The 522071-nt window shown below is 43.7% G+C and overlaps 15 protein-coding genes and 1 long non-coding RNA gene across 45 annotated transcripts; 8 read left to right on the forward strand and 8 right to left on the reverse strand.

Annotated features, from left to right (window-relative positions):
• Nucleotides 1–20300: 20300 nt before the first annotated feature.
• CPAMD8 (C3 and PZP like alpha-2-macroglobulin domain containing 8) lies at nucleotides 20301–111733 on the forward strand. 3 transcript variants are annotated; one of them, XM_073324643.2, is made up of 43 exons: nucleotides 20301–20514; nucleotides 23876–24027; nucleotides 25733–25755; nucleotides 32436–32601; nucleotides 32759–32811; nucleotides 33421–33438; nucleotides 34099–34153; nucleotides 34307–34420; nucleotides 35373–35457; nucleotides 38368–38476; nucleotides 38949–39176; nucleotides 39358–39528; nucleotides 40055–40183; nucleotides 42813–43002; nucleotides 44889–45061; nucleotides 45167–45316; nucleotides 45447–45608; nucleotides 47570–47712; nucleotides 49483–49545; nucleotides 53735–53966; nucleotides 54690–54843; nucleotides 56381–56523; nucleotides 59953–60004; nucleotides 60814–61112; nucleotides 61634–61859; nucleotides 62490–62666; nucleotides 67608–67689; nucleotides 69267–69423; nucleotides 69878–69952; nucleotides 73076–73241; nucleotides 73974–74060; nucleotides 75169–75305; nucleotides 75694–75849; nucleotides 76235–76297; nucleotides 78053–78291; nucleotides 84889–84976; nucleotides 91496–91570; nucleotides 92416–92521; nucleotides 92610–92720; nucleotides 93715–93927; nucleotides 95695–95769; nucleotides 106770–106932; nucleotides 107257–111733. In XM_073324643.2, coding segments are annotated over exons 1-43 (5544 nt in total). In that variant the 5' UTR covers nucleotides 20301–20431; the 3' UTR covers nucleotides 107258–111733. The 3 variants fall into 3 exon arrangements, with proteins under 3 accessions (XP_073180744.1, XP_073180743.1, XP_073180745.1); XM_073324642.1 differs by lacking the exon at nucleotides 107257–111733 and having other exon boundaries at nucleotides 106770–107249; XM_073324644.1 differs by lacking the exons at nucleotides 20301–20514; nucleotides 32436–32601; nucleotides 107257–111733 and having other exon boundaries at nucleotides 23987–24027; nucleotides 106770–107249.
• Nucleotides 110890–115999, reverse strand: F2RL3 (F2R like thrombin or trypsin receptor 3). Its single transcript, XM_073324645.2, has 2 exons — nucleotides 115811–115999; nucleotides 110890–114450 (listed from the first exon to the last, which is right to left on the reverse strand). The coding sequence occupies exons 1-2, from the start codon at nucleotides 115899–115901 to the stop codon at nucleotides 113372–113374; spliced, it is 1170 nt and encodes a 389-aa protein (XP_073180746.1). The 5' UTR covers nucleotides 115902–115999; the 3' UTR covers nucleotides 110890–113371.
• A 13561-nt stretch (nucleotides 116000–129560) lies between these two features.
• Nucleotides 129561–161985, reverse strand: SIN3B (SIN3 transcription regulator family member B). 5 transcript variants are annotated; one of them, XR_013635006.1, is made up of 20 exons: nucleotides 161878–161985; nucleotides 156024–156130; nucleotides 154625–154778; nucleotides 150961–151224; nucleotides 150145–150288; nucleotides 148835–148957; nucleotides 144808–144897; nucleotides 144265–144383; nucleotides 143450–143657; nucleotides 141549–141665; nucleotides 139955–140193; nucleotides 137905–138088; nucleotides 136936–137530; nucleotides 136149–136318; nucleotides 135170–135343; nucleotides 133856–133948; nucleotides 133441–133535; nucleotides 132703–132907; nucleotides 132013–132328; nucleotides 129561–131178 (listed from the first exon to the last, which is right to left on the reverse strand). XR_013635006.1 is itself a non-coding variant. In XM_078850575.1 (19 exons), exons 1-19 carry the CDS (start codon nucleotides 161983–161985, stop codon nucleotides 132098–132100), a joined length of 3420 nt encoding a protein of 1139 aa, XP_078706701.1. In that variant the 3' UTR covers nucleotides 131984–132097. The 5 variants fall into 5 exon arrangements, 4 of the variants coding, with proteins under 4 accessions (XP_078706701.1, XP_073180801.1, XP_073180803.1 ...); XM_078850575.1 differs by lacking the exon at nucleotides 129561–131178 and having other exon boundaries at nucleotides 131984–132328; XM_073324700.2 differs by lacking the exons at nucleotides 129561–131178; nucleotides 161878–161985 and adding an exon at nucleotides 147382–147540 and having other exon boundaries at nucleotides 131984–132328.
• A 12131-nt stretch (nucleotides 161986–174116) lies between these two features.
• Nucleotides 174117–194939, reverse strand: NWD1 (NACHT and WD repeat domain containing 1). The gene is made up of 18 exons (XM_073324694.1): nucleotides 194856–194939; nucleotides 194055–194171; nucleotides 191958–192306; nucleotides 190410–191688; nucleotides 189700–189903; nucleotides 189300–189459; nucleotides 188785–188902; nucleotides 188110–188274; nucleotides 187354–187551; nucleotides 184737–184859; nucleotides 183149–183348; nucleotides 181550–181822; nucleotides 180624–180714; nucleotides 179909–180063; nucleotides 178797–179073; nucleotides 177906–178462; nucleotides 176988–177093; nucleotides 174117–174891 (listed from the first exon to the last, which is right to left on the reverse strand). Exons 1-18 carry the CDS (start codon nucleotides 194937–194939, stop codon nucleotides 174605–174607), a joined length of 4743 nt encoding a protein of 1580 aa, XP_073180795.1. The 3' UTR covers nucleotides 174117–174604.
• Nucleotides 194940–197205: 2266 nt separating this feature from the next.
• Nucleotides 197206–212928, forward strand: LOC140903150 (uncharacterized). Its single transcript, XR_012156163.1, has 3 exons — nucleotides 197206–197448; nucleotides 209646–209757; nucleotides 212194–212928. It is a non-coding gene; the product is annotated as an uncharacterized LOC140903150 (long non-coding RNA).
• On the reverse strand, nucleotides 199653–211708 carry LOC140903149 (tetraspanin-33). The gene is made up of 8 exons (XM_073323995.2): nucleotides 211107–211708; nucleotides 210702–210759; nucleotides 208876–209000; nucleotides 205318–205392; nucleotides 204687–204782; nucleotides 203960–204100; nucleotides 203133–203294; nucleotides 199653–202430 (listed from the first exon to the last, which is right to left on the reverse strand). The coding sequence occupies exons 1-8, from the start codon at nucleotides 211161–211163 to the stop codon at nucleotides 202335–202337; spliced, it is 810 nt and encodes a 269-aa protein (XP_073180096.1). The 5' UTR covers nucleotides 211164–211708; the 3' UTR covers nucleotides 199653–202334.
• Nucleotides 212929–218627: 5699 nt separating the features above from the next.
• On the reverse strand, nucleotides 218628–238257 carry TMEM38A (transmembrane protein 38A). The gene is made up of 6 exons (XM_073323994.1): nucleotides 237961–238257; nucleotides 223577–223733; nucleotides 222843–223027; nucleotides 222066–222153; nucleotides 221833–221950; nucleotides 218628–220966 (listed from the first exon to the last, which is right to left on the reverse strand). Exons 1-6 carry the CDS (start codon nucleotides 238082–238084, stop codon nucleotides 220760–220762), a joined length of 879 nt encoding a protein of 292 aa, XP_073180095.1. The 5' UTR covers nucleotides 238085–238257; the 3' UTR covers nucleotides 218628–220759.
• A 12214-nt stretch (nucleotides 238258–250471) lies between these two features.
• Nucleotides 250472–257872, forward strand: SMIM7 (small integral membrane protein 7). The gene is made up of 5 exons (XM_073324065.2): nucleotides 250472–250573; nucleotides 250712–250753; nucleotides 251409–251461; nucleotides 252990–253080; nucleotides 253723–257872. The coding sequence occupies exons 1-5, from the start codon at nucleotides 250548–250550 to the stop codon at nucleotides 253736–253738; spliced, it is 228 nt and encodes a 75-aa protein (XP_073180166.1). The 5' UTR covers nucleotides 250472–250547; the 3' UTR covers nucleotides 253739–257872.
• On the forward strand, nucleotides 253001–313846 carry MED26 (mediator complex subunit 26). 5 transcript variants are annotated; one of them, XM_073324055.2, is made up of 4 exons: nucleotides 260368–260720; nucleotides 304511–304585; nucleotides 306491–308090; nucleotides 312238–313846. In XM_073324055.2, exons 1-4 carry the CDS (start codon nucleotides 260646–260648, stop codon nucleotides 312285–312287), a joined length of 1800 nt encoding a protein of 599 aa, XP_073180156.1. In that variant the 5' UTR covers nucleotides 260368–260645; the 3' UTR covers nucleotides 312288–313846. The 5 variants fall into 5 exon arrangements, with proteins under 5 accessions (XP_073180159.1, XP_073180156.1, XP_073180155.1 ...); XM_073324058.2 differs by lacking the exons at nucleotides 260368–260720; nucleotides 312238–313846 and adding an exon at nucleotides 253001–253023 and having other exon boundaries at nucleotides 306491–309043; XM_073324054.2 differs by lacking the exon at nucleotides 312238–313846 and having other exon boundaries at nucleotides 306491–309043.
• LOC140903181 (uncharacterized) lies at nucleotides 276873–314227 on the reverse strand. 4 transcript variants are annotated; one of them, XM_073324063.2, is made up of 4 exons: nucleotides 313950–314227; nucleotides 307218–313447; nucleotides 297191–301739; nucleotides 276873–277231 (listed from the first exon to the last, which is right to left on the reverse strand). In XM_073324063.2, the coding sequence occupies exon 3, from the start codon at nucleotides 301603–301605 to the stop codon at nucleotides 300646–300648; it is 960 nt and encodes a 319-aa protein (XP_073180164.2). In that variant the 5' UTR covers nucleotides 301606–301739; nucleotides 307218–313447; nucleotides 313950–314227; the 3' UTR covers nucleotides 276873–277231; nucleotides 297191–300645. The 4 variants fall into 4 exon arrangements, 3 of the variants coding, with proteins under 3 accessions (XP_073180164.2, XP_073180163.2, XP_073180165.2); XM_073324062.2 differs by having other exon boundaries at nucleotides 307218–307631; nucleotides 313950–314220; XR_012156177.2 differs by lacking the exon at nucleotides 297191–301739 and having other exon boundaries at nucleotides 307218–307631; nucleotides 313950–314209.
• On the forward strand, nucleotides 313946–325149 carry SLC35E1 (solute carrier family 35 member E1). Its single transcript, XM_073324059.2, has 6 exons — nucleotides 313946–314724; nucleotides 315560–315630; nucleotides 316028–316165; nucleotides 316907–317032; nucleotides 317509–317754; nucleotides 318637–325149. Exons 1-6 carry the CDS (start codon nucleotides 314340–314342, stop codon nucleotides 318868–318870), a joined length of 1200 nt encoding a protein of 399 aa, XP_073180160.1. The 5' UTR covers nucleotides 313946–314339; the 3' UTR covers nucleotides 318871–325149.
• A 2980-nt stretch (nucleotides 325150–328129) lies between these two features.
• CHERP (calcium homeostasis endoplasmic reticulum protein) lies at nucleotides 328130–345220 on the forward strand. 6 transcript variants are annotated; one of them, XR_012156232.2, is made up of 19 exons: nucleotides 328130–328273; nucleotides 328510–328683; nucleotides 329687–329868; nucleotides 330585–330722; nucleotides 331501–331652; nucleotides 332048–332159; nucleotides 332327–332416; nucleotides 333062–333296; nucleotides 333498–333676; nucleotides 334226–334625; nucleotides 335986–336224; nucleotides 337024–337157; nucleotides 337430–337516; nucleotides 337826–337975; nucleotides 338602–338718; nucleotides 339232–339326; nucleotides 341991–342176; nucleotides 344115–344639; nucleotides 344966–345220. XR_012156232.2 is itself a non-coding variant. In XM_073324566.2 (18 exons), the coding sequence occupies exons 1-18, from the start codon at nucleotides 328249–328251 to the stop codon at nucleotides 344150–344152; spliced, it is 2733 nt and encodes a 910-aa protein (XP_073180667.1). In that variant the 5' UTR covers nucleotides 328130–328248; the 3' UTR covers nucleotides 344153–345220. The 6 variants fall into 6 exon arrangements, 5 of the variants coding, with proteins under 5 accessions (XP_073180667.1, XP_073180670.1, XP_073180668.1 ...); XM_073324566.2 differs by having other exon boundaries at nucleotides 344115–345220; XM_073324569.2 differs by having other exon boundaries at nucleotides 344529–345220.
• On the reverse strand, nucleotides 342735–355731 carry C25H19orf44 (chromosome 25 C19orf44 homolog). Of its 6 annotated transcripts, none has more exons than XM_073324577.2 (9): nucleotides 355398–355731; nucleotides 354250–354295; nucleotides 353195–353871; nucleotides 352536–352896; nucleotides 350457–350533; nucleotides 349551–350046; nucleotides 348201–348296; nucleotides 347917–348083; nucleotides 342735–345934 (listed from the first exon to the last, which is right to left on the reverse strand). In XM_073324577.2, exons 1-9 carry the CDS (start codon nucleotides 355449–355451, stop codon nucleotides 345857–345859), a joined length of 2052 nt encoding a protein of 683 aa, XP_073180678.1. In that variant the 5' UTR covers nucleotides 355452–355731; the 3' UTR covers nucleotides 342735–345856. The 6 variants fall into 6 exon arrangements, with proteins under 6 accessions (XP_073180678.1, XP_073180675.1, XP_073180673.1 ...); XM_073324574.1 differs by lacking the exon at nucleotides 355398–355731 and adding an exon at nucleotides 354927–355341 and having other exon boundaries at nucleotides 353195–353866; nucleotides 354211–354295; XM_073324572.1 differs by lacking the exon at nucleotides 354250–354295 and having other exon boundaries at nucleotides 353195–353866; nucleotides 355398–355730.
• A 263-nt stretch (nucleotides 355732–355994) lies between these two features.
• Nucleotides 355995–375586, forward strand: CALR3 (calreticulin 3). The gene is made up of 9 exons (XM_073324578.2): nucleotides 355995–356182; nucleotides 358339–358440; nucleotides 364186–364389; nucleotides 365872–365966; nucleotides 369213–369422; nucleotides 370415–370528; nucleotides 370613–370756; nucleotides 374254–374346; nucleotides 375419–375586. The coding sequence occupies exons 1-9, from the start codon at nucleotides 356092–356094 to the stop codon at nucleotides 375584–375586; spliced, it is 1221 nt and encodes a 406-aa protein (XP_073180679.1). The 5' UTR covers nucleotides 355995–356091.
• A 3397-nt stretch (nucleotides 375587–378983) lies between these two features.
• On the forward strand, nucleotides 378984–460318 carry EPS15L1 (epidermal growth factor receptor pathway substrate 15 like 1). 7 transcript variants are annotated; one of them, XM_073324396.2, is made up of 25 exons: nucleotides 378984–379035; nucleotides 391715–391756; nucleotides 391943–392032; nucleotides 393448–393495; nucleotides 395116–395211; nucleotides 395600–395662; nucleotides 396990–397115; nucleotides 398501–398560; nucleotides 398872–399198; nucleotides 399967–400124; nucleotides 402168–402324; nucleotides 405793–405855; nucleotides 407349–407434; nucleotides 408179–408251; nucleotides 408896–409057; nucleotides 418902–419099; nucleotides 419492–419656; nucleotides 422560–422686; nucleotides 423056–423106; nucleotides 423977–424113; nucleotides 426181–426241; nucleotides 428067–428149; nucleotides 431277–431409; nucleotides 450730–450935; nucleotides 457135–460318. In XM_073324396.2, the coding sequence occupies exons 1-25, from the start codon at nucleotides 379006–379008 to the stop codon at nucleotides 457279–457281; spliced, it is 2889 nt and encodes a 962-aa protein (XP_073180497.2). In that variant the 5' UTR covers nucleotides 378984–379005; the 3' UTR covers nucleotides 457282–460318. The 7 variants fall into 7 exon arrangements, with proteins under 7 accessions (XP_073180497.2, XP_073180501.2, XP_073180498.2 ...); XM_073324400.2 differs by having other exon boundaries at nucleotides 398962–399198; XM_073324397.2 differs by lacking the exon at nucleotides 423056–423106.
• A 15958-nt stretch (nucleotides 460319–476276) lies between these two features.
• Nucleotides 476277–479403, reverse strand: KLF2 (KLF transcription factor 2). The gene is made up of 3 exons (XM_073324130.2): nucleotides 479236–479403; nucleotides 477917–478835; nucleotides 476277–477141 (listed from the first exon to the last, which is right to left on the reverse strand). The coding sequence occupies exons 1-3, from the start codon at nucleotides 479308–479310 to the stop codon at nucleotides 476966–476968; spliced, it is 1170 nt and encodes a 389-aa protein (XP_073180231.2). The 5' UTR covers nucleotides 479311–479403; the 3' UTR covers nucleotides 476277–476965.
• Nucleotides 479404–522071: the final 42668 nt, after the last annotated feature.

Raw genomic sequence — 522071 nt, forward strand, 5'->3', positions numbered from 1 at the left:
GGCGAAGGACTGGGATTACTGGGGGAGAGGTGGAGAGCGAGATGCGCTGGCAGAGCAGCGTGAATATCAAGGATGGGAACAGCTTGGGGCTCTGCAGTTCAGGACTGAGGTACATCAGCAGAGCTAGGAGAAAGTCTGGGATGCTAATAGCAGGGAGTTGGACAGGACTGAAGCGCACTGGCAGAGCTGACCCCTATATCTGCCTGCACCATGCTTGGCTCTGCCCAGAGCTATTTAGTCTCTCATCAATATGCACCCCTATTTAGTCTCTCATCAATATGCACAGCATTGTAAAAAAGAAAAGAAATTTGCCTTAAGGACATAAGAACAGCCATACTGGGTCAGACCAAAGGTCCATCCAGCCCAGTATCCTGTCTGCCGACAGTGGCCAATGCTAGGTGCCACAGAGGGAGTGAACCTAATAGGTAACGTTCAAGTGATCTTTCTCCTGCCATCCATCTCCACCCTCTGACAAACGGAGGCTAGGGACACCATTCCTTACCCATCCTGGCTAATAGCCATTAATGGACTTAACCTCCATTAATTTATCTAGTTCTCTTTTAAATGTGATGTGATTGCAGAGCCATTGGCCATTATCTTTGAAAACTCGTGGCAATTGCCGGAGGTCCCAGATGATTGGAAAAAGGCAAATATAGTGCCCATCTTTAAAAAAGGGAAGAAGGAGAACCGGGGGAACTACAGACCGGTCAGCCTCACCTCAGTCCCTGGAAAAATCATGGAGCAGGTCCTCAAGGAAACCATTTTGAAGCACTTGGAGGAGAGGAAGGTGATTAGGAACAGTCAACATGGATTCACCAAGGGCAAGTCATGCCTGGTCAGCCTGATTGCCTTCTATGATGAGAGAACTGGCTCTGTGGCTATGGGAAAGCAGTGGACATGATATATCTTGTCTTTAGCAAAGCTTTTGTTACAGTCTCCCACGGTATTCTCGCCAGCAAGTTAAAAAAGTATGGATTGGATGAATGGACTATAAAGTGAATAGAAAGCTGGCTAGATTGTCAGGCTCAATGGGTAGTGATCAACGGCTCAATGTCTAGTTGGCAGCCGGTATCAAGCAGAGTGCCCCAGGGGTCGGTCTTGGGGCTGGTTTTGTTCAACATCTTTTTAATGATCTCGATGATGGGATGGATTGCACCCTCAGAAAGTTTGTGGATGACACTAAGCTGCGGGGAGAGGTAAATATTCTGGAGGGTAGGGATAGGGTCCAAAGTGACCTAGACAAATTGGAGGATTGGGCTGAAAGAAGTCCTTGTTGAACCTCATCAGATAAGTGCAGAGTCCTGCACTTAGGACAGAAGAATCCCATGCACCGCTACAGGTTGGGGACCGACTGGCTAAGCAGCAGTTCTGCAGAAAAGGACCTGGGGATTACAGTTGATGAGAAGCTGGATATGAGTCAGCAGTGTGCCTGTGTTGCCAAGAAGGCTAACAGCATATTGGGCTGCATTAGTAAGAGCATTGCCAGCAGATCGAGGGAAGTGATTATTCCCCTCCATTCAGCACTGGTGAGGCCACATCTGGAGTATTGCATCTAGTTTTGGCCATCCCCCCCACTACAGAAGGGATGTGGACAAATGGGAGAGAGTCCAGTGGAGGGCAATGAAAATGATCAGGGGGCTGGGGCACATGATTTACAAGGAGAGGCTGAGGGAATTGGGATTGTTTAGTCTGCAGAAGAGAAGAAGGCTGCTATCAAATCCCCCCTCACTCAACTACCTGAAGGGCTGTTCCAAAGAGGATGGAGCTTAGCTGTTCTCAGTGGTGGCAGATGACAGAACAAGGAGCAATGGTCTCAAGTTGCAGTGGGGGAGGTCTAGGTTGGATATTAGCAAAAAGAAAAGGAGTATTTGTGGCACCTTAGAGACTAACCAGTTTATTTGAGCATAAGCTTTCATGAGCTACAGCGCACTTCATCGGATGCATAAAGTGGAAAATACAGTGAGGATGTTTTTATACACACAGACCATGAAAAAATGGGTGTTTTATCACTACAAAAGGTTTTCTCTCCCCCCACCCCACTCTCCTGCTGGCAATAGCTTATCTAAAGATTTAGATAAACCTTTTGTAGTAATAAACACCCATTTTTTCATGGTCTGTGTGTATAAAAACATCCTCACTGTATTTTCCACTGCATGCATCCGATGAAGTGAGCTGTAGCTCACGAAAGCTCATGCTCAAATAAATTGGTTAGTCTCTAAGGTGCCACAAATACTCCTTTTCTTTTTGCGAATACAGACTAACACGGCTGCTACTCTGAAACCTGTTGGATATTAGGAAACACTATTTCACTCGGAGAGTGGTGAAGCACTGGAATGGGTTCCCTAGGGAGGTGGTGGAATCTCCATCCTTAGAGGTTTTTAAGTCCCGGCTTGACAAAGCCCGGGCTGGGATGATTTAGTTGGTGTTAGTCCTGCTTTGAGCAGGGGTTTGGACTAGATGACCTCCCGAGGTCTCTTCCAACCCTAATCTTCTATGATTCTATGTAGTTCAGGTTGCATTGGGCATAGTCCATTCTAAACACTTCTCCATGACATTTCTCAGACAATCCTTTTGGGTTGAAATTTTTCATAGTTGGTCTCTCCCAAATAGAACAAGTTACTTTTGGGCAAAGTTGCATTAAATCTGTTTGTTACTGAACTAGGGAAACATAAAACACTGGGGTGCTCTATACACTTTTTTCCTTTGTGTTCAAATAATATGGACAGATTTTTAAAACATCAACAACACATGGCAAGTATGAAAGAAAACAGTTCCTCAGAAATCTAGTTATAAATTAATCTCCCTTGCTGACTAAGAGATGCACTCAGGTTCACATCTAAGCAAGTTTCAGCTAGAAGTCCCCCTACTTGCACCAAGCAAACCAGTTTTCTCCTCTCCCAAGCCTCCATGCTTACACTGGTGCCTTTCAGAAGATGCCAGAAAGGAACCATCAAATTGGCAGAGAGTGGGATGTACAATTTTGTGTTCCAAGTGCTGGGTCTTGTTGTGCCTTTAAGCATGTGAAATCTGAATTGGCAGGAATTGTCCTTTTGCGTCCTTGGATGCCACCTGAAAGGGAGCAAGCAAGAGAGAACTTTAAGATTGCACATGGTAGCCTTTTTGCTGAGCCTTCCTATGTAGGTTTTGTTGAGTTAATGTTGCTGTTGAAATTTTATTCCCTGGAGCATTTTTGCAGCTGTTGGATATGTAGAAGTTACAGAACTTACAAATTCTGTGTGATGAGGCAAGCTTTACCCCCACTCCCTTCTAGGTCTTAGGTCACCCTTCCACAAATCCCTGATTTAGACACCTTCTCCAGCTGCATTTACTAGCTGCTAATTAAGTGTTTCCATTCCTTTGTAGCCTAACTGTGAATTAATCAGGTTTAATTAAACTGTCTCTGTATAAGCTTGTTTTCAGTACTTGAACTGATAGCCAAATTGTTGAGCAAAGCAATTAACTTTTTCTTCACCACCTGCCTTTGATGAATCTTTTTTCTTTTTAAGCAGTCATTTGCAGAAATGCTTTTTATATTTTCTGAAAATCCTGGGCTTTCCCTTGCTGCTTTCCTATAGGTTTCCCCAAGCTGCAGATGAACCATCCAAAAGAAAATTCTATATGAAAAACAAAAATGTAGTATTTTAAATACTGTACTACAGGACATGGTGCTCCATGGGCCAAATAGGCCTGAGAACTACACTAGCAAAACAACAGACTGTAGTAAGTTGCAATTCTTCAACAAAAAACCATCAAAAACAGACTCCAACGAGAGACTGCTAAATTGGAATTAATTTGCAAGCTGGATACAATTAACTTAGGCTTGAATAAAGATTGGGAATGGATGGGTCATTACACAAAGTAAAACTATTTCCCCATGTTTATTCCCCACCCCCACCCCGATGTTCTTGTCAACTGCTGGAAATCGCCCACCTTGATTATCACTACAAAAGGTCTGTCTCCTCCCCCCCCCCCCGCTCTCCTGCTGTTAATAGCTCCCCTTACCTGATCACTCTCATTACAGTGTGTATCGTAACACCCATTGTTTCATGTTCTCTATGTATATAAATCTCCCCACTGTATTTTCTACTGAATGCATCCTATGAAGTGAACCGTAGCTTACGAAAGCTTATGCTCAAAAATAAATTTGTTAGTCTCTAAGGTGCCACAAGTACTCATTTTCTTTTTTTGTAGGCTGTAGTTAGTTTTCTTAGATAAATTTTCCACACACGGCCCCCCAAAAAAAGCAAGTTCCGGTGGTAGGGAGAGCTCTTCTTAGAACCTTGTTGAAGACTATAATGTAGTTTGCGATCCAGTTCAATCTAAAAGTAGGGCAACAATTTTAATATAAACCATTGCGCTGTTTTCTTGAGACACATTACAATCTCTCTTGTCAGGGTTCTGCTTCTACCAAGCTGGCTACTTTTTTCCTTCTGTATCAGGTAGTGACTCCTCTGTGCCAAGACCTGATCTCCTTTTCTGCATCCCAGAATGTTGACCTCACTTATCTCTTTTTTTTGGACTGCTTAGCTCTCCCTTTAACTACTAGCTTTACTCTGATGACATTCATCTGTTCATTAGTTTTGCCTTCTTATAGTGAACTCTTTCTGGTCATACTCTCTGCCTTGAGCAAGAAACTAACTTTCTTCAGCTAAGATGAAGCTGCAAAACTTCTCTGAAGAAGATGCTATTCCTGTGGGCAAAAGGAGTCTCCTTTAAATATAGCCCCATCTCCTCTTTCCTTCCTTTTACTTGCTTTTTCCTTTTGCAATTTCTCTCTCATTCTGACAGCCTGCTTGACTCTGAACTCTCCTGTTCTCCCTAACTGCCCATGTCTGCAAATCTGCCTATTGCTATTTTTACAACACTGCCTATGTATGCTACTACCAGGACTCCTCTGCTGAAATCATTTACATATTGACTACAGCATCTTCCTCCTTGGAATCCTTCCAAAGTCCCAGTGTTCAGCCTCTCCAGAATTCAGGTGCTCACCTGATGTGCGGCTACATTTACCCCATCCTCAAACTACTCCATTGGCTCCTTGTTGTCGTTAAACCCTTTATGGACTTGGTGTAGCATATCTCTTGGACCTTCCAGGTTATTCTTGCCTACTCCTACACATTCAAACTTAACTGCTGATTGGGAGTGCCACCTTCTTTCAGGATTTTGCCATCTCTTACACTGAATCTCCACTTTGAAATCCCAGCTGAAAATGTCTTTTTCTCCATTCCATACATCACTTCATTTCTCCCTCCCATTTCTGTTTTTCTCTTATTTAATGTGGCAATGTGTAACTCTTTAAAGCTACTTTTAAGCTATACTGTGTCCTAATACCTGTTATAAATCAGCATCCTTTTCCACAAATAATTTGTCATTAATATTTCAAAGTATATGAGCCTTCAAAATATAATTTTACATTACAGAAAGATCAGATTGTTATGTTCTGTGGATGATTAATAGGCATACATTCATCAGCATTGTATAATAATGTTCTGGATATTGTTATCCTTTTATTATGTGCCACTCAGATCACATTCTTATTTTGAACATGCTCTGTAATTATCTTTTCCTTGTAATTTTGTTCCAGAGTTGGTTGCATTCCTGAGAGGCAGGATCAGTCTTGTTTTTACTGCTCCTTACAACGCAACTGACATTGCAGTTTGATTTTTCTAAAAAAGAGGTGGTTTTTTTACTAGTTGTGTGAGAAATGTTTCCATTAATATGGCAGAGCCAGCCTGCTGTTGCTTGTTCTGCAGTTACCTATTTGTGCATCAGATATACGTAGAGGAGTAAATGTAGCAATTTAACTTAAAAATACAGCCTCCTTTCCATAACAGAGGAGAGAGAACAAAATATTGGTTAAATCAGTCAATTTAGTGCATTTTTTTGCCACAGATGTGACCGTTTAAAAGTTAACTGAGAAATGATAGTATGAAATGACTGAAATTAAGATTTCTATTCCATTCGTTTATTCAGGATGTGCATGTGTAAATTTAAGATCCTGGCAAAATCAATGGCAAAAAAACCCTTTGAAATCTAATGAAAGCAGGATTGGGCCCCTAATTATCCACAACAGAAGTCATGCATGGCTTTGTTTAACTATAACCTATTATCTTCAAATATAGTCTATGCTTGGAATGTTTGAGGGAATGCCAAAAAGCCATTTTTGAGCTCAAGGAGACAAATGGTAGATCAGGAGTCAAAATTTCAAATCAGGGTAACTTGTATAGTTAGCTATAACTCCAACAGTCTGATGAATATTCTTAAAACTTTGCAGGAATGATTATCTGTCTTTGAAGTACGTCTGTCAATGTACCCAATAAACCCATTTTCTAAGCCAAAGTTGCAGGGCTAAAATGGGGCTTTATAATGAAAGCTGATTGCAGCTGCCTCTCCATAATACAAAGGGAGGGATCTGGTTATGTAAGAAGTATTGCAGATATTTTAGACAAAATTCACAGTCACTCCCATGCAGTCCTGATAGGGTTTCACTGGGAATAGTTAAGGCTAAACATAAAGGAATAGAGAGTTTCTGCAAAAGTGCCCTTTTGGCTAAGATCACGTGTAGAGGGTTGAGGCTTTGTCACTTGCAGCGCTGCTGCTGCTGTTTTGTCTCTTAAGACTTTTTGTATCCTGCTGTAGGGATAGGACAAGCAGAGCACAGCTTTATTCTTGCAGTACCTCTCGCTTGTGGGAGGTGGTATGTCTTGATGCAGCTCCTCAATATAACAGATTTCCAGCCTCTATAGCTTCGACTGCATGAAATGCAGCTGTCTTTCTGTGGCTCTTAGATACCACAGTTATAAGTGCGGATTGCAGAGTAAGAAAAGCCTGATCACTCTGATACATGATAGACCATAAACCGAAGCCTGACCCTAAACACTAGCAGCCTGTGGGCTCTTCTTGTCACTTCCCAAACTGGAAGAAACCCCATCCTCCTTGCAACAATGCCCATTGCCAACTGTGTCCACATATCTATTCAGGGGACACCATCACAGGGCCTAATAACATCAGCCACACTATCAGAGGCTCATTCACCTGTGCATCTACCAATGTGATATATGCTGTCATGTGCCAGCAATGCCCCTCTGCCATGTACATTGGTCAAACTGGACAGTCTCTACGTAAAAGAATAAATGGACACAAATCAGATGTCAAAAATTATAACATTCATAAACCAGTCGGCGAACACTTCAATCTCTCTGGTCACGCAAATACAGACATGAAGGTCGCTATCTTAAAACAAAAAAACTTAAAATCCAGACTCCAGCGAGAAACTGCTGAATTGGAATTAAATTGCAAATTGGATACTATTAATTTAGGCTTAAATAGAGACTGGGAGTGGATGGGTCATTACACAAATTAAAACTATTTCCCCATGTTTATTCCCTCCCCTCCCCCCACTGCTCCTCGGACGTTCCTGTTAACTGCTGGAAAAGGCCCACCTTGATTATAACTACAAAAGGTCTTCCCCCCACCCTCCCTCCCCACTCTTCTGCTGGTAATAGCTTATCTTAAGTGATCACTCTCCTTACGGTGTGTATGATAACACCCATTTTTTCATGTTCTGTGTGTATATAAATCTCCTCACTGTATTTTCCACTGCATGCATCTGATGAAGTGGGCTGTAGCTCACGAAAGCTTATGCTCAAATAAATTGGTTAGTCTCTAAGGTGCCACTAGTACTCCTTTTCTTTTTGCAAATACAGACTAACACAGCTGCTCCTCTGAAACCCATCATCCCTTTGCATATTGTCCATGTTTAAAATAAAAACAGCTCCCAAGTCACTGGAAATGTCTATGCCCTACTGTGCTGATCAGAGTAGTTGAAGAAACGAAATCGCTAGCAGATCACTGAGTCAATCTTCCTGCAAGGGAAGAAGAAGTGGCCTCTTTTGAAGCCTATCAGATACCAAACTCAATTTGATTTTAGCTGAATTTTGTCAAAAGTGGCCAGTAACTACACAGGTCAATGGCTATGAACCTTTCCAAGCAATCAGACTAAGATGTGGGTTTTACCAGCCAGTGCCCACCACTTCCCATTCAGGTTCACACTACAACTTGGCTATGGAGCTGGGACTTTCGAGACTTGAAGCCACAAAAGCGCCCTAGCAGGTTAGAGTGGTGCACAAATGAACAGGAGACAGAGCATTAAGGCCCAGCACAAACGAGTATAATTAAGGGCCTGATCCTCCAGTCTTTACTCTTGTGAGTAAATAGTCCCATTTAAGTGAGTAAGAATGTCAGGCGGGAGGAGGAGCCTAGAATACCAGTGCTCAGGAGTCCCATATTTAGAGTGTTTAGTGATAACTGGTATTGTTTGGCCAATCATTACCTGTAAATCAAACGTTATTGTTATGGTGTCTTTATAGGTGGTAAAAGCCCTAGGGATAGAATTGCTTTTTCTCTTGTGGAGTGATAAGTGGGTATGAGAGGATGTATACAGTCACCATGTAATTTTGATCTCTTCTGAACCAACTTAAATGTATCTGCACCTTGTTCAATAAACTGTATTCCTTCCATGACACACACACACACCATCACACCAATCACACATGCTATCAAACAGTGCCTGCGATTCCTGAAATTTCATGAAGAGCAGAATTCCAATTTTTTTAAACTTATAAAAAAAATCTGAGCTATGTGAAGTCCAAGTGGTGACTGAATATGGCTCATAGATTTCACCAATAAATAGTTTTTATATATAAGCAGTTCTTACAGAACTTCCTTTAAACTCCTAACTGTTACCAGATGTGGGTTGCAGGCAGCTGCTGGAATTCCAACACCTGTTGCATCAGACTGAATAGGATTCATTTTGGCAGGCTCTGAAAATTCCATTTCAGTAACTGAATAGTTCAAAATGATATCTAAAGCCTCCTTTTTTCAGACCATGCTGATCACAGCCGTATGTACAAAATGGCACATAGTTTCATAATTAGAAGACAGCTTGTACTCTTTAGAGGCTGTAATTGACTGTTATTTCATATAGCCAGTAAATATGAAATGGAAATTTCTGTAAGATAGAAATATGCTCAGTGCTAAAGTATTCTTTAAAACTTTACACTGGATCTACTGTAGCTACATTTTAGAATGTTGTCCGTCGTTGCATGCATCACTTATACCGCTGGATTGTGCAGCTCCTTTAAGGCTCAGAGCCAGAGTTCTTATACAGGTAAAACTCCCATTGATTTCAGGACTGCAGAACTGGGCTCCTGCAGCACTTCACTGCAAGATTCCCTGGTCCCATGCCTGAACATAAGAAAACATAAGATTGGCAATGCTGAGACAGACCAATGGTCCATCTAGCCCAGTATCTGTCTTCCCTCAGTGACTGATGCCATATGCTCCAGAGGGAGTGAACAGAACAGAGCACTTTGATTGATCAACCCCCCCATCATCCAATCCCAGCTTCTAGCACTGAAAGGATTAGGCACACCCAGAGCATGGGGTTGCATCCCTGACCATCCTGGCTATATGAAATAACCTAGTCCCCATGAATTTACCTAATTCTTTTTTTAACCCAGTTATGCTTTTGGTCTTCACAACATCCCCTGGCACCGAGTTCCATGGGTTGATGTGTGAACAAGTATTTCCTTATGCTTGTTTTAAATATGCTGCCTATTAATTTCCTAGGGTGACCACTGGTTCTTGTGTTTTGTGAAGGGCTAAATTACATTTCCTTATTCGCTTTCTCCATACCAGTCATGAATTTATACACTTCTATCATATCCCCTGTTAGTCATCTTTTTTTCAAGATGAATAGTGCCAGTCTTCTAATCTCTCCTTCTATGGAAGCTGTTCCATATCCCTCATCATTTTTGTTACCCTTCTCTTTACTTTTTCCAAATCCAAAATATCTTTTTTTTTTTTTTTTTTTGAGATAGGGTGACCAGAACTACAAGGAGTATTCAAGGTGGGGGCATACCATGGATTTATTTAGTTGCATTGTGATATTTTTTGATTTATTAACTATCCCTTTCCTAACAGTTCCTAATAGTTTGTTAACTTTTTTCACTGTTGTTGCACACTGAGCAGATGTTTTCAGAGAACTATCCATGATGACTCCAAGATCTCTTTCTTGAGTGGTAACAGCTAATTTTGACCCCATTATTTTGTATGTGTACTTGGGATTATGTTTTCCTATGTGCGTTGCATTGCATTTATCAACACTGAATTTCACCTGCCATTTTGTTGCCCAGTCATCCATTTTTGTGATATCTCTTTGTAGTCTGCTTTGGACCTAGCTATCTTGAGTATTGTCTGGAAACTTTGCACCTCCCTGTTTCTCCTTTTTCCAGATAATTTATGAATATGTTGAACAGCACTGGTCCCAATACAGATACTTTGGGGACACTGTTATTTACCTCTCTCCATTGTGAAAACTGATTTTTTTCATTCCTGTTTATTCCTACCCTTTGCTTCTTATCTTTTAACCAATTACCGATCCATAGGAGAACCTTTCCTCTTATTCAATGACTGCCTACTTTGCTCAAGAGCCTTTCTTGCGGGCTTTCTTTCTTTCTTATACTTGAAAGCCCAAGTACACTGTATACACTGAATCAACCTTGTCCGCATGTTTGTCCCCCCTCAAAGAATTCTAACAGATTGGTGAGGCATGATTTCCCTTTACAAAAATTGTGTTGACTCTTTCCCAACATCTCTTGTTCATCTATGTGTCTGATAATTCTGTTCTTTACTAACCCTAGTTTCAACCAATTTGCCTGGTACTGAAGTTAGGCTTACCCGCCTATAATTGCCAGGATCGCCTATGAAACCTTTTTTTAAAAATTGATATCACATTAGCTACCCGCCAGTCATCTGGTCCAGAAGCTATAGGTAATATACTGTAGTTAGTAGTTCTGCAATTTCATGTCTGAGTTTCTTCAGACCTCTTGGGCGAATACCATCTGCTTCTGGTTATTTACTATTGTTTAATTTATCAATTTGTTCCACAACCTCCTCTATTGACACTTCAATCTTCGATTTGTTACCTAAAAAGAGAGGCTCGGGTGTGGGAATCTCCCTCACATCCTTTGCAGTGAAGATTGATGCAAAGAATTCATTTAGCTTCTTGGTAATGGCCTAGTTTTCCTTGAGTGCTCCTTTAGCACCTTGATCATCCAGTGGCCCCACTTATTATTTGGCAGGCTTCCCGCTTCTGATGTACTTAAAAAAAAGTACAGCTGCTGTTTATTTTTTTGCAGCTAGATCTGGGCAGGTGCAGGGGTCTGCCTGTTTGAAGCCAGTCGCACCATCAGGGCCTATATCTGTTTGTGTAATTGATGTACATGAAGGGGTAACCAGTTCATGACTTAATAAAACTATAACAATCAAATTGTGTGTCACTGTGTTTCAGCCAAAAACAAATGGGATCTGCTCTGTGTTGCTGACAGTAACATCGGGTCCAATGTTGTTGGCTGCTGCCTCTGCCGGCACTGGAGGACCAGTACTGAATTTATTGCTTTCTAAATTGCTTTGAGACACCTGGGGAAGTGCTGTAAAATAGTTATAGTTTGCTCCATCACAAGAACAACACAGTTCTTTATACTTCCACTTTGCTCTTCCTTAGTACCTTTTATCAAAAGATGTCAGTGTTTTCCAATATTAATGCTGCCACACAACCCTATAAGGGAGGCTGGCATTATTATCCTCACTCTGCAAATAGGAAAATGGAGGCCAGGAGTGTTGAAGTGTTATGTCCAAGCCCACATCGTGAGTCTGCGACCGAGCTGGAAACAGAACACAGAATTCCTGATTCCCAAGCACCTGTTCTTACCTCTTGATGCTGCTTTGTCCATGTGTGTTTCATTGCTGTTCCAGTTATTTTAAAATATTTCCCTTTTATGTTATGTTTTAACAGTCCTTAGTTAGTGAAACAGAAAATGTCCTCTGTAGTCCTGTAATTTGGATGAGTTTATGGAAATGCAAAAGAATCCCAAGGGTATGAAAGAGCCCACTCTGTTCCATGTTCAGCTAACTTCATTCATGGCTCAGTTTGAAACTAAGGCCAAATTATGTCCCAAAATATGCTTGTTTATTTAGCAAGGATAAGTTAAAACTGCTTAAAATGCAACCTCTGCTAAGTAAAAGTTGATCCAAGTGACTTGTGACTAGGACCATACATGCCACAGATGCATTCAGTTGAGAGAAAGGTAAAATTAGTGCATTGACTAGAAATGAATAGAAAAGCTCACATTTTAAATTAGTTATGACATTGAATGGTGTGTGTTTGATTTAATTCTACACAGGAAAATGACTAGATAATGCCAAACAATATTAGTATCATGCTAGAAAGTAACAGTAATGTTAGTCTATGGCAGGGGTGACGGCTCGTTTACCATTAAAGTGTGGCTCCCATAGCCCCTGCCCATTCTTCACCTATCAGGCTGGGGGTGGGGGGCAGGGGGAGAACTCAAGATCTCTACCTTGCAGCAGGGTGGTGGGGTAGGGGCTTCTGCCCAGTGGGGAGGGGGGGGTCTCAGGGCTTCAGCAGGAGCAGGGCTGAAGCCCTGAGCCCTGGGAAGCACCTCCCGTGGGGCTGGCGCCCCAGCAGGTGCACCCCAGCTCTTGAACTTCTGAAGATTGTCGTATGCGACTCAGATGGTCGGTAAGTTTGGCCACCCCTGGTCTATGGTCATACATTTATGACATGGTAGAAGTCAGAAGAGAATGACTTCCCTTGTACAAGTAGAGGGAAGATGTTCTCTGAGGCCTTTTCTGACATTCTTCCCTGCGTGTATTGGCTTTCATGCAAACAACACAGTGCCCTGGCAGCTCTCATGCTGTGTTTTGTTATGTGAAGATGTGTGAACAATGAGGTGAACAAGAGGGGAGCACGTGTGCCCAAGTGGCAAGGACCACAAGCAGAATGGATTCACCTTACATGGAAAAGCTGTTTATAAGCTGAAAGCTGCCATGGGACATTGTCCCGCATCTGAGCTATTGCTAGAAGAATTCCTGATTATTTTTTTTTCCCTAGGCTGTGAGCAGTTCCTGTAGACCTCACACTCAGCACTGAGAGTGTGTTACTGACATTCTTACTACATTGAATAGTACCTTACTCTGTGATTAGTCACATGAAAGCCAATTACTTAGCATAATGGTGACAGGAATTGGGCACTAATACTTTCTGAGATATGCTGCACGGCAGTCAATCACACTCTTTTTTTAGTTAATGTAATGTATAATTCAATTTTGGGGCCCTAAAGTTCAGTAGTAGAGTTTTAATTATGAATAACTTCTATTTTTCACAATAAAATAGTCTGAAAATCTCTTTAAATTGATGTTCCTGGTAATCACCTGTTGGGATTCCCTCTGAGACCTCTGTCAAGTAATTTTCATATAACTTTTCTGTCCTCAAAATGGAGCCAACCCATTCCAGCGATCCAGTATCTCAACCACACAATGTGTGTGCTACTGGGTTTTGTTTGAAAAATGGGATCCCTGACATTGTAGGGACTTTGGGGGAAGAGACAGGGGTCTTGGAAGATTAATATAGAAGAAATGTGAGCAACTCCACTGTTATAGGCCACTTATTGAAAGGGCTTAAATATCCATTTTTGCTTTATTTTATGTAACAAAGGTGAACTATGTATCTGAGACTAGAGTGTATCTGTGACTCTGGATCTCATTCGGACGCTCAAGTGAGGGATCCCCAGGCACTTGCTCCTGGGTATAGATGATGGAGTATTGCATTATTTATTTTTATTTATTTATTTATTAAAAAAGTAATATTCTCAATTATTTTAAAATGGTGAATCTGTGCATCCCAACAAAGCCATTTGCAGAAGATTGGAATATAATGTAGGTTGGTGCCCCTATTCCCTGAAGAATTTCTGTTCCTTGCATTTTTCTTAGGAAATTCAATATGGGACATTAGGGCAGTTTCTGAATTCCCTGTGTGTTCCTTGCTGCAACTACAATGAACTACTCTGAAAACCATACAACTTTAGGGCCCAATCCTACAAATACTTACTACCCAACCTCGTGCTTGCTAGTGTGCATAGTCCCATTGACTTTAGAGATCGTCGTTTGTTAGGCTGCTTGGTACTTTACCTGATATAAAGGCACGTAAAAGAGCTTTTAAGAGATGGGTGTTGCAGCTCTTTAAGTACCAGCCAACTCTTTTCTTAACTGTGCTTCATAAATGTCGCTCTAAATCTTTACATTTACCTTATCTGCTGTCTTTTTTTCCCTCTAGATTTAATATGCCTCACCACAAATCATAAGGAAATAACCAAAGGTAGGGTAGGGTGACCAGGAAAATGAAGCCACATCTAGCAATATATGTATCATCAGTTATAGAGGATACTGTGAATTTATTAAACAATTTACCAATTAATGTTTACGGGGGTTATATTAAAAATTAGTAGATCATTCCCCAGAGATGAAACCAGACATCAGTCTGTAACCATCCCCCACCATACATAGCAGTCTTCAACTACCTGAAGGGGGGTTCCAAAGAGGATGGAACTCGTCTGTTTCAGTGGTGGCAGATGACAGAACAAGGAGTAATGGTCTCAAGTTGCAGTGGGGGAGGTCTAGGTTGGATATTAGGAAACACTGTTTCACTAGGAGGGTGGTGAAGCACTGGAATGGGTTCCCTACGGAGGTGGTGGAATCTCCATCCTTAGAGGTTTTTAAGGCCCGGCTTGACAAAGCCTTGGCTGGGATGATTTACTTGGTGTTGGTCCTGCTTTGAGCAGAGGATTGGACTAGATGATCTCCTGAGATCTCTTCCAACCCTAATATTCTATGATTCATGCACGGAATATGCTGAAACTTCAGGTTCTGTTCTTTAAATAGTTGAATAGCTTTCGTCAATATTTTTATGACTATATTTTTGGGGAGTGACTGAGTGGCAGAAAACTTACTGGCCCACTAATCATTCACCTAGGTGTTTCCTCCTTAGATTTATGGTGACTGAAATCATTTTAGGAGTTAGTAAAAGGTCAAGCTTAATCAAATGCTCCAATGAGCAAGATCATGTGGCAAACAAGGAAGTGGCTCTGATTTGTAGCTGGGTTTGGGATAAGAAGGGCCCTTTCAGCTAAATACAATAATAGAGCCCATATCAAATATTTACAGAAAGAAAGAATTCTGAACTGAAATGACTGGGATGACTAAGGAAGAAATGGGAGATTACAGAATTTCCCTTTTTTCCCAATTGCTAGTCATTAATTCCTCAAAATGACTTTATGGTGCTTGAAAATAACTTATTCCGAATGCAAAAAATGAATTAGTGGGGATTAATTTATTCCTGGGTGGGTATAGCGCAGAGATCTAGAAGGCTGAAGTCCACCATGTGTTGTGACTACTATGCTTTTGGCAGAAAAAGGGCCCCGTCAGCACAACTCCTAAATTGACTAGAGTGTTGCTGTTGAGCTATTTTTTCGGAGGGGGAAATATGCTGCTTCTGCAGTCCTTTCAAATATTTCAAGCCCAGGAAGCAAGAGACTCCCATAGAAGACAGAATGTCCAATGACGAGGAAATCCAAGGCTTTGTGTGCATAAAATTAGCACTAGTAAAAGCCGCATGGTTAATAGCTCTGGAGAAGAAAGTTCTCTATTTATCCTCAGACCAGCATGAGCAGCTACCGCAGAAACTTTCTCCCTACCGCCTTGTCAATGTGGTTTAACTGTTGCTTAGAAGGACCATCACTAGTGATCAGATGGCAGTTCAGTCCACAAGGCCTACTTAAGTCCTTGTCTTTTGTACTGAAACTGCTACCAAGGTTGCAGTGTAGTTTTAACTGTGATGGTGACAATTGTCTTCTCTGAACCAGACTTGCATCACCAGACTCATTTAACAGAGGCCACTGGAAAGTCTGGCATTTAGGCATTACTGATCTTGGCTGGATTTGAACCAGTGACTTAATGGCAAAAGGCTCTATATTCCATTTCTCTTCCTGGATGAACCACTGCCAAAACTGAACTTTCTTACTTCCCTCTAAAGACTGCCCCCTTTTCTCCTTCCATCATCTCTTTTAGAATCTGCTCCATCCTTCACATGCCACAGACCTGCAGTCTTCTAGAATGGGAACTCTTCCTGGCCAAGGCCAAATCCTTTCGCTCTGATGAGTGATCTCACACCAGACTTTGGGGTTCTCCTCCTGCTCTTAGGTGCCTCCTTTTATACCCTATGTGGCCGTGAGCACTGAGCTGCATCCCAGACCCACAATATAGCACAAGGCAGCATTCCCTCCCTATCTCCCTTCCCTACAGACATGACAAGACCACAAGGTCAAATGAAAAATGACAGCTAAACGAACCCTGGCATCTTCTCTGCATCCTTCCTCTTCAATTTATGAACAGCGTAGTCAACATTATGAAAGAGATTGCTAAAATCCTTATTAAACTGTGATATTATCCATTCTCAATCGATTTAATCTGGAACACAGCAACTGTCACTGTGAAAACTGGAAGGGAAAATAGCCTCTCCTCTTACGCATTTGGGTGCCAAGTAAACTCTATGCACCTGGCTCCATGAGTCTTCCAGTCTATTAATATCTTGGAAACCAATCCTATGTCCCTTGTGCTGTTTATTCATTTTCTCTTGGGACTGATACATTTTGCACATGCTGCCTTGAAGTGATTTGCCCTGAAAGGCATAGTTTTATGGAGACTGCTTCTAGCCAAACTGATCTAGACTTGATTAGGTCCTTTTCTATGGACTGGAGCACTCATTTGCTTCCAGTGTTTACAAGGGACCAGGACATTTATTTTATGATCCTGAAATACCACCAGTGTCTTGGATATGGATGCTCTGTCCTTTCCTCTCCCTGTTGTTAACAAGGGCTGGAGGAATATCTACTGTTTACAACTTCTATTTTTTAAAAAATATTGTAATATTGTATTAGTTTGTTTTTGGAGTGTTCTCTAATACCATACATAAAAACCGGTCCCTGCCCCAAAGAGCTTACCTCCTGACACTGAATAAAGGTAGACAATGTGAGCATCTCCTAGTGATCAACAGCAAATACAAATAGAGATGGATTAGGTAGAGACAGAGAGATACTAGGATCCAGGGATGAATCGAGATGGGATAGTCTAGAATCAAGAATTAAACAAAGAGGCAGTTGTGGGAGAAGTATGGCACCCCCTCCTCTGCTGAGATAGGAGTTCCCCAGCTTCTCCCTGCTTTGCTAAACAGTGCTCCCACACAGCTCCCTTTCCTCCATGGTAGGTGCAGCGAGAGCTCCCCCTCCTGTCTCAATCTACTTTAGCTACTGTCTAGGATCTAGGGATGGAGATGGATAGATTAGGTTTAGGGCCTAGAGATGGAGAAAATCAAATAGCAACAATCCCGGCAGTGGTCTGTGAGTCAGGTAACAACTCTTTAATCTGGTTGTTCCTCTATAACAATGCTTAATGAGACCTCTCCAAGCACAGTGTCCGTTTCTAGATTTAGATAATGAAGGGAGAGAAGCTATTTGCACTGTGACCTTGCCTTGGGTTTGATGAGCTTCAGGTGGTCTGAGAGGATGGAAGTTTTGGCAGTTCTTGCAGTGTGTTTGTGACACCCTGGCATATTGACAGGCAAAGAGATGGGATGTCAGCCAGCCCTAAGGGGTCAAGGCAGCTCACATTCTCCTAGTGACCCAGGACTCCCTTCAGTTGTGGGCCAATGTTAAGGGAGGAGAGGTGACAGGTTCGATGGGTTCCAGTGAGTGGGAGGGTGGTACCTGGGGGTTGGGGTTCTTGGTGGTGTGTGTGAGGGTACCAGGAATTTAGCTGATACAGGGGTCCTTACTGTAGGGATAAGGGACTGACTGGGGGGGTCAGTGCTGAGAGTAGGACTGGAGGTCAGGGCTTAGGTAAGATCGGGGTGACTGGGGGGAGGGTGCTACAGCTGAAGGGTCAGTGCCCAGGCCAGAGGGCTGGGGTTCAGGGTTAAGGTGAGCCAGGGTGACTGGGGGGAGTGAAGGATCTGGAACCTAGGGGGATGGCTGGGGGTGAGGACTGAGGTGAGGCAGAGTGACTGGGGGGTGAGGGTTCTAGAGCTGAGGGGTCCCGGCTGAGGTGAGGCGGAGTGACTGGGGGGTGAGGGTTTTAGAGCTGAGGGGTCCCGGCTGAGGTGAGGCGGAGTGACTGGGGGGTGGGGGTTCTAGAGCTGAGGGGTCCCGGCTGAGGTGAGGCGGAGTGACTGGGGGTGAGGGTTCTAAAGCTGAGGGGTCCCGGCTGAGGTGAGGCGGGGTGACTGGGGGGTGAGGGTTCTAGAGCTGAGGGGTCCCGGCTGAGGTGAGGCGGGGTGACTGGGGGGTGAGAGTTCTAGAGCTGAGGGGTCCCGGCTGAGGTGAGGCGGGGTGACTGGGGGGTGAGGGTCCTAGAGCTGAGGGGTCCCGGCTGAGGTGAGGCGGGGTGACTGGGGGGTGAGGGTTTTAGAGCTGAGGGGTCCCGGCTGAGGTGAGGCGGGGTGACTGGGGGGTGAGGGTTTTAGAGCTGAGGGGTCCCGGCTGAGGTGAGGCGGAGTGACTGGGGGGTGAGGGTTTTAGAGCTGAGGGGTCCCGGCTGAGGTGAGGCGGAGTGACTGGGGGGTGAGGGTTCTAGAGCTGAGGGGTCCCGGCTGAGGTGAGGCGGAGTGACTGGGGGGTGAGGGTTCTAGAGCTGAGGGGTCCCGGCTGAGGTGAGGCGGAGTGACTGGGGGGTGAGGGTTTTAGAGCTGAGGGGTCCCGGCTGAGGTGAGGCGGGGTGACTGGGGGGTGAGGGTTCTAGAGCTGAGGGGTCCCGGCTGAGGTGAGGCGGAGTGACTGGGGGGTGAGGGTTTTAGAGCTGAGGGGTCCCGGCTGAGGTGAGGCGGAGTGACTGGGGGGTGAGGGTTCTAGAGCTGAGGGGTCCCGGCTGAGGTGAGGCGGGGTGACTGGGGGGTGAGGGTTTTAGAGCTGAGGGGTCCCGGCTGAGGTGAGGCGGAGTGACTGGGGGGTGAGGGTTTTAGAGCTGAGGGGTCCCGGCTGAGGTGAGGCGGAGTGACTGGGGGGTGAGGGTTCTAGAGCTGAGGGGTCCCGGCTGAGGTGAGGCGGAGTGACTGGGGGGTGAGGGTTTTAGAGCTGAGGGGTCCCGGCTGAGGTGAGGCGGAGTGACTGGGGGGTGAGGGTTTTAGAGCTGAGGGGTCCCGGCTGAGGTGAGGCGGGGTGACTGGGGGGTGAGGGTTCTAGAGCTGAGGGGTCCCGGCTGAGGTGAGGCGGGGTGACTGGGGGGTGAGGGTTCTAGAGCTGAGGGGTCCCGGCTGAGGTGAGGCGGGGTGACTGGGGGTGGGGGTTCTAGAGCTGAGGGGTCCCGGCTGAGGTGAGGCGGAGTGACTGGGGGGTGAGGGTTCTAGAGCTGAGGGGTCCCGGCTGAGGTGAGGCGGGGTGACTGGGGGGTGAGGGTTCTAGAGCTGAGGGGTCCCGGCTGAGGTGAGGCGGGGTGACTGGGGGGTGGGGGTTCTAGAGCTGAGGGGTCCCGGCTGAGGTGAGGCGGGGTGACTGGGGGGTGAGGGTTCTAGAGCTGAGGGGTCCCGGCTGAGGTGAGGCGGAGTGACTGGGGGGTGGGGGTTCTAGAGCTGAGGGGTCCCGGCTGAGGTGAGGCGGGGTGACTGGGGGGTGAGGGTTCTAGAGCTGAGGGGTCCCGGCTGAGGTGAGGCGGGGTGACTGGGGGGTGAGGGTCCTAGAGCTGAGGGGTCCCGGCTGAGGTGAGGCGGGGTGACTGGGGGGTGAGGGTCCTAGAGCTGAGGGGTCCCGGCTGAGGTGAGGCGGGGTGACTGGGGCAGGAGAGCTGAGGGGGTGACAGGGTCAGGGCTGGGGCTGACAGGGCAGAGCTAAAGGGGGGGCTGAGGGGAGGATCTGGGGGTCAGCAGGAGGGATGACAAGGGCCAGGACTTGGGGAGTGCAGGGGACCAGTGCCCTGGCGGCGTGGGAGCGGGCTACCCCTGACTGCACGGGCACGGGCTTGGGCGGGAGAGAGACGCCCGGGTGTGTGGGGTCCGTGCCCCGGGCTGAGGGGACCGGAGCGAGGCGGTCTCAGCCCGGGTGCGTGCAGAGGCCGGTTCCTGCCCGGGGCGGCGGGCTGCGTGGGAGATGGGGAGCCCGCCCAGGGGCAGGGCGGGGGTACGATGCTGCTGCCCCAGGGGCTGGGAGGGGGAGGCGCGGGGGTCCCAGCCCCCTCCCCCGGTCCATGCTGTCAGTAGCAGGCGGGGAGCCGCAGACAAAGAGCCGGGGCCGGAGCCGAGCGGGCACCGGGGCCAGGAGGGGCGGCCCGGGGGCGGGGACGCGGCGGGGGGAGCCAGGGGGCGGCGGCCAGAGGCACCGGGGAGCCGAGACCGGGAGCCGGGAGCTGAGGCTGCACTCGCCGGAACAAAGGGCTCCTGCCCGGCCGGGCTCGGGCTGCAGGGAGCGCGCCGTGGCCTGGGGCTGCAGAGCTACCAGCCCCGGGGGAAGGAGCCGCTCCCCGGAGCGCCATGCCCCCCAAGGAGCCCGGCTGCGCCTGGTGGATTCTCCTGCCCCTCTGCAGCTTGTGCGGGGCTCAGCCCCCGGAGAGCCAGTAAGTACCGGCCTGGGGTAGCGCCCCCACCGCGTCCGGGGCACCGGGTAGGGACCCCAGGGCTGCAGCCTGGCTCTGGGGCATCGCTCCCTGCCGCTGGCATGTGGGGAGCCCCCTAAGCTCTCGAGGCAATGCCACCCCTTTCTCCGGGCATAACACCTCCACCTTTTCCTTCCCCCAGCACGGAGCAGACCCTGCAGGTAAGGAGGGTAGATGGAGAAACCTTTATACCCGTGTAAGGAGCTGTTAAATGACGGCTCACAACACAAATAACCCTAAAGCGATTCATGCAAAATTCTCTTCCCACTAACCTCAGCCAGGGTCGCAAACTGGAGGAATATGCCGGAGGAAACAAATATATTTGATAGTTAATCATCATACGGCTGTCTCTGCAAAAATCCAAACCCTGGAGAGGGCGGGTAATACTTGTTTGGAGCGTCTTAAACACAACGTTGCGGGGCATTTATGTACAAATACTTGTTAAATGCAATGGTATGAATATGGAATGTTAAATATGAGCTGTGATCTGCTAACCAGTTATTGCAATAGTTTGAGGTACTGCTACTTGCCCTGGAAGGAGGTGTTTACTGGAAGAACATGTGAAACTCTCTTGCGTGGAAAATCATCTGAGGAGTTTTTGTTTGTTTTTAATTTCTGTGAAAATCTTCTCATCTGCTTTATAGAAACTGAGTACACAGTTAGTTCCTGTGCATTATTTTTGTTTAGTTTAATTTTTATTGAGGTTTGCTTTGTTTTATTACGTTGGTTTGTAACCAGTCCACACTGAATAGCTGCTTTAACTAGATGCCATGAAGACTTCCTATTTTCTCTTGCTTACTAGAAAATATTTCACATCCTGCCAGTTCCTGCCAAGTTTTAGTGTAACCTGGCAGAGCCATTAGTCAAAAGTTCTTGCATGATCTGTCAAGTTACCGTCGGAAGTATCCAAGCTAAACATTTAATTTTCAAGTACAACACGACTAAATGACTTAATTTAAAGACCACATCAACAAGCTGATATTCCAGAAAAAAAGTTAGAATTGCTTAAAATGATGTGGATACACGTTTCATATATGTTACTGCAGACCAATATTTATGTGACAGTTTAAAAGTATGCAATATTTTTGTAGCCCTGTCGGTCCCAGGATATTAGAGAGACAAGGTGGGTGAGGTAATATCTTTTATTGGACCAGCTTCTCTCCCCAACAGAAGTTTGTCCAGTAAAAGTTTGAAAGTAATCATTTAGTACTGGATGCAAATGAATTTTTGTCTCTCTCTCCTCCAAATAGATTGGCTGTGTTTTCCTTACCAAGGATATGCAGATTAGGTAGCAATCTGGTGAATTTTTAAACTTGCGGCCACAGGACGTTTATTCTCAAATTCTTTAAGTTCTAAGTATCCAGTGCAATCTGACTGAACTACCATAGAGAGCTGAACTTATGTTGGGTGTAATGGGATCTCCATGGCAATGAGGCCTGCTGAGAGAGAAACACTGGGTTGGAATTTGCTAAAAGGTGACTTGGGGGCTGTAAAACACCATCAACCTCATCCCAGAGTGATAATTAATCATGGACTAAAGTGACCCAACTGCTGGAACCATAGTGAGGCAAGTGGCTGAAATATGTTTTAAAGTGTGTGACATGAAAAATTATCTTATGAAAAAATTCCATTTGGGGGGGAAGAAGCAGAAAGATGTATGATGTCATAAAGAGGATATAAATGTATTGCTTACAGTATCATACCCCAAAGACATTGGAGACTGTAATGCAAGAGACTATAGTGCATACAGTCTATAAATTTATGGCATGGTGCCATTCAGTATGGGAAGATCATAAGCGTTCCCATCGTAACTGTACACAAAATTGTATTATGTATGGTTGTGAAGTCTTTCAGGGCAGTTTTAAAAGCAAAAGTGGGCCTATTAGAATACTTCTTCCAAAGCTGTGATTTTTTAAAATTAAAAAATAAAAAGGGGTAACACATTGTTCAAGATGTAGCCATTTTAACAGAAGCTGAGTGATGAACAGAACTGGGAAAGTGAACTCAGATCTTCTGACTCCCATTTCTAAGCTTTTGCCACTAACCTCTGCTTCCTCTTTTAAAGCAGGGGTTGGGGGGAGAGGCAGAGGTGGGGGAAATTAAGGCCAAAGTTTTCAGAAATGGCTTATGATTTTGTATGCCTCAATTTTGTGGGTGCCTAACTTAATATACCTCAATTGAGCCTGACTTTCAGAAAGTGCTGAAGCACCCACCTTCTGAAATTCAGGTTTCTCTGAGGTGTGTTAAGTTTGGCACCCAAAATAATTAGTCACTTTTAAAAATTTGGTCTAAAGTGCTTAAGAATAGGGCATTATATATAATGTTAAACTGGAGGGCTCTGACTGATGTCACCAAATTCTTCAGTGTGAATCACCTTTTCATATACAAAAAGAAAAGGAGGACTTGTGGCACCTTAGAGACTAACCAATTTATTATTTCATATACAGTGAACTGTACTTAATTGTGTGTTAGTATGTATAATTAGGATGTCAATACTAGTACACTATAGTTGAATTGTATCAGTAATTCAGGCTCCTATTCATGGCAATGTGACTGCAGTTCTATAAATATGAATATATCTGATAAAGTACAGTTGAGAAATAGCTATATATTGCTGTGATATAAAATAATTGAGCTTAGTGCTGATTTCAAAGTACTATAAAGTCTAATTAGTACAATACTTATTTTTGTTGATACTTAGTATCCTATATATAAGCCAAAGATACAAGTCACACATTTACAGCTAGCGCTTGTTGCTATATTTGTTCTATTGATGTTTGTCATGTGGAATTCTTTGGGTAGCATGCTGATGTAAACTGTAACTTCACAGGATCTCTTTGCAAATGAGCATTAACTAATGTACACATATCAGGAACTGCTATCTTGATTATTAGTGAGGTCCAAGGGAAATGGTGCCCAAAGTGTGAACATGTAAAAGTGTTCTACAGATTGGCTGGAAGCTGCTCTCATTATTAATATGAAGATTTGATCTTCAGAGACTACAAAACTCCTATGGTGATGGCCCACCTCTCCTCGTTGGATCAAGATGGAACATTACAGTCACTTTTTTTTTTTTTAAGTAGATGAAGCCAGTGAAGATTGCCATATTAAAATCTGTTCCATTTTATGCATATTAGGTTGAGTCATGGCATGTTGCCAATGTGGCTGTCCTAGGGGCAGACTCTAGGTGACTGTATTACAGGATATTTTGCCCTTTTCTCTATGTTAATATTTTAAATAGTTTCATGCTGTTTGGCACCTTGATCACCTCACATTTTGTTGATGTTTTCATTGACTGTCCACTTCCAACCTTATTTCCCAGGGGCTATTTGATAGCAGCACCTTCTGTTTTCCGATCAGGCGTAGAGGAAGCTGTTAGTGTGACCATCTTTAACTCAATCAAGGAAACAACAGTCCAGATTTATCTAGTGGTCAAAGGAGAAACAGTGGCACGAGGCCATGGAGCAGTTCTGGGTAAGTTCTCATTTATGGGAAACTGAGTAAAGGCTAGTGTACAAGCCAAAGTGCTGTGGGGAGCTCTTCAGCATCTTTTAGAGAATGGTTTCTACTAACGCTGAAGCTGGAACCATAATAATTTGTAAACCATTTATTGGTGCAGAATGTTCCCAGCTTTGATTGCACTGGCTTTGCTCTGGTTCATGGTTGTCTGAAATGATCAACACTGATGCCTTTGAAATACTAAGATACATGGAGAGCTTAAATGCAGGTGATGCACTAGTATTCAAGTGGTCAAGTGGATATCTGGATTTCCATTGGAAGCCTGAGCTTTCTCGCTGAAGGAACTATATGTAGGATAAGAGAATAAGGTTGAATTTGAGGAAGAATATGACATCTCTGCAAAAACATCAGCTTCGACTCCTGAATCTGAATTTAGTGGGGAGGCAAATTCTCCCCCTTCAAGATCCATCATGGAGACTTTCGTCTTCATTATCGAGAGAGGTGATAACTTTGGTGCAACTAGATACCCTTTAGGATTGAAAAACAAATCCATCTTTCCTGTCTGGGAAGACAAAAGGGGTTTTGACTATGTCTCACTTAACACATTTGTTACAGTGTAAAACAAATTACACTGGTGAAAATGGTACTCAGCAGTGCTACCAAGGATGGAAGCTGTAATGTAGACTGGTCTCAGACAATCAACAGTAATTTTTACCGTTATGTTTAACACTGCTCTGTGCAAAGCTCAGGAGAAGCATGAATGCTGTGATCTTAATGACTGCCTACTAGCTGAGGAAATCTCTGAAGTCTACCCTCTTGGTTCATAAGCTTTGAGTAAAACAGCTTCTGAGGTGGGATAAAGAAGAGTGATCCAGAGGTGGTTGGGTCTGGCAGGGCCTGTAAATTTATGGGCTGAAGCTGCCTCCATGAAGAGAGAACCAGATTTTGGTGGGCCTAAGAGTGTTCCTAGGCATCTTAGTTGGCTTTTATATGGGTAACTTTATTATAACTAATGTGGAATACATGCATAAATCCAGTGAAAGAAGTCATGATCCATAGAAAAACTCCCCTTTAAAAGAGGTTTCCTTTCCTTAAAGGAATGTCTCTGGTTTTATGTTTCTCCTTCTCCCCTTGCAAATTGGATCACTCTTATTTTAGGTCCCAGGTTAGCAGGGAGCTGCGCTGCGCTGGCTACATAGAAGGGTGTGGTATTTGTACATGTGGGTGATACATGCTAAACAGAAATCTTCACTATGGTAAGACATAGCAACCAAAATAGACTTTATGGGTGTCTAATGAGGATGATTCAAGTCGCAGGAAAGGCCAGATCTTTGGCAGCAAAATATTCTAGTAAGCTTCCTTGTGGCCAACCCCCAATCTTAGTTGCGTACTCTAACCATAGAGCATTTTGCAGTTTACTCTGAGAAAAAGTTATGAATGAACATACCCAGTCAGGCCAAGTTTATACTAAAGAGCCCAGCTATATATGGTTTCCTCCCCACCCCACCTCTGCTGATGGCTTTGCACAGTGCAGAAGAAAATATTTCCGCTAAATCAAACCACAATCAGGGGATCTGTCAGTTGGAGGCATCATGACGGTTTCCCTCCTCTGAGCCCTACTTGTCTTAGAAATAAGTGCTTTAACTCAGAAAGAATAACACAATGCCATAACTCGCTCTCTCTCTCTCTCTCTCTTTCTCTCTCTCTCTCTCTCTCTCAGATAAAGGGACAATCAAGCTTCAGGTGAGTGTCAAGTGTTGTTCATATAGTGTTGGGGAGAGAGAATATTCTAAGACTACTAGATAATTAGCAGCCAAAGAAAATGAGAATCAATTTAGGACTGAATTAATACCTTGGTTTGTGCAGCCTTCAGGATTCTGTTTCATATGAATTATATATGCAAGAATGGAGCAATTTATATGGGTGATTGCTCAATAACAAATTCATGACTAGGTTATTTTATAGATGCGGTGCTGTGTAGGATATATAAGTGACAAGGAATACAGGATGTACACAGAAGTTCTCAAAACATGTCAAGAAATTACTGGTTATATCAACTGGAAATCATTCCAGCAATAACACGTTCCTACTGATCTTCTGTTGCTACATAGACTCTTTCCCGGCTTTGTGCAGGTTTGAGCTTCTGGCATTGGTAATACTGCAACGCAACAGGGAGTGAATAAAATTCAGCCATATTAACTTTGGCTGCACTAGAAACATGGGGAAGTTACCTTTATGGCCACGGAGAATCCATAGTGAGGTAAAATAATCACCATGCTTAATTTAAATGCAACTAAGGTAGAAAACCCTGTTAAAACATAACAAAAAATCACTATGAACCTATATAAGGAGATCATATGAATTTTAAATAAATGGAACATCTGAGCTTCATTCAAATGTCTAGGACTTCGGGATTTAAGTCTGTCTTTTACATAATCAGGACATCCTGGGGTTGATTCCCCCCTGCTTTGCATCTTGCATAAATCATTTCCCCTGTGCCAAGTGAGCATTAAATGCTACCAAATTAGAGTTCACCACTTACTTGCATTGGAGGTAGTGATTTTACACCCATTTGGCACAGGTGTAAATGGCAATAGAGGTGCTAAGCAGGCCCTTCATATGTCATCTTTGCAAGATGGTCTCCCTTTACTTCCATGCTGATATCAGGTGTGTTTGTATTTTCCAGACTTCTGAAATATTGGATATAAATTTAATAATAATAAAGCCAAGCCATATGTATTTTTAAGTGCCACCAAAACCTTTGGTTCCATAAGAGGTGTTTAAATATGCTATTCTGGTATATAATGTGATCATGATTTTCTATGAACGTTTGTCACTGCTGCTGTGACAGACTGGAGTAGGAGTGAAAGACAAAGTGGAGTGTTAACATATTGGATCTAATTATTTTATGCAGGGCTTGCTTTGGGGTAGTTATCTCCAATGGGAGATGGAGGGTGGGGAACAAATCTTACAGTAATTGAATTGTGACATGTTTCTGGAATATTGGCAATACATCACTTTTAAGAAGCACGTAGGACTGTGGGGTTTGGATAATTCATTGCTTTAGTCACTGTAACTGTGTGATCCAGACAAGAATAAATCCATATAAGCTTTGAGTATTAATAGTATAATAGAAATGTAGAGCGGGAAGGGACCTTGAGAGATCATCTAGTCCCGCCCCCTGCGCTGCGGCAGGACCAAACTATGCCTAAACCACTCCAACAGGTGTTTGTCCGACCTGTCCTTAAAAAACTCCAATGATGGGGATTCCACAGTTCTCTTGGAAGCCTGTTCCAGAGCTTAACTACCCTTATTGTTAAAGTTTTTCCTAATATTATTGGTGAACTGCAGTAGTTTTTGTTGTAGTTCAGCACATTTGGCGTTTCTTTCTCATATGCAGTGCTGTATTACTGCATGTGAATGGAAGCATTTTACTGTGCAGCAGACCTGAGTGTTTCATAGGAAGAGCTATGATGTGTTGCTGCAACAGAGCACGGATACCTTCACTGCATCCAGAAACCTATAATTGGTTTACAAGTAAATCAAAGCCTTTGATTTACCATATGGTCAACTATCTTGATGGCAATCTGTCAGGATTATTTGTCTCTCTTCTGGTGTGATGGCATAAGAACATAAGAATAGCCGTACTGGGTAGGACCAATGGTCTGTATAGTCCTGTATCCTGTCCCCCACAGTGACCAGTGTCAGATGCTTCAGAGATAAAGAACAGAACAGGGCAACTTCAAGTGATCTATCTCCTGTTTTCCAGTACCAACTTTTAGCAGTTTGAGGTTCAGGGACACCCAGAACATGGAATTGGGTCCCTGACCATCTTGGCTACTAGCCATAGATGGACCTATCCTCCATGAATTTAACTAATTCTTTTTTAAACTCAATTATACTTTTGGAATTCACAGCATTCCATGTCAACAAGTTCCACAGGCTGACTGTGCATTGTGTGAAGAAGTACTTCCTGACGTTTGTTTTAAATCTGCTGACTATTAATTTAATCGGGTGACTCCTAGTTCTTGTGTTATGGGAAAGGGTAGATAATACTTCCCTATTCACTTTCTCCATACCATTCATGATTTTATAGACCTTTTTCATATCCTCCCTTAGTCATCTCTTTTCTAAAATAAAGAATCCTAGTCTATTTAATCTTACCTCATGTGGAAGTTGTTTCATACCCATAAGTATTTGTGTTGCCCTTTTCTGCACCTTTTCCAGTTCCAATACATCTTATTTGAGATGGAGCGACCACAACTGCACACATTATTCAAGGAGGGGAGTAGCATGGATGTATATAGTGGCATTAAGATATTTTCAGTCTTGTTATCTATCCTTATTCCTAACATTGTTTGCTTTTTTGACCGCTGCTGCACATTGAGAGGATATTTTCAGAGAGCTATCCATGATGACTCCAAGATCTCTTTCTTGAACAGTAACAGCTAATGCAGACCCCATCATTTTGTATGTATAGTTGGGATTTTTTTTCCAACGTGCATTGCTTTGCACTTATCAACATTGATTTTCATCTGCCATTTTGTTGCCCAGTCACTAATTGCTTCCTATCTTTTAACCACTTATTGATCCATAAGAGGACCTTTCCTTTTATCCCATGACTGCCTATTTAGCTTAAGAGCATTTGGTGAGAGACCTTGTCAAAGGCTTTCTGAAAGTCCAAGTACACTATATCCACTGACTCAACCTTTTCCACATGTTTGTTTGACTCCCTCAAAGAATTCCAACAGACTGGTGAGGCATGATTTCCCTTTACAAAAACCATGTTGACTCTTCCCCCAAACATATCTTGTTCATCTATATGTCTGATAATTCTGTTCTTTATTAGGGTTTCAACCAATTTGCCTGGTACTAAAGTTAAGCTTACTGGCCTGTAATTGCCAGGATCACCTCTGGAGCCTTTTTTAAAAAATAGGCAATACATTTAGCTACCCACCAGTCATCTGGTCCAGAGGCTGATTTAAGAGAGAAGTTACATTCCACAGTTAGTAGTTCTACAATTTCATATTTGAGTTTCTTCAGTACTCTTGGGTGAATACCATTTGGTGCTGGTGACTTATTCTGTTTAATTTATCAGTTTCTTCCACAATCTCCTCTACTGACATCACAATCTGGGACAGTACCTCAGATTTGTCACCTAAAAAAGAATGTCTCAGGTCTGGGGATTTCCCCCATAGCCTTTGCAGTGAAAACCTATACAAAAATTTCATTTAGCTTTTCTGCAACAGCCTCGTCTTCCTTGAGTGCTCCTTTAGTACCTTGATTGTCCAGTAGCTCCATTGACTGTTTGGCAGGCTTTCTGCTTGTAATGTACTTAAAAAAATTTTGCTGATAGTTTTTGTGTCTTTAGCTAGTTGCTCTTCAGATTATTTCTTGGCCTGCCTTATTATACTTTTACACTTGGCTTGCCACAGTTCATGCTCCTTTCTATTGTCCTTAGTAGGATTTGACTTCCAAATTTAAAAGGATGCCTTTTTGCCTCTAACTGCCTCTTTTACCCTGCTGTTGAGCTATGATACCTTTTTTTTTTTTTTGCGGGGTCCTCTGTTAAAAAAAAATGGGTTATACATTTTGTTCAAGCTTCTAGTGTGGTCTTTTAAAATAGTCTTCATGCAGTTTGCAGGCATTTCACCGGTGTGACTGATCCTTTTAATTTCTGTTTGACTAGATTCCGCATTTTTGTTTAGTTCTTCTTTTTGATGTTCAGTGCTACTGTGGTGGGTTTCTTTTGCCCTACAAGGACATTAAATTTAATTACATTATGTTTGCTGTTATCAGTGATTCAGCTATATTCACCTCTTGGACCAGATCCTGTGCTCCACTTAGGACTAAATCAAGAATTGCCTCTCCCCTTGTGGGTTTCAGGACTAGCTGCTTCAAGAAGCAGTCATTTATGATGTCTAGATATTTTAACTCTGCATCCCTCCCTGAGGTGCAATATACCCAGTCAATATGAGGACAGTTGAAATCCCCCATTATTATTGGATTGTCTGCCTTTATAGCTTCTCTAATCTTCATGGCCATTTCACAGGCACTGTCACCATCCTGGTCAGGGGGTTGATAGTATATTCCTACTGCAATCCTGTTTTTGGTCATATCCCAAGGTTTGTTTTTCCTGCTCTGCAGTTTGCCTGTGACTGATATTCATGCTGTTCTGTCCAGTGTTTAAGCCTGGGAATCTGGTTGCAGGAGGGGTCTGAGACATTTCTCCTTCTTTTTTATGTGGTCAATGTACTTATCCAAATGCACATTCTCCATTACTACATATCCTTTCACAGTAAGAAGGCCTAATGTGAGGAGATCTATAGCTCATATCCGTAGTTAAAGAAGCCTCTGTAGACTTGTTCACCCAAAGCTTGCATTTCACTATTGAATACATTTCACAAAGTATTGAATCAGTCATTACTGATTTCATACTTTGATAAAGGCAGTGTACTGCTCCCTTTCAGTTTTAAATTGTCTTGAACTGGTATCATAATGTCACTCTGTGACAGATTTTTTTATATTTGTATTTTTATCTAAAGAAACTTTGTTGTTGTGTATTTGGTTCATATGTATGAAACAAAGGGATAATTGTAAACAGAGTGAGTGTGCAAATGTGTGTAATTTCTTTCAATGATGCCATATACTTTATAATATGCTTAATTATTTCCCTATGTAAAACACTTGGGGCATATCCCAGAGGGTTAGCAAGCATCCAAAGAATCTACTCTCAATTCTGAGGAGCATAAAATGTTTAACTTGGTGGTGTGGCTGAGTCTCACTTTTTTATATGTGATCACTTTCATCAAGTGGTGTCGACAGCAACAAGGGCTGGGTTCAATATCTAGTGGTTCCTCATAATGTTACAAAACAGACCTGGCTTTTGAACCTCCACCCAGAAATCCGGGAAAACCAAACACCACCACTAGGTGCCTCTAAGAGGCAATTCTTGCCTTCTCGCAAGTACTGAGTCTGTGTATAATAAAAGAAAACTTTTATTAAAAGGGAGAAGGAACTCAGCATTAATTTGGGAAAACACCATAACAATGTTTCAAAAGTATGCAAACCACGAGTTCACACCCACCCCACAGTATCTTGGGCAATAGTCCTTTGCCTCCATTTTCCATCTTGTGGTGTTGAAGTCTGATGAGTGAATGTCCTGTAACACACCACTCCCCTTTTCCTGTGACACACCACTCCCCTTTTCCCCTGCTGCACCCACTCCCGGTTGTTTGAACTAAAAATCCCAGAATTCAGGGTTTGTTCACAGGGGTTCACCTCCCTGAAAGGGGGTTGAGCAGTGCGACTTCTTCTTGCTATTATGGTCTCTGCCATCTTTGCTGCTGCTCACCACTGTCTCTGTGATCGCTTCCTACCGCTCTCTGCTTGCCACTTGCTACTGCTTCTGCCTCTAGCAGCGTTCTGAGGTTCTACCTCTTAGCAAACTCGTAGTGAGTTCACCAGGTAGTGAGGAAACTCACTGCTGCTGTATCGTCTGCATTGGTTTTCATTGCACGCTATCCCCTTCTACCTGCTCATCAGTGATTTCAGGCCTCGTGATCCCTGAGCAGACACAAGGATTCTATTTGACTCTGATCAGTTCTGTCTTTAAATGCTGGAAGTAAAGGATCAAATGGTATTTAGGACACTTTTTAAACAGAGTCCATGCTCCCAAATAGTAACATCTGTCCCCAACCATTCTGACTTTCACTTGGATTTGGCATCACTCCTCCCTGCTTAGCAAGTGAGGTTAAGTTAGGGTGACTCCTCAATTAGGTCGTGTTAAGTATACTTTTGCTGCCCGTTAGGGATAATAAAATTTAATTACCTTGGGTCACCTCTTTCCCTTTATCCTGCTCTTGGAAGTTGCACACAATTATGATAGGCTCTTTTTTTAACATCAATTTAGCCCTAATTTTAAAAACAGGGTAAAGATCTTAAACTGTTGGAAGATTTCACTGCTTAATTCTTGAACCCTGATTAGCTAGAATTGGGGGAGTTCAGGTCAGCAGGAGATGCATAGGCAGGTCAGAGACTGCTTTGCTTTGGGTGATGGAGGAAGGGAGAGAGGGCTTCATGCTGTGCTACTGACATAACTATGCCTCTCTTAAAGCTTGCCTTATAACTCTAAAATGTCTGTGTTTTGCATTTTCTACTGACTGCATGCTCTCTCTCACACACACACAGATTTAGTGGGTGTCTCTTCCCTTCATCTTTAGACGGGGTGGTAATTTGTTTATATCAGTTTTGCTGCTGAGGCTTTGACATGAATAAACCACGATAATACTTAGTCCTGCCTTGAGTGCAGGGGACTGGACTAGATGACCTCTCGAGGTCCCTTCCCATTCTGTGTTCTCCCCTGTAAGCACAAAGACTCTTTCAAGTCCTGTTTCTTCCCCACCTCATGGTCTGTTTTCTAGGTGCCTTCAGGGCTTCGTGGACAAGCACATTTAAAAGTCTGGGGAAACAGGCATCTAACGGAGGAAGGTTACATCTTTCATAACTATACCACAGTAACCATAGATAGCAAAGGGTCATCGGTGTTCATCCAGACTGACAAGCCTGTCTATAAACCGAAGCAGAAAGGTAAAGTAGCCTCTGTGAACCTCACAGTCTACACTTTTGCAAGCAAAAACTTTAATACTTAGACCAGAACTCCTTTTAAGAATAATCCCTGAGACCACAACTCTTGCTGAGTACCAGCTTTGATGATTGATGAATTTTCCCTTTTTTCCCTTTTTAGTGCTGATAAACCTGTTTATGGTCACTTCTGACCTGCGACCGATCAATGAGAAGGTAAGCGAATAGCTTTCCTTCCCATAGTAAAATGTCTTAAGTGTTCAGCATTTCCTGTTTATCACACACATACATGGAGTTACACAGCAATGTAGTGAGTGGCTGTTCCCTTCTTCTTCAATTACTCTGGTATCTCCTACTATGGGGTGGTATAATTCATGTGCTTGCTAAGATGTTGTAGTTTTAAATTTAGTTTCTGAATTTGGCCACATTGTAGCCAAAGGGTAGGAGTAAGTGATAATCTTTAATTGCTTTGTGTAGGTGTAATACTGTAATGCAATAAAACATAATTAGGCCAAAGCTGCTGTGGAGGAGGAGTGTTTGAGAGACTAGTACTTTGACACTGATATTATGGGAGCATCCAGAGGCCAGGATCAGTCACTTAAGCAGAGGTCTGCAGGGCTAGTTTTCAAGTCAGATGCTTGAGTGAAATGGTTGTTTGACTAAACTGCTTTTTCAGATGAGTGGTTATTACGTGTCCCTTCTGCACCAACATGCAGGGGCCAGAAACTCTGTGGGGTACCCTACTTGCGCCAGCCTCACAGCTTCTCACAAGATAGAAAAATATGGCTTTGTCTCATGGGTGATTTTATTCCTTGTTTCTTTCAGATTGAAGCCTACATAGTCGTGAGTATCCACCATTTAGCAAGTGGCATCATTATACAGGGTCACTGTGGCCTCTCTGAAGGGAGCAGGTCACAAGTTCATGCTCTGCCAAATCTATCATCACCATCTCTGCTTGGAGTTCAGAAATGTTTTCCCATAAATGCCTTTTCAAAGGAAAACTGAACAAATTGGTTACATCCACTGCGGTTTATGAATATAACAACCTTACCCATCTCTCTTATTTTACTTGTGCAGATACATTCCTATGCTGCACCTGGCTGGGTAATATGATTCTCTTTGCGCCCAGACTTATGATAATGGACGCATTTGAAATGCGTGGAGATGAAGAGATCTTACTAGATTACTCATATACCCCTCTCCCTTTCTTCTTTGTTTTGAAGGGAATGAGGGACCCTTTCTTTGACCATCCTCTTTTAACTAATTTCTTTATCTGACAAGAAATGGAAGAGCTGACACCATGGTCTGTACTTTTGTTAACTGACTGACTGGCTTTAGTGTTGACACAAAATAGCCCAAGCAATGGATTATTATTGTTTTTTAGCAGATTGATGCTAATTATTTGTGTGAAAGTGAAATTGTTTGTTGCAGGCTGACAGTTAAAAGTACTAGTGAAATTTGCCTATTTTGTGATAATGTCTCTTGTCCTAAACAATTTTCTAGGATCCTCGGGGGTCTCGGATGATAGAATGGAGCAATCTGAAGCCATTTTGTTGTGGTAAATTTCTACCTGTTACAGTTTAGCATAACTTTATTTTCCTCTGCTAGTTAACTTTAATTTCTGCCTTTTGGGTGGTTTTATTGAAATAAACCTTTACAGAGATTGTCTGATATTCAGAGAGGGCTCAAAGTGTCTTTTCTTCTCTCCTAGGTATTGTAAATATGAGTTTCCCCTTGTCTGATCAGCCAGTATTTGGCGAGTGGTTCATCTTTGCTGAAATGCAAGGGCACGCATACAACAAATCCTTTGAAGTTCAGAAATATGGTGAGTTATTGCCTGCAAGTCAACTTTGATCATAATCCCCAAAATATTCAGAATACTGACATTATGAAATATTTTTGAGTTGAGTTGAAATAATCAAGAAATGATGTATCAAAAATTCCAGGAGAAAAAATTCCTGTCAGATGTAACATGTGGCAGGAAATGGACTCTTGAAATTTAACCAGACTCTTAGTTGATATAATCTTTTATAATATAAAGGGGGTTATATTCATCATTATGTGGCACAATCCATGCATATAGGTAACAAAGACTTCACTTTATTTTGGAAAAACTGTTAAAGTTATTTTAAGTCAGTCACTAAGTTTTTTCCTTCCCTCATAAGATCCTATCTTGGGACTCATAATTCCTAATCATCGCCCCTCTCTTATTTTTGCTCTTAATGCCCCCTGCCCTATCTCAGAGTCCCTCTGGCTGATGAGAAATGGAGATGGTTCCCCCCAGATCCCCAACTGCAATATCTGACCCTGTCCACTGAGGTATTTATACTGTGCTCATTGTTCCAGTCTCTGAATGTCTTCAGACCTATTCCTGAAATGACGATGGGAGGTACTGCAGGTAATGCAAGGTGCTCCTGCCCCGGGCTCCAAGAAGCGAAGCGCTGTGCCTGCAACCCAATCCCTAAACGAAGTTTTGGGTTCAGTTCTGTAGCTCGGATCCTCCATATGGGAACGTGATGTATGGATGTGGGGCAGCTGATCACTAACTCGTTCCAGGGAATGGTTACTTAATAGCACCTTGCTAGTAGGATGCTGGTTTGATGCATCAGCTGATATTGATATGTTGCTTTCATTCTCTATTCAAGGCTGTGCATCTTCACCTTGCCTGCAGTGCTCCAACCACAAGAAGGGATCTTGTCAGAGATATATAGCTGTTAATACATCCTGGATGCTAAGATATTTGTAAAACACCTCTTCTCTTTTTTGCTCCGTTTTAGTGTTACCAAAATTTGAGCTGTTGATTGACCCACCTCTCTATATCCGAGATCTTGCGACTTGTGAAAAGGGAATTGTCCATGCCAGGTAGGGGACATGCCACAGATACAGTCCCATATTTTACAGGTTGCAGTGTAGCTGTGGGATGGTTCAATCATCTAAGCTCAGAGGGAGTATGTCTCTCATCCTCCAAACTTTCCAGCATGACTTTGGAGCATTGTCAGATGATTTTCCTGTCACTGCACATTTGGATGTGATGCTCAGATACCCGTGGTCTCCTGGCTTCCGTAATAAAGTTTCTAATTCCTCCATCGCATACACATCTCTTATGGTATGCTGTACTGTGTGTTGAGCAAATCCTTTATGCATAAAGTCTCTGGAAGAGGAGGAAGCTGCTCTGATGTTTGGCTTAGCACCATAGCAATTCGTCATCATGCTAAGGTCCACAGATCCGTTACAATGGGTACTTCAGCCTTCCTGCAGTTTGGGGGCAAAACCAGACCTGTCAGTCACTGCCAGCACAGGAATGCCTCATCTCCTGAAGTTCCTTGCTGTCTCATTTGCTTCCCCAGCCCCGGGTGGCTCATCCATCCTTCCCAGCTGAAGAGCTTTTCTGAGGAAAATTCCAAACTTTATTTCAAATTTCTGACAAACAGTTAGGCTCAATAATAGATCCATCTAATTCCTAGTCATGTCCCAGTATTGCATTTGCTATTTGCGGAGATGCTCCCCTCAGCTCTGTTTCTACTTCTGAGGTGTTTGAGGCAGCTGGTGCCCCTGCAGGCTTCAGGGAGCGAGCTAGGCTGAGGATGGCAAAGGCAAAATGAATGGTCTGTGTCTCCTACCTCACCCCCTTAGCAGGTATTGGAAGAACACCAAGGCTTTCATGGCAGAAGTTGGATTAAACAGAGTGGAAGCTGCAGCCAGAAGTATCCTCATTTATTGAAAGTAATTTTGATTGACTGGTGATTGATTTCTGGTATCTGCAAACAACAATAAAGTGCCCTGTGGCCTCTCCATATGTCAGGACCTAGGATGTGAGGTAAGGGATGATCTCTCCAAAGCTGGGCAAGATCTCTGCTATATACCTCCCCACCTTTGCTGCTGCTCCCCTGGACCATACAAAAGATAGGAAGGAGAGAGGGGCTTGGCACTGTTTGTTTATGCCTTTCTGCCTGAAGAGGCTGTAGCTCTCTACAGCCTGACTCACCTAACATTGGATATTTCAGTGTATCTACCTCAAAGAGGAAGTTTGCTATTGCAATATGTACATTAGGTTCAAAATGGATATAGGGATGAAGTGATTATCACTCTTGGACTCTAGAAGGAAGTCAGCAAATAAAAGAAGTAAATCAGCAAATAAAAGTACCATATTGAACAAGTGAAACATAGCCTTGGATTCCTCCAAGAGGCCTCTACTATGGATACCTGAGGACATTCAAGCAAAAGATCAAGTCTCTGTACTATAACATTCTCATTATGTTCAAGAAAATAAAGTTTTGTACAAAACCTGACATTAAATACCCTCTTAGGAGACCTCCCCTGATTCCAGCCCCTCCAAAGTTAAAAAGCACAACTTTGGAACCTCATTCTGGTCCTTACAACACTTTCTCAATTAAGTAATTGTGGGAGGTATCATATACTTCCTATCCATTAAAGTGGACTTCCAATTAACTATTTATTTGCAATCAGATGAGTTTATGGAGTTGTGCGCTCTCAGATGAGACTAGTATTGTACTCTTAATTCAGAGAGGTAGTCCTCACAACTGTCATAGCATTCATTCCCAAAGTAAATGCAAGAAATACTCTTTCTTTTGTCAAGCATCAAAGTCTGCTCTGTGGGAACTGGGAACACTGACAATCTGAGGGCAGAAGAATCATATTTCTTGTCATGAGATTTGCTTGGCAGCCATGTGGCCACCAATTCATCAAATAGTACATATTGATCATCCAGGCTTTAGCCAATGCTCTTTTTCAGTAGAAGTCTTGTTGCCTTACTGTCCAGGAGAAGATGCAGTATACAATATACCTAATTTAGAAAAGTAGAATAGAATTACCCTGACTGTGAAAGTTGTCTCAATGAAGTCAGAGCAGAATTTCTGTGGGTGGGACAGTCCCCTGCTGCCAGTGACTGACAGGTCTAGTTCTGCCCTCAAACTACAAGCAGGCTGAAGTACCCATTGTAACAAATCTGTAGACCTTATTGCTCAAAGAAAGAAAATTTTCATCTAAGCACAGATAAACTTTCCTATTAAAGGGACCCCTTTTCAAGTTCAGAGTGGCGTGGTAGGAGAAAAAAGTCATCTTTGTTGTTATAATAATTTAAACGTGAAATGATTTAAACACTGAATGCACTTTCCACCATTTCTGCGGTTTGTTTATTTTTTGCATTTCACTCTGTCTAGGAGAGTGGTCCTAGACTGCTCAGTTTCACTTTCTGTTTCTCATCGTTATGCTGGCATAAGACTGCTATGTCTGAATTGCAGATGCTGTTATTTAAATTTTAAAAAGAACTGTTTCCACTGAAACTTTTAAAAGTAGCTGTCTGTTCCTCTCAGAATGAACATGAAATGTTTGTATTGGGGAGGAGCCTACATGCTGGGTTTTTTTCAACAGAAAAAAAATATATAGAAATTAGAAGAAGATTGTGCTGAGTTTAAAAAAAATCATAAAACAGATGGAGCCTGAGATTAATCTGACTTTCAAGTCAGATAGTCTCCGTTAGTCTGGATGCCACTGTGTACAGAAGCCTGCAAAGCTGGAGACAGGATCTTTCTGTTCTCAGTCTAGTTTTAGTTTAGATCAATTGTTTGGAAGTTTCTAATGTAAAAACCTTCACTGAGATATTAACCATTGACATTTAGAAATAGCCTCTTGTGGTGACTTTTATATTCTGAGTTCTAGGTATGCAGGCGTTGTGGGTCCAGCATGGGGTTAATCAAGGAAATGGAGAGGAGCCAATCTGAGGTTTTCATTATCTTGCTTCTTCTCTTTCAGATACACGTTTGGGAAACCAGTGACAGGAAAGTTAACTGTCAACATGACTATAAATGGAGTGGGGTACTACAGGCATGAAGTGGGACACCCTGTCCTCAAAACCATAGAGGTGCGGGGAATCATTAAATCAGCTGCAATAGAAAGGCCTGATCTGCACCCTTTGACATCAATACCAAAGCTTCCTTTGATTCAGTGATGCAGAATCAGGGTCTAAATGTGTTACCTGCGCTCTACATACTAAAAATACAAGAGCATTTCCCATGTTATCTGACTGTGTCAATATTTGGAGGAGGGGTGTTTAATGAGATAGTGCTAACGGAGTGCTAGGTATTTTAGAATATACTGATGGGGAGAATGTGTGAGAGTGATGGAGGTTGGGGCAGTGCTAAGACAGAGTATGGATGAACAGGTATTTTTTCCCTTAGGGAATGTGTCCCCATACCCAAGACCCTTTAAAATAAAACAAAGAAATACCCCATCACCCCCCAAAGAAAGCAAGCCCCATGTTCTGTATTTGACCAGAAACACTTTTTTAACTGCACATGCTGAGTAATGTTTTCCTTCCCTGGCCTGGCTGGTAGATTGATGGCTCTGCTGTTTTCGATGTGTGTGTGAGAGACATGATGCCAGCTGATGTCCCAGAGCATTTCCGAGGCACGGTTAATATTTGGGCCACTGTGACCAGCTCTGATGGGAGCAAGCAGGTCACGTTTGATGACTCAACGCCTGTTCAGAAACAGCTGATTGACATCAAGTACACCAAGGATACTAGGAAGCAGTTCAAACCTGGCCTACCCTACAAAGGGAAGGTAAGGTAGAGGATATGGGGACACTCAGGGTGTTTGATAGAAAGGCTATATGGGCAATTTATCCTAACATATTATACACCATGTGCTGAGATGTTCCTTTTATGTGGTGCTGAGTTTTATAACTGTATGGAATTGCTAATAACATGAAAGGGCTAGTTTTATTAATTAAATGACTGTTTAGGTAGAAGTCACTTACCCTGATGGGAGCCCAGCTGATGAGGTCACAATTCGAATCAAAGCTGAGTTAACTCCAAAGGATAACGTTTACACAAGTGAACTGGTATCCAGAAGTGGCTTGGTGGAGTTTGAAATCCCCTCTATTCCTACAGCTGCCCAGTATGTCTGGCTGGAGGTGAGTAAAAGCCCTTTATAGGATTAATGGGCTTTAATAAAGCTAATCTTGTCAAACGTGCACTTTGTGAATTGGTGCTAAAAATGGGAAATCAGTCAGTGATCTGAAGAAGAGCTCTGTGTGAGCTTGAAAGCTTGTCTCTTTCACCAACAATGAAAGGTATTATCTCACCCACCCTGTCTCTGTAGTGACACTGGGACACTTTTTAGCTCAGACTTAAACTTTCACCTTTGAACTGCAGTGAATATTTATCCAACTCCATATTGCTGATAGAACTGATGATAATAATAACAACAGGATAGAGTTGTCTGCTCTGAGTAGATCAAATACATTGTGGCATTAAGAGTAAGTTTCAAACATCTCAGTAGAAAGTGAGTGTATTATCACAGTACTTTAAAGATAGCAAAAGAGAAAGTGGGAGGGGGCAGTGTCTGGAGTGGGAGTGGTGGTGAGGACTGCATGATGGGGAGGGAGAGGAGCCCAGCTTTCTAGGTGTGAATAACATTCACATGCATTTTTTCTTAAGACCAAAGTGACAGCAATTGATGGGAAACCTGCAGGGGACCAGTATCTGCCAAACTACTTGTCTATCAGCAGCTGGTACTCACCTAGCAAGTGCCATATCCAGCTCCAAGCACCAGACAAGCCTTTCCAGGTAGGACAACTTCATGTTACATTATGATGACCTCTGCATTTCTTGGCTCATTCATATTTGTTGTCCTAATGAAGTATTTCCAGATATATCTGGGGGCTATAGCCTATTATTGTATCCATGGCAGACCTTAAGAGGCTTCACTTTAGACATTGACCAATCTTTAGCCATGAGCTACTTCACTCATGGTGCTGCCAGCCTTACCTGCCCCCGATAATGTACCATGTTTCCTAAAGTATAGGGGTGTGTGAAGAGAGAGTTTTGATCCCCAGTGGAGACCCACTGGACTCCAGAGCTCAGAGCACAAACTAGCTCCCCACACCCTAAAGTCCGTATGAATTGGATAGTAAAAATGACAATGATATTAAAATTTTGGTTCAAATCAACTGTCTAGTCTCCTTGGAATTAAGAGTCTGAATCCCAGAAGCATCATTTCAGTCCTTTACCTCCCAAAGGTAAATAAACTGAGCATCTTGTAGTTTTCTATTAGAGAGGGTGGTGACTTTTGGGAGGAGACCTTAAAAACTGAGCTTCCCTTCTGTGTGTAAAAGTTTTCATGATATGTATCCTAAGAGTAGATATGTCCATAGCCAGAATTTCCCACCCTTTTTGTTGTGCTGATCATCATTTAAGTTCTGTTCTCCACCCCAGAAGAGACTGCATGTCAGTGATGGGTTTGTATATTTGCTTTGTAAAGTACTTTGGGATCTGGTGGTCCATATATCTGACTACTACTATATCATCAGCAGGCCTGGTAGGCTGAGTTTCAGAGTCAGAGTAGCCAAATAAGGAGTTTTATGGTTGCATTTCATGGCAGTTTAATGGCTAATTAATCTTTTACAAGATTTCTGAGGTATGGAAAGGGGATTATACTCTACTAATCTGAACACATTGTTCTTATTATAACCTGATTAGAAATAATTCTGCTGTGGGAAAGCTGGGAATTGTGTGACCAGCTGATGTGGGAACCATTTCTTCAGCTCAGCCAGTTCTTACTGGGTGTTCCAATCAACTACATATTTTTTTCATGAACAGTTTCATCATTTTGCTCTCTGGAACTCTAAATGCCTCAAATATTTAACATCACAAGGCTCTTCTCTCTGGACCCTTCTGCATTTTGACTGCACTTAACCATTTGGTAGCTTTTCACTTCCCTGTGCCACTGTTTTGGTTTGCACCATGTGCATGCAGTAGGGAGGTGGGACTATTAGCACTTAAGAGAGAGGCTTCTCAAAATATTTCATTGGGATTCAGGTTTGTTACTCCATTTTTAGCATTAATTGAACATTATATTGTACCTTAAATGGGTGAGGGTAGCTGGGAGCTGCAGATGGTGCTGAGTGTGGGGAAATGTGGCCTCACAATAACACATATTAATTCCCAAATCCCAAAAGGAGGACGCTTGTCCTGCTGATGAAGTGCTCTGCCCCACAGAAGGTATTGTGAGCCAGTGACAAGTCAGTGACTCCCAGACCTTGAAAAGATGCTGCCTAAGACTGACCTATCCTGTGGTGAATGGCAGTGGTAACAGCCAACCCTCAAAGGACTCCCTCCCTTCCTCCTGGGAATTCCTGTATGGACAGTAGATCTGGGCAGGGTACAGCTTGCTCTTTCCCACCTACTGGAGGTGCAGAGACAGCGCAGAAAATAAGGGCTCTGATCTGAAACCTCTTGCAGATACTAGGTGTATCTGCCTGGGAAAGGGAAGCACTCCTTCTGTCTGTTTGTTTGATGTGGCTCATAGAGTCAACATCATAAATGAACTTTCTTCCCAGTTCAGATTTTCCTGATTTATTTCAGGACGGGCCTGTTGTGTATGAATTCGCATCTGCACGTTACAGTAATCACCATGTGTAATCTCAATTAAACAGCAAAGCGCATATTACACCTTCCCCCTTCCCACTACTGTGAGATCTGAACCTTGTAAAGGGATGTCTAAAATTCAACCCATTCGGACAGCTTCTCTGTGCCAAAGTGCTTAACCCTCAGGATTCCAGATATTCCTTTATTCCTTACACCAGTGTTTCCCAAACTTGGGATGCCACTTGTTCAGGGGAAGCCCCTGGCGGGCTAGGCCGGTTTGTTTACCTGCCGCGTCCGCAGGTTCGGCCGATCGCGGCACCAACTGGCTGCGATTCACTGCTGCAGGCCAATGGGGGCTGCGGGAAGCGGCGCGGGCTGAGGGACGTACCAGCTGCTGCTTTCTGCAGCCCCCATTGGCCTGGAGCGGCGAACTGCGGCCAGTGGGAGCCGTGATCGGCCGAACCTGTGGACGCGGCAGGTAAACAAACCGGCCCAGCCCGCCAGGGGCTTTCCCTGAACAAGTGGCATCCCAAGTTTGGGAAACACTGCCTTACACTAATCCATGTAGCTCCTCCTCCTCATCCTCCTGTTAGATTCTCAGGGACCAAAGTGCTGCACACAGGTGCTCCTTTGGCATGGGAGGAATACACCAGACTGTTCAGGGTGAATATAACAATCTCTTCATCCTGTGAGCTCCTTGGGTTAGGGGCCATGTCTTCTGTGTGATGCTCATCCCCAACTGCAGTTCTGTGCTTTACAGATAATAAGAAGGGTCTGAAGTGTTCATTATAACAAACCTGACCCCTGGCTGCTGTGTCTCTTTCCCCAGGTGGGAGAGGAGGCCCAGATCGCCGTGAAGTCCACGTGTCCATGTAATTTCACTCTACATTACGAAGTTGCATCGCGAGGTAATATTGTCCTTTCAGGGCTGCAGCCTGGTAACATCACACAGCAAAGAAGCAAAAGAGCCACCTTCCCCTTTGATAAGAACATCCATGTCACTCATTTGCCAGGAACAGGTCAGTAGCTAAAATCTTAACCTAGCAACAAAAGTGCTAATCCGCCCCCTTATCTAGAATGAGGGCTTCCCTCTTAGAGCAGACAAACCTGCTTATTTTTAAGCCCCTTAGCTGTTCCTTGCTCATGCTAAAGGGCACAGAATGAATGTGTGAAAGGGTGCACATTAAATTTTATGCACACTTTGACATATAAAGTTAATTTACTGTAAATGGTAAATTTGCTCTTATCCTAATGTTGCTTTGGGCATGGGCTATGCTGTGCCTGGCAGTGCTGGGGTGGTAGGGATGGGACTGCTAGGCCTGGTAGCACTCGGATAGGAGGAAGGACGCCAGGCCTGGTAGTGCTGTGGGGGAAAGTGACCAGGGATGCTGGGCCTAGTAGCAGTTGGAGATGTGGAGGGAAAAGGATGCTGGCACAGGTAGTACATGACGGGAAAGAGATGCTGGGCTTGGTAATGCTCAAGGCAGGATGGGGGAAGGATGCTGGGCTGTGTAACACGGAGGGGTTTTCAAAATGGAGAGAGGTAAATAGTGATGTCCCCCAGGGATCTGTACTGGGACCAGTGCTGTTCAACATATTCATGAATGATCTGGAAAAAGGGGTAAACAGTGAGGTGTCAAAATTTGCAGAGGATACAAAATTGCTTAGGATAGTTAAGTCCAAAGCAGGCTGCAAAGAATTACAGAGGGATTTCACAAAACTGGGTGACTGGGCATCAAAATGGCAGATGAAATTCAGTGTTAATAAATGCAAAGTAATGCACATTGGAAAATATAAAGCCAATGATACATAAAAAGTAATGGGGACTAAATTACCTGGTACTACTCAAGAAAGAGATCTTGGAGTTATGGATACTTCTCTGAAAACATCTGCTTAATGTGTAGCGGCAGTCAAAAAAGCTAACAATATTAGAAACTATTAGGAAAGGGATAGTTAATAAGACTGAAAATATCATAATTCCCCTATATAAATCCATGGTACACCCCCACCTTGAATACTGCATGCAGTTCTGATCACCCTATCTCAAAAAAGACATATTAGAGTTGGAAAGGTACAGAGAAGGGCAACAAAAATGATTTAGGGGTATGAAACAGCTTCCATATGAGGAGAGACTAAAAAGACTGTGACTTTTCAGCCTGGAAAAGAGAAGACTCGGGGGGATATGATAGAGGTCTATAAAATCATGAATGGTGTGGAGAAAGTGCATAAGGAAGTGTTATTTACCCGTTCACATAACACAAGAGCCAGGGGTCACCCAATGAAATTAATAGGCAGCAAGTTTAAAACAAACATAAGGAAATATTTCTTCACACAATGCACAGGCAACCTGTGAAACTCGTTACAAGGGGATGTTATGAAGGCCAAAAGTATAACTGGGTTAAAAAAAGAATTAGATAAGTTCATGGAAAATAGGTTCATCAGTGGCTATTAGCCAAGCTGGTCAGGAATGCAACCCCATGCTCTCGGTGTCCTTAGCCTGTAACTGCCAGTAGCTGGGAGTGGACAGCAGGGGATGGATCACTCAATAATCACCCTGTTCTGTTCATTCCCTCTGAAGCATGTGGCACTGGCTACTATTGGAAGACAAGATACTGGGCTAGATGGACCATTGGTCTGACTAAGTATGCCCGTTCTTATGTGGCAGGAGGCACAGAGGGATGTTGTGGATGGGGGAGGAGGTTCAGATGGATGCTGGGCCTGTTAGCACTTGACTGGGGAGAAGGAGACTGAGCCTGGTAGTGCGTGGGGGTGAGACATGGGCAGACGCCGGACCTGGTAGCAGATATGGGGGCTGCAGGGGAGGACACCAGGTCTGGTAGTAGTCATGGGTGGGGGACACTGCCTTTGACAAATAACTATGTGCTTTGTACAATTTGTCATTTAGCACCTACCAACCCCCCTGCAGCAGAGGTTGAAGTCTGCATGACCTTCCTCCATTTTGTGGTGGCTCACAGCATGGCTCCTCTGGGCCGTCTCTTGGTGTATTACGTCAGGGAGAATGGAGAAGGGGTCACAGACAGTTTGCAATTCACTGTCAAGTCCTCCTTTGAAAACCAGGTATCCGCAACACTGCCAGTGGAGAGGATGGCCTCTCTTGTTACTCTTTGTAGTTTTGTCATCTGAACATTATGTGAAATAATGAGGGTTTTTTTAAATACCTAGGTGTCAGTGGCACTTTCAGCGAATGAGACAAGGCCTGGTGATGTTGTGAACCTCAGGGTTAAAGCCGCGAAGGGAAGCTGTGTCTGCATTGCCACAGTGGATAAGAGTGTCTACCTTCTCAAGACAGGTTTTCAGCTGACGTCCACCCAGGTGAGATAGAGGTCAAGGCTCTGTCTCGTTCTTTCCTGGCACTCCGACCTATCCACTCAATGAACAGGGAGCTGCAGTGAAGCACAGTGTACTTAGAGATGTGATGGCAACTTCTCTCTTCTCTGTTCAGGTTTTCCAGGAGCTGGCAGAGTATGATGTTTCTGATGCCTTTGGGGCTCCCAAGGAAGAAGGGCATTTCTGGTGGCCGGGCATGTCCTCACGCAGACGACGACGCTCCTCTGTCTTCCCCTGGCACTGGGATATCACCAAAGATGCCCGCTTTGCATTTACGGTAAGAAACATCCACCTGTGCTCTCACTCTGACTTCTCTGTCAACTTTCTGTGTGATACGTTCAGATCTTAGGCCAGACTTTCAAAAAAGCTCAGTACATTAGATCTGGGCCACAAGTGTCATAATGGGAGTTGTTGTCTTTTTTTTTTAATCTGACCCATAGAGAGTATAGCAATGAATGCTATGTATATAGATGCTTAGAGAGAGAGAGCATCGGTAACAATTAGCAAAACTTCCTGCTCTGTAAAGGAGAGTTTTTTTAGGAAAAATTTTCCTGAAGTTTACTAATGTTTGAATTAGAAAAGGAATGAAGGTGCAGACCTATGGGTATCTTCTAACTAAGTCTTTTAAGATAAGCTTGCTCATGATAAGCACTAATTGGCATGAGGTCTATTGGGGCCTATTCTCCTGCTGACTTCAAGTGATGGCATAATGACTCCTGACATTAATTCTGGTGGGAAATGTACATGTCCCTTGACATAATGAGATGTGATCCTGTCCATAAAAACATGCCTGACTGTACCACTCTGTCCACTAAAGAACAAGAAGAGAGAAATTAAATTCTGATAAATCCTACCCGTCTCCAGACAGGGGAGTCAGGTCTTGGTGTAAACAGAGATCATCTAAATTTTGTACGGGTCTCCACTGTCAGCGTGCTGGGTTCCCATTTCTGCTGTCCCTATTATGGCTGCACATAGTCTCATCCTTGCCTATATCTCTGCTCTCATTCCTTTACCTCCAGGGGGGCTGGCACAATTTGTATAGTGGGGGTGCTGAGAGCCATTGAACCAAACTGTAAACCCTGTATATGATGCAAACCATTTCAATCCAACACCCCTAGTTCCAGCACCTATGTACCTCCCACCCCGAAATCCTGCTCCTTGCTCCCTGTGGTCATCCTAACTCTCTTGGTTTCCTGCTCCTTTTGTCTCCTTTCCACATACTTGGTTTAAAGGCTTTTGTTGTTCTGCCCTTACCCTCAACAGTCTCCTGCCCTATCCACCAACGCGTTTTCCCTTTCTTACCCACCAGCTCATTTCTAATCCTTTCTTTACACCTGCTTCTGCAGGAATCCACTCTTGTTCTTCTTGTCCTGAACTGTTTTTTCTTGTCTTCCTCTCCTCTTTCCTCTCCAGGGTATATGGTCTTGGGGCAGGGCCCATGTATGTGCTTGTAAATTGCTGTGTATGATTATGGAGCTATATAAATTATTTTAAATAATAATCAGATCTAAAAGAAAACAAAGCATGTGTTCCCTTTGGTGCCTGGACACAGGAGCACATGTATCTCAAGGTCACAACTGCAGGGTCACATGCTGGTTATCTTAAAAATAAATGCACAAAAGTAAGTAGAGTTGACAGACAATTTTCTCATCCCCTTTGTTTTTTATTGTAAAATTATGTGGGCAGCTTCTATTCTGCCTTGTGTCCCTAATGGAACTGGGTTTGTGATATCCAGGGTGAGAGTCTCCTGGTAACTAAAGGGGTGGGGTAGAGACAGAACAATTTGGGAGTTTTTAAAGAAGGATAAACTCCTCCTATGACCTGTGATTAAACCTTCTAGAGCAGAAAGGAACTATAGTTGTAGGTATATCTCCTAATATGTGTGTGTAAGTGTATATGTATATGTGTGTGTATATATAAAACCTAGCCATGTTTAATTTTTCACCTACAGTTACTTGAAAATTATACATACACCTGCTTCTGTTAGATATTTGTGAAATGCATTTTCCAAACATTCCCAGAACTCTCTGGGGAGTCTGCTTCCCTCCATGTCCATCCCCTCCCGCCCCCCAAAAAAGTTGCCAGCCATTTTTATTTTCCGTAAAACTTTTTTAAAAATTCAAATTAGTTTTTTCTCTATAAATACTTTGGACAAGCTGATGCCATTTGGGAAAGTTCACAGTTGTGCATGTAGAATGTTTCTTTATTGTTGGGTTGTTGTTTTTTGTTGTTGTCTAGGAAACTGGTTTGGTTGTGATGACTGATTTAGTCAGTCTAAACCACAGACAGAATGGAGGCATGTACACAGATGAGGCCGTGCCAGCCTTTCAGCCACACACTGGGACTCTGGTAGCTACCATGCATTCTAAGATTGTACCCAGGTAACATTCTGTAAGGTTTTGTGTGTGTTTGTAATTCACACTGAGTACAATATTTCTCACTGCTCTGTTTTATCAGGAAACTCCTCAGGTTAGTCAAGGGGAGAGAAAATTGTGAGAGTGTCCAGAAAGAACTAACAGAACTAGGTAACTGGACAACACAGCGGTAGATGGACTTCAGCATAGACCAGTACAAAATAATGCACCTTGGAAAGACCAGTTAAACTCCTTGCACACACTGACTGGCTCTGCATTAATTGTCGCTTCTTAGGAAAGACAGCTCAACATCATTCTGGACAATGTAGACACATACCAGCTCGGTATGCAGTGGGTAGTTAAAGCAAGCGAGATGCCAGACTGTATGAAGAAGGGATGAGGGAAAGAAGGGAAAGTATGATAATGCTGTAAATTGACAGTATGTCCTCTTGGATTCTCCACTAAGTGCTTGTCCCCCTCATATCAAAATAGCTTCAGGAGACTCAGAAAAGATCCAGAGGATGATAATGGAAACAGAGGCATCAGGGGAAGGAAGAAAGAAGGAGACTGTACAATGCGAGGATGCAGAGACAAGGACTAGTCAATGTGGCAAGGGAATGACAAGAGGAGATATGGGAGAGGAATATAAAATAGTAACTACTACAACAGGGATCGGCAACCTTTGGCACATGGCCCGCCAGGGTAATCGGGCCGGTTTGTTTACCTGCCATGTCCGCAGGTTCGGCTGATCGCAGCTCCCACCTGCCATGGTTCGCTGCTCCAGGCCAATGTGGGCTGTGGGAAGCGGCAGCCAGCTCATTCCTCGGCCCATGCCACTTCCCGCAGCCCCCATTGGCCTGGAGCGGTGAACCACGGCCAGTGGGAGCTGCGATCGGCCGAACCTGCGGACGTGGCAGGTAAACAAACTGGCCCGGCCCACCAGGGGGCTTACTCTGGCGGGCCGAATGCCAAAGATTGCCGATCCCTGTACTACAAAATAGGCCAGTTTGGGGAAGCCTGTCTGCCCCCTTTCCATAACCTAAAAAAAAGAGGATGATCATTGACATTAAAAGATACATGTTATTCCTCTTCTCTCAGCCTTTTTGCCTGGAGATTGGGGTAATTGTACAAAAGAACTCACAATGTATTTTGAGCTAATGGTTTTATGTATTTTATTCTTATACCCAGAATGTTTTGATAGGTACATTGTTATATTTGAAAATAAATAAATAAGTGTAAGTGTGTGTGTATACACGTACACACACATAAATATATTATATGTATTTCCAAATATAACAATATACCTATATATAATATATATGGGAGACACAGATTCAATTCCCTGCTTCTCCACAGTTTTCATATGTAGCCTTGGGTATGTCATTTAGCCTCTCTGTTCCTCAGTTCCCATCTGGGAAATGGGGATTCACAGGAGAATTGTGGGGATAAATACATTACAGATTGTCAAGTATCAGAGGGGTAGCCGTTTTAGTCTGGATCTGTAAAAACGGCAGAGGGTGCCACAGGACTCTTTGCTGCTATTACAGATTGTGAAGCGCTTTGAGATCTACTGAGGAAAAGTGCTGTATAAAGAGAGAAGTATTATTTATTATTACTTATTATTTTAAATAATATCCTACTAGTGGACCCTTGGTTTGTCTAATTGTGGTGATTACCATGCTCCTGGGTCAAGATATGAGCTGGATTCAAGTGATATCATTAATTTCTTTATCCTTTTCTTGTAACCCTCTGTCTCATTAAAATAGTTTATTGCTGAGGATTTGTTTCTTGTCTTAGAGCAGAGAAGAAAAAAAGAACATTCTTCCCTGAAACATGGATTTGGCACTGCCTCAATGTCAGGTATCTACGGGGAACTTTTCTGCTGGTATCCAGTGGTTTGTGCAGAATCCTGTGGAGATTTTAGTTCACCTGGAGATTAATGTCCCTACATGACAGTTATGTGCTGCAACCATATCCTCTGCCTTTTACCATACTTTCCCCAGAATCTATTCTTTATAACAGAATCTATTCCCCAGAATCTATTCTTGAAGCTTATTCCCACACCTGAGGTCAGAACTGTCTGTGACAGCACTGTCTTCCCCATAGCAACTCACCATGGTGTCATAAACGGAGGATTCTAACCGCAAAGAGGGCACAGGAACAGCAACCATGGGCTGCCATGTAGACTAGCTTCTAGCTTTTGCTCACTCCGTGCCAGTGGCCAGACTGATTTGCAGATACACCTGGGATTTAATCTCTAGTGAAATCTAGAAATGAAACACATGACACTATTTGTTGGCTAATAACATCTCTGTGGATCATGCACGTAGGTTGTTCACTATAAAGTTGTGCTGTACTTGTCAAAATGCTGTCTGTGAGCCAGTTGGTGGCCTGCAGAACACTTTGCTGGTAATCTGCAGAGAGCTACTAGATCACATGATAGTAGGTCTTTGTTTCCATTTGTTAACCTGTGTTAAAAAAAGCTAAAAACATGTTAAGTACTCCCCTAGTATTAATTCCTCATGTGAGCAATTGCTGCAGTTGCCCCAGGAATGTTATGCAGATGTGAATGCAAGGAGAGATGGTCTGCATTATCGTTAATGTGGTGAAAGGTTTCCATGAGACAAGCTCTCTACTAGGATGTGGTCCATCTAGGGTGACCAGACAGCAAATGTGAAAAATCGGGTCAGGAAGTAGGGGGCAATAGGAGACTATATAAGAAAAAGACCCAAAAATCGGGACTGTATCTATAAAATCGGGACATCTGGTCACCCTAGGTTCATCCTATCAGGATGCTGGAGTAGTGTGAGACATCCTTCAAAATGTGTGGACAGCACTGAGCATCTCTAAGGAGGAAATAAGTATTGTCATTGAAGCCTAATTCAAGAAAATTCCTTTGCCCATCCACCGGCATGGGCAGGGTCACGGAAGGTTATTTTTCAAGGCTCCCATGGATTACTGTGACAAGGAGCCCAAATTGATGTGTTTTTTATTTTTGCTACTTTCTGTGTGTGATGTGTTGAGATATGGCCTGGACAGTTATGTCTCTAAAGTCCTTGCTCAATATTGCTGAGCGCTAAGTGAGCTCTCTACATTGATTTGGCATGTCAACCTAACACTGCACAAAGCCCCTCCTTTCACTTTCCATTTTGTGTAGGGGTATCCCCAAAATAATCCAAACTCCTTGCCCAGTAAATTACAGCCTGTTTCTGGCACAGCCATTGCCACAAAAATTAATAAATAGATAACTAATCCCGCCCAGAAGCAGTAAAGCTAGGGATAGGAAATGTGAGGCAGATTTTCAAGGGCTTCTCCAAGTTTGCAAGTAAACTTCACTCCCAGTAAATGTTTATAAATTAAATTTGACAGGAATTTTCAGCAAGTGTATTCAAATATGTTCAATTGAGCATGAAATATGCTTTGTAAAAATACACAAAGAATTCTAGAAGTGCCAGTTTGCCCCAGCCTGCCGAAGCCCAGTTAATCATAAGTGGGAGATTGTGGAATAAAAAGTTGCAGATGCATTTTTCTCCCCTTCATTTCACTATAAATAACTGAGTCAAACATTGTCTGATTTCCACTCCCTTGAATATTAAGAATTTTTTCTTCTATAATTTATAATTAAAATATACACTTCTTAAAAAAGAAACAATGTCTAATGTCAACTTCCCAAACTGATTCTAAAAATTCCTAGAGCCTAGTTGAAGTGTCTAATGGCTGGAAATATGTGTATACCTTGGCCCCTCGCCCAGAAGAGTAAGTACCCTCATGTGTGAAAATAATATGTTAATGCTGGTTATGGGCTGAAATCCCAGTGGAAAGAATATCAGCTGCAACAAATTGTCTGGTTAAAGAGACTGGAATGCTGCCAGCTCTGAAGCTGGGATGCACTTCCGCTGATTCTCCGGGCTATGGTTTATGTTGCAGGTACCAACTTTCCAGCTCTTATTATGGTTGCAAACTTTTTATTAGATGTTAAGAAAATAATGTGCTTGAAAGAGGTTAAAATAATATGGAGCTGCTGAGCCAAGTGAATTTCCCAGGCTCTGAATAATAGGAAGGTCCCTGTGCTATTCTCTGTAATTTGATCTGGAGGGCTGTCTTCACAGGACAGGGCACTAGAGACTGGCTGACCATAGCACATGGGATTACCAAGGACACACTGAGTCTAGGTTTTCTTGATCCATTTGTTTTGTGTTAATGTTTCCCTATTGGGATTTCCATAGAGGCTCCATGTCTGCAAAATGCTGAGGGGATCTGAGCAGCAGGTTAAGCTTCCTTCACTTCACCCATCTGCAATTTTTCATTGACTGTTCAGTTCAGCGTTGTTCTTGTTTCTTTGGGTACCTAATTCTATTGTGAAATGTGGCAAATATGATCAGAGTATTTAACTCAGTTAACAGGGCAATATTTAACTGGCACTATCAGTTAGGTTACCAGTTAAATATTTCTGATAACTAAAGGATAGAAACAATCATTTACACAAATATTACTATATTAAAGAACAAAACTATCCAATTAGATAGCAGCTTCAATCAAGAGATAATCTCTCATTCCATTTTACAATATATTTTTGTATTTGGCTGCTTTTTAAGACCTCCATAGTCAATACAACTGGTTTAAGTATCTGCTGAAGAACTCAAAGAACTCTTCTGATTTAGGGCTTTTATTGGCCCTTTGTTTTTCTCTCTCTCTTTCTTCAATGGCAACTGCATGACTGCAACAAATAGAAAAGTAACCTGAAATCTGTTTGTAGCCTTGGTCACTTGTGTAACAGTCATTAGCTAATCAAGTTCCAGGCACTTCCCAATCCCATTAATTGATGGTTCTTTTCTGAAATGCAATATTTCTTTCTTTTGAAACAAAGGTAATTTTAAACACTCAAGTTAATGCAAAGCCCAATTTAACTTTTAATACTTGGAGTCATACAAACCAATACACAATACTCTGCCTCATTTCCTAACTGTGGTGTTAACACAGCATCATATAAAATGACTTAAAAGCTGTCTATAAAGAACATATTAAAATACATGCTTCATCAGTTTTAAAACTTGGCTAGCCCATGCGGAATAGGAGTGTTGAACTCTTTGTACTTAAGTCTCTTCTGGGATATCCCCAGTGAATCAGCAGGTATCGTGTTGTGAGACGGCAGCATGATATGCCGAGATTACCACCTGTGCTTATTCTCTCTCATTCTCCTAGTAACATGCCAGCTGAGATGTAAGTTCTTCTCAAAAGGTGCTAGAACTAGCAGCATGTGCATCAGACTCTGGGAAGGAAATAAGAACTCCAGAGAGAGCCTCCTTCAGTGTGTACTTGTAATGGCACCAATCACCCTGCTAACTGAGCCATGAAATAGCTTTTGTTCTTGCTTTAGAAGAAACTGTCTGTCCGTCCTTTCAGTCATGGCCAAAGCTCCTTTGTGGGAGAAAGGGAGCGAATGCTGCAGGATGATGTTGAATCCTGATTTTAACAAAGCATGAAGAATGTTAGATGGCAGAATATTGGGACAGACGCACTATGATAGACAGAGTTTCCGATGTGGCACTGTACATAGCAAGTATAACAGGTTCCAACAAAGACTACTTTTATTTCACTAGTAGTTGGATAAACCAATTTACTCCTTCTATTTCTTACTTAATACAGACCTTTGCCTCTAAGGAAAGTGTTTCTATTGCCTGGGAGAAAATGCCTGTAAAGCTTTTAATCCAGGAAGGATTTAGAAGTTAGATGCCATGTTACCAACTGTACTGCATACTAGCTAGTAACTGCTCACCTGCTCCATGTGCATACATCTCTTGGTTACAGCAGAGGTTCCCAAAACAGCTGACCTCTAGCAAGAGGAGAATCCAGCTTTGCGGCCTTTGATCTCCTGGTGTGCAAAGTGTAGCTGAAAGCCCTGACACTCCTGAGTCATATATTATACTATACTATGAGCTTGAATTGGGAGGGAATTCCCCAAAGTGTTTAGCTCTGTGAGCTTGAGCCATGTTCAAATGTATCTCATTGAGCTGGACAGCCCAAGTTATTCCTTTATTCTTTTTGGCAGTGATGTATCAGGAGAAGCACAGCTGGATGTGGAAGTGCCTGACTCCATCACTACATGGATAACAGAGGCTGTGGGCCTGTCTGAGAAGAAAGGGCTGGGACTTGCCAAACAAACAGAACTGAAGACATTCAAACCCTTCTTCATCGATTTCACCCTGCCCTATCATGTCATCCGTGGGGAGCAGACCAAAATCCCACTGACTGTCTACAATTACCTGGCTGTCTGCATAGAGGTAATAGCATCTTTATTTTATTTATTTTTCACTCATTGCCAAGACACTGAATTTGGTTCTGTCGTCAAGGATCGTGTTCTAGGCATTGTGATTGCAGATTCGTGGTCAATAAGGTATTTGGATGCCATGAGATGAGTGCAATATACATACTAAGAGAGAAGAATATATTAGTTTGTACTATTAGTGAAAGTAGCTGCTTTATTTTCTTTTCTTTTGACAAGTGCAACATCCTGAATGGTCCTTGCAACACTTTAAAACCCAAAAAGTGAAAAAGTCTTTGGGAGACTATCGGAAAATTCCCATTGAAGCGTGGTGAAGAGCTTGATTCTTAGTTAGAAAATTGCTTTAAGTAGTTTATCAGAGATGAGATACCTGCTACACATGGACATTTGAGAAGCTCTCTTTCCTAAACCTAGACCTTTTTCAAATGCATGCTCTTTCTGGCTCCAGTGCTCTTCTACAATCATAAGCCAGGTATAGATGGTTAGATTTAGAAATGAACATACACAAGTAAAGTCAACATACATCCCTTTACAATTTATCGAGTCACTGCACTGAAGCTAAATCTGCCATTTAAAGCTCTTCTAAGAAATACATTTGATTAATGTGACATGTATGTTATGTGTTTGTTGAACATGCTGTGATCTTTGGGTTTTGTGTCAGTTTCTGTCATTATTACTAGTCTGATTTGCATCAAATGCAATTAAATAATTGTTTTCACAGGTTCATGTGAAGATTTCAGTTCCAAAAGGCATAAGGTTTGTGGGACATCCTGGGAAACACCATCTGACAAGAAAGAAGTGTGTAGCCCCTGGAAAGGCCAAACCCACCTCCATAGTCTTGTCCTTCAGTGAGCTTGGACTGAGCAACATCACAGGTACTGTAGAGTTATAAATCCTTCAGTGCTGGAGTGCCTGATGGAATTTTGCAAAGCATTCCCCTTCTCCTCACTGCAGAAGATCCCCTCAGGTTCAGAGCTGGCTGAATCATTCACTGTGAATAATACTTCCTGCAGATTTAGCCCTTTTTTCCTCTTTGTGAGCTGATCCCAATTTTCTATAAATGGATCCTACATAAGGATTTACTCAGAAGTTTGTGTGAACAAACTTCAGGCTATTCCCTTCGACTTCACTATTTGTTATTTGTGATGTGTGGTCACCTGTTGTGTTGTGTAGTTACTGCTTGAATGACTGAAAATTTAAAATAGGAGACTAATGAATAATCCACAATCCTGTACACCCATTCAGGTAAATAATCACTGGTGCGAAAATTTATGAATCTTTTAGGATTAGTAAAGACTTTCCCCAATACCCAGAGGTTGTCCAAATATTTATGGACTGAGCATAATATGACCCTACAACTATAAGTGACTTTTATTTATAGAAAGAACAGGAGTACTTATGACAGGTTTCAGAGTAACAGCCGTGTTAGTCTGTCTTCGCAAAAAGAAAAGGAGTACTTGTGGCACCTTAGAGACTAACCAATTTATTTGAGCATGAGCTTTCGTGAGCTACAGCTCACTTCATCCTTTTCTTTTAGGAGTACTTATGACACCTTAGAGACTAACAAATTTATTAGAGCATAAGCTTTCGTGGGTTACAGCCCACTTCATCGCTTGCATAGAATGGAACATATAGTAAGAAGAAATATATATACATACAGATAAGCTGGAAGTCTCTACGCAAAAGAATAAATGGACACAAATCTGACATCAGGAATCATAACATTCAAAAACTGGTAGGAGAACACTTCAACCTTTCTGGCCACTCAGTAAAAGATTTAAGGGTGGCAATTTTGCAACAGAAAAGCTTAAAAAACAGACTCCAGTGAGAAACTGCTGAACTTGAATTAATATGCAAACTAGATACCATTAGCTTGGGTTTGAATAGAGACTGGGAGTGGCTGGGTCATTACACTTATTGAATCTATTTCCCTAAAGTTAAGTATCCTCACACCTGCTTGTCAACTGTCTAAATGGGCCATCTTGATTGTCACTACAAAAGTTTTTTTCTCCTGCTGATCATAGTTCATCTTAACTAATTAGCCTCTCACATTCGATGAAGTGAGCTGTAGCTCACGAAAGCTTATGCTCAAATAAATTGGTTAGTCTATAAGGTGCCACAAGTACTCCTTTTCTTTTTGCGAATACAGACTAACACAGCTGTTACTCTGAAACAGTTTGTATGGCAACTTCCAACTTATCTGTATGTGTATATATATCTTCTTACGATATGTTCCATTCTATGCATCCTATGAAGTGGGCTGTAACCCATGAAAGCTTATGCTCTAATAAATTGGTTAGTCTCTAAGGTGCCACAAGTCCTCCTTTTCTTTTTGCGAATACAGACTAACACGGCTGTTACTCTGAATACTACATTTAAATCCCTGCTTCCTCTTTTCTTTCTTTCACTTAGCAAAAGCATTTGCTTATGATGGAACAAACTGCTGCCAGGATGGGATGCAGATCCTGAAGAATGGCAAGCACTCAGAGGACAATTACTTGGACAAAAGGACCCCAGTTGGGATAGACTATGTCCGTAGTAGTGTTATTATTGAGGTAAGAGGACATGATTCCATACAATTCAGGAAAAAAACTAGGTGTCACTGGACAGTTTAGTCAAAACTAAATGGATTATAAGGAACTTCAGGGCAAGGTGATTTAGCAAAGCCAGGTGTGACTGAGCCACAAAATGACAGATGAAATTAATTTAAGACCTGGTTTTGAGTACAACTTGATCAAATTGTTCCTTCTGATGTGGATTATCTTGTATTTTTCTACTATTATTATTATATTATTGCAGTGCTGAGACTTTACAACTGAGATTGAGACCCCATTGTGCTGAGTGTAAGAGACAGACTCTGCCTCAAACATTTTACAACAGATAGAATATGAGAGAAAGGAAAAATTATTATGCACATTTTTTAGAAGAGATTAAGTGACCTGCTCAATATCACACAGGGAGTTTATGGCAGATTTGGGACTTGAGCCAAGGCCTCCTGTGTTCCAATCTAGTGCTTTAACTCCAAGACAGTCCATTCTCTCCAGTCTACACTGAATTTAATCTATCACTCTGCAAACCTGTAACCTAGTTTTGTCAGGTCATAGAATCATAGAACTGGAAGGGTCCTTGAGAGGTCATCTAGTCCAGTCCCCTGCACTCAAGGCAGGACTAAGTATTATTTAGACCATCCCTGACAGGTGTTTGTCCAACCTTCTCTTAAAAATCCTCAATGTTGGAGATTCCAACCACCTTCCTAGGCAATTTATTCCAGTGCTTAACCACTCTGACAGTTAGGAAGTTTTTCCTAATGTCCAATTTAAACTGCCCTTGCTGCAATTTAAGCCCATTGCTTCTTGTCCTATCCTCAGAGGTTAAGAAGAAGAATTTTTCTCCCTTCTCTTTTTAACAACCTTTTATGTACTTGAAAATGGTTATCATGTCCCCTCTCAGTCTTCTCTTCTCCAGACTAAACAAACCCAATTTTTTCAATCTTCCCTCATAGGTCATGTTTTCTAGACCTTTAATCATTTTTGTTGTTCTTCTCTGGACTTTCTCCAATTTGTCCACATCTTTCCTGAAATGTGGTGCCCAGAACTGGACACAATACTCCAGTTGAGGTCTAATCAGCGCCGAGTAGAGCAGAAGAATTACTTCTCATGTCTTGCTTACAATACTCCTGCTAATACATTCCAGAATGATGTTTGCTTTTTTTGCAACAGTGTTACACTGTTGACTCATATTTAGCTTGTGTGATCCACTATGACCCCCCAGATCCCTTTCCGCAGTACTCCCTCCTAGGCAGTCATTTCCCATTTTGTATGTGTGCAACTGATTGTTCCTTCCTAAGTGGAGTACTTTGCATTTGTCCTTATTGAATTTCATCCTATTTACTTAAGACCGTTTCTCCAGTTTGTCCAGATCATTTTGAAATTTAATCCTATCCTCCAAAGCACTTGTAACCCCTCCCAGCTTGGTATCATCCACAAACTTTATAAGTGTACTCTGTATGCCATTATCTAAATCATTGATAAAGATATTGAACAGAACCGGACCCAGAACCGTTCCCTGCAGGGCCCCACCCGTTATGCCCTTCCAGCATGACTGTGAACTACTGATAACTACTCTCTGGGAACGATTTTCCAACCAGTTATGCACCCACCTTATAGTAGCTCCATCGAGGTTGTATTTCCCTAGTTTGTTTATGAGAAGGTCATGTGAGACAGTATCAAAAGCCTTACTAAAGTCAAGATATAACACGTCTACTGCTTCCCCCCATCCACAAGGCTTGTTACCCTTCAAGGGAACCTATCAGGTTGGTTTGACACGATTTGTTCTTGACAAATCCATGCTGACTGTTATTTTTCACCTTATTATCTTCTAGGTGTTTGCAAATTGATTTCTTAATTATTTGCTCCATTAACTTTCCAGGTACAGAAGTTAAGCTGACTGCTCTGTAATTCCTCGGGTTGTCCTTATTTCCCATTTTATAGATGGGCACTATATTTGCCCTTTTCCAGTCTTCTGGAATGTCTCCCATCTTCCATGACTTTTCAAAGATAATTGCTAATGGCTCAGATATCTCCTCAGTCAATACTCCTTGAGTATTCTAGGATGCATTTCATCAGGCTTTGGTGACTTGAAGACATTTAACTTGTCTAAATAATTTTTGACTTGTTCTTTCCCTATTTTAGACTCTGATCCTACCTCATTTTCACTGGCATTCACTATTTTAGACATCCCATTGCCACCAACCTTCTTCATGAAAACTGAAACAAAGAAGTTATTAAGCATCTCTGCCATCTCCACATTTTCTGTTATTGTCTTTCCCTCCTCATCGAGTAATGGGCCTACTCTGTCCTTGGTCTTCCTCTTGCTTCTAATGTATTTGTAGAATGTTTTCTCATTTCGTTTTATGTCCCTAGCTAGTTCAATTTCCTTTTGTGCCTTGGCTTTTCTAATTTTGTCCCTATATACTTGTGTTATTTGTTTATATTCATCCTTTGTAGTTGGACTGAGTTTCCACTTTTTGTAGGACTCTTTTTTGAATTTTAGATCATTGAAGATCTCGTGGTAGTTTGAAGATCTCCCTTTGTAGTTTCTCACAATCCTCTTTAATCTTTACTAATTTAAGTAATTGTGTGTCATCTGCAAAATTTTGCCACCTGGTTGTTCACCTACTTTTCCAGATCATTAATGAGTATGTAAAATAACACTCGTCCTAGTACAAATATGGGAGGCATCCCCCAATAACCTCATTCCACACTGGAAATACCATGTATTTCTTTATTTTATAGCTCTTTAAACATTTTGTAATTTGTAATAGAACTTTGCCTCTTCCCCCTGATTTATTTAGTTTCCTTAATAGCCTCTTGTGGGGGAATTCATCAACAGAAATCTGTATCTGCTGATTTCTCTTTAACTGTGATTCTGCTGAGTCTATAAAATATTTATAACAGGCTGGATGAGGTGATATGATATGACATGATTTTCCTTTACAGAAGCTGTGTTGGTTTGCCCCTCTTATATCGTATGATCTAGATATCTTATAAATCTCTTTAATTACTGTTTCAGCTACCTTACATGGACATGAAGTAAAGCACACTGGGCTGACATTCTCAGGGTCACCCTTAGCACCATTTTAGCAACAGATAAAACACTCACTATCCTTCAATATGGTAGATGACTTTAGTGATTGAAAACATATTTTTTGTTTGCAGTTCAGCCACTAAGTGTAAAATTCTGAAGCTTTAATGCCTGAAGTTAAGTGCCTAAATCCGTATTTAGGTACATTTGAAAGCAATGATGAGCCATAGTATGTCTTCCTGATAACAATGCCAGTGAAATGTCATATTTCATAATGTATAATGGGCCTTTAATGCTATATGGCACCAGAACTTTATTTTGTGTATTTATAACTAAAACTAAATGGTGGTTGCTGTTAATCCAAGTGCTTATTTTCCTAATGGATTTCTGCCTTTGTGTAGCCAGAGGGATTATCCAGAGAATATACCTACAGTGTGTTCTTCTGCCCTAATGGTAAGTTTTTGGTTTGAACACAATATGACAAGGTTTGTTTTTTTCCACAATTTAAGTTATAAATAGAAACATGTTGCTTTACCCCTGGAAAAACTTCATTTGTTTCCCTCTTTTCAGTAGGAAAATCAGTAAAATTTATATCCCATCTATGGCTGATGGGTTAACAGCATGTACATCAAGCTATTGATATAAAGGGTCTTTCATACCTGGCTGGCTAACTATGGACAATATTAATTGGCCAAATGCTATATGCAAATAAATAGTGAACTTCCCTTTCTTTATAAAACTGGCTAAGTGTTTTGCACAGTGGCTAAATTAAGTGTTTTGCCCAGTGCACAACTGTGGCTAAATTAAGCTATAGTATATTTTTAGCTGATTTTTTAATTCAGACCCAAAGTCAATGTATCCCTTCTGCTTGATTCAGATAAATTGGATTTGGTTACAGTAGCTAATTATGATTTGGCTTCTGCTAAATAGGGAGTCTTCTTGACCTTTTAAAATGGGAATTGAGAAATCATGTATAGACTTCACAAGAAATATACCTGGATTATTTGAACTAAAAAGTCCTAATTCTATATAGGAAGGAATTCAAGAAAGTGGAAGTTAGGAAGAGACATCCCTATCTACTCTGCTAGTTTGATTTATGAGGCACTGGAGTGACAAATGCGTACTGATATATTATGCAGCACAAAGCCCCAAGTGTTTGAAGTTCAGTCTTGGGCTATGTGGCTTTTTATTAACAATTTTGTGTCCTCCTAAGTTAACATCAAGATCTAATTCTGACAATATTCCATTATTTTTTTGACTAGAGAAAATTCACATTTCTACACCTAACAAATATGAGTACCAGTATATGCAGAAGCCTGCCCGGATGACTCATTTCGACATTGCAGTGAAAGCACACAATGATGCTCATTTTGCCTTGTCCTCTGGCCCACATGACATGGCAGAGATGACTGAGATTGTCATTGGTGGGCATCAAAATGCTAAAACGTGGATTTCTACTAGTAAAATGGGTGAGCCAGTTGTCAGCACAGACACAGCTGGCATCCTCTCTTGGGATGAATTCCGGAGCTTCTGGATCAGCTGGAAAAATGGAATAATTCAGGTAGTGAATTTGTCTGTGTAACAACAGCCCTATGGTCTCTTTCTTCCTTAACAAGACCAAGAGGACTCTGAGTGTATATATGGCACATTTCCATTTGCCATGTTATAGAAAGAAAGAGCCTAATTTCTGTTCCTTTTCTATGTTAAATTTTTATTGGCCAGTTTATATTAGAACACTTGATTGTGTTTCAAAATGTTTTTCTTTGTCATGCAGTGCCCTGGGAACCTGAGCTTTAAAAATTATTGTTATTAAGTGTATTAAAAGTATTTGCTCCTTGAGAACACAGGTCCAGCTGGTCAGTACTGATGGGAGACCAGTGAGAAATAACTTACTGATATCTCCTTAATTTCCAATTAAATCCAGTGGAGTTTGGCTGGTTTATGTAATGTTCTCATGATGCAACTACAGGTTTAAGCCACTGAGTCCAAGGGCACATACAATAGAGTTCCAAATTTAACAAGAGAGGCAGGTTTGACTTGCATGTTCATCCTGGAATTGGATGGTTTGCTTGTTCCTTTCAGGTTGGCCATGGTACTCAGATGCTAAATGAATCCATTATTGTGGAGTGGGCCATCCCCAAACAGCCTGAGGTGAAGTACATTGGCTTCTCCACAGGCTGGGGCTCAATGGGAGAGTTTAAAATCTGGAGAAAAGAAGAGACTGATGAAAATCACAATGAAGCGTTTACTCTTGGAGTCCCCCACAATGTGATCCCTGGATCAGAAAGAGCTACTGCCTCAATAATAGGTACCAACTAAAAGGGACTGGGTGTTAATAAAGATAGATGCTACAAACTAAAAGTTAAAAGTAATATGAACCAGGTAGGATAGTCATACCCACTTATAATGAAAAGAATATTACTTTCTGGGATGTGGAATGGTTTGCCTTTCAGTTGCTGGTTTGAACTCAGTCCAGATTGACAGTGACTGAAAGTTGGTATCGTTTGATGGTTCTTCAATAGCCTCTATGGAAAGAGATGAGAGTACCCAGTGGAAATCTATGCACAAAATCATCACAATCACAAGTAGCACTAACTGGCTCTCTTGTTGATGGTCTTAGCTGTTAGCCAAGGAGTTAATGAGCCCTGGAGACTGAAATTTCCTCTCTACTCCAAGGGAAACCCTGCATGGTTAAGACTGAGGATCTTAGGGGGTTCCAATTTTATATTAAGGTTTAGTGTTCCTGCATCTGATGGAAACCAGTGGGCTTAATTGGGTTTGTGCCATTATAGTTGTGAGTAGAGCCTTCATCAGCCATTCAGGTTCCTCCTTCCTCAGTCTTGTACATTTAGAAAATAAAAGTAAACAATGAGACAACAGGGAGAGAGAAGTTAAATATTGTGTGGCAGTACTGAATGTGTCTCATTGTTTTAATCAGGAGATGTGATGGGCCCTACGCTTAACAACTTGGACAATCTTCTACGATTACCATTTGGATGTGGGGAGCAGAACATGATCCATTTTGCTCCCAATGTCTTTGTCCTAAAATATCTGCAGAAAACCAAACAACTCAGCCCTGAGGTGGAGAGCGAAGCCACAGATTATCTGGTGCAAGGTACTTCCTCAGACTCATAGACTGTAGAGACATAAAAGACCTATCAGTAGTCTAGGTCAACAGAGCATATTACTTGTTTAACATTGTCCTGTCTAGCCTGAAATATCCTGAGTGATGGGTCTCAAACAATTTCCCTGTGGAGATTATCATACAGCCTCATAGATATCAGTGTCAGGAAGTTTTCCTTGGTACACAGCCATATTTTCTCTTCGTATTTACTCCTAGTTATACATTCTTTTACTCTCCTAAATATTTTCTTTCTCTCCTTGTTGTTTACAGCCTTCAGATACTTGTGGAAGGTTATTGTGTTTCCATTAGTCATTGCTTAGCCAAGCTGCATGTATTTAGTTTTTTTTAATTTTTTTTTCTAAATGAATCCTTCCAGCCCTCCAACCATTTCTGTTGTTCTCTGAACTCCCTCCAATTTGTCAATATCTTTTTAGTTACAATTTATCCAGAACCAAATTAGTATCCCAGGAGCAGTCATTCCAGAGCCATATGGAGAGGGTCTGTCCCCACCCTGTTCAATGTCATGTCATTTCTGTGTGTGTAGCCTAAAGCAATCTGCTTTTTCAAGTGTTTTCTCTCTCTGCATTCAAATAGGAAGGGTGGTTTGTACAGAATGGTTTGTAGCTACACAAAGCAAGGCTCCCAGGAACAGGAAAGAATTACGAGAAAATTATTAAAAACAAGAATCACCCACAAGGGGATGGACATGGCCTGCCTTGTGCATGACTCAGACAATAGCCATGTCATGGAATCATAGGTGACAGGGTTAACTGAGATTCCTCAGAAAATGTAATCCGTTCCCTGTACGTATCAGCAAGAGCCCTATGTTATTTGCCTTTAGGGACTGGGCCAGAATTATTTCACTTGGTAGTTTGCTGTGCTCTCTGCTTGCCCTCAAAGTTAGAGCATTTTCTAATAGCCAAGCTCAGTTTCTCATTTTTAATAATATTCAGTTTTAATTTACAACCTTTCAAATGTTTGGGCTTCAAACTCGGCATATTAATTTACCTCCACAGAGGAAATTCCAAAAGGCTTTAAACCTTCCTGTGCTCTCTGGGACCCCTGCCAAGTAGCAGGTTCTGATGGAGAAAGCCCTTGTCCTGCTTTAAGAAGGCCTTTGCGCCTTACTGAGCAAGAAAACTTTCTTTTCCCTCTAAAATCCCATCCATCAAAGAGCAAAATCATAGAACCTATTATCACTTGCAGTTCCCAGCTCCTTCCCTTAATCCTCAGTGCTGTGCTGGGCTTCTTGGTAAAATTTCTACCTTACCACATCAAAGTTCTTAAAAACACAGATGAACTCTAGAGAGATGAAGTCTCTCATTTTTGCACCTCTCCGGACTGTAAAAAGGGATGCATAGAAAATGTAAGAACAAGCATTCATAAGAGCAAGCAAGATGTGAAATGGTTCGGGAGAGAGGTCTAACAAGCAAAGAAAAATTAATGTAAGAGTAACAGCCAAGGAAAGTGTAAGAAGAGTGACATACAGAAACTTACCAGTAGTTACCAGCAAAATGAATCTGAATTGATTATTTCCAACATGAATACAATCTGGTGATGAAGAAATACTTTTCAGCAGTAAATTGTATCTGAGGCTTATGTAGGGAAGATCTCAATATAAAGGAAAAGTCAAATTTAATGCAGCAGCTATTGCTGGTCTGAGAAGAACATCTTTGTCTTTGATTTCTGGGTGTGAAAAGGCTTCACCTGCCTCCTGCAAGCTATAGAACTACTGAAGAATTCTGAAGGCAGTGACTTTTTGTTGCATTATCAGTAAATATGTGTATTGACTTAGCTGTCTGGATGCACAGAATTACAAGCCAATTCCTACCACCAGCTTGCCTTAGTCTCTTGTCTGTGTCTGCACTCAGAGTTGAGCTTGGTGGGTAGAATGGCTCCAGCAGCAGTTGAAGAGATGTTTGTAAACCTTCTTGCCAACTCTGTGACCCCACTTGTCATGGTAATGACTTTTTTCAGCAGAGTACCTTTTAGCCCAAATAGGCCAGTTTAAGCAGGGCTTGAATGCAGCACTTGTATCTGATGTGAACTTAGGCCTGGTCTACACTACAGTTAGGTTGATGAAAGGCAGCTTACCTTGACTTAACTATATAAGTGTCTACATTAAAATTTTGCTCCCACCGACGTAACTACCCTGCTATGCCGACTTAATAACTCCAGCTCCATGAGAGGCATAGAGTCAATGTCACTGTAGTTAGGTCAACGAAATGTCAGACCATATCTACACGTACAGCAATGCAGTTGTGCAGCTCTCCCGCCAGGACAAAAAAACCCTGCAAGTGGCATAAACTGTGTCGGCATGAGAAGCTCTCCCACCAACATAGCACTTTGCACATTAGCACTTATGTCAGTGTAACTTATATCACTCAGGGGGGTGGATTATTCACACCCTGAGTGACATAAATTTTGCCTACATAAGTGGTAGTGTAGACATAGCTTCAGTGTAGATGCTGCATTGCTTAAATCGACTGATACGGGCTTTCACAAGCCATCTCACAGTGCCCCGCACTGACAGTACAGTGCTTGTGGTGAGGACATGCACCACCCACTCATGGAGGATAGGTCCATCAATGGCTATTAGCCAGGATGGGCAGGGTTGAAAAACCATGCTCTGAAGTATCCCTAGCCTCTGCTTGCCAGAAGCTGGGAATGGGTGCTGGGATGTATCACTTGATGATAACCTGTTCTGTTCAGTCTCTCTGGCATTAGCCACTGTCGGAAGACAGGATATTGTGCTAGATGGACCATTGGTCTGACCAAGCATGATTGTTCTTATGTTCTTAAGGAGCATAATGTGGGCATGCAAAAACAATTTAATTACTGTGGTGGCTGTATGCCAATGTAACTTAGGTTGACATAATTTTGTTGTGTAGACATGCCCTTACCAAGGAGGCTGCAGGAGCTAGGAATTTTTTAGAAGGGTGAAGTAATGTGAGGGGTTGATCTTGTTCTCCCAGAAACTCCACCACTTTCCCTTTTCTTGGTATGTTGCTGTGTGCACTGATTTTATTCCACAGTAGCACCCTCTCAGAAACACGCTTCAGAGCTTGAAGACTCTTTCTTTTCCTCTTTTGCCCATTACTAATATAGAGCACTCCTAAGTTAAACTAGATGCTCCAACCAATATTAAAGGCTTGGCATTCAGAGACTCAATCACTTGGCAAGGTGACCTTGGGGTAAATGTGGTTACCTCAGCCGCTGTTCTCAGAAGTATCTGTACTTTACTCTGATTCTTTCATTTTCTTCACTGTTCCCTTCGTCCCTTTAGGGCTCCACAAATGAAATAATGTAAACTTTGATTTATGTATTTGAATATTAATGTGATAACCGTGGATTCTGTTTTTGGTTGCTCCCAGAGTCTCTCTCTTTCACCAAATTGGGTTCTTCCCCTAAGGCTACTTTTGCATTATCTTTCTGTGGAACAAGTGGATTTTATTCTCTTACTTTTATCCATATATCCTATAAACCCCCAGTCCAAGCTTTTCACTGCTGGACCATAATTAATTTCTAGGAATTCAATTGTTTTCTATTTTACAAACTCACCCAGCTCTGCTCTCTCTAAAAGGGAAACTTTTGGAGGTTATGGAGAAGCAGGGGGAGATGGACAGCCACTGATAGGAGGTTATACTGCCGTCTGTATCTGCAGAGGTCAGCAAAGCTACTCAGTCCCTGGAAATGAAAAATTAATCCATTCTCATAAAGATGTCATGCAGCATGGAATGAAAAGTCTATTTATGGGTCAGAGGATTAGCCAGGCTCCAAATGTCTCTCTGTCATGTAGCCTCTTGCACATGTTTGATACATCTCCATATCAGAAATGGCCATTCTGAAGGATTTAGATCCAGTGGACATTTAAAATCCTTGCCAAAATTACTGTGTATTGGAGTTTCCACATTATTGAGACTTGGCCCAATTTTATTAGCACTGACGGTTCATGATTACAAGGGAAGTAGGTTTGGTGAAAGGTAAATTCCATCCATTATAGCTAAAATGCTAATCCCAACTTTATCTTTGGCTTTTGAAGGACGTTCACGTAGGGAGCACTTGTACATTAAGGTGACTGCTCTAAAAGGATGCATCCTAAAATGGGGTCCCGGTATTTTCTCTTGATCTTCAGTATTTAACTTCACAATAACTGTTAGGTTAAAATGTGCCTTCTGTAAGACAGCCCCATCAGCTAGGAAGGGTTCAAATAAGTTAAGACCCCAATGACTTAGCTATTGCATGTCTCAAGAAACTGCTTGCCAAGGTGGTCAATCTTATTGTTCTCCAAGCTGACTTTTCTGCTCAGGAATTCTTCTCAACTAAAGGGAAGAGAAAGAAAGTCCTAATAAAAGGAAGATATGACTGACAAGTGCCATCCCATATATAGACATGCAAAGAGCCTCCAGCTGGGCATGGAAAAGAGGCTAATAGTAGAAGAAGTTATATTTTGATCACTTGTCTTCAGGAGATGTATGGAGACTTATAAATACTAGCCTGTAATAAGATTTAGTTAAGGTCTATTCCACACACACACACACAGGGTTGGCTCTACCATACACAGCAGAACAGGAGATTGCCTTTGGCAGCAGAATCCACCATACCAGTGTTGGATGATCTGAGTTTTCATTCAGTTTAAACACTTGCTTTTCTAAGGGCATGGCTACACTGGAAACTTCAAAGTGCTGTCGCAGGAGTGCTCTCCCAGCACTCCTGGTAATCCACCTCCACGAGGGGATTAGCTCCGAGTGCTGGGAGTGTGGGTCCCGGTGCTCAGAGCCTGTTTACACTAGTGCTTTAAAGCGCTCTGACTTGCTGCGCTCAGGGGGATGATTTTTCACACCCCTGAGCCAGCAAATTAGAACGCTATAAAATGTAAGTGTAGCCAAGCCCTAAATTGCTGGACTCCCACAATTCTTTTGTGATTTCCAGGTTACCAACGCCAGTTGACCTATAAGAGACAAGATGGTTCATACAGTGCTTTTGGTGAGAGGGACTCCTCAGGGAGTATGTGGTAAGTAAGTCGCTATTTAAAACAGAGTTAAAAATTCAGTGTTTGCCAAATTGAAAAGGACATAATTGGCAAAAAGGACAATAAGTTTCCAGTTTGTGTCAGGATGTTGCACATAGCAGAGAGTAAAAATAATATTTAATGGCTAGAAGCCTGCTAATGCTCTACTGCTGAGTGTTTTGTGATCCCACATTAGATGGGTTTTGAGGATCCCAGTTTTGAGGATGTTAGTTAATGCATGTTCCTTTAAGGTTCCAATGCTGTCATTTAGGGTCAGATTCTATGCCATAGAACTGCATAGGCAGTGCGTGACCTCAATAAGCACCTTCTTACTTGAGAACAGAACCCCACCCAGGCTGTGTTGGGGAGATGGCAGGGCACCTCCTTCAGGGCAGGAGGGAGAGAATGGAGCACATCTTTCAGTGGACTCCAGCTCCACCTGGATGAAACAGAACAGGATGGATGGATGGATTCCCCAGGAAACTGAACTGCAGGGCCTTTCAAGGTACCAGTTGTGCTGAGGCAGTAGATGGAGGGGGCAGGGTGTTCCAGTGTTCTCTAGAATGCCCCTCATTCCCCAAGACTCTGCTTTACCTCAGTGTTAGCATTCACTTGACTAAATGCAGCACCTTAAACTAAAAAGTTTTCCATTTGGTTAATTTGCCTGCACTGTCACTCAATTTCTTTAGCTGCTCTGAATTTTCCTTTAGATTGACTTGCTCCATGAACTCATTTGAAGGGGAAGTAGAATTTCTGTGATGATGATGCTTAACTTTTTTAAAGATAATAAACTCTACTTTCATCTCAGAGCTGGCATCTTTTAGTCCCTAGATATAAAATACTGTAACACACCATTACTTAACACTCGAAAAATCCCCTGCCAGGAAGCCTGCCTCCTACCCTCCCATTCCTGCGGGGCTTGTAAAATGAGTGATTCAGTCTCCCAAAACCGGCTGGAGTTCACACTTTTTGCATGTCAGAGGTTTAGAATTCTAAAAGCACTTCTTCTGTGTCTGCTTAGATCCTAACGCTCAACAGAGACAAACTTTAGCAGTGGTTTGAATTTCCAGTTGTTTTATTATCAGTAAATAATTAAAATAGGGGAAATTACAATATTTTCCCTTTTTTCCATCTAGTATTATATCTGAATTGGTAATTGTATGCATCTTATTTCAAAAGCTTGAGTCAGGGAGCAGCTAAACACCTGTACAAGAGAAATTAATTCCAGCCAATGACAATGTTGAGTCAAATTTTGGCTCTCTTTCTATTTATGATATTCTATGGCAGTAAGTTACACAGGCTTAACTGTCTTTTTTTATGGGGTTTTTGTTGTTGTTTTTAAATGCTTCTCAGTTTAAAATATGCTGCCTTTGAATTTCATGCAGTGTCCCCTTGTTTTGTGTATTACCCAGAAGGGTAAATAGTGCCCAGTGTATCTTCTCTACACCATTCTTTTTTTTGTATATTTCAATAGTGTCTCCTCTTCTAGATTTTTGAAACATACATTTCCCAGAAGCACTATTTCCCAGATAGTGCTCTGTGTTCTTATTCTCAAGAACCTGCTGAATTTGTGTTTTCAGGCTAACAGCCTTTGTTCTCAAGTCCTTTGCGCAGTCTCGTGGATTTATTTTCATTGATCCCAAGGAATTAACAGCTGCAAAGGACTGGATCATCCAGCACCAGAAGGAAGATGGCTCGTTCCCTGCTATGGGTAGAATATTAAATAAGGACATCCAGGTAAAAACTATAGAGACTTAGAATCATGCAACAAATGCGTTTTTAGAATGTTACCAGGGTTAGAGGTAGTGTAATCTTATGGTTCATATGATTTTTGTGTTAAAGGGCTATGATCCTATGGGAAAGAAACTAAAGAGGGGTTTCAATAAAGCAGTCTGCTGGGGCTTAGCTGTGTGCCACCCTTTGAAAATCCCACCATGGCACTTGGAAACTGCATCTCAACTATGAAACTCCATGTCTCAGATGTGTTACCGAGCCATGGACCGGGCAGAAAGTTGCAAAGGGGAATTGGGTTTCAGAACTATAGGCTCACCAAGTACAAATGTGAAAGGGTCCTATGGCCTTAGCCTTTGTCATGGTTCCAACTTATTCCCTGCTTCGCTTCCAAAGTCCTTCCATGCAGCGTGCTGCTGTTCAATTTTCACCCAGTTGTTTTATGTTTATCCCACTCCAGGGTGGAATCCATGGCAAGATCTCACTGACAGCATACGTAGTTGCAGGTCTGTTGGAGACAGGCATCACCTTTGAGGTAAAGGACTGAACAGCAGCCATTAAAATAGCTAAGAGATTATTTCTTGTGCTCGGTTTTGAAAATTTCCTTTTTGTTGCTTGGCTTTGCATTTTTTTGACCTGCGGAGACTTTGTCAGCTGGTTCTGGAGGTGACAGTCAGACACCAGAAGCTGTGGTGGAGTCTTCCTGACTTATCTAGAGTTGAATGTCTCAAAAGAATCTTTTCTAAAGTTAGCAATGGAGATTCCTGCAACCTCGAGTTGTCAGCTTGTGGCTTGTTCCAGAGGAGCAGAGCTGCTCTCTCTAAATCCCCTCCAGCAGCAGGCAGTTGTTTCCACATAAGTTGCTGAGCAGCTCAGAAAGGCAGTGAACACAATAAATATGAATCTGTCTCTATGCTCCTCTTTGTCCTGATCCTAATAGGTGGGTTTGCTGGCAGCCCCTGCCAGATAGCCACATTCATGAATTCTACAGCCTGTGATTCCTCAATTAGGGTATTTAAAATTATCAAATGTCTTAGAGAAGAGTCACTTTCCTGTGATGTAGTGGAATGTAAACTCTGCAGCAAAATGTTCACCTTTGCTGTAATGCAATTTCCTGGCGCTTAATACAAGGCATGTGTGTGGAGAGCCACTGCTTTCTATCACTCCAGAAGGGTAGGAGGCAGCCAGATCTCAGTGATCAGAAGATCTCTTGGATTACCTATTACATTCATCCTGAATCCCCTGTACTGTGTTACCTTTGTTAAATCCAGCAGAGGAAGCTGATTTACTATCTGAAGAGTGTTCATTTGGATGTGTGAATGAGTTAATGGTCCTCAGTCCAATTTCTGTTGGATAAATAGCTGTGTCCCAAAAACCATGGCCACAATTGCCTCAATAGCTGCTGATTCTGGTAGGCTGAAAATTGAATGCCCCTTGGAGACTGAACTCTCCTCTCACCTCCAAGAATAGGCATTTGCAGGGCAGTGTAAAGCAGCATATTATTATTTATTTATTTTATTACAACTGTAGGCACTACTGTAACAACAAACACCTGCCCCCAAAAGTTTACTGTCTAAGTAGACAAGGCAGAAAGGGAAGTAAAGACACAGAGAGGGGAAGTGACATGCCCAAGGTTGTACAGCAGGTCAGTGGCAGAGCCTCCTAACACTGACTCTTAATCCAGTGCCCTACCCACTAAAGCATATGATCACCCCAACTTTATAGAGCTGTTGCCTGTGCTGGACTTGTGTAGATAAATGATAGATTTCACTGTCCATTTCTGTCAAGCTGTTGGTACATTAGTAAAAAGAAAAAGAAATATATCCCTGCCTCCTCATTCCAGCAGAGAGGACAAGCTCTTACTGTTAATTAACTATGGAAGCCTTCTGCCATATCACTCCCCAATGTGAACTGGGTCCCATTTGATTAATTTAGGTCTTGAATGAGCAAGGTTCTAAAGATTAATTTTATATATAATATACAAAATGTGGGGTTAGTGCAGGGGTGACCAGACTTTCCCAAACTGAGCCCCACATGGCCAACTTGCTAGGAGCTACAGAATTACAAAAATGGAACAGATTGTCTCTTATGTTGAGGTGCAACCTGGTACTGATGAGGTGGGGCCTGAGGTCTGCACTGTAGAATTCTGCAGGCTACACTCTGGCCACCCGGACTTCAAATATTGGACAAAGTGAGTTCCCCAAACCCTTCTGAATCTCTGTAGATAGCATGTTGGAGCCTGCTACTGATCTCACACACACTCTTTCTCTGGACCCTGTTTGTAATCACACATTGCACACACTCAAAACTGCTGAGCCAAGCATTCCCTGTGGGGAGGGAATGACAATAAATATGTTATGAATCTGATACCCTGTGTCTCTGTAGAGAGAAAGGTCTGTTCAGTGTGTCTCTTTGGTGTCCCCTACTCAGACATGTTGATTTCCTGTTCAGACATAAAGCACCGTTTTTAAGGGGATTTTTAAGTGCCCAGAGGAGCCATGAGGATCTCTTCAGAAAACCTTTGTGATTGATGTGCTCAGCGTGCTGTAGGCCTGTGCCTTGCAAAGCTCTCAGAATAAGGCCAGCCTGCAATGTGCTGAGCACCCTTAATTCCGGTTAGACTCAGTGGGAGTTGAGGGTGCTCAACACTTTGCAAGATCTGATCCTGAAAGTGCTGAAGCAGCGGTTCTCAAACTTTTGTATTGGTGACCCCTTTCACACAGCAAGCCTCTGAGTGCGACCCCGCCCCACACTTATAAATTAAAAACATTTTTTAATATATTTAACACCATTATAAATGCTGGAGTCGAAGCGGGGTTTGCGGTGGAGGCTGACAGCTTGCGACCCCCCCCCATGTAATAACCTCACGACCCCCTCAGGGGTCCCAACCCCCAGTTTGAGAACCCCTGTGCTAAAGGAGTTAGTCACCACCCCCTCTGCGGCAGCTCCCCTTTATGGGAAAGATAGGGCAGGGAGGGATGTTCTCTCTAGGCCATTTCTAAGTCAGATAGCCCCAGAAGTTCCAGTTCATTACAGTCTGGTGGTTTCCCTAGGGGAGATCTGCAAGTGTTACTAATGATCTGAGCTTGGAAATGAGGAAGGAAGAAGGTAAGTGTGACAGGGCAATCAAAGGAAACCCAATTACATCAAATCCAATTAAATTATTTCTATAAATTGTTAGAGCTTTGTTCCTGCACAGTGAGGTCATTGGGGGAGTTAATAAAACATGTCTGCTGACTGTGGTGGCCCTGGGAATCTTGGCCTTTATTATCATTTGGTATCTACTAGATGCTCTGGAGTGTAAGGGACCCAATCAAATGTAAAGCAGAGACTTCACTGCTACTAAATATCTTTGTTGTCCATGCTGAGTCCTACAGGGGAATGAAGCCTCTTCAGCATTAGGGGAACAAATATGTCTCAGCAACATTAATATCTGGATCTTTCTTGCTGTGGTGTTAGTCCCCATTTTTTTAACCCTGGAGTCATGGCCCTACTTAGGGAAAGGAAGGATCAGTTGGTTCTGTACCACTAAGAGCAAAGTGCATGTTCACACTGCTTCCCTGATGGACACAAGTTCAGGAAAAATGTAGCAATCTCAGCTCTGGAGATGCAGGTGCTAGTAATATAGCTGGTCTTTTTCCCACTCTCCCCAATTTAGGAAGAAAAAGCAGCAGTTGCCAAAGCAAAACACTTCTTGGAGTCCAACTTGTATTCTGCAGAAGATCCCTACACCACAGCCCTGACTGCATATGCCCTGACTCTTCTGCATAGTCCCTCTGCTGCAGTGATGTTGCGGAAAATGAACAGCATGGCCATTATGCAAGGTATTGTGCACCTGAGGGCCAAGCTGGCATGCCCCTCAAATAACTTCTGCTGCTCTGAGGCTTCTCAGACAATGAACTCAGTACAGGCCTCCCCAGGGCACTTGTGGAAACAAGCTAATAGCACTTGCCAGCGAGAACAAGTGATCTCAGTTATCAGCCTGGGGAGGATATATCCTCTGAGATGAGGGCTTCCTCATAACATGAATCGACCTTTATAACATAATTCTCCTGATTCTCAGGATACAGGGCAGAGTCCTTCAGCTACAGGCATTGGTTTGACTCCACCTTCCCTAGCTTCTAGCGGTACAGGTATGAGTGGTCTCTGCTGTGAGCAGTGTAAGTGCACCAGAGACTTTGCCGTGCCACTGTGTGACATTTATCATCCTTCTCTGGTGCCACAATACTTGATCAGTGATGCAAGATCTGATTCTGCAGATGGCTCTTCGGAATGCAAAATTCAGCAGCCTGCCAGCATTAATCCTCTCTTTCCTTCTGCCCCCAGCCAAAATAAATCCCTCTTTACAAATTGTTCTTAAGCACCAACAATGTAGTTAGCACTGTAGGTAACCCAAAGGAATTCATAGTCCCTGCCCCGAGAAGCTTACTCTGTAAATGGAATGACAATGCAGTATAGGTTGTGGTTCAGTTTTAGACCAAATATGTGACAGCAGAGTTTGAACCTCCCCATGTCTAGGGAATAGCTTTAACTTCTTTACTGCTTTACCATTCTAGATGGCTTTACCCACTGGAGCTTAATGGGGACTCTGGTTACTGATGAAGATACATTCATGGGATTTAACGATGGGCTTTCTCAATCAGGTACCCCTGTTTGTGGTTATTTATGATACTCCTGTTGGGGGAAAGACTGGGATTATTCTCTTTTGTTTTATATAATGCCTGCAGTGTGCTAACTGCTTTTCAGGTAGGTAAGAAGGGAAGGTCGCTACCCTGAGGAGTTCACATGTGAAGGCAAAGGAAGGGGAATGGGGTGCAACAAAAGTCCAGTGACTGAGTGGGGCAACATTCACACTTCTTGTTAGTTGCATGTTTTTTATAATGCACCCTAATGTCCCTTTCACCCTCCTTATGTCTGTCTTGTTAACAATTCAGAAAAGGAGCAGGAGTCAAGAGCAGGAGAGGGCAGTGGCCAGACATTAAGAGAACTAGGAGGTGCAGAGCTGGGTGTGGCCCATGCATTGCTGGCATTTCAGCCCCTGCTGTCTCACCAGCTCTCCATAAAGCTTCATAGGAGATGGTGAATAAAATGGGGAACTATGAGCCTTATGGGGCTCCTCAGGGGAGGAGTCATTTGCCATGGAAAATTAGAAGTCAAATATACTTAATTTTACAGTAACAGCTATTTGGCCTGGGATTTTCAAAGGACCCTAAGAGTGAGTGAGGTGCCCAGTTTCCATTGACAGTCAATGAGAGATGGCCATCTAACTCCCTTAGTCTCCTTTGAATATGCCAGCACTAATAATTAACTATTTAAAACCCCAGGCTCCATTATCAAGATGAAAAGGTGTAAAAATTAATGGAGTAATCGTTGGGCCAGGTCAAAAAAGACCATGACTCTGCATGAAAAGTCCGATGACAGAGATGCAGAGTCAGCCATGCAGCTTGGGTGGCATGTAGGGGAAAAGGGAGCCAGAGTAAATTTATGCAGGGGCTAAAAGTCAAGCAGAAGGAGCTGTGATCTGATGTGCCAGAGGAAAGCTTAGACTGGAAGCTGACACATGAGGCCCATTTTGGAAAATGTCCGATGTAATTTGGGTACAGACATTTTTCACTGCTTCATTTGTCTCTTTCTGCCTTGGACTCTTTGAACCCTGAAGATTTTTTTAGCTTGTGAAACTACAGAGAGGTGATACCTAGCTCAGCCCAGATTCCCTACTCCAAATGTGGTTTTGATTGTTTTCTCTTTCAGTTGTATCTGCAGAGGTGGAAATGACAGCCTATGCACTGCTGACATACACGCTCCTGGGAGATGTGGCCTCTGCACTTCCAGTGGTTAAATGGCTGTCGCAGCAGAGAAATGCACTTGGAGGATTCTCATCTACTCAGGTGAATTCCTGGCAGCCTGTGTAATTTCATCATAGAAATAAATGCCAATGCAAACTGACTGACTAGGGACTAATCTGGGTTAGGTTTCATTCTGGAATGTAGGAGTCATGCTAAATCCTGGTGCAGAGAATACCGCACAGTGCTGTTTATCACACCTTTCGGGTGTGAGCAGCAAGGAGTGAACTTGAGTGTCTCTCTCACTTTCTCTGAGACTTCTGAGGGAGGAAGAGGTGCAGAGAGAGGGGAATGAAGCGATTCCATTTACTGTCTAAGCAAGTGCAGAGGAAACCTGAACTGTCAGATGCTAATGAGTGTACAGCACGTTGCTAGTTCATAAGGTTGGTGCTCCTTGGTTCTTCACTAACTGTCTTTTCCCCCAATCCCATAGGATACATGTGTAGCTCTGCAGGCTCTGGCTGAATATGCCATTCTTTCTTATGTTGGAGGAGTCAACCTTACCATTTCCCTGGCTTCCACTAATTTAGACTATCAAGAGACTTTTGAGCTTAACAAGATGAATAAGAAGGTTCTCCAGACTGCAGTGGTAAGTGGGTGCCTGAAAAGATACAACTTCCTCTGCTTTAATGTTACTAGTTTCCCAAAGTGACCGACCTGAATTTGGGTTCTGTGTTGTAACTCAGATTATTTCAGTGGGGGGGGTGGGGGGAAATGGGCTGGGTATTTTGCCCAACCTCTGATGGGAGAGGCAGCAAAATGCTCAGTTATGAGAACATCCTTCATCACAATGGATGCCTGGTGTTTGGTTTGGGATCATTACCACTGGCTGCTTGCATTAAATATAGGGACTGAGGAAGAATCTGCCATTTTTGTTCTGCTTTTATATGGTTCCATGTAAACTGGAATGCTCTGTCACATAAAAACCAAGGCTGACATGTCTTAACTGTGGATTCTCCCATGCTTGTCCCTAGATCCCCAGCATTCCCACTGGGCTGTTCGTAAGTGCCAAGGGCGAAGGCTGCTGTCTGATGCAGGTAAGGGGCTTCCGGGCTGTGTAAAGGAGCTGAGAAGATTACATTTAAACAGACAAGACAGTCTATTAAACATTCATTTCTTTCCAACCTCTTCCCCCAGTGATGAATTGGCATGACTAGCCAACAAATAATCCTCTCTAAGCCTTTGCTTTGTCTCTTTCTACTGTCTCAAGGAGGGTGGTACATGAGGGTGTGACTAGAAGTGACTGGGGTGACATTTAAAAGTGAATATTTAGGTTGAATGTCAGGAAATGCATCCTGATAGGGACATATCAAGCTGTGGGATAGTTTGAAAGAACATAAGAACAGCCATACTAGCCAGATCCATTTAGCCCAGAGGTGGCCAAACTACGGCCCGCGGGCCACATTCGGCCTGCGGGACTGTCCTGCCCGGCCCCTGAGCTCCCCACCGGGGAGGTGAGACCCCAGCCCCTCCCCCACTTCCCCCGCTCTGGGCGGCGGGGCTGCGTGCTCATGCAGGGCCGCGTGTCTGGCTCCGGCCGGGTGGTGCAGCTCCAGACATGCTGCTCTGAGCAGCATGGTAAGGGGGCCGGGGGGGGGTGGATATGGGGCAGGGGATCCCAGGGGGCAGTCAGGGGACAGGGGGCAGTTGGGGGGGGGCGGTCAGGGGACGGGGAACAGGGGCTGTTGGATAGGGCAGAGGTTTGGGGGTGGCAGGGGATGGGGAATAGGGGAGGTTGGATAGGGGGTGGGGTCCCAGGAGAAGGCGGTCAGGGGACAAGGAGCAGGGGGGGTTGGATGGGTGGGGGGTTCTGAGGGGGTAATCAGGGGGCGGGAAGTGGGAGGGAGCGGATAGGGGGCAGGGGCCAGCCTGTTTGGGGAGGCACAGCCTTCCCTACCCGGCCCTCCGTACAGTTTCGCACCCCGATGAGGCCCTCAGGCCAAAAAGTTTGCCCACCCCGATCTAGCCAGTATCCTGTCTTCTGACAGTGGCCAATACCAGGTGCCCCAGAGGGTATGAACAGAACAGGGAATCATCAAGTAATTCCCTGTCGCCCATTACTAGCTTCTGGCAAACAGAGGCTAGGGACACCATCCCTGTCCATCCTGGCTAATAGCCATTGATGGACCTATCCTCCATGAATTTATCTAGTTCTTTTTTGAACACTGTTATAGTCATGGCCTTCACAACATCCTCTGGCAAAGAGTTCCACAGGCTGACTGTGCATTGTGTGAAGAAATACTTCCTTTTTTTTGTTTTAAACCTGCTGCCTATTAATTTCATTTGGTGACCCCTAGTTCTTGTGTTATGAGAAGGAGTAAATAACACTTCCTTATTTACTTTCTCCACACCAGTTATGATTTTATAGACCTCTATCATATCTCCCTTAGCTGTCTCTTTTCCAAGCTGAAAAGTCCCAGTCTTATCAATCTCTCCTCATATGGCACCATTTCATACCCCTAATCATTTTTGTTGCCATTTTCTGAACCTTTTCCAATTCCAATATAAGAGATTATAAGAGATTCTTTTTGGTAAAATCTCCCATCTGTACACGTTAGTGTAGGTTTGGCAGCTGAAATGTCATTGTGAGCAGTGGTGTTACTGATGCAGGATGTTACTAGTAAATTGCTCAAGGTTCCCCGCAAAATGTCTGAGAGTCTAGTCTCTGCTCTCATCTCTCTGGAAGTGTCTGGTGATGCTGCAGGGTCTAAACAATGCTTTTATTGCTTCATAGTCAATGGCACTAAAATCAGACCTGATTTCCTCCCCCTCCACCCCCCCATTTGCTGCAGATTGATGTCACTTACAATGTGCCTGACCCTGTTGCTAAACCAGCTTTCCAGCTTCTGGTTAACCTGAAAGAGCCCAAATCAGAGTGTCATCGGCAAACTCAGCATCCCCTACGGCCCCTCTCTCCAGATGAAAATCGCTCAGAAGCCTCCCACAGAGAACGGGCACTGGTGGATGATGATGACCCAGCTTCTGATCAAGATCACCAGGAATACAAAGTGATCCTGGAGACGTGTACTAGGTAGTGAAATCCCTTTATTTCCTTCAACATGGCTCTCTGTACAGGTTGGCTAAGCTTGTTATCAGCAGATCCTTCCACTAGTCCTTCCATTTCAAACCACTCCCAGATGTTCTTCCAGTGAGAATTGCATCCCATCCCTACATCTGTGAGGGTTTATAATGTGTTTTTATGGGATACATACTGTTATACTGTTCTTGCTGTGTTGTCCTTGTCTCAAATCAAGTCAGACAGAACAACTCGTTTTACTTGTCCTAGTAGTCTCACTTGATTTGCTCAGGTGTTGAAGCCAGAGTAACAGGTAAGATAGTTTGTGTCTGAGGCACTCATTAATAAATATCAAGTGTTAAGAGTTTCAAATAAAGATAGGCAGGGAGAGTTTATTATTGGAATGGTTCCATCAATAATTTATACTGATTCAGTAGGACACATGATTAAGACATTTTTAATCTGATTTTTTTTTATTTTTTGCCTTTTCTCTCACTCTACCTCTTTGAAACTGATGTGTTTTCTTACTTAAACTACTTTACTTCCGAGAGTGTGCACATTGGTTTGTTCTTGTAGTATGCTCATGAAAGCTGGGCTGTGCATACTTCCTCGATATTATATGGTTACCTATGAGTGCTTGGTTGCTGGCTTTGATATTTTTAGTTTTGAAGCACTTTTTGAGAGGAGGAAAAACATGCACAAAGAATTTACCAATTGTTGTATAGAAAGGAGGTAACATTTGGAGACTACTGGCTCTGATTAAACCTTTATATATTTATTATTGTCTCTTACAAAACCTGAAGAAAACAGACTAAACCATTTCATTACATCAGGTGCAAAAGAAAAAGTTCCAGAACATTTTCCAAGGCTATATTAATGAAAGATTCCTTAGAAACCTAAAGGAGTTAGGTAATGCCAGTTAGGTAGTTCTACATGAAACATGGCCATGGTTCTATAAATATTATTAACTTGACTCTAATTTAATGTTTATTTGAGTTGCTCAGGCCAGTCTGTTCAGTTTTGGATACAGAAACTCTAACAAAGGATGCTGGTTGCCATGGTATCAGTTTGGAATCCGATTGCTGGTATGGCTCTCTGGTCACTATGGTAACAGTGCAGTCTATGAGATTATTTGGTTGACATGGTTCCCCAGAGCCGACTATTTATCTGCTTGTTTCTTATTAAAGAATGTTAGAAATTAGTTAGAAAAAATGTCTGGAGTGATACCAACACACACTGATTTTCATCCCTAGCACTCAAAATGCTTTGTAAAGGCTGTCAGCAGCCTTATCCTCATTTTACCGGTGGGAAAACCGAGGCCTGGGAAAGAGGAAGAGGCTTGCCTGTAGTATTACAATGAGAGAGTTGCAGGGACAGGAAATAGAACCTCGCTTTCCTGACTCTTTCCTATGCTGAATCCACCAGACTTTCACCCCCAGCTTGAAATCCTGCCCCTATTGTCAACAGATTGCTTTGGTTTCAAGGAGGTTGTGGTAGGGCAGGCTGAAGGGAAGGGAAGCTCAGAGCTAGAGTGAGGAGGCATTTACAAATGTCAGAGTGCACAGCAGATAAAACTGAAAATTCACCAAGTCTTCATATCCCTGTTGCAGTTCCGTGTCCAACGTGCCAGGCGCTGGGGTTCTAGAGGTTAAAGAATTATCTGGTCCGGATGCCTGAAATCTCAGCAGCAGTAACACAGTCCCTCAGTGCCTCATCATAGCAGTGGGAATGTCTGTGCGTCCTGCCTGCTGCCACCTCCTCCCTGCCAAAGAGTTGGAGACAGTCCTGAAAACAATCTGTCAGAGTGACTCCAAACAGAGATGGGACTCTCTTGTCTCTAAACTCACCAAACCCTTCTTTCTGGCTCTTATGTTATGTTGCTGGCAGTCATGATGCTAACGAATGCCAAGGCCCCATGAAATCCCCAGGTCTGGCCCCACATAGACTTGCATTTCACAAGCCAGCTTTATGCCTTCCTCCAGCAGCAATGTCTGAGTGGCAAGCAGCTCAGGTCCTACTGCACCTTCCACCGCAGCATTTTGCTGGGGACCCTGAAAATTGTCTGGCCGGTTCTGTGTAACCACAAGAGCCTGTCCAGGTTCTTTAGCAAACTCTCCCTGGCTCTGAGGTTCTCACCTGCTGCTTTGCCCTCCTGGCTCTGGGAGCTTTGGGTGTATGATCAGTGGAAGAAGGGGGTATTTCTCAGGCCTGTTGAGTTAACCGGTATCTGCACCAGCATCTTACCGGATAGCGCGGTCCCTGTGCCTGCTCTGCTTTGCGCTCACGCAGCCCATTTGTGTCACCAGTCCAGCTACATTATCGTAGCCAGGCCCTGACTCTGCTATTGCACGAGCATCTTATGGGGAGGCAAGTTTGAAAGGTTCTTCATCTGTTCTTTGAAGATGTCTGTAACTAAGGAGGCTGCCTTGCATCAACACAAGCTTTCTGCTGTCATTTCTGAAACTTCTGCCATAGGAATTGCTGGAGCAAAGACAGAAATTTGAGAGGAAGTTCAGGGTGAGGAGATCGAAGTCTTGGACAACAAACAAAAGCAAATGAGATCTTCCCTGCCCCTTAGTCCCCCAGTAAACATGCTCTTTAACTCCTTAGATGTCTTCCCCTGTAGAGCTTGAATGGGAGGCATTTATAAGGATAGCAAAGGGAATGCATCAAGCTGGAGTTGTTACACAAGAGGGAAATTGTTTATTTTGAGGAGTCAAGTCCTCAGGATATTTCCTTTTTGGGGTGAGACTGAATGACTATATGAATTTAGAGCAAAGAGAGTGCTCTACTGGAACAGGAAATGCCACTTTCTCTCTGAGGAGTTAGCTGGGTCTACATCTTAATTGCACCAATCTCCTTGTTGCAATAGTGCCCCTGTTTCCATGCTGTGAGGAATTGAAATCAATGAGCATCTGCCCTCTTTGTAACATACAATGGACTGGAAGGATTCTCCTCCATCTGCTTGTGTTTTCCCATAGAAATATGAGGAATGACAAGTCTTATTTTCTCTGGTTTTGCTGGAGGCCTCACTGATGTTGCAGAGGATGATGTACATAGTGAGCTCTCTCACATTATCTGAACAAGTGAGGGTGTGTTATCTGTAAGCTCTTTGGAGCAGGAACCATATTTTTTTTCTGTGTTTGTACAGTACTTAGCACAACAGAGTTCTGGTCCATGGCTCAGGATCCTGGACATTACAGTAGTACAGATAATTATTAATAATAACCATAATGATAAAGACACTCTTTTCCCTAGGTGTCAATTAGGCATTGGAATGAATTGGATGTTTACAAAATACCAGTTTTAACTAGACTAAAAATCTTCCCTTCCATACTGTGCAGTTTTTGCTCTTTTGTGATATCACATCCCTAATTCTCCAGTCACCATACAGTCCCCAAAGTAGACAGGATCCAAAGTCCTATTGATAAAAGCGGACGGAAAAAACCACACCCATTTGCTTCCCCCTTTGCAGTCACCTTTAAGATATTGCTCAGTGTTTCAGTTCAGCCCCTTGGTTTACTGGCCTTCAACAAAAAGAAAAGGAGTACTTGTGGCACCTTAGAGACTAACCAATTTATTTGAGCATAAGCTTTTGTGAGCTACAGCTCACTAATTTTAGCCAACATCGTCTTCACCTCAGAACAAGGTTTCCTAACCAACTGTTTATAGAAAGTTCTGGACGAGCAGGATTGGATGGCTTGGGACCTGGTAATAGGACATGAATTCCTTTAACCCCAAGTAACCACTTCCAGCCCCAAAGGCCATGTTGGGGAAAGGCCATCTGGGGTCTTATGTATCCTGATCTCACTTGGCACTAATCAGTATCCTCGTTGAGAGCCACAGCAGAGAAGCCAAGGACTAAACTGGCTATGGAGGCATAACCAGCCTGTCACCCCTGCTGGGCAAAGCACTTTGGCAGTGGGGAAGATGGCACTGCCTCTGTCCATGCCATACCTGTTCTTGTCTAACAATGGGAGCTCACTCTCTAAGGATACGTCTACCCAGCAAAAAAACAAAACAAAACCCTACGGCAGCAAGTCTCAGAGCCTAAGTCAGCTGACTCTGGCTTGTGGGGGTTGCGCTACAGGGCTAAAAATAGCAATGTAGATGTTCCTGTTTGTACTGGAGCCTGGGGTCGTAGACCCTCCCCCCTCACTGGTTTCAGAGCCCTGGCTCCAGCCCGACTGGGGGAGTCTACAATGCTACTTTTAGCCCCATAGCACAAGCCCAAGTCAGTTGATGTGGGCTCTGGAACTCACTGCCGCGGGGTTGTTTTTTTGTTTTGTTTTGGGTTTTTTTGCTGTGTAGATGTGCCCTTAGGCACTTTTCATATATATATATTACATTGAGCCCAGTGTGTCTCTGCATTTCCTTTAAGATATGGCCATGCTTTTCTATTTACAGAGACGCAGATAAAGCCCAGAGCCTTGAAGTTTATGTTTGTGATGCTCAGTAAGGGCTTTGGATTGTATCATGAAGTTCTGCAAGTGGTGATCCTAAGGCTGAGTTATTCCATATAGAAGTGGCTGAATTCCCATCTTGTCCAGGGTGACAAGACATCACAAGTGCCATGGGCATTATCTGAACTGAGTCTGTGTATTTTTAATTACCCATCACCGTGCTATCTAAGTGCAGGGCTGGGGAGAGGATTTCAGAGTTTGTGCCTAGAATGCCCCCATATCCACAAAAGTGGATCTGTGCAGAGCTGTTGCATGCCTGAGCTACCTTTTTGCGTTGTTTCTTGTTTGTAATATACGTTGCATATGTGTGCCAAGGTCACCAATCCAGGCACTGCTCTTTCTTATGCCTTACTCCATTCCCAGCAGGCCACTTTAGGGAGAAGCAGAAGCATTTCCTCCCACAAGGAGCCATTTCCCTCTGTCAGCAGCGCACTTGCCCAATGATGTCCAATAATTAATAATTAGTCTAGCAGCACCATGATAGACTGTATCCTTCTTGTCCTCTTCTGCCTGCCTTCTCACATCTCTGTGCTCTATGGGCTGCACTTAATTTTTGGCTAGCAAAAGCAGAGAGGAGTATGACGCTACACTCCATATTCTTTATTGAAATATGCTTATAATATGGATATGACATAACTGAGATATACTTTATGCAAGATGGGTCTTGTACGGTATGCTTGGAAAGGCTATGATTTACTGGATGTGATTATCCAATTTGTATGCATGTATCATGTCTGTATCTAAAGTTAGGAATATGGACTATGTAACAATTACAACTGGGGGTATATTGGGATAGACACCCACCATCAAATTTGATGAGCTATCAGGAAGCAACAACAAAACCATGAAGATACTAATCTCTCTTCCTCCTGGGAGGCGTGGGGAGGAGGGGGACTTAACTGTGACACTATTAGGTCAAAAAGAAAAGGAGTACTTGTGACACCTTAGAGACTAACAAATTTATTTGAGCATAAGCTTTCGTGAGCTACAGCTCACTTCATCGGATGCAGCTCACGAAAGCTTATGCTCAAATAAATTTGTTAGTCTCTAAGGTGCCACAAGTCCTCCTTTTCTTTTTGCGGATACAGACTAACACGGCTGCTACTCTGAAACCTGTCACTATTAGGTCAGGTGGTCTTGTTACCTGATACTAAACATTACCTGGGACTTCTTGTAACTTTCCACTGGAAGGGAAGGGGGATCAAGTTTGGGAAACAAAGGATTCTGCCTTATATAAATCCTATTTAAGGGTGGGGAAGAATGCAAACGGGACTCCTCCTCTCCATGGCCTGTTTGCCCAAGAAGAAAGACTGCTAAAGCCACCTGAAGGGAAGGCAGGGGGTGGGAGGCGGAGTCCAGACTGAAAAGAAATATAACTGGAACTCTGAACCACAGAAACTTTGCAACCTGCCTAAAATAATATTTAGGGTAAGAAATTACATTTTGTAACCTATTTCTTAAGTATATTGAGCTTAGCTTGCATACTTTGTTTTATTTGCTCAGTAATCTGTTTTGTTCTTTCTGTTATCTCTTATAATCACTTCAAATTCACCTTTTGTAGTTAATAAAATTTGTTTTGTTTATTATTAAATCCCGTTTCTGTAATTTCTAACTGGGGAGGAGGGGCGGCAAGAAGTCGTGCACATCTCTCTTCACATTGAGGAAGAGGGTGAATTTGATGAGCTTGCACTGTGCAAATATTTCTATACAGTGCAAGACAGTAGTATTTTGGGTTTGTCTCCTAAAAGGGGAGGGCACGTGAGTGCTGGGGGAGCCCTCTCACACAGAGCTGACTTCAATCTGTGTCTGCAGCAGGACGTGGCCCTACTTTGTGTGTGCTGCAAGAGGCCAGAGAGCCTAATTCAGCAAAGTAGGGAGAGGGAACCCAGGCTGATTGAGCAGGGGAGGCTCAGTTAAACCCCAGCACATCAGGTGGTCCAACCTGTCACTGGGAGCATTTATAAAACTAAAGAGAATGTGGCTTTTAGCAAGCCCTTCATTTGGGATTAGGTATCCTCTCCTCCTAGACTCTGTGTGTCACTTTTCTTTGAAAGTTTCTGTCTCAAGTCTGCTTCATCCCCAACTGCTCCAGGTATGGTTTAACTTAGTTCCTGACTTTATTCTCTCTCTTTTTATCCCCCCTGGGAAGGTGGCTGCATTCGGGATCATCAAACATGGCTGTCTTGGAGGTACCCTTGTTCTCAGGTTTCCGAGCAGATATTGAGAGCCTGGAGCAGGTAAGATGTTGTGATCAGAGTGCAGAGCATGTGCTTAGAGGTTGGCCATGGCTCTTTCATTAGCAGGGATTCCTTTTGAGGTGCTTGGGGAGGTAAATGCCATATTATGTGAGAAGAGATGTAATTAAAATCAGAGGGTAGGAGATTTCACTTGTCAGAAAATATTTATCTGAAGTGGGGAAACAGATGTTCTGAGTAAGATTAACAAATTTACCTAACTCAGCCAAATAAGCCTTTATTACTGTGCATGGCTCATGGTAATTAAATGAGACTCATTTGGAAAAGCTGAAGTGAAAATGTGCTCCAACAGGAGCTGTTTATGGCTTCTTAGGGGCTGTATTATCTCCAACATCTGGATTCGATTTCATTGGAGGCTCTGTGTCTTGGAATTTTTTTTTCTGGGAGAACATCATGTTTATTGCAAGCCAAACTGAGGTGGACAGAATGTGCCTCTTGCCCAGCCAGCTCTCTAGGAGGGAGGAACTACAGTCTTCAGATTCACTTTAGACTTTGTTGCAGCATTACACTGTTTTCATTGCTTTTTGATGTTATAAATAAAATTGTTAGTGACACTCTATCTGAAGAGAGAAAAGAAACTAACATGCTATCTCTGAGAAACAGCAAAAGAGCTAATCAGGAATTTCTCTACACAACAGACCTCTTCCTTTAATGGCCTTGTCTTTTCTGTATGTGTGTGTGTATGTGTGCGTGTGGGGGGGGGGCTGTGTTCATAACTCAGGTTAACTAACAAGGCACAATTCTAGTGAAGACAAGGCAGTTTAATTTGACTTACTAACTCACGTGAAGACTACAAACTGCCTTGTCTTCACTAGGATTGTACCTCAAGTTAGTTAACTTGAGTTGAGAATGCACCTTTTTCCCCCCCAGTGAAGATGAAGCCATTATGTGCATCTTCAGAGGGCTGCAGTTTGAGTCAAAACTTGCCCTCAGATATCACACGGTAACTGTCACTGAAGCTAGTGAGATTGTTTGTTAGGATCTGAGAATAGAATTTGACCTTTTATGTATTAGGAGAGCATGTATACTTTTGTGCAGATATACGTGCCTGTAATGCATGGAGCCTTTACTTTAAAAGAAAATGGAAAAGGTTTTGTAATATGGGTAGCAGGATAATGTGTGTGCACCCTTGGAGTCTCCATTCTGCCGTGTTTTAAATATATGCATTTGAAAATGAAGTCGTCTTTCACTTACAGGCTAATTCCTGAGTCTGGGATTCTCTCTTTCCCCTGCAACAAGTGGTACAGCCATAAATGCCTAAAGTGGAGTAGAAAAAGTGCAGGAAAACCCAGGTCAAATTGTGGGGAACCCTAGAGTCCTTGCTATAGAGATAGCAATGTTGAACCTCTCTTCTGCTTCTTTTTCACATACTGCAGAGGACGTGTGGGTAGTACATATGTTGCCTATAGGTAATGGGAGGTTGAATATCAGTATAAGGAAATATCACCAATAGGAGTCTCCCATATTGCTTTGTGGAAGATAGTGAGGAAATAACCGAGGGGCCTCTTTTGGTCTTGGTTTATGTTTGCAGTACTTCCTGTGGAAGAGCTGTAAGTAAAGGCAAAAGGATATGGGTGGAAAACTGGCTTAGGAACAGGAGGTGCAGGGCAGCTTCAGAGCACATAGAAACATTCCCAGTGGGAATCACTGTCAGGACCTCTTCTTTATTAGCCAGAGGGATGGATGATGAAGAAAATAGGTGAGCTGATACTGTTCTGAAAGAAGGAGGCTATTCCTTTGGAGGGGGCACATGCAGAGCAGTGGAGAGAATACCAGCTACGAAGGGCTAGGAGAGCTGCTGGGCTTATTCTCCTTGCAAGCTCTGAGGTTTCAAAAATAATGGAAGGGACTGATTGTTGCTAACGGTAAATTGTTCACACTGGAGAGGGGATCAAACACTAGGAGTGAAGTGCAAGCTCTCCTCTGCTGGAGAGAATTGCATTACACAAATGGGACTAAGTCTTTGGAATATGTTACTGAAAAGGGCAATTGAAGCAAATAGTATAAAAGAGTCTGAGAGCGGGTCCAGTTTTGTTTCTGGAAAAGCAAGGAGTGAAACACTAGGAAGCACTGGCATATTGGGCTAAGAAGCCATCCCCAGGGGCTCCTTATATTTCTGGTAGGGCCTGATGCAGCTAAAGAAGCAGTAGGAGCTCTCAGGACCCAGGACAGGCTGTGTTGACCTATCCTGTGCCTCCCCACAGCACAGGAACAGTGGAATGAGCCCTGGGGTGGATTTCCCTCTTGGGGTCTCAGGTGCTGACACTTTCTGGAGGCTGCAAAGTTTGTGTGTCAGTTAATCCTAGGATGGTTTTGGTCAAGAGAATTGTGTTCTGGTATAAGACTGATTTTGCAGCTGTGCCAGCCAGGTGTTTCTCTAATACATGGAGGAAATGAATTATTGGGGTTTGTTCTGCACACATCTATAGGTTGAGAGTTTTAAAGTAGGAGCAATTCCACTTCTGAACAGAGGGCCAGCACAGGGCCTGTTCACTACTCACGCCATCAGGACTTAGTGGTTTATGCTGGCACTCTGCTCAGCTTTACGAGTAGTTTGATGTGTGGTTAACTCCAGAGTGGATGTACCATGATCTAGGACAGGGGCCCCCAACCGTTTTCTTTCTGAGGTTCCCCCAACAAGTTATAAAAACTCCGTGGCCTGCCTGTGCTACAACCTTTTTCTGCACATAAAGCCACAGCTGGCATTAGGGATTTGCAAGCAAGGCTATTGCCCAGGGCCCCACATCACAAGGGGGCCCCACAAAACTAAATTGCTCAGGCTTCGACTTCAGCGCCAGGTGGCAGAGTTCAGGGCCCCGGACTTCAGCCCCGCATAGCAGGGCTTGGGCTTTCTGCCCTGGGCCCCAGCCAGTCTAACACTGGCCCTGTTTGCAGCCTTCCAGGAGGCCCCGGACTCCTGGCTGAGAACCACTGATGTAGGAATCAGGAACTTCTGAGTTTTAATCCCAGTTACCCCATGGATTCACTGTGTGACCTTAGCCGGTCACTTCTTCTCTCTGTGCCCCAATATCCTTCACCTCTAAAATAAGGATAATACTTACCTGCCTCGCAGGAGTGACTACTCTGGCAATTAGTTAATAATCGCACAGCGCATGGCACATGCGAAGTGGCCTGTACATGCTAACTGTTCTATGCAGCACCCAGGCACTTTAAAGATTGGATGAGTCAGAAAGGCCTTAGCCTTCCATTGTGTGGTCATAAGAAGCTTTGGGCAATGCACCACAAATCTTCCACAGAATATTTGAAACACGTGGGACCTCAGGGATTCGGGTGTCCCATTTAGCACCATTATGCGAATGTTGAGATACTGCTGGTCTCCCTTCCAAATGCTGACGTGCATCCTGGGGGACAGAACAGAAAAAAATGGGGAACATATCCAAGCCAGAGTAGAGAAGGGATCAAAGACTGACCCACACTGGATGTATTGTTAAATATATTAATATCTGAGAAGCATCATGTGCGAGTTTAATATCCCTCTCGTGTCAAACTGAATGATCTCTCCAGCACATTAGACACAAACAGGCATTTCTCAAGCACTGGGCACACAGGTCTGTCTTTGCTTCCGCTCTATAAACAAAAGTGTTTGTGGTGGCCTTTCCCATCTCCCCTTTCCCTAGATCTGATCTCCCCTGTTCCCAGTGCCCCAAGGGTTTTTGTCAGGGAGGCGAGGCAGTAAAGGATCTCAGTTCACCAATGATCTATTGTTGTTTGGGGGTGGATGGAGGGGTGTGCCCTTTAAGATTCTAGTTCCATAAAGCAACAGATAATTTTCTTTCCTTATTGCTGGGTGGGGGAAGAGAGTTGATTACACTTAGATTCATAGATTCATAGATACTAAGGTCAGAAGGGACCATCATGATCATCTAGTCTGACCTGCACAACGCAGGCCACAGAATTTCACCCACCCACTGCTGCGAAAAACCTCTCACCTATGTCTGAGCTATTGAAGTCCTCAAATCGTGGTTTAAAGACTTCAAGGAGCAGAGAATCCTCCAGCAAGTGACCCGTGCCCCATGCTACAGAGGAAGGTGAAACCTTCGTCTAATTTCAAGTCTAAACTTCCTGGTGGCCAGTTTATATCCATTTGTTCTTGTGTCCACATTGGTGATGAGCTTAAATAATTCCTCTCCCTCTCCCACTTGCTTCTTAGAATCATAGAATATGAGGTCCTCTAGTCCACCTCCCTGCTCAAAGCAGGACCAATCCCCAACTAAATCATCGTAGCCAAGGCTTTGTCAAGCCTGACCTTAAAATGTTAAGATTGAACCCATGAAGCACCCCAGAGCATGAATCATCTGTGCTGAGAGAGATTTGAGTCCCTGCAGCTCCATCTTCTTGCCTTTGGAAGCAGCACTGCGATTTGCATAGCTCTTACTGCCCAGGTGCTGATTCAAATTCAACCAGTCTGCAAGTTCTGTGAGCCAAACACTCCGCAGACAGCACCCCTGTCTGGGGGAAAAGTTGTTTGCATGGGAGAAGGTTCTGAGCAGTCCATTTCCACAACCCTCTCTGGGGCTGCAGCTGAGTGATTCCCACTGGAGATAAAAGGAGTCATGCAGTTAGAAGATCTAACTCCTTCAGGGGGCAATTTGCAAAGGTCTGTGGCCCAGTCTACCTTTCTGCAGGTGCTGTAGGTGGAGGTCTCAATTCTCACACCTGTAGCACTTGGAGGCATTGCACAGATTTGCACTTGCAGTTCAGTTGTGACACAAAATGTGCCTGCAAATTGTGCCTACAAAAGGAGGCAGCTCTTTTTAACACATAGCCCCAAATGTGCCTCTTGTTTGGACTACTTTGTTTGTCATTAGAGACACAAGATATTCCCATCTCTGTGTTTTCTTGCTGCTCCCACTCTCTCCTCCACTCCACGCACTTACCATCGTGTCCTAGGGGTTTTTATAAATCAGGTTTCCTTGTTAGGTGTTTGCACTCACAAGGGAATAGTGTACACAGAGGGGATTCCCATGCAGCTCTGAGGATGGTGATGGTTAATGAAGAGGCAGGCCCCCTTACTGTGTAGCCACAAATCCTCCTAATAGTGCTGGGTGTCGACAAGGTCAGAGGTCACCAAAGGCTGGCATATCAAACTTCACCAAAAAAATGCAACTTTAGCTGAGCAGAGCATTTCCCGGTGGCGCCAGTCTCACCGAGCCCTCATAAAAGGGCTGTCTGCAGCCGTCCATGGCTGAGTAATAACAGCCACCACCAGGCCCCTAAAATTATACGGACAAATTAAATTGGCTCTTTCCATATTGTGTGGGACTTAAACACATGTTCCTTTTCTTGTTACAGTAATAGCAGGAAGCTGTGCATAGGGTTTTACAGCTCTGAGCAGCACACTAAAGAAATTCACAGCTAAAAATATTAGTAGCAGGTTGGGTGAATTACAGTGCATGTGCTTTTAGCCCCATATTATATCTTTTAACAAATAATAATAATGCCTTGCCCTCCTTTCCATTGGGCATTAATCCTTGGTTCTCTTCTAAGGACCTTTGAGGCATCCTATGGCATTATGTAGTAGGGATATAATTATCTGTCTATGTGGAACGGTTCATTCATTCAATAGTCATGTTATTCTCTTATAAATTCTCTTGAACTTTTCCATAAGGGTAGTAATCCTGCTGCATACACAGCACAGGGAGAACAGCTCTGCAGACACTGATGAACAACACCAGATGAAGTGGATTTCAGGGAGCCAGCACTGTAGGTGTGGGTCTTGCTCTGAAATCCCCAGTGTGTGCAGATCATCACAGTACAGTAATTGATGAGCATGTACAGAATAAGCATAGGTGCCTGGCTAGCACAATGTGTACTGCAATTCCCTTTGACTCCAAAGGTAGAGAAGGTGAATAGTAGGGGCTTGGCCTGACCCCCTTATCTCTGAGGGAGGGTGCCGAGGACTCTTTCAGATGGCTGCCCTTTTCAAATGTAAGGATTAATTTTCCTGGCAGAAGAATGTTTTGAGTTGTTTGAGCCAGCAGCAATGGTGGGAGGGGGCCTTTAATACCCAGTGCAGTCCATCAGCATAATTCCCTGGCTGACTGAGGGAGCGTAAACAAGAGACTGCACTCTAGCAAGTGTTTTGAGGTATCTGGGGTTCTGCTTGAGCCTTGGTACTGAAAATAATCCAGGAGCTACTCAGAGTATGGATGAAATATTAGATGAGTTCCGGTGGAGATAAGCATGGTCCCCAGTAGCTAGCAAGTGCTGCACCATAACACGTTGCACCTCATAGGACATATCATACCATAGACAGATCGCATCAGAAAAACACAAACTTAGTTTCCTCCTGGTTTATCTGGAGGCACCTGTGACCCTTATTGCTCATCCTCTGAGGTAATTTTCCAACAGAGAGAAGTTGTGTTTTCTCTAGGTTCTGATCAGGTGTTTCCTAAGCACTTTGAAAGCTTTGGTTTTTTGTTGACTGCAAAATATTTTCCATAAAATAGGTTTATGATAAACCTCTTCATTTCCTTCCAGTTATTAATGAACAAGCAAATTGGATTAAAAAGATATGAAGTTGATGGAAGAAAAATCCTTTTTTATTTTGATGAGGTAATGACTTTGTGTATGATTTTGTTATTTTTCTATGTTAGGATAAGGCGAGAGAAATGATCAGTGGATCAGGCTTAAATAAAATAATAACGAATACTTTGCCTTTGATAGCTCTTTGCTGATAAGGATCTCAGTACAAACTTTAATTGGCAAGCCTCATGAACCCCTTCTGAGGCAGGCAGCCATCATCCACATTTTTGGCAGTAGACTGAGGCACAAAAGATGGAGGTGACTTGCCCCAGACCATACAGGAGGTCAAAATAGATCCCAGTTCCCCTAGTTTCCAGTCCTGTGCTTTAACCACAAGATAATCTGACATTAAAGCACCATTAGGGTCACCAAAGGGGCTATGTAACAATGGCCTTTTACTCACGGGTCCATTTGCAATGAGTATTCGGAGTTGGATCTGCAAATCAGTGCACACCTGGGAGGGGGAGCTTGTGTCTTTTCTGCCTTGTTCATCAGCAACAGAATCTTTAACTAAATTCCAGTTGCAGAACAGCTTATGACTGATGATGCTGATGAACAAGGCAGAGAACACAGCTTGGGTTTCAGATGCCAGGCTGAGTTTGTGGCGCTGATACACTGCCCCCAGTGCAGGATGTGCCTTACACAGGACTCCGCTCGACCTGTATCTTATTGATCTGTCTGTGCTTTTATGCCACACTTGTCTCAGCATAGTAAACAGCTTGGTATTGGAAGGTGCCTTGGTTAGTGCAGGTATCTAGCACAGTGAGAGTTGAGTTAAATGGTGCACACTGTATAGCAGTAAGCAGCTGCCTTACTCCGCTGACTTATAGAACTGTAGACTATGTTAAACTAAAACTCTTATGCCCTTTGTGCAGATTCCTAGCCAATGCATGACCTGTGTAAAATTTCAAGCCTTCAGAGAGTATATAGTTGGGAAAACTGCCCCTGTCCCCATCAAAGTGTATGATTACTATGAGCCAGGTATGTGCTCTTTGTCTTTGGATCTTGCTAACGCTAAAGACCTAGCCGCATGGCTTGTTTATAATTTGTCATTCTTGCTGCTCTGTAGCTTTTGAAGCGACTCGTTTCTACAATGTGAGTGAAAACAGCCCCCTGGCACGGGAGCTCTGTGATGGGCCAACGTGCAATGAGGTGGAAAGCTCAGCCAATCACTGGGTCGGTAAGTTGCAGCAAAGATGAACTGGCAATCTCTGAAAGCGGAATCCAAAAGATATATAGTTTGGGAATTCAGAACTGAGAGTGAGGGCTTTAAAAAAATGTTTATTTCAGTGTCTCGAGGCTACGGTAGTGGGTAGTTTTTAAATGCCTGTGGTGAGCATAGAAATGACTACAGCAAATCAGACCAATGATGCATTTAATTTGCAAAAAGAAAAGGAGGACTTGTGGCACCTTAGAGACTAACCAATTTATTTGAGCATAAGCTTTCGTGAGCTACAGCTCACTTCATCGGATGCTCTGAAACCTGGCATTTAATTTGGTCTTCTGTCACCATCAGTAGCTAGTACATGTTGCTTCAGAAGGACGAGTAATGTACAATTATGGAATAATCTCCTAATGAGGGAAGTTTCCTCCCAATCTCTGTCAGTTATTGGTTGGGTTATGCACTGAATATGAAGCCTTATGTCCCTTATAATTTTCTTAATCTTTTATCTAACTTAATTGTGGATGCTGCTATTATTCATTCATATAAATGTTACAATTTTTTATCCTGTTTAAGTTCTTGACCTCAATAACAACTTTTGGCAGAGAGTTCCACAAGTTAATTATGTAGCAAGACAGAGTAGTTTCATGTGTCTGCCATGACAATAATTTCTTCCTGCTTTGAGCAGGGGGTTGGACTAGGTGACCTCCTGAGGTCCCTTCCAACCCTGAGATTCTATGATTCTATGACTACCTACTTCTTTCTGTCCCACATGACGCACAAATTGGTGCGTGTGTGTGTGTTTGTGCATGGGGGAACTGAAGTATTACAGCCAGTGCTATTCCAGAGCGGCTGGTCTATTCCCACCGCTTCCTGCTTCAGTAAATTCACAAACTCCTGTTGAGAAGCTGCAGGGAATTCTTGTTAAAAAAAACATGTCTAGGAAACACAAGAAAAAAAAAATTAAAATATCCTCTCTCCTCTGCTTCTGATGTTCCTGCTTCCATTTCAGGTTTCTTTCACTCTGGGCCGTGCAACAATGTTTTTGGCTGTTTAGAAGATGAATATTTTGAGCAGTGCATGTGCTCCCGGGACTGTGGCTATGATGGGGAGCCAGTGTGTGGATCAGATGGGATGATTTATCAGAACCATTGCCAGATGGAGGTAGCATCCTGCAGGAATAATACAAGGATAGAGCAGATACCTATGTCTCAATGTTCTGCCTGTAAGTTCCATTCAGTTTCCTGTTCTGTTGTTACGGGTTAGCCAAGGCAGTCCACAACCTCCCCTGAACAAGGTCTGCTGATTAAATTGTGTCTGATGTGGACAAGTGGAGGATTTGAACTCCATCTCCAAAAGTGAAAAGGTAGCTCCCTGTCCTGCTACACATGAGCTGGGCCTTGCATTTAGTAGAGTTGGCAGTTTCCTGCTGTGCTGAAATGGTCACAGTGGGGTTTGCATATCTCAAGGACGAAAGGACTAGTCAAAATGACCCTTGAGGAATTTCAGTGGCTCCACTGATATTCATCCAGAGTGATGTCTCCAGATATAAATGAGCCCTGTGAGAGATCTCTGAGAGATTTCCCATGTGCTTTCATCAGGTGCAGTGTGGCAATTTGATGAACTATGCTGGATCATGGTGGATAGGGCACTGTGAAAATCGTGGTTTGCACAGAAATCCCAAAATTAGCCCAATACTGTGATTTGTTCTCCAACAGTAAGAAAGCAGAGATGGGTACCCCTGCTTCTGCCTCCCCACTGAGGCTACAGCTGCTCATGGGGCATTAGCGGGCCAGTCCCATGCCAACGGCGGGCAGGGAAGTGGTGGGTGTGATGGGCAGGTGGGTGTTCTCAACAATGGACAGGGTGATGAACGCCACCTGGATGAGCAGAGAAAGCCAACTGTGTGTAAATTCAACCACATGGTGCCAGCTGGTCCGGCCCAGTCCTGCCTGGGCAAGGGATCAGGGCTTGGCTCGCTTCACACTCAGCTCCAGCTGCCAACCGCTGCTTCCTGTGTGGCCAGTGGGGAGAGGGGGTCAGCACTGACAACATGGCAATTAGGAGCCCTGGCCTGGCCCACTTCACCATGGCCCCTGCAGGCCTGGTGGAGAGACATAGGGTTGCTAACCCTTCAGGATTGTCCTGGAGTCTCCAGGAATTAAAGATTAATCTTTAATTAAACATTATGTATTGTGATGAAACCTCCTGGAATATATCCAATCAGAGCTGGCAACCCTAGGGAGACACCACTGTGCCAGCTGGCTAGGAGCTGAGGCGGATCCATCCCACCACCCCTATCTCCCTGGTGGGACAGGGCCCCCTCACACCATGACACCTCTCCCCCGCCCGCCCCCACCTGCTTGTGTTCTAAGTGGTGGTAATGCTGAATACTGTGCTGATTACAGTGCGGGGATTGATTCCAGTCTCAGCTCCTTTCCAGATGGCACTGAGGTGCCTCCCCCAGGGGTGTGAGGGCCGCAGTGGGCAGGGCAGGGAGGAAGCACTCGGGGCGACCTGGGCCAGAGCTGAGGACAGAAGGAGCCAGGCCCCAATCCCTGCCCCAGGCCGGGCTGGGCTGGCCCCATGTGGTTCATCTGCAGGTGCTGAGCTGGCTCTCACTCCACACCCAGGTGGTGTTCCTCACCTTGGTTGTTGGTGAGACATCCTGTTGTCCCCTTTACACTCCATGGGTTAGGGCTGGCCCGCTAACCGCCCACGAGCAGTCACAGCCTCAGTGAGGAAGTAGAAATGGAAATTCCCACTGCTGTGCCAACTCCCCTCTGTTGGAAAATCGCAACAGTTCAGGGTGGGGGTGGGGACTTGGCAGCCATGCATATTCTGTGAAATTTGAACATTTACCCAAGACACTGCCATCAACTAAAAAAAAAAAAAATCCAGAACTTTCTCCACCCTTAATCATGGGGAACTGAAACATTTTCTAGTGGTTCTGTAACCAACATTGTGGCAATTGTATAATTTTCTTCTACAGCCAAGAATTTGCCAGAAGAAAGAGAAACACATTTCCACGGAATTGAGCAGCCTAGCATTCAACAAACTCCTGCAGGTATTGTCTTGTCTTTAGATTGATCTAAAACCCTTTTTCTTTGATAAAGTTAGAGCTGATCACGAGCAATAAGTGACTAGTAATTTTTTTGCAAAAACTAGGTAGAAAATCTCAAAGTTAGAAAAAGCGAGAAGGCAGGAGAATTTAGGCCAAATGAATGCACAAATGCGACCCCAGCTCTTCTTGTCCCCTGTTTTGAAAAAATTAACATATGCTGTGTGCTACCTTCAGTGCCCGTGAGAGCCTGAGATTTCATGGCAGCTAGTTATATACGGAGAGGGGCAGGTGAATGAACGCCAAACCCTGGGATATGGGGAGCTTGTACTCAGCAGCTGTCATAGCATCTCATTAGCAGTGGTAAACTGAAAACTTCCCATTTGAGATCAGACTGGTGTAGTTCGTCCTAGCAAATGAGTCAGGGGGACTTGGTGCCAGCTGGACCATTTGCAGGAACCCTAGAGATTGCAGCTGAATCAAATTTACCTTAACTTTTCTGTTACACTTTTGAGATGGCTGCTCTGATCTTGTTATTAAAGCCTCTGTCTGGGGTAAATGCCCTTAATAAGTGCAAGGTGAAGGGGAGTGGGAAGGAGCTGCCACTTTACTGGGTTTGAATGAATTGAGGAAGCTGGCTGCTCATTTCAGTTGGTGCTTTTATTTATGGGAAGTTTTTTCCCCAAGATTCATATGTCAAAAATGCTCATGAGTTACAATAAATCTTGCGAGGAAGCATTGGAGGTGGGTCAATAGAGTAGTTGTTTCACACTGTTTCTAGTAAATGAACTGGACTGGATTTTTCCTGGCTGCGTTCCACTCAACAATTCTTCCTTGGGCTCAAACTCTTCCAACAAATCAGCAAAACAAATAGTTTCTGCAGAGTGAGAAGTAAATGGACAGAAGCTGTGTTCCCCTCCCTCTTCCATGTTCTCCTGGCACTGATGCTCAGACCAGCATATATCTAGCCCCCTCATGTTCCCTGCCCTTCCCCTGCTCAACAAAAGCAACTGGGCAGCTCTTCAAGATATATAAACATGTTTTGAGCGTTCCCACAGATGACCTTACCTGAGGAGTTGCAAATTGATCTAGTCAGTGTGTGTCATGGTCACACTCACTCTGGATTTTGATAATGTATAAATCAATTGATTCTCCATAAGACTAAGTGATATGGATGCTTGTTTTTTTCTAAGCTGTATAAATCTGGTCTGCTCTGTATCTCTTTCTTCCAATTGCATCTGAATCCTTTAAAACATTCACACAAGGAAAAACCACTGAGACACATTCTATTTAATGGCAAAAAACCCCTATGTAAATGCAGAGTTAAGGTTGCTTGGTGGTATGTTATCGCCTTGCAGAATACTTTGAGTTGAGCAAAATTCAGACTTCTGAAAACCAAGAAATGCAAAGTTAAGATCGACCATGCAACCTTAACTCTGCCCTCTTTCAGCAATGCTCCAATATGCCCCATTAACACACATACCTTTACTCTGATAACCCCACAGTTGCTGAAAGGTACAAGTTCTTCATCTCCTTTCACAGCCCATTTACTCTTACCCAGAGAACACCAACTATTAAAGGACAAAAAAGGCAGGGGGGAACATAGCCCATGCTACCTCCCTTTTTTCTGGTCCCCTGGAGCTGGCAGTAGCCAATGGAAATTATTTGCACTCCAGGAGCAGTCAGTGTGTTAGTCAGACCTACACTAAATGGTGGAGGCAGTGGTTGGGTCTCCTTGGTTTATTTATTTGGCGTATGCAAGTCGATCAAGCCAAGCCACAGCGTTCTTATCAGCGATGTTAAAGGCATGAAGACCTCTAGGAAGGTGAGTCATTTTGCTGTCCTCAACAATATGTGTCATGGTTTGTGGCTGCCCACATTGACACAGTGGATTGTCTCGAAAACGCCTCCAAAGTTCTGCTGCAGCACAAATTCTATTTCTGGTACAAAACCGGTTCAGAATCATTGTCTGGAACTCATTTGATTGGTTGACTGAGAGTTGTGATAATCCTTGAATTCTGTCTGCTCATTGGATCATCCGTTGCTCCAAACCACAGACAAGCTGCAAGTGGTTACTTATGGGGGATGCGTCATGAATGCAAATCCACTGTCCCCCATCTCGTTGGTAAAGGTGTGTCTGTGATATGAGGACATGTGTGGATTACTTTGAGGCATGTAACAGAACTGTGATTATGATATGACAGGATATATGTTTTGGACTCTGATGCATGTGAGCAAAGGGAACAGCTGCATGTGTATCTTCAGGATCCAGTATTCTTCATTTCATTGCAGAATTGTGTATGTTATATAATTAGCAGGGGAAGGGGTTTTATTACAAAGAGTATTGTCAGTAGTGAATGGGGTATGAGAGCATTCTAAGCATTTGTAATCTGCATGCACTCCAAGTAATATGAGTGTAGTTGGTCAGTTGAGTGTAGAGTGTCAGGTGAAGCTGTACTAAATAGTGCAAGCAGTAGTTAACTCTGCTTGGTAAAGGTGTGTTTGTGAGATCTGTGGACTACTTTGAGGTGTGTGACAGAGCTATGATTGTGATGTGAAGAAATCTATGTTTTGCATTCTCTTGTGTGTGAAGAAGGGAAGAGATACATGTGCACCTTCAGGATGCAGTATGCATCATTTCTGTGCAGAATTGTGTAGAGTATGTCAGTAGCAGGGCACAAGGCTTTTATTACAAAGGATATTGTCAGCAGTGAGGTGGAATATAAAAGGATTCTTATGCTTTAATGATGGGTAAGTGAAAGTCTAGGTTGATATGGTATCCTGTGAGTAAGTGTAACGGGGTTGTAAAAGGCTGTGAAGTGGTTCATAAATTGTACCTGTGTGTCATTCTTTCTGGTGAATTGGCCATGTGTGTGAGTGTAAACCAGGATGTGGACACCCTGAATCTTATAGCATGAAAGGTTAATGTGACTGTGTGCTATGTACATACTGAGACATTGCTTGAAGGGTGCACCAGGAAGGTGGCATGGGCAACCTTTTTTGTTTTGTTTTCCTTTTTATCCTTTAGTAGTGTTAGGTGGAATCTTGTGCGTGAGAATGAATAGGTTGTAAAAGGAGATGAAGAGTTTGCACATTTCGGCAACTGTTGGGTTAGTAGAGCAAATGTATATGTGTCTATGGAGCAAATTGATGCAGTGCTGAAAGAGGGCAGAGTTAAGGTTGCATGGGCAACCTTAACTGTGCATTCCCTGGTTTTCAGAAGTTTGAGTTTTGCTCAATTCAGCATTCTACAAGGCAACAACATGTCACCAAGCAATCTTAACTCTGCATTAATTTAGTTGTTTGCTGTTGAATGTTGTAGTATTTTTTAACAAGAAATTATATGTCATTGATAGGAGTTAGTAATCATTTAGGTAGTTGTACCATCATACTAAGCCAGTCACCCCACACACATACACATCACTGCCCTGCCACTAACCCATTCCCCTCCAACCTGGCCTCCTCCCCACCATGGTACCCAGGCCTCCCAGTGTAAGCAGGGAACACACCTTCTTGAAGTCCTCACTCCCTGGTATGCAAACATTTTTGTTGCTGTTATTTCTCCCCTCCAATAACCCAATTTGCATGCATTGCCTGGAGTGAAGGACAATTACAGTTACTGTAGAATCATGTTCCTGGTCATGTGTCAAAATGGATGGTGGGGTGGAGTTTGTGACAAGGCCAGCGAGACAAATCACAGACAGGATATATGTTCCAGAATACTGACATTTTTATGTTTGAGAAAAGATCCTCTGAGCTCTATCCAATAGATGTACCCTCTCTCCAAGAACAGTGAGGTGTCAGCACTTGTAATGTTTATATGCCAGACAGTACACGTTTTCCAGTTAGCCATGAACCTTCCAATTTCCTGATTAATGTTCTTCCCGCGCCTAATAATAGCTTTCATATCGTCACCGTAGCAATCATGCAGACACTTAACCAAATCAGAGAAAACTATCAGAGCTCCTGGACACACATCTGTGATGCGATCCAAATCTGCTCTCATACACTGTACATCAAGTGTACATCAAAAACAAGGCCCAGATCATTTCTGCCTCTGTGAGTCATCACAACATCAGGTAAATCACCACCTTTTAAGTCACTGCTGCAGAGTGGGGAAAATATGATGCCAGTGCAGGCATCCACTCAAATCAACCTGTAGTCCCCATGTCATGGTGTACTCCTTGCTCTCCCGAAAACGTCTGTAACCTTGTGATCTAGGAATTGCCCAGAATCCACATATTGGCAACCCTAGCCCTGCACACGTTTTTTTTTCCCTTAATGATCAAGGTACCTGCACTGTCAGTTCCAATCCTCTGTGCTGTTTGTCTTTGGAAACATCACATTAATCTGCCCTGAGATCAGGAAGTAGCCACTTGCCTTCACCCCTGGCCTTCCCCCTGTGGGGCTATTAAAATATCAGTTTTTCAAACAGCGACTCTAAGGCTTGCCTATCATCCATCCTCATTTCCCACTCCCTCCGCAGCCACAACCCCTTTCTCTGTCCCCTGCCTCCTCTCCCGCCCTGCCCCCCAAGTCCTCTGGCTCATGCCCACCAGATATAACAAAAATTTTGGTTAGACTGGCTGCTGACTATGTTGCTGTGTTCACAGTAAATCTCCCATAAAATAAAAACCTGTTACAACACAGACAACTTGTAGCAAGCACCATAAACTATTAAATCTTTATTGAATAGGTGTACAAAGGTCTGGATTAGAAACATCAGTGGCGGGGTCAGCAGGGGTAGTGGCCTCAGCACATTCCCTCTAACTACCCCAGGCAAACATAAAGTAGCTGCATAGAAATGCTCTCAGAGTCTTTTTTCTTTATTGGTGCATGCGCGCCGTAATCCTTCCAGACTGGACATCTACGCAGGCGAAGAAGTGAATGTGTTCTGAAATACTGTCCACAGTTTGGGCCTCCAGGGTGCCAGGCATTAGCGTGGATAAAGACTGACCAAGACCATTTTGTCCCACATCACAGCAATAGTTTGATCTCTAGTTCTGTGCAAAAACAAAAAACAAAAAAAAACCCCAACACCTAGAAACTTTTAGAAAAATGATCATTTTTTTGTGTGGCTTATATCTCTGGAATACCTGGTTCAAATGACACCAAATTTGGGTCAGTAACCCTACTCTGTACTCCCACAAGGCATAATGAATTTCAAGAAAATCCATTTATCAGAGGGGTAGCCGTGTTAGTCTGGATCTGTAAAAGTGGCAAAGAGTCCTGTGGCACCTTATAGACTAACAGAAGTGTTGGAGCGTAAGTTTTCGTGGATGAATACCCACTTCATTGGATGCATCACCACGAAAGCTTATGCTCCAATACGTCTGTTAGTCTTTAAGAAAATCCATGCAAGCATGCCGATTTTAGAGCACTTAGAAGCATCATCCTTTAAATGGGAAGGATAGAGGGAGGATGGAGGGAAAAGGCTACTCTGTGCACCAGTCTGCAGCATAGGAGGCTCTGAAAGGTGTGAAGTGGCTCATTCATCTCAATGGGATGTTCCCAGCTGAATGTGCAAGTTTACATGGGTGTGGAGCCCCACAATATTTCCACTGAAGGTGCATGAGTCCCTCCTCCCCCGGTTCTGCTGCCCCGCCCACCGGAGCAAGACTCCTCATATCATCTGGAGGGGAGGGGGCCTCAGATCCCTAGTGGGGCAAGAATGTGGGGTTGACAGGTGCCCCTGTCCCTGTAGTTCCCCCAGTTTCCCTGCCACTCACCCCCACATCTCCCTTCAGACCCCCTCATCCTCATGGCTCACTCACCTGAGCCACCAACCTCTCTCCTCTGCCCTGCCACCCATCTGCATTTATTCCCCCTCTCCTCACTGCAGCCCCAAACCCTTATCCCCTATTCCCCTACTCCTCTGTCCCCTAATACTCCTCCCCTCCCAGGAAGCATTCACATGTCTGATTTTTTCCTCCCGAATACTTTGATTACATTCATCCCAAAATAAAAGTGCCACCCATGACTCTCACAGTGCAGCGACTTCTGGCCATTCAGTCCAAAATTCCTTTTCTCTTGGGGAGAGGATGGGGCACGTGTGATTCACGTATCCTAAGTTGTGTTACCGGAAGGGTTAGTGCAGACCCATCAATCTCAACGAGGTCTGTGACTCATCAAGTCAATAGTACCTCTTGGTTTAACAGTGCAAGGCAGCAGAAGGAAACCATTTTGGGGGGGCGCCTGTAACTCAGGAGCCCCTTGGTCAAATGACCCCACATTTGGATCACTAATGTTACCCTATGCCACAGTGAGACAGCAGTCCGAGTAATCACTTGGATTTTAGAGCACTTACAAGAGTTGAGATTTAAAACATCAGATGGTGGCAATGGAAACCCTCTAGCTGTTTTTCTGCTTTGTTGTATGCAGACTGTAAAAAATGTATATTTTCTTAAATACCATTCTCAGTTTGGGTCCCCCAGAGTTTTAGTGAGTGCCATGCTTTACCTCGGGTAAAACTTGGTGGATTTTGATCCACATCACAGCAATAGTTTGGCCTCTAACTCAGAGGCAGTGCTAGCTCATTGGGGCCCTAAGCAGGAATATTTTTGGGACCCCTCACCACAACACATAATAAAAAGCGAATAGGAGGCCCCCTTGAGTGGCTTGGGGCCCTAAGACATTGCTTAGTTTGCTTATGCCTAGTGCCGACTCTGTTCTAACTCTCCACAAAAAACCCCACCTAGAAACTTTTTTGAAAAATGGCTATATTTTGGGGACTTTTATCTCCGCAACTCCTAGATCTAATGACTCCTAGTTTGGGTCACTAGTCATACTCTGCACACTCCTGAGACAAACAAATATTAAAAGGATCTGTCTAAGCATGTTGATTTTAGAGGACTTAGAAAGGTTGACCTTTAAACAAAAGTTGTGACACAACCTTAATTATAGGTTTCAGAGGAACAGCCGTGTTAGTCTGTATTCGCAAAAAGAAAAGGAGGACTTGTGGCACCTTAGAGACTAACCAATTTATTTGAGCATGAGCTTTCGTGAGCTACAGCTCACTTCATCAGATGTAGATCTGATGAAGATCACTTCAACATCTGATGAAGTGAGCTGTAGCTCACGAAAGCTCATGCTCAAATAAATTGGTTAGTCTCTAAGGTGCCACAAGTCCTCCTTTTCTTTTAACCTTAATTATAACGGCATTGCTACGTCACTATACTATAGACAGAGGTACTGCTGGCCACATTGTCTATAGACTAGGGCAAAAGAGGTGGAATTCACAAATGACCTGGTCTCTGTTATGCCAGGTGTCTTATTTATTTGAATGTCTAAAATGTGCACCCTTTTGCTCACCATAGGCACAGGTACATTTAAACACAAACAATTGTGCCTGACTGGGTCACAGGATCTCCGAGTGCCTTGGTCATTTCAGTAGGAAGCAGGAAGCTCCTGGAAAGCAGAGATGCTTCTCTGCACTGAGCTGTCATGGCAGAGTGAAAGTTATAAAATAAAACAAGCTAAATCCTGCTTCAGGAAGAGCGAACAGCATGTGACTCTAAATAATCCTCTGGGCTCATCTTAGGTCAACCAACCAACCACGCATTAAATGAATCAAAGTTCAACAAGTGAATGAATCCCTCCTTACCCCCACGTCCCCTTTGGGCTCATTGGTTTGTTAGTGATGAAGCATGTGATTGGTTTAAGTCGGCTCAGGTGCTGTGGGGCTCTAGTGCAAGTTCAGATGATCCGTGTCTAAATCTGTGATTTCCTAAAGGGATGTAAAACTCCAGGAGCCAAATCAAGTTTCAGGTGGGTGGGGAAGAATGGACTCAGTACAGACTTAATCACCAGAAAGTGCCATTTTATTGCAGAGGTTCGTGGTGTTTATATTTTCTGCAGTCCTTGTTCATTTGCCATATCACTTGTGCAGGCTCCATTTGGCCCTCAGTGATAATTTCACTGTTAGCATTTGGCTGTGTTACCCCAGCAATGGGAACAATGTGACCCAGTTCCCTGTCAGCTCATTTACTGGGGAACTTGGAAATGTACTTGGGCTCACTCTGGAAAGTTACTCACAGGAATATAGTCCCATTCACATCAGTGGAATTCCTAATGTGGGTAACAGCTACTTACATGAGTAGGATCATCCCCTCAATAAACCCATCAGCTGCACTACCCCAGCAAATATGTGGTCTTGAGAAGCCAGAGAATGAGTTCCTGTGCATCACCAGATCCTGTCTTCTGTAGTAACTGTCCCACGTCCTGGAGCTGATGCTAGTGACGCAATAGGACCAGGCGTTGTTATTCTGCAAGAAATGTGTTTGCAGACTGGCAAGTATGAATAGATGGATCATCCCTGCCTCGCAGATATTTTCTCTTGTGTTGGAGAGAATTGCAGGAATTGTCTGGGTAGGCATTAGGGAGCGGCATTCACACTTGAATCACCTTACTTCCATCAGGGAACTGCTGACAAATTGGACAGTAGGAAGAAAATCTAAATGAACAGCGTGGATCCAACAAGACCCCCCCCCCCAACCTTCCATGCTCCGTTAGTGTTTCCTGTTCGTCAGCTCCCTGCCATATGCTCTTTTATTTAAAATGTAATCTCTTTGGGACAGGGTCCTTGTTGTAAACCTGGCTGTAAGTACCTAGCATACATTTCTGGCTGTCTGGCTTTTCTACGTTGCTTGTCACATTGATGTAAAGTAAGTAAAAAGGGGAGTCCAGTGAGTCCCAGGGATCCCCTGCCTCTGAAGCTCTGACCCTCCTTCTGCTGGAGCTGGGCTGTCGGGGACCTCTTCCAAAGGCCACTGGTGCCACTGTAAAACCACCCAGCCCCACGTGCTGAAGACACTGCCTCCCAGCCAGCCCCAGAGTTCAGGAATAAACTCTACTCCCCACGGAACTACACCGTGACACCAGCTGGCTGGAACATTCTTTGCAGGAGCATTAACTGCTTAGGATTGATTGGGTTGGCCAGGGGCCATTTTTTAGTTTCATCCCATCAGTGTGCAGCAAACATTGGCTGAGGCACAAACATTTGGAGATGGGGGAGCAGTTTGTTTGTAACAGGAAACATTGGCCTTTCATCTTTGCTTTGAATTGAATGTTGCATTCCTAGGAGGAGTGAGTACTGTGATCTTAATTCCATCCCTGGTGGACAGCACTCATCTATTCATAGAACGATCTCATGATCTGGCAGGTTCTCCTATGGAGGAGGCCAAGAAAGAGTGAGCATGGAGACTGACTCTCCTTTCAGAAAAGTGGTCCCTTGCCTTAGGGCTGAGCAAGCTGCTGGGAGGGTGTGGAAGGTGGTAGGAAAAGGCCTTCAGGATTGTTATTTCTGGAGTACAAACATTTTTCAGAGGCCTTGGAGAGGGTTCCTGTTAAATAAAACAAAATATTATGTTGGGACTTTCCCTCCCTGCAGTAAGTGGAATAAAGTGAGCAGTTTGCTTGGGCTTGGATTGGAGTAGTCACATGAGTGAAGCCAACAGGGAGGTTAAGAAACTCGGCCCAGACTGCAGCAGAAAGGAGCAGCTCTGAAAATAAGGACATGTTATATCCTGGGATGTTTTCAGCTGTCTTCCTCAGCAGTGCTCTTATCCTCGGGACATCTTGCAGGTCTGCCAAATTAGATAATGGTAGCCTGCTCTGTATGGGAAACATGCCGAGTGAGTGACCTTTCCCAGACAAGAGTCTGATATCTACAATAGGGTAGAGGGAACATTTCAATCCCACTCCTGAAGGCTCTGTCCCTTTCTTATCCTTTGGTAGCTCTTCTGTAGCTTGTCAGTCAGCTGAAATGGAGAGTCTTGCCCCAGCTACGCATGCCTCACTCCAGCTAGTTGCTAGGTCAGTGGGACGGTCCTGATGGAGGGAGGGGCTCCAGCAGCACCACCTGCTACGTTCAAGCCAAAATCTGTGATCAGATTGGCTGACAAGCAATCCAGATACATGAACCAATCTCCCTTGGAACTTGAACAAAGTACAGTGCTCTAACATTGACTATAAGCTGACTTAGTACTTGTTTTTATTAGTAATGATACTTAAAACTGTAACTTTCATCTGATGATCTCAAAGGACCTTACTCAGCTGGGTCAGTATTCTTCTCCACATTTTACCAGTGCAGAAACTGAGGCACAGAGAGGGGAAGTGACTTGCTCAGAATCGCACAGATAGTCAGTAGGAGAGCTGAGGGTCCTACAGAGCCATGGGGTCCTGAGTCCCTTTCCTTGGTTCTAACCAATGGACCAGGCTGTATCTCTACTTAATGTATAATAGTTTTCAGAAGATAAAACTCCCTGATTCAGCCATTGAAGCTTCTGCCGGCGCCCCATACATGTGGGAAGGTGCTGTGTCCAATCCCATTATTGAATTGTGTGAGGATTGCATCTTTCTCCTCCCCTTTTTCCTATGATAGAGCAGTATCCTCAGCCTGGAGGGCTAGGAACTGCAGGGAGCAGAGATGTACCTGAAACAGGAACTTTCAACTTTTAAAAAAATTGGTAATTAAGTAATTTGAAATGAACTTCTTTAAACAAACATCTGCTTCTTTCTACAGGATCTGCATGCCCTCACAGAATGAGCACCCCACACACAATGTGTGTATGCCATCTCATCCTTACCCCACCCCAGCCTACACGCAGCCAACAATAAACACAAATAGCCTTAGTGGTTTTTTAAATTAAAAAGCTCTTTTTCCAAGCTTTCTTTCTTATTTTCCCCAATACCCAAATCTCAAAGGAGGAAAAATAGAAAATCCTGATGCAGTGCAGCTCTGCTGTCCGTAGTCTGGGATTGAACCATTTAATGGCCTGTGTGCCGTAACACAGTCCCAGATGTATGCAGGGCTGTCAGCATACACTTACCCCTCTGCTGTTGAGAGGTTTGAGGTGTTCAGCTCCCCTGGCTGACTAACATGCCTCCTCTCGTGTCTTACCCCACTCCCCCCAATACCCATCATATCCTGCTGAGAAGCGGAAGAGCTGTCTGTGGCAGGCTCCCTTTGGCTAAGGCATGTCCTCTTTTTATTTCCTTTCAACCAGAGGAAGGCCCTGCACTCCAGTCAGACCTGTCCTACTACTCTTACGAGTACGACCCTTATGCTTCTGAAGCTGACGTCTTTGAGGTTGCAGCAGAGCTGACAACAGCAAGCAGCACATTGAGAGAAGTGGACAAGATTCAAGAAGTGGTGACTACAGTAGAATGGTGAGAGAGACATGTGAGGGGGAGGTTCTGTTTTTTAATCAAGTTCTGATATCGTATAACTATGACACTGGGTCTAGAGTGAGTGTAAATAATGCAGAAAGGGCATACTGATAATCATTCCGCTAATTGCCTTGGGCGAGGACCAGCTGCAGGTCAGGCTCACATTGGGATGTCAGCTGGGACCTGCATGCCTGGAAGTGTCAGTTCCTAACATAAATTGTAAATTCAAAAGGACATTTTAAGCTTGTCCCTGCCTGGCCCCACCACTGCTACAGAAGAGAAGAGTGGAAATGACTTCTCTTCATTATATTCTCTCTTCAACAGAAATAAATAATTTAAAATAAAAAGAAGAGGCTCAGAATCAACTCCTGTACGAGTTTGTTCCTACAGATGACCTGCTGCAGAACAGAAACCAAATGACGACTACTTCCTGATACCCTCAGAATTGTAGGCTTTGCCTCCTGATGGGGGGCAGGAGCTCCAACAGGGTGCTCAGCATTATTTTTCTATCAATTTTCCTGCCTTTTGTGCATCCTCTTAGGAGCTATTTCAAGGATGGGAGACCAATGTGCTGCCCCACTGTAGGCAAGGAGAACAGGGGCTGGAATTCAAACCCTTAGACCACTTCAAAGTATGTTACAAGGATCCTGCAACACCATTTCCTAGCTACACTGAGTCCAGACCTCTGTGCTCAGCTGAGTTGCTGTTTGAGGAGAGATGGCTGAGGAGTTTTCTTTAAAAATAATAAAAGCAGTGTATTTTAGCTCAGTATGCCACAGCAAAGGGTTAACAACCCCAGCCCACCACCCCCCTACCGCCCACTGCACCAGCAGCCCTCTGCAGAAAGGAGAGTTCATTGTTCATCAGACTTGACAGGGGGAGCATTCTCCAAAAGAAGTGAAATCATCTGTGAACTCCACAGGAGTTAAAAGCCTAACAGTCCACGACATGGCTGCAGACTCTGCCTGGGAAGAATGCCCACAATAGGAGTGATTAGGGTCAAGTGGCTGAACTCCATTCATGCTGGAATAAGTACTGCCAAATGCAGCCTGCAGCTTCCTAGCCTTTGCCCTCTGGTTACTCTCTCCTTGTAACTTCAGCATGAGAATAAAAGAGACCTGTGGCCATGGTGTTCTCAGTCCTTGGCTGATTTCACCAGCCATTTCTACTCTTCTCCCACCAGGCGCCCAGTGCAATGGGTGTTCTTGATGTAAATTTCTGTGCACAGTCTGTATGGCCCTAGGGCTGCTGGGCAGGTACAAACCCCTCCTCTTTGTCACAGAGTTTTGGCTCCTGTCTTCTAAACTGCCCTAAGCAGTGACAGCTGGGGTCTAAGCAATGCATTTTGCAGTGAAATGAAGAGAAAAGCTGTCTGTTTTCGAAGTGCAGAAGAGACATTTTGGGTCTTTCTTCCTGCTTTGAGGAGTTTCGTGCATCTGCCTGTTGCAGAATAGTCTTAGTGTTTCCTCTCCCCGCTTCCATCCTCCCCGCGGCACAAAGTGGGGTGTCAATCCACATGGAGAGTGTTTGTTCATGAAAGGAAATAAGAAAAGGCCCAATTCAGTTCACTTTTAGAGCTTGTCTACAGAGGGAAATTGGCCAGAATGGCTATTGGGAAATAGCTCCCTTTGTGGACACTCTGTTCCAGAATAATTTGGGCACTTTGTGAGTGCACTGATTATTCCAGAATAAAGGGATTTTATTCTGGAATAGTGTCCATGCAGGGAGCCATTCCATAAAAGCTATTCTGGCCAATTTCCCCATGTAGTCAAACCCTGAGTTCCATTTTTCAAGTACTGGTTCCAGCCAGAGTGCTGAGCAAGAGAAAGATTCCTTAGCTGTGGTGGCTCTTAAGTTTCCAGCGTCAGTCTCTCAGGCTGGGGGTGAGTAGTTGCTTCAGCCTTTAAACTTCCCAAACATATGTGACATGGTGGAAGACCTGAGCTCATAGCTCAGTTCCTGAAATGCCCATAAATTCCAGATTATCTCTGCTGGCTAGTTTTCAAATCACTCCTTCCCCTGCTGATCTGAACTCTTCTCTCAGGATCCTAATGTGGCCTGCCTGTCCTGCTTCTCAGTGGAGATTTTGCTGTGTCTTTTTAATGTGTGTGAATGGACTACATCCTAACGGTGCCCCACAGCACAGTCCAAGCGCCAGCTGCTCTGTTCCTGCCTAGCAGGTAAACAAATGCCTTCAGACTACATTCCATCTCTGCTGGCACTGCTTCCAGCAAGCAATTGGCCTGGCAAGCACTGGCTATTCTGTACACATGGCAGCATAAGTCAATATTTATCCTCTGGGTAAATAACAGGCCTAGTGCAAGCTACAGTGAGAGGCATTTTCTTCTTTTAAAAACATCGGGACTTCACAATACAACACTGCTGTTTGCTCACACCAGCCTCAGCACTCAGTAAGGCCAGAAGACTGGAAGAGTGAGACACGAACTGTCACCTTAGTAACATGGCTGTGATCTGGCTTCTTGGCCCTCCACTCCTTGTGCTTGGGCAAGGCTCCATGTGATTTGGGGCCAGGCTCCTTGGCCTCCTGTAGCTGGGAGCTCTAATCCTCATGCCTGGCTCCAAGGTCCCCAACCTGCCTCTCTCTCCCTTTGCTTCCTGACTTGTTGGTGTCATTGTCTCATTAGATTAACGGTGTTTTATGGGGTTTTCCGTTTTAGTTGATTAATTATAATTATATGCTGATTAATCCCACCCACATGATGTGCTGCCCCTGCTGGGCACCTTCCTTGGGCAGGCGGAGCTGGTGTGACCCCAGCACACAAGAGGGTAGAGATGGATGAATTCCCCCAAGCTTTGACCAAGTACAGAGCCAGCTCCCATCACTTCTCTGGCTTTCTGTTAACTGTAAAACACCAGTTTAGTATTCAAAAAAGGCTCTCCACTATTACCCACAGCAGGAGGATGGGGTCTGCTGGCACTGCCCTTACCCATTGCCCATTACTACTCTGCCCATCACTAGAGGGGCTCTGGGTGTGGCCAATAGGCAGGAAAGTGAACATCATCTCAGGTTTATAACTGGAGGAACAAGCACAAAGAGGTTGGGACTTCCTGAAAGTCTGTGGCAGAGCTGGGATTAAAATTCAGGTCTCTTGCTTGCAGGTTCTCTGCTCTAACTACCAGCCAATGCTGCTTTCTGTATTCCAATTACTGTGCTAGGGTTCACCATTCCCTGGTACCCATAAGGCTAGAGAGCTCTTCTAGGTTAGTAGAGATCTTGTGCATCGTCTCCTGGCCAGAACACTTTTTGTGACCTTGGCACCTGCAGGGTAGTCAGTGCCATCAATTTCCTTTTCCACCCCAAGGGTAGAACTTCCTTTGTTCCTAAGGACATGCTGGCAACGCTGTAGTCTGTCTCCCCCACAGCCAACTTCTTGCTGCAGTTAAACAGGCTGTTTATTTAAGGAACCAAGGAAAGAAACACACAAATACAGAAGAGCAGCTGGTACTTTCCCCCCCTCACAGCAATGATGAGGCAGGAAGGCCTTATACCCACAGGTAGGTGCTGCTTGGAGTAACTTTGTGCGTTGGAGTCCATGTTTGCCCCAGTTGAAGGCCCAGCTATTATGCACACTTGCATTCTCCCTTTCCCAAACTCACTGTCCCCATTTTCTATTATCATAATTCTCTTATTAAGGCAAATTAAATTCTTGTCCTTCCCTCCTTCATCAAAGAGCTGGTTCCAGTACATGTTCCATCTAGGAATATGTCCCCTGTAAACCACTGGGCCCAGGGTGGGGGCTTCACACTCTAGATCATTCACAGGCTTATACCCAGTGTTTGCTCCATGGCTTCTCAGTCACACACCTATCTCTGAGAGAGCTAAGAGGACAGAGCACTGAGGGCCCAGACCATCTGAATTGTCAGGATCAGCTCCTCAATGCTATTTGCGGGAGAAGAGAGAGATTTTTAGCCCAGCAAAAAAACAGGGTGTAGTGGCTGAGAATGAAAGAGGGCAGACAAGCAGTGGGGTTTCCTTTGGGCTTTGGGATTTTTGCCAGTTTGGAACCATTTCTCTCGCATGCTTAGAGACAGTCTTCTCCTTTCCTCTGACAATGATTCAACATGAAGGGGAGAGAAACTCCAGTGAGTCTGTGAGATACAGAAGCGCCTGTTTATACCAAGGTACTTTGCTAATTAGACTTGATAGCTTTCTCTAGTTATCAGTGATTTTGCTTGTAATCCCTCCAATGAAATTAGTATTTATATCTGTAACTGTACATGAATATTATCAGGAGCAATCATTACCATGGTATTTATTTTAAATCAAAAGTTCTTTTGTTCTTTCTTGTCCACACATTCCTCCTTTCCCCCTTCTTGATCAGCCTTAATAGACAACAAATAGAAAAAGATTCAACCAACTTAAAAATTGAGTTGAAAACAGCAGCACTTGCTTTGCTGACATTGATTCTTTAATGCGCAATAATCTGGATTTCATTATTGTGAGTAGATTGTCAATTTAGAAATACATTTCTGTCAATTTAATGTTAAAAAAAACCCTTCTGCTCAGTTTTTGTTTTCTCATGTGTGCTATTTCTGGTGGAGTGACGATAGCCCTGGTTCTTGGCCTAACTCCATCATATCTCTCCTGCGTTCAGCAGCTGGTACTTTCTCAGCATTCTGAGTATTGCACCTGTAGGAAATAGGCTCTAGTTTTTCACCAATAATATTTAAAAAAAACCCAAAAACCAGCTTTGTGATCATTTTTGTTTTCTTCGCACAAATGTTAGTATGAGTCCAGAAAAGGGGTTGTTTTAGACACTGATGAATATTTTATTAAAAACTGATTTCTAAAACAATTCTGTCTTCTTCTCCTCTCTACTAACATCCGCCTCGTAATACTGCATGGGGGGCATAGTGCAGGGCTGTGGCTCTGAGCACTGAGAGGACAACATTAATACACATATCAGCAGAATCAAAGTATTCAACACTTCTAAGGAGTTGCTGGTGTCCCATCCATTTCTACTTCATTGTTTGCCAGGAGGTGCCTTCAATTTTGTTTTGAGGGATACAGTGGCTGTAACTTGTCACATTTGTAACACATTCCTGAATCCAGCTGCAAGCATGGTCAGCTCTTTTGGTTGGGGTGGTGGGGTGGTTGGGTCTCAGCAGAGGTTACACAAAAGAAGTGTGGGATTCCAGTGTGGGAGTTTTCAATGCTTCATTAATATACTGTCTTGAAGAGACATGAAAATCCTTTTTCCTGGGCACAAGCTGGTCTCCCTTCATAACATACTAAAGACAGGCAGTTTGCTTCAAAGAAATAACAAGTGCTGAACAGCAGAGCATTTTGTGTAAAGGGAATGGGTGGATATTGTTTGTACATTTCTTACCAGCAATGGGCTGAGGATTTGCAAAGTGAGAAGCAGCTTATTAGACAGGTTTCAGAGTAGCAGCCGTGTTAGTCTGTATTCGCAAAAAGAAAAGGAGTACTTGTGGCACCTTAGAGACTAACAAATTTATTTGAGCATAAGCTTTCTTCACCTCATTCACACAGAATAATTAGCATGAAACAATGCATCTCGTGAGAATTTCACCGCGTTTTACAAACATTCATGAATTTAGCCTTATAAGTATCCTCTCCATTTTACAGGTAGGGATACTGAGGTGCAAGGAGAGTAAATTACTTATTTGAGGGCACAGAGCATATCAGTGGAAGAGAGAGAGGTTGGAATAGAATCCAGGAGTTCTGACTCCCACTTTCTCTCTTACTCTATAAACTCTTAATTCTGGCAAAACTCTTTCTCTACTTCCCCTAAATGTACTTATTTTTGCTGAAATAGGGATAAACCGACCTTGCTAGGAAAAGGAGACTCTAGTATTTCCATGAATGAGGGTTTACCAAGTCAGGTAAGAAGATTCTAACTTTGCCTGCATATGGACACATGCTGTGTGCAGAGCAACTAACTGATACGCCAGCCAAATGGTTCCATGCACAAGATGTGTGGGCTCAGAGGCTGAGACTACTGTGTGGGCGGCTGTAAGTTGCCCCCAGCCCGCCTTGGTCAGTTTGCTCGGGCAAGTTTTAATACTGGGCAAATACATTCTCAAGCTTCCACTTTTCCCTCAAACACTCTAGGTTCCTTCCCCCAGCAACCTCTGCTATTATATGTAGAGTCGACTATACAGCCTGCCTATAGCACCCAGTGAGCATAGTAAGGGGGCAGAGCAGCCATATGGGAAGTCATATGTGCTGTCCCTGTTATAGGTTAGTATGCATATAGCAGTCACCATCTAAATTTGGGCTCCAAGCCTCTTAGGAGTTTGTAAGGGCCTGATGAATTCAGTCTTAAGAATCTATCTCCTTCACTTCCTTGCCTGGATTAACTTCCTACCTAGACTGCACCTCAGAACTCTACTCTGTGTCCGAACCTCAGCCCTGGAGCGAGCAGATGCCATGGGAGTGAGGGGTGCCAGCACCTCACACCAGGGACTGTGAATGGGAGCTCTTCTGAGGCAGAGTCTCTTTGGAGGTTTTCAGAGATGTGATGGTTCGCTTGCTGCGGCTGAAAATTCTCCGCCTCACCTTGTCTCTGAAGTCCTCAGAGACATAGTAGTAGACAAAGGGGTCAACACAGCTGTTGAAGCTGCTGAGGGCCAGGCTCACCATGTAGCTGACGTACAAGTCCTCATAGAGCTTGGAGCAGTTGTTGGAATAGTGGAGAAGGAGAAGGACGTTGCTGGGTGTGTAGAACACCACGACTGTGAGCAGCACGAGGACAGTGAGCTTCATGGCATATGCATACCTCTCTCCATTGCCCAGCAGGACCCACAGCACCGAGCAGTGGCTAAACAGCATCAACGCTAAGGGGACAAGGAAGCCGCAGACGACCAAGCACACAAAGTAGTAGAAGTAGTACTCAGCATCCTCATGCCTGGGGAGGGCGTCATGGCACAGAGTGATATTTGCCTTATCCAGGGGGTAGGACTGCTGCAAGAGGGTCAAGGGCAAGGTGAAGGTGGCAGTGATGAGCCAGACACTGATGCAGGTGCAGGCAGCAAAGCTTGGGCTGCGGAAGGAGCGGGAGAAGAAAGGGTGCACCGCAGCCAGGTACCGGTCAACACTGATGCACATGAGCAGTAGCACAGAACAGTACATGTTCCCATAGAAGAAGGCAGTGGTGAGCCGGCATAGGCCCTCCCCAAAGGGCCAGTGGTTCCCCAGGAAGTAATAGGAGATCTTAAAAGGTAGCACAAGCACCAGGAGCAGGTCAGCTGCAGCCAGGTTCATCAGGAAGATGGTGGAGGTCAGCTTCTCAATCCTAGTTGCTAGGACCCACAGGGCCAGCCCATTGGCTGGCAGCCCCACCAGGAAGACAGCAGAATAGAGGCAGGGGATGAGCCACACTGTGACTGCACTGCTCAGCTGGGAGCGGGAGTCCTCATGGATGGACAGGTAGGTGATGTTGCCACGAGTCACCTTCTCTCCTGGGATGGCCCGAGGACACAGTGTGTTTGCCGATGTAATCACCTGCTCGTTGGTGCTGTTCTGAGAGTAATCTAGTGGTGCAAACATAGTCTGTTACTGTTCGTCCAGGGTCCAGTGTGCTTGCACTTTGCAGGCAGGGCTCGTGACAAGTTTCCTGCCCCAATGCCCCCAGGGGTTTGCATTCTAACGAGACAGTGTGCCCACCACAGGGTGCGGGGGCTGGGAAGCTGCATAGATATTATTCATAGCCTCCATTGGCTGGTTCTGTAATTAGCTAGAACCCCTTAGTAAAACAAAACAAACCCCAACTGGCAAGTCTCCCTATTTCAGGGTTGAACATGAAGATCTAAGGCTGTGAGGAGGTTCTGGTGAAGTTTGCCCAGCTACTTCACAGCAGGGCAACCATGCTAATGCTAAGGTGAGCTCTGGGGTTGTGGGGAGGGAGTTTAGCATAATGAGTTCCAATCAGAAGAATTTAAGGTCTGTGGCTGTCATGTGACCTACCATAAGCAGAAAATGTAACTGGTGCTCAAATTAACTAAACAGCAGAAGTAAACATGCAAAGGACAACCTCAAAAAGCAGATCAAATTATCTCATTCTGAGAAAGTTCTAGTTTCCTCCAGCAGCTCCTGTGCCTTCTCTCTAGGGCCCAGTTACTTTGATCAGTCGTTGTCACAAGTCCAAGGACCCACACAATTCCTTGGAGTCATGCTGTTTCTCACAGCTCGTGATACCTTTGCACTACTGGTTACCTGGGGACTGAGCACCACAGAGCACTGGGATCTGCCACTCAGGGGGTACAGGTGACACAAATTGAGTCAGCCAGAAGTAACTCCATAGATGGCAAATTCCGGCAGTCCATCTTGGGCTCTTTGGCAAAGGCAGAGATGTGTCTCTCCCAGTTGTTGATCTTTGATATGTGCTCAGAATCCTGACCTCACCTCTATGAAATCAGATCAGCTCCTAGTGGCAGCTGATGGTACTTTGTGCCACTGAACAGCTTTGGCTGGGTCCATACCAGGTTGTGGGCTCCTTGCACCAGGGCTGATGTCCATACAGGACAGTCAGTGCGTGGCCTCCACAGAGCTATTCCTGAACCTACAGCACGAACAGTACTGCTCCCCATTAAACAGGGGGGTCAGAACAAGAGCAAGGGGCAGGAGCTGCTCCTCAGGCAAGGCTCAAGCCCCACAACTGCCTTTGGGGTTTCTCCAGTTTCTCTTTTGTTCCCCCTTTGACTATAATTCCTCCCCACATTTCCCTCAACAAACACCTTCAGTGTCTTCTCCTTCATTAGATTAGCACGTTTGCCCATCACTGCTGCTTGTGTCCTTTGCCCTCACAGCAAGTACTTGCTTGGGAGCCACAGAAAGATGCCAGGGAGCAAAGGGAGCAGTAAGATTTTCACCCCGAGATGCCCACTCACTCACCATCATAGTCCGAACTTGCCAAGCAGAGTCCCCAGAGGCTACACCACAGTACGTGCCTGTATGATAGGAATGTACACCAGGAGATCTCCATGCTGTGAAGGGAGCCTGTGATGTGCTGCTCTGTTCAGAGCTGCCTGGGGAAGGCAGTATTAATAGCCCTGACTATTAATTTCCTGTTCCCAGCCCTTAACTCACGGAAACACTAGGCTGGGGCTCCACTGACTTTTCTTGCAGAAAAAAGAACAAAGGATATTGAGAGCTGCCAAAACACTCCATCTGAGTCAGGCCATGTGACGGTTCTTGGGTTCCCAGGACTGAGAGTCACCTTGTTACCCCAACCACCAGCTTGTGCTTAGCTGGGTATCAGCTCCTTAACACCACCTGCCTGTTAGCCACACAAGCACACTCTCCTGGGCTATGCCAGCCCTTATTTTGCCTTGGAGGTTAACAATAGGTCTACCCTTTGTCCAGCCCCTTATCCACTGAACACTACGAAGATACCAGTTCTGCTGTTTCTAAAGGAACAGTACACACCAACTTGTAAATCTCAGCTCTGTACCAGCACTTTGCTTAACACTGCAGCATGGAGCTATATTTACTGAGAAAACAAGAATGTTTATTATCATAGTCTAGAGATTCAGGCTATAGAAACTAAGGCTATTGGGAAAAAATGGTTGCATTTAAAATAAAATCATAACACTTTCTAGAGACTAAACCTAAGAAACAGGTTAACCTCTTGTCTAAAGAAGTTTTATCTCACCCAAAGTTTTCTTCTAAGTTGACTGAGATCCCATTTCCATTAACGTAAACGTGCCGTCTGTTTACCTTCTACCTGCAGAATGAGAGGAGGGTCTCTTCTTTGCCTTCTACATATCCCCCCCAAAGTTCATTGTTTTTGCACACAGTCAGGATAACTACACTTTGCTTGTTTTTTCCTGTGTGCTGCTTCCCTGTTGACTTCACATCTCTTTGTTGACTTGATACATAAATAGGCATTCATTGTGTTAATTTACAATGCTTAACTTACATCCTGACAAAAAGAGAGGTGCATAAACATCTCTTGTGTGACAGAAACGTTTTATACTTCTGCTGGTGACTAATACCTTGATGCATATTTTCAGTATATATTACATAACTTCTTACGTGGTGTCTGTACATACATTTTACAGTGAAATTAATAACCAGTGTGATCCTCCCCCCTTTCATTTAAGACCTCACATGACATTATTCAGTTAACTAGAATGTACACACCAGCCTCATGAGATTCCTGTAACTGCCTTGCCAGATGGCATTAAGGGGTTCTTGGGTCACAGACCATGTCTGTGTCCAGTGGTTTGTCTCATTGTGCTGTGCAGTCTGAGCATAGAGTCATTTCTGATGTCAGCAAAAGGATACAGACAGACTCATGGCTGGAGATTTCCAGCTCTTGGTACTGCAGGGCCCTCTCTCATTGTCAAGGCTAAATTCTGGGTCAAATTACTCTAATTTGGGCCTGCTCCAGAATATTCCTGGACGTGACAAGTATGGCCACCTCAGAGTCAGTTCAGAATATAAACCCATACAAACAGGATCAGATATCTCAAGAGCCCCTGGCAGCCGCCTGCACCTCCATCTTTCCTCCCAGGCCTGAAGAAAGAAATTTACATTCATGGCACACTAGCCGAGAGGCCTTGTCTCCTCTGGATTCATGACATTTCCTGGTGGCTCAGTGGCATCCAGCACACATAGGGCCCTGCTTCAGCTGCAGGCAATGTTTTGAAATGCATGAGGGCTGCAGATCAGCAGGTTGTCCCAAGAGGCAGGGCCTCACTCTGCTCACAAATCAGCCCAGGCTGAGTGGCCAGCTGGAGTTTTATCGAGGCTGCAGCCTCATTTCAGGGCAGCTGATAGTTTTCAGCACGTTCCATGTGAGACCAGCTCCCAGGTCGGAGTCATTCTGGTTCGCTGGCCCTACTGCTGTCAGGTGTGTACCTGGTCTGGGTTAAAGAAGGGATGTTGGTCTCCCTGGCCCCTTTCCTGAGTTCACTGAAGCAATTTATTGAAAAACTGTGTGTGAACCCAATGAGCTATTTTCATCTGAGTACGTCAGCTCCAGCCCAAAGTGCTGCAAAATATAAACAGCCGCAGCATGATCTCGGAGTTTGATGGAGGCTTCATGCTTCCGCTGATAATTGTCAGGAATGCTGAGCACAGCCCCACCAAAGAGGAAATGGTGTCTGTCTGACAAGGATTCACAGGATGGCTCTGTAGCTGGGGAGATAAAGCTGAATGTCAGTGACCCTCCCCTAGGAAGGAACTGTGCTTCCAGAGCCCCATTACTCAATAAACCTGCAGGAAGGCCTGCCAGCTCTTCCCTGCTAATGAATGATCTGGAGGAACAAAAGGCTATTACTGTCTATATATGGTGACAATACTAGGAGGGTGACCCATTTTACAACCATTTACAGCTGCATAAGGGCCCTCTGGGGACCTGCCTGAGCATGTGACCCTGTCATTTCCCACCAGATATTCCCCAAGCCCTGACCCTCCTCTGCTACATAGGCCTTGAGCACTTTCACTGTTCAATACTTTAAGCCCCCTCTGTGCTCTGCCAAGTCCTTATCCCACATCTATGGGGGAGTCCCCAACCTATCCCACATCTCTCAGATAAATGCAGACCATGTCCTGATTGCTGCAAAAAAATGGCAAAAGCCCCACCCAGCCTGCTTTACCCTCTCGTGAGACATGGACAACAGTGAAGCAGGAGGACAGCCCAACGTTAGGTAACACTGTCTTAGGGGCAGCAGTTGATGGTTGGAGGCTCTTGCCCCACCACAATGCTCTTGCCTGCTTGTCACAGCGAGGACCTAAGAACTGGAGCTGCAGTCCTCGCGGTAGGAACTGTGAATTTGGTTTGGCAATATGACTGATGGCTCATTTCTTTCTGGTTCGCTTATGAATGGCCTCTTCTGTGAAGGTTGCAAATCCGAGCCTGGCTGCTGTTTGATGAGATTCCTCTATTTCAAGGAGAAAATTATCCTATTTCTTTGCTTTTGCCATATTCCCACATCCTTGGGCCGAGCATGTCCAGAGGTGGCGTTCCAGTGGGCAGGGAAGATGCAGTGTTGGATGTTTTGCTTTTGCGATTCTCCCAGGATTTATGAACCATTACAGAGTGACTCATGTGACCACATATTTTCCATGCCTCAACCAGGATCCTTTTCACGCTCTGTATGCAAAAAATTAGACATCATCCATTCAGATCGTGTGCAAATCACAGCCCTGCTTTCTATGGCCAGGTATCTGGGGTGGAGCAGGGAGAGGTTACTTATTGCTGTATCCTTTCCTTTGCAGATGCTGTGGGATTGTTACTGATTGCTTTCGGTGCAGAACAGATTGTTTGAGCATGTTAGTGACAGAGGTTTCAAAGAGATGCTAATGAGCAGTGACAGTCGTGTGATCCCTGCCTGTGGGGGGACAAAGCTGATTTTAAGGCAATTCATTGTGTAATTGATTATCTCCAGGTACAAAGAATACTCTTGCCCCAGAGCTCTCAGCCTGTGGGGGTACACAGTGAGAGCAGCCAGGGATTGTAGAGCTATTGAAGAAAATTATGAAAGAGCTACCCCAGACTAAGATTTTCAAGGGCTTGACAGATCTAATGCAGGAAAGAGAAGCCAAAAGGTTATTTCTCATCCCAAGACCCCCATTTCATGTCTCTAGGGAATGTCAGTTTGAAACCATTGGGTATCAAGGTAGAAACCTCAGTTCAGCTGGGCACCTGCCCTAACCTAAGATGGTGGTTGTAGTCTAGATACCAGGAGCAGCTTCATGGCTTTGCAGACAAACGTGTGGATTATTTCCACTAGCGTCAGCATAACCTCACATTTTCCATGAATGCGGCTCTGGCCCTGCCTTCCCCAGCCACTGAACGTCAGTCACATCCAACTTGGAACCACAAGACACAGGAAGCTAGTGCTGACCGTTATAAATAGAAATTATGGATCTTTTAACCATGAGCCTCCCATGGTGCCTCAACCCAGCTAAAGAGATGAATTGCAGCCTCTTCCTGACACTCCCCTCTGACCATCTGACCAACCTCTGCTGTGGCATTGGTCACCAACTACAGCCACTTCACCGTCACCACCCCTTTAACTTCCCTCCCACAGCTCCCAGTCACTTCACACATCAGATTCCAGCTTTTCTTCCTCACCTTCAGGGCCCTCCATGACCTTCCTGCCTCCTCTCATCTCCTTCTGTTACCCCAGCTACTCACTGGGATCTCACTCCATACCCTTTCCTTATAAGCCCCCAGGCCTTTCCTCCCCTCACAACATGCAAGACTGAAACTCTACCCCTTTTCTACCCCCATGGCACATCTCTTCTGGCCATCTCTAAGTCCCTGCTCCAATTTTACTTTTGCAAGGAGCCTTATGGAGAAGGTGGTCTTGGACATGTAAAATGTTCCCTGTGTACTACTTTGTATCAGCCTCCCTGACTGCTTAGACCAGTGATTTACAACCTGCGATCTGCGGAACCCCAGCAGTCCACAGACTATGTCTGAGATTTCCAAAGGGGTCTTCACCTCCATTTGAAGTAGTTAGGGGATCTGCAAATGAAAAAAGATTGCAACCCCCTGGCTTAGGTTGTGACTCTGTGGTCTTTCACCAGACACCCTCCCCCATCCCACACCCACATAGGCGTCAACTTCCCCTCTGCCTGGTGAGTGCTCGACCCCTGCCCTGCCTCTGGCCCCGCCCCTACCCAACTCTTGCCCCACCCCCATTCCACCCCTTCCCCAAAGTCCCCACCCCAGCCCTGCCCCCTTCCCTCCGCCATTCCACCCCCTTCCCCACCTCTTCTCCACTTCCTCCCCTGAGTGCGCCGCGTCCCCACTCCTCCCCCTCCCTCCCGGAAAGTCCTAAGCACTGCCAAACAGCTGTTAGGTGGCGGGGGGAAAGCACGGGGATGGAGGAGGAGGAGTGGGGACATGGCGCACTCGGGGGGAGCTTGGCTGCTGGTGAGTGCGGAGCACCCACTAATTTTTCCCCATGGGCACTCCAGCCCCGGAGCACCCCCAGAGTCGGCACCTATGCACACCCAATCCCTAACCTGTGGTGTTAGCTCCTCCTGCATGCAGCTGCCTATTGATTGTAAGCGCCTTGAGACTAGGATTCAGTCACTCTCTGCAGGGTAAAGTGCTCTGCACAGTACTGGTGCAGAGTAACTAATACCTTATTCTAAAGCATGCATCACCCCAGGGCCACGGTCCTTGTTCTGGCCCAAACCCACCAGCCAGCCAGCCATTTGTCTTCACTTTTAAATAACTGTGGTTTACTGGATTTTTCCCCAGTATTCAATAGCTTCCAAGGTCAGAAGGGACCACTGTGATCTAGTCTGAGAGCCTGTGTAACATAGGCAGCAGAGCCACAAAATAATTCCTAGAGCTGATTGTTCAGAAAAACATCCCATCTTAATTTTTTAACAATGTAACAAGCAGTTGCAGCACCAAATACAGAAGCAAAATAACCTCTCTACTCCTACTTGAGACTCCCCTGTCTATGTATCCAAGGGTTGCACTAGCCCTTTATAATGTTGCTGTAAACTTGTGTTTAGCTGATTATTTATCATGACCACCAAATCTTTTTCAAAGTCTCTGCTTCCCAGGTAGAGTCCAGGATCTTGTAAGTATGGCTTGTTTAAGAAAGAGAGACCATAGAACAGAGGTGGGCAAACTACGGCCCGTGGGCCACATCCAGCCCGCAGGACCATCCTGCCCAGCCCCTGAGCTTCCCACAGGGAAGGCGAGACCCCCAGCCCTTCCCCCACTGTTCCCCCTCCCCCCCAGGTATGCCGCCGCATGGGCAGCGCTCTGGGCAGCGGGGCTGCGTGCTCATGCAGAGCAGCGTGTCTGGCTCCAGTCGGGTGGCAAGGCTCCAGACATGCTGCTCTGAGCTGCATGGTAAGGGGGCTGGGGCCAGGGGGTTGGATATGGGGCAGGGGATCCTGGGGGGCAGTCAGGGGACAGGGAACAGGGGGTGGTTGGATAGGACGGAGGTTCAGGGGGGCAGGGGATGGGAAATAGGGGAGTTTGGATAGGGGTGGGGTCCCGGGGGGGCAGTCAGGGGACAAGAAGCGGGGGGATTGGATGGGTGGGAGGTTCTGAGGGGGGGCAGTCAGGGGGTGCAAAGTGGGAGGGGGCAGATAGGGGGCGGGGGCCAGGCTGTTTGGGGAGGCACAGCCTTCCCTACCTGACCCTCCATACAGTTTTGCACCCCGATGTGGCCCTCGGGCCAAAAAGTTTGCCCACCCCTACATAGAATGACACTCCCAACATAACACTCCCAGGAAGCAGCCCCAGGCTGCAGGACGCTGCTGGGTTGTTTCTGTTCAGTTGACATTTCCTTTATAGAATTTGCTTCTTGTAGATGTTGATATGGCAACAGGATTAGACATGTAAACTGACCTTTCATGATGTCAATCAGTTTGAACTGAGGACCCCATCCAGGTGCCAGACAGGTAGGGTGTTCATATGGATGTATTTAAAGGAAGTGGAAAGAGGAGCATGGTAAATATAGAGGCCATAGATCCCCCCAGTAATTTGTGTGACCCTCACCTAATGAAAACTGCAACAACCTCAGTAATCACTGCTCCTTGATTGGGCACATCCTATTATGTTACCCGAAGAGCTAACACTCAAGAAGCCAAGGCACAATAAGTATATCACCCAATAGGCTCTGGCTTTTAGTGGTAGCTCTTTGGGCCAGAGACTGCCATTTACCACATTTATTCAGCATTCAGGACCTTGACCTCTACCCACTTCCCTAATACAAAGGTTTAAAAAGAGTAAAGCCCTTGTTCATTGCTACCGTCCTTTACCTTGGATGGGAGCTCACAACAAACTCTGGGCTTGTCTACGTGGGGGAATAATTTTGGAATATTTCCTGGTTGGACTCTCTTCTAAAATAAAAGTGATTTTTGGTAGAATAATTACTCTGGTTGCAAAGCAGAGTAATTATTCCAGCACAGTGTCCAGCTAAAGGAAGTGAGTTATTCCAGAATAGTCATGCTGGTCAATTTCCCGTCTGTAGACACAAGGCCTTTGGGATGGGGCATGTCCTCCCTGACACAGACACTGACAGATGACGTGGGTTTCTTGGCAGCATTGACAATGCAAAGGAGCTGCCATGCGGGGTTCAATCAAACATTAGAATTTGTATAGGTTGTGATTGCCAGACCAAGCTGTAACTTACATAAGTGCAAGGTGGAATGGCTGCCTGATTTGATTAAGACAAAGTCACCTAGCATTGCACTGGAGTTGACTACTGTGTGTGAAGGAATAACCACATTTTATAGTCCAGGAGTGGGAGGAAGGAGTTCCTAGGTCATTCCTACTTGCTCACAGGCTCATGCTCTCTGCTAGGAGTTGGCAGCATATAGTACAGGAACATGTAAAATAAAAAGCAAATTATTAAACAGAGTCCAGCTACTCCCTTTAGTGTTTCCCATTTGTTTAAATTAGAATAGAATTCATGCCTATTTCAATCAACTATCCAGAAAAAATATTTTTAAACAAATTTTGTTCTTTGCCATTAAAGTTGCTCACTCGATGAGATTTCTGTCTGAGCTCAGACTGCACTGGATGATGTCAGGATCTGGCTGTCCCTTCAGAGTGCCTATTCCCTCCCTTGTAGCCTGGGGGACATTTTCTTTGTAAGATGGCCAAGATTTCTGAGAGGAGGCCTTTGTATAAAGTGTATTGTGTCCTCACAGGCACCAACCCTGTATTTTTTTTTTTTTGTCAAATTATCCCATGCAGTATATGCATCAGAGGATTATCTATAGGAGAAACAGAAAAACAGCTTGTTTCCTTGTGAGCAAATCATACACCGAACAAAAAAAGGACAGTTCCATTTTATTATGGCAACTGAAGTATTGAGAATGATGTAAAGGAAACTCCTATCAGATCTGGGTCACATCATTACAGCTTCCTTTGCAAAAATATACATTAATTCCTTTGTTAGCTAGAGCTCACTGGAAAGATAGTTACCTCTGTTATTATGCAGGAATTTGGGAAGGCCAGAGGTGACAGGCTATTTTCATGATTGCAGTTGCAATAAATTTGAGCACATGTTCCAAAGACTTGTGAACTGAAGACACTTTATTGAATGCCTCTTTTATTTAGCTTCAGAGGTTAATTTAGCATGTAAGATCTTAGGGAGCCAGGATCATATCATGTTTGTGCAGCACCTAGCACCATGGGGGTGCTGCTGGAAACAAACAGTAGTTTGTGCAGTGAGTTCATCTGAACTTTTTCTTTTAAACCACTTTCCTTTAAAAAGTTGCCTTTTCATAGAGCGACTGTGCCACCTCATGGGCTCTTTGCTTTCTCCATCTCAGGCCATCTTTGCTTAGCTCTAACAGAGCCTTGGCAGCCTACACTAGAAAACAAAATGGCTAGCAGGCAGGTTTCAGGAATGCTAACCACGTCTCATTTTACGGAGCAGGAACTGCAGAAGAGTATGATTAAAGCTCCCAGATACTGGACTAGAGAGATGGGCTCCAAGCAGACTGGACCTAGACTGGAAATACTTTAATTACATTTAGCACTTACATAATATACTGTCAGGTTTCAGAGTAACAGCCGTGTTAGTCTGTATTCGCAAAAAGAAAAGGAGTACTTGTGGCACCTTAGAGACTAATAAATTGGTTAGTCTCTAAGGTGCCACAAGTACTCCTTTTCTTTTTGATAATATACTGTGTTTTGTTTCTCTTTTAGTGTCTGAGAGATACTAGAGGATCCAGCTTAAAGCATTGCTGCAACCAAGTGACTTTTATACTTGCAGCATTTTAGTCTAATAGGCAAGTGCTCAGAGGAAGAAATAATAGAAAATATAACTATTATAATAGCTTTTATATTATATTATAATATAACTATTATAGCAAAAGAGGGGACAATAGTTCTTGTCTGTTCCTTCAATATCAGATCTGTGGTAATGGCCACGTCTGACCAGGAAGAATGATCCAGTCATAGGGTACCACCCAAGGATTCAGTAGACCTGGGTTCAATTCTCTGCTCTGCCACAGACTCTCTGGGTGGTCCTGGTCAAGTTACTAATCTCTGTGCTTCAGTTCCTGTCTGTAAAAGGAAGCGAATAGTACTTCTCTACCTTGTCATGGTGTTCTGAGGATAAAAACCATTATGAATGTGAGGCAAAAGGTATTACAGGTAGCCAGACAGGCCAAAGGACACTTGTTTTGTGATTCATAGACTCAGCCTTTAAGGCCAGAAGGGACCATCATGATCTAGTCAAGACCGGCTGCCACCGCACCTCACCAACCTACTCCTGTAACAGTAACCTCTGGCTGAGTTACTGAAGTCCTCAAATCTTAATTTAAAGAATTCAAGTTACAGAGAAGCCACCATTTACTCTAGTTCAAACCCCTAAATGACCTGTGCCCCACCCAGTAGAGGAAGGTAACTTCCCACTCAGGGTCTCTGCCACTCTAATCTGGGGAAAAATTCCTTCCCCACCCCAGACATGGTGATCAGTTAGATCCTGAGACCCACCAGGCAGACACCTGGGAAAGAATTTTCTGTAGTAACTTAGAGCCCTCCCCCCACCTCCTGCAGTGTCCCATCTCCTGCCATTGGGATATTTGCTAATTGCAGTCACAGATGGGCCACTGCCATTGTACGCAACCTTATAATACCACCTTCTCCATAAATGTATCAAGCTCAGTCTTGAAACAAGTTAGGTTTTTTGCCCCCACCACTCCCCTTAGAAGGCTATTCCAGAACTTGACTCCTTAGAAACTTTTGTCTAATGTAAAGCCTAAATTTCTTGGTCATTTATATCCATTTGTTCTTGTCCCAATGTTGGCCCCTAACTGAAATAACTCCTCTCCACCACCCCCGGTGTTTATCCCACTCATGAATTTATAGAGAGCAATCATATCTCCCCTCAGCCTCTGTTTTTTAGGCTAAACAAGCTAGCTCCTTAAGTCTCCTCTCATAAGGCAGGATCTTCATTCCTCTGATCATCCTAGTAGCCCTTCTCTGCACCTGGCTCCAGTTTGAATTGATCTTTCTTAAATATGGGAAGTTTCAGAGTAGTAGCCGTGTTAGTCTGTATTTGCAAAAAGAAAAGGAGTACTTGTGACACCTTAGAGACTAACCAATTTATTTGAGCATAAGCTTTCGTGAGCTACAGCTCACTTCATCGGATGCATTCAGTGGAAAATACAGTGGGAAGATTTATATACACAGAGAACATGAAACAATGGGTGTTATCATACACACTGTAAGGAGAATGATCACTTAAGATGAGCTAATACCAGCAGGAGAGCGGGGGGGGGGCTGAAATTGTGGAAAAGCAGCATCACTTGCCCCATAACCTCAGCCATGCAGAACATAATGCCATCCACAGCCTCAGAAACAACTCTGACATCGTAATCAAAAAGGCTGACAAAGGAGGTGCTGTCGTCATCATGAATAGGTCGGAATATGAATAAGAGGCTGCTAGGCAGCTCTCCAACACCACTTTCTACAAGCCATTACCCTCTGATCCCACCGAGGGTTACCAAAAGAAACTACACCATTTGCTCAAGAAACTCCCTGAAAAAGCTCAAGAACAAATCCGCACAGACACACCCCTGGAACCCCGACCTGGGGTATTCTATCTGCTACCCAAGATCCATAAACCTGGAAATCCTGGATGCCCCATCATCTCAGGCATTGGCACCCTGACAGCAGGATTGTCTGGCTATGTAGACTCCCTCTTCAGGCCCTACGCTACCAGCACTCCCAGCTATCTTTGAGACACCACTGACTTTCTGAGGAAACTTCAATCCATCGGTGATCTTCCTGAAAACACCATCCTGGCCACTGTGGATGTAGAAGCCCTCTACACCAACATTCCACACAAAGATGGATTACAAGCCGTCAGGAACAGTATCCCTGATAATGTCAGGGCAAATCTGGTGGCTGAACTTTGTGACTTTGTCCTCACCCATAACTATTTCACATTTGGGGACAATGTATACCTTCAAATCAGCGGCACTGCTATGGGTACCCGCATGGCCCCGCAGTATGCCAACATTTTTATGGCTGACTTAGAACAACGCTTCCTCAGCTCTCGTCCCCTAACGCCCCTACTCTACTTGCGCTATATTGATGACATCTTCATCATCTGGACCCATGGAAAAGAAGCCCTTGAGGAATTCCACCATGATTTCAACAATTTCCATCCCACCATCAAACTCAGCCTGGACCAATCCACACAAGAGATCCACTTCCTGGACACTACAGTGCTAATAAGCGATGCTCACATAAACACCACCCTATACCAGAAACCTACTGACCGCTATTCCTACCTACATGCCTCCAGCTTTCACCCAGATCACACCACACGATCCATTGTCTACAACCAAGCTCTATGATACAACGCATTTGCTCCAACCCCTCAGACAGAGACAAACACCTACAAGATCTCTATCAAGCCTTCTTACAACTACAATACCCACCTGCTGAAGTGAAGAAACAGATTGACAGAGCCAGAAGAGTACCCAGAAGTCATCTACTCCAGGACAGGCCCAACAAAGAAAATAACAGAACGCCACTAGCCATCACCTTCAGCCCCCAACTAAAACCTCTCCAACGCATCATCAAGGATTTACAACCTATCCTGAAGGACGACTCATCACTCTCACAGATCTTGGGAGACAGGCCAGTCCTTGCTTACAGACAGCCCCCCAACCTGAAGCAAATACTCACCAGCAACCACACACCACACAACAGAACCGCTAACCCAGGAACCTATCCTTGCAACAAAGCCCGTTGCCAACTGTGCCCACATATCTATTCAGGGGACACCATCACAGGGCCTAATCACATCAGCCACACTATCAGAGGCTTGTTCACCTGCACATCCACCAATGTGAAATATGCCATCATGTGCCAGCAATGCCCCTCTGCCATGTACATTGGTCAAACTGGACAGTCTCTATGTAAAAGAATAAATGGATACAAATCAGATGTCAAGAATTATAACATTCATAAACCAGTCGGAGAACACTTCAGTCTCTCTGGTCACTCGATTACAGACCTAAAAGTCACAATATTACAACAAAAAGACTTCAAAAACAGACTCCAAGGAGAGACTGCTGAATTGGAATTAATTTGCAAACTGGATACAATTAACTTAGGCTTGAATAGAGACTGGGAGTGGATGGGTCATTACAGAAAGTAAAACTATTTCCCCATGTTTATTCCGCCCTCCCCCCACTGTTCAGACATTCTTGTCAACGGCTGGAAATGGCCCACCTTGATTATCACTACAAAAGGTTTTCTTCCTCCCCCTCCCCCGCTCTCCTACTGGTAATAGCTCATCGTAAGTGACAGGTTTCAGAGTAACAGCCGTGTTAGTCTGTATTCGCAAAAAGAAACGGAGTACTTGTGGCACCTTAGAGACTAACCAATTTATTTGAGCATGAGCTTTCGTGAGCTACAGCTCACTTCATCGGATCTTAAGTGATCACTCTCCTTACAATGTGTATGATAACACCCATTGTTTCATGTTCTCTGTGTATATAAATCTCCCCACTGTATTTTCCACTGAATGCATCCGATGAAGTTAGCTGTAGCTCACGAAAGCTTATACTCAAATAAGTTTGTTAGTCTCTAAGGTGCCACAAGTACTCCTTTTCTTAAATATGGGAGATCAGAATTGCACAGTATTCTAGATGAGGGGTCTCTTTGTACCATCTTATACAATGGTAATAACACTTCTTTGTCTCTACTGGAAATACCTTGCCTGCTGTATCCTAGGGTTGCATTTGCCTTTTTCACAGTGATGCAGACAGTGGATAAGATGCACATGCAGACAGTGGATAAGATTTTCAAGCTTAGGTGATTTACAGTTAGGCACCTAAATAATCTCTTACACTTAAAGAAGTGGCCTGATTTTTAGATGGGTTGAATGCCCCCAGCTCTCTGTGAAGGGCACATTTTGGCCAGAGTATTGAAAGCCAAATAAATGTCTCCGCTTTTCACTGGCACTTGAAAATGAAACCCAGAAACCATGGCACCATCTAAATCTTTGGGGTAGACCAAGGAAAGTCAAATATTCAAGGCACCAGTCCCTACATACAACAGCTAGTCAGATCCAGAAGAGCAGTGTTTTTATCGATCAGATAAGTAGAACAGTTGGCACTGGTAATGCAGTAGCAGCAAGAGCCTCTAGTCCAGTGGTCTCCAAAGTGGGGTGTGCACACCCCAGGGGTGCGCAACACCATCCCTGGGGGTGCGCGGTAGGAGGAGCACCGCCGAAGGAGTGCTGCCGACACGGCGGCAGCCGTGCTCCTGGACCTTTGATTCTTCGGTGGCATGCCGGCGGCAGGTGTTTTTTTAAAAGTTTCCCTAGAGCTGGCCCTGGGGGTGCGTGATCCAAAAAGTTTGGAGACCATTGCTCTAGTCTATCACTCAAAACCAGCCCAAGATGCTAATGGCCACAAGTTGTTTCCTTTTTGAGGACTGCCTATTGGCCCATATGAAGTGAATTGGAAGTCTCAGTGCGGGCGATAGCAAACAGATGTCCAGATCACAAGCTGGCTCTGGCTGTCCTACACCTGCCTTTACAGACACCTATACAGCCTATTATCAGGCTGTTCTATAGTTAGAAATGAGTCTTCAGTCTCCAGGGCTGTACACACCAGCTCTAAATTCACTTAAAACAAAGAACTCAGGGAGAGCTGCTGACTTTTAAAATCAATATTTTATTTTACTTGAATGTGCAAATAAATATAAAAAAACTACATTCAAAGAGCTGGCAAAGCAATTACAAGCCCCAAAGCAAAGATCCTTCAAAAAAATGGAAGAACAAACTTTCTTTAATCAATTTCATGCTAGAAGATAGACAGTGTTCAAATGCTGAAATCTCAAATGTTAGCAGGCCGCTCTCAAACACATTGGCACCACCCACTTGTTTCATTCACATCATTTGCTACTATCACATTTGAGACAATAGTGCTGTAAATGATGAAATTCTCACTTAATCCATTCAGATTATAAATTAAGGTTTACAAAATAAGGATGCGTAAAAATACCTGAAGTACACTTAAAAATGTTGGGGAGACTGACCAGGGTCCATGCGTGTATTAGCCTTACGCACCCTGGGAGACTTGGAATCAATTGCATTTTAAGCCACAAGTTGCAAGCTACTTTCTAGTAAACATTTGTCTGTATCACAAAACCATAACAAAATTTGGCACAGTTGGTCATCTCTGCTTGGGACAGCAGAGTGTTGAACAGGACTGAGGTGTGTTTGTAGAGCTGTGTAGAGGCAAAAGAGATGTTGCACTAGTCAGATCTATCCTAACCTTTTACAGAGCTCCATCCCTTACCTAAAACAAGCCAAGGGCTTTGAAAAAACCTTCATATAATTCCTGCCACTGGCATCAGTTGAGCCCTGGACAATAAGAATTTGGGTTCATGGTACAAAGCGCACTGCTGGCAATGGATGTGCATGTAGCCACAAATGCCAAATGGTCAGCCTTGCTGTCTCCCATTCACAGATTATCTTGCAAAAAAGAAACAACTGGTACAGTTTTAGGTCAAATGTGCACAAATGGCCCATTTCTTCTGCTGTCAAGGGAGACAACTGCGAAACCAAATGCAGTACAGTGGGGTAAACATAGCACGACTCCGATAGGCTGCTACTTGGGTCCAGCAGAAATTATAACCATAAAAACCAAACCACAGAAACAAACACATTTGGGGGTCCAATTCCCCCTCCACCCCCACAAATGTCCAGGAGTCCTCGGAGTCAGGGCTGAAAAGAAGCTAGATTTGCCTCATGACACAATGTATTTTACACAGGATTATGTGATATTCCCAGGCTCCTGCAATACACAAGTGAAGTCAGGATGGGGTTGCAGGGCTGTCTTGACTCTGAACTTTCTGGTTCTTTTGCTAGATTTAAGTCAGAAGATGAATGTAGAGTTTTGTGTGGTTCAGAGCCCGGTGGGTGGGTGGTTTGTTTTTTTTGGCAGAGTTCAGGAAGAGGTACAGAACGTGTCAATGGAATAGCTTGTCTACACTGCTTATGCCTGGACAGAATCCTCCCATGAATACACATTTCTGTGTGTCACTGCAAAAGAGAGCATCTGTACAGACATCAGCAAAAGAGCAGTATCTAGGAAACCCTCCAAGCCAATACAAACATGCTTTAAGAGCTCCATCTACTGATCCACTTTGTAAGTGTTACTATCCCAGCAGTACTAAGATATGTGTCTGCAACACAGAGTCTCCAGAGGCTGTCCATCAGCATGCAAAACACAAACAAAAACCCAGACCTCCTCATGGATTTTATTCCAGCTTCAAGCAGTTCCTGAAATGAGAAGGCAGGATATTGCAGTGTGACACAGTTTTATAAAGATCAACAAGGGATCCAATACAGAATTCTCTGCGGAGGCAGAGAATGTGCCTGGGCTCACTTGCTCAGCAATGCAGCCCATGGAGCCATTTCTGATTAGCGCCTGCTCTGAAACTCTTAGCCAATCTAGCTGTTTTAAAATTCGAGGGTCTCATTTCCCTCCCTTGAGGTCTCAAGATTTGGCATTTCCCCACCACAGCAGCAGTAACGCACGTGGCATTCATAGCTTCATTAGTCTGAACAGATAACGCAACTGAGTCCCTGCACCCATGGCAAAGCCACTGCTCTGGGCCCACTGGCCCTGAGGGGTTATATTAAGAAGTTCTGCAGACTAAGGCATGGCATGAAATGCAGAGGGACATGAAACATTAAACACTTCAAAAAGATGAGGCAGCTGCCAGGGTCAGCTCTAGCACCCATCGTGCTCTACACTGACTAGAGCATGCAGCCCCCTCAGCCACCCCTGCAAGCAGCCAGGCCAGCTTGCCCTGTTCCTCCAACGCAGCAGCCTTTGGCAGCTCTTCTGGAGCTGAGCACTTGGCACCACCCAAGTAGACAGCCCACCTTGCTCAGCCTTTCCCACTCCGGCTGACTTGTGGTAGGCCTGATGATAGAAAGCTACTATACAGAGTGGCAATGCTAAGAGCCCTCTTCCAGGAATGGCTTTAGCGCTCTTCACAATGACATGGCCTGGAGGATTACACTGCAAGGAGACAATTCTATGCCATATGGAAAATACATCATAACTCAAAGTAAAATGCTGTTTGGATAAATATCTTTAATACATACATTGCATTCCCACCACTATTCTCAGAGTAAAAGTGTTTTGCCGGCAAAGCTCCTGCTTGGCATGGTCATGTGGATGAGTCTCTGCTCATGGTGAGGCCGGACGGCGACTGTACTGGACTCTGTATCTATTCACGGGGACCCCATGGACATTCACTGTCTCACAAGTTGTTTTGCATGGGACCATGTCCTCGTCCTCATCGCCCATTAGCCAGTCTTGAACCAGTTCTGCTGCCTCCACAGTAACATTCTCTTCTAGCCACCTGCTGTGCCACTCATCAAACTGTTGGTGGTGCTTGAGCAGAACCATGGGCTGCACCTGAGATAAGGACAGTAAAGGTCACTGAAAGGCTCATAGGGGAGAAGGTTAAATCTTCAGCTCTCTGGACACTTGAGACATTCATGCTTTAAAACAACCAGAGGAGCACATATCCCTTGTACCTGCTTCTAGAGGCCTCTGCTTCTTACATGGAACTATCCTCCTGTGCAACTTGCATGGTAAAGCTATGGCTAGTAAACTAAGGTATACAGCATTTACCAGTTCCTCTGCTATTTCAGCCAGCGTGGAGATGTAACTCCAGGGAGCAGTCTGTAGGAATTCAGCCATGAGACTCCTGTCACTGCAGGTGTCGCAGCTGAAGTTCCCCATCTCTGCCAGTGCCTGAGTTGTTGAGAGAATAACAGGACATGCACCTGCTTAGCTCGGGAGAGAGTCCCCCGCCTGTACATGTAATCCTCAGAGTTCATGATGAACATCATTTTGTGGGTGTTGAGCCTAAACCTGCAGTCCATGTTGCATGCACTCTCCACCCCGATCAGCCTCTTCCAGGAACTCTTCACTTCACTCCGCAGAGCTCTCACTTGCTTGCATTGCCACTTGCGGAATTTTTTAAGGTTCCTAGGACGAAACCAAGTATTATGAAGTAATTTAAAATCCCTGGCTATTCAGCTTCCACCCTCCTAGTCACCAAAGATCAGAGCGTGAAATTCACATTCCTATGCCTGGCTCTTCCCAGGAACTTTGCTTCCAGACCATCCCCCTTACCCCCAAGGTTGGCATACTTTTGTGATGAAGTGCAGAAGGGACTAGGCCATAAATTCCCCCCCAAAAGAGGGACTGCTTAGAAGACAGTCCCACTCTCTCCTCCTTACTGTACACTTAATATTGTGTGAAAACCTGACTGCTGCCCTAAAAGCCCCTGTGCAGAGCGCCACACACTGGTTATAAACCTGCAACCCAGTGGGTCTGTATTTCCCTGGAACAGTGTGTACAGTATATTGGTTTTGAGGTGCTAGGGATGGAAAGTGCAAAAGAAATAAAATTTTAAGGGACTCTTTCACACAGGATTAGAATCAAAATAATCTCAACACACAGGGCAGCAGCAGAACCAGCTGTCGTGGGCAAGACACCAGGGAAAGGGGAGAGCTCACCTTTGCAGAAAGACCGGTTTCAGTAAGAAGCCATCGTTCTGGTTGTTTGGGACGCCCTCCACCCCAACGTACTGTTCCATGTAGTTAGCCAAGTGCTATACAAGAAAGACCGTTTCCAAGTCATATCTCCCCAGCCAGAATAAACTCAGTTGCCTTAATAGGATATTTCCAGACTGCTTTTAAAGCTGCCTGTACCTAACCCAACCACCCTGAGCCAATCTGCGTTTAAATCCACTTCTGTATCAGCAGCCTCTACATCAAGGACACACAGTCCTCCACATGCTCTACCCCAAGTACACTCATTGTCCTGGGAAAGCCTGTCCCACAATTTGGAGTGAAATGGAAGGGAACATTCCTGGCAGCCTCCTTTGTCAGTGGCACAGAGGTGACTCCATAGTCCTTGCAGCTTAATTACCTGAACCTCCATAGGGTCTTCTGTTTGGGTCTCTTCTGTATCTAGTAGCTCGATGGTCATTATCACCTGCCCTTTCCTCTGAAGAAACATTACCTGTAATGAAGTGAGACACAAAGGATGTCACCTGGAGCCTCCAGAGCTCGGCAGGAGCCCAGATCAGTGTGCTGAATTTTCATGGAAATTCCACTGAACACAACAGATTGGAGAAGAGGTGAATATACAACATGGCACCCTGATGCTTGACCACACAGAAACCTAGGCTCAGTTCTTGCTACCACTTTCTCCGTTCCTCTACACTGTGTCCTTGGGGATTTCAATGCCACCTTTATGCAGATGTTCTTTCCAACTCTCAAGCTCTGCCCTGCCCCACTCACCCTGGGTGTTCCCTCCTTCTGTGAAACCTGCTCCTCTTGCCTGCCCCATCACCCTTGGCACAGTAACTCCTCAAACTCAATACATCAAAACAAAGCTCCATCCTTCCTTCCCGTCGTCCTCCTGACCCTTCGCCCTCCAAGACTGCTAGTTGCACCACTCCCCTCCTCACCACCCTGATGTTATATTGGACTTCTCTCGCATTTGCTCATGCCTGTCCAAACTGTTGCCAAATGCTGCCTGTCCTTCCTCTACAAGACTTTCCTCTTAATTCGATCCTTATTGCTAGAACCACTCTCCAAAGCTTTGGTTTTCACCTGCACTGGCTACTATAACCACCATCTCCTCCCTCTGCCTCCCCACCAGTCCCCCTGGAACCAACCTCCTGGGCCTTCTGCAAAGATGCCCTAAGACTCCATCCTTCCACATTCAAATCCTTCCTTGAAACTCACTGTCCATAAAGCCTCTGAACTCTAACCCTAGCACTGAAACTCACCACACACTTTTGGACTTGCCTAGGTCTGAGTGCAGCCAGCATTCATGCTGTGCCTAAAGGGCAGAAGCCCTCTCCTTTCAGCTCTCTTTGCCCACTGCCCTGTCAGGAAAGAGCTTTGTCTCTTTATTTGCCTTCAAAGTGCCACATGCCCCTATGGAACTATCTGAAAAGTAATATATTCACTCAAAGGCTTCCTGCATGTCTGAATAAGAGCAAACTTTGATGGGCGCTTGATCACAGCCTCCTTGGCTTGGAGCTACAAAGATAGGATAACTCCCCAGCTGCCTGATCCAAGAGATAAATTAAACTCCCTTGTCCCTAAGTAACAGGATTCATCTAATCTCTTGGGAGCTAGGCTATCAGGAGAGCATCAGACTGCTGCTGTCTGGACCACCCCAGTCTGGTTCCCCTCTGCTTTGGGTAATTCCTCTGAAGCAAGCTCTCACCTTGAAGCAGTTCTCATCTGCCATGCAGCGCTCAGCCTTCCACTGATAGCTGGTCTCCTTGGCTGCCCGGACACACCTGGAGGACAGGTTGCCTCCAGCAGCACCTCGCTTTCTCTCACTTAAGTAGAGCTCTACAACCTTCAGGCAGATATCATCACTCACAAGATGGTGAAGCTGTTATCAAGAGAAAAAGGGGTCAGCAAGTTTCCACCAAGAGTGTGACATACACTGGTGCAACCCACACTGCTCCCTTACATCTGCCCCCCTCCCATTTTGCAATGAATGTAACAGAGGGAGCAAGAGGCAGTCAAGTCTTAAGCACTTGTTTAAACATCTAATTGCTAAACTGGTAACGGAGAGCTTGATAATGTAGTTAGTGTGAATCGTCTAACACAACTCCTAATCCAAGCATCCAAATGGCTTTGGTGGGGACAGTCAAGTGTCATCAGCAGAGAAATCAATGAGAGGTGTAGTCGTAAGTTAACTGGCCACAGGAATTTCCGTTCACAAACTGCATTTTCTCCTGATTTTACCAATAGTCGTTTCCTTTCACTATTTCCTCAGCCTTTTTCCCATCACCTAACGGTTGTGTAAACACCTCAGGAGAAATCTTGGCTTCTTATGTTTGCAGGATACCTTGTAACCCTAATGCAACCTTTGTAATCAAAGAGGGAATACTGAAACGTACAGAAGCTGCAAGTCCACAGGCCTAGATTTTCAAATGCCAATTCCTTTAAACTGCGATACCCAGGGTTTTTAAGCTATGGAGAGACGGGGAGGGAAACAAAGAGTTGAATGCCTGTCTCACCAGGAGATACATTCCAAGTGTCACTCTAAGGTTAAGCTCCTCTTCACCTTTACTCTGACCTTTGCTAACTCTCTCATACACACTGAGAGACCTGTTTATCAATAGGACAAGGAAGGGCTGTCCACCAACTGCACCATGGAAGCACTAAGAGATGATTTGAGAGATGATTACCTGGCGGACAATATTCTGCACCAGCTTGTCCATGGTGAAGCCAATGTAGGCGTGGATAGTGAACATCTCCCTCAGAGTGTCCTCATACTGTGTGGGGTCAATATTCCCATCCAGCAAACTTCTCACCATATCCAAGAATGCTGGGTAGTATTCCTCCAACTCCACCTCACCTGGGCAGGAGAAGAAAGCAGTCACTGCACACAAGAGGCAGAGGGTGGCCCCGAGGCAGGGGACAGAAGAGATAACTGTGCTCTAGATCTAGGACATTTGGCAGCAAGAATATTTTTAGACATAAGCAATACACTTCAAGTGTAGCACCAACCACATCCTTCCAGATGCCACTGACAGCATACGGAAGACCCCATGAGAACAGTGTCACTATCTGAAATTGTCATTGGGGCAGTGCCTGATTCAACTCTCATACATGTGTCTGTATTTTAAATGTGAGCAACAAACTCCAAGACTCTTTGTAACAGTATTTTCTCATGTTCTAGAAATACCCATATAGAAGACATAAGGTATATATCGTACAACAGCCAATGGGCTTGTAGAGGTGTAAATGAACAAAGATGTGTCCCTTGGCTTGTAAGTTATCCCCTAACTATCCTGGTTAATACATGCAGGTAACATTAGTTATGAATCCATAATTCTCAGACACTGGAGAGGTCTCAGTTATCTCTATTCCTCATATTCATGCCAGCTGGTCCCAGTCACTACAAGTGGCCTCTGCTTAAGGCACTCAGAACGCAAACAGCAAAATAATTCCCAGACTGCAGAATGCTCTTACTTGGTTGTTTCAATCTCAGTTCCATGGCTGGATCATTGGACTTTTCTTTCCTTCCCTCACAGAGGAGTTTCTCCCTCTCCTTTTCAGTCCGATACTCTAGAAGCTGCTTCTGAGCTTGACGATAAATCTTTAAGAGCCTTGAGCAGAGAGTCTGGTGAAGGCGGAGGAAGAAATACCAATTATTATTGGCAAAGAACAGACTATACACATCGTCCAGAGGTTTGTGAGACTCAGCCACAGCGGCATCACAGAACCCGGCTTTCTCCTCCAGAGGGCTGCTCAGCGGCCCTGGCACCTGTTTCTTTCGTAGCTCAGGAGCATCCAGGGTCTGTCCCTGGTGGTTTTCTCTGTCCTCATCAGTTGACTCTTCAGAAACACTGTGGTCAGGGAGCGGAGAGAAAAACAGCTCTGGTACGAAGTGATGGACTATTTGCCGAATGGTGGCTTGATCTTCCTTCTGGATAGTGGGCTGTCGTTTCACATAGTAGCTAATGAGTGAAGCTGCATCTTCCAGAATCTGTTTATCCTCATAGATGAAGATGAGGTGAGGCTCGTTCGTGGTGGCACTTCTCCCCTCTGAATGCTGCTCCTGATGCTATAATCGAGGGACAAACAAGTAAGATCCTTCTAATCCATTCCTGCGAGCCATTCCCGCCACAACACACACACAAAATCAGCCAAGTGTTGATGGCTAGGCTGGGGGTCAAGTGAGGAAAGGGGATATTTATGGGATTACATATGCTAATTCTCTTACATTTTTATCTACAAGTTATATATATTTTCGAGCATTCTTCTCACCCACTCTTGTCATCTTAAATTATAAGCTTTTCAGGGTAGGGATGGTATCTTCCTCGATGTTTGTACAGCGCTTCCCACAACAGGGACCCAATTCTGATCTGAACTTCTGGGCATTACCGTAATACAGAACAATATAAACAGACATGATTGATTGTTTGCTAACATATACACCTCATCGTAGACGCTCTCAATCTCATTCAGCAAACTCTTGGAGCGCAGGGCTTTGGTGTCATTTTGTTTGAAGTTGACGGCCTGGTGGTCAAGGGACTTTAAGTACGCCTTCTCATACTGCTCCCGCCAGATCTTGTTGAAGCCCTGCTGGGCTTCCCGCCATTCCTCCTCTTTTGCTTTTAACCTGCATAATGCAGAACAGACCATTTGAAAACCATACCACAGAAATTCACACACAACGTTTTAAAAGCAGCCTGCTGAGGCACAGCAAGACTTTCAGTATTCCCAGGGGAAAAGAAAAAAAAAGACAAGACTTTGGTAAATAGTCGTGGCTGTGAATATACAACATTTAAAAAACCTCTTAAGTGACAGAAACTCAGGCAATCCACAGTAGAGATGCCAACACCTTAACTCTGCCCTCCTTTTTCTGGAACAATTTTCTCGGGTCCTAGGAGATCTCCACCTAACCGTCTCTGTCTTACATACAAGGATTCCACGTGACCAGCCAGAAATGCTGGGAAGTGGAAATGGCTCAGAAATGAGGGGCAGAGCTAAATTTTCCTCAGGCACTAAAGAAGCTGTCACAGAGCAGGGTCCAGGAACAGTGGGTGCTGTGTGAAGATGCCATAGATGGCTGTTGTCCCAAGTTGCTGGCTGCCAGAAGCCAGGATTCAGAACAGGAGATTTGGCAGTTGGGGATAAGGAAGTTAAGAGCCTATGCACCAGGGAGAGAACAATTGGAGGGTGGGACTGATTTTCTCTCTTTTTAAAATACATGTTGAATAGATTAATTTTAATTGTAATTTTAAAGGGAAAAACAACATGAGATGCGCACGCCTAGCAAGCAGAGGCTCTTTGAAGAAAAATGGCAAGAAAAACCTCCTGTTAAAAATACAAGTTGAGATTATATGGCACTAGTTACGTAACAGTCAATGGACCTGTAACAGTGCTGCCCCACATGCAGAGATCACCTCTAACAACAACACACCCTTGGAATCCAACATGATTAATTCATGCATTGGTTCTCAGTGAAGATTAATCCATAAAGAGGTTTTTCTGTTCTAACTGGACAAATACAATTAGAATTTTCAAAAAAAGGCCTGCCCCCCACCCCCACTATTCTAAAGTCTCATTCAAAATGACGTCCAATTAACCTCATATTTTCAAAAAATAAAATCCTCCCTTCCTCTGAGTTGGACTAAGACATTTTAATGCAGAAAGGAACTTTTCTCAGCAAGCCAGTGATGAGCATAACCATAACAATGGAGCCACTCTCATGGCTCCATTACAGAGCAATACAGTGTGCAAATGTGAAGAATTCACCAGGGTGGGGGTGACACAGTTGATTGCCATGCACTAGAAATGATGTATTACAGAACCTGTATTATAGACTGAATTAAAAAAAAACCTTACATGTTAATACCAAAGGTATCTGAAACCTTTTACCCAATTACTTAGCCTTTCAATTAAACTATACGCATTTTTTATATCATGCCTCCTACAAAGAGAGAATCTGAAAAAAGTTTAATTTGAAAATGTATTTTTCAATGTTCACATTAATACAAAAAGCCATCTGAGGAGAAAGCCTAGCTGAAACCAAACAATGGCAAAGCCCCACAGAACTAAAGGAATAGCTTGGTTTACTTATAAAATGAGTGAAAAACCAATTTAACAATTTTCATGGCAGGAGAAGCAGCGATCTTGTTACAGTTATCCCCATATTACACAATCATCACAAAGTTTGTGGCTATTTTCTGCTGAAACATACACACTGTTACTGCAAGAGCAACAGTGCATTGTCATAATTTGTATTGTTAAAGCTGTTCTCAGATGGAGCTAAGAGTCGGCTAATATCTTTGTGACCTATTATACTGAAGTGATTTTTTAAAGATATTCCATTAATTGCTCACCTCTGGCCTGGGCTAGAGTCCAAAGAGATGAAAATAGGTAATTAACTTCTGAAACAACAAGCTTTCAAAGACTACATTGGCTAATTAGATAGAAATGATAAGTGAACCCAAGAAAGAGTTTGAAACCCAAGAAAGTTTACCTTTTTAAAACTACGGGGACCGCAGTAACCGGATTTTTTTTAAGACTCTCAATGATTTCTGGCGCTTTATCACCATAGATACGGTAGATGGCTCTGCGCTGGATAACTTCCGATGTTCCTCCCAAGCAATCATCCAATCGGAATTTCTCCTGATCCTCTTGAGACATCCGAGACAGCTTTTTCTGAACACTCTCCAACACGCGTATTGTGGCCAGATTGGTTTCCAAGACAACATCCAACTGTTAAAGTTCACAAATGAAACAACAGCGTAAGAAAGGATTCAGCAGCTGGTCTCTGCTCTCTTCTCCTTTGCTCAGATCTGTACTTCTATTTCAATGTCCACTGGCTGGGGATCAGGGGCTTCAGTGAGGATTCTCCAACAGTACTCTCAATTGTAGAATTGACCCCCAGATTTCCCTACGGGCTATTTTGTGCTGCACTTGCCCTTGGCAAAGCAGGATGCTATGATGCAGTTGACATCATATCTGGTTTAGAGAGAGACTGTGCTTAGAAATAAAATCCTCTACACCAAAAGCAACATTTAAAGATACAGCACATGCAAGAGTACCAGCAGGCACACCTCCAAGCCCGGCATGAAAAGGAGGGTATGTAAAGCTCTTGAAACCTTTTCCTCCCCTGATACACACAGTGGCATTATGGTGTTCGTGCCTCCTCCCCCCAGTCTGGAGAAGTACAGAGCAATCACCACTACTGGGGAGAAGTGGTGAAAGGGTTAACTTTGGAGAAAAGCAGCCTTGGGAAAGCAAACCCACACTAAAGCTAAAGTAAAAAGAAGGGGAGGGGCTGACACAGCAAGAAGAGCCTAACTCTAATAAATTGAGCCCTGCTCGGATACAAAATTTATATCTGCGTCTGATCCATGATCTACAAAATTGATCTGTGGATATCCACTTCTGCAGATATCAAGTGGATATCAACAGATTTACAAGCCTTTAGATATAAAATTTGGATCTGTATCTATCCATGAGCCACAAAAATAGTCCACGGATATCTATGGATTTTCAGGGCTTTACTAATAAAGCATTCAGCATCTGGCTATTGACTATAAATAAGGCTCAGATTTTGTCACAGATATTTTTAGTAAAAATCATGGACAGATCACGAGCAATAAACAAAAATTCATGGAAGCCCATGACTTGTCCGTGATTTTACTAAAAATATCTGTGAAAATGGGAAGGGAGGGGGTCCAGCACCCACAGTGGCTGGGGGCTCTGGGATACCCCCACTGCCCTTCATGGCTGGGCTGCAGCGGGGAAGCCCCTTCACCGCCTGCCACAAGTAGGCCACTACAGGTGGTCCCCTCGCCGCTTGGGGAGCTGGGAAATCTGGGGGCCCCTGCTGCCCACCAGCTAGGAGCTGCTGGGGGCCCGTTGCCAGCAGTGGCTGAGAACTGTGGGGCTGCCTACTGACAGCTCCAGCCCCAGGGAAGAAAATGTCACAGAGGTCTCTGGAAGTCACGGTTTCTGTGACTTCCATGACATAATCGTAGCCTTAACTCTAAATAATTTCAAGGCTCTTGATCACATGAACAGGAGACCAAGTTGCAAAGTTCTAAGTTGAACAGCAGAACTACCTCAAACCGTTCGTCCTCACAGCGATGCAGCTGTTCCTCATAGGGCGTCTTCTTTGAGCTGACAAATGTAGAGTCTTCAGACCAGGATGGAAATGAGACCCAAGTGTCATTTAATACCTACAACAGAGTCAAACACAGCAGTCTACAGTGTCCTATGAAAAAGGACCTGTTCCTGAGGACCTGATAGGACCTCTACAGGGGAAAATATAAAGTAGTATATTAACATTGTTTCTATCAGCAGGCAGCCAGCTAGGTATTTTTGCCAATGATCTGTGCCAGAATTTTAAAACGTCAGCGTTGACCATTTCTCAGACATTGTGCATGTGAACAGTTGCACCCAGACATTGTTCAAAAGGTGTCTAAGGTGTCCTTTGCTGCTGTTTCATAAGGAGGAAGAGATGTTTGTCTATAATAGTCAGCTACTGGTGATAATGGAGACAAACATGCCAGTGCCAAGGAGGGTTGCTCTATTAAACCCAACTCCCTCTTTCTGCCAGGATGCTCTGACTCAGAATACTCCTTTATAACAAAGGGCAGCAAGTGCTTCACAAACCTACAGGTTTCACTTTCCCTATCACTAGGGCCCTACCAAATTCATGGTCCATTTTGGTCAATTTCATGGTCACAGGATTTTAAAAGTTGTAAATTTCATGATTTCAGCTATTTAAATCTGAAATTTCACAGTATTGTAATTGTAGGGGTCCTGACCCAAAAAGGAGTGTGTAGGGGGGTAGGGAGGGTTGTGGTACTGCTACCCTTACTTCTGGCAGCGGTGCTGCCTTCAGAGCCAGGCAGCTGGAGAGCGGCAGCTACCGGCTGGGAGCCCAGCTCTGAAGGCAGAGCCATCGCCAGCAGCAGCGCCGAAGTAAGGGTGGCCTGGTCTGGTGTTGCTACCCTTACTTCTGCGCTGCTGCCTGCAGAGCTGGGCCCACCGTCAGCAGCTGCCCAGTTCTGACGGCAGCAGTGCAGAAACGAAGGTGGCTCGGTGGGGTATTGGCGCTTTACTTCTGCGCTGCTGCTGGCGGGGCGCTGCCTTCAAACCTGGGCACCTGGCCAGCACCCGCCACTCTCTGGCCACCCAGCGCTGAAGGCAGCGTGGAAGTAAGGATAGCAATACCATGACCCCCACCTGAAATAACCTTGTGACCCCCATGCAACTCCCTTTTGGGTCAGGACCCCCAATTTGAGAAACACTGGTCTACCCCATGAAATCCATATAGTATCAGGTAAAAGCACACAATACCAGAGTTCACGGTCTGTGACGTGTTTTTAATGGCCATGAATTTGGTAGGGCCCCACCGATCACTGAACACAGCCAACTTTGAATGACCCCATACTAGAATTGCACCCTGCTTACAAAGGATTTTTTTTTAGGCTTTGACTCAAAATTTGCTTTTTGATGACTCACTGGCCTACTATGCTACAAAGTCTGTGTACATGCCTGATGCTGAAAAACTCATTTTATACTGTGAAATAAAACTTCTCCCCCATTCCTGCTGCCCCTTCTACCTATCACCAAGGACAAGGTATGGGTCCACGCACAAAGTTGTACCAGTTTAATGAAAGGTGTGATTTTATACTGATTCAGTTAAAAAAGAGCAACTTTATGTGTGGCATTTTTATCTCCATATAAACCTGATTTATATCAGTTTAGTTCAGATTAGCAAATTTACAGGTGCAACCTAAACGGACAGAAGCAGTCTTTAACCAGTATAAGAGCCTACATACAAAAGCTGCACCAGTTTAAACAAAGTGATTTAAGTTAAATTGGTGCAGTGTTCATGTTTCAGAGAAACCCTAAATCATCATAAGAAATCAGTATGTGGAGGGTCCTGACTAGCCTGCTTTGGAAAAGGCTATCATTGCAGACTGGGGATTCAATGGTATTAAGCTTGGAGTACCTCCTTGCAAATGGCTGTTCTTCCGCTGCATTTTGGCTGCTGATAGGTTTTTGGAAGAGCCCGGTAACTCGACCCTATGCGTTTGCAGGAAGCATAATCAATTTCCCGACTCATTCCATCCCCAGATCGGTCACTCAGCGGAGAAGCAAATGAAAGCTCTTTCACTCCAAGGAAGGATTTGAACTGTGCAAAGAGTTCTGGGAATTTCCTTAAAAAATGAACAAACATACGTAATTATATTTCACATCATCACATTCTGTCTGTTTTGTCCATTAAGTATTAATTACTTTGGTTCTTCACTATCTCTTATATTTCATGCAGACCATGGTCAAAACTAAACTGAAAACTAGGACTTTCCTGACATAGCCCTAAGAACTCCCTCCACCATAATGTTATATGCTTCAATCAATCATTCTGCTTAAGGCTCTTTTCAACCATCCTCTTGGTGGAGGGCTAGCGAGAACTCCCTTCAGAGTCCCATCAATACCACTCCTTAACCTGCTGAAGGAGTCTTTGTTCGTTGCCATGAGAGCCCTCCAAGAGAAGTGAGAGTGTAACAGCTCAATTGGCCTCCATCAGATACTACTTCCGCTATTTGGCTGTTTTACAGAATTGTTCTAAGACTTTACGGACTAAAAGTTGTGTCAGATTTTATTTCTCCTCTATCTGAATGATTGCTAAAATTTTGGCATTGCTAACCCAGAAGAAACCTTTGACTTCATAAGGTTTTAATGTTGAAGCATGAGAGAAAAAGTGATATAGCAAATGTTTAAAAACTACACCCTACATGTCACTGGAAAGACAAGTTCACTTACCCTAAAAATGGGGTGACTAGCTGAAGAAGCTCTGAGCCTGACACTAGCTCCTGATTGAAGAGTGCGATACAGCGGAGGAAGTTCTCATACACTTCCTGACTCTTCAGTACCCTGCGCACCTGGCAGAGGGAGGGCAAATAAAAACTGTCATATCATTTGTATACTAGCTTTATTTTTATGTTGATATCTTAAAGGGTCTAAGCCTTTTTGCACAGAGCCAATAAATGCATACACTCATCGGAGCCTCAGAAACAGCATGCATACAGAAATGCCCCGTTACAAACAGTAATTTAGTAACAGGATTTACGCTACGAGGTCCACAATTGCTGAGAAGCAGAGAAATCAAATGCTTGAAAGAAAAACACACACAAGAAGATACTAGTATGCGTTTCCCTCAGGGTCCTCCAAAACTCCTCCATTTGTTAGGAAACTGTTAATTAACGGACTCTACTATACCCTAGAGGGAGTCATAGAATACCAGTCAATTGCTACCTAGCCTATTGAAAGCAAGACCATGCAACAGGATGGGGCCAGATCACTGACCTTATCGAAGAAAGAAAACTCCTGCAACGTTCCATATTTTCCCACTGTCGCAACTGACAGATCTTTGGTACCTCGCAGTTTCATTTTCTTCTGTTGAAAAGGTTCGATACTTTTACTTCAATGGTTTTGATTCAAATACCAGCAATTTACATTTTACTACCCCTTGCTCTGAGCCTTTATTCCCCAAAATGACAAACTAGCTTTGCCACATCACACCTTCCATGGAGGTCTGTATCAATGACCCCCAGCAAAAACAAAACAGGTTCGCATGACAGGTAAATGATAGGGTATAATCCTGCAGGAAACAGCAATTTATTCAAGGGGAGAGGCCCAATTCTGCCCTTCTATCAAGTCCTCATTTTCCTGATACTTAGCACTTATATATAACTTTATGTTGTATCAAGGGACAATGCACTTGTCCAAACAGTTTTCAACTTCCCTTTGTTAAGTGTCTTCAACACCATTTCCCTTCCTCCCCCGCTCCCCATTTTCTATTTAAAAAATAAGAGTTATTTTATTTTCCCTTCGTGTTTGGCACTAGTCCTTTAAGAGGAAAGAGGACAGTGCACCTGTGACTTGTCAACTGACTCCTAATGGGATTTTACGAGAGAGCACATGCGCCGTATCAATGGGGGGGAATGCCTGAGGACAGACAGAGAGAAGGCAGTTGAGAGCTGCCTGGGAATCAGGAGACTGAAGGTGGTGTCTGGGCAAAGTTGCATAAAGAAAGAATTTCTCTACAGACTCTCCATAGCAAGAGGGTGAAACTGTCAGGAAACTAGTGGAGAAACGAGCCTGATGATGTTCCTGCACCAGAGAGTGATGGGCACAGAAGGGTGGAGAGAGCTGAAGGCTGAGTGCAGCGGAGGGAGATGCCTGCCGGCTCTCTGGGGTCGGGAGTTGAAGCCAGAGAAGGCTGAGGCATGGTGATATGCTGGAACTGTACTGGTGAGGTGAGTGTGGTGAGAGATTCTAAGGATAAGAACATAAGAACAGCCATACTGGGTCAGACCAATGGTCCATCTAGCCCAGTATCCTGTCTTCCAACAGTGGCCAATGCTAGATGCTTCAGAGGGAGCGAACAGGGCAATTACTGAGTGATCCATCCCCTTATGTTCAGTCGCAGCATCTGGCAGTCAGAGGTTTGGGGGCACCCAAAGCATGGGGTTGTATCCCTAATCATCTTGGCTAATAGCCATTGATGGACCTATCCTCCACGAACTGATCTAATTCTTTTTTGAATCAAGTTATACTTCTGGCTTTCACATCCCCTGGCAATGAGTTCCACAGGGCAATGAGCTTGACTGTGCGTTGTGTGAAGTACTTCCTTTTCTTTTAAACTTGCTACCTATTAATTTCATTGTGTGACCCCTAGTTTTTGTATTGCATGAAAGGGTAAATAACACTTCCCTATTCATTTTCTTCACACCAGTCATGATTTTATAGACCTCTATCCCATCCCCCACTAAGTTGTCTCTCTTCTAAATTGAACAGTCACAGACTTTTTAATCTAGCCTTGTATGGAAGTTGTTCCACACCCCTTACCATTTTTGCTGCCCCTCTCTGTACCTTTTCCAATTTCAGTACATCTTTTTTGAGATGGGGCAACCAGAACTGCATATAGTGTTCAAAATGTGGGCATACCATAGATTTATATAGTGGCATTATGACATTTCCTATCTTACTATCTATCCCCTTCCTAATGGTTCCTAGCATTATATTAGCTTTTAACCGCCACTGTACACCGCGTGATGTTTTCAGAGAACTATCCACAAATGACTCCCAAAATCTCATTCTTGAGTGGTAAAGGTAATCTAGAACCCATCATTTTGTATGTATAGTTAAGATTATTTTTCCCTAGGTGCGCTACTTTGTGCTTATCAGCACTAAATTTCATCAGCCATTTTGTTGTCCAGTTACTCAGTTTTATATGATCCCCCTCTAACTCTCTGCAGTCAGCTTTGGACTTAACTATCTTGAGTAATTTTGTACCATCTGCAAACTTTGTCAACTCACTGTTCACCTCTTTTTCCAGATCATTTAGTAATGTGTTGAACAACACTGGTCACAGTAAAGATCCTTTGGGAACCCCGCTATCTAACGCTCTCCATTATGAAAACTCACCATTTATTCTGATCCTTTGTTTCTTATCTTTTAACCAATTATTGATCCATGAGGACACCTTCCCTCTTATCCCATGACAATTTACTCTGCTTTAAAGCCTTTGGCGAGGGACCTGGTCAAAGGCTTTCTAAAAGTCTAAGTACATTATATCAACTGAATTACCCTTGTCCACATGCTTGTTGACCCCCTCAAAGAATTCTAATAGATTGGTGAGGCATGATTTCCCTTTACAAAACCCATGTTGACTCTTCCTCACCATATTGTCTTTACCTGTGTGTGAGAATTCTGTTCTTTACTATCATTTCACCCAATCTGCTGGTAACTGAAGTTAGGCTTACGAGGCTTTAATTACCTGGATTGTATCTGGAATTTTTTTTAAAAAATCAGTGTAACATGAGCTAGCCTCCAGTCATCTGGTCCAGAGGCTGATTTAAGCAATAGAGTACATACCACAGTTAGTAGTTCTGCAATTTCATATTTGAGTTCCTTCAGAACTCTTCGGTGAATACCATCTGGTCCTGGTGACTTATTACTGTTTAATCTAGCAATTTGTTCCACAACCTCCTCTACTGACACCTCAGTCTGGGACAGTTCCTCAAGCTTTGTCACCTAAAAAGAAAGGCTTAAGTGTGGGAATCTCCCTCACATCCTCTGCAGTGAACACTGGTACAAATAATTCATTTAGTGTCTCCGCAATGGCCTTGTCTTCCTTGAGTGCTCCTTTAGCACCTTAATTGTCCAGTGGCTCCACTGATTGGCAGATTTCCTGTTTCTGATTTACTTTAAAAAAAAAACTGCTGTCAGTTTTTGAATCTTTTGCTAGTTGCTCTTCAAATTCTTTTTTGGTCTGCCTAATTATACTTTACCCTTGACTTTACAGAGTTTAACACCTTTCCATTTTCCTAACTAGGTTTTGACTTCCAGTTTTTAAAGAATGCCTTTTTGCCTCTATCCGCTTCTTTTACTCAGTTGTTTACCACCCATGGTGGCAGTTTTTGATCCCTTTTTTTTTTTTTTTAAATGGGCTATGCATTAGGTTTGAGTCTTTATTATGCTGGTTTAAAATAACTTCCATGCAGTTTGCAGGCATTTCACTCTTCTGGCTGTTTCTTTTAATTTCCATTTAACTAGCTTCCTCATGTTTATGTAGTTCCCTTATTTGAAGTTAAATGCTGCCATGGTGAGTTTCTTTGGCATTTTATCCCCCTACAAGGATGTTAAATTTCATTACATTGTGGTCACTATTACTGAGTGGCTCAGATATATTCACCTCTTGAACCAGATCCTGCATTCCATATAGGATTAACTGAAAAATTGCCTCACCTCTTGCGGGTTCCAAGACTGGCTGCTCCAGGAAGCAGTCATTTAATGTGTCTCAAAATTTTATTTCTGTATCCTCTTCCAAGGTGACAGATACCCAGTCAATATGAGGACAGTTGAAATAGTCCATTATTATTGTATCTTCTGCCTTTGTAAGCCTCTCTAATCCCTCTGGGCACTTCATAGTCACCATCACCATCCTGGTCAGGTGGCTGGTAATATATTCCTACTCTTACAATGCAAGCATGAAATTTCTATCCAGAGAGATTCTTTTGGTCTACTTAATGTACTGTCCGGACTATGGCTGTCGGACTTTTGTTATGATTTATGTATACAGGACTTTTGTAATTAACCCTGAAAGGGCTAAATATACTTAAGGACTATTTCTGGGGACTCTGACAGGAAAACTGAGGCATCCATGCATATCATACCATGGCCTGGCACTGGGGAGCACCCAGGTGAGGCTGCCCTATGACATGCACTTAGTAGAATTTGAAAGTTGAGAGCAATTATCTCATACAACACAGGTTACAGCAATGCCTAAGTATGAAAATAGTACACATTTCTGTTTGCAGCAAGATACCTTTGCTGGGCTGGGAACAGGACGCAGCAGTAGTGGTCTGGATCGCTTTTTACTATGTTCCAGATTTTTTTCATGATCTGTTTTCTGGACCCTGTTTATTTCACATGGCCCATTTCCTGTGAACTAAATTAAAGACAATGCTTTCAGTTTGCCCTTATTAGTTCCACAGAAAGAGAACCCCATTTACAAGAACAGAATAGAGGACATGAGATTTCACTAAGTGAGTTAACTAAAAAAAGAAATAGTGAGAGCATAATTCAAACACTGATAGTCAGTTTCTCTATAACAATATTTTTCAGTGATGTCGCACCACTACACATCACATACAAGTGCACCCCATTGGAATAGCAAGAATTAACCCTTTTTAAAAAAAAAATTAATACTAAATGTTAGTTCTTTAGTAAGACATTAAACTATATTCAGTTGTCTCAGCTATACATACAGCTACAAGGCTAGTTTGAAAATCTTGAGAAGGACCCAGTGGTAGCATCTTAACAGCACCCTACAGTGAAACAGTCATCAGAAGGATCAAGATTTGTGCTAGAGCTGTTCCGAGGGCCAAATCTTTCTCCACATCTCTGGAATTTCAAAGGTTTTTTTTATCCCTAAAGTTTTTTCATTCAGTATTAAGGATTTAGTAGAGTAGAAATTCCAAGAGCAGGAAACGAGGACAACATTCATTTGACTTTGTCAGCCATAGGGGAGATGCTGCAAGAGCAGTCAGATGACACAGAAAGTCACAGGGAAAAGTTGCAGCCCACCAAATAATGGTTTTAACCACATGGATCTCTGTGGACCACCAAAATAATCCCCTCCAGTTTAGACATGGCTTATTTGGCATCCAAAGGTAGCTTGTTTTCACCCAGTACTCTATCACAAGGTACCCCTCAGAGGGGCTCTACTCTCCCCAAGGCAGAAGGCTCAGAGCATACTTTTTTTGGGGGGGGGGAGGCGTGCGGGGAGAGATCTTTTAGCTATTGCCAATAGTGCCACAGAGCAGCAACTTCTAAGAATTTACACATTGCTGCTTACTATCTGTTCCATCTCAGGAGACTGGTTATCTCTACTGTGCTTTGTTCAACTGCTCTGAGAGAAAGGTACACAGACGCTCCACCCAAACAACGCTTCTCTCAGTCTTTTCACCCTGATGCATTCTCTCCCAGCCCAGCTCTCAGTCCTGCAGGAGCAAATGTCTGAATAAATACCCTAAAGAATAAAGTTATTATGCAGATTATCCAAGTAGAACATAAACACGGAGCAGACTGTCACAGTGTTCTATCTAATTTGCCTTATACTACCAAAACACATACCAAAGATCTTTTAGCCTCAGGGAGAAACTGTCCAAACTCAGAGAGTAGATCCTCCTGTCCCCTGAAGAGATTTGCTACTTCAGTAAACACTTCTTCCTCTGACATGCCTCGAAAGGGTCGGCCTTTAGTGTTCAGCTGTTCTTTCTGCCAATTTACAGAGAAACATTAAACAAACTGTTACAGTAGTGTACTTCAGTTAGCAAGGAAACTGGAACAGACAACCCACTGTATTCAAGAGTCAAATACAGGAAAAAGCTTTAGATAATTATCAGCTGGCCTAGCGTTCTTGTAGCAGCACAATGTGCTACCACTTGTAGGGTATCCAAGTTTGGCATCCTAGACCACAGGGCTCAGCAGTCAATTATCAAACTGTTGTCCTTCCATGGGCATGCAGATCTAATCACTGCACCCAGTTAGCAGATATAAAGCATTTAAAAATAGAACATTAGTAATGGTAAAAGAAAATCACCTAACTTAAAACAAAAAATGATTTCCATACAGCTTCAGTCAGTCAGTCAGTCAGTCATCTCTCAACTCTGCCGTTTTTCAAACCAAAGCTGGTAGCACGACCACATTACTGAGATGACAAGCATTTGACAGACCCTAAGCATTCCCACAAGAACACAGGTCTAGCTATGCTGGGGCAAAGCCTATGCTTATGAGTTTCTCAGTGCCACATTTGTCTGAGAGAAGCTGAAGTTGGGGAAGCTTTATAAATCACAATAAAACAGTACTGTACGAACAAATTTCATTTAACATTGCAGGTTCAAACAGCCACAATACTGACCCATAATATCTTATTTGCCAGAACTCTACCTGGTAAGTGTGAAGAATTTCTAAGAATGATCTGTAGATTTCAGGATGGTCAAGAAAACGGGTTTTGATCTTATTCACGTAACTTATTGCATTATTGAACTCTACAGAATCAGATTCCAAGGAGATTTGAGATTTATCTTCTTTGTATGGAAGTTGCTGCCGGAACTCCTCAGAGCAGTCGCTGTGGTTGTGAGAATTCTCCTGACAATAATGTAACAATAACCCACCACCTGGGTGAGCACTTGGAACAGGCTCTGATGACACCTAGTGATAGAAGTAATGCAAGCTGATGACTCAAATAAAAATAGATATACAACATGTTCATTAAAATTATCATGCATATTTACAAACTGTTCAGTTAGGGAAAGATTAATTGCACAGTAAAAGATTTAAGTGACCCATGGATTTCTTGACCTCTGTTACTAAGACCATCAATTAAAAAAACATTAGTCACAGTGCTAAACTCTCACTCCTCTTTCCATTTCAGTCCAACACTGCTTGTAAAGAACTCTTCCCATCATACCTATTTGAGAACAGAGCTTCAGACAGAGGTTTACAGTACTTGAAAGTTTGGAACGTAATTATTCAAAGGATTTTCACATCTGATACACCCCACTGTATGAACATTACTGAGACTTCATTTTTGAAGCTTCAGCTTTGATCATTTATAACAAAGGCCAACATTAACCAGCTAAACTTCATGATTCTTGTTTTATTTACAGACACTTATGTTTGAAGGGAAAATAGGTTTGGATTGCACTCTGCTAGCCTTTATCAGGGTGACTAGTAGATATTCCCAACACTTACTTAATTCTCCAGATTATAGCTCCACACTTTTGGACACTTACAGAGTAAAAAAAAATTGTTGTATATACTTGACTGTGTTTACAAAGACTCATACACTGTTATACCAAAACTGAACTACATTTTGGCTATTGACTTATTTGGTGTATGAAGTACCAGTATGTTGAACACACATTCTTTACAGAAAAATAATTACAGTGACATAATAAAAAAGAAGTGTTTAAATATGGTATGTAGCAAGAAATATAGCTACATTTCCTTATTGTAACAGCCCCTATAAAATAACTCAAAATGAGCCTCAATACCGAGAACATCTCCTTCACACCCAAGAGCTGTCCTGTCACACCAGTCAAAGGCTTTCTAAATCCCTCCTTTCACTAATAGATAAAGATAAGTTCTGACAGCTCCTAGTAGTGCAGCTATACCATGATGTTGCACAGCAGTCAGTCTGATGTACGTTACTGTGTGTCCAAATTTTCAGGAAAATGGCTGTTTTAAAAGAGGCCAATGACCAACCAATGACAGTTGAACTTCTTGCTTGCAGTTTACAGATGTCAATCAGTGGACAGTAATTTAACAGCTCCAAGCAGTCAAGCTCATTGGAATCTGTATTCATAGAATCTGGTCAACTGTAGTCCCATGCAGACTCTATGCCACCTCTTGCTTACGATACTGCCTCAAAGCCACTTTTCTAATCATTAAGTAATTGAGCATTACAACCAACTTGTTTCAGTCCAATTCTGCCTTTGATTTAATAGCTTCTAGGAGCACATGATTCCTTGGTCCCAAGCTGACCAAAACCACATTAACAAACTATGGAAGAAGTGTCCTTTTGTAGCTGATTCCAAGAGAAACTCAAAATATGTTAAATACAGGAACCATCTCTGATAAGGGGATTCACAAAAAGGGCCTTGCAGATAACCTCTGAAAGTATTTTTTTCGAGTTGCAAGTCTCAGTTGTCAGCAAACCCTTGTATTTCTACACCACATGGTAATTTTGTTTCAGGATCCAGGGAGCAAGACAAGTTTCCTGTACGCCTCTGAACATCTGAAAGCATTTTCAGCACAATAAAGCCAAATTTCATCATTAGATTCTCACACACTGTTCTTTGTGTTCTTTTATCAAAGGGTTAGTGCCTTTTCAGGTCCAGTTTTCATGAACAATTCTTCCACCAGAGCTAGTCTCATAATCAAAAAGAAAAGGAGTACTTGTGGCACCTTAGAGACTAACAAATTTATCTGAGCATAAGCTTTCGTGACCTACAGCTCACTTCATCGGATGCAGTGAGCTGTAGCTCACGAAAGCTTACGTTCAAACAGATTTGTTAGTCTCTAAGGTGCCACAAGTCCTCCTTTTCTTTTTGCAGATACAGACTAACATGGCTGCTACTCTGAAACCTCTCATAATCAAGGGATTTTCAAATGCTATACTGGACCCAATGGCAATGATCTTGACAAAGAGTCACAAAGTACTCAAAATTCAATGACAAAATGTCCATGAAAAGACGGACAAGCCACCACTGCTTCTGCTCTTCTGTTTTCATTCTTCCCTCAACAGTAACTGACTCATTAATGCTTGTGACTGTCACTCCATTATCCTCTGCACTTTAGAAAGTAGCGATGCCAAGAACATACAAAACACTGTGTACTAACACTTCTTTATTCCACAGGAATTGTAGACTTCAAGAAACGTGTTCAACAGTAGAGCTCTCAGAAATGCCAAGTTTCTGAGTGATAGAGAGATCAAAGAACATGAGAGCTAAAAGACTAGCAGGTAGCAGAGATTAGAGTTAAAACCGGAGGCTTCTGAACAAAATTCAGCTAAGATTTTTAAGTTTCAAATTCTGCAACTGTGAAAATGGATGCAAAGTTTGGTGTGATTCTATCTACGTTCCAATGCTACATCAATCACAGCTGTATCTGAACACTTGGATAATGAGATTGGGACTTTTCGGCTTGGAAAAGAGACGACTAAGGGGGGGGGTATATGATTGAGGTCTATAAAATCATGACTGGTGTGAAGAAAGTAAATAAGTGTTATTTACTCCTTCTCATAACACAAGAACTAGGGATCACTAAATGAAATTAAAAGGCAGCAGGTTTAAAACAAACAAAAGGAAGTATTTCTTCACACAATGCACAGTCAACCTGTGGAACTCTTTGCCAGAGGACGTTGTGAAGGCCAACACAATAACAGGGTTCAAAAAAAGAATTAGATACATTCATAGAGAATAGGTAGGTCCACCAATGGCTTTCAGCCTCTGTTTGCCAGAATCTGGGAATGGGTGACAGGGGATGGATCACTGGATGATTACCTGTTCTGTTCATTCTCTCTGGGACACCTGACATTGGCCACTGTCGGACGACAAAATACTGAGCTGATAGGCCTTTGGTCTGACCCAGTATGCCCATTCTTATGATACAAATGAATAACATGTACAAATTTATGTTCTGTGCAGGTACCTTAATGGGAATGTGGAAATATGATATTTTCAAACATGTTTTTCAAGTTTAAATTCAAGTCTGATTATAAAGACTCACTGGATATTGTGTGTATACACAGCCAGCCAGCCATGATCTTTAACTTTCAAATTTGATTGAAGTATTTAGCCTGCAGTGGCAACTTGTGTGGGAGCTTCATTTTAGTGCAGACTAAAACTATTAAACGTTTCTTAACGAAATTCTATTCTATTTACATTCTCATACCCATTGCCATGGTATCTGAACACGCTGTAAAACATATTTTCAAACAGCAATAAAGGCAAATCAACTCATCTGTTATGCAGACCCTGTATGTCACTTGTAGCTACATGCAGATACATTATGATTCATTTAAATTAATCCAAGCATTTTAACATACCTGACTAGCCAGTGGCGACTGTATACTTAACTTCCCATTCTTTGGAATCTCTATTCTGTAGCCCAAAGGGAGGAAAGCATTGAATCCTACAATGAGGTCGGGATGTTCATGAAACAGCTGAGAAACCCGCCTGATTACACCAGGAGTATCAATGCTAGAACCAAGAACAGGTTATTAACTCCATGCAAGGCCTTAAGTCACAAAATAAAAGGTAAGATACAGAAAAAGTAAGAACTGCAATAACATTTATTAGCAATCAGGGAATTGGATAGACTTAAGCATCAAGATAACACTGACTCCCCTGAAGACAGAGTTCTTGTGGCTTCCTAGAGAAGACTTAGTCACAGCAATTATACTACAGCAGGTTGAATTATTCCAACTCTCTGGGCATCCATGTACCACAGGAAGGATACTTCCCCTCCCTGAATTTAAACACTGATCATACAATTTATATATTTTGCAAGGTTAAGGCCAGATGTACAGATGTCAGAAGAAACTCCTTGTCCCATCCCCCCAAGTCTAAAGATTGAACTCTCCAAACGAGGCACACATTAGATCCATTAGCCCCAATACTATAGAACACCAGTGTCTGACCAAGCCACTATTCTGGAAGGTCCATGTCACTTTAAAAGACCAAGAGACCTAGTAGGCCCAAATGAAGTGAAAGATTTCCAGTCATCAATAAGCTCCTCCCAAAGTGATGGTTCTGCTTATGGGGCCAGACAGAGATTCAAGGATGTGGATTAGCTGAAGGGGATGTGCCTTCCCTTCACTCCTGGTGTTTTGGGTGTTACAAGTTCTGGCTTCCTCACCTCTTTTTAGGATTTGGGTTCCCTGGGTGAGCTGAGTTACAAGATTTATTGTCTCCCTGGAATTAGGGCCCTGGGAGATTGTGGGATATTGACTCTATCAATATCGGTATGCATCCGATGAAGTGAGCTGTAGCTCACGACAGCTCATGCTCAAATAAATTGGTTAGTCTCTAAGGTGCCACAAGTACTCCTTTTCTATCAGGATGAGTGGTTTTGAGATGGGTGCTCTGGAAGGAGATTTGGGACCCTCTGGGGGAGGGGATAATGGACCCCATATATCTGGAATTTAACTCTTGCATAATCTCATGGAACCCAGGAAGCATATTTCCTGCATGAGCTTGCAAGGTGTGAGGATCAGATTTTGCTGAAGGTGTGCTGAAAATGGGAACAGAGGCAGGGGAATATTGGGGGATATTTTATGTGGGGAGGAGGTTCTTAAAGGTGGGTGCTGGCACTAAGGTTTGTGGTCCTTTAAGAGGCATGCTAGGAGCAGGGGACTATTCTAGAGCAAAATGGGATACCTGAGAGGAAGGGCACTGTAGAAGTGGGTATTGGACAGGTTGGGGGGCGGGGGCTTAACACCTTACCTCTGGCTCTTGAATTCCTTCATGATCTCTAGAAAGCCGTTATAGGTGGCGGGATCACTGCCAAAGCGAATCTTCACCTGGTCCAGGTAGGAGAGTGCATCCTCCACCTGCAGGGGAGTGGGAGCTAGTCAGGGAGCTGGGGTGGAGGGCAGAGCACAAGGCCATCTAGGGTCTGAGGACCTGTCTGCAGGGGGAAGTGACTAAGGGGCTTGCAGGGAGGGGTTGGAGTTCACTCCGGGAGAGGTCCTGGAGCATGCACTGGGGATCATCCCAGGTGGGAGGGACTGGGGGGGTTAACCTGGGTGAAGTGCAGTGTGCCCGAGGGAGGGGTGATGGGGGGCCCGGAGCAAGCAAGGGGGAATTATCCCGGGTGGGAGGGGCCGGAGGTTATCCCAGGTGAAGTGCACAGGGCCTGTGGGGTGGGGTGATGTGGGGGCCCGGAGTGGGCATGGGGGAATTATCTGGGTGAGAGGGACTGGTGGGGTTAACCCGGGTGAAGTGCACGGGGCCCGCGGGGCGATGGGGGGGCCTGGAGGAATTATCCCGGGTGGGAGGGGCCGGGGGGGGTTATCCCAGGTGAAGTGCACGGGTCGCACGGGGCGGTGAGATGGGGGGCCCAAGCGGGCACGGGGGAATTATCCCGGGTGGGAGGGGCCGGGGGTTATCCTGGATGAAGTGCACGGGGCCCACGGGGCGGCCCGAGCAGGCAGGAGGGAATTATCCCGGGTGGGAGGGGCTGGGGGGTTATCCCGGGTGAAGTGCAGGGGGCCCGCGGGGCGATGGGGGACCTGAGCGGGCAGGGAGGAATTATCCCAGGTGGGAGGGGCCGGGGGGGTTATCCCAGGTGAAGTGCAGGGGGCCCGCGGGGCGATGGGGGGCCCGAGCGGGCAGGGGGGAATTATCCCGGGTGGGAGGGGCCGGGGGGGTTATCCCGTGTGAAGTGCAGGGGGCCCGCAGGGCGATGGGGGGGCCCGAGCGGGCAGGGGAGAATTATCCCGGGTGGGAGGGGCCGGGGGAGTTATCCCGGGTGAAGTGCAGGGGGCCTGCGGGGCGGGGAGTTGGGGGGGCCCGAGCGGGCAGGGGAGAATTATCCCAGGTGGGAGGGGCCGGGGGAGTTATCCCAGGTGAAGTGCAGGGGGCCTGCGGGGCGGGGAGTTGGGGGGGCCCGAGCGGGCAGGGGGGAATTATCCCGGGTGGGAGGGGCCGGGGGGGTTATCCCGGGTGAAGTGCAGGGGGCCCGCGGGGCGATGGGGGGCCCGAGCGGGCAGGGGGGAATTATCCCGGGTGGGAGGGACCGGGGGGGTTATCCCGGGTGAAGTGCAGGGGGCCCATGGGGCGGGGAGTTGGGGGGGGCCCGAGCGGGCAGGGGGGAATTATCCCAGGTGGGAGGGACCGGGGGGCTTGTCCCGGGTGAAGTGCCCGGGGCCCGCGGGGCGATGGGGGCCCAAGCGGGCAGGGGGGAATTATCCTGGGTGGGAGGGGCCGGGGGGGTTATCCCGGGTGAAGTGCCCGGGACCCGCAGGGCGATGGGGGCCCGAGCGGGCAGGGGGGAATTATCCCGGGTGGGAGGGGCCGGGGGGCTTGTCCCGGGTGAAGTGCCCGGGGCCCGCGGGGCGATGGGGGCCCAAGCGGGCAGGGGGGAATTATCCTGGGTGGGAGGGGCCGGGGGGGTTATCCCGGGTGAAGTGCCCGGGACCCGCAGGGCGATGGGGGCCCGAGCGGGCAGGGGGGAATTATCCCGGGTGGGAGGGGCCGGGGGGGTTATCCCGGGTGAAGTGCAGGGGGCCCGCGGGACGATGGGGGGCCCGAGTAGGCAGGGGGGAAATATCCCGGGTGGGAGGGGCCGGGGGGTTATCCCGGGTGAAGTGCCCGGGGCCCGCAGGGCGATGGGGGGGCCCGAGCGGGCAGGGGGGAATTATCCCGGGTGGGAGGGGCCGGGGGGCTTGTCCCGGGTGAAGTGGCCGGGGCCCGCGGGGCGGGGAGTTGCGGGGGCCCGAGCGGGCAGGGGAGAATTATCCCGGGTGGGAGGGGCCGGGGGAGTTATCCCAGGTGAAGTGCAGGGGGCCTGCGGGGCGGGGAGTTGGGGGGGCCCGAGCGGGCAGGGGGGAATTATCCCGGGTGGGAGGGGCCGGGGGGTTATCCCGGGTGAAGTGCAGGGGGCCCGCAGGGCGATGGGGGGCCCGAGCGGGCAGGGGGGAATTATTCCGGGTGGGAGGGGCCGGGGGGGGTTATCCCGGGTGAAGTGCAGGGGGCCCGCGGGGCGATGGGGGGCCCGAGCGGGCAGGGGGGAATTATCCCGGGTGGGAGGGGCCGGGGGGGTTATCCCGGGTGAAGTGCAGGGGGCCCATGGGGCGGGGAGTTGGGGGGGCCCGAGCGGGCAAGGGGGAATTATCCCGGGTGGGAGGGGCCGGGGGGCTTGTCCCGGGTGAAGTGCCCGGGGCCCGCGGGGCGATGGGGGCCCGAGCGGGCAGGGGGGAATTATCCCGGGTGGGAGGGGCCGGGGGGGTTATCCCGGGTGAAGTGCCCGGGGCCCGCGGGGCGATGGGGGCCCGAGCGGGCAGGGGGGAATTATCCCGGGTGGGAGGGGCCGGGGGGCTTGTCCCGGGTGAAGTGCAGGGGGCCCGCGGGGCGGGGAGTTGGGGGGGCCCGAGCGGGCAGGGGGGAATTATCCCGGGTGGGAGGGGCCGGGGGGTTATCCCGGGTGAAGTGCAGGGGGCCCGCGGGGCGATGGGGGCCCGAGCGGGCAGGGGGGAATTATCCCGGGTGGGAGGGGCCGGGGGGGTTATCCCGGGTGAAGTGCAGGGGGCCCGCGGGACGATGGGGGGCCCGAGCGGGCAGGGGGGAATTATCCCGGGTGGGAGGGGCTGGGGGGTTATCCCGGGTGAAGTGCCCGGGGCCCGCGGGGCGATGGGGGCCCGAGCGGGCAGGGGGGAATTATCCCGGGTGGGAGGGGCCGGGGGGGTTATCCCGGGTGAAGTGCAGGGGGCCCGCGGGGCGATGGGGGCCCGAGCGGGCAGGGGGGAATTATCCCGGGTGGGAGGGGCCGGGGGGGTTATCCCGGGTGAAGTGCCCGGGGCCCGCGGGGCGATGGGGGCCCGAGCGGGCAGGGGGGAATTATCCCGGGTGGGAGGGGCCGGGGGGCTTGTCCCGGGTGAAGTGCCCGGGGCCCGCGGGGCGGGGAGTTGGGGGGGCCCGAGCGGGCAGAGGGGAATTATCCCGGGTGAAGTGCAGGGGGCCCGCGGGGCGATGGGGGCCCGAGCGGGCAGGGGGGAATTATCCCGGGTGGGAGGGGCCGGGGGGGTTAGCCCGGGTGAAGTGCCCGGGGCCCGCGGGGCGATGGGGGCCCGAGCGGGCAGGGGGGGAATTATCCCGGGTGGGAGGGGCCGGGGGGGTTAGCCCGGGTGAAGTGCCCGGGGCCCGCGGGGCGATGGGGGGCCCGAGCGGGCAGGGGGGAATTATCCCGGGTGGGAGGGGCCGGGGGGTTATCCCGGCTGAAGTGCCCGGGGCCCGCGGGGCGATGGGGGCCCGAGCGGGCAGGGGGGAATTATCCCGGGTGGGAGGGGCCGGGGGGCTTGTCCCGGGTGAAGTGCCCGGGGCCCGCGGGGCGGGGAGTTGGGGGGGCCCGAGCGGGCAGGGGGGAATTATCCCGGGTGAAGTGCAGGGGGCCCGCGGGGCGATGGGGGCCCGAGCGGGCAGGGGGGGAATTATCCCGGGTGGGAGGGGCCGGGGGGTTATCCCGGGTGAAGTGCCCGGGGCCCGCGGGGCGATGGGGGCCCGAGCGGGCAGGGGGGAATTATCCCGGGTGGGAGGGGCCGCGGGGCTTGTCCCGGGTGAAGTGGCCGGGGCCCGCGGGGCGGGGAGTTGGGGGGGCCCGAGCGGGCAGGGGGGAATTATCCCGGGTGGGAGGGGCCGGGGGAATTATCCCGGGTGAAGTGCAGGGGGCCCGCGGGGCGATGGGGGCCCGAGCGGGCAGGGGGGAATTATCCCGGGTGGGAGGGGCCGGGGGGTTATCCCGGGTGAAGTGCAGGGGGCCCGCGGGACGATGGGGGGCCCGAGCGGGCAGGGGGGAATTATCCCGGGTGGGAGGGGCCGGGGGGGTTATCCCGGGTGAAGTGCAGGGGGCCCGCGGGGCGATGGGGGCCCGAGCGGGCAGGGGGGAATTATCCCGGGTGGGAGGGGCCGGGGGGCTTGTCCCGGGTGAAGTGCCCGGGGCCCGCGGGGCGGGGAGTTGGGGGGGCCCGAGCGGGCAGGGGGGAATTATCCCGGGTGGGAGGGGCCGGGGGGCTTGTCCCGGGTGAAGTGCCCGGGGCCCGCGGGGCGATGGGGGCCCGAGCGGGCAGGGGGGAATTATCCCGGGTGGGAGGGGCCGCGGGGCTTGTCCCGGGTGAAGTGGCCGGGGCCCGCGGGGCGGGGAGTTGGGGGGGCCCGAGCGGGCAGGGGGGAATTATCCCGGGTGGGAGGGGCCGGGGGAATTATCCCGGGTGAAGTGCAGGGGGCCCGCGGGGCGATGGGGGCCCGAGCGGGCAGGGGGGAATTATCCCGGGTGGGAGGGGCCGGGGGGTTATCCCGGGTGAAGTGCAGGGGGCCCGCGGGACGATGGGGGGCCCGAGCGGGCAGGGGGGAATTATCCCGGGTGGGAGGGGCCGGGGGGGTTATCCCGGGTGAAGTGCAGGGGGCCCGCGGGGCGATGGGGGCCCGAGCGGGCAGGGGGGAATTATCCCGGGTGGGAGGGGCCGGGGGGCTTGTCCCGGGTGAAGTGCCCGGGGCCCGCGGGGCGGGGAGTTGGGGGGGCCCGAGCGGGCAGGGGGGAATTATCCCGGGTGGGAGGGGCCGGGGGGCTTGTCCCGGGTGAAGTGCCCGGGGCCCGCGGGGCGATGGGGGCCCAAGCGGGCAGGGGGGAATTATCCTGGGTGGGAGGGGCCGGGGGGGTTATCCCGGGTGAAGTGCCCGGGACCTGCAGGGCGATGGGGGCCCGAGCGGGCAGGGGGGAATTATCCCGGGTGGGAGGGGCCGGGGGGGTTATCCCGGGTGAAGTGCAGGGGGCCCGCGGGACGATGGGGGGCCCGAGTGGGCAGGGGGGAAATATCCCGGGTGGGAGGGGCCGGGGGGTTATCCCGGGTGAAGTGCCCGGGGCCCGCAGGGCGATGGGGGGGCCCGAGCGGGCAGGGGGGAATTATCCCGGGTGGGAGGGGCCGGGGGGCTTGTCCCGGGTGAAGTGGCCGGGGCCCGCGGGGCGGGGAGTTGCGGGGGCCCGAGCGGGCAGGGGAGAATTATCCCGGGTGGGAAGGGCCGGGGGAGTTATCCCAGGTGAAGTGCAGGGGGCCTGCGGGGCGGGGAGTTGGGGGGGCCCGAGCGGGCAGGGGGGAATTATCCCGGGTGGGAGGAGCCGGGGGGTTATCCCGGGTGAAGTGCAGGGGGCCCGCGGGGCGATGGGGGCCCGAGCGGGCAGGGGGGAATTATCCCGGGTGGGAGGGGCCGGGGGGTTATCCCGGGTGAAGTGCAGGGGGCCCGCGGGGCGATGGGGGCCCGAGCGGGCAGGGGGGAATTATCCCGGGTGGGAGGGGCCGGGGGGCTTGTCCCGGGTGAAGTGCCCGGGGCCCGCGGGGCGGGGAGTTGGGGGGGCCCGAGCGGGCAGGGGGGAATTATCCCGGGTGGGAGGGGCCGGGGGGTTATCCCGGGTGAAGTGCCCGGGGCCCGCGGGGCGATGGGGGCCCGAGCGGGCAGGGGGGAATTATCCCGGGTGGGAGGGGCCGGGGGGTTATCCCGGGTGAAGTGCCCGGGGCCCGCGGGGCGATGGGGGCCCGAGCGGGCAGGGAGGGTCACTGAAGGAAGCCGGGGAGGGCCCCGCACTCACGTGCACCGGCAGTTTCTCCTGCGCTGCGCCCCCGCCGGCCCGGCCCCCGCCCCATCTGGGGCCACTGGCCCCCCGGCCGCCGCCGCCGCCGCCTCCCCCCGCCGCCATGATGGGAGTCGGGCACCGGGCAGAAGCACCCGCCCACAACCACGTCGTCAGCGCGTTCCGAGCGCCTTGCGTCACCACGCGCTGCACGGCTCCGCCGGGGCCGGTCGAAAGGGGGCGGAACCTAGGGGCGGGGCCAGGGCTATCGGGGACGGAGCACGGGTGGGTCGGGACGACTCGTTCAGCTGGACCAACTTCCGGCCCCCTGAGGTAGCTTCCGGTGCTGGCATTCAGCCCTGTTACGTTCGCTCGTCCGCGCCCGCGCTCAGGTCGGCGGTAGCCTCGGCGAGAGAGCTGGGCTGCGCTAGGGTACAGCGAGGCGCCGCACCTGGGGCGGGAGGCGGATATGTGGAGGCGTGACGCGGCATGGGGAGGCGGTGCTCAGTGCAGACGCCGGTGGGGCTGGGGCACTGGAGTCGCCATGTCAGTGGTCACTATGGCAACGTTGGCTGTGCAGCACACTGAGGTGCGAGCCTTGGCAGCGCCAGCGTAGACAGAAGTTTTCCCAAGTGTCCAGCAGAGACTGGAAGCATGAGAGGGAAGACCGAGGGGCAGGAATATAGCTGCTGAGTGAGCGGGAGAGAGACGTACAGCAGAAGTGGTTGAAGGGAGTGAAAGTGGACGTGAGATTGCAAAGTGGAATGACTACGGAAAGCACAGGTCAGGGATGGGCTGCGTTCAAGGCATCATTCCTAAAAGAACAGCAAAAGCGTGTAGGGATAAAGGGTAAGTTACACCTTGCAAGGGACATAAAAGGCAACAGTAAGAGGTTATTTGAATACATTAGGATAAAGATGAAGCCCTTTCACATAAAATATAAAAGATTGTGGAAGATTTTTTCTAAACTAAGGGCAGGGGGGAAGCTGACAGGTATGGGGGGAGTACACTGGGTGGAGATATCCCTTAGAGATGAGTTTGTTAAATGGGGAACTATAGATCCTAGTAAAGAAGATAGGAAAGAAATTGGTAAAGTACAGGTAGGAGCTAGTGAAAAACAGTCAGAGTTCTATTGAAATATAACAGATGAAGGCAAGCATCTGAATATTGACAAAATGTACAAGTCCTTATGTACAAATGCTAGAAGTCTAAATATTAAGATGGGTGAACTAGAGTGCCTGGCATTAAATGAGGATATTGATATAGTAGGCATCATGGAAACTTGCTGGAATTAGGATAATCAGTGGAACGTGGTAATGCCATGGGGAAAAATATATAGGAATGAGAGAGTAGGTTGTCCTGGTGGTACTATATGTGAAAGAAAGCATAGAGTCAAATAAAGTAAAAATCTTAAATGAATCAAATAGTACCTTAGCATCTGAATAGATAGAAATTCCATGCTTGAACTATAAGTGTATAGTACCAATCTCTAAACTAGGATGGTGACAGCAATTGTGAACTGCTCAGGCAGATTAGAGAGGCTACAAAGGCAGAAACCACAATAATAATGGGGGATTTCAGCTGTCCTCATATTGTATATTGTTGTACCAATAAAATAAAAACCAGCAGGATCTTATTAAAGGGAAAAAGGCAAAATACCACATTTATTGTGAATACAGAAAGAATCATAGTAAGCAGTTAGTTAGTTATAGCTATAACATTCCATTCAATCTCATATTTAGTCACACATTCATTCATACAAACACACACACACACACACACAGGTTCTGCAAGGTTGTTATCATAGTTACCAGCCTTAGAGTTGCTCATGCCAAGCCACTGTCCAGGTGGCCTGGACATGAGGAGGGAGCAGGGCCTTGTCAGATGCTCATCTGATGCTCCTGGAAGTTGGTTTGCAGAATCAGACCCCCAAAGTTCTCACTTTTTAGAGTCTATTTTTATAGGAATTTCTTCCTATGCCAGTCTATGGGAATTGCTTCATCATGCTGTTGCTGAATCAATCAGCAGATAGCACATTCCTGACGGCTCCAAGATGTTATCTTGTTCTTTGGTTCTCCCATTCTTGAGGCTGTTGGGTGGATTCCAGTCTGCCCTCCGGGGCTGGGGGGGGGGTCCTCTGGTTATTTCCACTGGACGCCTTCTTCAGCCGATGGACACTGGATTCTTAGGCTGGCACCTCCCTGATCATTCAGTTATTATCCACACCAAGCATCCATCCACATACATCCTCTATCTCTATTTTAATCACAATTGTTAATACAACAAAAGGGCGGGGAGTCTCTGGGTGCTGTTTCTGTTGTTAGAGTATTGCTTTGAGTCTCTCTCTCTTGTGAATTGCTTTGAGAACAGACTCTGTCTTAGAATGTACTAACACAGTTAGCAGCTTGCAGGTTTCACACAGAGAGGGAGAGAAACAGCACCAAAAACCAAGAGACCTCTTAATTAGTAATACCCTGGAATTTAAACTCTGGGGAATCAAACTCATTTGTGATTTTAATACAGAACTTCTTTAATATGATCCAACAATATGTCACACTGGGAAGGGATGCAGAGATAAAATTTCTAGATTTGTTAAATGACTGCTTTTTGGAGCAGCTTGTCCTGGAACCCACACTGGGAGAGGTAGTTCTTGATTTAGTCCTACATAGAATGCAGGATCTGGTCCAAGAGGTGAATATAGCTGAACCTCTCAGTAATTGCGCCATGATGTAACATCCTTGTGGAAGGAAAAATGCCAAGGAAACCCACCACAGGAGCATTTAACTTCAAATAGAACTACACAAAAATGAGGAGCTTAGTAAATGCAAATTAAAAGGAACAGTCACAAGTGTGACATACCTGCAAAGTGCATGGAAACTATTTAAAAACAGCAAAATAGAGTCTCAAATGAAATGTATACCCAAAATCAAAAAACAGTAAGAGGATGCTGCCATGGCTAAACAGCAGAATAAAAGAGGGAGTCAGAGGCAAAAAAGGAATTCTTTAAAAATTGGAAGTCAAATTTTAAGTACATCAGAAGCAGAAAGGCTGCCAAACAATCAGTAGAGTTACTGGACAATTAAGGTACTAACAAAGCACTCAAGGAAGACAAGGCCATTGTGGAGAAGCTAAATTAATAATTTCCATCGGTGTTTACTGCAGAAGATGTGAGGGGGATTCCTACACCTAAGCCTTTCTTTTTACATGACATAAGTCAAATATGAAATTGCAGAACTACTACCTGTGGTGTGTAATCAATTGCTTAAATCAGCCTCTGTACAAGATGACTGGAGTGTAGCTCCTGTAATGCTGATTTTTAAAAAGGCTCCAGAGGTGATCCTGGCAATTACAGGCTTATAAGCCCAACTTCAGTTACCAGGGAGATTAGTTGAAATGACAGTAAAGAACAGAATTATATCACACATATAAATATATGTTGAGGAAGAGTCAACATGGTGTTCCTAAAGGGAAATCATGCCTCACCCATCTGTTAGAATTCTTTAAGGGTGTCACCAAGCATGTGGTGATCCAGTCAATATAGTGTACATGGACTTTCAAAAAGCTTTTAACAGTTTCCTTCACCAAAGGCTCATAAGCAAAATAAGCAGTCATGGGATAATAAGGAAGATCCTCTCATGGCTCACTAACTGGTTCAAAAGCTAGGAAACGGGGTGGGAATAAATGGTCAGTTTTCACAACAGAGAGAAGTAAATAGTAGGATCCCACAAGGATCTGTACTGGGACCAGTGCTTTTCAATATATTTATCAATGGTCTTGAAAAAAGGGTGAACAGTGAGGTGGCAAATTTGCAGACAACACAAAACTACTCAAGATAGTTAGGTTCAAAGCTGAGTGTGAAGAGTTACAAAGAGATCTCACAAAACTGCATGACAGGATGACAAAATAGCCAGTAAGAAAAGGAGTACTAGTGGCACCTTAGAGACTAACCAATTTATTTGAGCATAAGCTGTAGCTCACGAAAGCTTATGCTCAAATAAATTGGTTAGTCTCTAAGGTGCCACTAGTACTCCTTTTCTTTTTGCAAATACAGACTAACACGGCTGCTACTCTGAAACCTGTCAAAATAGCCAATGAAATTCAGTGTTAAGTGCAAAAAAGGGCTGTCAACCAATCAAAAAAATAATTGCTATTAATTGTGTGATTAAAAATATCAATTGCCTGCTTAAAAAATTAATTGTGTGATTAACAGTGCTGTTAAACAATAACAGAATACCATTTAAATACTTATGGATGTTTTCAGTATTTTCAAATATATTGATTTCAATTTCAACAGAGAATACAAAGTGTAGAGTGCTCACTTTATATTTTATTATAAATATTTGCACTGTAAAAATAAAACAAATACTATTTTTCAATTCAATTAATACAAGTACTGTAGTGCTCTCTCTTTTTCATGAAAGTCGAACTTACAAATGTACAATTATGTATAAAAAATAACTGCATCCAAAAATAAAACAATGTCACATTTTACAGCCTACAAGTCCACTCAGTCCTACTTCTTCTTCAGCCAATCGCTCAAACAAATAAGTTTGTTTACATTTGCAGGAGATAATGTTGCCTGCTTCTTATTTACAATGTCACCTGAAAGTGAGAACAGGCGTTTGCATGGCACTGTTGTAGCTAGCGTTGCAAGATATTTACGTGCCAGATATGCTAAAGATTCATGTGTCCCTTCGTGCTTCAGCCACCATTCCAGAGGGCATGCATTCATGCTGATGACGGGGTTTGCTCAGTAACGATCTAAAGCAGTGCAGACTGACGCATATTCATTTTCATCATCTTTGAATCAGATGCCACCAGCAGAAGGCTGATTTTCTTTTTTGGTGGTTCGGGTTCTGTAGTTTCTGCATCGGAGTGTTGCTCTTTCAAGGCTTCTGAAAGCATGCTCTGCACCACATCCCTCTCAGATTTTAGAAGGCACTTCAGATTCTTAAACCTTGGGTTGAGTGCTCTAACTATCTTTAAAAAATTCTCATTGGTACCTTCTTTGCATTTTGTCAAATCTGCAGTGAAAATGTTGTTAAAACGAACATGTGCTGGGTCATCATCCAAGACTGCTATAACATGAAATATATGGCAGAATGCAGGTAAAACGCAGAGCAGGAGACATACTATTCTCCCCCAAGGAGTTCAGTCACAAATTTAATTAACGCATCATTTTTTTAACGTCATCAGAATGGAAGCATGTCTTCCAGAATAGTGGCCATTAAGGGGCACACGAATGTTTAGCATATCCGGCATATAAATATCTTGTAATGCTGGCTACAAAAGTGCCATGTGAATGCCTCTTCTCGCTTTCAGGTGACCTTGAAAATAAGAATGGCAGCATTATCTCCTGTAAATGTAAATAAACATGTCTTAGCGATTGGCTGAACAAGAAGTAGGACTGGGTGGACCTGTAGGCTCTAAAGTTTTACATTGTTTTGTTTTTGAGTTCTATTATGTAACAAAAAAATCTACATTTGTAAGTTGCACTTTCACGATAAAGAGATTGCACTACAGTACTTGTATGAGGTGAATTGAAAAATATTTTTTAATAATTTTTACAATGAAAATATTTGTAATAAAATAATATAAAATGAGTTCTGTACACTTTAGTCTATGTTGTAACTGAAATCAAGATATTTGAAAATGTAGAAAAACATCCAAAATATTTAATAAATTTCAGTTGGTATCTATTGTATAACAGTGCGATTAAAACGGCGATTAGTCACGATTAATTATTTTGAGTTAATCATGTGAGTTAACTGTGATTAATCGACAGCCCTAGTGCAAAGTAATGCACATTGGAAAAAATAATTTCAAATGTGTACAAAGTGATGGACTCTAAATTAGCTGTTACCACTCAAGAAAGAGATCTTGGCATCATCCTGTCCCTCAATGTGGAGAGAGATATGCACAGCTTTCCCCGCCCCCTGCACACCCCTCCCAGATATGAATTGCACAAACTGGGTTTTGAAATAAACAAGAAACAAGTTTATTAATTACCAAAGTAAATTGTAAGTGATTATAAGGGATAGCAAACAGAACAAAGCAGATTACTAAGCAAGTAAAACAAAACATGCAAACTAAGCTTAATACACTCAAGAAACAGGTTACAAAATGTAATTTCTCACCCTAAATGTTGTTTTAGGCCAGCTGCAAAGTTTCTATAGCTTAGATTTCCAGTTATTTCTCTTTACAGACTGTATCCCTGTCTCAGCCTGGACTCAGCCCTTGCCTTTCCCTTCAGGTGTTTTTAGCAATCTTCCTTCTTGGACCAGGAGGCAATGGAGATGAGTGCTGATTGATTTATGCCCCAGCCTTAAATAGAATTTACATAAGGTGGGAAACTGTTGTTTCCAGTGGAAAAATACCAACAGTGTCCAAGGTGGTACTCTATACCAGGTGACATTGTCAGATGATCCTGCAGTGTCAAAGCAACATCCCAGGAAGCTGCTCAGGAAGGTGGGAGATTACTATCTCCAAAGTTCCAAATGGTTCATTCAGGCTGATTCCCTACTCTCTGGTGAGCATTCCCCCAAGTACACACACAGTTGTAATTGTTACATAGTCAGTATTCCTAACGTCAGATACATAAATGATACATTCATACAAATTGAGTAAACACATTCAGTAGATCAGAATCTTTTTAATGATACCTCACATGACCCATCTTTCATAAAATATATTTTGGTTATGCTATATTCATATCACAATATTTCTGTGAAGAATATGGGGTGTAACATCACAGTATGATTATACCTTGAATATTCTGTGACGTTCTAGTTCCCTCATCTTAAACATATATATATATATATTGGAAAAGGTGCAGAGAAGGGCAGTGAAAATGATTAGGGGTATGGAACAGTTTCTGTATGAGGAGAGATTAAAAAGACTGGGACCGTTCAGCTTAGAAAAGAGATGATAGAAGTTTATGAAATCATGAATTATATGGAGAAAGTGAATAAGGAAGTGTTATTTACCCCTTCATATAACAAAAGAACTATAGGACACCAATTAAATTAATAGACAGCAGGTTTAAACCAAACACAAGGAAGTACTTCTTCACACAACCCACAGTCAACCTGTGGAACTCATTGCCAGCGGATGTTGTGAAGGTTAAAAGTATAACTGGGTTCAAAGAAGAATTAGATCAGTTCATGGAGGATAGGTCCATTAGCCAAGATGGGCAGAGGTGCAACCCCATGCTCCAGGTATCCGTACGCCTCCAACTGCCAAAAACTGGGACTGGACAATGGGGGTTGAATCACTCAAAATTGCCCTGTTCTGTTCATTCTCTCAGAAGTACCCAGCGCTGGCTGCTGTTAGAAGACAGGCTACTGGGCTAGATGTACCATTGTTCTGACCCAGTATGGCCGTTCTTTTGAAGGAAAATGTAGGTCCTCCACTTAGGGAGGAAGAGCTAATAGCAGTTGATATCTAGAAAGGTAAGGTGTTGCCTGTTTTGCTTCAGTCTTCACTGAAAAGATAAACTGACCAGAAACTTAACACAATTAATACTAACAAAAATGGGAAAGGAACGCAAACCAGAATAGGGAAACAACAGGTTAAAGAATATTTAGATAAGTCAGATGTACTCAAGTTTCCAGGACCTGATAAAATGTACCCTATGGTACTTAAGCAACTGGTTGAAGCAGTCTTGGAACCATTAGTGATTATCTCTGAGAGCTCATGGAGGACGGGTGAGGTCCCAGAGGTTTGGAGAAGGGCAAACATAGTAGCTATCTTTAAAAAGTGGGGGAGAAGAGGACCCAGGAAATTATAAACCAGTCAGCCTAACTTTGATCCGTGGCAAGATACTGGAACAAATTATTAAGTAATCAGTTTGTAAGCACCTAGAGGATAATAGGGTAATAAATAATAGCCAACGTAGATTTGTCAAGAGCAAATCATGCCAAACTAACTTTATTGAAGAGGAATACTGCCCTAATGGCAGGTTTCAGAGTAGTAGCCGTGTTAGTCTGTATCCGCAAAAAGAAAAGGAGTACTTGTGGCACCTTAGAGACTAACAAATTTATTTGAGCATAAGCTTGGCATAAGCTTTTGTGACCTACATGAAAGCTTATGCTCAAATAAATTTGTTAGTCTCTAAGGTGCTACAGGTACTCCTTTTCTTTTTGCCCTAATGGGTGTGTGGGGAAACAGTAAACATGATATATCTTGATTTTCGTAAGGTTTTTGACAAAGTCTCACATAAGATTCTCATAAGTAACTAGGGAAATGTGCTCTAAATGAAATTACTATAAGGTGGGTGCACAACTGCTTGAAAGGTTGTACTCAAAAGAGTAGTTATCAATGGTTTGTTGTCAAAATGGGGATGTATCTAGTAGGGTCTCACAGGGGTCTGTCCTGGATCTGGTACTATTAAATATTTTCATTAATGACGTGATAATGGAGTGGAGAGTATGCTGATAAAATTTGCAGGTGACACAAAGCTCGGAGGGGTTGCTAGCACTCTGGAGGATGGGATTAGAATTCAAAAGGAGCCTGACAAATTGGAGAATTGGCCTGAAATCAACAAGATGAAAATCAATAAAGACAAATGGAAAGTACTACACTTAGGAATCATAGAATCATAGAATATCAGGGTTGGAAGGGACCCCAGAAGGTCATCTAGTCCAACCCCCTGCTCAAAGCAGGACCAATTCCCAGTTAAATCATCCCAGCCAGGGCTTTGTCAAGCCTGACCTTAAAAACCTCTAAGGAAGGAGATTCTACCACCTCCCTAGGTAACGCATTCCAGTGTTTCACCACCCTCATAGTGAAAAAGTTTTTCCTAATATCCAATCTAAACCTCCCCCACTGCAACTTGAGACCATTACTCCTCGTTCTGTCATCTGCTACCATTGAGAACAGTCTAGAGCCATCCTCTTTGGAACCCCCTTTCAGGTAGTTGAAAGCAGCTATCAAATCCCCCCTCATTCTTCTCTTCTGCAGGCTAAACAATCCCAGCTCCCTCAGCCTCTCCTCATAACTCATGTGTTCCAGTCCCCTAATCATTTTTGTTGCCCTTCGCTGGACTCTCTCCAATTTATCCACATCCTTCTTGTAGTGTGGGGCCCAAAACTGGACACAGTACTCCAGATGAGGCCTCACCAGTGTCGAATAGAGGGGAACGATCACGTCCCTCGATCTGCTCGCTATGCCCCTACTTATACATCCCAAAATGCCATTGGCCTTCTTGGCAACAAGGGCACACTGCTGACTCATATCCAGCTTCTCGTCCACTGTCACCCCTAGGTCCTTTTCCGCAGAACTGCTGCCTAGCCATTCGGTCCCTAGTCTGTAGCTGTGCATTGGGTTCTTCCATCCTAAGTGCAGGACCCTGCACTTATCCTTATTGAACCTCATCAGATTTCTTTTGGCCCAATCCTCCAATTTGTCTAGGTCCTTCTGTATCCTATCCCTCCCCTCCAGCGTATCTACCACTCCTCCCAGTTTAGTATCATCCGCAAATTTGCTGAGAGTGCAATCCACACCATCCTCCAGATCATTTATGAAGATATTGAACAAAACCGGCCCCAGGACCGACCCTTGGGGCACTCCACTTGATACCGGCTGCCAACTAGACATGGAGCCATTGATCGCTACCCGTTGAGCCCGACAATCTAGCTAGCTTTCTACCCACCTTATAGTGCATTCATCCAGCCCATACTTCCTTAACTTGCTGACAAGAATACTGTGGGAAACCGTGTCAAAAGCTTTCCTAAAGTCTAGAAACAATACATCCACTGCTTTCCCTTCATCCACAGAACCAGTAATCTCATCATAAAAGGCGATTAGATTAGTCAGGCATGACCTTCCCTTGGTGAATCCATGCTGGCTGTTCCTGATCACTTTCCTCTCATGCAAGTGCTTCAGGATTGATTCTTTGAGGACCTACTCCATGATTTTTCCAGGGACTGAGGTGAGGCTGACTGGCCTGTAGTTCCCAGGATCCTCCTTCTTCCCTTTTTTAAAGATTGGCACTACATTAGCCTTTTTCCAGTCATCCGGGACTTCCCCGGTTCGCCACGAGTTTTCAAAGATAATGGCCAATGGCTCTGCAATCACAGCCGCCAATTCCTTCAGCACTCTCGGATGCAACTCGTCCGGCCCCATGGACTTATGCACGTCCAGCTTTTCTAAATAGTCCCTAACCACCTCTATCTCCACAGAGGGCTGGCCATCTCTTCCCCATTTTGTGATGCCCAGCGCAGCAGTCTGGGAGCTGACCTTGTTAGTGAAGACAGAGGCAAAAAAAGCATTGAGTACATTAGCTTTTTCCACATCCTCTGTCACTAGGTTGCCTCCCTCATTCAGTAAGGGGCCCACACATTCCTTGGCTTTCTTCTTGTTGCCAACATACCTGAAGAAACCCTTCTTGTTACTCCTGACATCTCTGGCTAGCTGCAGCTCCAGGTGCGATTTGGCCCTCCTGATATCATTCCTACATGCCCGAGCAATATTTTTATACTCTTCCCTGGTCATAAGTCCAACCTTCCACTTCTTGTAAGCTTCTTTTTTATGTTTAAGATCCGCTAGGATTTCACCATTAAGCCAAGCTGGTCGCCTGCCATATTTACTATTCTTTCGACTCATTGGGATGGTTTGTCCCTGTAACCTCAACAGGGATTCCCTGAAATACAGCCAGCTCTCCTGGACTCCTTTCCCCTTCAAGTTATCAAGGAATCAGAAATCAAATGCACAACTTCAAAATGGGGAATAACTGACTAGACCGGGGTGGGCAAATGTTTTGGCCTGAGGGCCATATCTGGGTATGGAAATTGTATGGCGGGCCATGAGGGGTTGGGGTGCAGGCTCTGGCTGGGGGTGTGGGCTCTGGGGTGTGGCCAGAAATGAGGAGTTCGGGATGCGGGAGGGGTCTCCAGGCTGGGGTCAGGCTGAGGATGTGGGGTTGGGAGAGCAGGAGAGTGCTCCGGGCTGGGTCCGAGGGGTTCAGAGGGCAGGAGGGGAATTGGGATGGAGCATGGGGTTGGGGCATGGGAGAGGTTCAGGGGTGCAGGCTCTAGGGTGTGCTTACCTCAAGCAACTCCCAGAAGCAGCAGCATGTCCCCACTCCGGCTCTTATGCAGAGGCGCAGCCAGGCAATTCTGTGCACTGTCCCGTCCGCAGGCGCCACCGCTGCAGCTCCCATTGGCCGGGAACCATGGCCAATGGGAGTTGCGGCGGTGGCTCTTGGGGCAGCGTGTAGAGCCCCCTGGCTGCCCCTATGCATAGAAGGCGGGGACGACGACATGCTGTTGCTTCTGGGAGCTGGGCAGAGCAAGGCAAGCCCCTGACCCCGCTCCCCAACTGAAGCGGGGCCAGCCCTGGCCCCTGCTCCTCAGCGGAAGCTCGAGGGCCGGATTAAAATGTCTGGAGGGCCAGATGTGGCCCCTGGGCTGTAGTTTACCAACCCCCGGACTAGACAGTAGCACTGCTGAAAAGGATCTGGGGGGATATAGTGAACCACAAATAGAATGGGTCAGTAATGTGATGCAATGGCTAATATAATTTCAGGGTATATTTACAGGAGTATCATATCTAAGACACAGGAAATAATTGTCCCACTGTACTTGACACTGGTGAGGCTTCAGTTGCGGTACTGTGCACCCTCTGGGTGCCATACTTCAAGAAAAATATGGACAAGTTGTAGAGAGTCCAGAGGAGAGCAACAAAAATGATAAAAGGTTTAGCAAACCTGACCTATGATGGAAGGTAAAAAAAAAAAACTAGACATGTTTAGTCTTGAGAAAAGAAGGCTAAAAGGGGCTGGATAAGTCTTTAAATATGTTAAGGGCTGTTATAAGAGGACCGCGATCAATTGTTCTCCATATTCACTGAATGTAAGATAAGAAATAATGGGCTTAATCTTCACCAATGAAAATTTATGCTAGATATTAGGGAAAACGTTCTAACTGTAACGGTAGCAAAGCACTGGAATAGTCTTCAATGGTTGTGGAATCCCTATCATTGCCTAACCTTTTCTTAAAATCCTCCAAACACCTGTCAGGGATGAATTTGGTTTGCTTAGTCCTAAGTCAGTTTAGGGGGGCTGGATTTAGATGATCCCTTCAGGTCCCTTCCAGATCTACATGGAATGGGTGGGCTGTGCACATTAAGGAGTAAAGTTGCATCTTAAAATATTCCTTCCCATTGTTACTAATAAAACTGTAAATTAACAGTGACAGTTGTAAAATTCAAATTTACTTTTCATCATTTATTCTGTTCTTGTCCAATACCATAGGTATTTTAGAGATAATGCCTCTTTTCTGGAAGTCTATTATACATAGATCTAAAGCTTCTCAAGTCAAGACATGCCAGACAGTTTTTCCTGGCCTTACCCATACTCAGTAGTTATCTCAAATGTTCTTTTATGCAGAAGAGTTGGTAGGCACCACCAGAAGGATGAACAAGTATTAGGGCCCTGATTTATAGATTCCAAAGCCAGAAGGGACAATGTTGATCATCTGGTCTGACCTGCATAACACAGTAAATAAACCTTACCTAAAATAATTCCTAGAACATATCTTTTAGAAAAACATCAAATCTTGATTTTGCATCATGAAAATCAATAGGAATGGGATCAAGACCTCAGAGAACAATACAAGCTGATCTGGGATAAGTGGCAAGATCTCACTCTTAGTCCAGAGCCAGGTTGCTGCAAACCAAATGAAAAATATTCAGCAGGTAAATAGTCTGAGAATCTTTCTGGAACTGCTCGACCACTTCACCAGTTTTACATGATCATACAGTTTTGAGAGAGTTTATTGGTTCGACTCTGGTTTCTGGAGATTTTTCCTCTGTCATGTTTCTCTCTTGGGTTTGCCTCCTCTTTCTTTCTGGATTTTACTACACATGTTGCCTTGATGTTCTGGAGTGGATTATACTGTGAGCTTATGGATTGTGGGCAGTGGAACCTCTCACGAATTATGTAGCCGAGTCTTGTTGTTGCAACGAACCCATCTGCAGTTGGCATGATTCTGCTAGCAGTTGTATACACAAATTGAACAGCCAACAGGGCACCTGCAGAAGATCCCCAGAAGGCAAAAGGGAGAAACAAAGGTCAGAATGGACAAAAGGACTTGCAGCTTAGTATATTCCCCTGAAGCATGGGAAAAGGACTTGTCATTTTCCATAAATGGGAACCATTTAGAAGGACAATTTGGACTCAAAAAAAATAATGTTAATAATGATGTTAATGTTAATAATAGTAATAATAATAATAATTTTGTATCAGTAATGTCATTAGCTTCCTGTTGGAACTGTATTGATGGTTTTAGTGAGGGAAGCCTGTAAAGGCCTTATCACACTGCCATAAAACTTGCAACTGATCAGGACCAAATGCTTTGTCTTCACTGTATGCAAGAGGAATAGGTAGAGTACACTTCAAGTGTGTAAGGAGATAGAAAATCTCTCAAAGGCCCACTGGGCTCCTGCCCAGAAAGCATTTTCTTATTACCCCACTCTGAACTCTAGGATACAGATGTGGGGACCTGCATGAAAACCTCCTAAGCTTACTTTTACCAGCTTAGGTTAAAACTTCCCCAAGGTACAAACAATTTTACCTTTTGCCCTTGGACTTTTGCTGCACCCACCAAACGTCTAACCGGGTTTACTATTGGGAAAGAGTCATTTGGAAACGTCTTTCCCCCAAAAATCCTCACCAAAACCTTGCACCCCCCTTTCTGGGGAAGGTTTGATAAAAATCCTCACCAATTTGCATAGGTGACCACAGACCCAAACCCTTGGATCTTAAGAACATTGAAAAAAGCATTCAGTTTCTTACAAGAAGAATTGTAATAGCAGAAAAAGTAAAAAGAATCACCTCTGTAAAATCAGGATGGTAAATACCTTACAGGGTAATTAGATTCAAAACATAGAGAATCCCTCAAGGCAAAACCTTAAGTTACAAAAAGACACAAAGACAGGAATATCCATTCCATTCAGCACAGCTTATTTTCTCAGCCATTTAAAGAAATCATAATTAACGCATATCTAGCTAGATTACTTACTAAATTCTAAGACTCCATTCCTGTTCTGTCCCTGGCAAAAGCATCACACAGACAGACCCAGACCCTTTGTTTCTTCCCCCTCCAGCTTTGAAAGTATCTTGTCTCCTCATTGGTCATTTTGGTCAGGTGCCAGCGAGGTTATCCTAGCTTCTTAACCCTTTACAGGTGAAAGGGCTTTCCCTCTGGCCAGGAGGGATTTTAAAGGTGTTTACCCTTCCCTTTATATTTATGACAGGCCCACTGGGCTCCTGCCCAGAAAGCATTTTCTTATTACCATGGTGTAAGTTTACAATCAATTTAGATACCAAAAAGCAGTAAATCTGCTACCAGAGGTGCAGAACACACAGTTGTGCAACCCTTTTGCTGGAATCCCTCTGCTCAGATTAGCACCATCCTTTGGGAAAGACTGACAAGTCATACAGCCATGTAGGACAGGACAGTCACAATGATTATGCAAAATGCGCTGAACTGAGTGTGATCACACAAAATAGCATCTGATACAGAGATGTGGCAAGGAAAAAGACCCCCCCCCTTTCTTTCTTATGCTGAATCTGGTGCTTTTGTACTCCTGGGCCTTAGGCTTTCGGGATACTTCTAAAAATGGACTCATGTGGCTGCCTTGTATGAGGAGGTCAAAGGTCTTTCTCTTCTTTCAAAGAGATAGTACCCTAATCACCTCTGTACATCTGAGAAGGAAACTATAGCCACAGATAATGGTGGCTGGTCAATGTAATAATGTCACTCCCAAAAGAACCACTGTTTGGCCTCTGGGATGGTACATCCTGTTGTGATGTCACAAAAGATAGAGGTATCAGGTCAGGCCGTTGTGGAACACAGATATTTGGGGGTGAGGGGGAAGGTGTCATTGTTCCTCCACACATAATTGTAACCCCTTGTATCCATCTGTGCCTGTCAATTAACTGCTTTAGCCAGGAGATGGATCCCAAGTTTTCTGTTCAAACATGCAGTCAAGGAAGTCTCTCATCCAAACTGCTAAGTGAAAACTGTTTCCCTTTGCACCACATCAAGGCCATTGGATCTCTGTTTAATAAAGGCAATAAGGTGTACAGCCTGCCTTATATTTGCTATAAATCCAGAATTACTCACCACTTAAAACATCCCAAACAGTAATGGAGTGATCGAATGACCCAGTGTACAAGTACTTATCATCTTTCGAGAAGCAAGCGCACTGAATACCTTTCAAGAAGGAAGTCTGCTAAAAATGGATAAAGGTTTGAATTAGACCATAAGTATCTTGTTAAATGCAGGTTGAGACTAGGAAGCCATATGCAATTTAGTGGCTACTCAGCAGTTGTGAGAATTGGGATAAAAATCTAATTAAACCAGGATTTCCGTCATAAGGCAGAGTGGTCCTGATAGGGGCACAAAATGCCACAATACAAACTCCTGTGCTTGTAAAACAATCTACAGCTGTGCAGAAAGGAGGAGGGCCACTGTGATCTCTCAGGAACCTAATTAATCTACAAGTGACAGGGATTGGACGCAGTCTGACTCCATGGTACATCATCAGGTGAAGTCTGAGGTCTATCAGGCGCAAGCGAAAAGCTAAAAATATCAACTCAAGCTCTTCCCTCATTTTTTTTTTCTTTACTTGCCTTCACTACTCCTGGCCTGTTTACTCTGTGTTGCTTTTGCTTATTCATTGAGTAAAATCCTGCACTCTTTACAGCAAGTCCTCCAGCTGATGCCAAGAAAGTAAGTGTGGTGAGCAGGCTCTGGACCAGAGAGATGTTAAGCACATTAGCTCGTGACTGTGCACTGACAGTGTCTCTGAATACGGCATCAAAATCCTGGATATGTACAAATCGGCATTTCAGGGCATAAAATGGGTACCAAGCTGCCAACTGAGCTGCCAGACACAGGATTTAGATGTCCTCCTTTATGAAAATTTGGTTTCCTGTGAACTAGTTTTTCTACTGTATTGGCTTTTCAGATGCATTATTAGCTCATTGAAATAAGTGACTCACAATGCTATGTCCCTATCTCTACCCACCAGGGCAGTACCTTATAATAACACATTTCATGTTCCCACTGGCAGAGCTCCAAGTCCCAGAGACACTGCAGAGAATCTTCAGAGCCACTTAGTGCCCATTGCTCTCCATGGCTGGTTTCTAAGCAGGTGACTTTGCATCTGTGCATTTCCAAAGGAAACACTTTGGAATGAGGGCAGTCGTAAAGGAACAAGTCCCCACTTGACATGCCATAGAGGACCCGGTAGTTTGCAAGGACAGCCACACTGGAAATCACAGCAGCAGGGATCTGAGTATAAAAGGTATAAATGGGCTTGTCAATCACAGGGCATGGCTCTCCAGGGCTAACATCCAGCACAAGAACTAAGTCGTCACATGCTATAGCTAGCTGCTCTTCCTGCCTGCTGAGTGCCATGTGGTTGATTGGTTTCTGTGACTTCGGGGGTGGGATGCACACCACATCCTGCCTGGAATTAAGTGGAAACACAAGGACCGTTCCAGACATCAGCCCAGCGAAAAGGAGCTTGCTCTGCTCAGCCACCTCTAGACACCTCACTTGGGCAGAGGTGTCCAGTGTGTCACACTCTGCACCTGCAACAGAGAAGAGGTTTCCATGAGGTTCTCCCTGCTCCAGCTCTAGTCTTTTGGGTTTTCCCATATGTCATGATAATTATCTAGACCAAAGAAAAGAAAAGAAAATTTCTTAAAGAAAAGAGATTAAAATAATTCCTAAATTTACAGTCCCTCTCTGCTCAACCCATTCCTTCTGATGCAGTGTGAAGGAACAGAGAGTCCTTGCAGCATGCCTGGAAGACCAACAAGACCTGGCTCTGTCAGATCGATTATTCATTTTTTTGGAATCATTTTGATTCCCATGCTATGCCAAGTTTTAATTCTTTACAGTGTTTTATAGATTGTCGTTCACCTTTAGTGGAGTCCCAGATGATGACTTGATGTCTCTGTCCGGCTTGAGGGAAGTAGACATAGTTCCCATCATGGGACATTGCAGTGCACCCTGTGCGATCTGGGACTGGTGCTAAGGTTTTGTGCTTACGATCATAAGTGAGGTCCCAAACTTTGAGATATGGTGCAATATGGGAGGCAGATACCAATGTGTGGCCACATAGGGCTAAGAGAGTCACTGGTGTTCCCATGCCATCCAAAGTGTCTATCAGCAAACCCTGCTCTGATAAACTCCACACCTGGGAAGAATTAGAAAAAAACATAGTGGCATTCAGTCAAAATAGTAAGAAAACATAAAATCACTAAATAATCTACCTGTTCCTCTTTCCCATACCCTACTAAGGGGGGAGTAGAACAATCAAAGTAAAAATTTATGAAAACAAAGTCAAAGTAACGATACAAGAAACAGTCTCATAAAACAAGAAACAAAGAAGAGAAATCAAGTATGTCATACACAGAGTGGAGAGAGATGGGAAATGTTCCAAAAGTGACAATATCTTAGAAGCATTTCTGTTCAGTTAATAAACACACAAACCTTCTCTTAAGTAAACTTTTATAAAGCACCTTGAGGTGTTCTGCCCATATGATCTCTCTGCTCTGAATGATACTTCATGAGATCCTGCTGACCTCAATTGGGTGGCACCAGGTCTTAGCCTCTTGGAAAGAAATGTTGTCTCAGGTACAGAATATTCCCTTTGGGCTGCTTCACTCTCACTGTTGGAGGAGAGGGCAGTTTCTGGGGTCTTGGAATTTTAATGATTTTAAAAATAATATCCCTTAATACTCTGGTTATAAGCTCTCCCTGGCCTTTTTCTCTCTGAATTTATATAGCACTGTCACTCACTTTTCAATGTCAGAAAAAGAATTAACAGGAGAGCAGAGTGAGAGCTACACACTACTAGAACTAGAAAAGAGAGAAGAGAAAGACATTCAGATGGGACAACAACAGAAACACCACAAATGCATCCACAAGGCAGGTGGTTAGGGACCCTGCTCAGCACCTTACTAGATCCAGCATACAGTGTGAGCTGGGTCTGCAGGAGGAATTTCTGATGGGAAAGCTTCCCCTCTTACCTGGATAGATTCACCCTGAGAGCATGTGACAATGATGCTGTTGTCAGGAGAGAAAACAGCTGAGTGCACCACACACTCATGTTCCAGGTCTTCTGCCATGAACCTGTGGAATCCCTTTGAGTTGGCCAGGAACACTCGCACATACACCCCAAAGCCTAAAACAATGGAATGTTAAAAGAAAAGGAGTACTTGTGGCACCTTAGAATGGAATGTTAGTTTCTGATTTATTGATCTGGGGAGGAGCTCTTGAAAGCACTCAGGATGATATAGTGCAGACAAGGCCAGATGCACCCAATAAGCATTCAGGGGCTCTAAAATGTTACATATCTCCATCCATGTTCATAATCTGTTGGTCCCAGCATGCCATTAAAGTTGCACACTGAGACCTGCTCAGAAACCAAAAGACTGAAATTCTCCCCAGCCAGAGGCCTGACACAAGTCCTGTGCATCACATAAGTCCCACTTACTTTCTCATTATAGGACGTATGTGGTGCATAGACCATGTGTGGGCTCTCTGCACAGGATGAATTTCACCCCATTGCTTTCCAGCCCTTTGAGCATATTAGATTGATAAGAACATGTTAATAATGGGGAAAGACCCCCAGCTTGGCCCCTGTTTAAGGGACACTTGGTGTATGATACTTAGAGAGACTACTGCCATCATCTTTTATAAATCTGCTGAAATCTTTCCCAGTTAATCGGGCTGGAGTTAAACCTGCAGCAAGAAGGGACTCATCTTCTGACACTACTAGAAAGCGAACCCTTCCTGGAAGTTTCTTCATTAAGCTGTTTCCATCAGAGAAGATCTGCAGAAAGAGAAGGTACAGTCAGACACAGCACTGTGGTGGTTAAGCTGCCTCTCTCAGGTTAGAGGGAAGATAATAGGAGGATAGAAACTAAGGTGAATAGAATTTAGTTTGGCCTCTCAGTGCTGTACAGCTCCCATGTGTACTAGTATACACAGCATGAGGTCTGCAGGTATAGGGAGCATGTTTTCTTCATCATGAGGAGAAGAAAGTCCTTTGGAGACCCACCGTATTACCTAGCTCAGCACAAGGCTGAGTGGTGCCTGGAACTGTACTTTGGCTCATTTCACTGGACCTTAGTGGCAGTTTACTAGGGAGACCTTGGTGCAAAATCTTTCTCCTCCCCTGCACACTTTTATTGCTAATAATATTCTACCCATGTCTAGCACCTTCTATCCAAGGAGCTCAATGCGCTTTATGAACAGAAAACACCCCAGTGAGGTATATTTTCTTCATATTACACATGGCCAAATTGAAGCACAGAAAGGGGAAATTATTTGCTCAGTCACATAGCACATTTGTGCCAGAGTCAGGAACAGAACCTAGCTTTACAGCACTTGGATCTTGCAATCACACTGCTGCTGGTGGATGAGCAAGTGAAGAAAGAACATCATGCTAGAGCATGTCAAATTGGCTGTCTTAGAAACTCCTAGAAACCATGGAAGTGTGAAAACCTATCAGAGAATCTGTATGATGACAAAAGCCTATCAAAGATGCAGGCACCAGCACAGAGCGAAGTGAAACTGAGACGAGAGAATCCAGAATCCCCACAAAGCCAGCATTTCATAGATTTAAATCCCTGAAATGTTATAGCTAGCTAATCAGAGAGACGCACCATGGAGAGGGAACCCCTGCTAAATCCTACTATCATCTTTCCTTGCTTCTGGATCAGAATGCTGCAAGTTGGTGCTTCTTCCTGTATCCCTGATAGCTGGTGCTTAGACTGGAGCTCTCCCGTGCTGCTGTCCCACAGACTCAGCATTCCTCCTTCAGACACAGTCAAAACCACCTGCCTTGGTTCAAACACTTCAGTGCACAGCCACGCATCTGGGGCCTCACCAGAAATCTGGAAAATATGTTCCGCTGTTTCCAGGTGCCAGGCATTAACCTAGTAAAAAGAAGGATTGGCAGATGACCTTTGCTGGACATCTTTTTGTGCAACATTTGCACATATATTGATTCTGGAGTTTAGATGCTGACTTAACTTCCCAAATTTCACACTCCAAGGATCTCAAAATATTTTACAAAACCAACAAGATTCCTTGGCAGAACTTTCACATGGTTCTTCCTATCACAATCTTGGAGTAACTGCACCTGTGTCCCCCCTCTGTGGTCACAGCCAGGTCTCCTGGTATCACCTGTCTCTGCGTAGCCTTCGGACTGGCGTTTTTTAAGGGTGTATAGCTCCCTGCCTTACACTTTGATATGCCTAGTAAGCCAGTCTACCTAAAGGCCAGTCCCTGTGCTTTGCATTCTCTCTAAGGGCTATGAACAGTGCATTGCCAGCAGTTACAAGTTACCACACGGCTCTTTCTAAGCATTTATTCTTAAGGTGAAAGCATTATAGAGAAAACAAAAACAATAAAAGTTCTTATATGCATGCTAAAAGCTTACCAGCAGTCACCCATCAGTTTTATGGGGCCCTAGTAGGTAAAAGTCCTTCTAATCCTTGTGCAAGGGTTGCCCCCCCCCGCCCTTTGGACAGAAGGTCTTGTCCACTTGCTGGATTAGATAGAAGGCCCAGAGTTAGTTTAAACTCAGCCTTTTTATATCAAAAGCCCTTTCTTTGTCTGTTGTTTCTACAAAACCCAGTTTGAATCAGTATCAGAATCCTTTTGTCGACCTAGCTGCAGTTACACTAGGGGTTAGGTCGACCTAACCATGACACTCAGGGCATGACATTTTTCACATCCCTGTGTGACATAGCTAGGTTGAGCTCATTCTAAAATGTAGATCAGGCCTTGCATTTTATCCAAGCTCCAAACAACCAATTTTTTTTCTTCAGTTCCTTGAATGGTTGCTGAAGACGGGAATCACTGTGCTAGCCAGTGGAAGGGAAGGCATGGGAGGCCCATCATTTAGGACTTTGAAAAGTAGACTGGACAAAGCACGAGAAAATGTCCACCTGAGATATTCTGCATTGGCCCCAGGATTTTGGAGTGGATAGGACCCAGTAGGCTTTTCCATCCAGTGGTGTTGGAACAATTTTTATAGTGGGGGTGCTGAAAATCATTGAACAAAGCTGTAAACCCTGTATATGATGGAAACCACTTAAAGCCAGGGGTGCTGCTACACCTCCGGCACCCCTAGTTCTAGCACCCCTGTTTCCATCTCTATGCTCCATGATTCCCTGATTGTAACTTCTTGTGGCTTCTCCTCAGATTCTTGTCTTCTCTGTGCACTTCACATTATGGGATGGCTTCCAGTTCCATACCTTTGCACCTGATGCTGAATACACAATCCTGTTCCTTTCATCCACATGAAGCTGATATAGATGCTGGTCTCCAGAGTGAGTGTCTTGAATGGAAAACTTCTGTCTGCCAGAGACTAAATTCCAGATGCGTAGAGTGTAATCCATGGCAGCTGAGACAGCGGAAGTACCTTTTCCAAACACTTTCACACATCTCACCTCAGCTACAAAACAGCAATGAGAAGCATTAGCAAAACAGGGGACCTTGCACACTTCCAGCAATTGGAAGAGTGCCCAGATTACCATCAGCTGTGAAACACCTGCTGTGTTTATAGCTCAGGAACGAGGGGATGCAAACAGTCAATGCCCTTGTAAGGCCGTGAGAAAAATTCTCCAGTGAGGGTCAACTGGGGAGTTAATTGCATTCTACAGCAACATTAGAGGGGGCAGTTTTAATCCATTAAATGGCTCTCAGTTATCACATTCTAAAATCACTTTAATTATGGGCAATCCCTTGATCTGTTTAAGGGATGGTGCATAGAACAGGACTGTTTGGCCATAAAATACAGTTGGTGCAGCTGACAGCTTCGAGGTCTGGGTGTTGCTACCACACAGAAGCTGTCTGTATAGTACAGCAGTTCTCAAACTCTGGGTCGGGACCAGTGTTCCCTCTAATTTTTTACCTCCATGTGCGGAATGAATTTTGTTATGTGCACCAATATGAAGTTGATGTGTGACACATCACCTTCATATTGGTGCACATAACAAAATTCATGTGGCAGGGGTGGGGGAGGGAATGAGGGCTCTGGCTGGGTGTGCGGGCTCTGGGGTGGGGCTGGGGATGAGGGATTTGGGGTGCAGGAGGGGGCTCAGGGCTGGGACAGAGGGTTGGGGTGTGGGAGGATGTGGACTCTGGGGTGGGGCCGGGATGAGGGGTTGGGGTGCAGGCTGCCCCGGGGCTGCGGTGGGAGGAGAGGACTCCCCCCAGCCCTCTCTCGCAGCAGCAGCAGCAGCTCGGGGCCGGGGGAGAGGCATCTCTCCCTAGCTGCGGCAGCTCTGGTGAGATTGGCCTGGGCCAAGCGAGGGGCTCCTCTCCCACGGCCGCGGCAAGTCCAGGGCAGGTCCATGCTGGGACTGGTGGGAAGGGGCGGCTCTCTCCACTGCAGTCCTGAGCCCCTGAGTGGGGCTTAATAGGCAGGTGCACAGCTGCACAGCTTAGAGGGAACTTAGGTTGGGACCCCAAAGTGGTTTAGATTTGCTGGGGCCCAGGGCCAAAGCCTGAGCTCCACCGCCCTGGGCCAAAGCCCGAGGGCTTCCACCCTGGGGTTTGGGGCTCAAGTTACAGGCACCCTGGGGTTTGGGGCTCAAGTTACAGGCACCCTGCCTGGGGCTGAAGACCTTTGGCTTTGGCCCCCCCTGCCCAGGCCAGTGGGGCTCAGGCTTTGGCTTTGACCCCCTACCCCACCCAGAGTGGCAGAGCTTGGGTGGGCTCAGGCTTCAGTCCTGCCTCCTGGGGTCATGTCATAATTTTTGTTGTCAGAAGGAAGTCGCAGTGCAATGAAGTTTGAGGACCCCTGGTATAGTACAACCATGCTCCCTTTAAAAGGCTCACCAGAGTGCCCAGTCAAGGTGTGCATCACCTCAATATCCTCCATGATCCACACAACCATCGTGCCATCCTGAGATCCTGCCACCAGCACTCTGTGATCAGAACTGAGCTCCAGCACTGTCACACCTGTAATTAGACATACATGGAAGGAGAGTCTGCAGACACAGTAGGCAGAGAGGATACAACTAGAGAACTAGATAAGTTCATGGAGGATAGGTCCATCAATGGCTATTAGCCAGGATGGACAGGGATGGTGTCCCTAGTCTCTGTTTGCCAGAAACTGGGAATGGGAGATAGAGGATGGATCACTTGATGACTACCTGTTCTGTTCATTCCCTCTGGCGCACCTGGCATTGGCCATTGTTGGAAGACAGGATACTGGGCTAGATGGACCTTTGGTCTGACCCATCATGGCTGTTCTTATGTATCCTTTCCCACCTGTGATAGCAGCAGATCTCTTACTGACCTTGTGTGTGTTATGTGACAAGAGACCAACCAAGCTAGATTAGATTCCCTCAGACATTTGTGGATCTGTGTTTGTTTATATTGTGAATACCGTTGAGTGGTATCTCTCCCTTGGTGCAGTAAAAGCAGTCAAAAACAGAACCGTTGCTAAATTCAGCATGAAAGGTGAAATCAGCAGATGGACCCTTACAATTCCTTTGTGTTACAGGCAGAGAAATACAGAAACTGTCCCATCCCATAATATATACATTAATGCAGCCTAGCAAAATTCTACTTCTACAGGGACATTCATTTTCTTTATTGGGTACTCCAGGGAGCATTTTGCACCAAAAAAATAAAAATTCTGCACATAATATTTCAAAATTCTGCAAATGTTGTTTGTCAAAATAACACTACATAATCATGCCAGTTTCAATTATTTTTGTAATGTATTTCAAAATACCTGTCAGCAACTATGTCTGTAACAATACAGACACACACACGAATTCTACCAGGAGTAGAGAGTTAATCATAGGATCATAGAAGATTAGCGTTGGAAGAGACCTCAGGAGGTCATCTTGTCCAACCCCCTGCTCAAACCACTATGACAACCCAGTTCCTGTTTCTCTGCCCCCTTCCTCCCCCCCCCCCCCGCAGAGCCCAGCGGTGGGGAGGGGGAGAGATTCCCACAACCCCTCCCCCCCCAGAGCCCAGCTGTGTGGCCCCCCCCAGCCAATACAACCAAACCCCCTCCACTCCCAGCCCAGCCACGGGTTCCCCCTAGCCCAGATACCTGCACCTCCTCCCCGCAGAGCCCAGCCGCAGGGCCCCCCTCTTGCCCAGATACCTGCCTCCTTTCCCCCCAGAGCCCAGCCGTTGCCCCCCCCCCCCCAGCCAAGACACCTGCCTCCCTCGGAGCCCAGGGATCCAGAGGGAGAAAGAGCCTGATGCTCTGTCCCAGGCTTGCATGAAGTTTCCTGCATGCAGCCCTCTCCTTCCCTCAAGGCATGCTGGGAACTGCAGCTGTCAGGAACCCTTTAGCTCCCTCCCTGCCCCCACCTCCGCCCCACCCTGCCCCGCCCCAATGTCCTCTATGTGTGATCTGGGCTCTGCTGGGTCCAGCAGCCCCTAGTGGCGGCCAGCAGCACTGCAGCCCATTTATGTAGGGAGAAAGGAAAGCAAAGTTCTGCATAAGAACGGCCATACTGGGTCAGAGCAAAGGTCCATCTAGCCCAGTATCCTGTCTTCTGACAGTGGCCAATGTCAGGTGCCCCAGAGGGAATGAACAGACCTGGTAATCATCAAGTGATCCGTCCCCTGTTGCCCATATCCAGCTTCTGGCAAACAGAGGCTAGGGACCATCCCTGCCTATCCTGGCTAAGAGTCATTGATGGACCTATCCTCCGTGAGCTTATCTAGTTCTTTTTTTGAATTCCCTCAGAATTCCCCCCAAGAGTAATCAGGCAACCATACTATAATGAGCTTTATCATCTTCATCTTGGTAAGGGATGAGTGAGTAGATTTTGTGCCTAGGCTAATACACCTCCATGACTGTAGTGAGCTGGTGCATTACTGCACTATGCCAATTATTCAGAAATCACTAAGTGAGATTAATAAATAGAAACAATTAAACCAAATATGAGTAAGCCTCACAGTATCATAAGCATACTGGAATGTCCTGCAAAGGAGATCTTGGATGAGTGCCCTATGTCGTGCAATACTCACCTCTGCCTACAAAGGGAGGCACAATATCCAATATTTACAACAATATTAGTCCCCTACCTGGGGAATGAGGCCCTTGCTGATCCCCACATTCAGAAACAGGTCAGGGACCAGACACCCAACATCAATTGTTCTTGTTACAAGCTAGTCTGAACTTTAATGCCACTCAGAGTTGCTTGGAGCACATTCCAGGCTCCCTTCATGTGCCCTGGTGTTAGTAATATGCACCATCCTGCCAGTTGGGTCACAGAGAATCACCAGTCAGTAAAGTAACCCAACTATCTGAAATTCCCTAGGAGGCCCATGGAAATCCCTCCGCATTTCCCAAGCACAAAATAGCAAATGTCAGAGACGCTGTGGGACAAAAGAGAGCTGAGAGATAGTGCTATCTCCTCACACATAGCTCCTATGCGTCTGGTCTCAGGAATCTTGATGCCCTGAGAAAAGGCCTTACCTTTTAGAAATCCAGTGATTGTCATCTTAAGAGGCCCACCAGGTGGCTGGAGGAATCCACACAGTGGGACAAGAACAGGATGGGGACAGACATTGAGCCAGCTCAGACACTGCTGGCACAGCTTTCCAATTAGATCAGGATAGGAAAGCATGAAAAAATGCAGCCTGGCCAGCACCTCAGTGTATATAATACTCACTCCTAAGAAGGAAAAGACAAAAATAATTTTAAAAGGGCTGTGAGAGGCCATTGCAATCATTCAATATGCAATACAGTGCATAGACTACCAGTTTAGAATGAACAGGTGTGAGTTTGCCCTTCCCTGGCTAGGTACTCAGATACTGCAGGGATGGGTGCAGTATAAAAACTTGGATAGATTTAACTGGGTATTGGAGAATTTTCATTGGGAGGGGGTGGGAATTGTGAATTTATCCCTTTAATTAATGGTAATGCTGCCAGGTGTTTCAGGTGGCTAGTAGATGCTGATAGTGAAGGGAGTGTGAAGGGAAGGACCCTCTGGGTTGGGTGAACTGCTCTGATCTAATAAACAAGATGTCTGTTGATGAAAGCTAACAACGTTCCAAAAAGAAAATTGCGGGTTCCTCCCCAGAGGTCCGGAGATACCTACGGAAGAATTTCATTTTTAGTTGTAATTGCCCAGGAAGAAACTTCTTCTAAGGAGCAAATATTTCAACTTTCCCATAACAGATCTGCCCATGCCCAACTGCAGTTCAAACATGGACCAGAAGTGGCTCTTACCTACACCACCATCTATATAGTCAAGTGCTGGTTTCAAAAGGAGAAGGGTTTCTTGCATAAGACGTAGCTCTGGGCAGTTAATATGCTCATTGCACATGGCAAAGTCATTGGCAATGCCCTGAATTCCAGTGGCAATGATTTTACAGGTGATCCAGTTCATATTCCCTGCAGAAAAGAGTACTGACCATCAGAGCAGAGAACATTGGGCACAAGGAGGAACCATACAGCCCAGAGGACTGGGGGTCATGCTTCTGGTGATGGTGAGGAGGCTACTCTTGGGGAGGGTCTGAGGCCACTCTCTGGGGAGACTGGGGGCTGTCATTGTTGTGGTTCCTTTTTTAGCCCTTTTTTGAGTGGGTGAATAGTTTTTTAATGTACTGTTTTAAAATGTCTCCTCCTGAGCCTTGGGAAGAGTGGGAGCATGGATTTTTATTTCTCTCAGTGACTGGAGTGTGGATGATGAGGACTCTGAAGTGTCTGGGGTAACAGTTTGTGAGGACAGTGTATTTTTCTCTTTCACAGGTTTCCCTCTCAGTTTGGCTGTTGATGCTCAGTTTGGCAGCTCCCAGTGCTTTCAATATAGAAATGTTACATGCATTGTGATTCTGCACCTCCCTTGCATGCAGCTGCAGGAATGAAGCACATTCCCTGTTGAACGTTGTCCCTGGCCCTTACCCAGCACATCTTGCTTTAGCTCCTCAATTCTCCCAGCGTTGAGTAAGTGAAAAGGCAGTTCGCTTAGCTTCCTCCGATTTGCAACGGTATCAGAGAACCAGAGTGGCTGAGGTGCTACCTGGTAAAGGGAGAAACAGGAGGTGACCAAGGAGAACCCAGGTGAGATGCAGGTAATGGATTAATTTCACTAATGCCTCCAGTGCTGTAGTATTTGGATTTCAACTCCTGGTGTGATATCTAGCCCTTCCAGACCACTGCCTGAGGGACATGCTACCTGCAGCAATATTGCAACTGGTCACAGCAGAGCCAGCAGGCAAGTTGATACAGGCCAATTCCCTGTCAAGTGGGGTTACCAGCGATGGACAAAGTGATATAGATAAAACAAAAGCCACGCAGAAATAATCTGCCCTAATTCCCAATGCCCTCTGATCCCACTCCCTGCCCTGCAGTGTGAGGGCCCAGGCCTCTTGGTCCAGAGCCTGCAAATACCAAGAATGCTTGCTGAGGTGCCTCACCTTCCTGTCAGCATTCAGCGATTTGCCAAGAAGTGGCAGTTTCAGGGACTTCTTCATGCCCCAACTCCAAGTCCCCCTGAAGAAATCTGCCAGGAGCAAGTGACGCTTGGTTTTGTCTTGGGCTGGTAGATAACGATTCTGCACCACTTCAGTAAATTGTCTGGGAGAGGAAAGAAATAGCAGAGACACTGAGATGGGGATCCAGAGGATGGGGTTCCCATGAGCCTCAATCAACAATGATGGGAATGGACAGCAGGGCTGAGCCTAAGCAGGATCCTCACACAGCCAGTACTGGGACATCCCCCACACAGGAGTTTATGTCCCAGTACTGGCTGTGTGAGGATCCTGCTTAGGCTCAGCCCTGCTGTCCAGCCCTCCTCATCCTGTGTCCCTGCTGTACCTGTGAGCAAGGCCAAGAAGCGCAAAGCCGTCTGCCTGCCTCTCTGCCAAGCACTCTCCAATGTCACGGCGCAGTCGTGCCCACAGCAGAGGAGGAAAGCGCAGGATGGTTTTACATGGAGGAGAGCCATGCTGGTAAATCTCAGAGAGAACCTCATCATCAAGGGACAAGATGTCCTTCATCTCTGCATCTGATAGCCCATTCCTGATCGGGAATGACAGAGTGGGGGAGATTAGTCTTCTCCCCCCCAACAGTGTGCATTAGCCTCCAAAGTGGGAGGGTGAGTAGTATCTTTACTCCTTGCACACACACACACACACACACTCTCTCTCATCTTCACTCTCCAGCTGGCCCCAAACCACCATCCACCAGGAAACCCACCTAGCTGCTGTTCACAGGGACTCCAGCTCTGGGCAAGAAAGAGATGCACAACATGTTCACCCACCCCAATCTCCACTAGGCAGCCTTAGCTAAGAGCTCAAAGCCTGGAGGAGCACAGGAGATCAATTACCCATAGATCAGACTAGGCAGTATGGCAGGTAAGAGAAAGGAGCTTGTGCTTTCCAAATGCTCATGTAAAGACATTCACAGGCTGCAGAAGCCAAGAGCTGCTGTTGCCTGGAGCTGTGTTTAGCCATTGAAATTCACCCAGACAAAAGGAGCAGTCAGGTGGTGCAGGGTGCTCCGAAAGGGGATATGGCAGCACTTACCGTGAGGAGGCAATATACCCCAGCATGTTTGTCACCAGGACTGTGCCATGCAGCTTTTCCAGTCTCCCGCATAGATGGTGCATGGCTTCTTGGGCTGTGGTAGCAATCATCAGTGCTGAAGGCAGAGTGTAGGATGCCCATCTCCTGGCCTCATTGAAGGCCAGCTTGAATAGCAGGGGGTGCCCACCCTCAAGGAAGCTGTGCAGGAGAACAGTCTGCTGAGCTGGGCTCAGCTTCCGTCTCACTGATGCCAGTAGCACCTCCAACATCTTCCCACCTTCCTCTCTGGATAATGGACCCACTTCAAAGTAGGCCTCGGGCTCAGGCATGGCCTCTTGGAGAGTTTCCAGAATCCCATGCTCTGCTGTGGAAGTGGAGACAACAATGTGAACCTTTGAGGGGCAGTCTTTTGGCAGCCAGTATAGTCTGTGGGCACCATCAGCAGAGATTAGCTGGTCCACAGAGTCAAAGAACAACACCAGTGACTGTACACCAAAGTGAGAGACAGTGAGGAGGAGGTTGTGAAAGAACAGGATTAAATCACTGCAAGCCTGTGTTACCTGTACAGGAAGAGGTGGCAAACCAAATGCTAAACACACCTGGAAACAAATATCCCTCAGCAGGCTGTGGATTGCAGAGCTGAGCTGGGATGTCCCCAGCTGGCGAATTACCACCACAGTCTCCTGCCCCAGGAGAGTTCGCACCTGCTCAGACAGTTTGCACATCAGGGCTGTCTTTCCACAGCCTGGAGGCCCATAGAGAATGAGGGGTGTGTGGATGTGGTCATCATTCTGTCTGATGCTTTGTAGAATGTTATCCAGTAAGTCTTGCCTCCCACAGAACACTCTGCAATTCTCCAGGCACCGCATCATGTGGTGGCTCAGCTCCTGCAAAAGCCCCTCTGGCTCCTCGCTGTTCTTCCCTCGGTATCGGAGGCTTCTCAGGACCTGGTGATTGGTAGCAGTGATGAACTGTTCACACAGCTCCTTCAGGTACTTGGTTTGCCCCTTGTATCGCAGGTTCCCAGGGTGTGCATTCCATGGAACTGTGTGCACTTTGAGATGCTGGGGGTAATGGTTTGCAATTTTTGCCTTGAGGCTGTGGAGCAGCTGTTGGGCTTCATTGTCCAGGCTGCCATTATCCTCTGTATCCAGCAGTTGCATGCTTGTCCCTCCCAGCAGGTGTTTGTCAAGGCCCTCAACCTCTCTGAGGAATATGGAAACAGCCAAGTCGATCTCTTGGGTCCTGAAGAGGGCATGTTCAATCTCCCACTCTGTCTCTACAAAAGTAGGGGGGAGATGTGAAGAACATTTAGGTCCAACAAAGAGCAGAGGAGAAGCCACAGCCTAAATCAGCCCAGCACACTCCCACCCACCCACTCTGCACCTCAAGGGCAGCTAGTGAGCCAGCACACTGCCACCTGCCCTGGGGGTGACTCAAAATGGAGTTAAAGGCCCATCTTCTCCTGATTGCCACAAAGAAGACAAAACCAGGGTGCAGGGGGAGAGCCCTGTTTGGCTATGGCCATTGTCTCACGTTGGGGCACACCTGATTTGTCATAGCGATGCCTTTGTTCTTGGCTGATGAGTCCGTGTTTCTCTGCTTCCCGGGCTGCCAGGCGCAGTGCTGAGGCCAAGTCTCTCTCCACGCTCCTCCAGACCTCCATATTTTCCTGGTGCTGAGCCTGGTTGGCAGTGGGGTGGCAGTGGGGCAGGTGGTCAGTAATTGGCTGCAGGACATACACAGAAGGAATGGCGTTCTCATCCTTCCAGTACCAAAATGTCAGGAGATGTGTGGCGGTGGGGTCCCCTGTCAGCTGTGCAATCAGAGCCTCAAACTCCTTCTCTTCAATAAGTCGGGGGAGGGGCCGGTGTCCATAGCGATCACCAAGCAGCCCCTGCAGCAGAGGGACCAGAAAAAGCCTGTAATACTCACCAGCATCATCATCTGTAGGCAAATGAACATAATGCCATCCACAGCCTCAGAAACAACTCTGACATCATAATCAAAAAGGCTGACAAAGGAGGTGCTGTTGTCATCATGAATAGGTCGGAATATGAACAAGAGGCTGCTCGGCAGCTCTCCAACACCACTTTCTACAAGCCATTACCCTCTGATGCTCAAATAAATTGGTTAGTCTCTAAGGTGCCACAAGTACTCCTTTTCTTTTAGGCAAATGCGGGAAACTCATTTCTCCTGGATAAGTAGAAATGAAGGTCTGGGGCTCCGAGAGCTGCACTGGGCTTGTGCCTGCAAGCTGGACAAGGCCTCAGAGGGGAAATTGGGTTGTGATTGTGGCTCTGAGAGCTGGACTGGGCCTGAGGTCCTGGGAGCTTGGCTGTGTCTGAGGCCCTGACAAATAGATTGGGCCTTGGGCTGAGGTCTGGGGAGCCAGACCCCTAGTGGGAGGCAGTCTGGGCATGGCTGGTTGGTTATGAAATTACCTGACTGACACTAGAGGCATTTGCAGAATACAACGTGGAGCAGCTAATGGGAGCATCTGAATAGTCAGAGCAGAGCATGCTCCTCTGGGGCACGCACAGTAGCTCAGTGCTAAGGTTCTAATTGACTCTGTCTCTCTGAGACCTGGCTGGCTTTGAATGGAGAAGACTCTTGGGGAAATCAGATGTATTTCACACAACTGCCTAATGACTTATTTACTCGCACACAGCTCTGGCCACAGCAGGGCCCTCTCTGGGGCTGGGCCCTCTCTGGGGCCAGGCCCTTACCAGGATGGGGCTCTTGCTAGGGCAGGGCCCTCTCCCTGTTTGTTCTGTCCTATCAGCAGCATCTTTTCTTCTCTCTTTCTAAAATCTAACCAACCCCAAACAACAAGGTGGGTCTGGCACCAGAACAGGTGGCTGATACTGTAGCCCCAGCTCACCTCCTTTGAAGAAAACAGGACCTGACAGCTCTGAGTATTGTGTTCTGATCAGATCTTTAATACCGTGCCTGTCACCACAGTGCTAGGTCGCCTGATGGAAGGACAGCAAGCAGGTCAGGAAAGAGGTTGCCATAACATGCAGCCTTCAACTCCTGGAAGGAGGAGTTAGAGGGGCCCCAGTTCCTCCCCATGTGTGGGGAAAAGCAGTGGAACAGACACACTCACTCCTTGCCATGGTAATATATTTCTGGTTCTTTGCCACATTCTTTCCTGAGAAGGTTTTTTCTGGGCTGTTTAGTTTGCCAGTGAACGTCACCCAGGCCCTGGGGTGCTGGGCAGGGGGTAGAGCTCTTGGAGTGATAGATGGCACTGCCCATTCACCTCTTATTCTGTCTGTCTGACTCCTAACTCTGGCTGCTTCTCCAGTATGCACAGTCCTCTTTCCCACAGCCCATTGTCTCCAGTGCTCTAGCCCCGTTCCCTTAAGAGCCCATGTGTTCAGAGCTGGCCTGGACATGTGCCGTGTGTGTACTTTTGGGGACCCAACTCCACCTAATTGCTGAAACTTCTCTCTTCTGCTGCCTGATGAAATACTTCTAAAGCCTTCTTCCCCCAAGTAATGACAAGCACCCTGATCATCTCTGTGTGTTGCTAAAATACTCCAGAATCGCCACATGAGCTCAGCAAGTTATGGATGTGTGAGGCCAGCCCCACATGTCTTCCTTGGTAGTGGGGTCTGAGCATGCACCCTTTGTACTTACGATAAAAGTGGGACCCACTGACAGTTTTTGACAGGATTCAATCTCCTCCAGACAGAGTTGTGTGCTCATGTGATCAGTGTCTATAATGTCGCAAACACCCCATCTCAGGTCAATTACCTGCAAAACAGCAAAAAAGCACAGCATCTTGAAATGACAGTGATATGGAGGGACAAAGCTGCCCCATCACTTTAATTTCAAAGATAAAGCTGAAATCAACAAGGCCCATGTGACTTAGTGACTAGAAACTTGGGAGAGGCAGAAAGGCATGTAGTTTCTTACCAGGGATATCTGTAAGGAGGCACAAATTTGAGAATTTGAACCATAGGCAGCCTGGCATGTGACTCATACAGTTTTGTTCAAGTCAAGGAAACTTGTTAATCTGAGGGATGTTTGTTACAATATTTGTATGCTACTGCATTATAGGGTATAATAATAATGATCCCCAGCCTTACAACGATCTCTTTTATGCCAAAAGTTCTGCGCAGATGGTACAGACTGGGATAATTTCAGATACTCCTGAAGTGCATCTACCTCTGGGGTGGAACACAGAACAGTTGTTTATCAGTGTAGAGAAAGTATAGAATAACTTCTCCAGTTGAGCCTGGGAGCCAGGAGGTAATGTAAGAACTAGGAGGCCAACATAGCTCTTCCTGAAAACTCCTGAGCCTTTAGGGAGGCTGAGAAATCAGGGAGCATTTGTGGGGCATGGATCACTTTTTTTCCTGCATCTCACACACTTTGATTGTCTGCAGCCAGGTCAGAAAGCATCAGCAATAATCTGTACTACAGCAAATGACTTACTTCAAACATTAAACTGTGCTTCTGACAGAAGGCTTGGACCTCGGGGTATGCTGCCTTAAGCAGGGTCTCTCTCTCTGTAGCCATGTCTGCAGGGAAGAACGTAACAATGGTCATGCTGGGTAAGACCAAAGGTCCATCTAGCCCAGTATCCTGTCTTCTGACAGAGGCCCATGCCAGGTGCTTAAGAGAGAATGAACAGAACAGGTAATCATCAGGTGAAAGATTTGTGCAGCACCACAAATAAACATTAGGAATCTTCTATCTAGTTGTTCATCAACCTACTCATCACCTTTAGGTTTCAGATTTAAAAACCCTGTTCAGATGAATACTTATCTAATCTAGCTAAGTTTCATACTCTCCTCATCACAGTACTGTCTGACAGTTAGCACTATTGTTTCCTGCTGCATGCAGATTCAGACACACATTACTGCATTGGTGCTGTGAAGTCATATTTTAAACATTTTCTTTATAAAGCCTAGAAACATAATGACAAGTTTTAGAGTAGCAGTCGTGTTATTCTGTATCCGCAAAAAGAAAAGGAGGACTTGTGGCACCTTAGAGATTAACAAATTTATTTGAGCATAAGCTTTCGTCAGCTACAGCTTACTTCATCGGATGCATTGAGATGAAGTGAGCTGTAGCTCACGAAAGCTTATGCTCAAATAAATTTGTTAGTCTCTAAGGTGCCACAAGTCCTCCTTTTCTTTTTGTAGAAACATAATGTGTTTTTTGTTTGTTTTATGGTTTTTTAAATGCAAGCTGAGCAACAGTGGATTTTGAGATAGCTTCGAGCTGTTGAGTACCACACAGCAGCTTTGATCTATTACTGATCCAGGACAGGTTTCAGAGTAGCAGCCGTGTTAGTCTCTATTCGCAAAAAGAAAAGGAGTACTTGTGGCACCTTAGAGACTAACAAATTTATTTGAGCATAAGCTTTCGTATTATCATGAACTTTATTATCATGCACATTGTGTAAAGAGTTGTCACTTTGGATGGGCTATCACCAGCAGGAGAGTGAATCTGTGGGGGGGGGGGGTGGAGGGTGAGAAAACCTGGATTTGTGCTGGAAATGGCCCACCTGATGATCACTTTAGATAAGCTATTACCAGCTGGACAGTGGGGTGGGAGGAGGTATTTTTTCATATTCTCTGTGTATATATAAAGTCTGCTACAGTTTCCATGGCATGCATCCGATGAAGTGAGCTGTAGCTCACGAAAGCTCATGCTCAAATAAATTGGTTAGTCTCTAAGGTGCCACAAGTACTCCTTTTCTTTTTGCGAATACAGACTAACACGGCTGTTACTCTGAAACCTGTCATTATGAATACTGGTTGATTTAATTAAATTGCTGTGTCATTGAATTACTCAGTTTATGTGGACAAAGTAGGTGAGGTTACATCTTTTATTGGGCTGATATGGCTGCGATGATACTGCATACAGTAGGTAGGACCCTATCAAATTCATTGTCCATTTTGGTCAATTTCACAGTCATAGGATTTTAAATATTGTAAATTTAATGATTTCAGCTATTTAAATCTGAAATTTCAGGGTGTTGTAATTGTAGGGATCCTGACCCAAAAAGGAGTGTGTAGCGGGGTGTTGCAAGGTTATTGTAGGGGGGTTGCGGTACTGCTACCCTTACTTCTGTGCTGCTGCTGGTGGCCGCGCTGCCTTCTGAGCTGGGCAGCTGGAGAGCAGCGGCTGCTGGCTGGGAGCCCAGCTCTGAAGGCAGCGCGGCCACCAGCAGGAGCGCAGAAATGATGGGTGCAGTATTGCCACCCTTACTTCTGCGCTGCTGCTGGAGAGGCACCGCCTTCAGAGCTGGGCACTCAGCCCACCCGCTGCCACTCTCCAGCAACCAGCCACTGCTCTCCAGCCACCCAGCGCTGATGGCAGCACAGAAGTAAGCGTGGCAATACCGCACCCCCTCCTAAAATAGCCTTGCGACCCCCCCTGCAATTCCCTTTTGGGTCAGAACCCCCCAATTTAAGAAATGCTGGTCTCGCCCATGAAATCTATATAGTATAGGGTAAAAGCACACAAAAGACCAGATTTCACTGTCCGTGACGTATTTATCATGACTGAATTTGGCAGAGACCAAACAATAGATGTATGTGGAGTCAGCCATCTACTGTCAGGGGCTGTGCTGCATATCTCCAAAACCAGGGACAATGTAGGGTCGTTAAACCTTGATGGCTCCCATTCAAAGGGGAGCACTAGGACAATACCATGGCCTATGTTAAACCAATTTTCTCCAACTTCTCTGCAGGGGTTCTGGAGAGTGGAAAATCCCAAACCAGGAGAACAAAAAGGCCAGTTACTAGTGCTGTGTCTTAAAAACCAGGGATCTTGAGAGTGGGGACTCACAGAACAAGGGAAGCTTGGGCAGGAGAGAGGCACATGGGGGCATGCTTTCATAGCTGAGGTGTTGTTTTTAACTGCAGGACCAACTAAGGAGGGGGGAAACTGGATGCAGAGGAAAGAGAGATTCCATGTGTCAGAGGAGAAGCTGTGCACAGGAGAGGAGACTCTGGACTCCTTAAAGACCTCAGACCTAAGCACAAAGAATGCTCAAGAGTGGTGAGGAAATGAGGTAAGGAAATGTGTCCAGGTGTGATTGTTTTGTCTAGATCTGTGTATTTCTTGAGCTAGCTAAAAAAGAAGTGATTGGTTTTTGAAGCCTTTGCAAAGCCTGGGTGTCTTTCTGTTTCCACTATCATGTGTCCCTGGGCAGGTGAACTGTAAAGGGGAGTGCCTACAAGTTGGAACCTGGAAAAGGTTGTGCAGAAGGTACTGGAGAATTTGGGAAGTGAGCTCTGGTCCTGTGGGCCTAGGACAGCTGGGCCATCAAGTCCCATTTTTGTGAAGGGGTAACAGACAAAAGCCTGTGCCCAGGACATGTACCAAGCAGCCAAATAAAGAGACAGTGCTGCAGCCTACTTTGACCAAGGGAAGGTTAAGAGCACACAGGTATAGCATCTTGGGATCCAAACACAGCAGCCTGATGAGGTCTAACTGAGAGAGCTCTACCAGGGCTGGGACAAAGAAAACCAAAGAGCAAATAGGAGAAAGATAAGAACACTCACAGCCACATATATACCCCTTACCCCACACAATGCCCTGCACGTGCACAGCCCTTCCCCTCACACACACAGACATGTACATTCATGCATACCCCACTCTTCACATGCTCAAGCGTGCACACTCCCATCCATGCTCTCACACACAAGCACATACACACACATGCTGTTCCATGTATTTTTCTCCACACTACAATGGAAGAACGAAATTCAGGGGACCCATTGCACCCAGCCTCCCTAAAGCCACTTGAAAGGGAGCCTTGTGCACCAGCCAGCATCTCTTCTCCTTGGCCCCTTGCACAGTACAGTGTGCTGCAGACTGACCCTTTCTGCACCGGCAATGCCATTAGTGCCAGAATCCTGCTCTCTTGGACATATCTATATGCAGAGGGGATGGTGGTGACAAGTACAGCACGCACCTTACTTTGAATAAAATGCAGCAGACTGCAGCCACCTTCACCCTTTGATATGGAGCTGCAACTCCCAGGGAGGACATGATTCTCTCCTGAGTCAAGCAGCCTGGCCATGTTGCAGCACAGTGCAACCCACTACCCTCATCCCTTCTGGTGTAAAGCACAAGATCTGCATTCAGACTTCCAAAAGCATTTGGCATCTTCAGCACTTCGCAGCTTATTTACCTGAGGAGGCTGAGCTGATGAAGATTCGGACGACACTGGATGGCTGGAAGGGCAAAGGGACCATCTTACCCTGGAGAAGTTCCTGGCATGTGTCCGGGCTGAGGCAGCTGAGACTCATGCTGGTGTCTTCACTTGCTGACTTCTCCCGTGGAGGACTCTGTGCTTTACAGAATAATCTATTCAAACAAGGCTGAATGCATCCGATGAAGTGAGCTGTAGCTCACGAAAGCTTACGCTCAAATAAATTTGTTAGTCTCTGAGGTGCCACAAGTCCTCCTTTTCTTTATTCAAACAAGTGTCAGGAATGAGACCCAGCATGTGGCACTAGTGAGCAATTAAGCACACTTGGAAACTGCCCCCTCAAGACTTCCTATATCATCCCAGAGAACAGACCATTGTGGGGCTTTGTTCCTTCACATTTAAACAGGACCCAGTAAAAGCCTCAGCTGTTCAAATAGAAAAATTAGGAAAACCTAGAGCTCTGAGTCTGCACTGATAGCTGTGAAACACTGTCTCCTTGCAACACAGGGGCTTGGCTGCATCCCAGGAGGGCATCCATCTCTACAGCAACCAGTGTTTGTCACTTGGGCGAATCCCCGGGGTGCTCTAAAAGTGCCAGACTCCAGTGTGCTCTTAGTCAGGGATGCACACTTGAGACCCTTTCGCTCAGTGGCCTTGTTTATGCTAGAAATTCTTGTAGCCATATTCCAGCAGTGGGCAGCGGTACCATCGCTAGCAACAGTATTAGCATGAATCCAGACAGGGCACAGGCCTTCTTTCCACCTGCTCAGAGCAGGTTTTGACGACACGGGGGAATACACTCAAGCCCTGTCTGCTGTAGTCTTTTGTCAAAGTGTAAAAGGGTGACCTACTAAAACACCTCAATTAAAAATATTCCCAGTCAATATTTACACTGTTTACAATATTTACACAATATTTACTACAGTGACCTCTGAAGTCTGTGATGTGGCTCCAGGTAAACTACAGGGAGGACAGACGCAGCACACAGGGGAAGCTGACAAGAAAAATGTAATATTGTGCAAGAACTAACTGACCACGCAGTGTCAACAATGACCAGGAAAAAAATAATGATTTTATTTTGGAAAGTGATATGACAGCTGGACTCCAGTGGCACAAGATGATTCTTACAGTTTGGATTACACTGTACAAAACGCAATTTGCTTGTTCACATACTTGTCAGACTGTGAGAGAACTGGCCTTGCACAGGATCACTCCGAATTGCACATTTCTACAGTACATGAGGTACAGTGAGAAGGAAAATGCCCTGCCAATAAATTCTCACCAGCTGGAGTTAGCAGCAAACAGACTCCTTCACTCCAAGCAAATGTGTCATATTTCCAACAATTGCCAGCTAAAAGTTCTCAGTCTGTGGCAGCATCACCCAATAGAGGCTCCCAAATTTTCTTGAGCCTGGAAAGTTGCCATTGCTGCTGAAGGACACTGGTAGTTTTCAGGTGCAAAAGTGTGTTTGGTTCCATCGCCCTCCCCCAAAAAAAAGTTTGGGTTTGTGATCATATAAGCTCAGGAGTGCTCAGTGAATGGGAGCTGGGTGCTCAGCTCTTAACATGATTGGACCCTTTAGCACCATGGCAAAAAAAACACAACAATCCTAAAGGTTCAGCTCTTCAAGAAAGCATTCCTGGCAATAACTTGAATAGTTACAGTACATGCAAATATAGCCGAACACAGAGCCTGTGATACAAATCCCCCAGGGACTGTACTAGCCAGTGGCCTCCATGACAGGGACTTTGTGGCTTTAAAACTCCAAAGAACTGGCACCTCATGGAAAATGGGGGAAATCTTTATTATGAAACAATTCCATCCCTTTGGCACATTCCCCATTAGTTATTACAAGAGACTGGTACTTGTAAACAGCTTCACAATTTCTCCGCAGCAATTGCTAATCGCCTCACTGTGATCAAAGCCCCCCATGTGTGCTATCACAATCATAGAAATGTAGACCTGAAAAGGACCTTGAGAGGTCTTCTAGTCCAGCTCCTTGAACTGAGGGGGGACCAGGTAAAGCTAGCCCATCCCTGATGGGCATTTGTCCAACCTGTTCTTAAAAACCTGCAATGACGGGGATTCCACTACTTCCCTTGGAAGCCTGCTCCAGAGCTTAACTATCTTTATAGTTAGAAAGTTTTCCCTAATATCTCCCTGGCTGCAGATTAAGCCCATTTCTTCTTGTCCTACCTTCAGTGGACATGGAGAACAGTTGATCACCATTCTCTTTATAACAGCCCTTAACACATTAGAAGACTGTCATCAGATCCCCCTCTGCCATCTTTCTCAAGACTAAACATACCCAATTTTTAAAAACTTTTCCTCATAAGTCAGATATATTAAACCTTTTATTATTTTTGTTGCTCTCCTGTGGACTTTCTCCAATTTATCCACATCTTTCCTACAGTGCGGCACCCAGAATTGGACACAGTACTCCAGCTGAGGCCTCACCAGTGCTGAATAGAATGGGACAATTACCTCCTGTGTCTTACAAACAACACTCCTGTTAATGTACCTGTGATGCAGTGTACAAAGCCCACACTGGGTCTGAAGGGGTTAAAGGAAGCACCACCACTCCAGACCTGCAGAGCATGCTCTAACTGGAGAGGCATCTTAAAACTTGAGAGCAACTTAGTTCAGAAGAGGGAGGCTGGGGAGGAAGACAGATCTACCCTGTGGACTCCTGAACAAGGGTGCCAAAGCAGCCTCCCTGTGAGGAATAAGACTACCTGCTGAGCCAAGTTTGGGTTGAAGGTTTAGTTGTCTTTTCATTTTCTTTTGTTATCTTATATAGGACTTGGAGGCATGTGGGGAGATGGATGGTAGGAAGTGACCCAGGAGCAAATTGGAGGGCATTCCAGGGTGCTTGACATTGTTGGCACTCATACGACCCTGGGTAAGAGCCTGGTGGAATGGGAGGGACCAGGCTCCCCTTCCAACTGCCCTTGCTGCAGGAGGGGTGTAAGGCTCATTTCCACCCCACTCCCCCTCTAGTAAGGAGAGGGCAAGAACATTAAAGAGCCTGAGATAAAGCTAAGCCCCATCCATACAAGGATTAGGAACTGGACTGAAAGGCCCTCCTGAAGGGAGGCAAGGCTGGAAACTGGGTGGGCTACCCAGCTGGCCCTCTGGGGACTCTATTACAATACCCCAAAATGATATTAGCATTTTTTGCAACTGCATCACATTGTTGGCTCATGTTCAATTTGTGATTTGCTATAACCCCCAGATCCTTTTCAGCAGCACTAACACCTAACCAGTTATTCCCCATTTTGTAGTTATGCATTTGACATTTTTCTTCCCAAGTGTAGTACTTTGCACTTGTCTTTACTGACTTTCACCTTGATTTCCGACCAATTCTCCAATTTGTCCATTTTCTTTTCAATTGTAACCCTGTCCTCCAAAGTGATCGCTAAAGCAACCAGAGGACTCTGACCACAGATGGAGAATAAGCATCAGGAATCTCAGAAAAAAAAGATCTGGTTTTGTGAATATGTCCATGGTAATAAAACAGGGGGGGAGGAGGGAGAGACCCACCAGGCAGCAAGGGCCCTTTCCAAGCAGCATATGCACAGAAAATGCTTTCCACTGTCTGTTTATTCACCTGGGGCATGGGCCCTGGCACCCTCTGGGGTATTCACAGTGTTTTGTCTGAGATCTCAGTTTGTTCCTTCTCCGCAGCCCACACCAGTGGCAACAGAGACCATGCAGGGCTCTTGATGGGAGTAACAGACTTATTTCTCGGGGCCTCTCCTCCTTGTGCTTTTCCGTTTCTGTATGATCAGGTCGATCTGGTAAATGAGCATCACGGCCATGGAAAACACGAGAATCTGGAAGGGAAAAGGAAGTCACTAGGGCTGGATTCATTAACACCTGAAAGCAACATCCCTGAGGTCTTAAAGCAGGGGAAATGCCAGGGAAGGGACAACAAAATCCTGTAATTTACCCTCTAGACAAAACCCAAGGTTCTGGTGCCAAGAACTGTGTCCCCCACTGACTTTCATGGTTGCTGCAGGAGTTAAGCACCTGTGAAAATCAGGCTACTTGTTTAGGTGCCTAAGCATTATTGTTCATATGTCACTATATTATTAGTACTGTATATCTGACTATGGATTTAGGTGTTAACATTAGCCACCCAAGATTGAAAACTTTGGCCGGAAGGGTGTGGTTATCATTCACAGGGCTAGCCAAGCAGAGCTAGCCAAGCAGATTCTTGGCTTTGTTTATGCTAGAAAAATGCAATGGTTTAACCACATTTATTTCAAAATCAATTTAAATCAATGCAAACTCTTAATATAGATGCACTTCTATACATACAGGTAGGTTGCATCAACATGCGTGATATTAGTTTAGCTTGCATTTGTAAGTTACCAGCTTAACCTTTGCTTATGTTAATTTAGCTTAAATCAGTTTAAGTGCATTACTCTTGAGAGTTTGCACTGGTTTACTCAATTAGTTTTTAATGGATTTAATTAAACTGATGCACTTTTCTAGTACAGACATAGTCTTAACGCTGTTACAGCCTCAGTTACCTCCAAGAAAAACAGTCCTATTGCTAGCCCTGCAACAAGCAGCAGGTTTCTCTGCCCCCAGCCAACAATCTTTTCCAAGCAGCCCTCAGTGTATATCAGACTTTCTGCTTTCCATGATCTCAGGTTCTGGGTCCCATAGCCACACATGCTGTTGAGAACACTCTGCAGGGAGAGAAGAGTCAGCAAGAGTTTAGTGAGTGAGGAACAGGATCTGTTCTTTCCCCCCGAAGTAGTCACTGCATGCCTGATCCTGAGAGGAGAAGGAGGGGACAGGTGTCCTGATACAAACATCTATCAAGGATGGTCTAGCTAATACTTAGTCCTGCCATGAGTGCAGGGGACTGGACTAGATGGCCTCTCGAGGTCCCTTCCAGTCCTATGATCCTGATACATAGTGATGGGCCCAATCAAAGAACCAGAACAGAACGCTGCTTTGTTCTTAGTGATCTAGCCAGCTATGTTACAAACAGGCACCATGTTAAGTGGTTAGAATAGGGGATTTGGAATTGGGAGATGTGGGTTCTGTTTGCGTCTCTTCCATAGACTCACTGTATATTCTAAGTAAATTCACATTGCCTTTCTGTGTCTCAGTTTCCTTAACCCAGAGCGGATAACGATACTGACCTGACCTTGCAAACTGCATTGAGATCCTGACATGAAACGTTATATAAATGCAAAGTACCTCTGATACTTTCCTACTTGATCTCTTTGGCTTTATTTTAATGTGTGCCCTTAGTTCCCAACCACGTGCTGCAATGGAGATTTTTTAAAATAGAAACCTCAAGAAAAAAATTTTAACCATAAAAATGTGGCCAGATTTGACTTACAGTAATGGCTGCCTTTTTATCCTTCTGGATGCAGCAGGAGAAAGGCACAGCACAGCGTTCCAGACTGGGGTTAGAGTCTTGGCACTCAAAGTAAATATTCTGAGACCAGTCCTTGTAGGAATGCACCCCACAGCACTCGAACTGAGAGAGTGAAACAGAAAGGAGGACCTTGGGGTAGCTGCTTGTTTACACAGAGCCCAAGTGTGCATGGGGCTGTACAGACAGAATTTCTGAGAATAGCTCTGAGATAAGTGACTCTGAAACACGGGTGACAACCATCTCTCTCTTATCTCTCTAATGGGTATTCACAGGTAGACCCTGAGGCTTTCAGGGGACTTTAGCAATCCAACTGGGGAGGGAGAAGCAACTGTGTTTTGTGGTGCAAACAGGGAGCAAAAATGGGGAGTTTCCCTAAATTGGCCCTGTTCCCATCTGCCCTGGTGAAAGTCACAGCTGCTGCCATGGACACAAAAAATAAGTGGAGACCATGCTCCTTTCTGTGATGTGAGGAGTGGAGGAAACACTGACTTGAACACTGGCAAGACAATGAGAAGCTGGCTCTCAGGGACCTGGCTTTAGGCTCCATGTGTATGTGAGGATCTAAGGCTGGCACTGAGATCCCAGCACTGACTGAGGATCTGAGACAGGGTCTGTTTAGCCATTTGCCTTCACTGAAATAGTTAAACAGCAAAGCATGATACAAATCTGAGAGGTGTTATTAAATTACCTTTTTCTGTATATAATCAATAAGGTTCTGTAAATCTAGGTCATTCCTATAACCAGAGATAGCTTTTCCCATCAGAAATGCTGCTTTCTCCAACACCTGCAACACACAGAGACAGTGCAGTTGTCAGCATCTACCAGGCAGATTCATTGACTTGCAGAAGCTCCCCTTGTTTTCCATTTCCTGCACTTTGGGCCCAAGACTTGTCTCTGTGGCATCTGGCCTCTGACTCCGAGGTACCCCTGACCTGAGCCTGTCACACGGACAAATGCAAGTTAAACCCAAGTGGCTGCCATTTTCCCTGTTCACCTCCCAAAAAATGCAGATGAAGAAGGTTGACCTGCATTTCTGTTGGCAGCCAGAGTATAAATACTCTGCATTTATATAGCACACTACAGTATGCATTCAGATGTTAACTGATTAATCTTGACAACCTCACAGTCAGGTAGGTAGAGGAAGTATTAATGTTCCCATCTTCCAGAGGGGAAACTGAGGCAGGGAGGGGAAGAGACTTGCCCAAGGCTACATAGGGTGCTGCTGACTTCTAGATCTGTGCTCATGCAACTATGCTGCCAAATTCAACTGTCTAATTCAGCAAAGTGTCAGCCAGCTCTGGAGTTAACTGTGCAGTTACCATGCCAGAGAAGAGAAATCCCAGGACAGCAGCCACGATCTGGAGAATGAGACTGATCAGTAAAATCCAAGCAAACTGAAAAATGAAGGGGTGAGATCATCAGAACAAAGTTTAGAGCAACCAGTTCCCCCCTGCCAGCATCGATGCAAGAGCCCTTAGAGCAAGAGCTCTGTGGGGCTGGGGCCGTGTCTATGACGTGTCATGTACATTCACCCTGCTGTGTATGTGTGTTAATACCAATGCCCAGAACACCAATGATACCAGCCTCCACCTCCAACAGTCCAGAGGAAGTCAGCTGTCAGGTGCAATAAATCAGCATTTCCCATTCAGTAATACCTTATCTTGGGGGCCCCCAAGGCACTGGGGCCTGCTTAGGACCTGTTACACACAAGACAATCCCTGGAAACTCCAGAGATGCACCCTGTACAGGAAGGCTTGGAAAATCTAGTTCCAGATTCTACAAGAGGACACAGCAGCTGAAACACTGCAGAGAGCACAGGGGACAAGCCCAAGACCTGGCTGAGCAGGGGAATAATTTAAGTGACCAGCCCCTTGGAGAGACCAGGCCTGATTATTTATGCATAGAAGGCTGTCTCCTCCCTGCACTACACTGCTGTTGTTGTACCAGGTCCCAGCCCTCCTTGCAGCAGGAGGGCTGAATGCGAGAACTTCCAGGCAACCACCTGGGTACCAGTGTTATTACAAGGCAGGGTTCCCCATCATGGCTTAATAGTAGTACTGCTGGTAAATATCACTACCCGAATGTCCTGGAGCGTCAAGTCCCCTGCCTACAAGTCCCAGTTGAGGAATATAGCATGGCCGAGAACAGAATTTCCCCCTGGCTGGTTTTCCCACAAGCCTCCATGCTTCATTTGCATGTGAGGATAGAAGGAAATGATTAGAATGTTTCAGACAAGAATGGCCCACTGCCTCTGGTGATGGAGCTGAGATTGCCTGTGCTAATGGGACAGGCACTGACTCCACAGTCAGATCAGCATTTTGGAGCAAGCCTCCCAGCCCAGATTAGGGCTAATGGGGCTTGCACTCGTGTTTTAAAGATCGTGTTAGAGACAGCACTTTGAAGTTGCTCGGCCTCCAGTGCAAGCTCTGCTCACCCGGATCTCAGAGTAGCAGCCATGTTAGTCTGTATCCGCAAAAAGAAAAGGAGTACTTGTGGCACCTTAGAGACTAACCAATTTATTTGAGCATAAGCTTTCGTCAGCTGTAGCTCACGAAAGCTTATGCTCAAATAAATTGGTTTCAGAGTAACAGCCGTGTTAGTCTGTATTCGCAAAAAGTAAATTGGTTAGTTTCTAAGGTGCCAGAAGTCCTCCTTTTCTTTTTTCACCCAGATCTGTCAACCTAGGCTGGGAGACATACCCTGACCTTGCTGCCATTGTGACTGCCCTATTAGCTGCTTTTTGTAATGTTGTAGCTGTGTTGGTCCCAACAAGGTGGGTGAGGTAATATCTTTTATTGGACCAACTTCTACTGGTGAAAGGGACGAGTTTGAGCTTACACAGAGCTCTTCTTCATGACTGGGAAATGTACTCAGAGTGTCACAGCTAAATACAAGGTGGAACAGGTTGTTTAGCATAAGGAATTACATGTTGTAAGAGGTTTCAGAGTAGCAGCCGTGTTAGTCTGCATTCACAAAAAGAAAAGGAGTACTTGTGGCACCTTGGCGACTAACCAATTTATTTGAGCATAAGCTTTTGTGAGCTACAGCTCACTTCATCGGATGCATGAAAGAAGTCATTCAAGGTGAAGTGGGCAGTTAACACCTTTGCTGTCATAGGACAAAAGATTAGTTTTTTTAGGTTAGATTGTTGTAATGAGCCATAAATCCATGTTAGCTGCTTGGAAGGAGCCTTGTCTGAGTGTCCGTCATGGAATCTCAACAATTAGGGATGGAAAAGACCTATGAGGTCAGCTAATAACACTCACCTCCTGGCTGTGCTTTGAAGTTGCAAAGTGCTAGGTATTTGCCAAGTGTTGTTAGCCCATCGCTGGGGCTGGTTGTTGTTCCCTACAGTCTAGTCTCTAGTATTTTGTCCAGTCTAGTTTAAATGCCATCTTTTCATTAGCATGGTTAAGTCTCCGGCACAGGAACCAGCACGGGGAAATGAATTCTTTGAGTTAGCAAACAATTTCTTTGGTGAGTTTTTGCTGCAGTCAGCAATTTCCTCATGTTTATTTGACAAGTTGTGAAAATTTTTTTTTACTCCGTAGATTTATCATGTTGAGTCCACGCATTTGATTCCCAGCACTCAAAATTCAGTTGAGGGGGTCACATAAGGCAGATGGGATTGTTTCTGTTCTCCAATTGCATAAATATAACTCCTATGGAGCGCTCTTCCTACACAGATTTTTACACAGGCCATTCTGAAATTTGTTCACCCAAATGTTGCTGAGTGCAACTTGAGGGCTCAGAAGGTCAGCTCAGAAACGCACAAGGACATCAAAGCAAGTGTATTTTAAAATTGAAGCCCATATTCCAAGACATTGTTTGGAGGGGGCCAGTATTTACCCAGCAATAGTGATAAACATTAGTTGACACCTGAGAAGGAACCTTTCCTTTTGTATTACTGGGACATGTTAAATCCTGTCAAGAGGGAATTTCTGTTATTTGCAAATGAAAAGAACACACCCTAAACCTCTTCCAGCCACATTGGATTTCATTAGCTAGAAGAAACATGCAGTCTCCAAACATATCATACACACTTTCTTGCATTGCACTGCTGTAGCATGTCTGTGCCTCAAGATACTCCACAATGAAATTATCCCCAAGATAACCTCATAACACCTGGAGGAATGTTACATTTGCAAAGTCTCTGCAAAATTCCCATAAAGGCAACAACTGTGGATTCTGATGGGCAAATATTATAAACAACCCTTCGACTTGGGACAAATAGTGTAAATGGCAAAATGTTGGTGCAAATGTGAAAAACAGGCCACATTAAAAAGGTGACAACTGGCACAAGCCACCAGATCTTTTTGCTTGGATGTGCAACCAAAGGGACAGGTGGGGAGCAGAAGTTATGAGTCACGATGGCTTTAGTAAAAAGAAACAGAGTACCAGTGGCACCTTAGAGACTAACCAATTTATTTGAGCATAAGCTTTCGTGAGCTACAGCTCACTGCATCCGATGAAGTGAACTGTAGCTCACGAAAGCTTATGCTCAAATAAATTGGTTAGTCTCTAAGGTGCCACTAGTACTCCTTTTCTTTTTGCGAATACAGACTAACACGGCTGCTACTCTGAAAGATGGCTTTAGTGTGGTCAGGAATTCACTGTTTTTTTTTCTCTCTCCTTGCTGTTCAGGCAGTTGGGGAGCTATTTTCCCACTAGCTCAGTAACATGCTAGTACTGCCAGTGCTCCCCTTCAGCATCCACTTAAGAGACTGACAAAAATTGATCTCCTAATGCAGGTGGAGCAGGTTCACACTCCACTCTTTGAGGCAGTCTCTTTAGGCGGGAAGTTGCCTAGTAAGGGCAGCCCAAGGCATAGGGATCCCTTTCAGGTAGAAGAAATCATCCCACTAGCCTCGCCTTACAATTTTCAGCAGCACAGGCAGGTCACGCAAGGCTCCTGTACACCCCACAAAGGTGATGCCAAACATTAGGATCCCCACTGTGAGCAAGATCAGCGAGGGATCAGTGAGGAGCGAATCCACAGCACCTGGCAGAGATTGAAAAACAAGGCAAAGTAAGAACTTAGTGCAAGCCAAATCATGCTCCTTCCTCTTCCCTTCGGAGTATCAAGAATGGATGCAGAGCTCACAGAAAAACATGGAGCTGGACAAGTTCCACATACTAGCCTTCCAGGGCAATCCCCAACCCTCCCCTTGAAACACATTTCCTTCCCGCACTCATCAATTGGGATTACAAAATACTCACCAAACAAAGTTCTGCACTACAAGGTGGCCTGGGTCCGCATGTTTAATTGATGAACACATTTGTCACCTTGGACTGTAAACCCTTCCAGGCAGATGCCATGTGTGTCTCTATGGTCTGTACAGGACCAAGCACATAGCTAGTGCTCAGCAAATACAAATGGCACATTGAAGGGAGGGGGAATTTGTGCTTGGAGGTTTATTCCCCAGCCTTGAAACTGGGCAAGGCAACAAAGCCTTAGGTTCATGGCATTGGTGGAAGGAGCTGAGCTCCCTCCTGAGTTTACTTTCCAGAGTTCTCAGGCATTCATTAGGCTGTACCGCCTTATTTGATCCATTTTTAATTTGTTTAGTGATTATTGCTGAACACTCAGCAGTCTTTGGGCATGACAAACGTACATGGTTATTAATAATCCTTCTCACCCTTGTAGATCCATCAAAAGGATTGGGCAACACCCTGCAGGAGTGACATACAGGAACCATGGTGGAGGGTGATTTGAAAACTGCCAATCAGAAATGGGCCATGGAGCTCATCTCCACACGGTACTGGGAAGAGAGCAATGACTACACAATTACCCTGCAGTCACTTTGTTAGCTTTATCTAAACTCCAGTTTGGAAACTGTAAAGGAGCAAAAAGGAGTACTTGTGGCACCTTAGAGATTAACAAATTTATTTGAGTATAATCTTTTGTGAGCTACAGCTCACTTCCACAGATGCATTCAGTGAAAAATGCAGTGTATTTGAGCGGTAGCTCACAAAAAGATTATATTCAAATAAATTTGTTAGTCTAAGGTGCCACAAGTCCTCCTTTTCTTTTTGCAAATACAGACTAACATGGCTGCTACTCTGAAACCTGTAAAGGAGTGGACTCACCCCTGCAGCGCCTCCTGTTGGTCATTGGGGAATTAGCTCTATCCAGCACAGAGCACCCTCTGCAGGCTAGTGATCCACACAGCTCTGGCCCCCATGTCCCTCACAGACCCCAGTGCCCCTTTCTCTGGGTTCTGCCCCCTGGCAGCACCCCCAAACTCTACTCTGGGTCTCCCCTTCCTGTGGAACCCCCAACCCACTATCCCCACCTTGCCTCAGTCTGGGCTACTGCCAGTCATCACCAAGCCCCCACTCCCTGGGGCAGACTGCAGTGTAAAGGCCACTCATCATAGGCAAGGGGGTTCAGACCTGTTGCCTTCCAGTACCTCTATGGGCCTTGAGCCAGGCCCTACAGCCTGGGGAGTTGCCAGCCTGGAGCGCGCCGCGCCGCGCACTCTCCTAGCCTAGGGAGAGACTCCTTGGGTATTTGGCTCACAGCCTTTTTATACAGGCCAGCTGGGGGCCTGATTGGGGCATGGCCCAGCTGTGGCTGCTTCCCCAATCAGCCATCCCCAGCCACAGTCCTCTCCAGAACTGCTTTAAACCCCTTCTATTTTAGGAGCAGGATAGCCACCCTGTGACAGTAACTCAGGGAGGGACAGGAAATGGTACTTACTTGCTTCCTTAGAGAGTTTGGCATAAATACCAACTGCCACCATGAGCCCACTGGCCACCTAGGGAGGAAGAATCAGAGACAAACTCATCATTTTGCAAGAGGAAAAATCCCCAACAGCATCTAAGCCTGGGAGCAGGAGATATTTGCCCAGCCAGAGAAGAGAAGCAGGTCTCTCAGCCTGTCCCAGGGGAGCCCAGATGAAGGGATACCAAAAGGCAGATTAGCAATTTACAAGGGACCTGCACCCTGACATCCTCACCACAGGGCCCTAATATCACAACTGGCCAGAGTGACTCTTCACTGGGACGACTTTGAAAGTGGGTTTCCCTGCATGCAGTGATCTTGCTGCCCATCCAGTGTCAGCCACACCCTGGGCCTGGCAGCCCCATCCCTGCTCAGACTCACCCAGAAAAGGTAACAGGAGACAAACAAAGTGTATTTGATGAGCTGTTTTGTTCTCATGGTTCGTGTCCTGGAGTCTCTGATGCCAGCACACCACTCTCCCAGATGTGGAGTCTGTTTCTCTGCTGATTCTTGATGCCTGGGTCATGTGCTCTAGGGAGCATTACGGGCACAAAGGGAAAAGACTGACATGTACAGTCAGGTTTGCCACGTGTTTCCTAGTGTAAGTCACTTGCCTGTTTTCAGCTCTCTTGCAGCTGCAGTAGGACAGGCTGACTAGGCAAAATAAACTCCTGAAATGAAGACCTCAGAAAACACTGGAAGAAGAGGAGGCCAAGGCAAGGAGAAACCCAGCAGTGAGGTGGGGCAGCATTCTTCCATTCAGGTTATTGAGAATAGGAGGAAGAGAAGCCATTTGAAGAGAGATGTCAGAGGAGACAGGAAGAAACAGGCGCAGACTAGATTCTATGCATCAGAGAGGCAGGTTCCTAGGAGCTGGAGTCCCAGCCCCTCATTCCTTGGGTAGGGCTCACTGAGAAGGAAGAGTGCTTGGCAACTGGAATGAGGAGAGAGGCACTTGGAATGGGAACCCTATGAGAACTCACCCTTCACCCCCACATGAAAAAAGAGAGACTCCTACAATTAATTTTTTTTTAAAAACAGCCTTTAAAGTAAACACAGTGAAAGGTGCCAGAGTGGGGTTCCTCTCACTGAGCCCTTTAAATCCCTGCCGGAGCCCTGGGGTAGCGGTGGCGGGGCACTGGCAGTGATTTAAAGGGCCCAGGGCTCCCAGCCGCCGCTACTGCAGCAGAGCCCTGGGCCCTTTAAATGGCCCTCGGGGCTCCCAGCTGCCTCAGCAGCTAGTAGCTCCGGCGGTGATTTAAAGGGCTGGGGCTCCCAGCTGCCTCTACTGCAGCTGGAGCCCCTGGCTCTTTAAATCTTGATGTAAAGGCCCCGCCCCCTTCTGGGCGAGGCCCCGCCCCCTTCTGGGCGAGGCCCCGCCCCTGCTCAGGACTCTGGCGTACCAGTACATCCTTTAAGTTACTTTCACTCCTGGAACCTTCACTTATTCCTGGTCTCCATTCCTTAGGCTCATCATTCTGCTGCTGAATTGGGTCATCCAGGGGCTCCTGAGCTCTCGGCTCATGGAGGGAAGAGAGCAGCTAGGTGCTGGACAGGGCCGGCTCCAGCTTTTTTTGCCGCCCCAAGTGGCAAAGGAAAAAAAACCAAACCAAGCCTGGTTGAGCTGCCGCCAAAGTGCCACCGAAGAGGAAGAGAGGGACTGCAGGGCCCGCTACTGAATTGCCGCCGAAGACCCGGACGTGCCGCCCTGACGGAGTGCCGCCCCTTCTGTTGACTGCCCCAGGCACCTGCTTCCTTCACTGGTGCCTGAAGCCGTCCGTGGTGCTGGAGCAGGCTCAGGGCTGGGGGCAATCTTAGTATTCCTGAGAAGCCATTTGCAGATGTATTGGGCATCCCAAGCCTGCCTCAAAGGTTCCAGGGAGATGAGCTCTAGAAGAGGCTGACAGAGCAGATGTCTCTGCACTCCAGGGCTGTGAAGTTTGTTTGATCTTAATTGTCCTCCTTAAGAACCCCAAACTGGGCTGTTTTGTAGAAGTCTGAACCAGGGAGAGTGTATGTGAGAGAGAGAGGCTGTGAGGTGGAACGAGCAGAGTCTGCTCAGCGGTTTCACAAGGAGATAGGTAGGGCATACCAAATTCACGGTCCATTTTGAAAATGGACTTTTAAAAATCATAAATTTCATATATTTAAATCTGAAATGTCATGATGTTGCAATTTTAGGGGTCCTGACCCAAAAGGGTGTTGTGGGGAGTGTTGTAAGATTTTTGTAGGGGCGGGTCTCGGTACTGCCACCCTTACTTCTGCGCTGCTGCTGGTGGCCGCGCTGCCTTCAGAGCTGAGCAGCCACAGAGCAGCAGCTGCTGGCCGGGAGCCCAGCTCTGAACACCACCGCCAACAGCAGTGCAGAAGTAAGGGTGGCACGGTATGGTATTGCCACCCTTAGTTCTGCGCTGCTGCCTTCAGAGCAGGGCCATCTGCCAGCAGCCGCCACTCTCTAGCTGCCTAGCTCTGAAGGCAGCAAGACCGAAGCAAGGGTGGCATAGGATGGTATTGCCATCCTTACTTCTGCGCTGCTCCTGGCAGGGTGCTACCTTCAGAGCTGGGCACCTGGCCAGCAGCCACTGCTCTCCAGCCACATAGCTCTGAAGACAGCACAAAAATAAAGGTGGCAATACAATGCCCCCCCACCCCCACAATAATCTTGCAACCCCCCGCACCGCTTTTTTGGGTCAGGACCTTCTGTTTGAGAAACACTGATTTTCCCCATGAAATCTCTATAGTATAGGGTAAAAGTACACAAAAGACCAGATTTCATGGGGGAGACCAGATTTCATGGTCCGTGACACATTTTTCATGGACATGAATTTGGTACAGCCATAGAGATAGGATAAGTCCCATAGAAAGATTATGAAAACCGGGGCACAATTTCTTGGCCTTGCTCACCTCACCCAGTAACACAACCTCCACCCCTTACGAAAGCTCATGCTCAAATAAATTGGTTAGTCTCTAAGGTGCCACAAGTACTCCTTTTCTTTTTGCGAACCTCCACCCCAGTAATTTACATGGATATGTCTATGTCCACATGCTTGGTGACACTGTCAAAAAATTTGAATAGATTGGTGAGGCATAATTTCCCTTTACAAAATTCATGTTGACTCTTCCCCCAACTTATTGTGTTCATCTATGTGCCTGATAATTCTGTTCTTTACTATAGTTTCAACCAATTTGCCCGGTATTGAAGTTAGGCTAACCAGCCTGTAATTGCCAGGATTGCCTCTATAGCCTTTTTAAAAAATAGGCAGTACATTAGCTTCCCTCCAGTCATCTGGTCCAGAGGCTGATTTAAGCAGTAGGTTACATACCACAGTTAGTAGTTCTGCAATTTCATATTTGAGTTCCTTCGGAACTCTTGGGTGAATACCATCTAGTCCTGGTGACTTACTACTGTTTAATTTGCCAATCTGTTCCACAACATCCTTTACTGACACCTCAATCTGGGACAGTTCTTCAGATTTGTCACCTAAAAAAAATGGCTGAGGTCTGGGAATCTCCTTCACATCCTCTGCAGTGAAGACTGATACAGAGAATTCATTTAGCTTCTCCATAACAGCCTTGTCTTCCTTGAGTACTCCTTTAGCACCTTGATTGTCCATTTGGCAGGCTTCCTGCTTCTGATGTACTTAAAAAATGTTTTTGCTGTTAGTTTTTGTGTATTTTACTACTTGCTGTTCATATTCTTTTTTGGTCTGCCTGATCACACTTTTACATTTGAGTTGCCAGAGTTTATGCTTCTCTCTGTTTTCCTCTGTAGGATCTGACTTCCTATTTTTAAAGGATGTCTTTTTGTCTCTAACCGCCTCCATTTAGCCAAGGTAGTTTTTTGGTCCTTTTTTTTTTTTTTTAAATGTGGGGTATTGTGATGGGGTTTACACCCCACACAGGCATGTAAGGGGTTAATGGAGGCTGAATGGCCCAATTAACCTAGTACATTGAATGCCCTGGTTAGAGGATCAGGCTTACCTGTGCAGGAGCAGGCAGGCCCTGTATAAAGCCAGGTAGCTGGCTGCAGAGAGGTAGGGCTGCAATTAGGAAAGACCGCAGGAAAATAGCCACTCTCTAGGTGGAGGGAGTTAGAGGCTGGCAAACCTGGGGCAGGAAGAAGCTAAATAAGTAGGAAGAAGCCCAGGAATAACAGCAGCAAGGCATAGGACTGTACAGGGGCTGTAGTTGCTTGTTATATGGTCCCTGGGCTGGAACCCAGTGTCAAAGGCAGGTCTGGGTTCTCCTACCAGCCACTGGGGAGTGGCAAGGGTATTGGAGATGCTAGCAAGCAGGTCTGGAAAAATTCCCTGGAAAGGCAGAACCTTAGTGACCTGCCTGGAAGGTCATGCCCGGAAGAGGAGATGGCAGGTCTGGGAGCGAGCAGGGCTGTGGAGAGAGACAATATGAGGGAAGATGCCACTGGAGGAGTGTATGCCTGGCAGAGCTAAAGGCACTGCAAGTAGTGAGCGAACACATTACAGGTATACATATAGTTTGGGCCTCTGTTACGGTGTTTTAAAATAGTTTCCATGGAGCTTGCAGGGATATCACCCTAACTGTTCCTGTTAATTTCCCTTTAACTAGCTGTCTCACTTTTGTGTAGTTCTAATTTTTTAAATTAAATGCTATTGTGGTGGGTTTCTCTGGTATTTCTCTTCTCCCCCCTGCCCCAAATGTTAAATTTAATTATATTCTGGTCACTATTGCTGTGTGGTTTATCTACATTCACCTTTGGGATCAGATCCTTTGCTCCACTTTGGACTAAATCAAGAATTTCCTTTCTCTTTGTGGGTTCCAGGTCTAGCTGCTTCAAGAAGCAGTCATTAATGGTGTCTAGAAATGTTGCCTCTGCATGCCACCCTGGGGTGACAGTTACCAGTCAATATGGGGATAGTTGAAATTGCCCATTATTAATGGGTTTTCTGTTTTTGTAGCCTCTCTAATCTCCCTGCGCATTTCACAATCACTGTCACCATCCTAGTCAGGTGGTTGGTGGTATATTCCTACTGCTTTACAGCCTGATGTATCCACAGACACCTGAGACAAAATCAGTCTCATGGTGAGCAAGTCAGTAGCTCCTCAGAGAGGCAAGTTTGAACTCTGTGTGAAGATCAGCAGTCTCTGCTTTGCCTGCTAAGGACAAATTGCCTTAGTTGCTTGGTTATTGCTCTGTATTTCCCCTAAAGATGAGATAAGTTTGTATTAAAACAAACACACTTTGTGGGAATCTTGGAAAAACCTTTTTTTCTTTCAGGATTTCCTAATTTCTTACTGCTTTGGTATAAGGCCAAAACAGGCTGCTGAGGGAGGGAAAATTCTTACTGCAGCAAGGAATATAGGAAATACTATATTGGGTCAGGCTAGTCTGTGGTCTAGTATCCTGACTCTGACAGTTGCCAGATCCTGGTGTATCAGAGGGTGGTACAGTAGGCATAGGTAGCTCTAGTTCTGAGCTGAGTTCTCGCCACACTCTGAAATGATACTCAGTACCAGTCTAGTGGTTTGCCTCTTCAAAGCACCATGCAACCATTAAATAGTCAGCAGAAGGAAGTGGCAGGATCCTTTTTGTTTGGGACTTCAGTCTACAGTGAACAAAACACTGGGAAGTGTACAAGAGGGAAATATCCATTATTGCCAGGGAAATGGACTGGATAATCTAACCTCCAACTCTACCTTCTGGGATGTTTCGTTTCATGTTGAGTTCACATTGGGGTTACTCTCTGGACAGAGTTTGAAAGAATATACATACGTGCAGTCAGCAGTAGTAAAAGAAATCGAGAGGGCAGGAGCATTTGCCAATCGGGGGTTGTTCTCCGATGTATTGGCTTTTGCCTTTTCCCCTGCAAGGTCTTTGGTGCAGGAATTTCTGTATTTTGTTTGACTTCCCCTTTTTGTATTGTAAAGAGCCATGTCCACTTCTTATAGAAATAATTCTGGGATTTTCTTTCACACAAAACAAGGGCTTTTTACAGCTTTTACATCTCCTCTATGGAAACAATCTAAGGGCAAAAACCAAAGACCCCTTATTCTGCCCTTTTGATTAAAGAGAAAATGGAAACTTGTCTATCAATAGGAAATATTCAGAAGGGTGATTATGAATTGCCAGAAAGTCTCTGCCATCTCCAGCAGGCAGGATGATTACACAAGACCAGGGCCTCTTTGCAGATTGAATCTATTACATTTAGATATTTCTCATGAGAGTTAGCATCAACAAAGTTATCAGATCAGAACATCTTTTGAGGCAGTGACATCTGTGCTATGAAACTGTTTGCCCTGGCAGGCCCACTCCTGCCCCAGCACTGCTGCATGGCTTGGAGTTGGGAATGTTCAGCACTGCTAGGACAGCAATGGACATTGAAACACTTCAGAATTTTACAAAGTAACTGAAACTTCCACCTTCATCTGCCTGCGAGTCCCAGCCAGCACCACACTCTGAGCACATTTTACTGATAAGTTCAGCATTTTCTGTGGATGTGATGGGAGAGGACAATTGTTAAAACCATGTTGTTTTTGTTTTTTTTAAACGGTGGGTTTCAACACATGCAGCAAGCCTCATTCTTCCCTCCTCACACTGACCTTTCCTCTCCTGGCTCAGGTCCTAGGAACAACTCGGATCTAACCGATCATTGCAGCTTATCTTGACCAAAGGACTGATGCCCTGAGCAAAAGATATGATTACCCAGAGGTCAAAAATATTAAATCTTTTAAGGACTTCTCTTAGGAAGAGAGAGATGGATTCACAAGGCTGGAAGTGATTGGCCCTATGCAGGTCTTCATTTGTTTAAAAGCATTGCAGGCAGTTGGATTGTCCTGAGTTATTCTCATCACTCACATTCTTGTGCCATGACTGTGAGTAAATCAAACAATCTCTCCGTAGGACTTCATGGCTGTTACTGTTACAAGAGTCAAAACCAGACACGTCTCCTCTTATAGTCCTAAAGTAGGCATGGTTTATACAGGATGCCCCAGTGGGCTACCAAAAGGTGGGGGCAATCCTGAAGGGCCACTTGTTCCTTTGTGGTAGGGTCTAGGTGCACTACCTTCTGTAGAACCATATCTACCATCTGGGGTCAGGGAGGCCAGTGCTGGAATTATACCAGAGGCTGCCAGAGCTGAAACCTGCTCATTCAATAAAGGCCCATATGGCTCTCACCATGAAAGGCCTGACTAAATGAAATTGAGCCGCCGCCTTCTGGCAGCTGCGTTCGCCATCCTGCTCAGGGCCTGAGAAGGGTCCTTTGAAGGCCTGAAGACTCTACTTTCTTATAGAGTACGGAACATGTAGTGTAGGTCTTATCAAAGAGCATCAGCCTGACTCAACTGTCCACCTTGGAAAGAGTCTTGGCACTCAGCCCTAGATAACAGCAAAAGGGCTCGTGTAGAGCAAACATGCAGGACTCTTCTTCTTGTAAGAGTCATATGGATTTATCAGCTTTAAATGCAACGACTCAATCAATCCAAACAGATTACACAGAGATGTGTATGTGCATATGCACATTTGTCCACATTTCCATCTCCCTGCCTATATGAAGAGAGTAAGTTTCCACAAACTCTAACAGGGAAACTAACAAGTTTTCAAAAAGTCCCCCCCCACCCCCTTTTCTGAGCCCATGTGATCAGCCTGAACTATGAACAACAATGGCAGTAGGTGCACACATTTCATTTAGAGCATGGACCAAATCGTAAGTATGCCTTTGGTCATGTTCAAGGCTTTAGTCTGGTTACAGAACACAGTGATGTCTAACCTACACTACACCTTAGAACCTTGTCATAACTGGGTTGGGGGCCAAGCCAAGGTGGTAACCACATCCCAGGAATCTATTGTAACTGGAGTGTTTCTGGGGCTGAAGCAAATCAGAGGAAAATACATGTCCCTTCTGAGCACCACTGGACACTGAGTCACTTCACAATCTCTTTATGGTGTTGATGGCTGTTTATAAAACAATAATTCCCCTTGAATCAAGCATCTCACTGAACATTAAATACATTCTGGCACACATCAGAGTAACATCAGGTGTCAATAAAACAAAATCTATTAAAATAAACCACTGTCAGGCCTATTCTTGTATTTTATAATGAGAGTGAGGGAAGGTCACAAGGATAAGGCACTTTCAAAACTAAGAACCACAGTTAATTTGACCTCCGGTACTGGCTTTAGTCCTGTTGTACGTAGGATTTGGTTTAGGGTTATATGCACCACCCCCACTAGGCAACTAATTTCCATTTATTTCAATTTTTAAAAATTAAAGTTTTTAGAGTAGGGATGGGGAGAGATTCTCTGAATTCTTTTCACTTATTCCCCCACCTCCAAACACACTAACCCATCCAGGCTGAGTCAGAGCAACTATTCATCAGCTGAGGATGGCAGGATGCAATGCCACTGAAAGCTCACCCATATGCTCCAAGCACCAGTTGGGCTGCCGCTGCAGCAGCATTCCCAGCTCCTGCTGACACATGAAATTCAGAACCCAAACACACTTCATGTGGCAACAACATTCAAGGTCACACTTTTAAAAACACATTCAGTGCCTAGATTTCAAACCCTTCCTATCTAAAGTTTATCCCCAAATATTCACAGAGCGGGATGTGAAAGAATTGGCTGAATTCTCCATAAGCCATGGCTTTCCACATTCAGGAGACTGACCATTTCCTTCTTCACCCTCTAGCAAAGGCCCTTCTCTCAAGCCCACACTTGTGCTATGGTAACCCACACGCCTCCTGGGTGTGGTGTTCTGTCCCATTTGAGAGAGAGAAAGAGACTGCTCTACAGCTGTAGCTAATAAGAGTTTGGCTCAATGGGGCTGTACAAAAGAGGTTCATATTTCCTCTGCAGATGCGCTCCAGTCAGATGTTTAGTGGTGTTTTAATCAGATTTATCTGAAAACCATTTCCTGGGTTTATAAAATCTTTAATTTAAGGAAATGCCCCTCCCATCTGTGAGAAAATCAAGCCCCCCCCTGTTCTGGAACCACTATGGGCTAAAATGTACTTGTGGGCCTAAGACCTTTCTCAAATGTGCCCTACTGTGTAAATACAGATTCCAAGTTCTTTTAAAAGCCAATTTCGGGCCCAGTAATTTGATGCCTTAGCAATAATAAATAGCAGTAAATAATCATTTAGATTGTGCCTGTATCCATCAGGATTACAAAGTAGTTTACGGACAAACCAGTATCCAAACTCTAGGGATCATTTCACCTCCCCAGTGAAATGCAGTCAGCTTTGGGGTGGGGCAGAGAGTTGTTGGCAGTTAGAGTAAACAGCAAACAACACTACCCAACAGTGTAAGATTGTAACTGTATGAATATAGAATACTTATAGCACTTTACATCGTCAAAGCATGTGTAAACATTAAATTAAGGAAGTGAAGAAGTTGTATCAATTAAGAATTGCAGGGGGAATTTAGATGAGAAAAATGTAATTACCGAAGTGGTACTTGGCCAGGCCCATCAGGCAAAAAAATATTCCATGATAATTTGAAGCCCTATATCATGGGGTACTTTGCAAGTATGGGAACTGAAATGCATTAGCTCAGCTTCACAGGAGATAATTTACTCTTGTGCTGAAAAATCCAATTTCCATATTCAGTTGTTTCTAAGTATTTCATTTTCTTTTCAAGGGTATCAAAAGGAATTTGAGTTGTAGGAACACAAAACGGCCCCTTCAATGATGTGTTGGGGGAGGGGGGCAGGCGGGGACAGGAGGGCGGTAGGAATTGTATAGTAACAAAATGCTGTCATGATTGCTGGTGGGCTGGGAACTTGTACCCAAACCTCAGCCTGGCACAAATTTAACCCCCCCCCTGAAAATAGGGGATTAAATGTAGACCCACAGATCATGAAGCTAACAGCAGGGCGAAGCACATGGATGAAATTCATGGATCCATCTGACAGTGTCCTGGTTTCCATCTCTCTTTTGAGGTCTCAGGGAGAAGGATTGGAGGGTATGTGAGGTCACAGGTGGCTTGAAGATGATTTTGATGCAGCTCTGAGGGATTCTTCCTTGGTTTGTTCACCATATGTACCTGATCTTGCTTATTCAGCCTTTTTTGCTTTCCGTTTCCGTGTGCCTTCGTTCAGCTCCTCCTTAGATTTCGCAGGAGGGGAAGTATCATGGGAATCCTCATGGTGGTCATGGTGATTGTTGTACCCATTAGAAACAGAGCCAAAGAGTACTGGGCAGATGAAGCCTTCTATTGGAGCAAACGGCGAGGTATGTGAGTGAGTTGCAGTCATAAACACCTGTCATGCAACATCAGAGATGGGCAGTTACAGATCACATACCTCACCTGTTAAATACTAACTGGGAAGGAATATTCCTGCCCCCAGCTCCCTGAACCTTTGTAGAGAGAGTGAATATAGCTAAGTGATTTGGGTCTTCAGTGCTGGAACCCTAATCTCCCATAGCCTGTGAATAAACTGGGGGTTGAATTCTTCCAGAAGATATCAATAACAGCCTATCCTAGGAGGGTGATGCAGAGCTTGGGCAAGAGCTTGTCCTAGGGCTTCTCTTGAACACAAGTCAATGGAGTCCATAGGCTATCCTCTGCCTTACTCATTGCTAATTGTCCTTGCCGAAAATGGCATTTTTAACTCCTTTTTAAACTTAATAGAAGAGAAACTCTTACTGCCAACACCCACTGGGTAGAACTGCAGCACCCTACATGGAAATATTTGTGTGTTAGGTGAGGGGACATTGGATAGAATCTGACTGAACTAAACAAAAACGTAAAGCAGCATCCCAGAAGGGAGGGTTTTACATTAAACTGATTAACTCCTCCCATCTGACTCTTTCCCCTGTGGCAATATGCGCGCACGCACACACACCCCAGCTCCACACCAGTGTGGGGTACTCCTCCCCCAAGCTGCTGTCTCCATAATTCTGTAGCAATCCTGCCCCTGCCAACCTGACTCCATACCCCTACGGTGATACCTCCACCCCCAACATGTCTTTGTACTCCTGCGCTGATACGCCTCCCCCAGCCTGACTCTATACTCCGGTGGTGATATGGCCCCCCCAACTTAGTTATGTACTCCTGAGGCAATACACACTGCTTCTTTCCTTTGGTTGTGTAGACTCTTTAGCAGCAAACCTGTTGTAAACTCACCTTGCAAACCATCATAAACATGGTGAAGAAGAAAATGAGGTTGGCTTTAGAGATGGGGACCCAGTGAGACTGCTGCAGGGTGAAGAGGATTGCTCCATACAGACTGGCTTTTGTTGGGCTAGGAAAGAAATGAGGTCTCCTTTCATACAGCACGTCAAGTAGAATTGCACAGAATAGGAGGCACTGTTCTTGGATATGTTCTTGGTCTGAGAGAATTTAGTCTAGATACTTACAAGGTCATATGAAGAATTTCATTTGTTTCTGGCTTCCAGACTCCGCGCAGCAGCTGCTCAAAATTAGACACCAAGGCAATGCCAGAACCTGGGAAACAGTTGAAGTGAAGTGGTGAAATCACCAAACCAGAAGAGCCCTGCAAAAGCACTACTTTTTCCAACCAGATGGGAACTAGGCTAGTCCTAAGAGGAATAAAAGGGTCATAAGACCCATTCCTGATTAAAATAAAATTCTAGAACCAACCCTGGAGCCAAAGCTAAACTCTTCTGTACAGCTCTGTAAAGTGTTGTCATGTAGGGGAAGGGTATCTGGTCCCCATCTCAATCAGCAGGGCTGAAACAGACTACACACCCTCTGTTAGCAAAAACGCTAAGGAAAAAGGATTTAAACCTTTTGGCATAGACAGAAACTCCCTGAAAAATATATAGGTGAGAGCCATATCTAGTGGTTACATGCATGGGACAGGGAACTAAGAGATCTTGAATCTTATCTCCAGATCTGCTACTGACTCCCAGTGTGGCCTCAGGCAACTCTCTGTGTCTCAGTTTCCCCATCAATAAAATGGGAATGATGACCCAATTTATAACTCTGCTACAAGGATTAAAGAATCTTTGTGCTAAGCATGATTATTAAGAACCCATTAGTTTCAACCCTAGCTAACCAGGTCACTATTGAGAGACCTGATGCAAGTGCCTCTGCTGCATTTCAAGACTTTCCTCTCCCTCTCTTCAGGGGCTGAATGTACCACTCATGAGTTACGGTAGCTCAGGATTTACCTTTGACCCATCCAATAACCACCATAATGAACCACCCGTGGTGGTAATGGTGGTGTGCATGGTGGACCCCAACAGCAATTTTACGAACTCTAACCACCTCCTTCATTGCCACAAAGATGAGCTTCACAGGCAGGAAGCTGACACACTTGTAGAAGAGGTTCATGGGGCAGAAGAAAATCAAATACCTGGAACAAAACCACAAAGAGTTCAAGCAATGACCCATCTGCCCCGATTGGACTGTGTAGGAGATGGAGAGAGAATAGTGTCTCTGCTGTCATTCTGAGTTACTGAGTCAAGGAGAAGGCAGTGCTGGGTGCAGCCTGCACAGAGTACAAAATCTCCTTTGGTATTAGGAAACTCAACTTTTTAGTGTCTGTTGACTTCTGCAGACACTTTACCATCATGATTGACAAAAAAAGGTTCACAATTCCACTGAAGTGCTTGCGGTCACCCCAAACACCGTGTCTTTTCAGGGCCAGTGCAGTGTGTGCTGGTTCTGTAGGCTGTGCTACAGTTTAACTGAGGCATCTGTGAACCTACATTTGGGTTATTTCTGTTAACTTTAGCTCATCTCGTCAAAATGTTAGGTCATCAGATTAATTGGAAACTTAGTCCAGAAATTCAAAAGACTATTCCATACTTCTCCCTACCTAATCCCCTCCTTTTCCTAATTCATGCAAATTGGACAATGTGAGTACCCCTCCTAGGGCTGTACCAAAGTGTGAAAGACTCACCATACTGCCGTGGCCAGGAGCACACTAGAGTTATTGCTGAAATAATCAATAGGAGCTTCCCCAAGTAATAGATCAGCAAGAATATAACTTCCAAAGCAATGAAGCATAGCACAAAGCCATGAGGCAACAGGGCTCCGATGGGACATCTCAATGGCTCCTGTGAAACAGATTGAAATCGAGGAAAATATAATCTACACACACATCACAACCCCAAGGCTTTGTTTTGCCGGGAGACTTGACCTGCATGCTCTCCTTCAGAAAAAGGGCAGAGAACAGTATTCATGTAAAGAAAAACTAATTTTATTGACAGATTCCCCCATTAGGCATACAATCATGAAGCAATTGGACTATCCCCAAACATAACTGATCAGCTAGGCAGAGAATAACTAAACAAGTGTATGTGAAATAAAATTACAAAGTGGAAGGGCTAACTGCTCTTCCCTCTAACTTCTGATAATCCTCAATAGCAGCAGCTGAGACTCCAGTTGTAACGCAACACATTTCAGTGCATAGATCTAGGTAGTTTTCTAAGAATTTGGTTTGCACAAAAATGCTAGTGTTCCATTGACAATAAAAGTAAATCACCACACAACAGGCTGTGATATAAGCATGTGCCACAGGAAGTGAGCCAAGTTTTATTTACAATTTGTGGAGGATGGAAACTATTCTGAGCAGTATGATGAGGCCTATAGGCTCCATGCAGAACCATGGCTGGGAGTAGAGCAGTAGTGGGCTAGGGAATCCCTCCCTCTCAAGAGGAAGACCATGTTCCCAATGGAGGAACAATTTAAAAGGCCACTGGTCCCTCAGGAAAAGGGTGCGGGGAAGGAGTTGCATGAGGACACAAGGCTGATGTTGTTATGTCAGAAGTAGCAACAACTTTTGTGAAGGCTGCCCTACCAGCAGGGGCTCGAATTCTTGCTGCTGCCCTCCAGTCCCCTGTGGGAGTGGAAGACCCTAAATCAGATTGATTGAACAGGCCACTAAAATACCGAGGAGAGTCTGCTAAGCCAATGATCATGCCCCAGACTGAAGCAGTTCCAGACTGGTAGGCAGTAACTGGAGGAAAACAATTTGGGGTTAGCTCAATAACTAGGCTGGATGCTTTGATAAACCCGTAGGGTCCTGGGTTGGGACCTGGTGGAATGGATGGGCTTGAGTCTCTACCTTGTCCATCCCCTTGCTCCCCTATGGTGCCAGAACCTCTGGGGGAGCAATTGGATCATGTAGGCATGATTGAGGCTGCAGCTGGGCTGGCAGAAACCATAAGTCTATGAACCTGATCATTAAGCTAGTTGTTGTCACTGGACTTTCCTGCTACAAGCAGTCATCCTTTCACACTAAATCCAACTGCAGAGGGGCTTCCTCTAGGATTCTATGGAATTTTACAGAATTGTGTCCTGTTTAAGATGCTGCAAGTAGAATGTGGAGGGTGCAGTGCAAGCTCCCAAGCCAGCCTGCTTGGATGTCTTTTGCCCCCATATTTGCCATCACCATGGAACCAGAGGCTTGGTTTACCCTGAAAGATAAGTCACTAACTTGGTTCTGAGGCCTACTTAGAGATTCACTTTATCTAGCTAATAGAAGAAAAACCTTGTTTGTAGTTTGACATGAGACTAGGGTGACCAGGTATTCAGTTTTCGCCTGGAACACCTGCTTGAAAAGGAACTGTGGTTGTTCCAGTCAGTATTGCTGACTGGGCCATTAAAAGTCCAGTTGGTGGTGCTGCGGAGCTAAGGCAGGCTAGTCTCTATCTGTCCTGGCTCCACACTGCACCCTGGAAGCAGACAACAGGTCTGGCTCATAGGAGGGGGAGGCCAGGGGGCTCTGCGTGTTGCCCCTGCCCCGAGCACCAGCTCCACACTCCCATTGGCCAGGAAACGCAGCCAATGGGAGCTGCGGGGCTGGTGCCTGAGGGCAAGAGCAACGCGCAGAGCTGCCACGCCTCCGCCTAGGAGCTGGACCTGCTGCTGGCCACTTCTGGGGTACAGTGCGGTCTGTGGTGCCAGGAAAGGCAGGAAGCCTGCCTAAGCGCCCCCTGCTGCACCACTGACTGGGAGCCGCCAGAGGTAAGCCCATGCCCCAGTCCTGAGGCCCCCTCCTGCACCCCAAACCTCTCATCCCTGTCCCCACCCCAGAGCCCCCGCAAACCAGAGCCCCTCTGAGACTGCCAAAAAGGGGAATAGTTCAGCCTCTGTGAATGTTGAGCATTGCCCAGTAGAAGAAAGGTGCCTTTTATGAACATGGTTTCTATGCTTTGGACACCTGACCCACCAACTCATTCAATTCAGGGACCACTGAACAGCCAAGAGACAGTAAACAATTTTTGCTCACAACCAACTCTGATGGACTCTCAGGGTCTGCTCTAGGCCCCAGTTGGTAACCAGTCTCCTGGGAGTGACCCTTTAGTGTCCCAGGCCCCTGTAATTCCACAGGGGCATGCCCAGGGCCTCCAAGACTGGGCCTTCAGCATCAGCAATTGCTGTCTTTCTCCATGACTCCCTGCAGTAAATCCAGCCAAGCTAGAGTCCTGTGAGAGGCTTATACTGTGCCCCTTCAGGGTGCATTTATCTCAGGGACTATTTACAGCAACACAGGCAGCCTTTAAAAAACAAGGCAACCATTTATTAATCACCTGGCTACACAATCTTATGGTGCTTATGTTAGTACAGAGACGCAGAAGTTACACTGTAGTCCATCCTGGCCAAACCAGTGCCATGATGAGCCAGCTAAGCTCTAATGGATTCCAGCTTTGGCTCTCCCCAGGTCTGGACTCCTCAGGCCATCCAAAAAGCAGCCCTTCTTCCAGTCTTCTGACGCTTTGTTCTCCAGCTCAGTTCACAAGTCCCACCTCCAGCTTCTGGGGTTTCCTGCTGTTTCACTGGGGCATCTTTTTGTCTTGCTGGACCCTCTGTTGATTTGAGTGAGGTTAAACCAGTTCTTCAATGATTCCATTTATTCCACCCAGACAGGGAGGTGACACACACACCTCCTTGCTCCTGGAACAGTGCAGGAGACACGTTAATTCCAGCAGTGCAACATGCAGGGGAAACTGAGGCATGCCTAGGATTCATAAAAAAATATAGAAAATTCCCACTTCCAGTCCACTCTAGGGTGTGATGAACTGAAAACAAACAGGTGAAGAGCTCTGTGTCCTGCTACAGATTCCCCCACTGAGCCATTCTGCCCTACCTGTTCTATCTGTAGTCTATTTAGTGTTAATACTTAAGTACTAAGTATAAGTATCAAGGATACTAATAAAAACCCATCTAGAACTTTATTAGCTTATTTCTAAAGCAGCCTCCAGCTAAGGTGGTTGGGTTGCTGGGCAACAACACACACTAAAAACATTCTGATCAAAGAGCTCTCTGAGAATTTATACAGGACAAAACAAGAGAGGCCATCTAGTTCAGGAAAAGGGGGGGACACAGGGTCAACAAGCTCAGATTAAATCATCTATTAAAATAAAAATGCTGAAGGTGTTGCTTAGGGCATTGCAAGGAATAGTAATGTTCATGTCCTAGGACTCAACACTGCAAAGGTCCAATCACTTGCTAGCCCTTGGCCATGACAATGAGACACAACACATGATTTTCAAGGAGGTGGTCTTAAATTTGGACAGACCTGATTTTAAGCAGGACAAGACCTCTGGTATCTATTTTCCTTGCTCCAGGTTAGGAGAAGAGATAGCAGCCTTGTTAAGATTTATATTTATTATAAAATTTTCTTCTAGATGTGTTGTAGGTATTAATTACAGAGAAGCATATTTATTAATAAAAAGAAAAGGAGTACTTGTGGCACCTTAGAGACTAACCAATTTATTTGAGCATAAGCTTTTGTGAGCTACAGCTAGCTCACGAAAGCTTATGCTCAAATAAATTGGTTAGTCTCTAAGGTGCCACAAGTACTCCTTTTCTTTTTGCGAATACAGACTAACACAGCTGTTACTCTGAAATCTATATTTATTAATGTGCTCTCTGTGCTTTCGAGACTTTGATTTGCAGGTCCCTTTCACAAGGTGTTACAATTCAACTAGACAAAATTCCTGTGAAAGTGAAGGGACTGGAATAAGAAACGCAAACAAGTCTATGGGTTTCTGCAATCTGTGTGAGATCTGAGGGGTAAGGATTGTGTAGATGAGCCCACAGAGAGCTCTTGTTCTCCCTGAATTAATCAATGTCCTATTACTCAGGACACTAACACTAAACTCTCAATAAGGGAAATGTCCCATTTCTTCTTTGCCCATATTTATTTCATAATTATACAGCCATGTAGGGCCAGAAGTTGGTTCTGTTTTGATAGTTCTACCCTATATATCTTGAAACTTTGTAACATTTTCAATGTGATAGGGACAGTGGAATTCCCTTCAATTTTTTTAAACTTTTTTTGTTTCACTATGTGAATATATAAAAATAAAGCTCTATAAATATATGCACAAGATGGAAATACCATATAAATAACAATTAGGGCTGTCAAGTGATTAAAAATTAATAGTGTGATTAATCGCACTGTTAAACAATAACAGAATACCATTTATTTAAATTTTTTTGATGTTTTGTACATTTTCAAATGTACGGATTTCCGTTACAACTCCGAATACAAAGTGTACAGTGCTCACTTTATATTTTTAATTACAAATATTTGTACTGTAAAAAACAAAAGAACAAGTTTTTTCAATTTACCTCATACAAGTACTGTAATGCAATCTCTTTATCATGAAAGTTGAACTTACATATGTAGAATTATGTACAAAAAATAACTGCACTCAAAAATAAAACAATGTAAAGCCTTAGAGCCTACAAGTCCACTCCGTCCTACTACCTGTTCATCCAGTCACTCAGACAAACAAGTCTGTTTACATTTGCAGGAGATAATGCTGCCCGCTTCTTGTTTACAATGTCACCTGAAAGTGAGAACCAGCGTTCTCATGGCACTGTTGTAGCTGGCATTGCAAGATATTTACATGCCAGATTCGCTAAAGATTCATATGTCCCTTCATCTTCAACCACCATTCCAGAGGACATGCGTCCATACTGATGACAGGTTCTGCTCAATTATGATCCAAATCAGTGTAAACTGATGCATGTGCACTTTCATAATCTGAGTCAGATGCCACGAGCAGATGGTTGATTTTCTTTTTTGATGGTTCAGCTTCTGTAGTTTCGCATCAGAGTGTTGCTCTTTTAAGACTTCTGAAAACATGCTCCACACCTTGTCCCTCAGATTTTGGAGGGCACTTCGGATTCTTAAACCTTGAGTTGAGTGCTGTAGCTATCTTTAGAAATCTCACATTTGTACCTTCTTTGCATTTTGTCAAATCTGCAGAGAGAATGTTCTTAAAATGAACCACATGTGCTGGGTCATCATCCAAGACTGCTATAATATGAAATACATGGCAGATTGAGGGTAAAACAGAGCAGGAGACATACTATTGTCCCCCAAGGAGTTCAGTCAAAATGTAATTAATGCATTATTATTTAATGAGCTTCATCAGTATGAAAGCATGTCCTCTGGAATGGTAGCCAAAGCATGAAGGGGCATACGAATGTTTAGCATACCTGGCATGTAAAGACCTTGCAATGCCGGCTACAAAAGTGCCATGTGAATGCCTGTTCTCACTTTCAGGTGACGTACATAAGAAGCTAGCAGCATTATCTCCAGTAAATGTAATTGTTTGTCTTAGCAATTGGCTGAATAAGAAATAGGACTGAGTGGACTTATAGGCTCTAAAGTTTTACATTGTTTTGTTTTTGAGTGCAGTTATGTAAGGGGAAAAAAATCTACATTTGTAAGTTGCACTTTCACAGTAAAGCAATTGCATTATGGTACTTGTATGAGGTGAATTGAAAAACACACTTTATCATTTTTACAGTGCAAATATTTTGAATAAAAATATAAAGGGAGCACTGTATGCTTTGTATTGTAATTTATATCAATATATTTGAAAATGTAGAAAGACACCAAAAAATAGTTAATAAATTTCAATTGTTCTGTTGTTTAATAGTGCAATTTAAACTGCGATTAATCGCGATTAATTTTGAGTTAATCGTATGAGTTAACTGCAATTAATCAACAGCCTTAATAACAATTCAATATTCATTGTTTTTTGTCCACATCTTACAAATAAACCCTGAACCTGCAGAGTTTATGCAGCGCATCAATTATTGAAGTGACTAAATAGATCAATAACCTATGAGTATTGGGGACAAACATATATTAAACTGCAAAAGTATAAGGGGATACTTTTCATGTGTAACCAGACATCCTTGTATTTTTTTCTAAGCATTTCTATAAGACAGTCTCTCTCTCTCCTTCCTCTTCCACTCTCCACCCAATTTAATGAAGAAGTAGAAAGCTCACTAAGCCAGTCTGTGTCTGAGGGCAGAATTGCAGATTTCTATTTCCTCCAAATAATTATTTTGGCTACTAAAATAGTCCATTTCTTAATGATAACTGGTTATACCAACTCATCTAGCACTCCTAAAATACACAAGCTTGGAGAAGGAAAGATAGCAACACTTGGTTTTTGAGAGAGCACTGAATATGGTGTTCCAGAACATGTGCATTTTTTAACAGGTATAGAGATGTGTAAAAGGTGGTTTATAGCTGTTTGCATCTTCTTGACAACAGTTGATTGCAACAATCTAACCTTAAACAAATGTTCTGGAGGCCAGTAGTACCTGCTTAATATCTTGTTCTGGAAGAATCTCAAGGATAAAGAACTCAAAATATCTTTCACATTAAGCCAGGATATTCTCCCAGGTTTCTGTTGTGAGAGTAAGGCTAAATTGGTGTTTGGGTTTTTTTCCCCCTCCTTACCACTCCCTACCTCCAGTATTCTTTGAAATTGAAAGGGTAATGCAAAGCATTAAGCCACCTATAAGTAATTCCTACAAAGTGACTTTTGTTTCCATATTAACATGCTCTTCTAGAGATGAGAGAGATGAAACAGACCAATTGTCCCCTATCCTTGCATGAATCCTTGAGCATAGCTGCTGAAAGAAGCAACTGTGAGACAGCAGTAGTTATTTGTTACACTGGCCTCCTTCAATTACATGTGTATCATCCTGAATTATATATTTAATTTTTGTTTATCCTTTTTCTATGCAAATTTTCTTACATGTGGAACTGGACTTGATCCTGAGGCAGGGATTATCCCATAGTTGTGTGAGAAGAGAATTAGTAAAACGATGTTGTAATCATCTTAATGTGTTGCACGGTGCCCCATGTAGATGCAAAGATTGGATTTTTCCTTCATGGTATGGGTAGTCTCTTAAGGTAAATTACAAAAAGAGAGGGAACCAAAGGGCATAGCTAAGCTTTTTTTTCTATTTCAATCCCTTCAATTCTCTTTGTCACTGATTGAATTGAAACTCTACCAATTGCATGAAATGACTATAAATATGATCACAACTTGTGGGCCTCAGCAGACATTGACCTGATCTATTTTAATTGAAGTCTATGAACTGGCCAAGAGTTAACCCCTGGTGCAGCTGTTACTCTCTGTAGACACCAGAAGGGAATGATGGTCTGATATTTTGTTTCTGAAACTGATAGCTCTGCCACTGTCTAAAAATATGCATTGGCCTCAACCTAGGGGCCTGCTAGAACCCCTGTGCCACCTGTTCGGCTCATTCATCCCAAAATAACCAATTAACACACAGCGACCCTGAAGCTTTAAGATAAGAGAAAGGGGCTATATGATTCTTTGCTTCTCCTGTGCTAGCTTTCAACTGCCCTATAGAGTGGAAAATGGGGCCAGTCTATTAAGCATAGCTGCGATTTTGCTGCTAATCAACTCCTTACTCCTAAGAACAATCTGCTGCTGCTTGTGTATCAGAAAACTTCCCTCTTCCCCCAAAGTCTACCCTCACAGACCTGTTTCTGCAGGGAAACCTTTTAAAAACAAATCCTGCAATATGCTGTATCACCTTGAACTCATACCAGCATCCTGTGTATGGTGTTTCAACTAGTATTTACTAGTTGTCAACTACAAATTGCCAAGTACTCAGTAAGAAGCAGATTGTCAGGGCCTAACTACAATTAACGTTCTTTGCTTAAAAAAACAGGTTTTGGATGATTTATTTTACGTTTTGCTGAGCCTCAAAAACGATAGGCACAAATGCATGCCAAAAGGCGGGAAAAAAAATTCTGGGTAGTAAAGCTTTTGAATGCAATGAGAAATTATTTTAAAATATTCTGTCAGAACACATCCTTCATCAAAGCTGCCCCCTCCCTGCTCTGTCCAAGTTGGGATCCTTTGAGGTGAAAGCAGTTATTACATCTGGCAAATAATTACCCAACGGGGCCCCTGTCTGCAAGGGACAGAACTTTGAGTTCAGTAAGTCCACTGGCAGGCCATAGAATGAAAGGATGGGAAAATTCTGTTCTGCTAAGTTAACATAATGCACCATTACCAACAAAGCCCCACTTCAATAATAATGACTGGAGCCTGCCTTAGTCAAATTATGCCTAGCCCACACTACTCAGCTATAAAGAGAACTCTCTCTCAAATATGTTTGAGACAGCTGAAAAATCAGTGAAAATAAAATAACTATGGTAGCTTTTTAGGCAGTTTCTTTATGAATGAATGTGAACCTTGAAGTTTACATACAGCATCGCTGATCTCATCTGCCATGTAACACCATGTAATCTCACCCAAAAATCAAATAGTATATTACTATCCACGCCCTGATCCCCACTGTAGAAGTTGTGGACTGAATGATACCTAGGAACATAGCAAGAGGCTGCACACGCTGCTCTGCAACCCAAGCAGGTTTTTACCTGGCCTGCACACTTACATTATTTTTTAACTTTTTTTAGTCATGTCTTAAGTATTTGTCTTCGGGCTTCCTGTTGGGAGTGGCCTGTAAGTGATCAAACAAGCTCTATTAACAGAGACTAAAAGCTGACTGATTCTGGATGGGGATGAAATATCCATTCAAACTGAACAATTCCTGACCCCCAGTATGCTGCTTCAAAGGCACTCCATGGAGAACTTTAAGAAAATGTATGAAGTTTACATCTCCCTTCAGTTTAGGATTTTTAGGGTGTTCGGTGGACCTTCTTGGTTCTGGTAAATTTCCAAGTCAAACTGCCCAGGTTTGCTGCCCTCTAGAACTGGATACTAACCAAATTACATTAAAGATGATACAGATCTCTCTTATCTGAAAAGCATGCTCTAATAACAGAAGTAATTTACAATCAAACCTTTGGTGGTGGAATTCCTGTACAAGCTAATTTAATTCCAATCCATTTACAGGCACTCTGACCTCTCTCTTTGGCACAAATAAGGATGGTGACAAGGCATGTACATGGAATGCCTGCAAAAACCAGAAGGGCTGCATTCTACTACATCAGCTTGGTACTCCCATGACTTCAGTGAGTAGCACAGGGGTAAGCAACAGCAGAATTCAGAACATGAAGTCTAAAAATGACAGATTTAATTTCAATGCTTTTTTTTGTTCGTGGTGGTCTAAATGCTCGTTAGAGGAATGACTTGCTAGGTGGCTGTAGTGTGAAGATTTTCACACTGACAAATATCAAAATGCCTTTAGATGGGCATAGTCAACTGGCAGAGACAGACCTCTCATTTATGGTTTCTTTGAGCAATGATGTCAGCCATGGCTAGTCCATGCAGGCATAATGCAGGCAGGGGCCATGAGAGCTGCGCACACACAGATCTGCCACTGCACATTAATTCTGATCTCCAATCCTAGAGTAAACCTCAACATCTCTACTAATCCATCTCATTCCTGATCTGCCATCCCAGTTCTGGTCTCTTACTGAGCAGAAGCTGCAAAATTTTGTGGCAGCACTGGTGGACATCAGGATGCGGCTTCAGCTGCAGTATGAACCCAGGTCTCTTATAGTAAAAGGAAAGCATACTAATTCACTCCCCTCCCATCTCCTCCCCTCCTCTCAGCACTAGCCCAGTCCAGTTAAGTAGACCTGCTGCTAAGTGGTTCAAAGGATTCATGTACTCTTCCTTCTGATTAGACTCATCTTACCAGGAAGTGACTGAGAATTCCTGTTTTTATCGTTTTATAACCAACAAAAATTCGTTTCCAAGAGCAGATGTCCCTGCTAGTTGTCATGCTGAGCTCAAAACCAGTCAAATCAGGAACCATTTTTTTAATGAGCTGATGGAGAAAAATGATGCTATTAATGGGAATCTTCCTTGCATCAACCACTTTAATAAGCAATCCTTGAGCTTCCCCAAAGACCTAGTACTTAACAGACTCTTCTTCTGTTAAGGGTTTTAGAGAGATTTTTAATAAGTCCTTAAAAACTACCTGTTGCACAAAATGTGATTGATTGATTTATTTTTTGGAGAACAGTCAGTGTCACGCTGGCAAGGCTGAGGCTGCACCCAAAAAAGTGTCTGTTTCAGGCTCACCACCACAGTAAAGTAGGTCAAAGGAAAAAAAAATTGGCAGATGAGATGTGAGGAGAGGCACAGTGGCAACCGCTGCAGTGTTCATAAAAGATCAGGGTTGGAAGAGACCTCAGGAGGTCATCTAGTCCAACCCCCTGCTCAAAGCAGGACCAATACGTACATGGAATCCATCAAGTAGCTCAGCAGAGGATACCTGCATCTGTTTGGAAAAACTGCTGCTCTCAATAGGGATGGTCTAAGTTCTGAGTCAGAATGAGGGCTGCACTTGATGACTTACTGAGGTACCTTCTGGCTCTGTTTGTACAATTTTTATGAAACTTTTCATTCAGATTTACTTTTACTCAAAAATAGGGCTGTTGATTAATCACACTGTTAAACAATTGACATTTATGAAATATTTTGGATGTTTTTCTACATTTTCAAATATATTGATTTCAGTTACAACACAGAATACAAAGTGTACAGTGCTCACTTTATATTTTTATTACAGATATTTGCACTGTAAAAATAATATTTTTTTTCAATTCACCCCATACAAGTACTGTAGTGCAATCTCTTTATTGTGAAAGTGCAACTTACAAATGTAGATTTTTTTTTTTTTTGGTTACATAACTACACTCAAACAAAACAATGAAAAACTTTAGAGCCTACAAATCCACTCAGTCCTACTTGTTTGTCTTATCAGTTGGCTGAACAAGTTTGTTTACATTTATGGGAGATAATGTTACCCGCTTCCTATTTACTATGTCACTTGAAAGTGAAAACAGACATTCACATGGCACTTCTGTAGCTGGCATTGCGAGGTATTTACGTGCCAGATATGCTAAACATTCGTATGCCCCTTCAGGCTTGGTCCACCATTCCAGAGAACATGCTTCCATGCTGCTGATGCTCGTTTTAAAAAAGAAAATGTGTTAATTAAATTTGTGACTGAACTCCTTGGGGGAGATCTGTATGACTCCTGCTCTGTTTTACCTGCATTCTGCCATATATTTAATTTTATAGCAGTCTCGGGTGATGACCTAGCATGTTCGTTTTTAAAAAATGCTTTCACTACAGATTTGACAAAACGCAAAGAAGGTACCAATGTGAGATTTCTAAAGATAGTTACAGCCCTTGACCCAAGATTTACGAATCTGAAATGCCTTCCAAAATCTGATAGGGATGGGGTGTGGAGCATGCTTTCAGAAGTCTTAAAAGAGCAACACCCTGATGCAGAAACTACAGAACCCGAACCACCCAAAAAAGAAAATCAACCTTCTGCTGGTGGCATCTGACTCAGATGATGAAAATGAACATGCATCAGTCCGCACTGCTTTGGATTATTATCGGGCAGAATCCATCATCAGCATGGACCCATGTTCTCTGGAATGGTGGTTGAAGCACAAAGGGATATATGAATCTTTTAGCACATCTGGCACGTATTTGTGCAGGAAATAGCCCAACTTGATTGTCATGCACATTGTGTAAAGAGTTGTCACTTTGGATGGGCTATCACCAGCAGGAGAGTGAATTTGTGTGGGGGGGTGGAGGGTGAGAAAACCTGGATTTGTGCTGGAAATGGCCCACCTGATGATCACTTTAGATAAGCTATTACCAGCAGGACAGTGGGGTGGGAGGAGGTATTGTTTCATATTCTCTGTGTATATATAAAGCCTGCTACAGTTTCCACGATATGCATCTGAGGAAGTGAGCTGTAGCTCACGAAAGCTTATGCTCTAATAAATTGGTTAGTCTCTAAGGTGCCACAAGTACTCCTTTTGTTTGTTTGCGTGATTGGCTGAAGAAGCAGTAGGACTGAGTGGACTTTGTTTTATTTTTGAATTCTCCCTCAAGGAGTTCAGTCATAAATTTAATTAAATCATTATTTTTTTAACAAGCATCATCAGCACGGAAGCATGTCCTCTGGAATGGTGGCCGAAGCATGAAGGGACATACGAACGTTTAGCATATCTGGCATGGCAAGGCTGGCTACAAAAGTCCTATGGGAGTGTCTGTTCTCACTTTCTGGTGACAATGCTGCCCACTTTTTATTTACAATATCTCCCATAAATGTAAACAAACTTGTTTGTCTTAGTGATTGGCTGAACAAGAAGTAGGACTGAGTGGACTTGTAGGCTCTAAAGTTTTACATTGTTTTATTTTTGAATGCAGTTATTTTTTGTACATAATTCTACATTTGTAAGTTCAACTTTCATGATAAAGAGATTGCACTACAGTACTTGTATGAGGTGAACTGAAAAATACTATTTTTACAGTGCAAATATTTGTAATAAAAATAAATATAAAGTGAACAGTGCTCACTTTATAATCTGTGTTGTAATTGAAATCAAATATATTTGAAAATGTGGAAAATATCCCAAAAAATTATATAAATGGTATTTTATTATTGTTTAACAGTATGCTTAATCATGGTTAATATTTTTAATCTCTTGACAGCCCTAATCAAAAACTTATATGCAAAACGTTCTGTAAGGAGAACGTGTTCCCTTATAGATACTTTCCACTCAGAAGCTGCCATCCTTCTGATTCTAATTTCAGAAAGGAATTAGGCATGGAGAAGTAGGCAAAGTAACTGGAAATGGAAGACAAGGGAAAGACTCAAATACAGCAAATAAACCAAGATGGAGTCCTATGTGACAGGAAGCCAGGGACACTTGAGACCATTTCATTTTTATCTAAAATTTCTGTGCAATAAGGTCTTATACCAACAGCTAATAGAGACAACCCAGGCAGGTATTATTTGGCAGCCTCTGTACTCGAATTAAATGTTTCCTCTCAATGTCTGTACAGTGCTTTGAACCATAAAGCACTGCCAAGTGCTCAGTGTTATTTCCTTGTGTTTTCACGTGCACACCTTTTTCTCCCTCTCTATATCCCAGCCAATTCAGTGCAATTCAAAAAATCATAATTGGTGTGACGAACTATGCAGTCATTGGCATAGGTTAGAGTAGGGTAATGCCCAGGGTCTCTTGCAGTGCATTGATTGCCTACTCGCATAGGGTTATGTAGCTGAATCTATGTTTGGTTCATATTGACTGCGTCTGACTAAGTGACAGATTACGACAGAGCAGAATACAGGCTGTCATTTCTTTCCTTTGGCCAGGCACATTTGCCATCTATGACCCTTACCCATCCCACAGGCTGGAGCCCCTCAACTCCTGTGTTCAAGATCTTTCTTAGCATGCCAAGTTACACAGGTCTTGCCCAAGTTAAACCATAGGAACCCTGAGTGTCCCACTCATCGGAGTCTAACCCGTATCGCTCTAGGACAGAGATTCACAGTCCTTTAGCCCTATCTGGCATTGTTGTCCAGACCTGCTTCAGGGATGGGATACTACATATGAGGCCGTCTCTTTCCTTTCTCCCAGTGCTGTTAACTCTATATTCGAGTTTGTTGTTTCTAAGCTTAGTGGGCATCTGCCTAGTTTGTGTATTTCACGGGGAGCGAGGTATGCGCAAGGGAGACGCTTCCGTGCAGGGCTCTACAGAGCAGTTCCTCCGCTTGCGATTTCCCGAGGGCAGTGTGTTGTCCCTCGCCACCCCTCCCCCGGCCCGCTGCGTGGCAGGGGCTATTTTCTGAAGTCGGCGATCGCTTACCCGACCTGCTTGTCCCCGCCCGTACATAGACATAGACACGGCCTGTGCTGCACCCCCGGGGGAGGGGATCCCAAGGGGCACGGGGAGGGGAGGAGGAGACGATGGGGCAGTCGTGGGTAGAGGGCTGTGGCAGGGCTGATGGAGGGGAACAGGGGGCCCCATGGGCCAGCTGGAGGGTCTGGGGCAGCCTGAGGGGGATCTGGGGATGGGTGACCCCCATAAGCCCCGAGGCAGCCAGAGGGAGAGGGACCCCCCCTTTCTGCGCTCCCTGGAAAGCGGGCCCCAAGCAGCCGCCCTGCCCCGGCGGGGCCCCCGGCGAAGGCGGGGTGTCGGGCGCAGGGGCACAGGCAGCCCGTGCCCCCCGAGACCCCGTCCCCGCACTCACCTGGCTCGTACGCGAGGCAGAGGATGGAGACGATGAAGTAGCCCAGGTCGAAGAGCGGGAAGACCGGCACCCGGGCGAAGGCGGCCGCCAGCTCCCCGAGCTGCAGGGCTCCCGCTAGCTCCATGGCCGCAGCCTCCGCCCACCCGGGCACAGAGCGCGGCTGCGGAGCCGGGCAGCGCTCGGAGCCCAGGGCCCTGGAGCGCCGACCCACCGCCGGGCTCTGCCTCGGCTCGGAGCGCCCACCCCAGTCGGGCCGCCCCCGGGCCCGCCTCCTCCGCTGCCCTGTCCAGCCGCCGCGCTCCCGGCTGCAGGGCCAGCGCCTCCCGCCACGGGCACAGACCGCCCCCCGCCAGCGCCTCCCGCCCCCGGGCACAGACCTGGGCACAGACCCCCCCGGCCAGCGCCTCCCGCCCCGGACACAGAACCCCCCGGCCAGCGCCTCCCGCACCGGGCACAGACCTGGGCACAGACCCCCCCGGCCAGCGCCTCCCGCCCCGGGCACAGACCCCCCCCGCCAGCGCCTCCCGCCCCCGGGCACAGACCTGGGCACAGACCCTCCCCGGCCAGCGCCTCCCGCCCCGGACACAGACCCCCCCGGCCAGCGCCTCCCGCACCGGGCACAGACCTGGGCACAGACCCCCCCGGCCAGCGCCTCCCGCCCCGGGCACAGACCCCCCCCCCGCCAGCGCCTCCCGCCCCCGGGCACAGACCTGGGCACAGACCCCCCCGGCCAGCGCCTCCCGCCCCGGGCACAGACCCCCCCCGCCAGCGCCTCCCGCCCCCGGGCACAGACCTGGGCACAGACCCCCCCCGCCAGCGCCTCCCGCCCCCGGGCACAGACCTGGGCACAGACCCCCCCGGCCAGCGCCTCCCGCCCCGGACACAGAACCCCCCGGCCAGCGCCTCCCGCACCGGGCACAGACCTGGGCACAGACCCCCCCGGCCAGCGCCTCCCGCCCCGGGCACAGACCCCCCCCGCCAGCGCCTCCCGCCCCCGGGCACAGACCTGGGCACAGACCCTCCCCGGCCAGCGCCTCCCGCCCCGGACACAGACCCCCCCGGCCAGCGCCTCCCGCACCGGGCACAGACCTGGGCACAGACCCCCCCGGCCAGCGCCTCCCGCCCCGGGCACAGACCCCCCCCGCCAGCGCCTCCCGCCCCCGGGCACAGACCTGGGCACAGACCCCCCCGGCCAGCGCCTCCCGCCCCGGGCACAGACCCCCCCCGCCAGCGCCTCCCGCCCCCGGGCACAGACCTGGGCACAGACCCCCCCCGGCCAGCGCCTCCCGCCCCCGGGCACAGACCTGGGCACAGACCCCCCCGGCCAGCGCCTCCCGCCCCGGGCACAGACCTGGGCACAGACCCCCCCGCCAGCGCCTCCCGCCCCCGGGCACAGACCTGGGCACAGACCCCCCCCGGCCAGCGCCTCCTGCCCCCGGGCACAGACCTGGGCACAGACCCCCCCGGCCAGCGCCTCCCGCCCCGGGCACAGACCCCCCCCCGCCAGCGCCTCCCGCCCCGGGCACAGACCTGGGCACAGACCCCCCCGGTCAGCGCCTCCCGCACCGGGCACAGACCTGGGCACAGACCCCCCCGGCCAGCGCCTCCCGCCCCGGGCACAGACCCCCCCCGCCAGCGCCTCCCGCCCCGGGCACAGACCCCCCCCGGCCAGCGCCTCCCGCCCCCGGGCACAGACCCCCCCCCGGCCAGCGCCTCCCGCCCCGGACACAGACCTGGGCACAGACCCCCCCGGTCAGCGCCTCCCGCCCCGGGCACAGACCCCCCCCGCCAGCGCCTCCCGCCCCCGGGCACAGACCTGGGCACAGACCCCCCCCGGCCAGCGCCTCCCGCCCCCGGGCACAGACCTGGGCACAGACCCCCCCGGCCAGCGCCTCCCGCCCCGGGCACAGACCCCCCCCCCGCCAGCGCCTCCCGCCCCGGGCACAGACCCCCCCCGGCCAGCGCCTCCCGCACCGGGCACAGACCTGGGCACAGACCCCCCCGGCCAGCGCCTCCCGCCCCCGGGCACAGACTCCCCCCCGCCAGCGCCTCCCGCCCCCGGGCACAGACTCCCCCCCGGCCAGCGCCTCCCACCCCCGGGCACAGACCCCCCCCGGCCAGCGCCTCCCGCCCCGGGCACAGACCCCCCTCGGCCAGCGCCTCCCGCCCCGGGCACAGACCTGGGCACAGACCCCCCCCCCGCCAGCGCCTCCCGCCCCGGGCACAGACCCCCCCCGGCCAGCGCCTCCCGCCCCGGACACAGACCCCCCCCCGCCAGCGCCTCCCGCCCCCGGGCACAGACCTGGGCACAGACCCCCCCGGCCAGCGCCTCCCGCCCCGGGCACAGACCCCCCCCCCCGGCCAGCGCCTCCCGCCCTGGGCACAGACCCACCCGGGCCAGCGCCTCCCGCCCCCGGGCACAGGCCTGGGCACAGACCTCCCTGGCCAGCGCCTCCCGCCCCAGGCACAGACCTGGGCACAGATCCCCCCCCGGCCAGCGCCTCCCACCCCCGGGCACAGACCCCACCCCCGGCCAGCGCCTCCCGCCCCCGGGCACAGACCCCCCCCGGCCAGCGCCTCCCGCTCCCGGGCACAGACCTGGGCACAGACCCCCCCGGCCAGCGCCTCCTGTCCCGGGCACAGGCCTGGGCACAGACCTCCCCCCGGCCAGCGCCTCCCGCCCCTGGCACAGACCCCCCTCCCGGCCAGCGCCTCCCGCCCCCGGGCACAGACCCCCCCCCGGCCAGCGCCTCCCGCCCCGGGCACAGACCCCCCCCCCGGCCAGCCCCTCCCGCCCCCGGGCACAGACCTGGGCACAGACCCCCCCCCGGCCAGCGCCTCCCGCCCCTGGGCACAGACCCCCCCGGCCAGCGCCTCCCGTCCCCGGGCACAGACCTCCCCGGCCAGCGCCTCCCGCCCCGGGCACAGACCTGGGCACAGACCCCCCCCGGCCAGCACCTCCTGCCCCGGGCACAGACCTGGGCACAGACCCCCCCGGCCAGTGCCTCCCGCCCCGGGCACAGACCTGGGCACAGACCCCCCCCGGCCAGCACCTCCTGCCCCGGGCACAGACCTGGGCACAGACCCCCCCGGCCAGTGCCTCCCGCCCCGGGCACAGACCTGGGCACAGACCCTCCCCCCCAGCCAGCGCCTCCCGCCCCGGGCAGAGACCTGGGCACAGACCCCCCCGGCCAGCGCCTCCCGCCCCAGGCACAGACCTGGGCACAGACCCCCCCCCCCGGCCAGCACCTCCCACCCCTGGGCACAGACCTGGGCACAGACCCCCCCGGCCAGCGCCTCCCGCCCCCGGGCACGGACCTGGGCACAGACCCCCCCGGCCAGCGCCTCCCGCCCCCGGGCACAGACCTGGGCACACACACCCCCGGCCAGCGCCTCGCGCCCCTGGGCACAGACCTGGGCACAGACCTCTCCGGCCAGCTCCTCTTGTACCCCTGGGCACAGACCCTTCCCAGGGTACACTCCCCCATCTCTGGCCACAGACCCTCTCGACCAGCTCCATGTCCCCCAGGCACAGACACCTCCATCCCTGGGCACAGACCCCCCTGGCCAATTCCTCTTGTACCCCAGGCACATTCCACCCCCGAGGTACAGACACTCTCTCCCCACCCCACGACTGCCCTCCCATCTCCAGGCACAGACAACCCCATTCCCAGGCACAGACCCTCCCCCCCTACCCCGGCTAGTGCCTCATCCCCCCAGCATTGATCCCTCTCCTGAACAAATTCTCCACCTCCAGTGATCAGACCACCCCCCACCCCGCCCCCAGCCCCTGGCTGACTTCCCTGCCCCTGGGGCACAGAACCCTCCGCCCTGCCTTCCGTTCACCTGTCTGGGCAGCCCCACCCTTCTGCCCTCCCAACTGTGTGTCAGGGACCCATACAGATGAATTCCTGTTTCTGTGGGTGGAGATAGATGGAGCTCATTTAGCTGCTGGGAAACATCTCCCACCTCATCAAGCACTACCCATTACATAAGAACATAAAAACAGCCATACTGGGTAAGACCAAAGGTCCATCTAGCCCAGTAGCCTGTCTTCCGACAGTGGCCAATGCCAGGTGCCCCAGAGGGAATGAACAGAACAGGTAATCATCAAGTGATCCATCCCCTGTCGCTCATTCCTAGCTTCTGGCAAACAGAGGCTAGGAACACCATCCCTGCCTATCCTGGCTAATAGCCATTGATGGACCAACCTATCCTTTATGAATGTATCTAGTTCTTTTTTGAACCCTGTTATAGTCTTGGCCTTCACAACATCTTCCGGCACAGAGTTCCACAGGTTGACTGTGCATTGTGTGAAGAAATACTCCATCCCATTGGACACTCCCGATCTCATCCCAAGGCTACTGTTCCCCTTTCCACTGGGCCCTGTCCACTGTATCCTAGGCCTGCTGCTCCTATCCGATCAGACACTCCCATCTCATTTTACCAGGCTCTTCCCCATCCTATTCCAGTGCTGCTACTCCCCATGCAGCCCATCTCTGATGCTGCCCCTAAGTGTGATTCATGCAAATGACGTTTCTGCTGCTGCTGAGTTATGCAAAGTGGCAACCATGGGCATCAAGTATCAGGGGGATAGCCATGTTAGTCTGTATCCACAAAAACAACAAGGAGTCTGGTGGCACCTTAAAGACTAATGGTGTTAAATTTGCAAATTAATTTTAGTTCTGCTGTTTCTCTTTGAAGTCTGTTTCTGAAGTTTTTTTGTTCAAGTATAGCTACTTTTAAATCTGTTATAGAATGTCCAGGAAGATTGAAGTGTTCTCCTACTGGCTTTTATATGTTACCATTCCTGATGTCCAATTTGTGTCCATTTATTCTTTTACGTATGGACTGCCTGGTTTGGCCAATATACATGGCAGAGGGGCATTACTGGCACATGATGACATATATAACATTAGTAGACACGCAGGTGAATGAGCCTCTGATGGTGTGGCTGATGTGATTGGGTCCTCTGATGGTGTCGCTAGAGTACGTAAGGGGACAGAGTAGGCAATGAGGTTTGCTACAGGGATTGGTTCCTGGGTTAGTGTTTCTGTGGTGTGGTGTGTAATTGCTGGTGAGTATTTGCTTCAGGTTGGGGGCTGTCTGTAAGCAAGGACTGGCCTGCCTCCCAAGCTCTGTGAGAGTGAGGGATCATTTTCCAGGATAGGTTGTAGATCGTTGGTAATATGCTGGAGAACAGAAGAACTAAAATTCATTTGCAAATTTAACACAATTAATTTGGGCTTGAATAGGGACTGGGAATGGCTGGCTCATTACAAAAGCAGCTTTGCCTCTCCTGGAATTGACACCTCCTCATCTATGATTGGGAGTGGACTACATCCACCGTGATCGAATTGGCCCTGTCAACACTGGTTCTCACTTGTGAGGTAACTCCTTTCTGTTCATGTGTCATTATATAATGCCTGCATCTGTAATTTTCACTCCATGCATCTGAAGAAATGGTGTTTTACCCAGGAAAGTTTATACCCAAATAAATCTGTTAGTCTTTAAGGTGCCACCAGACTCCTTAACCGTGGGTATAGCTCCTTCACTGCAGGATTTGCCTTTGAATGTGTATCAAAAGCTTCAATGTGTGTCTAAAAGGGGAAGTGCTCTGCTTGTGGCTGCAACGGCAAAGTGAAGTCTGTACTGCGCTATTGAGAAAAGGTTTCTTAGGGACAGCAGATTCAGAAAGAGCCAGAAATAGGGAGGTCTAGCCCCACCTGTAATAACTGTGTTGGGCCCTGCATCCAGCTACTTCCCCAAGAGCAGCGGGAAGAGGATTAAAAATAAGGGGGATTTTAGAAGACCACCCACCTCATCCCAGATAAACAATTAAAAATGAATGGCTAAAATCAGTAAACTACTGAAGCTAGGCTCTGTGGTTTCCCAGCCTAACCTATTGTGTATTATACATGTACTCAGTGCGAGAAGATACTAGTGCCTTGCACAGAACCCACGTTCCTGATCAACAAGCTGTTCTCTCATTAAAGCTCCTAGTTACATAATTCAGTTGGGCTCTGCACTTTCTCCTGACAGAAAGCCTTCCTCACACTTCCTGACACACAAGGTCAAATGGAGGCATCCTAAGGAGAGTGAATCTACCGTCAACATTCATATTTAACATTTGAATATAGCATCCTATATGCACAGGGCACTGTATATTTAACATGTATATCTAAAACCCTAGGTGTATATATATAGCCCTGCATATTTTAAACCTACTTATATAGCTCTGTTCCTGCGAAGGTGCTTAAGCACAAGCTTAATTTTAAATAGTCCTATTAATGTAATTTTGAGTAGTCCCATTAAACTTAATACGACTATACATTTAAGCAGGTGGGTAAGTCTTTGCTGGATAGGGCCTATGACATTTAACTAAGATTACAAGACAGAAATATTTTCATGTACTTATTCAACGTAAAAGAAAAAGAATCTTTCTCTTTGAGAACATCAGCACTGTACTGTAACATCAAGAATCATCAAAGGACACATAGACATAAGGAAGAAGATGAGCTTTCATTTTTTGTGTTTCAAATAAGAGTCCAGAGTCGGTTTTGTATAGTATAAGTGACTTGGTGAAAAAGTTTGTTTCTAAATCCTCCAATTTCTAAGAGGATTAAAATGTTATCTGTTCTATTGCTGAGGGGGTCTGTGATACTGTTAACTATATTGTATGTGTCTGTAGCACTTTCCACTGGAGCAGATTACGGTGAATTAAGACTCTCAACACCCCTGGCAAATAAATATTAACTAGGGCTGTCCATTAACCACAGTCAACTCATGCGATTAACTCAAAAAAATTAATTGTGATTAAAAAATTAATCGCAATTAATCGCAATTTTAATTGCACGTTAAACAATATTCGTGGGTATTCACACACAAAAGCTTATGCTCCAATACGTCTGTTAGTCTATAAAGTGCCACAGGACTCTTTGCCGCTATTAAACAATAGAATACCAATTGAAATTTATTAAATATTTTTGGATGTTTTTCTACATTTTCAAATATATTGATTTCAATTACAACACAGAATACAAAGTGTACAGTCCTCACTTTATGTTATTATTTTTTATTACAAATATTTGCACTGTAAAAATGATAAACAAAAGAAATAGTATTTTTCAGTTCACCTCATACAAGTACTGTAGTGCAATCTCTTTATCATGAATGTTGAACTTACAAATGTAGAATTATGTACAAAAATAACTGCATTCAAAAATAAAACAATGTAAAACTTTAGAGCCTACAAGTCCACTCAGTCCTACTTCTTGTTCAGCCAATCGCTAAGACAAACAAGTTTGTTTACATTTATGGGAGATAATGCTGCCCAATTTTTATTTACAATGTCACCAGAAAGTGAGAAGAGGCATTCCCATAGGACTTTCTAGCCAGCCTTGCCATGCCAGATATGCTAAACATTCATATGTCCCTTCATGCTTCGGCCACCATTCCAGAGGACATGCTTCCATGCTGATGATGCTCGTTAAAAAAAAAAAATGCTTAAATTAAATTTGACTGAACTCCTTGGGGGAGAATTGTCTGTCTCCTGCTCTGTTTCACTTGCATTCTGCAATTTATTTCATGTTATTAAAAAAAAAAAAAAAAAAAAAAGTGGGGGGGGGGTGAGAAAGCCTGGATTTGTGCTGGACATGGCCCACCTTGATTACCATGCACATTGTAGGGAGAGTGGTCACTTTGGATGAGCTATTACCAGCAGGAGAGTGAGTTTGTATGTGTATGGGGGTGGGGGGGTGAGAAAACCTGGATTTGTGCTGGAAATGGCCCACCTTGATTATCATGCACATTGTAGGGAGAGTGGTCACTTTGGATGAGCTATTACCAGTAGGATAGTGAGTTTGTGTGTGTGGTTTTTGGAGTGGGGTGAGGGGGTGAGAGAACCTGGATTTGTGCAGGAAATGGCCCACCTTGATTATCATGCACATTGTGTAGAGAGTTGTCACTTCGGATGGGCTATTACCAGCAGGAGAGTGAGTTTGTGTGTGGGGGGGCGGAGGGTGAGAAAACCTGGATTTGTGCTGGAAATGGCCCAACTTGATGATCACTTTACATAAGCTATTACCAGCAGGACAGTGGGGTGGGAGGAGGTATTGTTTCATGATCTCTGTGTGTATATAAAGTCTGCTGCAGTTTCCACGGTATGCATCCGATGAAGTGAGCTGTAGCTCACGAAAGCTCATGCTCAAATAAATTGGTTAGTCTCTAAGGTGCCACAAGTACTCCTTTTCTTTTAGTCTCAGATGATGACCCAGCACATTTTGTTCATTTTAAGAACACTGTTGCTGCAGATTTGACAAAATGCAAAAAAGGTACCAATGTGAGATTTTTAAAGATAGTACAGCCCTCGACCCAGGGTTTAAGAATCTGAAGTGCCTTCCAAAAAATCTGAGAGATATGAGGTGTGGAGCATGCTTTCAGCAGTCTTAAAAGAACAACACTCCAATGCAGATACTACAGAACCACTGAAAAAGAAAATCAGCCTTCTACTGGTGGCATCTGACTGCCAGTGGGCCATGGAGCCAGGCCCATGCTCAGAACGGGCCCCGTCCTGCTCTGCTTGCACTGTGACCTGAGACCCCGCCAGCCCACTGGCTCCCCCGCCCACCACTTGCTCTTCTCTGCCTGCCTGCCAGCTGGCAGAGGGCTCCTCTCCACCTCCTGGCCCCACCCACTGGCTTCTCTCTATCTCCTGGTGGGATCCCAGGGCACCTCCAGCTAAAGGCAGTCTTTGCTTCCCACCACCTGTGGGGCCCCACCTGTCTCTCTGGAGCTGAGCTGTCTGGGACTGGTGCAGAAGCCTGGCCAGTCTCAGTCAGTGGCAGAGACAGTGTTGGGGTCTTGGCTGGGCCCCTCCAGGCAAGTGGATCCTGAGGGAGCCCGCCTGAGGCAGGCCTTAGCCTGGCTGATCATGCCACTTCCAAGGGGCCGGAGGGATTCCCCATCCCTGGACCACCCCGACTGCACTGGTGGCGCAGCCCAGAAAACACAGTCGCCTCCCAGCAGGACCAGTGAGTGCAGCTGGGCGTGGGTCTGTGGAGGGCCTGGGTGGGAGTGCTGGGCTGTGAAGATCTCTATGTGTTGGGGCACTAGGGAATGGGGTTCTGTGTGGGATGCTAGGCAATTGTGGTGGGGCTGTGGGTAGGGGGGCGCTGGACGGGGTGGTGGTGTGCAGGGTGCTATGCATTTGTGGCAGGGTCTGGGAGACACTGGGCATAGCAAATCCAGGAGGGCTCTGACTATAGGGAATCGGGAGGGTGTTCTGATGTTGGGTAGGGGGGATGTGTGGTACAGCATTGACCCAGCCCTGAGGAGAAGGAGCACACTGGCAGCGTAAATAGTGCCCTCACACTGGGCTGGGCAGAGCGGGCCACCCCTGCCATGCCATGACCCTAGCCGGCCCAACCCCCCCGCACCATGCTCCATTGCCCCCATGGGGGCCCACAAAAAGTTAATCCAGCCCTGCTCAGATGATGAAAATAAACATGCATCAGTCTGCACTGCTTTGGACTGTTATCGAGCAGAACCTGTCATCAGCATGGACGCATGGCCTCTGGAATGGTGGATGAAGCATGAAGGGACATACGAATCTTTAGGGCATCTGGCATGTAAATATCTTGCGATGCCGGCTGCAGTAGTGCGAACGCCTCTTCTCATTTTCAGGTGACACTGTGGACAAGAAGCAGACAGCATTATCTCCTGCAAATGTAAACAGACTTGTTTATTTGAGCGATTGGCTGAAGAAGAAGTAGAACTGAGTTTTACATTGTTGTAGGCTCTAAAGTTTTACATTGCTTTATTTTTGAATGCAGTAATTTTCTGTGCAAATTCTACACTTGTAAGTTCAACTTCCATGATAAAAAGATTGCACTACAGTATTTGTATTAAGTGAATTGAAAAATACTGTTTCTTTTGGCTTTACAGTACAAATGTTTATAATAAAAAATAAATATAAAGTGAACACTGCTCACTTTATATTCTGTGTTGTAATTGAAATCAATATATTTGAAAATGTGGAAAACATCCAAAAATTTATATAAATGGTATTTTATTATTGTTTAACAGTGTGATTCATTTTTTTAAGAGCTTGACAGCCCTCATATTAACCCTTGATAATCAATTAGAGGAAACTGAAATACAGGGAGGGGAAGTGAGATACTCAAGGCATGTTAAGGAGGACTTGTGGCACCTTAGAGACTAACAAAATTTTTTGAGCATAAGCGATGAAGTGAGCTGTAGCTTACGAAAGCCTATGCTCAAATAAATTGGTTAGTCTCTAAGGTGCCACAAGTCCTCCTTTTCTTTTTGTGGACACAGACTAACACGGCTGCTCCTCTGAAACCTGTCAAGGCATGTTGGTAGCAGAGCTGGCAATAGAACATGAGTCCTAATTCCCACTCCTGAGCTTTAACCATTAGTCCATGTTTCCCTCTGTAATTAACCCAGGTTAGCCAATATGGGGTAAGATTTAATTCCTCACATTCAACATGTGCATCTTCATTCCTCTAATTCTTCCCCGGTTCTTCTGTCCTTCTGCAACTGGGCCTGGGTTGGGCGGGAGACCAGGACTCCTGGGTTCCACCCTCGGGGATGGGAGGGGAAAGGGTGTAGGATGCTATGCCCAGCCCGGGGGAAGGCCGTGGGGACCAGGACTCCTGGGTTCTATCCCCAGGGATGGGAGGGGGGAAGGAGGACTCTGGGCTCCATGCCCAGCCCGGGGGAAGGCCGTGGGGCCCAGGACTCCTGGGTTCTATCCCCAGGGATGGGGCTCCATGCCCAGCCCGGGGGAAGGCCGAGGGGACCAGGACTCCTGGGTTCTATCCCCAGGGATGGAAGGGGGGAAGGAGGACTCTGGGCTCCATGCCCAGCCCGGGGGAAGGCCGAGGGGACCAGGACTCCTGGGTTCTATCCCCACGGGTGGGAGGGGGGAAGGAGGACTCTGGGCTCCATGCCCAGCCCGGGGGAAGTCCAAGGGGCCCAGGACTCCTGGGTTCTATCCCCAGGGATGGGAGGGGGGAAGGAGGACTCTGGGCTCCATGCCCAGCCCGGGGGAAGGCCGAGGGGACTAGGACTCCTGGGTTCTATCCCCAGGGATGGGAGGGGGGAAGGAGGACTCTGGGCTCCATGCCCAGCCCGGGGGAAGGCCGTGGGGCCCAGGACTCCTGGGTTCTATCCCCAGGGGTGGGAGGGGGGAAGGAGGACTCTGGGCTCCATGCCCAGCCTGGGGGAAGGCCGTGGGGCCCAGGACTCCTGGGTTCTGTCCCCAGGGGTGGGAGGGGGGAAGGAGGACTCTGGGCTCCATGCCCAGCCCGGGGGAAGGCCGAGGGGACCAGGACTCCTGGGTTCTATCCCCAGGGGTAGGAGGGGGGAAGGAGGACTCTGGGCTCCATGCCCAGCCCGGGGGAAGGCCGAGGGGACTAGGACTCCTGGGTTCTATCCCCAGGAGTGGGAGGGGGGAAGGAGGACTCTGGGCTCCATGCCCAGCCTGGGGGAAGTCCAAGGGGACCAGGACTCCTGGGTTCTATCCCCAGGGATGGAAGGGGGGAAGGAGGACTCTGGGCTCCATGCCCAGCCCGGGGGAAGGCCGAGGGGACCAGGACTCCTGGGTTCTATCCCCAGGGATGGGAGGGGGGAAGGAGGACTCTGGGCTCCATGCCCAGCCCGGGGGAAGGCCGAGGGGACCAGGACTCCTGGGTTCTATCCCCAGGGATGGAAGGGGGGAAGGAGGACTCTGGGCTCCATGCCCAGCCCGGGGGAAGGCCGAGGGGACCAGGACTCCTGGGTTCTGTCCCCAGGGATGGGAGGGGGGAAGGAGGACTCTGGGCTCCATGCCCAGCCCGGGGGAAGGCAGAGGGGACTAGGACTCCTGGGTTCTATCCCCAGGGATGGGAGGGGGGAAGGAGGACTCTGGGCTCCATGCCCAGCCCCGGGGAAGGCCGAGGGGACCAGGACTCCTGGGTTCTATCCCCAGGGATGGGAGGGGGGAAGGAGGACTCTGGGCTCCATGCCCAGCCCCGGGGAAGGCCGAGGGGCCCAGGACTCCTGGGTTCTATCCCCAGGGATGGGAGGGGGGAAGGAGGACTCTGGGCTCCATGCCCAGCCCCGGGGAAGGCCGAGGGGACCAGGACTCCTGGGTTCTATCCCCAGGGATGGGAGGGGGGAAGGAGGACTCTGGGCTCCATGCCCAGCCCCGGGGAAGGCCGAGGGGCCCAGGACTCCTGGGTTCTATCCCCAGGGATGGGAGGGGGGAAGGAGGACTCTGGGCTCCATGCCCAGCCCGGGGGAAGGCCGAGGGGACCAGGACTCCTGGGTTCTATCCCCAGGGATGGGAGGGGGGAAGGAGGACTCTGGGCTCCATGCCCAGCCCCGGGGAAGGCCGAGGGGCCCAGGACTCCTGGGTTCCACCCCGACTCTCTCCCAGGGGTACCCTACCGAGAGTCCCCACCCCGAGCAGACGGGCCCCGCCCCCTGTACCGCCCCCTAGCGGCAAAGCCAGGAGGTCTCGGCGCAAGGACTGAGCTGGAGCCGCCCTTTCCGGTTCCGGGCCCGGTCCGGAAGCCGCCGCGATGATCGGGGACCTGCTGCTCTGCGGGTACCGGGGCGGGATACCGGGCCTGGGGCTGGGGGCGGGCGGGAGTCCCCGGCGAGCGCCTGGCTCCCCGGCCGCTCTAACCCGCTCTCTCTCTCTCTCTCTCTCTCTCTCTCTCTCTCTCTCTCTCTCCCCCCTTAGGACGCTGCTGCTGAACGCCGGCGCCGTGTTAAACTTCAGGCTGTGAGTGGGGCGGGGGCGGATCGGGCCCTCCCGTAACCAGCCGCTGAACGGGCCGCCGCTGGGTCCTCTCGGCCCCCGGCCCGGGTGCCCGCGGCTGCCCCGCTCGCCGGGCCGGTGCCGCCCTCCCCCGGCCCGGGTGCCCGCGGCTGCCCCGCTCGCCGGGCCGGTGCCGCCCTCCCCCGGCCCGGGTGCCCGCGGCTGCCCCGCTCGCCGGGCCGGTGCCGCCCTCCCCCGGCCCGGGTGCCCGCGGCTGCCCCGCTCGCCGGGCCGGTGCCGCCCTCCCCCGGCCCGGGTGCCCGCGGCTGCCCCGCTCGCCGGGCCGGTGCCGCCCTCCCCCGGCCCGGGTGCCCGCGGCTGCCCCGCTCGCCGGGCCGGTGCCGCCCTCCCCCGGCCCGGGTGCCCGCGGCTGCGCCGACTGCAGAGGGGAGTCGTGTCCCCCCTGCCTTGTGGCACCTTCAGCACCAGCCAGGGTCTCCACCCTCCCAGTCACTCCTGGCAGGCTGCTGTCCCCCAGGGCTCTGGTGGGTCGCACCACGGTCAAACTCTTGTTAGGTTAATTGTCTGGTCCCAAACCCTATGGACTCCCGCCTAGGGCTGGTACTGGCAATGCGTGTCTGCTCCCAGCAATGTGGAAATAACTCCTGTGTCCCTGCAGGAAGAAGAAAGACGCTCAGGGCTTCGGTGAAGAGTCTAGGGAGCCAACTACGGGTAATAGGCTCAATGAGTGAACACTTCGTCTGGGACTCTTAGGGCATGGCTACACTTGCAGATGTAGAGCGCTTCGGGTTAAACCAGCCTTCGGAGAGCGCAGTAGGGAAAGCGCTGCAATCTGTCCACACTGACCGCTTCAAGCGCTCTGGCATGGCCACATTTGTGGCACATGCAGCGGCATTGGGAGCGGTGCATTATGGGCAGCTGTCCCAGCATGCAAGTGACTGCAACGAGCTTTTCAAATGGGGGGTGGAGTGGAGTGTGACATGAGGTGTGTTGTGAGTATGTGGGTGGAGAGAGAGTGGGTTCTTGGGGGGCTGAGAGCATGTCAGCATTCTGTCTTGTAAGTTCAGACAGCAGCAGACCTCCATCCCCGCCTGCTGCTCTCTCTCTCACACACAGCCTTGCGCACTAATGGTTGCTTTGTCTCGGAGCAGATAAGCAGCTGGCTGTCAGAAACCGAGCTTTCAAAGGGCATGTCCGCATTCCTACGGTGATTCAAAAACAATGACAAGAGTGGCTACTTGAATTAAGGGGATTATGGGGCGTTTCCAGAGGCTGATCAGAGTGCAGTAATGCAACACCTCATCCACACTGGCGCTGCGGGGGTGCAGCAAACATTATTCCACTCGCGCGGTGAAGTACCAGCAGCACTGTAGCCACCGAGTCAGAGCGTTGTACGTGCCTTGCCAGTGTGGACGGGTAGTGAGCTAGTGCGCTTGGGGCTCCTTTATTGCTCTGTAACTCGCAAGTGTAGCCAAGCCCTTCGCGTGTGTAGTTTCCCTCAGTGTGGGCACTGCAAAGATGGTTGTGAATGAAGCACTTTGTTCATACAGGTGGCTTCCCTCTGATTAATCAAATCTACATGGGAAACCTCTAAGACAAAAGTGCTTAACATGAACCCATTTCTGAGACACCCAAATATGAGTTCACTGATCCATCTATAGCTAGTGACTGGCTCACCAATCTCTGCTTACAACTTGCTGAACAACATTTCCCTAGGGGCTTTGCAGGCACTGCTCTTCCTCTCAGAACTGTGACTTGGAGCAGGAGTCCTAAGATTTACAGTGTACATTCCCTCCTGCATTTTTGGATACTAGCGTCTATGCTGCAGAAGAACTCAGTGCCTTTATGTGTTGATTTCCTCATTACTGTTTGTGCCTTTAAGTTGCCCCTATGTATTTATCCTCATTATGATGAATGATTGAGGTGGGAAGACCACATACTATAACATGTGGCCATGACAGCTGTCCTTTTCCTTTTTTGGAATGGGATGTGACCTACCTTCTGCTTTCTTTTCCTTGTTTTCTAGACCTTTTGTGGGTGTTCGTGACAGACTAAACTAGGTGGTGGCCATCCCCTCCCAAATCTCCATTTCTCGTTTGTTTTGTCCTTTGTAACATTCAGTTTTTATTTTGAATTAACAGTCTATGACATGTTTCAGTTAATATTGAAAATGTGAAGTGTAAATGTGTGTGTCTGTATTTGCTGTATATGATAAAGGGTTTTTCCTTTGATTTTCTAGGTGACAATATCAGGGAGTTCTTGTTGAGTCTCAGGTACTTTCGAATCTTCATTGCCTTGTGGAACATCTTCATGATGTTTTGCATGATTGTGTAAGTAGAACCAGATTGGATCTCATTGCTATAATTTTTTTCTTAAGTTAGACATCTTGGTTTTGTTTCTAACTCCTCTTCTTCTGATCCTGCTGTCTTCCTTTGTTTTGGGCTGCTCTTGAGCCTCATTTGTTTCAATTTTGATCTGCAAGGAGATGTTCACTGACCTTGTTACTTAATGATAATGAAACTCGTAATGCATGATGAATTTAGTTTCTCTGTTCATCAATAAGAGATTCAACCTTGAATCTAGTGCTTCTTACCATGTGTTGCTTAAACATGTCAGTTATGTTGGAAGACCAGGGCAAATGACGTTAGTGGTGTCTTGGATGTGAAAAAACCAAACTCTCACACAGAAAAACCAACCCCTTGGGCTAGGCCAGCTTCACGGCCTTGCAGATGCCTTCATGCTGCCTCTCAAAACCCTGGATTTGAGCCTCATGCTCAGTCTCAATGGACAGGCTGGCAAAATATCTGCTAGCGTTTCACCTGTGTAGCTATATGGTCCAATGAGTGGGAAAGCAGAACTGATGCAGATATGTATTAATGTCTCTTCTGGCAGTAGTGACATTTAATTGGATGACTAGTATACAATTATACCCAATTCTCAACTACTTTTGTGTTTTCTGTTATATCTGCTAGGTTATTTGGATCTTGAAAGTCATCCAGAAACCTGTTTGGAGAGCTTTCTTTATCTGGTAACTTGGAGGAGGCTTTTGGCTGGAAACATGACCTTTCCATAAACTAAAAGACTGCAATGTTTTCAAAATATGAACAAAGAATTTTGGTCTGTTCTTTTATACAAGGGTCTAAATGTTAAAGAGATAGAACACATTCATATTCTTGGGCGGATTGTAATAGATGGTGTGATTATTATGTAAATGAAAGTAGCTTCTTGTTAAATGGTGGGGAGCACTTTCATGGTTGGTAGACACACAAACTGACCCTCCTGGACCATATTTACCAAAAGTGTGGGCTGACTCTTGGGACTTACTGCATATCTTTTTTTCAACAGACCCCAATAAATATTGGACTAACAGCAAACACGTTGACCCATGTGTATACCCTCCTCTAGCTTGCCTCTATGGGAGTGTCACCTTTTAGGCCTACCAACCTTGATGCTCAAAGCAAAATTGTTCAACTTTTCTAGCATATATAAATAACTTCTAAATGATGATGCTGGCCCAGCAACATGATGCTTGGTGAACTGTAGAACTACAACAACATCTGATGGTCACAAGAATCTCTGCTTTCAGTCACTCCTTGCTCTTAGTCTGTTATGGCATAGTATAGGCTATTTGAGGAGCCACTGCTCTATTGTCTGAGACCAATTTTGCCATTTGTAAGGCATTTTTATAAAGTTAAGCAAAACAATGTTATATTCCTGTAATTTTAATGATTGTCAGTTTTGTATCTAACTATAGAGAGCTGCGTAGCACTCGAAATATCTGGATGTCATGGGCTGCGCAATAAAGAAATAACTTATGGGAGGCGGAGAAGAATGTTGTTCACTATATCAAAGATAGTATTTGCCTGCAAACTGCCCTAGAGAATCTACCTACTGAGACAGGTAGATTTTGTGGATATGGAGTTAGCAGAGTAGAGGCCACCAGAATTATGCCTTTCTCAAGCTGGTTATAAATGTCCTTGAAGTTGAAATAACTGAGCATACAGACACTGCTACTTGTACAATTAAATTCCAGTAAAGAGGGTCCAGAATCTCAGGAACAAGCTCCAAAGAACTTGTAGGTTAAAAAAATACACATTCATCATCAAAAGAAGTAACAGGTCTTGAGATCTTAAACTAACTTCCAAGTATTATGAGAATATACACATCAGAACAGGCTGAAAAGAAAATTTTAAGAATAATTAATTCTTCAGTCTTTTTTTCTTTCTCTTCAGGCTTTCCAAGTTATGTGGTAAAACAGCATTTAAGTAAACATTTAATTTAGGCCTAAGGGAGTGATTGTACGTTAGCATATTTTTGTACTTGCTGTTAGTGCACTATCTTCTTAATAGCAGTTACAATAGTCACATTTCTTTCATGCAAAAGTGCTAAATGTAATTAAGGTTTTTATAGCTTCTGTAATTTAAATATCAATTAAATGATCTGTGTTTATCAGTTGATATGTAATATGCATGTTCTAGATTCATAGCACACATCTAAGATAGTTACCAAATTTAGTGTAATCAGACTTCTTAAATCAATGTTGGTGATTGCGTATGTGTAAATTGTTTATCTTCCAAACCAGTACTGGAGGTTTCAATAAAAATGGCTCAGATTATACATCCCTGTTGAGCTCTGGTGGATAATATATAAATGGATTTGAAGAGAGTAGTTTTATTTTTAGAGTGTTAAAGCTGCTTGGTACTCTGTTAGTTCCTAGTAGAGTCAACTAGCAAGGGCCAGGTTTCAGAGTACAGGTTTCAGAGTAACAGCCATGTTAGTCTGTATTCGCAAAAAGAAAAGGAGTACTTGTGGCACCTGAGAGACTAACCAATTTATTTGAGCATTAGCTTTCGTGAGCTACAGCTCACTTCATCGGATGCATACTGTGGAAACTGCAGAAGACATTATATACACAGAGACCATGAAACAATACCTCCTCCCACCCCACTCTCAGAGTAAGCTTTTGTGAGCTACAGCTAACTTCATTGGAAGCTTACGAAAGTTTTATGGTCAAATAAATTTTAGTCTCTAAGGTGCCACAAGTCCTCCTTTTCTTTTAGTAAGAGTCAGTTTCATTGTAGAACTGCCGAGAAGGTCTAAGAGTTAATTGGTTTGTCCTGTAATTGTGACTTCTTTTTTTTTTTTCTCCAGCATTTTTTATTTTTATTTATTAATTGAAATTGGCCTCCCTTGGTAAGTAGCTTTGGTGTCCTCTACAACTAAAATAATTAAGGGATAAATAAATAGCTGTTTATAATAAAAAGCCCAGCAGTGGAACCTTCCTAGTCATAGTTCCAATTGACCAGTCAAATCAGGAAGCTTGCCTAAGAGAGCAAATTTTACACTGTGCCCAGAAGCTTCCTAAACTTCATCTCTGGAATGATCAGGCCCCATAGGCATAGGCTCTCCACTTTGAAGAGCCTGATACCAGCCATGAAAATTAACTCCTAGAATGGAGAGGAATCCAGGGGGTTGTAACTTCAGAGAAGGAGAGAGAAGACTCTGATAAGTGGGTCCTAGGCTATAGACTGTAACTAATACCTTGCACTGTACAATAGGTAGTACATAGGTACTGTATTATGTGCTCCAGAAGGTGCTCAGTGAAGAGGAGCAGCTTTATTCCGCTCTACCTGAAGTTTTTGTACCTTTTTTGGGGGTAGCCCCAACCAGAATGAATTGCAGCAATCTACCAAGATTGATAAACTGGGAAGGATTTCTGCTGAGAGGTCTGTACCACAAAGGAAAGCTTGCAGCCCCAGGCTAACTCTAAATGAACGAGACCATATTTTAATTTGTAACTCTTTTCCAATTGTTGTATATAACACCATGCCTGACTGCCTTTTTTTTTTTAAAAACTCTCTTATGTTTGTATTTAATCTTTTCTCAGAAAATATGGGAAAAGTAAAGTTTTTATACGGCACTGTAAATGTTTGATAAAGCACTGCACATAAAAATAGAATCCCTGAAGAATTTTCAGTTTCAGGCTCTGAACCTGCAAACATTTATGCATGGGTTTAACTCCATGCATATTAGTCCCATTGAGTTATGAGCACAACGTTTTTAAGCAAATGGGGGCTTAAATAAATATAAGGATAAGAGCAGATGACAACTACAGGAAGGGTTTAAGGGATGGTGAGAGAAGACAAGATCACACTTCGTCATCGGGTTGAGTAATTCAGGTATTTTGGGAGTAATTCTGTGTCTGTCATAGTCCTGTCTGAAACCAAACCATGGGATGAAGATGTGGCTACTTCCAACACTGCTTTCTCCTACAAAACCAAGTAATAAAAACATGCCACTACAAAGGAGTGGACACCTGTGGACAGTTAAATATTATAACATCATAGGTTAGAAAGTTGGCAGTAATGAACGTTGCATTCTTGAGAATGGGTCTAATGCCTGTCTAAGGGCAGCTGACCTTTCCCTTTACTAAGAGACACATTAAAATCTCCCTCCTGCTCATCCCTAGCCATGATTGGCAAGGATCTTGAGATATTTCAGTTTGCAAAGAATAATCTTTAGGATGGGGTTATATTTGAAAGTTCAGTTGTCCCATGCACATCTGTTGAAAAGGGGAGAGATGCTGTCCTTTCCACGGTATGCAGGGGATGGAATCCCATTAAAATCTACTGTTTTTAGAATCCATGACTCTCAAAGTATTTCCATCCTAATTTTTATCTACCTTCCTCAGTGAATACTTAGCCAGTGTATTGAAGAGGATGGTCCTACAGTTTATAAATAAGCCACTAGAGGTCCCCTTAATCGTCAGAGTAGCACTCAGCTCTATTTTGTGTCCACCATTCTTTTGATTTGTATCAGTTATTCAGAGCAATGTTTTGTAGATGTGAAGTTCTGGTCAATTCCATGTAGAACAAGTAGCATTCTCTTCTCTAAGTAACACTTTTCAATGTGTTTTAATTTAGGAGGTAGAAAATGTTCAAGCTATACTAACACTGCAAATATAGCAAACTATATTATAGCAACAAGGTAGGTGAGGTAATGTTTTTCATGAGACCAACTTCTGTTGGTGGAAGGTACAAGCTTCCAAGTTACACAGAGCTCTTGTATAGTAACTATATGTATAATAAACCATATTCTGATTAAATGGATGATATAATGCAATGAAGCATTGATAGTAGTCACTTTAGCAGATGTTATAAGTGTAATAGTTAAATGTTTATACATGTTATCATTGCAGTTATACACTGTTGCACTGAAACTGATTAAAATTGTTTGCTTTGAACTACTTATTCTTACGATGCACCCAAGAGTTTAGATCCTTGATTAGTGTGGCATACCACTTAGTGACCACTGATTTTCAGAGTGTGGGATTTATGGCACAGCTTTACTTTTTGTGTGGAATGAAATTTTAGATTGTGAATTTCTCAGGGCAGGGCCTGTTTTCTTATTTGTGCCTTATACAGAGCTGAGCAGATAGTGCAAGTATGACTGTTGTTAGATATCTGGCTCCATGTGTGTGTTCTCTGTGTGCTGTCCCAACCAGATAGTTGGCACAGCAGACTTCAGTCAAACTGTCCGATGACCACAGGATCCGTTAAGGTACGAAGGCGCCCGGCCAAGTTTATTGTCAATGAAGCATGGTAATAGCACTTGGCAGATTCTGAGGCTACTAAGATGTATGTCTGTGATAATGGATGCAGCTCAATAAATGGCGGGACTTTCCATTCCCCCTTACGCTGGCCAAAGACACTCCCTCTGAGATGCCTTTTTATACATCGTTACAAACAAGTTATGTATTGCCCCGATGTATCTGGCCGCCACCCATTGCCTTGTACCTGTTGGTTTGATCAAAACTTCTGTATCCCTCATGCTATCATCCTGACCTAATCTTTAAGATGGGTCAGCATGTTCCTGTTATCTTTGGAGGATAGGTTGGTAGCGGGGTGTTCAAGTACCACCCTTCTGGAATGTGTTTGCGTGTATATTATCGTACCTAACACTACTTAGGAATTGTGTTTCTGCAATATCAGCCCTGTTGCCAGATTCTGTGAGTAGGGTCTAGTTCACAGCCTGACTTTGCTTTATATTAGGAAAACTTTACGACTTTAGCTCAGGCCTCTGATATAAGGCCTTATGTGTCTTTCTTTGTATTTTGTAAACTCAGTCCTTTCCACAAGGCTTAAACTATGCAGGCTCTAGCAGTTGCTTCAATGATCATTTTAACCACTACAGTGAAAATTAGTGGAAATCCTGATTATGCAAGGGGTATAAAAATCATCATTTGCCCAATGGTATATGCCTATCTCTCAGATGTGAGAGGTCAAATGTGACTACACAAAAGGCAGCCAAAAAGCAAATTAATAGGGGCAAGGTGTGGTAGTGATTATATGCCAAATATAATTCTTTCGTGAATATTCTAGAATTATTTAGCATCTATTGATTTCCCTTTTCCAGTAGAGGCCACCAGAACATAAACGGACTCTCCTGAGGTTTTAAACAAGTGCAGCTGCTGCTGGGAGAAGAAAATAGGTTTTCTCCTCCCATATCCAGAACTTTGGTTCTTTGGCAGCATAACTATAGCTTGACTTGTTGGGGATGCCTAGCTTTTAGTTTTATATACTTAGCCCTACCAATAGATTGCATCTTAGTTTGGTGAGATGTTTAAAAATGTTATGTGATGGGGAGATTTAATGTAGACAGTGGCTCATAAAATTGACACAAATAGAATAGGGACCTTTAGGAATGTATCTGTGGGCATTAAAGCCCTTGAAAGTAACCTGATTCAAATTATTCTGGGTGTATGTTTTATCCTACAAAGAGTAATGAGGTCCAATCTGTTTAAGGGTTTTTTGCACTGCTTCAGATTGCATTGGCATGCAAGGGAGACACTATGGTGTGTGTTATGACTAACACCATTACTTTCTTGAGGCTGCTGCCAGCAGGAAGATTATGGAAATGTTTGTTTTTAGTAATGGCCGTTTTCTTCAAATAGTGTTAATTATATCATCTGCTTTTCAGCTAGAAAGACTCACTGTTGTCACTCTCTTTACTGAGGGTACCTTGCATTAAAGAAAAATCTTAGCTGTCTGGTTTTGCAGAGGCTATTCCCCCCCCTCCCCCCGTTACTGCCAGGACAAGTGCCCATCTCTAAGCGAGAGCTGGAGATCAAACCACGGGCTTTCTGTGAATACTCTGTTTAATCTTGGCCTGTCCCATCACCCTTGCTGGCTTCAGCGGGGCTTTACTGTAGCCGCACCCCTTGGCCATTAGCCCTTGAGCCGCAGCCCCCCCTTATGCGCGCCGCTGCCCCAGCTCTGGGGCTGCCCCCGAGTCCTGGGCTGGGCCCCCGTTGCTCCCGCCGAGCAATCCGGGGCCGGCAGCAGCTGCTGGGGCTAAGGGGAAGGCCTAGCGGGCTCCGTCGCTGTCGCTCCGGGGCAGCCCAGCGGACGCTGGAGCCGCCTCCCCCGCCGGCTCGGTAACGTGCGGGGTCAGGGCGCTGCCTTCGCCTTGGCGCTATACGCTGCCGGCCCGCCTTGGGCGCATGCGTATTGCGAAGAGGAGGCCTTCGCTTCTACCGAGCATGCGCACTTGCTCAACGTGCCTGTGCGTGCGTTTGTACGTCACAGTCGCGCCGTGCGTAATGGCGTCGGGTGGGTCCCATGGTGCCTTGCGCGGGGCTGGCTCTCCGAGTCCTGCCCACAGTTGAGTTCGGCCCCGAGCTGAGCAGACGGGTCCGGCCTAGTCCTGCCGCCTCGACCCCCCCTCGCGGTCGCGTCTGGCTCCGAGCGCCGCTCCCCCCGCCGCGCGGGGAGCGAACATGCGGCTGCGGCGCCCTGAGGAGGCTGCTGCCGGCGAGTGAGGAGCCGCTGCCCCGGCCCGGCCCGGCCCCGCCGCCTGCCCGCCCCGGCCGCAGCCGCCCCGCTTCGCCCAGGCAATGACAGCGGCTCCGGCCCCCTCCCCGCAGCAGATCAGGGACCGGCTGCTGCAGGCCATCGACCCGCAGAGTAACGTGAGTACAGACCTCCCCTTCCCCTTCCCCGCCGACCTCCCCCTCCCCGGGCGGGTGGGGGTGGGGGCGCGCTGCCCCCTGCTCCGCCGACCTCCCCTTCCCCCTCCCCCCCCTCCCCGGGCGGGTGGGGGTGGGGGCGCGCTGCCCCCTGCTCCGCCGACCTCCCCTTCCCCCTCCCCGGGCGGGTGGGGGTGGGGGCGCGCTGCCCCCTGCTCCGCCGACCTCCCCTTCCCCCTCCCCGGGCGGGTGGGGGTGGGGGCGCGCTGCCCCCTGCTCCGCCGACCTCCCCTTCCCCCTCCCCCCCCTCCCCGGGCGGGTGGGGGTGGGGGCGCGCTGCCCCCTGCTCCGCCGACCTCCCCCCCCCTCCCCGGGCGGGTGGGGGTGGGGGCGCGCTGCCCCCTGCTCCGCCGACCTCCCCCCCTCCTCCCCGGGCGGGAGGGGGTGGGGGCGCGCTGCCCCCTGCTCCGCCGACCTCCCCCCCCTCCCCGGGCGGGTGGGGGTGGGGGCGCGCTGCCCCCTGCTCCGCCGACCTCCCCTTCCCCTTCTCCCTCCCCGGGCGGGTGGGGGTGGGGGCGCTGCCGCCCCCTGCTCCGCCGACCTCCCCCTCCCCGGGGGGCGCTGCCCCATAGATCGTGCCGTCCGCGAACCGGTGACCCTTGTGGGTGTGTTGCGAGCTCCTGGTTTCTGGCCTCCCGGGAGGCGCCTATCCCGCCGGCAGCCTGCATGCCGGTTCCCCGGGGTCCCCTCCTCGCGGAGCAGCCCTTGACCGGAAGCTCCGGCCGCGGGTGGCGCAAGGGGAGCCTGGCTTTCCTGGCTCCCTTCTTGGGATGCTCCGGAGTCCGAGGCGTTTCGTCTCCCTGTGTGAGGGCCCAGGATTCCCGCGCCCCCAGGACTGGGGGTTTCCCGAGGCCTGATCCCCTTGCCACAGGGCCGGGCTTGCCGGTGCGTGTGCTCCCGCGGGCAGGGCTGTGGGGCCGGGGACCGGGGGCAGATGGTAACCGGCCATGTGGTGCGGAGCCGGCCTGCGCTCCGTACTCCAGCCCGCGGCTCTGGCGCGGCCTGCAGGGGCTCTGGGCTGTCTGTACTGGGTTTTCCTATTCTGGCTCCTTTGGGAAAGCGGCGGGACAGGGAGCTTTCCGGCCTCCGCGCGGAAGGAGGCGGCGGCAGAGCAACCAGTGTCCGTGCCGAGGCTGCTCTGCGTGCGCGATTCACTCCCGAGGGGGCATCCCAACGGTTCTCCCTTCTTCACTCCATAAAAGACCCTTGGGGAGGGGTATCCTCCAGTGGTTTTGGCACCCCTGACCTGTCTGCCCTCTCTGGAGGGCTCCCACCCTTTCCCTATTTCGTGTTCCAGCCTCTCTTTCTCCCCCTATATCTACACCCGCGGGGGGCACTCCCAGCAAACCCCTCTGCTCTCCACTGCATCTTAGCACACCCTGGAAGGGGCTTCTTGTAATTTCTCCTTCTATTCCCTGACCCACAAGCTCCCACACTTGATGCAGGTTAGTGTCTCAGATAAGATCCTGATCTGGAATTACAGGACTGTGAGGCCCTTGAAACTTTTGGGGCCATCTCTGGGGCTAGGGCAGAAGCAGGCTGTGAGTTCCCGAATACTTTACAGTTGGGGGTAAAACATTCTTGGCCTTTGCTTTGGCTTTATTCTTTTCTACAGGATAAGCTTATTAGCTAGTTTGAAGATGCAGCATAAGCACAGAGAACCTGGTGTACATTTTACCTTGTGCTTTAAATAATTAAACTTAAAATTTTCTGTTTCAAATTAGTGGTACATAGGGGCTGTAGGGTTAGTTTGGATCAGCAGCACATCAAAGTCCATGAAAGCTTATGCTCTAATAAATTGGTTAGTCTCTAAGGTGCCACAGGTACTCCTGTTCTTTTTACATCAAAGTCTGCAAGTTGCAAAGTAGAGTTCAGTTCATATAACATCTGAGGTTGGCTATGATGGAGCCTAAGTGTGCGCAAAGTCTAATGCTATACACCAGGTTTCAGAGTAGCAGCCTTGTTAGTCTGTTTTCGCAAAAAGAAAAGGCGTACTAGTGGCACCTTAGAGACTAACCAATTTATTTGAGCATGAGCTTTCGTGAGCTACACCTCACTGCATCGGATGCATTCAGTAGGAAAAAAAAAAACAATGCATCCGATGCAGTGAGCTGTAGCTCACGAAAGCTTATGCTCAAATAAATTGGTTAGTCTCTAAGGTGCCCTCCTTTTCTTTTTGCTATACACCAATACATCATGCCATCCTCAGGGTGGGCAGGTCTCTTTTCCACTTGCCGTAGGGCAGATGGAATTTGATATATCAGTTCACACATACCTGTGTCTTAGAGAAGTTCTCTTTTTATTAGGAGCAGATGTATGTGTCTCAGTAATAAAGTGGGATAATGAAGTGAATGCAGACTGAGGATGCTACAACAAATTATACACATAATCTGAAAACCAAAAAAAATCAGCTCAATCACTTCATGTTTATTTTCCTAAACATCTGATCTTGGACTAAAAGATCCTGTAATAAAATAAATAATGTTACTTATTGAAGCATTTTAAAGATAAAGCTGTCCAAGAATGCAGTACTTGACCCTAGTTGTCCCTCAATGCAGTTATTACAGCATTGTTTTAAATGAGGTCTGTCATACTGTGCCCTGTGCAAACTCATGAGATCGGGATCTTTCAGTTTAACAGGCCACAGGAGTAGCACATACTATTTTAAAGCAATTTATCTTTAATCTTCTGTTCCTATGCACCCTTTATAACCTTTGGTAACGTCATTAAAATGTACTATACACTGACCCTCAGCAGTGCTGGATATTGACAGTTACTGATCCCAAAATGTGGAAGTTAATCAGAATTGTAAAACTTCATGTAATTGATTTTACAGAGTAAATTAATCTATAGGCATTTGTTAGAGTTTAAATAGAAAACATCTAGGCATAGCATGCTGTGAGTGCTGTAGATTATTGGGAGAGGAAGTGCCCCTAAATAGTAAATTTTCTTTTACCTCCATCTCAGTTACTAATTAAGAACTCTGAAGGGTATTTCAGAGAGAGCAGTTTTCAGGGGGCAGGAGGGAGCGATGGTGCCAGGCTATAATCTTATTGCCTGGCAGTTCAGAAAACAAGTGAAAAAACCATATGAAGTGAAATATGGTTCCTGACTGCTTGCTGGACAGCCTGCCAAACCATATGTCAGAATCTTGGATTTGCTGACTGAGGCAGTATATTGCTCATGAGGTTAAACTGTACAGTTCTGGCCTCATTTTCCACGTAAAGGTCTTCAAGCAGATGGAAGATGGATAGATTTCTTGTCCTGCATTTGCTATTCAGTTTGTTTCATACTGAATTTTTGGATGAGTACAGTGTCTAGAATAGGAGTACTTGTGGCACCTTAGAGACTAACCAATTTATTTGAGCATGAGCTTTCGTGAGCTACAGCTCACTTCATCAGATGTTTACCGTGGAAACTGCAGCAGACTTTATATACACACAGAAATCATGAAACAATACCTCCTCCCACCCCACTGTCCTGCTGGTAATAGCTTATCTAAAGTGATCAACAGGTGATCAGCAGGACAGTGGGGTGGGAGGAGGTATTGTTTCATGATTTCTGTGTGTATATAAAGTCTGCTGCAGTTTCCACGGTAAACATCTGATGAAGTGAGCTGTAGCTCACGAAAGCTCATGCTCAAATAAATTGGTTAGTCTCTAAGGTGCCACAAGTACTCCTTTTCTTTTTGCGAATACAGACTAACACGGCTGTTCCTCTGAAAAGTGTCTAGAATGTGTAGAGTTGCTTGTTTATAAGGAAACTGAGTCAGGAGGCTAATTCTTACTTTTGCCATCAGATCAGATACATCAGTCAATCAATGTACGTAGGACTTCGAAGTATTAAACAGATCAAAACCTTGACCTTGTAGGAAGGAGATACCAATCTATAATACAGCTTCTGTTTTTTAGAAAATGTGTTAAATTCAGGTCGTCCCTGCATTAGTCACTTCAAATCTTTCCTGGCCTCAGTAATAGAATGTAAGTGCAACTTTCAAGGTTTTAATAGGTGCAAAAATAACCATTTAGTGGGGGAAAAGGTAAGTCAAAATATTTATGTACCAATGGCTTTCTTCTGGCACTAATGTTACTTGTTTCTAGCTCTGCTGAACCTTCTTTGTTCTAGAGCTCTGTCTAATGTTTTGGAATTCAGAATTATTTAACTTGTATTTGAGCATGTGTCATCTAATTAGTTTCCCATTTAAAAGAATTCATTTGTCTTTTTAAACAGTAAACTTAGCACAGTTTATGACAGACCTGTTGAATTAGTGCTTTCTGTAACATATAACAATATGCAATTAAGAAATAAATATTCTGTGAATTTTTTTTACCCTCCCTCACCAGTCTTGCCAAGACCCATGAAAATGAACATAAAAAGAGCATGTATTTTCAGCACTACTGCTGCTTGGAGTGCAGTTGTGGTGATGTGTTCAGATATTATGGTGATGGGGGCCATATAAGTAAGGCTATGTTTTATTCACAGGTATTTTTAGTAAAAGCCATGGACAGGTTACAGGCAGTAAACAAAAATTCATGGCCTGTGACCTGTTCATGACTTTTACTATATGCCCCTAAATAAAACTTAGGCTGAGGGGCTCTGGGTGCTCTGGGGAGTGGCCCGGGGACCCCCACTGGTGCTGGGAGGGGAAGCTGGGTCGTGGTGTGGCCTGGGACCCCTGCTGGGGGGGGGGAAGGTTGGTGGGGCTGGCAGGCTCCCTACCCAGTTCTGACTGGCATGTTCCTGCAGCTCCTAGTGGGAGGGGTGGTCGGGGGGCTCCACGCGGTGCTCCTGCCACAGGCACTGGCTCTGCAGCTCCCATTGGCTGGGAACCGCAGACAGTGGGGGCTGCGAGTAGTGTGTAGAGTCCATGGCCCCTCCACCTAGGATCTGTAGGGACATGCTGGTGGGACCCCCTCCCTGGTAAACACCACCCCGTGCTGCAACTCCCTGCCCCAGCCCTGAGACCCCTCCCACACACCCAAGCTGCTGCTGCTGGCCACTCTAGAAGTCACAGAAAGTCACAAAATCCGTAACCTCTGTGACAGACGCGCAGCCTTTACATATAAGTAACCAGACTGATATCTTCAGAGAGAATTAGGTTAGCAGTTAACAGCATTGATGCTGAGCTTGTGACAGGTTAGTTACCCACATAATTTAATGTACATTAATAATCTGCTTATTCTGCATATTTTGATAGACTTATCCTGACCAATAATATTGGAAAAATAAGCCCAGTGTTTAAAAGTGCCTATAGGAAGGGGGTGTCTTTCATCTTAACCTTTTCAACCAAGAGCAAAGGTAATGTACTCGAGATCAACTCAATAAACTGTTAATAGACCTTGGATGTTCTAGACTCCAAAGCCTGTAAGACAGTCGTCAAATGCTGCATGGATACTGTGCAGGTAGGTATTTTAATTAAGCAGAAAACTTCAGGGGCCTGTAGCTGATGCGACTGCTAGCCTCAGATATATCCAGTGGCTGGTGATGGGGAGGCTCTGAGTTACTACAATGAATTCTTTCCCAGGTGTCTGGGTGGTGGGTCTTGGCCACATGCTCAGGGTCTAACTGATCACCTTATTTGGGTTCAGGAAGGAATTTCTCCCCAGATCAGCTTGGCAGAGACTTGGAGTTTTTTCACCTTCCTTTGCAGCACGAGGCATAGGTCACTTGCAGGTTTAAACTAGTGTTAAATAGTGGCTTCTCTGTAACTTCAAGTCTTTAAATCATGATTTGAGGACTTCTGTAATAGACCCATAAGCTCTGTCTGAGTTACTGAAGTGGATGGTCCCTTTTGGCCTTAAACTCTGAGTTTTGAAAACACTATTTCTCCCCCCCCCCACCACCACCAAACAAAAACAAAAAAACCCACCACCAACCTGGATGATGTGTCTGACAGATTTGAGTCCTGATGTATGTTATAAACAATTGCTTAGAGTCACGTAGGGAAATTGCTTTGGAAACTAAGGAAGCTGTGAGCTGCAGCACTATCTCCACCATTGGAATCAATACTCATAATTAAAAAAAATCTTGGGTGCTTTCTTTCAGAGCCCGGTTATAGCCTGTTAGATTAATTTGATATGAGGGTTTCATTAATCACATACTGAATAAGTTGTTCAGCAAGGAAGTCTGAGTAAGACCAGGCTTATACTTAATTTTAACTGGCATAGCTATACTAGGGAGTCTTATATAGAAATCACACCCCTAACTCATGTAGCTATGCTGGCAAAAGCCCTAGTTTAAATGCAGTTATACTAGCAAAAAAGTCAGTTTGCTGATGTAATTTTTTTGTTCAGGCAACTGGTATAAACTGCATCTCCACTAGGAGGGTTTGCTGGTATGGCTAAACCAGCAAACTCTTTCTAGTGTAGACAAGGCCTGAGTTGACTTTGAGGTCCTTCTTTAAAACAAACAAACCTTGTCCTAGGTCGATTGAGTGTGATTGGCCAAATAAGTGCTCTCCCCACATGGTCAGTTAATTTCATGAACAAGTTGCTCATCTAGAATTAGTGTAGGAGACTTTCAGCTCTTAAATCTTTGCTTTAACCACCAGATCACATTGACTCAGGAACAGAATCTGTTAAATTTATATAGACGTTTACTCTTTTAAAACTGAAACCTTTTCCGCCAAACCCAGGAGAATACACTAATATTTTAGAGACAAATTTATTTGAGCATAAGCTTTCGTGAGCTACAGCTCACTTCATCGGATGCAACTCACGAAAGCTTATGCTCAAATAAATTTGCTAGTCTCTAAGGTGTCACAAGTCCTCCTTTTCTTTCTGCGGCTACAGACTAACAAAGCTGCTTCTCTGAAACTAATATTTTAAGTGCTACTAGGTATGTGGAGTATTCCATAAATTCCCTTATTTTTCAAAGGATGCATATAAAAATTAATAGGTCGTGTAAACAACTTTGATATAGATCCTTTCAGGAGACATCCCGTGTCTGTAAGTGGTGCTGCTCAAGCACTAGTCCTCAGTATTCATTTTCCTCAAATGTTTGTAGATTTTAACAGCGTGACGGGACTTAGCGGGGGTAGGGTGTGGAGCTTTGTCAATTCAGGTGATAACATGATGTAGGAATTCCTGTCCCTGGGAGAATAAAAACAGTGGCCAAAGAGGACTGTCTGCCAAGATCCATAAACCTGGAAATCCTGGATGCCCCATCATCTCAGGCATTGGCACCCTGACGGCAGGATTGTCTGGCTATGTAGACTCCCTCCTCAGGCCCTATGCTACCAGTACTCCCAGCTATCTTCGAGAAACCACTGACTTCCTGAGGAAACTACAATCCATCGTTGACCTTCCTGAAAACACCATCCTGGCCGCTATGGATATAGAAGCCCTCTACACCAACATTCCACACAAAGATGGACTACAAGCCGTCAGGAACAGTATCCCCGATAATGTCACGGCAAACCTGGTGGCTGAACTTCGTGACTTTGTCCTGACCCATAACTATTTACATTGTCCCCAAATGTGATACCTTCAAATCAGCGGCACTGCTATGGGTACCCGCATGGCCTCACAGTATGTCAACATTTTTATGGCTGACTTAGAACAACGCTTCCTCAACTCTCGTCCCCTAACGCCCCTACTCTACTTGCGCTATATTGATGACATCTTCATCATCTGGACCCATGGAAAAGAAGCCCTTGAGGAATTCCACCATGATTTCAACAATTTCCATCCCACCATCAATCTCAGCCTGGACCAATCCACACAAGAGATCCACTTCCTGGACACTATGGTGCTAATAAGCGATGGTCACATAAACACCACCCAACACCGGAAACCTACTGACTGCTATGCCTACCTACATGCCTCCAGCTTTCACTCAGATCACACCACACGATCCATTGTCTACAGCCAATTTGAGCTCATGCTCAAATAAATTGGTTAGTCTCTAAGGTGCCACAGGTACTCCTTTTCTGTCTACAGCCAAGCTCTACGATACAACCGCATTTGCTCCAACCCCTCAGACAGAGACAAACACCTACAAGATCTCTATCAAGCCTTCTTACAACTACAATACCCACCTGCTGAAGTGAAGAAACAGATTGACAGAGCCAGAAGAGTACCCAGAAGTCACCTACTCGAGGACAGGCCCAACAAAGAAAATAACAGAACGCCACTAGCCATCACCTTCAGCCCCCAACTAAAACCTCTCCAACGCATCATCAAGGACTTACAACCTATCCTGAAGGACGACGCATCGCTCTCACATATCTTGGGAGATAGGCCGGTCCTTGCTTACAGACAGCAACCTGAAGCAAATACTCACCAGCAACCACACACCACACCACAGAGCCGCTAACCCAGGAACCTATCCTTGCAACAAAGCCCGTTGCCAACTGTCCACATATCTATTCAGGGGACACCCTTATAGGACCTAATCATATCAGCCACACTATCAGAGGCTCGTTCACCTGCACATGTACCAATGTGATATATGCCATCATGTGCCAGCAATGCCCCTCTGCCATGTACATTGGCCAAACTGGACAGTCTCTATGTAAAAGAATAAATGGACACAAATCAGACGTCAATAATTATAACATTCAAAAACCAGTCTGAGAACACTTCAGTCTCTTTGGTCACTTGATTACAGACCTAAAAGTTGCAGTTCTTCAACAAAAAATCTTCAAAAACAGACTCCCATGAGAGACTGCTGAATTGGAGTTAATTTGCAAACTGGATACAATTAACTTAGGCTTGAATAGAGACTGGGAGTGGATGGGTCATTACAGAAAGTAAAACTATTTCCCCATGTTTATTTCCCTACCCCCCACTGTTCCTCGGATGTTTTTGTCAACTGCTGGAAATGGCCCACCTTGATTATCACTACAAAAGGGCCCCCGCCCCACTCTTCTGCTGGTAATAGCTCACCTTACCTGATCACTCTCTACACTGTGTATGATAACACCCATTGTTTCATGTTCTCTATGTATATAAATCTCCCCCCTGTATTTTCCACTGAATGCATCCGATGAAGTGAGCTGTAGCTCACGAAAGCTTATGCTCAAATAAATTGGTTAGTCTGTAAGGTGCCACAAGTACTCCTTTTCTTTTTGTGAATACAGACTAACACGGCTGCTACTCTGAAACCTGCCACTTTATTGTAATAGTTGTGTGAAGTGTTATGGAGAGGAGGTCTGGCACATGCTGCATTGTATTTAACATAACAGTATTTTTCTTTTGCTCTCAGTACATTGAGAAGGCAGATAACACCCTGTCTCCCCCTCCTCCCCCCCAAAACATAAAAAGTGTTGACTGATGCTGCTACTTTAAACTTTTCAGGAGTGGTGTTATCCCACTCCAGTAATGTTGAGATTTATTAATCCTGTTTGACTCACCGTATCAAAGAAAATCTAAAGGTATGTCTATACTGGCAGAGTTACATCGCCGCTCAGAGAGCGCTGAAGGGAAACCGCTGTTGTGCGTTCGCACTGTCAGCTGCCTGCGCAATAGCATGTTCACCCTTGCGGCACTTGCAGTGGTATTTGGAGCGGTGCACTCTGGGCAGCTATCCCACAGAGCATCTCTTCCTCTTCTGCCGCTAAGAGTTGTGGGAAGTTAGAGCAGTCGCAAGGCATCCTTGGTCTTGTCCCAATGCCCTGTGATGCATTGCTTCACATCCCAGCAATCCCTGTGCTTCCATCTGCATTTGGCGCCATTTTTCAGCAGTTTGTATACTGCGTACTGCAGGAATGGATCCCGCACTGTTAACCAATATGCTGCTCGCTCTCACTAACACGTCCTGAATGGCAGTGGAGTTATTCCTTAAACTACAAAGGCAAGAGGAGTTCGACATTGATCTTGCCATGTGTAGTAGCTATGACATGAGATTGCTTGTGGCATTCATGGAGTTGCTGACCACAGTGGAATGCCACTTTTGGGCTCGGGAAACAAGCATTGAGTGGTGGGATCACATAGTCATGCACGTCTGGGATGACGAGCAGTGGCTGCAGAACTTTCGGATGAGGAAAGCTACATTCATGGGACTGCGTGATGAGCTTGCCCCAGCCCTGCAGTGCAAGGACATGAAAATGAGAGCTGCCCTGTCACTGGAGAAGCACGTGGAGATTGCACTGCGGAAGCTGGCTATTCCATACTGCTACTGATTGGTCGCTAACCAGTTTGGAGTGGGAAAGTCTATCTTTGGACTCGTGTTGACGGAAGTATGCAGGGCCATTAATTGCATCCTGCTTCGAAAGACTGTGACTCTGGGCAACATGCATGACATTGTGGATTGCTTTGCGCAAATGGGCTTCCCTAACTGCGGAGGGGTGATAGATGGCATGCATATTCCAATTCTGGCACCAGACCACCTACCCACCAGATACATTAATCGGAAGGGGTATTTCTCTATGCTTCTCCAGATGCTTGCGGATCACGTTGGGTGTTTCACGGACATTAACACAGGCTGGTGTATGGGGGGTACATGTGTGGGGTGCATGGGAAAGAGTTTTGCGACAGCGGCCGCAGAGGAGGGCGGGCGCGGAGCTGCTTGGTTTGCAGTGCTAGTAGTGCCTGGAGCATGTCCGCTTGGCACTCCATAACGTTTAAGAGCTGCTCCGTGGCTTCATTCTGGCATACCACGTTCTCCTTTCGGTCCATCTTCTCGCTGTCCTTCCACTCCTTCAGTTCTTGTTTTTCAGCAGCAGAGTGCATTATGACATTTGCAGAGAGTCTCTTTAGTTCTTTGTGGCCGCTTTCTAATTCTGCGCAGCTGTTGAGATGGTGATAACAAAGACGGAGGCTGGGCTCCCAAGGTCATATCCTGTGTTTCGCAAAGCTCCGACAGCTGTGACTGGCTAGCCTCCTCCAGGGTAAAGAAGAGCTCCTGTCTGCATGATCTTTGACCTCTGAGTCATCCTCTGTCTCTGGGTCCCCCTCCACGTCCTTGTACAAGATTTCCTCCTCCTGGCTCAGTCCATTCTTGACTGGCACACGAGCCACCGAAGTATCCACAGTGGCCTTTGCAGTGGATGTGGGGTTGCCACCGAGTATCGCATCTAGTTCTTTGTAGATCCAGCAGCTTGTGGGCACAGCACTGGAGCGGTGTTTTGCCTCCCGTGCCTGTCGTAGGCGTTCTGCAGCTCCTTCACTTTGACCCTACGCTGTAGTGTGTCCCGGTCATGACCCCTTTCTCTCATGCATTGTGAAATCTGTCCCTAGGTATCATCATTCCTACGACTGGAGCGTAGCTGGGACTGGACAGCCTCCTCTCCTCAAATGCTGATAAGCCCAGCAGCTCGGCATTCTGCAAGCGGGAGATCTTCTGGTGCATGGAGCAGGCATGGTCACCTGGAAATATGTGCTGAGACCACAGCACACATCACCGAGCAAACATGAAGGGGACTCCCAAAATTCCCAAGGAATTTAAGGGGTGGGGCTCACGGTTGGTCACCTGAGGGCAGAGCAGTAGAGTTCAAACCGATGACGGGAGAGGCGAGAACAGGCATTGTGGGACACCTCCCAGAGGCTGGTTGCAGCGCTGTAATCGACCAGGGTGTCTACACTGGCACCACGGCGCTGTAGCCCCAACGCAGAAAGCTGTATGGCTCTTGTCGGCATGGTTCTTTTACAGTGTACACCGCAGAAAGCTGCGTTACTGCGCAGAAACTTGCTAGTGTACACAAGGCCTATCTTTTAAACTATTTCCCTTTGCTGGCCTCTTATGAGACCACAGAGAAATGATGGATTCCTAGTACTAAAATGAGTAAATTCATAACATTCCCTCCCTGAGTTTAAACACCAGAAATGAATTAGTAAAACAGGGAGTTTGACTTGGAGGATTAAGTGTTGTTGCCGTTACCATCTCTGTCGTTAGTTCAAATCTGATCTGGATTGATGGTGAGTAAACACCCATAAAATACTTACTATGTGAAATGACTTGGTTGTAAGTCAAGATGCCATGGAGATCATATGATAGTTGGCATCACTGCTTAGACTCCCAGAACGGACCCGAATTATTAGTAAAAGATTAAGGCTACCTGTATTGGCCTGGGGAGTTCCCTCCAGTTGGTTTTTGAGTTGTGCAGCTAAGCTTCCATGGCTCAGGGTTTATAGCATCTCACCAATATGAAATTCACTTAGGGTGACCAGATAGCAAATGTGAAAAATTGGGATGAGAGTGGTGGGGGGTAATAGGTGCCTATATAAGAAAAAGCCCCAAATATCGGGACTGTCCCTATAAAATTGGGACATCAGATCACCCTAAATTCACTTTTTACTTTTTTAAAAAAATGTAGTAAAAGCATAATGGGAGAATTGTTTTCTCCCTTAATTTTCTAAGCAATAGAAGGGAAAGAGGACAGTGCCCCCTCGCTTCCCTTCTTAGTGACTTTTTTAGGTGCAGGAAAGTGTCTCAGGTGTGGATGAAGGTAAAACAGACTTGACCTTTGCTTTGACTTTATCCTTTCCTTTAAGGAACTAATAAGTTTATTTAGTTCAAGGATGCTGCCTGAATATATAAAAGCTAGTGTGTATTTTACTTCTTATGGTAAAGAATTAAACTTAAAATTTGTACTTTAGTTTTCTGTTTCAAATAACTTGAAATTCTAAATTATACTTTGAATGCAAAAGCAGCTGACAAGATTTTACCTGTCACCTGCCTTGTCTCTCTTGTTACCTGCCTCACTGCATGCTTATGGAGGGGCTGCAGAGTAGAAGGAATAATAAGGTAGTCTTTTTAGAGTTTGAATCAGCACATCAAAATCTGGGTTGCAGAGGAGGATTTGGTGCACTGATATGTGTTCCACTGTAGTTGGTCTCATCTGAAACCATTTAATTTTCAAAGCCACTTTAAGTGGGGAGGATTGCATTTGATACTTTAATATCTTTAATAGCTGGACTAAGCTAATTGGAGGTGCTTTCTGTTAAGTCACGTGGGTCAAGTGAGAATGTTAGCATAGTGGGTTGACTGGCTTCATGCCTGTGAAAGGGTGTAGTGGGTCAGCTGGATTCAGCCCCACAGTAGTGTTGTTCATTTCTGTTCAGAATAGCTTTCTGAATTTTTGCAGCTCTGTTGTCTTGCTTCCACTGTTTCCAAAAGGTGCCTGTAGCTGGTACAGTAATACTTGCATAGGTACCAGGTTGTAACTAATATGAGCTAGTACTATCCAGAAACATCCTCCTTGATAGTCTTAAACATATTATGGCTCATAGAATCTCAGGGTTGGAAGGGACCTCAGGAGGTCATCTAGTCCAACCCCCTGGTCAAAGCAGGACCAATCCCCAATTTTTGCCCCAGATCACTAAATGGCCCCCTCAAGGATTGAACTCACAACCCTGGGTTTAGCAGGCCAATGCTCAAACCACTGAGCTATCTCTCCTCCCCCCCCCCCCCCCCCATATACCAATACAGTACATTTTCTGAGGCCATATTGGATGAAGCTCAGACTGGAAAAATGGCACAGTGGTATCAGCTATCTTGTACATGTTTATGGTTCTTTGGTAGGAAAAACAGAACTTCCTCCATTTTCCCACTGAGGCCTTATGGTGGTCCATTGGTGCAGAGACCGTGTCGCTTGTGGCAGGACATCATCTCACAGGGCTGGGGTTAGTAGCCATCCTTCAGTCAGGTTAGGGTTGGGGCTGAGGCTGCTGAAGGAAGTCTGGGTGCTGTCAAAAAAAGTCAGATGTATGTTGGAGGCCAAAGCAATGGTGTGGTTCAACTGCCCCTTCAACATCTGCTTTCCCCAGCCCCAAGTGATGGTATCACTTGCGTTTAACCACCACCCCCCCCTTGGTGTTCAGTGCGGAGGGGAGGTAACTTATTCAAGGTATGTCTTCACTACTGAATTAACTCAAATGTTCTACGCTTGTTTTTCTTGAGTGAGCCTAGCTTGAGTGAGAGTGCCCACACTGCTAATAGCACTCAAGATGCTGTGTCCACACTGGTGCTGCACTCACTCATGTCTGGCACTAAAACAATTAATTCTTTTCCAGTGAATTGTGGGAGAACATGTCTGTTCTGGGCGTATGGGAGGAATTCTGCAAAGGCATTGGAGGTTGTAAGTTCTTTGGGGCAGGGCCTGTCTTTTTGTAATGTTTGTAACTTACCTAGGACAGGGAAGTCCTGGTCTATCACTAGGGCTTCTAGGCACGATGGCAATACAAATAATGAACTAGTATCAGTCAAATGGAGCTAGCCTGTATCCACGATCAGAATGCTCATGTTAGCAGCTGATAGTTCTAGCTTTAGCCTCTGCTCGCTGATGGGCCAACCAACTTAAATTAAAAGCACCATCACAGTTGTTTAGTGTGTGTGTGTGTGTGTGTGTCAAATTGAGTTGACTTTGCAATGAAGGCAAGATGTCCACTGATGCTCTCTGCAGTGCCCCATGGAGATTTGTTTCCCTTTGTTTTTAAATGATTCCCTAATCTAAACTGCCCATCTCTCACCCATTCTGCAAGATGGTTAACAACAAAATTCAGCAATGAATAAATTAACAGCACTCTCCATAACAAGGACCCATCGTGAGAAATCAGCATCCTGGCTGCTCTTGAGAATCTCAAGACAAGGGAGGCATACAGAAGGAAATTGCTATCAAAGTACCCTGAAACATTATAGTCACTGTATCACCAGATTTCAGAGCAGCAGCCGTGTTAGTCTGTATTCGCAAAAAGAAAAGGAGTACTTGTGGCACCTTAGAGACTAAGCAATTTATTTGAGCATAAGCTTTCGTGATTAAGTGAGCTGTAGCTCACGAAAGCTTATGCTCAAATAAATTGCTTAGTCTCTAAGGTGCCACAATTACTCCTTTTCTTTTTGTATCACCAGAGGGGTCACTAGAACAAAAACAACTTGATGCAGACTGTCTGGAATAAAACACTTAAACTACTATATAAAAAGAAAAAATAGTGAAGAGGATTTTTGTGTAAAACAGATTCTTACAGAGGAAGCAGGGGAACTGGAAAGTAAAATGCTTAGTATCATTTGTATGAAAGTCATGATATAAGGGACTGAACACTTATCAAGATCATAAAAATCTATTCCGCTCATTTATAGAAAGAGCCAATATTGGAAAAACAAGTGGAAAAAACTGCAGTAACACAAACTTGGTAAACAATAAAGATTCACAGCCAGGTACTTATGTTCCACCTTCAGGCCTTGCAGAGACTCATATAGTGTTCATAGTCTGGCATAGAGTATGCCAGTACATGCCTTCCTCCACCACGTCCAAGGGCCGTGATATGACCAGCAGCTCTTGTCATCTCCATCCAAGAGGTCTTCCCCGATACATCTCTGCGCTGCCTGTCTTTTACCAGGACATCCTCAGGAGCTGGAAACTATTTTCAGCAATGGGGTCTGTAGTGGTCATCGAGAGGAAGATATTGCTGAATCCCTGCTACACAAACCACACCTTCCTAAAACTGTCCCCAAATCTGCATTTAAATTGTTTAAGATTTGCTAAATGTCAGATGATGGAGACCTCAGTGAGTGAACTGTAGAGGACAGGTTGCATGATTTTGCAAGGCTTATGCATCTTAGTGGATACTTCAAAGACTTACTGGCATATTTTGTAGAAAAATAGTGTGTGATCATGTGATTAAAGACTATATTAATGTGAGGGGGCTGAGTTGAGGATGCCTGGGCAACCTTAATCCTGGCATTTTCAAACTTAAGAATGCTTTACTTTGCAACCTTACCATTCTTTTAATGTATTTTTTATGTAATATCTATATATACTATCTATTTGTCAATGTTAACATTAATTCAGAAGCATTTTCTTGAGGGCATAGTTATTCAGCAATATCAGATTTGAAAATGATGGGGCGCTTAAGCATATTGTAGTAAGGTGATAAGTGGAAGCCTCATTTTTTGTGTGCTATAACTCACTTTCCTGTTACCCTTTCTTGTCATGTCATTCTCCTTCTCTTCTCCTTTCTTCCCCTCCCCCATTTGCTTTTCATCCACCTTTTTTTTGTCTGTTATGACATGATGAACTCTTTGGGATAGAGAGTGTCTTCTTACTCTGTCTGCATAGCATCTGGTGCAGTAGGGCCCTGAACCTCAATTAGCATCTATAGGCACTATACAATACAAATACTAAAACCCTTATTGAATAAAGAAACATAATTGTACTTAAAGTGAACCTGGTGTACTTACACCTTTATTGTATTAGAAAATTGCTCATATGAGGTACAATCTATTTAATGCCACAGTTTTTCATCAGTTTCTGTGGCATGTTTGTGATAGGAGAGTAATGCGTGCTTAAAACTGGAGGAGTTGCTTGACTGGTTTTAGTCTCAGATTATTCAATTTTAACATGTACAAAACAGCTGGTGATAGAATTTTCCACTGAAGAGCCAGTGGATGCAAAACTTGATGCATTTATATTTTGTTCTTTGAAGAAGGTAGTGGTTGAAGACCAGTTTGTTCCAGCTGGTTCTTCTCACTGAGTTAGTATTGAAGGTCTAGTCCACAGCAGTGGCCTTCGTGAACTGAAACAAAAGTTTAGCAAGAAAAAGTTAAGCTATGAATTCTTTTGGGAAGTATGATTATCACATCTGACACTTGAATATCTGAACCCAGAAAACAGTTTAGGAATGTAAAGTTTCAGCTCTGAGTGTTTCTGATTCTGCACACTTTTTTTGCCACTTTCACCAAACAGGATTAAATGGTGTCACTTTGCATGTATCTCACATATTCTTATGAAATAACTGCAAAACAAAATACCGTATTCCTTTAGAATCACTATTCTTCCGGTAAGTTGTACATATGTCCTATCTAGCAGATTTGTATTCTTCTCTTTATTTATATTCCATTTACAAGGGGTTTGTTCCAGGACTGTAGTAGGGGTATAAATCTATTTGCATAGTTTCCAGCAATAAGTTCAGTTCCATTTGGTGTATTTTGTTTTAGGTTTTGTAGCGTTGAAGGTGCTTGTGAGTAAAATCTTTTGCCTGTATATGTTGTGGCTAATGCCTTTGTGGAACTCTTTTAGCATATTATGAAATCCATCTAGAATTAAAACTTGCAGAACATCATGGTTATATTGTAGGGCTAATTTCATTCCATTAATGAATGCAAGGTGTAAAATGGAGAAATTTTAATATTACTACTAAAGTGGTGACCTATTTTATTGTATCTTAAGTCCTCCTGATCTCACTCTCAACATTGTTTATTTTTGTGTCATTTGCGGTAGGTAACACACAACATCATGTTAATTTAGCTGCCTACAGTGAACAAACTCGACATGCAGCTCCAACCGCCATAAATAATCTCCATAACTGAGCAGTTGCTTGACCAGAGATCTTGTACAAGGTGCATAGCAGAGAGGTGCATGGCATTGTGGGAATATAAGATTCTGTGGGGTAATTCCAGTCAGGTGGGAACATGTTTATGTAAAAATATATTGGATGTTAAGGGTTTTGTCACATTTGGCTTTCTTTGTAGTCACTGTGCTAGATCTCCCCGTAATATTCATATCTTGTCCCAATACCCTTGCTTAGGGAAAATGCAGTTTGACTCTCTCTCTCTTGTGAGGAGGATAGTGGAAAAGAAAATGGGTTTTTTGTTCTTTCAAATGAAATTGAGGTGGGTAGAAAATTAATTTTAAAAAAATACTTTGTATGGCTATCCCTGCATACTTCATGTAAATAGGCTATTCTCACCTTAATGCTAGTGGAAGACATTCAGTCTTTTAAATTCTGACATAATTGTTTTTTTAATTGGCATAATATTTAGTCCACAGACAAAGCAGCTTTCAGGAGACTTGGGATCTGTTCCAAACTCTGCCACTGGTCTTAATGAGTGAATTTGGGCAAGTCACTTAACCTCCCTGTACCTCAGTTTCCCCATCTTGAAATGGGGATGATATTGACCTCCTTTGTAAAAATAATGAAAAGTGCTATATAAGAGCCACGTGGTGGTGTTAGTCTCTTGATATTTTATGACATCAGGGACTTTCCAAAGTGGGAATTGTCACTTCATGTTTGGCATTAGATTACACTGAACAGGTAATCTGATTTGAAATAATTGATTTTTTTTAACTTAGTGCACACCAAGCCCCAACTTTGAAAGGTATTTTTTTTATTATTTTACATAATGCAGATCAGTATATAGAGCACCTTTATGGCACTCTGTCCTGTTGTAACTGTATTGCATGACAGCTTTGCTGTAGTGAAACTTGCTGGTAAATAAAATAAACCACTTTGGTGGCTGTACACTGCTGAGGGGAAGGGTTGGGTTTACAACCCTCCAAGAAATGATACTTTTCTTGGCAAAGAGGTTGAGGGGAGAGCTCATTTTGTTCTCAAGAACCTGTTAATGGCCATGCTACTGAATGGCCTTGACAATAGCTGGCTATCCATGGAATAATTGTGCTTGCTTGTAGGGGAAGGAGAAATAACCCAAACCAGATGGAACAGTTTAAAATAATGAGGCACTATTTTGAGAAAACAAAGTACTTGAGTAGGTGGGATGCTGAGGAAGAAACAACCCATACTTCAGTGAGGATAAAAGTAACTTCTCAAAAAGGTGGGGGGCAGGGAGAAAGACTTTAGCAAATCTGTAGCTAGAATACAAGCTATAGAGTGCAAGCTGTCTTCTGTCAGGGATGGTCTAACTCTGTAACATACTTAGCTCTGCCTTGAGTGCAGGATCTGGATTAGAAGACCTCTCCAGGTCCCTTCCAGTCCTATGATTCTCCCACTGTAGTTCCATCTCCCACTCTGACTTGGCTCCTTGTGCTGCAGGGCAGGCAGCAACTGGCTCAAGCAGAGGGTCGGTGAGCGGAGAGAGGGATTGTACCTGCAGCATGGTCAGGAGATGTTGAGGGAGAAGCTTGGCCGAGTGAAGGTTACCTGAGGTTAGGGGAGTGGAGCAAGTCGGAGTGGCTGTATACAATGGTCTATTTCCCTTTGCCTCCCAAATTATGCCCATAACTCTGAAGATCTTTCTTACATTTAGTTGTTTTGGCAGATTTCAGGATAAATGCTCTGATTAATGTTAAAAGAACATTGATATCTGGGAAGGAATATATTTGATATACCCATTAAGAGCAGTGGAATTCATTTTTTTTTTTAGAACTCTGGTGTATATCTTGACCCTATAATTTTGTAGTTGTCCCCTACTGAACATGACTTTGTCATTCAGTCAGTATGTGTCAAGAGAACCTGCTACAGAAAGTGGCCAGATTCACCAACATGGGTATGCAATAAGATAATGTGGACTTAAGGTTTGTTCTTGGCCTTGTTGTTCAATCTCCATTTCCTCACCGATGAGGTGTAACTGAGTACTGTTAAATCCAAAGTCTTGTCCTTGCCTCCAAGGCTCTGTTTCTCACTGCTTGCCACTTTTATTCTGAAGTTCTGTAGCCCACCTGTTTTACTTCCTTTTTAAATTTCTAGTTTATCTATTTTAGGTACTTGTATATGGCTCCATCACCATAGTATTGGAGTGTCTCATAATCTTTAATGTATTTATCCTCTCAAAACACCCCAGTGAGGCAGGACTGTTATCCCCATTTTACAAATGAGGCACTGAGGCTAAGTGACTTGCCCAGGGTCACACAGGAAGTCTGCTGGAAGTCCTAAGCTAGTGTTCTTACTACTGGACCATCCTTGAGAGACACATTTTCCCACAAATGCTCCAGCAGTGACCCCCCTCTCTTACTCTAATGCACTAGATTTAACAGAGGAACTTTCCATTCTCTTTCTTTGTCTGATGCTCATTAGTGGAATGAGGGACATAAGTGAGACAAGCCCATCACCAACTGTATTAAGAGATCACCAACTTATTGCACAATAGGTCACTGAACTGCTATTAGATGCTATTAGTACCAGTAAATCAAACCAGGGACTTCGCAGTGAGAGTCAGTATCTTACTACTGTTAAATCTCTTAACCATGCAATACCTAAGTACTGTCATTCGTATGTAGACACTTTATTGATACCTGTTTTTAATGTTATGGGGCAGTTTGAAAATTGCCCTGCTACACACTGAGGCTTATGATACAGAATCCTATTGTTTATCATTGCCATTACTCAGTATCCTGTCTTAGTTGGCATGCTGAAGATCTGAGAACTTCTTATCTTAAAATTATTTTTGTTTCCAGTTGACTATCGATTAGTCACATTCAGTTTATTGCATTGCCACAAAATACCAGTTGAGGGCACTTGCACATGGTTTCCAGAGTGGTTTTTTTTAATGTCAAACTATTTATACTCACATGCAAACATTTTGATTCTGTAGGAGAGTCAGACTTGTGATGGATCCATATATTGCAAATCTGTATTGGAGGAGTCATTCAGTGCTTGGGCATGCTCTCACCAACAGAAGTTGGTCCAATAGAAGATATTACCTCACCCACCTTATCTCTTTCATGTCTCACTTATAAACAAATATCTCTTCCCTCCCTCCAGACAAGAGGGTAGTTGTTTCTGAGGAGCAAGGGTAACAGGCCTGATCATTCTTTGAGATGCTAGGGCAGTGCTCTTCACTATTTTTGAAGTGGGGGCCACTTTGGCAAAAATCCTTCAATGTGAGAGCCACGTGGGATGGGGCAGAGAGGATTCAGAGTGTGGAAGGTGGCCCAGGGTAGGGCAGATGGTGGGGTGAGGGGTTCAGGGTGGTCTCATTACTGGGGCAGAGGGTTGGGATGCGGGGGGTGAGGGTTCTGGGGTGGGGCTGGGGATTAGGAGTTTGGGGTGTAGGCAGGCTGCCCCTGGCTGCAGCCAGAGGACTCACCCCAACCCTCTCCCTGTTGGCAGCAGCTAGCTCTGGGGAAGGGGTCCTTTCTCTCTCACCCTGCCAGCAGGCAGCACGGGGCTCTGGGGGAAGGGGCCCTCTCTTTCCCTGCTGGCAGCAGGGAGCTCCAGGGCCGGGGGAGAGGCCCACAGCAGCCCTGCAAGCCCCAACTTGCTCCCCTCCCCAGTTCCCTCCCACCCCCCACCTCTCTCCTCTCCAGGTCCCTGCTGCATGGCCCTTTAGGTAGATGGGCGCCGCCACTGGCTCAGGGGCCTTGCAATGAAGAACGCTGTGCTAGGGTGTCAGCAGTAGTATGCATAAACTTCTTTCCTGCTACTTTGATGCCTCTTTCATAGAGATTACAAAACTTCTGTAGTTCTTGTCATGTCGTCATACTGCTTCCTGCTACATTTGTGCACATGTGATTGCCTGTGATCATTGCACTCTGCCAGGTCACTGGAACAGCATTCACACTCAGACAGCTGGCATTGCAGGAGATGCTTCATATTTTGAGGTTATCTGCCCAGTCATATGTATTGAAGCCAGTAGTGTAGCCCCACTTGATCATCCAGTCTCTTAAGATTTAACTATTCCTCGTCTTGCTCTTTTTAAGGAACTAATTTGAAAATAGAATATCCAAAAAGCAGACAGATCTAATGGATAACTAGCTCTGTCAGAATAACCAGCTTTTTCATTGTGTGGCTCTAGTGAGGGATGAACTTGAGTAGTAGAGAAAAGGGACAGTCTGGAATAGCCAAGTGTGTACTTGGACAAGTTAGCTCTCTGTGTGACTGCTTGCACATTTTGCACCATTGGATATTGTGGACAGAAATAAGAACTCTACATCATCTAGATTAGGGATGTAAAATATTAAATGGTTAACCGATAAGTATTAGTCTTACTATTCATATATTACAGTTTAATGTTTAAAACATTGGTAAAATCATTTCACGATGTAATACCTAATGTGCGCATTAAAAACGCTGTAATAATACCTGGGGGGTGCTGGAGTTTGTCATGCTCTCACAGCTTGGGGCACTGCTGGAGCAGCCTGTGCCTGGCAGAGAGGCCCCTGCTGGGGGCAGCCCGGCAAACCCGCTCCTCCTCTTCTCTCTCTCCCTCCCTCCCTCCCCCCCCGGCTGCTGGCTGCAGCAGCGGATCTGCCCGTGAATCACTGGATCTACCAGAACAGTTGGATCTTTCCTGGCAGCAATCTGCTAAACTAGCTGCATTAGGCAGCATCTAGTAACTAGGAGAGTGAGTGGTGGGATCAGAGCAAGGCGCACAGCCATGCGCATACAAACAATCCCCAGCATGCTCTGCTCCACCTCAGAGGAGAGACAGCAGGGTGTCGTCGTCCGCCCGCGGGGGGCCCCCCCCCTGTGAACTTGTTAATGATTAAACGATTAACTGATATAATTTTAATAGTTGAAACAAGTACTTTTTAAAGCAATATTTACATCCCTAATCTAGGTGACATTAGTTGGACTCTTTGATACTTGTTCAAAGACATAACTCCAGTAGTTATAGCTCAAATGGGCAACACTTGATAGAAATACAGTGAATTGCAAAAAAAAAAAAAAAAAAAGACTGAATTAGATTCCTGAGAGAGTTTTAGAGAACTGTAGGAGCCATCAGATTCTTAAATGCAAGCTTGCATAATTTTAAATCTCTGATTACTCCCTAGGGTTCATTAGGGTTAAGCAAATGATTCCAAAATTATTCTCTCTAGTTGGTTTTTCTAACTCTTTCTCATACACAGCCTGGCTAACAGAGTCTAGCTTTGCTTTTGTTGTAGTGGTGGCGGAAAATGACTGAACTGTCAGTGATTTCTTTGCTGATCAGATGAAATGGAATGCTGTCACTTTGGGATATTTTGCTCTCAACAGAGAAAACAGTGCTTGTCAGCTGAGTATCAACTGCTGAAGCTGGAGAAGGGAGTCAAACTGATTGCATGGTAGTGATTCCCATAATGAGACTTAACTATAGACTTCTGATAGAATACACACACAGGACAAGTAATTTCCTTTTACTGTAAAGAGCACTGAGACCATAGCAAATCGAAATCAAGAAACCTAAAATCAATTGTCTTTCTGTAGATCAGTTGGGCTTTTACTTTTAATTAAAAAAAGTGTTCCAAATTAAATATTATGTTGGTGAAATGGAGTTGTTCATCCCTGTGAATTTAATAACTTACCCAAGAATAAACCTCATATAGAGGTCTCAAAGATGAAAAATTAACACTATGTCCAGATAATGTTTGGATTACAGTCTTGATATATCAGAATTCAAGCGGTCATTCTTATTCTTTTAAATACATTTCCTTATTGTGAGATACTCCAATTATATTCAACAGAAGCATGTGAAATTTACCGTGTGCAATTGCAGCTGTTCAGTCAGCCTGAGTTTGTGGGTGGTTTAACTGGTGCTTGGATGGTGTTTTACCTACTGATCCCTCTGCCTGGTCCTGGCAGTAAAGATGACAATTCATGTGCCAAAAACTCTGATCCAGTCCAATAGTCATACATTTGACACTCTCCCTTTCAAGCTAGTCTTTCCTAGGATTTTGGTGTCCCAGAAGGAGATTTGGATTAATTAGATCACGGGTGGGCAAGCTTTTTGGTCTGAGGGCCAAATCTGGGTATGGAAATAGTATGGTGGGCCATGAATGCTCACCAAATTGAGGGTTGAGGTGTGGGAGGGGGTGAGGGCTCCAGCTGGATGTGTGGACTCTGGGGTGGGACTTCATGTGCAGGAGGGGGCTGGAGGTGGAACAGAGGGGTTCGGAATATGGAAGGGGGCTCTGGGCTGAGGCAGGGGGTTGGGGTATGGGTTCTGGGATGGAGGTGTGGGTTCCAGGCTGGGGTTAGAAATGAGAGGTTCAGGGTGTAGGAGGGGGCTCTGGGCTGGGAGACAAGGTCGGTGTGTGGCCGGGGATGGGGCCCCAGGCTGGGACTGAGGGGTTTGGAGTGCAGGAGGGGGCTCCGGGCTGGGGCAGGGTGCGTGTGTGTGTGTGGTGGTGGTGGTGGTGGTCAGGGCTCTGGCTGGGGGTGCGGGCTCTGCCATGTGGCTGGGAATGAGGGGTTTGGGGTGCAGGAGGGGGCTCTGGGCTGGGATCGAGTGGTTCGGAGGGCGGGAGGGAGAACAGGGCTGAGGCAGGGTTGGGACGTGGGAGGAGGTCAGGGGTGCAGGCTCTAGGCAGCTCTGCGTGCTGCTCTGTCTGCAGGCGCTGCCCCCGCAGCTCCCATTGGCCGCGATTCCTGGCCAGTGGGAGCTACAGGGTTTGCGCTTGTGGTGGGGGGCAGCATGTGGAACCTCCTAGCTCCCCCTCCATGTAGGAGCCGGAGTGGGGACATGCTGGTGCTTCTCGGAGCTGCGCGGCACGGGGCAAGCCCGTGACCCTGCTCCCTGGCGGGAGCTTGAGGATCATATTAAAAGGTCTGATGGGGCAGATGCGGCCCATAGTTTGCCCACCTCTGAATTAGAGTACTTGGAGTTACTATACTAGTAATGAGATATAGCTGAACTGAGTTGAGAATGTAAACTTAATAGAATGTGTAGCCATCTGTGTTCAGGTTTAATTGATGAATTTTGATGTTATTTATACATATGCTGTCGAACAGAGTGAGCACGCTTCATAGGTTACGTACAAAATGGGAAATGACTGCCTAGGAAGGAGTACTGCGTAAAGGGTTCTGGGGGTCACAGTGGACCACAAGCTGAATGAGAGTCAACACACTGTTGCAAAAAAAGTGAACATGATTCTGGGATGTATTCACAGGAGTGTTGTAAACAAGACCTGAGAAGTAATTCTTCTGCTCTACTCCATGCTGATTAGGAGGATTGTGTCCAGTTCTGGGCACCACATTTCAGGAACGATGTTGACAATTTGGAGAAAGTCCAGAGAAGAGCAACAAAAATTATTAAAGATCTAAAAAACATGACCTATGAGGGAAAACTGAAAAAATTGAGTTTGTTTGGTGTGGAAAAAGAGAAGACTGACAGGGGACATAAGTTTTCAAGCACATAAAAGATTGTTACAAGAAGGAGGGAGAAAAATTGTTGTTCCTAGCCTCTGAGGATAGGACAAGAAGCAATGGGCTTAAATTGCAGCAAGGGAGGTTAAGGTTGGACATTAGGAAAAACTTCCTACCTGTCAGGGTGGTTAAGCACTAGAATAAACAAACACCTGTCAGGGATGGTCTAGCTGATACTGACCCTGAGTGCAGGGACGGGACTAGATGACCTCTCGGTCACTTCCAGTCCTGTGATTCTATCACTAAAACTAGTGTAGTTTGCTGCACTATTAGGGCTTGTTTACACACCCACCCACCCACCCGCTCCCACTGCTGCAGCTGTGCAACTTCAGCTCTTCAGTGAAGACACTGTCTATGCCAGCAGGAGGGCTTCTCCCTGAGAGGTGGTAGCTAGGTCCACAGGTGAATTTTCCTGTTGACCTAGTGTTGTCTACACAGGAGGTTTGGTTGGTTTAACTGCGTTGCTCAGGGGTGTGGATTTTTCACTCCCCTGAGTGGTGATGTAGTTATAACAACCTAATTTTCTAGGTTTCAGAGTAACAGCCGTGTTAGTCTGTATTCGCAAAAAGAAAAGGAGGACTTGTGGCACCTTAGAGACTAACCAATTTATTAGAGCATAAGCTTTCGTGAGCTACAGCTTCTGAAGAAGTGAGCTGTAGCTCACGAAAGCTTATGCTCTAATAAATTGGTTAGTCTCTAAGGTGCCACAAGTCCTCCTTTAATTTTCTAGGGTAGATCAGGCCTTAGGCAATGTCTACACGGAACTTTCGTCGGTAAAACTTTTGTTGGTCAGGGGCATGAGGGAAAAAAAAACCACACCCCTGACCAACAAAAGTGTTACTGACAAAAAGTGCTGGTGCGGACAGCCCTTTGTCCTGCCTACAAAGTTACCACCCCTCATTGGGGGTGGTTTTATTTTTTGACTAGAGCTCTCTCCTGCCAACAAAGAGCGGATATGCTGCATACCTTACAGTGGCACTGCTGTAACAGCACAGCTGTGCCGCTGTAAGATGTGCAGTACAGCCTTAGTCTCTTGCCTACATTCTCATCATTTTTACAGCTGATGAGTAGTCAATTCATAGCAAGAGGATCAGAGAGTCCTGCTTACAATTTTGAAATAATTTCCTATCTCCGCAATCCCTTTCAGCCCCCTTCAAAAAAGCTACTTTTGTCACCATCTAGTAGACTCTTTACTGCCTTAACTTTAAATACCAGAATGGGTTTGAACTTTTTTCTCCTTCAGAACTCTGTGCTAGGAACAAAATATTTGTATCAGATGATGAATTGCAAGCTGAAAGGTTTCTTGCTCAGTTTTCATAGTCCACAGCCTTTTATAATTACATACAAGCAATTATCCAAGACAGACTGTATCACTTTGACGAGATCTAATTTAGAACAAGAATTGCTGTACTGAATAGACTTTTTTCTGCTTGGGAATAGATAGAAATACACTGCCACGGCCAATCTTGTTTCTAGTGCTTGGTGATTAGAGAGGTATCTATTCAGAAGACATCTAAATTTGTGTAAATATTGGAAAGGTTAACCCTTCAATCATTTAATCTGTCATAGTCTTTAATGAAATTTCCAAAGCATCTTCAGTGATGATGCAGTCTTTTTTGCTTGAATCTGATCTAATTTATTACAAATAACTTAGTGTCTTTTCATGGGGTTCCTACTTGCCAAAAAAATCCTTGTTTGGGAAGTATATTTTCAATGCTGATCTTGAAAGGTGCCTGTGGTGGGGTGGACTAGGCCCAAAGGCCTCCTACTGGACACCTCAGGGTCCTGCCATACCCATCCCAGGACAGGAGAAGTGCAGAGGTCCTACAAATGGGCTAGAGTGGTTGCAGAGGAAGCAGCCAATCAGAGAGGCACAGGGAGTAGCCAATGAGGGCCCAGCAGGCTCATATAAAAGGAGCTGCAGGGCCAGAGTGAGTGCAGTCTGCTAGCAGGGACCGGGGGAGCAACAGGTACTCCTGGCTGGTTGGCTGCAAGGCATAAGGCAGGTAGTTGCTGGCAGGGACCAGGGAAGTGAGGGAATAGCGTATGTGTGGCTGCCAGGACTCATTTAAGGCAGGCCCAGGGAAGGGACTCTACATAGAACTGTTAACACCTTCCCTTGGAAGGGGGCTAATCTAGACTGAGTCAGAGGACTAAAGGGCAGGCGAAGAGCCTTCAGGGAGGAAGCCCTGGGGGTGCTTCTCCATCCCAGAGCAGGAACCTTCACATGTAAGCTGGCCAACTAGTGTACTGAGAGAGTCCCTGTTGGTCAGACTTTTGAAGACTTGAGCCCGAAGGGCTACAGAGATAGTATGGGTGGCTCAGCCAGAGGACGGAGTCGCTGAATACCTGCTGAGACATGTATCAGCTGGAGGTGGGTGCTCGCAAGAGGTAGGTGCCACCTTGCTGAGAAGAACTGAGAGATCGCAGGCACCATCAGCCAGAGGAAGGAAGTGCTTGTGAGAGGCAGGTGCCAACCCATTACAGTGCCATATATGTCAACTCTGGGGAATGTTACCATGTCTCACTATAGAGCAGCACAATCTGTACAAACTTCTCCATGTGCTTTAACATGTAGGGTTTAATTCTAGGGATAAGTACAGTAGCTTTTGTGCCTATTTGTTCCTCCAACCTCTGCTGACACAGCCAACAAAGGTGTCATTTGTTGTGGTCATGCACCGTGGACACCTGCACCACTAGAAACTCTGAGCTCCCGAATGCATTTCATGTAGTGCACCAAACTACTGTGGATGGAAGGTCGCTGACCTCTTATTAAATACTTAGCCATGGAAGATACTACAAATGGATAACTTTCAAACTTAGTGCTTAAATTAACTCACAATTCAAAGGTAATAAGTAGGACCCTATCAAATTCATGTCCGGGAAAATCTGGTCATGGACCATGAAATCTGGTGTCTGTCCGTGTCCCCCCCGTGAAATCTGGTCTTTTGTGTACTTTTACACTATACTATACAGATTTCATGGAGAAAACCAGCATTTCTCAAACAGGAGGTCCTGACCCAAAAGAGGGTTGCGGGGGGTGCAAGGTTATGGAAGGGGGGTCATGCTTTACTTCTGTGCTGCCTTCAGAGCTAGGTGGCTGGAGAGCAGCATGTGCTGGCCAGATGCCCAGCTCTGAAGGCAGCGCCCCGCCAGCAGCAGCACAGAACTAAGGGTGGCAATACCATACCGTGCCATCCTTACTTCTGCACTGCTGTTGGCGGTGGTGTTCGCAGCTGCTGCTCTGCGGCTACCAGCGGAGGCACAGAAGTAAGGGTGGCAATACTAAGACCCGCCCCTACAATAACCTTGCGGAACCACACCCCCCCAACACCCTTTTGGGTCAGGACCCCTACAATAACACTATTTCAGATTTAAGTATATGAAATTTATGATTTTAAAAATCCTATGACTGTAAATTTGGTAGGGCCCTAGTAATGAGTTGACTGTTTAGTTTTACAACCCGTCTGTTGTTGTTGGAGTTGCTGATTCAGGCTTTTTAAGGGCATCTTTCTATAATGATGAAGATTTGAACTCCACCACAAGATTGAGGCCCCACCCTTTCCCCCAAAAATCCAAACTGTAAGAAGTAAAACTTCATAAATTAAGAGTAGTGTAGTATATGATCATCTTACTGACATGAATAGTATCTTATGCATATCCTATCTTTAGACAACTTCGTGATAGTGGGTGGAAAGGGGAATTAATAGATTAGTGCCCTTGCAACTGATTTCAATGTCAAAATCATGTTGCCAACTTGCTAACTTACCTATTTGGTATGCGCTATAGGTAACATTCTAGTTTACGCTGCATGTTCATTGTATGCATCGTTTAACGTCCTAACCTGTTTCAAAGTAGCAGCTGTGTTAGTCTGTATTCGCAAAAGGAAAAGGAGTACTTGTGGCACCTTAGAGACAAACCAATTTATTTGAGCATAAGCTTTCGAATGCATCTGATGAAGTGAGCTGTAGCTCACGAAAACTTACGCTCAAATAAATTGGTTCGTCTCTAGGGTGCCACAAGTACTCCTTTTTGTAAATTCAGAAGTGTGATTAATGAGTTTAACTGCTAGAGACTGATATTGTGGAATAAATAGATCAGATTTGCATTCTGTCATAGTCCATGGACTATGACATTGAATGGGTTGTTGAAAGTGGCTCAACACAGATGTTTGCCTCCTCCAATAAACTTTTGTGTGCACGATCCACGTGGCTATCAAGCTTTAAAACACAGGATAAGGACAAGCAGTAGAAGTTCTTTAGCTTTGCAGAAGAGGAGTTAGAAGAACTGGCTATGTAAATGGGAGTAGTTTTGGCAGGGAGGGAAAGTGGCAGTCATAGGCTGAGGGAAATAGGCAATAAAACCACCTATAAGTTATTGAGGCAGCTGAATTATGCAACTATATACTCTTGCAGTTTCTACAGAGACCCAGATTGTAAAAGTCCCTTGCCAGTTCATTTTATTGTTTTATCTGGTATGTAAACAATAATACAACATTCTGAACAGCAGACTGTTATCTGGGCTGCTGTTTTTCAAACTAGAACAGTTTCTCATGGCATGTCAATGTATATGGCTGAAGTTAGCAAAACCATTTCATCTAACAAGCAAGCAAGTATTTAAATATGGTGGTAGCTGTGGGGTTTTGGTGTCTCTAGTAGGAGCCCTGTGTTCAGGGGTTTAACAACTGTGTTTACATCTTACTAAGCCTTGGAATTTAATTCCTGTTAGGAAGAAGAATTTAATTCTGTCTTAAACTGGAATTTCTGATTTCTACATTTTTAATTTAGTTTTTACAACTTCTAGAAACACGATTCGCTTTAAAGTAAATTTGGCAAATGGTGAGACTTCAGAGTGAATTAATTGTACATGTGAAATTTTGAAGGAAATCTGAGTTCTCATAAGTGAAAGTTAGTACTTACTCCACGTGCTTATTAGCTATTGCTTACAATATTTATTTTCTGGGGAAATCTTATTGTATAAATGTTTATATTCTTGAAGGTTTATGCTCTGATATGTTAGCCTGATATACTCCTTTGAAATCAATGTTCTAATTGTGAAGTCATGCAGTGTTAATGTGCTATTGTCTCCAAAGGATGGACTTCCTGTTGTAGAGATGGTACTTCTAAGCAGGCTGCTCATCTTTGGCAGGTCTCCTTGCCATGTGTAATTTGGCATTAGGTCTGACACTGACAATTAAGAGCCTGCACATTCCGTATTATAGTTTAGAATTAGGTGAATATGGTTTTATTAAGGATTCCACAAGATGGTGGTTGTTTTTAGTGAACTGTTGTTCCACAAGGTATGGAAAGAAATTTTCTCATGGTTCTTAACAAAAACAAAATCTGTTGCACCTGGCCACGGGGGCTTTCAGAAGAGAGACATTCTGCTGCCTTTAGTATATGGAAGGCATGCATAGAGCTGGTGGCATTGGTGCCTCATATCCAAGAGTGCTTTTTTACATATTTTTGTGGTTCTAGGAGATTTTTGTAATAGGGTTTCTTTTATTTTGTCAGAATGCTGGAGGTGAGAGTGTATGTGGAATCCCCGAAGTGGCCTCTGTTTATTTCTTTGGGTTTTTTCCTAATTAAAAAGAGTTGCTACTGGATATTCCCTGTCAAAATGCTCTTTTCTGCCAGCTTCATGTGCACACCTGCATTATCAGACTCCTTCTATTAACTTTTTAATAGATGTATGGCCTCTCTCTCCATCAGTTTGACAGTCACTTAAATCTTGTAATGTTTGGGGATTACCAGTAATTGTAAAAAACAGTCACTCAGATTGTTGGTCTGGAGGGCACATTGAGTATAATTACTCAACATGACTCATTTCAGATAAAACTTATTAGGAGGGAAGATACCCAGTTTTCCAAAGCCTAAAGATGCTTTGTGTATTCTGATGTCTAGAAATTCCCCAGAATTATTCTGTCAACAGGGACCTGGAATAGCTAGTGCACTAATCTTATTTTATAAGAACCTTGAGAAAACTGGTGCTGAAATAGTAGAGCAGGTGCCAATGCACCAAGTAGCCTTAAGGTTGCCTAAAAAATTGTGTGGTGCTGAACTGCTGTATCTTGGGCACCAGGGCACTGAGAACAATCCAGGTGCCCGAGCATCAAGAAACAGCAGCCCATTGAAGTGAAACACAGACACCAAAACTGCAGCTGAGGGCAGGCACTGCAGGAAATTGGGTGCCAAAGTGCCTGAAGCTGCAGACTCAAAATTCTGCACAGTTAAACCGGACCTGATTGGAAAGTAGGGTTAGATATGCACACGATATCTGCTGAGGCACTGCTGGGACCTGATGAAGAGCTGGAGCAGTGATTAATGACACTGAGGCTATGTCTACATGATGGAGTTAAGTCAACAATCATAATCCACTGTAACTACATTGCTTGAGCATGTTTACACAACGCTGCTTGTGTCGGTGGAGCAGGTCCACCCACCGTTGAGCAGCGCATCGTGGGTAGTTATCCCACTGTGCAACTTGTCACCTTCTGCTGCTTGTAGTTCTGGGAATGGATTGCAGTGCAACATGGGGGCAGGCTCACCGTCCCAGGATGCAGTTCTCACTGTTCCATTATTCCATGGGCTTCCAACTACATTTTGTTCCATTTTTCAGCAGCCCCTGTAAACTGTGTGCCCGCCATCTCTGCCTGAAAGTATGCTGTCCAGTTTTGTGATGAGCGTTATGAACATATTGCAGGATCAGCCATGTTATTTCATGAGCTGTGAATCTGATAATGAATCTGTGATACCTGCCCTGCTGTGTGCTGTGGAAAGAAACAATTCAGGACTGATGTTGGCATTGACAGAGCAGTTGCACATGGAATGTCAGTACTGGGCTTGGAAAACAAGCATTGAATGGTGGGATCGCATCGTGATGCATGGATGACAGGCAGTGGCTGCAGAACATTTGGATGTGCAAAGCCATCTTCCTGGAATGGTATGCAGAGCAAAGACACCAAAATGAGAGCTGCCACCGTGGTGGAAAAGCAAGTGGCGATTGCTGTATGGCAGCTGGCAACTCCAGGGGTTCCTTCATCCTATCTGTTGCCGGAGTGAGTGCCAACGCCATTAGGAGTGCTCTTAGGGCATATAAGTGATGTGACAAGATGCCATATCTGCAAGTCCTTCAAACCTAGGAAGAAGGATCTCGATATCTGTCTAAGAGCGCTCCTAATGGAATCGACACTCACTCTAGCAGCAGATAGGATGAAGGGTCACCTGGTGTCCTCACAGAGGATTTCCAATTGGATTACCTCATGAACATAAGAATGGCCATACTGGGTCAGACCAAAGGTCCATCCAGCCCAGTATCCTGTCTACTGACAATGGCCCATGCCAGGTGCCCCAGAGGGAGTGAACTTACTAGGTAATGATCTAGTGAGCTCTCTCCTGCCATCCAGCTCCACCCTCTGACAAACAGAGGCTAGGGACACCATTCCTTACCCATCCTGACTAATAGCCATTAATGAATTTATCCAGTTCTCTTTTAAACCCTGTTACAGTCCTAGCCTTCACAACCTCCTCAAGCAAGGAGTTCCACAGGTTGACTGTGCGCTGAGTGAAGAACTACTTCCTTTAATTTGTTTTAAACCTGCTACCCATTAATTTCATTTGGTAACCCCTAGTTCTTAGATTATGGGAACAAGTAAATAACTTTTCCTTATTCACTTTCTCCACACCACTCATGATTTTATATACACCTCTATCATATCCCCCCTTAGTCTCCTCTTTTCTAAGCTGAAAAGTCCTAGCCTCTTTAATCTCTCCTCATATGGGACCCGTTCCAAACCCCTAATCATTTTAGTTGCCCTTCTCTGAACCTTTTTTAATGCCAGTGTATATATATCTTTTTTGAGATGAGGGGACCACATCTGTACACAGTATTCAAGATATGGGCATACCATGGATTTATATAAGGTCAATAAGATAGTCTCCATCTAATTCTATATCCCTTTTTTAATGATTCCTAACATCCCATTTGCTTTTTTGACTGCCGTTGCACACTGCGTGGATGTCTTCAGAGAACTATCCACAATGACTAAGATCTTTCTCCTGATTGGTTGTAGCTAAATTAGCCCCCATCATATTGTATGTATAGTTGGGATTATTTTTTCCAATGTGCATTACTTTACATTTATTCACATTAAATTTCATTTGCCATTTTGTTGCCCAATCACTTAGTTTTGTGAGATCTGTTTGAAGTTCTTCAGTCTGCTTTGGTCTTAACTATCTTGAGCAGTTTAGTATTGTCTGCAAACTTTGCCACCTCACTGTTCACTCCTTTCTCCAGATCATTTATGAATAAGTTGAAAGGACTGACCCCTTGGGGAACACCACTAGTTACCCCTCTCCATTCTGAAAATTTACCATTTATTCCTACCCTTTGTTCCATGTCTTTTAACCAGTTCTCAATCCATGAAAAGGTCTTCCCTCTTATCTCATGACATCTTGATTTACGTAAGAGCCTTTGGTGAGGGACCTTGTCAAGACTTTCTGGAAATCTAAGTACACTATGTCCACTGGATTCCCCCTTGTCTACATGTTTGTTTGACCTGCTCAAAGAACTCTGATAGTAAGACATGATCTCCCTTTACAGAAACCATGTAGACTTTTGTACAACAATTTGTTCTTCTATGTGTCTGACAATTTTATTCTCTACTATTGTTTCAACTAATTTGCCTGGTTCTGATGTTAGACTTACCGGTCTGTAATTGCCAGGATCACCTCTAGAGCCCTTCTTAAATATTGGCGTTACATTAGCTATTTTCCAGTCATTGGGTACAGTAGCTGATTTAAAGGGCAGATTACAAACCATAGTTAATAGTTCTGCAATTTCACATTTGAGTTCTTTCAGAAGTCTTGGGTGAATGCCATCTGGTCCTGGTGACTTGTTACTGTTAAGTTTCTCAGTTAATTCCAAAACCTCCTCTAGTGACACTTCAATCTGTGACAATTTCTCATATTTGTCACCTACAAAAGACTGCTCAGGTTTGGGAATCTCCCTAACATCCTCAGCCGTGAAGACTGAATCAAAGAATTAATTTAGTTTCTCTGCAATGACTTTATTGTCTTTAAGTTCTCCTTTTGTATCTTGATCATCCAGGGGCCCCAGTGGTTGTTTAGTAGGCTTCCTGCTTCTGATGTACTTAAAAAAAATTTTGCTATTACCTTTTGAGTTTTTGGCTAGCTGTTCTTCAGACTCCTTTTTGGCTTTTCTTATTACATTTTTACATTTAATTTGGCAGTGTTTATGCTCCTTTCTATTTACCTCACTAGGATTTGACTTCCACTTTTTAAAAGATGCCTTTTTATCTCTCACTGCTTCTTTTACATGGTTGTTAAGCCACGGTGGCTGTTTTCTAGTTTTTACTGTGTTTTTTAATTTGGGGTATATGTTTAAGTTGAGCCTTTATTACGGTGTCTTTGAAAAGTGTCCATGCAGCTTGCAGGGATTTTACTCTAGTCCCTGTACCTTTTAATTTCTGTTTAATTAACCATCTCATTTTTGCATAGTTCCCCTTTCTGAAATTAAATGCCACAGTGTTGGGCTGTTAAGGTGTTCTTCCCACACAGGAATGTTAAATGTTGGTCACTGTTTCTAAGCGGTCCTGTTATAGTTACCTCTTGGACCAGATCCTGTACTCCACTCAGGACTAAATCAAGAGTTGCCTCTCCCCTTGTGGGTTCCTGTACCAGCTGCTCCAAGGAGTCCTTTAAACTATCGAAGTTTTGTATCTGCATTTCGTCCTGAGGTGACATGTACCCCAGTCAGTATGGGGATAACTGAAATCCCCCACTATTATTTAGGGTTTTTTTGATAGCCTCTTTACTCTCCCTTAGCATTTCATTGTCACTATCACTGACCTGGTCAGGTGGTCGAAAATAGATCCCTACTGTTATATTCTTATTAGAGCATGGAATTACTATCCATAGAGATTCTATGGAACATGTGGATTCATTTAAGATTTTTATTTAGTTTGATTCTACATTTTTTTTCACATATAGTGTTGGTCTCTCCCCCCCGGCACGACCTGTCCTTCCGATATATTTTGTACCGCGGAATGATTGTGTCCCATTGATTTGTCCTCACTCCACCAGGTTTCTGTGATGCCTATTATATCAATGTCCTCTAACACGAGGCACTCTAGTTCACCTGTCTTATTATTTAGACTTCTAGCATTTGTGTACAAGCACTTTAAAAACTTGTCACTGCTTATTTTTCTGACCTTTTCTGATGGGTCAGATTCTTTCTGTGAATGTTTCTCGTCTGATCTGGCCCATACTTTATCCTCTTCCGTACCTACCTCCTAACGAAAACCTAGAGAATCTCTATCAATAGACTCTCCTCTAAGAGAAGTCTCTGTCTGATCCACATGCGCCTCTGCAGCAATTGGCTTTCCCCATCTCTTAATTTAAAAACTGCTCTGCAACCTTTTTAATGTGAAGTGCCAGCAGCCTGGATCCACTTTGGTTTAGGTGGAGCCCATCCTTCTTGTATAGGCTCCCCCTATCCCAAAAGTTCCCCAGTTCCTAATAAATCTAAACCCCTCCTTTCTACACCATCGTCTCATCCACGCATTCAGACTCTGAAGCTCTGCCTGCCTACCTGGCCCTGCGCATGGAACTGGAAGCATTTCCGAGAATGCCACCATAGAGGTCCTGGATTTTAGTCTCTTTCCTAGCAGCCTAAATTTGGCCTCCAGGATGTCTCTCCTACCCTTCCCTATGTCATTGGTACCTACATGTACCATGACCACTGGCTCCTCCCTAGCACTACACATAAGTCTTATCTAGATGCCTCGAGAGATCTGCAACCTTTGCACCAAGCAGGCAAGTCATCATACAGTTCTCCCGGACATCACAAACCCAACTATGTTTCTAATGATCGAATCTCCCATTAACACCTGCCTTTTCCTAATGACTGGAGTTCCCTCCCCTGGAGAGGTAACTTCAGTGCGAGAGGATACCCCAACATCATCTGGAAGGAGGGTCCCAATTATGGGAAGGTTTCCCTTGGTTCCTGTTGACTGCTCTCCTTCTCTGGGCCTTTCATCCTCCTCAACAGCACACGGGCTGTCTGACCGGAGGTGGGACAAATCTACAGTGTCCCAGAAAGCCTCATCAACATACCTCTCTGCCTCCCTTAGCTCCTCCAGTTCCGCCACCCTGGCCTCCAAAGCCCATACACAGTCTCTGAGGGCCAGGAGCTCCTTGCACTGAATGCACACATGCCACCCGCCCACAGGGCAGATAATCATGCTACACTGAGTACAATAAACAGGGTAGTCTCCACTCTGCTGCTTGGCTTCTGCCTGCATTTCTCCTACAGCTACCTAGGTTAATGATAAGGTTTTTGTTTAAATCAAGAAGTTTTGATTATAGTTTAGTTTAAAGGTTTTAAAGAATGGCAAGTGTACCTCACCCCCTTCCCACCTCCCTGTTAGCGGTCCCTGGTCACTTGCTCACTGCTTTATAAAGCCCTGGCCTTCTTGATAGCCCCGCCCCCTGACTAAGGCTCAGCCAATGAACACAGGCTTCTAGATTTCAAACCTTGTTTACAAGCTCATGGCTTCCAACTGCTGGCCACAGCACACAGTCCTTTAGACAGACACACAAGCTCAGCACACAGCAAGTAACCCCCAAACACAAACTACAGACAGCCACTTACCCCAAGGGTCCCATATTTGCTCCTCCTTCACCTGGAGAACTCCCTCTCGAAACTCCCTGTGAATAGTCCCTGCAAAAGCACCTGTTACGATCTGGTGGGGGTTCCGCTGCTGCTGATTGTCAGAGCGCAGGCATCTTTGGTGGTCTTCTGGTGCACATCCCTATCCAGGACATCTGTAGAGTCGCAATGTGGTCCTCTGTTCATACGTTTACAGCTCATTATGCCATCACTCAACAGGCCAGAGATGATGCTGCGTTCGGCAGAGCTATGTTGCAATCTACAAGTCCATGAACTCCTTCTCACCTCCAGGGTACTGCTTTGGAATCACCTAATATGGAATGGACATTAACAAGCACTCAAAGAACAAAATAGAGTTACCTTTTCCATAACTGGTGTTTTTTGAGATGTGTTGCTCATGTCCATTCCACAACCCGCCCTCCTTCCCCACTGTTGGAATTTCTGGCAAGAAAGAACTGAAGGTGGGCGCCATCATACCGTGCCATGTGGGCACCATTCCAGAGGGTGCCAGAGCTGGTCCCCCTATGGATACTGCTGCAAGGAAAAACTTCCGGCACTAGTGCATGTGGCAAGGACATGAGGAACACATCTCGAAGAATACCACTTACGGAAAAGGCAACCGTCTTTTCTCTGTGGTACTCCAGGCACAGGTGAATCAATGGGGTCATTTCATGGATATCAATGCGGGGTGGTCAGGGAAGCTTCATGACGCATACATCTTCAGGAACTCAGGTCTGTATAGAAAGCTGCAAGCGGGTATTTCCTTTCCAGACCAGAAGATTCCAGTGGGGGTGTGGAAATGCCCACAATGATCCTGGGAGACCCAGCGTACCCCTTACTTTTGTGGCTCATGAAGCCTTACGCCGAAATCTTGACAGCAGTAAGGAGCGTTCACGTACCAGCCAGGACTTGCCTATCCTTCCTTGGCCACATGGCTTAGTGTACATAGGTGACTGCCTTTGCTTGACTTTACCTTCATTGCCTCCAGATGTGCTCCAGATGGTTTACTTGCCAAAACGTCACATCATGGACCTCATGCTGACAGTCCTCACCAGGGTACTGTTCACCCTTCAGTGGTGGACAGACCCACATCATATATGCACAGAGGTTTCCTTCCTTCATTGTCCTCAGACAAGATGATGATCATCAATGCATCTCTCATAGGCTGGGGAGTGCACATAGATGAGCATGTGGATGATTACATGTCACAGGGAACATGGTCTCCTTGAGAATCCAGGATGCATATCAATACCCTGGAACTCTGAGCTGTAATGAAAGCATGTCAATCCTTTCTCCCATAACCATTCTCATCATGTTGTCCGACATGAGAGAACACCACTGCTGTTTTCTTCCTCAACAAATGGAGGCACGAGATTGACTGCTTTATGCACAGAAGCAGTCAATCTCTGGAATTAGTGAGTCACTCACCAGATCCTCCTGTCTGCACCCTACCTTGCAGGGACACAGAATGTGCTCACGGATTCACTCAGCAGACGTCTTGTGATTTACCAGAAATGGGTACTCCACAATTCAGTAGTTCAAAACATCTTCACCTGATGGGGGTTTCCAACCACACACCTCTTTGCCTCCCATATAAACCTCAAATGCACTACACACTACTCCAGGGAGGTCTCTGCCACTACCCTCCGGGTCCGACCAAATCAACTATGCCTTTCCTCCTCTGCTGCTCCTACCTTGGGTACTCCATAAAATCTGATGAGACAGAGTGATGGTCATGACCCAGACAGTTCTGGTTTCCCAGTCTCCTTCAGATGTCAACCATCCACCAATTCTTATCCTCACCTTCTCCAACCTGCTGACATAGTTCAACCGTGAGATCAGACATCCCAATATACAGGTGCTCCATCTCAGAGCATGGTATTTGGATGGGCATCAACTTCAGGATGGACCTGTCTTGCACAGCTGAGAAATATTCTCTCCAGCAGCAGGAAAGAATCCACTAAACACTTTTACAGGCTAAGTGGAAAGGCTTCATTTCCTGGGTCCAACAAAAGGGAGTTTTGATGGAATCGATGGGGATCCCCCTTCTCCTGGACTACCTTCTATCCTTGAAGGTGGCGGGTCTTGCCATTAACTCTCAAAGTCCACGTGTATTCCATTTCCTGCCCTCCTTCCCCTTTACTATGGGGATCTGTCTGATTCACAGTGGAGAAGGAACTGGAGATGTGGTAGGTCTGTCCTGCCCTTTGTCACCTTGAGCAGAAGCATGAGGTCAGCTAAGGCACATGTTCAAACCAACAGACACTACTTTCAAATTCTCTGACTCTGGGAGCATGGTGCGCATGTGTAAACCCTCAGTGGAATACAGAATAGGGACCACACATCTCAAAGAATCGCCAGTTACATGTCAGTAACCTCTTCGTTTGTTTGATACCCTGTATGAGTTCCAATGTGGGGTGATAGGTGACAATTAGGGTTGTGCGGTCAAAGGGTTTTTTATTTCTGTATTGAAGCAGGTTCTCTTTGGGCATTTGGGTAGCCCATTCCATGATGTGATCTACTTTGCCACACAAGGACACTCCACCAGAGAAGTCGTTTAAGGTGTGTATCCCAGACTTTCTCCTCAGAGCATATTCTATGGTGTCTGAGTGCCTGGCTATGTGTAGCAGATTTCTTGGTGTGTTTGGGATGGTTACTGGATCAGTTAAGATAGGTGTGGCGATCTGTGGGTTTCTTGTGTACGGTTTCAGAGTAGCAGCCGTGTTAGTCTGTATCTGCAAAAAGAAAAGGAGTACTTGTGGCACCTTAGAGACTAACCAATTTATTTGAGCCTAAACTTTTGTGAGCTACAGCTCACTTCGTCGGATGCATTCAGTGGAAAATACAGTGGGGAGATTTATATACACAGAGAACATGAAACAATGGGTGTTACCGTACACACTGTAATGAGAGTGATCACTTAAGGTGAGCTATTCCCAGCAGGAGAGAAAAAAAACCTTTTGTAGTGATAATCAAGGTGGGCCATTTCCAGCAATTGACAAGAAGGTCCGAGGAATGGGGCGGGGGGAGATAAACATGGGGAAATAGTTTTACTTTGTGTAATGACCCATCCACTCCCAGTCTTTATTCAAGCCTAAGTTAATTGTATCCAGTTTGCAAATTAATTCCAATTCAGCAGTCTCTCCTTGGAGTCTGTTTTTTGAAGTTTTTTTGTTGAAGAACTGCAACTTTTAGGTCTGTAATTGAGTGACCAAAGAGATTGAAGTGTTCTCGGACTGGTTTTTGAATGTTGTTCTTGACGTCTGATTTGTGTCCATTTATTCTTTTGCGTAGAGACTGTCCAGTTTGGCCAATGTACATGGCAGAGGGGCATTGCTGGCACATGATGGCATGTATCACATTGGTAGATGTGCAGGTGTACGAGCCTCTGATGTGATTAGGCCCTATTATGGTGTCCCCTGAATAGATATGTGGACTCAGTTGGCAACGAGCTTTGTTGCAAGGATAGGTTCCTGGATTAGTGGGTCTGTGGTGTGGTGTGTGGTTGCTGGTGGTATTTGCTTCAGGTTGGGGGGCTGTCTGTAAGAAAGGACTGGCCTGTCTCCCAAGATCTGTGAGAGTGATGGGTCATCCTTCAGGATAGGTTGTAGATCCTTGATGATGCGTTGGAGAGGTTTTAGTTGGGGGCTGAAGGTGATGGCTAGTGGCATTCTGTTATTTTCTTTGTTGGGTCTGTCCTGGAGTAGGTGACTTCTGGGTACTCTTCTGGCTCTGTCAATCTGTTTCTTCACTTCAGCAGGTGGGTACTGTAGTTGTAAGAAGGCTTGATAGAGATCTTGTAGGTGTTTGCCTCTGTCTGAGGGGTTGGAGCAAATGCGGTTGTATCGTAGAGCTTGGCTGTAGACAATGGATCGTGTGGTGTGATCTGGGTGAAAGCTGGAGGCATGTAGGTAGGCATAGCGGTCAGTAGGTTTCCAGTGTTGGGTGGTGTTTATGTGACCATCGCTTATTAGCACCGTAGTGTCCAGGAAGTGGATCTCTTGTGTGGACTGGACCAGGCTGAGGTTGATGGTGGGATGGAAATTGTTGAAATCCTGGTGGAATTCCTCAAGGGCTTCTTTTCCATGGGTCCAGATGATGAAGAGGTCATCAGTGTAGCGCAAGTAGAGTAGGGACGTTAGGGGACGAGAGCTGAGGAAGCGTTGTTCTAAGTCAGCCATAAAAATGTTGGCATGCTGTGGGGCCGTGCGGGTACCCATAGCAGTGCCGCTGATTTGAAGGTATACATTGTCCCCAAATGTGAAATAGTTATGGGTGAGGACAAAGTCACAAAGTTCAGCCACCAGGTTTGCTGTGACATTATCGGGGATACTGTTCCTGATGGCTTGTAGTCCATCTTTGTGTGGAATGTTGGTGTAGAGGGCTTCTACATCCATAGTGGCTCAGGTTCCATTGTTGAAGCTGATCGTGGTGTCCAGGAAGTTGATGCTAGTGTGGGTGTGTTCTAGAGCAAGTCAAATGGATGGGCAGTTTAGGCTGTTGAAGTTGTGGTAGATATCTGAGGAAGTTTCTGTCCAGAGAATGAAAATATCATTGATGTATCTCAAGAATATTATTGGTTTTGTAGTGCATTTGTTTTTGAACACTGTCACCTGAGCATTTCAATCTCACTTATGCTAAGTTTGTGCACATGTGATGTGTATGCATAAAGCTGCAGATGTACAGATGAAGGTTGCATTGAGGCCCATTTGAAAACATGGCACCAAGTGTGTTAATGTGATATAAATTTATAGAATAACTCCTTCCTAACCTATATGTAAGGTAGCATAGCTTTGGAATTTTTGGTGCTGAGAATACCAAGTGTTTGAGACTGAGTTTAGAGCTCATAAAGCAGAGATTTGTTACTTGCTGTGATAATTGGAGGACACCTACTGGGCATAGTGTTTCTTGTTTCTCTTTCTGGTTTTAAACTCTTTACTATGGTTTGTTGAGGTTTTTAGACTTTGCTCAGTATCTACCCCTCTGTGAAAATGAGTCACTTATGTAGATTTTTCTCAAAGTATTGTTTGATGAAAATTCATTCAGGAAGTACAATGGAGAAGTTACTGTTTTACACAGATATCGATCTCTGGTATAACTAATGCATTCAGTGAAGTGATACTTAAAAATAACTCTGAAATTATGTTTTCACCATTGCTGTTAGAAAAGTCTGTCTAAACTGGTTCCCAAGCTCTTTCATAGTGTAGATAATGTTCAGATTAATGTTCAGATTTTTTGGGTACCAGTTTAACTCCCAATTAACTGCATAATATTCCTATGACAGCAAGATTAATTCCTCACAGGAAAAGTTATAGGAAAGTATGTATTTATTTATTACTTGTCTTGAGTGGTGTTCTTGGAAAGAGTTAATCAGATTGACTACTTTTGCTCTTCATTTTACCTCTCCTCCCAGCTGTTATGACTTTCTCAGTTGGAAACAAGGAGAGGCAGCACCACATGACCAGACAGCTCTCCATATCAGCATGTGCTCAATGGGCTGTGGGTTGGGAGTTTCTTGTCTAGACTATAGGAAAAGTAATGCTACTTTAGATTTGGCTGGCTTTCTCTGAAATGTTTATCATTGACAGGGCCAGCATTACAATTTATGGAATCCCGTGTTTCTGGAAGGGGGAGGGAATATAAGGCAGAGTTCCTTTCTTCTGTTAAGTCAAGGATGCTGTTGGGGGCGTCTAGCATCAAGCAGACTTCTCAGCAGCCTTTCCCCCACAGCCCTATTGATGAAGAGGTAGATGGGACCACCCATGAGATGTACTGGTATAATGGGATGGAGGATCCAAAGTGGCTGCTTGCACAGCTTGTGCCTAGTTAAGACTCCACTGGAATCAACAGACTGCATGAACTGTGGCTGATTCTGGATCAGGACTTTTGTGTTTAAGACTGGCCCTGATCATTAATCCCACAGTTCAGGTTAGACACATGCTGTGGCTCCATGAAAACCATTTATATTGGCTGTGTTGTTCTGTTCTCTTTGCATGAGACTGATTTCAAACTGGAACTCTTTATCAGCTTCTAGTTTTCTCAGTGTGGTAAAGTGTAGGCAGAATGCCTATGATGATGATGGAGCAGGTTCCTTTACATGGTAAGCCACCTATCTGAGCACAGACTGAACAATCCTCTGGGGCATCTCCTGCATTTGTTTTTTTCTCTCTGCTTATGTTGTAAGCTCACTGGAGCAGGGATTTTTCTCTCTTCCTGTCTCATACAGCACTAAACACACTGTATAATGCTTCAGTGGTAGTAATGCTCAACTGCCGGTTAAGCCCCATGTTTTCATGAAACCCTTAAAGCTATGGCTTTGTGGGGGAGAAAAAGTATTGTAAAATTTCATTTTTATTGAGTTCGTTATGTAAGGACAGATATGAATTTCAGGGTTTAACCCCTATTGTGGCATATGATGGTACTGTATTTGTCGATCAAGAACATAGCTTTCACCAGTCTGGCTTTACAGCAGACTTCTTTCAAAAATGCCATAAAATATTGGGCTGGTTCAGTCTGTTATGTGAGTATTTGTTACATGCCACCATATGAGCAATTTGAGTGATTCTCAAAAGTACAGTACATTAATAGACTGAACAAGATTAAATATTTTAATTTAACATTTAATCTATGCCACCACTGTTGAATATACACAATATTATCCAACCCTACTATCAAGCTGTCTGTGGTTTGGATCCTAGGTTCTTTCCCATAGTACTATGCTTACAGTTGACCAGTGTGGCCATCCTAGCTAACAGACCCTAGATTTGAACTCTGGGCACTGATGTGCATTCTCTGTCTTGTGCTCTGGAATTTGCTTTCCTTGTTGGTCTGACACTTGGGACACAGTACAAGTCTACTCATTCAGGATTTTACCCGGAGGAGTGGAAACTGGGTGGTTTTGTCTTTATGCTTGCCATTCTCACCTTATTTTAACGTATGGTGAATGTACCTTGTGCATAAACTGGTCACATCTTTATGTATGAAAATAGGTATGTACTATCATGGGTGTTCACTTGAAATCAAGCACTTCAGCTGGCAACATGCTCTGAGAGTGTGTGTTGAACTTAGTTTTATGTAAGAGCAAGATTGTAACAGCTCCTTCAACTTCCAGGTGGTAGGCTGGAGGAGTATCCTTTTCCCTCTTATTGCACACAGGCAGCTCCCTAAGCCAGGAGATGTGGTGGCCATTTTGGGCTCAGTTCTTCTTGTAATTATACAATATAACATGTTTTAAATGTGGCATTATTTGAGCACTAAAATGTATGCACAAAAATTTAAATAGCTTTCTCTTCCTTGTTGCAGATCCATAACATGGTGGCAGTGCTGGAAGTGATCTCCAGCTTGGAGAAATATCCCATAACCAAAGAGGCACTTGAGGTATGTCACCTTACATGTAAAATCCACATATGCTTATGTATGAAAACAGATCGCCTCTGTACAATATCTTTTGAATCCCCTTTAATGTATTCCAGCTCTTCCACAAAAACAGATAAACAACAAAAGATTACAAATTTAAGGCAAAGATATAGTAATTCGTCCCCACTCCTTCTTCTGGCACCTCCGTACATGACCGAAAGAGTTGTCTTGGTGGAATCATATACCAGTAGAAGAGTAACTACATTGGTGTATGGGGCAATCCAATTTCTGTTCACATAAGGGACCAGAGCAATCCCTACTTGTCACTGGTTAATTCCTTGTCTTATTCAGCCAGTATCACTTCTGTATCTTATGACTGGTCACTTAGAATCATAGAATATCAGGGTTGGAAGGGACCTCAGGAGATCTAGTCCAACCCCCTGCTCAAAGCAGGACCAATCCCCAATTCTCTTTGATAACCTACCATGAATAACATCACTTTATATAGCCATAAAATTAGTTTGAAATATGCCCAATTCAGTGCCAATCGTTGATTGGCTGTGAGGTTAGTTCCCCCTGTGAGAATACTATATAGCTAAAGAACGCTGACTCATAAACATTGAGTAATTCATTGTTCAATTCACTTTTCACTCTTATGCCATATGCCCTCTGTGAGATTTGGTATACAAAAGGGATCACTGAGAGAACCACCAGATTATGACTTCCAGTACCTCTGCTGGTGGGACAGCAACTGCACAAGCTGGTCCTCTTTGGACCCTTTTAAATCCATAAAGCTAAAGAGGATTTTTTTGCACCTAGATGTTTAAAATATTTAATTTAAATTTAAAGCTTTGGAATTCAAACTTCTGTTGGTGAAAGAGACCAACTTTTGAGCTATGCAGAGCTCTTCTTCAGGTCACCAGTTGCTGTTGATGAATGCACTTAAACTGGCAGTGTCATGCCTCTGAAAAACATAACTGACTTGTATTCAAAAGGGATCCAATTACATTCCTCATTGGGAATCTTTTACTTTCTAGGACAGCACAGCACTGCTCTGCCAATGCCAGTCATAATCATGATTCATTTCCAATTGGCTCAGGTTGAAATGTATCCACTGTTATCAGTTTCAAACCTATCATGTCCCATCCCCTCTAACATGCAAAAGGAGTTAGTGCTTCACTTCACAGACTGCACTTTCTTTGGTCTAATGTTATATGCCAATATTCCTTACCTGTAATCTGATTTCTGGGGCAGTTGCCTAATGTTTCCAAATGAATGTTTTGGGTATAACCACAAAACAAAGAAGGGCCCAGATATTTCCCTTGCAAACTGAGGGAAGTCATGTTTAGGCACCCCAAGAATTTTATTTAAATTGGCCCCATAAATCATTCCCACAGCACTTGGGGAAAATTCTATCTTTGACTCTGGAGGGTGGAGTAGGATGTGACAATAAGCCAAGAGTGATTATCAGCTCTAAGGTCTGTGATTTCTTGTCCCTCTTTCTACATGCCCGTGGTGGTGAACACACACCTTGTCTGGTTGGGGGTTGTGCACACCTTTCCTCAGAACTTGAGCATGCTCCTTGGTCACCTGCAAGAGGTTCCTATTGAGTGAGGGACTCCTTCCCCACCACCCTCCCCAGATGGCTCCCATGGCACTTCAGCCAGTGGAGAAAGAGAAGAGATAAATAATCAAACTTACAGTAGGTTTCCTAAATGGTGGAGCATGGGGTCAGCTGAATCAATCCCTTCCAAAAAGACTAATGGCATAATATCTTATTTAGCTCCTACATTCTTTGTGAATTTTTGGTTTGATATTTGGCAGAACGGTATGCACTGACAAGTGAAAATGCATCTTACAATTTGACTTGCATGCTATCTGTTCGGAATTAAATTTTTGTAAAACAACTCTTCTCACTTTTTATAGGAAACAAGATTAGGGAAACTCATCAATGATGTAAGAAAGAAGACATCCAATGAGGAACTTGCCAAACGTGCCAAGAAATTGCTACGGAATTGGCAAAAACTAATAGAACCTGTAACCCAGAATGAATCCGTTCCAAGAGGATTACCAAATCCACCTGGATCAGCAAACGGTGGTGCACACAACTGTAAACCAGAAGTGCCACCCGCTGTAGTAACTGGATCAAAGCCCATCAATGAATTGAAAAGCAGGAATGATATCCAAAAGCTAAACTCCCCGAAAACAGAAAAACTGGGAAATCGGAAAAGGAAAGGCGAACATAGGGATGGGCATCAGGGCCCCCCTCCTTCTAAAGTTTCCAAAGGTAGTCATGAAGTATTACAAAACTCTTCTCCTCCACCAACTAATGGGGTTGCGGGGAGCCCTGAAAGTTTCCCCAGTCCTGTAGATGTAAACCTGCATCCAGGGCCTGAAAGCAGCAGGACAGAACATAGTGAAAATGACAAACACAGTAAGATCCCAGTAAATGCTGTAAAACCTCACACCAGTTCTCCAGGACTTGTAAAACCTTCAAGCACTTCCTCATTATTAAAGACTGCAGTGCTTCAGCAGCATGATAAATTGGAAGAAACCACAGGACAGCACCAACCTAAGAGTCCCCGCTGTTCCTCATTTAATCCTGGGAATATTAGGCATGACACATTTGCTCGACAGCATATCACATACTCACCAAAGGGTTCAATACCTAGTCCATCTCAAAGGTCCCAGTTCTTAGATACTGCACAGGTGCCATCACCACCACCCCCTTCCTTGATGCAACCATCAACACCTCCAATGCCAGCAAAAAGACTGGAGGTTTCTCAGCAATCAGGAACTGAGGTATCTCAACATTGGCAGGAGCAGGCATCTTCTGAAAGCCAGCACAGGCACACAGCAGGGACACTTCAGCACACATCTCCTAGCTGCAAAACTAACTTGCATCCTGGGGAATCTCTGACACCACATGTTGGCTTTTCACCGGACACTTCAAAAATGGACAGTGATGATGCTGCTTCAGGTTCAGATAGTAAGAAGAAGAAAAGGTACAGACCCAGAGACCATACAGTCAATTTGGATGGGCAGGTCGTAGAAGGGGGTGTGAAACCTGTGAGATTAAAAGAAAGAAAACTCACGTTTGATCCCATGACCGGACAGATAAAACCTTTAACACAAAAAGATTCTTTGCAGGCAGAAATCCCTGTAGTCGCTGAACAGCACAGGACAGAAACAGACAAGCAGGAGCAAAAACCCAACCTGCAAAGTCCTTTTGAACAAACGAACTGGAAAGAGTTATCCAGAAATGAAATAATTCAGTCGTATTTAAACAGACAAAGTAGCTTGCTGTCTTCATCAGGAGTACAAACCCCAGGAGCTCACTACTTCATGTCTGAATATTTAAAGCAGGAGGAAAGCACTAGAAGAGAAGCTAGAAAGACTCATGTTCTAGCTCCTAACAGCAAACCCACAGACTTGCCTGGGGTCACAAGAGAGGTCACAAGCGATGACCTCAACAGAATACGTGAACATCACTGGCCAGGCGTGAATGGCTGTTATGATACACAGGGTAACTGGTATAATTGGACGCAGTGCATATCTTTAGATCCACATGGGGATGATGGTAGATTGAACATCCTGCCTTATGTCTGCCTAGACTGAGTACAGTTTTGCTAAAATGCTCTCACATCAGCAGTTAGAAAAAATGGCAGACACTATGCCACTTAACATGGAGAGAGCCTCCTGTCCTGGACAAACAGGGCCAACGAGCAGAGGGTCTGAAGGAGCTGGTTGTTTACAGCTCTTTCCTTTAAATTCTCCTTTTGTGAAATGCTGCTACCAGTTTACTAACAAAATTGCAAAGGAAGGCATTCGAAGGTTGATAATTTGAGTTCAAAACTCTATAGCAAGCCAGCTATAAAAAAGTGTTAGTCCCCAAGAAGTGAAGATGATTTCCAGCACTTTGTGAATGCCGGAATCTTATTACAGGCAGGTACAGATAAAATTGTAGAAATTACCTTAACAAAATATGCATCTATTTATTTGACTTGATTTGAGTTTATTTGGCAGTGAGATGTCTGAGACAATGTGCAAAAAATCTAGTTTTTATTTGCATCAGATCTTTGAACATGATTGTGTTCTTTTCAAATTATGTGGTGCAAAGATTGGGTTTTAAACAGCAGGTGTTGCACTGCAGGTTGGCGATCCGGCTTCAGCTCAACATTCCATAGGCATCCACATACTTTAGTCTGGTTTCAGTTAAAATCCAGTCTCTCAGAAATGCTGCAAAAACTAGGTTTTTTTAAAAAAATTTTTCTTCCACCACCAGCCAAATCATTTTTCTCCTTTTCCCTTCCTGCAAACCTCTAGAAAAATTCACCTTTTCTAGAATCCAAAAGGAATGAGGGTGCTACAAGTTTGTAACTGTACTGTGAGGGGAAAAAGGAAGCCTGTTTATATGCTGGAAATATACTTGTTACCATTCCTTTAGATATTGTTTGCCTTATGGATATCCATCATAAACGCAATTTGCAAAAACAAAGAGCCTTAGTGAATGTACAGTAATTAGACTTCTGTGTTCTTGGGATGCAGAAGGGAGCAACTTTGCTATTTGGTCCTTTAAGTGGACACATTGTGATATAAATGTGGAAATAAAAAAATTTGCACAAAAAAGTTTGTGAATTATTTATATTTAAACTGGTTACTTTCAAAGTTTGGTCAGTTCAGAAAAGCCAAGTTGAAGCTAAGTACATATTGCCAGCAGTGTGATTAAAACTGCATCCTGTTAGTCTTTCTAAACCAGTTAAAGGTCGTTAGTCATGTAAGATGTACTGTCTAGCTTTTCTTAGTCTTCCAAGTGTGCTGGCAATATTTACTAATATATACTGGATAATTTTAACTATGGTTAAATCCAGGGAGAATGCGCTTGGTTCGGAGAGAGTCCTCCAAGTTACTTTTACTATACCTCACAAGTTGAGCTAATTGTTCAGCTTTCTCTTCAGTCCACTTTTGTATGTAGTAATAATAATTGTAAAATGTCTTTCACCTCTGATCACAGTCTGATTCAGTAATATTTTTATATTCAATATAGGCAAAATACTTGCAGCTCCTGTTAATATATTAGCAATTGGAATAATTTACTTTTACAGCATCTGGTATTGGGCTTTTGGCCTGCTGGTGCTTTAAAAAAAAATCTGGATTACTGCCACTGCAGTAACATTAGATACATCAACAATCCTGCTTCCACTGAGGTCCTAGTAAAAGTCCCACTGATTTTAGTGAGAGCAGGATCAGGCTCTTAATTTTCAAACAAAATCTACTTTCTATAATGGATGTTATTCACCAGGTTAGCATTGGCTTGTTCCATGGAGTACAATGAGAAAAGCTTTTAAAATCTAATCTTTCCCATTCAGACTGAATGCTTCTGTGATTTGCCTGGCTTGTGAAATATTGAAACCTGCTGTATATGGGTATTTCAAAATCTCTCCTCAGTGCCTAGTTGTTCCCTTTTCTCCAGGACTTCAGAATTAGAAAGGCTTCTCAGCTGGAAAAACCAGCCACCATAAAAATGTTTCCAAGTATATTTTCAGTTTACTTCCATTTTTTACCCTTCTGCAGTGATAAAGACTACCCAAGCTGTTTGGAGCTGGGGAAGGTAGTATCACCTTGTGTCTTGGAAAGGGTGGAATGGGTGGGGAAGATGCTTGACATTTATTTATTTAGAAAACTTACACACTAAAACACCCCCCCCCCCACCCCAGGGAGTCTGTTCGCTTCCCCTTTCCCTGAAAGACCTTGGTTATTAACCTGCCCATTTTAAGGCCTTTGAATTTAGGGTTACTCTCAGAAGGGAATGGTTGGGCTCTGATCCACCACATAATTTTAGCCACTGTTTTATTTCCTGTTTACTCCATTTCTTCTGAAATTCTGGCTGCACTACAGGGGTCTGTAGAGGAATATAATACTCTAAATTGTCACTGGCATTTGCAAGCAACTTGCCACAGTGCCCAGAGGCTGACTAACCACTGTGATGATCTTAATTTCATCTATTTTTTAGGGGAGGAGTCTAAAGTATCAGACCCAGCTCTTGTCCACAGCCCTACAAACTGATCAGACATTCCACTGATTACTGTGTGCTTTAAATCTCTTGTGTGACTAGATTTCATGGTTCTAAACTAGGTCGTCAACCAAGTTGGAAGTAATCCAGGGTCAGAAATAGGTTCAAAGACATTTATATTTCAGCATGGTCTATTAGTGTAAACGGTGATGTTCTATCAGCTCCAGCAAATGTTGAAGATGTTTACAAGGTGGTCTTGTTAATTTTGTAAACCAGTTCAAATGAAGTTTACCTTGTACATGTTTACCTTTGTGTATTTTCATATTTTTGCATGGACTGTTTCTTAGCCAGTTGCTTGTACCCTAGGTGCTTTCCAAAATGCACTGTCCTTGCCCTAACACTTACAATCTAACAAGTGTAGAACAGACATCTCCTTCCACTGTGGCATTGAAAGGCTCCCATGTATGAATCTAGGTTCTGATATGGCCCCATTCCAGTATGGGTGCCTGTATATTAGGTGTGCTGAGATGGTTTTATATAAATTCCTTTATTTTTCAAAGGATGCATAGAAGAAATAAGCAGTACAAACAATTGATATTTACCTATCCAGGAACCATTCAATGTGTCTCGCATTCTATATTTTAGTTAGCCTTAGTTTACTGCGAACACTTTACATGATGCTGCTCAAACACTCAACAATAATTTCCCTTAAATGGTTGCAGATTTTTAACAAGCGTAAAGAAGTGTTTTATCAGTATTGGTGGTAACAGAGTAGAAACTCCCATCCCTAGGAGGAAGACTGTATGGAAACAGTGGCCTTAACAAGCTATCTGTTGCTTCATTGTAAAAGTTATGCGATGTGTTAGAGAGGAGGTTCCCAGCAGGCTATTAGTATTATCCTTTTGTGTTCAATGCACTTAGGGAAAAAGCCCGACACAACACTTACTCTTGCTAGACAATGTTTTACTAATGCTACTACCTCAAACTTTTCAGGAATGTTATCTCACCTGAGTAGGTGTGTTAATCTTGCCCATGACTACCACTGTCAATACAAATCTAATTTTTTAAAAAAAACTTTCTCCCTTCACTTATGAGGGGAGCCCCTCATGAAAATAATTATGCATTGTACCAAAGCAATTACATCTGTAATTGCTCCCTGGTCCAAATCTGCTCCCTGGTCCAAATCTGGTGTGCATGAATTTTGAGTGAACACCCATGCGATGCTAACTATGAAATTAGTTGGTCTTATTCTAGCACACTTTTAAACAAGTGTCCCAGTTGGCATCTTTACTGATAGTATAAGTGGAAGGCAGATTATCTGAATTAGTAATAGTGAAAGTTACCTGTGTTGTCCTGCAGATGACCCCTCCAATTCATGAATGAATTGTGTAAGTGAGGAAACTGCTTCCTGTGGTGGTTTGTGGAGTTCATTTTCCAGGACTCTGGGTTGCAATGTCTTTCATTAGTACTAAATTCAGTGCTCATTTAAATGTGGGGTAGGTGGATGGGCAGTTAGCAATTTTCCCCTGAATTTTAAAATTAGTGAGAGGGGAAGAGGGAGGTGGGGGTGTGTCACATCAAAAAACACATTTGGAAATGTAGGAGTTTGACAAGAAATCACAAGATGTGAAATGAGGTCTTGATTTTTTTCCATTTGCAGGGAAGGAAACAGTGGTGTATACAGTGAGCTGCCCTCACCTCACTCTGTGAGCAGCTGAAGCCTGAAGGAGGGGGATACCTCATTTGTTTACCACAGATTGCAAGTGGAAAAATTCTGTCACCAAGAAAGTGATGCCCTGGGAGTCCTGGACTAAGGCCTTCAGTCCCACACAGCTAACACCTCAGATACAGAGGAGGTCCCAAAGCTCCTGTCCATCTATTCCCTGAGAAAAAAATTACAAAACTGAAAAAAAAAACTAGTCAGCTTTATCGTTCTGTACCCTTTTTACTTCACGTAAACAAGTTCATGTGCTTTTACCTACGTGAAGTACTTTATTTTGTAACTATGCTATCTTAAGGGGAAAAGGTGCCTTTTGTGCTCCCTACCCCTCACCCTATTGGTTTTATGTGCTAGTATCTAGGAGTCCTAGTCATATACTAGGTCCTGTACACAGATCAAAAACACACCTTCCCTCTCAAGTGTTTAGAACTAACAGCTGCCTGGAGTCAGAGGGGAGTATAGAGAAACAGCACTGGTAGACTACATCAAAGACTGTAATCTCTGCATCCCCTCTATGTGACCATTGTCAAGGGGCAAAATATACATATGTGTACCTTACTACAATGGTGTTAGGATAGGCATGATTGGTGGCAGACATGGGGCAGTTCAGAGTAAAGAGTGTGATTTGGTAATTTTTATTGGTGGGGGTGAGATCTGCCTCTTGGCTAAATGCTTTTCCAAGCCTTCCTGATCTTTATTAATGATATGCATTAGATAGTAGAGAGTACATCTCCCGTGTATGGTTATTAGTATTTGTTTTTTAGGCTATTCACAAAAATAATGCAAAAAAGCTCTGTCACCATTATTAAATGCAGGCAAGCAGACTCCCATGCCAACCTCTATAAATGCACTGACCCTGACTAAGGAATCCGTCAAACGCATGCTAATGTAGACTGCTTCTGAGTTTAATATTCCTGTAACAATTCATGAGTAAGTTCGGTCTGTGGAAGTTTTACCTAGGTTAATTCTATGGAGTAGCTGGCAACAGTTAGTTCTTAAGGCACTTCCCTCTTCTGACATTGTACCACCGTCCTCCCTCGCCCTTAATTATTTTACAGCTGGTGTGTGCTCATGGTGACGTAACAGCTGGTTTCGGGGGAATCTTCCAGAACTACCGCGTTGTGTTTAAGTTGCACTAGCCGTGTTTGAACTATTGGAGAGGAAAAGGTCGGTCAGGGAGTTTCAGGGGTAGTTGCTGCATGCCTGGGCTGCTCTTGCGCTTCTACGTGTGAGAGGCTGCCGGCCGAGAGGCGAGGCAGGCGCTCAGGAGCTGAAATCAAAGCCAGGTTTCCCCTGCGCTTAGCACCAACCGCCGCTGGGTGGGTGGGTGTGTGGGGGGGGGCGCTGCAGAGAGCCCGTAACCCCCCTTGTAAGCCCTGTATTTGACGGAAAGCATTTCAAGCCCGGGGTGTGGCAGCCCCGCCCCCTAGCTCCCCCGCCTCCGTCCAGCGGCCTGACCCAGAGCCCGGCCCGCAGAGAGGGCAGGAGCGGGAGGTAACGGCTTTCACGGGACCCGCTCGGGCGGAGAGGGACGTCCAAGACATTACCTCCCTCCTCGTCTCTCGGACGGGGCGAGCCCTGCGCTGCGGGGCCTCCCCCCCGGCCGGGGCCGGGGCCGGGGCCTCCCCCCGGGCCGGGGCCTCGCCCGTTACCTCGGCGTTCGTGCTGCCTCCCGCCAAGGGCACCGCGCGCCTCCTCTTCGAGCCTCGCGTCGCCCCACGACGCTGGCGGGGCCGGGCCGCTCTGCCCCGCCGCCCGGGCACGGACCCCACCGGGCGTAGAGGCCTGTGGCCCACCCCAGCCCCGGGCTTCGGCCCCGCCGGGACGCGACGCTCTCCGCAAACCCGGACTGCCGGGGCCCGTTCCGGCTCCTCGCTGCCCGGGCGGAGGCGGAGGCGGGGGCGGAGCCAGGCGAGCGGAAGTGACGCCACGTGCAAAGCCCCGAGCTCGAGCCCTGTGGCATGGCGGGGAGGGCCCCCCAGGAAGCGACGCGCTGGCGGCGCTGACGTTGCGCCGCGGTCTGTCGGGACCCGTAGGTAGCGATGGCGGCCGCGCTGGCGGCTCCGGGCGGCGGCTCCGGCTCCGCGGCGGCGGGCGCGGCGCGCGGACCGGCGCTGCGGGAGGGCGCCCGGGTGTCCGCGCTCTGCCTGGCCTGGTACGGGCTGAGCGCGGGCGGGAACGTGGTGAACAAGCTGCTGCTGGGTGGCTTCCCGCGGCCAGTCACCGTCTCGCTCTTCCACATCCTGGGGCTCTGCGGCCTCCTGCCGCCGCTGCTGCGCGCCTGGCGCGTCCCTCCGGCCGGGCCCGCGCAGCTGCCGCCCCGCGCCTACCCGCGTTACATCCTGCCGCTCGCCTTCGGCAAGTACTTCGCCTCCGTGTCGGCGCACGTCTCGCTCTGGCGGGTGCCGGTGTCCTACGCGCACACAGGTGAGGGGCGCCGGGGAGAGCTGAGCCCTTCCGTGCAGCCGCCGCAGAGCCTAGTTCAGCCGGCCCCAGGGAGCCCCCTGCGTTATTCCGGGCCCGGCCCGGGCCGGGGCGCCTTTGGTGGGGAGGGGTGCCATTTCTCTGACCTGTCCTTGGCTCAGCCTCGTTGCTTCCCTTCCCTCGAAACTGAGTTACCCCTGCCCTGGTTCCTGTAGAGTCTTTCCCAGCTCATGTACTAGTAACGTTTGCTCCTTGTGGCCTATTATATTCCTCAAAAACAAGGAGTCCGGTGGCACCTTAAAGAGGTTTTTACCCACGAAAGCTTATGCTCAAATACATCTGTTAGTCTTTAAGGTGCCACCGGACTCCTTGTTGTTTTTGTGGATACAGACTAACACGGCTGCCCCCTGATATTATATTCCTGCCACTCCCCTTTTTGAGCTACCCATCCTATTTACTATTTTCTGTAGACTCTTAATCTGGTTCTTTGTGTCAGCCTGAGCTATGGACTCCCCACTCCTCTAAATGTATGATCAATGTTAGGCTCAGCCACATTCTAAACAAATGATGTTTTAAAGGAAAGGCATAACACTTTGAGTTTCTAACAGTTTTGTGAAACTTCCACTTGACAAAAGTTAAGGAGTACTTGCGGCACCTTCGTTGATGATCTTAATCTTTGTTTTATTTTCATAATCTCAGTTGTGACATTAACTCTTCCTCAGTACTAGGGTTTGGATATGTCCTTTTCCAGACTTCTGTGTACTTTCCCCATTCATGCTTTTCTGTTGGGAATAGTTTGACTTTAGTACCCTTATTTAAACTTCCCTTCTGCTTTCAGTAAAGGCAACAATGCCAATATGGGTGGTTCTGCTGTCAAGAATTATAATGAAAGAAAAACAGACTACAAAGGTAAGGAAATTACTGGTGATTCCTCATCTTCCTTTCCATTGCTAATCCATGCTGAATTTAATGACAGGGATTGAAAAATTCACTCACATGGGGCAAGTGAAAATCTTTCCCAAGCGAGTACTGTAAGATTTCAGAGAGTAAGCATTCATTTTACAGATATAAGCGTCTAGTCCTTATAATTGTAAAGAAATCCTTCCAAATATGAAGAGCAAGCTTATTCTGTGCTATCTGGAGCCAGACTCCTCCCATGTATCTGGCACAGTATAATTTTCTCAAGCTGCAACAAGGTGAAAGCGGAAACCCAGGATCTTGTTGTCCCTCTAAAAATGTGCATGAATGTTGTTGACTTGAAAGTTCCTAGAAGATGCATGCTGCTGTCATCTGCTTCCTCTTCCAGGTGTATTTATCACTGATCCCTATAATCAGTGGTGTACTGCTGGCTACAGTCACTGAACTCTCTTTTGATATGTGGGGACTCATCAGTGCTCTTGCTGCTACACTCTGTTTCTCGCTTCAGAACATCTTCTCCAAAAAGGTAATAGTTCTGTTGTTCGTTCTGCTGGATGGAACTCTTAAATATGTGGCATCACCTTTCGGATGGCAGGAATGTATTTCCCAGTTTAGAACTGGGTTTGTATTCTTATATGGTGCTTTGTGCATCTGTTATATGTCCAGCAATAGTTCACAAAGCCTTGGAAGTTAGCTGTTATGTTGAGTGAAGAAAGTTGGCCATGACCCAGAGTTTATCCTTGGCTTTGTTCCATGCCATGGAATCTTTAGCTTCCATCAACAATGATTGAGAGGACTTCATGTCTAACAACATATTTGAAGGATGGCATCTTTACTGAGCCAGCCCCTCTCTCCAGACTGAAGTGCCATTACTCCAAGTCCTGCAGTGGAACTACAATCCAAATTTAAAACATGTAAATCAACTTGTGAACAAAAGTCAGACTTCTTAATACCAAACAGAATATTTAGCACTTATTAGTATGTGACTGATGCCCTTATATAGAATAAAGACTTGGCTGTTGACCCTTCCAGCATTCAAGTCAACTAGGCAGTACATCACTGCCTTCAGGTAGGCTGCTAGTTATCTTTAATCACATGGTACAAAGTGAGTTGTAGGTTCTGTGAAAGAGAAGTATTGTAGTTGTTTGATCAAACACTACATCAATGAGTCAAATGTTTGGAATTGTACTTGCTGAAACAATTCCCCATCCTTTGAGTGAGGATGGTCAGTACTTGGAGAAAGGGTGATTTCTGATGTCTTTATCAGGTGTTGAGAGATTCCAGAATACATCATCTTCGGCTGCTAAACATACTCGGATGTCATGCTGTGTTCTTCATGATCCCAACATGGGTTTTGGTGGATCTTTCTTCCTTTCTAGTAGAAAATGACTTGGTAAGTCTTTGGCAAGCTTCAAGGTAGGGTAATTGCTTGGACATCTCTCCTGCTTTTTAAAGATTTACCCATATCTAAGGCAAGAAGTATTGTAATTGCCACCATGTGCCACTAAACAGTGGTGAAAAAGCAGGCACTGAGGTTATGGTAAGGGCTCACTACAGAGTCACGAGGCAAAACAAAACTTGCCTGGTATGTGGCACTAGCACCATGAGGCAAGAGCACTGAAGAGCAGCTTGTGATGAGCCTAAAACATAGGTTGTGAGGTTGCCTGTTGAAATGGACAAAACAGTTAATTTGAGAGGGGAGATAGTGGTGTACCACTGCCTTTTTACTCAGCCCTCCCTACCAAAATGCCAGTAACAAGTGACTTGTTTGAGAAGCTATTGTGAATTGCATCCTTTTCGCCTTACGAAGTTCTCTATTTCTTCTCTGAAACTGAAGATTAACATTTTTTTACTTTGTTTTTTCCATAGAGTACAGTGTCCCACTGGTCCTGGACTTTAATGCTGCTCATAATCAGTGGATTTTGTAACTTTGCCCAGAATGTCATCGCCTTCAGTATTCTTAACTTAATCAGCCCATTAAGTTACTCTGTTGCAAATGCCACAAAAAGGATCATGGTCATTACAGTTTCCCTTATAATGCTTCGAAATCCAGTCACCAGCACCAACGTTCTTGGGATGCTAACTGCAATCTTAGGGGTATTTTTGTATAACAAGGTAAGTCTCTATTGTGAAACCTACGCCAGTCAGCCGTTACTCTTTACTGACTGTAAATAGCCTTTGTAAAATGAGTTGTCCATAAGCAGACCAAAACAGGTAATTGTGTAACAAAAAAAATCCCAAACAAAAATCATAAATGGCCAAGTTGTCAGGCTCGGGAGACCAAGAAATGAATGGGCCTTGGTTAATGAGCTCCCCCTGGACCTTGGGTGGATTGAGACACATTGATGTTGGAAGTGGGGAGCAGTGCATAAGGGGAGACTTGCTTTGCTGCTCCTTACTGTGACATTTGTGGCATCAGTGAACTTATCTCCAGAGTTGTAAATTATAGCATCTTTCACCACCACTTAAATTCATTCTTACAAATGTATACAGTGCTGCTCTTGCTCCTTTTCAGCTTCTACAAGCACACAAATACGTGTGCCAATAACTTGTTTGTTTGGGGGTTCTGGTGAATGTAACAAAAGATTTCTTGTGATCACTGTTCTAACCTAGATTGACTTCGTGTTTCACTAGTGGCTCAAGGCTTTTGAGCAAAATCAGGACTCTTGTTAACTAGGAATGATGATGGCAGAAGATTTGCATTAGGAGTAATTGTGGATTTAAAACATTAGTGAGCACAGCCTCTAAGGCAGTGGTTCTCAACCTGTTTACCATTGTGGGCCGCATATATGGCCCACAACATGTTATGTGGGCCGCATCCAATACTACCTGTATGGCCCTGAGGATGTCACCTGGGCCGCAGCTCTGTGCTGACTGGGCCGCAAGTGGAGAACCACTGCGGTCTAATGTGACTGGTTTCTGTGTGGAACATGTGTCTGCTCTTTGCTCACTGTTGTCTGAGAGAAGTAGTTAGTTAATTAATTCTTTGTTCCACAGACAAAATATGATGCAAATCAGGAAGCAAAGAAGCAGCTACTTCCAGTTACAACTGGAGACCTTATGAATATGGAACATCACTGGAACACTCCTGAAAAGTCTCAGAATGGACTCATGGCATTTGCACAACATGGAGATTATCAGTATGGCCGAGCCAGTGTCTTGACAGATCACTTCCAGTATAACAGGCAAAACTATCCAACGACATACAACTTAAACAGATATGATATATAGGATTCTGATAAGCAGGTATAGACTGTAACAGTTTCCCCAGAATTATCAGAAACTTCTGGCATGCCCTTGAATGTAAAGCTGTAGATTGTATAGGTTCTTCAGAGGGGAAGATGCATGTGTATCAAAAGTGGTATAGACTTTCATTCTCAGCCAAGCAGGTCTCTAAACATGAAGCAATTGGATCAGACACTGGAAAGGAGTGTACATTATAATTCTTGTACAGAGATTCTGGTGAAACGCAAGTGTAAAACTCCAGCGTAAATATTTGCTGTCATCTGTTTTCAGAGCCTGTCAACTGACTGCTGTTTTGGCAGTAAAAATGTAGCCAGTATTTCCTTTCCATGCTAACAACTTGACCTTTAACTTGTGTGTTAATTTTATTTTTAATGCTACATAGCTCATTACTTTCCAAATGAAATTGATGAAACTTTTGGAGAAAGTGAAACTGTGTATGCTCCTAATTGGTGTTAGCAGGGCTTGTCAGCTGGAGGAGAGTTGTGCAGATTTGAATTTCAGTTGCACAGGTTTAAAACTTCATGTTGATATTAAGTACCTCTTGGAGAGATTTCACATTCTTTGATTAATGAAGTTGTGTAACTGTTTCAGTAGTTACTCTTTATCTGACAACAGAAAACACCTTGCCAAATAAAAATTAGTATTTGGAACAAGGGTGTTTTCCTGTGACTTCTCTGCACTGGTTTTTGTAAACCTAGCTTGTTGCCATGCTCAGTTGGGAGACACTTATGGATTGTTTTTTCTTTCTTTTTTAATTGGGAGAATTATACTCCATCATATGACTTATGTTTCATGAATGTGGATTTGGATGTATCACATCCCTTCTGATTGTCTACAGAATTTATTTTTTGGCCCCCAATTATATTTTATATGTTTCTCTTCCACAATAGTTCTAGTAGCACTAAGTATGTTCTGCCTAACTTGTATGTTCAGATGAGTTGTGGAAGTTAACGTTTATACCCTTCTTTCCTCCTGTAGTGCCCCTGGCTTGAATAATGAATTATTATGAGAAATTGTTCTTGAGTCAAGAGTGAATATGTAAAATTGTGAAGAATGTGTATTGAATTTTCTGTTTTGCACTTTTTGCATAAATGAGGGTGCTTTGACAAAACATGAAGTTTTGTTAATGAGTTATGTCAGAAATTGTGTGTGTGAGATAAAAGCGAAGCCATATGAGCTTTGGAGTATAGAAAACTATTTTTGGCAAAGAAGATGATCTTCAGGCCTTGTCTCTTGGAGGAGGAGCCCATCATATAGTGGACTGAGATTCTGGCAGAAGTGCTGGGCGCATTCTTGCTGATGGGTCATTAAACAAACATTAGTGACTGACGTTAGTGGTGGTGGATACTATACAAAATACTCCGTCCCCATGTGTTCGTTTCATGAAAGATGATTGCCTTTTAGAAGCAAGATAATTTTGTGGCTTTCTTCTGGATTAATTATTTACGTACCTTTTTCTTCTGTAAGTGCAAAGCTAAATCTATTCCCAGTTTGCTAGATGCTTGTAGAAATTCCCAGTTTAATAGTTTTGTTGATGTGTCTCAAAGGAGATAATGGTGCACCTGAATCTCTGAAAGGGCCAAATTCAGTCCTGGTGTATGAGCAGAACTCTACTGATGTCAGTGGAGGTGAGTGTGTTCATGCTAGTAGGAAATTTGCACTTGGATGTTTAGTCTGGAAAACTCATGGTTCAGAAATCATTCTGGAGACCCTTCCCACACAACTGTTAAATCACAACTGCTTTCATAGACTCCGGGCTTCATTTCTTTACAACTGTTATTTCATATTAACGTGCAAAAGGGAAAAATACAGCCAGTGGAAAGACTGACATAATGTATTTTTAAGGCACCCTTTTTAATATCTGAGTAACATTGCATAAATGCAGAAGGAAGGATGATCTTGTGGTTTAATACTCTGGACTGGGACTCTGGTTCAGTTCCTGGTTCTGCTGTAAACTTCGCATGTGCACTTGGACAAATCACTTAGCCTGAAATTTTCAGAGGAGGTTAAGGGAGTTAGATGCCAAATTCAGTTACTTTCAATGGGAGCTGAGTGTGTAACTCCTATAAACCTGTCTGAAAATCTCAGCCTTGATTTTTGTGCCTCAGTTCCCTATCCGTAAAATGGAGATAATTCTTCCATACCTCATAGGGGTGCTGTTCTGGGTTACTGCAGTGATGGAGGCCATAAAAAGGCATAACAATCCCTCTGATCTGTGCTTTTCTAGTGTGCCTACCACCATAATATCTTGGTACCATGTGAATCATCCCTTCAGGGAAGAGGAACACAGCCACCTTCTCCTTTTTTCCTAAGTAGATACTTGCTTAATCATATTTAGGTGCCTTTTTTTCTAGTGATTGCAACCTAGTCTGTTTCACAACTCCTTCCTTAGAAGGCTTGTATTGCACCCTCCTAAACTAGCAGGACTTGGGCTCAGTCTCAGCTGTGAGGGTTGTAATCACAAGTGAGGGCCCCTTCTGAGAATGCCTTGTCCCTGTTTCTCAAGTTCTGATCTGGACTGTGGCAGCCTCAGTGTCCCCCATGAACACAACTGCTGTAATGCATAGCAGTGCAATGCAATAGGGGGTGAGAGCTAGGCCATCGTCCACTTAAGGCTCTGAAGATAACTTTGTAGGCTTTTTTCCTAGAGGCTACGTGACCTGTGGTCATGCTTTGCTAGTTCAAGCTGTATAGTCAGTGGAAATTACTTTGTACAATAGAATCTTTAGGTGAATCATACTACAATAAATGATTTCCTTGAATACCTGAACCAAAGTTCCAATGCAATTACTGCCTACATTCAGGTAAAGGAAGTTTCTGATATTGTTGGAACTTGTAATATTACTAGACATTGCGAGATTTTGTTTCGTGAGGTGAAACATTTGTCTAGTTTTAACATGGTTTGTAAATTAATGGCATATTTAACTGTACATAGGTCTGTAGAAAATATGAAAACACAGGAATAAAAAGGGTATATCTAGATAATCATGTATAATGACCCTGCTATTAAATAAGTTACTCTTTTTTTGCTTTCAGTACATTTTGAGGGAGTGCCATAAATCAGTAAGAATATTAGCCAATTGGGGGACCAGATTAATTTTTTGCAATATTTTATTGTGTGTAATATGTTGGTTTCAGATATTTACATAGAATAAAAGGAAGCTGGGGCTCTGTAATTAGTGTCTAAGATTCAGACATCAGCTACTGCAGCTTTTTTAAATTGTCAGAGTTCCACAGTCTGTCTATAGTGTACATTACATTGACGCAAAACTGAGGAATCCTATCCACCCAAAAGTACTGGGTATTACTAAAAATAAGCATGCGCAAAGAAACCAGGCACTTCTTTCAGCTACCCCTTCCGTGGGTTTTTGCATTGAGAGAGTCCATCAAATAACTTGGTGCTGCTCGAAGATCTTGTGAAAACCTTTCCCTTATGGACCAAATGATGACTAGCGGTGTCCTTATTTCAGTCAATGAAACATTCAGGTGTCTTATGCAGTTACCTGAAATAACTAAACACTGATGAATTATATTCTGAGACAGTTCAATATATTAGGAGTGCAAGGCTCTTGTGAAAATGAAAATGACTTTAGTAACTTCAGGTCAACACTAAGAGAGTTGCTGGTCAGAAAAGGTCCCATCCTTCAGTAATGTCCTAACCCACCTCTCTATTGTCTTCAATGTAGCAGTAGAATTTTCTGCTATAAAGCTGTTTGTATTGCCCTTAGCCATGTTATAAGCTGAGAGTTTAAAAAAAACAAACAAAAAACCTAGGTTAACTTGGTGTTGCTAAGAGCAGTTTAAGGTAAATGATTAATTGTGATCTTATTTACATACAAATATTTATATGTAAATATTTAAGAGCAGCTGTATGGGTGCACATAAAAACCTTCCCCATTCTGTGTTTTTTAACATGTTGATACATTTTGGATGAATTTATTGTGTGTTTAGTGTTTTTACCTCTCACAGGATAAAATCTGATGCTTATGGAATCTGGCACTTAAAACTGTAGACAAGAGTGTGAATTGCTGTAAAATGTTTGTGGTTCTTATTTCTACTGCATTACTCTGTACCACTCAGTATGTAACTTAGTATGACTGTTTTGTCTGCCCTTAGCGGCGGATTCCCATCTGCTACTCTGTATATACCATCATTGGTGGTGTGCTGGTGGTCCATATCAGGTGAAAGACTAAGGAGAGGGAGAAATTGCTCTGGTGGCTTTTGAGTGTTGGGGAATCTGTGGGGATTTATCTGCTATCTAATTGGGTAGGTTAGATGGACTTTTTAGACCTGCCGTGGAGTTCCTTACTTAGATACCTGGTGGTGGTGGTTGTAGCCCTCTGGGCACCTTGTGATTACCAAGAAGGTTGAGTAGTGTTGCTGCGGATATGGTAGACTTGACAGTGGTTGTAAAGACTTGGAGCACTAGAATCTTGTAGAGTTTGGCAAGTGGAGGCGTGTGGTGGTGGTAGTCTTGATTGAGAACTTTCTTGCTAGGTGAAGCTACAACTAAAATTCTTAATATGATCCTGCAGTGTTCTGTGGAACGCCCAAGAATGCAGAGTGATGGAGAAATGGTGACCAGACTCTTCCTATTGTTTGGTATAAAGTCAGTTTCAGTTGTGCACCATCATATCCAGACATGCTGCAAAAGCTCATTTTCTTGTGAGCTTTTAGGGCGATGGGGGTCTAATAGATAGAGGGTGGGTGGGTCTTGTGATATAGTTGTGTTGGGGGAGTTCACCTTTTTTCTTTTGTGGGAGTGTCTATGAACTGGTATTTTGTGTAACTGGAAATATACTGCTGAAGTATACTGCTGAAACTGTGGGAGGTGTCTGCAACTGTATGTCCCAGACAAAGAGGTAAAAAAAACCTCCTTGGATCAAGTCCTCATTAGGTCTTCTAAAACTCTAACTGGTCATTTGTTTTTATAAGTTGAGTTTTTCTTTCCTAATAGTTTAGGCCCCACATTTAGATTTTTATGGTCTTGTTCTGTAGTTCTCATATAAACTATATCCCAAAATGGTTTTGAGAATTACTTAGTGAAGCAGAGGGAGTGAAGAGAGAAGTAAGAGTTGGTGACAAAGGAGAAAAGCTGCTCAACTGAAGTGTGAAGCAACATGGCAAGTCAGTGATAGTTTTTAAAGGGTTTTTCAAAACCCTTTAAAAACTATCAACTTGAATATAAATGTTTGATTTTTTTAAACTTCAGTTTTGGAAGAGAAGTTGGAAACTCAAGTACAAAAGGATTGTGTTAACATATGAGAACCATAAAATGAAACATCAGTCTAATTTTATTGTACAAGATGAAATGCAAAAAGTGAACTGTAAGTGGTGAAAAGCTATATTTTAAATTTTTTAATTAAAAGTAACACAAGGCTTTTTAATTATGGCATGATAGTGTCCCTTTAAAGAATGTGCATTTTCTTTCTCTGTAACAATTATGCTCATACTTAAGTTTAATTAGCTCTGTAGTAGGTTCCTGCATGCCCAGGTTCTTGACATCCTGACATTGGGTAATAAAATTCCTGTGTAGTGTTAAGTGCTGCTGGCGTGGACTGGTGTTAAGTCACAAAAGCTCTCTCTCCCTGCTCCCTTCCACCATGTTCAAATTATAACATTTCTGTAAGAGTTGAGCCAAGGTCCAAATGCTGTGGTTACGCTATCCTAATATGTACGCAAATGAGGTGTTTATTCCTTTGAGGATGTTGAAATGGGAATAGTCCAAAAAGATTTACAAAGGTTTTGGGACAAGGAGGGGGAGAGGAAACAGACCTGCTCTTATTGCACAGATAAGTATTAACTGCTTGTTCTTAGAGGAATAGGAAGTTTTTCTGATCTGTGGAGCAGGCCTCAACTTGGAAAGATGAGTTCAGGACACTCTCTAAATGGTTAAACTTAGTATCTAAAATCTGAATCCTGTGGTAGAGTTCTTAAATATATTCCAGTTACTTCACAAATGTGAACTTTTTAGTTGTGCATCCAACAGAATTGGTTCATTTATGTTAATATGGAAAGGTGTATTCCGCTCCTGTTCTCTGAACGCTTCTCTTTTTAGAATGTAAAAAGAATATTTCCAGGGAAGGAATATTTAATTGTGATATGTATCTCTCTTCCAAATCTAAAGTGAATTTATTTCAAGTTTTATTTTTTATGTACAGTAATTATGAATTTTTAGCTTATGAACTTTAAAGTGGAAAAAAGTGTTGTAATTATACTTTTTAAATATTGAAAATGTAAATAAAGATGAATTCTGCAAAATCAGTTCCTGCCTACTGGTTAGAATTGTGGAGAAGCTGGCTAATTCTTGTCACCCTTGGGCTGTAACAAGATTAGCTAGTCTGCAGTTGGGCTATGGGACAATTTATTTAATGACTAGGGCCCTGCCAAATTCATGGCTGTGAAAAACGCATCACAGAGCGTGAAATCTGGTCTTTTGTGTACTTTTACCCTCTATTATTCAGATTTCACAGGAGAGACTAGCATTTCTTAAACTGCGGGTCTTAACCCAAGAGGGTGGGGGCGGGTGCAAGATTACTGTAGGGGGATTGTGGTATTGCCACCCTTACTTCTGCGCTCCTGCCTTCAGAGTTGGGTCAGGACTCCTACAGTTACAACACTGAAATTTCAGATTTAAATATCTGAAATCATGAAATTTCAGATTTTTAAAATCCTATGACTGTGAAATTGACCAAAATGGACTGTGAATTTGGTAGGGCCCTATTAATGACCAAAGGATTTAGCCTGTTAAACTTGTAACATGTTGCAGTAAGTGGCTTCTCTAACATATTACCTGTTTAACCAAGGACATAGGTTTTTTTCCTTGCACTCAAGAGTAAGAGTAACTATGTTCTAGTTACAGATCTTCCAGATGCTCACACAGCATAATGAGGCGGGTGGGCTGGTGTCAATATTTTTATCCCAATTAGGTCCTGTTCATTTTGCAGTTTGGTCTAAGCAGGTATATAAAATATACTACAATGTTGGCAATATAAAACCCCCTTATCATTTTGGTAAGTTTGGTTCCAGTGACTTGTTCTACATTATCCCATGGTTTTCATCTAGATAGTTTAATACAGCCTATCAGCTAGCAGACTCACATTTCCAGTCTCCAACAGTCATAGGTGACTTTTTCAAAATGGCGTAGGGGACTCTTACAAAGGCATAAAGCGCGGTTAGGTACTTAACTCCCACTTAAATCTTCTCCTTAGACACCCTTCCCTAAAATTAATGGAAGATGGTTCTTAAACCCCACTGTTCAGTACTTGCCACCCAAAGGAACACTAGAATTGTCCACTTGTGTGTTTATCATATGCACAGGAACAGGAAGCTTCCTTTATTATTAGTTCAACCTGCAAATGCAAAATTATTTCTGCTGAGTCTCCTCTCCCAGAGATCTGTTTACTGTATACTGGTATAGACTTTGTTTTTGCTCCATGGAAAAAGTAGTGAGATGAAAAAGCGCTCTCTCTCTCTCTCTAGGTTTCCCTAGCTGATGCAGTGCTTCATGTGGTTTTCATTCTCTTCCAGGGATGAACAAGGAAACCTAGAGACAGCTTTTTGTCTCTACTTCTTCCATAGAGCAAAAACCACAAAAGTCTGAGTATACAGTGAACAGATCTCTAGGTAAACTGGGATTAAAATAGAAAAATCTGCTCTTGCAGGGACAAGTGGACAATTCTAATGTTCCTTAGGGCAGCAAGTACAACCTTCACAGATTTCAGAGTAGGAGCCGTGTTAGTCTGTATTTGCAAAAAGAAAAGGGGTACTTGTGGCACCTTAGAGACTAACCAATTTATTTGAGCATAAGCTTTCGTGAGCTACAGCTCACTTCATCGGACGTAGCTCATGAAAGCTTATGCTCAAATAAATTGGTTAGTCTCTAAGGTGCCACAAGTCCTTCTTTTCTTTTTGTGAACCTTCACAGAGACAACTGTACCTGGCCTTGATCCGGCCTCTGCATTACAGACTTGTGATCTGTCCCATACAACTCTACTCCAGTAATCGAAATTCAGACCCAATTTAATCTGTCTTGATAGAAGAATCTACCTGCCCCATGTATCCTGTTAGTGAAGCTGTTACAGCTTCCCTTCAAGGAAACTGTAGTGAAGCCGAAGGATGGGCCAGAACCAGGAACAGATCAGTCCAGGAAGCCTTGCCAAAGAAATGGAGTGATGGAACTGATTTTTTTTTTTCAATTAAAAGCGATCTCTGTTTTGAGAATTTTCTGAGTCAATAAAACCAGCCCTAATTACTGAGATTATTATATGCCTGTAACTGTTTCCATCACATGCTTGCTGAGCACTTTATACAATCATTAGTGAATTAAGTCTCCCATTCTGCTTCTGCTGCCTATGAAAGGCAAGGACTGTTATTCCCAATTTATAAAAATGGAAACTGAGGTGAGTTTGCGGGACACCATGCAGTGAGCACAAGGAAGAGTTAGGCTGGTATAAACATAGGGGGTGTTGTAGTACTATAAATATCTGTTCAGAAACAGATTATAGTTAAAGTGGGACAAATCCCCAGTGTGGACTATTATGCTGGTATAAAAGTGATTATGCTGGTATATTCCCCTAACCTTCAGGCTCCAGGAGTCCTAGTCCCTGTTGTGCTTTTACACGGGAGGGTGCCCTCTGAAGTGCCGCTCTGATTGCGCTGCCCTGTACTCAAAGAAGCGGCTGCCCTGGGGCCTCTCCCCGCGGTGGGATGCTCACGGTACCAACACGTAACTGTGTCAGCGGCAGCAATGGCTGGAAGGTTGCAGCCGGGGCGTGGGCGCGGCGCACGGGGGCCGCTCCGGGACAGCAGCGCTGGCCCGAAGCGGTTTCCGTTCCACACGGGGTTGGCAATTCGATTCACGGGCTCTCAGGAACCCCCGGCCCCCAGGACAAAGCGTCCCAGCGCCCCGGGGCAGGGAGCAGCGCTCCGGGGCAGGGAGCAGCGCTCCGGCGGTAAATTCACACGCGGCGCCCGCCAGGACCGGGGCGCGCCACACGCGGGGCCTGAAGGAGACGGGGCGGGGGGAGAAGCGGCGTTCGTGGATCGGGCGGGGCGGGCAAAGAGAGGCCGCCCCGACCCAGCGCTGCCGCCTCCCTCGCCTCAGCCGCGGGCGCTCGCGGAGCAAGGGACTCACGCGCCGGATCATGAGGCGGCGCCAAGCGGCCCCCGAGGTAGGCAGGCGCAGCAACGGCGAGTGACCCGCCCCCCGCTTGTTTCTATGGTGACGGACCCGTAAAGCGCGGCTGCGTCAGTGCCGTAAAGGCTCTATTGCGGCACTTCCGGCTGGCTGGGCCTAGGGCAGGCCGGGCCTAGCCTGGCTTTGGGTCTGGAGAAGGCGCGATACCTCGTCCTCCCGCAACGATGGAGATGCCGCTGCCGCCCGATGGTGAGACCGGCCAGGGGGCTGGACTTGTCGCCACGGCCCGGGGGCACTGGGGGTTCCTTCGCCGGGGGGCGGGGCAGGGTTTGGGCCTCGCCAAGGGGGTGGTCGGGGCGTGCGGGGCTTAGCTCGGGGAGGGTGTGCGGCCTCGCGGGGGGTGGGGGTAGCGGAGGCCCGGGGAATTGGGGTGGGGGCCGCGTGGCCTCGGGGAGGGCGATGACGTTTCCCTCTCCCCGCCCCAGACCAGGAGCTGCGGAATGTCATTGACAAGTTGGCGCAGTTTGTGGCGCGGAATGGGCCCGAGTTCGAGAAGATGACGATGGAGAAGCAGAAGGAGAACCCCAAGTTCTCGTTCCTTTTTGGGGGCGAGTTTTATGGCTACTACAAGTACAAACTGGCGCTGGAGCAGCAGCAGTGTGAGTGTTGGTGTCGCCAAAGCCCTTGGCGGACAAAAACAGATGTAAATTAACCATCCGCTTGTTAAAGACTTCACAGCTAGTCTGTGACAGAGCTGGGACTAGACCCCAGCAGCCCCGATTTTCAGCCCCCTGATTTAACCACTCCCCTTGTATAGCTGGGAATAGAATCTAGGAGTCCTGACTCCCACCCTCCACACTTCCAGTGAAGAATAGTGTATTTTAAGCTGCTTCTGAAAGGAAGCTTTTGATTTTGGGGGGATGTGAATTTTATATTTTATAAAAAAGGAGGACTTGTGGCACCTTAGAGACTAACCAATTTATTTGAGCATGAGCTTTCGTGAGCTTCATTGGATGCAGTGAGCTGTAGCTCACGAAAGCTCATGCTCAAATAAATTGGTTAGTCTCTAAGGTGCCACAAGTACTCCTTTTCTTTTTGCGAATACAGACTAACACGGCTGCTACTCTGAAACCTTTATATTTTTTATAGCTCAGCCCAGACTCTCTCGTCTAATGTTTTGTCCTGACGCAGACAAATCTTAGCTTGAAGGTTTTTTTTCTAATCTTTTTTGTGGTTCGTGCTCAAGCAGTCGACTTAGTCCTGTGCATGCAATCACTCATACTCTTTATACTGTAATTGTAGAAAAATTAAGCCAGTCATTATGGAAAAGCTGATCTGGCATACTTTAATGGTATTATTAAAATGTGAATGAGAATTAAGCATTTACAATAGATCCAACTTGGGTTGTCCAGAGTCCCATTGTTAAATAAATACATGTTAAAAATCATGTTGAACTATAACATGCTGGAGCTTCAGATTTTGGCTAAGTATCCAGGAGTGTGCATCAGTTTGATTGATGTTTGTTTTATATTATAAAATTATGTAAGAAAGAGGTTGAGTTTGGTTTCTGGAGCTAACAGGGTGCATAGGTTGTTTAGGATATTGGTGTAAACAAACGGACCACTACTTATGACTCTTACCATGAACATTTTTTTCTGGTAGTGCTGTGCAAACAGACTCAAGACACAGAGGCCACTGCACAGATCCAGCCATTGTCACAGCCCTCTCTTCCGCCAGCTGCAGCTATCCCAGCTCCACAAGGAGCTCCCTCTGTGGAGGAACTTATCCAACAGAGTCAATGGAATCTCCAGCAGCAGGAGCAGCATCTCCTTGCTATGCGACAGGTAGGCTCAAGATCAAGTACTAGCTTTACATACACTGGACTGCCAGTGACAGCAGTCCACTGTGTGCGCACAAAGATTTGGAGTGAAGGGAATCTTGAGCATCTTGCTTCTAGCTAGTGGTAATTTAGGGTAGCATGGGAGGAGACATGAGCCGGCATCACTTTGCATATGGTGTCTCCTGCAGAACAGAAATGATAACCTGTTTAGAGCAGAGACACCCAACCTTTGTTCAACCAAGGACCACATTTATAACTTACGAAGAAAGTGAAGGCTACACTCATCTTGCATAAAATTGAAAGGTTGCAGCTGTGACTTGCAGAGGCTTTCAGCATGCAGCAATCCATTTTTTATCTGAATGGTGGTTTCTTGGATCAGGGTGAAACATTGCATGCAGGAAACAGTGGTTTTCATGGGCCACAGCTCAGTATTAAAGATGTGTTGTATTACATTGTAGAATTCTCTGGGTGTGGACCTGGATTATGTGCTGAGGTCCTTGCTTGGTTTCTGCTAGATACTGACAGATTCAGGATTTGTCATAGGGAAGCAGGTGGACAAGGGGTTAGTGACAGCCAGCTGAAACGTAGCTGTACCTGTGTCAATAGGAGTAGAGAATCTTGGTCTCCGTAGAGGGCTTCCTATGACTAGGAGCACCTCCGATTTATTTGCTGAGTTTTGTATCAAAAGGATATTGCCAATACTAAAACAGTCTTTTTTAGGAACAAGTTACATCAGCGGTAGCCCTTGCAGTTGAACAACAAATGCAGAAAGTCTTGGAGGAAACCCAGCTAGACATGAATGAATTTGATAACTTGCTGCAGCCAATAATTGACACATGTACAAAAGATGCAATCTCAGTAAGTAAATGTCTAAGCTCACCCATATGTTCTGTTCCTGCCTTTGCCGGTAATATACTTGTGTGTGTAACGTGCAGTTTTAGGAGGGTGTGATTGCATGTAAATAGATCAGACTGGTGGTGTTCCAGCTGTGAATGTCATCCTCTCTGTTAATACGAGTGATTCCATATGTTTCCTGTTCTGCTTATGAACAACTCATCAGAGTTTGTTGACTGCTGTTCAGTAAGGAAGGCAGTTTACAGTCAGGAGCGAGTGGGACTCTGCTTAGGGTGTTGGGGCAAGAGATGCGGGCTGAACTACCCTACATAGGGAGACTAGATCAGTTCCCAATTCACAGTACCATTGGGGAAGCTCATTTATAACTCTGATGGTTTGGAAGTCTGATAAAGATATCCACAGGGGGAAGCGAGAAGCCCAGAGCAACAAATCATTTGGTCTGAGGCAGTGAGCAAAAGCAAAATGGGATGGACAAAGCCCCAAAAGATGGATGAGAGGAATTAAGTCTGCTGGACAAAATTCAGTGACCAACATCTTCTTAACCCAAACAGCTGTTAAATGTCATTACTAGTTTGAACATGGTTTGTGACCTCTAACTGCATTGTATACAGTTTTAGTTAACTGCTTCTTTGTTTAGTTGTATAGTATACTCAATAACAGCTGTTACATGGGAATTCCCTTCCTTGTAGTTTCTTGCAGACTAGTGATCTATTGCTTTATGAAATCCATGCAATGTGAACAAGTCAGATTAATTTAAAATATTTTAAATTGGTTTTCAAAGGCTGGCAAAAACTGGATGTTTAGTAATGCAAAGTCTCCTCAACACTGTGAGCTGATGGCTGGACATCTGCGAAATCGCATAACCGCAGAAGGGGCACACTTTGAGCTTCGGTTACATCTAATCTATCTAATCAATGATGTGTTGCATCACTGGTAAGGATTAAAATGCATTCTTCAACTTGTTGTTCTCATGAGTTTAATAGATAGTCATGGGTCTCTCTGCTAGAAAATTTGTACTTTGCCTGATTTGGCACAGTTTTTTTTTATCTACATAGTCCCATCATGTTTAGTGACTGTAGAATGATGTCTATAATTGGTGCAAGCAGAGTGGTGGTAGAGTAAGAACTGAATTAACTTGGTCATTGTTGTACATTGTTTCCAGCTGATGCTGTGTGGTTAAAAATGTAAAGTATCCTATTCCTTATATACAAATGAGTTACTAACCATATACGTCTGTATTTGGATGAGACACTTGTGGGTGGGTATTGCTGCTCATTTAACAATATAGTAAAAGGCTGATACTTTTTTTCCCTCCCTCCCTTTTATAGCCAGCGGAAGCAAGCACGAGATCTTCTGGCCGCTTTACAGAAGGTGGTTGTCCCTATATATTGTACTAGCTTTTTAGCTGTGGAAGAGGATAAGCAACAGAAAATTGCCAGAGTAAGTAGTTGTTTTAGGTTAGCTTGAGCCTTATGTTTCTGTTTTCAATGCTGGAGAAGTCCTTGTGACTAGTTTATAAAGATGTAGCTTACTGTACCCTAATGTTGTTCTGTCACTGCTGTCATGTGCTTAACGGTATTTTTTTTTTTTTTCCTGGGTTTGTACAGCTCCTTCAGCTGTGGGAGAAAAATGGCTACTTTGATGAATCAATTATTCAGCAGTTACAGAGCCCGGCTCTTGGACTTGGCCAGTACCAGGTTAGCCATGAGAGAAAGTTGGCCCCTCATTATAATTGCATAATAGATTGCGGACATATTTTTAAGTGCTGAATGCAGTAACTCCTCTTTTGTGAGATGTAAATAGTAGCTGTCTCTTTGTTATGAACTTCTATTCTGCCGCAGTACAAAAATAATGTAATACATTGTTCTAAAGTTAAATACGGTGGGGCCATTTAAAATATAGCATATAATTATACTGTTCTGATTAGGCCTAGTTTCTTCATCCCTTCACCCTATCAGCTTCCTCATCTCTGGCCCTGATTCTGCTCTCTTGGCATGTTTGTTGTCTTTGCTTACTTCATTCTCTTCTTTCTTTGGCTGCTGTTAAAGTTTTTTATAGTACCATATGCGTCTGTGGTTAACCCTTTGTTAAGTCACCCAAAATGAATGCTGCTAACTGCCAGCTTTTAAATAAGGTAAAGGGAAATACAGGAGGGATTTTCCATATAGCATCTAGTAAATCGTAATGAGGGTTTGTGATCTGAATAGTTTCAATCTCTGAATCCCTCTAGGAAGAGGTGGATACATTACTGGGGGAGCCTGTATGAGCAGGGATGGTGTCTATTATGGCTGCACGGTAACTTCTTGAAAATGCTGATCTTAATTTGTGTCTCATCCCATCAGGCAACTTTGATCACAGAATATGCATCAGTAGTGCAGCCTGTGCAGGTGGCCTTCCAGCAGCAGATACAAACCTTGAAAACACAACATGAAGAGTTTGTCAATAGTTTAACACAGCAGCCACAGCCGCAGCAACAAATACAAATACCACCACTGGAGAGTGAGGTAAAATCGACACCCCCGCCTCCGGCTCCAACACCTGCTGCAGCACCGCCTGCTGCTCCAGTCAGTCAAGCAGGTATGATTGCATTCTCCGGACTTGTGTGTTACAAGCTAACGGCTGTCAGCTTTCCTGAAAGTTTACCACTTGTCTTGGTAATAGGCTGCTATTTAGACTGACTTGCCCATCACGTATAAGTTGTTTGGGCAGATACTGTCTATTTTTGTTTTTACAGTGCAACAAAGGGTGGCTTTTACAAGAGTCTCCAATTTATTTCAGATGATGGCAAATCTCAGCTTCCTCTAGCTGCTTCTGCAGAGTATGATGCAACAGGGGCTGGGGTGCAAGATCCTGCAGCTGCTGGACCGCGTGGCCCTGGGCCTCATGATCAGATTCCTCCAAATAAACCACCCTGGTTTGACCAGCCTCATCCTGTTGCACCTTGGGGTCAACAACAGGTACCAAACTTGTAAATGTAGCTATGGTAAACACTGGGGTGTCCAATAATTGTCATATTGTGAAAATCATCACACAATTAGGAGCTTGGTGAAAAGCTGGAAATGTTAATCCAGATTTTAAAATATCTGGAGTTTTCATAGTCAAAAGAAAGCTAAGTAGCAAATCATTAATCATATTTCACAGTTGTCCTTCTACTGCTTTTCCTTTATGAGCATGCAGGTGCTCCCTCTGGGGTTCAAAGCTCTTTGGGCCATTACTCTTATGTTGTGTTAAGAACAGGAATCCTGGTGGTAGATATGCTGATCAGTGACAAATCTTTTCTTACAGTTAATGACAGGATTGAGAAGAACACTTTAGCTTTTCCTTCAAAATTCTCCTTTTCAGTTTGTCCTAACTTTTAGTTGCAAAGCAGACTCTGTACACAGATGTTTGTTCCCCCTCTTCTGTGCACATGTAGTACTTACACTCTAGTTAATAATTTAGAAATACTGTTTTTATTACATTCTTTATATTTATAGCCTTATGACCAACCTTCTTACCCTCACCAGCAGGGACCTCCACACTGTCCTCCATGGAATAACAACCATGAAGGAATGTGGAATGAACAGAGAGACTCAGGATGGAATAATCAGCGGGAGACCCCTTGGAATAACCAGCCAGATCCTTCTTGGAACAACCAATTTGAAGCACCATGGAACAACCAACACGAGCAGCCCCCATGGGGAGGGGGCCAAAGGGAACCTCCATTTCGAATGCAGCGGCCACCCCACTTCAGAGGCCCGTTCCCTCCCCATCAGCAACATCCCCAGTTCAATCAGCCCCCACATCCACATAATTTCAACCGCTTCCCACCTCGCTTCATGCAGGATGACTTTCCACCTCGCCATCCCTTTGAAAGGCCGCCTTATCCTCATCGTTTTGACTACCCCCAAGGGGACTTTCCTCAAGGTAAAGTGGGTACTGAGGATGCTGACGATTGCTGTTTTAAAATTAATTAGTTCCTTGTGATGAGAGCTTGACATCAAAGGAATGAGAGAGCCCTTCCTGGAAAGCTCTCACCCCTCAAGGGCTCGCATCCCTCGCCACCTGCTGCTATACACCTTAGTTTTAGAGTTGTAGATTTCAAAAGCCTGAAGAGTCTACTGTGATCATCTAGTCTGACCACCTACATAACTCAGGACTGCCGTGAATTAACTCTTGCTTCAGGTCAAATTGCTGTGGTTGAACTAGAGCATATCTTTTAGAAAAAATGTTCATTGTTGATTTAAAAACTTCCAGTGATTGAGAATCCACCACAATGCTAAAATTTCTTTGAAATGTATTGGATGGAGCCAACATCATGTGTGAGTAGGGAGAGTAGCCCGAGCAATAGGAGAGAATAGAGAGCTAAATCCAGACAAGTTGCTCCATCTTCTGAATTCTAGCAGGGAATTGGAGAGAGACTTGCTTATTAAATGTAAACAGGGTGGGAGAGAGCCTGGAAATGGTAGAGACATGTTTTTTACTTCAAATAGTATTTGTTTTTTACAAATAGTATTCTGCTTCTAATGAAAGTGAGAGACTACCAGCACTGGCTAGAGTTGGGTTAGTCATAGTGCAGGCTTTCCCTCCAGCATCTGTCTGCTCATTCTTGCCCTGCAGCACCCTCGGCTGTTCCAGGCTGGATCTCCCATGCAGCACTGTCAGCGTATTTCACAATGGCCCAGTTGTGTGCTGTATCAATCCTGGTACACACAGCCAGTATTTTTTGTCCATTGTGGGTCATGCTGAGATCATTCATTGCCTTATTTTAACAGGAACATTTTCTCTCCTTCCTTTTGGAATGCCCTGTTAACAAAGCACTTGCATGTCATGTCCTCCTGTGAAACCACTCCCATCTGTTTGTCTGTGCACGTTGATAAAACTTACAAGTGTATTGCTTTCGAGATGGACTGCAATTGTATTTTGAGCCTTTAGAAGTATAACACATTAGTGCCTCCTTTGTTGAATGCAAGGTAACCTGGTTTTGAGAACAGAAACTTTCATTCTAGCACTTTCCAAACTCAAGGTACTACAAAGCGACAGGGCCTTAGTTTTTGAAATTTTGCTATTGAAAATATGGGTGGCTGGTATACTAGGGAGGGAGAGAGACAGTAGGTCCTTCATGAGTGAGCACAGACCTGTATCCAGTGTCTTCTCTTCCCTGTAGTAGTTATTGAGCTCTCCTTGTAGTAGGATTTTTTTTCTCTTAGAATAAATGTATGTGGTGAGGGGCATCTCAATTAGTTGTCCTCCTTCCTGTCTTCCCCTCTTGTCCTTCTCTGTGCAGAAATTGGACCACCTCATCATCATCCTGGGCATAGATTGCCTCATCCTGGAATTGGTGAGCATCCTCCTTGGGGTGGGCCACAGCACCCCGATTTTGGGCCTCCTCCACATGGATTTAATGGGCAGCCTCCTCACATGCGGAGGCAAGGCCCCCCTCACGTAAACCATGATGATCCCAGCCTGGTGCCAAATGTTCCCTACTTTGATCTTCCTGCTGGACTTATGGCTCCACTTGTGAAAGTAAGTTGCTGAAATGGAAGCTGGGCAGAAGGGTTAAAAGATCAAACTCCCATGATCAATTTTAGGGACAGTTTAAAATTAACGCGCTATTTATTACTTCAAAGTAGTGTGCTTTGTGCATCAATCAGGATTGACACAGGGGACATTTCAGAAAAGCAGCTAGCTAGACTATGAAGAAGACACTTCTCAAAATGTTAAGTCCCATCGATTTTAAAGTTTACCATAATTTTAAAATCAGTTGCACATAGTGATTTATAGGAGTGTGGAATCAGTTCCAGTTGCTGGCCAGCCATGTTTGGTAGCTGGTCTTAAACTCTTTTCTGTGAAGACTTTTGTAATTCTTATCTAATACAAGTGAAGAAAACACCAGAAAATAGACTGTAGGGAACATACTGGCTGCTGTGGAATGGGTTAAATTGGTATAATTTATATAGTATTCTAGATTAATTAATAGGTCTCTTCTGTGTCTAAATTCTGTTATTCCTAGAGCATATCACTGTTTCCCAAGTCTCATGCCAGAAGCTTGGATATCATGGGGCTGTATAGACTACAACTATGTTTTATACACCAAGGAATCCCAGCTAACGTGCTGCCAACTTTAATGCTGCAAATGTCACTAGGTTTTTGTTTTATACTAGACCCAGTGCTTGTTTATGGTACCGGCCAAAGCCTTATTTTTAGACCATTTTAAACTCAGTAATGAAGTGCAAGATGTCTAAGCAGTTAAACTTTCTAGGCATATTTATCTCTCTAGGTAGTCACCCCATGACTTGAAAGCCATCTGTTTTGTTTCTGACAGCTTGAAGATCATGAATATAAACCTTTGGATCCTAAAGATATACGTCTTCCACCCCCAATGCCCCCAAGTGAGAGGTTGCTGGCTGCAGTTGAAGCATTTTATAGTCCACCATCTCATGACAGGCCTAGAAACAGGTAAGAATATGTATAGCCAACAATATGGTAAGGAAAATGCCCTGCCCTGAGAAGCTCTCAGGGCCTTTAACTTGGTTCTGCTAATGCTGAAATAAGTACTCTAAGTTACCTTTTGAACTTCATCCACTCCAGTGTGCTGTCTGGTCTCCTACAGAGCGCATGTGAGACCACTTTCCCCAGGCTCCCTATTTTCTAAAAATCCTGAACTCGTCTATTTGACAAAAGTGAGCTTTTCCCATATATTGATTCTGTGTGTGGTTGATATCTTGCAGTGAAGGCTGGGAGCAGAATGGGCTGTACGAGTTCTTCAGAGCTAAAATGAGAGCTAGACGGAGGAAAGGTCAGGAGAAGAGAAATAGGTAAGAGTTCCCTTAAGTGCCTTTTGCCATTCATTTAGACTGTGCTACTGCTGCCTTAATTAGACATATAGTCAAAATCTTTTTGACAATGTGCTGGGGCAATAATTATGTCTAAACTTTCTGGAGCTTGATTTATTTAACGTATAGAAAACCACATACTTGCCACCCTGGCAGGCTTTGGCTTCACTGGGTTGTCAACAAAATTTCAGGATGTTTAAATTTTAGTTTAATTGAAAGTACATGTTTGCTTTTTATGCAGCTTACAGGAATCTTACTCTGGTTTCTTGGTATTTTGTTATCCCTATGCAGTGGGCCATCTCGATCTCGCAGTAGGTCTAAAAGCAGAGGTCGTTCCTCCTCACGATCCAATTCAAGATCTTCAAAGTCATCTGGCTCCTATTCAAGGTCCCGATCACGATCCTGCTCCCGATCACGATCCTATTCACGATCACAGTCCAGGTAGGGTGAAGCAAGAGCTCATTAGGAATTATGGCTAGCTAAATCTCCTAAAATGCTGGATGTGTGCCATTATGATCCTTCACAACAGACCTTTGGAGGTAGGGCAGTAAATATTCCCAATATTACTGATGAGGAAAATGATAGAGAGGTGAAATGAGTTGTCCAAGGCAATGCAATGAGTTAGTGACAGAGCTGTTAGTTGAACTCAGAAGTTCCTGACTCCTGACCCTGTTATTTTAGACTGTGCTCACTTTGCATATTCAAAAATCTCTCAAAGGTTGAGAATGCAGGGTTTTTCTCCAGAAAATGGAAGATTCTGAAACTTAGCTCTAGGTTTTTTGCTTTCTTCAGGAAATCTTAATTAGTTTAAGGCACCAAAGGTCACAAGGTTTTGTTCAGGGAGATGAATATATAGAATGCACCACACTGGAAGCTGTGTACATGAAATGGTATATCCGCATTTCTGTCCATAAATTCTCCAGATCTTAGATACCTTTTTAAAAATACTATTTCATTAATGTCACAGGTGAATTACAAAAGCTAGGGAACCAGTGAAAAAGCTATATATTGCTATAATCCTGTGCATTAGAGAAAGGTAACTGACTTCACACACTCTTACTTTCCAGAAGCAGGAGCAGGTCCCACTCTTCTCGTAGTCGGTCACGGTCAAGATCGAGATCAAGATCTAAATCTTACTCCCCGGGAAGGCGGCACCGGTCCCGATCTCGCAGTCCCACTCCTCCGTAAGGCTTTCCATTGGATTGAGTTTGATGTACTCTCTGAGCGGGATGAGGTTGGGCTAGGACTTTTATGATAGTTTCTGTATATTAAACACTTAACGAATTGGGTAGAAAAAGGCAGTATTCTTAGCTGATCAAACCATAACTTGAACAAACTGCGCGGTCATGTCATATATACATGGAGAGAGGATAAAATGACTTTGTAGTTCCTGGTGATAACTAAAACTTGTGTTTTAAAACACTGCATAAAAAACCCTTAATTACATAACATACTCTTGAGAAAACCATGGTATCTGATATCCTTGATATCTGCCGCTGTGGTGGGGAGTTGCATAGAATGTGCTGCAACAGGACTCCTTGTGTCTTGCCTTTCCAAAGGTTTATATCTGGCCAGTTATGTTGATTATAGAAGTTTAAACAATACATATGCATAAAAAATAAGTTATATGCAATATGTTTTAACACAGTGAAATGTTAAAATTCTAATGATAAATTATAACTTGTATTTTCTCTTAGCTCTGCTGCTGGTTTAGGCTCTAACTCTGGGCCTCCTATACCTGATTCAAGACTTGGAGAAGAAAATAAAGGGCATCAAATGTTAGTGAAAATGGGTAAGATTTATTGTCTTTGATTGAAATAACCATCCTGGGTCCTCCCCCAAATAGAACCTTTCACAAAGCAGGGAGGGAAAAAAAAGCAGCCTTCTGACTTTAGGACACAGTGTTTTACACCTTACTCCGGAAGGTCCTTGCTCTCCAGGGTTTCATGTACTGTATGGGTGAGAGGCTATAATGTAATTTTTATGGTGCCCCTTGGCTTGGACTCTTCTGCCTAAAGATAATTTAAGTCACGCTCTTAAAGAGTGTAGACTTCAGAAATAAAGCCATGCTGCATTCATAAATATGTGGGCCAAACTTGTTCTGATCCCCCTGTTAAAGTTGTGCACGCATTCTGCTGATTAGGATCAACTATATTGGATAACTTTTCTCTAGATGACAAGCTTAATTGTCACATTGGAAAGGCAGCTACTACGTTCAGCCCACAGATAAATGTGAGATAACAGGAAACTATCATTGAACACCAAGACACGGGTCTAATAGATGTGTGTTCTGAGCAGACTGCTGTGTGGCTACTAGATGTGTGTTCTGAGCAGACTGCTGTGTGGTGGAGAGACCTGGACCAGTGACAGCAGGCGTCGGAGAAGGCTAAACTTTCCACAGCCACTGTCTTTTGCCATATTCTAAATATCAAGTGGGAATCCAAAGTTCCTGACACTAAAGTACTTGAGAAAGCAAAACTGCCAAGTCTAATCGCTAGTCTCAAACACCGACCTCTCCATTGGCTTAGTCACCTGCAGCGTATGAACAATGGATGCTCCAAGGCCACTAGGCTGACCTAGGCTCAAGTTCAAGGTCATTTGCAAGAGGGACTTGAAAACTTTCAACATCAACACTGCAAGCTGGGAAGCTGCTAGCAACAGGTCACACTTGGAGGGCTGTGCTGCATCAGGAAGTTGGAGGCTGAAGAGAAGTAGCTAAGAGAGAGGAAAGCAAAGAGCGAAGAGGAAAGACCAGCAGATCTGAAATGCTAGTAGTGTGCTGTCTTCATCTTCTGGCCCTTTGTCTTACGCCTGCATTGTTCATGGAAAGACTTCAAGGATTAGACATTTTAGCCACTCATAATGCTGCAGCATGACATACACTAACTGAACTACTTTGGTGTTTACACCATTCTTTTGAGAGGGATGGTTGCCATATATATCTGTATAAAGCACCGAGGACTAAATGCATTTCATATAGAATCATGTAGGGCCTCGAGGTCATCTAGTCCATCACCATGCTGAGGTAGGAGCAAGTATATCTAGACCAACCCTGACAGGTGTTTTGTTTAACCTATTCTTAAAAACCTTCAATTGTGGGGATTTCACAACTTCCCTTCGTAACCTATTCCAGCACTTAACTATCCTTATAGTTCAGAAGTTTTTCCTAATATCTAACTTAAATCTCTCTTGCTGCAAATTACTTCTTGTCCTATCTTCAGTGGTCACGGAGAACAATTGATCACTGTCCTCTTTATAACAGCTCTTAATGTATTTCAGATGAAGACTGTTTAATGTGTAGGTGAATTGTGTGACTGTAGGCCTATTGCACCCAAGGAGCTCTGAAAATAACTGGTACCCCCTGCAATCGTGAGTGCCTGAGAGAAGGGATTGAGAGGTCGTAACTTCCCTGCCTTTGCTAATAGTAAATGAAACCAGCCATGCATTTCATTGTCCACCTTATTTTTGGCCTTGGTTGCAAAAGGCTGAGACTGGGGTAGGTTGTTTTGGAGCTTCTGTTGTAAACTGTTTCATTTTACAGCCTTATCAGAAACAGTATTAACACTGTTTTATTGCAGCTCTTTAAGTACTTATATGGCCCCTATTGTCATAATTGATAGAGCCACTCATACTAACAAATTTATCCTGACTCACTCCTTGTAAGGTAGAGAAGTACTACTAATAATCCCCATTTTACAGATGGGGAAGTGAGGCACAGAGAGAGTAAGTGACATTCTGAAGGTTGCAGAGGAAGCCTGGCAGAGCACAAGCTTGAATCTAGAACTCCTGAATCCTAGGCTAATGCTCTAACTGTTGGGACTAACCTTCCTTCTAACATATTAGAATGCCAAATCTTGCAGTCCTGCTCTTGACTGCTTCATGTGTAATAATTTTTTAGTTGGAAATACAGACCTCTCCTTCTAATGATTATCTACTTTCCTCCTCCCCAAACTGTCCTGCAGCAGGCAGTTGTTCATCAGTCACTCATATAGGTTCTAAACTGGTTTTATGCACACCTTCATAACAGGGCCAGCTTAAGGTAATACAGGGCCATAGTTACCTTGTTATACACCCCCACCTGCCAGTCCCACTACCATGTTGAGTGGTAGTTGAAGGGGCCCTCATTCCCTTCCAGAGAAGCAGGGGGTATGCCATGGGCGTGGCAGCAAGGGGACTCCCCACACTAGGTACTTACTCCAGTAGACAAAATATATCTGATGGTTGAGTGGGAAGGTGGAGCCCACTGCACTCCTCCTCGCGCACACAGTGGTGTCAGTGCCTCCCATTCTCCACAAAGCCGCAGGTCTTGAGATGAACGGGACAGTTCACCCTTCTCGGAGCTATTGTTTCAGGCTGTGTCAAGCTTCTTGTACACGATTTCTTCACTTTTGTTTCCTGTACAATTCACACTCTACTGAATTCAATAACAAGATGCTCTCCCATGTCCTTTTTATAGGATGGAGTGGATCTGGAGGACTGGGAGCCAAGGAACAAGGAATCCAAGACCCAATTAAAGGAGGGGATATCAGAGATAAATGGGATCAGTATAAAGGAGTAGGAGTTGCACTAGATGACCCATATGAAAACTACCGCAGAAATAAAAGTTACTCGTTTATTGCACGCATGAAGGCCAGAGATGACTGTAAGTGAATGTTGGACAATCTAAAAAGGTCCTGTGAACCCACTGTAGTTAATATAATAGCTACTTTAGCCCACTTGGCAAGGGTTTCCCTAGACTATAAAATCCAGTGGAGGTTGCATAGGGAATCAAAAGATTAAGAACACAAATCAGTTTTATAATTATTTTATTATTATTCATTTTTACATTTCTGGGTAAGTAAATGCTGCTCCCTGAATAACCCCAACACTTTTTCCTTGGTAAGAGCTGTTGTCACACTACATTACTCCTGGGGACATTCTGCACCAAAAAATTAAAAAATTATGCACACAATATTTTAGAATTCTGCAAAGTTTTTTTCAAAATAACACTATATAATCACACCAATTTCAATTATTCTGGTAATTTATTTCAAAATATGTGTCAGCAAGTATGTCTGTAACAATACAGGTTTCAGAGTAACAGCCATGTTAGTCTGTATTCACAAAAAGAAAAGGAGTACTTGTGGCACCTTAGAGACTAACCAATTTATTTGAGCATAAGCTTTCCGAAAGCTTATGCTCAAATAAATTGGTTAGTCTCTAAGGTGCCACAAGTACTCCTTTTCTTTTTGTAACAATACAGAGATGCACAGAAAAGGAGCAGAGTTAAAGAAACCCCTTTGACAACCCAGTTCCTGTTTCTCTGCCCTCTTCCCGCCCGCCCCTGGCCCTGCAGTGCCCAGCCAGGGGGCCAGATACCTGCACCCACTCCCCTCCCGGAGCCCAGCTGCAGGGTCCCCCGGCCCAGATACCTGCACACCCCCCATCCAGAGCCCAGACACTCCCCCCTTCCCCCAGGATCTAAAGGGAGAAACAGCCTGATGCTTGGTCCCAGGCTTGCATGGAGTTTCCTGTGTACCTACCTGCTGCTGTCTCCTTCCCTCAGGGCATGCTGGGAACTGCAGCTGCTAGGAGCCCTCTAGCTCCCTCTCCCTAGTAGTGTCTTCTATGTGTGAGCTAGGCTCTGCCAGGTCCAGTGGCCCCTAGTGGCAGCCAACAGCACTGCAGTCCATTTATGGGGGGAAAGGAAATTCTGTGCACATTAATTTCTGCAAAATTCTGCATTGTGCAGCATTCCCCCAGGAGTACTACATACAGCTGCTATCTCTTTTGGAATACTTGGTTAAAACTGAAAAGACTATTGTAGCAGGAAAGAACTATGCATTTTCTAAATTTAATCTGAGTTGAGCGTTATTTGCAATTTGATGTGCATTTTTAATTAACCTCTTCTTTCATTCCAAGTCAACTCCACTTATTTCCCTCCTCTACAAGCCATGTTTTGGCTGTGGGGTGGTTGCTAGGCAGTTTGTTTTTTTAACCTTCAGGAAACTAGATTTTATCCCTAAACTATCGGGGGAGGATGGCTAATGGCTAGTAGGGCAGGAGGAAAGGATGGGTTTGTGGGTACTGGGAGGCAGGCTGGCATTCCTGCCTGGCTTTGTCTATCCAGCTGTGAGCTGCTCACCCTTACTGTTGAGTTCTGCTCCTTTCCTAAGGACCAGAACCAGAGTGGGTAGGCACAGCACAGACCTGAAGTAGAGGCTTAGGAAAAGATGACACAGGTTAACTTACAATGGTCTTTGCCATTGTGAGTGGCACTCTGTGTGATGGAGAGCCTCATTTTGAGAATGAGGGAGGGACAGGAGTTGTAGGGGTTCTGAGTGACAAGTACCCTTGCTGAGTAAAGATTCACAAATAGCAATGGGGAAAACAGTAAGAGGGAGGTGCTTTGGGCAGGCAAAGTCACTTCTGGCCATAGCTCTATGGCTGTGTAACAGTCTCTACCCCCCCCCCCCCCCAATAAAATGTGGAGGGAGAACCCATTTTGTGAATGGAGCCCTCATCCTAAACTGCATTACTCTTCAGACAGAACTGAGACTAACTGCAGAATGTGTAAGAACTTTTTTCCCTATTGTTTCAGTGAAGCGTGAAACCCAAGACCCTCCACCACCTGAATAAGACTCCCTGAAATCTGAAGAAAGATGTCTTGCATCTTCTGCAAAAGATTAAACTTAATCTTGTATAAATCAGGATTAATGTCTGGAGGAAGTGACTTTAAATCTATGATGGAAAATGGAAGGCTATGACATGTATTCCAACATTTGTTTAGTGCTTTAAAAAGGCCAGTCATTTCTGTTACATGTCTAGCGAGTTTAAAAATACCCATTTATTTTGCAAACTTTTAAAAATTAGTTGCCCCATTTTATACTAGAACTAAACCCCTGCCAAGCTATCCCTGCTCCAGGATTGTGATCCACTCATTCCTGTGGAATACAGCTGTTACTTGTTATGGTTCTATGTCTCTTGTTCCATAATGTATGTTTTTCTCTCAAAGGTTAATTCTATTTGAAGTGGAGGGGTTGCTGCCTTGGGAGCAAGTCAGACTGATGCTGAACAGTGTATCCTAATGTCTAAATGGGGAATGAAGCACCTAATTCCAATACAGGTGACCTATGAGCACTGTATGAGCTTATTAGAACCTACTACACAACTTAAAGCCCCTATGCACCACCTGCTGCAATCACAATTCTATTCAGAATGTAGAGTGTTAACTGTTTTAGCCACTCAAGTGCTCTAAGATGTTCAGTGCTTTGTAATGAAAGGCATTCTTTAAGCTTTTTATATTTTTGTATATACCCTTGAATAAAAAGCTAAAACTAATTCAGTAGAGAAAACTTCATTTTCCCCACCCCACATTTCTAAATATGAAACATTCTTGGAAACCACCCTGCCTACAAAATACCCTTTTTTGTAACTGAATTCTGTTTCCAGAGACCACCAGCTACAGATGCTAGACATCCTTACACTGCACCTCCACTGCAGAGGTCTGCCGGATGGCAGCCTCTTCCAGAGCCATTTTTACAGTAAAAATCTTCAAAACCATCCAGTCCAATATGGTAAATCAACTTGTTTTAGATTTATTGTAGCTGTGAAACTGTAACTGTCTGTGAATCAGCAAAAGACATGTATGTTACCAACTTGTGAATTTTACTGTTTTGCCTTCAAATAAACACTTTTATAAAACTGCCTTTAGCTTGTTTTTCCAAAGTAAGTGGGTTGTCCTTACCTAGATAAAGTATCTTCTTAACTTGTCTGGAATTCATCTTTATTTTTAAGAGTAGGTGTTCTGAAAATTTTTTCTATAACAACTTGAAGACAAAATTATATCCATACACAGTTTGAAATGAAGCAGTGCACTAACTTAATATGATTGATATTCTTTCACTTGCGGACTCCTCACCTGAACAATAATGGAGGTTTGCTTTTTTTTTTAACCATATCACCACTATGTTAAATATGCAGGTCAAGTTCTGATTTATAATGCAACAAACACTACATATAATCCTTTGTTTCTTTGCTTGCTAGGTTTAATGTGCTGTTTCTTACTTAGCACATTTTAAGTCTAACTTACCACTGAAGACATGTAGGTAGTTAAAACTAATATTTGCTGTAGTGATAGGCTACTTTCTTGTTCCTGAAGAGCATGTACATAAGGATAAAGTTTACAGATGGTATGAATTCTTACCACATGCAAAATCAATTCAGTAGCAGTATCTGCTTTTTCTACAACAGTTGAAAATCTTATTTCAGTTTGAGACTTGCAACTGAAAATCCCACTTGTGAAAGTAAATCTGGTTATTCATTATGGTACGCTCAAAGCAGCTACTGCTCTTTCATTTTCTGAACTTCTTCCAATGCTTTGTCAATTGTCAGAGGTGGGGATTTGTGACTCTTGATGTACTGCAAAGTAACAAAAGATTGGTTAATACGCAAATGCTCAATCAATGCTGAAAATAAGATAAGTTTGCCTTACAACACTTGTGCCTTTCTATACCAAGCAACAGGAGCTGTGGTCTCTATCCAAGCTGGTGGAGTGTGGCAGAGGAAGCCTCTTTCTTGTGTGTTTGGTAGGTGCAGTGGGGTGATAAAGAAGTTTGTAAGTATGTTCTTTGGAGTAGGAACTATTTCTCTGTATAGCATCTAGCACATTAAAAAACACACTCAGAACACTATAAAGTGCTTGACTTTGCAACCACAGTTAGGAAGAGCTGAAATCAGGGGTGCCTGTGCAACCTTAATGTAGCCTATTGTGCATATGCATTAAGATCTTAATTACACTTTCTACAGCTTCCCCTTCCCATTCCCTGTGCATTGAGTTAGGCAGAGCTCTGTAGTGAATACAGCTGTTTGAGACCCTGTGCCTCATTTATTGTACAATGTGGAAGGTGTGTAGTGAACAAGGAAGATGACTGCAAAAAAGAAAGGGTAGTCATAGGGTTAAGGCAGTCAAATGATGTCCCATCTTTCAGAGTTCTTGTGTGGTTTTTGGCAGATCTCTTAAACCACCTGTTTTGGTTTAACTGTATTCCTTATCCAGCTTGAGACAGCTGGGATAAAAGTTACAGGAATGCTGAACACATACAGCTACAAGTGATGTCAGTGGGAGATGTGCAGTGACTAGAACGTGAAATAACCAAAACAGGCTCTTGGTATCATAAATTGGGCACCCAAAATTAGTGGACCGTTCACAAGTTTGGTTTCCATTCTCCCTATGTAAAACAGAAATTTCACCTTGCCTCTCAGAGCTGTTTTGAAAAATTAATGTTTTAAAGTATTCAGCTACTAGGGTAGTGAGCACTGCAGAGAGGATCAGAAGGAAGATTTATATTCAGGTGTAGGGTTTGGATGGTGAGTAATAAAAGTCTGGGATCACACATTCAATAATTAAAAAAAACTAGCAAGTTCAGTGAGTACTGTCTATTCTGTGCACTGAATGAAGCAGGAGTCTCATGGAAAAAATGTAATTAAAGAGCATAATGCTTAGGCACAAATGGCCTGAACTGAAGTTACAGCAGCCTTAATTCTGGCATTCCTAACCTGACTGCTTCACTTTGCAATCTTAACAGTCTCTTACCGGAACTTTTAGTTGCAATGTGCATGTATAAGATCACCTGCTTGGGTTCTGGTAAAAGGAGCCAGACACAAATAGTTCTCTGGAGGATCCAGTGGGTCAAGACTGCCTTCCAGTTAAGGATTAGTACCATGCCTTAAATTAGTGGGAGAAAATTGGTTCTTCCAAGATGAATGCTATGGATACTATAGGACTTGACCTATGGTAAAGAGTGGCTTTTGAGTTGCTAGATAACACTTAAGTGTTTAAGCTTTTGGTAAGCAATGTAACTATCTATTCCTACAAACTCAAACTTTTTCTAATTTAGATACAACAGTTAAGTAAACTCTACTTGTTAATCTAATGGGGGAACAAATGGTCCTGGAAACAGTTATTTCTTTGCTACCCTCTTGCAGGGGAAGAGAGAGACTCTCTTCCATAAACATTTATTCTCTTGCCTAGACCCAGTTTATATAACACATGACCTGTCTTCTGCTCCAGACTGGCATTTTCGACATGCTATTAAACTCCACAGCCCACCTGTCCCACAACTGTGTTTTTGTATATCCAGTAGATTAAAAGCCAGGGCTGGTGTTAAGGGGTAACAAGCAGGGCAATTTCCCAGGACCCTATGCCACAAGGGGTCTCATGAAGCTACATTGCTTGGGCTTCAGCTTTCTGCCTTAGGCCCAGAAACTCTAATGCCAGCTCTGGTTTGTTTTGGTTGATCCCGTGAAACCAGCTCACACCTCCCGGGGGCCTCAGATCCCCTCTACCCCCATTGAGAACAGCTGCTCTAGACAACACTCAGTTAGTACTCTGCTGCAGTTACCTCCTTAGCTTCTGCCAGTGTGTGATATTGAAATGTCTCATTCTCCAATGACTCCACAAGTGATGTATGAAGATGGTGGATGGTCTCCACGAAGTGCTGGGTCAGCATCAAGTGCTGTTTTAACAAGTCATTCAAAGCAAACACTGCAGGACTGTATGCTGTCAGGGCTACAAACAGGAGGGAAGAGAACAAGTGCTTTGAGTGTTGTAATGTGTACTGTGAATTCTGAACAAGTAAAGTACAAGGACAACAGAATGAGTATTAGCTTCTTGCTTTTACAATACCTTCCATGGCATCCATGGTGACAACGTGACTGGCAATAGGTACCGGATCAATATAACTGCATCCTAGAGCTGGGCCAAGGATTGCTGTGCCATCCCCTATGTATAGGATAGAATCTTAGCATTAATGTTTCTGATAGAGTATTTCAGAACTAGAAGTATGCAGCATTCCCCTTTTCAGAAGTCTGTGTAGAATTTGTGCATAGCTTTAACCAGAGACTTGTACCAGTCCACATGGAAGCTGAAGACCGCTGCTCATGTTATGCTACTGTCTTATTGGAGATGTCACCCTAGTATTTGCCATGGTGTGGGAAGTCACCATTTTATAGAAAGCTTCTGACCCTAGAAATGGCATAGGGAAGTGCTCAAGCACCTCAGTGCAGAATAGTTGTTTTCAGATGTACCTGCCTAGTTTTTGTTCTACTTCCTCATGCTTCCTGAAGAGCCCTAGCGACCCTCAACCATTTACAGGCAAGTGCCCTCCCCCCCCGAAAGTCTAGTTCACGCAGAACTTCAGTGCTAGGCAGCGAATATTAGGAGAATCAGACCTAGAATCCTTCAGTTCAGGGCCTGAATGGCAAAAGCCGTTGGTGCTTTTTTACTTTTAAAGAAGGGGACAGTCCTGGGTTGAAACAGCTACCTGCAGAAGCAGTACAAGAATCAGCTGCTTGACCTTTGTCACTGAGCGCCTGGCTCTTCACTAGGAAGTACATTCAGTTTAAAGGGTTCTACAGTGGTAGGGTCGCTTGAGCAACATATTTATTTCATACCTTAGTTAAAAAATCCCATTTGAGGACACCATCTGAGTATTATTCCAAACCCCACTGTCTTACGAAGGCCTGTGTAGGTTCCAGTGCCCCTCAAGGAAGTCAGTTCCATCCCTCTGCTGCCCTTTAGCAACAACAGTTGGAGGTGATGAGCTGTACTATCTGGTAATGGGCGTATCTTTTGTACAGATGGCTGAATGAATATTGTGACAGATTAAAAGGGATCTTTCTGATTAATTCAGGATATAGTACCTGAACTAAAAACTACAGCTAGGCAAATTCAAACTGGAAATAAGGCATAAATTTTTAACAGTGAGAGTATGTAACCCTTGGAACAATTTACCACAGGTTGTGGTAGATTCTCCATCACTGGCATCGTTTAAATCAAGATGGGATGTTTTTCTAAGTGATCTGCTCTAGGAATTATTTGGGGGAAATTCTATGCCCTATGTTATACCACAGCTCAGACTATATGATCACAATGGTCCCTGCTGGCCTTGGAATCTATTAATAGAGTTAAGACAACTATTTAGGATTAGCACTTGAATCCTAGAAACCCCAAAACTTTAAATCAATGTGAACTTACTCTTTGACCAGTGATAGGAGAATGGAGAATCGGTTGTCTGCACAGCCATCTCTTTCACAGTCACTCTGCTTACTGTCTCATGCCATTTTTTGTTAGACTGAGGTGATGAGAGTGAGGGAGAAAGGTCTTTTCTGGAATACATAGAGCTGTTAGACTGCCCCACTGTCATTTCAGACAAGGATTTTCTGTCTGTAGTCTCAGATACTGGTAGAGACAGAGATTTTTCAAAGTCTTCAGAATATTCTGAATTAACAGTGCTCTCCTCAGGTCCTGGAAACACTTGTCTAACGCTAAAATAGTCTGTAGAAATTCCACTTAAAACCTCAGAGATTTCAGCTTCAGTCATGATTTCCCCTTCCATATCATTGTTAGAAGCAGCATTAGTACTAGTTAGGACACTCACCACTTTAAGGGGGGTTTGGTCATTATTATTCACAGGAAACACATTTGGTTCTGAGTCCTTGTTTGATTTTTTTTTTATTTGAATGTTTGTCTCCTGTTAAAAAAATTCCAAGAGTGGAGTCTCAGCAATACAAGTTGGAAAGGTTTGTTATATTTCTACAACGTTGTACTACAGTATAGATCACTTATGAAATATTAGCCTTATTGGTTGCTACATACTTTGACCAGACTTATGTTTTCTTAATAGGAAATGAGTAACGTTCCCTTGAAATATTACCAAGAAAGGTAAGTCTAACTAACAGATAATGTGTAATCTACTAAAAGAAATTTAAAACCCAGTGAATATAATCTCAGACAGTGTAAATCTAGTTAATTTGCTTTCTACATAATAGGTCTAGATAGATTATTAGAAGGTAAAATGGAAGCTGTTCCCTTCAAAACATCCATCTTCATTTAACACATGAATACAAATTCTCCTAGATAACGTAAGGATTTACTACTTACCATTTGTTTTAATGCTTCTCTATCACCAGAAACATTTGGATCCAAGTCATCAATGCTCAAAATATTTAATCTGAAGTCTGCAATTGAATGACAAATGGTATCACAGCAGGAAAGTTACCTTACGTATTCCTTTAAAGGAGAAAAGGCCATACATTCAATACTGTTTTCCTGATTTACATATTCACTTATACAGATCAAGAAAGTTTTACGTGGTATTTACTTCAGACCCTCCATGCCCTATCTATTAAGATCTTTTGTACTTTACAGTTTTCTTGAATTGGAGGATTTTTTTTTTAAAAGAGATAATCCAAGCACTGATTAAGTTAAATCAACTGGATTCATAATGCACGCAGATTCTCTTGTTTAATGTTGTCTAGTGATGATATAAGAAAGCTATTTTTAAAAGTTCCATAAGACTGGTCAGAATGGTACTGTGGTCTGATGTTTAGAACGGGACTAGATCTCAGAATTCCTAGGTTCTATTTCTGGCTCTACCTTGTAATTGTTGTTAGAGTATGGACAAGTCACTTAACCTCATTGTGTCTTATTTTCCTCCATTTAACATGGAGATAATACCTTTTTGCTCAATGGGGCGATGAATTTGCAAGACTTAATTTATGTTTGTAAAGTGCCTGCCTGCGTAGCTTGAAATGAAAGGCAATATAAATTTTACTGTATTACCATCAGTAATACATCACTAAAACAAAGTTCAAGGTAAGTCACTGTTAGGACTCCAGTCCATAGTGATTGTGCAGCTTGAACCATAATCCTGATTTCTTAAATTGTCAACAATTATTTGAGCCAAACCAGAGCTAAGCATGAAGCTGCAAATGTAGACATGGACAAACTGTGTTCAGCACTGTAAACTGTGCTTGTCTAGACTTGCATCTTTACCAATTTCTGACAACTGTGCTCAGTAACAGTTTAATTCTGCAGTGCAGACAAGGCCTAAGCTAGATTCCACTGGCTTCCACAGGCGTGTCTGTGAGCTATGATTTATTTTGACATGGTTATAACCAAGCTTTCCTCACTTGTTCATATCATTAAGCTAGAGGTCACGCACTTTATTTCTTCTGTAGACACAGGTCGTTGCACACACCAGGGACTTCTTGAATTCCTCCATTTCCCCCACAAGCTTCCCATGCTTCTCTCATCCCCCTTTGTTTCAAGGACATCCTGCAATCCTCTCCCTCTCATTCCAGGGATGCTGTGTGCTCTTTCTTACCATGCCAGAGGCTCTGTGTGTTCCCTCCTTCCTGTCTCCCATTCTTTCCACATCCAATGCCAGGGTCTCTGTGGGCTCCTTATTTTCCCCCCTCTACCCAGGCCCCCTATTTCACTGTGTGCCCCCCCACATCCCCCTCCCCATACCACTGTCCCCCATTTCCACACCTGCCAGGGTCTCTGTGTGCATCCCCATTCATCCTAGTGCCAGGGTTCCTCATTCCCCCCACCCATGCCAGGGGCTCTGGGTGCAACCCCATTGTTCCTGATCATTCTTATTTCTTTTCTTTCTGTTGGGAGATAAGTCATTCAGGTTGTCAACTTTTAAAAGAGAACTAGAAGATTGGGCAGAGATGAGATGGGGGATATTGTTATGCTGGAAGATATCAATGGCTGCCAACAACTTGTTCTTTGATCTATAGACAATTACAGAGGTGGTTGAAGCTGCTGGGTCTCCTAACCAGACAAAAGGGACAACATGTTCCCCCCATTTTCCAATTTTTACCAAAATCAATAGGATTTCTGCTCATTGGTGCCTAGAACATTCTCTGAAATTCTGAACTAATCAGCTGCAGTATTCAAAAGGTATCATGTTACAAAGAGAGAAATGCCATCAGATTGATTGTAGGACCTTGCTTCCTTCAGCCAATCAAAAATGGGGGGGGAGGGGAAGGTTTACATTACATTAGAACAACATTGCTCAGAGCAAATCTCAATCCCTTTGACAGGATCTAGAGTTCTGTAGGATAAGTTTGTTGAATATGATGAGCTCTAATTTAGTTTGAGTGTCCATGGATTACATCAAGTCTGTTCAGAACATAAGCAGAAATGTAAAATGAACTTAGAAAAACTCACCATTGGAACCGTCACTGGTTGCATTTTCTGTATCTGCTGCTTTTGAAAACAACTCATCCAAAGACTTGATTTCACTCCTTTCAGACAAGGACACCTGACTTTGTTTGATGTGGTTCGTTCTAGGTGAAGTGGTCTCTGCAAAGCTGTCTTTTATTGAAGTTGGCAATTGAAAAGACATACTAGTTGGTCTTTGCAAGTTTCTACTTGGTGGAGAGGGAGTTTGTGGATTAATTCTATCAGAGGTTCTTTTCTGAGAACTTCTGCTAAGTAGTGAAGGAACACTAAATAGATTTGTCAAAGACTGTTTTTTGGGTGGAAAAGATGTTCTTGGTGGACTCTTCATCTTGGACTTCATGAATAACTTGAAAAAGAGATTTGTCATTACTTTACCTATTTTCAACCTTTACTAAAAGGTTTACTAACATCTTTTACTTTCTCCGAAATTAAAAATACACTATATTGATAATGAATAATCTACCATTCAGAATGCTAAATAGAATAAGTAGTATGTCAATTGACCATTAGCTCTCATCTTATAAAAGTAGATTACAAATACTAGAAATTAAGTTGTTACAGTGTTAATTTTCTATAAAGTGATCTATTTAAAGTGTAATTTCATAAAATGTAAATAACAATGTCTAACCCAGTAAAATTGTTACCTTTCTGTCAGGTTTAGAAAAATTGGTGACATCCTTCTGGTTCTCATTTTCACTGGAAAACTCCAAAGAGCTCCCTAGTAATTGTCTCATTTCCTCTTCATCACTATCTAGACCAAGCTGTTTTCTAATTGGCACTTTGTTTTTTGTTGTCTGGCAGCTTCTTTTCCCCTTGAAATGGGATTTACTCAATGTCACATTTTCCTTGACTGTGTCATTTTTCTTCAGATACCTGCTACCTCTTGCACTCTCCTCCAGGCTGGATCTAGCTGATAAGTTCTTTTCATCCGAAATCTTCGGGTCCAATCCAGTATCAGAAAAATCCATCTGCACCTTTCGGGTCATGATCTTGCTTTCTATCTGTGCTAGCTTTCTCAGAACGGCACTTGACCTCACCTTTGAGGCTGTATCCAGAGTTTTTTCTGCAACATGCTTGTTCCCCTCCTGCATGGCACAAGTATTCTGGTTCAGCTGGTTTCTTTGTGCATGCTGCTTTTTCTTTAGGAATCTGCTGTGACTAAACTGAGTTTCCACGAGGCTCTCCCTTTTAAGGTCTTTGTTTTTGTCAGTTTCCACCCTTTCTGTGTTGCCTATAGAAAGGGTACTGTTAGAGTCAGTAGGGGCACTACTATGTTTGGACATGGTGAGTTTTTTAAGGTGAGAATCCATGTGTCCCTGTGGAAGAATTACAAAAGGAGGAGGATGAACAAAAGGTAGGAATAAATGGTAAATTTTCAGAATGGAGAGGGGTAACTAGTGGTGATTCCCAAAGATGAGTCCTAGGACTAATCCTATTCAACTTATTCATAAATGATCTGGAGAATGGGGTAAACAGTGAGGTGGCAAAGTTTGTAGACAATACTAAACTGCTCAAGATAGTTAAGACCAAAGCAGACTGTGAAGAGCTTCAAAAAGATCTCACAAAATTAAGTGATTGGGCAACAAAATAGCAAATGAAATTTAATGTGGATAAATGTAAAGTAATGCACATTGGAAAAAATAACCCCACCTATACATACAATATCATGGGGGCTAATTTAGCTACAGCTAATCAGGAAAGAGACCGTGGATAGTTCTCTGAAGACATCCATGCAGTGTGCCGCTCTGTCAAAAAAGCAAACAGGATGTTAGGATCATTAAAAAAGGGATAGAGAATAAGAGGGAGAATATCTAATAGCCCTTATATAAATTCATGGTATGCCCTCACCCTGCATACTGTGTAGAGATGTGGTTGCCTCATCTCAAAAAAAATATACTGGCATGAGAAAAGGTTCAGAGAAGGGCAACTAAAATAATTAGGGGTTTGGAACGGGTCCCATATGAGGGGAGATTAAAGAGGCTAAGACTTTTCAGCTTGGAAAAGAGGAAGCTAAGGGGGGGATATGATAGAGGTATATAAAATCATGAGTGGTGTGGAGAAAGTGAATAAGGAAAAGTTATTTACTTGTTCCCAAAATATAAGAACTAGGGGCCACCAAATGAAATTAATGGGCAGCTGGTTTAAAACAAATAAAAGGAAGTTCTTCACACCACGCACAGTCAACCTGTGGAACTCCTTGCCTGAGGAGGTTGTGAAGACTAGGACTGTAACAGGGTTTAAAAGAGAACTGGATAAATTCATGGAGGTTAAGTCCATTAATGGCTTTTAGCCAGGATGGGTAAGGAATGGTGTCCCTATCCTCTGTTTGTCAGAGGGTGGAGATGGATGGCAGGAGAGAGATCACTCGATCATTACCTGGCATTGGCCACTGTCGGCAGACAGGACACTGGGCTGGATGGACCTTTGGTCTGATCCAGTGTGGCCGTTCTTACGATCCCTTGTTGATCGGACACTACTGAACCATGGGAGACCTACTGCTGATTTCCCGCATGATCTTAGCAAGACATTTAATCTTCCTCAGCTCCCATTCTCCATGGGATAAAATGGTAAAATGGGGATAGCAATATTTCCTTCCTCTACCCTGTGCCTGTCTTCTCTATTTCAACTATAATCTTTTCAAGGCAGGGACTGGTCTCTTACTACGTGGACCTATGACACTGCCTCGTGCAACGGGTCCGTGCCCTCGTGGGCCTCCAGGCGCTTCCCTAGTACACACAACAGGCACGACCAAGCCTGAAGCGACCGCGACCCAGCCCCTCCCCTGCACCCCGCCCAGCGCCGGGGCCGATGCCCCAGCAAAGCCCGTGACGGGAGCCCGGACCCCACCTGCCGCCCCGCCCAGAGGCTGAGGTCGGGTGAGCGCAGCGCTTCCCTCCGCATCCCGGCGGCTGCCCCGCGGGCCCAGGCTGCTGGAGGCGGCACCGAGTCTCCCGGCTCCCGCGGCCTGCGTCCCTGGCCTAGAGAGGACGGGGTGGGCTCCGCGCCCGCCAGCGGCCCGGCCAGGGCCACAGCTCCGCACTCCAGCCTTGCCCGTATTCCTTCGGCCTCCCGGCAACGCCGGCCCGCGGCGCACCGACCCCTGATTGGCCAGCCCGCCCACGGGCGCCGCTACCGTAGCGACGACCTTTCATCGCCTAACGCGAACCAATCACAAAGCCTTCTCTCCGGGGCGCCGGGGTGCAGCTCAGCGCAGACTACCAGTCCCGGCACACATTACGGCCGGAAGTGGGCGGGCCGGACCGGCAGGTGGTGCCGGACAGTCCGCGCTCCTTCATGGCTCTAAACCAATCAGAGCCCTCTCCACCAGGAGGCGCGAGAATACGAATCAAACAGCGCCAAACTGGCGCGAGGGCAAGGACCAATCAACTGTGACTTCGGCCTGAGGCGCGAGGGAGGTCGGGCGGGCGGGCGAGCACCGGCAGATTAGCTGGCGACGGCGTTTGGTTCGGTTACTGTGGTTCCCGGGCTGCTCGGGCGAAGACGGCTTCCCTGCGGGGGGGAAAGCGGGATCGGCCGAGAAATGGGGCCCTTGGGCCTCGCCCTGCTCTTCTGGGCAGCGCTGAGCGCTGCCCACGCCGTCGTGTATTTCCGGGAGCAGTTTATGGATGGAGGTGACCCAGGAGGGAGTCCGGTGGAGATCGGCGAGAGGATGGGGCGAGCCTGGGGGAGTTCTCTGAGGAAAGGGGAGTGTGTCCAAGAGGTTGGGTTGATAGGTGGCGATGAACCTGGGTGGGGTAGGGGCAGTGGGAAAGTGCCCATTGACGCCCCCATCTCACTGTGGTATGCGAGTCCTGAGGGGAAAGGGAATTTCCGAGAGCGATTAAGGGTGGGGTTGCCAACTTTCTAATCACACAAAACTGAACACCTTTGCCCTGCCTCACCTCTGAGGCCCCACCCTCCACCTCACTCCATTCCCCCTGTCCATCACCCACTCTCCCCTATCCTCACTCACTTTCACTGGGCTGGGGCTGGTGTGGGAGGGAGTGAGGGCTCCGGTGTGGGGCTAGAAATGAGGGGTTAGGTGTGCGTGAGGGGGCTTCAGACTGGGGCAGGGGGTTGGGGTGCAGGAGAGGATGAGGGCTCTGGCTGGGGGTGTAGACTCTGGTGTGGAGCCAGGGATTAGGGGGGCAGGAGGGGTCTCTGGGCTGGGGCCAAGGGGTTTGGTGTGTGGGAGTGGGCTCAGGGCTGGGCTTGGGGAGGGGGTTCCAATCTGGGCCAGGGGTGGGGTGGGGGTTTGGGCTCCAGCCACACAGTGCTTACCTCAGGTGCCTCCCAGTCGGCGGAGTAGTGGGGCTAAGGCAGGCTCCCTGCCTGCCCTGGCTCTGCGCTGCCCCCAGAAGCGGATGGCATGTCTGATTCCTAGGCATGGGGCAAGTGGGAGGCTCTGCATGGTGTGTGCTGCCCGTGCCTGTAGGTGCCACCCCTGCAGCTTCCATTGGCCGGGATTCCCAGCCAATGGGAGGTGGGGAGCCAGTACACAGGGTGGGGGCAGTGCACGGAGCTTCCCTGATCGCCCCCATAAGTGCTGACTTCTATTCCATCTCTGCCCCGGCCCAACCTCTTCCCTGCCTCCTCTCCTGAGCGCGCCATGTTTGCGCTCCTCCCCCCTCCCTCCCAGAGCTTGCTACAGCTGTTTGGCCGCAGCAAGCTTTGGGATGTAGGTGGAGGAGCAGGGATGCAGCACGCTCAGGGGAGGATGCAGAGCACCCACTAATTTTTCCCTGTGGGTGCTCCAGCCCCAGAGCACCCACAGAGTCAGCGCCTATGATCGCCCCTTCACCTAAGGGCCGCAGGGACATGCCGGCCACTTCCGGGAACTCTGTGGAGCCAGGGCAGGCAGGGAGCCTGCCTTAGCCCCGCTGCACTGCTGACTGGACTTTTAGCGGCCTGGTCAGCAGTGCTGACCAGAGCTGCCAGGGTCCCTTTTTGACCAGGCATTCCGCTCAAAAACTGGACACCTGCCAACCCTAATTAAAGGGTTGAGGAATTTCTAAGGCCATGAGAGTTGGGGGTGCAATTCCTGCTGGGTGAACGGAGAATCCCAGGTTGGGGAGAAGTTTTTAGAAAGGAGTGATCCCTAGGGAATATGGGAAGAGTCTGGGACTCAGAGAGGTCCTGAATAAATAGGTAACTTAGTTCAGCCCTTCTCAGCACACTGAGTCTGAAGCGGTTATTGTACAGGATGTACTGGCTGCAGATTAGAGGCAGCAAACTTGTGTTCCACACCACCCTATTAAGCAGCCTCCTGTCTTGAATACACCTCATCGTGTTCTGCTTTGTTCAGTTCAGATCCACTTCACTGGAAGACCAGATCTGTCACTTCTGGCCCTTTGAGAAGTTGCTGAAGACACTTTTATCCCTTGATAGTTGGGGCCTATCAAGATTTGCCCCCACTTTTTTTGCTTTAGAAATTTCACTCAATTCTTTATAAGTAGTTTCACCTTTCTTCCCCTGAAATAAATGCTTTAAAAAAAAGTTAGTGTGAACAGTCCATTACTCTTCTGCCACGAGTGCAGGGGACTGGATTAGATGACCACCTGAGGTCCCTTCCAGGCCTATAATTCTGATTCATTTACTCTATAACAAAAGGTAATAATGAGTAACGGAACAGATTTCATTTTCAAACTTCTGAGGAGTTTTTGTATATAAAAGTATGTTTCAAAAAGTTTTAAAATTTGAGAGACCTTGTCTGTGTCGTTTTAATTTATTTAGTGGCCTAAATGTTTCTATTGGTATCAGATTACTAATATTTAATATCATTTAACAGTTAAATGGCAAGACAGATGGATAAATTCTCAATATAAATCCAATTATGGGAAATTTAGACTAACAGCTGGAAAGTTTTATGGAGATGCAGTCAGAGATAAAGGTTTGTGCATTTCATTTAAAATGTGTTATTAGGACTGCATACGTTGTTAATAATTGACATGTTGTTCTTGAAATCTTGTCCTCCCTTGGCTTCCATGACTGTCTTCTCCTGGTTCTCTTCCTACCTCTCTAATCTCTTTATTCATTGTGTCCTTCAGATGATTCTCCTCATTCACCTTCCAACTTTATGCGGGGTTTCCAGAGGGCTCTGCCCTTGGTCTCCTTCACTTCTCCCTCTACACCTGATCTTTGAGTAATCTTATCTGCAAACATAAATTCAACTCCATCTGGTGACTCTCAGATCTACTTCTCTACTCCATCTTTATCTCCTGTACAAACTAAAATCTCAATCTGTTTCTCTGACATTTCCTTGTTGATGTCTAGATATCAGATCAAGCTCAACATGGCTAAAGCAAAGCTCCTAATCTTTCATCCATGCCATTCCTTCTATCTCCTTTCTTGATCACTGTGGATGGTGACAATATCCTGTCTGTCACTCACTCGGGCCCCTAGCCTGGAGATCATCTTCTGTATGGATGTCTCTGTAGGTCTTCACATCCAAGCTAAATCTTACTGATTTTTTTCTGCATAATATAGCTAAGATACATCCACACAGCTAAAACTCTTGTCTAAGCTCTCATCTTGCGTCTTGATTACTGCAATTTCCTTAACAAATGCAGTGTTGCCCTGCTCATCTCCATTCAGAAAGCTGCAATAAAGATAATGTTATTTACCCCATTGTTTTGATCATGTCAACCCTCCACTGGCTCCCCATCTCAGTCACATCAAATATAAGTTGCTTATTTTAACTTTTCAGGCCCTGCATATTCTGTATCAGCTCTACCTATCATCTCATTCACTATCAAGCTGTTGACTCTCACTTCTGATTGGCCCATGATGGCAACCTTCATCACCAACTTGTTAAATTTTTAAATAAGCACATTGGGGTTTTATCCCATGCTCCCCCTCACGCTTGAGAAGTACTTGTATAAACATCTGCAAAGCCACCTCATTATCCACTTTAAAAACCCTCCTCAAAACTCTCCTTTGCTGTGATCAAATCATAGAATATCAGGGTTGGAAGGGACCCCAGAAGGTCATCTAGTCCAACTCCCTGCTCGAAGCAGGACCAATTCCCAGTTAAATCATCCCAGCCAGGGCTTTTTCAAGCCTGACCTTAAAAACCTCTAAGGAAAGATATTCTACCACCTCCCTAGGTAACGCATTCCAGTGTTTCACCACCCTCATAGTGAAAAAGTTTTTCCTAATATCCAATCTAAACCTCCCCCACTGCAACTTGAGACCATTACTCCTCGTTCTGTCATCTGCTACCATTGAGAACAGTCTAGAGCCATCCTCTTTGGAACCCCCTTTCAGGTAGTTGAAAGCAGCTATCAAATCCCCCCTCATTCTTCTCTTCTGCAGACTAAACAATCCCAGCTCCCTCAGCCTCTCCTCATAAGTCATGTGTTCTAGACCCCTAATCATTTTTGTTGCCCTTCGCTGGACTCTCTCCAATTTATCCACATCCTTCTTGTAGTGTGGGGCCCAAAACTGGACACAGTACTCCAGATGAGGCCTCACCAATGTCGAATAGAGGGGGACGATCACGTCCCTCGATCTGCTCGCTATGCCCCTACTTATACATCCCAAAATGCCATTGGCCTTCTTGGCAACAAGGGCACACTGCTGACTCATATCCAGCTTCTCATCCACTGTCACCCCTAGGTCCTTTTCCGCAGAACTGCTGCCTAGCCATTCGGCCCCTAATCTGTAGCGGTGCATTGGATTCTTCCGTCCTAAGTGCAGGACCCTGCACTTATCCTTATTGAACCTCATCAGATTTCTTTTGGCCCAATCCTCCAATTTGTCTAGGTCCTTCTGTATCCTATCCCTCCCCTCCAGCGTATCTACCACTCCTCCCAGTTTAGTATCATCCGCAAATTTGCTAAGAGTGCAATCTACACCATCCTCCAGATCATTTATGAAGATATTGAACAAAACCGGCCCCAGGACCGACCCTTGGGGCACTCCACTTGATACCGGCTGCCAACTAGACATGGAGCCATTGATCACTACCCGTTGAGCCCGACAATCTAGCCAGCTTTCTACCCACCTTATAGTGCATTCATCCAGCCCATACTTCCTTAACTTGCTGACAAGAATACTGTGGGAGACCGTGTCAAAAGCTTTGCTAAAGTCAAGAAACAATACATCCACTGCTTTCCCTTCATCCACAGAACCAGTAATCTCATCATAAAAGGCGATTAGATTAGTCAGGCATGACCTTCCCTTGGTGAATCCATGCTGGCTGTTCCTGATCACTTTCCTCTCATGCAAGTGCTTCAGGATTGATTCTTTGAGGACCTGCTCCATGATTTTTCCAGGGACTGAGGTGAGGCTGACTGGCCTGTAGTTCCCAGGATCCTCCTTCTTCCCTTTTTTAAAGATTGGCACTACATTAGCCTTTTTCCAGTCATCCGGGACTTCCCCCGTTCGCCACGAGTTTTCAAAGATAATGGCCAATGGCTCTGCAATCATAGCCGCCAATTCCTTCAGCACTCTCGGATGCAACTCGTCCAGCCCCATGGACTTGTGCACGTCCAGCTTTTCTAAATAGTCCCTAACCACCTCTATCTCCACAGAGGGCTGGCCATCTCTTCCCCATTTTGTGATGCCCAGCGCAGCAGTCTGGGAGCTGACCTTGTTAGTGAAGACAGAGGCAAAAAAAGCATTGAGTACATTAGCTTTTTCCACATCCTCTGTCACTAGGTTGCCTCCCTCATTCAGTAAGGGGCCCACACTTTCCTTGGCTTTCTTCTTGTTGCCAGCATACCTGAAGAAACCCTTCTTGTTACTCTTGACATCTCTTGCTAGCTGCAGCTCCAGGTGCGATTTGGCCCTCCTGATATCATTCCTACATGCCCGAGCAATATTTTTATACTCTTCCCTGGTCATATGTCCAACCTTCCACTTCTTGTAAGCTTCTTTTTTATGTTTAAGATCCGCTAGGATTTCACCATTAAGCCAAGCTGGTCGCCTGCCATATTTACTATTCTTTCGACTCATTGGGATGGTTTGTCCCTGTAACCTCAACAGGGATTCCTTGAAATACAGCCAGCTCTCCTGGACTCCTTTCCCCTTCATATTAGTCCCCCAGGGGATCCTGGCCATCCGTTCCCTGAAGGAGTCGAAGTCTGCTTTCCTGAAGTCCAGGGTCCGTATCCTGCTGCTTACCTTTCTTCCCTGCGTCAGGATCCTGAACTCAACCCAGTGATGCCTACAAAAAACTTGACAATGGTTAGGCTGCTGGTGTGCTGATACCACTGCCTATCATGCTGACGAATATTGTCTCCTTGTATTCCTCTGTTTGTGGCCATCTGTTGTCTCTCCTCTTAGATTTAGATTGTAAGCTTTTTGGGGCATGGACCATCTTTTTTGCTCTGTGTTTATATAGCACCTAGCACAATGGGGTCCTGGTCCATGACTAGGGTATGTAGGTCTTCTGGTAATATAAATATATAAAAATAAGTAATATAAACCCACGTGCATTCTCAGCACATTTAGAGAGCTCATAAATAAAACTGAGGAGTTGCATATAAGCCATTATAAGGCTTACGTGAAATCCATAAAGTGCTTACATACTAGAATGACAGAAACATCTAAGATAGGTACCATAGAAGGAAAACATAAGAATGGCCATACTGGATCAGAACAAGGGTCCACCTAGCCCAGTATCATGTTTTCTGACCGTGGACGGTGCCAGATGCTTCAGAGGGAATGAACAGGACAATTTATTGAATGATCCATCCTCTGTCTGGCACTCACAGGTTTAGGAACACCTAGGGTGACCAGATAGCCAGTGTAAAAAAAAATCAGGACAGGAGGTGGGGCGGGTAATAGGCGCCTATATTTAAAAAAAAAAAAGCAACCCCCCAAAATTGGGACATCTGGTCACCCTAGGAACACCAAAATATGGTGGTGTATCCCTGATCATCTTGGCTAATTGCCATTAATGTACCTATCTTCCATGAATTTACCTAATTCTTTTTTGAACCCAGTTATAGTTTTGGCCTTCACAACATCCACGGACATTGAGTTCCACAGGTTGACTCTGCATTGTGTGAAGCAGTACTTCCTTGTTTGTTTTAAACCTGTTGCCTATTAATTTAATAGGGTGACCCCTGGTTCTTGTGTTATGGGAAGGAGTAAACACTTCCTTATTCACTTTTTCCATACCATTTGTGACTTTATAGACCTCTATCACATCCCTCCTTTGTCATCTCTTTTCTAAGATAAACAGTCCCAGTCTTTTTTAATCTCTCCTCATATGGAAGCTGTTCCATACCCCTAAGCATTTTTGTTGCTATTCTTTTACTTTTTCCAATTCAAATATCTTTTTTGAGATTGGGTGACCAAAACTGCACATACAGTATTCAAGGTGTAGGCATACCATGAATTTTTTTTAATATCTAGATTAGTGGTGTTAAGATATAAGATTGATATTTTCTATCTCTTTTCTAATGGTTCCTAATAGTCAGTTAGCTTTTTCGACGGCCGCTGCATGTTGAGCCGTTGTCAGCAAACAATCCACAATGACTCCATGATCTCTCTTTCTTCAGTGGTAACAGCTAATTTAGACCCCATCATTTTGTATGTACTGTACAGTTAGGATTATTTTTTTCTCCATGTGCATTACTTTCCATTTATCAACATTGAATTTCATCTGCCATTTTGTGGCCTAGTCAACCAGTTTTGTGAGATTCCTCTCTAATTCTTCACAGTCAGCTTTGGACCTAACTCTCGAGTCATTTTGTATCGTCTGCAAATTTTGCCACCTCACTGTTTGCCCCTTTCTCCAGATCACTTACGAATACATTGAACAGCAGTGGTCCCAGTTCAGATCCCTGGGGGGGACCCTGCTATTTACCACTTTTCAATGAGAGAACCTTCCCTCTTATCTCATGACTACTTAATTTGCTTTTTCCACTGAATGCATCTGATGAAGTGAGCTGTAGCTCACGAAAGCTTATGCTCAAATAAATTTGTTAGTCTCTAAGGTGCCACAAGTCCTCCTTTTCTTTTTTTAGTTTGCTTAAGAGCCTTTGGTGAGGGAGGGACCTTGTCAATGGCTTTCTGAAAGTCCAAGTACACTATGTCCACTGGATCACCCTTCTCCCCCCCATTTGTTTACCCCCCTCAAAGATTTTCTCATGTTTATGGATCACTTATGATACAAATTAAAAACATGTTTTGCTGTTTGGTTTTTTTTACACAAATTATTAATTCACATATATTAAGTGCTAACTGTTTTTTGTGATTTCATTTAAAACTGTCTGGTTAGGTCATTTTTTTGCATGTGATGTTTTGTCAATGTTTAAAATTGGCTGATTTTAGTACGTCTAGCATTAGTTTGGCGAGGAATATGATAAGGCTAAATTCTACTGTTGATTACACTGTTGTAAAGCCAAAGTAAGTTTAGTGCCACAGAATTACTCCAAATGTATAACAGTGTAAATGACAGGAGGACTTGTTCCCTACTTTCAATTTAAATGAAGAAAGCTGAATCCATGAGTTTTTTGCAAACATCCAGTTGATAGTTTTTTTTAAATCAATGTTAATTTATTTGCCTTAAGAGAGGTCCTGCATTCTTATTCTAATGTAATTAAAACTTATTTTATTAATAGCAGATGAAAACAAAACATAAGTATTGTGTTACCATATGCAAATATTAATGTCTTTATAGGTCTGCAAACTAGTGAAAATTCTAAATTTTATGCCATTTCATCACGATTTAAACCGTTTAGCAATAAAGGAAGATCTCTGGTCATTCAGTACACAGTAAAACATGAGCAGAAGATAGATTGTGGTGGTGGATATGTTAAGATCTTTTCTTCAAACTTGGATCAGAAAAATATGAGTGGAGATTCACAGTATTACATTATGTTTGGTGAGTTTAGTTACATGTGCATTGCTAAAATATTGTCACAATAGCTGCACAGTTCTTCAAAGACAGATCTAGAACTGGTACAGCAAAAGATTTAATACAAGACTTCCCTAATAAGATTAAAATCCTGTGACTGGTCAGCAATTCAGCACCTCTGTGGTTCAGATATTTTTAAGCATAAATTGTCAAAATACAAATTGAAATTAGAAATGATTTAACATTCTTAACTGATTAAGGGACACAAATGAGTGTTTTTAGAATTAAACCAAATGTCCAGTAAGATTATTTCATCATAGGGCTTTTGGTAATCCCAATGATGGTCCAAAATTTGCCCTCATGTGACAGGGTGGGATTCACCCCTGCGGCACCTCCTGCTGGTTGTCCAGGGAATTAGCGTTTCCAGCCTCCGGAGTGCCCTCTGCAGGTTGGTGTCCCACTTGCCACTAGGCCCCAAGTCCCTCCCAGACCCCGGTGCCCCTTCCACACCGGGATGCTGCCCCCTGGCAGTACCTCCACAGATCTGGGTCCCCCCCCCAGGGAATCCCCACTCTCTATCCCCACCTCACCTCAGTCTTTGCTACTGTCAGTCACCATCTAGCCCCTGCTCCCTGGGGCAGACTGCAGTATACTTGCCACTCATCATCGGCAAGGAGGGTCTAGAGCTGCTGCTTCGGCCTACCCTTGGGCTGCCCTCTGAAACCCCAGTACCCTTTTCCTAAGCCTTCATCAAGGCCTGCAGCCTGGGGGTTTCTCGGGCCAGAGCTCTCCAGTTCCTCTGGCATTTCCCTAGCCCTGCTCCACTTTAGGTACCCTGCTCAGCTCCCAGCAGTCAGGCCCTTCCCTCTCGACAGACAGACAGACTGTGGCCTCCTGGCCCACTGCCCTCTTATAAAGGCCGGCTGGTCCCTGATTGGGGCATGGCCATAGCTGTGGCTGTTTCCCCAATCAGCTGAGGGTTGCTGCTTTCCCTAGCAGCAGCCAGCTTACAGCCTAAGCCCTCTCCCAGGGCTGATTTCAAGCCCTTCAGGGCAGGAGCGGGTGTCCATCCCGCTACACCTCATATATTCACATGTAACTCCCATTAATTGGGAATTGGACTTGTGTATCTCAGAGTAAGCTTTAGTCCAAAGACTTATCAGATGAATAGCCAGTCTGTCACACAGATAGTTCTATAAATATGTATTATGATATAGGCCATGGGTAACTGCGGTTGGTAGTGGATTTCTATATGATTTTTTGCCTGTATTAGGACTGCAGGAGAATCAAACCCTAAAACAGTGTTTGGTTAGTAAAATCAGAATATAATTTTGAGGCAGGTCTAGAGATTGGAAGAGAAGCAATGCAAGCAAAAATGGGAATCCATCCAGCGGCATGTGGAATTGAGGGCTGTCTACTGGCATTAAAAAAAAAAAAAAAAAGACATGAGATAAGCAAACTGTGTATGTATAAAGAAGTTAAGAATAGACAGTATGAAATTTTTTGTAGGACCAGATATTTGTGGATCTGAAACAAAGAAAGTCCATGTTATTTTAAATTATAAGAGTAAACCTTATCCAATGAAGAAACGAATCCGATGCAAGGTAAATGCTAGAATATAAAAGTTTGTTGAAATTCCTGAAATTAGTTATGTTAAAATTCACCTAATAGCTGCATTTAGATAACTTTAAAGAGGCACTCTCACTAAATAATAATTTAAAGATCTGTCATATTAAACACATTATGGAGGCACTAGTTACAACTCAGTAGTTAAGTTTCAGAGTAACAGCCGTGTTAGTCTGTATTCGCAAAAAGAAAAGGAGTACTTGTGGCACCTTAGAGACTAACCAATTAATTTGAGCATAAGCTTTCGTGAGCTACAGCTGTAGCTCACGAAAGCTTATGCTCAAATTAATTGGTTAGTCTCTAAGGTGCCACAGGTACTCCTTTAGTTAAGTTTGAGTTCCATTTTGCATTTAAAGCAGGGCTTCAACCTCATTCTTGTGTTTGAAAAATACAGCATATGCTCCTCCAAGCTTACATCACTTATATCAGTGGGTCTCAACCAGGTGTGCTGTCATGAATATAAAGGGAAGGGTAAACACCTTTAAAATCCCTCCTGGCCAGAGGAAAAACCCTTTAGCCTGTAAAGGGTTAAGAAGCTAGGATAACCTCGCTGGCACCTGACCACAATGACCAATGAGGAGACAAGATCCATTCAAAAGCTGGAAGGGGAGAGAAACAAAGGCTCTCTCTGTCTGTGTGATGCTTTTGCTGGTTCAGAACAGGAATGGAGTCTTAGAACTTAGCAAGTAATCTAGCGAGATATGCGTTAGATTCTGTTTTCTTTAAATGACTGAGAAAATAAGCTGTGCTGAATGGAATGTAGATTCCTGTTCTCTCTAACGCATATCTCGCTAGATTACTTACTAAGTTCTAAGACTCCATTCCTGTTCTGAACCTGCAAAAGCATCACACAGACGGAGAGAGCCTTTGTTTCTTCCCCCTTCCAGCTTTTGAAAGGATCTTGTCTCCTCATTGGTCATTTTGGTCAGGTGCCAGCGAGGTTACCCTAGCTTCTTAACCCTTTACAGGCGAAAGGGTTTTTCCTCTGGCCAGGAGGGATTTTAAAGGTGTTTACCCTTCCCTTTATATTTATGACAGGTGCACTTACCCCTGGGAGTACACAGAGGTCTTCCAAGGGGTACACCAACTCATCTAGATCAATGTTTCGCAACCTGGGGGATTGTGACCCCCCTCCCCAGCAGGGTCATAGGATGGGGCTTAGGGGGGTTGCAAGTGCAGGGCTGGCATTAGGGGGTGGCAAGCAGGGCAATGCCACAGGCAGCCCTGCAAAGCTAAATTATATTCTTCAACCCAAGCTCCAGCGGAGGCTGAAGCATGTATTTTAGCTTCGCAGGGCCCCCTGTAGCTTTTAAGTGAGGTGAAACTTGGGGTATGCAGGACAAATCAGACTCCTGAAAGGGGTACAGTAGTCTGGAAAGATTGAGAACCACTGACTTTTATATTGGGAGGGAAAAAAAAATCTAAAGTCTTAAAAAAATTAATTTAATCTAATTTTGGACTACAAACATTAAAATGATTTACTCTTGTTGTATGGTTATCACATGGCATCACTACAGGGCAGACTTCAGGTTGCTTTAGAACCTTATATTGTGCATTTCTTAGTTTAACGTTTGAATTTCTAAGTGTAACCTTAACTGAATTTCCTGGATTTGTAATGCTTTCTTTTGGTATAGTTACAACATCCCTGTAATGTTTTTCACCCTTAACTTACTGATAAGAGCTAAGGTTGAAAGTACATCTTTGTTTTTGTCTGGGATATAAATTAGTAAAAAGAAAAGGAGTACTTGTGGCACCTTAGAGACTAACCAATTTATTTGAGCATGAGCTTTTGTGAGCTACAGCTCACTTCATCGAATGCATACCGTGGAAATTGGAATTCATTTGCAAATTGGATACTATTAATTTAGGCTTAAATAGAGACTGGGAGTGGCTAAGTCATTATGCAAGGTAGCCTATTTCCCCTTGTTTTTTCCTACCCCCTCCCCCCCCCCCCCCCAGACGTTCTGGTTATACTTGGATTTAAACTTGGAGAGTGGTCAGTTTGGATGAGCTATTGCCAGCAGGAGAGTGAGTTTGTGTGTGTGTGTCCCGGGAAGGGGGGGGGGGGTGAGAGAACCTGGATTTGTGCAGGAAATGGCCCACCTTGATTATAATGCACATTGTGAAGAGAGTTGTCACTTTGGATGGGCTATTACCAGCAGGAGAGTGAATTGGGGGGGGGGGGGGGGGCGGAGGGTGAGAAAACCTGGATTTGTGCTGGAAATGGTCCAACTTGATGATCACTTTAGATAAGCTATTACCAGCAGGACAGTGGGGTGGGAGGAGGTATTGTTTCATATTCTCTGTGTGTATATAATATCTTCTGCAATTTCCACGGTATGCATCCGATGAAGTGAACTGTAGCTCACGAAAGCTCATGCTCAAATAAATTGGCTAGTCTCTAAGGTGCCACAAGTACTCCTTTTCCTTTTGCGAATACAGACTAACACGGCTGTTACTCTGAAACCTGTCATAAATTAGTAAGGTATTTTTGGATTGTGGTTGTTTTATATACCCTTTCCATCACTATCCACCTTATGCTCTCTATATTATAACTCTTCCTATGGCCAAGCCGGGATAGACAGTGCTTACTTTGGACTCCATCAATGCTGCTCTGACTGCCACACAGAAGAGTAAGTCAGTAACAGTTCAAAGCTTTCCCTCCTGCCCCTTCATGCCATTTAGTTTAGAGTCAAGACAGAGACTTTCACAAAGGGGAAAAAGTTCAGATGTTTCACATTTAAAATGTAGACTCAGTTACCTTTTTCTCTTGCTGCTTTTTCAAAATGATCAGACATATTTGACTTAAACTTTTTTATCTTGCATAATCCTGCAAACAACTCTTAATGCCAAATTTATGACGACAGGCATTTCAAAGGCAAGATTTAAGATGCCATTCACAAAGTGTTATGTCTTTACTGCAAGTCTAAGCATGAGAAAATGGCTAAAAAGGGAGAAAGCTGTTATTCAAACATATATATGTTCAAAAATAGCAGAGGAAACATACAAGATTGCTGGCAAAGTAGATTGCTTTTTGTATAAATAACTTTTCATGTTTAGCCAGTATAAAAGTCCTTGCGAATTTTTTTTGTTTGAGCCTGTTTATAATGGATTTTCTGCAGTAGTGTGATTCTGATGCAAAACTGGTTCTAAAACCTACATGTTTTAGTGATACTTCTAAATGGCTCAGAAAACAGTTAACTTCCTTTCTTTAAAATTTATAGGTTGATGGATTCACTCATTTGTATACACTGATTTTAAGACCAGATCAGACTTATGAAGTAAAAATTGATAATGAAATACTTGAATCCGGCACCTTAGAAGATGATTGGGATTTCTTGCCACCAAGGAAAATAAATGATCCTACAGCAAAGAAACCCAAGGATTGGGATGATGTACCCCAAATTGCTGATCCCAATGATGTCAAGCCTGAGGTGGTTTCTTTTTCCTGAATATTCCTCTGTCCTGCATTTTTGAGGAAGCACATAAATGTCAGAAATATCTAATTATTTCATTATAATTGAACACAGATTTGTTACTATTATTCATATCATCAGGTAGAGCTACTTCCAGTACACAGTGAAATTGAACCTGGAGAAACTTCTCTGGGCCAAGGTGTTCTCTGTGCATAGCAGCTGCATGTCATGAAAATACGATTATTTAACTCAGAAGTGCTTTGCAAGGACCCTAAATTTGGAGATACCCAGCTCCACTGCTGCACATCTCTGTACCAAAGTTGGCCTGTTATCAAGGCTAACAGAAAGTGCCCCATCCATTCCTTAGATATATACACTATATTAGTAACTGAAATTTTCTTGTCATTTGAAAAATTACATGACAAGATGATGAGGGTTGCTTATATGAGGAGAGGATCAGATTGCCTTTAATGTGTTTTGGATTAGACCTACAGTGAGTTGCCTTATCATGTTAATTACAGCCCCAAACAATTAACCCTCTGTTAGCCTGCTTATATGAGCAATCTTCATAGGTTCTGATTGGGTAAACATGCATAATGAGGTTAGGATTTAATCAAAAGCCCCTTCCAGCAAGCCCAACTTCTGACAATTCAGGACACAAATGACCAGGACAAGAGATTGAATCCAAATCTCTGATTTGGCATTGCCTAACACTACACTAGGCCACCCCAAGCTTTAACAATAAATCAAGGTTCTAAATATAAATTTTAATATTCATTTTCTAGTTTTCCCTTTTTGTCCAGATTATGCAAAGAGCACCTTGATACATACTGAATTGGTCAGTATGTGAGGGTTTCCTTTTCCTGAAAAGATCTGTTTATTAAAATTATATGATAAAAAAAATCTTTCACAGCTGAATTGGTTGGGGAACCAATATGGCATCTTGCCTCATGGTACGAATATAAAGCCCAGATAATTTTACTTCCTTTATCCTCTGGATATTTTTAAAGGATTGGGATGAACCTGAATACATTCTGGATACTACTGCTGAGAAACCTGAAGATTGGGATAATGCAACAAATGGAGAATGGCAACCTCCTCTGATCAAGAATCCATTATACAGAGTATAAATCATTCTATTTATGCATAACATGTTCCAGTTGACTATTCTTTTGGTGATAATATTCAGAACATGTGGTTTGTTACAGGGTGAATGGAAACCAAGGAAGATTGATAACCCAAATTATAAAGGAGTTTGGCCCTGTCCACAGATTGAAAACCCAAACTACTCACCAGACTTCAATATCTATAGCTATGAAAACATTAGCATCATTGGACTAGACCTTTGGCAGGTGAGTTGTTTTTAATTATTACAGAAACTGGAAATGAAAGAGCTTCCTATCCTTAACTATGCAACAGTATGTTCTGCCCTTGCATATACACATCATCTAGTGAGTTGGGAGTTAGATCATGCCTATATTTTCAACATGCCCTCATTTCAATAGGTATTTTTAGCCATTTGTTTAAATCATAATTATCTCCAGATGTACTAACAAATGAGGGACATAAACTGTTCTTCTCAATTTATAATTTTATAAACACTTATGAAGTATGTGTTTACACATTCACCAAGCAAAAGTTTTATTAAGCTTTTTGTATTAAAACTAATTTTGAGGATTTATAACTTGGTTTTAGCCTGGGAGCATAGTTGGTCACAAATATCTTTTAAACCTATAGATAGTGGTAAAAGAAATCAGAATATTTTTGTTAAAAACAGTTCAATATTTTATTCAAGAGCTCCATTCTTTTAAATACAACAGGGGTGGCCAAACTTACTGACCCTCTGAGCTGCATACGATAATCTTCAGAAGTTCGAGAATCGGATGTGTTTACCAGGACTCGGGGCTTCTGCCCTGCAGTGGGGTGGTGGGCCTAAGGGCTTTAGCCCTTTGGGGAGTGGGGTCTTAAGCCCTGGCAGGCATCTCCCACAGGGCTGAAGCCCTGAGACGCCCCTCCCCATTGGGAAGAAGCTCCTAGCCCCACCACCCCACAGCAAGACAGACGCCCTGAGGGCCCTTCCGCCCCACCCTGTCTGGTAGGGGGAGAGGAAGGGGTAGATCTCCGCAAGCTGCACTTTAACTGTAAAAGAGCCACATAGGTCTCGCAAACTGCAGTTCAGCCACCCCTGAAATATAATTTCCATTGGAATTCCTACTGATCACTGAGCCCCTTGCCTTACACAATCCAAAGTACTTGTTCTGATTTTCTGGGTGTTTTTTTCACCTCTATCAAAGTGATAGTTTGCTATCAGTTCATGACATTGCTTAAAAACATTTTTGTCTGAGTTAACTTTAAGCATTCTGTTTCTCAGCTGTTTATTCACTTCATTTAATTTTTATACAAGTATAATACCAGATCTACAAGTTATTTTAAACTGATTAAGAGAAAGACAGAGTGGAAGCATTTTAACATAATTGAGTTTGTTTATTTATATAGCTATACTATGTATTTCAGTGACTGCACCGTCTCAGCCAAGTCATTTTTGTATATGAGAACTTTTTCTAAGTAGATTGTCTGATTTAAAAAAAAATTGATTGAATATAGTACCTTTTTTATACAGATGTCAAGGCAGAAACAATATATAGGCTTTTTTTGTTTACTATATTCATTTAAAAAAAGTTAATGTAAACAGTGCAGGGAGAAGAGAAGGATAAACAACAAAGATAGGTGAGGTGTATAAATTATTGCCCTGATTTTCAGAGGTATTAAGCAACCTCAATTCCTGCTGAACACAGTAGAAGCTGCATGTGCTCTATTTGCAATGTACATTTGAAAATTAGGATATTCATATACAAAAGATTTGAGAAGCAAAGTCTAGAGGGGGAGGGCAGGAGCAAGGAGGACCTCTTCTACATAGACGGTATAATTAATCCACTTTAACAACTATGCTTGAACATGGCTTAAGCTATTGTGGACAAGTCAAGTAATAGAATTAGGGCTGTCAATCACAGTTAACTCATGCAATTAACTCAAATTAATCACAATTAATCACACTTATAACCTTAGAATACCAATTGAAATGTATTAAATATTTTTGAATGTTTTTCTACATTTTCAATATTATTTTCAATTACAACACAGAATACAAAGTGCACAGTGCTCACTTTATATTTTTCATTACAAATATATGCACTGTAAAAATGATAATCAAAATGAACTATTTTGCAATTCACCTCATACAAGTACTGAAGTGCAATCTCTTTATCATGAAAGTGTAACTTACAAATGCAGATTTTTTTTGGTTACATAACTGCACTCAAAAACAAAACAGTGTAAAACTTTAGATCCTACAAGTCCACTCAGTTCTACTTCTTATTCTGTCAATCACTAAGACAGACAAGTTTGTTTACATTGATGTGAGATACTGCTGCCAGCTTCTTATTTACCATGTCACCTGAAAGTGAGAACAGGCATTCGCATGGCACTTTTGTAGCTGGCATTGCAAGGTATTTACATGCCAGATATGCTAAACATTCGTATGCTCCTTCATGCTTCAGCCACCATTCCAGAGGACGTGCTGATGATGTTTGTTTTAAAAAAAATGGATAAATTAAATTTGTGACTGTACTCCTTGGGGGAGGAATTGTATGTCTCCTGCTCTGTTTTACCCACATCCTGGATATATTTCATGTTATAGCAGCCTTGGATGATGACGCAGCACATGATCACTTTAAAAACACTTTCACAGCAGATTTGACAAAATGCAATGAAGGTATCAATGTGAGATTTCTAAAAATAGCTACAGTACTTGACCCAAGGCTTAAGAATCTGAAGTGCAGTCCAAAATCTGAGAGGGACGAGGTGTGGCGTATGCTTTTAGAAGTCTTAAAAGAGAACACTCTGATGGGGAAACTACAGAACCCAAACCACCAAAAAAGAAAATGAACCTTCTGCTGGTGGTATCTGACTTGATGAAAATGAACATGCGTCAGTCTGCACTACTTTGGATCGTTATCAAGCAGAACCCATCATCAGCATGGAAGCATGTCCTCTGGAAAGGTGGTTGAAGCATGAAGGGACATATGAATCTTTAGCAGATCTGGCACGTAAATATCTTGCAACGCCAGCTACAACAGTGCCATGTGAACGCCTGTTCTCACTTTCAGGTGACATAAACAAGAAGCAAGCAGTATTATGTCCTGCAAATTGTAACCAACCTTGTTTGTCTGAATGATTGGCTGATCAAGAAGTAGGACTGAATGGACTTGTAGGCTCTAAAGTTTTACATTGTGTTACTTTTTAATGCAGTTTTTTTGTACATAATTCTACATTTGTAAGTTCAACTTTCATGATAAAGAGATTGCACTACAGTACTTGTATGAGGTAAATTAATTTTTTGGTTTTTTACAGTACAAATATTTGTAATAAAAAAATTAAGTGAGCACTATACACTTTGTATTCTGTGTTGTAATTGAAATTAATATATTTGAAAATGTAGTAAACATCCAAAAATATTTAAAATAAATGGTATTCTATTGTTGTTTAATCGCGACTAATCACGCTGTTAATCTTGATTGATTTTTTTTAATCGCTTGCCAGCTCTAAATAGAATTGCTGTCTAAACCAACAAATTTTGTTTAAACAAGTGAAGACAAGGTTTTGGATTCTGTAACAAGGGTGAATTCCTTAGCAAATTCTGCAGCGACTTTGAGGAATACATGGGGGGCCCTGAGTACAGGAAAATATTCAGTAATATCATCCTGATTAAGTAACAACCAATAAAAAGGAATGAAATTAAAATTATGAATAGGGAACATAAATAAAAATGTGATTTTGTTTTCCATTGCAGGTGAGAGCTGGAACAATTTTTGATAACTTCTTGATCACAGATGATGAACAATATGCAGAAGACTTTGGAGACGACACCTGGGGTGAAACAAAGGTAATGGATGAGCTGTTCCTCCCACCCAGGCCCCTTTTTGCAGGTAAAAGGGCTGGAATAGTACAAAGGGGTCCTAAAAATCTCTGTATCTAGTCAAGGCAAGGATTCCCCTGCTGCAGACACTGTGGAAGACAGCCATAAGGGTGCCTCCTGTGGACCCCCTCAAAAGCCCTGGTGAAGTGAATATGCTGGGGAAAGGGTCACAGAGCACATAGTGCTGCAGATAATCAAGACAGCATTGCTGCAATAAAGTAACACCAATAGTTTGTTGCTAGGAGCCTCTCTGGCCCTTGGAGCAGCCTAGGGTCAAGAGACCACAAAGGTTGCTTAAAGCCCCAAGGAACTTACTTGGATATTTTTTTTTAGAATAGTGCCAGGCATGTAATCTATGATTCAATAATTACAAAATAATAATTAGATTATTCATGTAAACTCCTGCAATCCCATTGACTTTTATAGGGTTGTACTGAGGTCAGATTTTATCCCTAAGTTATTAATAATTTAAGGTTTGTTATTTCTGGAATAAATGTCCAGATTCTGCCACCTCCCGTGGCCAGTGCATCCTTACATCAGCCTCCCTATGGCTGCAAATGGATTGCTCTGCAGCCTAGAAAAGCCATAATGCTGAACACTACAGTCACTCCTCCACACATTTATTCCTGCTTCCAGCATGCCCGCTATGGTGGCAGCATAGAGCATGTCAGCCCTATGCAACTTCTGCCCTGGGGACAGTTTTCCCTCTGGCTGTTGAAGCCCCTGTTGCTGCTGGAGGGCTGTATAGGGGCCAGGGACAGAATCTGACCCCCTGTATTCTTGTAGCAGATCTTCCATTTTAAGACGTCAACCAATAGTTCAACAACCATTTGCTGCTAAAGTATAATCTATGTGCGTAGTTTGGAAAGATGATTCTGTAAGTAAGTTTAGATGCCAATTCTAAATAAAGGCCCTTGCAATTCCTCTATTGGCAAACTCCCTCCTATTGACTTCAGTGTAAATTCAGTACACAGAGAGCTGGCAGAACTGGACCCAAAATGATATTTACTGTGAACTGACCTTTTCATTATTTCTTCAGGACCCTGAAAAGAAAATGAACATAAAACAGACTGAAGAAGAAAAGAAAAGGGAAAGGGCAAAAGAAGAAAAGCGTTTTAAGGAAAGGTTTAACAAGAAGGTAGAAAAGCCAAAAGAATCTGGAAAGGATAAATCAAACAGGATAACTCTGAAGAAGGAGGAGCTTTAATTCTTATTTTAAAAGACTTCAAAGAAATATTTAAAGTTTGGCTTTTCTCTAATTTGTTGTATAGAGGTTCAGATGTTTTCTTAATAACTAACTGAAAATATTTAAAACTTCCTCTAATAAAACTTTGCTAGAACTATTCATTTTTATGAGATTTAAATATATATATTTTAGCACAGGAAGACATTAAGAAAACATGTTTTCTGTAAATAGAACATGGAATTGAAATAATTCAATAAAAAAACCTTACTAAAATATATTAAATTACATATTTTGTATTTGAGTTAGGATTTGGTAAATTACCTCTAAAAGAAGGGCCATTATATTTCTCTTGATGCTGTTGGCATACAGTATGTTCCTCTGCAGTGAAAAGTCTTGTAACGAACCTCTTTGGAGCTAAACTGTTTTGATACTTTCATTAATATTAATGTAAAATATTTGCAAATTGTGTTTGTTAAATTCTCCCTTCATCACAAAATTTGTATCCAGGGTTGTAGCCATGTCGGTCCCAGGATATTAGAGAGTCAAGGGGGGTGAGGCAATATTTTTAATTGGACCAACTTCTGTTGGTGAGAGAGACAAGCTTTCAAGGTTACACAGAGCTTGAAAGCTTGTCTCTCTCACCAACAGAAGTTGGTCCAATCAAAAATATTACCGCACCCACCTTGTCTCCATCACAAAAGATTTTTCAAAAATTACTTTTTTCAAAGGTATTTCACAGATCAGGAATGCTGTATGTTTCTACATAACATTTTACAAAGGCTTAAAGAAGACTTGAAGTACTTCCGTAGTAATTATGCTTGTCATAGTTATAGGGCTAGCTGCTTCCCTGGCCCCTTTGTAGTATCTCTATGTGCACCTTTGGACATGCCAGGCCTCATGTCTTCTGGGTGTGGAATTTCACAATTCTTCTACTCCTAGACCAGGCCTTGGGCTATAGAACCCTGTGTATGTACTGTTCTTCCCCTGGAGGTCCAACTGAGTTCAGCCTGCAGCTCTTCCCTTTTGGAGTCTGTGACCAGTGATATACAATGACGAAACACCTTTCTTAAAGCAAAAAAATGTATTTATTTTGTTGAAAGAACAAACCTTTTAGGAGAAAAGAATTTTAAAATTGCAAAAAGTCTACATGCAAATCTGTCTAACTTAAAGGCTTACTATTGCCTGATGGTAACCTAGGCAGGTTTAACTTCTTCAAAGTGGTTCCTTTGTCTCAGTCCTAGCTCTCCTGAACAACCTTCTCCTGAAGAGTGACCCTTTTAAGCCCAGTTATAGGCATTTTATTCTCCTGCATTTCTAGACTTTGACTCTTCTGGTCAAAACCAGTAATGTTAGGCTCAGCTAGCAATCAAGCCAGGGTCCTCGGAGCCAGTGGTTCTGACATTCTCTTAACAGCCCTCAAGTGTTTGCTGAGGAGTGACTAAGTAAAGGCAATATTGCTTCATGTATAGAGCAGGATTCTCTTCTTGGCTCTGCTACTAGCCTCTGAGTAACCTTCGGCAAGCCATGTCACTGCTCTGTGCCTCAGTTTTCCCCATTTGTAAAATGGGGATAATAATACTGACCTTTATAAAGTACTTTGAAATCTATTGATGAAAAGTTCTATATAAGAGCTGAATAGTATCTTGAGCCATTCTTTTCCTCTCTGCTTGTTTTTCTTGACAGACTCCTGTCAAGTTAAACCTATACCGTCCTACTGAAAACACCCCAATAACCAGGCAAACATAGCAGGATCTGTCTTTTGCTGTTTCTATGGAAAAAATTGCTACACGTAGCCAAGTTATAAATCTTTGCAAAATCTTAGACTTACTCAGTAGAGACTTATTATCCAAACATTCCAGTACTATTGAGCATGCTCCAGCCCAGGGTTGAGCAGGACTTCTATAATTGCTGCTCCTGACTGTTGTAGGCTGCTATGACACAGGAACAGAGAGATTCTCTTCTGTTTACTCAATGCTCCACCTGCTTGTGCCGAAGCACCATGAAGGAGAAAGTTGCCTGGTTCTAATACAGCAGTGACAAGAGCAGTACTGGACTGATGAGAGGTACAGAAAATAACAGAGGATGGTAGATTTGGACAAGGAGCTTGAAGGGGGACTGGTGAGGCAATGAACCTGGGAACCAATGGGGAAGGAATGCAGACAGATTGAACCTGGAACCAGCAAAGAAGCATGGGAGTGAGAGTGGGTTGCAGGAAGACAGATCAGATGTGGAGCCTAGTGATAGAAGATGATCTGGCTGAGCAAGAAGACTAGGATTGAGAAGCGGGGTGTGGGGGATGACTGATTTCGATAAGGAGAGCAGAGTAGGGGACTAGGTCTAGCTGGCCAAGGGACTATGATGAGGTGACTGAGGAATGGACATGGGGACTGGCTAGGCAAGGAGACAATCATGGGAATGAGGCAGCAGCACTTCGACAAGTTGCTAGGCAGGAGTAGATGCAATCTTAATGTTCTTTTAGAGAGACAGATAGAGATAAAATAACCCAAGGATGTTTGGCTGTCTCTTTTGTGGGGTTTGTTTTTTTTTTGCCTGCAGTATGTTGCTGACACAACCAGAAAACCAGAAGTTTCTGTAGTGACCATTAACTTGTTTTACTATACTTTGAATAGTGACAAGTGTCTTCAGCCACAAATGCTGGAGTCTCTCCCAGAGTAAGGAGTCATAACACCCAGTCACCTGTTCTGTACATTAGACTACATTGCCTTTTAAAGGTTTAAGGTGTTTAAAAGTGACTGGAGAAGAAAGAGCTGACAGAGAGGAATCTCTAGTACATAAAAACCCTTGAATTAAAAAAATCATCAGTCAATATATGAACAAACAGTTACTAATGCCACAGTTTTATGTGATTAGTAGAACCTGATTAAGCTAAAATTTAGAAGTGTAAGGAGGCTTAACCTACCCTAACATATTTTTGAAAAGTGCCTTGGGTGTGAATTTCATGTTATCAGTGGAAATATATTTTAACAAGCATGCCAATTTACTGTTAGAACAAACACCTGTTTATTTAGTTAAGCTTAACTCTGTCGTAGTATATTCCATGAAGTAAATACATTCTCTGGGGACTGAAAGTGGAGACTGGAAATCACGATTCCTGCCTGTTACGCTTGGCTCTGCAACTGACCTTGGGCAAGCCTGTTTCCCCAATGGTCTGTACAAAGGGGGATTCTGTAAAATGTTTTGACACCCTCAGTTAAAAGCAGCTACGGTCTCATTGTTACGAAGTTGCACAGCATCGTAGCGGGACCTCCTAGTCCCCTCACCCGCACAGTGAGTCCAGCCACACGTGCCCTCAGCCCCCTGCTGAAGCAAGAACAGGCCCGGCCAGTTCCCTGCGGTGCCTGCTGCTCCCTTCCCCCTCCCCTCGGCGGCGCTCGCTCCGCCTTCCCCCCGCCCCGCCGCAGTCAGTCAGTGGGAGGAAGATGGCGGCGCTCATTCCCCACAGCCAGCAGGTAACCGGCCTGGCCCGGGCCAGACGCCCCACTCATGGTGGTCGGACCCCGCCAGGGGAAAACCCGGGCCAGGGGGACAGGCCTCTAGGCGGCGGCCTGCAGCTGGCGAGTTAAACCGGCTTATGGCGGGGGGGGGAAGCTGGGCCCCATCCGGCGCCGGCGGGTCAGTGCTCGGAGCAGGGCAGGCCCCCAGCTCCCCTCAGCAGCCGGGGCAGGGATGAGCCTTTGGGGAGGCAGCCGGTCGCTGGGGGGTCTTTGAGCCCCTTGCCCAGCAGCAGGCTCTGAGGTGGAATCTCAGAGAGGGAGGATGCTCGCTGCCTCGTTGGGATGCAGATCGTTGTTGTTCCTCCCCCCAAGCAATAGGGCCTGGTATTGAACCACGGTAGGGGAAGGGGCAGCCTAAGCGTGTGGTGAAGGCATGAGACGAGGCCTCGGGACACTTTGATTCAGCTCTGCTGTAGACTCCTGGTGTAACCTTGCTTAAGTCAGTTCATTTCTCTGGGGGTTAGTTTCCCCCATTGTAAAATGGAGCTAGCAGTGCCTAGCGCACAGGGATGTTGTGAGAAGTTTGGGGTTTGTTTTTGTTTTTTTTAAATCTTGAAAGGTGCTTGTATCCTGTTGTGATGGAAACGTGGGGGTCATAAGTACAGTAGAACGTCTGAGTTATGAGCTGACAATCAACCACATGCTTCATTTGGAACTCAACATACACCCTCAGGCAGTAGCAGAGACACAAACCTCCCCAGTACTGGGTTAAATGTAAACTACTAAAAAATAAAGGGAAAGTAGCTTTTTTCTTCTGCATAGTAAAGCTTCAAAGATATATTAAATCAATGTTCACTTGTAAACTTCTGAAAGAACCACCATAATGTTTTGTTCAGAGTTACTAACATTTCAGGTTTCAGAGTAACAGCCATGTTAGTCTGTATTCGCAAAAAGAAAAGGAGGACTTGTGGCACCTTAGAGACTAACCAATTTATTTGAGCATAAGTTTTCGTGAGCTACAGCTCACTTCATCAGATGCATACTGTGGAAACCGTTTCAGAACCACCAGCAATCTCTATTCCTAAGGTGTTCCATAACTGAGGTTCTACGGTATGGTAGTTAATGACACATGCTTGAAAAGCTCATTTCTTCTCACTCCTTATTAGCAAAGAGTGAGTGAGGGGAGTGGGATAATCAGGATTCTGCAGTGGAGAGAAAAGACCCTGAGCCCTTGTGAAAGGCAGGGTTGTGTTACAGGGTATAGTTTAACATATGGGACACATTTTATTTTTAAATCTTATTATCATAGAAATGTATAGCCAGAAGGGACCTCTAGAAGTACAACCCCCTGTGCTGTGGCAGGATCAAGTAAACCTAGACAATCCCTGACATGTTTGTCCAACCTGTTTTTAAAAAACTTCCAGCAATGGGAATGCCACAAACTCCCATAGAAGGCTATTCCAGAGCTTAACTCCATTTATAGTTAGAAAGGTTTTCCTAATATCTAAAAAAAAAAATCTGTTGCTGCAAATTAAGTCCATTACTTTTGTCCCTACTTCTGGTGGGCATATGAAGAGGATGGTGATCAACTGTTTTCTAACAGCCCTTAACATATTTAAAGCCCATTTAGTTTCCTTTCCCCCCCACCCCTTTCTAGAGGCTAACCATGCCCAGTTTTTTTTAAAAAAAGAAACCAGAAAACATTAAACCTCTACACCTTTCCTCATAGGACAGGTTCTCAGCCTTTTATAATTGTTGTTGCTTTCTGCTCTGGACTCACTCAGTTTCATTCATGTCTCTAAGGTGCAGTACCTAGAATTGGACACAGTACTCCACTGAGGCCCAATAGAATGGGACAGTTGCCTCTCAGGTCTTACGTGACACTCCTGTAAATACATCCAAGAATAGTTATCCTTTTTGGAAACTGCATCATAGTTGATTCATCTTCTTTGTGATCCACTAAGACTCCAGAGTCTCACCCATCTTCCTGGAGTTCTCAAAGATAGCTGGTAACAGTTCCAATGTTGTATCAGCTGGTTGCTTAAGTACCCTAAGATGAATTTCATTGGGCCCTGCTGACTTGATTACATCTCACATCTAAATATTCTTTAACCTGTTTCTCTATTTTGGCTTGCATTTCCTTCCCCCTTATTGTTAATATTAATTGTGCTGAGTATTTGGTCCCCCTTAGCTTTTAGTACAGATAAAGGCAAGATAGGCGTTAAACACCTTAGCTTTGATATCAGTTTTAACTTTTAGCTCTCCTTCCCTGCAAAATAGAGAACCTATGCTTTTATTCATCTCTTGCTCCTATTTAAATAACCCTCTGACTGCCTTTTATGTCCCTTGCTACAGGTAACTCATTTTGTTCATACATGCTTGTACTATTCCTTTGTACTCCTCCTTAGCAAGTTGTCTATGTTTCCACTTTAATGACTTGACACTCAAAAAGGAATCCTACATAAAGAGCTCCTGAGACCCATATTGGCCTCTCACTAGTCTTCCCAGCTTTCCTTTGCCTCAGAATAATTTGCAGTTATGCCTTTAATATTTTCTCCTTGAGAAATTGCCAGCCATCCTGAATTCTCTCCCCCACCATGGGCCTTACCTACCAGTTCTCTGAGTTTGTTAAAGTGGGGTGGAGTTTAAGTCCCATGACCTTATTCCACTGCTCACTCCTTCCTTTCCTTATAATCCTGAAGTTTATTTCATGATCACTTTCACCCAAATTGCCTTTCACCTTCAGATTTGCTACCAGTTTCTCTATGTTGGTCAGATTCAAGTCTAAAAGAACTGTCCCCTCCACCTCCTCTGGAACAATAATGTGTCCAACACATTCCAACAACTGCATTACTTTTCTAACAGATGTCTGTGTAATTAAAGGCTCCCATTACTTCCTGGTCTTGTGCTTTGGAGATTGGTTTTATAAATGCCTCATCCAGCTCCTCTTGTTGATTTGATGGTCTGTAATAGCCACTTGCCATTATATGCTTACCTAAATTCTTAATCATGGCAGCAATATTTGGTGCTTACATAGTCCTTTCTGTCTGCAAAGCACTTTGCAGACATTACCTAAGTGATTTCCTAGGAAGGGATAAATCTACCCAATGTCTTTAAAGTGAAACCCTGTCTTCACCACTTGCATTAGATCAGTCATGTATTTAGGATGACAACTGTCATTAATCTTCCAAGTGTATTTGAATATTTATAGGCAAATCTGATCTAGATTTCAAGTGAGGAAGGCACTAGATATTACTAATGGCATTACACATTCCTGGTATTTGTCAGCAAGAAGGTTTACAGTTAACTGGGAGCTCCAGAACCCAAATAACTAATAAAATGTTTCCACTTGATAGTTATTAAGTCTTCCCTCCCCCCAAGTCCCATGCTCAGGGTTCTATCTTCTCTTGCAGTTTGTGGGACTTTACTTGGATACATAGATCCATGCGGTCTTTGCAACATAATCCTCTCTGGCTTCACATAGCTTTTAATATTTTCTAAAATGTTTCCATTTCACTTTTAAATTTCACCCCTGAAATCCATGTTCTCTTGCATAAAGCTTTAAAAGCTCAAGCAACTTGCTGAATTGGGTTTCTGATATAAAGTCAAGTAACTCTTGCTCTTGAAGTCTGACAAGTTGTGTGTAACGATCATTGTGGGAGAAACAGGACTAGTTACCTTGATGAATCTGTTCAGAAGTCAGACTTTTGCAAAATAGTTGTTTGATATTGTTTTCACAACTTACTGTGCCATACAAACTCAAGTGTTCCATGTACTGGCCATGAGTAATAAGTTAAAAGAAACCATATTTTGCACTGCTTTTAAGAATAGCAGAGTGAAACTCCAGTGGACTTAAGTCTTCAAACAGTAGGTATCAATCAGCATGCTCAGAATAATTACTTTAGACACATTTTAGAGCTCTGAAGAAATAACGTGGGTCTTTTTAAGGAGAAAACGGTTGACATAATTCCTCAGAGTGTGACAAAACATTGTGGAAACATAATTGGTTGTACAACACAATTTATCAAGTGCCTTATTATGGGAGAGTGTGTTGCTTTCTAGCCCTTTTTTGGGTACAGATCAGAGCCCTGATTGGCCCCAAATATGTTTGTCACTGTTGCTAATTTGTATTCTTGCTAAGTTGCTAGCAAAGAAAGAATTCCAAAGTTGGCTGTGGTTGCAACAAGGCTGTGGTCACACATACCCCAGATGGATAAGACAGAATTTTTAAGTGAAAGATGGCAAGCATTCCGTCTATTAATTAATTCTAAACAAAAATATACAAAGGAAGCAAAGGACTGTCCTTGTGGAGGCACTTTGCTTTCATGATTTTGCTTAAACTTTATAGGGAAAAAATTCTACCCTAATCACCCTAATTGTGATAAAGCATTTCTGATCTGATCAACAATATGGCTGACAAACATCTAAAAGGTTTCAGAGTAACAGCCGTGTTAGTCTGTATTCGCAAAAAGAAAAGGAGTACTTGTGGCACCTTAGAGACTAACCAATTTATTTGAGCATAAGCTTTCGTGAGCTACAGCTCACTTCTTCGGATGCATACCGTGGAAACTGCAGCAGACTTTATATATACACAGAGAATATGAAACACTACCTCCTCCCACCCCACTGTGTATTGTTTCATATTCTCTGTGTATATATAAAGTCTGCTGCAGTTTCCACGGTATGCATCCGAAGAAGTGAGCTGTAGCTCACGAAAGCTTATGCTCAAATAAATTGGTTAGTCTCTAAGGTGCCACAAGTACTCCTTTTCTTTTTGCAAACATCTAAAAGAAAACCCACTAGTGTGTAAATACCATACTAGAAGTTTGATCTGTATGGATGTTTACAATTTAAATCTGATTAGACTCTGGCCTTTCATATCAAGCTACCATTTGTGATATCTTAGACTTCAGAGGGGAACTTTTCTTTCTTAGAACTTGGTAGATATAGTACTTGCTAAAGACTCATGTAATAAAGTAGGTAAAACAGTTTTAAAGTGGATTCATAAAATGTACCCCATATGGCAAGTCTCAGATATTTACCATACTAGAAATCCTGCTTTTATATGACAGGTTTCAGAGGAACAGCCGTGTTAGTCTGTATTCGCAAAAAGAAAAGGAGTACTTGTGGCACCTTAGAGACTAACCAATTTATTTGAGCATGAGCTTTCGTGAGCTACAGCTCACTTCATCAGATGTTTACCGTGGAAACTGCAGCAGACTTTATATACACACAGAAATCATGAAACAATACCTCCTCCCACCCCACTGTCCTGCTGGTAATAGCTTATCTAAAGTGATCAACAGGTGGGCCATTTCCAGCACAAATCCAGGTTTTCTCACCCTCCACCCCCCCACACAAATTCACTCTCCTGCTGGTGCTAGCCCATCCAAAGTGACAACTCTTTACATAATCAAGTCGGGCTATTTCCTGCCTAGATCAAGGTTTTCTCACATCCCCCCCACCCCCATACACACACAAACTCACTCTCCTGCTGGTAATAGCTCATCTAAACTGACCATTCTCCAGGTTTAAATCCAAGTTAAACCAGAACATCTGGGGGGGGGGGTAGGAAAAAACAAGAGGAAACAGGCTACCTTGCATAATGACTTAGCCACTCCCAGTCTCTATTTAAGCCTAAATTAATAGTATCCAATTTGCAAATGAATTCCAATTCAGCAGTTTCTCGCTGGAGTCTGGATTTGAAGTTTTTTTGTTTTAAGATAGCGACCTTCATGTCTGTGATTGCGTGACCAGAGAGATTGAAGTGTTCTCCGACTGGTTTATGAATGTTATAATTCTTGACATCTGATTTGTGTCCATTTATTCCGCAAAAAGAAAAGGAGTACTTGTGGCACCTTAGAGACTAACCAATTTATGGACACAAATCAGATGTCAAGAATTATAACATTCATAAACCAGTCGGAGAACACTTCAATCTCTCTGGTCACGCAATCACAGACATGAAGGTCGCTATCTTAAAACAAAAAAACTTCAAATCCAGACTCCAGCGAGAAACTGCTGAATTGGAATTCATTTGCAAATTGGATACTATTAATTTAGGCTTAAATAGAGACTGGGAGTGGCTAAGTCATTATGCAAGGTAGCCTGTTTCCTCTTGTTTTTTCCTACCCCCCCCCCCAGATGTTCTGGTTTAACTTGGATTTAAACCTGGAGAATGGTCAGTTTAGATGAGCTATTACCAGCAGGAGAGTGAGTTTGTGTGTGTATGGGGGTGGGGGGGATGTGAGAAAACCTTGATCTAGGCAGGAAATAGCCCGACTTGATTATGTAAAGAGTTGTCACTTTGGATGGGCTAGCACCAGCAGGAGAGTGAATTTGTGTGGGGGGGTGGAGGGTGAGAAAACCTGGATTTGTGCTGGAAATGGCCCACCTGTTGATCACTTTAGATAAGCTATTACCAGCAGGACAGTGGGGTGGGAGGAGGTATTGTTTCATGATTTCTGTGTGTATATAAAGTCTGCTGCAGTTTCCACGGTAAACATCTGATGAAGTGAGCTGTAGCTCACGAAAGCTCATGCTCAAATAAATTGGTTAGTCTCTAAGGTGCCACAAGTTTCAGAGTAACAGCCGTGTTAGTCTGTATTCGCAAAAAGAAAAGGAGGACTTGTGGCACCTTAGAGACTAACCAATTTATTAGTTATTAGTGCCACAAGTACTCCTTTTCTTTCTGCTTTTATATGGTTAGTTGCACATGTCTCCTTTGATGTTTGGGAGATTGTTGTTCCAAGTTCTTTTGGTATTCTCTTTTAATGCAATTTGTATATGTTACTGAAATAATAAGTCTTCTTACTATGGACAGGATGTAGTTCTTTCAACATTAATACATTTTCTAATTAATTAGTTAACAGTGTTGTTTCGTTTCCTTGGAAAAGATGTTTTGCCTATACAGAACTGTCAATGCATTACAATTTTATTTAAGGGAATACATATAATTGTAGAGGAAATGAAAGAACCACCTTGAATTTTTACATTTACTTCAAAATATTCTGGCAAGTCATTAAGTAAAAACCCACCAAAATGGAATACAAAAGAATGGGGAGTGGGGAATGTAATAAAATTTAAGTATCCTTACATGGAGACATCCAGAATAAGACTAGACATAAGTGATTGTCAACATTTAAATGTTGACTCAAATGAGCTGAATTATTTTTGTTGTTTATATAGAATGCAAAAATGTGAGATGCTTATAATATATCAGTAATGTTCCCAGTAAATGAAGGTTTGTTACATTGTACCTTCTGTTTTATACAGTCTAAGGTTCCAGTTCTGCAAAACAGCATGTGCTTAGTTTTAAGCACGTGAATAGTTGCATTAATTTTAAATCAGTAGGGCTTTCTGGTGTTTAAAGTTAAGCATGTACATGAGTGTTCACAGGATCAGTGCCTAAAAGCATGCATATAAAATCAAATCTCAATGCTATATCAAAACAGAAAGTGGTGGTGATACCCTTTGACAAATTTAATTATGTATTTCTTACCTCACCAGCACTCTGCCAACTATTTCATCTCCCCATAGATTTCTGTTAGTTTGCCAAAGAAAAATTGATACAGACCATTTCCATCTTTCCACAAATATGCACAGACACCTCCAAAAATGGTCAAAGTGAAGGATGAGCAATATTCAGCTGTGCACCAATCATAACTCAGAATGGGAACTGTATACTGTTGGAAAGCCAGAATTCTTCCCTTCCTAATTGCACATCAAGCACTTGCTTCTGATTCTGTTAAGACACAAGATGTGTGCGCACACCTATGTGCATAATTACAGGCAGTGCTTCCAGCTCCGCCTATACTTCAGGTTACCTGACATTTCCCCATATAAGACCCTGTTTTCAATTGCCTATATCTTTGCCAATTTTTAAATATTTGGCTTAGAATTTCCCATGTCAAGTATCTGCCTCAGCCTGCATATTTTAAGAAATTTTCAACAAAAATGGTTCAGCCATTTCTGAGGAAATGTAGAGGGTGGGGGAAAAATGTCATTTTGCCCATGATTATAAAACAAAAAACTGCACAACCTTACTGTTTTCTTGAGAAGCTGTAGTGCTAGTGTGCCTCCAGGAGCTTGAAATTTTGGCAAGGGGTTGCCTTTGTGTCAGGGATGAACCCTTTGCTATTCCCATGGGGAAAAATAAAAGCCCAAGTTTAGCCATCTTATAAGACTCTGGGGGGGGGGGGGGGAATCTAAGTTTGCATATGCGCAGTAGAGATTGGCCTCTAGATTCTTTGAATATTCTGTCTGTACCAGGCTTGTGCCAACCCAGGACTACATGGGCTGAGCAGGACTTTCCTGCCAATTGTTGCAAGTCACTATGTCACAGACCACCAGAACTGAGACTATGGAGACTCACTCTTGTTCTCTCAATGTTCCCTCTGGGGAACAGGCACTCAGGCAGCATTGAGGAGGAAACAGTTTGGTTAGAATAGAGAGAGAATAAGCCAGACCTACGGAGGAGGGGCAGGTGTGGCAGAGGGAGCAGATTGGGACAAAGAGTCTGGCAAGGGGAAGATTTAGGATTGTGACCTAAGGGGAGGAGATCTGGGAGCTGAGCTGGACAGACACTGGCTGGGCAATGAGCCTGGGGAGGGAAGACTCACTAGGACAGCCCAGAGGGGAGACATGGACTAGCATGAAGACCCTCAGAGGTGGAGACTGGAATGGACTAGGTGAGGAGACTAGGACAAGAAGCTGGTGGGAGAGAGACAGTACAGGGACAGGGTGGAGGGGATGTGACAGAATGTGTTAGGTGTGGGGGAACAGGAACAGAAGGGTCAGTCCCCTCCAAAATTTGGAATGAGCCAAAGATTGAATCTCACTGTTCCTCTGTAGTCATACATTTTTGTGGAAACCCCTTTGCAAAATGGGTCTCATCCTCCACTAGTGAAGATCCATGAAGAGGATGTCAACTTATTAATGCTATCACTTACTCTTTTCAGATTGGTTTCAGAGTAACATACCACACAACAGAACCACTAACCCAGGAACCTATCCTTGCAACAAAGCCCGTTGCCAATTGTGCCCACATATCTATTCAGGGGACACCATCACAGGGCCTAATAACTGTAGCTCACGAAAGCTTATGCTCTAATAAATTGGTTAGTCTCTAAGGTGCCACAAGTACTCCTTTTCTTTTTGCGAATACAGACTAACACGGCTGTTACTCTGAAACCTATCAGAGGCTCGTTCACCTGCACATCCACCAATGTGATATATGCCATCATGTGCCAGCAATGCCCCTCTGCCATGTACATTGGTCAAACTGGACAGTCTCTACGTAAAAGAATAAATGGACACAAATCAGATGTCAAGAATTATAACATTCATAAACCAATCGGAGAACACTTCAATCTCTCTGGTCACGCAATCACAGACATGAAGGTCGCTATCTTAAAACAAAAAAACTTCAAATCCAGACTCCAGCGAGAAACTGCTGAATTGGAATTCATTTGCAAATTGGATACTATTAATTTAGGCTTAAATAGAGACTGGGAGTGGCTAAGTCATTATGCAAGGTAGCCTATTTCCCCTTGTTTTTTCCTACCCCCCCCCCCCCCCCCAGATGTTCTGGTTTAACTTGGATTTAAACTTGAAGAGTGGTCAGTTTGGATGAGCTATTACCAGCAGGAGAGTGAGTTTGTGTGTGTATGGGGGTGGGGGGGGATGTGAGAAAACCTGGATTTGTGCAGGAAATAGCCCAACTTGATTGTCATGCACATTGTGTAAAGAGTTGTCACTTTGGATGGGCTATCACCAGCAGGAGAGTGAATTTGTGGGGGGGGGGGGGGGGAGGGTGAGAAAACCTGGATTTGTGCTGGAAATGGCCCACCTGATGATCACTTTAGATAAGCTATTACCAGCAGGACAGTGGGGTGGGAGTAGGTATTGTTTCATATTCTCTGTGTATATATATAAAGCCTGCTGCAGTTTCCACGCTATGCATCTGAGGAAGTGAGCTGTAGCTCACGAAAGCTTATGCTCTAATAAATTGGTTAGTCTCTAAGGTGCCACAAGTACTCCTTTTCAGATTAGCAACCGTGTTAGTCTGTATCCGCAAAAAGAAAAGGAGTACTTGTGGTACCTTAGACTAACAAATTTATTTTAGCATAAGCTTGAAGTGAGCTACAGCTCACTTCATTGGATGCATTCAGTGCAAAATACAGTGGGGAGATTTACATACACAGAGAACATGAAACAATGGGTGTTACCATACACACTGTAACGAGAGTGATCAGGTTTCAGAGTAACAGCCGTGTTAGTCTGTATTCGCAAAAAGAAAAGGAGTACTTGTGGCACCTTCGAGACTAACCAATTTATTTGAGCATGAGCTTTCGTGAGCTACATCTCACTTCATCGGATGCATACTGTGGAAACTGCAGAAGACATTATATACACACAGAGACCATGAAACAATACCTCCTCCCACCCCACTCTCATGCTGGTAATAGCTTATCTAAAGTGATCATCAAGTTGGGCCATTTCCAGCACAAATCCAGGTTTTCTCACCCTCCACCCTCCCACACACAAACTCACTCTCCTGCTGGTAATAGCCTATCCAAAGTGACAACTCTCTTCACAATGTGTACGATAATCAAGGTGGGCCATTTCCTGCACAAATCCAGGTTTTCTCACCCCCCCACTCCCATACACACACAAACTCACTCTCCTGCTGGTAATAGCTCATCCAAAGTGACCACTCTCCCTACAATGTGCATGGTAATCAAGGTGGGCCATTTCCAGCACAAATCCAGGCTCTCACATCCCCCCCCCTCCCCCCCGGGACGGACGGACACACACACAAACTCACTCTCCTGCTGGCAATAGGTCATCCAAACTGACCACTCTCCAAGTTTAAATCCAAGTTTAACCAGAATGCCGGGGAAGGGGGTAGGAAGAAACAAGGGGAAATAGGCTACCTTGATTATCATACACATTGTGAAGAGAGTGGTCACTTTGGATGGGCTATTACCAGCAGGAGAGTGAATTTGTGGGGGGGGGGGGGGGGGTGGAGGGTGAGAAAACCTGGATTTGTGCTGGAAATGGCCCAACTTGATGATCACTTTAGATAAGCTATTACCAGCAGGACAGTGGGGTGGGAAGAAGGTATTGTTTCGTGGTCTCTGTGTGTATATATGTCTTCTGCAGTTTCCACGGTATGCATCCGATGAAGTGAGCTGTAGCTCACGAAAGCTCATGCTCAAATAAATTGGTTAGTCTCTAAGGTGCCACAAGTACTCCTTTTCTTTTTGAGAGTGATCAGGTGAGCTATTACCAGCAGGAGGGGAATTTTTGTAGTGATAATCAAAGTGGGCTATTTCCAGCAGTTGACAAGAACCTCTAGCTTAAGAGGTCTGTAGTGTGCAAAGTTTCAGCCCTACTGATGACCAGTGAGGGTGCTACCTATGATTCCACATGATGGAATTTCTGTTTTTTTCAGTTTGCTTTTTTTAAACACCTACATAATTACAAACACACAGGATGGCTGAATTAAGATTTCAGAGGTAATTTAATTCTGGCTTTTCCTAACTTTTGAGTGTTTGACTTCATACTTTTAATGTTTCTCTTTGTCCCTGCTCCGGACTAGAACAGCACCCTAGGGCTCCTTCCCTGGAGGCAGCGTCTTCACCCTCTCAGGGCCTTTCTGGCCTAGTTCTTCAGCTGGGCTACTACAGTTCAGTTCCTCTTCTGGGGTGCCTCAAAGTCCAGGCTACTTTTTTTGTGTGGGGGGGAGTGGAGGGTGGGTAGAGACCAACACCAGCCTCTACACCAGGTCCCACCCAGGGGCCCTATAGATAGCAGCCATTCACAATGTCCCTTTAAATAAACTAGGTTACTGCTATAATTCTCTGGGCCACTTTCCCATGGTTGCCATACATTCTTCATCCTTACCTCAAGGCCTTGTCTTTATGGAGTCCTAGCAGCCAAGCTGGAGCACTATCCACTCTCCTCCAGCTCTAACAGGGAACTGAACTCATGCTAGACCTGCAGCTCTTCTTATACTGACCTGCTTGGCCCTGATTGGCTACTTCCCACACAGCCGATGTAGACCTTTCTACTGCCCTTTTCTGGGCCAGGGTGTGGCAGGCCCATAAGGCCTCGTCCACCCCATCACAATGACTTTAAGTGTTGGGAAGGCTGTGGAGGGGGGGACAAGCTATACACGGTTTAATACTGTTTGCTGCTTTTGAATAACAGAACGTTAATGTTAAAAAAAATCTAAACTCTCAAGTCACTGGTGTTACAGTTCTCATGGTAATGTTAATTTGGTTACATTGCATATGTTTATCTCAAACTTATGTTTCTGTATCCCAATTCTGCGAAATGGGTTCATGCAGGCAGATTTCTGTAACTTAGGATCAGGGTTAAATATGAATATTAAACTTTATTGTTGAGAGCTTTCTGTAAGCATGTTGTGTGTCCAATTAACAATACAGTTAGAACCCTAATTTTTAGATTCAGAACTTTAAGGCGTTAAATTTGTAACAATATCATAATATATGTTTTTTATTTTAAATATGTAATATTAGTGATACTGAAATAATAATTTAAATTAATTTGTTTCATATCAGGATGTGCTTTTTTGACATTCCCTGAAAGTGGAATATGTTTGATCATGGTCCATTTTTGCTTTTCTCATTTTTTATCCCACCCACCAACCCTTTTTGTTTTTTAGCTTTCCACTGGGAATCCATTGTATGAGACTTATTACAAACAGGTATGTTTTTAATACTTTTTTTTTTTAATTGTTTTCCCCCTTTGTAAGTCTAGTTTCTTGCAGTGTTCCCTCTGCTGTGTGGTAATATTGCTCTATTATTGGGTGGTTAAGGGACAGGAAAATCTCCATTCTCCACTTTTGCTTTTGTAGCTGACATACTTAAGTCAGTTAATTTTTGTTTTCCAGGTAGATCCAACATACACAGGGAGAGTTGGGGCTAGTGAAGCTGCACTGTTCCTTAAAAAATCAGGTCTTCCAGACATTATCCTTGGAAAAGTAAGTTAAGTATGTGTGTGTTTATATGGGGATACATATACATTATACAGTATTTTTTCTGTGCATTATGATCACAGCTGGTATTGAGTGAATGTGGATGTGGTTTGCTAGAGAGAGTGTGCAATACAGTGCACCTCTGATTTTTCTGAACTCCAGGTACTTGTAGATTGGTTGTTACTCCCTTGGTTGCACTGACTAAAGCTCTGCTTCTGTGGATATTTTAAGAGCCTCAAAAAGTTTATAACACACAAGATAAAACAGGAAGATGAGGGGATAATTAATAATAAGGTCATATAAAGAATTGCTTGAAGAGCGAGCGCCTTGTCAATGAGACTGTTCTGTGCACATGAGACAGCATCTGAGAAGGCACAAAGGTTAGAGTGGGAAGAGGAGACAAAGGGAGTAAGCAGTCAGACAAGATGACTGAGAAGAATGTAAGTAGCAGTAGGGGGAACTGGGAACAGAGATATTGAGATATATGGATGAGGAAAAGGAAACTGAAAATGAAGGGAAGAGACAGGAATCCACCAATGCAGGGATCCAAAGAGGGGGAATTGTGTAGGAAGCAGTGGAGGAGGAAAATGTGGACAGAGAGGAGCTGGGAGAGGTGTGATTCTGTGAAGCCAGACAAGAGATTGTTACAGTAATCAAAGTGGGAGATGGCCAGGGATTGAATAAAAGTTTTAATGGTGGAGGCTATGAAGAAAGTGTAGATTCTGAAGATATGTAAAAGAGAAGTAACCAGTTAATCACATCATTTATTGGACTACTGGAAGGCGCTTAGATACCGTGGTGATAAGGGTGATATAAGAACCTATTGAGAGAGAAAGAGACTAGCTGTGATGAGGAATGAATTAAAGATGACAATGATTGATTAGAGATTACACAATAAGATTTTAAATTACTAATTTTAAAACAAAATATTAGCAAATCTGTTTCTCCTTCACTTACCTCCATGACTTATCTGTCATGAGTTCAGGATTATTGGAAGGGAGTGGGGGCTCCTCTCTACAACTGCAGGCTAGGGAGTGCAGGAAAATGCTAGATCATTTGATCATTGTAGATCATACAATGTTCTGTGTATGTTGGTTATGATGTGATCTCTAATGGAAGAGAAATTCAGACTGTAGGACATAAGGGCCTGATCCAAAGGTCATTAAAGGTAATGGACAGACTCCCATTTACTTCAATGGAGTTTGCATGTGGTTTTATGTGAAGAAGGATTTGACTTTAAAATAAAGAGCACTTTCTTTTTTACATATACAACAATTTGAGGTTTAAAATTTTTAAAGCAAATTTGCAGTTCAAATGTTGAAATATAAAACAAACAGTTCAAGTACTAATGTTTTCTATTTGAGCTTTCCAAGATAAATTACTTACAAAAATACATGTTATCATGATTTTTATTTCCACAGATATGGGATTTGGCTGACCCAGAGGGTAAAGGGTACTTGGATAAACAGGTATATAAAATGTGCAGTGAACATGAACATAAATCTATCATATAACCATACACACTTTGGCCCTGATTCAGGAAAGCATCCTTAAGTTCCATTGACGTTACGCATATGCTTACATGCTTTACTGCCTAAAGGCCTTTTTCAGTGCTCCTCATACCCAGATATGTATCTACTATTCTAAACTAATTTAATTAAAATGATTTAATATGGATAATCTGGAGATATTTCTATTAATTATTTATTATATTTTTCTGTCATTTATTATCTGAAAAAATAAATGCACGCGTGACAGGGCGCAGTCCTTTTTTACTGTCTTCTCATTCAAATGGCTCTAATACCTCCAGTTTGTAAACATCGACATGTAGTTTATTTGTGTTTATCTCAACAACCACCCATTTACAGTCCCATGCAGCAACTCTTGTTTACAGTGACATACAAACATCATCCACGCAGAGATCTCCCTTTACCCTGGCCCTGCCTATCCTCTCCAACCCTTTCTCTTTCTCTCATTTCTCCCTTACACTTCTTTCCTGTGCCTTTCTACTCTTCCAGTTAGTGAATAAATAGCTCCTTAGCTCCGTGAGCTTAGACTGATCTAGTAATTAGCCCCTGCTTCCCTCAATCAGGCCCTTCACTGGGAAAAACAAATTGGACTTACAGTGACTAGAGTGCTGGTTTGGCTGCTGATTCTCAGCACTCTGTCACAATTTATTAAAAATACTCTAGACATTTGTGGTTAATAAAAATTATGAAAATAAACTAATCAAATACTGTAGCAAATAAGGGCATTTGACAATATTTTGATATGATTAAAGTCCAAGAAATTTAAAAAAGAATTGAAGGTGAACTTCAAAGTATTAAGAAAACATTTTAAAAATTATTTAATATCACAAATCACCAACAGACCATTTAAGCTTAAATGACAAATACATACATTAAAATATATTTAAAAAGCAATTTCTATCACTTACTTGCCAGATCTTGAGTTCAGGATTGTATGTTTCCATTGCAAAGGCAGAACAGGGAATGCAACCGTATGCTGGCAGCTCCTATGGGTGTTTGTAATGGCATCAGTTTTTGGAAGAAAGATACAAAACGTGAACTCAGGATTTGACAAATAAATGAATGAAGAACGGCTTTTCAAATTTCGTTTTAAAATGTAATGGCTAAGTCTATCCATATATTGTTAATGATTTGGGATATTAAATAGCTTTTGCAGGTTGTGGGGTTTGGGATTGTTAAACAAAAACTTAGTTCATTTTTAAGAAAAAGTGTTTGGCAACAATGGTTTAATTGTGGGAAAGCATTTTTTAGAACGTATACAATTGACTGGGTTTCTTTCCTTAAGCCAAAAAGGCTGTACATAAAGTTGTTGCAAAGTCTCCTTTTCTTTAAAAACGCATCTGTAGAAATATATAAAGGTAGAAATGAATGGAAGGGGTGGGAGTGTGAGAGCAACTAATTCAACATTTCCTCAAATGTGGTTTCATCATTTAAGCAATGGTATCTGCATAGTATCATTAAAAACAATATACCAATTATCCTGCTTAAAAACAGTGAGTTAGATTGCTTGTTTTTATTAACAGAATGCCCTGTATTTACTTGTTGTGTTTGAATTTGTAGGGTTTCTATATTGCATTGCGACTCGTAGCATGTGCACAGAATGGCCATGATGTTAACTTGAGCAATCTAAACTTGACTATACCACCTCCTAAATTTGTAAGTGATATTTTAAGTTTAGAACTGAAACTTAAAATGAAAACTTGGGAAATCTTTTCTACTTTACAAATTAGTCTCATAATAGTTACAGGACATAAATTGTAAACTCTTTGGGTCAGGGATTGTCTTTTTGTTCTGTGTTTGTACTGCGCCTAGTACAATGAGGTCCTGGTTAGTGACTAGGCTTTTAGGTGCTACAATAATACAAATAAATACTAATAATAATATGACATTTAAAGTTTTTGTTATTTGGTTAAGATATGCAAGAGTTCGTTTTTCTTTTCAGTATAACAAGTGAAATACTTCATATCAATATCCATATGTAAAACATTTAAATATTAAAGAGAAAGCTACATGTGCATAAACATATTTATGTTTTTCATTTTAGCATGACACTAGCAGTCCCTTATTGATCACACCTCCTTCAACAGAGGCTCACTGGGCCGTTAGGGTAAGTGTGCAAGATAGTACATTTGAATCCATTCTTTAAATGTAAATTCTGTTTCTGGCAGCTGTGTTTGATAGATTAATTTTACCAAGAGAACATACTTCCTACTTTGGAACACCTTCCTTTATTGAAGCAGATGTGTGAACATTACACAGTACTGAATATGGATTTTTATATACTTCTATATTTAATATAAGTATTGTTACAAGTCTCTGTCAGCATTTGGTATAATATTTGTAAGAAGCATTGTCCAGGACATGAGGGTTATGCTCTAAGATTTTTATCTTATGCCTATCTGCCAGAGTCAGAGCAGAAGGCACTTTGAGTTAATGTTTGATGATCTAAAGCAGTGGTTCTCAAAGCCGGTCCCCCTGCTTGTTCAGGGAAAGCCCCTGGCGGGCCGGACCGGTTTGTTTACCGGCCGCATCCACAGGTTCGGCCGATCGCGGCTCCCACTGGCTGCGGTTCGCCGCTCCAGGCCAATGGGGGCTGCAGGAAGGTCGGCCAGCACGTCCCTTGGCCCACGCCGTTTCCTGCAGCCCCCATTGGCCTGGAGCGGCGAACCATGGCCAGTGGGAGCCACGATCGGCCGAACCTGCGGACGTGTCAGGTAAACAAACCGGTCCGGCCCGTCAGGGGCTTTCCCTGAACAAGCAGCAGACCAGCTTTGAGAACCACTGATCTAAAGAACAATGAAGCACTTCACCAATCCCATCCCCAAGTATTAGTTTGGAACTTGAACCCACAACCTTCTAAGATTATGATTTCTTTGGTGCCTGCTGTATGGTCTAATGAAAACAGTAATTTTTGCTACATATCCTATATTTATAACTTAATTTTCTAATTTTATGTTATAAATGTAGAATAAAATTTCTGCTTGTAGAAAATTTAAATTATCAAATCATTTAAATAAAGGTTTCTAGTTTGTATATTATATTATAATGTAGAAAGCAAAATCTTTGGAAGTAACACTTCTTAGTAGTGTAAATGATCTCTGAAAGTTTCATAACTTAAAATCTGGGCACCAATATGTGAATCAAAATGCTTTGTCTTTCCAGAACACTAGAGAGATGCATATTGTAACCCAGTCCTGTAATTTCCAGAAAGCTTGTTTTCATACTGAGAAAAATAAGGTCCTAAAGCCTGTTCCATGAGTTTTACATCAAAATACAGCACAGTGTTTAGGATATAGCATACAGGTGTGTGCTGGGAAACTAGGAAGTTAAAATGATAAATTACTGACCAGTCACTTAGTTTCTTGCAAGATTTAATTTTCGACACTCACACAGGCACACTTTTTTACTTATTCAGGCTATTTCTTACCAACTAGGTGGAAGAAAAAGCAAAATTTGATGGTATTTTTGAAAGCCTTTTGCCAGTAAATGGTTTACTTTCAGGAGACAAAGTAAAACCAGTACTGATGAACTCAAAGCTACCTCTTGATATCCTAGGAAGGGTAAGTGTGCAGCAAATTTTCCTAACCATTTTTTAATGTAACTTCTCTTTCTAGTGAAATTAAATATGTAATATAACTCTTCATAACAGCATTACTTTAAATGGAAGCAATAGTTCAGATCTAGGCCAAGATTTTTAAAAAATGGCTGCCTAAAGTTATGCTCTCTAAACCATTATTTAGACACTTAAATAAATACTCCATTTAAAAGCAAAACAACAAAAAAACTTGGCCCTAGGCTAGACCAGCTTAATTTGTCTTGTATTCTTTCAAGACCAAGAACTTGAATTTAAAAATTATTACATTGAAAAGCAAGTCAGTTTAAAAGGAAAATGAATGCCTCTTGGTTAGAAAAGCTGTCCTCACCTAAGCAATAATGCCTTTTAGGGCATTATATCCTATTAGCTTTTTTTTCCTAACTAGGAGCTATTAAACCAACTGTAAATATAAACTCCAGCTATCATGCATGTACTCTGGAATAGGTTGTTCTGTGAAAGCATCAGTAAACCAAGGGTTTTAAATAGTGTTGCATTGTACTTTTGTTACACATTCTGTACTATTTTTGAGCAATAGCTTTGAACTTCTGGGGCTCCCCTCACAAATATGTAATACATGCAGTAAACATCCCTAAACAATTTTTCTTTTTTTTTTCTTTTCAGCCATAATTATATACACTAGTCCACAGAGAAGTGTTCTGTGCCAGGGCCAAGTTTGGGTTCCAACTAGTTCAGCCTGAGCCCCATCTCTCCTGAAATATGCTTTCATTCTGACCATGAAAGACCACTTCCTTCTTTGCCTTGATGTGAATGATAAGTGAATTGCTTAATCTTGCACTTGAACATTATGCTGCACTTGGTGTTAAAAGGCTTCAGACTTAGTATTATTATTTCTTTTTTGGTGATGTCTAGGCTCTATATAAATGAAACAGTCCTGCCCCAGGTAGCTTACAGTTTAAATAGACAAGACAGATAAAGTGTGGGAAAGGAAACAGCCACAAGAAGATAAAGAGACTTGCTTAAAGTCACACAGCAATCTATGCCAGAGCTGGGAAATAGAGCCCACGTCTCCTGCATCCCCATCCTGTCTCCTCTCCACGGTACCACACAGCCTCTCCATCATAATCATATTAGTTATGATGACATAGGCTGAAGTATAAGTGCTAGAGCAGATGAGACTTTGTATCCCTTTATGCCTCTTGTCAGCCCCAAACATATACTTCCATGTATATTACCATAACTAATATGATCTTCAGAAAACGCACCTCAAATTTCTAAAGGGCATTAACATTCTTAAAACATTTAATGTTTTCTAACCTACTTATTAACTTATACTTTAATAAAATTGGTTGTAACATGTTCTTCAACTTTAATTTTTGTCAAACACTGTAGGTCTGGGATCTCAGTGATATTGACAAAGATGGACACCTGGACAAGGATGAATTTGCTGTGGTAGGTTTTAAATTCTGAATTCATTAAAAGTTTGACAAAGCAATGTATAGGTGTTATTGCTTCCTTGAACTTAGTCTTGAGCATTGCAAACTCGTCCTTTCTGGCTGCTCATTATTCACACTGTGCCCTACTCCAGATCATTCAAATTACAGCCACTAAAATGGCCTTCTTCCTTGAAACCCTCCTCTGGCTCTCCCTTGCCCAGAGTATCAAGTTTAAATGTTTTGTCCTGCGTTCAAAGTCCTGTACATCTCTGCTCTGACCTGTATTTCTGATCTTTTCTCTTATCATGTTTATCTCCTTCTCTCTAGTATTTTGGACACTTACCATTGGAAACTTTTTGTTGTGTGTTCCTCTCTTCATTGGTGTATTACAGATATTTTTACCTTTTGCCTTTGCAGGCAATGCATTTGGTATATAGAGCTCTTGAGAAGGAGCCAGTTCCCTCAGTATTACCCCCCCAACTTATACCACCTTCCAAAAGAAAGAAGACACCAGTTTTTCCTGGTGCAGTTCCTGTTCTTCCTGCAAGTCCTCCACCTAAAGATAGCCTTCGTTCTACCCCATCCCATGGCAGTGTAAACAGCCTGAATAGCACAGGAAGTTTGTCACCCAAACACAGCATCAAGCAAACACAGGTACACATCTCACGTTAATTTTTATATCCTTTGCGATGAACTGTGCAAAACAGTGAAATGACTTTTTGCTGGATCACTTTTCTTTCCAAGGAAAACACTTTTTTGAGAGAAAGTATTTTATGTTTTGAAAACAAATGATGTCACAGGATGTGGGGAGAGCTGAATGTTAAAGGGTGAATTCTCTTTTAGTATGAATCTTACTGGCATGACCAGTAGGTTGGGCTCACAAAAGTGGGAGCTTGTCCCTGCATCAGCCCTAGCAGCAGTGTAGGGATGGATGTGCGCCCAGGACTCCAGTATGGATCTCCTGAGTTGCAGTGAAGAGTACTGTCAATAAGCACGCCTGTCTGGAGTGTTAGTAAGTCTCTAAGTTAGTAAGTTAGACAAAGCCCTGGCTGGGATGATTTAATTGGGGATCGGTCCTGCTTTGAGCAGGGAGTTAGACTAGATGACCTCCTGAGGTCCCTTCCAACCCTGATATTCTATGATTCTATGATTTTTATAAGTAGGAAGAATGTACCCAGTTTATGAACATTCTGTTTCTCAGTATTTGTGAGGTGGTCACATACAATATTAATCTTGATACGTTACTGAAGTGAAGGGAAATGTCAGTGGACTCTATAGGCTTGATCCTACAATATGTTGTGCACCTCTCAGTTACTGTGGGCTTTGAGGGTACTCAGCATTATGCACAGGTGAGCCCTCAGTGTATTAATAAAGATTGTGTTTGGTTTTGGCTAAAGTAAAAAAAACCTTTTTGTTTTTCAGCCATCTGTGAATTGGGTGGTACCACTGTCTGATAAGGTGCGATATGATGAAATTTTCTTAAAAACTGATATGGACATGGATGGCTATGTGAGCGGCCAAGAAGTGAAGGATATTTTTATACACTCAGGGTTGTCTCAGAATCTTCTAGCACATATATGGTAAGAATTCATCATCAGTTGTTTTGATTTTGCTTTCATTAGATTTTTTTTCAGCTAGTTGACTCTAGGAAATAGCATTTTTCATCCAGAAATGTGATACTAGCAATCCCCTTGTTGACTGCCACTGCTATTCTTCTTCATAGGGCTTCTTTTACCATACTATCTCAACAACATTTCATACATTTATAAGTAAGGATAAATTCTCTCAAGGAGAACAACCAAATCAATTTTCTTCCCTTCCTCTCATATTGAGATTAAAGCTTCTTATTTGATGGGGTAACAAGCTTTATGGATGGGTGGAATCAAATATGATATATCTTGACTTTAGTAAGGCTTTTGACCTTCCTAAACCTTACATAACCTTCTCATAAACAAACTAGATAAATGTGGCTTGGATGAACCTATTATAAGGTGGGTGCACAAGTGGCTGGAAAACCATACTCAGAGTAGTTATCAGTGGTTCACAATCAAGTTGGAAAAGCATACTGAGTGGGGTCCCAGAGGGATCTGTTCTGTATTCAGTTCTATTCAATATCTTCATAAAGGATTTGAATAATGGCAAAGAGAGTACACTTCTTAAATTTGTGAACGCTACCAAGCTGGGAGGGGTTCCAAATGCTTTGGAGGACAGGATTAGAATTAAAAATGATTTTAACAAACTGGAGATATGGTCTGAATTAAAGAGGATGAAATTCAATAAGGAGAAATGCAAACTACTACACTTAGGAAGTAATAATCAACTGAACAAACACAAAATGGAAAATGACTGGCTAGGAAGGAGTACTGCAGAAAAAGATGTGGGGTTATAGAGGGTCACAAACTAATATGAGTCAACAATGAAATACTGTTGCAAAAAAAGCAAAAGTAATTCTGAGATGTATTAGTAGGAGTGATATAAGCAAGACATGAGAAGTAATTCTTCCATGCTACTTAGCATTGATAAGGCTTCAACTGGAGTATTGTGGCCAGTTCTAAAAACAACACTTTGGGAAGGATGTGGACAGATTGGAGAAAGTCCTGAGGAGAGCGACAAAAATTATTAAGGGTTTAGAAAACATGATGTACGAGAAAAGATTTATAAAATTGAGTTTGTTTAGTCTGGAGAAGAGAAGATTGAGGAAGGACATTAATGGCTATTAGCCAGGATGGGTAAGGAATGGTGTCCCTAGCCTGTTTGTCAGAGGGTGGAGATGGATGGCAGGAGAGAGATCACTTGATCATTGCCTGTTAAGTTCACTCCCTTTGGGGCACCTGACATTGACCACTGTCGGTAGACAGGATACTGGGCTGGATGGACCTTTGGTCTGACCCAGTATGGCCATTCTTATGTTCTTATGACATAACAGTCTTCACGTATAAAAGGTTGTTATAAGAGGAGGGTGATAAATTGTTCTTAACCACTGAGGACAGGACAAGAATTAATGGGCTTAAATTGCAGCAAAAGAGATTTAGGCTAGACTTTAGGAAAAACTTCTTAACTGTAAGGGTAGTTAAACGCTGGAGCAAATTATCCAGGAAGGTTATGGACTCTCTGTTATTGGAGGTTTTGAAGAACTGGTTAGACAAACACCTATCAGGGATGATCTAGATAATACTTAGTCCTGCCTGGACTAGGTGACCTATGAAGGTCCCTTCCAGTCCTACATTTCTATGATACTATGATGCTACTTGGAAGGCATTCAGAGAGATCTATGAAACTTTGAAAACATAACCCTCCTTATCATGTCTCTGTAATGGTGGCATAAGTGCAGTCAGTACTCATATAGGCTATTCCATGAATGGGGAACATTTTAGCAGTCCTATCACTCAACTGGCTAAAAAGTCAAAGGCATTTTTTCCAAGAAAACGATGTTTCATTCAGCTAAGTGCATCTAATAAAACATTCATAGCTCAGCGTGTAGGACTTTTCCACTGAGGAAATGGGCTCTGATGAGGCTGAAACAACAATAAAATTATATGTATCTCAGATTTCATTGTATTAATAATAGTTGTTTGGTTTATAACACATTTTGACTTATGATAAGAATAACCAATTTCTAACAGGGCTTTGGCAGACACAAGACAGATGGGAAAGCTAAGCAAAGATCAGTTTGCACTAGCCATGTATTTCATTCAACAGAAGGTCAGTAAAGGGATTGATCCTCCACAGGTGTTGTCCCCAGATATGATCCCTCCTGCAGAGAGGAATACTCCCATACAAGTAAGTAATTGGTTATTAATAAATATATTGTTCTACTGGACCAATATGTGCTTTGAAAGTAACTAGCTTTGAGAGCTGTTAATTTTTTATTTATATTTTGTAACACATGGGATTGTTGAATCTTTAACTTGCAAGAATGTTTGTCTATCTTCTGTTTATAACTGAGTTCCAGATTTCAAAAAATGCTTCATGAATTGGTTATAAATTGTAAAAATTCTTACTAAATGAGTTGTCCGTTACCTTGGTAGCTTTCAAAAATATGAGGCCAGTTTCAATTACCAGAGGGAATCCTACCTTATTACTGGAAAAATTCCAGTTTAAAATTTTTATTAAAAAATATATCTTTCATCACAAAAGTGGTGGTGATAGGAAGAAGGGGAGAGGGAGTGGGAGCAAAATGAAAGACACAGTCAAGCAAATAGACAAGGGCAAAGGTTTTTCTGTCAGGACAGAGAGGAAAGAGTATATCTTGTAGACCTTGTGGAGGAAGAAGTGGCATGATTTGGACACAGCCTAGATTTTGCAGACTCAGAGAAAGAGGAGAAATTAAAGATGTCTACCAGATTGCGAGCCTGAGCACAGGAATGATAGAGGTATTGTCAAACAGTGAGAGAGAACAGAGGACTGGGGGAAGTGCTTTGGAGTGAAATCAAATTCAATTTTGGCCACATAAAATTTAACAGTGAGACATCTGGCAGGTGTCATGAGATAGAAAGAAACTGAGAGATGGGATTGGAGGAAGGCAAGTGTGAAGTGGAGGTAGATTTATTTATTATTTGTGTGGCAGTAGCACCTTCAAGCGCCAGCCAGGGACCTTGGCCCAGTTTTGCTAGGCACTGTACACACACAATATAAAGAGTCCCTTCCCAAAAGAGCTTACAATCTTAGCATACAGTGAGAGGCAATAGGTGGAAAAAATAAACAAGTGGAGGGGAGGGGAGTGACTGGCGAAAAGATGGTACAGTAGAACTTCAATTTTATGAACACTAATCATACCAGCACCAGTGATACAAACCATTTTTCCCTAGAGAGGGGAAAAAAATCCCACATAATGTAAATGAATGTCAATGAAGAACAAGTTGACAGCCCTTCACATTCCAGTGCCTTCAGTGCACTGGAAATCACTTTGCTATGGTTTGAAAGATGAAAAGAGGGCAATGCACCGTATCATAGTGTACTTGTGCACCATATCTACTGTAATTTTCAGATGTTAAATTTTATGAATTTTTCAAAATTGTGAACTCCTCAATCCACAGTTAAGTTTGTAAAATAGGGGTTGTACTGTAATTGAAATGAATGTCTATGAAATCCATGTGAGTGGATGAGGTCACTCAGAAGTAGGGAATAAAGGGTGAGGCAAGGACAGAACCTTGTGGCAGTGTTCTGTATGTAAGCTGTGCAGCCATGCTGCTCACATCTCCTCTGTGCAGCTTCAGCAGGGATGTGGTGCGGCCCTTTAAGAACCCACTTTGCTCGTTCCCCCTGTTTTGATGACAGGGTGCATACAGTCCAATTTATTCCATACAAGGGGAGTGGAAGCCCTTCAGGTCTTTGGGGTACACTTCAGGACACCCATTACGTATGAGCTCAGGTGAGGGGCCTGGCCAGGCTCTGCAGCGCCAGCCCAGGTCAGTGGAGTTTCTGGAGCTGTGGTCTGATGTGGTCAAAGCATGCATGCACACACACACCTTGCCTGGCAGTTGGTTTCCAGGAATGCAGTCATTCCTGCTGCCAAAAGGCAGCAGAGGAAGGAGCTGCAGACTGGGCCCTTTTATGCGAGTGCCCGGGGGTGAGGGAGTGGGAGGGGGTGTCTGAAACCCCCAACCCAGGGAAGGTGCGTCTGACATCACTTCCTGCCCACCCCACATGCCTGGCCAGGCTCCTAAGGCTGCTTCAGAGTGAATCCAAGGGACAGGAACTACTAGTGTGTGCTACTAGGGATGAGCCACCAAGGAGTAGCCCCCCCTGAACGCCCTTCACTCCCCCAACACACCTTTACACACACAATTCCCCTCCCCCCTCATACACACTACTCACTTTAAAAATAAAAAAAGTATAAGCTTGCCCAAGGCCAAAAATATAGTGCTTCGTGAAGATGGTAGCTTGCTTAGTTTAGAAAAAAAAAAGTACAGTGAACATTGCTTCTGGGAGTCCTACAGAAAATGGGAAATGAGAGAAGGATCCCAAAAGAGATCCTCCTCTTCCTTCTCTGGATCTTTCTTGGTGTATGAGGAGAGGTCAGCATCGCAGACACTATAAGAGGACAAGGTGTCAGGAAGATATGACTGACACGCATCTTTAGGAAATCATAAATGATGACTAGGCATCAAATAAACAGACGGCAGCTCACTTTTTTGCATTATAGTACAGCTAAACAGAAGAGCTCTGAAATAGGGTATATTTTTCTGTCTGCATGCTCATCTTACAGCATAATAGTTTAAGCATTCTTGTTTAAATATTTATTTTTTTTATTTATTTGAAACCCTTTCCCTTTTTTAACTGGTTTGAATGAAATGGACTTCCTAATGAGTTGACCTGAAATGTAGGAAGTGGCCGTGCTGAGCATTGAGACAGAAAGGGAAAAACTCAGCAAACTTAGAAAGGAGGACTAAATACTGAATTTGAAGGTCGTGTAGAGCTAATAATCTAAACATGAATTATAGCTCTGAATGAAGTCTGAGATTAAGAATTTTACACAGATGCCACAAAGGAAGTCCTACAAGATGAACAGAAAACTATCATAGAAACAGCTGGGATGGAGAAACCAGAAAAATGTTAAGTCCTGTTTTAAGAAATTAGAAGATCACTAAAGAAAATAAGGGAATTTGAGAAGTTGATATTAGAACCGATATGAAATAGATGGACCTGTGCAAGACAATGAAAATAACATAGGAATTGCCAAAGCCTGATCAATGATTGAGTTAGTCTGGTGTCCTGTCTCTGAATGTGGCAGTACTAGATGCTTTCCTTGAAAGTATAAAATCCTGTTAATGGGAGAAATTATTTCCTAATTCCTGGCAATTAATGGTTTATTCCCTGAAGCATGAGGGTAACCCTTATGCCTTTTAAATATTAGTGGAATGAGCTGTATTAATAATACTCTACATTATTCACATAAATGTCTAATTATTTTCTAAATCCTATTATGCTTTTTATCTCAATAGCTTGTAGCAGTGAATTCTACAGGTGGTCAAAGCATTGTGTGTTTCTGGGATTGTAGGGGGAGAATTTCCTTTTATCTGTTTCAAATGTATTTCACCCTTCATCTATGGGCCTCCTTGACACTCACATTGCCCTTGTCCAATGCATACAATGCACTTGTCATGTTACCACTTACAATTTTTTCTGTAAATGAAATAGTCTTAATCTTTTCATTCTCTCCCCAAATGGAAATCTTTCCAGGCCTGTGACCATTTTTGTTGCCATTCTCTGAAGCTCTTCTGTTTCTCCTATATCCTTTTTCTGTAGACTCTGTCAGGTTACTTGACCCCTTTAGGAACTGAGATCTCAGCGCTAACAGAAATGCGTCGTGTGAGTAATTCAACACCCCAAAGAATGTAAATTTGTTTGTGTAGTCCAGTTGTAACTTTGAGTTCTTTATTTCTGTCTCTTTCCCCATCTCTTCAGCACTAGTGCCCTATGACACCTAACAGTGTGGTGATGTCATTACAATCTGAACCTGCCACTTCTGGCTGTTTACCCAGTGGTAGGAGCTCCTTCAGCAATCTGAGATCCATTAATTTTTCAAGCACTTGTTTTGACAGGTAGCTCAATGTTGGCATATTAAATTACTAGGTCCGTAATTTACATTAAATTGCTGCCAATAAATATACCCTGGTGCAAGAACCTTAAAACTTCCCACTCATTCTTTAATTCATTGGTTCATATTTTTGATTTGCTGTTTGTAGTTAAATGTAGCATGAAAAAAACTGCACCTTATCTGAGTGTAGTGTATTAACTTTTTGTTCATGTTGATTAGTGGGTTGTATTTGTCTAAGGCCTTGTCTCTACATGGCCACTTACAGTGCTGAAACTTTCTTCGCTCAGGGGTGTGAAAAAACCCCTGAGCAATGCAAGTTTCAGTGCTGTAAAGTGGCAGTCTCCATGCATGTTTGTACTTAAAAAATATGAGTAGTGTTAGAGAACAGGGAGCTGTTGTCTAGTAACTCTAAGACTTTGTATCTAGGTTTTCCTTACGCTCACCTGACCCCAACTAAACATACATGCCAAAGGATCCCTCATCTTCCCAAAGTAGGGTCTTAAGATGTTAAATCATGTAAGTTGGGAACTCAGGTCACCTATTCCTTCATTCTGAGTTGCTAGTTTCTGCTAAAAAAATACCACATATTTTCTGTTTAAAAAGAAAAAAAGCCCATTTTTCTCATCATAGTAGTTAGAAGCCTTTTGCAGTGTATTGTTTAAAAATATAGTTAAATACTGTAGATGTCCTGATTGTCAAACAGACAATGAAAGCTGAGAGGATTCGGTTTACAGTTCTCTCTCAAATACTGTCACTTTTCAGAGGAATAGAAATGCTGATTTTAATTCCACTTAAGGCCAAATCTTGAGGTCCTTCCTCAGTGAACATTTAATGAGCTTAAGAAGTGAGAGAAAACTTTTGAATCTGGCCTCTTAATTTCCAGTATACTCTGTGTTTGGTGATGAATGCCTGACACTGTAGCTTCTATAATCCTGGCCATTGAAATCAACACAAAAACTTCTGCTGACTTCAGTGAGGCCAGGGTTTCACCCATGAGTTTTAATCCTACTTCTTGAGCAAGTCCCTTAACTTCTCTGTACCTCAGTTAACTCATCTGCTAAAGGGGATAAATGATACTCTTCTACCCCACAGAGAATTGTGAGGCTTGCTCATTTGCTGTTGCAAAATACTTTGTGTTCTCTGATGGAAGGTGCTAGAGAAGTGTAAAGTGAGGGGTGGATCCTGTGTCCTCAGTCTTTGCCCAGAATGTATTCCTGTTCTTAATTTGGCTTGCTTTATAATGGAATACTTTGATTTCTTACAGGATAGTTCAAGTTCTGTTGGCTCAGGAGAATTTACAGGGATGAAAGAACTCGATGATATTAGTCAAGAGATTGCACATCTGCAGAGGTAAATATTGTGGACTGTTAAAGTTTAGTATTCTGAACCTGGGAAATGGAGGATTTTCCTTACTAATGATGGCTCTTAACAAATTGCATAAGAGTTTCTAACCGCTGCGCCCTCCAAAAAAGAGGAAACCTTGCATTTATTGGTTCCATAGATTCTTGTTTTTTAAAAAATGTGTGTGTATATCTGGTACAATCAAAAATAGGATCCGATCACTTTTTATATAGCTGAACCCAATTGTTCACTGTATTTTTTTATTTATAGCCAGAGTAGTTCATTCTGAAATGTCACTCTGAGGTAAGTAAAGTAAATTTTGCACAAACTAAAACCTTCCTTTTCATTTAAATGGAACCACTGAATCCCTGATTAGTAGAACAGTTTCAGTATTACTTCCCTTTTGGTTACTGGTGATTATTACTCCCATTGGTCCTATATTGTCTCTTGAATGTTAACAGTTCAGGCGCCTTATCTGGCTGTCATTGACGTTAATGGTAACTCCCACTGATTACACTGAGAGCAGGAGCAGTGCCTAGAAAGTTTACTTGGAGTCTAGCACATCAAGTGAGAAGATGATTGTGGGGCAAATCAGTCTTTCAATATGAAAAAGAATATTTCTTGATTACTTCTTGAAAGTATGTAGGATTGCTTTTTCATCTGTGCATTGTTTACAAAAGAACGTTTAATTGATTTTTTGTAAAACACTGTCTTATTTTAATTGTATCAGTCATGTGAATGTTTTCCCTACAGAGAAAAATATTCACTAGAGCAGGACATTAGAGAAAAGGAAGAATCAATTAGACAGAAAACCAATGAAGTTCAGGTAAAAACTCTGGAGTATTATTAATGACATTTCTTTAAAATTCTACAGGATGCACCATCCACGTTTTAAACAGTTTTTTTTTTGTTCCCCCCCCCCCTTCCCTCCCCACTACTTCCTTTATGAATTCATATGGGTAATGTTTATTCTGACACTTGGGGAATAACTTGTAGCAATGATTTCATTTTTCTGTGCACTGTAGAAAATATTTTGTTTTGATGCTGGTTAGTGTAAAATTCAGATAGTATAGAATATAATAGAAAATGTTTCTCTTTGTTAATGCTTCATTAATACGGTTTAAACAACATTGTGAAGGTATCCATCTAAATACTGAAATTCATGTTCTCAAAATGATATATAATAGGCTTAGAATAGCTGAAATTCTTGTCTTTTGAGACTCTTCTCCCATCGCCTGGACTTTGATTTGTTATAGTAGATTACTCCTGAGTGCTGAAGTGCTGGCAGGTTTGGGGTTTTTTTGATCTGTTTACAAAAAGCACTGAAACCTTTGAGTGGGGGAAATGTTATAGGCAACACAGGCAGGTTGACTTTGGGGTTTGCCTACTTCAGTATGTCTCTTTAAGCTTAACTGCTTGTCACAGGACATCAGTTAAGTGTAGTCTATAATGTTGTGGATCTTTTTTCAGGAACTGCAGAATGATTTAGACAGAGAAACAAGTAACTTGCAAGAACTGGAAGCTCAGAAACAAGATGCTCAAGACCGTCTAGATGAAATGGACCAGCAGAAAGCCAAACTGAAAGATATGCTAAATGATGTGAGGCAGAAATGCCAGGAAGAAACACAGTTGGTTAGTGTGTATTAATTCTGGAGGTGATCATGCATATTGCATCTTTTATTGGGGGATTTTGCTCTTAATCACCTATACCATACGAATACACGCAGGTCCAGAAAAGGGCTTTATTAACTTGAATAGCTTTTCTAACAGTCATGAATATTTATTGAGCACCATACAATACATGAAAAGCATGGTCCCTCTCCACAAGAACTACCGTCGTCGGGCACTGATGCAGGTAGTGGCAATGTTTATGAAAGATTATCATACCAGTGTTTCAGGAGAGAAATATGTTTTGAGGAGAGATACAGTAAAGAGAAGTTACTTTTTTGGTGCATGAAAGAGGTGTGTGGGGTTGGAGTTCCAACATGGGGGAGCAGCATGGAAGAAGGTACAAAAAGTTGAGGTGAGAGGAAGATGGTTCAAAGGGAGGGATTAGGAGAAAGGGTAGGGTGGAGCAAAGGGAGGGGGAATTTAAGGGAATGAGAGATGCTAATTGAGTTCTTTGCGTCCATCTTCACTGCAGAGGATGTGGGGGAGATTCCCATACCTGAACCATTCTTTTTAGGTGACCCATCTGAGGAACTGTCCCAGATTGAGGTGTCAGTAGAGGTGGCTTTGATGAAATTAAATTGATAAACAGAAATAAATTGCCAGGCCCAGATAGTATTCACTCAAGAGTTCTAAAGGAACTCAAACATGAAATTGCAGAACTACTAACTGTGGTATGTAACCTATTGCTTAAGTCAGCTTTTGGACCAGATGACTGGAGGTAGTTAATGTACCGTCTATTTTTTAAAAAGGCTTCAGAGGCAATCCTGGCAAGTACAGGCTGGTAAGCCTAACTTCAGTACCAAGCAAATTGGTTGTAACTATAGTAAAAACCAGTATTCTCAGACAGGTAGATGAATGAAATATGTTGGGGAAGTGTCATGCCTCATCAATCTATTAGAATTCTCTGAGGGCCTCTGTCATGCTGTCTTAAATGGCTTACCACTGTGAGTGCCAAACTCAGGTCAGACTGTCAAAAAACAGGGCAGACACCTCAAACTGGTGGTATATTCTATAATTAGATTTCACCACGCCAGTAACAAATGTGAAATCCTGATCAATATATTAGTCTTACCATGGAGTCACAGACAGTCCCCTTAGGCTCTCCTGCCAGTCTTGCCATCCAGACAAACTGCACTTTGTGATGGAAGGTTATTAAAACCAAAAATTACCTCAGATTAGATTACTCCTAATCCAAAAGAATTGGTCACTTACCTCAGATCAAATTGGTATTCTGGATCTGACCAAAAACAAAGCTGAAGTCAATTTCTCTAGTAAACTAACTAAAGGGTTTATTAGCTAAGAAAAAGGGATGAGAGTTATTGAGAGGTTAAGCAGGTAAAGTACATTAACAGGTGAGTCCAAGTTTGTAAATCCAAAATGTTAACAGAGTTGTTGTAATCTGCTAGATTTCCAAAAGTTCCTCAGGCATACCAAGTGTAATTCTGGGGATCTCTGTCCCCTTATTCAGTATTCCACCCCATTAGAATCCAAAGCAGTTCAGAGATACCTGATTATTCCCTGAATCCATTCTTATAGCTCTTTTTCCCAGAAAGGAATCTGGCAAGTGTCTCCATCACAGCATAGGCTTTTTCTTTGTTGACTAAATGCAGACTGAGTCTGTGGATTTCCCATTGTTGAACACAATGACCCATGCTTTGAAGCTTCTTCATTTACAGTTCCAAGGTGCCAGTCCTGTTTGATGGGCAATCCAATTACAAAGATATACACAGTGCATTTAGTTACAACAATCCAAACAATCTTTCATTAGTTTTCATGCAGTTTACACATCAAGTAAATTCTCACAAACATACACTTTTGATCTAGAGTTAATTAAATATGAGGTATGCTTAATGTAATGTGATAGTAAACTACAGGTTACAAGTATGTGAAGACAATAACATTAACTTTTTTTTTTTATATCCACACACAATTATCCTGTGGTTTTGATTTGAGCTGATTTGTCAGCATCACAGTGTCAACAAGCATATGGATAAGGGTGATCCAGTGAATATAGTGTGCTTGGATTTTCAGAAAGCCTTTGACAAGGTCCCTCACTGCAGGCTCTTAAGCAAAGTAAGCAATCCTGGAATAAGAGGAAAGACCCTCTTATGATCACTAAAAGATAGGAAGGAAACAAAGGGAGGGAAGGGATCTGTACTGGGACTGGTGCTGTTCCACATATTCATAAATGATCTGGAAAAACAGTGAATTCACAAAGTTTGCAGATGATACAAAATTACTCAAGATAGTTATGCCCAAAGATGACTGCAGAGAATGACAAAGGGATCTCACTAAACTGGGTGACTGGGCAAGAAAATGGCAGAGGAAATTCAACTTTGATAAATGCAAAGAAATGCACATTGGGAAACGTAATCCAAACTATACATTCCAAATGATGGGTTCTACATTAGCTGTTACCACTCAAGAAAGAGATCTTGGACTCATTGTGGATCTACTCAATGTCCAGCAACAGACTAAAGAGCTAACAGAATGTTAGGAACCATTAGGCAGGGGATAGATAATAAAGCCGAAAATATCATAATGCCACTTAATAAATCCATGGTACGCCCACACCTTGAAAACTGGGTGCAGTTCTGGTCACCCCTTCTCAAAAAATATGTATTAGAAATGGAAAAAGTACAGAGAAAGGAAACAAAAACGATTAGTGGTATGGAGAAGCTTCCAGCTTTTTAATCTCTCCTGATATGGGACTGTTCAGCTTGGAAAAGAGATGACTGAAAGGAGGATACGAGAGAGGTGTTTAAAATCATGAATGTTTTGGAGAAAGTGAATAACGAAGTATTATTCAGCCCTTCACAAAATACAAAAACCAGGGGGCACCAAAGGAAATTAATAGGCAGCAGGTTTAATACAAACATGAGGAAGTACTTCTTCACATAACACACAATCAACCTGTGGAACTCGTTGCTGGGGGTGTTGTGAAAGCCAAAAGTATAACTGGGTTAAAAAAGAATTAGATCAGTGCATAGAAGCTAGGTCCATCCATGGCGGTTAGCTAAAATGGTCAGGGACAAAACCCCATGCTCTGGGTGTCCCTAAATCTCTGACTGCCAGAAGGTGGGACTGGATGACATAGTATGGATCACTATAATTGTCCTGTTCTTTTAATTTCTTCTGAAGTGTCTGGCACTAGCCAGTGTTGAAAGACGTGCACTAACAGGTCCCCAGGGTCCCCATGGACAGTTAATTCACACCCCAGCTTGCTGAAAGCTAAATGTTTGTGTAAACAAGCCCTAAGACTAGAGGAAGCCATTGAAGAGACTGAAAGTGGTGAGTGATCTAGTCTGTGATCAGGAGAATGAATATCTTAGCAGAAGCATTTTGAATAGTCTGGAGGATGAGTGGCTGAGACAAGGTGCTAGGAAGCCAAAGAAGAGGAGAAGTCAAGGCAGTGACCAAGATGTAGACAAATGAAGAATATCAGACAAGTTGACTAGGTCAGTTTTTGCCATGTTGAGCTTGAGATGTGGCAGTCCATCTGCAAGCGGAGCTGTTTGAATGGCACAGGTGATGGGTATAGATTGTGGTAGAGAAGCGGATTAGGATGTCATCAACACAGAGATGACATCAGTCTGTGGAAGTGGGTAATCCAGGGTTGACCACCTTGTTCTGTGCACTGTAGGAATTACTTAAAAAAATTAGTTTTATCTCTTCTTAAAACAGGCTGGCTGTTCCATTGAGGCAGTGTCTATGCCTATTCAATATCTTTTTGGCTGATAATGTTGCGTTGATTATTTTTTTAAAATATCTGGATCAAGTATCTGCCTATCTGAGGAGTCCAGCATACTCTATCTCCATATTCTGGGAGAAGAGACCCTTCCAATTAACTCTCATTAATGTCTAAAGTTTTAGGGTCCTTTAGGTAAACGTGAACATGCTGATCTTTTAATGATAACAGTTTTAAAAAACAAAACAAAACCCTAAATATGTACTGATTCATGGTGCACACCTCCCTATCACTTTCCCATCAGTTTATGTAGTAGTCACTTGAGGCCTTTATTTCCATTTTAGTAGCTTATTTAACTCTTTGCCTAGTCATTCGTATTGTTCTTGGGTGCTGCTGGAAGGTGTTAGCGCGTATACATCTATTTTGTTATTCTTTTACTTGTGATGGATAAATAAATGGAGAAGAAAAGAAATACAGCAAGATAAATAGTGCTCTGGTGCTCTTGTTCAGTTGGGTAACTTTGTTTTACTGGTAGCTTAAAATTGCAGGAAGTATTTATTTGACGCAGTCAGTAGTTTCAAACATCAGAATTTGTGTTTCAGTTCTATGTTAGTCTGATGAAAATACAGATAAGTGAACTTCTTTAATATCCTGACAAACAGGAAAAGGTTAATAAAAAGTGGGAAGTAGGATTATGCAATAATATTCCTCTTCTCTTGTGGACTCTGTCAACATTTACAAGTTGCCCAACTAGATATTATTCATGTTAGAGGTGAAAATGCCAATTTTAGAGGAACCAGGCTCAAAGCTGGGAAGTTTGATTTTGAGTCTTTTTAAAGTTTCAATACAGAAAATGTTTAAGGTACATTATTGTAATGACCAACATTTTAAGTTTGCAAAAAGAAAAGGAGTACTTGTGGCACCTTGGAGACTAACTAATTTATTTGAGCATGAGCTTTCGTGAGCTACAGCTCACTTCATCGGATGCATTTTGCTTGTTCATTTCTAACATTATTTCAGTATAGTTGACACGTTGTCTTTTTATAGAAACTCAATATGATCAGTTGTGACACTACACGACAGGGGAGCACCCTGTGACCCCCATATTCCTCATTTATGTATAATTGTGTTATTGCATATAAAGCACGCCATGTAAGACATCAGGGGAAAGGTTATGATCATGCTGTAAGTTGCGGAATCGGCCAGATATTAGTTCTCCATGGAAAACAGCAAGGAAAGTAACCAATGCCCGGGTGGGTGTCAAACAACCATCAACAGCCACTGTCCAGCAAGGGAGTTACAATTTAACGACTCACCTGCATAAGGCCATCCCAGGGGAATTGCTCAGCCTTGCCTGGGGACTCAGCAAAGCCCACCAGACATGCCTAGACTTTTGTTCTCCAAGCACATGGACTAAGGGTATAAAATAGGTGAAACCTGTGTACTATGAATTCAATATCCAGTGGGGTGAGAAACTGCTTAATCTAGATGTTGCCCAGTCTAATAAGGTTGAGAGTGTAGACTGCATGCTTATATTTTCTTTTCTTTCGGTAACTAACTCTGATTTATCACTTATAATCACTTAAAATCTATCCTTTGTAATCAATAAACTTGTTTTAGTGTTTATCTTTACCAGTGAGTTTGCCGGAAGTGTTTGGTAAATCTGCTCAGATTTACGAAGGCTGGTGTATATCCACTTTCCATTGTTGAAGTGGGGAACCAATTAACAAACTTTCACTGATTGTCTTGAGCAATGCAAGACTGTATATTCCTGAGGTACAAGGTGGGGGGATTTGGCTGGTGCCTTATTCTGTGTGATTCATGAGTGGCTCTATGAACATGCATGCAATCTAGCTGGGTGCAGGGCTCCACATGCAGTTGTGCTGAGTAATAACAGCGCCTAGAGGGGTTTGCTGCTTGTCACTAGCAAAGCATTGTGGGAGACAGCCCAGGCTGAAGAGTTAAGGGGGCACAGTGGTCCTACGTTTCCAGGATGCACCCTGAGGATCCCATCACACCGGTCGTATAGGTACATAGGAAACAGGAAATTGGTATAACCCTTGTAAATTTGGTTCTGCTGAAAGCTGACCATTTTAATAAATGTACTCAATGAATTTAAAAAAAAAAAAGTCACAGGCAAAGGAGTAAAATGAAAAGGAGTACTTGTGGCACCTTAGAAACTAACACATTTATTTGAGCATAAGCTTTCGTGAGCTACAGCTCATTTCATCGGATGCATTCAGTGGAAAATACAGTGGGGAGATTTATATACATAGAGAACATGAAACAATGGGTGTTACCATACACACTGTAAGGAGAGTGATCAGGTAAGATGAGCTGTTACCAGCAGGAGAGCCGGGGGGGTGGAGAGAGACCTTTTGTAGTGATAATCAAGGTGGGCCATTTCCAGCAGTTGAGAAGAACATCTGAGGAACAGTGCTGGGGAGGGGGGGAATAAACATGGGGAAATAGCTTTACTTTGTGTAATGACCCATCCACTCCCAGTCTTTGTTCAAGCCTAAGTTAATTGTATCCAGTTTGCAAGTTAATTCCAATTCAGCAGTCTCTCGTTGGAGTCTGTTTTTGAAGATTTTTTGTTGAAGAATTGCAACTTTTAGGTCTATAATTGAGTGACCAGAGAGATTGAAGTGTTCTCCAACTGGTTTTTGAATGTTATAATTCTTGACTTCTGATTTGTGTCCATTTATTTTTTTATGTAGAGACTGTCCAGTTTGACCAATGTACATGGCAGAGGGGCATTGCTGACACATGATGGCATATATCACACTGGTAGATGTTCAGGTGAACGAGCCTCTGACAGTGTGGCTGATGTGATTAGGCCCTATGATGGTGTCCCCTGAACAGATATGTGGACACAGTTGGCAACAGGCTTTGTTGCAAGGATAGGTTCCTGGGTTAGCGGTTCTGTGGTGTGGTGTGTGGTTGCTGGTGAGTATTTGCTTCAGGTTGGGGGGCTGTCTGTAAGCAAGGACTGGCCTGTTTCCCAAGATCTGTGAGAGTGATGGGTCATCCTTCAGGATAGGTTGTAGATCCTTGATGATGCGTTGGAGAGGTTTTAGTTGGGGGCTGAAGGTGATGGCTAGTGGCGTTCTGTTATTTTCTTTGTTGGGCCTGTCCTGGAGTAGGTGATTTCTGGGTACTCTTCTGTCTCTGTCAATCTGTTTCTTCACTTCAGCAGGTGGGTATTGTAGTTGTAAGAAGGCTTGATAGAGATCTTGTAGGTGTTTGTTTCTGTCTGAGGTGTTGGAGCAAATGCGGTTGTACCGTAGAGCTTGACTGTAGACAATGGATCGTGTGCTGTGGTCTGGATGAAAGCTGGAGGCATGTAGGTAGGCATAGCAGTCAGTAGGTTTCTGGTATAGGGTGGTGTTTATGTGATCATCGCTTATTAGCACCGTAGTATCCAGGAAGTGGATCTCTTGTGTGGACTGGTCCAGGCTGAGGTTGATGGTGGGATGGAAATTGTTGAAATCATGGTGGAATTCCTCAAGGGCTTCTTTTCCATGGGTGCAGATGATGAAGATGTCATCAATATAGCGCAAGTAGAGTAGGGGCGTTAGGGGAGGAGAGCTGAGGAAGCGTTGTTCTAAGTCAGCCATAAAAATGTTGGCATCTGTGGGGCCATGCGGGTACCCATAGCAGTGCTGCTGATTTGAAGGTATACATTGTCCCCAAAGGTGAAATAGTTATGGGTGAGGACAAAGTCACAAAGTTCAGCCACCAGGTTAGCTGTGACATTATCGGGGATAGTGTTCTTGACGGCTTGTAGTCCATCTTTGTGTAGAATGTTGGTGTAGAGGGCTTCTACATCCATAGTGGCCAGGATGGTGTTTTCAGGAAGGTCAACGATGGATTGTAGTTTCCTCAGGAAGTCAGTGGTGTCTCAAAGATAGCTGGGAGTGCTGGTAGCGTAGGGCCTGAGGAGGGAGTCTACATAGCCAGACAATCCTGCTGTCAGGGTGCCAATGCCTGAGATGATGGGGCATCCAGGATTTCCAGGTTTATGGATCTTGGGTAGCAGATAGAATACCTCAGGTCGGGGTTCCAGGGGTGTGTCTGTGCGGATTTGTTCTTGTGTTTTTTCCCAACAAATGGTGTAGTTTCTTTTGGTAACCCTCAGTGGGATCAGAGGGTAATGGCTTGTAGAAAGTGGAGTTGGAGAGCTGCCTAGCAGCCTCTTGTTCATATTCTGACCTATTCATGATGACGACAGCACCTCCTCTGTCAGCCTTTTTGATTACGATGTCAGAGTTGTTTCTGAGGCTGTGGATGGCATTATGTTCTGCCCGGCTGAGGTTATGGGGCAAGTGATGCTGCTTTTCCACAATTTCAGCCTGTGCATGTCGGCAGAAGCACTCTATGTAGAAGTCCAGTCTGTTGTTTTGACCTTCAGGAGGAGTCCACCCAGAATCCTTTTTTTTGTAGTGTTGGTAGGAAGGTCTCTGTGGGTTAGTATGTTGTTCAGAGGTGTGTTAGAAATATTCTTTAAGTCGGAGATGTCGAAAATAGGATTCTAGGTCACCACAGAACTGTATCATGTTTGTGGGGGTGGAGGGGCAGAAGGAGAGGCCCCGAGATAGGACAGATTCTTCTGCTGGGCTAAGAGTATAGTTGGATAGATTAACAATAATGCTGGGTGGGTTAAGGGAACCACTGTTGTGGCCCCTTGTGGCATGTAGTAGTTTAGATAGTTTAGTGTCCTTTTTCTTTTGTACAGAAGCAAAGTGTGTGTTGTAAATGGTTTGTCTAGTTTTTGTAAAGTCCAGCCACGAGGAAGTTTGTGTGGAAGGTTGGTTTTTTATGAGAGTATCCAGTTTTGAGAGCTCATTCTTAATCTTTCCCTGTTTGCTGTAGAGGATGTTGATCAGGTGGTTCCGCAGTTTCTTTGAGAGTGTGTGGCACAAGCTGTCAGCATGGTCTGTGTGGTATGTAGATTGTAATGGATGTTTTACCTTCAGTCCTTTTGGTATGATGTCCATCTGTTTGCATTTGGAAAGGAAGATGATGTCTGTCTGTATCTGTACGAGTTTTTTCATGAAGTTGATAGATTTTCACTCCATATGGGTAAATTCAGTGCCTTGCATAATGACAGCGGCCAGTGCCAGGTGCCCCAGAAGGAATGAACAGAACAGGTAATCATCAAGTGATCCATTCCCAGCTTCTGGCAAACAGAGGCTGGTGACACCATCCCTGCCCATCCTGGCTAATAGCCATTGATGGACCTATTCTCCTTGAATTTATCTAGTTCTTTTTTTAACCCTGTTATAGTAGTGACCTTCACAACATCCTCTGGAAAAGAGTTCCACAGGTTGACTGTGCGTTGTGTGAAAAAATACTTCCTTTTGTTTGTTTTAAACCTGCTGCCTATTAATTTGATTTGGTGACCCCCTATATCTTGTGTTATGAGATGGAGTAAATAAGACTTTCTTATTTACTTTCTCCATACCAGTCATGATTTTTATAGACCTCTATCATATCCCCCCTTAGTCATCTTTTTCCAAGCTGAAAAGTCCCAGTCTTATTAATCTCTCCTCATATGACAGCTGTTCCATATCCCTCATCATTTTTGTTAGCCTTTTTCTGAACCTTTTCCAATTCGAATATATTTTTTCTGAGATGGGGCGACCACATCTGCACGCAGTATTCAAGATATGGGCATACCATGGATTTATATCGAGGCAATATGATATTTTCTGTCTTATTTATCCCTTTCTTAATGATTCCCAATATTCTGTTAGCTTTTTTTTACTGCCGCTGCACAGTGAGTGGATGTTTTCAGAGAACTATCCACAATGACTCCAAGATCTCTTTCTTGAGTGGTAACAGCTAATTTAGACCCCATCATTTTATATGTATAGTTGGAATTATGTTTTCCAATGTGCATTACTTTGCATTTATCAACATTGAATTTCATCTGCCATTTTGTTGCCCAGTCACCAAGTTTTGAGATATCCTTTTGTTGCTCTTCGCAGTCTGCCTGGGACTTAACTATCTTGAATATAATGAAATATGAATTAATCACAAATAATTAATAATATTGTTACTTTAATTTCTATTTGCACTCTGAAGTTGGCACTGCATGGCAATTTTTTTCAGATTTCATCATTGAAAATGGAGATTCAGTCTCAGGAATCCGATTTAAAATCACAGGAAGATGATCTGAATAAAGCAAAAGCAGAGCTGAATCGTCTCCAGCAAGAAGAGACTCAGCTAGAACAGAGTATCCAAGCAGGAAAAGTGCAACTTGAAACAATAATTAAATCTTTAAAATCAACACAAGAAGAAATTAATCAGGTATTGTTTGTAGTCTATACACATCTTTCTCCCTCCTTTAAAGCCCAGTAGTTTAGGAAGGGGTGAACTGCACCTACAAAGTGAATCCTGCAGAAGAAAAATAGACTGCTATAATTTCATAGGGTTTTGTGACTGTAGACTAATACTTTGTTTGCCAGTTCATGTAAAAAATATAGTCGGGACAATTCTGTAACAATTTGACAATTGTTTTTAACCTCACGCAGAATTACTCCCATATCTCTGGAGCCCTGCAGTAACCAAATTCCAGAGAGAATACAATGTTCAGATTTGTCAATGAATACTAGTTTTCATTCTCAAAGAGTAGTTAGTTGCTTGCTCATATGAGTGTATGTCTAATCCTGCATGATACTGAAATATTTTTCATTATTTAGGCAAGAAGTAAACTTTCTCAGCTTCAAGAGAGTCACCAGGAAATCAGTAAAAGTATTGAACAAAATAATGATGCTCTGAATGGGATTCATGGTGGTAGTATGACGAATTTAGCGGACATAAGTGAAGGAATTGCACAGAAAGAAAGAGGAAATTTTGGAGCTATGGTAAAGACTGAATAAAAGTAACAAGTGGATTTATGGTTCAATGCAGTGTAAAATACATTTTACAATCATTAGATTTGTAACTTGCACCTAAACTCAGATTGTAAAAAGATTTTTATTTAGTTGACCGTGTGATCTTAACAGGCACTGTAATCTCTGCAAGATGGCAGCCTCCATCCACAGGCTTAGAACATTTTAGTTCTCGTGATGATTAATTCTTATGTCTTATCTATGCTAGAAATAGTCTGCTGGAATAACTGTGCCATCAAACTTTCTTACCGGAGATGCAGCTTATTCCATCAAAACAGGTCTTTTTGTTGGTATAGCTTATAGCAGTTCTTCAAATTAAATAAGCAATACTGGCCAAAGGAATTGTTGCCAGTATAACTGCATGAATGCAGGAAAAGTCCTGGCATAGCTATTGGTTAAGGTTGTGATGTTTTTTTTTCCCCTTACTCCTATGTGACATAGTTATGCAGGTAAAAGTTTTAAATGTAGACTAGACTGTAATGTGTTGCCTGTCTGACTTTTGGCCTGAGCAAAATAGGGACACATTTCTTTTAAATTCCAGTCCAGCTGTTGGGGTCCTTCAGTCATGTAGGGTTTCTGCTTTTCTGTAGGATGTGAGCTGTACACTTACACACTTCAGCAATACAACCTAAACCACAAGAAGAAAAGGAGTACTCGGATGTGATGAAGTGAGCTGTAGCTCACGAAAGCTTATGCTCAAATAAATTTGTTAGTCTCTAAGGTGCCACAAGTACTCCTTTTCTTTTTTGCGGATACAGACTAACACGGCTGCTACTCTAAACCACAAGAGTTTATCCAAAAAATAATGTATGGACGTCTTTGTCTTCCTCTAAAATACTCCCAGCATCACTATTCTCTCATCCAGTATATTTATTTTAGCTGTGTATTTTGCCTCCATATATTCCTTCAGGATCTTAAGAACTTCCTTAACTGATTTTCTTTAGGCAGCTATTACTAATACTAATCCTTAGTAAATTACACAAACAACCAATGTTTATAATTTGTGTGTTCATTTCTCCAAATGTAAGTCTTGTTGCATCCATATGCTGTTTGTGTGTCCTCTCCAGGGAAAGCCATCTTGCAAACCCTAATATAAATAAGATGCTTACTGTAGGGTTAGCCTGATTGTACCATGAGCTCCCATTCATAATTTGGAGGCCTAGCTAAGGAAAAAGTGAAGTCAAAGAGATGTGCTACTGGATTGGATGTTGTTTGAGCAAAGCTTATTGTTCTACATTTGCTATTGTACCTGACCACAATTTATCCCAGCATAAGAGGAAGGTTGACATTTTTTGCTCTTTTAAATAATTGTCATTTAAAATCTTTTGCAAAATTAAAAAGTTGTGAACACTGTCTCCAAAATACCCAATTTGAAGGGAGTTTCAAGAAAATTTTATTTTTCCATATTTATTGGTTTTGTTTTTATTTTTTTTGTAGAAATCAGATTTTATTTTGCTATTTTAGAAGACTTGATTATATAAAAGTGAAAGTAGAATAGCTTTCTTAAAGAATGTTTCCTTTTTTAGGTATCCAAAGCACTTTGATCTATTTCAAAATAAACATTTAAGTGAAATATGATAGCATTAATAATATGCAAATACTTATAGAACACCACTATATTGTACATAGTATATTTAGTACACTGGCCTAATAAGCATTTAGAAAGTACTGTACCTTTCTGCCTTGCATTACTTTGTCTCTGCTCAAGCAACAAAGGGAAAACACTTGAGAAAGAAAGGGATTGTATCAGAACAGTGATGCTTTCACAGACTTGTTTTTTAATACTTCGCTGCACAGTCTTTGTGCTTGAATGGTTATTGTCAAACTCAGTTTCAAGTGGAAGTCTCTGGAATGTTGCTTTTATTGGTAAAGACTGAGAACCACTTATTGGAAGAAAACTCTATGTTCATAGAAAAGTTTGTAAAACATTTGTTTCTTTCCTGTTTCTTAATCCGTCTTTCCTCCTCTGTATTTTGTTTCTTTTGCTGTTGAAAAATTTAATTTTAAACTTCTTCATTTGTGTCTTCTATACTGAGGAGAGATCCTTTTAGCTTTGTAAACTCCAAGGCCTTGTCTGTTGTTGTTAGTAAACATTTATTATGGTCAAAAGGCATCAGTCAGGATTGGCGCTCCTTTGTACTGAGTGCTGTACAAACATAGACAAGCGACAATCCCTACTCCAGAGGGTTTACAGTCTAAAAGACACAAAATAGGCAAAGACAAGGATATAAGGATATATCATACAAACAAATGCATATGATGAAGAATTGACACAACTTTGTTAGTTCGTGTGTTGTGGTTGTGGCTTGCTTTTTTTAGTTTATCAAAATTGGCTTGAACTGTGCTAGCAATAACCATAGTTAACCTGAAAACTATGCTATGGATGACATCTGTGTAGGAGAGTTAGTTTCCAGCATAGCTAGGGTAGCATGTTTTTAGAAGGAAATCTATCCTTATTCTTGCTTGTCAAGTGGACTGCGGTAGATCTATTCAAAACAGTTTTGTTATAATTGTTCCTGCTCCACTGTAGTCTGGACAGCGATCAATAGCCAAAGATTTGTGGAAAGATATATTTATCTTGGAAATTAAGATGTTTTACATGGTGGTGGGGCTTTTGCAAAACCTAGAGGGGTGGAATTTTAGAAAGTTTGTGAAGGTATTTCATTTTGTGTGCTGTACGCAGTGTTGATGTTCTATGTAGCCTCAAGCAATGTATTTATGACATTTGCTTCAGTTTAAAGGGCACTTCTGGCTTCAATAAGGAGCTTCTTGAATTTAAAACAAAATTGAACAGGAATAAGATACATCAGAATATAACTGGATGATTAATCATTTTAATATTGATAAAATCTTTGTAATATTTCTCTTAATTCTAGGATGATCCCTTCAAGAATAAAGCTTTATTGTTTAGTAATAATACACAAGAATTACATACAGACCCATTCCAGGCCGAAGATCCATTCAGATCTGATCCTTTTAAAGGAGCAGACCCTTTCAAAGGCAGTAAGTAACTAATGGCTAATATAAGAATCAGAAGACCATATGTACTATAAATGTATTTTTACAAACTGTGCTAATCTTATTAACTGAGTGTATGTCTACAGTGCCTGCAGTTTGGACTAAGGGATGTGAAGAGCCATGTGCACTGAAATGCTGCACTGTATTTTCCCTGTGTGGATGCCCTGGGTACAAACTTAAAGGTCCAGAGTTTACACTTTTAAGTTTGCTCCCACAGCATCTACACAGGGGAGTTATAGTGCAGCACTTTGGTGTGCACTGCTGTTCACACCCCATTAGTCCGAACTGTAGGGCAGTTGGAGACATTCTCTAAGTAGGTGACAAAACAAGATATTTTTCTTTTTTTTTACCTAGATGATCCATTCCAGAATGATCCTTTTTCAGAACAGCCACCTGTTTCAACAGGTAAAAGCTTTTCCTTTGAGACAGGTGGGATATAATTTGTAGCCAAATATAGATATGCCCAGTATACAGCTGGCCTTCCAAGACTTCAGATTTTCAGTTTAAACTGCGGAGCCCAGAGAGAGAGAGAGTATGTGTGTTTGTTTTTCAGTTTAAACTGGGGGGCCCAGAGTGTGCACGTGCATGAGCGAGCTCATTAAGAAGTTTAATAAGGTACCATATATACTCGTTCATAAGCCGAATATTTTTGGTAAAAATGTGACTCATCAAAGAGCGGAGGTCGGTTTATAAACGGGTCTGCACCAAAATTTGATGATTTTAAACTCTATGAAATCATTGTGCCACTTCCTGCAGCTCCCATTGGCTGGGAACAGCGAACCGCAGCCACTGGGAGCTGAGGGGCTCTGTGTCTGTGAACGCCCCAGGTAAACAAAATGTCTCGACCCACCAGTGGCTTACCCTGATGGGCCGGGAGCCAAAGTTTGCCAACCCCTGAAATGTAGGGTCGGTTTATGAAAGGGTCATACAGTTTTTACTATTTTTACCTATCCATCTTGGGGGGTCGGCTTATAAACGACCAGGCTAATGAACAAGTATATGTGGTATATACAGTTTTATTAAATGTAGTTCGTAACTGTAATATAAACTCCATAAAACATCATCCATTTAATCAGAATTTTAAATAATCATAATAGTTTTCTCCTTTTTTAGAGTAGAATATATTAATAATTTATTATTTGATAAATAAGTTTGAGATAAAGGCATATTTGTTCCGACTCCTTGCTAATGCGTGATTGTTCCCTGTAGCACATTGTCTAGTATTTTACCAGTAAAGCAGTACATTTTGTTTACCTCTCGTAACTCTTTTGCTAGATCCATTTGGAGGGGATCCATTTAAAGAAAGTGACCCATTTCGTAGTTCTGTCTCTGAAGATTTTTTTAAGAAACAGGTGAAGAATGATCCATTTACCTCAGATCCATTCACAAAAAAACCCACACTGCCCTCAAAGGTAGGTAATTTTTAAATTTGTGTATGTTGCACTATAATAAACTTTTCTACTGTTATTCACAGTCCATTTTGGTCAATTTCACGGTCATGGGATTTAAAAAATCATAAATTTCATGATGTCAGATATTTAAATCTGAAACTTCATGGTGTTGTAATTGTAGCAGTCCTGACCCAAAAGGGGTTAGTGGGGGCATCGCACAGTTATTGTAGGGGGGTCGCAGTATTTCCGCCCTTACTTCTGTGCTGCTACTGGCAGTTGGCGCTGCCTTCAGAGCTGGCCGGCTGGAGAGCAGCAGCTGCTGGCCAGGAGCCCAGCTCTGAAGGCAGCGCCATTGACAGCAGTAGCGCTGAAGTAAGGGAGGCCTGGTATGGTATTGCTACCCTTACTTCTGTGCTGCTACCTTCAGAGCTGGGACCTCAGCCAGCAGCCGCCACTCTCTGGCTCCCATTGCTACACTTACTTCGGAGCTGCTGCTGGCGGTGCTGGCAGAGCTGGGCGCCTGGCAAGCAGACACTGCTTTCTGGCCACCCAGCTCTGAAGGCAGTGCAGAAGTAAGGGTGGCATACCATGACCCCCCCTACAATAGCTTGCAAACCACCCCCCCCACCCCCCCCCCCCACCTCCCGTGACCCTCTTTTGGGTCAGGACCGCCAGTTTGAGAAACTCTGGTCTCCCCTGTGAAATGTATATAGTATAGGGTAAAAGTACATAAAAGACCAGATTTCATGGTGGAGACCAGATTTTACAGTCTGAGACACGTTTTTCACAGCCGAGAATTTGGTAGGGCCCTACTTATAGCAGAGTAATGGTATCCTTATGGTGAAAATGTGTTTCAGATAATTCCTTTCTATTTACAAGCATAGGGCAACATTTTCAAACTTCAGTGCCTAAAGATATGCACCTACATAAGTGGCCAGATTTTCACAGCTGATGAGTACCTGCAGCTACTATTTATTTAATGAGAAGTTGTGGGTACTCAGCAGCTCTGAAATTAAGCCACGTCTATTTAATGTCAACTTTTGGCACTCGAGTATGAACATTTTGACAATAGACTTCTGTACAAATACGTTCTTGAGTTTTGAATTGTAGACTAGTACCAGCTTTATTTTACTGAAAGATCCCCTGCCTGGAATGTGTTCTGCTCAATGGGATATTTGCCTTTGTAGTCAGCAACCCCACGTTGTATCATTGCTATCAAGACTACATGCGCTAATAATGTGTATTTATCCAAGAAGAGTATTTCATGGTGTTTGGTCAAATGCAAAGTCCACTGACTGTATTAGAATTACACTAGAACAGAGGTTCTCAAACTGTGGTCCGCGGAGCTCCATTCAGGTGGTCCGCGGATAGTTCCCTTTAAGGTATGTGCCTGGGTGGCTGCACATGAAAGAATGAAGGGCCACTTACCTAATTAGTGGAGCCATGCAGGCGTGAGGTGAGGTGAGGTGGTGGCCTTGGGGGGAATAGGGAGTAGGTGGGAGTGGTGATTGGGGTGAGAAGAGGGGGTGGGGGGAATTTGGGACGTGCAGGGCTGCGGCAGACAGAGAAAGAGGCGATTTTCCCCAGCTCCAGGGCTGCGGCTGCCAGGGAGAGATGGCCTTCCTTCCCAGCCCCAGCTCTGTGGCTGCTGTGGCAGGGGGAAAGACCCGACTCCTTCCCAGCCCCAGGTCGGGGGCTGCCGCAGTGGGGGAGAGAGGGCACATCCATGGCATTAGAAAGGTAAGACTACTGATATTAAAATATGAGTTGTGTGCTTTTATTTGTAGAACAAAAAAACCTTTATTATTAAGGATTTTTTTATATAGTGCTTTTATCCAAAGTGCTTTACAATAGTTAGCTAATGGTACAAACAACATTCGGAAAGATCATTAAGTGGTCCACTGAGACACACAGCAATTTTCAAGTGGTCTGCGAAAAAAAAAAATTTGAGAACCACTGCACTAGATTTATTTGGCCTAGAATAGCAGTTTTCATAGTGTAGGGAAGATTTTGGTATACACAGAAAGGTAAGTGCAGAATACATTAAAATTATTAACATGTACCATTTCTTCTTTCCTCCTCATTTAGCCTGACCCCTTTGAAAGTAGCGATCCTTTCACATCTTCAGGTATCTCTTCAAAAGGGCCAGGTAAGAGGGAAGTATTTTCTTCTGTAAAATGCACAGGTAAACTCTGCTGCCTTTTTGACACACAAGTATATCAGTTAAAATTTGGAGATTGCCAGAGTCAATGCGTAGGCATAAGCAGACTAAACAATTGCTTAGGGCCCTGAGCAGTTCAAGGGGGCCCCCTATTAATTATTAGTATGTGTTGTGGGGAGCCCCCCAAAATATTCCTGCTTAGGACCCCCAATGGGCTGGCACTGGAAATTGCACAGAGTTCACCCTCAAGCTTCGAAATAGCAAAAGCAGACTGCAATTCTATGGGATACATCCTCACAGTGTACTTATTACAGACTATGGAGGGATCCTCCACACATGCACTGTGCATTGCTCCCAACCTTTCTTCTAAGCAAGCAATGATGAAACAGGAGATAAATTAATCCAACCTGAGGCAACCTTAACTCTTTTGGGGGAATTCCTCTAAGTGGGGAATTCCAAGGGCGGCCAGGGCAGTGCCTGGCAATGTGACTCCAGTGGAACCATGCTGCTGGGGAGCCAGGAGATGTACAGCTAGTGCAGAGGGCCTGGATACAGCAGATTGCTCTGTCCTTCTAGCAGCTCTCTCAACATCCTTAGCTTCTGAGGACCAAACTACCTGGACCTCCTCAGGTAGGAAAACCACACACCTCTCCCAGTGGCAGAATATGGAGAAATCCTCCATGAGGGGAGAATTTTCATGTGCTGCCCCTTTTTCTCCCCTTTTCCTCTGGATGTGACAGTCTGGGTCTACCTTCATTAAGAACATGTGTCATTTGAGCATGACTGATTCTCATGGGTAAAAAAGACTTCAGGGTGACTTATAGAAGTTTTCAAGATCATGGAAGAGTTTGAAAGAGCTGAAGCTGATAAATTGTTCTTATTGGTTATGAACTCAATTGGGGAACAGAATTTAAAAACTAGGATACTAGAAATAAACAGGAATTTAGAGATGCTATTTTCTAATCTTTGGAAAAACAATGCTTGAGAAAGGAATCTTTGAGAGAGTTGGAATGTGGTCTGAGTAGTCTTGGGCTTGTCTACATTGGGAAATCCAGGAAAATTAATCCAAATTAATTAAAATTGTGAATTTAATATGGATTATTTAAACCCCTGTGTGAACACCAGCTTTCAGAATTAAAGGAGTCTGAATTTGATTTATCTTAACTAAACCAAATTAAGGCCACGTTAATTCTGAATGAGGGTGTTCACACAGAGGTTTAATGTGGTTTAAATAATCAGCTTCAAATTCATACCTTCTGTTAATTCAGATTAATTTTCCTGGATTCTCCATGTAAACAACCCTTAAGTAACAGACAAAATCTGAATGAACAGCATTAAAAAGAACCTATGGCCTACAAAAGAGAGCTCGAATGGAGTGAACAGATGGAAGTTCAACTAATTGAGCTTCTCTCCTTATATATTTTCATCTTGGTAACAGTGCATGCCTTGTTACTGCCAAATTTTTCATCCAAGGGAAAAAAATTGATCATTCTTTTAGTTCACTAAAGTCATGATTGCTGACTTGATAGTATTTTAAAGCAAATGTTTTATGAAATCACGTTGTAGGTGTCAGCTCCTATTTAAAGAGACTTTGTCATGATTTGACTGCATCATAAAGAGAGAAACATGACTTTCCTGTGAATTTATTAAATAATTTGTGCTACTGGCACTAGTATTAAGAGGGCTTCTTTATGTTGGTGTCCTTTTTCAATTTGTCTGGTGGTCTACTTCAGTGACAGTAGATTTTTCCTCTGTCTAGGTATTATATTAAACAAAATAAAAACCATATTGCTTTGTTCTATACTTGTTTCAGATCCTTTTGGAACGTTAGACCCATTTGGAAGTGGTGCCTTCAATAGCAATGAGGGTTTTGCAGATTTTAGCCAGATGTCAAAGGTAAATGTTACCAAAGGAAGCATCAGTCCTTCTCTATAAACATTTTTTCCTTTTTTTTTTTTTCATATAATTCTTGATGAGTGTGAAGAAAAGAATAGCATTATATTGAAACAAGCAAAATCTTGCAGTCACATTTGGAAAAACCCTCTGAAAGGGACTAATGATATAATTATTTTGGACACAGCAGGCTTTTAAATAACTTGTTTGTCTGTCTCACCAAAATCTCTAGATTTTTGAGGGGGGAGCAATAGAGGGGCGTATCTGTGTTCTAGTGTAATTTAGGTGACCAAATGATTATTATTGAGTTACCCTGGTGGTTCCTAAGTTAAGGTTGCATTGAGATTTACGTGGAAAACAGGATTCAAATCCCTTCATTTGACTTTCTGTATTAGAATTTACTCTCCAAATTTTAACATAACATAACTCTTTTTGTTATTTATTTAGTCAAAAATGTATTAACATTTTTTCAGAGGAAACATTTAAAAGTGAACATTTCTTGAAATTTCTCTAGAAAGTCCCAACTTTTGGGGGGGTTCCTGTACTAAAACAGACATCACAGATTAAAACTTCACAAAGTCCATGTCATTTTTTCCAAGATTGTTTTTGGAGAGTTAAAATGAATGTCCATCGCCCAACCTTTACAGTCAACTCTACAATGACAAGTTGAATGTGTGTGCACTTTAGAGAAAATATTGGATAGGAAATAGATTTTATTTTTTAAGGGATTTTCATATATTGGGAAAGAAAAGGAAACCTTTAAAGATATATTTTCCAGGGATTTTAAAATTAGAATGTCTTTGTGGCCAAAATAATAAAATACTGTCTTGTTTTGCTTATAAAGCTTTTTTCCTCCACTGGGTGGCAGCAGCCTCTACAAATAGCAGGATGTTTGGTTTTAATTAGCAGAACTCTCAGAAGGATCTCCCTAGGAGCTTGAGCCTTCTAGTGCTTTACCTACAGAACTCCTTTTTTGTTGCAGAATCAAAATTTAACATACATTTGAAAACATGATAAAAATGCAGTAAAGCAATGGATAAATCAGTGTGGAATCACTTTTTATATATTTATTTTTTAATGGTTGGCAGGGTCCTTTACAGGGGCTGGGCTCTGGGAGGGAGTTTGGGTGCGGGGTCTGGGCTGGGGCAGGAGGTTGAGGTGCGGGAGGGGGTGCAGGGGGCAGACTCTGGGAAGGAGTTTGGGTGCGGAGTCTGGGGCAGGTGGTTGGGATGCAGGAGAGAGTGAGGGGTGCAGCACTTACCGTGAGTGGCTCCCGAAAGCAACATGAACACCCTTCTGGCAGCAGTTCCTAGGCGGAGGGCCGGAGGGGTCTCCACATACTGCTGCCTGCAGGCACCATCCCCGCAGTTTCCATTGGCCACAGCTCAGGGCAGGGTCAGCACACGGAGACACCGCCCCCCATCCCCCTTCGGAGGAGCCGAAGGGATATGCCATCCGCTTCCAGAAGTGAAGTAGAGCGGAGCGGGCGGGCAAGAAGCCGCCTTAGCCCCAGTGTGGTGGCGGCGGGGGCCCCGGGCCCTTTTAGATTGCCCGGGGGCGGCAGGCAGGGCCAGGGGAGAGACCCGGCTCCGAACTTCAGTGGAGCACAGGCCCATACAACTCGCTGCCCCTGCCCGCAACCCAGAGTCGGCTGGCACTGCTCAGCTGCTAGTGTCCGTTTGCTGTGTAGACAAACTTACAGAGCTCTTCTTTGGGTCTGGGAAAGGTACTCCCGGGGTCACAGCAAACTGCAAGGTGGAACAGATTGTTTAGCACAGGGGTTCTCAAACTGGGGGGTCAGGACTCCTCAGGGGGTCACGAGGCTATTACATGGGGGGGTCGCAAACTGTCAGCCTCCACCCCAAAATCCTTTTTGCCTCCAGCATTTATAATGGTGTTAAATATATAAAAAAGTCTTTTTAATTTATAAAGGGGGTCGTTTGAGAACCACTGGTTTAGCATAAGTAGTTAGCACATATTATTAGGGACCGTTCAAGGTAGAGTGGCCTGTTAACACACCCCTACAGTCATAGGACAAAAAGACGGGGTTAGTGGGTTACAGATAGTTGTAATGAGCCATAAATCCAGTGTCACTGTTTAGTCCCTGATTTTTAGTGTCTAGCAGAGTAATGAATTTAAACTCTCAGGCTCATCTTTTGAAACTGCAATGCAGGTTTCCTTTCAGGATGCGGACTGATAAGTCAGCTATAGAGTGATGGCTTCGTGAAAAGTGTTCACCCACAGGTGATAGGGTTCACCCACAGGTCTTTTATCATTTTCCTGTGTGAGTTCATTCGAGAGCATAGTGATTGTCTTGTTTCACCCCCATAGTTGTTGGTGCATTTAGTGCACTGGATGAGGTACACCACATGTTGTGATAGGCATGTGTAGGGTCCATGGATCTTGAGAGGTGTGTTTGGGATGATCATTGTAGCTTTGGAAATATTTCTGCAGGTTTTGCATCTCTTGTTCTGGCTGAGTTGTACGCTACAGATCTTTTAGAGTGCGGTAGAAGGGTCCATGGGGCCAGTTAGTGCACTCTAGATTTACACCCCAGCTTGCCATATACTCACTCTGTATAGACAAATCCTAAGGAACAAGTGTGTGTGTGTGTGTGTGTATGTGAATATAAAAGAAGTGGTGTATAAAAGCTGTGATGTGACAGCTATAAAATAGTCCTTTTTTTTATATATGAAATTTCAGTAGGTATGTACACATTGAGTACATTTTACTACGTCCAGTACGCCAAATACCAGATTAGTTACGGTTTCTGTACAATAGGGTAAGATAAAAACAGGAATAAAATACAGTTTTACCTCCCATTCTTTCCCCTTATTATTCCCCAAGTGCCCTTCCTTTCTTGTCAGGGATAAAAATTGTAAAAAGTGCCTTAGGTGACTTAAGGTCTAAGTACCAATGAAAATTATTAGGAGTTAGGCTCCTAAGGGACTTAGGTGCTTTTGAAAATGGAACTCAGACTCCCTAGTCACTAAGTTGCTTTTGTGAATTTTACTCCTTATCATTTTTCTGAGTTAATTCAAACAGGAGTTAATAATTTTCACTTACTTTCTATAAAGTTAACAGGTCATCTTTACTATCTGCATATGTTTACCTTTCCTTTATCTCGTAGCCCACAGCTTCAGACCCTTTCACCTCCTCTTTTGGAGGGATGGGATTCTCAGATGACCCTTTTAAAAGTAAGCCAGACACTCCAGCTCTCCCACCGAAGAAAAGTGTTCCTCCACGACCCAAGCCACCTAGTGGTAAGTACATTTTTTTCCTAGTAGCCAATTCCCCCAGTTTTCCCATCTTCTTTGTCAAGATAAAGAGGAATTTACGATTTTCTGTCTTGTCGACTTCGGTCAGCCCAGATTCTAAGAAGACCAGCAGCTGATTCAGACCTGCAGTACTTGGGACCAAATATCAGATTTTCAGTAAATGGCAAGATGTGTCTACATGTTTTTGCATTAGTTCAGCTCAGAGGTGCTTCTGAGTGTATGGGTCAGTTTCTGTTTTGAGAGATACCTATATACAAATGAATCTGCTGTATAGGTTGAGCTAAGAATACAAACCTTGTTTTAATATGTTGTTCAGCTTCAGGTCATTTGCTGTCCCAAGATTTCATTTTCTAAGCTGTTCAGATGCTGGTGAAATTGTTTACAAATGGGAGACATTTCATAAGCTATTAGTTTCAAGTCCACTTTTATCAAGCTGTGGTATATTTCAGTTGACTTAAACAGTGAATTTTTGGTTAGCTCACAGAAAAAAGCATAATCCTGACACAAACATGCTTCCAGTTTGGTCTCTAAACTCTGGCACCAGATTTTCTGTAACATAAAAATGTATAGGCCAAGCATCCAGAATTTCTAGAAACACTTTTTTTTTTTACTATGGTAATGAGCATTTTACAAGATCTGGCTAGATATTGTAACTGTCACAGTTCAGGACAACTAAACCTGTATTTCCAGTCAATGGTCCAGCAAGGCACACACTCTTAGGATTCCAGCTCCCCAGCCATTGCCTTTCTTCGGTGGAGACCTGCATCTCACTCCCTTCTGACCATGGTATTTCCAGGCTGCACTGTTCTTTGCCTTCACTGTGTTGTTCCCAGCAGAGACCAGCGGCCCAAACACACCAGTTTGCTTTCTCTTAAGAGATGGTTAAGAGTATGATTGCGCACAATTATAGATACCACACAGCTCTTTTTAAGCACACTATATTATTCTTAAGGTAAAAGCACTACAGAGAAAACATTATTAAAAACAATAAAAGATCCTATCTGCATGCCAGAGATCACACTAATCCTAACATGGGCTCTGGCAAGACTAGTCCTTCAACACCTCACCTTGAAATTTATGGTTTCAAGTTCATCATTGCTTCAGCTCAGAGTAAGCACATAGTTGTAAGGGGCATTGGTAGGCCAAGTCCTTCCAATATTTCCATAAGGATTGGGGCCCTCCATGAGAGGTTCTGTCCGTTTGCTGGATCAAGAAGAAGGCCCTGAGCCTGTTTAAGACCAGGTTTTTTATCCCAAATCCTTTCTTTGTCTGTTGGTCCCTGGAGAATCCGGTTTAATTGGTATATGCATATATCTTTCCAGGGGCTGACTTCAAACGGCTTATAAACAGAGGAATTATATTAGCATCCCCCTCTTCCAAGAGGAGTTACATACAATTCCACAATAGCACATATACAATTGCATTTTTAAATAATCAACCCAGAGGTATTAAACCTAATTCAGTAAGGTTTAACTTAATTCAGTAAAGTTCATTCAGCATATTGCAGGAAATTGTTAGTCTGCCACTGTAACCCCCATACGTTTTAAGTGTGGGTCACCCAGTTCCCTTGCGTTACATTTTGGTATTGTCTGACACTTTTGCTTTGCAGTTCTCACACCTATTCAACTTATAAAGCAGAATTGCTCATTTGGTTGGCACTGCAGGTTAGCTAATCTCTCCCACCCCACTCAAAAAGAGGAAGCACCCTTATGGATATGCTCCGGATGGTACTGTAGGTTCTCATTTGTTGTAAATCATGCCTTTATCTCTGAATCAATGTTTGGGATGTATTATTTAATAAATCAAAATCTTTGTGCAAACAGAATAAATTTAAGTTTTGCCACCTTTATGGAACCTGCATTTTTGCAGCCTTTAAATCTTCAAACACTAGTTTTCAGCTGCCATTTTGGCTTTACTCCTCGAAAGGATCTGATAGATACTTTAAAAAATTGGTTTCCAATTGATAAGGCATTTTGGAGCATTGCAGGTCTGAGTATTGATGAATACTGACAAAAAAAAAGGATTGTAATTGTAGCAAGGTCCTTGAAGCAGTTAATTCCATAACTATCTACTTATAGGGTCTCTATCACCATAGTATCTAAGAGCTTTCCAAGGATTTAAAAATAGAAATAATAATACATTACATATACAATAAAACAGACCACCAGGACACTGAGCACTGAGAGAGAATATACTGTGCAGCAAGAGGTAATCTCTTTGCCATCTAGAATGCTATGTGTGGTGAAGTGTTGCATTTTTTTGTCAGTTTTCATAGGAGGTATGTTATTGATTAGAGAATACTTTATTTGGTCTTTCTTTCTGGAAAAGGGTCTGAACAAAATAATTCAAAATTTAAAAGGGATCTGTAAAGTGGAATGAGACCAACAGATAATACTGATGAGGCGTATTTTAGTATTATTTTTAAGTGTGGCGTCTTTCTGTGTCTTTCTTGCCTAAACATGATTATTCCTAGCAAATACAGTGTAATTCTACCAACAAAGACAGGGAATGGCAGTCAAAGAATGACTTCTCTGAGTACTCCTCATTCTTTCCCCTATGGATGTTACCTTGATTTGTATCTCATCCTCCTCAAAAAAAGTTTTTATGCAGACTGTCTTAAAAGGTGGTTGACTCAGAGTACTGCCTATTTTGCCTGTATTTTTAGCTGTAATAGGCTACATTTATTCGGAGTTCATTAATTTGAATTTATTTTTAATTTAGACAAGAAAACATTGCTTTTATCTAGTTTTTTGAAAGAGTAGCATCTTAAGTATCTGCATTTCTCCTGTTATGTGAAGACAGAAAATTTACCAGGAGCAATACTCTTCTGTTAAAGGAGACTATAAAGGAAACAAAGTTGTTCTTTTGGAAAGCAAATGAGCCTCACGTACAAATGCACAGTTAAACTCCTCCCTTCCTTCCACACTAGCAATCATCAGTGGTTTCTTAAAACATGAGAAATTACATAGTAATGTTCTGTGATGCTTGCAAGAGATACAAATGAGTGTTATGATGGAAATCCTGTTCACAAAACAAGTAACAGAAGAGGAACTTCCGTTGTTTCTTACCTTGCTCGTTAGTCCGTTTAATTCAAAAACAAGTATGTGGTAAAGATCTTTCTAAGAGGTGAACAAATATCAGTTCAGATCAGACAAATCTAAAACTTGGTCTTATTACTGTCAGTTTACACTCTTCCTTTATCAAGTAGTTGATAAGAAAAATACACAAGCATTGTGTGAAAAGTACTTATGTGGTTTGTATCTACCTTATCCCCTTCATTATTCAGAAAACATAAAGTACCAATAAAAGGTCTCTAACTATCCTTAGGTAGAGGACACTAATACTATGATTTCTACTTAATCTGAATTGATTCGTGCAAAATTATTGGTCTTGTGCCAGATCCACCTCTGCAGGGACAGAGGACGATATGCATTGACTTGCCCCTGTCCTTGCAGGGGCAGCTGCACTAGGAAGGTGATTCATCCCAGTAGAGGCCAGCAGCAATGTCACCACTGCCTTCCCCATTGGTTTCTGTAGTGTTGGAGCCCATCTTGTGGAGGCTGCCCTAGAAAGACAGTGAATCAGCACATTCATTATCTAGCCTGGTCTGATACCCACTTTTGGATCTGTGCTGACTGGCTGGCTCAGAATCACCTGATGGAGCAGAAACATGCCCCTCAGACCCACTCTTGCTCTTGGTGAACTTTCTGCGGTAATGAGTCCATAGCCTGGGTTCAGCCAGTTATATTTAATCGCGCTCCTTGTATTAATTTCCTGTTATATCTCATTAAACATAAATTGCTTTGACACTGGAATTCTCTCTGTCACTGTGATATGTGAGTACTGTCACTAGGCTATCCTTGATCATCTTTGTCTTTGGTAAGGGATTTCAAAGGGGTCTCCAGAAATGCACCTGTAAAAAGGCATATTTATACATGTAAATGGATAATTAGATTTCAAGACCAGAAGAGGCCATTATGATCATCTAGTATGGCGTCCTGTATAACGCAGGCCATATTTATTATTACACAGTAAAAATGTATGCCTTATTTTGAGTCTGAATTTGTCTAGCTTCAACTTCCAGCCATTGGATGATATGCCTTTCTATGCTAGATTAAAGAGCCCACTATTAAATATTTGTTCCCCATGTAGATACTTAGACTGTAATCAAGTCACCATTTAACCTTCTCTTTATTAAACTAAATAGATTGACCTCTTTGAGTCTGTTGCTATAAGGCAGTGGTTCTCAAACTTTTGTACTGGTGACCCCTTTCACATAGCAAGCCTCTGAGTGCGACCCCCCCCTTATAAATTAAAAACACTTACAATATATTTAACACCATTATTAATGCAGGAGGCAAAGCGGGATTCGGGGTGGAGGCTGACAGCTCGCAACCCCCCATTTGATAACCTCGCGACCCCCTGAGGGGTCCCGATCCCCAGTTTGAGAACCCACGCTATAAGGCATGTTTTCTACTCCTGTAATCATTCTCAAGGCTCTTTTCTGAACCCTCTCCAATTTATTAACATCCTTCTTGAAGTGTGGACACCAGAACTGGACACAGTATTCCAGCAACAGTGGCAGCAGTGTCAAATATCCTCTCTCCTCCTCCTTGAGTTCAGTTTATGCATCCCAGGATCATACTAGCTTTTTTGGCCACAGCATCACACTGGGAGCTCATGTTCAGCTGATTATCCATCATGACCCCCAAATCTTTTTAAAATTCACTGCTTCCCACTGTACTATACTGGCAGGTATTTCTGCTCATACATAGTCCATTGTTTGGGGTCATTGCTGTTGCATCTGAAGAGAGCAGGCAAACACAACATACAGTGGTGGGCCCTATAGTGCGGGTCATGTACCTCCCTGAAATCCATATAATTCCATCCCTCCCCACATTTTAAAAGAAACTCTTGAAATTGTTTCCCCAAAGCTGTTTCTTAGACTGTCCTTTATTAGCCTTATTTTTATTCTACAAACATAAAAGGAGGACCTGTCCTTAAGCCTAGTTTAAGGAGCTATCAGAGTTAGTTTTTTGCCTCTTCAGTGTAAATCAGGGTTGTGTTCATTGTTGCGTAATAGATAGTATAAATTACATTGATATTTTGGATGAACGGTGCCATATGTGAGCGATTTGAATTGTATTGTATTTTAGAAAATCCTTCTAATATCTTGATATCGTTTGTAGATTTACAAATACACTTAATTTTATCTTTTATTCTCCTGTTGTAAGTAGCTCTTTGATTGTAGCACTCAGTGTTACTAAACTTTAAGGCATTGTGTATTTCTTATGCTAGTATTGCGTCCTGTAGAACTTACCTGTAATTAAAAAAGGAGGAAATTAAAAGCTGATCCACTGAAACCTGTCAGTTAAAATGTGCTGTCTGTAGGTTCTCACAGATTAACAATTACATGTTTTCTGCAATGAACTGCAGATTAAAATCAGTCAGAGTTCACCGCTAACTAGTTTCTAGGTAAAAGTTGTTGATTGCGAAAAAGAGAGAAACAGATTTTTTTAAAGTACAGGAAGTTCCTGTGTGGGTGTCAGTGATTGGGTTATAAGTAAAATTCAATACTCTAGTGCTTTGATCGTGGGACCTGCTGCATTTACCCCACCCTTACCCACTTCCTTTAAATGCAGCACCATGCATTCCACATTGTGGTTTTAACAGTACTGCTAACCAGTGATATTAGTGGAAGAACCTTCACCACTAACCAGTGTGTAACCTTCAACCTCTTCTTCATTTTTATTGCTTGCTTATAGTGGTTGTGACTTTTTTAACCTTGAAAGAATATAAAAATCATAACATTTTGAAATAAAAATGTAATCTACTTATAAATGTGCCTTCTGCGTACAAATGGCTGTTGATATAGCATGCAGTATAAATTAATGCCTGTAATAGTAATTTTTAAAAATAACTTCTGATTGCTCTAGTTTTCTCTCCTTTGTAAATTTGGAATTTGAATTAAATGTCTTATATCTCAATAACTAATCTATTTTTTGTATGTACGAACTGTTGATGTCTGCAGCGATAATATATTTTCCATTAGTATGCCGCACTTCCATGTTTTATTGGTACACTAACAAAGTAACAAATTGCTGGAAAATAATCACATAATATTTTAGAATTCAAGGGAGTAATTGTTAAACTCAGTGTTAAATAGAAATTGCTTGGCTATTATTTGTTTAAAAAATCTAGATATTTAAATAAATATTAAGTAGGACTTCCCATTCTCCTGGACTATTTGATGCCATATATTTTATGTTTACTTTTATATATGCTTGGTAAAATTTTAAACTATAGACTCTCACCAAAGCTGGAGAAATTAGCCGAGATTTTAGATTTTTTTTTTTTCATTCTGTATCTGTGAGTCTTGTCTACTATGGAAACTGAATTTATAAACTGGTATCTCAAAGGTTAGTGGTTAGCACCTCTGCCTTTGAGTGAAGGACTTTAATTCCGTTCCCACGTTGTTCTTATAATTGGTATTATTTCTGAGCTGTCAAAATATCACAAGAAATCCTGAGAAGACGAAAACTGTGAACCTCCCGCTGAGCTGGCTTCAATTAAGTATGACCCTGATCTTTCAAAGGGATCAACTTGTTGGAGCTCTATTGGCTTCAGCAGGATTCAGTGTCAGCATTAAGGTCTGCATAAGCACATCCCTTTTCAGGATCAGAGCTTACATGAACAATAAAATAAATAATTGACCTTTCCAAAGCAGATTTATTAAACATATTTGATTCTGAAACCCTTTTAAATTTCTTTACATTTCAAAGCATTAAGACCCTATCCTACTACCAATAAAGGCAGTAAAGTCTCCCATTGACTTCATTAGCAGCTAGATCAGGTCCTATATGACCTTTTCCTCTCCTCATGAGCTGGCAGATGAATGCAGATGGTATCTGAACCTTGCAATGTGTGTAAAAGTGTCAAGAATCTTTTAAATACAATTTAAACAATATTTTTATCCGACTATCCTGCAAACTCCAAGTTCAGTTGTGTACATTATTCCATCATCTGCAGGAAAGATACTTCCCTAACACTGAAGACAGGGGCTTTGCCATAGCTTCAACACATGTAAGTTAGTTGGAGCGGGTTATGTCAACCACAGTAAAGAGCTCCCAAGAGCTAGAGGTATGGGAACGGTAGTCCGTCCCTAGGATGAGCTGTTTCCATTATTGTGCAGTTCATATGCTACATGGCTCTTATGGACTGTTTAGGGGGCAGAGGCCCCAGTTTTAACATCCCAAGTGTGAATTTCTATTGACAGAAAATGTGAGCACAGGTTGACTCTGGAGCTACAGTGGATGAATGACTACATAGAGATGTATAGGTATGTATTCATATACATATCAGGTTTATCATTCTAGACCATTCTGACATCGGTTGCTCTCTTCTATATTTGGAGGTTCCTCCTCCTTTATGTTAATGATAAATATAGTTATTTTTCAAATGTTACTTCTCTAAATCTAAGGTATTTTATGGTTTGGCTATTTGACATCTTCTGAAACTTTTAGATCTGTAAAAATAGTTCAGGATTTAGTACTCTCAGAGTGTACAAAGGGGTAAGGACCTTAGGTCAGCACTGCCTTTTGCATTGCACAAGAACACTTTTAGTAGTGTTTGTTTTTTCCTCTCCTATCTCTCTCAATTGGATGGAAATTAGGACAAAATTTTGTTCAATTTCTTGATAAAATATTGAAAACCAAGGTTGAATGCTATATGTCCTGTGGATACATTAGCCTAATTTTCTTAAAAAGCCATATTTTTAATAAAAATCTTAATTGCCTGAACACTTAATACAAAAGGCTTATCTGAACTCTTATCACATTTCTATTATTTAGGCTAAATCCTTTACTGACTTGCCTCCAGTGCAATATCACTCGGCACAGTATTTGGCCTATGTATTTCTTCAGATTACTTTTAAGAAGAGAATACTTGTTTTTGATGTGAAACAATTATTAATTATGCAGTATAGTTGAAATAAAGAATTTACACTGAGCAAATTGGTTAACAAGACAAAAGCAAATACTAAACTTCCCTTGCAGTTTTAAAGTTTTATATTCCTCTTTACTCAGGGCTGTACTTTATTTACTTGTGTTAATTCAAACCACGTGGATGGCTTCCTTTGGGAGGCAGGAAGAATATAAAATGGCTTTATTTAATTAGGTCCTCAACCAAAAAGGTATTGACCTTATTCCCACTCATGGCTAAGCACCTCTGGTTTTGCAGAGCTTTGTAACCTTCTGGATGCATGTTTGGAATAGTGTGGATGCCTGCTCATGGCTCTGTAAGTTGATGTCCATGATTATAAAAAGGTGGTGCAGTCCCCAGTCATCTCAATTCCTCCTCCTTTGCGGCTGTGAGCAGGAACCTCAGCTTTAGAGTTGGTGACTGACAGGAAGGCGTATTTTTTTCATGACTTCCAGAAGACCTGACAGTTAGGTTACAATACAGGCATCCCTTGTTGAGTAGGATAAATGACTCATGGGTGGAGCAGCTGGCCCAGCCACAAACTAAAAATTCCATTCACGTTTTGATTCTGTTGTTTATGATGATCTCTTATTCTGAAGATGATAGTTCAGTACTAATTGATGAAGCAAGTTGTTCAGAAGATAATTTACCTGTTCATTTTTCCCCAACATAACAAAATGATACAGCAGTAGCAACTTATAGTCAAGGTTACATAATGATTTCTATTCTAACCTCCTCTTTTAGAAGGTTCATAACTTTTGGAAATTTTCACTTTTCCAGAGACATTTTTTCAGGTCTAATGTCTTTCAAAGGGGTGCCTGTTTTGTTTTGTTAAGTTTAAGTAAAAGTGGGTGCAAAAATTTTGTGTACAAGGAGAGGGAGGGAAATGTGTGTATATATACGTTTTATATTTTGTGAACAGCTCTACAGCCAAAATAGCTGAGAGTCTGAAATACGGCAAGGAAATAGCCCTTGCTGAGGAGAAATATCAGAGTATTCTGAAAAAAAAATAGTTTTGGTTTTACTGAGTTATGATCACATACTGAAAATGTGCAGTACATTTGTACTCCTTTTTCTATAAGCTTGTAAAGTGACCAGCTAAGGAAAGGTGCATTCCACGTCTATGGACTGGGTGGATAATTTAGCTGCTTGGAAACAAGTTTATTAAAGTTAGGACTGACTGCTGAACAGTTGGTAAGGTGCCAAGGAGGAGCCATGCTGTGAAGTACTTTACAAACACTGCAGTCCCCAAGGCTTGCATGAATGAGGCTTCCTCTTGCATATCCGAGTTGCATGAGACAGGAATCCAGGTACTGTCACAAGTAGTGTCCAGATTATGGATTTTATACTCATTACTGCCAATTTTTCTGCAAACTAGCAGAAATCTGAAATCCTAGATAGTGAACCTTCTGCTCTTTATTATTTTTTGCACCGTAGAAAGTTCCATTCAAAAAGCTACTTTGGGTACATTTAAAGTTGCATATATAAGCGCTTAAATCAGGCTGTGCTAAATTTAGTGTGATATGTGTAACCTTAATTCTCTACCCCTGTGTGTTTGTATTATTATAATTATATGGTCACACGCTCTTTATCATGTAATACAGTAAAATATCTTTTTTATTGTTTTTGTATTTCTGAGAGAAATTTTAGGCTCCGACCCTAAATGGAGAATCTAACAAAATCTATCAGAAAAGATCAAGGTCTTCATTTCTGCGTAAATGTGTTGTTACTCCATCCCACTGCTTCATTGATAAGCCAAATTCTATAATAGCACACTACACCAGTGCTGCCTCAGTGAGATACTGAGAATAAATATTCACCCTGAACTCCAGTGCTGCCTCTAAACAGCCACCCATCTCACTTGCCTTAAAGCTGGTCTTGGGGTATGAAATTAAGATAAGCACTTAGTATGGGTGGAGTTCATTACTAAGTTAACAGCATTTACTGTGGTAAATCATTTTGTTCATCATCTTTTTGCTGAAGTGAGTCCTCTGTGTGGTTTAGGTGCACCACTTGGGTAACTGCTGAAACTGCTGTGGTTTCAGAATAGGACCTGTTTTGCTTTTTTGTAAAGCTTTTTTCCCTGAAGCTGTTAGCTAAAATACTGACATAATAAGAAAGAACTGCAAATGTTTATTTGCATTTTCCTACTTCCAAACCTGAAAAGGCATTTTACTATATGAATTTCATTGTAAAACTGCACATTTATTTAATCTCCAAGGAATCAAAGTTGAAACTGTCCTCTTTACTCAGTCATCATTAACGACATATGTTTACCAATTTTCTGTTACCATTGTTTGCTTTCTTCTGTTAATTTTGTTGGGAATTTGAGGTTTGATTCGGGTTTGGGGGTTTTTTTGGTCTGTTTGTATCAATATGAAAAATAACTTGTACCATGCTTCTCATACCAGCCTGGGTTCTTGTAATTGCACACATGTAGGGCCAAAGACATGCTGTGCACCCCATTGTACATTTACTTAAGTACCTGGTGCAACTCTCTATAAATCAATACAGAATTTGGCACATGCTGCATTACAAAGGGAAGCATTTGAGTGCCAATGATAAGATTATAAATAAGATTATTAATTGGAGGGCAGTGGTAAGAAGGAAACTAGTACATTGGAAGACCTAATTCAGTAAAGCAAACATTTTCCAGCTTTCAGAATCAGAGCATATTTGCCAGGTGGAGGGCCTTCACAAGAAGAGCCTTCACTGGAGAGAATCCATCACCTGTAAGTGGTCACTGGGATTGGTTTGTCCAAGGTGAGCACTGCCTAAAAAGGTGTTGCAGGTTAGAAGCAGGACTTTTCCATCTTTGACATGTGTTGCTTCAAAATAAATTACCAAATGAAAACTGTCTTGAGATAAGTTTGTTTAATACAAAAAATGAAGAAAACAGCATACATAAAGTGAAATTGAAGACTTCTCAGTTAACAGTTACTCCATAATATTCATAGTGACACTTCCTTTTGCAGGAGATTCGTTCTTTTGTGATCTGAGCTAAATATGAAGCACAAGAAACCCCGATGCTCTTCACATGTGCTCCGAAACCCACCATGGAGCTTCATGCAAAACATTAAAGTAGACAGTTTAGAAAAAACAGTTTTCGTGAGCAAATAAGTTGCAAGACGTGGGACCACAATTCCAGTTATTGATTCCAAACAGTGATTTCAGCAGCAGAAAATCTAACAGCTAAGAAAAGACCACTTAAAATGGAACAAGCTCGCTCTTTACAAATCTGCCCAGTGGGGTTTGGTATTAGAAGCTATAGGGCCAAATTCTCCTCTTGTGTACCCTTGCAGCCCTCTGACTTAAATGGAAATGCACAAGTGCTTCTGAGGAGAATTTGCCTGATTTGGGGTTAGAGAGCACACTAAAAACCACACTTTTAAGGGGACTTGTTCAAGGACAGCCTGAATCTCAAATTAGGTTTTCAGGCAAGAAAACCTAAATATTCCAATTTTGCTTGTAGCCAAAATTAATTATTTTAAAAAATAAAATTGTGTTTGCACATAAGATCCTCTTGCCTGTAGAGCCTGGACTGTTGAAGAACTCAACAAATGACAGTTTTTATCTTTTAACAGTAATAGTCCAAATGCAGAGTTCCGTATTTTTTTAAAGAATAGACTTGCATGGGTGTATGTGAGAGAGAGATCTCCCATCAGATGTGGCCAAGAGTGGGATGTGTTATGAATATAATGAGGTGGGGGTTAGGGGAGTTCAAAGACAATCTGAAACTGGCAAAGGGCATGAAAGAAGGTCCATATTAGAAGTGAAGAAAGCTAATACTGCTGCTAATTCCTGTATATTTTGTGTAATTTCCTTACCTTGAGGACAATCTGCTAATTTGATCAGCCTTGTTTTTAAAAATATATTGGCTGACCATGAGGCTGAAACCTGAAGTTGACATTTATAAACAGTACCTAGTATCTGTTGTATTAACTAGAAGTGCAACATAGGGCATATAAAGAACTTGCCATGAGCACTCTTCCTCAAGTGCATCATGAGGACCAACTGGCTGAGCAGAATCAGAGGAAGAACCTAGCAAAATTGCAAGCAAATCCATTTTTTTCTGCCATACCTTGGCATTTATAAAGAATTGGAGGGCAGGAAGTCCATATTCTTTTTCAGCCTCAGTCTGGACTCTCTGAACAGTGATTGTACCCAGGTTTTTTAAGTGCAGATGATGAGCTTCTTTGGCCACCACTTAGGGTATGTCGACACTACGAAATTAGGTTGAATTTATAAAAGTGTGTCCCTACTAAGCGCATTAAGTCGGCAGAGCGCATCCACAGTACTGTAGCTAGCGTCGACTTTTGGAGCATTGCACTGTGGGAAGCTATCCCACAGTTCCCGCAGTCTCTATTGCCCATTGGAATTCTGGCATGAGCTTCCAATGCCTGATGGGGCAAAAACATTGTCACGGGTGGTTTTGGGTACATGTCGTCAGTTGTCCCTCCCTCCATGAAAGCAATGGCAGGCAATCGTTTCCACCTTTTTTCCGTGCAGAACCCATACTGCTGTCAGCAGACGGTGCAGTAGGACTGCTTACTGTCGTCGTCATCCACCGCTTCCAGTGCAATTCTGCTCTCCTGCAAACGACATACCACAGCAAGCATGGAGCCCCCTTAGCTCACCACTGCTGTTGTGAGCGTTGTAAACACCTCGCGCATTATCCTGCAGTATGTGCAGTACCTGTAAAAGTAGGCAAGGAGGTGACGACAGTGCGATCACAATAGTGATGAAGACATGGACACAGACTTCTCTCAAAGCACGGGCCCTGGCAATTTGGACATCATGGTGGTAATGGGGCAGATTCCTGCTGTGGAACGCTGATTCTGGGCCCGGAAAACCAGCACAGATTGGTGGGACCGCATAGTGTTGCAGGTCTGGGATGATTCCCAGTGGCTGCGAAACTTTCGCATGCATAAGGGCACTTTCATGGAACTTTGACTTGCTTTCCCCTGCCCTGAAGCACAAGAATACCAAGATGAGAGCAGCCCTCACAGCTGAGAAGCGAGTGACTATAGCCCTCTGGAAGCTTGCAACGCCAGACAGCTACCGGTCAGTCGGGAATCAATTTGGAGTGGGTAAATCTACTGTGGGGGCTGCTGTGATCCAATTAGCCAATGTAATCACTGAGCTACTGCTATCAAGGGTAGTTACTCTGGGAAATGTGCAGGTCACAGTGGATGGCTTTGCTGCAGTGGGTTCCCTAACTGTGGTGGGGTGATAGACGGAACGCATATCCCTGTCTTGGTACCAGACTACCTTGGCAGCCAGTACGTAAACCGCAAGGGGTACTTTTCAATGGTTCTGCAAGCACTCGTGGATCACAAGGGACGTTTCACCAACATCAACATGGGATGGCTGGGAAAGGTGCAGGACGCTCACCTCTTCAGGAACTGTGGTCTTTTTGAACAGCTACAGAAAGGAACTTACTTCCCAGACCAGAAAATAACCGTTGGGGATGTTGAAATGCCTATAGTTATCCTTGAGGACACAGCCTACCCCTTAATGCCATGGCTCATGAAGCCATACACAGGGACCCTGAACAGTAGTAAGGAGCAGTTCAACTATAGGCTGAGCAAGTGCAGAATAGTGGTAGAGTGTGCATTTGGACATTTAAAAGCTCACTGGTGCAGTTTACTGACTAGGTTAGACCTCAGCAAAACCAGTATTCCCATTGTTATTGCTGCTTGCTGTGTACTCCACAATATCTGTGAGAGTAAGGGGGAGACTTTTTTGGTGGGGTGAGAGGTTGAGGCAAATCGCCTGGTGGCCGATTACACTCAGCCAGACACCAGGGCAATTAGAAGATTAGAAGAGCACAGCTGGGTGCCCTGCGCATCGGAGAAGCTTTGAAAACCGGTTTCATGACTGACCAGGCTATGGTGTGACAGTTCTGTTTGTTTCTCTTTAAAGAAAACCCGTCCCCTTGGTTGACTCTACTTCCCTGTAAGCCAACGGACCTCCCCCCTTTGATCACCGCTTGCAGAGGCAATAAAGTCATTATTGTTTCAAAATCATGGATTCTTTATTAATTCATCACACAAATAGGGGGAAAACTCGCAAAGTAGCCCAGGAGGGGTGGGTGAGGAGGGAAGCACCGGGTGGGGTGATGGATGAGGGGAGGAGGGAAGGACAAGGCCACACTACAGTTCAAAACTTATTGAATGCCAGCCTTCTGTTGCTTGGGCAGTCCTCTGGGGTGGAGTGGCTGGGTACCCATAGCTCCATCCCCAGACATGTTAACAGATTTTTCCAGTAGCTATATTGGCCGCAAACGCATCCCAAGTCTTTAGGGCAAATTAATCATTAAACACGCTTGCTTTTAAACCCTGTATTATATTTACAAAGGTACACTCACCAGAGGTGCCTTCTCCAGCTTCATGGTCCGGGAGCCCACCTCGGGAGGGTATTGGCTCCAGGGTGATGAACAGTTCCTGGCTGCTGGGGAGAAGGGATTCTTCGCTTGCCTGCTGTGCGCTATCCTCAACCACCTCCTCCTCCTCCACAAAATCCTCATCCCTGTTGCGTGAGACTCCCCCCTTGCAGGTGTCCACAGACAGTGGTGGAGTAGTGGTAGGGGCCCCCCCTAGAATTGCATGCAGCCCATCATAGAAGTGGCATGTATGGGGCTCTGACCCAGAGCAACCGTCTGCATCCTTTGTTTCTTGGTAGGCTTGCCTCAGCTCCTTAACTTTCACGTGGCACTGCTGTGTGTCCCTGTTGTACCCTCTGTCCATCATGCCTTTGGAGATTTTGGCAAATATATTGGCATTTCGTCTTTTGGAACAAAGTTCTGCCTGCACAGATTCTTCTCCCTATACAGCGATAAGATACAGTACCTCCCATTCAGTCCATGCTGGAGCTCTTTTGCGATTCTGAGACTCCATGGTCACCTGTGCTGAGGAGCTCTGCATGGTCACCTGTGCTGATCAGCTCACCACGCTGGCCAAACAGGAAATGAAATTCATAAGTTCCCAGGGCTTTTCTTGTCTACCTGGCAGTGCATCTGATTTGAGAGCGCTCTCCAGAGCGGTCACAATGGAGCACTCTGGGATAGCTCCCGGAGGTCAATACTGTCGAATTGCATCCACACTACCCCAAATTCAACCCAGCGAGGTCGATTTTAGCGCTAAACCCCTTGCCGGAGAGGAGTACAGAAATCGATTTTAAGAGCCCTTTAGGTCGACTAAACAGGCTTGGTCGTGTGGAGGGATGCAGGGTTAAATCAACCTAACGCTGCTAAATTCGACCTAAACTCGTAGTGTAGACCAAGGCTCAGTATTAGATATCACTTATCAGTACAGGGTTTTTGATGGTCTCAGAATACCTAAAACAGCAATATCTTTCTATACCTTTATAAACAACTCAGAATATTTAGGAGTCACCGATAAGTACTTTTGTCAAGATGATAATTTTTCCACCCTATTTACTAGGAAATGCAGATGCAAAATATTAATAAAATTTCAATGGGCAATCAATTCTTGGAACTAGTTTCTGATGGTGTAACTTTCTGATATTCAAATGACATAACCAAAAGGGTTCTCTTTATGTAGAATCATTATAAAATGGTACTGTTGCTGGAGCAACTCTGTAGTTAAGGGTATAAAAGCTATTACGTCCTAACCTATGTTTTTTAGCATCTTATAAATTCCTTTTTGGATCAAATTTCTCATACTTATTCTAATATTAATTTGTTTGGAAAGTTTCAAGGAAATAGTGTGTGTATGTCTAGGGGGTGGGGTTTTTGTTTTTTGCAACTTCTGCTGTTGCACGGAGGTTGCATAAAAGTGTTGTAATAATATTTTTCGTTGCCTTCACATAACTAAAAAAACCTCACTTTTTAAACGTTTTAAACTTACTGTACAGCTAATGAGGGCAAGTGATTGTGACAGGTTAGAAAATATTTGATTTTGATATAAGTAAACATTGGAATGTGTTAATTTTAAAGCTTTGACAATATATTTTTACATTTTTTTACACAGTCAACAGTAGAAAGAAAATAAGATTGCTCTGTGGATGAGGGGAAAGCAGTGGACCTGTTATTCCTTGACTTTGGCAAAGCTTTTGATACGGTCTCCCACAGTATTCTTGCCAGCAAGCTAAAGAAGTATGGGCTGGATGAATGGACTGTAAGGTGGATAGAAAGCTGGCTAGATCGTAGGGCTCAACGGGTAGTGATCCATGGCTCCAGGTCTAGTTGGCAGCCAGTATCAAGTGGAGTGCCCTAAGGGTCGGTCCTGGGGCCATCTTCATTAATGATCTGGAGGATGGCGTGGACTGCACCCTCAGCAAGTTTGCAGATGACACTAAACTGGGAGAAGTGATAAATATGCTGGAGGGTAGGGATAGGATACAGAGGAACCTAGACAAATTAGAGGATTGGGCCAAAAGAAATGAGATGAGGTTCAACAAGGACAAGTGCAGAGTCCTGCACTTAGGACAGAAGAATCCCATGCACCGCTACAGACTAGGGACCGAATGGCTAGGCAGCAGTTCTGCAGAAAAGGACCTAGAGGTTACAGTGGATGAAAAGCTGGATGTGAGTCAACAGTGTGCCCTTGTTGCCAAGATGGCTAATGGCATTTTAGGCTGTATAAGAAGGGGCATTGCCAGCAGATTGAGGGACATGAACGTTCCCCTCTATTCCACATTGGTGAGGCCTCATCTGGAGTACTGTGTCCAGTTTTGGGCCCCACACAACAAGAAGGATGTGGAAAAATTGGAAAGCGTCCAGCAGAGGGCAACAAAAATGATTAGGGGACTGGAACACATGACTTATGAGGAGAGGCTGAGGGAACTGGGATTGTTTAGTCTACAGAAGAGAAGAATGAGGGGGGATTTGATAGCTGCATTCAACTACCTGAAAGGGGGTTTCAAAGAGGATGGCTCTAGACTGTTCTCGGTGGTAGCAGATGACAGAACAAGGAGTAATGGTCTCAAGTTGCAGTCGGGGAGATTTAGGTTGGATGTTAGGAAAAACTTTTTCACTAGGAGGGTGGTGAAGCACTGGAATGCGTTAGGTAGAGAGGTGGTGGAATCTCCTTCCTTAGAAGTTTTTAAGATCAGGATTGACAAAGCTCTGGCTGGGATGATTTAGTTGGTGTTTGTCCTGCTTTGAGCAGGGGGTTGGACTCGATGACCTCCTGAGGTCCCTTCCAACCCTTGTATTCTGTGATTCTATGATTCTAAAATTAATCTGAACCATACAATACTATATTGTTGTGGAATTAATTTTTTTAGCTGAGACAGCCCCTGTTGTTTTAAGCTGCATTAATTTTCCCCGAATGTTGTGTGCACTGAATAATAGTCATCAGCACCTCCTACTGATTCACTGTGCATTCTGAGAGGACATAAGACTGACTCACCTAGCTATTATAAAGCATGTTTTTATATCCTCTAAAATACTTGGAGCTTGAACTCAATTCTTATTTTTATATAAGGTCATCCTGGAGTGAATGTATTACAGAATTCATATTAAGTTACATATCAAAGGACTGGATGATTCCAAACAAATGATTTTAAGAGTCAAAATAGATCTTATCTTGCGGGCCTGGTTACTACTTTGAATGGGCAAACCATCTGAGAATACCAGGTATTCTAGTCTTCTTTATCTTTCTTAGCAGTAGCTGATAATAAATGTCTTTGTTCTCTTCGGATTTCATAAACTAAGGAAAATTTGATCTGTGTGGTCCTTGGATAAAGAGCTTTAAGAAAATAAGGAAGGTCTGGAATTCATAGTTTTATATGCACCAAGGGCATTAAAAAAGGGCTATACAAACACTTGGGGCTTGTCTACACTGCCCTGCAGTTCAGACTAAAATGCTGCACTGTGTGGATGCTACAGATGCGAACTAAAAGGTTCCTAATTCATATTAATATAGTCCTCTAATGTAAACTCTGCATTAAACCCCTATGGGGACACTCTCATTCATGTTAAATTCACTCCTTTTGTTCATTAACTTCAGAGTGTAGGTGAGCCCTAAGTATCCATGTGGACCCTTCTACCATGCACTAAAAGTTCCATCCTGGACTACTCAGGGAATTAACGCAGGCTTTTTCCTTGTGTAGACAAGAACATAATCTGCTCCTGTTTCAGAGCGCAGTACTGAACTTTTAATGCACAGCAGCAGATTCCACATGAATACAGTGCACATCAGGCTAGTGCCGGGTAGATTTACACCCCAGCTTGCTGTGAACTAAGTTTTGTATTGATGAGCCCTAATTTGTGCTGTTTTTTATCCTTTGGAATCTCTTCCAGGAGTTCTCTTTTTAAATTTCTCCATGTACTTTGTAACTGATTTGACTTTTATATCAAGAAGGGTCAAGTCAGATATTTGTTTCTAGGGGAGCTGAGTTAAGGGTTGTTTGTACATCTGTGAGGAATGCTATCTTAGGAGAACATGTCAGTTTTTATTCTTACCTGGTTTATTATTTAGCTCAGGAAAATGCCCTTGGAAAAATGTTAATGCATATTTAATATCAAGAATTTGAATATCAAGGCTAGAATATGGAACCTTTATTCAGGCTTGTCAGTACTTACACAAGTAATCCCATTAACTTCATTAAAGTCAGTGTCAATGCTTATAAGAATAAGTGCTTAACAAGGGTAAGGGTTACACAATCAAACACAATTAAACAATTCTTTGTTTCCTCACCAACTTATTTTCCTCATTGTGCATATACTGTACACTGCAAATGTGGATGGATGAACCAGTTCTGGAAAAGAAAATATATATATACAGATAATAGTAATTGTTTAGGAAAATCTGATTGTTTAACATAGTTGTTCAGTGTTTGGAAATGTAAAGCGTTAAAGGCCAGATTTTTAAAGTTGTTAGACATTAGGTCCCTAAATACCTTTAAAAATCTGGCCCTTAGTGCTCATTCTTATTTATTATTTAATGAAAGACCCAAAATCAAACTAAAATGTCTCTACCTTTAATCAAGCGAAGTTAACTACAAGTCATAATTGACAAATATTTTTGATCAAATGCCTTTATATATTGGTCTTCTATCTTCTTAAATTTTGTCAATAGTATTTTCATAAATCTAGATAAACTTATTGCAAGTGTTTACAAATAACATTTATGAAAATCCATGAAGAGAGAAACAACTGTTGAGACCTTTTGCAGGGATAATGGGTGCTGTGATATCAGGTTATCTTTTAGATTATTCTAAGAAGAAAGGATGATATTACAGTAAAAGTGCATGAAGGACAATCTCCTACTTAGGGATTTGCATTTTCCATGGTAAGTAACCTCTCTTTTTCTTCTTTTTTTTTTTTTTTTTTTTTTCTTCTCCTGAACTTTCCAGGTAAAAGTACTCCTGTAAGCCAGCTCGGGTCTGCAGATTTTACCAAGCCCCATGATCCATTCCAGCCATTTGGGGCTGAGAGCAGTGACCCGTTTCAAAGTAAAAAGGGGTTTGGGGACCCGTTTAGTGGAAAAGATCCATTTGCTCCTTCCTCTTCAAGTAAAACTTCTAAAGACTCTTCCTTGGGTTTTGCAGACTTCAGCTCTGTAAGTTAAGTTCATTGTCTCTGAGCAAACCACTTTCTGCTCTGCTTGCTGCAAACTCTTAGTTTTTTTTTTTTATTTGCAGACCTACTGTCCACTGGCTTCTGTCTTAGTACCTTCATGCTGTCCCCATTGTAGTTCTGTATTAATATTTCTGTGTAAAAAGGCATTTTCTCTCAATAATAAAGGAGTTTTGAGTTTGATACTCAATTTTAAAAGGATTTGTTTTCTTTTAAATTATTTTACTACAGTGTGCCTTTTCTCTCAAGATATTTGTAGCAAAATCTATGTACTGTTTTTGTTGCATGGAGGCTGCTTTGTAATTGATTTTGGAAGCCAGGATGTAAACATTCCTCAGAAATAATTGTTGAAGACATTTATATAGCAGTTTCACCATATCCTGAAAAGTAAATCCTTAAAACAAAGGGTTCCATATAGTATTTGTAACTGTTTGTGAAAAAGTTCTGACAATCCCGTCACAATGTTTTCTGTATGCACTGGAATATGAATCATAAAGAGACATATACAAGAGAGAGTGGAATTAGCTGTGGAATTTTGTTTCAATTACTGATTATGTATTTTATGAACTTTAATGTTGATAAATGCAAAGTAATGCACATTGGAAAGCATAATCCCAACTATACATATAAAATGATGGGGTCTAAATTAGCTGTGACCACTCAAGAAAGAGATCTTGGAGTCATTTTGGATAGGTCTCTGAAAACATCCACTCAATGCGCAGCAGCAGTCAAAAACGCGAACAGAATACAGGGAATAATTAAGAAAGCGATAGATAATAGGACAGAAAATATCATGTTGCCTCTAAATAAATCCATGGTACTCCCACATCTTGAATACTGTGTGCAGATGTGGTCACCCCATCTCAAAAAAGATATATTGGAATTGGAAAAGGTTCAGCAAAGGGCAACAAAAATTATTAGGGAAATGGAACAGCTTCCGTATGAGGAGAGATTAATAAGACTGGGACTTTTCAGCTTGGAAAAGAGACAGCTAAGGGGAGATATGATTGAGGTCTATAAAATCATGACCTGTGTAGAGAAAGTAGATAAGGAAGTGTTGTTTACTATTTCTCATAACATAAGAACTAGGGGTCACCAAATGAAATTAATAGGCAGCAGGTTTAAAACAAATAAAAGGAAGTATTTCTTCACACAACGCACAGTCAACCTGTGGAACTCCTTGCCAGAGGATGTTGTGAAGGCCAAGACCATAACAGGGTTCAAAAAAGAACTAGATAAATTAATGGAAGATAGGTCCATCAATGGCTATTAGCCAGGATGGGCAGGAATGGTGTCCCTAGCCTCTGTTTGCCATCCTTGTTGGGAAGCTGGGAATGAGCGACAGGGGATGGATCACTTGATGATTACCTGTTCTGCTCATTCCCTCTAGGGCACCTGGCACTGGCCACTGTTGGAAGACAGGATACTGGGCTAGATGGACCTTTGGTCTGACCCAGTAGGGCCATTCTTATGTTCTTACATAGAGAAGCCCTTGTTAAACAAAGCAAACTAAGGTCTGTTTTATAGAACCAGTATATTAACATCCATATTGCACCCCATTAGAAAAGATCAAAAGGTCTTACAGCAAAGCCAAGTGCCTTTCCGGGAGTAAGTACCAAATTTTCAAAAAGCCTGGCTTTGTTTCTAGTGTTGGCAGATACATTTACAATGACTTCAAATGTAGTATAAGAATAGATGTTCTAAATGCTACTGGTGGTGAATAGAAAATATGTTCCATACAAAGCCTCCGTCCTGTTCCTTCTTTCATGTGTTTAAGTTTTTTGTTCTGGATTGCACTGCCACACAATAAAATTACCAAGTCAGTCTATTTTTTAAATCTGGTGGACGTATTTCACTGTTAAGTAGGTGTTGGTTTTTATTTAAAAAGTTTAATCTCAAGTGGTATTAATTTTTAAACAGTTTCCCCCAGTATTTCAGTTCACAGTAAAACGTGTCTCATTCTCCTCCCTGATATATGTTTAGCTGAGGTCCTCTGTGCATATTTTTTTAGTTGCCCTCAATTCTTTAGTTTATCTGAAAATATCAAAGCTCTAAATATTATTAAACTTTACCATAATTAGCAAAAGTCTGTTGAAAGTTGGTATGCAGTTAAATTCTGTGACTGTATACAAAATGGTGACATAATAAAAATCAGACACAAAGCTTGCATTATCTGCAATTTTTTTGAATGGTACCTAGTTTCTTTTTTTGGGACCAAGGATGTAATGTCTAAGCATAAAAATGGAATTACTGTTACCCAGCGGTGATTATTGTATTTACAGAGTACAAATATTTCTTAGCTGGCAGGCTTGAGTAAGTCATCAATGATTTATACCAAATGATTAACCAGTGTCATTTCTTCCATTTAAGTTTGTGTTTATGCCCCTGTGCCATCAGGGTTGTAGGAGATAGGATCAACCTTGGAAAGTAGAAAAAAAATAGGATCTGAATAACTATTTATCATTTAGCTGGTCATAGCTTAGGTTAACTCTTGTCGCTGGACAGTATTTAGTCCGATAAAACAAATTTAAACTTGCATTTGTAAATGCTCTCTATTGCCCTGAGAAATCTCTTCACTAAGTGCTCCTTTAAAAAAAAGAGAGGTTTATTTGTTTCCCTGTTCTATTCAACATTATTTTCTTTCTGGTTGTGTACAACACAGGATCACGTTTCCACGCTTAGTAATACTTCACCTCGTGCTTTGTGAAGTCATAAGTAAGCCAGATATCTCATAAACCAGGGAAAGGATTGTGCTTATCTGTTGGTTGGAGGAACCTGTTCTCGATTATGAAAATTGCAAACAACTCCATTTACAGTATGTTGTCTGACATGAAGTGTGGAGCTGTAGGATCTGTAATTGCCATGTTGGTTAGTTGGAATTCTGCATGATTACAAGCAAAGAGAAGCTGAGGATTTCCTTTAGTTTTTTAATTGTTATTCTAGTGTTGTTGTTTGAATTACTGAGTTGTTGTTATCCATTGGATTTAATGAGTGTGATTCCATTGCATTCTTGACTTTTGGATTGACATAAAACATGAGTCTTGAGAGCTGACAAAACATTGTGTTCGTTTATTTTTCAGATATTTCTAGTTTATAATTGGTAGAAAAAATTGCAGAATTCCAATAATCTTACGATCAGTAGAAAAAGACAAGCCAGGTGAGTCTTCCTTTTGGTGGAAGGTAAAATTTGTCCCTTCCACCAACAGAAGCTGGTCAAAGGGACAATCTTTTCGTTCCACCAAAAGAAGTTTGTCCGATAAAAGATATTACCTCACTGACTTTGTGTGTGTCATATCTTGGAACCAGCACGGCTACACCACCACTGCAAACAATTGATAGAAAGCACATTTTCATTTTCAAGGAACAGAGAGCATTCGGAACTAAGCTCAAAGATTGCTCTTTATTCAATGCATATGAAGTTTTGTCACATATTAGACATATTTTCCCTGCATATGATTTGTCTTCCGTCCACTTATACTAGGCCATTAATGTACTTGTTCTAATATTTTGAAAAATATATCCATACTTTATTATTTGAGTGTTGTTTTCAGATCACTTGTACCAAATGAAAGTACCTCTGATAATGCATATTAAATCTTCATGTGAGATCTGTCTTTCAACATTAGCTTTTGTGGAAAAATAGACTGCAATAATAATGTTATACTGATTTATTTTTAGCTTGGTAAAATGGATTTTTATGGACAATCTGCACATAGAACAGTGATGATACTGAATTGTTAGGTTATACGTTCCAACACTGACCATTTAAGGTTCATTTAGACAGACTTGAACTTTCAGAACCCATGTGACTTGAGCATTTAAGAAGTACAATCAAAATTTGAATGAGCAACAGGGAATGGATCACTTGATGATTACCTGTTCTGTTCACTCCCCCTGGCGCACCTGGCATTGGCCACTGTCAGAAGACAGGATATTGGGCTAGATGGACCTTTGGTCTGACCCAGTATGGTCATTCTTATGTTGTTTAAATTCTAAAAACAAATAACTTCTTTTAATATGGTGGTGATTATAAATTATACTTACATAATAAATAGGGATCTTCATACTGATACAAAAGTATGCTTTTGAAATGATGTTTGATCATGCTAGCACGTTATGATAATGTAAAAATGTCAGTCATCAAGAGTTCCACACTAGTCAGAAATCAAGATTTGCTTTGTCTTGAATCCACGTCACTCTTTTAGTAAGCTTTTCTAACCACACAACATGATTTCAGATATGTATGAAATAAACATGTTTGTTTTTAGAAAAGTCTTTAGAAATATGCATCTTATCCTATGGAATGAACACCACTGGTAAAGTATCTGAGACCAAAAGCAATTAGCTGAAGCTCATTATATCTCTAAAACTTTAAAAGTAACAATAATTTCACCCTAAATCCCATCCCTAGGATTTTCTTTTAAATGTTAGGAAACTTTGGTAAAATTCTGGCCCCACGTAGTCTGACTTCATTGGGGTCAGGGTTTCACTCATTGTCTTGAAAATCATATATTTACAATTTATTGAGCTTTTTAAGCCTTATTTACTATTCACTGAAATAAGTTGTAATAGGAATGGACTGCACAGTTTCTTGGTTTCAAAGGTCAAGTTGCTAAGATGCAATGCACTTGTATTACTAGTTTTGCTTTTCTGACATCAGTTTTTTAGCAGTAATAGCAGGAGGAACTGCCAACAGCCAGGATAACATAAAGATAAAATACAGTGTAACTAAAAAGATGAGAGAATTGGGCATAGATTAACATTATTAATTTGGACCTGCAAGAAATGTAATCTTATACGTTTGTTTAAAAATAATATGAAGCATGGATATAGTGTGTAATGGAAAGGTAGATTCCTGGGAAAATGTACATGATACATATAATAAACTAGATAAGTGCATGTTTATTATTGTTATTATTTATCATTTAAAGTTAAGCATATGCTTTCTTGAATTGAGGGCTATATGGATAAGACAAAGTTTGTACTGGATGCTGTAGCAAAATAAGCTAGTGCAACTATGTATTGTGCTGCATTCAAAGATATGTCCTATCATGGACCAGGGAGGTGGTATTCACAGTTTATACAGATTTGATTCAACCAAAGGTGAAATTTAGAATTCTATGCACTGCTTTTCCCTTCTAAAAAAATCAAAATAATACATTTTTCTGAACATTCAAATAAGTATCAGAGCAATTTTTTAAACAGTGGAAATAATACAAAACTAAGGACTAGTTTTGCAAATACTTACTATCCGGCAAACATTTGTGTGCATGTTTGCTGGACAGTGGGCCCTTAAAGATTAAACAGTAAAAACTAATCATTGGTTTTATTTAAAGGTAAAATAAAATGTTATTTTGATAAGAAAATAATATTTCTAACATTTTATACAAAATCCAATGCAATCAGTTTTTAATGTCCACTTCTTTAATATGTGAAACTCTGTGTAATATTAGGGATGCTTATTATTGGAATAATTTTGTACATTGCTTCCATGTATTGAAATTATTTGATAATATTAAAAAAAATAAGATGAATATTAAAATGTATTTTATTTCTTTAGTGTTTGTTGCAAAATCGTTTGGATTCTGTTATATTGTTTGCTACTGTACTGCCTGAAAAACTCTGCATTTATTTTATAGACAATTGCAAAAGCAGAATTTTACTTTTGATCGGATGGTGAACCTTCCCACAAATCTTCAGTCTCCAGGTTCATTATTAACATGTATCACCATTTACAGAAACTATTACAGAAAACACTTCACAGTGTAGTGGCATATCAGTAAATAGCTTCCAATTTTTGTCAGCTTGAGGCTAACATCTTAGTATGGTTGTAGGCTGCTATACCCTCAAACTCTTCCAAGTAATTTTGCCCATGGATGTAGAGTTCCTCTCTATCCCCAGATCTTCTGGTCACTCACTTGTATACATTTGGGACCTGGATTCAGGCAGGACAACATCAACATGCAAAGTTTATGCCTTGGGTGGGAGGAGGAAGGTATTAAGTAAAAAGATCAGTGAATGGAGTAGGGAAACCAATGAGTTTATTTCTGGTTTCAACCTAAAAGTGATAGCTTTATACGTCTTGTTACTTGATGCACGTTTCTTAATGTTGCATACTATTTCTGCAGTCTTAGTTTATATTTCTTTCGTTTATTAACCAAGTTTCCGTTTTTATTTTTTAGTTTGGAAATGAGGAGCAGCAGCTGGCCTGGGCAAAGCGAGAGAGTGAGAAAGCAGAGCAGGAGAGGCTGGCTCGATTGCGAAGACAAGAACAGGAAGACCTTGAATTGGCTATTGCACTCAGTAAGGCTGATATGCCAAACTCTTAAATACAAGTCTTTGGGCTCCACCCAATGCAAGTCAAACCCTTTAAAAAAAGGTTTTGTAAAATTTTTGTTTTATGTTGTTAAGTAATTGTAGTCACCTTTAAGTCAAAGCATAACAAGATTGGCTGGTTATATCAAACTGGGCTCTCCATGGCTTTTCAAGTACATAATGCACAGGAAACACACTGTAAAAATTGTATTATACTTCCTAGATAAAAGTTACTGCTTGTAAGAAATGTAACGTATGACCCTAAGGTACTGAAAGCAAAGTTTCGTTATAATGCAGACAGTGTTGCACACAATAAGCTGCAATTTGTGAATCTGGCTTTTATTACCTGAATTCCATTGTCATTGTTTTGAGGCTGCAGTATGAATAATAAAATTATAGAAAATGACACTTGTTAAAAAAAAAAAGGGTATGTTTATAAAATTATCACTTAGCTTTCAGTTCTTTTTGTTACATTTATTTAATTACTCATAGTAGGCCAATGACCATAAAACCACCTAGCTCAAAGACTTTAGGGCAAATTATTTCTTAGGTGTTCACCTTTCATCTGTGAATATGGCTTATCTTATGAAAGAAACTCTGATTATTTATATATTAGATGCATAGCGACATAACTCGTGTAGAGTCCATCATATTTTGAATTCAAAGCCTATGAGACTTAATAGCTTCTTCTTATTTAAACATGATTATTTGCATAAAATTTTTTTTTAATATTTGTACATGGTGGTATTAAAAGGAGTGATCCTGATATTGTAAATTAGACAAATGATGACTCAGTTCTAAATCATGGGATGAAATATAGATTAATTCCATGAACAAGCATGAAGACAGGAATTATCGTGTTTGAGGCTTTTTCTACATAATGTTGAACAATTTCACACTTTTTAAATTTTAATTTTGAACTGCAGTCTTCCCTGCAACCATATTTTCCCTTCATTTGCTCCAACAGGCAGAATATAGGGCTATTATTTGTATGATCCAATTGACTATGTTACAATCTCTACCTCGGAAGTGATTAAGTGTGTGCTCTCATTTTTAAATATTATGGTTGATGATTAATCTCGCTGCCCGTCATTAAAAGTTATACAACTGTTGTACAGACTAGAAAGTTCTTTATTTTAAACTAGCCCAAGTTCACACAGAATTTATTTGCCAGATAGATAGAATAGATGGATATTCATGCAAAAGTTACAGCAATATTTGTAGAACAGATAGGCTTAAAAAAACAGCCTATCTACTGATAGCACTAATTAGGCCAGTATGTCCAGCTTTTTTATAGACTTCCAGAATTCAGGGGGGATGTTACATGTATTTTATAGAGGTAATACAACATGTATTTTACTTGTTACGGATATAAAATGAGTACTTATGGTATTTTTGCTGTGAATTATTCATTTATAGAAACTGCCTTTTCTGGTAAATTACAGGAATCTCAGCACTTCATTTGTCCTTGCCTTGTGCTTTGGTTTTGTTTGTAAATGGAGTGGGCATTTAGGGCCAAATTTTCAAAATGTTCTTTGTGATACCTGTATTTGCATCCCCAATTCTGTACATGTGCATTTTGGCTAGTTAACATTCTGAATGTCTGAAAGTGTGGCCCTCTGCTTGTAAAACATTCTCTGTTGGATAGCATTGTATTTCTTCATCTTCTGTAATGTGTTTACATTTTTGTGTGTCCCTGTTTTGTTTTATTTTTCCTTTCACAATGATGTTAGTGCCTGTTTTTCCAGTCAAACAATTCCTACATTCTAATTGCCTCATTCTGGATACTTTCCTCACACAGACATAAGAATCCCAGTAGGGATTATTTTTTCTGATGACTAGTTTTCAGACCTAGAAATGTAATTAAACATTGATTGTCTCAGGACAATGCTGCATTTGCATTGAAAATCGACTCTAAATTGAGAACATCCATTTTAAGGTCTTCTGACAGAATATATTTGACAAAACTGAAGCCTGTCATTTCAGAAGACATTGTACAGAGTTGCTGATCCCTGAATGTGTGTGTCACTCCTGTTTAATGTTATTACAAATGATATGGGCTTTTAAATTGGAATCATGAGGGGAGAAGAGACCCCTAAATATTAACAAAACGTATATGTTTCTGTGTTGTCCTGTATTTGATGTAACAAGCTGCCATGAACACTGTTGGAAATAATCCTGCCATACTTTCAGTACTTGATGACCCATGTGGTCCCTTCCAACCATAACTGTTTTTCTGTAAAGTATATTATGGAGAGTTTATGGGCTTGTCTACATGATAGTATAATGCACTCTGTGTGAGTGTGATTTCTAAATCACACTAATGTGTTATGCATTAGTTGATCCACGTTGACCCCTAGTGTGAATTAACACAGTACTGGTTCAAGAAGCACTATGTTAATGAGCATTAATGTAGTGCTGTTTGAACCAGTGCTGCACTAGACAGATCTGCATGGACTGATTAGTGTGCTACACATTACAGAGGTGTGATTTCTAAAGCACATTAGAGCGCATTACCTAACTGTATGGACAAGCCCTAAGTTATCAAGTCTGATTTCAAGTTTCAGAACACTCTCTTTTCCTTTGGTCCACGACACACTGAGCTCATGAAAGCAAATTAGATCTACTTGTACCTAACATCAATACAAAGTTTTTACCATTAAAGGGGGTTGACTGTAGTATATACTTACATGGCAGGGCTGTAGATGTCATCCTAACTATATAGTCAGATCAAATCAGAAACAGCTGTATGAGACAGTATGTGCCTTTTCTCAGTCCACCTTTTACTACAGTCATATTGCTTCAGAGAGATAGTTGCCCCTGTTCTTTGAGCTGTTGTTGCAGTTTTGTTATTTTATTTTGTCTTCTCTTGTATTTTTTCTGTCTTATGTACATATATATTTTGCATTTGTCTTAGTACCTCTCTTACACATCTAGCTCTTCCAAGTTGAAAAAAATAGGCTGTTGGGATGCAGGATGAAATTTAAAAACCTGTATCTGTGCATATAAAGCTTTTAGATTCTTTTTTTTTTTTCATTTTCAGTAACAGTTCCTACTTTGTAGGATTTTTCATTCCTTATGCAGCTGAATAATCTCATGTGCTGTGTCAAAGCAACTGCAATATCTGAGTCCCCTTCCAAAGTGTAGTGTGAACACAGGGGTCATGCCTTTGATTTTACAGCCACATTAGGCCACTGCTTTTCTCCCTTTACAATTAAAAGATTTTACTTTTATTGCAAATGCTGCTTTTATAGTAATTTCCTCTTTCATCTCTCCTCCAATGTATGGTATCAATTGCCCTCACCTCTGACTGCAGGGTCAAGCCACCTTCTCCAAGTTGGCAGTGCCGTTCCATAACCTATCATTAGGAGGTTCACTCTCCTCCCCCGCAGCCCAGGGAGTAAAAGCATTACTTCTGGAATACACCAGGCCTGAGGAGTGAAAGTTACAAGATTGCATTCAAGCTTGGGTCTTTGTGTGGTAAAGTGTGGGGGCGGGGGGAGTGACATAATTTGTTTCTCTTCTGCTCAAATGAAACAGTATCTTTAAACCAATTTATAAAGGAATTCTACTGCTGGATCTCTGCACACAAATGGGGCATGTGGATGAGCTAAAGAGCCTGATTACTCAGAAAATTTATGTGCCATAGAAAGAATTTCAGCCACTTTATCATATCTCTGAAATCTTCTAATATAATTGTGTTACTTCTGTGATATTCAGTTAGATATTACCTCACCAACCTTGTTTCTCTTACTTCTGTGATAGTTAATGTTTTTGGGACACAGTATGAGGTCAGAAAAGTGAATTTATCTAATATATATATTTAGTATTATAACCAAGTATAAACTTTGATTGTACCTTCTGGGGTATATAGCCTTGTGTGGCCAAATATTGAGAATGAGCCAGTAGCGAAAGGTCAAGCAAATTAACCAAACAGGAATCCAAGAAAATATGTAGTTAATCCATTTACAATTGCAAACATGCAATAACCCTAAACTGTTCTGAGATGGTTTTAATTTGGAAAGAGAAGGGATAAATTTTAGAAGGCTGAAGTCTAGGAAACGTCCCTCTGATTTCTTTTTGTAATATCTAAGTTTCTCCTTGTAGAAAGCAGTCATCTTCATTCTTCTCTACCCTTAGAAGCAACATTTTTTATAGAAATCACTCCACTTCTCCTAAAGCAAAAATTTATCAGAACACATTAATCTTTCCTTCTTCCACCAAACACTGAAATCTTAACCACAAGTAGATTCACTTCAGGTTGAGCAGATTGGTGTGCACGCACACAAAAATAAGGTATATCTGTATGTAAATACTCAATAAATTATATAACAAAGATAGTGTGTATACATTCACACAAACTATATGTAGTATATAAGTATATATGTGCTCTATAAAGTGTATATGCAGTAAATGTATAGTATATTACTATATACTGTAAAAATGTGTATATATGTCTATATGCATATGTGCATTTTCTATACAGAAACGGGAAATGAGACCTTTGTGGTTAGAATTTCAAAGTTCTGGCAAAAGAAAAAAATTAACTTCCAGTCATTTCATTCAATAATGCTGTTATTGGCACGACAAGCTGTGTTTGTTGCCAGATGTCAGAGACACCTGAGAGGTTTGTCTGTCAAAGGTGAGTACAAATCTGCCAAGGTGGCGTTTGACAGTGTGGTTGGGATATTATCACCTGTGTCCACTTGCACTTGCTGTCCATTTCCAATCTGCTGGCATGTGTCTGTGTTGGAAGGCATCTCATTCCCTTCTCTCAGCATTAGACAAAGCTTTGCCTCCTAGTTTTTTGTTGAATATTTTATTGTTGAATTCAAGAATCTTTCACATATCTTCATATTTGGACATTAGGTAAAAATGTGGTAGAAGATGCCTTTTTCCTCAATCTCTTGTCTGTCATTTTGGTTGCACAGTCACTCTTCTCTGGGTTCAAACTGTGTTTTGTTTGTTTCTCAGTTTCTACCTACATTTTTGCCTTAGGAGAAGTGACTATGCATTGCATTTTTGTCTTCAATGAAAGAATTAAGATGATTCTGTTTTCTACAGGGAGAAATCATTAGACCACAGTATGTAAAACAATCTCAAAGAAGGTGCTAGATTTCTATAGTAGTATGTGTGTGTTGAGTATATACATCTGCATTTATGAAGTGCAGTCGCTACTGGGGTGACTCATGGCAACCATTGATTACCACACAGCAACACTACACTGCATTTCAGACTGAAATGGAAGAAGACTTTTATCCAATTGAAACTAGGCTTTTACAAAATATTCTTGTTGTAGGGACTGCCAACCATTCTACCATAGCAACAGATAATACTAAGGGATGTACTGGTACTTCTGTACTGTTGTATGAGACTTCATATGATCAGCAAAGTTTTCCTTATGAAACCTCTGGCCTAATTATTTTTAAGTGGGGTAAGTGATCAGTCTGTAATGTATTTTGTTTTATATAGTGTGTTCTTAAATGTAAGGAAATTCCAAGCTTTATCTGTTAAAAGTGTGGCCCTTTTTTTTTTTTTTTTTAGAAAATGCATTTCTATTTAATTCCAATGTTCCAAAATAAGTTCTGTCAAACAGATGTTTTGTTTTGACCTGTGCTAATAGACTGTGTAATTATAAATGCATTGTCCTATCCCAGTCGCAATTAAATTACCAAATAGTAATAGTTAAATCTTTACGGTCCAGCATTTACATCTTTTCTACAGACCTCCCATTCACAATCAAATCCATTTACATTTTCTGAGTAAGGAAATTTTGTCACAAATTCTGCTTTGAACATGATGGAAACGTTAAGGGTTTTTTAGGATAAACAAGTTAACTTTTAATAATTGCTGACATTTGTTTTATCAGTTGTTATTTTATGGTTCTTTTTACTTGAAAGATGTATAAATAAAAGGCTGAATTGTTATAAATGCCGCAGTCATTTAAAATAGAATTTTCATTTACTCCAACTTCTGCTTTTCCCTTTAAAACTAAATAACTTTAAAAGGGAAACTTAATATAAATGGTTCCTTCTGCTGTTAGTATAATGACAGTGCTATGTTCCTTAATGTCCCTCTTAATATGACTCTGTTTAGTCTGTTACAGGCTAAGAAGGTGAAAATATAAAGTAGAAACTGCAGCATTTACCAGAAATTCACTAGTCTATCCAAATATGTACATTACTGTAGTTATATTTATCCTTTAAATATCATATAACAAATTGGGAAAAGGTGTTTTTAATTTTAATCTTTGCCATGTGTTTATTGTTTAATACAAGAAGAGAAATGTTATTGTTTAATATAATAAATGTAAAGTTACTTTTTTTTGGAGTTCCGTGTCCCTGATTTCACAAACTATCTTGGGTCAAATTTGTGAATCTTGTTTAGAATTACATTTTTAGATTGTATATTTTTTTCTGGTTGTTGGCCTGTCCACACTATTTCCCCCTCCCATGAACCACACTTGGCACATACCATCCAGTCACAAGATCTTATACCACACCTTCTACAAAAACTATGTCCCGTAATGTTAAACCTTCCAGGGAATTAGCATAGGGAGGAGTTGTGAGAGCATTTCAGACAGCCCCTTACATTGAAGTGTGTTTATGCACTGGCCTGAAAGAGGTTTAATCCCTTTGATTCCTTATTATTTCTGCCATATTTCATGTACTCTGTGTCTGTACATAGTGGTGTGTTAACAATAGAGTACCATTTCAGGTCTCATCTGTTATTCTTGAAACTACTCCCCAGAAATATATTCAGCTCTCTAATTTTATTGAAGCCAAGATTTTCATCTTAGTTTCAACGTCCTTAGCTAGTTCAACAAACTTCCTATCCTCCCCACTATACATCCCCTCATCCTGTAATGCCCCATCTTAATCTTACAGGCATGGGGTCCAGATCTTTCTCTTCCTTCCATTTAATTATTTGGACTATGAAGTACAATGTAGTCAAGTACATTTCAAATCATATTACGTGCCTCAAACTCCTTTCCTCAGGCATGTACAATCTAATAGGATGTGCTGTACCAGTGATCCAATACAGAGACTGATAGGTCTTTTTTTTCTTTACATAAAGGAGTGAGGAAGAGGGCTCTCAGGAGGCGAGGGGGAAAGATAAGTGGGACACTAAGTGTCAAAAACCCCAAGCTACCTACCAGCTCCCAAACTTCAATAAAAAACACACCACAATCTGATTGCCCACCCCCCAAACACAACCTAACACTATGGTGTATTTGTGGAAGGTCCTATACTGATTTGCCACTAATCCTAACCCTAGTTGGCGTCCAGTAGTTTAGTGGTTGCAAGCCACACTAACTCTTATTCCTCCCAGCATATACCAAAGTGACAGTGCAGCTGCAGTGCATGGATGAAGGAGGAGTCTGTTAGAAGACAAAAGGAAAAGGAGGCCTTGTGGCACCTTAGAGACGAACCAATTTATTTGAGCATGAGCTTTCGTGAGCTACAGCTCACGTCATCGGATGCATGTTAGAAGACAGTCACTGAGCATCCGAGCCAATAGACATTGTTCTGAGTCAATCACTTCAAAACAAAATGTTTGCAGCCACTCCCCGTGTGCTAGTCACCATCTTCATGGCAAATGATGTGAAAGGTAAACAAATGAATGTTTGTTGAATAAGAAATTAAGAGCATTCATACTTTTGATGCAGCTTTCACTGTGTGTGGAAATAGTTTAGTGCAATCCAAAGACGCAGGAACAATTTTAAATCCTGACGACATCTGGCATTCAAGGACTGCAGAGGCTGTAGCCTTTCCTGATGATGTGCTTCCTCAACTCTGTCTGTTAGCTGTCAGAAACATTGTGCCTCTGGCCCCTAGGCTTCTATTAATGCTCCTCCTGACCACAGATCAATAGAAAGAGCTTATAGACAGGAGCAGTGAACATTCCTTGTTGTTTTAGGAATAATCCCTTGATTCTTAGAAATGGTTTCTGCACCCAGCTTCAGCTTCATCTGTTCAGGGAATGAGACTCAGTGATTCTAGGAATGCTTTGACTTTTTTTTTTATAGGTACAATAGAACATCAGAGTTACGAACTACACACCTCACTTGGAACTGGAAGTATGCAATCAGGCAGCAGAAACCCAAAAAAAAGCAAATACTATACAGTACTGTGTTAAATTTAAACTACTAAAAAATAAAGGGAAAGTTTAAAATAAGATTTGACAAGGGCAGGATACAGTTTCTGTGCCTGCTTCATTTAAATTAAGATGATTAAATGCATTTTTCTTCTGCATAGTAAAGTCTCAAAGCTTTATTAAGTCAATGTTCAGTTGTAAACTTTTGAAAGAACAACCATAATATTTTGTTCAGAATTACAAACATTTCAGAGTTATGACCAACCTCCATTCCCGAGGTATTTGTAACTCTGAGGCTCTTCTGTAGATCAATTAATTTCAACACAATTTACTACCCTTGGTTTGAGGGTGTGTGTGTATAAAAACATAGACTTATGAAAAATAACTTGTAATTTATACCAACATCATGCCCAGGTGCTAAAATAGTCTGTGGAAAACCTTCAAGGTGCAACAATTTCTTTACATTTACCAAAAATGTCCCAGGAAGTACTCAGTCTGCTATTCCAGATGTTTCCTGATGATATAGTGATAGGTCAAACCCTCTAGGAACACTCTGAAGTGTAAGAACATAACTGCAAAAGCATACAGTGAAGCCCACTTAAAGGGATACCACATCTAAGCATAAATCCACCAGAAAGATAAATGTCTTCAGCAGCAATCTCTACACACATTGGATTCATGGTCAGGCCGATGAATAACTTGTTTTAATTTGCAAACAAATGATGGCTGAAGCAGGTAAATAAAAAAAAAAAACAGGGCTTTTGTCCAGATACTGCTATTTTGTGATGTACTTTTAAAATTAATTTCTGTTTAGGGAAAACCCTTTAGGATGTGGACAAATGAGTAAGTACTACAATGTGGAGACCAACCTTTTCAGTTAGGAGGCCAAAGACAGGTGCCTAAATAAGTGTCCTGAAGTGCCAAGTGGCTGTGATTCCCATTGATTTCAGTTAAAGGTGAGAGTGCTCAGACCCTCTGAAAATCAGGCCACTGATGCAGGTACCCAAATAGGGACTTAAGTACCAAACTGGAGGCACCCAGCTTTTTTCATTTTTTGCCTTATCCTATTAAATAAATAATCCATGTAAAAGGCATCTCAATTAAATATACATTTAGTTATATGTAAATATTATCAATCTCGATCCCTTGAAAGACGTCAATGACCGTCTATCCGAATACAGGGCCTCCACATAAATTGTGTTCTCTCTCATGGCTCTTAGGCATTTGTACAGCAGCCATCACTATTACCAAGGCACCACCTGTCACATAAAACTTGATAGGTGAGGGGAATATGACCCATCTGTGTTTTGGGACTCCATGGAAAGTCCTAGCTGCCTTTTCCCAGTGGATGGATCTTGTGTTTGTGCATATTTCATACTGGTGTCTCGCACAAAACACAAGAACCATTTCCACCAATCAACAGGCGGAACAGAGCAGAGGAGGCAACTCAAATGATTAGCAGGCACTAATCACTAATCAGTCGCTCCTGGGCCTCGTGGAGCAAATCCTGCTAAGGAAGCAATTGGGTAAAATGTCCACTGCCATTAATAAATTGCTAAATCTGTTAAATTACTGAAAGTTCTTGTATTTGATGTCTACAACACTGTGGCTAGAAGTAGTGAGAGAGCATAGGGAGCTGCAAACAGACTTGCTAAGCTGAATACTCCATGCTGTACAGCCACTGGAGACACACCTTCAGCTGAAAGACTGCAAAGGGGAGTGAGTGGAAAATGGTCTGACAGAACAGACAGGGCACAAAGAGATGCAGCCAGAAGTTCTTCCAACAGCACTACAGATATAGTATTGGTTTCTTGGGGAAACTGGCATCCCAGACCATGGCAAAGAATAGCTATTGAAGGAAGAAGCTCTAGGCATCTATCTTGACTCTGAAGCAAGTGGGTCACCCAGTTGGGCTGCTGTGAAAGCCTCACAGTGAAGCACCACTTTGCTTTTTCTGCACAATCCCTTTCCCTTACAATGCAGACCTTTAGAGGGAGGTGGGAAGGGAATAGCCTCATCAAAAAGCTGTTTGGCAGCTTTAATATTTGTATACTTTTTAAGTTGTTTTAGATAAGTCCACTATTAAATTAATATCCAATCACTTTATTTTGGGCTGTCAGTAAGCAATCTCCAAATCCTCACAATGTGAAAAGACTCTGATTAAAGGAATGGTCTGTCCCGGAGTCCCCGGGTGATGCTCTGGAACTGCTCCCTACAAAGCCAGTCAGGACTCTGGGGGAGTTTCCTTTCTGTGAGGAGACTGTCTTCAGGACTCACAGCTCACACAACTTCCATCTTCCTGGGTCTGACCTTGGAGCATTCAGCCTCCTCTGCCTGTCCGTGCGCTTCCCACAGCGAGTCCGCCCAGGTGGGGTCCTGGGGAAGCCAGAGGGTCCTGCACCCCAACTTCGCAGTCAGACGTGACTCTCAGCCAGCCAGGAAAACAGAGGGCTTATTAGATGACAGGGACATGGTCTAACATAGAGCTTGTAGGTGCAGAGAATAGGACCCCTCAGCCAGGTCCATTTTGGGGGGCAGTGAGCCAGACAACCCCGTCTGCACTTCACTCCATGTCCCCAGCCAGACCCAAACTGCAACTCCCTCCAGCCCCTCCTCCTCTGGGCTTTGTCCCTTTCCCGGGCCAGGAGGGCACCGGATTCCTTTGTTCTCCAAACCTTTAGCTCTCACCTTGCAGGGCCCAGGCCATCAGTTGCCAGGAAACAGGGTGTTGGCCATTCTCTGTGTCCAGACCCCTGCACACACCTGCCCTCTAGGGCTCTGCAATGATCATACACCTTTATCCCACCACCTAGATACTTAAGAACTGCCTAGGGGAAACTGAGGCACCTCCACAATATTCAGAGGAAACATTAAGAACAGTCCCGCTTCGTCACATGGTCACATCCTTAATTAAAGCTGTAGAAAGTATCTGTGCTACCAGCTTTCTGTGTAAAAGTCTCTTTTGGTCTAATATAATAGTAGGGATTTGGAGGGGTAGCTATCAGAGTTGAAGGTGAAAGGCTGAAGTTGTACTAGTTCCTGGGCACTTTTAATTTATAAAATAAGCAATAGGCACCAATAACAGATGGTAAAAAAATAAACTTGCAGAATGCATAAAACCTCAATTGGCCCCGATGCTGCAGCAGGTGAGGAGATGCTGTAAGTGAACATACCATCTTTGTACTGTAAAGTTGGGCACATGACTCATTTTGAGTCCACATAAAATATTGTTAGATCAAATAATTGTGGCTGAAACTCACACCGTGAGAGATTAAATCAAACCTGTTTCCTGCACATCGAATTTAGGATAAATCCCCGCCCCCTACCTCTCTGCACCTCAAGCTGAGGATAGTATGAGCAGACAAATCCATTTTCAGATGCTCTACCCTGGAAGGCACTGCATTTAGCCGTATGGAGTGGAAATCTATCAACTTCATGAAAAAACTCGTACAGATACAGACATCATCTTCCTTTCCAAATGCAAACAGATGGACATCATACCAAAAGGACTGAAGGTAAAACATCCATTACAATCTACATACCACACAGACCATGCTGACAGCTTGTGCCACACACTCTCAAAGAAACTGCGGAGCCACCTGATCAACATCCTCTACAGCAAACAGGGAAAGATTAAGAATGAGCTCTCAAAACTGGATACTCTCATAAAAAACCAACCTTCCACACAAACTTCCTTGTGGCTGGACTCTACAAAAACTAGACAAGCCATTTACAACACACACTTTGCTTCTGTACAAAAGAAAAAGGACACTAAACTATCTAAACTACTACATGCCACAAGAGGCCACAGCAATGGTTCCCTTAACCCACCCAGCATTATTGTTAATCTATCCAACTATACTCTTAGCCCAGCAGAAGAATCTGTCCTATCTCGGGGCCTCTCCTTCTACCCCTCCACCCCACGAACATGATACAGTTCTGTGGTGACCTAGAATCCTATTTTCGATGTCTCCAATTCAAGGAATATTTCCAACACACCTCTGAACAACATACTAATCCACTGAGACCTTCCTACCAAAACTACAAAAAGAAGGATTCTAGGTGGACTCCTCCTGAAGGTCGAAACAACAGACTGGACTTCTACATAGAGTGCTTCCGCTGACATGCACGGGCTGAAATTGTGGAAAAGCAGCATCACTTGCCCCATAACCTCAGCCGGGCAGAACACAATGCCATCCACAGCCTCAGAAACAACTCTGACATCATAATCAAAAAGGCTGATAAAGGAGGTGCTGTCGTCATCATGAATAGGTCGGAATATGAACAAGAGGCTGGTCGGCAGCTCTCCAACTCCACTTTCTACAAAGCATTACCCTCTGATCCCACTGAGGGTTACCAAAAGAAACTACACCATTTGTTGGGAAAAAGCACAAGAACAAATCCGCACAGACACACCCCTGGAACCCCGACCTGGGGTATTCTATCTGCTACCCAAGATCCATAAACCTGGAAATCCTGGATGCCCCATCATCTCAGGCATTGGCACCCTGACAGCAGGATTGTCTGGCTATGTAGACTCCCTCCTCAGGCCCTACGCTACCAGCACTCCCAGCTATCTTCGAGACACCACTGACTTCCTGAGGAAACTACAATCCATCGTTGACCTTCCTGAAAACACCATCCTGGCCACTGTGGATGCAGAAGCCCTCTACACCAACATTCCACACAAAGATGGACTACAAGCCGTCAGAAACAGTATCCCTGATAATGTCACGGCAAACCTGGTGGCTGAACTTTGTGACTTTGTCCTCACCCATAACTATTTCACCTTTGGGAACAATGTATACCTTCAGATCAGCGGCACTGCTATGGGTACCCGCATGGCCCCACAGTATGCCAACATTTTTATGGCTGACTTAGAACACGCTTCCTCAGCTCTCGTCCCCTAACACCCTTACTCTACTTGCGCTACATGGATGACATCTTCATCATCTGGACCCATGGAAAAGAAGCCCTTGAGGAATTCCACCATGATTTCAACAATTTCCATCCCACCATCAGCCTCAGCCTGGACCAGTCCACACAAGAGATCCACTTCCTGGACAGTACGGTGCTAATAAGCAATGCTCACAAAAACGCCACCCTATACCAGAAACCTACTGACCGCTATGCCTACCTACATGCCTCCAGCTTTCATCCAGACCACACCACACGATCCATTGTCTACAGTCAAGCTCTACGATACAACCACATTTGCTCCAACCCGTCAGACAGAGACAAACACCTACAAGATCTCTATCAAGCCTTCTTACAACTACAGTACCCACCTGCTGAAGTGAAGAAACAGATTGACAGAGACAGAAGAGTTCCCAGAAGTCATCTACTACAGGACTGACCCAACAAATAAAATAACAGAACGCCACTAGCCATCACCTTCAGCCCCCAACTAAAACCTCTCCAACGCATCATCAAGAATCTACAATCTATCCTGAAGGACGACCCATCACTCTCACAGGTCTTGGGAGACAGGCCAGTCCTTTCTTACAGACAGCCCCCCAACCTGAAGCAAATACTCACCAGCAACCACACACCACACCACAGAACCGCTAACCCAGGAATCTATCCTTGCAACAAAGCCCGTTGCCAACTGTGTCCACATATCTATTCAGGGGACACCATCATAGGGCCTACTAACATCAGCCACACTATCAGAGGCTCGTTCACCTGCACATCTACCAATGTGATATATGCCATCATGTGCCAGCAATGCCCCTCTGCCATGTACATTGGTCAAACTGGACAGTCTCTATGTAAAAAAATAAATGGACACAAAACAGACATCAAGAATTATAACATTCAAAAACCAGTTGGAGAACACTTCAATCTCTCTGGCCACTTGATTACAGACCTAAAAGTAGCAATTCTTCAACAAAAAATCTTCAAAAACAGACTCCAACGAGAGACTGCTGAATTGGAATTAACTTGCAAACTGGATACAATTAACTTAGGCTTGAACAGAGGCAGGAAGTGGATGGGTCATTACAAAAAGTAAAACTATTTCCCCATGTTTATTCCCCCCACACACACACTGTTCCTCAGACATTCTTGTTAACTGCTGGAAATGGCCCACCTTGATTATCACTACAAAAGTTTTTCTCCCACCCTCCCACCCCTTCTCCTGCTGGTAATAGCTCATCTTAAGTGATTGCTCTCCTTACAGAGTGTATGATAACACCCATTTTTTCATGTTCTGTGTGTATATAAATCTCCTCACTGTATTTTCCACTGAATACATCCAATGAAGTGAGCTGTAGCTCACAAAAGCTTATGCTCAAATAAATTGGTTAGCCTCTAAGGTGCCACAAGTACTCCTTTTCTTTCTACCCTGTAGAGTCTCTCAGGAGCCCATTTATACCACCTTCCCAATTTTGTATAGCGGAGAGTAGAGAAAGCAAGAAGTACACCCACTTCATTGTGGTACTGTTCTATCTGGCCTGATGGGCATAGGGGTGGCCAGATATGAGAACCCAGTCCTAGGTGCTCACAGGCCTGGTGAAGGCCAAGGTAGTGTGCCATGTGTTTTCTTCCTGCTATTAAGCATTATTGTCAAGCATAGATGGGAGGCATAGCAGTTCCTTCTCCCTTTCCTCCATGCCTCAGGTACTCTCCTGCCCTAGAATCTCTAGGAGGACCAGAGAATAGCAGATAAAATGCAATGAGAGCATGCAGGGAACTGTCAATAGGCACAACACCCGTTGCTGTAATGAGTGAGGATGGCGACAGCCCATTTCATGGAGAGCAGGCAGGGACAGGTGGGAAATATATGGGGAAGGGTTCTTGGTGCCATAGATAGGAAAAAGGGATGCATGGACATAGGGAGGAGGCATATGGACAAGGTCAGTGTCACATATGGGGAAAGGGGCCACATGGAGCAATAAAGGTGTGACACAGGAGGGCTGTTAAGCGATTTCACTTCATGGCCTGGTTCCAGTCACCTGACCTGGATAAGGTTCCAATTGTTAGTGCTCTGTTACATGGGAGGGGTCAGTAGCTCTTAGTATATGGATTACTGTTATATATGCTGCAGCTTTGGGCAAGAGGTTGAAGAGTGCCACATGGGTAAAGGGCACAAAGGGAATATCCTGAAGCGAAAGGAAGAGAGGAGATGCCCTTAGGACCTGTCCAGTGGACAGATGAAAGTAAACAAATGGGTCTGTCATGTCTGCTGAGGAAGAAAATGGGGGAAAGATTTGCTGGGAATAGGCCTGCCACCCTTCCCTAAAGACACCACAGGATGAGGCAGCAGGGCACTAGGGCACCCTCCCACCCCCACAGGATGACAACTTTTGGTAGGGGGTACCAGTTCAGGGAGTTGGTTGTTTGGGATCAGAAGATCATGGGAATTTGTGGAAACCCCACTCGTTGCCAGATTGAGCCAGCAGCCTCTAGACCCATGGAAACACATTTTAAATGGTGTCTGTTTTATTTCTAAACCGCTTCCTCCTTCTTGAGGCTTGTGAAAGGGAGGTGTTATTGGTGCACAAAATAGTTGTTGAAACCACAACACTTAACAATCCTATTATTTTAAAAATTGACAAACTATTTTTGGTACTGCTTATTGCTAGAGACTGAATTTCAGCCTGGAACAATTTTTTGCAATCAGTTTATAAACTACTGAAAGTAACCAAGGGTTTATACACTCAGAAATACTAGTAGCCCCATCATTACATGGGGTTAGCTAAAGCCTGAATAGGTGCCCCAAAGTTCTGTGTTTGTTATAAACGCTCCTTTGTTGTTAGAAACTTCCCCAGGTTGCTGCAGGATAATCTGGAAGAGCTCCTTTCCATGCTTCTATTTTAGTCTTTAGACCCTTGATTTTAAATTGTTTTGTCTCTGTTTTGGATAATTGTTTTCACTGTAGTGCTGGAAGTATTGGAGGGCTACGATAATGGCTTCTCTGGCTGACAGGACACACGCTCTGCTCTTGTTGCTGTTTCAGCAGCAACAGACTTTGAGGCTAGGACAGTATTTGCTAAAGTCTGAGTTCACATCATGTGGCTTTAACTGGCACTTCTGAGTTAACAGGTGAGAGAAGACTGTTTTCAACTGAGTGAAAAATTGCAGGCTGAAACTGAACTATAGCAGTAACTACGTTGGAAAATGTCTCATATTCAAAAATGTGAACAGCTAACTGACTTGGGACATTGTGCTGGATCTGTTTGTTTCTAAGCATGCTCTATCTAATCTATTGATCTATCTTGCATTTATAGTGCACTCATCATTGTGGTATCTTTTAAGAGTGTGTGTGAAAATCTTGTTTACAACGGACTCTACATTTCCTCTTAGCAGATTTGACTGACTGATTTTTATTTATGTATTAATAATCATGTTAAAATGGGTGAATGTAGATATTAGTGTGCTGGAGGGGATGTGGGAAAGGAATTAACTCTCTCTGGCATGGTTAGTGGTAGGGGTCTCCCCTGGCCAGGATTCTTGGAAATCAGTACTTATCATAACAAAGAACATTACTTAAAGAAATAGGACGTGACTGTGCTGTTGTTGGGATGGTGTTTTAGAATAAGAGTGCTCCTTCCAACTGAAGAAAGAATTGGTGGCTTAAATGACTCATATGGCAAAGCACACAATTTCTGTACTCTGTTCTAGAAGACCCCTCTGGAGGTGCATCAATGGATGCACCAATTAAGAAACATTGCTATCTCATAAGGATTGTCTGTTAACATAACATGTCCCTTAACATAAAGTGGAAGGGAATATAAACAACACTGCTCTTTATTGAGGGACTGTCTTGAGACATGGGACCTGCAATCTCTCAATAAAGACTACATAGAAACTGTCATAGATGGCAACCATCAGATAGTTCAAATCATAGTGGTCAGGGGGCTTTGTTAATGTTTAGTTGGCTCCTACTTTGCAGAGGCCTGTGTATGTATCAGGATGACTTTGTACTGTCTAACATTTGCTTACATCAAAATGAAAGCTAAAAACATTGTGAACGCTTCACTTTTAAATAGTGTATGGTGGATATTAAATGACTTCTTCATGGACATATTGAACCCCTTCCCACATATGGCATGGAGCAGAGCTCTACAGAGGCTCTCTACAAGGTGTGTGGGTGGAACAGAAAGCGGGCTAGTGAGATGGGGAATCCACAAGGGCAAGAGAGAGCAGTGGCTCTGGCCGCTACGCCTCTCCATAAACTGTAGTAGTAGGCATAGCCACGCTGCACAGGTGGCCAGAGGGAGCTGAAAATGTTGCTTCTCAGGCCCTGCACAGAGCTTACATGTGGTACAATAAGCCTTGTTCTGGTTCTCTGTATAAGGGTGGGTCTCACCCAGTGAACGTTATTTGGGAGACTGTATCATGTGTAAGATGAGAGATAAAAGAAGGCACAAAAACTGTGAGTCTATGGAGACGAAGGGAGTATTTTAGGAACTAGTTATTATGTTGCAACATATACGAGAACACTCTAAATTCTTGAAGTATCCAGTTCAATATGGAAAGATTAGATTAAGATTTGATTTTAAAATTCTGTTCAGGAGGTTATAAACACCAACAGACACGCTCAGATATGAAACCTTGGCCTATGAGAAAAAAGGAGGAAATACTTAGAACTATTGCAACAATGGGTGTGATAATTTTAGAACATCCTTAAGTCATCCTCACTTTCTGGAATTATATTGAGCAATTGTTTCTGGCAAATAAGTTACTTTACCTCAAATTTCACTTTGAAAGAGCTGTAAAAGTGAAATGTGGAACTCACTCTTCCATGTCACTGATTAGAAGCCCAAAATACATCTGTTCCACATGAACAAATCCAGACTTTGCTTTCACAGAAGAATAGCTATATTTGCAATGACTTTAAATACATTCCTGTTGATTTCATTCATGTGCAGTATAACTTGTAAAGTCAGAAAAAAAATCCCAACTCTATTTCTTATACTAAAATATCCAAGTGTATACATTTTAGGAAAAACATTTTCCTAATACTATACTAATTAATAATAATTATAATTTTACTCCAGTAGTGTGAAATCCTAGCTCTAAAAAGTAAAAATGAAGTATATCCACTATAATTTTAGGCTAAGTACATAAATATAGAAATTGGGCCAGATTCTGATCTTTTTTTACAGCAGTGTAGGTCTAGAGAAACTCCTTATGGTTTCAGTGGACTGACTTCACCTCTGCACCGTTACAATCACAATACTCAGTTTGTCTGAAATTAGTTTGCAGCAATTGGGACTCTTGACTAGGTTATCTAGCTCCAATAAAAAAATGTGTTTATTAACTCTTGTAATCTGTGAATCTTTATAATGTATTCAATGAACCTTTGTTTTTGGAGTGTATTAAAAAGAAACTTTAGCCAAACTCTGTGGGAGAATTATGTTAAAAAGAAAAAAAAGTTTAAACATTTCACTACTGATCAATAGGAATTCTGCACTGAGCTCTTGAGAGCAAGGGTAATTTATGTACAAAGTTGCCTTAAAATAAGCCTCCATAATTACAAAAATGCAGTGTTTAAATTTATAGTAAAAACCCACACACTGCTGGCAAAACTGTGACTACATCTGGAAAACATTAAGGATGCTATTAAAATAGTCCAGCATAAACTAGAAATGAGACTGAAATTACAGTGTTGCTTACTTTTTACCTGAACAACCATTTTTAGGAAGTACATGTTGAATATGAAACACTTTCCTATTTGAAATAACATTGAATTTTCTGTAGTTCAGCTATAACTAATCAGGAGTTTTACACCTAATTTTGTCCTGTTTTTAGAACAGGGACCTGATTTTTTTTTTAAATGTCCTCCTATAATTTTTTCTCATTTAAAACATTTCCAGGAGGCTGTTGATTCAGCTGTTGGGAAGGATAATGACTGGCTCTCAAATAAGATATAAAGTGTGATCACATCTCTTAAACATTTATTTTATTAAAAAGAGAATGTTTTCAAACATTGAAAAATTGCTACTTTTTTAATAAAAACAGAAATAGGCAAAATGCCCATTTGTCTTATTTACATAATACATTAGAACATTTCTCAATGTACAATATATAAAAAAAAAATCAATCAGTAAAATAGGTTATTTTTTTACAAGACATCAAGCCCTGTACTTCTAGTGTAGATCATGGCAGACAAGAATATTATTGCACCAATGAAACAAATAGTCTAACAATCAGAGTGTTTCTCTTAGCCATGCCTTCAACTGAAATCTAAAATATCATCGACAGAAACATTCATTTAATCCCATCTAGGGTTGACTTCAGGCAGTTTCCATACAAACATTGTCTTATAAAGCTTATGTATTGGGCAATTACAATCAGAGGTACAGTATTTACAGCTTCTTCTATACAATCTGCATGGAGTCTTGTTGAGTTTACCCTTCACAGAAGCTCTATAAATAAACCATATTCTCTTGAGTGAAGTGGACAGTCACACTATTACAGTCCCTTTAAATTCTCTTCAGGAGATGACAGGCTAAACCTCCTTGAGTCAAATTCTTCCTTCCCATCCATGGCTAGAGCTTTGTTGCCTCTAAGTAGTACCAGCTACAGATATTTGAACGATTCTGCACCTGAGCCGTTAAATAATGTCTGATGTGCAGTACCGAGTCTCTATAGCTACATGTGCCTTTTCATGTGCAGAGCCAGGTGGTCTGACCTGGAGAAAGCCCTGTCACAGAGGTGGCACTGGAAGGGCCGGTGGCCAGTGTGCTTGCGATAGTGACGAGTCAGTTCATCAGAGCGAGCAAACTTCCAGCCGCAGCCTTCCCAGTTACAGTGATAAGGTTTCTCACCTGTTGGGAAAATCAGACAGACCATGACTCAGTGAATTCCTCCCACATAAAGGCAGCTCCCAAACACTAGAAGGGTTGTAAATTCTCTCACTAGATCTCAGCATATTCCTAACATTTATTTTAGCGTAGCATTTTATGTTGGTGCCCAGCACTATAGTATCAAAGTGCCTCCCAGGATAATTAAATTGCAGTAGCCACTCTTCTCCCTTCTCTGGGCAGAGGAAGCTCTCTGCTTGGAGTATGGTTGTGGGTTTGTTTGGTTTTTTTTGGGGGGGGAGGAAGTGATTGGAGGGCCATTGGTGCAAGTATCACTCGTTGTTATGTTGGAAAAACTTAAGCAAAAACACATGCAGACTGCGCCCAGCCACGACAGGGTTATTAACCTCTCAGACTGTGGTTGGGCATGCATGTAGTTTACAGACTCTGTAGGATTAATGACAGGTTTCAGAGTAACAGCCATGTTAGTCTGTATTCGCAAAAAGAAAAGGAGTACTTGTGGCACCTTAGAGACTAACCAATTTATTTGAGCATGAGCTTTCGTAAGCTACATCCGATGAAGTGAGCTGCAGCTCATGAAAGCTCATGCTTAAATAAATTGGTTAGTCTCTAAGGTGCCACAAGTCCTCCTTTTCTTTTTGTAGGATTAATGAACTTCTCACACAATTCAGGTTACATTCTGCTCTTAGAACTAATTCTGTGGCCGAGGGTTTCTTAGCATCCGTACATGGCAAACCACGTGGTTGCCCCATATAGCCAAGCATTGCGCTGTATTTACCTGTGTGTGTTCTAAGGTGGGCCTTCAAGTGGGAACTCTTGGTATAGGTTTTCCCACAGCCTGCATAAGTGCATGTGTGTGTGGCTGTCCTCTTCCTGGGCCAGGATCGTCGCCCTCTTTTGGGCTTGGAATCCATCAGCTCCAAGGGAGAGGAAGGAGGAGTTAGTATGCCTCTTGGAGCTGAGGGTTGCAAGGGCAGGCTGTCCTCAAACAAGCCAAACTGAGAGGCACTCTGGTACTGGAAGTGGGTCTGGTGATGGTGGAAGCCTGTGGCAGAGTGATAGCTTTGTTGGAATGACATTGATGAGGGGCAGATCATCTGTGTTTGGCAGTCAGTCACCATGAGGTCATCAGGGCTCAGAGGGGGTGTCTCTGTGCCAGGGATCTGGGGTGAGCTGGCCATCCTGGGCTGCTCGTAGGCCATCATGCAGGTTGCATTGCCTTCTTGCTTGATCTTAGGGCATGTCTGAGGGACGAGGCCCATGACAGGCCCATAATTGTCCATGTCAGGTTCTGGCTTAATGTTGTCCACAAAGTGTGGGCTCCCAAAGCTGGATGTCACAAAGAATCGTCCCTGGACATGACTGGGGAGGCAGAAGTTTGGGTCCATTTCAGATCTGATCATCTCTGACATGAGGCTGGAGTTGTAAGGAGGTGGATTGCTCTGTCCCAGGGAACTGTAGCATCCAGAAGATGGATTTGTCTGGTAGAAGCTGCTAGGCTCTGTCTGTGCTGAGGGATAGTCCCCACTAGGTGAGTTCTGGCTGAAGTTGTCGTTGCCCATGGAAAGGATAAAATCCAAAACATTGTTGAGATCTTCATCCTCTTTGCGAGGGGAGAGGCTGCCCAGTCCTGGCCTCAGTTCTGGCATGGTGCAGCTGTTGGCAGGGGCCTTGTCCTCCTGGTCACATTTCCATCTCTGAGAAAGAAAAGCAGAGAATATTAGAGCTCAGGGGAGAGGATCCACGAATCTCTGCTAATGGACAGGGTTAACCCATCTGCTCCAGGGCTAGCTTTTACTCCCAATCAGTGTTACTCAAAATGCTATAATGCCCCAGCACTTCATGGGGCATTCCCCCTGCACATACTCCCCACCCCTAGCACTGCACACACATGCTGACACTCCACAGCATTTCCCACCCAAGCCTTTGCAGGAGTCAGGTCATTACTATCCAGCTGTCCCTTTGCAGGAGCAGTGGGTAGCTGCATCCCTCTGGACCTCCCCGGCCAGAGGAGTTTGGGGCTGGGGGAAAAGGGCGTCTGGCACGTCAGGACGCGGGCCCCCGGCCGGCCCGCCCAGGCGCTTCGCGGACACTCACTTCGTGGAAAGTTTTCTCCCTGCAGGGGCTGGCGAAGGTGGCGAACGAGGGCAGGATCGTGTCGCTCAGCGCCATGGTGCGTCCCGGCTCGGCTGCTCCGGGGCGATGGCTGGAGGGGCTGCGAGCTGGCGGCTCCCGGGCCCTCCCTGCCTTATAGCCCGGGCCGCCAGAGCCCTCAAGCCAATTGCAGGGAGCGGAGGAAACGCGTCCCGGACGGGGCGGGAGGGAACGAGCCAGGCGCAACCTAAATTTAGCCCCGCTATAAAAGGAGGCAGCGGCGGCTGCTGCAGCTGCAGCTCTAGCCTGAGCAGGGCGGAGCGGCCGGCCGGCCCCCGGCCCCGGCCCCTGGGTCCCCCCGTCCCCCCACCTGGGCTGCCGCTGATCAGCCCCGGGGCCCCTAGAGTGCCAGTGAAACGGGACCCGAGTTTCCCCAGTACAGCTCCCCTCTCTGCACCGGGGCCACCCCGGGGGGGGGGGGGGGTCAGGGCTTCCCGTGGGGCAAGAGTGGTGGGGGTTCGTGGTTTCCCGCGGGGCAGAAGCGGGGGGGAGGGGGCTTCATGGTTTCGCGTGGGGCAGGAGGGGGGGGGCGGTTCAGGGTCTCCCGTGCGGAAGGAGCGGGGGGGCGGGGGGTTCATGGTTTCCCGTGGGGCAGGAGCGGGAGGGGCGGTTTAAGGGTTTCGCGTGGGGCAGGAGCGGGGGGGGGCGGTTCAGGGTCTCCCGTGGGGCAGGAGCGGGAGGGGCGGTTTAAGGGTTTCCCGTGGGGCAGGAGCGGGAGAGGCGGTTTAAGGGTTTCCCGCGGGGCCGGAGCGCTGTGGCCAGCAGTGTCCTTTCTTTACCGCTAACGATGCAATCATGTCTAGTTTCTTATTTCTCAGCCGGGCTGCGGCCTGGGACTAGGGACAAGTCCTGCTTGGGTGTAAACCGTCCCCAACCAGGAGGGCCTCCCTCCGGGGGAAATGCTCAGGCACTTCCCAGGGCTGGGAAGCCGCACGGGCCCCATAAGTCCCTGAGGTCCAAGCTGCACCAGCTACAGTGTCCATCCCCGCTGGGGCAGAGCAGGGGGCTCCCCGCAGCGTATTGGCCTGTCTTGTTTGAAACAAGCATGCAGTTTACTGGGCACCCAAGCCGGACTTTGCCATAGTCCAATGCATGGCATGCCCCCTACCTTGTTATCAATGCACGCTGCTGTTTAATCTGCACCAAAGGAGGTTTAGGTAAATTAGGGACAACTTTTTAACAATCAGGATAGTTAGGTGCTGCAGTAGGTTATCAAAGGAGTTGTGGAATCTTAATGGGAGGTTTTTGAGAACAGGTTGGACAAAGATCTGTCAGGGATGGTCTAGGTAAAACTTGGTCTTGACTCAGCATGGGGTAGATTCTCTGGAGCTCCCATCCAGCCCTGCATATCTATGAGTGCTGCTCTTGGAGCTGGCCCTCAGCCTCCAAACATAAGGTATGTGCTCCAGGTCTCATCTGTGACTCTACTGACGCCCTAGTTTTCCAGGTGTTTGGAGGTACACCTGACAGCTATGTAAGAGAAGAATCATACCATAGGGTTTCAGCTGGAATGTTGTCTTTGTGGGATTTTGCTCTGAAATTGTCTAAAAATTAACAATGTAATTGATTATTATTGTTCGTTACTTATATTGCAATAATGTATAGAGGTCTCAGTCAGGACTGAGGACCATTGTACTTGATGCTGTATGAACACTTGGTCCTGGTTCAAAAGAACTCACAATTTAGACCATCGATTTGCAAAGGGTGGGTGAAGATGGAGGGTGGGGAGGGAAACCCAATATATACACAATTGATATATACAGTTTTTAGACGTGTCTGCACCATGGGGTCTACAGCGCCATTGCTATGCCAGCATAAACCCACAGTGTAGATTCAGCCTAGATCAACTGAAGGGTTTTGTTTTGTTTTGGGAGAAGGGGGTTTTTGTTGCTGTAGGTAAACTACCTTCCCAAGTAATGGTAGCTAGGTTGACAAAACTATTCTCCATCAATATAGTTGTATCTCCACCAAGGGTTAGATTACCATAGATACATCGCTGAGAGGTATGGATTTTTCGCTTAAATTTTAAGTGTAGACCAGGCCTAAATGTATAAATATATATCCCCTCAACTCAGAGCTGAACAGTCATGTATTAGCAGTTTATTGTGGACATCACAGGAGAGCTGGGTCTTGAGAGGGGACATGAAGGAGGAGACAGTAGTGGCCTTATATCCATCTCAGGGAGGGCACCGCGTGGAAGGAGCAGAGACGTTTGTGTGAAGCTAGCGAAGGGTCAATCAGAGCAACTGAGTAGAGTAGGTGGGGTGGTTTAATAAAATACAGGGGTGCATAGAGGAGGCAGAGCTGTGAAAGGCTTTGAATGTGAGGACATGAAACTTGATCCTGATATGGAGAAAAAGAAGGAGGCAGTGGAGCGATTAAAAGAGGAGGGTGATGTGGTCAGAACTACACATGAGAAAGGCCTAATTAACAAACTAGTAAAAAACATGGGAAATTGCTGGAACATTATCTATACTAGGAATACTTCAGTGCCACCACCCATCCAGATGAACAAAAAGCAGTGGGGATTTATTTTGTGCATACTGTCTCTGCAAGGAAAAGAGATAGAGACTTTCTTTACCTTAGTGGAATCTCAGGTCTCCATCTGTTCTTCACTATGCTGTACAAAGATTGCCAAAGCCTAGTGACATTATGAAATAAAATAATCCTAGTAAATTCTGTAGTTTGGCAGACATCACATAAATTTTGGTCTTCACCTTGGCATCCTGATCTGATGCCAGTTTGGCGAAGCTACCTCCCAGTTACCTTTAACTAACACTCCTCAGACTCATGCTGAGGGTCACTGCTGCTTGTCAGTCATCCAAGAACAGGGATCCACGTGGCCAATTCTCAAAGGAGAAGAATGGTGATTTACCCCAGTAACTGTGGTTCTCTGAGATGATGCCCACAGACAGATCCACGCTTCCTGCCCACATTCCCCCTTCTTTGCAATCTAAAGGGATTCCTGAATTAGTGGGGAAAAATTAATGGTGTTTGGGGACAACTCCCCCTTTTATACCCTGAGATCCCTGTAAGAGATGGGGAGCAAGGTAGACTGGCCTCAGGATTCTGAGTTTGTGTGCTGGGGGCTTTAATCTCAGAAGTGTGGGTCCACGTAGGCATCTGTCTCAGGGAAACACAATAACTGTGGTAATTAACTGATGTTTTTAAATAGCTACAAGTTATTAAAAAAACCAAAATATTGGTTGAATAATTTGTATCTTTACATTTTAATTTAAAAGTTTACAAAATGGCCAGGAGGAGCAGTAAATCTCCTGTGAATGGACTAGAATCAATGCACTTGAATGCATGGTAACAAAGTACACAAAGATGTATGACTCACCGCAATGTAATGTCACACTGTGTAATTTTTAAATGCAAACTCTTTTCCTCTAATAAAATATTTGTAAGTGCACACTATGTATATATGGTGATATGAGTCAGCCAAGAAAGTGTCTTCTGTTGAATTCTGAATGAATGCGTATGTTCCCTGGATAACATGCCGAGTGTCTGTGTCAGTTTATATTCTTGTGATTTCAGCAACTGCTACAAAAAATATTTTGTTTCTAGGGTAGACAACTGTAAGTGTAAGTTTAATGACAAAGTTCTAGTCAGATTCTGTTTTCCATTATGTGCTGGAAGCACATATGAATATGCAACTCCATAGTCACTCTGTGTCACCTAAAGTATGTTGTGTTTTCTTCTTTGAATAAAAGAAACATTAAGTGGATGCTGAAGATGAAAGCCAAGTACATGAAATAATCAGCTCTCCGCCTCCAGTTTCTCTTTGTCCTCAGTAGAGCCATTAAGCTAAAAAATTTCAGTATATTGAACTCCATGAGTTGAATGTGAACAGAGTTTACTTACGTTGTGAGTCACTAGTTACGTGTGATTAGGGTGATCAGATGTCCTGATTTTATCGGGATAGCCGCAATTTTTGGGTCTTTTTCTTATATAGGCTCCTATTACCCCCCACCCCATTCCGATTTTTCACACTTGCTGTCTGGTCACCCTATGTGCGACCCTTGTAACAGTTTGCCACAATCTTCCTCTGGCTTCATTATCATTGTGTTGAAACTGCTTCGTTTCTCACCCTATGGAAGTCTTTTTAATAAATATCCAAAACCAGATTACACTGATTTAATTTACACGAGTGTAATTTTGGAATAATGCCACTGAAGCCAGTGGAGTTACACTAATGTGTAAAAAGCAAGGTATCTGAAATTAAAAGGAAATTATTGCAAAGTGTATTCTTTAATCTGCTGTGAGTAGAATGCTTAATGGGTGAGATTTGGGAGGTCTTCAGCTAGAATAGGACACAAGATACTCCAGTTTGAAAACTGCATATTATGTTGGCAAGGTTGGTTTTCTATAATTTATTGCTGATCTCTGTTGGTCTTCTTATATCAAAGGGAACCAATAACCAACTTTTTAATAGACTGTAATCAGGACCCTAAACTTTAATGAATGGGTCAGACCTAGTGCTATATAAAGGGAATGCAGCAATACAGAAAGGCTGCAATGGGATCTGTTGCTGATTGTACCTGGGTCAGCAGCAGGACATGCCTTATCTATCGAACATTCTGTGTCAGCCCAGAATTCAAACAGGAGCGCTCCTTTCTCACTGGACAGTCCATAGATGGCCTCAGCCTGATGTTCCGTGGACTGACATTGGCGTGAGATCAGAATCAGGGCTGTTACCTTTGCATACTATTGTTTGGCTCAAAACTACAGCACCAGCAATATATCTTGACTGTTCACATGTTGCGTAAGCAGGAAAGACATGTATTAATGTATCTTTCTCTCAACTATGTACCAAGCAGATATAGATTAATTAATTTGTATTCATAATTTTTTTAAAATTTAACTTTGAATTACACACTGGAATTAGTGCCTGTGGAAGGTGCGAGACTGGCCATGCTAAGACTAAAGTATGTTATCTATCCTGGTAAAGCTCAGGTAATGACTGTGTAAACTTGCCTCCCAATGTCTCTCAGGCATGTCCCAGAGGGACACCTCTTGTCCTTGGGCCAAATTAATCCCCAACATAATTCCATTGATTTCAGTGGAGTAATGTCAGATGCGTTTGACCTTTAATTTGCATTCAGACCTTGCTAAAACAGCCAACAAGGCAGATTTTTTTTCTTTGTGGTCTTTTTGGGCATTGTATATGTTGATACATATTATGTAGGTATGTTGACATGGTGCTCAGATGCTATCATGAAAGGTGTTCAGATGCCACATTATGTGTGCAGTATAAATAGGTAACTATTGTTATTATGAGAAGCTGTCATGCGAGGCAACTCAGTGTTTCCAACTCTGTCTGTCAAGTGCCATGTTTCCTACTTCACTGTAGTTTGCTTCTATGAGAGTGGCATCTGTTGGTCTTCTATTTTCCATCTTCCCTAAGTCAAGGACTTATATAAGGGTACTTTTTTGACATTTGTACAACATGCCAATACCACTTCAGCTTTCTTTCTCAAATCACTTTCCTTGCCATCTGTTGGCCAGTTCTTTTAACACATCAGCATTAGTTATTTTATCCCACTAGTTGACACCAAGTATTTTCTCCAAGCATCTCTGATGGAGTGCATTAGGTTTCCTGTTGTTGGCTTATAACAGTTGCCAAGTTTCAGAAGCATTTACCAGTGTGCGTATCACTAGTAACATTGTGTAACTTTATCTTGGTTCTTGTGTGAATCTCCTGACTTTTCCAAATATTTGCCAGTCTCGAAAAAACTCCACTTGCCTTCCCAATTCTTGCTTTCACTACTTATGAAGTTGTCCATCACCACTGATTGTGCTTTCCAGATATAACATATGTACCATCATTGCTGACTCCTCTTTCAATTGTCATGACTTTACTTTTCTTTTGGCTGATTCTTAATCCTACTTTGGCAGCCTCATGTTTGACACTGATCATGGTCGTTTTCCTGGCATCATCATCTGTGTCCAATGTGATCTGAGAAGTCAAGATCTCGAAAATTTCCTCTACTTCACATAACTCCTGTATCTTCCTTTGATGTTGCTCTTTGCATCACATAATCTATCACAATGCAGAGAAGGAGTGATAACATGCAACTCTGCCATGCTCCAGTGATGATATCAAGCCAATTGGTCTCTCCACTTTCTGTCCTTACACAGCATTTGAACCTTCATACAGCATCTTGACCAGTGACACTATCTTTCTAGGTTGGCCATTTTCTCACAACATCTTTCATAGCGACGCTCTATGAATGCAATCAAAAGCTTTGGTGAAATCTATGAAATTCAAGACTAATTGTCTCTGGTAAGCAAACTCTTTCTCAATCATTTTGTAAAGATGTGCTCTGCACGTGATCTTTTAGTCTAAAGCCTGCTTGCTCATTGTGCAATTTTTCATCTGTGACCAGTTTGATTCTGTTCAATAGTATATTGCAGAACACTTTTACAGATACTGAAAGTAATGTTTCTCAACAGTGATCTCACATCAGTTGGTTGCCTTTCTTTGGTAGTTTACAGATCACACCTTTCTTCCAATCCGCTGGGCAGAGTTCTTTCTCCCAAATGATATTGTAAAGTTTATGCATTTCATGTACTATCATATCCTCCCAACCTTGAAGCATTTCAGCAGTGAGTTTACCTTGACAAGGCACTTCGCCATTTTTTAGCTGCTTAATTGTATTTTCTATTTCTGCTTCTGACATTTTTAACAGTGAAATGTTTAATTCTTCACCCTCTTCAGATCCATTGGTAGGAATTGTTGGCTCTGGTTGGCTGAGAACTAAATTAAGATGTAGTATCATCTTTTGTTCTGTTTTCACTGTTACCATCTTCCACCTTTTCCTTTGGTGATACCACTGTGAATCTGGAATTGTGTTGGTCATTGTTTACACACATGAAGCAGTTTCTTAGAGTCACATCTCACTGATGCTTCTTCAGCTTATCTTGCTTTTTATTATCATGCCATTTTCTTTTATGGGTCTGACAATTTCTTTATTTCATTATCTTTTTCTACAGACTCTGGTTGCTATCTAGGTAGCTAGCTGGATATTTAACATTTTTAAAAGAAAATGTGAAAAAACACAGGGGCCATGTTGTGCCAATTCATAGATTTTTTTTTTTTAAGGCCAGAAGGGACCATTGTGATCATCTAGCTTGACCTCGTGCATAACACAGGCCATAAATCTTTGATTGATTAATTTCTGCGTCAAGTCCAATAGCTGCCATTGGACTGAGCATGTCTTTTAGAAAAACCTTCAATCTTGAGTAAAAGATTTACAGTGATGGAAAGTCCAACACAACCCTTCATAAACTGTTCCCATGGTTAATTACCCTCATTGTTAAAAATTTGCACCTTATTTCTAGTATGAATTTTTCTAGCTTCAGCTTCCAGCCATTGGATCTTGTTATACATTTATCTGCTAGGTTAAAGAGCTCTCTGTTATCAGATCTCTGTTCCCAGTGTAGGCACTTATAGACTATGATCAAATCACTCCTTAAGCTTTTCTTTGACAAACTAAAATAGATTGAGCTCCATGAGTCATTCACTATAAATGACTTTAAAATCTTTAATCATTCTTGTAGGGTTCTCTGAATCCTTTCCAATTTTTCAACATCTTTCTTGAAGTGTGGATACCGGAACTGGACACAGTATTCCAGTAGCAGTTGGACCAGTGCCAAATACAGAGGTAAAATAATCTCTTTACTGCTACTTGGTATTCTCCTGTTTTATACATCCAAGGAATGCATTAGCCCTTTTAGCCACAGCATCACATTGGGAGCTCATGTTCTGATGATTATCCATCATGACCCCAAATCTTTTTCAGAGTCACTGATTCCCAGGATGGAGTCCCCTATCTTGTAAATATGGCCTATATTCTTTGTTCCTAGATGCATGACCTTATAGTTGGCCATATTGAAACACCTATTGTTTGTTTGTGCCAGTTTACCAAATGATCCGGATCCCTCTATATCAGTGACCTGTCCTCTTCATTAATTATCACTCTCCCAATCTCTGTGTCATCTGCAAACTTTATCGGTAATGATTTTATGTTTTATTCTAAATCATATATAAAAATGTTACAAAGTGAAAAGCCATGAACTGATCCCTCTGGGATACCACTAGAAACACATGCCTGCTGAATTATGTTTCCTTGTTTACAATTATATTTTGAGACCTATCAATTAGCCAGTTTTTAATTCAGCTATGTGCCATGTTGATTTTGTATCATTCTAGTTTTTTAACTATATGTGGTACCAAGTCAAATGCCTTACAGAAGTCTGAGTAAATTACATCAACATGATTACCTTTATCAACCAAATCTGTAATTTAATTAAAAAATCTAGTTTAATTTCACAAAATCTATTTTCCTTAAACCCATGTTGATTGGCATTAATCATATTACTCCCTTTAATTCTTTATTAACTGAGTCCTGTATCAGCTGTTCCATTGTTTTTCCCAGGATTGATGGTCAGCTGACAGGTCTGTAATTACCTGGCTCATCCTGTTTACCTCTTTAAATACTGGAACAACACAAACTTTCTTCCACTCCTCTAGAACTCTTGCCCAATGTTCCAAGACTTACCGAAAATGAGCATTAATGGTCCAGAGAGTACCTCAGCCAGGTTGTGTAAAACTCTTGAATGCAAGTTATCCAGACTAGCTGATTTAAAAATGTCCAATTTTAGTAGCTGCTATTTAACATCCTCTTTAGTTACTGTTGAAATGGAATGTATTTTATCAGTTGCATCAGAATTGTATGGTATGAATACATCATCTGACTTTTTCCCCAAATACAAAACAGAAATATTTATTGAACACTTTTTCCTTTTCTGCAATATTATTAACAGTGCTACCTTTTCTATCATTTCTGATGGTGGTTTTTGTGCTGTCCATGGAGACCACTGCTAACTCATTTCACAAAGGCTCACAAACATCAACCAGATAGTGGTGGTTACAGACCCAGCCAGGTGACTTCTGTTGATCTAGAAGAAAATGGGACTAGGCTACATTTCCACAAATAGTTCTACCTGTAAAAACAGTATTAAGTTGCCCAGAAATATGCATGAAAAATGTGATCTGGCTGTTAAAGTAGTTTATGGATCTTACTAATCATGAGGAAATTAAATCCTTCATGATGGAAGTTTGCATGAAGGGAAATTAGTTTGTATTTTAAATAATCTGCATTTGATATATTCAGAATTAACATTTTCTTCAGTAACTGATTTCTTATTATTTTGGTTTGGGAGAGTAAGCAGCTATGGATGCAATCTTTAATGTATTTCAAACCAGTCTGTCCATAAAGTTATTTAGGGAGCTTTCACCCCAAAAATACTTATGCCAGTTTATTAGTTACCTGCTTTGCTTAGATATACAGTTTGGTTCCTGTCATCATTCGCCAGGAAATATTTTGAATTTGCATGAGGCTATGTAGCCTGCATTTCATGTTTAGCTGTCAATTAAGGATTAAGAACTCAATTCTGCCTGTTAGTTCATTTTTTTAATCTTATAGAAAAATGGGTGAACCACAGCTTCAGAATTTCTGCAGAGTATCTAAACGCAAATGCCACAAAATGGGAACTTCTGTGAAACCACCGAAATGGTCAGAGGAACAGATCACAATTAGTGACTTTCAAACCTAGCCGAATACTCTTTTTTGAAATCTGCAATTTGTTAAACATTCAAACGTACAGTGAAGAGTTTGCACCTCATGGGGTTGATAGTAGAGTGGGGCAGAAAGTGCTTGTATCATTTAATTTAAAAAGATAACTTATTCTTTATAAAGATGTATATTACGGTAGCATCCATCCGGATTGGGGCTTCATTAGGCTGGGCACTGCTCAGAGGCAGATAGAGAGACAATCCCTGGCCTGGAAGTTGTATCTGAATTAATGTGATTTTAAAAGAGACAGCCCACCCAAAGTGCTGCTATTTGTAAGCATGCCTGGTATCCAACTTGAGGGAGGGAATCAAATGTTCAGTGTGGCAAGAGGGGCTTGATGGTGGGTCATATCGCTAGATGGGGGAATTGGATGCCTGACAGAGCCACCAAGGAGGATGTGACTGGACATGTTTATATGGCACAATGAGTCTCTCTGAAAGTTATGATTCCTAAAGTGAGCTCTGAGTTAAGCAATTTCATTAATCTGGAGAGATGTTAGAGACTTTGGGGAAAAAACATCATATCTACAAATGTCAGAATTATTGGAATCTCCACAGGAAATGAACCCATTCAATCCCTGTTACATTAATGAGCAGATGCTGCCCAAACTTTCATGTTTACAGATTATGTTTATCTGAAGTGTGAGAAAAGTTACAGAATACCTGTGAGAAGACAATGGTGAGAAGGAAAGTGACTGTGTCTTTTGTGGCCATTTGGGGCACTAAATAATGCTGAACCGGTATAAAAACTAATGTTTATTTTCCCTGATATCAGCCATGCAACCCAAAGAATAAGGTGTAAACTGTGGTGTATTGAGGACTGAAAGTGTAAACCAGTCGAGTATAGCACTTAATGATTAAAAACAAAACCATCTCTACAGCCCCAGTGTTTTCCTTAAGGGTTTCCCATCTAATTACAGACTAGACCCAAGCCTGTTTAGCTTGTGAGATTTGGTACAGCCAAAGCTCTCATAGAAGCATTGCTGATTATTTTAGTAGACCATTTTGTCAGCATGAAGTTAAACATTTCAAACTTTGCGGCGGGGATGACCTAGCCAAAACTGGAAATAGGAGGTGAAGATGCTTCTTCACTAATGTCCAAAAGTCTTGCTAGTTTCACATTTTTAACTAAACAGATAGATGCAAGTGTATTATCAAATTATACAGAGATGGAGTTCATGAGGGAAAAACGTATATGGAGTGATAAATATATGTTTAGTTCTCATTTAGAAAATATCATCTTTGTACAGCACCTGTATTATTTATTAGTCATATGTCCTGTGTATCTGGAGCTGAGTAATGGGAAATATTGAAGAAAGAGTTTCACTAACTGTGACACTGTTAATTGGCTGCTGCTGCCTGGAATGACTTTCTCTATTTGAATACATGGAAGTATGAATCAGAGTCTGGTGAATTAACCAGGGAGAGGAAGACAGGGATCTTTACGTTGTAGATTATTCTTTACATACAGAGTAGCTGATCTCATTTGTCTTCCTGGAACCTGAAGTTCTGTTCAGACTTAGATAATTAAAGCATCCAAAAACTGCACAGATTTTTCCAATAATACAAATAATTACAGTACTACATAAACTTTTGAAAGTGTAGTAGCATATTTAGGGACGGACTTCTTTCAGATCACTGGTCTCCATTTTTGCGAGTGTCATTTTGTTCCAATTATTTGTGTGCCTCTATTTTAAAACACTTGCATATGTAAATTCCTGGTAAAGTTTGGGATGAAAAATGCCACTTAGTAATTGGTAGAAAGTATTGTCCATTCAGGAACAGAACTCTCAACTTCCCTTCTTTACATATCCCTGAAACTGTACTCCAAGGTGTCCACGACAAATAATCACAAGAAGCACCGAACCTACTTCTGTTGATGAATTTTAGAAGGGCACTGAGTGCCAATCTTCAGTACAATCCTCGTCAGCCAAAATTATGGATTTATGATATTAGAGTATATCCAGGTACTACTGTAAATAAATACCAGTTCTCCTAGACAATTCTTTTGAAGTCTCTTTAAATATTGCATCCATTTTAAGTAATTAATTTTAAAGGGGCAGACTGATATAATGCAACTTTTAAAATCATGTGGATAACTTTTTATATTTACCATCATGATGGGTGCCAAATAAATGCTTGTAATAATAAAAACTAATGTTATGAGTCTGGGATGGCTGTTTTTGCCAGTTATGGCATCATGTGAGTTACAAAGGATGTTTTCAGACCAGAGCTCACTGGAAGGCAGCAGGTTTGTATCAAGTTACTGTAGAGCAAAGGGTGCTTTCATTTGCTAAATACCCAGAATGAATTTGTCTTACATTGCAAGAGAAATCATCCCCTCCAATAAAGAAAAGGAGGATGGAATTGTACACAAAATAAATGCATTGAAAAATGTATACAGTGCTCTGTTTGATAATGCACTAATACTATGCAGCAAAACATGCATTTCAATTACAAATATAGTTGAATATCTACAAATTTAGTATTTGCTCCTGGTAGGTTCCTCAAAGTGAATGAGAAGACAAAAGCTCTGATTCAAGCCAAAGCAACAACTGCAATGTTAGCTGTGATGGTCTAGCACTCACAGGGTTTGTGTCCGCTTTCAGAGGGGACAGAGAGCTTGTGTGATTCAGGCTATTCTTCTCTTTTGCGAATTTCAGATCACAGAAAAACAATACAGTCACTGTCCCATATGGGTTTTTTTAATTTCTATGCAAATTTTGGGGTTTAAGAGTTCTACACACAGCCTTATCCTATCCTTACATGCAAAGGTTTTGAAACAAAAGCTAGGATGCAGCTTTCTGGCAACATGTAAACTATTAAATGCCTGATACGCTGAATTCTTGGGCTTCAGTTCTCCATAGAATTGTTTTCTGTCTCCATTTGCTTAAAAACCACCTGCTCTGTGTAGATGTCAAAGAGTCTCACTCACATGAAATCAGCATGAAGCAGCCAGCCAAGAGGCCGTGGCGTATATGAGTGAGAGAGGGGATTCTCTGCAGCCTTTATATACCAGAGTTATTTTTAACCACAGCCTCCATGCTTATTACAGTGTTTCCTCTCTCAGACGCTCAGGAAGCCCACTTGGCTCTGTTTCCTGCTAACATGCGGCCCTGGCTCACAAAATCGCTGAGAACAACAGGCCTGAGACTGCTCGGCTCCATTAAAAAAACTGGCAACTTTTCAAGCCCTGACAGAAAACCTTTGAAAGCTCTGGATTCCCTCCAGCTAACGTATGAGGCTCCTAGATCAGTGACAAATTAAACTGAAACAACACAAAATGCTCCTATGTAAATAGCCCTTTTTCTGCATTTACCTTTTTAATAGTTTAAAACATTATTTATAGCTATTTCACTGGATGGAAAAATATTTTGATACTTTACAAAGATGGGTTTCAGGGAAATGTTTTTTTCTTCTAGTTTTCTTGTGACATTCTTCTTAGAATGCAACAGCAACTTTTGCCTTCACTGAAAACCAAACCTGATGACCACTGGGAGCTCTTCGGTGATGGGCCTGTGCCTTGCTCTGTGTTTGTATAACACGGAGCAGAATGGTTGGCGTCTTAGGGTACTACCATAGTATAAGTATTAAATAACAGTAATAATGACCATAACTGGGCTTAGAGCTTCTGATGTCCCAAGTTAAGTCAGGGCAGAGATGGGGGTGGTTGTATTTAATGGCTTCCTCAGCCCATTAATTTTCCACTCAACAGTAATTCTTTTCATTTATTTTTTTCTTGTTGACATGTTTTTAATTGCATCCAAAGGAGAATCGTGTTTCCAAAAAATAAAAAGTGAATTAAAAACTCAGAATAGGCATGACCTTAAAGAGTATACAAATGCAGCTTTGTCCTAATGAGACATTTGTCTGATATCATTATTAAATAGTAAAGTGAAGCCTCACTTTGTGTTGGCTGATAATACTTCTTTGGAATTTGTTGATGATCACCCAAAACATTTGAGCTGAGGAATTTTTCATTTATTAAAAAAATGTTTCTTGTAGCTCTTTGCCCTTCTCTAGCGCCCTCTTTGCCTCTGCATGTCACACAAGTGCTTCAGCCAGTACAGAATGTGGCTGCTCTCCCAGTGAGCAGGATAGACCAGCAAGAGCAAATTATGCCTGTGTTCTCACCCTGCACTGACTACCAGCTTATCTTGGTGTGAAGTGTAAGGTTCTGGTTAAAGCCCTAATAGTACAGTTCCCGGTCCAGAATCTCATAGCCCACATCACCTGGCCTCTGGCAGGAATGGTTTAGCTGCCATTCCCAAGGGTAGGACTTACATACTCTGGGAACAGGACATTTGCAGATGAAATTTGCTCCTATTCAAGACATGGCTGAGTCAGAACTTGGCCACTTAGCTTGGAAGTAAGCTGTATCTCTGTGTTAGAATGGAAACTAGCTGCTGGTTTTGGAATCTGTTGGTATTTCCCCATCACTGGTCTCTGTAGGATAGTTGATTTGGTGTGGCAGGTATGTGAAAAGGAGGCTGTTGTCGAGTGTATGATTAATAATTTGAGGAATTATTTATTTATTTTGTCACTGAATCAAAATTATGTAAAAAGATGCCCAAATGCTATGGTGATAAGTATCTAGGGTGATCAGATGTCCCGATTTTATAAGGACAGTCCCGATTTTTGCATCTTTTTCTTATATAGGGTCCTATTACCCTCCACCCCCGTCCCGATTTTTCACATTTGCTGTCTGGTCACCCTATGAGCATCTTAAAAATGTGGGTAATAACAATAATAATAGATGAAGAGGAAAGTACACATGCTCGAGCCATTTCCATAGCATCGGATGCATTTCTAGACTATCCCATCATTTTGCTAGCTAGGGAAACCTTATCTATAATATATTGATCATAGTGAATAAACTCCACTTATAATATGTTAGTCACTGAGTGCCCGCCTCCACCCTAAGCATTGGAGCGCATGCCTCAGATCAGTGGGTTCACAACAGCAATCTAATCTGCTTGCCCTTTCCTTTTTTCCCAGCTCTGTTGTGACCAGTTGTGCCTGCTGGTCTTGTGTGAGGCCTGTGGACTTCTCTCCCCTTTGTGTCCCTCCACTGAACTGAGCCACGTAGCAGGAAGAAAGTCGCACTCTGATTTTCAGGACAAGCGGGGTAGCTGTTATTGGGATGCAACAGCAGCAATTTTCCTGTCAGGAGGCCAGAAATAATTAGTTCCGCTGCAAATGTTCTTTTCAGCTGAGGCGTTACACCTAAACTCAGAGTTTTTGCCCAGACAGCCCAGTGCTGAGTTAATCAATATCATTAACTTGAATTAATAATGAAAATCATTACTGTATCAATAATTATGTGATATTAACTTATGGGGCCTGGCTGCCTGGAGCAGGACCTGGGATGAGTAATGATTAATATCTCTCAAATTACCCTCATTTTGAGGGACATCACTCATTTTAGTCCCAAAATTACCTATGTTCCTCACAGAGTTCACATGCCTTCACTTTTATTGTTGAAAAGCTCAGGTGTAACTAAAGAATCATTAAATTGAAATTATAGGAATTAGTCACACTAAAAAGACAAATACCACATTTTGCTTTTCCAGCATGAATAATAATTTTTTTGTGTGTCACTTGTTTTGGGACTTTGTCACACTTTGAGTCTGACATTTGAACCTTGGCAAGGTCAGAGATATTGCACCATTCTCTTGACACATTAAGAGCTAAAGGGGGAGCAGAATTTGTAAATTAAGGGCTTAATTTTTGACAAATGGCCTCTAATTTTGCAAGTGAAATTTCGCCGTTAGTTGCAGACACAAATGGTAGCTGGCAGGCATAAAACAGAGAGCTGGGTCTGTAATGTTAGCATCTGGTCTTACACCTAAAAATGGGGGTACCAAACTTCACCACAAAATTGAGGGCCGTGTTGAGGAATTTTTTAAAAAAATTGTTATTCTTTGAATTACATTTATCACACAGAAGAGCAGCAGTCCAAAAGCTACTTGGTTTTATGCTATTTGGTGTTCACTGTAATGATAAAGTGACTCTCTATAGCTTGGCTTTCTGTGTCATGGCCCATCTTTTTCTGCCCTAGACAGGTGTTAGGTAGCAGCAGCAAAGACAATTGGTTCAGCTATAGTTAGTGTCTGCTGTTTGTACATAGTGGTTTATGTTAGAACTTGAGGGTAGTCTGTCACTTCAAGCATTTTGCTGATGGTTTCAGCAATTGCCCCCTAAACACTGGAGGCAAGGCTCCCTTAGAACTTTCAAAGCTAAGTAATCCTCCTTCAAATATAACTGAAATTATATCTTGCAGCTTCTAAAATAGCTCACATCACTGCCACCTCCAAAAACAACCCTGGGACTATGTGGCCTTGTGGTTATGGCTACAGGGTTGTGGTGGTGAAATAGAGATTCAAATCCAGTTGTAGGGAGATAAAAAAGCTTCAAAGAAAGTGAAACTGTTTGTGCCTTGATTATGTGGAAATAATAAAACAATTTTACTTAAACTTGCAAAACAAAATTTGTATCTAAAAATAAATTATAGCATGAGAAGGGTAAGAATCCTATGTCATATCAGGAGAAGTGGATAAAAGCATCAAGTCACTATGAAACCAGAGCACATTCTAATAACTATGTTACACAAGTTTGGAGCATGTTACTCTGAAGTATGTTACATCAATGTGCTCAAAAATCTACATTTTAAGACTCCAAATACTCAGAATCTGGGGCATGTGCCACTATCAGATACTTGAGAGGAACAGCATATTTTAACTTCTTGTATCTGATCTGGTGTGGACTTGGTTACTGCCCCTCCAGACTCACAGAGGTCAAGTGTCTGCACAGGCCCTATAAACAGTGGCCCAATGTGCATTTTTGTAGAACCCCTCTAGTCAGTCTAGGAATAGTATTGACCATCTCTGGAAGGGATGGGGGGAGTGGATATGTGGGGTTGGCGGAGCTGGTGGGAGCAGTAGGGTGGAGTGAAGGGGAGAAAGGAATCCAGGAGGGATAGGAAAAAGAAGCAATAAGGCAATAATACTGGGGAGACATTAAATGAGGGCTATTAATCAATTAATGAAAGAATAAGCAAATAGGCAATTATGAATAAATCAGACAACTAAGTAGCAGATCAATTAGACAAGCTGGTTAAATAATGCATGAGGCTGAAAAGGCCCGAAAGCCTTTACTCTTGACATGTCCAGACCTCTGGTCAACTGTCAGAGAGGTTTTAAAATCTGCCCCACCATCTGATTAGCATAGTCACAGCTTCAAGCACCTCTGCAATTGTTGATGCCACCTATTAACATCTTCTAATAGAACCCTATTGCTGCTCATCCTCCCAATAGCTATTGACACCCTGAAACCCTGAATGATTAATCTCCCAGTCAAAAATAATGGGGGCGGGGGAGAAGAGATGGTGTGCGTGTGTGTGCGCACAGCCCCTGTTGTGGGGAGGAGAAAGGGGGAACCATGGTCTGGGGGATACTTGGAGGGATACACAGACACCCTCGGGGGAAATTGGGGGACCCTAGCATGAGAGGAGGGAAACCACATAAAGCCCCTAGAATGCAGATGAGGTGGGAAATGGGGATGTGATAGATATGGCAATTTGCTGCAACATCTTTGGGAGAGCTTACTGTATTGTCACTGTGGGCCAAGGACTGTATGTAATGCTGGGGGTTGGGGAGGGTGGGGGTGACTACAGCTTCTCCAGGAACTGAGAACTCTGTGTGGGTGGGTGAGCGTTAAAGCAAATTGACTCAGACTGTAACACCTCCAGAGATGTCTCCTCACCCCCTGCACAGAGGTTTGCATATATTGGTTCAAATTGGAGTCTCCAGGGCCCAACAACCAAAGAAAGGACTTTTGGCTAAATAGCTTTCCGATGCAGCAACCAGACAGGCTCTTCTGTCAAAAGAGAGCCCAAATCCTTCCTGGGAAGGGTGGAAGGATGTTGGCCTACAGAGGCCCCATAAAACTTTTGGGTGATTCTGTGCTTGAGTATGTGTATAAGAACTTTTATTATTTTGTTATAGTTACTCTATAATGCTTTTACCTTAAGAGTAAATGTGCTTGCTTATAAAGAGCAGTGTGGGAACTTGGGTCTGCTGGTCATTACAGCTGTTCAGAGCCTTTGAAGAGTATGCAAAGTGCAGAAGCTGGCCTGTTTAAGCAGTCTGTCTTGCTGGGAATAACACATTGTAATCAGGGATCTGTGCAGCCTGAAAATACCCTGGTCAGGTGAAAAAGCGAGCATCACCTCCACCCAAGAGAAGTGACAGCTGGAGAACCAGAAGCATAAAAGTGCCCTTGCTGGAGGTGGAAGACTGGGACAGTTGACCTGAACTCTGATGGAGGAAATGGGGAGCATACAGAGCCTCTTAATGGAGGGAAAGTGGGAAAGCGGTGTGCACAGTGTGCCTGGCATAGAAGGAGAATTGGGGACCCCGGGGGTAGGAGGAGGTGAGATTTGGGGGGCACACAGAACCCATGGTGAGGGGTGGGGAATGGAGGAACCTGGTATGAGCAGAGGGGAGAATGGGGCAGGGAGGGTGGCACACAGAACCTCTGGCCGGGCGAAGATTGGGGGAGTTATAGGGAATTTGTGAACTAGAGAAGGATGGGAGCATGGCGCATGGAGAGCTTTAGAGAGGAACAGAGGGACTGGTGGGTGTAATCACCCTGGCCTACACACATTGCAAAGTGTGCACCCCCGCTATTTGAATTATGATAACACCTAGATGTGTCAGCTGAGATCTGGTGTACTTGACAATGTAAAAACACATAGTTACAAACAGTCTTTAATATGATACCATACAACAGGCATATCAGTCTGGTATATAGAGGCTCTATAATACACAGATTAGCTGATTTTTCAGATGCTGACAAACATGGCAGGTTAAACTGTTTCTTAAATCTCATCCAGGTTTAGTCCACTTTATGGACTAACACTGGCAGCATTTATAGTGAAGGAAGAACTGGCATTTCCATTGTAGAAATCCAGCAAACATCAAATAGTATAAAGAAAAGGAGTACCTGTGGCACCTTAGAGACTAACCAATTTATTTGAGCATGAGCTTTTGTGAGCTACAGCTCACTTCATCGGATGCATCCGATGAAGTGAGCTGTAGCTCACGAAAGCTCATGCTCAAATAAATTGGTTAGTCTCTAAGGTGCCACAAGTACTCCTTTTCTTTTTGCGAATACAGACTAACACGGCTGTTACTCTGAAACCTAGCAAATAGTATGTCTACTATTTTACCGATAGAAATCAGCCAAATCAAATCAAATCATTCTCTTAGCAAATGGGTTTAATCCTCTACTATATTTATCTGATTTCTAGCATGGTTGATAATGGATCTCTGAGCAAGCATTGTTAGTGATCTGAGGTATAATAATATTTTAATTAAAAAGTTGTACAATAACAGACTCAAAATGTAAACTTAAAAACATTTAAAGCTCAAATTACACTGGGTTAAGAACTGGCATTGCATGTGTAATTTTTAACATTCCAGACTCCCTTCATTATAGTTCAAGAAGCCACAGAAATACACCATTACAAGCCAGGAATAGTTCTTCCTTTTATTTGGAAAAAGAATTACAGAGAGAGCTATTGGGAGCTGAAGTTTAGTTCCTAAAGCAGGAGCAGGCTACAATATTTTTATATACAACTGTAACCACAAACTTGCACTCACTCATACATGCCGGACTAAATGGTGCCAGCTGTACAAATACTCAACACTAAGTTAAAACACAGATTCTTTTTTATTTCTGCTTTTCAAGGCTTATTGTGCTATTTTGACTTGCAATACCATTTAAAATCTATATGCATTACACAAAAACCTGTAAACCTACAAATGCAGACTACATTCCTCTGCTGTGCTAGAAGGAAAAAGAAGTTGGGGCTGTTCTGTCCACTGTTAATGGCCAGAATGTTTGCTGCTGTCGCGGAGTTTACTATTGCAAAGCAAATATAGTTTTGCTTTTATCATCTTTTTTTTGCTACTCAGTCTTCAAGGGTAGCATAATTTGTACCTGATTTTTTCAGCAAAATCTCCTGATATAATTAGCTGGTCGGCAAAAGAGCCAACTGCTGCTCCGAATTACGGCCTCGAAACCCCATTGAAACGTATAGGGGAGTTTTGCTTGAGAAAGGAATATGGAATGACACCTTTAATTGTGGCGTGCTTTAAGCTCTTCAGCTGAGCAGTGCTATCCAAGTACAAAGTATTAGGCTTTATTGTTCTTCACCATGAATAAAAAGGGCTTTGGTCCTTGCTCCGGGGATGATGAAAAACTGGCTTTTGCCCACACCCTGAGAAAAAGCAGATTGTGTCTGATGTCATTATTGTTAAATTAATAGTAATCAATTAAAAAGAAATATCAAGAAAAAAATCCTATTTCTCATCCGCTTTATCAGAAAAAAATAGTGTTTGTTTTACTGAATGTAATAAATGGCCCTTTCCCCCTCTTGTTGCTATAATAGGGGAGCTGATCCTGCTTTGCATCATTATTCAGTTCTAGACACAAATTCATTCCGAGGTTGAATCTAGGCTTCTGAGGTCTCTGACCTGGGACAGAACACTTTTCACAGTTTTTTAGAAGTTGTTTTGACTATTTTCAGATTGAGCATTGAACCACCATGGAAGTGCATGGATTCAAGATATTTCTGTTGACTGTACAGCTGGAAAAACTGTTTTGATTTTAAAGTATTTTTGGCATGCAATTGAAAGTAAATAAGCAATTTTAGAAACTTAATAGAAAGTAATGGCTCCTGCAGGTTAGATATGCCAAATAACAAGCCTGGCAGATGGACTAAGAACTCATTATTAAGCTTCAAATGGGAGTAATTTTTTGTTCAAAAGATCTAAAACAAGGGAATGCAGGCTAAAATGTAAGGAACTTGGACAGAACTACTATCTGCAAAGGGAAATATATAAACATATGAAGTGTGTTAGAAGGGAAGGCAGCTGAAGCAGAGTATAGATATGCTCAAGAGATACCTGAATTTGTTCCTGGAGAAGGAGGGAGTTTAGGTAGGGCTGCCACTGCTTTGAATTGTAACCGATGTATGCACCATCACATCTTTCAGTGCCCCAGGTGTGATGTCACTGTCTCATCCTATCATAGTGCTCTATTGCAATGTAACAACACAGTGTAGAGGGACACAAATATGTTCAGGGATCAACTCCCAGGATGTGGGGTGATCAGTCCTGTGAAAATCAGAACTGATCAGATTTTCAGCTTACTGGGGGAGAAGGGGATCTTGGCTTTATGGTTCTGGTGGAAAGTGGCATTAAGATAGGAGCTGTCATGCTGTGTCTGTTCTTTCTCTTGATGATCCATCAGTAAACTATACATTAGTTGTAAGAGCATCAGTTTTGACTATTTAAAGTGTCATTAAAGTGAATGCTTTGTTCACTTCCTGAGCAACTAGATAATCTTTGAAAACTCATGGTGATCGTGGGAGGTCCTGGATGATTGGAAAAAGGCAAATATAGTGCCCATCTTTTAGAAAGGGAAGAAGGAGAACCCGGGGAACTACAGACTGGTCAGCCTCACCTCAGTCTCTGGAAAAATCATGGAGCAGATCCTCCAGGAAACCATTTTGAAGTACTTGGAGGAGAGGAAGGTGATCAGGAGCAGTCAACATAGATTCACCAAGGGCAAGTCATGCCTCACCAACCTGATTGCCTTCTATGATGAGATAACTGGCTCTGTAGATATGGGGAAAGCGGTGGATGTGATATATCTTGACTTTAGCAAAGCTTTTATTACAGTCTCCCAAAGCATTCCTGCCAGCAAGTTAAAAAACTATGGATTGGATGAATGGACTATAAGGTGGCTAGAAAGCTGGCTAGATTGTCAGGCTCAATGGGTAGTGATTAATGGCTCAATGTCTAGTTGGCAGCCGGTATTAAGCGGAGTGCCCCAGGGGTTGGTCATGGGGGCGGTTTTGTTCAACATCTTTATTAATGATCTGGATGATGGGATAGATTGCACCCTCAGGAAATTTGCAGATGACACTAAGCTGGGGGGAGAGGTAGATACACTGGAGGGTAAGGATAGGGTCCAGAATGACCTAGACAAATTGAAGGATTGGGCCAAAAGAAATCTGGTGAGGTTCAACAGGACAAGTGCAGAGTCCTGCACTTAGGATGGAAGAATCCCATGCATCGCTACAGGCTGGGGACCGACTGGCTAAGCAGCAGGTCTGCAGAAAAGGACCTGGGGATTACAGTGGATGAGAAGCTGGATATGAGTCAGCAGTTTGCCTTATGCCAAGAAGGCTAATGGCATATTGGGCTGCATTAGTAGGAGCATTGCCAGCAGATTGAGGGAAGTGATTATTCCCCTCTATTTGGCACTGGTGAGGCCACATCTGGAGTATTGCATCTAGTTTTGGTCCCCCCACCACAGAAAGGATGTGGACAAATTGGAGAGAGTCCAGCGGAGGGCAATGAAAATGATCAGGGGGCTGGGGCACATGACTTACGAGGAGAGGCTGAGGGAACTGGGATTGTTTAATCTGCAGAAGAGAAGAGTAAGGGGGGATTTGGTAGCAGCCTTCAACTACCTGAAGGGCGGTTCCAAAGAGGATGGAGCTCAGTTGTTCTCAGTGGTGGCAGATGACAGAACAAGGAGCAATGGTCTCAAGTTGCAGTGTGTGAGGTCTAGGTTGGATATTAGGAAACACTATTTCACTAGGAGGGTGGTGAAGCACTAGAATGGGTTCCCTAGGGAGGTGGTGGAATCTCTCCATCCTTAGCGGTTTTTAAGGCCCAGCTTGACAAAGCCCTGGCTAGGATGATTTAGTTGGCTTTGAGCAGGGGATTGGACTAGATGATCTCCTGAGGTCTCTTCCAACCCTAATCTTCTATGATCCTATGAATGCACCACTGTTTAGCATTACTCCCATAAGAACATAAGAGTAGCCATACTGGGTCAGACCAATGGTCCATGGAGCCCAGTATCTTGTTTTATGACAGTGGCCAGCACAGGGAAATCATCAGCTGAGCCATACCTTGTTGTTCAGTCTGACCTTCTGGTGATGAGATACTTAGGGACATCCAGAGCATAGGGTTGTGTCCCTGACCATCTTGGTTGATAGCCATTAATGGACCTATCCTCCATGAACTTATCTAATTCATTTTTAAACCCTGTTATAATTTTGGCCTTCACAACATCTCCTGGCCTATGCATTGTGTGAAGAAGTACTGCTTTTTGTTTGTTTAAAACCAGTTGCCTATTAATTTAATTGGGTGGCCCCTGATTCTTGTGTAATGGGAAGAGGTAAATACTTCCTTATTCACTTTCTCCATACCATTCATGATTTTACAGACCTCAGTCATATCCTCCCTCAGTCGTCTCTTTTCCAAGCTGAATAGTTCCAGTCTTTTTAATCTCTCCTCGTATGGAAGCAGTTCCCTTAATATTTTTTGTTGCCCTTCTCTGCACCTTTTCCATCACGAATATACCTTTTTTGAAACGAGGCAACCAGAACTGAAAGGAGTATTCAAGGTGTGGGCGTACTATGGGTTTATATAATGGCATTATGATATTTACTGTCTTATTATTTATCCCTTTCCTAATGGTTCCTAACATTTTGTTAGGTTTCAGAGTAACAGCCGTGTTAGTCTGTATTCGCAAAAAGAAAAGGAGTACTTTTGGCATCTTAGAGACTAACCAATTTATTTGAGCATAAGCTTTCGTGAGCTACAGCTCACTTCATCGGACCGATGAACTATTTAATCGGACCGATGAAGTGAGCTGTAGCTCACGAAAGCTTATGCTCAAATAAATTGTTTGTCTCTAAGGTGCCACAAGTACACCTTAACATTTTGTTAGTGTTTTTGATTGCAGCTACATATTGAGGAGATGTTTTCAGAGAACTATTCACAATAACTCCAAGATCTCTTTCTTGAGTGGTGACAGCTAATTTAGACCCCCATCACTTTGTATGCATAGTTGGCATTATGTTTTCCAATCTGCATTACTTTGCATTTATCAACACTGAATTTCAGCTGCCATTTTGTTGCCCAATCATGCAGTTTTGTGAGATCCCTTTGTAGCTCTTCACAGTCTGCTTTGGACTTAACTATTGTCAGTAATTTTGTATCATCTGCAAACTTTGCCAGATCACTGTTTACTCCTTTTTCCAGATTATTTCTGAATATGTTGAACAGTATTGGTCCCAGTACAGATTCTGGGGGACACCACTATTTACCTCACGCCATTCTGGAAACTGACCATTTATTCCTACCCTTTGTTTCCTGTCTTCTAACCAATTTCTGATCCATGAGAGGAACTTCCCTTTATCCCATGACTACTTAGTTTGCTTAAAAGCCTTTGGTGTGCGACCTTGTCAAAGGCGTTCAGAAAGTCCAAGTACACAATATCTACTGGATTCACGCTTTTCCACGTTTGTTGAGTCCCCCTCAAATAGTTCTAATAGATTGGTGAAACATGATTTCCTTTTACAAAAGCTGTGCTGAGTCTTGCCCAACAAATCATGTTCGTCTATGAGTCTGATCATTCTGCTCTGTACTATAGTTTCAACCAATTTGCCAGGCACTGAAGTTAGGATCGCTTCTGGAGCCTTTTGAAAAAAAAAAAAGTCATCACATTAGCTGTCCTTCAGTTATCTGGTATAGAAACTGTTTTAAGTGATAGTTACATACCACAGTTGTTCTGCAATTTAATATTTGAGTTCCTTCAGAACTTTTGGGTAAATCCCAGCTGGTCCTGGTGACTTATTTCTATTTAATTTATCAACTTGTTCCAAAAACCTCGTCTATTTACTCCTCAATCTAGGACAGTTCCTCAGATTTGTCACTTAAAAAGAATGGCTCCTGTGGGGGGATCTCCTTCACAGCCTCTGCAGTGAAAAGCGATGCAAAGAATTCATTTAGCTTCTTTGTAATGGCTTTGTCTTCCCTGAGTGCTCCTTTAGCACCTCCTCCATCCAGTGGCCCCACTGGCTGTTTGGCAGACTTCCAGCTTCTGATGTACTTACAAATTATTTTGCTGTTAGTTTTTGAGTCTTACACTAGTAGCCCTTCAGATTCTTTTTTGGCCTGCCTACTTATATTTGAGTTGTCAGCGTTTATGCTCCTTTCTATTTTCCTCAATAGTAATTGACTTCCAGTTTTTAAAGGATGGCTTTTTGCTTCCAACTGCTTCTTTTACTCTGTGGTTTATTCACAGTAGCTTTGTTTGTTTGTTTGTTTGTTTGTTTCTTGGCTCTCTTACTATTCTTTTTATTTTGGGGGTATACAATTAATTTATGATCCAGTAACTATTGTCTCAAAGCCTGAAACTAAATGCTCTTACAGTTTGTTGCCGTTTAACTATTTAATCTTTAATCAGTATTTTAATGCATCGGGTATGTTGTGCGTGCCTCTGCAATGTCAGTATTCTCAGTGTTTGCTCTATAAAGTATTGTTATTACCATCAGTAGCTTAACAGTAGATCAGTAAACCTCAAGGGGCTGTGGAGAGCCACACACTCAGTAGTCAGGGACTCAAGTGGTTTTCGAAACTGAGGCCACCTGCAGAAACACTTCAAGGGGTGTGTTTTTTCAATCTTATTTTTTTTATAAAACTGCAGGTTGCTCCTGCTACTCTTTTCCTGAGTTCTAAAACGGTCAGTCTATGATACAGAGATGGCTTTCACAATGGCTAGATTTATGCAGAAAGAGTTATAATTGTAGTTCCTAGACATTCTTTTCACAATCCAGATCTGAACAGCAATGTCCAAAGCAGCCTAATTCCTCCTGAGAACTTCTGAAGAGTTTGATACATGATGACAGGTTAACTAAAGCAATTTTTTTAGATTTTTCAGGGTATGTGCCTATCTCTCTAGATCTTTATATGGTCCCAAACTCCACAGTATCAGAGGAAACTGAGACAAGCTGCCTGTAGGTTGTTGTTGGCCCCATGAGAGGTGTGGAATCAAACATTTACATTTCTATTTGGTTTTATGTGTTCAGGAATGTAAGGTCCCTCCATGATGCACATTAAGTTAGACACGAGACCTCATTCTTCACTCACACCAGTGACTCCACTGGTTTCAGTAGTTGTTCCAGATTAACACTTGTGTATATGAAAGGAGAATAAGGCCCATGAAGGATTTCTTTTACACATACATATGCCACCACCTTAAGTAAAATCAAGATATGTACCTATATCTGGGTTTTCATTGCTCTGGTGTCTGGGCTTTCAGAGAAAATTCTAGCTTGGCTGGCCACTTTGTGGGTAACTATCATGCAATTTCTGCCAGTTAAATTAACGGGTTCCTTCTTTATGATTTTTAAGAGAAAAAGCCATGTCTGTATTCATATTTGGGGTGGAATGGATGTACAAATGGGTCTACTGTCTGGTATTCAATTAAAACAAACTCATGGAAAGTGTGCCTGAAATACTGGAATGTTTAATATTAATAAAGCTCTAAATTTTCAGTTTCTTGATGGATGCTCATCAAAATATACAATTTTATTATATTTACCATCCATTTTAACATGTGCAGAGGCCACAATATGTTTCCTTATGATAATATGGAATAAAATATCTCCTGAACATGCTGATAGTAACACTTAGCACTTATAGCCTTCTTTTCATCATCAGAGCATTTTACAAACATGAACTAAGTTTACATATTTTAAAAAATATTGTGGAAATGAAAAGTGATTACTGTAAGAGGCAATCAGAAGACATGGATTAAAATATCACCAAGAACTCATTGAAGTAGACTAGAATAATCTCTTAATTTCAAGAATGGAGAGGTCAATGAGAAGGGAAGGAGTCTGCCTACGATTGTGCTTTATGGAATTAATTGGCTTCAGAAATTCTGGATAAAGAAATGCATGTGGTTCCTAATCAAACTATACATATGTATTATGTGTCTTGCTTCACACCAATTTAGAAAGATAACAGCTAGCTGCTTGTACTGGTACCAAAAGAGAGAGAGGAAGTGGTTTTTCAGGTAGACAGGTAGCAAGTCACAATGGGTTTGGCTCAGGTGGCATGTGGTCTGGAAGTGCTTAAAAATCACTAAAGACCTTCAACAAATCAACAAGAAAGCCACAGAATCATGGCATTCCATTAGTTAGAGTTGGAAACGCCCAGCTATATCAGTGGTTTCAAGCACCGCACCCAGGGCTGGATCCAGCTGTTTAAAAGTATTTGTCTGACCCCATCATAGAGCGTCTGCAAAGTGCAAACTTTCACTTTTTAAAATGTAAGTTTCTAGAACTTATGACTGTGAAGAAAACTTTCCAAACATAAACTTGGAGCAAATGATTCAAGTGCTGTCTTTACAAGTATGTAACCAGCCTGATTTGACAATGCTATGTGCTGCTGCATGCATCTCATGGTAGCATTATTAGGATGTTGATTCTTAAGACTAATGACGACACTTTAAGAGATACATTTTAAAACAATTTATTGGCATGTTTGTGCTCCTCATTTCCACAATTACCTCAGCTGTGTGTACAAAACTGGTAACTCCAAAGGGCAGAAGTAGTGGTGGTCCTAAAAGTATCATGGATTATTTTTCCCAGTGATTGATATTGACTGTAACAATAAGGTTACTATGTAAAAGATTAGTTACAACATAAGGCCTATATTCTGCCCTCAATCTTTGTGCAAATCTCCTCTGGTTTTAGACAAGGGGTGAACTGCAGTGGATGGAGACGACTATGTGACCCTAACTTTGTAAACACAACCCATGCATCAAAACTAAAATTTAATTTGTCTCTTTTCTCAGAATGAGTTTGAAACCCCTTTAGTAAATCATTCAAGCCATCTCTCTGTATACTCAGGATTGTTCCCTATGTTGCATTTAATAGTGTTTTGTGCAGTCTAGTTTTTAAAGTCTCTAACAATGGAGCTTCCACAACTTTCTGTGTGTGATTATTCCATAGCCTAGAACATCTCACAGGCAGGAAGTTTATCCTGTTAGTCAGCTATGTTCCCTTTTAAAATGTCATCTAGCTACTTTATGCATCCGATGAAGTGAGCTGTAGCTCAGGAAGCTTATGCTCAAATAAATTGGTTAGTCTCTAAGGTGCCACAAGTACTCCTTTTCTTTTTGCGAATACAGACTAACACGGCGGCTACTCTGAAACCTTGCTACTTATAGTTACCACCAAGTACCACAGTAAATGGTTCTTGGTGTTTGCACCCGTCAAATATTTGTAGAGTGTTATAATGGTCCTATCACATTAGCCATGCTATATATATATATTTAATTCTTAATCTTGCATCATAAAAGCAACCCCTCCAGCCACTTGATCATTTCTGTTGGTCTTCTCTGAATTCCTTCTGAGTGGTCAATATTTTTTCAGTCATGTAGTACCAGAATTGAATGTACTATTCCAGGATGAGTGCACTACAGATCTCCAGAGAAGAATGACCATCACTTTGTGCTATAACATGAAACTTTTGTGTATGACACTCAAGACTGTATCTAATTTGCTGTCTGCTACCACCTCTAGGACCCTTCCAGCATTACTGTGTACCAGGTTTTCCAGTCCCACTGAATATCTATTGTTTTTATTATTATTATTTCTCCCAAATGTTTTACCTTAATTGTTCCAAGATGAATGGAATCAGGAGTCCCGGAACAATTTGTATAGTGGAGGTGCTGAGAGCCACTGAACCAAACTGTAAACCCTGAGTGTAATGGAAACCACTTTAAGTCAGGGGGTGCTGCACCCTAGTTCAAGCACCTAAGAATGCAATGTTATTTTCTTTCATGTGTCTTAGCTCTCAAGATATGATATAATGTTTTTCTGGTCTCGGCCTAACTGGATGTGCATCTCCTCACAATTTAGTATCAGTTGAAATGTCATTAGCCAGTGGAAAACATCCAGAAAAAAGAGACCGGGAGGGTGTGGCTTGGGTTTTTTAGTGTGTGAGCTCTTTTGTGCTCTTTTCTCACAAGACCAAGCACATCACCTTAACCTCCTAACTTTCCTCTTGGTTGCACAACATTTTGCATCTGTGCCAAGACACTAGTCCCCAGGGCTAGTCTCCTCCCCCTGTTGCCATTTTGAGAGCAGAGGGTTATAAATATACCTGTCTGTGAAAAAAAATTAAACTGATGTCAAATGTATTCATATGATTTATTTTCAGGTTTCAAATCATCATCTAAGTCAACACATCTGGCTGTTTGTGTTTCACAGCTTCTCTCTATCCTTGCTCTCTTTGAGTACCTGCTGCTTTTACTGCAGCTGACAGTTTCAACTGCTTTCATAAGCTTCCCTTGTGGGGTTTCCACAACTCTGCTCTAAGCAGAATACTACACAAAATTGATGTAGCACATGTGAAATGGATTAAAACCTGGCTAACTGGTAGAGCTCAAAAAAGTAATCATAGATGAAGAATCCTCACCTATGAGGAGTGTTTCTAGTGTGGGCTCAAGGATTATGTTATTGGCTCAATGCTATTCAATAGCTTTAGCAATGTTCTGGAAGAAAATATAAAAGAAGTGCTGCTAAAATTTGCAGGTGACAAAAAAATTGATAGCGTGGTGAACACTGTGAGCACTTGGGCCAGGGAACATCTTTTTGTTCAGTGTTTGTGCAGCACCTACCACAAGAGGGGACCAGGCCATGACTGCTGCTCCTAGGTGATATAACAATAAAAACAATATTAAAAATAAAATAATTAATACAGACAGGGCAGTTATACAGCACAATCTGGTTCACTTGGTAAACTAGGCTCCTTTGAACAACATATGCTGTCATACCACCAAATGCGGCGTCACAAAAGGTATGCTGTAACTTGACTAGAAGTTATGGGCTAGATTGGGTGAACTTGTCTGACAGTGTTATGTGGGTCAGACTAGGTGAACACAGTGGTCCCCTCTGGTCTTATCTATGTACTATTATTGCTACACCTAGCTCACCCTCACGGCTGCAACCGATAGATGTGATGCTCTGATGCCAGCTGTGCAGCTATTGCATATTCTGAACTGTGTTGTTTAATAGCGCAGTCCACACTCCAGTTACTCTTCATTCAGATGACAATGAATAATAATCCAGAGCCAAAGCAGCCGTCTTCCAGGCAACTCCACCACCTGGGTACAGACTAGAGCAGTAGTGTTTGTTATATTAGGCACGATAGGTCACATCATGCTTTACAATAAATTACAGTAAACAAGCCTTCACAGGTTTCATTACTGATAGGTTCTAACGTTAGGAGCCCGTATCATATGAATCTTGATTGAGGGAAAGATAAATGGGCTGTTTTTTTAGCATTTCACTACAAACATGGTGTTTGTGCCAACTGACACAATGATTAAATATGATCCTCTCTTCTCAGAAATGAGGAGCAGAAAAAACTGTAACCGCACATAGCTCTCCGCCACTGATACAAGATAAAAAGAGTCAAAACGTGTGTGGTTTTTTTCAGACCAAACTTGTGGCGCAGTGTTCTTGAATGATGTTGTCCAAAATAAAAATAATCTGCTTTGCTCCAAAGTATTTTTTATGGCAAACTGCTACAAGAATAATTGGTTTGTCCTGCCTCACCAGTGTAGTTAGTATTAGCTCTTTATTAGTTCAAGTAGAATCAGAAGAATATGTCCGAATGGCTCAGGATGGGAATGAATTCCCTTGTGTTGGCTCTTGCTTGGTATTGTCTTGTTGCTCTGACAATGAATGCCATTTCTGTGGGCAGCAGAGCTTTACTGCAATTCCATCTTTCAGTTCTGAAGCTTCCTTATGTCCCCCTCACCTTGGCCTGCAGCAGCACCATATAAACTCTGCTCTTGGGTATTTCTGAGCTGCGACTCGAGCCAGACCCAGAAACTGCTGCAAGTGTTCAGAGCTCCTGGTGCGCTGCTTTGTGCAGCATTGTCATGGGTGCAGCAGGAGCCCCACCACCAAGCCTAGCTCTAGCCACAATATAGAGCTGAATCAGTTAACATGTAAAATCGACAGCAGCTGGTTGTTTCTTTTTAAGAGTACCAGAAAAAAAACAAGCTGGCCTCCTCCCCTGTAAGGGGCAAAAGATCCTTCATGCTCTTCACTTTCAACCACATACCAATGACAATAATAATTCTCTGCTCTTCTCTAATGCTCTCAAAGCAGCCTTACCAAATTAATGACTTGAGGCTCTCAAGTCTCCTTGGAGCTAAGTAAAATTATCATCCCCATTTTACAGACTGAGGAAACTGAGGCATAGAGCAGGGGCAGAAAAACTAGAATGCCAGATTCCTGAGTCCCTGCTTCTTGCTCTAATAACTAGCCATCACCAACCACAGCCAGTGACTGCATGTCCAAAGCTCACGTGTTTTGCAGTAACTAATATGAGGCGGGGGCAGGGGGGAATGGACATTCCTCAGCCTCCTGGAAGCTCTGAGGTGGGTCCAGATTGTTATATCTGACATAGACACCCTGCCCCTCTTGCAAGCAAAGAACAACTGGGCCTTATACTGAGATCATCAATGCTTCCTACACAGAAAGTATCTATGAGCCACCTTAAAAAGTGCAGGACTCTACACTTACCCAACCATCTATCCTTTTCTTTTTAGCAAGGGTATTGAGAAAGTGGTGGCATCCAAGTTCCAGCAGCATCTCTCCTGCATTCACCACATTTAGATGTCAGACACTGCCCAGAGATGGTTTTGCTGGAGCTGATGAACCATCCCTTGTTGGCCTTGAGCCACACCAAAAGCCCTTTGCAGTTTCTGCTAGAGCTCTCTGCAGTCTTTGACACTACTGATCATCCAGCTCGGGTGACACTTGTATGAGATCTTGTGGGAATGAAGGGGCCAGCACTATGCTAGACCTGTTAATTCCTATTGTATCCTATTCTGTGGAAAAAACACAAGAACAAATCCGCACAGACAAACCCCTAGAACCTCAACCAGGGGTATTCTACTGTTACCCATAATCCATAAACCTGGAAATCCTGGATGCCCTATCATCTCAGGCATTGGCACCTTGACAGCAGGATTGTCTGGCTTTGTAGACTCCCTCCTCAGGCCCTACGCTACCAGCACTCCCACTTTGAGACACCACTGACTTCTTGACGAAACTACAATCCATCGGTAATCTTCCTGAAAACACCATCCTAGCCGCTATGGATGTAGAAGCCCTCTACACCAACATTCCACACAAAGATGGACTACAAGCCGTCAGGAACAGTATCCCCAATAATGTCACGGCAAATCTGGTGGCTGAACTTTGTGACTTTGGCCTCACTCATAACTATTTCACATTTGGGGACAATGTATACCTTCAAATCAGTGGCACTGCGATGAATACCCGCATGGCCCCACAGTATGCCAACATTTTTATGGCTGACTTAGAACAATGCTTCCTCAGCTCTCGTCCCCTAACGCCCCTACTCTACTTGCGCTACACTGATGACGTCATCATCATCCGGACCCATGGAAAAGAAGCCCTTGAGGAATTCCACCATGATTTCAACAATTTCCATCCCACCATCAACCTCAGCCTGGACCAGTCCACAAAAGAGATCCACTTCCTGGACACTACGGTGCTAATAAGCGATGATCACATAAACACTGCCCTATACCGGAAACCTACTGACCACTGTGCTTACCTACATGCCTCCAGCTTTCATCCAGACCACTCCACACGATCCATTGTCTACAGCCAAGCTCTATGATACAACCACATTTGCTCCAACCCCTCAGACAGAGATAAACACCTGCAAGATCTCTATCAAGCGTTCTTACAACTACAATACCCCCTGCTGAAGTGAAGAAACAGATTGACAGAGACAGAAGAGTACCCAGAAGTCACCTACTCCAGGACAGGCCCAACAAAGAAAATAACAGAACGCCACTAGCCATCACCTTCAGCCCCCAACTAAAACCTCTCCAACGCATCATCAAGAATCTACAACCTATCCTGAAGGACGACCCATCACTCTCACAGATCTTGGGAGACAGGCCAGTCCTTGCCTACAGACAGCCCCCCAACCTGAAGCAAATACTCACCAGCAACCACACACCACACAACAGAACTGCCAACCCAGGAACCTATCCTTGCAACAAAGCCCGTTGCCAACTGTGTCCACATATCTATTCGGGGGACACCATCATAGGGCCTAATCACATCAGCCACACTATCAGAGGCTCGTTCACTTGCACATCTACCAATGTGATATATGCCATCATGTGTCAGCAATGCCCCTCTGCCATGTACATCGGTCAAACTGGACAGTCTCTACGTAAAAGAATAAATGGACACAAATCAGACATCAAGAATTATAACATTCAAAACCAGTCGGAGAACACTTTAATCTCTTTGGTCACTCGATTACAGACCTAAAAGTGGCAATTCTTCAACAAAAAAAACTTCAAAAACAGACTCCAAAGAGAGACTGCTGAATTGGAATTAATTTGCAAACTGGACACAATTAACTTAAGCTTGAATAAAGACAGGGAGTGGATGGGTCATTACACAAAGTAAAATTATTTCCCCATGTTTATTCCCCCCCTCCTACCCCCATTCCTCACACTGTCAATTGCTGGAAATGGCCCACCTTGATTATCACTACAAAAGGTCCCCCCTGTCCCCGCGCTGGTAATAGCTGTAGCTCACGAAAGCTCATGCTCAAATAAATTGGTTAGTCTCTAAGGTGCCACAAGTACTCCTTTTCTTTTTGCGAATACAGACTAACACGGCTGTTCCTCTGAAACCTCTCTTTACAGTGTGTATGGTAACACCCATTGTTTCATGTTCTCTGTATATATAAAATCTCCCCACTGTATTTTCTACTGCATGCATCCGATGAAGTGAGTTGTAGCTCACGAAAGCTTATGCTCAAATAAATTGGTTAGTCTCTAGGGTGTCACAAGTACTCCTTTTCTTTTTGCAGATACAGACTAACACAGCTGCTACTCTGAAACCTGTGCAAGTTCTGTGAGACAGAATCTAACCAGGCATGATGGGTTCTTGCTCTGTCTCATCTGCACCCCTACCCTTGCAAGCCCTGCAAGGCTCACTACTCTCCTGTTCTTCATGAGACAGCTCATTCATATGGTGAGGGGCCAAGAGCTGAAATACCATCAAAAGGTAGGTGACACCCCTCAGTGCCTATACGTCTCACCTTGCTATATCTTTTGTGGGGAGGTGCCAAGACTTAGACTATTTAACTTCTTCATACTCAATTATTCCTCTTCTTCCCTGATTCTAGTTCAGTCTTTGTGAGTAAATATTTTTAAACTGGGAAAGTCACAAGGAATTCCAGCCTGGAACCTCTTGTCTGGGCCACTCAGCTTCTGGAAAAAAGATGAGTCTAGTGAGTTAGAGCCAGGAAGCCAGGATTCCTGGAGCTGGTCCCTGCTCCACCACTAACTCATTATGTGGCCTTGGCAAATCACTTCTCCTCCCTCCAATATCTACGGTTCCTTATCTCCTCAATGATAATAACACCACTAACCTTTCTCCCAGGTGTGTAATTACCAAATGGCTGTTAAGTGCTTAGAGAGCCTCAGGAAAAAGGCACTATTGACAAGTGCTATCCTACAGGGATAATTATATTTCCTCTAAATACTTCTGTAAGGGGAAAGAATTATAACCACAAAAAAATAGATATTCTACAATATTGTGCCGCGATTCTCTGGCTTGTTGCTGTCTCTGACAAAGCAGGTTTATGTGCAGCAGAAGTCCAGATGAGCATACGTGGTGCTAGAGTCCTCTGCCAAAAAGGAAAGGGAGGAAATATTTCCAGCAACAGGTAGAAACACAATTTAGACATTTTCAGGAACTGCCCCACTTATTCAGCAGGACTGTTTGTCCCAAGTGCTGTTGTGCGGCAGAAGATTTCCCCATTTGACGAATTGTGCTGCAAATACAGAGGCCTGGTACAAGCACAGACACATCATCTCTCCTACCTAACACCTTCTTTGCATCATCCTCCCTTCTGCTCTAACTCTTGGCTCAAGCAGGAAGTCTAGCTGAGAATTTTTCTCTGAGCAGATGCTTTTCTTGCTGCATTTGTTTCTTGGTGAGAGAAAGAAAGCTGGCACTGTCCCTCTTTGTGAATTGCTTGTTCACTTCTAGTTTTTGGGCTCAGCTCTGCTCTCACTGACTGTCTTCTAGATGGTTTGCTGTGGATGCCCCAGGACACCGCAGGAAGCTTCAGATGTGTCTCAAGGAGCTTTGCTTTATCAAGGGGAGATAACTTAATCTAGTGGTCACTGAAAGAAAAAGAAATGTTTAGGATGGATTGTTCAGAGATTCTAAGACCAGAAAGGCCCACTCTGATCATCTAGTCCGACATCCTGCCTAACATAGGAATATAGGACATAAGACTGGAAGGGACATAGGCACCGACTGCATGGGTGCTCCGGGGCTGGGGCACCCATGGGGAAAAATTGGTGGGTGCTCTGCACCCACTGGCAGCTCCCTGCTCCGCCCCTCCACCCCCACCCCATCTCACCTGGGCCTCTGCTCCGCCTCCTCCCCTGAGCATGCCGTATCCCACGCTCCCCAGCGCTTGCTGTCACAAAACAGCTGGGAGGGAGGGGGGGAGGAGGGGGAACGCGGCGCACTCGGGGAAGAGGCAGTGCTGGGGTTGGCATCTGGGGAGGGGTCCAATAGGGGCAGGGTGGGGTGGGGACTTTGGGGAAGGGGTTGGAATGGGGCGGGGAAGGGGTGGAGTCGGGGCAGGGGCAGGGGTGTGGGGGTGCAAGCACCCACCGGCGCCGGGGAAAGTTGACGCCTATGGGAATGGACCTTCTTGGTCATCAGTCCAGTACTCAGCTATCACAGGCAACTTCATAATATAATCTTGTTCACAAATTTATCAAATTCCATTTTAAATCTAGTAAGGTTGTTTTCCCCCAGTATTCCTACTAGAATGCTGTTTTGGAACTTCATTGTTCCGGTGGTTGGAAGCCTTTTAATTTCCAGGTTAAATTTATTCATGGCCGGTTTATACCCATTTGTTCTTATGCCAACATTATCCTTTAGTTTAAATAGCTGTTTGCCTTCCCTTATGTATTTATAAAGAGCAATCATAGCCCCTCTGAGCCTCGTTTTACTAAGCTAAAAGAGTCAAGCTCTTTTAATCTTCTCTTGTAAGATGGGCTCTCCATTCCTCTGATCATCCTAGTAGCCTTTCTCTGCACCTGCTCCAGTTTGATTTCATTTTTCTTGGATGTGGGGTGACCAGAATTGTACAAAGTATTCCAGAGGATGTCTTACTACTACCCTGTATGATGGCATGAATACGTCCCTATCTCTACATTAAATACTTTGCCTGATACATACTAGGCTTGCATTTGCCTTTTTTATGGCTTCATCATAGTGATGGCTCATAGTCATCCTATGATTGACTAAAACACACAGATCTTAGTCCCTAAGAGCATGACCTTGCACATTGTACTATTAAATTTAATCCCATTTCTATTGCTTACATCATCCTAATTCTTCCTGTATAATATTTTGATCCTCCTTGGTATTTACAATGCCCCCTAACTTGTGTCACCATCAAATTTCATTAGCACACTCCTACTTTTTATGCCACTGTCATTAATTAAAATATTTAATAAGAGCTATTACAAAAACAGATCCTTGAGGAACTCACTAGTAATTTTCCTCTAGCCTGATAGTTCTTTGGCACAACCCATCATTGCTCCACTTTAGCCAATGCCTTACCCACTTTACAATATCTGTGCTAATCCCTATCTTCTGTAGCTTAATTAATATTTTCCCATGTCGTACCATGATCCATCTAGTCTGGTATCCTATTTATGACAGTGGCTAGTGTTAGAGGCTTCAGAGGGAATGAACTGACAGGACAATTTCAATTGATTTATCCCATTGTCCAGTCCCAGCTTCTGGCAGCTGAAGGTTTAGGCATATCCAAAGCATGGGGTTGACTGCCACAGCAGGAGATGTTCTCAGACCCTATCCATTATAACGCCAAGATCTTTTTCTTGGGTGGTAATAGCTATTGTAGTCACACATACACACAATCCGTAATTTCGTATGTATAGTTGGGACTATGTTTTCCAGTGTGTATTACTTTGCACTTATCAGCATTGACTTTCAGCTGCCATTTTGTTGCCCAGTCATCCAGTTTTTTGAGATCCTTTTGTAACTCTCACAGTCAGCTTTGAAATTGCTATCTTGACTAATTTTGTACCATCTGCTAATTTCGCCACCTCACTGTTAACCCCCTTTTCCAGATCATTTACGAATATGTTGAACAACACTGGTCCCAGTACAGAGCCTCAGGGGTCCCTGCTATTTAGCTCTCTTTGTGGTGAAAAACTGATAATTTATTCCTACCCTTTCTTTCCTATCTTTTAACCAGTTACTGATCCATGAGAGGACCTTCCCTCTTATCCCATGACTGCTTAGTTTTCTTAAGTGCCTTTCATGTGGGACTTTTTCAAAGGCTTTCTGAAAGTCCGAGTATAGTACAGTGACTGGATCACTCTTGTTCACATACTTGTTGACCCCCCACTTCAAAGAATTCTAATAGATTGGTGAGGCATGATTTCCCTCTACTAAAACTGTGTTGACTCTTCACCAAGATATTGTGTTCATCTATGTGTCCGATAAATTTGTCCTTTACTATAGTTTCAACCAACTTGCCTGGTAATAAAGTTAGGCTTACTTGCCAGTAATTGCCAGGATCACCTCTGCATCCTGTTTTTAAAAATCAGCATTACATGAGCTACCTTCCAGTCATCTGGTCCAAAGTCTGATTTAAGCAATAGGTTACATACCACAGTCGGTAGCTTTGCAATTTCACATTTGAGGTCCTTCAGAATCTTGGGTGAATACTAGCTGGTCCTGGTGACTTATTACTGTTTAATGTATTAATTTATTCCAAAACCTTCTCTATTAACACCTCAAGCTGGGACAGTTCCTGAGATTTGATACCTATAAAGAATGGCTTAGGTTTGGGAATCACCCTCACATCCTCTTTAGTGAAGACTGATGCAAAGAATTCATTTAGCTGCTCCATAACTGCCTTGTTTTCCTTGGGTGCTCCTTTAGCAGCTCAGTTTTCCAGTGGCCCTACTGACTGGCAGGCTTCCTGAGTCTGCTGTACATACAAATATTTTTGCTGTTAGTTTGTGTGTCCTTATCTAGTTGCTCTTCTAATTCTTTATTGGCCTGTCTTACTATACTTTCACACATGACTTGCCAGAGTTTATACTCCTGTCTGTTGTCCTCACTACGATTTGACTTCCAATTTTTAAAAGGATGCCTTTTGCCTCACACTGGCTCTTTTACTCTGCTGTTTAGTATGGTGGCATTTATTTTTTTAGTCTTCTTACTGTTTTTTTTAAATTTGGGGTATACATTTAATTTTAGCCACTATTATGGTGTTTTTAAGTAGTTACCAGGCAGTTTGCAGGCATTTCACCCTTGAGACTATTCCTTTTAATTTCTGTCTAACTAGTTTCTTAATTTTTATGTAGCTCTCTTCTTAGTCTCTTTTTATTTATATGACTAAAGAACCTCTATTTGTTTTAATTTCCTTTGCAATGTCTAAGTCTGCTTGACTTTTGGCAATTCTCCCTTGAGCCCTACACATTTTTACCTCCAAGATATAGCTTTCTCTGCTGATCAGTGCATTCTTCTATTCCTCATAGGTTCTCTGCTTATGCCTAATATCTGTTCTGAAGTTGTTATTCATCCAGTTAGGTCTGGAGCCCTTCCCTACAAATCTTTTACTCCTTGCCTGGGATACAAGCATTTAAATGCCTCAGCTATTCAGTCCAGTTGATTTCACTAACTAGTTCCTTTAGTTTCTGAAAGTCTGCCCCTTTGAAATCTAAATTTGTTGCTGACCTGCCATGCCAAAGAATTCTCCCCCCAGTGCCGACCAGTAGTCCTTCATATACCTCATTACTTCAGGTTGAGCTCGAGCATATATTTTAGGAAGAGATGCATAGTCTTGATTTAAAGACAGCAAATGATGAAGAATTCCTCCACATCCCTAGCTAAATTGTTCCAATGGGTAATCACCCTCACTGTTAAAAAATGGCACCTTATTTCTACCCTGAATTTGTCTATCTTCAGCTTGCAGCCAGGGGATCTATTATATCTTTGTCTGCTAGACTGAAGAGCCCACCACCATCAGAAATCTTCTCCCCATGTTGGGACATCTAGACAGTGGTCAAGTCACCCTCTTACCCTTTGCTTGGATAAACTGAATAGATCGAGTTTCATAAATCTCTCACTGTAAGGCAGGTGTTTCCAGACCTTCCAGGAAAATACCCCTCCATGTAGCCTCATCAGGGCAATAATTTCCTTCCTGGAAGACAGTGCCCAGCATTGGACACAGTGCCCCACAAAGAAACTAATGAGGGCCTTAGCATCACAGCATCTCCCTTCACTAGCCAGTACTTTTATTCCTCTGGGAGGAGCCCCACCACTACACCCAATAGGAGCCTTAGTAGATAAAAGGTCGCACAACACAGAGATTTGGTGAATGTGACCCTTGATCTTTTGCCTTGATAAATTTGCTTATAAGAAGCAAAACCCATCTAACATTAACAATCCTGCCTTGATGGCTATGTGTAATGTTGGTAGCCAGGGAACTGAGTAACTTGTCCTGTGGCAAAAGGCTGGGGGAAGTGATCTCTGTGAGGATCCCCTTGTGGAAATCCTCACACATCAGCCTGGTGGATGAGTGGGTAGAATTTTCCGCTCCCCCACCCAGACAGCTGCAGGGCCTACCCAAGACCTGGTGACTCACCAGACAGCTGTTGGATCCAAAGGGATCTGTCCAATCCATGAGGAGGCCCTCTGCTGCCATGCCACCTCTGATACAATTATCTCCCTCCTCTGAAGCATTGTTACCCTGATGTCACATACTCACAGCTACATGGAAATGGTAATACAGCCCAAGGCAGTGTTGTCTTTCTGGGATAGAGCTGAAAAGGGGACAATGTGTGGGCCCCCTGTCCCATCGCTAGCTTGCCTGTTCCTGCCCTGGTTTACCTTGTTTCCACCCCTTACCCAGTGAAGACCCCAGACCTGTGGTAAGGTCTCCATGAGGTTTGGCGCAGGAAGAAAAGGAGCCGTGGTGGCATCTAGTCCCTTTTTTGTGTGGGAGAGGGACAGGCAGGTTCAGCGTGTCTCCTTGTGTAGCTCTCAATGAGAAGGACATGAACCCAACTCCTTTGGATATCAACTACGGAGGTGCTGCCGACGTGTGGCTTTTGCTTTATCCTTGTTTCATAAATTTGCATGGTTGCTTTTACAAAAAATTTCTAAACCAGTGAGTGAGGTGTTTATCCTGGAAGTCAACTGGAGACGTGAGTAAGAAGGGAGGAAGGGGACAGAAATCAAGAATGAGAAGGAAAGAGTGAAGCGAATGAACCCTTTGGGTTTTGAAATGTGGAACATTGACAAGATACAGTTATTCTTTGCAACAAGCACAATCAATTTCTCTTTATCTGGCATCCTTCATACATGCTGTCATAAAACATCACACGAAGAATTTTAACACTGATGCCTCATTAAGTTTGTGCAATCAAGCACTTAAAAGTCAGGAAGCTCAAAATGTTAATGTTTTTCCTATAATCTTAACTCAGCTATACTGCACAGCATCTAGGGTTGAGAGATTTACTTACACAGGCATGTTTAAGCAAAACAGGGTTTTGCTCTCTGAAAATACTCCATCTGTGAAATGTGGTCACCTTTCACCTAACACACTGCAAATAACTAGAACCCTGCAAATCTGCAGATATCCATTTTATATGTCCAGACCATATTTGTGGATCACAGATTGATGCAAAGCCAAATTTTATATCTAGAGCCCTGCAAATCTGTGAATAGCTACTTTCTATCCATGGACCATATTTGCGGATCTCAGCTTGGATGCCGATAACCACAAATCTCAGATGTCTCTGACTTTTGGGTGCTTGATACAATGCACTAAGTCAATTTGTTTGGATTTAATTTAGCTTGTAAAATTTAAGGTGGAATCAGTCAGTTTACACAGCTCACAGGATCTAGCAGTAAGACCCTAGCTATGCCCCCACCAAATCAGTACCACAACTTTTTGTGGCAGTGCTGGCTAGGCAGACACCTTGCCTTCCCATCAGCACGGGATCAGGCACCCTGCATTATGCTGGGTTAAGATGGCATAATCTATGGGTAAAGCAAATCTGCAAAATTATGTGAATATCACCTCCCATGGTGTTTTTGCAAGGGGAGGACAAGCTTAAAATCAAAACAAGACCTTCACCTGCTTGGTGGTGTGCCACTTAATCTTACAGCCCACATCAATCCTGCTATCCAGCTCTGCCGAACACAGCATCAGCCGTTCAAAACATATATTGTACATTTATGAATTAAAGTGACAGCTATTTATGAATAAACTGTAATAAAGATTATGGACATTTAAAAAATCAACATGGATTGGTCTCAGGGGACCCAGTCCTGAGAAGCTGTTCACACCAGAGCAATCCTTACTTACATGAGAATTCAGGATTAGCTGCTACGATGTTAGGTATGGTATAAAAATAGGCAAATAGCAGCCACGGACTAATCACCTGAGGAAGGGTTTGTAGGACTAGATCTATCATTTTATGGGAAAGTTTAAAAACAGCTTTCCAGCTATTACAATTTTTTCTATCATGCTCATCAGGATCTATTTTTTACCCAGCCATGTCTTTAACACCCCAGTGCTCTCAGATAGTTACTTCAGAGGAGAAAGCATTTCACATTGAAAGGGAATCCATAGTCAGCACTTTGGGCCTGATCTTGCCTTCCATTTGACTTGACTTCATTATGAGATTAGAATGCAAAATCGAAGACGAGTCACGTCCTGTATGAATGGACAGAACTGACTGATTAGCTAAGGTTTAGCCATTTAAGTGCTAGTATGAATTATTTTTCTTATTAGGTAGCTGAAGTTGCTACTGATCCAATCAGCAAAGGAAGCCTTGGAAAATACACTTTAGCAAATGGGGAAAGTGAGGCTTGTAATATCCAGCAAAGGTTTGGCTCTGTGCAGAACATTAACTGTAATTTTGTTCACTCTTCCATCTCAACTCTTTGCTGCCCCATTTGCTTTGCTTTAAAGTGAGTTGTATTTGCACGGAACTTTTTCGTTCACTAATTGAACATTAGTGACTAGCACAGAGACTGCTCCTTTGAACATACAGATCACAGCGTAACTCTCTTACTAGTTCAGTACCTGAGTCCATCACACATATGAAGTTCTATAATCTAGAAAGTTACTAAGTTTGTTTATATGGAGCTTAATTCTGTACTTTTGAAGTCAGTGGGCATTTTGATAAGGAATGACTAAGGACTTCTATATTTGAATTAATTATTGTAGTTAGTTATTTGCAAAATGTCTCTTTAAAAGCTTCCTCTCAGTGTTAAGTATATCTAATCATACATACATATCCACAAAAATGTCGTAACTATGTATGAACTGTGATGAAATATCAGCCTAAACAATGCATGATGAGAAAATAATCCCCTCTACAACTACAACAACTAATAAAATAGCAAAGCACCACTAAATTTCCCACATTAACCTGTTCCCAATGTTCAAAAGACACTATGTGCTGTGTGCTTTATATATCAGCTCCCAAAATATCTGACTCCTGATAGGATGAGAAAAATACTGTCATGTTCTTGCACCAAGCCAATTACAAGCTGTAGTTCCTGTGCTGTTAAAGATGTTTCCTGTTGATAGCGCAAAGGGACAACATAGCATTTAGTTGCTAATGTTATCTGGGACCTTTGTGACCTCTCAGAAACCTTAACAATTGTAAAGTTCACAACATTTGGAAGCACTTCTGTCTTGGTGCTTTTGCTTTAATAACTAAACACTTAGAAAATAAACACTCATTCTGCAGATAGTCACTTGCTTTTGGTCAGAAATTAATCAGAAAGGGCCAGAACGTACAGGAACTCTGCTCGAATAATGAAAGGACCATCAAAGCAGCTTTCAAATCAGGCAGAAACTTCACTGGCAAATCCCAGTACTACTTAAATTGAATAACGAAGAGAGGTGATGCATTGTATAAAATAAAATATTTCCTTTTACCAGTTTTAAATTTACTGCCTTTCTATTTAATTGAATGCTACCTTGTGCTTGTGTTTTGAGAAAAGTTAAGCAGAAGCGGCTGATTTACCTTTACACCATTAATTATTTTATATTCCTATCATATTCCCTTTGATCATCTC

The sequence above is a fragment of the Lepidochelys kempii genome, chromosome 25 (genome assembly GCF_965140285.1).
Source record: "Lepidochelys kempii isolate rLepKem1 chromosome 25, rLepKem1.hap1, whole genome shotgun sequence".
Classification (NCBI taxonomy): Eukaryota; Metazoa; Chordata; order Testudines; family Cheloniidae; genus Lepidochelys; species Lepidochelys kempii.

Excerpts from the sequence above, each read along its gene's own strand:
- CPAMD8 (XM_073324642.1), top strand. The coding sequence starts at position 20,432 with ATGCCCCCCAAGGAGCCCGGCTGCGCCTGGTGGATTCTCCTGCCCCTC. Across the intron at positions 60,005-60,813 it reads TGTGTTCTTCTGCCCTAATG|AGAAAATTCACATTTCTACA; the intron begins GTAAGTTTTTGG and ends TTTTTTGACTAG. Across the intron at positions 92,721-93,714 it reads CTCAGCCAATCACTGGGTCG|GTTTCTTTCACTCTGGGCCG; the intron begins GTAAGTTGCAGC and ends CTTCCATTTCAG.
- F2RL3 (XM_073324645.2), bottom strand. The coding sequence starts at position 115,901 with ATGGAGATCTCCTGGTGTACATTCCTATCATACAGGCACGTACTGTGG. Across the intron at positions 114,451-115,810 it reads GGCAAGTTCGGACTATGATG|ATTACTCTCAGAACAGCACC; the intron begins GTGAGTGAGTGG and ends TTGCACCACTAG.
- SIN3B (XM_078850575.1), bottom strand. The coding sequence starts at position 161,985 with ATGGCGGCGGGGGGAGGCGGCGGCGGCGGCGGCCGGGGGGCCAGTGGC. Across the intron at positions 141,666-143,449 it reads GAACAGCCATTTGCAAGGAG|GTATTAAATGACACTTGGGT; the intron begins GTACTCCAAGCT and ends ACTCTGTTGTAG. Across the intron at positions 133,536-133,855 it reads AAGACCCTATGGAGGTTCAG|CACTTGGCTAACTACATGGA; the intron begins GTAATTAAGCTG and ends TTTCTTGTATAG.
- NWD1 (XM_073324694.1), bottom strand. The coding sequence starts at position 194,939 with ATGGCTACAGAGAGAGAGACCCTGCTTAAGGCAGCATACCCCGAGGTC. Across the intron at positions 188,903-189,299 it reads CGCTGAATGCTGACAGGAAG|GTAGCACCTCAGCCACTCTG; the intron begins GTGAGGCACCTC and ends TCCCTTTACCAG. Across the intron at positions 184,860-187,353 it reads AATCACTGGATTTCTAAAAG|GTGTGACAGTGCTGGAGCTC; the intron begins GTAAGGCCTTTT and ends GTCTAATTACAG.
- LOC140903149 (XM_073323995.2), bottom strand. The coding sequence starts at position 211,163 with ATGAGAACAAAACAGCTCATCAAATACACTTTGTTTGTCTCCTGTTAC. Across the intron at positions 210,760-211,106 it reads TCTCCTGTTACCTTTTCTGG|GTGGCCAGTGGGCTCATGGT; the intron begins GTGAGTCTGAGC and ends CTTCCTCCCTAG. Across the intron at positions 203,295-203,959 it reads ATAAAAAGGCAGCCATTACT|AGTGTTCTCAACAGCATGTG; the intron begins GTAAGTCAAATC and ends CTCTCCCTGCAG.
- TMEM38A (XM_073323994.1), bottom strand. The coding sequence starts at position 238,084 with ATGGAGCTAGCGGGAGCCCTGCAGCTCGGGGAGCTGGCGGCCGCCTTC. Across the intron at positions 223,028-223,576 it reads CTCCTGGCCACGGCAGTATG|GTATTTGATTTTCTTCTGCC; the intron begins GTGAGTCTTTCA and ends GTTTTGTTCCAG. Across the intron at positions 222,154-222,842 it reads GGTTATTGGATGGGTCAAAG|GTTCTGGCATTGCCTTGGTG; the intron begins GTAAATCCTGAG and ends ACTGTTTCCCAG.
- SMIM7 (XM_073324065.2), top strand. The coding sequence starts at position 250,548 with ATGATCGGGGACCTGCTGCTCTGCGG. Across the intron at positions 250,754-251,408 it reads GCCGTGTTAAACTTCAGGCT|GAAGAAGAAAGACGCTCAGG; the intron begins GTGAGTGGGGCG and ends GTGTCCCTGCAG. Across the intron at positions 251,462-252,989 it reads GTCTAGGGAGCCAACTACGG|GTGACAATATCAGGGAGTTC; the intron begins GTAATAGGCTCA and ends TTGATTTTCTAG.
- MED26 (XM_073324054.2), top strand. The coding sequence starts at position 260,646 with ATGACAGCGGCTCCGGCCCCCTCCCCGCAGCAGATCAGGGACCGGCTG. Across the intron at positions 260,721-304,510 it reads CCATCGACCCGCAGAGTAAC|ATCCATAACATGGTGGCAGT; the intron begins GTGAGTACAGAC and ends TCCTTGTTGCAG. Across the intron at positions 304,586-306,490 it reads TAACCAAAGAGGCACTTGAG|GAAACAAGATTAGGGAAACT; the intron begins GTATGTCACCTT and ends CACTTTTTATAG.
- LOC140903181 (XM_073324064.2), bottom strand. The coding sequence starts at position 301,605 with ATGGATGTAGAAGCCCTCTACACCAACATTCCACACAAAGATGGACTA.
- SLC35E1 (XM_073324059.2), top strand. The coding sequence starts at position 314,340 with ATGGCGGCCGCGCTGGCGGCTCCGGGCGGCGGCTCCGGCTCCGCGGCG. Across the intron at positions 314,725-315,559 it reads GGTGTCCTACGCGCACACAG|TAAAGGCAACAATGCCAATA; the intron begins GTGAGGGGCGCC and ends TTCTGCTTTCAG. Across the intron at positions 315,631-316,027 it reads AAGAAAAACAGACTACAAAG|GTGTATTTATCACTGATCCC; the intron begins GTAAGGAAATTA and ends TTCCTCTTCCAG.
- CHERP (XM_073324566.2), top strand. The coding sequence starts at position 328,249 with ATGGAGATGCCGCTGCCGCCCGATG. Across the intron at positions 333,297-333,497 it reads TGCTCCAGTCAGTCAAGCAG|ATGATGGCAAATCTCAGCTT; the intron begins GTATGATTGCAT and ends AATTTATTTCAG. Across the intron at positions 337,976-338,601 it reads TATTCACGATCACAGTCCAG|AAGCAGGAGCAGGTCCCACT; the intron begins GTAGGGTGAAGC and ends CTTACTTTCCAG.
- C25H19orf44 (XM_073324577.2), bottom strand. The coding sequence starts at position 355,451 with ATGCGGAGGGAAGCGCTGCGCTCACCCGACCTCAGCCTCTGGGCGGGG. Across the intron at positions 348,084-348,200 it reads CACCATGGATGCCATGGAAG|CCCTGACAGCATACAGTCCT; the intron begins GTATTGTAAAAG and ends TCCTGTTTGTAG. Across the intron at positions 345,935-347,916 it reads CACTGGCAGAAGCTAAGGAG|TACATCAAGAGTCACAAATC; the intron begins GTAACTGCAGCA and ends GTTACTTTGCAG.
- CALR3 (XM_073324578.2), top strand. The coding sequence starts at position 356,092 with ATGGGGCCCTTGGGCCTCGCCCTGCTCTTCTGGGCAGCGCTGAGCGCT. Across the intron at positions 370,757-374,253 it reads TTGGACTAGACCTTTGGCAG|GTGAGAGCTGGAACAATTTT; the intron begins GTGAGTTGTTTT and ends TTTCCATTGCAG. Across the intron at positions 374,347-375,418 it reads ACACCTGGGGTGAAACAAAG|GACCCTGAAAAGAAAATGAA; the intron begins GTAATGGATGAG and ends TTATTTCTTCAG.
- EPS15L1 (XM_073324396.2), top strand. The coding sequence starts at position 379,006 with ATGGCGGCGCTCATTCCCCACAGCCAGCAG. Across the intron at positions 391,757-391,942 it reads ATGAGACTTATTACAAACAG|GTAGATCCAACATACACAGG; the intron begins GTATGTTTTTAA and ends TTTGTTTTCCAG. Across the intron at positions 419,100-419,491 it reads CACAAGAAGAAATTAATCAG|GCAAGAAGTAAACTTTCTCA; the intron begins GTATTGTTTGTA and ends TTCATTATTTAG.
- KLF2 (XM_073324130.2), bottom strand. The coding sequence starts at position 479,310 with ATGGCGCTGAGCGACACGATCCTGCCCTCGTTCGCCACCTTCGCCAGC. Across the intron at positions 478,836-479,235 it reads GGGAGAAAACTTTCCACGAA|AGATGGAAATGTGACCAGGA; the intron begins GTGAGTGTCCGC and ends TTTCTTTCTCAG. Across the intron at positions 477,142-477,916 it reads CCACCTTAGAACACACACAG|GTGAGAAACCTTATCACTGT; the intron begins GTAAATACAGCG and ends TTTTCCCAACAG.